Source organism: Diabrotica undecimpunctata, chromosome 7 (assembly GCF_040954645.1).
Source record: "Diabrotica undecimpunctata isolate CICGRU chromosome 7, icDiaUnde3, whole genome shotgun sequence".
Classification (NCBI taxonomy): Eukaryota; Metazoa; Arthropoda; class Insecta; order Coleoptera; family Chrysomelidae; genus Diabrotica; species Diabrotica undecimpunctata.
The window spans coordinates 127,861,322-128,436,421 of NC_092809.1; the positions used below are offsets into that span (position 1 = coordinate 127,861,322).

General features: G+C 33.0%; 5 protein-coding genes across 10 annotated transcripts; 1 reads left to right on the forward strand and 4 right to left on the reverse strand.

Moving 5' to 3' along the window:
• Positions 1-27,628: 27,628 nt before the first annotated feature.
• LOC140445800 (uncharacterized) lies at positions 27,629-34,518 on the reverse strand. 2 transcript variants are annotated; one of them, XR_011951443.1, is made up of 2 exons: positions 27,960-34,518; positions 27,629-27,718 (listed from the first exon to the last, which is right to left on the reverse strand). XR_011951443.1 is itself a non-coding variant. In XM_072538147.1 (2 exons), the coding sequence occupies exon 2, from the start codon at positions 32,581-32,583 to the stop codon at positions 29,872-29,874; it is 2,712 nt and encodes a 903-aa protein (XP_072394248.1). In that variant the 5' UTR covers positions 32,584-32,709; positions 32,951-34,518; the 3' UTR covers positions 27,631-29,871. The 2 variants fall into 2 exon arrangements, 1 of the variants encoding a protein (XP_072394248.1); XM_072538147.1 differs by having other exon boundaries at positions 27,631-32,709; positions 32,951-34,518.
• A 60-nt stretch (positions 34,519-34,578) lies between these two features.
• LOC140445801 (uncharacterized) lies at positions 34,579-39,507 on the reverse strand. The gene is made up of 2 exons (XM_072538148.1): positions 37,942-39,507; positions 34,579-37,700 (listed from the first exon to the last, which is right to left on the reverse strand). The coding sequence occupies exon 2, from the start codon at positions 37,572-37,574 to the stop codon at positions 34,863-34,865; it is 2,712 nt and encodes a 903-aa protein (XP_072394249.1). The 5' UTR covers positions 37,575-37,700; positions 37,942-39,507; the 3' UTR covers positions 34,579-34,862.
• Positions 39,508-46,886: 7,379 nt separating this feature from the next.
• Positions 46,887-53,175, reverse strand: LOC140446635 (uncharacterized). The gene is made up of 2 exons (XM_072539220.1): positions 52,090-53,175; positions 46,887-47,003 (listed from the first exon to the last, which is right to left on the reverse strand). Exons 1-2 carry the CDS (start codon positions 53,173-53,175, stop codon positions 46,887-46,889), a joined length of 1,203 nt encoding a protein of 400 aa, XP_072395321.1.
• Positions 53,176-211,784: 158,609 nt separating this feature from the next.
• On the reverse strand, positions 211,785-458,089 carry LOC140446636 (protein still life, isoform SIF type 1-like). Its single transcript, XM_072539222.1, has 17 exons — positions 458,035-458,089; positions 348,202-348,494; positions 321,123-321,131; positions 294,659-294,840; positions 287,439-287,557; positions 280,040-280,259; positions 270,837-270,983; positions 263,310-263,470; positions 256,566-256,863; positions 248,543-248,765; positions 243,318-243,537; positions 239,462-239,618; positions 236,218-236,274; positions 232,498-232,684; positions 223,020-223,247; positions 219,071-219,203; positions 211,785-211,928 (listed from the first exon to the last, which is right to left on the reverse strand). Exons 2-17 carry the CDS (start codon positions 348,306-348,308, stop codon positions 211,785-211,787), a joined length of 2,592 nt encoding a protein of 863 aa, XP_072395323.1. The 5' UTR covers positions 348,309-348,494; positions 458,035-458,089.
• A 76,734-nt stretch (positions 458,090-534,823) lies between these two features.
• On the forward strand, positions 534,824-561,357 carry LOC140445802 (uncharacterized). Of its 5 annotated transcripts, XM_072538149.1 has the most exons (13): positions 534,824-535,107; positions 541,504-541,597; positions 541,715-541,789; positions 543,302-543,385; positions 551,893-552,048; positions 553,355-553,510; positions 553,768-553,869; positions 554,653-554,865; positions 557,176-557,313; positions 559,204-559,638; positions 559,894-559,968; positions 560,301-560,403; positions 561,250-561,357. In XM_072538149.1, exons 1-13 carry the CDS (start codon positions 534,856-534,858, stop codon positions 561,257-561,259), a joined length of 1,893 nt encoding a protein of 630 aa, XP_072394250.1. In that variant the 5' UTR covers positions 534,824-534,855; the 3' UTR covers positions 561,260-561,357. The 5 variants fall into 5 exon arrangements, with proteins under 5 accessions (XP_072394250.1, XP_072394252.1, XP_072394251.1 ...); XM_072538151.1 differs by lacking the exon at positions 543,302-543,385; XM_072538150.1 differs by lacking the exon at positions 541,715-541,789.
• Positions 561,358-575,100: the final 13,743 nt, after the last annotated feature.

A 575,100-nucleotide genomic window follows, 5' to 3' on the forward strand; every position in this document is an offset into this window, starting at 1 on the left:
ATAAAAAAGTTAAAAAATTATGTACTTATATCTATATATAGTCTGTAGACTCAGTAAAAGCAGAGTTGTAGTTAATGAAAAGTAATTCAAATTTCAAATCGAATATTTCAACGAGAAATATCAAAAAAATAAAGCATTTTTCCAGTTTATCCAATTCCTGATTTATTTTGAAAGTATTATTTTTCACCCCTGAGGATGGGTGAAACTTGCCCGTAGGGCGAAAACACACACCGGCACAATATAATTTTTTTTATTTAACATGTTAGCTATGTGTATGCTAAATGTCATGTCAATCCAAGCTCTTCTTTGCGGAGGTTTTATCGTGAGTGAATGGAATATTTCTGGACTTGAAAAAGTTTACAGAATGCAGTTTCAACTTTACCGATATTTTCGATGATGCTGGTTTTATTACAATACATATTATTTTTCCCTAGGTTATTTTGACATTCTCTCAATCAATAAAGTACATTAAGTTATTGAAGATAAGTAGAATAACAAAAATGCCAAGCACTGATACAGCCGATGAACTCCTTGATATTGATTTAACGCTCACTTCACCTAAAAAAAACAGTGGAGGGACATTTTGACGTTTAAACAAAGGAAATGATTTTAAATCTATTTAAAACGGATGTGCAGGAAAACCCTACAATGTCGAAAAGTGCGATTTCTATTAGAGTAGCAGATAAAACAGGTAGTGATATTGTTTCTCCATTATTTATTTTAAAGTGCGGATTTTCACTTTATTTAAAAAATATTGTTACTTTTTATCTATTGTAGGCGTGTGTAGCCGTAGTGTATGCAATGTGGTTCATGAATACGAAATTACGGGAACATTGTCGACACCAAAATCAGTTGAGCATCGTAAGAGTATTGTTAACTCACTGGATGAATTTGACAGAGAAGCAATAAGAAGAATAATTCATCAATTTTTTTTTTCGAAATAAAATACCCACAATAGACAAAGTTTTGAGGGTTGTTAATAAAGATCCGGTTTTCCCAACTCAAAAGAACTACGTTTTTTGAATTATTGAAAGAAATAATTTTTGAGTTTCAACGTCGTCAGCGAAACAGCATTTTGATGGACAGGGACGAAATTGTCTTGTGGGGACGAGAATTTTTGATAAAAATGAAGTCCTACAGAAATGAAAACCGCAAAATTTACTACTTAGACGAGACTTGGCTAAACGCTGGTCATACTAAATCTAAAGTATGGGTCGACAATTCGGTAACGTCTTTACGTTTTTAGATGGACTTTCTACGGGGTTAAAAAATCCTGCAGCTAAATGTTTATGTGCTTTTCACTTCAAGTAATTTTTAAAATAATAAAATTTTCAGGAAAAGGAAAAAGACTAATAATCTGTCACATTGGCAGTAAAGATGGGTTTGTTTCAGAAGGGTTGTGGATGTTTGAATAAAAATAAAGTGGGGACTACTATGAAGAGATGGACGGGAAATCTTTCGAAAGTTGGACAGCGCGTCTTATCATTCTAGAAAATTGGAAAAAATTCCAACTACTGCTTCTAGAAAAGCTGAAATCCAAGCGTGGCTAAAATAAAAAAATATAGGGTTTGAGGACTCCATGTTAAAAGTGCAACTGCTGGCTGTCGTTAAGGAACATAAAGGACAATATAATAAATATATCATTAATGAGATGGCAAAAAGCCAAAACAAAGTAGTATTAAGGCTGCTCCATACCATTGTGAGCTCAATCCAATTGAGCTCATCTGGGCAGAAGTAAAAATTATGTAGCAGCCAAAAACACTTTTAAATTTGCAGATATGAAAAATATTTTTTATGATGCAATAGATTATATTAGTCCAACTACGTGGCAGAAATGTGTGCAACACGTTCAACAAAAAGTCGAGTCCAAAATGTGGAAGTTGAACAATATAATAGAGAACCATATCGAACCCATAATAATAAATCCAGACGAAGACAGCAGCATATGTAGCTTCTCAGACTCTGAGTAATTCAAATGGTATGTTTTTATGCTTTGATAAACTTATGACAATGCTACTTTATTCAAAATGTTCACGTTGTTATGTATCTCTCAGTTAATGGATATTTTATTTTAGCACATTTTTCTTTAATTGAACATTAAATTTTGCTCACAATAATTAAATTTCAAGAAATTCTAACACTAATAGTTTCAAAAGTAAATATTTTTAAAAATTATATAATATACCTCAGTACGAGCCTGTTTGGCTTTAACGTGCGTTTGTTGGCAGATGGGAATTTGTAAAATGAATGTAGTTTAGAATTACTTATTTTTGCTGCTGCCCAAAAAGACAATCATTTAACGACAAGACAAATATTTGATGAAAAAATTTCTGGTGAGATATATAAAGTATCTACGGGCCGGGAAAGATTTGAATTTCTTATAAAAGGTTTACGATTTGATAATAAAATGTCTAGACCAGATAGAAAAGAAACAGACGTATTAGCAGCCATTCGTGAAATATGCGATGATCTTATACAGATCTGCAAAACGTCATATAAGCCCGGATCATACCTAACAATCAATAAGCAGCTACTGGCATTTAGGGGAAGATGTCCTTTCCAGATGTATATCCCAAATAAGCCAGCCAAACATGAACTGAAAATAGTAATGTTGTGTGACGTAGGTATCAAATATTCGATGCAGAATTGTATTTAGGAACGGAAACTAAAACCAATGGACTGCCTCTAAGAGAATATTATGTAAAAAAAATAACTCAGGGTGTGTACGGAAGTAACCGTAACGTAACCATGGATAATTGGTTTTCGTTAGTACCGCTAGCATCAAAGCTTTTAAAATCTTCTTACAATTTAACTATAGCTGGTACCTTACGGCAAAATAAAAGAGAAATACCTCACGAGATGATAAATCTCAAAAATCGTAAAATTGGTTATTCCTTATTTTGCTTCGATGGTGAAAAAACAATGGTATCCTATAAGACAAAAGTTAATAAGTCTATGCCTATTCTGTAGACAATACACAACTGTCCAGTAGAATCTAATCTAACTGGAAAGCCAGATATCATTACATTTTACAATGCAACCAAGTACGGAGTAGACACATTTGATCAAATGTGCGGAAGCATAAACATCTCCAGAAAAAGAAGAAGATGGCCTCTTTGCCTATTTTATGAGATGATAACTATAGCTTGCATGAACTCTTGGATAATTTATAATCATAACTAACAACGACAGCAGAAAAAAACCATCACTAGAAAAAAATTTACGGTCATTTTGTCTGAACAACTTACAAAACCTTGGCTACAGCATCGTGTAAATTGCCCAACTTTGAACCACTCGGTAAAGTTGCTTATTAAAACTATTTTAAATCTGGAGCCGCAACAAAAACGAGTATGCCCTATTGCGTCAAAACGTGCCATTTGTCAATTTTGTCCGTCTAAAAAACGTCGAACGACAACCCATCATTGCGAGCACTGCCCACTGTCCATTTTGTAGTGAACATCGCTCCCTTTGTTGTCAGCAGTGTAGTTTTAAAATGTAAAATTTATGATTTTTTTTTGTGATTTTTCGGTTTTAGGAATATCTCTTTGCTTAAGATAATTTAGATAACTTAAGACCACATTTTTTTTCTCGGCGTAGTAAATTTTACGATGGTTAGGGTTAGTGTAAATAAAGGAAAAATTAAGGTTAGTATTCTAGGGTTAACATAAAATTGAAATAAAACAATTATTAAAAGAAAAATCAAACATGTGATGTTTATAACGTTACAATCCTACAAGTTAGGGATGGGAAAAACCTACCGGTTTTAATCGAAAACCGGTTTTTTTACTTCGCAATAACCGGTTTTATCGGTTGTTTTTTTGTCCCGGTTATAACCGGTTTTTTATTTTTAAAGTAAAAAACCGGTTATTAGATTTTTACGGTGATTAGCATTAGGTTGGGTATTATTTTGGATCCCAATCATAATTATTATTTTCAAGTAATTATTCCAAACAAAACCATAATTCAAATTTTATTTTATTTTATAAAAAACTTAAAGTGCAAACTCTCATCAGCCAGAAACAATTAAGTTTTATTATAATATTTCGTTGAAAAGTATTTGTAATCATAATATTTACATAAGAAGTGATCTGGTACATCATCTATTTTTCACACTTGACTCTTGACATTGAAAGTGGGTGAATGGCTGTTTCTAATTACCAAAAATAATGTTCTGAATATAAATATCGAATTACCGATTACGAATACGAATCTCCAAGGATTTCCCTACGTTTTCAAAACGATACACCCATACAGGAAGTATTAAATGAGTTAAAATGTACCTATTATACAAATATACAAACGTGTTAAAAGTAGTACATGATAATTTTTTTTTGATGGTAGTAAAAATAAGAGATGAATTGCATTATTTAATTTATTTTTAAGTAAAATATTTATTTGATATTATTTTTTTTTAAATCCCATTTGAAAGAGTATGGGAAATTTTTTATAAGTTGAAATGGTTGGGGTGGGAAATTTTTTGGGTTTGGGAGGAGAGGAAAATTGGTGGGTATTTTAGAGGATTATATTTTTTAATGGTAATTAAATTTGCATTATTAATTAAATACAATAATTGCATAGTATATTCTACTCTCATTATATTCATTGACAATAGAACCTGAATTATTTTAGCGCTCTCTGTTAAGCAGTAGTATAATAATTTTGGTTTACTGCTCTCTGCATCTGACTTCAACCAGATGGAATTCTGTCTACCATATGCTTAAAAGATTCACACTAATGTCCCCATATATAGCTGCAATATTGGCAGATCCCTCGATTAAAAAAGCACCAAGGATGATTTCTGGTTCAGATATAAAACTAATCACTGAAATTGTAAGCATTTTATCGCCTTTCGATGAGGCCACAAAGGAGATCTCGGGTTCCCACTACATTACTGCTAGCCTTGTTACAAACCTTAGTACAGGTCAAAAGTTATGCCAAAAGCTTATAACTAGCCTTCAAGAGAGGGCACCAAGCTTTTACGAAATCCCCTGCTTTGCCATGCTACAATCACGGACCCGAGGTTCAAAAAACTATATCTGAATCTGTATATAGCGGAGATAGTCACATCCAATTTAGGCTCGGAAGTTAGGACGTACCTTACCAAAATCGGAAAACTTTCTCCTTCCTGCTCCTTCCAGAATGAAGAAGCCAAAGTGAGTTTAAAATCAAACCCTCTTTAGTCTTTACACGATCTGGAGTTGGTAAACAGTGGTTTCAGTTCAAGTTCTCAGGACACACAGATTCAAAGTTCTTTTTCAAATAAACTGACCCTATATCTGCAGCGGCCTTTGCTGCCAAGTGATCCGTTTTTATTCTGGGATCAGAACAGAACCTGTATGCCAGGCTTGACTTTTATAGCTAAAAAAATACATGTCGTTGGTCGGAAGTTCGGTGGCATCAGAGAGACTGGTGTCATCATTGAATGATATTGTGTCAGATGAGAGAAGCCGCTTAACCGACCAACATATATATGAACAAGCTTTTCTCAATAGGCTTCATGAAAAATACTGGCCAACATAATGCTAAATCCATTTCATATAATATAACCTATTTGTAACCTTCTATCCTATACTTTTTTACTTAAAATATTATTTCATATTCTTTTATTGTATATTATTGCAATATGTATATTTTAATCTTACGCTATATTATATTTAATAATAATCACTAAATATATATTAATAATAAAATAATAAATAAATATAATAATTAATAAAATAAAATGGTTTTATTAAAAATTGTGTTTTATTTATATTGATATTGATGTTCTTTCGATAGTACTAATTTTGATCATATTGATATCGAGTCGAATGAAGTATCGCAAACTAAAGTGCATTGTAAATGTAACTTTGTAACTATTGGATTAAAAAAACCGAAAACCGGTTTTTGGAAAAACCGGTTTTTTTGGCCGGTTATAACCGCCAGGTTAAACCGTAAGCAAAAAAAACCGGTATAACCGAAAACCGGTGTTTTGTCAAAAACCGCCATCCCTACTACAAGTTCTATCAAAAAAAATTACAAACTCTTTACAAAATGTGTCAGATAGAAAGTTATAGAATTAATTTCTTTAATAAAGAGTTAATTCTAATTTAGGTTAGGTGGTATTTTTATCGCATGATCTTTAAAGAAAAATTTCATTATATATTTATTTTGATGACTGATCTGGATGATTTGGAATACGTTTTATCTTAAGAAGATAATAATTAAGTATAAAAAAATCCTAATATATTATTCCAATAACAAAATTGAAGAACAGACTGATGTATAATATCAGCCTATTTTGGATAAAATGTATCTGCCTATACCTTCATTAATATTAAATTTTCTTTCTAATCTGCATACCAAATTGGAGAGTTTACTTGAATATTTTCCGTGGATTTTTCCATCCGGAAAACTAACACGACTGCTAATACGAAAAATTCAAAATTATGCAATTCAAAGTTTCCATCTTGCTGGGATTTTATCTGGATAACAAGAAAAACTGTGCAAAGTAGGAAATGTAACGCAATGCTCCGGAATTAATTATATTATTCTTGTCACAGAAATCGGTGGAAACCATATATGTTGAAATGTGGTTTGCGTAGCCAGATTTGTGAATGTGTTTATCCTACATATTTTATTTACGTAAACCTATAACTAATATTTAATTAATGTATCCAATAATATTTTATTCATGCACCAATATCCAATTTCAATATTAAATTTTATTGGCATAATGTTGTTTAAATTTTACATATCCTAAATATTTATTTGAATTTGATAATAACATTTGAAAAAGGATGCAAGAATATTAGTATTTTCCCTTTATTTTTTAAATCATCGTCGAAAATGTTTCAGGACAAAAATAGTTTTATTATTTATTATACCAGATTGAAACCCAAGCCAAAATATTTTAAGTAAAGTTAGGCCTGTATACTTTTTACAGTTATATTTGTGTACCTCGGGGGTAAAGGACACTATGTTCATTTTTATCGAAATTTAGATTATTGCACTTTTGAATATAACTTTTCTGCCTCTACACATAGGTAAACCATACTATGTCCAGAGATAATTTTACGGCAAGTTACCGACTTTTTAATAAACACCAAGTCCACTTCCAGTCAGAGGTAAACAACACCATGTGGACTTGGTGTTGTTTACCTCTACTATATGTGTGCACCGTCATTTACCATCCGAACATAGTGTTATGTACCCTTCTACACTTCCCTTCATATATAAATGGTACACTTTTTTTCCCAATGTAAACCAGTGTTCAGACCAGAGATATATAAGAGAGCCTCTCTTACATATCTCTGGTTCAGACTGGAGACAATGGTTCGTGAAACAATTCATTGTTGCCATCACAGATAACGGAATTGCACTAAATCTAAATAAAAAAAATAACGTTTAAAAATGTGTTTAAATAAATATTATTTTTATTATTAACAACAGAAAACGGTATCTAATTAATTTAATAACAGGAGAGACGGTTGAGTTAATGTCCAAAATGTTTGAAAATTTTTTTAATAATGGAGATAAGACAAAATACAATTATTTCAGCAGTTTCGAATTATAATACATATATTTAAATTCCAGACTTGTTCACTGTAAAAGTTATTCATTTCGTATTAATTTCAAATTAAATTTTTAATTTTTCCAGCGTGTTTTATTTATTCTAGTACGCCACAAACTCAATACAGTTTTGTGCTACACTTTACGAGAAACGAATGGCAGCTCTCGATTTGAAATTAAACATAATAATTTAAAGTCATGTCTAAATTTTTCATTTTTTAACATTATTTTTGAATTAAAATATTTTCATAAATTATAATAAAACACGATTCAAGTCCTTCTTTTAGCTGGTTTGTTAGCTGGATATTGATAAAATATATTAGCCTTTAAGTGGTGAAAGCTCAGAATCGGGCGACAATGATATGATACGTATAAGTAAACCAGCGAAAACAAAGGTAAAAGAGAAAGCTATTATTACTACTACGATTAGCGATTAGTGGGGCAATAAAAAAAATTTTCTTTAGGACGATTTATCCCTAAGCAGTGATGCAGGCAATTTCAATGAACATAATGAAGTTATTTTAGAAGAAGAGAAAAGTGTTAAAAGAAATGTACAAAATATAACTAAGTGCAAACAAAAAGGTAAAAAACGTGTAGTAAATGAACAAAATTGGGCCTGTAATGTTCGCAAACGAAAAATAGCTGGTGGGAAAGAGTATCTCAGTAAAAGTGGCAAAGACATGCCTGCAAAAATGTTAAAGCCTCCTTGCATGTATAGCATGAAATGCTCTGAAAGATGGCCAGAATACGAAAAACAAAAAATTTTTAACTCATACTGGACTGAGACAAACGTTTCAGATCTTAAAAAGCAATTTATCTTCTCATGTATCAACATTCAACCTACTCTTCGATCAAGAAAAAAAGATATGTTGAAATATGTTATGAAATATGAAAAAATGTTATATGATATGAAAAAAATTAAACCAGGAGGTTTAATAAAAGCTGATCAAAGAGGTAGACACACGCCAACCAATAAAACTTCTACCGAAACCATAAATAGTATACATCAACATATTAAATCATTCCCAAAATACGGGAGTCATTATTCCAGAGAAAGGAGTAAGAAAAATTATCTGGGCACAGAACTTACAATAGAAAAGATGTATCAACTGTACATTAATTAATGCAATGAAAGACATGTAGATCCAAAGCTCAGAGCAAAAAAGTGGTGGTACACAGATATTTTTAATAAAGACTTCAAGTTGTCGTTTAAAAAGCCCGAAAGAGACATTTGCGATACATGCAGTACATTCACCGCTGAATTAAAAAATAATCTTACTGCAGATGAACTAACCAGTGTACAGGCTGATCATGATGCTCACCTAATTGAATCTAAAACTCGGTATAACTTAAAACAATTGGACTTTATAATAGCTAAAGAGTCACCAAAATACAAAGTACTATCTGGTGATTTGCAAAAATGTTTGCCTTCACCACTTAAAAACAATTGTATTAGTTTCTACAAAAGGAAGCTTTGGATATTAAATTTTACATAACATGATGCCAGTGATTCTTCTGTACAATGTATAATGTGGGACGAATTGAAAGGGGCCCGAGGTGCAAATGAAATTGCCTCGTCAATTTTGAAATGGGCTGACAATACATTTCAAGTTAAGTAGAGAACATCATTCTTTGGACCAATAACTGATATGGACAAAATAAAAATATAAGTATTATAATGTGCAATTTTTGGATACTGCAAATAAAGACGATCACCCAAAAGTTTTTACTGAAAGGGCACACACATATGGAAGAAGACACTGTTCATGCTTTAATCGAAAGGAAAAGAAAGAAACTCTCAAATTTGGCCATTTTAACACCATGGGACTGGCAACAACTAGTTAGGCAAACATCAGGTAAATACACAGTGCACAATATGGAACTTGCAGATTTCAAAAACTTCAAAACGCTGTTCGATAAGAAATTGTCATCTAATCCTTCTTTTGTAAGTAGAAAAAAAAAATGTTAATAAAGACCTTGTTTTACTGTCAACATGTATTTTCCTACAAGTCCAACAAAAACACATTGGAAAGTTCTTTTATAAGACCGATTTCAATAATCAAAATATGTATGAAGTGGACTTCATGAGGTATCAAAGACAGCAAGTAACGTTTTCAGACTAATTAAATCAAGTCTCAGTAATCCCATTACCAATCACAAAACAAAAGCACAATGACTTAATTGCATTATTGCCTTTTGTTCCGTCAGTTTGTCATGCGTTTTATTAAAATTTAACACATAGCGATGTAGCCACAAACGATTACCCACAAGAAGATGAAGATGATATCTTTAACACTTTTGAAACTTCTCGTCTATAATTTTACTTAATTATTATAACATTATAATATTTACCTCTATTAAAATAATAGTATAGGCTGTTTAATGTGTTTGTATTGTTTATTTCGTAAAGACCTTAACATGCAATGCATTATTATTTAAAAAAAGTTGTTAGAGGTAAGCAACACTATGTCCAACTACACATTTTAAAAAAATTTTTAAATAATGAACGGTAAACCTCAGGTATATAACATTTCATGGAATGAAAAAAGATTATACACACCACAATAATAATATATTAATCTTGGTTAAATATAAGAAACATTGGAGTATTTACTGATTAAAAATTTTAAAAAATTTAAAACTGCTCTCCTGAAAAAGTAAGAAAATGGACATAGTGTCCTTTACCTCCGAGGTACCGTCTTACGTTATTATACCGAATTGTTTATTCTGGAAAGTGTATAATGTCCACTCAGACAGTAGGGGAACTGGGGAGGGTTGAGCTACTTTTTTCAGGGACCTTATTTTCTGCCTTCCTTTAGTAATTGCATAAAGTTTTTTACATATTGATTAACTATGGGTTTTAGTTTTTTAACGCAATAGTATGATTACTTTAAAAATTGTTATTTAAGCAAAAAATAAATGATTTAAGTACAACATGCACATGTCAGAGTTTACAGACAAGAAGAATGTGCAAGTAACCACCGGTATATATATGTATATATTATTGTATTTGTATATTTCTCGTACTGTGAAAGTCCATACGCTAAATAAATAAAACCACCGGTAAGTACTTGGGAAATTCATATACACGAAAAGAATACAAAAAGACAATACTGAGAGATAAGGAGATGCAAAAATCTAAAATACGAGGCATAAAGTAGAAAATCGACAACGGTCCAGTAATCAGACACTATATCAGAATAGGTTACAAAATATGTTACAGATAAACGAACAATTGACCCCAACAGAAATGTATCCACTACTAAAGGAAAAGATAAACAAAGGAGCAAACAAAGCGCTGGGTATTAAATAACACAAAATTAAATATTTGGAGAAATATAGTGATTACATCTCTAGAAGATATCATTAAACGAAAAAAGATACGTTTCATAAATATCCAAATGACAGAGCTCCAAGAACAAGAGAAGAATATGTTACCCTCCAGTAAAGTAAAGCAACGAATAAGACTTAAGAAGAACAAATACTGGGAGAGATAGACAACACGATAAGGTATCACAGATCAATGGAAGCATGAAAAAATATAAAAAGCATCAGAAGTAATAAACAAAGTAAAAATATTATTATACAGATAATTACAAAGACAGATCAAAGGTGTAGACAACGCAGTGTAGCATTTCACACGATTATTGCAGGCGAATAGACTGGAGTATATCCCACAAGAGCCAGTTCCGCCATGTTAATCGCCAACGTCAAGGGGACTTGATCGGGCAAGTTAAGAAGAAGAATATCCCACAAGACCTTTTAACAATAATAACGCAAGAAGCCGAAATCATAGAGGAAGATATAACTAAAGCATTAAGAAAAGCCAAAAACAACAAAGCACCAGGACCAGAGAACATAAAAATGGAACTGCTGAAATATATGGACCCGCAAGTATTATATTCTTTATACTAATTTTGTTTAATAAAATCAAGGCATGAGAGGAGATTCCAGATAAGTGAAATAACATAAACCATTCTGGCAAAGAAAAAGCCGGATTCAGAAAAGCCATATCATGTCTAGATAATATATTCATCATGAGACAAGTGATAGAGAAGAACAAAGAAAAAAATATTGAAACACGTAATATAGTCTTTATTGACTTAGAGAAAGTAAACGATGGTGTATTCAGGAAACAACTGTGGGAAGGAATGAGAAGAATCCACATTAGAGAGAAATGAGTGAATATAACACAAAGACTATAAAAACAGAGATGCAAATAAAGTAAGGTAATTAAATAAAAAAAAATAATTACCGGAACAAAAGGTCTAAAACAGGGATGTGGTCTATCATCTACACTTTTTAACATAAACAGTTGTGGTAATGTGAAAATTGCATATAGCACGCCTATTTATTGCGAAAAGAACAGTATGAGCATAGATTGTCTTCTCCAACTTTAGCGTTCCTGTTGCTCATCACTATTGAAGGGCAATAGGTTTACTTGTTGGGTTTTTTGTTCTAGTTGTTCGTAGAAAATGCCTTTATCTTCGGGAGGAGATGTGTTCGTGGGAGCATAGCAGTGAATCACTGTTATCTTGCGGTATCTGGTATAAAATCTGGCAGTCATACTTCTATCATTAATGAGTTTCCATAAAATGAGGCTTTTTTGGCTTGAGTGGGTCTTCTACTCAGCAAGTAGAAACCCACTTCGCTCTCTTAACTTCACTTTTCTTTACCACTGTATAATAGGAGCTCTGATACCACTGTATAATATACATGTTTTAGTTGCATACCATTTTAATGAGTTTTCAATAGCAAAGGAGGTAAATATGGAACAATAATTTGAGTTTCTGTACTTTCCAATACGATTTATGGTTGAAACAAAAAATGCCAAACCTGTATTTTAATCTGTTTTTGACAAATCTGTATATATTTTTGTTAAGTTCGACCCACAGCTATTCAGGATGGCTCGGTTTAAGATATTACAATCTGAATGCTGAGGGAATATTGTGAAAGGTTTGTTAATTATAGAATCAAAATTGTGTGTTTACAATAGCATTTAAATAAGTTTAACCATACCGGTCTGCCATAAATTCCTATCACTAAAAGCGTCTGCCAAAGGAAGAGAGTTTTCTTAGGTTAATTTTTGCCATCAAATTACTGTTGTGATTTTTATATTTCAAAAGAATTTTATTAGCTAAAAACTGTTTTAAACTTGTTTTAAAAAACGGCGCGTGGCACTTTGGGAGTGACGACAGAAGTGAACACTTCTTGTCACGCGTTATTAGTATGTGGATTAATGAAATTTTATGTCTGCTTATTACTGAATTGTCTAATAATAAGAAATTATAAATGTATTTTTTACAACCAAATGTAAATAGTAATTATAATAGAAAAATATTGCGCACATACACACACTTATGCACATACATATATAGGTATTATTAAATAAAAAACAAACAAATAATACAAAAAGAAAGTGAAAACATTAAATTGACTTCTATTTATACTCTTTCATTCACGGCCATAACCAACTTAAAATAATTTACAAATAAGGAATAGACAAATAATACTAAATACCATTACTTAATACAAATATTAGTTTTATTCAAACAACAAAAGGACTAAGACAAGGCTGCTGTCTGTCACCCACCTTATTTAAAATCTATTTGGACAGATCCTTAGTGAAATGGGTAAAAAAATGTAGAAACATGGGAATAACGGTGGAAGAAAACAAGCTATATACACTTTTCTTTGCGGATGACCAGGTAGTAATTGCCGAAGACAGATACGATCTTAGTTATATGGTAAGAAAACTGCAAGAAGAATATGAGGTGGCAGGTCTAAACATGAATATGACAAAATGTGAATATCTCTCAGTGGGAACAGATGAAATATGTGACCTAGTCTTGGAAGACGACAAAAAAAAAGGCGTGCAATCCTGCAAATATTTGGGGGTCATTTTCAACAAGAAGGGAAATAGCGCAGATGAAATCAGGGAAAGAATAAACAAGGGCAGAGCAGCGACCCGTGCCTTAAACTCTCTTCTCTGGCAAAAAAACAATTCGACGAGAAACCAAAAAACACATTTACGGTAGTATAGTCCAAAGTATTACACTTTACGGTTCGGAAGTATGGGACGTCACCAAAACTAATAGAAACAAACTTTTGACGACAGAAATGGATTATCTGAGACGAAGCTGCGGTAGATCGAAATTGGAGAGAGTTAGAAACGAACAAATAAGAAACGAAATGAAAATGGAGAGAAATATCAATGATGACATAGAAAGAAAACAATTAATCTGGTTCGGACATGTTAAAAGAATGCCAGAGTACAGATGGCCTAGGAGAGTACTGGAATGGATCTCTCCTGAAAGAAGAAAGAGAGGACGACCACGGAGAAGTTGGCGCAACGATATTGATGAAGCAATGGCGGCAAGAGACTTAGAAGAGGCAACTGCATATGACAGAAAAAGATGGAAATTGGGGGCGGAGAAGCGGCGACAGCCGTAATAAATCCGTTATTATATATATATATATATATATATATATATATATATATATATATATATATATATATATATATATATATATATATATATATATATATATATATATATATATATATCAAACTGACATCCAGTTTTGATAACGGAAACGTCAAATATACGTTTATTTTTTTATTAGTAATAATTCTGGCTTTATTCGAAAAATATGTCCCTATATGTTGCGGAAGAATGTCCAAAGAATACAAAATAAAATATGAACAGTTGAATTGAACTTAACAAAAAGATAAATACAAATAACCAGAGACGATAAAATAAAAACAAAGAAATTATGGAATAAAATGAAAATAAAATGATTAATTACAAAAAAGTTGGAAAACAGAGCCTGTAGTGGCACGGGCTAGTACAAAGAATGCCAGAACACAGGTGGCCGAAAAGAATATTGGACTGGCAGCCGTCAGAAAGAAGACCTGCTTCAAGATGTAGAACTCACATAGGAAATGCTATGATAGATACAGACCTCAGAGAAGCTGACTGGGAAAATAGAGTGCTGTAGAGTACTAAAACGGACATTGTTCTGAAGCTATTTTCTTGTGGCATTTTAAATTAATTACTATTTAAATGTGAAATAAGCCACAACTAAAGGTTAAAATACGTTTATTGACGTTTTAATTTCCACTTCGGAAATCGTTTTCAAAATACCTAAATTGTGGCTTATTCCCATTTAAATAGTAATTAACTAAAACAGACAACTCATAACGGAAAAAAGCCGAAGAAAAATTATAATTTTATTTTATATATCTGGCAAAAAGATTTCTGTGCTATAATTTGACCATTTAGCTATTTGCGAAGAAGTGTCAAACATATATTTAAATTTTGACATATATTTAAATTTTGACAGTTGTTTAACAATCCTGTATATTGTTTATTAATAAATATTTATATTAAAATAACATCTAGGTATTTTATTTATTTAAAGATAAAACTTTTGGAACACATACAAACACCGAAACTATTTTAGATAACAAAACTGAAACCATGTTCAATGATTTATTGGATATGACCTACTAATTCAGCTATATTTTTGTATATCTGTGGCATTAATGATTTATTTTTAGCATCTGTAAAAAGAGGTACAACAGATAATAGTATGTGATTTTTATGAATGCGGAAAATTTTACTTTTTCGTTGAAAATATTCTGTTATAGTAGTAAATTTTGATTTTAACTTTGATAAAATAAAGGCAGATATCGAGCACAGTTTTATTAATTAAATCTTGCCAAAGTACTTTTGCTCACTAGATTATCTTCAGGGGCATTTCGTCAGTTTTGGGATATCCAACATTCCCAGAATGCCATAAACATAAAATTAATCATGAAGTTAAACAGAACACTACACTAAACAAGGACAAACAGTTTAAAATCATTTAAAAAAAACTGTTCCTGTTCAATGTTCCTCCAGTAAGTTGTCGTTTTCGTGGTATTCCTACTAATCGTCTTCCTATTGGGGAACCGTCTCTTGCCGTCTTTACTACTCTATTTGTTGTCATTCGGCTTATATGATGTTTCCATTCTACTCTTCTATTTCTTATCCAGTTTTTTATGTTCTCCACCTTGCATCTACGTCATATAACTGTACTTCTAGCTCTGTCCCATAGTGTCTTACCATCAATATTTTTCTGTGTTTTCATCTCTGCTGTTTCTAACATCCTTTTTGACCTCTTTGTGTAAGGTCTTGTTTCTGCCGCGTATGTCATTATTGGCCTGATGACTGTTTTGTAAATTCTGCCTTTCGTTTCTTTCCCGATATTTTTATTTTTTTATATTGTTTCATTTAGGCAGCCTGCGGCTCTGTTTGCTCTATTCACTTGATCTTCCACTTCGGTTTCGAGCTTTTCGTAGCTAAACTATAATTCCACTATTTGAAAGAATGATTTCATCATTTAAAGGCAGAGAAGTGGGGAAAGCATATACAGTGGCATACACTCACTTTTATTTCAACGTTAAATATATTATATTTTTTAAATATTATTTGTTTGAAATAGGCCACAATATAAATTTATTTACAGGTTTTTACTGGCGTTTCGATCTCTATATCCAAAGACCGTTTTCAAAGATATACACGATAGGTACATTTATTTTATTGACGTGACAACGTCTTAAATTAGGTTGTGGCTCGGAGTCACTCATGAAAAAGTGTAAAGCCCGCTCACGTCTGTTACGATGAGTCACCGAACGAGAGAGAGGCCCGCCGGACCGGCGAATGCCTTGCGTCTCTCTCCCACTCAAACATGATCGGTCCGCTGGTGCGATGCTATTTCTCCTATCATCGTCCTATCCTCAACAAAATCACTCAAATAGAAATTAGTTAAGTTTAAGTTTACATGTACAATGTTTTAGTAAACAAAATATATTTCTATAGTTAAAATTTGTGCAATTCTTATTTTCATTCAATTCCTTGTTCCTATTGTGCAATTTAATAATATTCATATCAATAAATATTCTACCGAGAAAAAGACGTTGTCACGTAAAATCTTCGCCCGTAAAACCGACTTTACAGGCAACCGATTTTTTGTTTAATATTATATATGACCACTCTTCGAGTGATCCTTAATTTATATATATATATATATATATATATATATATATATATATATATATATATATATATATTATATATATAGATATATATATATATATATATATATATATATATTAAACATATATATAAATTAAGGATCACTCTAAGAGTGGTGCGTTTTTATATTGCATTTTATATATATATATATATATATATATATATATATATATATATATATATATATATATATATTATATTCTTTTGCTGTCATAAAATAGTCTGCTTGTGAATAATGTTTGTCTCTTTTAAATGAGACAAGTTCCAAAACTTAGTTCTTCATGTGTTGCTTTATATCCTCTCTTAGATTGTGTGTATTAAAATTACTTTCTATTACGATTCTTTTCTTTGGTGGAATATGTCTAGCTTTGTCTTCTAATTGATCATCAAACGCATTTCTTTTATTCCCGCTAATTTAGACTGCCTTTTATAACGTAGGTCCAAGAGATAGCAGACTACCTTGCTATAATCTCAAAGCCATGCTAGCGGGCTAAAGGGAGACTATTAATAATATAAGCTATTATACCAACTTGTTTTTTAGTGTTACTTTGCTTACTTACCAAAATTATTATTTCAAATTCATCTCTCGAATGCAAGCAATGCATACTTTTCTTTTTTAAACACAGCTACCAATTCCATACTGCCGTTATATGCAGTTTAAATAACCGAAATATTATAAAGATAGAAAAGTGAGCAAATATAGGTAATATCCAAGTTTTCATATCATAGTTAATCTTATCTGGAACACACATAAATTCCCAGATATTTGACGCAATTCTATAATGTCCAATTATTGATTTCAATTAGTTATTCAAATTAAAAAACCTGACCAACCCTCTCTAACTCCCAAATACTTTCGTCCGATTTCTATTACTTGTATCACCCTCAAACTTATGGAAAAAATGATAAATAAAAGACTCACTTGGTTCGTTGAAAAGCGTAATATTATTCCCTACGCCGCATCCAGCATTCAACGTCATCGGTCTATACTTAATAACCTTGTTCTTCTTCAAATACACATTTCTCAAGCAATCAACAATCAACAAGATGTCGTAACAATTATATTAAACATTGTAGGGGCATTTGATTCAATCTCCAGAAAAGCAATAATTTACAAACTCTCTTACTATAATTTAGATGCTAATATTATCTCCTTTGAAAAAAACTTTCCAACTAAAAGAACCTTTAAACTCATTACCAATGGTAAACTTTCTCAATCTCTTACTTAAAATCAAGGTGTCCCTCAAGGATCTATATTAAGTTTAACTCTACGTATTCTTAAAATCAACGAAATTTGCAGGTACTTTTCTACTTCCATCAAATATGTTAATTCCATTATGATATACACTGACCAACTATTTATTTACTGCCATGGTAAATATGTCCCCACTACATGTAAACTTATATGAAGTGTAGTAAATTTACCACATGATAGATCTAACGAACTAGGGTTCCTAGTCTCTAAGAGCAAAACCAAAATATTAAAATTTTCCACAAGGACCTCCACTCCTTTACCTCAAATGTTATTCAACAATTCTACACTTTCTGTTGTTAATCAATGTCAAATTCTCGGTTTTATGTTTGATTTCAGAATTAAATTGGAAGAATCAAATCTCTGAAATTAAAACCAATTGTTTTTATAGGCTGAACGTTCTTAAAACCCTCAGTCATCTTTAATGGGGTACCGATGAAACTACTTTATTCAGAGTCTACAGAGCCCTCATCCGATCAAAGCTCTACTACGGTAGCTTTGTCTATTTCTCTGCCTCTCGATCTAACATAGATTCAATAAACTTTGTTGTACCGTGAATCCAACGAAAATCCTCTCAGTCTAAGACGACAATCTTTTCTACTTTCGTATGCTGTATCAACACCGGCAAATCCGTTTTATCCCGTGTATTCCCTAATTACCACAATGCCGTCTTCTTCCAATAACAATATCCAACACCTTATTATAAAACCCATACCTCAATTAGGAGTTAGACAGGGCTGTATTCTTTCGCCACTGCTTTTCAACCTGTACACGGAACAAATATTTCTAGAGGCACTGGAAGAGTACCATGAGGGCTTCAAGATTAATGGCGTACCAATAAGTAATTTTCGATATGCAGATGATACTGTTATACTGGCCGATAACATCGAAGATTTACAGATGATGCTAAATAGAGTAAATACAACTGGCAACGAATTTGGACTGAAGATCAATAGAAAGAAAACTGAATTTATAGTGACCAGTAAAAAGAACATTCAACATCTCGATCTGAATACTGAAGCCGAACGTATTGAAAGAGTACACCGATTTAAATATCTGGGATATACAGTAAATGATAAGTGGGACCCAGACGTAGAGATTAAGATCCGAATTAAAATAGCAAGATCCAAATTCATCAAAATTAGAAAGCTCTTAAGCAACCGCCACCTAAGCGTTAACCTCCGATGGCGCGCCACGAAATGCTACGTACTCTCTACGCTACTTTACGGAGTTGAAGGGTAGACGTTAACAGCAGCCACTATAAAGAAGTTAGCGGCTCTAGAAATGTGGCTGTATCGACGCATACTGAGAATACCTTGGACAGACAGAGTGACCAACACAGAGGTATTAAGACGAATGGGTAAAGAGGTGGAATTGTTAACAAATGTTAAAAGGAGGAAAGCGTCATACCTGGGCCACGTCTTCCGTAATGATAAGTACAGTCTGCTACAGCTTATCGTAGAAGGCAAGATTGAAGGTAGAAGAGGTTTGGGCAGAAAGAAGAAATCCTGGCTGAGAAACTTAAGAGAATGGTTTCAAATACCAGAAGCTGCGAACATAATACATGCGGCACAAAACAGAGAAACCTACCGTTTGATGGTCGCCAACCTTCGGTAGAAGACGGCACATAAAGAAGATACCTTAATTAATTTCTCCAGTACTTAAAAATATTGACCTCCTTCTGATCATTTCATTTCCTCTACCTTTACTTCCCCCTGGGTTAAAAATCTTCCTTCAATAGATACCTCACTCATCCTCTTTAACAAACATACATTTTCTAACACTCTTATAAAGAAAGCATTTTTAGAAATTATACAAAATCATATGCTTTAATTCTCTATACCGATGCTTCTACGCTACCACTGGTATTGGCTGTGCAGTAAGCACTAAACATGAACTTGTAAGATCATCTCGGTTACCCTTAACATGCAGCGTTTACACAGGTGAACTATATAGGCTTTTAGATTCCTTATCAAAACAAACATATTGTCATTTGTTCAGATTCCCTTTCATCTATCCATTTAGTCAATGCTATTTTTACTACTCACCCATTCGTTTAAAACATTAATGACATATGCCAAAATCTCTCTGCTCGCGATGTAACAATGTCTTTCATATGGCTGCCTTCTCATACTGGAATTACTGGTAATAAAACAGCAGATCATTTTGCCAAAGAAGGTATCAACCATAGTACTGGGGTCACCCCAATTCAACTAGCATCTTCTTCTTCTTAACATGCCATACACCAAAGCGCGTAGGCGACTATCTCATTACTAGAATTCTGTTCTTGGCGGCGTGACACAGCTCGCCTGTATTGTGTATTCCTGTCCATTCTTTAATATTCCTTAACCAGGATAATTGTTTGCGGCCGGCTCCTCTCCTACCTTCGATCTTCCCTTGTAGGATTAACTGTGGTATTTCATATTTTGCTCCTCTCAATATGTGCCCAAGGTAACCAATCTTGCGATTTTTAATTAATTTAAAGAGTTCTCTTTCCACGCCGGCTCTCTTAAGGACGTCATCGTTTCGAACTCTATCCACCCAAGGTATGCGCATCATTCTTCTTAATGACCACATTTCAAATGCTTCAAGTTTGTTGATAGATGTTTTTTTCAAAGTCCACGTTTCCATGCCATAAAGCAAGATGGACCATATGTAGCACTTGACCATTTTGTAGCGTATTTCGAAATTTAGGTTTTGATTACATAGGAGCGGTCTGAATTGCACAAAAGCTTGTCTTGCCATTTGTATTCGGGTTTTTATCTCTTGTTGTGGATCCGATTGGTCATTGATTGTGGTGCCAAGGTATTTAAAAGTTTTCACGCGTTTTATGCGATCGTCACCTATGCATATTATCAACTAGCTAACGATCTCAAATTCGTTTTCAAAAAGTCAGTAGAGGATACTTGGCAAAACTTATGGCAAAACACTAAAACAATTCTTAATAAAATCCAACTGTTCATTGGTCGTCTCTTCCTGGACTTCCTAACTAGGAGAAAGGCATCGATTATTAGAAGACTCCGAATCAACCACACCAAACTTACCCATGGTTCCTTGATGTCCTGTGGAACTCGTCCAACTTGCCACCATTGCAATGTTTACCTGACTGTACCTAACCGACTGCAGAGAATTCACCAACCTGTATAAAGCACTGGACTTAAAATCTATTCTTCAGGAAATGCTCAACAACTCTACAGAGATCTCAAAAACTATACAGTTTCTAAAAACCGCTAAACTCTACCAGAAGATTTAACATAATAGAAATTATTTAAAGTGATTTAATATTTATTTGTTTTTATTATTTATTATACATTTTATATTATTGTTCCTGTACCAATGGCCATAGTTATCGAGGTATTTTATGTAAATAAAAAAAATATCATAGTTGCGTAATAACAAAGGATCTTGATGATGAGATTAAAATACGAGTGCGAGTTAAAAATGCCAAATCAGTTTTTTAACGAATGAAAAACCCCTCACACATATTACCACATTAGTATATGTGCAATAATTTCCTTTTAAGACTTAATATGTATTAAGACATATTTTTATATTTATATTGCACAAAATAAACAGTAATATCTCAGTTTCTAAAAGAAATATCAATACATAATCCCCAATATAATTCTTCTATTTCCCAATGATACAATTTGACACATTACTCATTACCACGACCGAGGAAAAAAATGTGTGTGTCTATTTCAGATACGTTTCTCCTTATTATAGGACGGCCGATCATTTTTCATGGCAGACTCGAAAAAAGTTATGAACGCTTTTCATCAAAATGTCCAGTTCGAAAACACTTGAGTGGTTTGCGTCTAACATATTAAGAGGAGAGAAACTTTTATTGTATTTTTTGTTCTGACAAATTGTCCAATGATAGAAAACGTAATGAAGAGAAATGTATATTATTTTATTTTAAAGAGGTCTAGATATCAATGAAAATTTTAATTTATTTGGAAAACAAATGTCTGAAATATTCATTCATGTAATTATATATCTCAGAACTTTTATTATTATCATTTATTTATTATAAATCTTAATAAAGAATATATGGATCAAAGAAGATATACCAGAAAATAGTAGGTAACTGGGTTTTTTTTTCTGAAAGCCGTCAATTTTTCTATTTTTTACATCGTCTATTAACTTAATATTATAGTCCTTGGACCTTTAGCAGTCCTACTAACTATACTGAATTCTTTAAAAAACCCAATAAACGTTTCATTTAGCCCTGGTATAATCAGGAGTCTAGCATCAAGGCGTCATCAAACCTTTTTAGTAAAAAAGTGGCACATTGTTTAACTAGGTACCTAGTTTAAAGACAAGTGATGACATATGCACTGTAGAGTATAACCACCTTGGTGAAAAGTTATACTGCCATCAGCAGAACTGCTAATAATATGAGGATAACGATAATATTAAAAGGAAAATATCATTCTGGTTAGTACTTAGTTCTAACGCTGCTCCATATTTAGATACTTAAGTACCCTGGCATGCGATAATAGTTTCATAAAAAAAATAATGGCAATGATAGAAGCTAGGAATAGTCGTTTCCTCGCAGTTAATAAATAATTTATAGCTACGTTTTAAATTTTATAAAAATCAAGAAGGTGGAACACTTTTGACACATCTTGATAGGTGGAAAATACGAAATATTAAGAAATATAATGCAGTTTCCGTGAATGGTTTGGATGCAGTTCAATTGAACTATTTAGGCGCCTAATCAATAAAATTATAATTGCCAATTACCTCCATCTTCTTCCGCCAAAACCTTCTTAACAGGCCACACTTCACCAACTTACACCAGCGCAGGCCTCATCACACTCTTTTCATACACACTCTTCGACATATTATTTTTTGCGGATCAAAATTTGTATGACCTATTTTTTGGAGCACTGGCCAAGTAAAGAAAATTTAAAATTAATTAGCATCTTCGGCTTTTCATTAGTTAATATATTTTGCTGGGTAGAAAAGAAACAAGGTGAAGTTGAAATTTATATAAAATAAAATCTTATGTATTCTTCCATTAATCTAAATAAATAGAATGTTGAACAATGTTCAGAGTTTTGTGTAATTTATGTATATATATATATATATATATATATTAATAATCCGCCTTTGAGTTATCGTTGGCCAAGCCTGTCTATTCTACCAGTCTTCTTCAGATAGATTTCTTGCTGACATTGCTTTTGAAATTCCTTACATCCATGTTGTTGGTGGTCGTCCTTTTCTTTTCTCTGGTGGTATCCATTCTAATATTTTTTTTGGTAGTCTTTCTTTCCCCATAAGTCTAACATGTCCATACACCATGTTAATTGTTGTTTTTCGATGTCTTCTATAATTGATCTTTGTAAATTCATTTGATTCCTTATGTCCTCATTTCTCATATGTTCTAATCTAGACTTTCCCGCTGCTCTCCTCCAAAAATCCATTTCAACTACCAATAGGTTACCTTTAAGTTTTTGTGATAACTGCCATACTTCTGAGCCATAGACGATTACTGGTTTCAATATGGTATTATATATTCTTTTTTTTTTTTTTTTTTTTTTTTTTTTTTCGTTTCCGGTCTTATATTTTTCTACCATAGTACTGAATTCAATGCACCTATAACTCGTTTTCCATTGGTTATTCTGTCTTTTATGGCTTCGTCAGTTCTTCCTGTCTTTGTTAGTTTTAACACCAAATATATTGATCGCATTTCTTAACTTTCTCGTCTTCTAAGTCGAGGTCATCTGCAGTATTTTCTCCTCCTATGCAAAGATATTGCGTTTTTTGTAAATTTACTTCGAGGCACCGTTTTTTGTACTCTTCCATTAGTTTTCTAGCCATATACTCCAGGTCTTCCTTGTCTTGTCCAATAACTACCTGGTCATCTGCATAGTGCAACGTGTATAACGTTTTATCCCAATAGATTGTTATATCTACAAGTAATTTACATATTGATCCAGATAAGAGGAAGACTAATAAACTATTTCAAATAACTATTGATAATCGACTGAACTGAACTGAACATATTTCACAACTAAAGAAAAAGCTAAAAAAGTTCATTATTTGTTATTCCCCAACTAGCAAGGGTTTTCAACTTTGAAACATTAAAAATGACATATTTTTCTTTATCTTATTCACACCTAAACTATAGATTAATAATATAGGGCAATTCAATAAATGCACTTCAATTTTTAGAAAGCCAGAAAAGCTGTCACGATTTATCGTATAGGAGTTAGTTATCTAGAATACTGCCATCCTTTCTTTAGCAAATTAACAATTATGCCGCTACCTGCTCTGTTAATATTTCAAATTTTTACTAAAATTTGCAGAAAACGGTCTCATTCATTAAAGCAGTCTGATGTTCATGTTCAAAATATACGAAATTGTCACTATTCATGAACAAAGCGCTGTGGATGGCGTCTTTCAAATAAAAATTGCCTTAACTATAACTATTACAATATTTTACCAAAAAGTAATTAACATCTAAACTATAATAGTGTCAAAAAAGTTATTAAATAATATTTTCTTCTAAAACATTTGTTTTACTGATCAATCAACTATTTACCGTGGTTTTACCATAAATCATTTTCTGTTTAATCTGTGTTCTTGTTTGTGATATTTTGAAGTTACATTTTTTATTCTCTTTTTATATACTATGTATTTTTGACTTGGTATAAACAATATTTGTATTTGTTTAGTAGTTAAATAAATAAATCTCTAAACTTTAACTCTTAAATATCTTTAATTTCGGCCCTTCCCTGATTTTTCGATCACATGATTCGCTTTCAGATAAAACAAGTGTCCTGTATCTTTTGGTCATAAGTAATCTAGTGTCCTAGTTTTAGTTATGTAGGGACCAAGGTATTTTAATTCTTTTGTTCGTTTTTTTAAGCAATTTAATGTTCCTAACTATTCCTGTTACTTCCAAAAACATTCATTCTATACTTTCTTGCCTTAAGTCCTTCCTCCTTCATATAAATGTTCTTACATTTAAAATTATAAATTCAAGCACAGAAATTCGTCAATAATGTCCGGAATATAGGTTATAAAATAAATAAAATGTATGTGTGTTTTAAGATAATATTAAATAGGCTCTACTTACATTTATCACACTAAATTTGATTCGTAAGAAATCGCTTACCTGTAACAAAATTAAGCACATTAGATTTAACAATAAACACTATGTTATATTCTACATTATTCTGGATTTAAAAACATATAATAACAATACAAATTGCAACAAAATACAAAAATAATTGCCTAGGTAGCCGTTTGGAAGGCCCTGTCAGGTCGTATTAGTCTTTTTTTTTCAAATTTTTTAGACTTTCTGTCAACTTTTTGTTTCAAATTTTCGATATACGTCAGGGATGAACGTAATTCTTTGTAGGGCAATCTTTCAAAAATAAGATCTTAGGGGAGCTTCCTTTCTCTTGATCATTATCGATGGAGAATAACCGATTTCAATCTTTTTGATTATCCGCGGTAAACATTGAAAGGTATTGACAAACAAGGAAGCTGACATTTCTATCAATTAATATCATGAATCAAAAGCTAACAATTGAAAACAAGTTTTTCATTCTGTGTGGTCATCGAATGTGGGTGATTTTAAAATTTTTCTAGTTCTAATTCTGCCTAGTTTAACTATGGGATGTGATGATTGATTCTAATATAATAAAATACTCATTAATAAGTTCGTTTTTAGTGTTATGAAGAAGTTTTGCTGGAGGGAATGAAACTTTTCTTTTAGGAACCCTGGTAAGTATTTGTCCTCGGCGATAGCATGAAGTTTTAAGTGTTTGTTTGGCTCGGTTGTTTGAGCCAATTATCGTGCCGGGGGTTAGAATTATGTCCTTAATTCATGTTATGTTGGCTACTTGGTGGATGAGTGCTGACGGGTAGTTTCTGCGCTCCCTCATGCAGAATCTAAGTATTTTTTGTGTCCATAATGGTGTTCATTTGGCGGGTGTTAAGCGAAGCATAGACACATGCCTTATATTCGATTATTGGTCTTATATAGGTTTTGTAGGTGTGCAATAGTGTTTAATTTGACGTATTGCCTACTTTACCACACAACGCTGCCAGGTGTTTTTTTACCCTGTCTAGGGTGCTTTTTATGTCGGTTTTCCAATTAAAAGTCCAGCTAAAATGAACTCTCAAATACGACACCGAGTTTCTGAAAATAAGGTCTTCTCCTTGCAGGGTTATCCGGCCCTGAGCATCACAAGATATTTAAATAATATTAATTGAGTTTTGGAGGCGTTACTCCACTCTCTTCACTCTTCATCTATTGCACCACTCTTAGTCACTCTTCATCTATTGCACCACCTAACAATTCTATTTAGGTAATGTTAAGCTCTATCGAGTACAGACATTTGTTCAAGCATTCTATGTGGGCCTGATGTAAGGAGCGCATTGTCATCAGCATCTAACAGTAGGGGGAATTCCGATCTATATGTCACTGTTTTAGAGTGGGTACAATTGAATATTAGATAAAGGAAACTTAAGTATTTATTTTTCTTTCTAACCTAACTATTTGTCTTTCTAAATTAAATTTAAAATCGATTTGATGTTGTACTATTTTATTTTTTAATTCTATGTGTTGTTGTATTATTTTATTTTTTAATCGTTTTGTTGCTGTGTTATTTCATTTTTTAAATCGTTTTGTTGTTCTTCGAATTTGTCTATTCTACTAGTAATTTGAGTTACCTATAACTGAAAATTTTCGTGAATTTGAGATAAACCATTTATGAGTTTCACTTTTACTTTTCTATGTTTCTCTTTTACTTTTACTCTACTCTTCTCCTTCACCTTCCCGCGCTTCTTCTTTTCGTCTTTCTTTTCTTGTCTACGCGACTTATTTTTCTATTTATCTTCTTGTTTTATTTTTAAGAACCGTGCAAGAGGTCCTCATCCATTTATTTATTAACTTTAGTAGTGTAACGATCTGCATCGCCTCCATACCGATAGCGCTTCATATTCACGCATCTTTGCCAGAAGTCCCTTCTCCATTGATGTGCGCTAGAGGAGATGGAAGACTTTCGATCGTATAAAACGCAGCCGCCGTATGAAAAACCAGAGAGTTCTGTCGGAGTATTGATCTGACAACAACTCCACTGGCCCAAGGGTATTGAAGGCCAACTGCTTCTGCTAGGCTATAATATCGATCTAGTGGCAGGGCCATACTTGGTATTGATCTGAGATATACCTATTCTCTTCTGTGTCTAAGTACTGATTAGACGCCGTCTGTTCCTTATTGGGCCGAATGTTGATTGGCCCGCTCTATCTCTACTCCTTCGATCCGTTTTCCTACCGTCAGTGTCCTGTGTATAAGTGTATTAACACAGCACAACTGCTGTTTAGATTTTATATCAATAATTGTGTTTTATTTTTCGCAGATATTAAACAGTGGGTAATACCATCGTGGATGCCGTCGTCACCAGGATTAATGATTTAATTTTTATTGTATTAATACCTAGAATCTAATTTTATTTTGTTATTTATTTATTTCGAATATATTTTTATTTAACTTAAACCTGTGTTTTACTGAGTCTGCTATCTAAAAGAGATACCCGTCACAGTAGATCTTGTATTAACCATAAATAATTATTTAGTTCTCTCTTATTCCACCACTGTCACCAATGTAAAACTTCTTTTAAATAACTTTATTCAATAAAAACTTGTTTACAATATCATGAATGTGTTGCTTGTGTGAGTCCATTTCAAAAGGTGAAAGAAATAATAAGTTAGACTTACTCACAATCAATTTAATTTAACTAATCGGACGACCGGTTTCGCTTTCTACAATATGCAAAGCATCTTCAGGTCACGATACAAAGTTAAAATGCTGAAAACAATAATCCCATATTAGGGTGTTGTCTAATAAAGATAAAAACATAGGTAGGTGATACAAATTATATAAATTACAGTAATTATGCCAATATTACATGTCTGTGGTTTTATAAATGAATAAAATAATAATAATAAAATGTTTAAGCAGACAAGGTAAGACCCACAAATTGGTAACATCGTCTATTAAACTGTAATGAATCAATAAATAAATGAACAACTAAATAAACATTACTTACATGCCGGTACTCTATTAATTGATGGTTGAAAGAACATGGTTCAAACTATCTTGGATTGTTGATTGGAGAACTCAGGTTAACTATTGTAATTGTTTAACAGTAAACTGGGAAGTTCTTGAGGAGACAGATTTTATCCAATGAAGTAGAGATAAGTGGAATGTATTGTTTGTTTTATGAAAGTAATGTTCTATACCATTAATTTATTTAAAGTTATTTAAGTTTATTCTGGAGATATATTTATGAAATATGTGTTATTTATTGAGATTTTATGTTTTGTTCTGTAAGGTGACAGTTGTAAGACAATGAATAGGAATGGATGTATAGATTGTGTGGGTGTGCAATTGTATAAACTTGAAGTTATCAAAATTTCTTTGATAAATTTGTTGCAATAACTGGCAAATTATTGTAAAGTCGAAAGATTTTAAGTTAAAATTAAATTAAGACACTTTTACACACACAGAAACACACAGAAAACACTTTAAAAACGGGGGACGAAACAAACATTTAATTAAAAATAAAAGGAGAGGATTTCCAAAGAACTACATTTCTTATTAGGAGACAATGAGTTTTTTATGTGCTGTTTATCAGATTTTAGAGGTAAACTTGACAAATGTAGGTTAAAGTGTGACAGTTCTTCTTCTATTTTAAATGCTGTAAGTTAAGTTATCCAGTTTATGAGACAAGCTGATATTAATAAAATCTAAATTATTTTAATTTTAGATATCAAAGTTATTTGATGTGTTAATATTGGCATACTTTAACAAACTTTAAATAATTGATTTCAATGTAACAATATAAATAATTGTAATACTTATGCTATGATAACTAACTCAGCTAAGTCAAAGTTACAGAACAAACTTAAGTGATTATTTGTTAATTAAATTAAAATATGTACATTTGTATTGAAAATGTATAATGTATAACTAAATTACAAACTTTCTTTGAAAATAATTATTGGTGTGAGTCATCTGTCATGGTGTGTATAAGTATTTTAAATATTTATTCAAATTCTGATATGTTAATATGGAACTGAAAATAATAAGCAAATAAACCATTGTTGATAAAGTTATTTATAAATTAAAGAAAATTAAAGAAATTGACTGAAAATTAAGTATTCTAAGGTTAGTTGGTAATTTTAATATCTGACAGTTGGGACCGGAAATTGGTTATACCAACAGGTAAAAGGTTCTCTATTTAAACCGGTGTAAAGTAAAATTATTCTTATTTCAATTTTCCAATACCATGAAGAGGTATCCTCACACCGACACGAACATTGGTGAGTTTGTACAATAATTTCTGTGACACTTTAACAATTTTAAATTTAAAACAGTTTATAGTTAAAATATAATATTTCTATTAGAAAATGTAGATTTGCTAATTATTAGGATTAACAAAATTCTATTTAATTAATACTGCCAGTCTGAACGAATTTACCATGTTGTGTTGGGAACAATCAAACCACGTGTTAATTTGAAGTTAAATATTTTGTAAAATGAGTGTATTTCGCAACCGGATGGGGTGTAATAATAATTTTGGGTTAAATAAGTTGAGGTACCATACCAGTTCAATACTGATGTTTTATATAGTTTTAGGAAAATGTAGTTTAAAGTAATATGTTAATGAATCCAGTGAACAAAAACTTAATCAATGGGGACCGTATTTTAAACTTTATGTAGAAATTCAAATAATCTGAGGAGTATATCAAATGTATTTGGATGTATATGGGATACTGGAATAAAAAGTTTGACCATGATGTTGAAGTTAATTCCAGAAAATGTGCATGAAGATAATGGATACTGTATGGAAAACCTCATATGGAAGAAGATATTGGGTAATCAATTATATAAGTATATGGATTTTGGTGTGGAAAGCAGAAATGGAGTGAGATCAGGTAAAATTATTAATATTAAGTTTATATCAGTACTGAGTATACTGGTGTGTACTCTAGTTCTAACTGTGCATTTAAAGTTTCAGCTGTGTGATTTTTCAGAGATTTTAATATTTCTAAATGTTCCAGGTTATTGAGTAATAAGCCTTTGTTGCAAGTATGGAGGATTGTGAAATCAGTTTGTGGATCAAAGTTATGGTTTTTATGTCGGATATGTTGGGAGAAGTGTGATTGACCCGATGTTGGCCGTTCTATATATCTAAGATGTTCTTTTAGTCTAATATTGAAGGATCTGAAGGTTCTACCAATATAGCATGCATTGCAGGTATGGCAGCTCAACTTATACACTCCGCTATACTCAAGTGAGTTACGTTTATCCTTGTTATTCAAGAAAGTCAATCCTAAATTAGAGGCAGTTTTAAAAGAGATGTTTATGTAGTCATCAAAGATTTTTGCTATTTTATAAGAAAGATCACCTATGTATGTTAAAGATCTGTAAGGTTTTTGTTCCACCATTTCATTAGAATGTTGTGTATATACTTGGTGTTCTAACATTCTATTAGTCTTTTTATGTAAAATTTTATTCACTAGATTAATGGAATAACCATTATTTATAGCTATTTGTTGAATAATTTTTAATTCTTTATTGAATGATGTTAAAGTTAATGGTAACGATATTAAACGATTAATGTAACTGTAGAATGCTGCCATTTTGTGTTGAATAGGATGGTGTGAGTCAGCTGGTATAACTGTACCAGTATGCGTTGGCTTTCTATAAATATCAAGGATAATCGTGCTATTATTTAATGTTAATGTTAAATCTAAGAAATTTAAGCTATTTGAGTCATCTTGAATCTCCAGTGTAAATTTTATGGTGTGGTGTAATTGATTAAGGTAATCTAAGAAAGAGTGTAGATTATCAAGAGAACCACCCCATACAATAAATGTGTCATCTACGTATCTCGAATAGAACTTGATGTAATTAGTAAAAGGATTGTTATTCAATATTTTGTTAGATTCAAGATCATTCAAAAAGATATCTGCAAGAATTGGGGATAGAGGGGAACCCATTGCTAGTCCATCTGGTTGCACAAATGTCTCGTTATTGAAATTGAAAAAATTCTGGCTCAGGCAAATATTCAAAAGCTCTGCATATTCAATTATTTGATTAGGAGAGTAATTGTTATTCCACAAGTCCATAGTAATTATACTAATGACTTCTTGTGTTGGGATATTTGTAAATAGATTAGTGATATCTAAGGATATCAGTATGTCACCTGTGGAAAACTTTAATGAAGTTAATTTATTGGCTAAACTTAGATTATTATTAACTATATATTCAAATTTATTATTGTATAATGTTTTAAGGAATTGATTTAAATATGTTGCTAAGGCAAATGTTGGAGAGTTCGAAAAAGATACTACAGGTCTGATTGGGATGTCTTCGAAAATGTTTGTTTTATGTATTTTCAATAGCCCATATAATCGGGGAATAATTGATTTGTTTGGTGAAAGTTTCTTTTTGGTGATAGCATCTAGTACTTCATTACTGTCATTAATTAAGGTTTTAACTTTATTGGTAAAAGATTTAATATTGACTGCTTTAGTTATGAACTTATTGTCATCAATGAATTTCAATACTTTTTTAGTGTAATCAGAGGTATTCAAGACAACTACTGTATTACCTTTATCTGCTTTTGTTATTGTTAGATTATTCTCTGTTATTTTTTGATTAATGGATTTTATGACATGTTTGAAGTTGTTATTAGATCTGAAAGCAGCTCTGTGGTTATGAGTATTGTTTGATTTTACCATATCTTTTCTAAATAAAACCTTTAGTTTATCCCTGATTTCTTCTGTGTGGTCATTCGGGACTAATGTTAAGATACTTTCACATTCTGCTCCAAGTAACTCTAGATTTTTTAGGTGTTGTTTTCTAGAATCTAGGGGGGGGTTAAATTTAAATCCCTTTTGGAGCAAGTTGGTCTCATTGGTTGAAAACACTGTTGTTGAGTAGTTAATGAATGGTGTATAAAAGGGGTGTTGTGCAGAGGTTGTTGAGTAATCGCCTGGGTCAGAAGAAAAAGATGTATTTGGACTAGGGGTATGATTGGGTGTCTCGTTCAGACTAGAAGTAGAAAAGGAAGAAGAAAAGTTATTCATTATTTGTTCTGAAAGATTTGAAACATCTATAGAATTATTATAAGAGCTAGGTATATGTGAAGAATTGTGATTAAGATTATTTGATGTTAGGTCATTATTAGTTTGTGTACTTAAAATTCTATTGTTATTGTGTTGGTTAGTTTTGTACTTTAAATTATTGATTTTTGTACTTGATTTTCTGTACTGTCTCCTCCTAAGGTAATCCAATGTACCATGCAGATTGCACATCCACTCATCGAATTCCTGTGGGGTCAATTTTATGTGTAAATTGTCATATGTCGCCTTCAGTTGTAAATCTATGGTGTAAATTGTTTGGTATATTTTCCTAATCTCGTCTCTGATGATGGATCTTCCCAAAATGTTTATCTGTTTTACTGTTGCTGTGGTGAAATTGAATTCTCTAAGTCTACCTTTAACGTAGCTAGGTAATAGATTGAACCTAAGACATTGGTTGTTAAAAAATATCTTTGATTTTTGTAGCATTTTTTTGATGTTAAGTTCTTTGTACCGGTGTAGCAAAAAAGCTAGTCTAGCATTATTCAAATCATGAATGTGTTGCTTGTGTGAGTCCATTTCAAAAGGTGAAAGAAATAATAAGTTAGACTTACTCACAATCAATTTAATTTAACTAATCGGACGACCGGTTTCGCTTTCTACAATATGCAAAGCATCTTCAGGTCACGATACAAAGTTAAAATGCTGAAAACAATAATCCCATATTAGGGTGTTGTCTAATAAAGATAAAAACATAGGTAGGTGATACAAATTATATAAATTACAGTAATTATGCCAATATTACATGTCTGTGGTTTTATAAATGAATAAAATAATAATAATAAAATGTTTAAGCAGACAAGGTAAGACCCACAAATTGGTAACATCGTCTATTAAACTGTAATGAATCAATAAATAAATGAACAACTAAATAAACATTACTTACATGCCGGTACTCTATTAATTGATGGTTGAAAGAACATGGTTCAAACTATCTTGGATTGTTGATTGGAGAACTCAGGTTAACTATTGTAATTGTTTAACAGTAAACTGGGAAGTTCTTGAGGAGACAGATTTTATCCAATGAAGTAGAGATAAGTGGAATGTATTGTTTGTTTTATGAAAGTAATGTTCTATACCATTAATTTATTTAAAGTTATTTAAGTTTATTCTGGAGATATATTTATGAAATATGTGTTATTTATTGAGATTTTATGTTTTGTTCTGTAAGGTGACAGTTGTAAGACAATGAATAGGAATGGATGTATAGATTGTGTGGGTGTGCAATTGTATAAACTTGAAGTTATCAAAATTTCTTTGATAAATTTGTTGCAATAACTGGCAAATTATTGTAAAGTCGAAAGATTTTAAGTTAAAATTAAATTAAGACACTTTTACACACACAGAAACACACAGAAAACACTTTAAAAACGGGGGACGAAACAAACATTTAATTAAAAATAAAAGGAGAGGATTTCCAAAGAACTACATTTCTTATTAGGAGACAATGAGTTTTTTATGTGCTGTTTATCAGATTTTAGAGGTAAACTTGACAAATGTAGGTTAAAGTGTGACAGTTCTTCTTCTATTTTAAATGCTGTAAGTTAAGTTATCCAGTTTATGAGACAAGCTGATATTAATAAAATCTAAATTATTTTAATTTTAGATATCAAAGTTATTTGATGTGTTAATATTGGCATACTTTAACAAACTTTAAATAATTGATTTCAATGTAACAATATAAATAATTGTAATACTTATGCTATGATAACTAACTCAGCTAAGTCAAAGTTACAGAACAAACTTAAGTGATTATTTGTTAATTAAATTAAAATATGTACATTTGTATTGAAAATGTATAATGTATAACTAAATTACAAACTTTCTTTGAAAATAATTATTGGTGTGAGTCATCTGTCATGGTGTGTATAAGTATTTTAAATATTTATTCAAATTCTGATATGTTAATATGGAACTGAAAATAATAAGCAAATAAACCATTGTTGATAAAGTTATTTATAAATTAAAGAAAATTAAAGAAATTGACTGAAAATTAAGTATTCTAAGGTTAGTTGGTAATTTTAATATCTGACAGTTGGGACCGGAAATTGGTTATACCAACAGGTAAAAGGTTCTCTATTTAAACCGGTGTAAAGTAAAATTATTCTTATTTCAATTTTCCAATACCATGAAGAGGTATCCTCACACCGACACGAACATTGGTGAGTTTGTACAATAATTTCTGTGACACTTTAACAATTTTAAATTTAAAACAGTTTATAGTTAAAATATAATATTTCTATTAGAAAATGTAGATTTGCTAATTATTAGGATTAACAAAATTCTATTTAATTAATACTGCCAGTCTGAACGAATTTACCATGTTGTGTTGGGAACAATCAAACCACGTGTTAATTTGAAGTTAAATATTTTGTAAAATGAGTGTATTTCGCAACCGGATGGGGTGTAATAATAATTTTGGGTTAAATAAGTTGAGGTACCATACCAGTTCAATACTGATGTTTTATATAGTTTTAGGAAAATGTAGTTTAAAGTAATATGTTAATGAATCCAGTGAACAAAAACTTAATCAATGGGGACCGTATTTTAAACTTTATGTAGAAATTCAAATAATCTGAGGAGTATATCAAATGTATTTGGATGTATATGGGATACTGGAATAAAAAGTTTGACCATGATGTTGAAGTTAATTCCAGAAAATGTGCATGAAGATAATGGATACTGTATGGAAAACCTCATATGGAAGAAGATATTGGGTAATCAATTATATAAGTATATGGATTTTGGTGTGGAAAGCAGAAATGGAGTGAGATCAGGTAAAATTATTAATATTAAGTTTATATCAGTACTGAGTATACTGGTGTGTACTCTAGTTCTAACTGTGCATTTAAAGTTTCAGCTGTGTGATTTTTCAGAGATTTTAATATTTCTAAATGTTCCAGGTTATTGAGTAATAAGCCTTTGTTGCAAGTATGGAGGATTGTGAAATCAGTTTGTGGATCAAAGTTATGGTTTTTATGTCGGATATGTTGGGAGAAGTGTGATTGACCCGATGTTGGCCGTTCTATATATCTAAGATGTTCTTTTAGTCTAATATTGAAGGATCTGAAGGTTCTACCAATATAGCATGCATTGCAGGTATGGCAGCTCAACTTATACACTCCGCTATACTCAAGTGAGTTACGTTTATCCTTGTTATTCAAGAAAGTCAATCCTAAATTAGAGGCAGTTTTAAAAGAGATGTTTATGTAGTCATCAAAGATTTTTGCTATTTTATAAGAAAGATCACCTATGTATGTTAAAGATCTGTAAGGTTTTTGTTCCACCATTTCATTAGAATGTTGTGTATATACTTGGTGTTCTAACATTCTATTAGTCTTTTTATGTAAAATTTTATTCACTAGATTAATGGAATAACCATTATTTATAGCTATTTGTTGAATAATTTTTAATTCTTTATTGAATGATGTTAAAGTTAATGGTAACGATATTAAACGATTAATGTAACTGTAGAATGCTGCCATTTTGTGTTGAATAGGATGGTGTGAGTCAGCTGGTATAACTGTACCAGTATGCGTTGGCTTTCTATAAATATCAAGGATAATCGTGCTATTATTTAATGTTAATGTTAAATCTAAGAAATTTAAGCTATTTGAGTCATCTTGAATCTCCAGTGTAAATTTTATGGTGTGGTGTAATTGATTAAGGTAATCTAAGAAAGAGTGTAGATTATCAAGAGAACCACCCCATACAATAAATGTGTCATCTACGTATCTCGAATAGAACTTGATGTAATTAGTAAAAGGATTGTTATTCAATATTTTGTTAGATTCAAGATCATTCAAAAAGATATCTGCAAGAATTGGGGATAGAGGGGAACCCATTGCTAGTCCATCTGGTTGCACAAATGTCTCGTTATTGAAATTGAAAAAATTCTGGCTCAGGCAAATATTCAAAAGCTCTGCATATTCAATTATTTGATTAGGAGAGTAATTGTTATTCCACAAGTCCATAGTAATTATACTAATGACTTCTTGTGTTGGGATATTTGTAAATAGATTAGTGATATCTAAGGATATCAGTATGTCACCTGTGGAAAACTTTAATGAAGTTAATTTATTGGCTAAACTTAGATTATTATTAACTATATATTCAAATTTATTATTGTATAATGTTTTAAGGAATTGATTTAAATATGTTGCTAAGGCAAATGTTGGAGAGTTCGAAAAAGATACTACAGGTCTGATTGGGATGTCTTCGAAAATGTTTGTTTTATGTATTTTCAATAGCCCATATAATCGGGGAATAATTGATTTGTTTGGTGAAAGTTTCTTTTTGGTGATAGCATCTAGTACTTCATTACTGTCATTAATTAAGGTTTTAACTTTATTGGTAAAAGATTTAATATTGACTGCTTTAGTTATGAACTTATTGTCATCAATGAATTTCAATACTTTTTTAGTGTAATCAGAGGTATTCAAGACAACTACTGTATTACCTTTATCTGCTTTTGTTATTGTTAGATTATTCTCTGTTATTTTTTGATTAATGGATTTTATGACATGTTTGAAGTTGTTATTAGATCTGAAAGCAGCTCTGTGGTTATGAGTATTGTTTGATTTTACCATATCTTTTCTAAATAAAACCTTTAGTTTATCCCTGATTTCTTCTGTGTGGTCATTCGGGACTAATGTTAAGATACTTTCACATTCTGCTCCAAGTAACTCTAGATTTTTTAGGTGTTGTTTTCTAGAATCTAGGGGGGGGTTAAATTTAAATCCCTTTTGGAGCAAGTTGGTCTCATTGGTTGAAAACACTGTTGTTGAGTAGTTAATGAATGGTGTATAAAAGGGGTGTTGTGCAGAGGTTGTTGAGTAATCGCCTGGGTCAGAAGAAAAAGATGTATTTGGACTAGGGGTATGATTGGGTGTCTCGTTCAGACTAGAAGTAGAAAAGGAAGAAGAAAAGTTATTCATTATTTGTTCTGAAAGATTTGAAACATCTATAGAATTATTATAAGAGCTAGGTATATGTGAAGAATTGTGATTAAGATTATTTGATGTTAGGTCATTATTAGTTTGTGTACTTAAAATTCTATTGTTATTGTGTTGGTTAGTTTTGTACTTTAAATTATTGATTTTTGTACTTGATTTTCTGTACTGTCTCCTCCTAAGGTAATCCAATGTACCATGCAGATTGCACATCCACTCATCGAATTCCTGTGGGGTCAATTTTATGTGTAAATTGTCATATGTCGCCTTCAGTTGTAAATCTATGGTGTAAATTGTTTGGTATATTTTCCTAATCTCGTCTCTGATGATGGATCTTCCCAAAATGTTTATCTGTTTTACTGTTGCTGTGGTGAAATTGAATTCTCTAAGTCTACCTTTAACGTAGCTAGGTAATAGATTGAACCTAAGACATTGGTTGTTAAAAAATATCTTTGATTTTTGTAGCATTTTTTTGATGTTAAGTTCTTTGTACCGGTGTAGCAAAAAAGCTAGTCTAGCATTATTCAAATCATGAATGTGTTGCTTGTGTGAGTCCATTTCAAAAGGTGAAAGAAATAATAAGTTAGACTTACTCACAATCAATTTAATTTAACTAATCGGACGACCGGTTTCGCTTTCTACAATATGCAAAGCATCTTCAGGTCACGATACAAAGTTAAAATGCTGAAAACAATAATCCCATATTAGGGTGTTGTCTAATAAAGATAAAAACATAGGTAGGTGATACAAATTATATAAATTACAGTAATTATGCCAATATTACATGTCTGTGGTTTTATAAATGAATAAAATAATAATAATAAAATGTTTAAGCAGACAAGGTAAGACCCACAAATTGGTAACATCGTCTATTAAACTGTAATGAATCAATAAATAAATGAACAACTAAATAAACATTACTTACATGCCGGTACTCTATTAATTGATGGTTGAAAGAACATGGTTCAAACTATCTTGGATTGTTGATTGGAGAACTCAGGTTAACTATTGTAATTGTTTAACAGTAAACTGGGAAGTTCTTGAGGAGACAGATTTTATCCAATGAAGTAGAGATAAGTGGAATGTATTGTTTGTTTTATGAAAGTAATGTTCTATACCATTAATTTATTTAAAGTTATTTAAGTTTATTCTGGAGATATATTTATGAAATATGTGTTATTTATTGAGATTTTATGTTTTGTTCTGTAAGGTGACAGTTGTAAGACAATGAATAGGAATGGATGTATAGATTGTGTGGGTGTGCAATTGTATAAACTTGAAGTTATCAAAATTTCTTTGATAAATTTGTTGCAATAACTGGCAAATTATTGTAAAGTCGAAAGATTTTAAGTTAAAATTAAATTAAGACACTTTTACACACACAGAAACACACAGAAAACACTTTAAAAACGGGGGACGAAACAAACATTTAATTAAAAATAAAAGGAGAGGATTTCCAAAGAACTACATTTCTTATTAGGAGACAATGAGTTTTTTATGTGCTGTTTATCAGATTTTAGAGGTAAACTTGACAAATGTAGGTTAAAGTGTGACAGTTCTTCTTCTATTTTAAATGCTGTAAGTTAAGTTATCCAGTTTATGAGACAAGCTGATATTAATAAAATCTAAATTATTTTAATTTTAGATATCAAAGTTATTTGATGTGTTAATATTGGCATACTTTAACAAACTTTAAATAATTGATTTCAATGTAACAATATAAATAATTGTAATACTTATGCTATGATAACTAACTCAGCTAAGTCAAAGTTACAGAACAAACTTAAGTGATTATTTGTTAATTAAATTAAAATATGTACATTTGTATTGAAAATGTATAATGTATAACTAAATTACAAACTTTCTTTGAAAATAATTATTGGTGTGAGTCATCTGTCATGGTGTGTATAAGTATTTTAAATATTTATTCAAATTCTGATATGTTAATATGGAACTGAAAATAATAAGCAAATAAACCATTGTTGATAAAGTTATTTATAAATTAAAGAAAATTAAAGAAATTGACTGAAAATTAAGTATTCTAAGGTTAGTTGGTAATTTTAATATCTGACAGTTGGGACCGGAAATTGGTTATACCAACAGGTAAAAGGTTCTCTATTTAAACCGGTGTAAAGTAAAATTATTCTTATTTCAATTTTCCAATACCATGAAGAGGTATCCTCACACCGACACGAACATTGGTGAGTTTGTACAATAATTTCTGTGACACTTTAACAATTTTAAATTTAAAACAGTTTATAGTTAAAATATAATATTTCTATTAGAAAATGTAGATTTGCTAATTATTAGGATTAACAAAATTCTATTTAATTAATACTGCCAGTCTGAACGAATTTACCATGTTGTGTTGGGAACAATCAAACCACGTGTTAATTTGAAGTTAAATATTTTGTAAAATGAGTGTATTTCGCAACCGGATGGGGTGTAATAATAATTTTGGGTTAAATAAGTTGAGGTACCATACCAGTTCAATACTGATGTTTTATATAGTTTTAGGAAAATGTAGTTTAAAGTAATATGTTAATGAATCCAGTGAACAAAAACTTAATCAATGGGGACCGTATTTTAAACTTTATGTAGAAATTCAAATAATCTGAGGAGTATATCAAATGTATTTGGATGTATATGGGATACTGGAATAAAAAGTTTGACCATGATGTTGAAGTTAATTCCAGAAAATGTGCATGAAGATAATGGATACTGTATGGAAAACCTCATATGGAAGAAGATATTGGGTAATCAATTATATAAGTATATGGATTTTGGTGTGGAAAGCAGAAATGGAGTGAGATCAGGTAAAATTATTAATATTAAGTTTATATCAGTACTGAGTATACTGGTGTGTACTCTAGTTCTAACTGTGCATTTAAAGTTTCAGCTGTGTGATTTTTCAGAGATTTTAATATTTCTAAATGTTCCAGGTTATTGAGTAATAAGCCTTTGTTGCAAGTATGGAGGATTGTGAAATCAGTTTGTGGATCAAAGTTATGGTTTTTATGTCGGATATGTTGGGAGAAGTGTGATTGACCCGATGTTGGCCGTTCTATATATCTAAGATGTTCTTTTAGTCTAATATTGAAGGATCTGAAGGTTCTACCAATATAGCATGCATTGCAGGTATGGCAGCTCAACTTATACACTCCGCTATACTCAAGTGAGTTACGTTTATCCTTGTTATTCAAGAAAGTCAATCCTAAATTAGAGGCAGTTTTAAAAGAGATGTTTATGTAGTCATCAAAGATTTTTGCTATTTTATAAGAAAGATCACCTATGTATGTTAAAGATCTGTAAGGTTTTTGTTCCACCATTTCATTAGAATGTTGTGTATATACTTGGTGTTCTAACATTCTATTAGTCTTTTTATGTAAAATTTTATTCACTAGATTAATGGAATAACCATTATTTATAGCTATTTGTTGAATAATTTTTAATTCTTTATTGAATGATGTTAAAGTTAATGGTAACGATATTAAACGATTAATGTAACTGTAGAATGCTGCCATTTTGTGTTGAATAGGATGGTGTGAGTCAGCTGGTATAACTGTACCAGTATGCGTTGGCTTTCTATAAATATCAAGGATAATCGTGCTATTATTTAATGTTAATGTTAAATCTAAGAAATTTAAGCTATTTGAGTCATCTTGAATCTCCAGTGTAAATTTTATGGTGTGGTGTAATTGATTAAGGTAATCTAAGAAAGAGTGTAGATTATCAAGAGAACCACCCCATACAATAAATGTGTCATCTACGTATCTCGAATAGAACTTGATGTAATTAGTAAAAGGATTGTTATTCAATATTTTGTTAGATTCAAGATCATTCAAAAAGATATCTGCAAGAATTGGGGATAGAGGGGAACCCATTGCTAGTCCATCTGGTTGCACAAATGTCTCGTTATTGAAATTGAAAAAATTCTGGCTCAGGCAAATATTCAAAAGCTCTGCATATTCAATTATTTGATTAGGAGAGTAATTGTTATTCCACAAGTCCATAGTAATTATACTAATGACTTCTTGTGTTGGGATATTTGTAAATAGATTAGTGATATCTAAGGATATCAGTATGTCACCTGTGGAAAACTTTAATGAAGTTAATTTATTGGCTAAACTTAGATTATTATTAACTATATATTCAAATTTATTATTGTATAATGTTTTAAGGAATTGATTTAAATATGTTGCTAAGGCAAATGTTGGAGAGTTCGAAAAAGATACTACAGGTCTGATTGGGATGTCTTCGAAAATGTTTGTTTTATGTATTTTCAATAGCCCATATAATCGGGGAATAATTGATTTGTTTGGTGAAAGTTTCTTTTTGGTGATAGCATCTAGTACTTCATTACTGTCATTAATTAAGGTTTTAACTTTATTGGTAAAAGATTTAATATTGACTGCTTTAGTTATGAACTTATTGTCATCAATGAATTTCAATACTTTTTTAGTGTAATCAGAGGTATTCAAGACAACTACTGTATTACCTTTATCTGCTTTTGTTATTGTTAGATTATTCTCTGTTATTTTTTGATTAATGGATTTTATGACATGTTTGAAGTTGTTATTAGATCTGAAAGCAGCTCTGTGGTTATGAGTATTGTTTGATTTTACCATATCTTTTCTAAATAAAACCTTTAGTTTATCCCTGATTTCTTCTGTGTGGTCATTCGGGACTAATGTTAAGATACTTTCACATTCTGCTCCAAGTAACTCTAGATTTTTTAGGTGTTGTTTTCTAGAATCTAGGGGGGGGTTAAATTTAAATCCCTTTTGGAGCAAGTTGGTCTCATTGGTTGAAAACACTGTTGTTGAGTAGTTAATGAATGGTGTATAAAAGGGGTGTTGTGCAGAGGTTGTTGAGTAATCGCCTGGGTCAGAAGAAAAAGATGTATTTGGACTAGGGGTATGATTGGGTGTCTCGTTCAGACTAGAAGTAGAAAAGGAAGAAGAAAAGTTATTCATTATTTGTTCTGAAAGATTTGAAACATCTATAGAATTATTATAAGAGCTAGGTATATGTGAAGAATTGTGATTAAGATTATTTGATGTTAGGTCATTATTAGTTTGTGTACTTAAAATTCTATTGTTATTGTGTTGGTTAGTTTTGTACTTTAAATTATTGATTTTTGTACTTGATTTTCTGTACTGTTGGTTAGTTTTGTACTTTAAATTATTGATTTTTGTACTTGATTTTCTGTACTGTCTCCTCCTATTGTTTTCAGCATTTTAACTTTGTATCGTGACCTGAAGATGCTTTGCATATTGTAGAAAGCGAAACCGGTCGTCCGATTAGTTAAATTAAATTGATTGTGAGTAAGTCTAACTTATTATTTCTTTCACCTTTTGTTTACAATACTTTAACGGAACGACAACTATAAACTTCAAAACTGAAAACTACTTTAAAACAGTTTATAACTACTGTTATAAGCTGTTAACAACACCTGTTTATATATTTTTTCTGACGTTCCAAACTTCACTAGACATTTCAGGATTGACATCTCGAATATTCTAGACTTCTTCTTTCTCAAGGAACTTGTTTTGTGTCGGATAAATCTTACGGAATTTTCGAAATAATAATAATAATATCAATAATAACCTGTGGGAGTTTTTTGTCAGTAATTCTATCCAGATACCCAGAGGGTAGCAGGGATACCTGCCGTGGAACAAAAACTGACACCTGGCAGTAGGTATAAAAAGCACACCCATGATAATGGAGTATAATAATTTATGTTTAGGATCGCTGCCTGGGGATTGCCAGGGCACGTCTGGAGCTGGCGCTGGATGTGACAGCATGCGGGACGTCGGTGACAGGGTGTTGAGGAGGCGGGCCACTGTTATACAATTAGCTACAGACCAACAAGAACAACTACCACAAGCGAACTAAACAACAACAACAGCTCCACTCGCTGAAGGTGCTGCGCTGGAATATCAGAAAACGCCGGTGCTCACTCAAGCGGGACGACCGAGGCAGCTCATGAAGTGGACTGTGTTCATGAATGAAAATATTTTGCGCTTTTATTATAAGGTGGCAAACCTTAGTCAAGAAACGATAGCCTATCGACAAAATCTGTATGCCGAATTTTGCAGAGAGTGCCCAGAAACACAAGTAACTGAACAACGAGTAGCAGATCAATAATATATTAAATATCAGAAATATTCTTTTCCCAGAGACCAGACGCAATACTATCAGAAGCGAAATCAAACGGGAGATTCATAATCAAGAGTTAGTTGGAAATCAAGCCCTTAATGAAATACAAGAGCCAATTCCTGAGGTCATACAAGAACAAGAAACTCAACCTGATAACACACAGCAGGACAACGAGTTGCGCGATAGCCTAGTTAACGAAATGGCACGCGCCGTAAAAGAGTTTAATAGAACAAACCCACTTAGCATACCACCTTTACCAAGAGTAAACTCTTGTAAGAAACTAGGTGTGCTGTTACAAATTGTAAACACTGAAGTCCTGCCCAATTATGTTGTAGAAGCCCATACATTGGAATATATGCACACGCTGATTTACTGTGCAGCAACAGCAACTGCTAATGTTAGACCAGAACACGACGGGGTATTTATATCGGAAGGCCAGATAACAGAGTTGCACCTTGGGAAAAACGGCTGCTAACGAAAATTGAATCATTGGTCAAATCACGGAATATGTTCGAGAAACAACAAGTAAAAAAGTAATCAAAAGAGCTGAAGAAATAATGCTAACCACCGCAAGACACTCACAATATAATTCAGAAAACAACACACAACAGTGACTAAGCACATTAAAACAAAAACTTTCCGTTTACTCAGGCCGACTAAGGAGATACAAAATTAATAACCAACGAAACTCCGACAATACGCTTTTTGAAAATGCCGAGAAGGTGTTCTATCGAAAACTTAATTCTACTGCAGAAAGTGTCAATAAATCTTAACCAAGCCGAGAAGAAATCCATGAGTTTTGGGGAAATCAACCCAATGTTGGATGGATCTTTTATCCAATCAATCAGGGAAAAACTTATTTAATTCCCAAAGATCAAAATAACACCCAAGATCCAACCAAGTACAGCCCAATTACTTGTCTTCCAACTCTGTATAAATTGGTCACATCCTGTTTAGCCCGGCGTATCAACCAACACCGTGCTCTAAACAATATCATAGAGCCTCAACAGAAAGGATGCAATAAGGGTTCCATGGGCTGCAAAGAACAACTTATTATCGACTCTGTCATTTCTAACCAAGCATATAGCAAAAAACGGAATCTCTTTTTTCATCGACTACAAGAAATCGTTTGATTCAGTGCCGCATAAATGGCTTATAGATATATTAAAAATACATAAAGTCGATGATAACAAAATGACCTTTTCATAACATATAATGTCAGCTTGGAATACAAAAATTCACCTTCAAATACCTGGTGAAAACAATATCGAAACTGATATTGTGAAATATGTAAAATATTGCCATCAACCTGGGCCTATTTCAAGGAGATTCGTTGAGTCCACTTTGGTTTTGTCTAGCGATGAACCACCTATTAAAGATACTGAACTTAACTTACACAGGTTTTAGCATCAAAAATAACACTACTGTTGTTGCAAAGCTTAAACATCTATTATATATGGATGATTTAAAACTATTGGCTTTCACTTGGAGCCACCTAGAGTGACAGATGCTAAAAACAGTAGAAAATTTCTCTGATGATATTAGTATGCACTTCGGTCTTGAAGTGCCGTATCTTAAATATAATCAAAGGAAAGGTTCAGCCCGGCGGATTCCATATGTAAAACGGCCAGAACATCGAGGCCATGGGTAAAAATGATATGTATAAATACCTCGGAATAAAGCAAGCGCGGAAGAGTGACCATAAGCAAATGAAAACTGAGATAACAACTGAGTTTATACGAAGGAAAAAACAGCTGCTTCGTTTACACATTAACAGAAAAATTTGTTTAAGGCACTAAACACCTACATGCATTTTCCGCGCTTAGCTACTTATTTGGTATTGTTAAGTAGACAAAAACGGATAAAAAAAATCTTCAGCGAAAAGTACGAACACACCTCACAAAAGTACAAAAACACCATCCTCGAAGTGCAGTAGAAAGAACAACATTACTGCGGTATTTAGGAGGACGAGGACTTATAGATATAAGTGAGCAACTGGAAAAACAGATTACTAATTTAAGAATTTATTTTCAGGTGCAGGCTGAGACATCTACTCTACATCGCGCGATTTGTGTAGTAGATGATACAACACTGATCAAACTGAGGGAATCAGAAATGCACATAAACCATCTTACTAAGGACAATAAAATGCGCACCTGGATGGGTAAACCTCTGCACGGGCGACATCTTAATGATGTCAGGCAAGACCATGTCGATAATATAGCGTCGAACTATTGGCTGACATCAGGAAAAATGTTCCCTGAAACAAAAGGTTCACTACTGGCCATTCAGGATCAGGTTATATCAACCAAAAATTACCTGAAATATATCGTCAAAGACATTCAGGTCCAAAACGACAAATGACGATATGGATGTCAAGCTCAGGAAACCATCCAACATCTCACCGGGGGCTGTCAGGAATTTGCTGCAACAAAATATAAGGAACGGCACGACTCAGTAGGAAAGATCCTTCATTAAGAGATAGCTATCAAACTGTGACTTCTTCAAACAAATCATCTTCCATATTATCAATACGTTCCTGAGAGTATACTTGAGAATGACAACTATAAGCTATACTGGGACCGCACTGTGCTCACAGATCAAACAGTGGCACATAATAGACCATATCTCATACTATTTAATAAACTAAAGAGACAAACAAAATTAATTGATGTGGCGATACCCAACAACAATAATCTTTGTGTTAAACAGAACGAAAATATTTCCAAGTACAGGGATCTTTAAATTCAAATACGAAGACAATGGAGAATGAAAAGTACCCAGATAATACCTATTATTCTCTTTACTACTGGCGTCATTCCAAAGAACCTCCTAGAAAACATAAGAAAGCTAGGTCTATCATACAGAAAGCTGTACTACTCTCAACGTCCAGATGTGTACGAACATTTTTGGGAGATACTCCAGTATACCAAGTCAACTAGGGCTCGATAACACGGAAAGAGTCACACCAGAGTTCAATCTATTTATCTAGGATGAGTGAATTTTCCCCTTAGACCTCTTAGAGGAAGTGTGAGCCATACGGCTAAATCTGGATAACAATAATAATAATAATAAGACACATGAATATAAAACTATAATTGTATATATATTGTATGTAGTAAATTATATAAGAAGTGTACAGTAAATATTGTAAGTGTTCTAATGAATTATGAAGTTGAACTAACTCTATACCTAACGAAATTTTGGTTTATTGATTAAAAAATTAAAAAGTAATTGTTGACTTTAGCTATAGGACCATCTTGTTTCACTTATTTCTAAGATAAATATTTGTATGCTACAAATTTCTGTTGTACAAATGTAGTTCATAAGCATTTTTCCCAGTATGTACATAGTTTTTAATATTCTATGTTTCAAATTTCATTAGCTTTCTACTATTGATTTTGATATTTTTATTTGTTACCGTATATAAAAATATTCTGTGTAAGAAATCTAACTTTATAAAGTAGTTTCCAACAAGTATCCCTAGTGTTACAATTACCATTTGTCTGTTTGGGTTTTTCTCTCAATTTCAATTGTCAACTCTTATCTTTAACTACTTGATTTACCTAAACCAAGTAAACGGTGAAGCAGCGAAACGTTTTAGAATATATATTTAATTCATCAGCCATTAATGTAAGTGTGGAAACACGAATGTTCCGAGTCCCTGACGTAAGCTGACAAACCCAAGCTGAATTTCAACATTTTATCTCAATATTTCCGCACGACGTGAATAGTAGCTGTCGGAGAACGTGAATCCGAAACTTTAATATCGACTTCATGATGAGCAAATGTGTAAACTTTCCATGAATCGTTCCATTGCTTTATCTTGTAGTTTTAATATAGTTAGAGAAAATTATTATCGAAAATTAGTTAGAGTTACCGTATTATAGTTATAATTTTGAAATTGCAGATCTATGTCTGTGTCAATATATGAAACAATAATTAAACACATCTTTTCAATTAAACTGGACTGTTTTTATTAATAATATCACTTGATATAACATAACACAGACCAACGATGAAAAAACTTTCTCGATCAAATTACCTCTATCTTATACAGTGATGAGTGTCTTACCACCCGGCAAAATAGCGGAAAGGATAGAAGACAAATTAAGTTGTGAGATAGTACGAGATAAGGCTAGTTATTAGACGTGTCTATTTGACTTCAGTCATAATTATACGGATGACCTCGAAAATATTTTATTTTAATAATTTCTAATGTTAGAATAAATGATTAAATATATTAAGATATATTATAGTAAAAAACATTCATTAGTAGCGATTTCAAATTATAAATCTTTAAGTTTATTTAATAATAAAAATAACTCAACTGAAATATTTGACTAAACTAAATAGGTATGTTCAGTCCGAAAACAATTGTTTTATGTAGAGTTGGCGTAATAGTTAGAGACGTTGTCTATTGATAAGAAGACTGGGGTTCAATTCACACCAAAGGCAGAGAACAACCGAACACGATTGTGTTCGATTATTCTATGCCAAGGGTAACATTTTTGTTTTACTCAATCAAAAATAATAGAAAATATGATACATATTAGGTAACATTTTTTCGAAAAACTCATTATTTACAATTTATTCTTATTCCAATGTTATAACATAGAAATACAAAATATTTCAAATTCAATTCCAGTTTTACAGTCTTCAGTTGTGAATGGAAAATAATCCATTGAAGACTGTTTAATGTCAAATCCATCACCAAATTCTCAGTGTTAATATCAATTCCTCTGTACAGGTAATGATTTTCAAAACAATTGACGATATTGGAATGGATGCGCGCGAACAGCTACCTGCTTTATAGCTAACCAAATCATCAGGCCTTCAAGTTATCAAATAATAACACATCGAGAAGTATTTTTTACGGTAAACAGAAACTTTTTATTGAAAAACAATTCGTGAAAAGGATTTTAACGGTCGAGGATAAAGTGCAAATTGTTGTCTGGCATGTGAGTGGATTATCAGACAACATGCTTAGACAACAATTTGTAAATATGTTTCCAAATAGGCCGGCTCCAGCACGATCAACAATTCAGTCTATTATTCGTAATTTTTTTACTTATGGATCCGTGTTTGATCCAAGAGGAGTTCGCAGACGAAGGGAGGTAAATCCAGATTTGGAACTAAGGGACACTTTGATTTGTGCAAGTATTGAGCAAAATCCTACCCAATCAACACCTCGTCTCGGAGAACAATGTGGAATTCCAAGATTTAGAGTAGGTGAAATTTTGTAAAGACATCGATACCGTCCCTATAAACTTCATAAATCCAACGAACAATTCCCTGGGGATCAATGTAGACGTTTAGAATTTTGTCAAACTGCAATGGAAATGTCACATCAAGATGAATATTTTTTAGAGAACGTTTTGTTCACCGATGAATGTACGTTTTCATTGCATGGCCGTCACAATTCAATCAATGCTAGGTATTGATCTCGAGGAAATCCTCGTCAGATTTATGTCGCTCGTACCCAGCGTCTTCGCAAAGTAAATGTTTGGGGAGGCATAATAGGGAATCATGTCATTGGTCCATTTTTTATAGACGGTATGTTGACTGGGCGGAAATACTTGGAACTTCTGCAAAATGAAATTGTCCCAGCTCTTTGTAATTTACCAATACCTTTTCATTCCATATGGTTTCTACACGATGGTTATCCTGTACATAATTCTGGCATCGTCAGTGAATATCTTAGTGCGACTTTTTCTAATCGATTGATTAGTGGCCACGGATATTTTTTTATTTCTGTAGAATTTTTACTTATTTAAACATTCTTTAAAAGTTTTTACTTTATTTTCGAAAGTACGATGATACTGTTTTGTCAATAAGATTTTTTGTTTTAACTTTAGTTTTTGTTTAGTTTTGTTTAGTGATTCATAGCAAAACGATCTTTGCATAATTTCAAATTATTAAAACAAAAAAAAAAAGAAAACCACATGTGGGTTTTGAACTCTAATCGTCTGCGATGTCTGTATCGCAATGTCGAATTTTTTCCAGTAATCCACGAAGGATATATAATTATTCCGTGACAAGAGTGTATGAAACTCCTTAAATCATAGTAGAAATTATTCTTGGTTAATAATTTAAAACTTTAGATTAAATAATCACTATTAATTAAATTATTTTATTCACATTTTTGCTTTATTGTGGTCAATCAGTTTTTACTTTATGCGAAATTAAAAAATGGAAATACGTCACACATTCGACGTTACTCATAATAATTATGACCGAGGTGATTTAGCTCGTATCTAAAGTCTAAAGGTGTGAGACTATCGATAGTGGTAATGTAATGTAATATAAATTATAGGTTTTTCCGATTATTTCCCACCTCTACGAGTTTCATCTCTTTTTATTTCACAAGGTAACTGTGTTTTCTATCTCTTACGTTAAAAAGCCGGGTGGTAAGATACTCATCACTGTATATTTTAGTGTGCTGAGTCCGAAAGTTATATTAAAAATTCTTTCACAATTTAACATTTAAAATTGAATAATATCACTTTATTTTGTTTAACGAGCAGAGAAATTGCAACGTTATAAACGTCACATCTTTATTAATTTATATATAAATGCAATGAAGTTCAGAAGAGGATACATCACTTTTACAATACCAACATTAAACGCTACAATTTACGTAGACGTGATGTAAAATTTCATGTAGGTGACAAAGTCTGGAAGAAAAATAAAATCCTTTCAAAAGTTGTGGATGATATTTCTGCTAAATAAGCTCCCAAATTTATTCCGTGTATTATACATAAAGTTTTATCTCCTTTTGTATATAATCTTAAGGATTTTTTTTTTTTTTTTTTTTTTTTTTTTTATTTTTTTTTTATTTAAAATTAACGTGTCTCGACAGCTTATGGTCATTGACACGGGTACAGTAGTTTACAACATTATACATATTTTATATAGGTATAGGTACAAGAATTTGATATGAACATTTTTTTTTATAGAAAGGTTAGAACAATAAAGCTTATCACTATGCACTGTTTATATTAGCTGAAATAAACTTGTTTCTTTTAAAAATCTAAGAACACTGTCAAAACGGTTTGGAACACTGAGAATGTCTTTTAGATTTCCTTTTAGGTTGTGCTTGTTTCTGGAAGAGTCATACTGGCAGCAGTCCACTATCACGTGTTTGATGGAAAGGACGTTATTACAGTAGTGGCATACTGGAGGGTTTTCTGATGCCATAAGGTATCCATGTGTGAGACGTGTATGCCCTATTCGTAGTCGGTGAATAACTGATTTTTCTTTCCTGTTCATAGAGGAGATATTGACGCGAGATAAGTTGGGCTAAACTTCATGCAGCTTAGTTTTTGTTTTACTCCACAGGTCCGCCCATGAGCTGAGGATTTTTTGTTTTACCAATATTTTAAGATCCGTATGGATTTGGACCTCTTGGAAGGCTATGTCAGAAGAACATGCTGCTTTAGCGGCTTGGTCTGCTTTTTCGTTTCCCAATATACCAACATGAGATGGAGTCCAGATCATTACGACTTTTATGTTAGCAGAATATAGTTGGTTACAGATAGTGTGGATTTCCTGGACTAGTGGGTTTTTCGAGAAAATGCATCTTATTGAATAAATCGAGGAAAGTGCAAATGGCGATTTTTATGCTTTCATTTGAAGTAGGACGGATTGAAGTCTTTAATGCTTGGAGTATTCCATATAATTCTGCGGTATAGATACTACAACTTTTAGGCAATCGCACAGAGTTTATTATCGTCGTCAGTGTGGACACAGCAGAGCCACAACAGTCTTCATTCTTGGACGCATCGGTGTATAAAATTTCATCAAATTGTGTTAAGTTAAGGATGTTTTGGAAGGATTTTCTAAGGATTAAGTTTGGGGTTTCTGTTTTGTCGAATCTGCATAAATCAGTATTGAATATTGGTAGATTGTGCATCCATGGAGCTGTCTTGGGGGTATAAATAGAAGTAGTATTGGAGAGGTTGATGGAATCTAATAAAGGAGATAATATTTGTGGTAATGTGAGAGACTGATTGGAAGCGTTTACTGGGGGAGGTTCTATGGGATTGATTAGATTTATTACCGGGTTACTTGGGTTTGCTGATATTCTTACAAAGTATGAAAGTAGAAGCTGCTGCCTTCTTAGATGGAGTGGTGGCTCTGAAGATTCAACGCACAGACTTTCGGCGGGGCTTGATTTGAAAACACCGAGGCATAGTCGTAGGGATGTATTTTGAATCGTGTTTAGAGACTTTAGTAGGGAGCTACTAGATGTCATATAAAGAATACTGCCATAATCTAGCTTAGAGCGAATTAACGCTCTATATATTTTAAGAAGAGATTCTTCGTCAGCTCCCCAAGAAAAGCTAGCAAGAGATTTAAGTAAATTGATTCTTTGGGTACAGTTTCCTTTAAGTTTCTGAATATGCTGTCTCCAGATAAGCTTTTTATCAAAGGTGATACCAAGAAGTGTCAAATAATTAACTGTTTGTAAACGAAGTCCGTTTAGAGTTATAGAGGGTGGATTAGGTTTATGCTTTTTGGTAAAGTGAATTACTTTGGATTTAGGAGCTGAAAACACAAATCCAGCACGCGTGGACTAGGTGCCTATTTTGTTTATTGTGTTTTGTAGCAAAGTGCTGGTGGTAGCTGTGACTCTGCCTCGGCAGTATAATATAATATCATCAGCATATATCGAGTACCTGACTGGTGGTTCTATATATGAGGAAAAATCATTCATGCTAAGTAAAAATCAGGTAGTGCTTAAGACTGAGCCCTGAGGCAAACCGTTGTCCAAAGCGTGTGGTTTTGATATTTTTCCATTTGTTAATACTCTAAAATATCGACTTGTTAAAAAATTTTTTAAAAATAAATAAATGTTACCAGTTAAATTATATTCCGTTAATTTTCTTAGAATTAGAGGTCTTTGTACAGTGTCGAAGGCACTTTGGATATCTAAAGTTACTGCTATGACTTCGCTTCTATTCGAAAATGCATTAACAATGTCAGTATGTAGTGTGACCAGGTTATCTATTGTACTTCGATTTGATCTGAAACCTGTTTGGAATGGGTCAAGGATATTATTTCTTTCTAGATACCATAGTAAGCGTTTATTGACCATCTTTTCTAACAGTTTACATAGTGAACAAGTGAGAGAAATTGGTCTATATGATTTTAGAAGATTTGGAGATGAGTCATTCTTTTTAATAGGAATTGTAGTCGCTTGTCGCCATAACGTTGGGAACTGGTTTTGAGACCAGATCTTATTATACAACTCTAACAGTTTGAGATGTGTGTCTGGATGGAGATTTTTTAAGAATATTGATGGGATATCGTCAGGACCGGCTGCTGAGTTTTTCAATGAAGATATGGGTTCGTTTAATTCTAGGAGATTAAAAGGAAGATTCAAAGAGCTGGTGTTAAAAAATATTTTGGGGCTGGAAATGTTGGTATCTGAGTTATTGGAAAGATTCGGAATATTTGACTTATCTGAAAAGTGAGAGGCAAAGATATCTGCACTATGTTGATCATCGGTAACTGTATGATCCTGCAGGGAGATGGCGGCTATTTTGCTGGATGTATTATGACCTTTCATACGTCTTATCTTTGACCACATTTGCGCCGGAGAAGTATCTTTTGTGATTGAACTAACGTATTGATTCCATGAGGATTTCTTACTTTCTTTTAAAATACGCCTAGAATTGGCCCTAAGTTTTTTAAAATTTATTAAATCCGTGGTGGTACGGGTCTTCCGGAATTTATTTAATGCTTTTTTGCATTGTTTGACAGCTATTTTGCACGACTCATTCCACCACGGAACAGGTTTCTTGGAAGGATCAATCGCGCATTTACCAATACATTCCTCAGCAGATTCAGTTAAACAATTATTTAATAGTTTTACATCTGTATCTATATCATTGTTAAAAAGTAATTCATTGGTTTTTCCGTTAACAGTGATTCTGAAAAGATCCCAGTTTGCTTGAGTGATTTTCCATTTTGTTATAATTCTTGAGGGCATTTTTGACTGGTCAGAGATAAGAATAGGAAAATGATTACTATCATAGAGACTGTTTAATGTGTACCATGAAAGTAAAAGAAATATTCCGGGATTACAGAAATATAAATCTATGAAAGAGAAACTACCTGATTGGATGTGAAAGTATGTACTACTTCCTGAATTTAGTAAGTTTATATTTACGTTATTTAGGAAATTTTCGATTGTTTTACCTCTTCCAAATGTGTTTTCGGATCCCCACATAGTATTATGTGCATTAAAGTCGAGGTTTGTGTTTAGCGGAAATTCTTTATGGAAAATATCAGTGGAAACAAAAATTGATGCTCCGCCACTGGCACGAAGTTGGGTAGTTCGAATATAGTGGTAACCTGTATAATTTTTATGTTGTCCGGAATATTTATCAGTGAAGTTTGTTTCTTGTAGGCATAGAAAGTCAGGAGAAGACTCAGATATGAGCTGTTCAAGGCGTGGACGACGGGGATAAAATCCGTCACAATTCCATTGTGTCAGTGTGAAGGTTGAAATTAATATGTAGAGTGTTTGGATGTTTGCGAGGTTTGTGAACTATCAGACAGGTATTCTTTATCACAAGCATCCTGGGAATTATCCAGACTGTTTATACTTTCAGAATCATCTGTTGCAGAATGTATTTTAGTTTTAATTTTTTTAATTAAGCGTGTAATTCTGATTTTTGTAGACCTATCTTTAAAATTAGGGTTTATTGATTGCAAAGTTAAAATGAGTGATTTAATATCTGTTGTGAATTTAAATGCTTCTGAGACAGGGTCACAGCTGCCGTAAGCGTTCTCGATAAAGGCAATTATATTATCAGGAGGAACTGCAAATGCTTCTGGGTTTTGTTTATAGGCTTCGTGTATTGCTTGCTTGGAGTCAGTGGATAGACTGGGGTCGAGAGAAGAACTACGTTTTCGTTTCTTTTTTGTGTTGGAGGTGCTAGAGGAACTAGGAACTGTTTGTTTGGGAGGAAACATAGTTTGTTCTGTTGCAGGGTTTTCCCCAGATTGAAGGGTCTTATCGCTTATAGATGATACAGATGAGCGTGGCCTTTTCTGTGAAAGATGAGAACTTAAACATAGTTTATCTGACTTTTCAGATATTGTATCATTTTCGCAATTCTCTGGGTAAGAAGACAAATAAAATAGATTTGTTTGGAAGGGAGATGATTCAGAATGAGATGGAAATTGTGTATTCTGTTGCTGTGACGTTGATTCGGTGGGGGGATTTGGGAGGACATGGGAAACAGTAGGATTTTCAGATGATAAGTTGTCAGATGAAGTATTGGGACAATTAGAAGCAACATGTCCCGATTGTTTGCATAAGAAACATTCCATTTTGTCCGTAGACAGAAAAATTCTATTATCATTGCCTTCAAAAAAAATTAACAAGGAGGTGTGAAGCTCAAAATTATCAGAGGGAGGAAAAATATATACTTGACGGCGGAAGCTAAGTATGTGGGGGTATTCATCACCTGGAATGCCCGCTTTGAGAAAGGACACGGGGGAGGCTATTTGGAAACCAAGACTTTTCACTGCATTTTCGGCCAGTTCATGGGGAATGTAAGGAGAGATGTTCGAAATTAATATTCTTTTTGTTGGGGAGACAAGTTTACGAATACTTAAAGTAAGGCGTCCGATTTGAACTATTGGATGGGATTTCAGAAGTTGATCAACGAGATTTGAGTTCACTAGATATATGCAGATCCTATTGTTAGATATTCTGGATGCAAAGGAAATATTTTTTGGTCCGATGATGTCACCAATGGCTTTAACGTAGTCTAGAAGTTTAAGGTTTTCTTCTGCGTGAAGAACTATCGCCTGTTCTTTTTTTGGAAAAGATGGTTTCGGTGTAGATTTTGCAGCGGTTACGTATGAATGAGGTGTAGTTGCTGGAATGTTGTTTGTAGCAGTTTGAAGGGCCATTGTTAAGGTAGAAACTGTAGGAGTATTGTTTATATTTGTACTGTCCATGTAAATACAGACAGTAACCTCGTTTTATTTCTCTTCTTTAACTAATTTTGCTATCCAAATTTATATTAAAATCCATTGAATTGGATGGCCAGCAAGAACCAGCAGACTGGTAAAACCAGTCTCTGGTATGCACTTTGTATAAATTAAATATAATTTATATGATTTAATAATATAACAAAAGCAATACGTACAAAACTTGTCCAGAAATCACTTTTCGAAATTACACTATTAAATCTAAATTAAACACTAATTACTACCGATAAGGCAAACTAGATTTTAATTGTACTTGGCACACGTCTTACTCGTTCGAGTGCTAGAACAGGAATCTTACTCTTAAGGATTTAGATGGTAAAGATCTTGGTAATTTTCATGTGAAAGATATTAAGTTAGATGTTACTAATTCTAGTGATGATGAGTCTCAATAATGTTGTATAATATGGTAAAACATTATCTTTTATTATTTTTTTTTCTTTATATTTTGATATTTTTCTAGTTATGATAAACATATTAATCTTGTTTATTTGATAATACCCTAACTGCTTATATATTTCTATTATTTTACTTTGGGTAATTGATTTTGATTTTGATACAATTAAAAGCCTCATCCAGTACTTTGTATATGACAACATGATTTGTTGCATATATACATGGAGTTTTCCTAGGATACATATATCCTAAGGAGATTTTGGGCCAGATTATATGAATCTGTGTTCCTTTTTGGTCTTTTAGAGACAATTAGTATATAGTAGGTATATATATATATATATATATATATATATATATATATATATATATATATATATATATATATATATATATATTTTAAATGACGTGTTTTTTATTATTTCTTTTGGAGTTAAAATAATTCTATGCCTATCTACTTTTAGAAATCTGGTAGAGAATTATGGCGCTTTAAAGTTTGATTGTAGTATACCTACTCTCACTTCTTGTTTTCTTCTATCTTTTGTAAACTATATTTATGCAGTACTTTATTCTTTTGTGTAGATCCCTGATTATATTTAGTTAGAATAACATTTCTTATGTATCATTATCTTATTTGCATTAATAACATACTCTTAGTCTTCTAGGACTTGTTTTATGCAGTTACTATATCTCTTTTGTGTAGAACATTGTCTTATTGGACATATCAAGTAAAGTTTATATGTATTTTTGAGTTGTTTATCAATAATTACATTTGCATATCAATGTCTACATGTTTTTACTCATGCGACGGGTATGCAATCAATAGTCACTGTACTCAATTTTTTCTGACTTCCTCAATTTTTTCTGGCTCCCTCCAATTTTATCGTGTCTCCCTGTAATTTTTTCTGACTTCCTTCTATTTTATCGTGTTTCTATAGTTTCCTATAATTTTTCCTGACTACCTGTAATTTTTCTAATAAACGGGATATCTTTTCTCATATCTTTCCTCAATCATTTGTCAATTCGGGCAAAAACCCAATCACGGGAGTAAACTCATTCACGGAAGTGAACCCATTCACGGGAGTAAATCCACACACAGGAGCAAATCAGTTGTGTTATGTACTTAAACATACATGGAAAATAAAAATTACTTTAAATCATTGATTTATTTATTCGTGACAACTTATTTTAATTGTTTAATAATAATTTAATTAATTTTGCATACAATTTTACAAAATATTTTTAAAAACTATATTTTTTAATAAAAACTCTAGTGCTTCCTTGGATTAATTTTCCTTGTGATGGTGTATCCACAACTTTGAAACGTATGTTTGACTTTGTTTTCACTCTTAAAGATGCGACGTACAACTGTCTATAACTAAAGACGGGTTCAGATAAGATAAGAAGATTCCAACACGTTTCAATGTTTGACGTTGTGCAAGTTAAATTTTTAAAATAATTAACTTCTTGTATGTGAACTAAGTAAATCTAAACTAACATACAGCTTTAAACTATTTTGCTTAAGTCTTACGTTAAAATTATAGTAACCAATATTTTTGGCAATTTTTCAAGAAAATGAATTACTGACAAAGTCGTAAAATTTGCGAGATTTATTTAAGATATTTGAATCATCAATTTGTAGAATGAATAAGCAGTGAATCAACCTTATTGTTTTAAGAACAAAACATGATTAATTATAATTCACTAGATTAAAATGTAGATGGTAGTTCCGATTTCTTTTCTAGATAGCGCTAGGATGTATCTTCCCGGACAAACTGCGATTTCGCTTGACGTGGCTTTCTAGCCTTTTATTAGATTAGACACCTAAATTTGGTCCTAAATACTACCCATAGTGATCGTTTATTATTTAGGTGTTAACTAAAAACTAAGTTTAACCTGTCTTAAAGACCTTCTCCTGTAATTAATTTTACTTCATGATTTAGTCAATTGGCTGGTATCAACCGTTGGACTCTAAAAGTAGAAGAAAGATAGACGCCACTGAAATGTTTTGTTGGAGAAGGATGTTACAAATTCTGTGGAGCGATTGCAGAAAAAATAATTCAATTAATTATTCAAGGAACGGTAGAAGGATGAAGATCATGAAGAAGATCCCTAACAAGATGGATCAACGAAATTAATGGAACATGAAAGACCTTTGCATGAGATAAAAGATACGATCAGAGACGGACAATACACGACATACACACGAAGAGAGAGATAGAAAGAGAGAAAGAGATTAATTATTATGTAGTTTATCCGACTTTTGACGCAATTTTGTTTATTGTCGTATGGCGATTTCCACGTCTATAGTCTTCTATAAGTTTTTAGTTTGAAACACGTATTCATAAGAATTATGTTCTGTTCTTGATACAACTGAAGTAGTCTGTCGTCTCTTTCATTCTGTAGTCCTAGTCCATTTTCACCTATGTTGTTTTTAACTTTGCCATTTTCCATTTTTGCATTAAGATCTCCCATTATTATTTTTATTTTATGTTTTTACATGGTATTTCGTGTGCTGCATTAACACGTTTAGATATCTTTTACAATTGTTCAATGTCAGTATCGGGTTTATCGGTTGTTGAAGCATAGACTTATACATAATGTATAATATTGATGTCGAATAAATTTCCTTGCAGTTTTGAAAGAAGCATGCGATCTAAGTGAAAAAACACGTTTGTAACGCTTTTTTATTCATATAACTTCGCTTATTATGATTCTGATACCATTCCAGTGCTGTTATTACCTGAGTAATACATTATCTCTTTATCAATGTTTATTTTTCATGAATCAGACTCACCTCGCTTCCGAAAATATTTAAATTGTTTATTTATTGGTTAGTGTTATTGATTTTGTCTGCCTTAAACATCCTTTTAATAATCCAGCTGTCAATTTGAATCATTGGTTTATTTTTAAGTTTTTTTACTTCCAGGTGGTTCCTACATCTCGTCGCAAAGATTGTTATACCATCGAAGATTTGCCGAGGACTGGAAGTCAAATGTATGATTGTACTTTGCATAGTTGTTGTTCTTGAGAGATAGTTTTGTAGTTTCCCCTTAGTTTTTACACCGCAGTTTTATAGCCGGTTGAATCGATACTTAATTACCGCCTATGAATGTGTGATATCAAATCCCTGAGAAATTATTTTTCTTCAACCTTTAGTCACTAATAAAATAGATACTACCCAATACCATAACCACAGTAAGTGTACGCATGCTTATTTGGTAAGACCTTCTTCACACCTATTTTACATATCCGTAGGACATTTTTCTATTAGCCCAGTGAGACGCACCGCTTTGGAATTGAGGACTCCCGATTGATCCTTCACTGGAAAATTTACTACTGTAAGAACCTCCAAGAAAAAAAACCAGAAGCGTAGTTCACAGCCCAATACAGTTAATGATATGTTGCTCGAGTTCCATTGGTATTATATACTTTATATTTCATATTTATTAGAGGGTTGTAACTTGGAGGATATGTTACTGACTTCACAATCTGAAGAGTCTGGGTTGAATTCCTGGCACTGACACGAAAAAATTTTTCAATTTAGTTGAACCGTCATCGTGCTTAGAAGGGCACGTAAAGCCGTTGGTCACGGCTACACAAGTGGTCGTTAAGTCATATTGGGGACGCTTGCGCGACCTTAAACCCTGACAATAAACCTATATCTAAAGGCTATTTTTATTATTATTATTATTATTTTTCAGATATTGGAGGTTAGCAGGTTACCACCTATGCAACATATTTTTTATTCACAGAATTGGCGCATTCGCCTGTCATATCGACACTGATTGTCAAATTTATCATTCGTAAATAACATAATATACTCCGCCAAAAAAGTATCGCATTACCTATGAAACTGCAAATTTTGTATTAAAAATAATTTAAAACATGGATTTTTTACTGTTGTTTTTTTTTGTTTTTTAAGTACGTAACAAGTATTAAAAGAAAAATGCAGAATGTACAATATACAAAGGTTTTATTTAATTTATTTTATAAATTAGAAGTAAGCGCACAAACAGCATTGAATAAAAAAAAATAAAAATCAAAGTAATAATAATTTAGTAAGACGTATTGCCTCCTCTAGCTCTTATAACACCTAGAAAACGTTGTGGCATATTTCCAATTTATCTTCTTAGATAATCTTGATCGATATTATTGCATTCTACGGTTAACAACCGTTGCAGTTCCTGAAGATTAACTGGCGTCACATTACCAGATCTCACCCTTCTGTAAAGATGGTCCCAAACATGTTCTATTGGATTTAAGCCTGGGCTGTGCGCTGGCTAATTCAAAACTTGCATCAAAACAAAGTCATTACCAATAAATGGGACGTAAGGAACAACATGCATCTTTAAAATTTCTCTAATGTACCTATTAGTAGTTAATTATCCTCCATTTAGCCTTACCAATTCGGTTTGACCCCTAACAGATACTCCGCCCCAGAGCATAATAGATCCTCCTCCAAAGTTTGTCGCCGGTCTTAGGTTGCATTGAAAATAACGCTCGCCATCTCGTCTATAAACTGGTATTCTTCAATCCGAAGTGTATAAACAAAATCTTGACTCATTCGTAAATAGTATGTTACCCCAGTCGTCGATATTCCAGTTTACCTGCTCTCTTGCGAATGTTAGACGTGCTATACGTTGTTCCCTTATAAGTCTCGGGACAGTGGTAGCTACTGTGGCCCTAATTCCAGACTGTCTTAAGATGTGCCTAGCAGTTTCTGAAGACACACGTACATTTCGAGTCTCGGCTCAGTCATGTTGAAGTTGACTTGCAGACACATGTCTTCGACGCAAAGCCAGAAGGACTAAAAATCTATTGTACACATGCGTAGTTGCTCTTGGCCGACCTGTTACAGCTCGTCTTTCATAAAGACCAGTCTCTCGGTACCTTACTACCACTCGTGATACTGTCGACTGATTTACACTTACTAAATTTGCCACATATCTCTGACTTCTTCCGTCTTCAATGAGGGAAATTATTCTAACCACCGGATCTCTCGTTAAATTTATATTGTCACAATCTTCCATACACAATATTTAATCCGAAATTTTAAATTAAATGCAAACTGTATACTTTTTACAAAAGTAAATTAAAGACTGATAATATAAAAACCAGACAAAATAGCAATTAACATTTTTTTTCTTAAACAGCAAGCTGTATTTAGAAATTTCTTTTTAATATTTATTCTGCCCTTAATATTCTTAAGGGCCAGAAAGAAATAATTTAAATTAACCAAATGCTTTAAAAAATATTTGTAATTTTATAAAAGTAATGCGATACTTTTTTGGCGGAGTATATTATATTGGCTTGTTGCTTAAATAACTATTAAACATTAGTAAAAACGTAAATATTACCAAAAAAACAAAGGGAGTTAAAAGGAAATAGAGACATTTACAGTGCCGTATAGTCAAGTGTATTTTGTAAACAATATTGTGTGTTATATGATATTATTTTAAGTGATACGCTGTTTCTGATGTGTAAGCAAACGCTTGTTATTATACCTAACATCTCATTAACTCTAATATCACAATACATTGCCTTATTTTAGACATGTTACCCCTCGGGATTTTGAGTTGTTTGTACTCGTGCTGTGTAAAACAGATAAATTAGTTCGGTGAAGTTACGCATTAAATTACATATTTTAAATAAAGATTCTATTAAAACTTTCTTAGAATTATAACATTGCTTATTGTTCAATGGCAGTATAAATTTTTACTGTCGAGACTATATAACGTCTAATTTTTATTAATACACTTGCATCAGTTATTTTGAGATATTCAGTGTGAAACGTTTGTAAAAATATACGTTATATATATTGTTATGATAAATATTATGACGCATAATACTGTAAACCTATTAACCCATTCGTCTTTTCTAGATCATAAATATACCTGCCGGCAGAAATTTCTAGGAGTCCCCCTCCGATATAGAAAGACCCGTTTACCTGAATTCTGATGAGTTATCCACGATTTCCAGAAGCAGGCCGAATAAAAAGCAGTATGAGCGACCTTCTCGGCTCTTCGATAGGGAATTGCGGCAATTCCGGAACTACTAACGGCATTTTATATTTAAAGAGGATTTTTGTTGTAAACATGACAGTTAGTTTTTGAACATCGCGTCGAGTTTTTAACATGTAACGCACGTAGATAAATTATATAATAATTATTAGTGCAAATAAATTAGTTATATTGTACAAATAAAGACTTTAAATATACTTGTAAGTGTTATAAGGTAGAACCTTTGATAATAAATAAAAACAATAAATTAGATTAATAATAATAACATAACAATATATATATATATATATATATTATATATATATATATATATATATATATATATATTATATAATATATATATATATATATATTATATATATAAACTTAATCATCCTATTCCACTCCTGACTATCTAGCACAAACAGTTAATAGAACAAGATTAAACATATCAGCTTTAATGGAGTTATTAACATTATGTACTGCTAATACATATTTTCAACTAAATAATGAATTCTATAAACAAAACTTAACGAGCCAAAGTCACTTGTTCTAACCAAAATTCGTTCTTGGAAGAAAAATATTTGTTAACATCTGTTTTATTAAAAAATGATTATCCTTTATCGTTTACAAATAAGGAATTTTCAACAATCGAACGAATAGAACAGAACAACTTAGAACGAGATCCTACAGCATACACAAGAAATAATACGAGAAAAATAAAAATACCATACATAAAAGGATTGTCAGAAAAACTTAAAAGGATAGGAAATAAATTCAATATTTTAAGAACATTCAAAACAACAAACAAATTGAGATCTATTTTGTCTAAATCCAAACCTAGCAATGAACAAGAAAGGACAAAGAATTGAATTTATAAAATACCTTGTGAATGCGATCAGTTTTATTTAGGTGAAACATCAAGGCCATTAAATGTTAGAATAAGTGAACATCAATCTTATATCAAAAATAGAGAATTTGATATATCCCAAATATGTAAATACGCATGGGATAATGAACATAGGGTTCAATGTAATGATTTAAATATAGTCCTAAAAGAAACGGATGGTAAAAAGAGAAAAATTAAAGAAGCGGCTCTAATTATGCTAAATGAGACCAATTGTGTCGCAAATTCCTCGGCAGAATGTAGTAGGATCTGGTTACCCATATTAAAAGAGGGGATATTAAAAGGAAAATACCAGTATTAATAAGTCGGTAACATAAAGAGGATACATCATTTATGTTTTTTAAATAACGAATGTATAAAATCAGAATTTGGTGTTATTTGAAAGTAAACTAAATGCACGACCAAATGCTTACCATATTGGGATAGTATTATGAGGTTTTTTTTCCTGGTTTTTCCCTCATAATTTACTATGGAATCAGTAACTGGAGATTTTTACTGTCATCACGGCATGTGTTTGTCTTTTTAAAGACAAATTACATGCTATGATTTTTTCTGACGGATATTCTCAAGTTAAAGTTGATTTTATGTAATCGAATGAACTATCTTACAAGTAAATTCGTCCCATGAACGCAACTGAACAATATTGGCAATATCATTTTAAAGTCGTCTACTTTAAAATGTATAATGTATAATGTATCTCTGAATTGTCAATATAAATGAGTCAGATAAAATTAAATTATTAGAAGAATTTTTACCAAGTAACAAAAAAACAAAACTTGTTTAATTTACTAATGTTTGTATTTTAAGAACGATTTCCAAAGTGGAAATTGAAACGTCAATGAACGTACTTTAACCTTTAAATGTGGCTTATTCCCATTTAAATTCCCATTAATTACCTCACTATTTACTCTTAAAATTATACCTCACAGAAAGTCACTTTCAAGTCAGATACCTCTCATTGCTATCCCATAAAATCCGGTGTCCCTCAAGGAAGTGTCCTGGACCCCCTCCTGTACCTTATATACACTGCTGATATCCCAACAACAAATACGACCATAGTAACAATGTTCGTAGATGACACCGTCATAATATACATCGATGATTACCTTCAAGTTGCATCAGGAAACCTTCAAATACACCTAAACCTACTACAAGACTGGAGGAATAGATGGAAAATCAAAGTTAACCATCCTTAGTCTAATCAAATTACGTTCACCAACAGGAACATCATATGTCTGAGAATCAGACTGAACAACATATTACTATTAGTAAAAACAGAAGTCAAATACCTGGGAATGACACTTGATCAAAAGCTCACTTGGAAAACACATATCTTGGTAAAAAAAATCCAAATCAACATAAAAATACATCAAATGAATTGGCTAATAGACCGAAAATCACAGTTATCTACAGATAACAAACTTCTCTTGTATAAGTGCATAATAAAGCCTATATGGACATAATAAAGCCTATATGGTACGTTAGTAACAAAACACTGCATGATGACTCTGGTAAACCGTTTACAAGAAACCGTTGGAAGCAAGACAATTACACCTCCAACCAGAAGTCAGACGAAGATTGAAGAGACAGTGGCCAACAGACTTTATTCATTAATTTCAATTTTAAATTTTAATTTTCACTTCAATTTTAGTTTGAAATTATAATCCTACAATAATTTACTTTGTTAGTGTTAGTATTGGGAGTGTTATCAGTGGATGATTTCTCCTTTCATGTATTTGGAATACTCACATTTACTAATAGCTTGTAATAGCAGATTGAAAATTTGCAAATTTAAAAAAATATTTGTCGTATACGTAAACATCGTGTGATGAATTATGTGGTAATTGACGTTGTATTTTACTATTACTGAAAATTTCCTAATCCTACTATTCTAAAGACAATTTTAAAAAGTGTATAATAACGAAATTAAAGTTAATTCTATATTGTTACGTAAAAATATGAGCCATATTAAAAACCTGTAAACATGTGTTTATTCACTAAAATGTTTTAGATTGTACGAGACCCTTCGATCAGGTGGCAGAAATCTACCTGAACGGAACCTTCCAGAAAACGGTCGAAACGATGACCCGGATTTACCTTCTAGTATAATCACCTGAATTCTCGACGGCTGTATTTTTTATATATAATAACGGAGCTTTCATGGAGAAAAAACGGTTAATTCTGAAGATTCGCGCCGCGTGTAAAATGTTACGTTTGTCAAATAAATTGTACAGTAGTTTAATAAACTGATATAAATTACCGTGTGTTTTAATAAATTTAAATAAGAACAATATAATAAATTAGTAAAGAATTAATAAAGACATTATAAATTAAATAAAGACATAACAATTAATAAATTCACAACAATATAATCCAACGCCTCTTATTTATTCTTATTCTTTAACTATTTCTTATCATTTCCTTATTCGAATATTTTTTAAAGATAATTTAAAAAGCAAACAGCTCTACTGAAAGTAAAATATTTTCGACATTAACCTAAATTCCTTTAAAGGCTTTCTTAGACATAAATTATTCCGTCGCGTTGCCACAATAAATAAACAGCAAGAGAACAGGCGATTGTAAAGGATTCCTAGCAGATACCCACTTTTTATAGCCAGCGAGACCCCGGAGATTTTGCGGATTTATCTTGCGTTAATCACCAACATTGAAAGATTCATACTCAGCGGTATGTTTTTTGACATAATTAATTTACGAAGTTTTGGAAGAAACTAATGAGTTCACAAATTTGGTTGGTTTTTAAAGAAGTTGTAGAAAACAATGATCTCAAATTAATTAGGAGTAAACTGAGAAAATGCTGTTTTTACTTAGATAGTAAGGAATTTTGCTATTAATTTAATTTTAGTAAGTGAGATATTTCAACGCGTGGTAGGCCAGGGAAAGGATAATTTATCAAAACAGTCACTGTAACTACTATCTAAGAATTGTTTTATCTTCTGTATGGGTAATATAAGAAGCAGAAAAATAGCAGAAATAATTCGGAGAAATATATCAAGAAACGAATAGAGACAAAGAAAAAAAAACAATAACAAACACGGAACAAGATGAAGAAGAAGAAGATTCATTGACCTATGCAGAAGTAGAAGAGAAAATATGCAAACTTAAAAACGGGAAAATAGCGGTAGAAGTCGGAATATGAGCTGAATTTTAACGAAAATAAAATACGGTGGGGGGCACTATACAGAAAGATTTACAAACTAATACAGAATATATAGAGCAAAGAAATAATTTCCAAAGAATGGAAAAGTGGAATTATAGTGACAATCACAAAACAAGGAGACCATAGAATATGTAAAACTACCGCAATTAATTTACTGAATGTAACATATATAAAGTAATGACTGGTATATTATTTTTCATATAAAAATGCGTGCACGTCATTCAAGATTGACGACGTCAGAACCCCACAGCGTTGCCAAAACATCAGAATAGTTAGTAAGTGGGGAATTTTTAAAATGTCAACTATTTGTCAAACTATTATATAATAGTAAATACAGATAGTTTTAAGACTAATGCAACACACTAAAATACATGAGAAAACATTTTAATTCAAAATTACATATTCTAAATTTTAAACTTACCTCTTTTAGAGCATTAATAGTAAACATTATTTCTTGTTCAAAATAATCTATCTTATATGAAAGCTTATTAACTTTCTACAGACTATTTAGTTGTTTTGGTATGGCACAATCACAATACACAACAATAATTAGTTTTTAATTCTATTAATCTAAATTTAATATGTATTTATAAATACAATTTATTAATATATAATATATTATGATCAAATTGTGTAAGAAATCTAAACATAAACAAAATTCTTACTCTAAAAAAGCGGCAACACTTTAAACAATTTTGCCACACGCTGATCTGTCAAAAAATTTGAAGTATTCCCGTATCAGTTGGGTACAATTGTCTAATATATTTAATTAAAATTATTATTTTGTGGAATATTAGACTTAAAGAGTAATTTCATAAAATTTATATTATTAATAATAACAGATGTTTTTGGTTATTTAATCAATATAATTCTAAAATTCCCAATATAATGATGACTACATTTTTCTAATTATTATACCATGTTGACGCCTATGAATGATCGAGCCGTTCCGTATGGGTTTCGTATTATTAGCTGTGTTAGGAAAATTTGAACTCTAAGGTTGACGTTCTGGAAATTTTAAATATGTGTGACGTCACTTTATATTAATTGCGACGTGCACGCATTTTTATATAAAAAATTCTATATAATTAGAGACATACTAACAATATATACAGAACAAAGCATAGGAGATTACCAGTACGGTTTTAGAAAAGGAAGATTCACGATAAAAGCTATACATACGATAAAACAAGTGATACAGAAAACATACGAGTATAGTTCGTCCCAAACCCTTCTTTCAGTGCGTCATAGTTGATCGAATTCTCTCTGACACATTAAGCTAGAAGTGACAGAAAAAAACGTGAGTCTGTGATTATTATACATAGAACTTAGAAAATTATTTATCGTAAGCTAATTCCACTTACGGATGTATAATTGGTTAGAGTTTAGAATACGCTAAATAGATATCCAATCAATGATGCGCATAAATATAATTTGATGCAGATTGTCTCAATCGTGACAGTACTTTCACAATGTCAACTGATAAAATGATAATTGTCATTACAGGTTAGTATTTTCAGACATTTTACAGTGAAAATTTAATTTTGTATTTATTTATTGTATAATAAAAATATTTTAAATATGCCGAGATATATCGAGAAAGAACAAAGACTAATATTAAAATTATTAAATTATTTTCAATTATAAAAAGACAGATTACGATCCGCAACTGTCAAATTTAATTAAAATGTCATGCAATAATTCTCGACATTCTTAAAATACTATATGAAGTCAAAATTAGTGACGCACTGAAAGAAGGGTTTGGGACAAACTGTACGACTGATAAACACACATACTTTTCGAAACAAGCAATTGACAAACTATACAGAAAAAAAATTATCTAAGATAATAGAGTAATATACCAAATAAAATTATAAGAATTATAAAAATAACAATGCGAGATTCCCAAGCAACAATAGACACCGGAAGAGAAGGAACAAAAATAATAAAAATAAAAAATGGAGTAGGACAAGGAGATGCGCTCTCAATGGTACTATTTATTCTGTCATCAGGGAAGATAATACAAAAGCTGTCAAATACCATGAACCATAAACAAGAATGCAGTACAAATAATAGGATATATATATAGTCTGCGGATAGTAGCGGATGATAGTAGCAACAGATAAAAGGGCATTAAAGAAAACGTTCCAAGAAACAAATAACAAAGCCAAACTGAGAGGACTGGAAGTAAATAAAAAAAAAAACAAAATACATGAATGCAAGCAAGAAAAAGAAGACACAAATGGCAGAACTGACAATAGACGCGCACCATGGAGTTAGAATCTATGGAGAGACAATCACGTGACTAAAAACGACCTCACTTCGGCCACATCGTTAAGATTGTTTTGACACTTTTGACAGATCGTATATGTTTGTTTACGTTTGTTATTTTTCAAATATTTTTAGTTTTATAATACTTTTATAGAAACTGTAATAATATATTATGATAGTGCATAATAATAGTTTCTTGTTCTCAAAGTAGTTGCAGTAGCAGAACCAATGTTATAAAAAATCTTCAGGAATAACGTTCTACAGGTTAGTATACAAATATGTAAACAAAGTAATGGTCCGTACTTCAGAGAATAAAATAGTATTTGACTGTATTAATTTATCTTTATGTATACTATATCGTGTTTTTAGTGTTTACCGCGGGATAAATCAATTATAGTTTATTAAAAATGTATTGCACTTTTTTAGATTATTAAATCTTCTTAATAACTTGTCATATTTTTATAGTAGTTTTAACATTATTGAGTCCGGCCATGATCCCACCGCCATATTGGTATCATCGTTAGCCACGCCTACCTACGCCGTTTTTAATACACACGTTAATATGCTCATAGCTTCTACATAGATTCTAACTCAATGATGCGCACAGTTTTGAAGAAGTTGAAACATTCAAATATTTGGGAGTGGTAAACAACAGAAAAACTGAAAGTGTAGATATGAAAAAAAAATTCAAGAAAACGAAAAAAAAAACAAAAAAGTGGTACAGTAGGCGGTACTGTAGACTATATCCAAGCTTTATACTATGTTGTATTTTTAAATTTTAAAAATTTATGAAACATTTCAAAAATCAAAAGTCTTTCTCTTCATATTTTTTATTATCTTTTTACCTTGCAATTTCTAGAAGGCACATAATAAAGCCAAAATCTTAAATTTGATTTCGTCAACCAAGAAATCTTCGCATTTCTACTTTGTGGTTTTAATAATTGAGGAGCTAACATGCAAACAGCCTTAAGTCACACTAAAATCAAAGTTGAGTTAGATGTGCCAATGCATTATTCTGTCGTAGCCAAATGTAGGCAAATATTGTTGTAGAAGTTTATTTTATCTTCTTCATACAAAAAAAATTATTACTAATGGTAAAAGTATGTTAAAAATCACCTTTACATGCAAAACAACTTATTTCCACTATAATGGTCCATGCTTACCAGCTTATTTCTAACCAACCATATAGGAACTTTGTAACTGCTACACAGCTGACCCAGTGAGTCTTAAAAATTTGAGAATATTTGAGGGTTTATTGTCAAAGTATTTAAAACCAATTAATAAAATTATTTTATTATTTAAAGAATAATGGATAGGCAGATCCTAGGTGAAGGAAATAAAATGACTCTAAACGGAAGAGTTAGAGGAGGAAAAAAAGACCAATCACCAGGTAATATAAACTCTAAATACTCCTAAAAGAGGCTTAGCCTTAGTTTTTGTACCATTTAAGCACAAAAATAAATGTTTCACTTATGTTAAAATAAGGTCTATTAACATCAACGCTTTCAAAGAAGAGTGTTATAAAGTTACAGACACGAAAAGACAAGACAATATAATTGCCAGTCTGATTAATACAACACAAATCAAAAGACATAGGCCTAGGTCGGTAAACAAAAATAAAAAAATTGGATTTGAGCAAAAGTACTCAATACAATTATTTTTCCAACTATCAGGTGCTAAAACTTCTGTATATTTAAAGCTTTTGCGGTCTGTTATTGGTATTGGAGAAACTACAATAAAAACATAGTGTTTGCAGTTGAAGGGAAAAAAGAAGAGTACTCTGACAAAGATAAAAACTATCTGAAAAAGTAAACTGTCGAAAGTACATAAAAAAGCTCAGAAGAAGTGAATCACATTACAGAAGATAATAGTCCAAAAGATTATATATGAGTACTGAATTAAGTATTAGTAAATCAAGTTAAATATTAACATGTGCTTTCTGCCTCCGATAATTACAGTACGTGCTGCCTTCTTAAAGAACAAATTAAAAGTGCACTAGCACAGTCTGCTAAAAGGGCGCAGCTAATAACGGCATTTAAGAAAAGAAAAAACGTTTATGAGTACACGGAAACGAATGTTTCTCATTCTGTTAACCTTTGCTTTGAGTTTTAACAAATTCAGCTACAACCAAAAAGCTCAATTCTAGAAACTTACTACGCGAGACAAATTTGGTTTTATAACTTTTATATTACTGATCTAAAACTCAAAGCCACATGTTCTACACTTAAACAGAGAAGCATGCAGGAAAAGGCAGTGTGGAAATAACATCGGCTTTCTTAACTATTTGAAAGAAGCTAATTTTTAGGGCTGTTCTGTACTAAGGTTGTTTAGCGATGGTTGTGTTTCTTAAAATAAAAATAATATTGTCCTGAGAACACTGATTTATTTTTTGAAAACACACAAAACATCAATCAGTGGTATAGACAAGGTAAGAGCACTAGGAGAAGATTGGTCACTTCTTGATAGTAAGAAGCTAAGTGAATACTATAAAAAGACATCCAATCCAATCAATAAGTGAACTAAAGAGAATTCAAATATGATACCAGATACAATAAGAAATTTAACACCTCCGAAAAAGGGGAAAAGAAAAGTCTTACAAAAATATGGTGTTGGTAAGAGGCTTGAAAAACTACAAGTCTGAAGGAACAAGTCTTTTATATTTTTGAGAAAGAAAGAGAAAAAGAATCTTAGACACGTGAGATTGAAAGAAATCTCACTTCCTCATGTGTTAACCACAGAAAAGACAAAGATGTTCACAAACTTTTGAAAAAAATGTTTTACTGACTCATGTCTTGGTTGGTACAATAGTTTGATTTTTAATGAACCCACTACAGCTGGCGAGGAGCAGAAAGTAATGAGTGACTGTCTCAACGATGGGCGCTGCGACTTCCATATTTAAGAAACTGTTTGTTGCATTAACTATTATGACAATAACGCCCATATTATTTTACAAAAATAGAAGTTCATTCAGAAAACCAGGTCTTGCAAAAGGTCTTATTGCCAAAACAAAATCACTTTTTTAAACTATTTTTTAGCTACCCCAACTAAAATAAGAGGTTTAAACTCATGGTTGAAACCAATACTATTGCATAACATTGATTAGAACTCATTATCCTTTTCAGAGCAAAGCTACAAGTTTTTTGCTCTCCCTGAAAAATTACTTATTTGTGACTTAAGCTTGTTTGCATTTTACCTCCTCAATTATCATCTAAAATAAATAATATATCTAAAGAAAACAAGTTATTTTAAAATATTTTTAAAATTTAAATAATATATTTAAAATAAAATAAAATAGTTTTATTATTTCTTTATTTTTTATATTCTAAACAAATTCAATAAATTGTTAAGTTTGCTCCTAACTCCACCTGTTAACGTATTAACAAAGCATAAAAGCATACGTTGTATACTTATGGCAAACGGACAAACCTGTGAAATTCAGACAAATTATTAATAATAAAATATAAATAAATATCATTTGATAGTAAATTTAATTATTATATAAACTTATTATGTTTAAAAATAAAAATTTAAATAATTAAAAAATAAAAATTTTATATTTTTACGACATAATTTTTAATAGATGTAATTTTTTTTCATTGAAACTATAAATACAATATGGTTTTTTATTCAAAATAATATGAATTTATTTTATTTCGACTTAAAAAGCAAACAAATTAGTTTGTAAGGATCCGTGAAAGTATGTCTGGGTCTTAATAAAACATTATATGTATCTTACATACTCCAGTCCTTAGAGATGAATATGTCATTAAACCTCTAAAACCCATACAAACAAGCTGAATTTTAATGAAAATGGAAATTTTAGGACGCCAAATATTAGGATGCAACAAGTTTACCAATTGTACCTTCGTAAGGCACCAAAAATCACCCTCGTAGCGGGGGAAAACGAAAAAAAAATTATTTTATTGTAAAATGAACCATTCTCTCAAAAACGTTTTAACGATCTGCAACGTTCGCAACGTTCAGCGGTAGCGATTAATTAATGTCAGTTACGCGCGCGAAATCAATGTTTAATAAAATTTATATCAGCGCGACGGTAAAAATTCGATATCTTTTGATCCGAGTGTTCTATCGACAAAAATTAAGTTTTGTTTTAAAGACAGAGAGTGCAGCTGGTGTATTTAATTTTTGTATTTTGCCGCAAATAAACTGAGTTTTCATAAAGGCGTTAAATAAACAAACGTGACGCGATTTTTGGCAATTTTTATGATTCTCATGAGATCAATACAATTTATTTCTTTTATTAACTGGCCACTGTAGAGTTTTAATAAATAGAGCCTATTCCTTAAAACTTTTGACGTAAAAGTTTAGTTTTGAGTTTTATCAACAAATTTGAGGCATTTGAAATATGCTTAAAAAACGCTGAACTTAAACTTTCACATTACAAACGATCCAAAGCATTTAAAACTGTTATTTTTCAATTATACTAGTACGTTTTTCTAAACTACTTATCTTCTGCTGAAAATTACCTTCAAAACTATCTTTTGTAGGCATTTCCCGTGACGTCGATCGTTTGTAATGTAAAAGTTTAAATTCTGCGTTTTTTAGTCATATTTCAAATGCCTCATATTTATTGGCACAACTCAAAATTTTAATTTCATGTTATAGGTTTTAAAGATTGGCCTCTAAAAATCAAAATTTCACTAAGACCGGTTAATTAAAGTGATAAATTTTACTGATCTCACGAGAATTGTATAAAGTGGCAAACATCGCACAACGTTTATTTGTTGAACATATTTATGGAAACAGACTTCATTTGCAGCAAACCACAGAAATTTCACAAGAAAGCTGCATTACTTACCTTTAAAACGCATTTTGAGTTTTGTCAATCGGACACTCTGATTAAAAGATATCGAATTTTTACCGTCGACTTGATAAACAGTTTATTTAACGCACGCCACTGACATTCAAAATCGCTGGTCGCTTCAAGCGTTATTTCTAAGAAAACGGTTCATTCTACAGACAAAGGTCAAAGGGTTTTTTGGAAATCGATTTTTTTTTGAGTTTTTACCCCTCTACAAGTGGGGTTTTAGAAGGAAGTTGAGGGGTAAAAGTGGTAAACGTTTTTGCATCTTTTTTGGGGTCCCAAAATTGATATTCTCGGTAAAATTCATCTTGTTCGTATAATTTTTAGGGGCCAAATCTTTTACGACTGGACTGGCAATGCTCCAGTATACGCGATCTAATATCTCCTAAAATATTTGATTGGTTTTTTACACATAACTCGGTTAGCTCTTAAGTTATGAAGTACTTAAAAACCATTTTGTAGGTTTTTTAATAGGATCATTTAAATTGATTTTTTTAATCCAATATTTTTAGAAAGTTTGTAGTTGAAAAGTATTAAACTAGTTACTTAATATATATATATATATATATATATATATATATATATATATATATATATATATATATATATATATATATATATATATATATATATATATATATATATATATATATCTACCACACTAGTCACGAGTGTATGTAAACTTTAAATCTTTAATTTTTGCCTTACAGAAAAACAGTAACCTATATTTTTTTACTGTTCAAGATGTTGCATATCACTAATACTTTTTAAGTTATTTTGAGAAAAAAAACATCATGTTTTTAATTTCATTTATTTTTTTTTCTTTCACATAATAAATAAAATTAATTGAAAAGCGGTATTTAGGTATTTGTGATTCTAATTAGGGAGTCTCAAATTTTTTGAGTCATTTGTGATAAATTGCCTAAAACTGTGATTTTCATTTTTGAAAATAAACATTTTTACTCGCAAATAACTCAAAAAGTATTGACTTAGTGAAAAAATTCTATAAAATAAAAGTTGCTAAGAATTAGTGAATTTATTCATTTCCAGACTTGTTTTAAACTTGTGTTTTTTTACCTTTAAAACGGGTGGATTTCACCCCCAAGTAAACGAAACCCTGGGCTCACGTCCAAAAGTGAAGAAGAGGGTAAGAAAAACCTAAACCCAATTTTCAAGCAAATGCATCGTAACGAGCAAAATAACACTGCAATACGGTCATTTACTTTAGTAAGTGGAATACTAGTACTAGTACACGGTTTATTCAAACGGTTCTAACGACCATACGTATATGACACACTAAGACCACACACTCATACCTACTTTCAGGTAGTGAACGCCCAGTTTGCGACTTATTTGCTACACCTCTTACCGTCATCCATTTTTTAAATGAGTGTCAAAACAAATACCAAAAAAAAAATTCAATAAACAATCTCCTACATACTCTACCAGCTCTATTAGAAGAATACTGCCGAGTAAAAAACTATTAGAGATTAAAACAAGAATTGACAGTCGACGTAAATGGTAATATTTGATAATTTAAATGACAGCTAACGGCAGCTGATAAATAGGAGAATTGGCAACGGTTGCCGATAGGAAGGAAAATTAGCAGATCGAAAAGAAGCAGACTTGAAAGATGGCTCGATGAAAAGAAGAAGTTTGACAACTAAAATGACAGCTAACAGTTGCTAATACAGAGAAGAATTGACAGATCGAAAAAAGAAATAATTGATAGTTGACATTAGCTACGGAAAAGAATAAGAATTGACAGGTGACAGCCGAAAAACAGTAGACGGGGCTTGTGACGTCAGAGTGGAAGTGAAGGGGCTGGTCTCAAGTATCCCATACTCTGCTTAAAGAGAAATATTTGATAACTCAAATGACAGCTAACTGCTGCTGATAAGAAAGAGAATTGACAACGGTTGTTGATAAGAAGGAGAATTGACAGATTGAAAAGAAAAAGATTTGACAGATGGCTTGACAAAAAATAAAGAAGATGGACGAGTTTGTGACGTTAGATTGGAACTGGGGGGCTGGTCTCCAGCGTCTCATACTCTGCTAAGGTATTAAATTACCTAAGGTCAATCAATATTTTTTGCCAAATCTAAATTTATTGTTAAATTTTATTTACTGAGTAGTGCCGCTAATAATCCGTTGGTGGATGCGGTAACTTTGTTTTAATAAAAAATATTTATTTTGTACAAATTTTAAACAATATAAGTAATAATAAAAGTTAAAAATAATCCAATTAATTATGCATAACTCTATCTCAATACGTTAGGAAAAAGGTTATTTCAAATTGATATCCATTTGTGATTAATAATTGAAATTGCGTGGGTAATTTTAACCTCTAATTTTCTGAGTTGTGTCAAAATTCAATAACAGTAAATTAATACTAATTGGGTACAAAAATAAATTATGTCGCTTGAAGATATTTATTTGATTATTTGCTTGTTTTAATATCATGAATTATATAAGTCTTTGAATTTTCACGAAATTCAGTTATATAACATTGGTTTTATTAGATTTTGTTTAATTAATTATTTGTATAATTATTATTTTTAGCATTGTTAAATGGGCAATCAAAATTTTTTACGTATAGACCGAATGATCAATTTTAATTAAGCTCAATTCCATTATTAATCCACTATTAAGTCCATTTATTATTTGTTTATGTGTTCTCATTTTTTGTTTACACAGTTTATCAGCTATCCGTCTTTGGTTTTCAAAACTTATTTTTCTTTCTCTAGTTCTTCTAATCAAATTTATTCTATGTGCTTCATTTTGTTCTTCAATTACCGCCTTACACTAATTACCAAACCATTGGTCATATTTCCTTTCTTTAGTTTCTAGCACCGATTTTGCTGCAGTTAAGGTAATTCTACTTGTTAGGTTCCACTGGTTTTTTAATGATCTCTGTTTATATTAAATTTTGGGTCTTTTTAGTTTTCCAAGATCTACAATTTCCTTTTCTGGTTGATTCTCTTTTACCTGTCAGCTGATCCTATATCTGAAGTGTACCTGAACTAGTAGGTGGTCTAAGCCGCAGCATGCAGCTCGTTTCTACTTTTTATGTCCATAAATTTGTTGCTGGTCACTTTTCTATCAAGACATGGTCTACTTGATTCACAACATCCCCTCCAATATATATTCAGGTGACTTAATAAGATATTGGCTGTTTTCATGCGTGTCTCTATGTATTATTCCCATCTATAGTAAATAAATTGTAGTTAAAAATAACAGTAAATACTTATATAATAAATACAATTAGTTTAAACTGGTCCGTATTGGAACGCGGTCCATAGTGGAAATTTCATTCTCCTGTCCCTTTTATCGTCGCTGTAGAGCTATATTTCAGTGTGTTTTCTATCATAAAAGTGCTGCCTCCGAATCTCGTGTAAGTATTTTAATTAGTACGCTGTGTTTCGATATTTTGAAAATCAGGTGAGTGATCAGCTGAACATTTTTATTTCCATGTGCAGATTTTTTCGAATAATGTGCCGAAATGTATCATTTTTAACTTGAATTTGGTATGGATATCTAAAAGATACATAACCTCAATGTCGTTTTATTCTGTCTAAACCTAGCTCTACTACTTTGATAAAATTTTTGGTCGTTTGTATTTTGATGTGCCTGGGTTTATAGTGGGAATAAAAAAGTGATCTGAAATATACTAAAACATGCTAAACATTTTCATTCTTTGCAAAATTGAATATGCCGAGGCATCTAAGATTTCAACTGTTAGCAGTTTATAACTGTTAGCAGTCACAGCGAAAAGTGAAGAAGTTCAAATTAGCTAATGAAGAAAACACAAATGATTTTTAATAGGGACGAACCCATAGTTTCAAAACAATATTTACAAGTAGAGAGGAACAGCTATTGTGCGAGTACATAATTCAGGCTTGTGAAATGTGCTACGACTTAACATGCTTTACAAACTTAAGAAGAAGTGTAATAACAAAACATAATATTCAGTCATAATATATATCTAGGACATGCAATTAAAAACGAAAAGGAAAATCAAACCCTAGAAATTAAAAGAAGGACACAATTATCATGGGCTGCTTTTGGGAAGTTGAGCTTCATTTTAAAAGACAGAAAAATCCCAATGCACTTAAAACGAAAAACCTATGACACTTGTATACTACCAGTTGCAACTTATGGATTGGAAACTATGGCAATAACAAGAAAAATGGCAGAACAATTAAGAGTAACTCAACGGGCCATGGAGAGGGCCATGTTAAATATAAGCCTCAGAGACAAAATTCAAAAATGGCAATGGGTAGCACATGTAGCAAGACAAGACACCAACAGATGGTCTCATAAAGTGACATTCTGGAGACCTCGAGAAACAAAAAGAAGCGTGGGAAGACCCAAAAAGAGATGGATAGACGATATAACAGCTGTAGCTGGAAAGCAGTGGATGAGAATTGCAAAAGATAGGGAAGCGTGGAAACAATTGGAGGAGGCCTATGTCCAACAATGGATGAATGAAGGCTGAAGAAGAAGAAGAAGAATATTCAGTCGAACCAAATATACAATTGGGATGAGACTGGTATCACCAATGTGCATAAACCCCGGAAGGTACATGCTACTTGCTAGCATTAAACAAAAACAAATTGGAAAAGTGACAAGCGCTGAAAAAGGCACATTAATAACAATGCACCGCAATATGCGCTATTTGGACTTTTGTGCTTCCATTCTTTGTATTCCCGAGGAAAATATTTACGCCTTTCATGTTTACTGAGGCTCCTCTAGGATCAACCGGTACAGCGTCTCACCGCTGAGAACAATGAGAGAAGAGAGAGAGAGAGAGAGAGAGAACCGCAAAGAATTTCCAGTTCTCTTTATTCTTAACCACCATGAGAGCCGTTACCATGTTTGTGAGCTGAATATGTGTAAAGATAATTATTAATATTGCCGCCCCATTCTTTTTTCCATTTAAAAGCTATTATAACCGAGAAGTTGATGACTGAATGCTAAATCATCCTGCCATACCTATGAGTATCTATGACGTTTGTAGTGTTGTTGGTACCACCTACCCTAAAGTATTCACTCCTGTCAACATTCTTAATGGATTTAAAAAACAGGCATAGCACCCTAGAATTTCCAATTTTTTTCAGATAGTGATTTTATGTCACCTTATATCACTAATAGGCCTGAAGAAAATAAAAATGGAAATGGTAACAAAAATAGGGCTAACGAAGGTATTCAGGATGTGGAAGATGTTCTGAATGTAGAAAATAATCAGAATGTAGAAGAACCACGACATGTCACCCCAATTAATGGCAAATCCAATATTATAACCGCAAAAAACAACATAAACAGCATAAAGAAAGATTAGCTAAAAAAATACTTTCAGAAGAAAAAAAAGAAGGCTAAGAACGTCAAGTTTGTCATGACATTGGTTCGAACAGCGATGTTAGTGAAGAAATTTGCAATGATTCTAGCGATTTAGAAAGCTTCACATCAGAAAATCAAGATATTGTCAAAAAACTGTTAACCATTATGTCGGTCAGGTTGTTAAGATAAGTGGAAAAGAATATAATATCTATTTTGAAGAGAATTGTGGCTGGCAAATTTGTTTTCCCCGACAAACCCGATGCAGATACTAGCAGAAGATATTTTACTAAAGCTGTACCTTCTGCCATTAGTGGAAGTACAGCTAGGGCTGCTCGCCAGTTTATGTTCCCTGTAAATTTTTCCAAAGTAAAGTGTTTTTTATTAAAATCCCACTATAGACCATTATAATTCCCACAATGGACCATATAGTGGTTCATAGTGGGACCAGTGGTCCATAGTGGGACTTGTTGAATAACATTTATTATTATTAGGATTACTTGATTTTTTTATTAGTTTGCGTTCTTACATCCATTACCATGCAAAGGTACCCTCACTATAATTTACAAACGCTTAATCAAGGTGCTATACACTTTTGAAAAAAAAAACGTCTACTGTGAACCAGTTAACGTTATTGCTAAAAGTTTTTCTAAAACATAATAAACAAAAAACACTTTAAAATAATCAAACACGGTAAGTCTTATTATATATCTGCCTGTCCTAATAAACTTGAAGTGAACATGTAAAATCTCATACTTTAGCTAGTTTAAATGTATTTGCGTGTCATCCATCTCATTAAAAGTGGATAAGCAACTGAAATCTCCCTATTGATATTTCTTTTTGCAACGTATTCTTCGTTCGCTACACAGCGTTAATTAGAGGACAAAGCATATCGCTGGATCACGTTCGTTTGCAAAAATATCCAATTCTTTACTCGACCGACGCGAACGACGAAGTTCATATCCAATTTGGAACATAATCCAACTAGAAGAGCCAAAGGAGAATTTCTCAACTGAAGTTTAATCTCACGTTATCCTCTGGGAGCAGACATTGTGAGAAAATTCATTGGAAACGTCGGTAGAAGCCAATGGACTATTCACTGAAAGATGTTTTCGACTGAAAAGTTTATGATGTTTTGGGCATTGTTAAGAAAACGTTAGTCCTTGCGAACAAAATGGCTTCATTCTATTTGACACTTTTCACTAACTTTGATAATTTTTGTCGCTATATAATACCGGGATAAATAAAAAAAAATATTGTATATACCACTTATAGAAAATTATAGATTCTAAAATAGGAAATAAAATATATTTCTAACTAGAGACGATAAAGAAAATTGAACAATAGCTAATACCTTCTTGTTTAATTGGTGTATTTAATTTATAATAAAATTATACAAATAGTTCACAAAATTTTCAAAACTGCTACTCAGTTGGCTGGTAACTTGTAACTTGATACCGAAGTTGTTGTAATTTTCGAGTATGGGCCCAATATACAGGGTGAGTCATGAGGAACTTTACATACTTCTACCATATATAGAGTCCCTCAGGGAGCATATCATGTGGCCACTAAAAAATGTCAACTCCTCTTCTTTATTAATTAACAGGGTGATTTGTGTAATTGACCATTTATTTCATTTTACTGTAGTGTTTATACGGCTCATTTGATTTTTTTAATTTTTGCATGATACAGTACACTACTATCAAGCATTCGACTAATATTAGCTAAACTAAAAAATTCCAGGACTGGCTTTGAAAAAATTAATTTAGGGATTCGTATTAAATATTACACCCTGTATATATTTTTTTTTAAAATGCAATAAGTGATTTTCAAACTACATAAATAGCCAATAAAAACGACATATGCGACAATGTTGTCGCACTTTTATTAAATTTTTAGTGAACGATCAAATCTTACCAAAAATAGAACAACCATAATGGAGTATCAAATTATAAGGTAATTAATTTAAACAAATGTTATAAATTTAAAACATTTTAATTGAAATGATAAACTGAGTCACTGCACAACAAAAAATAGTAACTACTAACAATAACGAAGAACAATTTAAACAAAAACTAAAAATATGTACATAGTTATGATAAACCCATAAATTAGAACTGGAAAAGATACAATAATGGTAACAAAATAAAAATAATTCAAAATAGATTTTCGAAATGGAACCCTGCAGCCTGTACACATTTTTGTTGCCGAATTGTTAATTGACGTATTAAATTACGGATACTCTGGGGATCGTTTCTAATAGTATTACAACAATGTATAATTCTATCAATTAATTGTTGTCGGTTATTAATATTCACTGCGTAAACTAGTTGCTTTAATCGTCCCCAAATATGGTAATCAACGGAATTGAAATCAGGGGATCTTGAAGGCCACGAAATAGAACCTGCACGTCCTATTCACCTGTTGCCATAAACATTATTGAGATGTTGTCTCACTGCCAGTAAAAAGTGTGGGGGTGCCCCATCATGCTGAAAATACATCGGATAGCAACGTTCGCGTTGGCAAGCAAATTCGACAAAATATTTTGTAGAAAGTTCAAATAGACCTGCCCTGTTAAAGGACCATCAAAAAAGTGAGGACCTACTAATTGGTTATTTATGACACCAATCCACACGTTAACCGAAAACCTTAACTGAGAACGACGTTCTCGAATAGCATGGGGATTTTCTTCTGCCCACACATGTGAATTTCGTGAATTATTTATCCCGTCTCTGGTAAATTGGGCTTCATCTGTAAATAGTGTCCTGTATAGCGTTGGTCGATTATTGTTAATCCACCTACAAAATTTCAACCTATCGATCTCATCTCCAGCATGTAGTCGCTAAACCATTTGAATGTGATATGGGTATAGATTATTTTTTTGTAAGACTCTACTTACTTTTGATTGAGTAACATGAGTAACATTGAGTTCTCGACTTACTTGTCTAGTGCTTATTGTAGGGTTCATAGTAACGGCGTCCATAATGTCATCTTCCTGCGCTTCATCTACATGTCGCTCTGTTGTTCCACTAGGAAAAGTGCCATTTTCTCGCAAATAATTAAAAACTGGCCCAAATGTTGGATGGTTGGGAGTTCGACGATTAGGAAATCTCATGCGATATTCTCTACTAGCAGCCCTACCATTCCCATTACAGAATCCATAAACAAATATTATGTCTGCATATTCTGTGGTCGAAAACTGATGTGGCATTTTGAACGAAAAGAACAAAAGCTCTACCAAAACTAACACAATGTACTTAACGTAGATATGACAGAAGAAATATGTATTCTTGTACACATAAATAACAATTGATAATGACAATAATGAAAATGGGTATAAAATATCAATAAACGTCAAACGGTCAACGCCAACCTTCATTTTAAACTTTTTTAGATTTATTTTTATTTAGTACAGTTGATGCAATGTATTATTATTTGACATAAAATTTTAATCATTTATAATCAACAAAAACTAACACATACAAGAGGTTTGACTTTTTAATCAATTTAATTTATTATTTATCGAAAATAATGCCCAATACGATCTATGAGTAAAAATTTAAAATTGAAAAACAATTGATTCTATCGTAGAGATAATACAAAGTGACAGTAAAGATGTTAATTTTTTACGTATTAGATTATGTTGTAGGAACTCATTTTAATTAAAATGTTTGAAATTTATAACATTTGTTTAAATTAATACCTTATAATTTGATACTTCATTATGGTTGTTCTATTTTTGGTAAGATTTGATCGTTCACTAAAAATTTAATAAAAGTGCGACAACATTGTCGCATATGTCGTTTTCATTGGCTATTTATGTAGTTTGAAAATCACTTATTGCATTTTAAAAAAAATTTATACAGGGTGTTATATTTAATACGAATCCCTAAATTAATTTTTCCAAAGCCAGCCCTGATGATCGCCAACATTCGGAACGAAGAAGGCACTTGAAGAAGAAGAAGAAAGCCAGTCCGGAATTTTTTAGTTTAGCTAATACCAGTCGAATGCTTGATAGTAGTTTACTGTATCATGCAAAAATTAAAAAAATCAAATGAGCCGTATAAACACTACAGTAAAATGAAATAAATGGTCAATTACACAAATCACCCTGTTAATTAATAAAGAAGAGGAGTTGACATTTTTTAGTGGCCACATGATATGCTCCCTGAGGGACTCTACATATGGTAGAAGTATGTAAAGTTTCTCATGACTCACCCTGTATAGGATGTAACAAGAAGGTAGGTCATAAATTCAATTGCGTGTTCTGTGAGCAAAAATAGTTTAATTAAACCTAACTTACCTTGGTACAAATGTGCACATAACAAAAATTAATATAAAGTTTTTATATTTAATTATAAAAATTTTGTAGGGGTTTTGTTCCCTTAAACTTTCCCAAATGGTTGTAAACTTTCCAATTGAATTATTATTATGGTACCATTAGTTAAACACATTGTTTTTAAAAATTTTTCCAGTTTTTATCGAGGTGCGGATTCTTTATTATGTTTAAAAATTTCTGAGTATCTAACAAAATGTAAAATATAAATAAATTTTCATTATTATCAGGTCTCTATAATCTTACTTAACCATTAACAAATATATAGTGGATTTTACAAATGTTCAAAATGATCTTTATTTTCTTGAATACACATTCGACACCATTTTAAAAAGGAAAATCGATTATTTTGGAAAATCATGGGCATCTAATGAAATTGATTTGCAACTTCCATGATTTTATTCCTTTGTTGCTGTTCGTTCATAACTGGTACGGAATATACGCAAGCTTTTATAAAAACCAAGAAGCAAAAGTTAATTGGGTTAAGATCTGCACCTCTGGGTCGTCAAGAAATAGGTGCATCAGGGCCCCTTTCCATTTAACGTCCAGGATACTGATCGAAAAGAGATTCTCTTATTTCATTATGGTAATGCGCTGGAGCGCCATCCTGTAAAAACCACATATTACTTCTGACTGCGAGATTGATCTCCTCTAAGTACTCTGGTAACACATTTTGTAGAAAGTTTAAATAATTTTCACCGCTTAAATAATTTGGAAGAAATACAATACTGGCCCTATTAGGTAATTTAGAATTTATTTAGGCAAATATGCAAATAAAAAAGTATGAAATGCATATATGCGCATAAATATCAGTATTTTATGCAAAAGTATGCAGTATTTTCTGCAAAATATGCATATTTGTCTAGAAAATATGCATGTAATAAAAAATATTTACAATATTTTTTTATTTACACAACTATATTTTAACATATAAATATTATATATTAATTGAGTGGTTAGGAAAATATCCCAGCTAGTACTTAAACCACTTCAGAAAGAACCTGGTAACCACTATTTTTTTCCATGGTTACTTTAAATTTTTAAAAAACTTCCTTTTCAATAGTACCTTTAACGTTTTGACACAATGACTCAAATCCTTTTATTAAAACTGAACTCTCTAACAATGATAATTTGAAGGATTCTAATTGAGTTATAGTTTTTTGGACAAAACTATAATTTGATTTTATAAATGACAGTTGCTACTAGAGAATGTTATTTTGGAAGGCTTGCTTAGCTTCCAATAAAGATTGGCAACTATCATCCGTTAAAAGGTTAACTATTTTTTTTAAATCAACAAAATGATTAGCATATAAATTAGCTGCTTCCAACCATGTTCCTCAACGTGTTAAAATGGGTTGCTGTGGCACTGGAACAGCAGGAAGCATATCTCTGTAACATTGTTTTCCTACAGGTGATTTCAGGAATACCTTTTTGACGCTCGCTATTAAACTGTTACCTAGTAGAAATTTTTTCCTTACTTCCTCCGCAACTCTGTTTATTCCATGCGCTAACCAAGTGACATGTATTAAGTTTGGATAAAATATTTTTAAATTTTGTCCTGCTTTCACCATATATGGTGCGGCATCAGATAAAATAAGCAATAATTTATCATTACGCACAGCAGCAGGAAGAAAAATACTTCCTGCTGCTGTGCAAAAAAAGGCAAAAAGTTTGCTAATGCTTATAATGCTAATGATAATATTTTTATGGGGTGTACAAATTTTACTGTTATTTTTTTTTAAGGTATTCTTGCCATAATAAAGCCACATGTCCATTTTCAATATAAAATCTCTGTTTTTAACTAATTTTGCAAAAAACAGTTTTTGATATATTGGAAAAAATCAATTTTCGTTTTCTAACTTCAAAGGGCTGTAACTTTTTTTATGTGCACATTTGTACTAAAGTAAGGTAAGTTCAATCGAACTATTTTTGGTCCCAGAATACGTGATTTAATTTATGACCTACCTTTTTGTTACACCCTGTATAATTATCGATATATGTCGTTAATTTTTAATTTTAAGGTACTTTCTACATGTAAATCAAAGGTTTTAAATTAGTTAAATGGCACGACATTAGTGCATTTAGTCCAGTAGTCAAGTCCTACTACAGCCAATAAAATTGCCTCGTACTAAAAGATGATCTTCTTTACATAACGTTTGAGAAAAATAATAGTACAGAATCTAAGTTTAAGTTGATTGTACCTAAAAGTAAAAGGTCAGGAGTATTACGTCAGTTGCATGACGGTGCATCAGGCGGACACTTTGGTATTTTAAAGACTTTGCAAAAGGTTCAAGAATGGTTATATTGATAAGGTAAAAATTATATAAGAATATGATGCTAGAAATATGCACTATGTGCCACCAGTAATGATACAGTTGATAAAAAGAGGGCACCCATGAAACAGTACAATGTTGGTAGTCCTATGGAAAGAGTAGCAGTAGACATTGCAAGTTCATTTCTAAAAATGGATGCCGAAAATGAATATATTGCATCCATGGATTATTTAACGAAACGGACTGGGGCCTATGGTATACAAAATCAAGAAGCGGCTACCGTGAGAAAGATACTTGGTTAAGAATTCTTCAGCCGATTTGGTGGTCTTACCAATTCCCTTCCAAAGCGTTTGTTAATCAATGTATGGCAATAATACCATAATGATACCTTTGCATCCTCAGTCAGGGAGAATGGTCGACGGGATAAACCGAATAATAAGCAAACACCTGTGCCAAGTTGTATCCAAACATCAGAGAGATTAAGACCAGCATATTCATTTATTAATAATGGTCTACCGATCTGCCGTAAATGATGATAGAGGCTAGACCCCAACCTCCTTGATGTTGGGTCGTAAAGTTCATTTACCCTGCGATCTAGACCTTTGGAAGATTGTGTTGCAAGCGAAGAATATGTCGATTACTTGAAGTTAAGAATGAACAAACTTCTTGGCCGGCAACACATCAGATAGCTAGTGACAGAATTAAAGACCAAAATGATTCTCGATGCAAGAATAAAAGCTTTGAAGTAGGTGATCTTGTCTGGCTTTATAATCCACAACGTCGTTGAAAGTTGTTTCCTAAACTACAAAGATAACGGGAAGGTCCGTATAAAATTAAATAGAGAATAAATGACGGAACATACGGAATTAAGAAGTTAGCAAAAGGTAAACTAAAAGTGGTTCACATAAATTGTCTTGCACCTTATGATAGCTTAAAAGAAAGAGAAGAAGCATGAACTCTTCAATATGAAATTAAAGACAACTAACAATCAAGTTTTAATAAATTGATGTCAAATTTCGCAAAAACAAAGAGTGCTAGATTTAGCTTTACCACAGAATTTAACAAAATATTTTTAATGATCATCCGGAAAATGTGTCCATAGCACAATGTGTTGCCCAAGATCTAAAGATATCGAGGTGGCTAAAGGAATCTCGTCCATATGTAATAACAAAGCATGCTTGAAGGGATCGTGTTCTTTAAAGTCAGTAGACTTTTATTTCTTCTTGAGTGGTTTATGCAGAGATGGGGAGTCCTGCAGATTCCGCCATCTTAAGCTTTTATATAGAGTTACTGATCGGGACGTTCAAATCTAAGAGGGTATCAGTGTAACGCAAAAGCTTATTTTCTACGTATCCCGTAAAATAATCGCAATTTGGCAGAAATATGACTTATATTCGATAATCTCCGTGATGTTCGAAATAGGGACCGAGGCCTTCCAGAACATATGGCAAAGCCGGAATTCGAAATAGTGTTCTTGGCATTCTAGAACATACGGCGTGGTAACAAATAGATATGTAATAATCGATGATATTCTAGAATAATGAATTTATGTATATAGAAAGAGTTTAGTTCAATTTTTAAAGACAATACCGCGTTGTTAATAAATATTTTATATAAATTGGAACAGTCGTTTTATTTAAAATCTTTATTGTTTGTAACTTCTCTGTTCTGCATATATAGGTGTTGTTAATCAGTAAGTTTACACAGATATGGAGGACTCACGTCAAATCAGGGTTTTAAAAGCGGCGATCTAATCATAATCTTTTTTTTTTGTAGGACGCATCCAACCAACATCACTTGGCACCAAAGGTGAATACAGTCACCTCTGAGCTACCTGGGGAAGACACATCCAAGCAAGAACAATACAATGGTAAATGTAGATAAGTAAAGGTCAGAACCGATGGGAAAACAATTATTGAAAGAGACATCAGTGATAATGTACAAAAGTTTTCAAAGTATATTTAAATTACAAAATGAGAACGTAGGTTTCTTAGTGTAGTTTAATTTCTGGCAACTGTGGAACTTTTAATAAGTTAATACTTTCCTACACAAATGAAGTAAATATTAAACGAAAAATTATTTCAGGGCAGCGGTTGTCGCTGACCTGTATTAAAACAAAAATCTAGTACCGTCATTATGTTGTATTACTTACTTTGTTTGGAGTACCAGAAACTGAATTCACTACGAATTTTGACCAGGATGAAAGGCATGTGGAATGCAATTTTAGATTCCCTTGCCGAGTAACTTATCCAGCTGTTTGTTTCGCAAATTTTAGGAAACACAGTGTTAAAAATTTGAATTCGGTTTCGCTAGGTAGATATCGTTTGATTTCTCTTTTTGAAAAATTATTTATTCATCAACAATCCATAGACGCCAAACCACCTAGATACATGGGGACCATGCTAACTAACACCGGATTAACAAAATTAGATGAAAAATATAAATAGCAAAAAATGCAATTGCTAAGCTGACCAATATCTAAAGAAGCTATAAAATCAGAGTAGGAACCAAAATCAGACTAGTCAGATTCTTAGTTTTTGCAGTTTTCTGTAATTCATCGAAATCCAAGGCAATAAAAAAACGTAGATGCATTGAAATTGTTCTTATGAAGACATATGATGAGAATTCTATGAACAGCACACATTCTATACATACAGCATTCTATGGATGGAGAACACATAACCGAGAAAATAATAGGCTATTTTTTAAGACACATTTTTTGAAGAATTTTGCTTGTCTTCTTGAAAAGCTTACAGTACAGGGTGGAGTGAAATGTAAAAGGAGCCAGACACCGATCCCTCATAATGTCTACTGTTCACATATTTTCTACTATTGACGTTCCACTGTCATAATGTGCAAGATGGAAGAAAGACCTCTATTAGGTTATCGAATAAAAAGAACACTTAAATACTGAATCTTTATTAGTGTATCACACTGTATGGTTGCCGGATGCAAAATAACATAACATCTTTGCCTGACGAGGTTTAAATTTATTACATTTTGTAAATCGATGAAAACAGGACTATTAAAATCACCCTGTGTTGACATAGTATTACGGATTTATAACACTTTACAAAAACAATATACAACAGTTTAATTTTTGTTTAAGTGACATGCTCAACGCAGTTAAGGAACAAATAAAATTTTATTATTATTCGATATACAGGGTGGTCCTTAAGTAATTGTACAAACAGAAACCGTAGATTCTGCACTTTAAAATATGACGATTTAAGCTAACTTGCTTTGTTGATATTAAGAAAGATACAGGTTGTTAAACTGGAAATTTAAAATTTTATTTTTCGCTATAACTTTTACGTTTGTAAATATTTTTGGACAAAAATTTACAATTGGATGCTTTTGAGTAGAGTAAATTATAATTTTATACATACTTTAATATAACTGATAGAGGGCGCCACATATGCCACATGTGTGGCATACAATAATTCTTAGTTTGATATTTGTGAGGTAAAGCACTGAATACTTCTAGATAAGCATAATTCATAGTTTATTCTTATTAAAACAATTTAAAGATGATAATGTAACATCACAAAATGCCTTTATGCTATTTATTTTCTTCTTTAGGTGCCGTGTCCGTATTCAGACGTTGGCCGTCATCATGTTTACAATTTCCCTTTTCTATCACTTCTTTAGTTTCTATACCTACTCTCGTTGTATTACTTTTTCCCTATTGTAAAATGCTGAAGACCCGAAATATGTGGTTTATGCAAAATGGTACACCACCACATTCTAGAGAAAAGGCAGTTAGAACATACGTAAATACAACTTTTCTGAACGTTGGCTTGGTCGTAGTAGTCATATTCCTTGGCAATGTGGTGAGATATTGATATAATTATTTAATTCATAAAAAATCTGAAAAGAATATTTCTTTTTCATTACGTAAATTCTTTACCCATTTTTATTAGGACATATAATAGAAACTAAAGCACAGGTATTGAATAACACATATGTGTCTTGTTTCATAATACTTTTGCTACAAATCTAGCTTTAAAGACTCAGCATTTTTACAAAAACATCATCGTTGGCCTAATAACCGATATTTTTATAAATATAGTAAACACACGGGCAATTTAGTTTAGCATAATATTAGTTCGTTAGAAAATAATCCATTTGTTCGAGATGTAATTATAGTTACTCGTAAGCTGTACATAATCATATAAATAAGTAATGTCATTGATAGGTTATTCCGTGTGTATATAAGTAACCAATGGACGAGATACATTACTTAACCTCTGCGACAAATAAGATGTAGTTCCATAATATACCATAAGATTTGGATATTATGTATCCAAAAGAATATATTTATATATTATACATTATAGCCACCAAGTACCCCAGAATTTATTCCGCTTGATTTGGGTGTATATGGCGCGTTAAAACAACGAATCCCATAAATATTCGCAACCAACTATGGGAAGAAATAAATACTGCAGCAGTTTCTTTAGAACCAATGATGCTATTTAATATGAGAGGATCTTTTATGGAATATATCGACAAAAGAATTAAATAAAATGGTGGACCTATCGAACACTTACTTTCACAAAAAGTTATGTTATTTAGTTTAACTATTTCTTAGTTTGGTTTGAAAACAAAATGTTTTGATTAGGACTTTAATTAATTTAACATAAAACGTAAAATGTTTGATGTAAAATTCTATTATTCTGTTATTTGCAAATCCTATTATTAATTATCCTGCTGATATATTTATTTTATTTAATATTTCGTTAAATATTAACTTTAGTTTAAGGTATTTTATACCAAAATTCAGAAGTATTAATGTTTTTGTCTATTTTTCCTTCGTTGCCTGGAGTAATTGCTTTGAATCATAATTATTTGTAAAATGCGATTATCTCCAAAACTGTTGACTTTTATAGTTATTAACAGGTATACCTTTTTTTGTTAAAATAATGTATCTCTAATATTTTTGTCGCAAATATAGGCAACTTAAAGAGCAAAAAAGTTAAGTGCAAATTTATGCCACATATCAGTTACATCAAAGTGTGCATCAAATTATAATATCTCATATTTAACAGTACCCAGTTGTAAATTTTTATACATAAATGTTTACAAACATGAAAGTTATAGCGAAAAATAAAATTTTAAATTTGCACTTTAACACCCTGTATCTTTCTTAATATCAACATTTTATTAAAGCAATTTGACTTAAATCGTAATATTTTAAATTGTAGAATCCGTTTCTTTTTGTACAATTACTTAAGGACCACCCTGTATACAATATTTCTTAGATATAAAAATCTAAATAATTATTACAACATAAAATGGTAGATTTTATTAATATTTGGTGGTTAGTGGAACTGGTAAAAGGAGTTAATTCCATTTCGTTATTACACAAAATTTATGATTATTACTAAATATCTGGGTGAACTCTTGTATTTTATCCCCCTGTTTTATAAAAGACAGCTATACTACTCGTATATTACTCTAGTTCTCTTAAAAATTTAAAATCCGATTTTGTATTTCGCTTGATTCCCTGTAAATATCAAAATACCTGAGATCCGTTCGGTGGTTTCGATAAACCGCTATTCAGCTTGCGTTTATCGTATAGCTCGCTCAATTTATAGCGAATGACAATCGCAGAGAACATTTAAGAAAAACGTGCTAAAATAAATCGAGTACAAACGTCAAGCTCTTATCCAGTTCCCATTATACGAGCTATTAAATCTTTTGTAAATATTTTCAGGAGGTACTTATACATAAAATATTTAATCGGTTGAAAACAATATTTAAAAAATGTACTTGTTTGTTAATATTATTATTTTAATATAAATATATTCTATATATATATATATATATATATATATATATATATATATACAAACAACACAGTTTATTAGGGTTGCAGTCAGAAAATTGGCCGGGATGTTAATGAAACACTCTTTTGACTTTTTGTCTAGCTTTTGGAATGGTTTTATTCCTTTTTCAAGACACTGTAATAAGAAAAATATGTACATATTTATAAAATATTACAATTCTTCAGTGCAACTTACTAGTCGTTGAGATTATTTATAAAAGCATTGACACTCAACATTAATAACACACATATAAAATATAAAATAATTGACAAAATACATTCTAAAATTTTTAAAATTTAGGTAAAGATAGTAAAACTTAGTTTTATATAAAAATCAGGTTTTATACACTGCCGAAAGTTTACAAACCCACTATTTCAACGAGGCCTATTGTCTCTTCCATTGATGATCCTAATAGTAAACTTGCTAAACACCTTACAGATATCCTCACAATTTCCTACAACGAATCCAATGAATTCTATATTAGAGATTCTTTCACGTTTAGTAACTTCATTAACAATGTTAAAGTTCCGAATAATTATATATTGATTAGTTTAGATGTTGTGTCACTGTTTACAAACTTACCACTAGATGCTATTCTTAACAGCATCAAAAATAACTGGAACATCATCTCTCCGCATACCAAGATCAGTTTAGATGATTTTATAAGAATTTCAACATTTATATTTTACTCTAACAGCTTTTTGTTCAATGGTAATTTCTTTAAACAAATCTTTGGTACTCCAATGGGCAGCAAAATATCCCCCATACTATGTAACTTTGTTTTGGATGAACTTATAATGAACTTATTAGTGCACTAATACTACAAAATTGATTCTTCCGTATTCTACTTTTAATTATTGGTTTCTTCTTCAACTTCTTTTATTATATCATAACATTTATGTTGACATCTATAAAACTTTTCCTTCAATCTCACCATCTGATTGTCATTTCTGACAGTCTAGCTTTCAAATACTTCATTTTCATGATATGATCATAACAGTCAAGAACCCTAGCCGTGCCGTTGTTAATATAACAATTCAAAATTAACAATTATATTTTTTGATAGATTTAATCAATCAATGTTTTCAAAAGTGAAATTTAAAACAAATTAGTTAAATTGGGAATCTTCCGGCGTTCTGTGTTTCTGTGTTTTTGCTGATATATTTAATATATTAATTTCTGATGTTTCTTTGCAATAACAACATTTTAATGCTACAGATCTTTTAAAGGTAAGATCATTTACTTAATTGTTTTTTCATATTAGATGTATCGCTAATAACACCCTTTTAGATGAACTGATGATGCTTATTGAACAATGGGCGAAACGTCTTCAATAAATAGATAAAGTAGCACAACTCTTGTCTTTTTTATCTCCAAATTGACCGAAAACATCCCATTCACTTACGAGTGCACATTATATATATATATATATATATATATATATATATATATATATATATATATATATATATATATATATATATATATATATATATATATATGTATAATATATATATAATATCAACAACAATTTGTCAAACATTGATCCTTGCTTCAAAGCATGGTAGAAAATAAATGGTAATAAATGCCAACCAAATGGTCACTATATACATATAATAATTTCATAGTATTCCTATTAAAGTTCCTTAGATTACTGGAATATTCATTAACAAGGACCCACATCAAATATTCGGACCTGTCATTGGTATTAGTTAGTTTGCTTTATAAATTTAAGTGAACCTTCCATAAAGGAATCGACATTTTCGCTTTGGGATTGTGTTTCTAACGATTTAGAATTAATTTGTTGTTACTAGATAAACAATTAACTTTGATTCTGGTCTTTACGATAACACTGTGATTAACTGGATAAAACGTTGTTACTTAAAAGTTTATGCTAAATGTTTGAAACATATTTGAGAGTTACATCTCGTTAATCCTTTGTTGAAATTTAAAAATATTGTTTTTTTTTCAGTCTCAGTCTCAGTCTATGCTGAGAGAATTTCAATATAGTTTTGCTAATGATAAGAAGAAGAATAACAAATAACCATAGTTACGTATAAAATTAATACCAGAGACGCTGAGCTGATGAGACAACAACCTAGAAAAATTCCGTTTGCGAAAAGAGATAGTAGCTCTAAAAAAAAGATTGTTTAACGTGTTTTTGTATTAATTCCGCCAGCTCAACCAAAAAAGATCCTTTGCTATCCTTTGCCTCGAATAGACGAGACATTGAATATTCTTGACGGTTCTCGTGGGTTCTCTATACTTGATTTAAAAATTGAATATTGGTGAGTAGATGAATCCAGCTGATCTGGAGAAAACCGCATTTTAGTTTATGTCATGCTCGCGCCACATTTGAAAGATTAGGCAGTTTTAAAAGTTTTAAAATAAAGAACATACCTGGTTTATTAGGGTGATGTAGTTGTGGTTGGAAGATGTCACATGTTTCGACGAGAAATTAAGTATATATGCTTCTTTTTCTTCTTCTTTTTATATAGACATGAATCTGTCTGTTTTTCAATGTGCCTCCAGTTAGTTGTCGTTTCATCGTTTTCGTGGTCTTTCTACCGATCGTCTTCTTATTGGGGAACCATCTCTTGCCGTCTTTACTACTCTATTTGTTGTCATTCGGCTTATATGATCGTTCCATTCTACTCTTCGATTTCTTATTGCATCTACGTCGTATATCTGTACTTCTAGCTCTGTCCCATAATGGCTTACCATCATTTTTTCTGCCAAGTGTTTTCATCTCTGCTGTTTCTAACATCCTTTTTGTTCTCTGTGTTAAGTCTTGATTCTGCGGCGTATGTCATTATTGGTCTGATGACTGTTTTGTAAATTCTGCCTTTTGTTTCTTTCCCGATATTTTTATTTCTCCATATTTTTTCATTGCGGCAGCCTGCGGCTCTGTTTACTATATTTACTTGTTCTTCATTCAGTTTCGAGATTTCTGTAGCTAGATAATGTGATGCCTAGATATTTAAACTCCATCACTTGTTCTATTATCTGACCTTTCAACTCCAATTTACATCTAATTAAATTTGCTTTATAACCAAACATTTTGTCTTTTTTGGCAAAATTAACATGTTAAATTTTCTGGTGGTTTTATTAAATTGGTGCAGCATACGTTGTAAATCATCTTCATTTTGAGAGAGTAGTATTGCGTCGTCTGCATAGCAGATTATTTTAAGTGGTTTTTCTCCCATTTGGTATCCTTTTTTAGATCTTACTTTTTTTAATATTTCATCCATAATCAGGTTGAACAATAGAGGACTCAGGGAATCTTCCTGTCTTATCCCATTTCCAGCTTCAATAGGTTCGGTTAGTTCTTCTTCTACTTTTGCTTTTTTTGTGTTGTATTGGTAGATATTTTCGATTGTTTTGATTATTCCTAGAAATATCTCTCTTGCGTACAGTAAGTGGACAACGTCTTTTAATTTGACCCGGTCAACTGCCTTCGTAAGGTCCACGAGACATATATATGCCGGTTTGTTGTATTCTATTAAGTGTATATTGTGTAAGTAAATAAGGGACATATTGTGTCGAGTAATGATCTAGAAAATGATCCCGAAAAAATTTCAGCAATTAAGGATTGACCAATACCAAAAAAAAACGTAAAATTTTAAGTTTCTTTAGTCTATGTATATATTGCCAACGATTTGTTAAATAGCTTACTAATATCATCAAGCACTTAACCAAGGTGACAGAAAAAGGCAAAGAGTATGCACGGAGTAAAAAGTCTAAAAAAAACAAAAAAAAACAAATAGAAGCTGTTCTCTACCAAATCCAGGATGACAGTAGAAAGTCATCACTTATTTTAGCAAAGTCTAATCGGAACCAGCAAAAACCTATTGCGTTAACAGAAGAAAATGGCTCGGCGAAGTGCAAGCTTGCGATCCTTTTCATAAATACGTGTATGGCAGAAGGTTTCTTCTTTTTCGAGATGGCCTTGCAGTGCAAATTGTAATCTCTGTTTTATATTAGAGGAACGACTTTGCCTTGTCAGAGAAACTGCCGTCATTAATAATTAATGGCAATCTCACAGCGGCAAGACGCCTAAGCAGATAATCTATGTATAAAAAGACTATTGGATTGGATGCGTCGAGGTGAGAAGCCTTTAGAAAAGATAATCTTTTTATGGAACCTTTAAAAACGATGATGGTACATAATCTAATAAGCTTCAGTTGATTTTACCTAAAAGTTAAGTGTCACAAATATTGCGTTAATTGCATGACGATGCATCAGATGCATGACACTTAGGTATTACGAAGAATCTGCAAAAGATTCGAGAACGGTTCTATTGGGTAAACTGTAAAGATGATGTAAGAAGATGTTACCGAAAATGTGAACTGTAAGAAACCAGTAATGGTCCAGTTATTAAAAAGAGGGTACCCAAGAAACAGTATAATGTAGGTTGTCCTCTGCAAAGAGTAGCAATCGACATTGTAGGTCAATTTCCAGAAATGGATGATGATAATAAATATATCCTGGTATTTATGGGTTATTTTACAAAATGAACTAAGACCTATCTGATACCAAATCAAGAATTAGTGACATAATTAAAAATTTAAATGATTCTCGATGCAAGAATAATAGCTTTGAAAAAACGTAATCTTGTCTGGCTTTATTATCCAAAAAGACGTCAAGGCATGTCTCCTATACAAAGAAAATGGGAAGATACGTATGAGATTCAACAAAAGATAAATGTTGTTCATGTTAATCACCTTGCACCGTATGCTGATTTAAATGAAACAAAAGAAGCACAAACTCTTTAGCATCAGATCAAAGATTACCGACGACCCAGTTTTAATGAATTTGTGTCACATTACGCAGAAATAAAGAGCGCGAAATTCGGCTTGACCACAGAAGTTCAGCAGGATCTTTTTAGTGTTCCGTAAAAAGTCTTTATAGCCCACTGTTTTGCCCAAGACCTCGATATGACTAAAGGAATCTCGTTCGTTTGTAATAAAAAGTTGGGTAGCTTAGACGAGTTGAAAAATCAGCAGCATAAACTTAGAAAAGTACAGCGTATATGGTGACCAGGATACGAAAACATAGAGCATGATCTAACTAATTTAAAGAAAATCGTTTGTAATTATGACATCAAGAATTTGGCTTTAGCAAAAATAGGCCATGCACTAAAAACTCTGGATTGAAAGATAGTGGAAAACATGATTGTAGTGATCTATAGAGAAACTGGCGAACGAATTGCTATGTGTTGCATTAACCAAAAGATATCGGGTCCCTCAAAGACAGTAAAATGTTATTTTTTCTGGAGGGGTTCAGCCAGAACTGAAGAGTCCTGTAGATTTTCCCATCCTGGGCCTTCATATATAGTTGTTGATCTAGACGTTTAGATCTAAGAGGGGAGTAGTGTGACAAAAAATAATGTCATTGACTTTCCCATATAATGGGTCACAATTCAGCAATAGGTAACATTATATAGTTGTGAAAGTGACAATTTTATTTTAAAAACAATCATTACAATATTTTGATTCACCAGAGCACGGGAAGTTTGAAGATAATAAAGTGCTTTAAATAAATAGGTTATATAAATTAAAACTGCTCGTTTTATTTAAAATCATTACAATATTATAGAATAATTATCTGGTCAAACTGATGTCTTTTTTGTTTTGACGAACAATCTTATATACTAAAACGCTAAGCCCTTTTCTTGTCCACCACTTTACTCAAAAACCATATTAGATAATTAAAATATTTTTTCGGAATATTATTAGTATTACGTATGAGATTGTCAAAATATACTTTTGGTACAAAAATTCACTTCCGGTTTTGAGATGACCGGAATTTAAAAATTACTTTAAGTTTTAGACCCCACAATGTATATATGGATGGAAAGGTCTCGTCGAGACGAATCTAAATATGTATTTCCGGTTGCGATCCGACACCGGAAGTGACCCGAAACGCGCATAAAACGTCAAGATAGAGCAAATCTGACACCGGATTCGTGATCAGCATGCAAAATTAACTGCTAAATGATATCCATGTCGACATTTGATGAACTAAAAATTGCATTCCGGTTTTGAGGTCGACCTCCGGTTTCGTTTTTATTAGTCAAATCAATAGAGAATTCAACGTAGAGTTCAAAAATGTAAGTTCACGAAATTATCATTTATAGTTTTTGAGTTATTGATAAAAATATTTTTACTTAATTTTTCTCGCAAAATAAAAATTTCATTTAAAAAACTCGATGTCGAGTTGGTCCGCTAGTGTAACCATATTTCATTATATAGCTCGTATATTTTGTATTATACCTTACTCGAATTAATGTATATACCTAGCTTATTTTTGGACTAGCTATATGAAATGTTGTGGAGTTACTTCTTGACAGTTTTACATTTATGCCTTCGAATTGAACTGCTTCATATTCTTAGTAACGTACTAACCAAAAAAGTTTCGATACATTGTATAAAATACCCTCATTTCGGTCGAAAATTCCAAATACACAAGCAAAATAAAACCTTCTGCTTTGGTATTCATATCTTCGGCGCTCGTATAAATTTTCAAAACACCTTTCAACGGCTTTCCGTCCTTTTACGTATTCGACAAGCACGTGAAGCTTTATAGGAAACCTGGAAACTTGTATGAAAGGCGATAGACTAATATTTGGAAGGTTCTAAAATTCATTAAATATATCTACATTGGTGTGCGCATTTAGATGGGTTATGAGGATAATCCCGTCAGTGGCGAGTTAAGTGAAAATTGTGACCCGAAATTTAAGCACACGTCGATTTTAAACAGGATAAACAGCTTAGGTTAATATTATATATATATATATATATATATATATATATATATATATATATATATATATATATATATATATATATATATATATATATATATATTCATCAAAATTCAATCAGTTTTGTTTATTATAAATCATTGTAGTTTACTTTTTTTTATGATACAATAATATTGATAAATAAAAATTGTTTGTATATCAAGAAAATTAAACATCGAAAACATTCTGTAAAGCAGAAGTAGAGAGATTTACAGTTATTGATTTAAAAAAAATTTGGAGACAAAAAGAAATAAGATTCTTTTTTTTTATAATTGTTATATGAAATAAAGACAGATGAATAAATAAAATTTGCAATATTGAATATCGATTTCCGTTTTGATAAAATAACCGATTTTTATAATTTCTAATTGAAATCCATATGTGTATTATTTTGATTCTCTTTTGTCTATCCCTATAAGGAAACTACTGAGAAATATTTGAAGCCACAAAAGTAAGTATTGATAGGATCTGCCCTGAGATTTATAGTTTATTTATGTTTTGATTTGTTTAGCTAATGAAATAATTAATTGATTAATTAATTAAAGTAGATTACCTCTATAAACATCAATAGGAACAAAGTAAATCATAATATATATATATATATATATATATATATATATATATATATATATATATATATATATATATATATATATATATATATATGTAAATACTTTTTTCTTTTTGGGTCTGGTAGTCAATAAAAAATAGAGCTTTGCTAAGGCGTACTATTTATTCTGAATCCAAGCTTTCGGTGGTTTTTTGCCACCTTTTTCAAGGTCTACAAAGAAAATTACTATGTTGTAACAAATTTGAATGGTGCAAAAAAAGGCTATAAAAAACTATAAAAAACTTACCCGAAAGTAAGATTCGTGGCATAAACAACAACGTTAAATAACATGATAATACTGAAATTGCAACTAAACTTACAAATGTTAGTGTTAAAAATACACTTTAAAAATTAATAAATACGTTAAAAATTAAAAACAAAATCAAGGACGACATGTTAAAACAGTCGTCGTTGCAAACTTGATTTCAGTCACATTTCACGAGCAGAAAGAGAAAGTGTGTGGACAATTATTGTTTAAATAGTTTGAAGAAAATACAAAAAACAACTTTGAAACTAACGTCTCACAAAATACTGTTTATGAATTTCGAGTACTACCAACTGTATTACCAACTTGAAATTAAGCGGGAAATTAAAAATGTTATTTATAACATAAGCAATCGAAAGAAAATAGTATTTAGTAAATAGGTTTAGAAAAAATAATAACTCAAACAAAACAAAACTGAATTGGTAACTGAAGTTTGATCAAAAATATTCAATTAATAATGAAATTTTAACAAAATTTAAAAAAAAAGAGAGAAAAGAAAAAAAGAAAACTCTGAGATGCAAAACAGCTCAGTCAAAAGTCAATATAAAATTGTAAATTTTGCTAAGATTCTGGATCTCAGATCTTTTATTCAGATTGTTATTATCACTCTTGCTGATATGTACCATCTCTAAGAAAGTTCTCTTAAATTTATTTTTCTCTCTGGCTAATATTTTTACATTGTTGAAATCTATCTTATGGTCTAGATCGATAGTATGCTCTGCTAAAGTACAAGTAGGTTTGTTTAATCTACAATCACTCTTATGAGAAATGATACGGCTAGACAGATTCATTCCAGTTTCACCAATGTACGTGGATGGACATTCAGTACATTGAATGCAATAAACAACATCTGTAGTCTCTAGAGTGGTTAGGGGTTGTTTTATTTTGCTATACAGCTGACGTATGGTTTTGATGTTCTTGTTAGTTATTTTGATATTCTTAAAATCTTTAAAAATCTTAGTGAGTTCAACGGTTAGTTTCGGAATATATGGAAGGGCATAAAAATACACACTTGTTGGAGCAGAATTATTTTGTGCTGAGGGCACTGATTGTGACACAGTAAGTATGTTGTTTCTATTAACAAAGGGAACATTAAAAATTAATTTATTAATCAGTCTTAGAGGATATGAATTTTCAACAAAAATATTACGTAAGAGGTTGAGATCATGTTGGAGATAATCCGGATGCGATAACCTTTTGACACGTTCTTTCATCGCTAGGACTAAATTAGTTTTCATCCTAGGAGGATGGTAAGAGTGGTAGCTTATGAATCTAAAGATTCATAAGATTCACATCCAAAAAGAAAAAAGTATTTACATATATATATATATATATATATATATATATATATATATATATATATATATATATATATATATATATATATATATATATTGTTATGATATGTAAAATCGAGAAAAATATTGGTTTGTTTAAAAATATTTCAAAATTCAATAACATTAAAATAATTCAGATAAGTAGGATAATATCCAACAAACATTTCGAAGAAGGAGAGTTATTAATTTCTTGAATTACCTGTACTAAACAAAATGTAAGCTTTGCATAAATTATTTCTTTTGTTATACTTGAGTGACCCGCATAAGTTTAAGTGAAAGCCACAAACAATTGAAATACATTAATGCAGTGATTAAAGACAATAGAAGGGATTATAGAAAGAGGTTTTTGTTAGTTTTTAAGAATTATAGAAAAATATTATTTGTAAATAAGTTTTAGGAAATTTTATAATTATAGGTAAAAATTTGTTTGTTATCGAAATGAAAAAATGGGGGAATTGTGACGAGTTTTGATTGGCGGAGATTGAAAAAGGTGGGATAAGTATGTAGGAAAAAGTTTAGCGAGATTGAGGAGAGAGAAGATATAGTCAGTTGGTTTTCCAAGTCTGTAAGAGGAACAGGGATTGTTCTCTAGCAGTTCCTGAGAAGTAGCAAGCAGTAGTGTTGAATGTTAGTGAGTTTTTGTGGAGTTAGTGTATCTGACAGAAGCTGAAGCAGCAAAATATTGTAAGTCATATTTTCCTACTTATATTCCAAGAGTCACTGTTCAGGCCAACGAGAGATTCAGTTTATCGTAAAGAGAAGATATTCCAAGAGTCATTTTTCACTCGGGCCAACGAGAGATTCAGTTTATCGAGAGGAGAAAGGCTATCATAATTTGAATGATTGTAAGGACGATATACTTGCAACAATCTGTTGTAAGATTGCTGATTACATAGGGAGCGGTTGAGAGGAGATAATACAATCTAAAAGGAACAAGGATTTGGACCACTCATCATCAGAGAGATATTTTTGTTTTCTGCAGTTTTTTTTCTTTTATTGATAACACAATTTTTACACGTAATTTAGAAAGGATATAAATATTTTGATTAGGAGAGTTAGAATAGTTTGGGATTTTGAGTTTTCAATTAATATTGTTTGTACCATTAATTTTGTTTGTTCACGTACGGAGAACAAAATTTTGAGAATCCTTATATGAGATTTGCTTATTGAAAACTTTTGAGTGTGAATTATTTCATTATCTTTATTTCAATATATAGTGTTAGATCATATGTGTTTTTTATTATTCCGGTATTCTCTGGACCTTACCTTTCACATGTAATAGCATAGATATTGAAGTACGAATTTAACCCTGAGATAAAAGAATTAAAAATTGTGATAGAGTCATAATCATATCATTTAAATAATTTTAATTAATCAAAAAAATTAATTAGCTAATTATTGCTTGGCGCACCAAGACTTTAAATATCACAATAACTGGCTTCCAAAACGTGGGGCTTGAAAATATCGCAGCTTTACATTTGAAGGAAGGGAAAGAGATCTGGAATAAGTACAGGTGATCCAGAGATAAAAACATATAACATTGAGTGAATTTGAATTTGAAAGGATTTCGACAATTTTTCCAGGGAATATAAATTTGATTTATTGATTGATCGTAGTTAGTGGATATTTGCTGCTATTGAATTATTTGATTTTATTTTCTTTACCAATCGTACATTTGATATTTATTTTGAATTATTTGAATTTTACTGATTGCATATTTGATATTTGTCGTGAAAATTTAATACATTTGGGGAGAAATATTGTCGTGTTCTGAAACATATAGAGTGTTGTAAAATTTCACATTTGGCGGGGACAAAAACAATAACAAAAAGTAACAACATGTCTGTCACAAGGAGACAAAGTAAAATGCAGGAAAGGAAGGAGGATAACAGAGAAGATGAAACAATTTTGGAAGAAGTATCGGATAATGAAGGAAATGTGACAATAGTTGAGGAGAGAAAAGAACTATCAGGAATAGATAAAATATTACAACTAATGCAACTCCAGTCACAAACAATGGCAGAAACAAAACAAACAATAGAGAAAAACCAAAATGAAACATCAAAGAAAATGGATAAAATGGATAGAAATCAACAAGAAACATCACTAAAAATGGAAGAAAACCAACGGGAAACAAAACAAACAATGAGCAATATAGAGCAGCGTCTGGAAAACTATGAACAGGAAATTAGAGGATGTGTTGAGGGGATAAAGAAAGAACTGATACAACAAATAGAAGAGATTAATGAAATTAAAAATGATATGAAAGAACAAGAAATGAGAATTAAAGATAATTTGGAGGAATTAGAAAGCAAACTTGAAAATGTAATGAAAGATAGTAAGACGGTCCAGAAAAAGGAATTAGAACAGTTAGAAGAAAAATTTGAAATGGCGCTACAAAAAGACAGGAAGGAAGTAGAAAGAAGATTAAAGCAAAATGAAAAACAAATGGCAGAAATTGAACTAAGAGGGGTAGAGAGAAAAGAAGTTATCATCCATGGAACAAGCGAGGCGCAAATACAATTTGGCGGGGATATTCGGAAAACACACCCAGTACCATTTGTTAAAAATTTGAAAACCAAATTACAACATATTAGATATTTTGACGATTGCAAAGAAACAATTAGAAACCATTTGAAAGAAGGAGCAGCGTTATGGTATGAAAGCAAGGAAGATGAGTTCGAAAATTGGACAGATTTTGAAAATAAATTTCTCAACTATTTCTGGGGGAAAAATAAACAGAGAGAAATCAACCAAGAGCTACAGAATGGAAAATATCACGAAAAAATGGGAATATCTGAAGAAAGATATGCTTTGCAGATATATAACAATTCAAAATATCTAGAATACAAATATTCTACTGAACAGCTGGTAGAAATGATCATCAGACATTTTGAGGAAACGTTGGAAGATCACGTGATTTTGAGAAACTATCAAGATATTGATAGTTTGTGCCAATTCCTTCAATTAAAAGAAGCGAAAAGAAAAGAAATGAGAAATAGAAGACAACATGACCAATATAATGGACCGGAAAGAAGGTATTCATCAAATTATGACCAGAGAAACCGACATCCCAGATCAACAAACGAATATAGGCCGAGAAATTACAATAATTACAATAGACAACAAAATTACGATAACCGGAATAATACACAAAATAGAACAAATGAAAATCACAACAGGAATAGAGATGCACAAAATCCTCCGAATAGGAATACGAACGAACAAAGGGACGATAGAAATAATCAGAGATTCCAACGACAAAACAGAAGAGAGATGAATCATGTGGCAATAGAAAAGGAGGAAGAAGAAGTATTCAATGAATCCAGACAGGATTTTCAATAAGGCATCCACTAAACAAAAGTAAAAAACTCTCCGGTATATTTTGTCACCCCAGAGAGTTTATACAGTTGGCGGGAAACGAAAAACAAAATTCTAATTCCAGTCTAATTTTTTTAGATGCATTTATAAAACATAAAGCGATTAAAATTCTGATTGATTCTGGATCGGAAATTTCGTTAATCAATAAAAAACTAGTAAAAGAATTAAATATGGACAGATTTGTGTATAAGATTCCGAGGGTTGCTTTAGTGGGTGCAAATAATAAAAAATTGACGACAGTAAACAAAGGTTTAGGAGTACGGATCAGAGTGGGAGACCAATTCTATATTATGCAATGTGTGGTGATCGAAGATCTAAATCATGATATGATAGCGGGAATTGATGAATTGAGTGAAAAACATATCACCATCAATTTTTCGGAAAATCAACTGGAAATCAGAGCAGAACCAGACAACATAGAAGAAGAAAAGGAAACAGATAGGAGAAAATTTTCTGAAAGGATAAATGGACAAGAAAAACATAAAGAAATCAATATGACGGTAGAGGATAAATCGAAAGCTCAAGAAAAAAATCAATCCGAAGAGGAAAAGAGACTAAAAAAAAAGAAGAAGAGTTCGAAAAGAAAGCAGGAAAAAAAGGAAGTTATAAGCAGAAAAATGGAAGGAGCCGAAACATGGTGCTCGGAATACCAGATAGAAATTAAAGATAAAGAAAAAATAGAAGAAGAAATAACGGAAGAGGGCAGAGAAGAAACGGCAATTATGGACGAGAATCCAGAATTTTGTGAAGAAGTAATACGGACAGTGAACACATGTGAACAAACTGAGGATGAAAGAAAAATAATATGTGGAGAAAACATGGAGAAGGAAATAGAGAAGATTTTAGAAAATTATGGAGATCTTATTAATGAAGAAAGCCGAGTGGCTAAAAATTATGAACATTCTTTTAAAGTTAAAAACTTAGAAAATTTTAAATCGAAAACATATCCAATCCCGTATAAATACAGGCAAAGCGTCGGACAGGAAATTGAAAATATGATCAAAGACAAGGTGATCGAAAGATGTGACTCTCCATATATCAACCCGATAGTATGCGTAAAAAAATCAAATGGTGATTTGCGATTATGTTTAGATGCAAGAAACATTAATTCGCACACAATCGCGCAATACGAAGCGCCTTTGAACATAGAAGCCATTTTTGGACGAATCACAGGATCACACATTTTCTCCAAAATCGATTTGAAACACAGTTTTTGGTTAATACCTTTGGCAGAAAAGTGTCGAAATTATACCGCTTTTTCTATCGACGGAGTGGTGTACCGATTTAGGGTAGTACCATTTGGACTACAAAGTGCATGCGCTGCTTTGGTTCGCGCATTACACACAATTTTAAATAGGCATGGAGAATTTGTTGTACATTACATAGATGATTTATTAATTTTCTCACCGGATATAACAAGCCATCTACGACATATTCATACTGTTCTCGAAGAACTTGATCAAGCCGGATTAAAATTAAATATTCAAAAGTGTCAGTTTTTCCAAAAAGAGGTATTGTATTTAGGATTCAAATTAGACACAAAAGGGATTTGTCTTGCAGAAGATAGAATTGAAGTCATAAACAACTACCCTAGGCCAACCAATTTAAAAACTTTGCGGGGATTTTTAGGAATGGTAAACTATTTCAAAAAGTTAATACCAGACCTCAGTACAAAAGAAATACCGCTAATAGCATTACTTAAGAAAAATGTCAGATGGAAATGGGGAACGGAACAAGAAATCGCTTTCAAAAATTTAAAAGGAGCGTTTTCCACAGCTGTATGAGTGCACCACCCAAGATATGAGCAACCTTTCATTCTCAGGACCGATGCTTCCATAAAAAAATTTGCAGGGGTGTTATCACAGATACAAGACGATATAGAGGTGCCAATATGTTTTGTTTCCCGTGTAACCAAAACGTATGAGAGAAAATACAGCGTTACTGAATTAGAGTTTGCCAGTGTGTTATTTTGTGTAAACAAATTACGTTTTTACCTACTTGGGGCAAGATTCACCATTGAAACGGACCACGCAGCGTTGATACACATAATGAAAAATAGGTTGGTAAATAATAGAATTCATAGGGGCATTCTTTTACTCCAAGAATATGATTTTGAATTTAAATATATCAAAGGAACGGACAATATTTTGGCTGATGCGTTGACGAGAGATGAACAATTCCGCAAAGAGGATCACAAAACTCTCCACGTGGGCATGAACATAATGAGAGAAGAAGCAGGCTTATTTTCGTTGGCCAAAATCAGGGAAAATCAGGAAGAATTGAATGAAAGAGAAAAGCAAAGGGCTGAACAAGAAAATAACCTATATTTTAAGAGGGTCGATGGGAAAGAACTCTATGTAATCACGGAGCAAATGGAAAAAGAAGTTTTTTTAAAGTTACACTGTGACAACGGACATATTGGAAGTAGAAAGGTGTGGCTTATGTTCAGGGAGAACTACATTTGTCGACAGGACTATACAATAGCCAAAGAGGTGACTCGAAATTGTGTGACATGCCAAAAGTGTAAAAGTAGGAACTTTAAAAATGAAAACGTCACAAAAAACGTCGTAGCTCGGAAGAAACTGGATATTGTTGCTATTGATATGTTGAGCGATTTGATACCAACAACTCAAAGGAATAAACACATATTAGTTATGGTGGATCTTTTCTCAAAATATGTTAAATTGTACGCATGCAGAACCACAAAAGGAATTGAAATACTTAGGAAGATAGACAATTTTATAGAAACGGTGGGAAGACCAGACAATATTTTATTGGACAATGCGACATATTTTAGGAACGAACGTTTTAAAAGGGAATTAAGAGAGAGGGGCATCGATACAAAATTTATAAGCATCCGTCATCCACAGAGCAACCCATCGGAGCGTTTTATACAAGAAGTCACAAAATTTCTACGAATTGCCGCGGAAGAACATCATCGACATTGGGACAGAAAAGTGTTTGAGATCGAGACCTATTTGAATTGTGCTCCAAATACGGTTACCAAAGAGACGCCTTTATATATAATGAAAGGAACAATGCCTACAAGACCGTGGGAAGACACCGCCCCCAGACAATACGAAGAAGTGATCGAGTTGGTTCAAAGAAGATTGAGACGAAGTGGAGAGAAATATCTCCAAAGACAAGAGAGAACCCGAAGAAGAAGGCCGATCAAATTCCAGAAAGGAGATAAAGTCTTAGTGAAGGCACTGAGGGTGTCGAATTTACAAAATGGTATTTGTGCTAAATTGATGCCGATATTTGAAGGTCCATATAGGGTCAATACGGAAAATGGGGTAAATAGTTATGAATTAGCGCACATAGAGACAGGAAATATACGGGGTATTTTTAACATTCACGACATCTATCAATATCATGAATAGATTTTAATAACATAGTGAAATAATTTGATCCTAGAAAACTTTTGTCATTTTTAAAATTTAACAAAGAGTTTTCGGCAGATCAAATGGCGGGGATTTGTTATGATATGTAAAATCGAGAAAAATATTGGTTTGTTTAAAAATATTTCAAAATTCAATAACATTAAAATAATTCAGATAAGTAGGATAATATCCAACAAACATTTCGAAGAAGGAGAGTTATTAATTTCTTGAATTACCTGTACTAAACAAAATGTAAGCTTTGCATAAATTATTTCTTTTGTTATACTTGAGTGACCCGCATAAGTTTAAGTGAAAGCCACAAACAATTGAAATACATTAATGCAGTGATTAAAGACAATAGAAGGGATTATAGAAAGAGGTTTTTGTTAGTTTTTAAGAATTATAGAAAAATATTATTTGTAAATAAGTTTTAGGAAATTTTATAATTATAGGTAAAAATTTGTTTGTTATCGAAATGAAAAAATGGGGGAATTGTGACGAGTTTTGATTGGCGGAGATTGAAAAAGGTGGGATAAGTATGTAGGAAAAAGTTTAGCGAGATTGAGGAGAGAGAAGATATAGTCAGTTGGTTTTCCAAGTCTGTAAGAGGAACAGGGATTGTTCTCTAGCAGTTCCTGAGAAGGAGCAAGCAGTAGTGTTGAATGTTAGTGAGTTTTTGTGGAGTTAGTGTATCTGACAGAAGCTGAAGCAGCAAAATATTGTAAGTCATATTTTCCTACTTATATTCCAAGAGTCACTGTTCAGGCCAACGAGAGATTCAGTTTATCGTAAAGAGAAGATATTCCAAGAGTCATTTTTCACTCGGGCCAACGAGAGATTCAGTTTATCGAGAGGAGAAAGGCTATCATAATTTGAATGATTGTTGCTTTTGAAGGAGATCATTAAGGACGATATACTTGCAACAATCTGTTGTAAGATTGCTGATTACATAGGGAGCGGTTGAGAGGAGATAATACAATCTACAAGGAACAAGGATTTGGACCACTCATCATCAGAGAGATATTTTTGTTTTCTGCAGATTTTTTTCTTTTATTGATAACACAATTTTTACACGTAATTTAGAAAGGATATAAATATTTTGATTAGGAGAGTTAGAATAGTTTGGGATTTTGAGTTTTCAATTAATATTGTTTGTACCATTAATTTTGTTTGTTCACGTACGGAGAACAAAATTTTGAGAATCCTTATATGAGATTTGCTTATTGAAAACTTTTGAGTGTGAATTATTTCATTATCTTTATTTCAATATATAGTGTTAGATCATATGTGTTTTTTATTATTCCGGTATTCTCTGGACCTTACCTTTCACATGTAATAGCATAGATATTGAAGCACGAATTTAACCCTGAGATAAAAGAATTAAAAATTGTGATAGAGTCATAATCATATCATTTAAATAATTTTAATTAACCAAAAAAATTAATTAGCTAATTATTGCTTGGCGCACCAAGACTTTAAATATCACAATAATATATATATATATATATATATATATATATATATATATATATATATATATATATATATATATATATATATATATATATATATATATATATATATATATATATATATATATATAACTGTTTTGGATGGGTGTATACTAAATTCGTTTTTTCAAATTTGTCTATAGGATATTTAGTTATAATGCATTAGTTGTACTCAGTGTGAGGCTGAATATGTTGGTGAGACCGGAAGAAATCTTTCAAATCGCATTATTTCTCACAAAAGTGATTGCAGAATTAAAAAACCATCTTGTGCTTTGGCAGAACATGTAATCGATAAAGACCATATTATGGATTTTGATAACATTAAAATTTTATGTAGTGAAAGTAATAAATTTAAAAGGACTTTTTTGGAAATGGTTTGTATTAGCAAAAACGATAAAAGTTTAAACAAAAGATCAGAAATTCAAAATTTAAGCAAAATTTATAATTATATTCTTTCTTTATGATTTGTATATAAAACTTGTAAAATGTCATATTTAATTCTCCATATATCTGTCACATTTCTTTCAGACATCTGTCAACGGTGAATAAATCTTCTTCTTTTTGTTACTAAACAAAAAAGAATGTTTAAACGAAATTTTACTTTTGGCAATATAATTGTCAAAAATAAAAATTTTATGTTGGCATTTATGACATTGAGGCTATTTGTAATTGGTTGCTATTTGAACTTATTTATAAATTCAATTATTTTTATATTAAAAAAATGTTTTCAAAATTATAAAAATTTTCGGAGAAACATTTATTAGATTAAAACATTTTTGTATTAAATATTTTGAAGATGTAAGCAGTAATTTTTACTTACCAAACTAATTTTTATTTGGTAAGTTAACAAAAATTGTTTTTTCTTTTTAGTTCAACCTTGTAAGTATTTTGTCTTTTTTAGCTCTTGATAATAATTGTAAACACAATTGAAAGCTCGAGAATTAAAAAAATAGTTAACCAATAGCCCTATTATTGACTCCAACCCATCCAAAACAGTTATATATTTGTTCCAAACGAGTCACAAGTACTTTTTTTTTCTTTATATATATATATATATATATATATATGTATATCATAAAAGATAAAACCGATTGTAACCTACCACTTTTCATTGATTTTTATTTAAATAAAACTGTGCAAACAAAACAAAAATAACTTAAGTGGATAAGAAAACATTGACGAAAAGAAACATTTTTACCGCAGCGTAAATTCCGCAGATATTTTTGCATTTGCTAGATACTCTTTCCCCATCATTTATCACCATAGTGGGTCATTTACGAAAATATATTCTTATCAGTAATCTCTGTGACTGCCACTAAGGAAAATTGCTTTTGCCGCACAAAAGAACCCTAAGAAAATTTAAATGACATGACGCAGTCAGGTAGGACCTTTAATTAAGTATATTAGTCGTTGTGTTTACGGAGTGAAAAAGGGGGATTTAAAAAGTATCATAAATCATTAACCAATTTAGCGCTTTGCTGCAAAAAAAGTTTAAACGAAAGGTTATTGTCAATCAGTGATGAGTAAATTATAATTGGTATTGGGGGTAATACCATACCACTTTTTGTTTTATGGAATAATTATATTTTCTGCAAAAATTGAGTTGCTTGGAAATTTAACGAGACAAACTTAATAGTAAAAGGCAACAGAGAAACAAAATCCTGTTTATTTAGTTTTAAATCTAAACTTTTAAAAAGAAACTTAGTTTCAGCATAAAAGTGATAATTATTATAAGAAAACTAGCTGCCCGGGAGAACTTCGTAGCGCTTTATAATTAAATAATGTGTGTAAAAAGTTAACAGAAATAAAACAAAAAAAAGTACTTAAACATATTATGTATGAAAAAGCACTAGCCACAGAGCAGTGGCTATACCGTTCTGAGGAGACCTAAAGAGGTCGAAATACGTATAAGCGGCTTGTCGCTGCCCTGTATCGAAACAAAAATCTAATACCGTCATTATGTTTTATTACTTTACTCCGTTTGGAGTACCAGAAACTGAATTTACTACGAATTTTGACCATGATGAACGGCATGTGGAATGCAATTTTAGATTCCCTTGCCGAGTAATTTATCAAGCTGTTTGCTTTGCAAGTTTTAGAAAGCACAATGGTAAAAATTTGAATTCGGTTTCGCCAGGTGGAAATCGTTTGATTTTTTTTTTGATCCTGTTAAATTTTTGTTTTATAAAACAATATTTTTAATATGATTTAATCTTCAAAGAAAAAAGTTGTAAAAAGATACTTGTAGTAGATGTGATTGTTTCGAATTAGAAATTAAAAATTGCGCAGATAACGAAAAATTAAGCAAGGTAAAGGAAGAAAAAAATGTGCACTTAGAAGAAGCTAAAAATGCACAATCTAGAAGAAAGCTAGACATGAAGATGAGCAACGGTCAACCAGAAGTGGAAACCTTTTGTTTTGATTTAGAAAAAACTCTTCCACTTCCAAAAATACCAACAAATATTGTATATTATAAGCGTCAATTATGTATTTACAACCTTGGTATCCATAGAGGCAAGGATAACAAAGGTCATTTAATGTTTGGATAGCAGGTGAAGCTGGTCGGGGTGCCCAGGAAGTAGGCAGTTGTCTTTGAAGAAAATGTTACTTCTGCAAACATGTAATTTTGTGGTCAGACTCTTGTGGCGGCCAAAACCGCAACATCAAAATAGTTTTAATTCTGAAAACGATTTTGGAAACTTATCCTACCATTGAAAAAATTAAATTACAGAATCTCTTTCCTGATCATAGTTTTTTATTCAATAATAGTGATTTTGGAGATATTGAAAATGCCCTAAAATTTCAACAACGTTTATATACCGTTGATGATTACCTAAACGTGATGAAGAAATCCCGTAAAAAGAACCCACTAGTAGTTCACAGAATGAAAGCAGAATAATTCGTTGGAACAAAGAAGTTGGAAACTATGATTACAAACCGTAAATCAGACATAGAAAACAGTAAGCTAAGCTGGCTTAAAAGAAGAGAAAATAAAATAAGAAAAGATAAACCTTTGTTCTCATTCCTACTCCTTGCAGTTTACTGGTGAAAAGTGACAGTGGTGAACGCTTAGCGGGGATAAATGATCTAGTGAAAAAAACGAACATTTTCGTCTTAAAATTCACTATTCTAGCGACTACCATAGCGTTTTTTGATAAACTTCTTACACCCCTGAGTTATGGTGGTAACCACCGCTACAGGAAAATTACTTATTGGCATAGGCTAGATTTTGATTTTTAAGCTATTTTTACATAGTGTCAAAGTATAAGGGAGAATATTTTCTGCATTTTTTTTGTGTATTTAAAGTAGAATTTTCGTCCACAACTCCATTTTTATTAGTGCAATATTCTCTTGGGTTGGATCTTCTTCTTAACGTGCCCCATCCCTAAGGACATTGGCGATCATCATGGCCCATTTGACTCTATCTGCAGCCGTTCTGAAAGGTTCTATTGACGTTTTCCCACTCCATTGTCTCAGAATCTTCAGCGAGGACGTGCGTCTTCTCCCCGGTCCTGTTTTGCCTTCCACCTTTCCTTGTATGACCAGCCGCATCAATTTGTATTTTTCGTTTCTTAGTATGTGACCAAAGTAGCTCATTTTTCTTTTCTTTACAGTGTTGAGTATTTCTTTATATTTTTTCATTTTTCGTAGCGTTTCCGCATTTGTTATGTGTTGTGTCCAAAATATTTTCCACATTCTTCGATAACACCACATTTCCAAGGTAATGAGTTTTTTCTCTGTCGCCTCTGTAATTGTCCAGGCCTCAACTCCATACAACAGGACAGAGAACACGTAGCATCTCAATACTCTAGTTCTAATTTTGATGTTTAGTTTTCGATTACATAATATTGCTTTCATCTTATTAAAAGCACTTCTAGCTATCTCAATACGCCGTTTTATTTCCGTACTTCTATCCCATTCTTCATTTAGTTCGCAACCAGCATTGGGTAATGCGATCAACCAAGATCTGTAGTCCTTCTCTGCTGTACGCAAGGAGTATTGTGTCATCTGCGCATCTAAGATTATTCAGAAGTGCTCTGTTAATAAATATGCCTTCATTTACGTCTTCTAGTGCCTCTTTGGTCAGGCCGTGGAGTTGGGGTGCCTACATTGTAAAAAATGACATGCACCCTTCCCTCCATGCTATGGCATGCTGGACAAGCCATACAGTCTGTAGTCAATACCCCGAGGTATGAGCGGGAACACAAAGTGTATTAATACTCATACGCTTATGAAACGCACCTGGCGCATCATAAGGGCCTTTACATTTCACTCTTTTTTTAACTTGTCTTGAGTGAAATGTCTTTAATCTTTCCTATCGGCCTTTCTTGGCTAACTCTTATTCTTCCGACCCCGAATGGCTATTAGGTTACGAGGGCAGATGGGTCATTATACTTCTTTCTACTACATTCTCATTCACCGAGTGATTGTCGGTATAAGCAATCCCCCACTTACTGACCAACGGCTTCGGGCGGATGAGTTAGTAAGTGGTAGGGCACTTTTTTGTCCTAGGGTTGAGAAATTGATCTCAAAGGCGGATGAACCTATATATGGTAAACGGCATAAGGATGTAGAAGGCAACGGGAAACCACTACATTAAAGATCGTCAAATTTCCCAAGACTAATGACCATGCAAAGCACAACCACACAATTGGCCTTCAGTCCGTGGCAGACCTTAGATGGTCAGGGAGTGACCCACCCGAAAGTGGAAAGATTTAAAAATAAACAAATCATACAAATTGGAACCTGGAATGTCAACAGTATGTTTGAAGCCGGCAAAATCCACAACACCGTCCAAGAAATGAATAGACTTGACATTAGTATCCTCGGCATCAGTAAGATGAGGTGGCCTAATTCAGGAACGATGAAAATTGACAACAAGGCAATATACTACTCAGGTAACAATCAAAGACAGCATTGGAATGGAGTTGGTATCATCGTAAGGAAGGTATAGAAAAATGCATTAAAAACGTGGTCTACCACTCAGATCGTATGATACTTCTACAATTACATGGAAGTCCAATCGATATCAATATCATACAGGTATAAGCTCCAACAACTGATAAACCCGACACTGAAATTGGAGAGTTCTACGGAGACCTACAAGGACTAATGCAGCTTACAAAAAAGCATGAGATATCGATAATAATGGGAGACCTCAATGCAAAAGTTTGAAAAGGTAGATCTGAGAATATCATTGGAGAAGATGGATTAGGTCAGCAAAATGAAAGAGGCGATAGGCTGTTTCAATTTTGCCAAGAACAGAATATTACTATTATGAATACATAGTTCAAATTACCTGCACGCAGACTAATTACATGGAAATCGCCACAAGACAATGATAAAAATTGCGTCAGAAACCAAATAGATTATATCATGATCAACCAGAGATACCGAAATAGCATACAAAGCGCAAAAACTTACCCCGGTGCAAATGTCCCTTCCGACCACACCCTGCTCGTCGCCAAATTCAATAACACGTTAAAAGTCTCACATTGTATAATTATGTGAGAGAAATTGGTCTGTAGGAATTTGGATCAGTTGAAGGTTTGCCTTGTTTTTTAACAGGAATAATTATGGATTTTTGCCATAAATTTTAAAATGATTTTTTGGTCCATATTAAATTGTAAATTTCACGCAGTTTATATACACAAGGCCTTGAAAGAATAAAGATTCATGGAGTGTTATCTGGACCTGCAGTTGAATTTTTGCAACAGTACAATGTGTCTGATAATTCTTGTAATGTAAACGGCATATTTAGAGAAAATTGATCGGATTTTCTGCTATCAGATAAACTGGAGTTTAGATTAGTAGACATTTAAAGTTGCCAATTTGAAGTAAGTCTATTTTTTGCTTACTTATGAAAAATTTCACCCACTTTGAAATAACGAAGCAAAGCCAAATTCTAGTAGTAAAAAGATTTGTGTTCTTAAAATGAATTATTTATTTCTGAATGCTTTAAATTTAAAGGAATGTTTTTGGATAATTTTCTGTTTTCTGGCAATTTTTTTTTATTTGAAATTAAAGTGTCTCGGCAACTATGGGCCATTGACACGGGTACAAGTTTATTACAAAATGATTATGTTTACATACATATACAATATGTTTGTAAACAAGTTAGGATACATTAAGAACATCTTAATATAATTACACTAAGTAGTAAATGTGACAGTCTTTTAGGAAACGAATGATGGCACTGTACATGTTTGTAGAACCAAGTAGATCACTTCAATTATTTTAAAAGCTGTAGTAGTCTCTTTGAGGTTTGTAGTGGCATTCAAGTAATATGTGCTGGACTGTTAAGGACTCATTACAATGTTCTCAGAAGGATGGTTTTTAGACGACATCAGATATCCATGAGTAATACGAGTGTGACCTATTCTGAGCCTTCTGATAATAATATTGTCTTTTCTGCTCATTTGAGGCATGGTGATGGAGGTAACAGTTGGTTGAATTGTGCGTAGTTTTGTATTTTGCACATTCCAGTGTGTTTGCCAAGTGCTTAATACGTTGTTGTCGATACTGGCCTTTAGGTCTTGGTGAAGTTGTATGTTTTCCATATTTTCTAAGGAGCAGGCCAGTTTTGCTGCATGATCAGCGTTCTCATTTCCATTGATACCAACATGAGATGGTATCCAGATGATAGTTACTGAAACACCATTTTTTGATTGCTGTTGGCAGATACTGTGGATGCACTGTACAATGGGATGTATGGAGTATATATTTCTGATTGAGTCAATGGCGGAGAGAGAATCGATGCATATTGCTACTGATTTCTCATTAGTCTAATGCCTTGAGTATTCGATACAGTTCGGCTGTGTGTATACTGCATCTGGAAGAAAGCCGATATGATGCTACTGTTGTATTTGAGGTATTGACAGCACAACCGACGGCCTGTTCTTCTTTGGAGGCATCTGTGTAGAGAATTTTGTCATAACGCTGTGTCTGTATAAGTTCCTCAAATGCTTGTACCAAGAGAGTTCTGGGCGTTTCTTCTTTTTTGTATCGGTTCAAGCTGGTAAGGACAGTAGGTAGCTTTTTGGTCCACGGGGGAACTCTGGACGTAGTAAACGAAGTTGTGAGTTTTAGATCTGTGTCTTTTAGCAAAGTTTTTAAAATTTGTGAGAGAGAATGTGCTCGAGGGTGACTATCATCTGGGACAGGCTGGGGAGTATTTATTAATTTAATTACTGGGTTTTTTGGAATAGCAAAAATTCTAGAGAAATAAGACAGAAGTAAACGTTGCCGTCTTAGAAAAAGTGGAGGTTCTGAAGACTCGATGTAAAGACTTTCAGAAGGACTTGATTTAAAAGCGCCGAGACTAATGCGTAAAGAAGTGTTGTGAATTGTATTCAGACATTTAAGGTGAGTATCGGAAGCAGATATGTAGAGAATACTTCCGTAATCCAACATAGAGCGGATCAATGTTCTGTAAGATCTTAAAAGGACTTTTTCTTCTGCCCCCCATTGATGATGAACTAGAGTTTTTAAGATGTTGATTCTATTTAGGCAGTTTGTTTTTGTATTTTGTATCTGATCTCTCCATGTAAGTCTTTTATCGAATATTACTCCTAATAATTTGTGTTTATCAACCACTTGAAGAGGAGAGCCATTTAAATGAAGTAGAGCAGGTTGAGTTGATGTCTTCTAGAGAAGGTTATGACTTTAGATTTTCCAGATGAAAATTTGACTCCAATTTTAGTGGATCAGTTATGAAGATTGTTAAGAGTATTTTGGAGTAAAGAGCATGTGCTCCTTGTAACTTTACCTTGGCAATAAAGAACAAGATCATCTGCGTATATTGATCATTTTAGTAGAGGGAGAACAAGAGAGTTTATATCGTTGATGCTAAGAAGGAATAGTGTGGGGCTGAGAACTGAGCCTTGGGGGACTCCATTTTGTGAGATATGTAATGTAGATGTTTTCCCGTTTGTAACTACTTTGAATGATCTCTCTTGTAGGACATTGTTTATAAAGGTGATAATATTACTCGTTTAATTGAGTTGCTCTCAAGTTTTCTAATAATAACAGCTCTGTTTATTGTGTCGAAGGCACTTTCTAAGTCTAAGGCAACTGTGATGACTTCATTCTTATTTGATATAGCTTGGGTTATTTCTGTTTGAAGAATTCTGGCAAAATTACATTTGACTAAATCACATGTATTTCATTTCTGATTATAAAAATGCTTTTATAGTCAACCAATAAAATAGCTTTTATTTATCACATAGTTATTTTTATATATTATAAAAACTACAAATTTAGTAACATCCGAAAACGAATTCTAGTATTATTTTTCTATCTCACTAAAGGTATTGCTATCACAATAAAACAGCGTGTCAAAACGTTTTCAGAGAAGTGGAAGACAGAAAAAGTCTTTGTTCTATTGAACCGATAAGATCTTCTTTGTTCTGCTGATTTTTTACAATATGAACATCACACGCGAGTAGAAAACTAATATAAAGTAGGCCTTTCGGGTATTTCTTACGCCGTTTTAGAGAAAAGAAAACACTTTGGATGCGGCGCAAAAATCTATAAATAAAAATGTAGCACATTGAAAGATAAGACTTGTGTCTTAATATCTTTGTAGAAATTTTATTTGATTATTCTATTAGTTAATCTACTTTTATTGATAGGTCTAAATTGTCTCATTTTTATAAAACATGTGAGTGTAGGTATTTGTGCATAACGACAATAAAACATTAAACACTTTTGTTTTTAAAACTTCCACAAAATTTATTTTAATTTATTATCACTACAGCTGTTTCCGCAGAGTGTTTTTCTCAAGTGATCTATTTGTGGTATACGTTTAGACTTTTTAGTCTTTAACTGAATAAGTTAAGGAGGGGAGAACTATTTGTCTCAAGTTGCTCATTCAGAATTATGTCTGTACTTTTTAATTTGTAAATTTCCATATATTTCTACAAAAATAGCTTGAGGTATTTATTTTGAATGTGAAAAATTTGAAATTGGGGATTAAAAGAACGGTTATGGTCTAGAAGGAGAAATGCGTACGCAGAATCTGTTTTTCTATTATTGAAAGCTTTTTTGTGTTCTGATTTTCCTTTATAAAAAGTTGTACCACTTTTAACGATGTAAGTTAAAACTTGCGTTAAATGGCGTTTTTCAAATGTTTCTATGCTTATTTGTTGCTTAGAAAATTGCAAAATACGTCAGAAATTTCGATTTTGAATAAATGTAAATGTTATAAATGTTAATACCTTTTTTAAAAACGAAGTTAAAACCCTATTGTCAATTTGCCCTTCTTCCCCATTGGTAATTTGTATCCTTCTCTTCCTTTTTTGCACCTTTATTTACTCCATAGGCTGTTCTTATTGTCCATATTTCCTCGTCTATCAGTTTCATTTTCAGCGATAATATTCTCTGGTTAACATATGTTTCTTCTATAAGGTATTGTAGTCTATTCGGTGCAATTATTATCCCTACGCCTTCTTTTGCTCTCTCTTTTGCATCAGCTCCTACCCAAAATAACCAATATCCTTTGTGTATATTCTTAAAACCTCTTCCTTTCATTTTCGTTTCCGTTATTCCTAATATTTCTATTTTTTGTCTGATCATTTCTTCTACAAGTTCTACCTCTTTTCCATTGATGCTTCTTACGTTCTATGTCTCCATTTTATCTCTTCTTTTTTCTGCGGTATATCTTTCATCTTCTTTCTATTTTCATCCTTGTTTACCTTTGCATCGTGCTTTTTCCTATCGTTGTTCCTATTCTTCGCCCTGGTCGTCATTGTCAGATCCTTTCCGTTGCTTTGGTCGTTATCAATATTCCTTTTGTGGGTGTAGTTTTCTAGTTTTTTGGATGTTTTTCCAGTTACTTTTATATTTTGTTTCATCTCCATTCTTCTTGGTTTACTCACACCTTGCTGTAACCAATTTTGACGTCTTTGCCTTTCTCTTTTTCGTTTTTTTGCAAAATTTCTTAGGTGTTTCTGCTTTTCTTTCTGTTCTCTAGTAAAGTCATTATTGATGAATACCTTCTCTTCTACGACGTTTTTTAGTTTATATTTTTTTGCCATGATCTCGTGGTTTTCCTCTTCATTTCTTAGTTCTATTACGCATGTATTCTCGCCTATTTTTTTTACTGTTGTAGGTGTAATATCAATTTGAAGATGTTTATCAAAAAGTCCTTTTATTCTTTCTTTTAGACTGCTTGGCTCATTTGTATCCATTTTTAGACCATTCATTACAATGTTGTTTTTTTTTCTATTTTTTTTTTTTTGATTATTTCGACTGCTTTTTTCATTTCTTGTAACCCTCTCCTTATTTCTGAATTCTCTTTTCTTATATCCTGATTTTCTTTTTTTAATTGTTCGTTTTCTACTGTTAGTTTTAGTAGAGCTTCGTTTGTTTTGTTTTGTTGGTCTTTAATTTCTCTTATTTCAGTTTTTATTTCTTTCTGTTCTTGTTTCATATCTTTTTGAGTTGTGTTTATTTCTTTCATCGTTATTAATAACTGGTCTAATTTCTCGGATTCAGTTGTTTGGAGTTTTGTAGGAGTTCTTGGTGTTTTTTTGCTGTTTACAAAAAAATCTATATTTTCTCCTTTTCTTTTTCTCCCTTCATCTATAGAGTATTCTTACAATATTTTCCTTGGACTTTTCTTGTTATTTCGCTGTTTATCTCCTTCCCTGTCCTACACCGCGAAAAGAGTCGTCGACCAGTCAACCCGTCGAATCTCCGACCCTTATAGGTGTTTATATGTGGGTCACTTCTACCGAGTTACTTTTCGTTGTAAGTCACGTTTTCCGAGTTTTCTTACAGCCGAAAATGAAAACGATATTTATTCAACAACGCCACTTTGCCGTCGATTTTAGTGTGTGGTCACCTTTATTGTAGCGAACCGTAATTACTGTTTGGCACAAAAACGTTACTTACAATATAAAAAGTTAATATGTTAAAGTTGATAATACTAAAAACTTTTACTTTAACTTTAAACAATAATTTAAGAATTTTAAACTTTTTCTTAATTATATGAATTGAATTATATTTCTGAACCGCCTTCGTCTCCAACTCTTCTTTGCATCTATAGGTATAGCGTCTGCCAGATTTTTAATTTAAATATAAAGTGTACATACCCAAATTCACAATTTTTCCGAGAGAGCACTTTTAAACCTACTTGCTTGTAACAGGTGACCACACAAATTTCTCTATTCTATAAAATAGTTCTAATAAGCGTTGTAGCACCTTTCTAGACCCGACAATATAAAGAGACTAAATTACGAACTCGTTTTTCGTTATTTTATTCACTTTTCCAAAATTAAATTTTTTTGCAACAGTATAAGTCAGAAAATAACGAAGTTGCAGTAATTCTACGGGTAGTTCATGAAAGAAGAAGGTTTATTCTATCAATATTATTAATACTGAGGAGTCACAAATGTAGAATTTATACTTAAACGAGTAAACAAAACAATATTGTTATACTGCCGTCTTTTATCCATGGAGCGTAACAATTTCGACGAAATGTGTATGGATTTATGTTATTCTCAGTCATTCTTAATTGAGCAAGGCTTTCAGCCAGGAACACTTTCTATGTACAGGTTATTTGTAGACCTCTATTCTTTCTCTATTACTTTTGGACGCTCATACCTCTGGCGCTGAGATATATGTCCTAGGGGTGCAGTCTTTCTTATATTGAGTAGTGTCTTCTTTTTTTATTGCTAGTTTTCTGTTTTTCCCATTTGTTAGTTGTGACATGGTTAACTAAGAATAATCTAAAAATACGTCAATATCTTTACATTTCGGTTAAGTACAAACATTTTTTGATAAATCTGCGTTTGATTATTATTCTGTAGTCTGTAATCGCTTAAAAAAGTCTTCGTTTTGAGGAAAATTGCTCTTATCATTTTTGTCCTTGTAATTTTGTTTTTGTCTGGGTCTAGGTTGTCTGTTATTTAGCAGCCCAAGTATTTGGTTAAATTCATAAATTCATGTTTTGTTAATGGTTACAAAACGACGCAGAAACTCTCTCGGATTACGCTTAAATAGTGTCAAATACTGCTTTGAAATGCTCTCACCGTTAAGCTTGTTGTTCGGAGTGAGTAAACGCGGCAATCATCGCGCTGACAGCTTTCTCGTGCCCAAAACTTTAAACAGGATATGACATATTCGGTCTTTTGAGATACTTACTGTCTTAGTTATCTCGCGTACCTTCACTCAGCGGTCTGATAATATGAAATCGTTGATTTTTTTCACGTTATTCTCCGTGATAGTCGATTTCGGGGCACCTGGGCGTGGCTTATGAAAAACCGACGTACAACTACGTTCAAACTCGTTAAACAATTTTTGAGGATTTTTATCGAAAGAAAAGAGTTTGCTCTTTATATATGTTGCTCTTTTTCTATATATATTTAGGGATTCTACAGTATTCACTGCCTTCCCTCGCTCAACCGTTTCCATCTCTCTCTGTTGTTTCATTCTCCATCGTTTAGGCCTCTCTTACTCATGGCGTCGTCTACTTTCTTCCTCCAGGATTTTCGGGGTCGTCCTCTTTTCCTCCTTCCTATGGGGCTCCATTCGGTTATTCTCTTTATCCATCTGCTGTCGCTAGTTCTTCTTACATAGCTCTTCTTACATAGTTCTTGTTACATAGCTCTTTTTCTATTTTTATAAAATCCTTGGATACTCCCGCCTTCACACGCGGTCGAAACAAAACTACGGTTGTGATTTATCTGAAATTTTGACAATAGCCGTCTATTAGAATACATTACATGATAGAAGATTTTTCTTAAGATAGTGGTGCCATCGAAAAGCTAAGCAATTATCGGACTGCCTACGTATGTAACTTGGAGAATATCTGTGTGCTAGTACGTTTGAGAAAATACATACAATAGCACATGTGAAAGTAAAATACGGGAGCTGCTACAGGGAAAGATACAATATGTATCACCTGGCACTTCATCATAGTGCCAAGTGATACATTGGTAAAATTGGTCTTGGTCTTTCAAACTTGGTCTTGTTTTTGCGTTTTAGCAAGACCGAGACTAAGACCAAGACCGCCTAATTTTAGCAAGACCAAGACCAAGACTGACCGTGCAAGATTTGAGCAAGGACAAGACTAAGCCTGCGAGACTCTTGCGTCTTGCAGTTAGGACTGAATGTCGTTTTAGGAAGTAAAGATACTAAAAAATATGTAACAAAAATTTGGAAAATTGGACTTATGCGCATTAAGAACAATACCAAAAAATACATAGCGAATCAAAATATTCATTAAAAAAACACATTTGACACGTGCTCAGAGATCATAATTAGAATGCAAAAATAAAATATTTTGTACATTCTTTTCCAGCAGACGAGTTCTTCGCTCTGAAATTAATTGTCCAGATTTTGAGAATAATCCTGCCTCTAATCATAAAATGATCTTGTGTTACGACACCGATAGTAATATCGTATCGAAACTTTTTAAAAATATGTCACATATGTAGCATACCTACTGTTAAGGACACTTAATAATTCAATTTTTTTCCATATTATAATTTAGTTAGCAGGAATCTAAATACCACAAATCTTATCGGGCTAAGAAGACTAAACATCGTCTCTGCTGAGTGTGCGATGAGATCATTTGGTTAAACCAAATTTGCTGGAAGAGCGCGGCTAATATTCAAAAGTAACGAGACAAATTGAAATTAATAACAGATAATGCCAGCTACCGTGTAAACAAAATACCGAAATATTTAAAGTAACAAAGTAACGATATTTAACTCTTGGTTTGGTATTTGGTAGTTAGGATATTGGGTAGTAACGAATAGTTACTTTTTCGACATCAATAAACTTCATTGCCAATTATTGAGCTTTCTCCTTCGAGTCTAATAATAATTGTTTTTTATCTAATCTTAAAATACAGTCAAGTTTATGTCATTAATTTAGTTTTTTTGTTTTAACCATTTTTAGCACATGTAAGATTATTAAATGCAAACGTTTATTAAGAAACAGATTGACTCCCGTGACACATGGTCGATAGCTCAGTTAGTTAGAGCATAGGCACGGATTGCTAAGATCGTAGGTTCAAACCCCAACCGGTGTCAGTTGTTTAGACATTTATTAATTTGGTTGGTCTTTATTATGGCTATGTTAATTCAAGCTTAAAATGTACCTACTCTGTTACGTTGTTCTAAGATCTAAAGTAACGTTTAATAAATAGCAATAGGCTAATAGAAAACTGCGAGATTCGCAAGACCAAAACCAAGACCAGGAGCGCAATACCAAGACCAAGAACAAGACCGGGAGCGCAATACCAAGACCAAGATCAAGACCGGGAGCGCAATACCAAGACCAAGACCAAGATTGTCTACGTCTTATCTTGTTCTTGCATTTGCGCAACACTAACTTTATCTAAGCCAATAACTGCGTGAAAGCGCAAAATTTAAAAAACAATGTTTGGGATAATTTTTTGAGGTTTTATATAAAATTTCATGAAGTATTCTAAGGTCATTTATTAACGAAATATTTGTGTTTAGTGACATCGAAAACACCTGAGTAATAAATGTCGACTGACTTAGAATAAAGTTATCATGAAACTTCAGGAGACGAGGTCCACCTTCCACCAGGTAGCTTGAGAACCATCACCGTTATAATAGTCGTATTCAGTGATCTCCAAAATTCCCGAGTAACATAATTAAACTCATTCTTGTCGACATTTCCTGAGTTGCAAATTTTTTATTTTCTATGTACTTTGGAAATGCATTTTTCTTATGCAGAAAATGCAATTTTCATTTTATTACCATGAATTATATTCACAAAGTTTTCTGGCACTTTCTCGAGTCGAATGCAAAAAGCTGCACAGCAATATCTTGCTGCGAAAAATTGGTAGGTTTAGTGCTTTTTAGTGCTTTATTTCCTCTTCCGTGTGCCCAAAATACCCAAATATTGACCAGAATGTGGTCTTAAAATTAAAATAGAATGTATCTATATATGCAAATGAGCATTTTGTTAAATAGCTAAAATAATTATGTTGTACTTACATATGTTTTAAAGTAGTACTTTAGAATTTGTAGTAAATGGCTTACCTGTAAAAAAAATTGTATAATTAGAATAAAAAATAATCACTGTAATAAAATATTCAAATATTTGTTCAAACAACTCTACTCTAAAAAATGCTACCGCCTCTTAGTCGTCACAACAGGTCTAGTATAATGAAATTTACTATTTTAGTTGGTAACAAGTTAAAATTTCACTTTAAACTAAGTTTATTTGACATTTTGATTAAATATACTTTAATATAATGTTTAATAAGTTTATTTATTTATTAAGAATACACATTTTTTAAATAAATTATCGAATATTGAATTTAATTGAAATAATATATTAGTAAGTTTTGACATAAGTAGTTTATTTAGAAATATGCCATTAGATACGACTTTAAAAATAATCAAAACAAAATTAGAGAATGGTAATATAATGACAACTAGAACAAGACTAAATCAGCTATAATGAATTTATTAATATAAGTGTACTAACAATATCTAGCGAATATCATGGATTCAAAGAATGTCAAACGTGGAAGTAACTAGAAGGATAGGAAATGAGGCGGAAATAATATTAACTATCAAAAGACGAAAACTTGAGTACTTAGGACATGTGATGAGAAAGCAAAAATATGCATTATTACAACTTATATGCAAGGCAAAATCCGAGGAAAGCGAAATGTGGGAAGACGAAGAATATCCTGGCTTAAGAACTTAAGGGAATGGTTTGAATGCAGTAGTGCAGAACTTTTTAGAGCGGCCGTCAACAGAGTCCGTATAGCCATGATGATTTCCAACCTTCGATAGAAGATGGAACTTAAAGAAGTAGAAGCACAATATCTAGTTTCAACTAAATAATATATTCTATGAATAAAATTTTATTCTAGCAAAGGGCTCTGATCTCCATTATTAGCGAATATATTAATGGAAGATTTCAAAACAAATTTTGGTTCTAAACAAAATTTAAAATCCACAGTGATCGATCTGATGATAATGTGTTTTAATATAGCCTCATGAGTTGTTGAACACGTTCCTGAATGACATAAACGATAAAAAATAAAAAATAACATTTATTATTGAGAGTAAATATAATAACATACTACCTTTCCTGGATGTTTTAATCTCTAAGACCAATAGTGGATATGAGACTCAGGTATATGGAAAACCAACATACACCAACAAATATTTAAATTTCAAATCAAATCACAAAATCAGTATTAAAAAGAGAATCATTAAATCATACGATATACTTCCACAAGGGTCTGTTATTATTTAATCTATATACATCTGATTTGCACAATGTCTTCATAGCAAAAAATTTTTTTAATCAATAATTTGGGAAAATTTCCAAACATAAAAATTTACAAAAAAGACATAGAAATAACCTTAATTTTAATATGAATGAATTTGCATAGTGCAGCAAGGTTGCCAGGTCTGATGAAAATTCACTATATTTCGTGACTTTATATCTGGTTATTTTTTGACCTTATTTTATAATTTTCTAAATTGACATATTTATAAATTTATTTGATAGTTTAAAAAATACGATTATGGTTCTGTGCATATGAAAAAATACCAAATATTACCGAGAAGCTAGTTAGAAGTATTTATTCATATATGCATCAAAGCTTTAAGAGACAATCATAATTAAAAAAATTTCAATCATATCTTAACATTAAGCCCATAAGCTGTTGCAAGCTGCACAGACTAGATGGTTGTCATTTTTTGCTGCTGTTGCTAGAATCCTTGAATAGGATGACGCTCTTCAGCAATATTTTAGTATCAAAACCTTTTATCGAATAATCCTTTTATTAAACAATCCATCGAATAAAATCTGTCTTCTCTTTCTTGAATACATATTACCAACTTTTACAAATCTAAATTTAGAATTTCATTCTGTAACTCCAAACCTTTGTATGTTTAGTGCCTTTAAATGTTTATTAAGTTGTTTTATAAAACCAGATTACCTAAAAAATACAGATTTAGGAAATATCCAGTACTGCGACCCACAAAATTTTCTACCGTTTACTGAAATTTACTTAGGTCGTAAAGTAGCTGCAGAATTGACCAATCATCACTTAATCGAAAATGTTAAAAATAATGTTAAAACAAATTGTCTGGATTTTTATATTAAAGCAGTTAATTAGATTCATAGACGGTTTTCAATTCCCGTGAAATAAGAATTCCTCAGTTACTAACTGTATTGAATCAGCCAAATATTCTAAAAACGGAAAGTATCGGTCCCCTAGGCTGAATGTTTCCAAATCTGGTTAACGACATTAATAATTTAGAAAGAGAAAATTAAAAATAAAAAATAACTTTTTTTATTTATTTATTTATTTATTTATTTATTTATTTATTTATTTATTTATTTATTTATTTATTTATGCCTCAACCTCATAGGGTCATTGGCGTTGTACAATTTAAAGTTTTACAATTTATTTAGTACATTTATGGAATATAAGTATGATGTCAAATTTTTCATATCAGTTCCGTCACTTAATATTGCCTGTAAGGTATCTTTTAATTTATATTGAAGTCTCTCTATGCAGTATAAAGGACACTCCAGTAAAATATGGCGAACACTGAGCACAATATCACATACGTAGCACTGTGGTTTTAATTCACTCTCCAGCAGATGTTTATGGGTGATGGCGGTGTGGCCCATTCTCAGACGAGATAGGATGGTTTGATGTATACGCTTATTTTTGGTTGATTTCCAAGATAATATAGAATGTTTTACTTCTCGTAGTTAGGATGTTGACTGATTCCACTTGGTCTGCCTTCTTCTTCTTGCAGTACCGTCTCCTATCGGAGGTTGGCTACCATCACAGTAATCTTTACTTTGTTGGCTGCAGCTCTGAACAACTGTATTGAACTGCACCCATACCACTCCCTTAAATTTCGCAACCAGGAAATCCTCCTACGTCCCACATTTCTCTTTCCCGAGATTTTTCCTTGGATTATGAGTCTAAGCAGAGAGTACTTTTCTCCTCTCATTATGTGGCCAGATATTCCAGTTTTTTCGTTTGTATGCTTTTTATGACTTCGCATTCCTTCCCCATCTTCAGCAGAAGATTGGTCTGCCAATCATTGATTATTAAGTTCTTGATTATAGGTATTATATCTAGATGTCGAATGCTTCTGATTTCTACAGCTTCCGGAATCGAGATTGTTTTGCCAAGGAATACTAGTTTTGCCAAGGAATCTACTTTTTCATTACCAGCAATTCCGATATGGGAAGGAATCCATACAAAGTTGACATTTATGTTCATAATTTGCAGTTTACTTAATGCTGATTTAATAAGTAGTAGACTTGGAAGGCTAGGTTATAAGTTATTTAGGGCAATTACAGAACTTAAGGAATCCGTAATAATAACAGGGTTTTTGATACTATTTTCTACCACAAAATTTATTGCATTGAGAATAGTTGTTAATTCGGATGTGTAAATGGATGTTAATTTAGGGAGTTTTATTAATATTTTTGTTTTATTACACATAAATGCTGCTCCCATAATTAAACTTTGATTTCTCCTTAAATGAAAATAAATTTTGGAAGAAAGTGTGCAACTCCAAAAAAGGTGCCATACAGTGGGTGATCAAATTATTATAATCAGTCACAAAAGTTTAAGTTTGTCAAATTTGTTCAAAAATTTTATAATAAAGTCATATGCTGCTATATGATTAAGGTATGCCAATATATTTTGTCACTAATAAACTTACTTTTTTGACGTTTACAGCTCTAGAACTGTCATTGTGGTGAATTAGCGCTTGGAGTTTACGATTAAATTTGTATGTTTTTGTATTATTTTGAAAGATTAATATCGTTTTATCTTGTAATATGTTTTATTAATGTATTAGTGGTTATTTTGAGTTAAAAACATTATCAGTTTTAATTCTAAAGACATTTTCAAAACATTTCGATTTTTGAGAAGAAAATCATAATGGGTAAGGCTAAAGACGTCCCTGTATGTAAAATGGTGGAGATAAAGACACTTTTATTGAATATAAAGCTTTCCCAATGTCAGATAGCTCAACAATGCCAAGTAGCGCAACCAACAGTGAGCAATATCAAGAAAAAAATTGATACCAACAAACCCCTGACTCACCAGCGTGTCCAAAAATGTGGTCGAAAGCGTGTCACTGCACCTAGAGACGAAAGAAAAATGAGGGATATCTTCGTAAACAATAGAAAGTAGCCAAGAAGAATCCTCATGGGACTTATTCGTAAAGCTGGGATGCCAGTTTCTGACATGACAGTCCGCAGAAGGTTTGCTGAGCAAGATTTCAAATAATGTCGCCCTGCCAAAAAACCAAAGTTGACCATCGCAATGATAAAAAAGAGACTAGAATGGGCCAAAGAACACCAAAATTGGACAGTTGAGGATTGGAATAAGGTAAATTACGTCACTACTAAAGTTTAAATTGCTATAACCACTGTTTTTATCCTAAAAAAATATCTTATATTTTTTTCATTTACAGGTTTGTTTCTCCGATGAGTCTACAGTGGAGATACTCATGGATAAGTCGGCCTTCGTTCGAAGGCGAGTGGGTGAAAAATATCACTAGGATTGCTATTGGAGCGAGTAAAGCATCCTCTTAAGATCATGGTATGGTAAGTAAGGTAAGTAAGGGCACAGGGAGGCTGGACATTGTGAATTCGAATGACGAATCAACATCAGTATATTGAAGTTATGGAAAGAAAGTTCATGCCACAAATCAAAGACTGGTTTGGCGAATCGGAGAATTTTACGTTTATGCACGATTCAGCATTGTGCCATAGGGCAAAAACAGTAACATCGTACCAGAGAAAAAGAAAATTAAAGTACTAAAGTGGCCAGGTAATTCCCCAGATCTCAATCCGATCGAAAATCTATGAAATCTTATGAAGGGGGGGTTGCCTAGGAGACTTTTACAAATAAGCAGCAGTTAATTGAGAGACTCATTGCCACCTGGCACAGAAACGATAAAATAAAAGAAGACTGCCTAAGAAACCTTCAAAGTATGCCAAGGAGGATCAAAGCTGTCATCGAAGCTAAAGGAGGTCACACAAAATATTAAAAAAAATTTTTATTTAAGGTCATAAAAAAAAATATTTTAAAATTTTGTAAAAGAACGTGTTTATGATCTATTTTTATATTATATTCACATTATTAGACGCTTATATTATGCAGTTTTATTATTTATTAAACAGCAAAATATAAAGTTTTTTGAAGTGATGATAATAATTTGATCACCCACTGTAGTCACCTTTATATATTTATTTATAGACAGCAAAACTTTTGGAAGTACTTTAGAATTGGAAACTTTTAATTTAATATCAACTACTTTCAACTATCTATCCCTAAATTTTTATCCTTGATATATTTTTTTGTGTTTTGGTAAAATTTCGTATTCATTGACCCGGCTATACACAATATTGAGATCGATATTGTCCTTAAACCAGATTATTAACGATTGAATGGAATTTTTGAACCAAATACCCACACTTCTTAATAAATTTATTTTTAAAGATTAAATTCTTTGTTCGCATTTCTATTAGGATGAAAAAGGATGACATCGGCAGTTGAGTAAAATGATTAAAATGTCTAATAATGTCAAAACTGATACGAGAGATATTCGGTTTCGCTAAACAGAAATTTCGCAATTTGTTACAAGATAAACGGATTATAAAAAATAATCTCGAACTCAATCTAGAGTTTTATTGCCGCTTACAAAAAAAAACGCAATAAAGCCATGTCTGGCCTTTTTATGGAACGTGCTTATGAGAGTCCAACCGATTGTTTAGCATTTTAAGTATCTGGAAAATTGGGTAAATAAAGCACAGAAATACTTTTTGTTTGTTGCGTATTTTCCCTTAGTAAACAGAATCGATATTAAATAAATTGTATTTTTAATTACATTCGATCATTGTTCTTGTTTTTATCGTGCAGACTCTTTTTCAAAGACTGACTCCCAACTTGTAATAATTTTTATCTTATCGATCGTTGTTCTAGAGTCTAGACAATTGAATAATAAAATATCATTAAAGCCTTTAACGCTCGTTTACTAAAAATCTGAATAAAGTTTATCTTCTCTTCTTCTTTTTATGTAGACATAACTCTGTCTGTTTTCAATGCATCTTCAGTAAGCTGTCGTTTCATCGTTTTCGTGGACTTCCTACTGATCGTCTTCCTATTGCGGAACCGTCGCTTGCCGTCTTTACTACTCTATTTGTTGTGATTCAGTATGATTGTTCCATTCTACTCTTTTATTGTTACGCAGTCGTTAATGTTCTTCACCTTGCATCTACGTCATATATCCGTACTTCTAGCTTTGTCCCATAGTATCTTGCCATCAATTTTTCTACGTATTTTCACCCATGCTGTTTCTAACATTCTTTTTGTTCTCTCTGTGTGGTCGTGTTTCTGTTGCGTATATCATTATTGGACCAATGACAGTTTTGTAAATTTTGTTTTTCATTTCCTTCCCGATATTTTTATTTCTCCATATTGTTTCATTCAGGAATCATGCATCTGTTTGCTCTATTCACTTGATCTTTCATTTTAGTTTCGAGCTTTCCGTAGCTACATAATGTGATACCTAGATATTTAAACTTAATCACTTGTTCTATTATCTGACCTTTCAGCTCCAATTTACATCTTAGTAAATTTGCTGTTGTAACCATGCAGTTTGTCTTTTTGAATAAAGTAGCGTTATAGCCTTGGCACGGTATGGATTGTCGTGCCAGACAGCATTTCGCTCCAAACTTGTGGGAGCAATGTGAATACGTATTCAAAAGAAGACGATTCAAAAGAAAACTTTAAGAAATCAGTTCTTCTGGTCTGACTCTACAAGTAAAATATAATTAGTATGAGGGAGGGTGATACCAGTCACATATTTTGTTTTTGTCCCAAACAAGTTTTAATGTCCATAATCAGAGTGTGATATGACGAGAATATTTATTAAGTTTTTTTATAATATATATATATATATATATATATATATATATATATATATATATATATAAACAATATTAAATAATGGTTCAAAATCCTGCCACTACGGTGCAAGGTGTATGAAAGGCGACATCTCAGCAAAGAATGCACCAAGGATCAATCACCGAAAAGAAAAACACCTCTACCAACAAGAGTAGGAAGAAACATTAAACCAACACCGCAGGTAAATAAAAATGTGAGCTATGCACAAGCCACAAAACAACCGCAAAGTCTAGCCGATTCACAACAAGCAGTGAATCGACTACACTTATAGCAAACCTTAACACGCAAATCATAAACTTTGCGTGCATGTTAGAAAAAAATGTCCTCTGTCATGACAGCATTGGATAGCTTCGAACAATAACAGGATACCAGACGGTCTTAAAATTGGGTCAAGAAACTCAGGAGGGTTGAAAACTAAAATTAACATTCTGGATAAGTTTATCAACAGACTCCAACTAGATGTCATAGCTTTACAAGAAATAAAATTAACGGAAAAAGTGAAAACCAAATTTCCGGGCTATGACATTTATACATATGATTATAGGGCATTGTCAGGACGTACAGCCATTCTGGTGAAAAAAGGAATAAAACACCAACTAATTCCAATATTAGCGCGGTTGGTTACTATGAAAGCCAACATTATAAAAATCATCACGGGAAACCATACGCTGAAAGTCATTTCAGTGTATGGTAGACCACAAGACCCCGTCTTATAGGAGGACCTGAAAATCATTTTTAATTCAGAAGGGCCCATTGTTATTATAGGTGACATAAATGCAAGATCGCCCAATTGACACGACCGCGCAACGAGTAGGAACGGCAGACTACTATGTGGCTTTCTTAAAGAAAGAAACAACACCTACGTAATCGGACCAGTGAAACCAACAGACTCCCTACACACCTAGATATTGCAATCCTACAAAGTGAGGGTCAACAATATGAAATAAATTTATTAAATGAAGGCGATTTTGCTTACTCGTACTGATCCCTACCGTACTTGAAACCCTACAAGAAAAAGAGTAGAAGTTGGCCAAACTTTAGAAGAATCGTGAAGAAGTGAATATATTAGTGCAATTTTCAAAAGAACATTTCAAAGAACACAGTGTTTTAATATGCAAGAATTGTATTGAGTGATTCCTTACCAGGTATTTATTGTTTGTTTATGCTTCTATTTTTCTTCTTTATCAACCATTTTCCATCCACTCCTGAATGTAGGTCTCTCCCAATTGCTTCCATCTTTCTCTATCTTGCGCCAATCTAATCCACTGTTTGCCTGCCACTGTTTTTATGCCATCTACCCATCTTTTTAGAGCTCTTCCCATGCTTCTTGTTGTCGTCCTTGGTCTCCATTCTAGAATTCTCCGTGTCCACCTGTTGTCAATATATCGGGCTACGTGACCTGCCCAGCGCCATTTCATTTTTGCAATTTCTTCCACAATATCCCTAGTCTTCGTTCTACGTCTTATCTCCGTGTTTCTAATCTTGTCTCTTGGTGATATTCCAAGCATGATTCGTTCCATTGCTATTTGCGTTGTTTCTAATTTTTTAGCAGATTTTTTGGTAAGGGAGACTGTCTCCAAGCCGTAAGTACAAACTGGTAGTATGCATGTGTTATACACCTTTTTCTTTAAGTTTACATATTTATGCTTATATTATTATAAATTAGGAAATATTAAATAAATATTAGACAACAATTAAAGAAAATATCTATTTTAGTACTTTATTTACAAAGCGAGTCTGTGAGACTCATGTTATGCTATAACGTAGAAATATTTGCTTATGCATCCTAAGGTTAAAATAGTAAAGATTTTAATTTTCAGTCAAAATAGTTTATTATAATTTATAATAGTTTATATAACAAACCAAATACTGTTTTAAACATTTTTCATTGAATGATTAGTCTTCAGCCTCAAAAAAACAATAACATTAATTATTAAAAAGTTAAATATTCGTTACGACAGCACGCTATTTCCCAGTAACGACCAAACACGAACAAATTTAATATTAGTATAGGCTGAACATTAAGGTTGTTGACTTTTAAGAGCTTCATATGGGTTATATTGCTGATCAAAATCGATTTGAAATGCTCATTGTTCTTATGTTCAACATGCAAAAGCTGATCAATTTTAAACTTGTAAGTCTGCATTCATGGTAAAAAGTAGAATAACCAACTTTATCGATGCTTTTTGAAACGATCGAAGTCCATTACGACATATCGTGACAATAGAGAATGTTGTTTATTTCAAATAAAATTAATTAAGTGGGAAACATTTACCAGGGATTTACTAAACTTCAAAAGAAAACTACACTGTAGAACAACTTTACAATGATATTGAATTATATATGTAAATACCACAATATATGAAAAATGTGATGTGTCATCATCTCTTTGTTCTCCAAAGAACACGTATCTAAGCTATAGCTACAGGATACTTAGAATAGCATATATATAGGAGGAAACGAAGACGAAGACAAAAGTATTGCGACAAATGGGCAAAGAGTACGAAGTGTTAAAAAAAAATAAAAAAGTTACAATATCTGGGATACGTAATGAGGGGACGGCAATATACAACGCTAATATTGATAATAGAGGGAAAGATAAGAGGACGAAGAAGTGTGAGAAAAAGGAGAGTGTCATGGTTGAAAGATCTGAGGAAGTGGTTTAAATACAGTTCAATAGAACTCTTAAGAGCAGCGGTACATAGAGTAAAAATAGTTATTATGACATCCAACCTCCGATTAGGAGGTATTTAAATATGAAGAACCAGCCATCTAAAGTGTGTAAAACAAAAGAGCAAGCCTGGAGTTAATCTTCTGTGTTTCATATCCAAAAAGATGCATATTTTTTATATATAATTCAATATGTAAAACAAATTTGTCAACACTAGACACTTAGATAGAATACAATTTGTCCAAACCAAACCAAGCAGTTCTAGCGGAAACCCAAAGATCTCTTTTAGAGGTTCCTAGGCAAATGTTACCCAGTAAACGTTTAGTCAAATACAGACCGTTTAATAAATTTTTAGTAAATAGGTTTACTTTTAAAAAAAAATTAAAAAATCCTTATTGGAGGACAAATGCTCTATTTCTGTTACAATCTTTTCAATGTGTTACAGTCTCTAAAAAATTTCACAATATTTTTACTGGTACACTCACTAAAAATATCTCTTATAAATGATGGAATTTTATTAGTTAGTCTTTCAGCACTATATCTGGCACACTCCATTAATGCGTGTTTCAATGTTAACAGCACGTCACAACTCGTACATTTTGGTTGAGGTTCCTTCTTCGTGAGATATTCATGCGTGGGTTTGCCGTGTCCTAATCGAAGTCTGGTTAATACAACCTGAAGGAAACGGCTAGGGACGTTGTTACTCCATCGTCCAAAATTTAGTTTAATTTCTTTTAACTTTGAGAATTTTTCTTCCTAACATTTAGTCCAATTACATATCAGCTTTTGTTAAAAATACGGATTGAGATCTTCTGCTAATGGTTTTATTATCGGTCTGATATTTGGGAAATTGGGAATTGCTATTTCTCGAGCAATTTTTATCAGCTAGTTCGTTTCCTTTCATGCTCATATGTGATGGTACCCACACGAAGACTAATGTTTTGTTGCAGCTGCTGCATCTTGTTTTTAATTAATTTAGCAATCGGGTTGCAGGTGTACATTTTTGACAGTATATGGAGGAAATTGATTGAGTTAGTAATAATAAGGAATTTATCCGGTTTGACTGTTTGTATGTGATTTAGAGCTCTGTATATTGCGTAGTATATTGCATATACTATGCATAGTAAATACAGTGGTGTTGTTAGTATAAATAACAAGAGCAGAAGAATTTGATATGACAATCTCATCTCAGAAAAGTAAAACAGAAATTAATGGAATTAGTATTAAATAAGTAATGTAAATAAAATATCTGGGAATTACATTGTACAGCTATGTAGATCTGGACAAAGAAGTGAGAGATCAAGTACAAAAAGCAAATAGACTGGCAGAATGCCTTAATAACACTATATGGTGAAACAGACACATTACCACTGAGATAAAATCCAGAATTTATAAAGCCAGTAAAAGACCAATAATGGCACATGCCTAAGAAACAATACCCGAAACAGCCACAACACAAAGGCTACTGGAAAGGGCAGAGATGAGAGTACTGAGAAGAATTACAGGAAATGCGCTGAAAGATGGAAAGAGAAGTAAAAACATTAGAAGAAAATGTAACATATAAACGAATGGACACTCAATAGAATAAAAGAATTAAATAACCACATAAGCAGAATTGGGGAGACTTGTATCGTCAAAATCAACCCTGACACAATTTTCAAAGCTTTAAATGTGATTCTGTTAAGCTTACTTAAATTAGGTATACTAGTTGACCCATATATCAAACAGCCGTAATCTATAATAGATCTTATATAGGCTTGATACAAATTTAATGCAATATTTTGATCTGCAACTTTTTTAAAAATTGTAATGTTTGGACTTGTACTGCTCTTATTCTCACTGTATCAATTGTAAATATACATTATACGAATAATTAATAAAAGAACAACTAAAACAAAAGTATTCATAAATCTGTAAAAAAATTATTTTTTAAGATTCCAATGGTCTTTAAAATTTATTAAGGAGTTATTGAAATTATTTACTATTAAAGTATTTCCTTAATTTAACTTTATAATAAAAAGAGTTTAAAACTAGTGGAGATAATAGTGATCCTGTATATATTCAAACTGAAAAAAAAACGTAATAGCATGGCACATTGAAAATCTGGTATAAAATTAACTTAAACTGCTGTTAAATATCATATTTACATACACTATTTTTAAGTACTTTATAAATAAAATAATTACAGCCAATCCAATTGTACAACTTCTGGTTTAAAACGTTTTTAGAGCGAAGTTAATGAGAGTTTTCCACATACGCATCTTACACCAACGCTCGTTATCAGGTATCGATTTCTCAGACTAATTGTCTTAGTAAACACATGTAAAGCTTCGCATAATTATATTTTAAAAATACACCACAGCTTATATAAAGTCAAACAACCCTTTAACAAAACGATATATACGAAATTGAACAGGCCAAATGACTGTGTTATTGGTTCTTATCATTCATAATCCTTATATACATACCAATCTCATATCTTGTTGCTGTTGCACGCGCCTGCGCATACACAAAAAACAACCACATTGTCATATGTTTACACAAACTCCGGAGCAATAAACCAAATAACACTCAATCACTCAGAATTCTTGTGTATCACTGAAATCTTTTCACGCGATTAAGAAAATATAACGATTCTGAATTAGTTTACAGCTTTTCGAATCATTTGGAGCTTTCAACGGGACATAAATAGCGTTAGTTGAACGTAAGCAAAAAAATTTGATGGATGATTATAAATCTGACGTTAGCATGTGGAAAAGAAAGATTTTTTTGTGGAAATCAGCGATATTTTCGCACTTTTGCAGCCCGAACTGCAAGTTGACATGTCTGTTGGGGTTGGTGCGCTTGCGCCGGTCACCCGGAAGACACAGGCAGAAAACGAGGGCAAGGCCAGGACGGTAGAAGCTGGTGCGAGGACTCTAAACGCCGACACCACCGACGGTGAACGTAATTAAATGCTTTTTGGGGATTTCGGAGCATAACTAATACTTTCCCGTACGAGAATTGGCTCGTCCCGGTTTGTTTTGGAAATGTTCGGCAATTTGGCTTACCTTGGGGTTAATAAACGAACCAGACAGATAGTTTTAGTGTTTGTACGGGGTTAATTTAATAAAATCAACGAATGGGGAAGTTTATTTTTAGTATATAAGGATCAACCAATAAGTTGTTAAAAACAATTCACTTTAAAAACTTTCAATAAATATTTTATAGTTTTATATATAATTTTAACTGATTACTTAACTGATTTGAGCTCATAATACAATAGGATAATAAAGTTTATACTCCGTTTGTTGCCATTTTTAAGGAGATTATTTGAAAATTTTAAAAATTGCGTGTAAATGTGGAGTATAAATCAATTAAAATGCAATAAATCCACTAAAACTGATTCGGAGTTAATGCAGAAATGTTACCTCGTACTCGCCGTTAAGTTTAAAAATTTAAATCAGACGATATTTTAAAGAATAAGGGTAGTATATTATTATATATAAATAGGGATATTGAATGCACAATATGTTTCATGATAGGTGAAAAAAAAGTGGATTTATACCGGTACGAATGATTTTAAAAACATATGTGTACTGAAGGTTCCAGAGAGCATTAAATAATAATAAACTTTGCAATATAAGACAATATATAATTTACACCATGTTCGCTTCCAGGCAGTCACATGAGTTTTGATGTTGTTCTACGTTATTACAGCTGCTAAGTGCTTCTTATACAAATCTAAAGACTCATCGTTCATCCAGTCATTGCCAAAGTGCTGTTGTAAGAGATGTTTAAAAATTTTTTTCTTCTTCTTAATAAGATTCAGCGGAAATTTTGGAAGCACCAAACTTTTATTGTATTATCTTGTAGTTTTTTTTTTTAAACTTGTAAGTTGTATTAAAGAGACTTAATGTCATAAAGGAACGTCGTCCTGTCAAATTTGCGATAAACACTTTAACGCAATTCTTATAAGTTATTTTTTTTAGACTTTTGACCTCTTCCTCTCTTGTCTTTTGGTACTTTCCCTGCATGCATGGTATTTGCACCTCTGGTTACGCGCCGTGATGAAATTTTTTTACCAAATCAAGACAAACTATTAATGGATGTTTAGATTTCCTTCTTTTTACAACAAGTAGTATGTTACTGCTAACGTACGGGATTTTAAAGGCTTGGATTTTCTCCGTCTGTTTACTTCTGCTTGCTGTTTACTTAAGGCACTCATCATATGACACGATATTATTATCTTGCTCATTTCTATTAGTTGAGCTATAAATTTGTTTCTGATTTCTTTTAATATCACCCAGGTAACTACGGCCGTCATGATTACATAGTCTTTTGAAAATTTTCAAAATTACATCTCATATCTAAAAATGCAATGAAATATACAAAATAAAACTACAAAAATAACATTAACACCACAAATCAAAACAACGTGTCCTATTAAATTAATTTTAAGTTAGAATTATAGAGAGGGAATATCGCCACAAGTTATTAGAGAGTACTTGCCCCAATCTAGTAGACAAATGCCAGATTAATCGATATTACTTTCTTCAAATACATATACCTGTGGTAGATTTATGGCACTTTGATTAACGCTAGGAAAGTTTGATTGCGTTTTGATTGATTTGTACACTTTCGACAGCTATTCTCTATTGGAAATATTGCGTTTGAAAGGAATTGGCTGTGACCACTGGATATAATATTGATGAAATATTATTTCATGACAAAAGCTATAGAGTATTATTAATTTAACTCAAATTCTGAAAAAAACAGGATTTAACGCGTTTTAATTGATCGCTCCTCAAATAATGTATCTTTTAGGTGTGTTTTCAGCTTTTTATGTATTATATATATTATAAGAGAATTAACTTGTTTATACGAAATAGAAAATTTAGTCCTTAGCATCATCTTCGCTGAAATAACATATCGACCCTTGCATAGAATAACATTGTAACCTACATTTTTTTGATTTTGAGTTACAATGTTTTCCTTGTTTTCCTTTTTATGATCTATTTGCCAATATCATTGGTGCCATTGTAACTGGATTTATAACAAAGATTTGGAATTAAGTAACACTGTAAACATAAAAAATATTTGAAGTATTTATAGTATAACTGAATAACCACAGATACAGCGTTCAACCAAATCCAATTATCGTCAAAAATACTGTATCGTAATATGGTGTATCAAAATATTTCTCGCATATTTTAAAAGCTATACCGTAACTGTTGTTACAATTTTATTTGTTGCATTGGCTTCTAAGTTTCTATAGACTTATAATCTCATTACCTTAGAAAAAACAACAAAATTATATTTCGAAGAGACACTGTATGCTTCTATATTTTTTGATTTTTACACCATGCCTTAATCTAAACTGTCAATGTTTATTCATAAATAAAAATTATACGTTTATAATTTCACAATTTTTGACATGGGACGCAATAAAGGATTTTGCTACATGTGGGTTGAAACTGAAGCAAATAGGGGGGCTAACGAAATAAGTATTAGTCATTATAATTTCACTCCAACCAAGGTTTTAAAAAACTATAAACTTTATATTTTCTAATGCTAATTTTGGAAAACAAAATCGAACCACAATATTTTTAATTTTAAAAAATTCATGACAAATTGTACAGATTGGTATATAAATAAAGAAAACCAAAAAAGTGTCAGGACCATAGTAAAACATAAATATTTCTGAAAAAAATTCTGACGCGATAAATAGTAATCACGATTTTCTATCCAATAAAAAACTCAGCCAAACTTGCTATCAGAACTTACAAAAACCTAGCTATTGCTAAACTTACAGAAACCCATCTCCAGAAAAAAAACCTTGGCAATTTTTAATAAAAACCTTTCTAAGAAGCTAGATCCAGCATATTCATCACATCTAGGGATAAACAAAGCAAAATATGATGATATGCTGAGTTTATGATTTTATTATTCAAGATGACGTCGACTGAGAAGAACATGTTAAGTTGCTTGTGCATTCACTGTGTTAAAAAGTGAGTAATGGGCTAAAATGTGTGAATTGTTCCTTATTAGCCCACCCCAGCTGTGCTAAAAGAATAAAAAATGTAAAAATTGTCGATCAAAGCATGATCTGTTGTGATTCAAATTTGACAGTGAGACTAGTGCTGAACTCGTAATTACTGAAGATGTAAATATTATTGAAGAAGATAGTCTTAAAGAGGGAAGTAGAATATTTAAAAATTATACTTAATCACAAAAATTTTATAATTCGTGAACTACAAGAAAAAATTAAATTATTCAAAAATCCTTCAGTTTCCTCTCCCCCATCTGCCGAGCGAAACCTCTGTTTAAGCAATTTAAGCGACCTCAAACCAAGCTTAAGGTCAATGAATGTTAAAGTAGCTGAAAATAATAGAAAAGTGTCAGATGTGGATGCAAAATCCAGTCATTCAAAGTCCCCTTCACCTGGCGTGACTGTCATTAGTGATAATACCAGTGACATTAAAAGTCAATTTAAAACAGCTGATAATAACCAAATTGTAAACAATAATAAAAATCATATATTTTACAAGAAAGATGTTAGCCGCCCAATTCACGATACCGTAAATCAATAAAAAAAATTTAGAAGAAACTGATGGTGAAATTAATAGAGATGAGTGGTTGACTTAGAATCGTCGTAAACGTAGACGTCAATATTTAATTGGTGGAAATGAGATGGAAAAGTCGGTGGACTCCGTTCCAAAATTTGTGTCCCTGCATGTCATACGTCTTAAACCGCAAACAACCCCTGACGACTTACATAAAATGTTAGCTGTATCATTTCCTGAAGTCCAATGTATGGTTCACAAATCAAAAATGCCAGAAGCATATAGTTCCATGAAGGTCACCATTAATTAAGAAAACCTAAAGAGAGCTTGGAACAAAGATGTTTGACCAAAGGGTGCAGTGATATCCAAGTTTTTTATTAAGAGGAGAATGCCAATGTAACTGGATCCTCTATAAAAAATATTGTTAAATTTAAACATTATTTAAAGATTATTCACTATAATGCTCAATCGTTGCGTAACTCTTTTCTAGATTTTGAAGTTCTGCTCAAAGATATTTCAGCTGATTGTTTGTGTCTTAATGAGCACTCGCTTTTAGCTGATGAGCTACATACTGTCAATATTAAAGGCTATCGTATGGTTTCTGGATTTTGCAGGACGGTCAAGTTTCATGGAGGTGTAGGTATATATATTAGGAATAATGTAAGTTTTAATCATTTGAATCTTGAAAATCTCTCTTATGAACAGCATTGTGAGATTACAGGTATTTTATTAAATAAATATAATGTGCAGCTTATTACTGTCTATCGTACTCCACATAGTGATTTAGACAAATTCTTTACCATTAAGGCTAAAGCTCTTAAAAAAATTATTGTCCATAAACCTGTTATAATTACGGGTGACTTTAATGTCCATTTTAATGAAACAAACATCAGAGCTTTAAAACTCTGTAATTTTTTTAGATCTTACAATATTACAGAAAAAGTTAAATTTAATACTCGAGGTAATAGATGTCTTGATAATATTTGCAAAAATAATGATGGTACCACAAAATCTGTGGATCTTACTCACACATCTGACCACAGAGGTATTGCCTTTCAGATAGCTTACTTATCCACAAATTGTCAATTGTCAATTCAATTATCAAACTTAGAAAAGAGTATAGGGAAGCCACTAAGCTTGCAAAAATTAATGCAAATGGTAGGTTTGTACAAAATTCTGGCAACTCTCAACAAGTCATGTGGAAACTTATTAATGGTAACAAATATAAAAATGTTTTCACTGATAATTCTAAACTCAATGCAGATAGTTTTAATAGCCACTTCTGCTCAACCACTGAGAAAGTAATAAATGAACTTGATATAAACGAAATGAGGATTGTGCTCTAGACAAACTCGAAAATGATGGCCATTTTTTCAAAAAAATAATCTTTCCCGATGAAGCTCATTCTTGGTCAAACGGCTTTGTGAATAAGCAAAATTGTCATTTTTGGATTGAAAATAATCCACATGAGATTCTTGAGAAGGCTTTGCATCCAGAAAAAGTCACCGTCTGGTGCATTTTATGGCATGGTGACATCATCGGATCTTATTTTTTCGAACATGGTGTAACAGTCAACGGTGAAAGGTATCGAACGATGATAACGGATTTTTTATGGCCTCAGTTGGCTGAAATGGATTTGGATGGCATGTTTTTCCAACAAGACGGTGCCACATGTCACACTACTGTCCCAACCATTGATTTATTGAAGGAAAAGTTCCCGGAAACATTGATTTCTCTTGATGCCAGAGATCCCAGGAGAATTCAGCAACTTCGACTAGATGCTTGGCCTCCAAGAAGCTGCGATTTAACACCGTTGGATTATTTTTTATGAGGCTATGTTAAGTCATTGATCTATGTGAACAAACCACAATCTATTGAAGACTTGAAGATGAACATAGAGCACGCCATTTGTGAGATTAATGCGGATATTTTGCATAAAGTGACCGAAAATTGGGTTTATCGGATTCGCTCATGCAAACGTAGTCGCGGTGGACATTTTAATGATTTGTTATTCGGAACATAATTGTTATCTCATATTTTGCAATATTTTTTTTTTATTATTTACAGCAATTTTTACCGTTTTTATTTAAAAAAACAACAGGACATTCTTATTGGGAGACCTCTTATTTCACCTAATATTGAATCAATACTTGGGGGTTTATTTTTCTTTTATATTAAAATATACAACTGTGGAAATGATTTATCTTAATTACGAAAAGATATGGAGAGTGTAATTTACGCCAACTGAAGATCAATCGATCACGAACAAGCTTGTTAGCAAGTTGTTGATGATTAAAATGTCAATATTAATTAAAGTATGAAATTAATATTACTCTTAATGGATGTAAGTACTCAGTGTAGGAAATCTAAACAGTCGAGTCGGGTCCCCTCGAGGTGAACTTTTTTTTTTTAATTTGGTACAATTTAAATTAATTTACGTATTAAGACAGTGAGAGTTTTCATTTATTTATTTTGTAATTTTCAAATCTTCTAATATGTTCAACTCCAAGTCGTTTTTCTTTCTACAAATGTCATGTAAAATAGATCAAACAGTATTGATATTGAAATTATGTTTACTGGACAGTAAATAGTAACAAAAACGTGAAGAGTTTGGTCTGTTCAAATGTTCTGTGATTCTAGTAGACAACTTTTCATTGATTCTACCTACATAAGAGGTATCGCAATCCTCACATCTCAATAAAAAACACCACTCTTATGCAGAGTGTTATATGTCTTAAATTATAAAAGTAAAAAGTTTTGATATTTTTTTGAAAATGTTACTGATATAAGCAGAGGAGAAAAACCTGATAGTATTTGTGGTAAATTAAGCCAAATATTGCGGTCTACTGTAGTGTACATTGACGACATTTCCACAAAAAAGTTATGACTAATATTTTGAAATTTTACCATTTGTATTATTTGCCACAAATTCTATACCGTTTTTTAATTATTTCCAGGATAACAATCTAAAGAATTTTTTGATATATAATAATATTAAATGTGGAAAATCCGTATATTTCTACTATAATCTTAAGTATATTTTGGTAAAATGTACATAATAAAAATTATAATAATTATTATTTGGTAAAATTGCAACACACTATTTATGTGTTTTTTTTTTAATAAATTTCGTTTGAGCAGTAAAGAAAATAGACTTGTATTTGTTGGGATAGGAAGAAAATTTAATTTGGAAATGAGACTTTCCTCATTTCTAAGACGAGTAACATTATTTGCAGTTTTGTTTTAAAACAAGACTATCTCCTATCTCTTTGAATCAGTAGTTTCTGGAAATTTGAATAGGAAATAATTGAATCTGCTTACAAATTCTCGATGAGACGGAATTTTAGACGGGATATCTATGCATTAGGGAAATAACTTAAAACTATTTAATCCATGGGCTTATTTGATTTTTTTACTAGTTAAAATTTCAGTAATATACATATAAAGCACTTAAGAAATTATAGAAAGATTGTTTATTATTGAAAAAGAGCTATCTGTTTTTTTTTATTGAATATATCATACTGTTACACTTTTTTAAAATTACTTTTATTGTAAACAGCATGCACATTACAATACTTGTTAACAACTTGAAGGGAATAGCAGAACCACAGAATAATCAAACAATCAGAATTCCCACTCTGCTTGGAGAGATAAGTACGCGCATTTCGTTCGCGCAGACGGAATCAGCCATATTATAAACGGAACCAGTGTTTTATCTGGTGTACGTTAGAAAGTTCAGTGGTAGCGTGTGTTATGGTGTTCACTGTTTGGGATTTGTGATATATATAAATAATATAAATGTAAGTGTATTATTGATAATGTATATAAATTGTATTATCTTCTTCTTCTTCTTAGCCTTCTGTCGTCCATGTTTGGACATAGGCCTCTCCCAACTCCTTCCATCGGTCTCTATCCACAACAAACACCCAAGACGAGACACAAAAACAAGAATATACTAAGCAGCAATTAGACCTATATTAACATACACGGCGGAGACAAGACCTGACACATTTAAAACGAGACAACTAGTAGAAACAACAGAGACGAAAATACTCCGACGGATATCTCGGAAAAGTCTGTTGGATAGGGAGAGAAGCGAAAACATAAGAAGATCATGCAATTAAGAAGACATAAATGGATAGGTGACAAAACGATAACAGCAGTGGAACGAACACATTAGTTGAAGGGCAGAAGATGCGGTAGTACGAATAGCACGAGATAAGTCACCAAATGGACGAAGAAGTATTGGCAGACCAAGAAAAAGATGGTCCGACAATTTACACAACTTATGAGGCTAATATTAAAGAAGAAACAGGCTTTTACGTCTACATACAAGAAGGAAGAAGAAGAATACTTGAAACTTTATAGTCTTCTAGTTTTAGACCGTTTTCGATCGTTAAAAATCATGATGACCACTTGAGATTTAAGGACAAATAGGACAACGCCATATAGGAAAAAAATTAAGACGTCTGTTGTCGTTGTACAATAAAGAGCTTTACAAAGATATCCTCGTTAGAAATAAAAAAGTATTAACTGTGGAGGGCACTTTTGATAAGCAAAATAATAATTTATACACTAGTGCCATTTGCCATTTATAGTGATGGTTTGGTGGGAAGTGTCCTATGACGGCGTAATTTTTTACGTTTTTGTGAAAAGGCCTTTAAAACAGAAGCAAGAAATTATGAACGTGACATTTTAACAAATTTAGTAAAATATACATATACCATATGTATATTTTAAAAAACCACCATGAATATTTTAACACGACTTTGCACCTGCGCACAAGAACAAAACTACTTAATTGTGGCTTGAAAATCATATACCCTAATTTATTAGTAGTGAACATTGTCCGTCAACCAGCCCAGATATTAATCCACTCTGTCCCGAGGGATGGATGAAAAATTTTATTTTTCACTTTACATAATATAAAAATTAAAATTATAGTCTATGACAGTTGTTGATATTTTGACTTTTGTTGATTGTATTATGTAGTTATCAGTTGGATTTATATTCAGTTATGAATTTATGTCATTTACTTATTTCAGTTATTAAAAAAATTGTACTTTTAATATTTATCAAGATTGTTAAAAAGTATTAGTTCTACATTATTTACTCCTCTCAAAATTGTTTAAAATAAAAAAATTGCTGTTTTTGTCTTATACTACAGAGGGTTATACGCCACAATTCCTGCTTATTAGGCCCTAGGATATAGCAAGCGTGTTTATGGTAACTGTATCCAAGCTAAAATAAACAAATAATATGCAAGTGAAAAATAAAATAATGTTTAACAACGGCAATGTTTCTGTTAAAACATGAAACTGTTATTATGTTACTAAAAATTAATTTAAAATCATTTTAACTGATTGTGATCGACGCGATTGCATCTGTACCTTTCATAGTGGTCATTATATTTACCAAAACAATTAAATATTTAATTAACCCATCAAAGCCTTGTGTGACCACTTGGTTACGAAAACACGCCATCATTTAATGTTAATTGTAGCTCAAGTTAACGCTAGAAATCTACCTGCAGTTTAACTTCGTTACTGGATGTCAGTGTGTTCAATTTGTTACAGTATAGAAATGTTTCCAAATCTGCTGGACCTCGTAAATACGCATACCCGAAAAAATAAATGGATTCTAAAAACATGCACCATTTTAATTTCATAGGAATCTGTGCGACTGTTTAGGATTTGCACGTGCTAATGATGTCCAGTATTTCCAATAAACATGACATATTATGTTTCTCTAATCTTAAACATTCCAGTTAGTCATCGCATTTTTATTTTATCTCACATTGAAAGATGTAATAAAAATTTACGACTTCCCGTCTTCAGAATTGCTATGTAAAAATGTAAAATATTTACATTGCACTAATTTGGCTTGTAAATAAACCTTTTAAGAACTGAAAAAAATCTAGAGGACAAATAAATAAATAACAAATTAATGTATGATAGAAAAATAATAGGATTTTGGTTTTAAATTTAGCAAAATATGTTTATACGAGACGAAAACCTCGAATTCATTGGGAAATATATTCGTATGAGATTTTTTACATTCCACAGTTTGGAGCGAAAGAATAGTGTAGTTGTGTGAATTCATGCGTATTAACGAATGTGCAAATTATGGAACCGAGATTTAAGTAAATAGTTGTATTAGTTTACTATTAATACTTTCCGGCAATTTAAATAATTATTGAAATAGTTAAGGAAGTAGGTTATAACATTAAAAATATTGCAGGCAACCTGGCTTATTAACAAAAAAATTACATGAGACTGAATCAGACTGTTACCAAATGGTCACACTAGGTTAATAAGAGGTCTAATTATTTGTTTATTTACAGTAGAGGTTTGATGCTCCAGGAAGTCCTGGATATGGTATATGCAACTGACATATATATAAGTCCACCTGATCCAACTGTTTTGACTGATGAAGATTCGACTGACGAGGATAATGGTGGATTTTTGGATAACCTGTCCCGAAGACAATATTAGCAGAAGCCGAGCTAGATTATTTTGATGATGCACCAGAAGAGACTAGTGTTTTTAATGAGATGGAAGACGAGCAAACACCATTTATTTCACCATAAACACCACTTTCGATAGAGAAATGCTAGGCCATATTTTAGACGAATCCAGAAAATACGCTCTTTTTGTGAATTGTCCTGATCCGAAGATTACCTGGGACGAGCTCAAATGATGCTTTTTGGGTATTTTGATTGTATCTGGATACAACTGTCTTCCTGGAAAAAGGTTTTATTGGGACAATGGAGCAGACATTTCCAATAAAATGGTGAAGGATGCATTGCGTCGTGACAGGTTTATCCAAATAATACGTTTCATGCACTGTGCTCATAATACGCAAATGGATTTAAATGAGAAAATGTGGAAATTAAGACCAGTAATAAAAAAATTAGAGAGTACTTTTCTCAAATATTATCAACCAACTGAAAATATGAATTATGATGAGTCGATGGTGAAATATTACGGCCGCCATAATTGTAAACAATTCATTAGGGGAAAACCGATAAGATTCGGTTATAAAGTATGGTGCCTTAACTCCGAGACTAGTTACCTTGTGAATTTTGAGATATATCAAGGGAAAAGTACCAATTCCAACGATCTTTACCAACTTGCATTTGGAAATGCAGCCGCTCCCCTTGTCTCGATATTGGACACTTTGCCACAACAAAAGCTGCCTTACCAAATCTATGTAGATAACCTTTTTACTGGATTCAATTTAATGGTGCAAATAAAGAGGATATGGTGTCACAGGAACAATAAAAGAGAACAGAATACCACAAGATATTCCACTTGTTAATAAAACAACTATATCCAAACAAACTTAAGGTTATTTGGTTTCAAAAATTGACAAAGAAGATGGTATTATGTTGACAAGATGGATGGATGGATTGACGTAACAATGGCATCAACTTCATATGGTGTGCATCCCATTCAACAAGTGAAACGTTATTCACATTCTGAAAAAAAAGTCGTCCAAGTTCCACGCCCACATGTTGTTGGAATGTATAACAAGTTTATGGGAGGCACTGATAGAATAGATGAGGATTTAACAAGATACCGTATCAGTATTCGTAGTAAGAAATGGTATTGGTCTATACTTACATGGTTAATTGATGCTGCGGTGCAAAATGCGTGAATACTTTATAATTGTTCAGGAATACCGACAACTATTTTGACTCTTCGACGTGAAATCGCGACTACTTACCTTACCAAATTAAAAAATCTTCCCATTAGACCTGGTAGACCAACAACAAGTAGAAATAGTTTATCTCTTAACAGAATCTCTGACAACATTAGGTACGATGGTGTTAACCATCTCATTATACATGTTCCTAATAAAAAACGAAGGCGGTGCGCAGGAGAAGGGTGTTGCTCAGTAGGACGTACGCAGTGTCAGAAATGCGATATTGTACTCTGCATTGAAGCTTTGCCATATTTCATAAAAAGTAAATCTTATAATTTTTATAGTATTTTGACCTAGTGTTACCATATGGTTACAGTTTGTTGTCATATGTTCAATAAACAAATAAAATTTAATACGTTTTTCTGCTTATTTGTATTTTTCCTAAACTAAACTGAGCAAAGAACCACCAAAAAAACAATACAATTTTACAAAAAAAAAATATTTTAGGCTTTTATGGGTTAAGACTAACCAAGACGTGCTAAAGATATAAATAATGCTTGTTTGAAAATGCAAAATAAAATAAATTTTAATATGTTCGATATTAAGGATAATTTAGGCTTGTTTTATGTACTACCATTAAAAAACAAAATTGAAACATCAAACAGTAATATCTATCACTTAATCTAAATTTCTATATAAAATCTAATTAGAATTTATTAGTCATAAACTTAGCCATATTGAGTGGCAGTATCTCTAACAGATACAAAAGTTCATTATATGAAACGATAAAAGGAAAAACATAATAAAGTGTAGTGATAGTCGATAACTCGAAATGAAATATAAACCCCATTAATAAAGATGAAGGATGGGCGAGCCTTGAATTCGAGACAGATTTATGGAGAACTAATAAAAGCCAACCGGAAACGGGTCCTTCGCGTTGACAAACGGTGTTTTATAATTATTTGGCTCGATTCGGGATTAGTAAGGGATATATTCTGGATTTTATCGGAAGACAAATTTCTATCATAAAACAGATTGTTGGACTTATAACCGTGCATAATTCGAGCAATTAAAAACATCCAATATTGAGAAATAAAAGCCATAAAATGTGCTTTTGATTAGTAAAAGTATGATTTTATTTTCTGAACAGATTTGTCGTTAATAAACAACTAAAAATACATGTAATATAGTTAATGTGATAGCTTTTTTGAATATTGAATTTAAGAAAATGAGCAACATGAATAAGTAAACAAATATAAAATTACAAACTGAAAGAAATGGGAATTGTAGTGAAGTTTGATGCTGTAGCAGGGAATAAAGGCCTAACATATTGAATGAAGAAGAAAAAGAAGAAGATTCCATAAAACTACATCAGCTGTAAAAGTGTATGTGTTGATTATAAAATTACAAATATTAAATATAATTGTGTCTCTTCTTTCTATATATATATATATATATATATATATATATATATATATATATATATATATATATATATATATATATATATATATATATATATATATATATATATATACATATATATATATATATATATATATATATATATATATATATATATATATATATATATATATATATATTGTTGTGGTATGCAAAATTGAAGAATAAAAATATTAAATGTACAATGAAATCAATATTTCAGAGATTATAGAAAATAAAAATACTCCGAGCTGCCTGGAATTAACCAAAGGTAATCTGAGTCATAAATAATCTTTTGTATAAATATAATAAGTGGATAGTGCGGGTACAATGAATAGAAGTTAACGATGGTTTTTCCCCATAAGTTTGCGCCATGAACAGGACAATAAAAATAGTTAATCAGTAAATGATTTTTCGGAATATGTAAATACCCAGTAGAAATTAAGTGTCCTTGTAAAAATAATATGAATTAGAAAAGTTTGTAGGTATTTCTGATTTTATGTGGGGAGTGGTATGCAAATTTCTGATTGGCCGAGAATTTGGAAAGTGGTGATATGGGTGTGTATAATGAGAGGTTGGATGGATGGATAGATGAGATGGGTGAGTTAGTTAGTTCCAGTTTCTTAAAGTGAATGGTTGGTTTTCGAGTTGGTCTCCAAGGGTAGTAAGTGATAAAAAATAAGTTGTGAGTTGGTGAAGTAAGTGTGTCCGACGATAGTTGATCTGGTACAAATTTGTAAGTAAACTTTTCCTACTTGTATTCTACGTATCGCTGTTTATTTCGGAACGAGAGATTAAGTTTGGCGAGAGGAAAAGAGGCTGGCATCATTGGAAAGGTACGTGCATTCGAAGGAGAGCATTAAAGACACTAAATTGCAGTATCTTGTTTAATATTGCAAATTACATAGGAGGCTGCTGAGAACTGATAGTTAATTTTGCATAGAACGAGGAATTGGACAACTCAAGGCAGAGAAAGCGTTTCAACGGGAGAAACATTCATAATATATTCAATTTGAGAATTTTGGTCAAATAATATTATATCATATTAGTAACGTGTGAATAAGTTGTCGATAGTCGAAGGAGATCAAATTTGTTCTGAGAGGGGACACGGAGTTGTGGAGAGAATTGGATAATTCATACAAATTTTTCTTGGTACAATCGATATATCAAAATTGCATTAGGAAGGACACTGAATATTATTTGATTTGTTTATGTAGAATAAGAAGCTGGATTTTAGATTGTAATTGTATTATATTATCCATGCATTATTGAAGGTTTACGTACGTAGAACGAATTTTGTTTGATAAACATTGTATGTTAATAATTTTTGGAGGTATTTTAATCAGTTTATTTTATTACATTATTTTCATATCATATTATGTTGTTTTATTCCGTTATTATTTGGACCTAACCCATCAGCTGTAAAGTATAGGTATTGAAGCACGAGTAAAACCTGAGATAACAAAATTGAAAGGTGTGATATAAATCATAAATCAAAAATTTTAATATTGTTTTATATATATTTTTTGTAAAGTTTTAAAATTAAAATTCTTGATATCACATTAATATATATATATATATATATATATATATATATATATATATATATATATATATATATATATATATATATATAGTGAGTGCATTTACGTGAACGTCGTAGGCGTCCGTATTGCATTGCCTTGTCAGGTAGGTGAGATGTTAGATAGTCAGGAAAAAATTATTTAGTGGATTACTGTGATTACTCTCCATCCATACTTTTTACATAATTAAAAAGTTTTCTGTCCTGGAGGGCTGCTATTAATACTTTCTCATTTTTAACTCTGTCATGCTTCCATTCCGTTTAAGAGAACAGGCCAAACGTATCACTTTAACATTTTGTATCTTAGGTTGAAATCCAAGTTACGATCAATCAGAAATATACGAAGTTTCAAAAAGAATTTCTGGCAAACCAAATATTTTAACTGCCTGACTTGCTCGATTTATTCTCCAACTATATATATCTTTGCATTTGGGTAATTATTCCTTCCTATAATCATTGTTTATGTGTTCTTAATATTTATTTTCAAATCCAAAGCTTCACTTGCAACACTTGGATCATTTAAAAGAAATTTATTTTATTTTCCATTTATTTATTTCAACGATGGAACCATTTACAATAAAATATAATAAATATAAGTAAAAAGTAAAGATCATGTACAATAAACATTAAAACAATTAAACAGTAAAAATTTGTACAGTATATCAAATCAAAAAAGTTAAAGAATATCACATATCTAGATTAATAATTAGATTCTTAAGTTGCCTTTTGAAAACATTAATGTTTAGACAGAATTAATTCAATAGGAGGTCATTGCAAGAGCTGAACATTCTCGACAAGGGAAAATGACGAGCATAATCAGTCCTATGAAAAGGAATATAAAAGAGTACATTGTGTCGAGTTCTATGTATTGTGTTTAAGTGTACATTGGCTAATAACGGGGGATATTTAATAACGTTGTTTAAAATTTCAAACAAAAATAACATATCAGCTCTCAACCTGCGTTTCATCAATGTAGCAATGTTAAATTGAGACATTATTACAGAATAATCTATGAAATCATTTTCAGTATTTCTTATATTATTACGTGCTTTAAAAGCTAAAGATCTTAAAAACTTCCTTTGAACGCTCTCCAATCCATCAATGTAGACTTGATAAAATGGAAACCAAACAACAGAGCAGTATTCAAGACCTAAGCGTACCAGAGAGCAATACAATAATTTGAATACAATAGGTGAGAGTTTTATCATTAAATTTACAAAATGGCTCCTAAATGTCCTAACAACATATCTATTAGCTATTAGATTATTTATACGACCAAATGAAATACAAGAACATTTAGTTGGATTTAGGCTTAAACCATTGTGTTTTGACCATTAACATATATTATTTACATCATCTTGCAAGAGATCTCTATTCGATTTATCATGTATACAACGAAATACCTTAAGATCATCAGCAAGTCATCAGCAAGGCAATCGACAAGTTAAAAAACAAGGGACCACAATGAGACCCTTGTGGTACAACAGAATAACAATGGAATTCTTTTGAAATATAATTGTTAATACGAACTTGCTGTGTACGACCATCATAAAACTTTTAATCCAATTAACAATGGGGTCAACAAAGCCAGATGCATGAAGTTTGTGGACCAAAAGGTTGTGAATAATTTGGTCAAAGGCCTTTGAGAAATCAGTGTAAATGCTGTCGACCTGAATTTTATTCTCAAATGCACCCAACAAGTATTGTTGATAATTGACAAGGTTTGTTACTGTTGACTTCCCATAAGAAAATCCATATTGTTTATCAATAATTATGTTTCTGCAAGCCCAGGTGAGATTTATCGATACCAATTTATCAGGAAGTTTCGGGATAGCTGATTGAATAGTTATATCTCTATAATTTTTAACACACTCACGATTTCCAGATTTATAGATAGGTAAGAAAACTATTTTTCCAATATTGTGGAAATACATGATGACAATGATAAATTGAAAATTTATTGTAAAGGTTTACATAGGGAAAAAACGGTTCTTAATAAGTGCTGCAGATATACCATCAGACCCTGAAGAATATGTAGTTTTTAAATTCATAATCTCCTCGAAAATATCAGTCAGACTAAATTTTAGAATCTGGAAATCCACACTATAGTCTAATTTAATCGTATTTAAATTATACTCACTATTATTATCTGTACCTGAAAAATAACTGGCAAATAGATTGACTATTTCATCACCAGTCTGAGCTATTACATCCCCACCTTTATTAGACATTACATTAGTATAAGCACTAGATCCACGTGTAGCACTAACATACCTCCAAAAAGAGTGGGGATTACTTAAAAAATTTGCTTGCAATATTCTCTTAATAGTTCTTATAACATACTGCTTCTAATGATTTTCATCTTCCCCTTAACACTGAAAATCTCTCATATTTGATAGGAACTAACATTGATGGCATCATATAAATATGGTAAAAATTTTCTATGCAGCAATTAATATCTGATTCATCTAATACCTTGTTCCAAAGAATTGAGGCTAAATATTCATTTAAAACTAGATAATTACATGAAATCGTAGGCTTCCATGGCCAGAGTCAGAATTATAGTTTATTCGTCTTCCGGGTTTGGACCGTGTCATTTGTGAGTGACCCAAAAGTGGGTTCATCTCAGATGAACCCACTTTTGGGTCACTCACAAATGACACGGTCCAAACCCGGAAGACGAATAAACTAGATAATTACATTTTTTAAAATCAAGATAGAAGACATCATATTTAAGAAACAAATTTAAATTGGCTGCATGTAACAATATAGTATAAGCTGAATGATGTTGCGAAGTATTCAATAGAATATCAGTTGAAATCGACACAACTGCATCCTTTTGAATACAGAAAACTAGATCTAAACAATTCTTATCAAGGTTAGGCAAAGCATTAAGTGACATATTTTGAAAATTGTAGCAAGTACAAATAATATTTACTGGAGAGTGATGCGGACACTCAACTGTAACATCATTATTAAAATTATCCCAGGATGCCTTAGGTAGGTTGTAGTCACTACAAATACAGAATTCACAATCACTGAATCTATCCGCTAAGTCCAACATACAGGTGGAATGCTCCTCATATACTGACCCAGATGACCGTGAAGGAAAGAACACTGCACCAACAACTAACTTTTTTGTGCAACACATTCACTGTGTAAAAACATCTTCCACAGAGGAAATCGATAGGCCTAACCAATATTAAATAAAGGCGCTTATGAACAGCAATAAGAACACCACTACCACGAGTCTTTGAAGTAGTTTGAGTGTCCCTGTCATGTCTATACATTTAAGATCTTCCATGTTATTTGCAACTATAGCTGTGTGATTGGCATAACTAATGTTATTAATAAGTATGCCGTTTACTTTAATACCCTTATTAATAAAGCTCGGATTATAGGCAAAATGCCTTTTTTGCCTATTTTGCCTATTATAATTGTTTTTTGCACTTTTTGTCTTTTTTCGTAAATTCCGCCTATTTGTGCCTTTTTTAAAATTTTATGGTACTACCCATGATATTATTCTATTACTAAACCATTCTATAATAAAATTTTGGGTCAATAATAAAATATCAATGGTTTGTTTATATAACAGATTTATAGAAAAATGTACCTGATCGAGACTTGAGGGTTAACTATTTGGAAATCCCTAAGCTTTATTAGTTTATTATCAGTTGTACAGTTGGTTACTGTATCAGAGTTTAGTCACAAATTGATATATCCTATGTTTAGTTTTGTTGCGTATACCGAAAAGCAAAGAACACGTTTTAAAACGTTTTAGACATTTGTGTGAAAAGATGACATCTAAATTAAGGCTATGGATCGCACCTTATTCGGAACTTTCTCTAGAATGAGATGGAGCATTTTGTAAACTATGCGACAAATCGGTAAGTTTTATTTTTTCTCTTTTGTTCTCGTCCCACAACATAACTCAATTCTAAAGCGGTTTTGGAATTCGTATTATTTTTTTTTAATTCTCAGATTTCAAGTAGAAAAAAGTTCTTCATTGACTAGCATTGTGGAACCCCACTTCATAAACGTAATTTGGAAAAATTAAATTCCTCTAAGTTAGTCCAAATATCTCTGCGGGATAGTTTAAGCAGTTCAAAAAAAAAAGGAGGAAGACGCATTTAAATTTGATTTATGCCAGATGATCATCCAACATTCCTCTATATAAAGGTAATAACCCTAGTTTTAAATGATTTTTCGAAAAATATCTTAATAAATCCTTACCGGACGAGAATACATTGAGAAAACATACTGTGGAAAAATGTTATGTCGAATGTATTTCAAAAATTAAGCGGGAGTTAGAGGGCAATTTTTTGTATATTATCGTGGATGAAACGACAGATGTATGCAGCAGGTATATAACTAATTTAATGATTGGAATTTTGAACGAAAACATTTTGAGAAAACCTTATTTAGTTGCCGTTAAAGAATTTAAAAGTCGATTTATACAAGATAGTTTATCAAACCTCTTTTTACCCAACGCTATACCAGTGAATAAAATAGTTTTAATGCTTTCAGATGCTGCGGCATACATGTTATAAGCTGCTGTTAATTTAAAGAGTTTTTATCCTAATTTACTTCATTGCACTTGTGTAGTCCACGGGGTAAATAGTATTGCTGAATAAATACGAAATCTGTTTCCGTTGGTAAATAATTTTATAAATTTTATAAAAAAAGTTTTTGTAAAGGCTCCGTTGAGGGTGCAAATATATAAAGAAAGACTTCCCGGTGTGCCTTTGCCACCTAAACCAGTAATTACAAGGTGGGGAACCTGGCTCGAAGCAGTTTTTTTTACTTTGAACACTGCAATGAAATAGAATTAGTTATGTCAGAATTTGATGATGATATTTCCGAAGCCATTCGAGAAGCAAAAAAAATATTAAAAAATCCCAAATTGAAACAGGAACTCGCTTATATCAATGACAATTATAAATTAATAGTTACCACAATTACCTTATTAGAAAAACAAGAGATAAATTTATGTAAGTCAGTAAAATTAATAGATAATTTAAAGACGAAAATTAAATCGGCACCTGGAAGTAACGGTCAATTAATTTAAAAAAAAAATGAAATATGTTTTCGACAAGAATGAAGGTTTTTCATTTTTATCTAATGTTAATAAAGTTTTGAATGGGACATTTTCCGAGGAATTTCAAATTATGCCAGATTTGTTATCCGCTTTTAAATATGTTCCAATTACATCTGTCGATGTCGAACGTTCGTTTTCAATGTACAAATTAATTTTAAGTGATCGAAGACATAGTTTTAAGACCGAAAATATTGAAAAACATTTAGTGGTTTCTATTAATGATAAAATTTAATTATTAATTTACAGTTATTTAGTTACTAGTTTATTTATACTAATGTTATGATTATGATGTGTAAATATACCTGCCTTAAGTTAATATTACGTTAATTCACTTTGTACAATAAATAATAAGTTATATTCCTTTATTGCCTATATTTTGCCTAAATGTTAATATTCCTGCATTTTTTAATAAAAATCTTTGCCTATATAGGCGCCTTTTTGTTCAATTTTTGTTGCCTATAAATCCGAGCTTTACTTATTAAAGTCTGCCACTGCTTCTGCAAATGCTTTTTCTACGTATAAGTAAAGTAAAACAACATTGTAAAACGTATAGAACCTTGTGTTACTTCTTTTTTTATTAAGAAATTTTCTGTTTCGTTCAAATTTTGAAGTCGTACTGATTAGTGTATTTATTTTAACTTATAAATTATACGTTAAATCTGTACAGATAAATGATATTAGGATGAAAAGCAATCATCATTTCCAGTAAACCCTTTGTCATTTCCTAATCCCAATTGGGGTTATTTAGTATCTATTTCCATATAGTTGTGGCAATACGCTTATTGTCCTTTGTAATAACGTGTGGGTGCTATCAAAATTGCATCCACATATATCTATCAATAGATTATCTAAACTACCATTTCTAATCTGAACAAGTTGTGGTAAAATGCGTAATAACAGCTCTGGCACACTAAATAGCGCACATAGAGACATTTCTGTCTGAAATTACATAGCCATTTATTTTTGTTAACCTAGTTAGCCCTTCGTAATGGCATAAAGCATAATATAATTTTTTTCAAATTATATCAGTTACTGCATTAAAAAGAGTTATTACGGCAAATATTACGTCAATACGACACGAAAGAATCGGGCTTGCTTTACTTTTGTATTGAAAAGTTTAATAAGAAAGTAAGTTACACAAAAAAAATACTTAATTATATTTAATATTTGTAATTTTATAATTAGCACCATTAAATGACTTTTACAGATAATGTAGTTCCACCAATTCTTCTTCTTTTTCTTCTTCATTCAATATGTTAGACCTTTATTGCCGGCTATAGCTTTAAACTGAGACTTACTTCGAATCGTGGCAACTGGTACCGAGTGAATTAAAATGTCTTAAGTGTCAATATAAATGAGTCAGATAAAGTTAGGTAATTTTTAGGTAAAGTATTTTTCACCAAGTAACAAAAAACAAAATTTGTAAAATTTTTTGATGTTTTGTATTTTGTAAACGATTTTCGAAGTGGAAATTGAAACGTCAATAATTTTATTTTTAACTTAAAAAGTGGCTTATTTCCAAGAAAAGCAGTGATTTTTGTTTAAAATAGGACGAACTTACGCCTAAGAGTCTGAACTAGATGAAGCCTTAACCCGGCGTCACCCAGGTGGGCTCTAATGGTACCCCTAACACACTTAGAACTAGCATATTTCTATGGTTAATACACGGATGTTTTATTGGTTGCCTATAGCTTCCTAAAACATGTTGCCGTTGGGTATTCTGAACCAATTTCAGTTGTAAATTGATCATCAAAGTGAGTACTGTGTTGTGCCATCCGATTAGACCCCACCTGGATAACGAAGACACAATTTTAATTCGCAAGGTAACTAAAACAATTTTAATTCGTGACGTTATTTGTTGTACATATAAACTTTTTTCTCTAGAGTGAATTACGAAAAAGAACAAGTCAAACTATTGTCACTTTGGCAGGAACTCGAAGATGATGAGTACGAAATTATGGACTCCGGCAATAAAAACGAAATTGATCACTTAAGTGATCAGTCTGATGGTGAACAAAATAAAAAAATTGTGGAAATAGAAGTATTGGAATCTGAAAATAAGCGAAAAGAAGATAAAAAATATCATTATTATTTAGGTAGGGATTCCAAAACAAAATGGGGAAAACACCATAGTAAAAAAGCAGTTAGAACAAGGGCAGAGAACCTAATTTAGAACTTACCAGGATCCAAACCATATGCTAAAAACACTAAGACTCTCTTAGATTGCTGGCTTCTTTTCTTTTGATGAAGAAATGCTTGAAGGTATCACGGTTTGCACCAATGTATTTATAGATAAAAAAGCGTTAGCCTACAAAGATCAAGCATATTGTAGCAGGACCAATATTGTTAAAATAAAGGCAATATTTGGCCTCCTCTACCTAGCCATCGTAATCTAAAAGACCTTTGGCGAACAAATGGTACAGGAATTGATATATTTCGTTCAGTGATGGCACTCAATAGATTTACATTTTTATTGCAGTGCTTACATTTCGATAATGTAGACAACTGACAAGAAAGGCAACAGTCTGATAAGTTGGCTTCTATTAGGGCAGTTTTTGAAAAATTTGTCGCAAATTGTCAACAAGCTTACTCACCAGGACAGTACTTGACTATTGACGAGAAGTTAGAGTCTTTTCGACGGCGTTACGTATTCCGGCAGTATATACTAAACGCAGGGATCCAGCCAGATGGGCCGTGCCAAATAAGCAATAAACCTATTGATATTGTACAAAGATGTCCAGAATTGGAGCACCAATTTCTGGTAAAATTCGAAATATCACTTTCGATAATTGGTATACCTCTTTTACGAACTTGTGAAAATTTTGCGTGAACAACATAGTTTAACTTCAGTAGGAACTCTGAGGAAAAACAAGCGAGGGATTCCCCCAGAATCTATACAGATTAAGAACAGACAACCACAGTCCTCGTAGTTGGATTTCAGGAACATATAACTATGGTATCCTTTGTACTAAAAAAAGGGAAAAACGTGATTATATTATCATCACTTTATCACGATGATGAAATAGATAAATCGACCAGCGAGAAACTTTTACCAGAAATAATAAGTTTCTATAACTTTACAAAAGGAGGGGTTGATACGGTGGATGGGTTGACAGGAAGTTACCTCGAAATTGTAGAAGGTGGCCACTAAGAATATTTTTTTCACTAATGGGCATAGATCTAATCAACAGCCAGGTAAGTTACAGAACAAACACTAGTGACTATTCAAAGAAACGTCGTATATTGCTAGAAGATCTGGGATTAGCATTAGTTACGCCAATTATGGAAGAACGAAAAAGTAATCCGCGACTTACAAAACATTTACGATCCAAAATAGTTCAAGTTTTGGGAGAAAGTGACCAAGCTTCACCGAAAAAGCAATGTATGGGACGTGGACGGTGTCAAAAGTGCTCCAGAAAATCTGACCGGAAAACTAAACAAACGTGCGATCAATGCCAAAATTTTTATTGTTTAGATCATCTTCATCGCATTTGAGATGAATGTATCCAGTTCCGGGACTCTTTTTTCAAGCTTGGATATCTAATGTCCTGCTTTTTTATATCTTTATTTGAACCTTTTGAAAATACTTTTTTGGAAAATCTTTTATTTTGAATCTGTTTTATTTTGTTTGTGAATTTTTTATGTATCTAGTGTTTTTGTTTGTAGGAACTTTGTTATTTTGTAAATTTTACCTAATACGCGGTCAGTCAAATTTAATCCAGTGGTAAAAACTGCTGTTATTTATGAAAACTTAGACAGTCAAATAAGATATTTAAAAAAATAAATTCGTGTTCGTAAATGAGGTCAATAATACCCCGCTTGGGTTATTATTATACACACATTTTTCACCTCGGTGACGCCGGGTTAAAGAATTATCAGTTTTATTCTTACACGGAGCTTGATTCAACAATTCGAACATAAACGAACTTTTAATCTTTATCCCTATTTATAAACTGAACTTTGCCTTTTTCTCATTTAAGCGGTTATAACTAAAAAGCATGTAATGAAGGATAATCTCCTCAATTAGACCGAAATAATTATTGTTATAAATACAATCAAACAAGCTTGCTTTGTTAAGTTGTTTAAAGAGTGGGTAGATTTATTTTATTTTATACTTTTAATGAATCAAAGCTCATAGTTTGTAAATATTAAATTGAATTGTTAGGTATTGAAAATTGATGTTTAATAATTTGAAAACTTTTAATTAAACAACAAATTAATCGAATTTCATCGAATGAATTTTAAGCTTTAATTAGTCTAATTGTCAATTTTCAATCTGTGAACGCCGCCTCATCAGATTCAAAATTTAGTGAAAATAAATATATGCGATGATTGCTAGCTAGTCATTAATTACTTTTAAATAATTATTTCCTGATCATTATCTATTTCGTTTGGCAGATTTGCAATTTTACCGCAACTTTAAATAAACTGACAAGTGGCTGTTAAATGATAACCGAAATAGTAAAGGGTTGTAAATTTAAATGATATTGATCTTTAATGTTTACATTAAAATAAAGTGTAAAGTATGAGCAGGGATATTCTGAAACTTTTTTTTATGGCATGTTGGACAGACTCCAGACATAAAAACATCCCTGAAAGAATAAGCACAGAGTACAATGAAAGGATGCATCAATCAGGGCCGCCGCTAAGGTATTGGCCGCCCGTGTGCAACTTAATATTTGCCGCCCCCCTTCCAACACTTTAGACATACATACTATTATTTAAAGAAATGTGCATAAGATGCATAATATAACAATAATAATTTGAAAATAGATAAATACTTACTTGAACATTTAGACTAATCTCCATGATCCAACGTCCATATATTATCCTAATGTATATTCTAATATCCCATCCTAATATCCTAATTTAAATGTCCATTTAATTAAAATAAGCCGTGAATAGAAACATAAACACATAAAAAACTAAAAACGCACTTTTCGGGCTTTCGTCTCGGAAAACTTTTTGATAATATCTTTAATGTCCAATATTGCACACACTTCATGTTCTATAGATGAGCAGTGTCAACTGTTAATCCTTTTTTTAATGTTGTAGATAGTTTAAACAGTTTTCGAGAATATTTTATATGAGCTGCACCGGATTCATGTCTTTTTAAAATAATAGCTAAATGTTGCCAGTCACTTTCCCCCTTAATTCCACCAAGTAATTGTCGGCTGCTTTCATCACAACAAAACAGTTTACAAGGTGCACAAAAAACACTATTTAGTAATAATGAGTAAAGTAACCACGGGCGATGAATTTGGTCTTGATTAGGTAATGTGCGATAATAATAAGTTTCTGAAAATTTCCTATTATTTGTATCTCCGGAGAAGTTAATTTTTGTAATTTGCTGGGGAAAATTTTCAAAAACAAATTGAACTTCACTTGGATTCATATTTTCAGGCCGTTTTCCGGGATCATCTGAAACCAAGTATATGCTGAAGCTTCCTACACTGCAAACCAGATTAACTGGAACATTAATTGTTCTGTGTCTTGGTTGGTGGTTTCAGATTCAGGCGTTTCAGCATCAGCACTAGCACTATCGCTATTATTGTCATCAAATAATTCGTCTCTATCCGCAGGAATATTCAATTGTTTGGTACTTTTTCTATGGTTTGTACTTCGCTTGAAGTTGAAGGTCCTAAATTTATATCCGAGTCTTTTATATTTTCATGTACGTTTTTCATCAAAAATGATTCCAGTGCACCGCTAAGGTTTTTTTTCTCCTCAGTTTTTGCCTCTTCTATTTTTCTATATTAAAAACCTGAAAGTCGTTTTCTTTTTCTTTCGGACATTTTGAAATTATCACTTAAGAACGAAGCCGGGCGAATTTAACAAAATAAATCCAAAAACACTGCAAATAAGTTGTCCAAATAATGTTTCTCCAAATAATATGTAGCCGTAACGCGTATACGAATAAAACTGCTCTTATCTCGACGATACTTCGAAATACAGTACCTACTGTGCAAAAGAAATGGGTACACTACTATATTTTACAAACAAAATCGTTTATCAAAAGCGTGTCTAAATTCATCGAATTCTCAACTAAGACTGAACATAAGATATAATAACCCATCTATAAACATAACCATAGGAACAATATTATACCAGAAACTTTACAACCACTTGCCTAAATTTTTTTAAAGTATCTACGTGTGAAATCTCAAATAACTGAAGTCCGAAAGCCGCCAGCCGCTTTGAATTAAAAAGTATTCCCGAAACTGCTATTTAATTATCTGAATTTATTTTCGTTTTAAAAAAGTATTATCATCAGTGGATTGCTTTTGGCTGCCCCTATTGTTGGCCGCTTGTGTGCGGTGCACACTTGGCACACATGGTAGCGGCGACCCTGGCATCAATAGTCATGGAAGAAACAGACAGCAACAAAACTGTTTTTTCTTATTACAGTGTCTTGAAAAAGGAATAAAACCATTCCGAAAGCTAGACAAAAAGTCAAAAGAGTGTTTCATTAACATCCCGGCCAATTTTCTGACTGCAACCCTAATAAACTGTGTTGTTTGTTTATATCGACAGTCACTAATATCCAGTAATTCTTTTAAATATATATATATATATATATATATATATATATATATATATATATATATATATATATATATATATATATATATATATAAGAAAAAAGAAGTACTTGTGACTCGTTTGGAACAAATATATAACTGTTTTGGATGGGTTGGAGTCAATAATATTGTTTTTAATAATTATTGACTCCAACCCATCCAAAACAGTTATATATTATATATATATATATATATATATATATATATATATATATATATATATATATATATATTTATATAAGATATTAAAATAAGAATCAGCTACTATTGTAAATAACGGTCAGCTATTTTCTTAATACCGGTGGTCATAGATAAAAGTCTTCAATTTACAAAATTTTTGGCGACGGACTATAAAATACATATTTTGTTTGAGCCGCTCGTACTGTAAATTCTCTTAAAATTTTGTAGTAAGTGTTGTATTAAAAACCTAACTAGTTAAATGCCTGTTCTAATATAATTTAATAGGTATGCAGTGTTTGATCGATATAAAATAAAAAAAATCACTTTGTTTACCAATCCTAAAACTGTAAAGTGTTTTCATATGAAAGTTCGTTACGAAATTCATTTGGGAATATCACTAATTATAATTTAAGCAGCAAGCATTAGATTAAGATATTTAACAAAGAAAAAATTTGCTGAACATCTGAAAAACAGTAGTTGAAAAAGTTTAATCGGGATAACAGAGCGCAAAGTCAGTGATGCAGTTTCAGCAAAGCTTTGAAATGCAAAATTTATGCGGAATTGAACGGTAAAAAACATGAACGATAAGATTTTAACCCACGGGGAAATCACTCTATCATTATCGCTAACTTCCTTTAGTTTACTTTTTCGTAACCCTCCCGATTTAAATTTTTTTATCAGGAGCGACCTTAATAAAAGCTTTTTTAGGATTTTTTGATTGGTTTGATTGGCGAAAATTATATATCGAGTTAGCATGTACATCTACAAAAAAATCAGATAATGTGATCGTTATTTATTCGAAAATATGTTCAATTGCACTAATGTAAAAATCTACAAAAAAGGTCGAAAGAAACTTTCATGGCTGCGTAATATTAGACAATGGTGTGGTTCCACAGTAGAAGAATTATTTCGCGCAGCAGCCGACAGAGAAAGGTTTCGGGAAATTGTAAATATGATGACGGCCAACGTCTGAATACGGACACGGCACCCAAAGAAGAAGAAGAAATCTACACTTAGTTGGTATAAAATGTTTAATATGGATATCCCTCAATCATTTTACTTCTTCTTCTTCTTCGCTCGACTAGGATTACTCCTCTTTGTCTGCCTATTATTCTGTTTCAGTCGTTGTTGACTGTACATTATCTTTCCACCTTTTTGGCGGCATTCCAACGGGTTTTCTGCTATACGGCTTGCTGTTTTTACAGATGTTCGCTAATCTATCTGGTCCCATTCGGTTTACATGTTTGTTCCAGTTTTTTTTCTTGTTTTTATCCACCTGTTAATATTTTGAATTTTACATTGTTCGCGTATACTTCTGTTGGTTTGTCTGTCTCTTAATGATATGCCCGTTATTGATCTTTTTCATTTCGATATTGTTGATTTGTTGTTTCGTCCTTCTTGTATCGGTCCTTGTCTCCGCTGCATATGTTAGGATTGGTCTTACGGTTGTCTTGTATACTTTCATTTTGCTTTCCGTGGTCAGATATTTGTTTCTCCATATGGTTTCTCGGAGGCAACCACTTACTCTTGCCGGTTTTGATGCTTGCCTTGTGGTCTCTGTTCTTATATCCCCGTCACTAGTTATCTCTACTCCTAGCTAATTGAATTTCATTACTTGTTCTATAATTTTGCCGTCTATTTCTAGTTTGCATATACGCGGCTCTTTACTGATCAGTATACATTGAAAATCACCACATAACTATATAGGGAAATCATTCCTTTTGACTCTTTTTTGTTAATGTTATTTTTTATGGATAAATATTAAAATTAACAGTAATTTTCAAGTAAGAATTAGTTATATTAAAGAGTTTATTACAAGTGTTTGTATAGTTTTGAATTTATTTTCGATTAGTATGTAAAAAATATGTGAAATAATTTGAAAGACATCTTGATAATAACAACAATTCAGACTTATAGCAGCTTTTATTAAGATAACTATTAAATGAGTATTTAAGGGTTGTTTTTCAAAATTGTCCTTGCTAGTTGACGGAGTCACATTATTTGTAAAACATTACATTCAAAGAAAAATAAAAATTGTTCAGTAAAACAAGAAAGTAGAAACTAAACTTTATCTTCTTTATCCAACTCATCCAATTCATCAATCTCACGACTGTTTGTATCAGTAGTCAGCTTCTTGTAGAATGAATGGAACTGGGGATCAATGAGGCTAAACATTGAGAGAAGATCCTTCTTTTTCTTCGGGTTTATTGGCAAATGTCCAGCATAGGATCTTGCAACTTCCAAGATTTCTGGTCGACCCTTCTTACCCCTCAATATACTAAAGCTTTTAAATGGAGAAAATGGGTTGAGATCGTACTTGAAATATATTCGTCCAAAATCTTGAGTGTATCGTAGCCATCTGATTTTCAACCATTCGACTTTTTGTTTTTCACTGTCAGTTTTCCGATAGACCAGCACATTTTTCAACAGACTAGAAAATGCCTTAAAGTCAAATTGTTGCATTTCCATAACTTTAAATTTCTTTCTTCCAGAAAGTGTGCAGACAAACTGACACAAATCACATGGCACCATGATTCTGTACGTATCACTGATACTGTTTTTGTTAACTGAAGAGTGAAGTCTTTTTTTTTTGCTCTTTCAATACGAGCAAGATCGCTGTCGCATTCGAGGCGTGTATTGCCAGGTAGCAAAAATTTTTGATTAATTACCTGAATGGTTTTCTTCTTGGTCAGAACATAACAAAACATGGCGGCAATGTTAATGTTTCGGTTTAGTCCTCCACAGGTCTGAGTATGTGGTGATATACTCGATATTGTTTGGAAGATCCATAATTTTTTTGAAAACACACGAGGTAATTTCATCAGGGCCTCTGCCTGCATCTATCTCACTTCACATGCAGCAATAAGAAGAATCCTGGCCATTTAAACAGTTTCTTATAGTGAGGTTGTACATGGATAGAAACCTCTTATAATATGCAATATTTGATAATTAAGGTACAGAAAGAACCTGTATCATGATTTTTTATATTATAACCCACTTGGACCTCTTTGATGTGAGAGTCATGCATATCAGAAACAATTTGCCGATCAGATTTATTGGTTGAATGTCTTTTCTTTAAAATAAACTCACATTTGTTGAATGTGTCAATAATTGGTTCAAATTTATATCTTTGGCATTAAACTGTTTTCTAAAAACATCATATCATGCTGACTTAGTGAGACAATAGTGGCTCTCATGCCTAGGATATCTGTCTATGAATGCATTAATATCCTCAATTTCCTCGGTAGTAGCTTTAAACTGTTGTGGGTGCTTACCTCGCATATCTCCTTGGATAATTCTAGATGAAGAAGCTTTCACTTTTTGAATAATGACATCCGCCTTGCCTCTACTTAAACCAACAACACCAATGAACATTAGTGAAAGTATAGCTATTATAAATTATGTTGTTACCCTAAATTCTAGTAACTTACATCGAGTGTGGTAATCTCTCTGAAACTATTTTCAATAACATATTTATTATTTTTTGTAATACCAAATATTTCTACATTTTCTGATGTTTCAATGGGGAATGATTCTAAAATAGGAATTTTAATATCTCCGTGTCTATTGTGCTTGGAAGATTCTCTATGTCAAGAACCTGATTGTCTTCAAATTTATACCTATTTTCACATTCAAAATAGAAATATTTTTCTTTAACTTCCTTATGATGATTGTCTACTTCAGTCAAAATAGTACTAGGCTCAGACCTATCCTGTAACATGTGCATAATAATTAATTTAATGTATTGATTGTTAGCTCTGTTACAAGGAAAATATTACAAGACAGAAATCATACTAACCTCAAAATTATCTGATTGAGAAGGAATTCCGTCTCCCTTGACTGCCAAAGTAACTAACAATTTTGTCCTGCTACTCACACTAATCTTGTTTTTAGAACTTATAGTCAGGATAATTTTTACTCTTTACACAATTCGTTTACTAACAACTTGCATTTGAAAAAATACAATCAAAATCAAAACAGTGGTTGAATAGAAAAATAACTACTGTGACAGATGAAAAAATAAGGTATGTTTATTGATCAGCTGATAAAATGGCAATTTCTAACATTAACTGAAAATGACAAAATATGATAAATCACCTTATCAAGTTTTGCCATCTGTTTAAACTAGGAATATATCATCAGACAAAGCCGAAATTCTAGATAAGAGCACATAACAGTTACTGCCATCTTCTGTTGACTTACAAATTAAACTTGCAAAAGTAAACAAAAACTGGTAAAAGTACTTATCTAATTTTGCCATCTTACCATGATAGGATTAAGTTAAAACCAATGTCAAAATGTTGTTATGTACCTACTTAACTGATTTTGACATCTTTGGGATTGGAGCAAAAACACATATCAGGTTTGAACCAGGACTATATTTATGTTATTTATAAAGCTTAAACTTATCATATTTTACCAACTGTTAGATCTCCTATTTCTGAACATGTCCATATGCATAACTCAATTTGGCTAAAAATGTGACATCAGCTTGTGTCATCTAGTTACAGATTTAACGCATAACTTTTTTGTCTTTATCTATTAAGCATTCGTTATACTAGAATATTAAATTTTCAGGTATTCTAGTACTAAAAAGTACTGTTACTTTAAGTTGGTAAGATACACCGTTTTCTAGAAAAATCGGTTTGAAAATTTTTCGTTTTTTCGTCATGAAAGTTAAATTAATAGATACCTTAATTCATTTTATCTTATAATTTTATCTTATCTTTTTATTTTATCTTATATTTATTTTATCTTATATTTTATTTTATAATTATCTTTAGTTTCAATAAATGCAGCTCACAATTCGTGAAAAAAGTTTTGAAGAAAAGCAAAAAATCAAATTGTAACACAATTTTATTTAAAGGGTTTTAAAAATCAAGTATTTATTACAATAAAACGAAACTAACACAAAAGAACAAGTATCAAAAGTAGATAGTAACAAAAGATGCCCGATGTGGTGAATATTAGTCTCTATGCATAAATTTGCCCTTTTGCTTGGAGAACTCAGAATTATTTTAAAAATTCCTCCAAAGTTATTTCTAAATTCGTTGTAAGCATCTTGTATCCCTAGCCAGAGTTGTGCACGATTTTGTATGGGAACGAAATAAACAAATGCCTTTAGGTATCCTTAAACAACCCCAGGCGACCTTGCTGGCCAAGAAACTAGACCGCCTCTTCCAATCTAGTCGTCTTCGTAGTTATTATCAAGAAAGTCTCGTATATTCCTACTTACGGGGGCCAGACAGCCGTCATGTAGAAACTATAAGTTTTGTCGAATATTTAATGGCACATGATCTAACTAATCAAGAGTTACACAACGCGCTATGGAAAGATCAATATTAGGTATTACCATCAGAGATGAAGTACCAAACCTAGAAATAAGAAAAAGAACAGGAGTCACAGATGCAGTTGAAAAAATAGCCATGGCTAAATGGGCTTGGGCCGGACATGTTGCTAGATTAACGGATGATAGATGGACCAGAAAAATTCTGGAATGGCGACCAAGGCAAGAAGCATATCGAAGCAGAGGACAACTACCGACTAGATGGACGGATGATATCAAGCGCATCACCACCAACTGGATGCAAGAAGCTCAATATAGTAGGTGGAAATTTTTACGGGAGGCTTACGTTCAGCAGTGGACAAATATATACTAATTGATGATGATGATTGATGATCTAACTAATCAGGTAAAACATTTTGCAGGAAATGTAAGTAATCAGCACCATTTAAACGAGCAGGCAATTCCACAGACCCAAGTAGATAATCGTTAACTACTTCTATCCAGACGTGTATACTAAACTTATGCTGATGCTTAAATTCTTAAAAAACGTTTGGATTGTTACCAACGTACGAATAATATCGTGCATTATTAAATTACTATTATGATTTAGCCATACGGCTCACACTCCCTCTAAGGGGAAAATTCACTCATCCCAGATACCTACGGTATCAAAAGGATTGAGCTCTGGTGGGACTCTTTTCATGTTATCGAGTCCTTGGTGACTTGGTATGTCGGTGTATCTCCCAAAAATTTTCGTACGCATCTGGACGTCGAAAGTAACACAGCTTTCTGCATAATCTTATATAGATGTTCATTTAGACCCAGCTTTTTTATGTTTTCTAGGAGGCTCTTCGGGATGACTCCAGTGGTAGAAAAAATAATAGGTATCGTCTGGGTACTTTCCATTCTCCATTGTCTCCTGATTTGTATTTCTAGATCTCTGTACTTGGCGATCTTTTCGTTGTATTTAACACGTAAATTATTGGTGTTGGGTATCGCCACATCAATAAGTGTTGTTTGCCTAGTAATTTTATTAACTAGTATGAGATCGGGTCTATTATGGGCCACTGGTTGGTCTGTAAGCACAGTGCGGTCCCAGTATAGCTTGTACTTGTCATTTTCAAGCATTCTATTAGGGACGTATTGATAATAAGATAAATAATAAATTACCAGATTTAGCCATACGGTTCACACTCCCTCTAAGGGAAAAATTCACTCATCTCAGATACCTACATTATCAAAAGGATTGAGCTCTGGTGGGATTCTTTCCATGTTATCGAGTTCTAGGTGACTTGGTATGTCGGTGTATCTCTCAAAAATTTTCGTACGCATCTGGACGTCGAAAGTAACATAGCTCTCTGCATAATCTTATATAGATGTTCATTTAGACCCAGCTTTTTTATGTTTTTTAGGAGGCTCTTCGGGCTGACTCCAGTGGTAGAAAGAATAATAGGTATCGTCTGAGTACTTTCCATTCTCCATTGTCTCCTGATTTGTATTTCTAGATCTCTGTACTTGGCGATCTTTTCGTTGTATTTAACATATAAATTATTGGTGTTGGGTATTGCCACATCAATAAGTGTTGTTTGCCTAGTAATTTTATTAACTAGTATGAGATCGGGTCTATTATGGGCAACTGGTTGGTCTGTAAGCACAGTGCGGTCCCAGTATAGCTTGTAGTTGTCATTTTCAAGCATTCTATCAGGGACGTATTGGTAATAAGGAAGATGGTCGGTTTGGAGAAGTCCCAGTTTATCAACTTGTTCTTGGTGGATAATTTTTCCTACTGAGTCATGACGTTCTTTATAATCAGTACCGACAAATGCCTGGCAGCCACCGGTAAGATGTTGGATGGTTTCTTGGGCTTGGCATCCATATCGGGATTTGTCATTTTGGACTTGAGGATCTTTAACAATATATTTCAGGTAATTTTTAGTTGGAATAATCTGATCCTGAATGGCAAGTAGGAAACCCTCAGTCTCGGGAAACATCTTTCCTGATGTCAACCAATAGTTCGACGCTGTATTATCGACATATTCTTGACTGATCTCATTAAGATGTCGCCCATGCAGAGGTTTACTCATCCAGGTGCGCTTTTTGTCTTGCTTAGTCAGGTATTTTATGCGCATTTCTTGTTCCCTCAGTTTAAGCGGCGTCGCATCATTTACTGCGCAAATTGCTCGATGTAAAGTAGATGTCTCAGCCTGTACCTGAAAGTAAGTTCTTAAATTAGCAATTTGTTTATCCAATTGCTCACCTATATCCATAAGTCCTCTTCCCCCTTGATCCCGCGGTAATGTTCTCTCTACTGCACTGCGTGGATGATGTTTTTGCGCCTTTGTGAGAAGTGTTCTTACTTTCCGATGAAGACCCTCTATATCCGTTTTTGACCACTTTATAATACCAAATGAGTAGCTCAGCGCGGAACAGGCGTACGTATTTAATGCCTTAAACAAATTTTTACTATTAAGATATGACCGATTTAGTTGTCTTACTCTTCGCATGAACTCCGAAGTTAGTTCAGTTTTCATTTGTTTATGGTCAATTTTCCGCGCTTGTTTTACTCCGAGATATTTGTACATATCATTTTCACCCATTGCTTTGATGTTTTGGCCATCTTGCATATCGAAACCTCCGGGCTGAACCTTTCCTAATAAATTACTATTATTATTATTATTATTACTATTACTAAAAATTCCATTTGTTGTGAATGTAACGTAAAAGTGTTTAAGAGCAGGCAAATCTCCTTGCAGCAGTGCTTGAAGCTTTGTAAAATGAAAAGTACCTACATTTTCGTTGTGTAAAGTATTTCCTACGGAAGATTTTAAAATTGTGGGACACATGGCAGATAGTCTTCGAAAGCTAATTTTCTTAACTTCCATTAAAATACCATCTTAAAGTTCATTCGTTTACCAAATTCCCATCAGTAAACATGAGCACGAGTTGATATTCGCCTTCTCATTCGTCAAGAGGCTATTAAATATAATTTATTACCTTAAGCGAGACAGATTCTCATGTTACAGATCCCAACTTGCCAAATTCAAATTGTATCGTGTTGATTTTTAATGATCTATTTACTGGTCGTGTTATTTTTTAGAGTTTAGTTTAATTGTGATATAATGATTAAATTTCAAGGAATTCTTACACTAACAGTTTCAAAAGTAAATATTTTTAAAAATCATATGATACATAGGTCGTACATCAGTACGACCCTGTTTGGCCTACACGTGGTTCTATTGACGATTGGGAATTTGTAAAGTGAATAGGGTTTAATGTGCTGCTGTTACATTATCATGTCGTCTCCTTTCATTATTTTTTGGGATCACAGAAATTTCTTAATCTTCTCTTCTCTTAATCGTTGATAAAGAGCTGTAAATGGTAAGTGCGTGGGATCACGATTAGGAAATTTTTCAGGGTATCTACGTTGTGCTGCTCGAACGTTACACCTCATTTGGCCGTAACATAAAATATATCAACGTATTCCGTATTAGTAAACACTTTTTTTGTTAAATTAAAATTGTTTTATTTGAATGCCATAAAGTAAAAAACTAAAGGATAAGCTTCGCGAACTGACCAGAATTTGACAATGAAAAACAATAAACATTTGACACATTTAACTTTCATAACGAAAAAACAAAAAAATTTCAAATCGATTTTGATCGATTAAAGAAAAAGACAAAAAGGTTATGCGTTAAAATAACCATTGACCTACCCAAAACAGGCGCCTATGATCGGTACTAGAAATTCGCAGTTAATGAAATTGATTAAACTCTGGAAAATAAATATTCGTACCAGTTTTCGTTTTTCTAAATATGTAGATGCGTTCTGAAGTTGTTTAAAAAAGCTACTTACAAGGCGCCATTTTCAAAGAGCTCTAGCTCCCTTAGGAAGCATTCTTGAACTAGGTGAATTGGGTTAAATGGTGTTTAAATTACCTGAGGAATCTTTGGTCGCCGTTTGTCAGGAGAGTTTCTGGACACCCTGTATAAGTGTATCCAAGTTCAGTGTAGACTGGAGGTTTGGACTATAAAACAAATTTAAAAAATAATCCGTCCTACGGGTTTATTTTCGACAGGCAAGAAGTATATGAGTTTTAAGTTAACATAAATTAAATCAAAAATATAAGTTAATTGGTATATATTATCAAAAATACGAAGCGTGTTTTTTAAGTAAGTACCGTTTTGGAATTAAAAAAAGACGTGTAAAGATATGGCAATAATTTTATTTTTACATGAAAGCCTGTACCTTAATCTACTTTTCTAGATAATTTCCTTGAATATTGAGGCACTTGTCATAACGTGGCACCAGTTTTTGAATACCCTCCTGATAAAATTCTGCCGCCTGACTTGTTAACCACTGCATCACAAATGTTTTGACTTCGTTATCGTCTTGAAGACGCTGACCGCCCAGGTGTTTCTTCAAGTGCTGGAACAAATGGTAGTCGCTGGGCGCCAGATCAGGGCTGTATGGAGGATGATCTAGAGTTTCTCATTTAAATGATTTGATGAGATCTTTGGTCTGATTAGCCACATGTGGACGGGCATTGTCATGCAGCAAAACGATACCCTTACTCAACTTGCCACGTCTTTTGTTCTGGATTGCACGACGCAGATTTTTCAATGTCTCACAATAAGACGCTGCATTGATCGTCTCATTACGAGGCAGAAACTCCACTAGCAATACTCCTTTTCTGGCCCAAAAAACTGTGCACATGATTTTCCGGGCAGAAATTGTTTGCTTAAACTTCACTCTATTGGGTGATGATGAATGTCGCCATTCCATGGATTGTTGTTTTGATTCTGGTGTGATGTAGGCCACCCACGTTTCGTCACCAGTAACAATTTGGTCTAAAAAATCTTCACCTTCACTGTGGTACCGCTCAAGGAAAGTCAATGCACTGCCTAAACGTTGGGTTTTGTGCAAATCCGTCAACATTCTTGGAACCCAACGTGAACACAATTTCCGGTAATTCAAGTTCTCGGTAACAATGCGATACAAAACACTACGAGAATACTGAGGAAAGCAGTCGGACAATGATGAAATTGTAAAGCGTCTGTTTTCTCTCACCTTTTCGTCCACTTTCTGCAAAAAATTTTTATTAACGACCGAAGGACGCCCATCATGCACATTTGTGCGGCCATCTTTAAATGCTCTCACCCATTTCCTTACCATTCCATCACTCATAATGTTTTGTCCGTAAACTTCAACGATCTCACGATGAATATTGATCGGTTTTACGCCTTTAGCACTAAGAAATCGTATAACAGCCTGTACTTCACAATTAGCGTGACTCACGATTGTTGGAGGCATCTTAAACACTGGAGTAAACAAGTATACAATGAAGAATCAGACTGTAATGGCGTCAGTGCGTAGACAAGAGATGTAGGTAACCAGCGCTCATGCGCGGAACGCCGACCGTAGCGCTGCGGCGGCGGAATCGCAAAACGGTACTTACTTAAAAAACATGCCTCGTAGTTCTTCCAGCTCATTGTTAGTTATTATCCTATATTGCCTGTTCTCCCGTCAAGCGTCAGTTCAAAGATCTTTTTTAGGAATTTTCTTTCCAAAACACGTAGTCGCTCTTTGTTTGCCTTTGTTATCGTCCAGATCTAGCTACCGTATATCATTACTTTTCTTATAACTATTTTATAGATATTTATCTGTAGTAGTCTTATCAGCTGATCAATTCTATGACGCGCTCAAAGGTAATGTCTTGTGTCAATGTCTGAATGAAACATTGTCTTAGGGTCAGCAGCAATCCCTGTTGAGAGTCTTACGTTCCCATGCAGGGTATGTGTTAAAAACTTTAACGTCACACCATCTTTTCAACCAAAATATATCACATAATAAATTTTGTACCATTTTAAGGGATTTTACTTAAGGGCCTAATAGCCTTGACGTTTGTACACCTCGTAATACACTGGTGATGGACTTCTTTTCGAAAACTTTCTGTGATGTAGCCCGAAAGCATCTTTTTAATTATATACCTTTTAGAAAGGATTTTTAAATAAAACTTTTTAGTTTTAGCATTCTTTATTTGTTAAAGTACTTGATAATTTCCTCGTTTGTTATTTTGGAGACTAATGCTGTTATTTTTTCCATTAGCTTAACTGGTTTTCTGTAAAACTCCTTATTGATTAAACTTTAAAAGTACTTTTTGCATATCTTTTTGACATTCTTTTCGTGATTAAAATCTTCTGCTTTCTTTGTTATACGTTTGGCTATTTATATCTTGTTTAAAGCTTACATTATATCGTAAAAACATTAGAAATACTGTCATTTCAATAGTAGGCCTTAATAAAATTAAGCAGTTTGAATAAGCTTTTGTGTGTATAAAGTTCGGCGTCTAGAATACATCCTTTCGAATTAGAACAACATGAGGTGCCGAAACCCTAGCCTCAGAAATCGTATACTAAACTAAAACTTTGTTATTAAATGTCTACTTTAGTTTAAGTTTTAATCGTTTTGGACAGTTTTCCATATTAGTCGTTACTATCAAGTTTACTCTAGAGAGGCGATATTGTGAAATACTTTCAATAGTAATCATATACAATTAATCAAAAATTTATTATTTTGGCAGAAATCTAAAAGTTTAACTTATAGTTTTTACAACTATTTCTGTATAAAGGACTCTTCATCTATATATTATTTGTATTTATCATTAGATTTATTGAAGCAAGGATATTAAAGACTATCCTTCTGTAATTTTATTAAATATTATTTCACTCAAACAATCTTATACTGTTTATTTTATTGTTTTCTCTATTTGTTATATATTCATTTTTGATTGAACACCTATAAAAATTTCTAAATCTAAATCTAAATTAGTATTTCAATGTCTTTCATTGTTATTTTGTTTGTGATTTAGTTATGCAACCTTTCTGTATGAGGTGATTTTCATTATTTGTTTCTCTCTTCCGAATTCCGTAAAAGAAATAATCTAAAAATCGGAAACACCTATAGAAACCAACGAATATAAAATAAGTACAAGTTTATAGCAGAAGAGAGAATGTATAAAGTTTTGTAGGTTATGTAGTAGGATACGAAAAAATTAACAAAGGTAATACCAAAAATTTAAATAAGGAGAGAAGCAGAAGTATGATCACAGCATAAATTAGTCGTAGCGGAATGGTATAGTAATAGTAAGACAGAAAGAGAAGAAGATAATACTGAGTACAGAAAAATAGCAAATACAAAGCAGAGAAAAGAGAAATACAAGAAAAATATCGACACGAAGGGAACGAAGATTTGCAACATTTAGAAAGTGAAGAAATCTCGAAGAAAAGTAAAAAATATTTAAAAGAATAATCCAGTCGTCAGAGAGTTGAACCCTAAAAATAATATGTACAAGCATATTTTGCAGAGAATACTAATTTTCAAAACCCCAAAAAAGGTGCAAGAAAGTTAACCATTTTTACCCCCGGGCTTTACCCTAAACCCCCCCCCCTAGAAAGGGGGTAAAAACGCAAAAAAATCGATTCGAATCGAAAAAGATCGAAATGTTTATGAGATAATTTTAAATAAAAATGTTTATAAGCATTTTCTATGTAGAATGGAATCGTTCTCTTAGAAACAATGCTTGAAGCGACCGTCTATTTTGCATGTCAGTTACGCGATCGAAATCAATGTTCAATAAAATTTTTATCAACTTCGAGCTAAAAATTGGATATCTTTTGATCTAAATGTCGTATCTATAAAAATCAAGATGCATTTTTAAGGCAAAGACTATCATATAAGAACTTTCATATTTCTTTTTTAGATATCAATCTTATGAAATAAAATTTAAATTTTGAGTTGTAGTAACAAATATGAGGCATTTGAAATATGAATAACGCAGAATTTAATGTTTTACATTACAAACAATCACGTCACAGGAATTTCATTTAAAAAGATTGTTTTGGGTGTAATTTATTGCAGAAGTTTTGTTCTTTTAAAAAAACGTACTGGTGTAATTAAAAAAAAAGTTTTAAATGATTTAGATCGTTTGTTGTGTGAAAGTTTAACTCCAGCGTTTTTAAGCATAATGTCAAATGCCTCACATTTGTTGCCAAACTAAAATTTCATGTTATAGGTTTGAAAGGTTAGGCTCTAGTAATCGTAACTTCATAGTGGCCAGTCAATAAAAGGAATAGATGGTATTGATCTCGTGAGAATCTTGAAAAATAGCAAAAATCGCGCCACGTTTATTTATTTAACACCTGTATAAAATCTGAGTTTATTTGCGGAAAATGCCTGTATATGAAAGCTGAACTCTTTTCCTTTAAAACGCATCTTAATTTTTGTCGATAGGTCACCTGAATCAAAAGATATCGAATTTTTACCGTTGAGCTGATACTAATTTTATTGAACATTGATTTTGCGCGCGTAACTGACATGTAAAATCGACGGTCGCTTCAAGCGTGGTATCTAAAAGAACGGTTCAGTCTACACAAAAAATGCTTATAAACATTTTGACGTGACAACGTCTTAAATTAGGTTGTGGCTCGGAGTCACTCATGAAAAAGTGTAACGCCCGCTCACGTCTGTTACGATGAGTCACCGAACGAGAGAGAGGCCCGCCGGACCGGCGAATGCCTTGCGTCTCTCTCCCACTCAAACATGATCGGTCCGCTGCGCGCGCAGCACTAGAGAATTAGGCGCGTTGAATCGGTGCGTGCTTGTGTCTCTGTCTTTCTCGAGCGTTCTTGGCGTTGGAAAACCGAGAAAGCGTCATAATACAAGTTCACACGTGTGGTTAAAGTATCTTCAGCTGTGTCTGTAGTGAAAATGTGGAGTGCTTAGATTCGTCATTTACAACAACTACAACAATAAAGGTAAATAATTGTACACTAATATTTCATTATCGTAAACTATGATTGATTGATTAATTGTTAGATTGACACAAAAGTTGAGAAACTGAGTTTATAGGTTATGTCATACTATTGACAAATGTTGATAGTGTTAAGTAAATTATTAGTTTAAATCACTCTGCAATCAATCGTAATTCAGTCGATTGAGAAGAAACAGCGCGTTTCAACTGCAAACAACTATTGTGCAATTTAATAATATTCATATCAATAAATATTCTACCGAGAAAAAGACGTTGTCACGTAAAATCTTCGCCCGTAAAACCGACTTTACAGGCAACCGATTTTTTTGTTTAAAATTATTTCAGCAACATTTTTTATTTAAAATATTTTTTTCTAGGGTGTACAGATTCTTGGTCAATCGACTCTTTTGCGTTTTTACCTCTCTTCGAGGGGGGTTTTAGGGAGAAGCCCGGGAGGTAAAAGTGGTAAACTTCTTTGCATCTTTTTTGTGGTTCCAAAATTAATATTTTTGGCAAAATTCAGCTTGTTTTTATGACTTTTAGAAGTTCAGTGACATTTTCGTCTCTGACGACTGGATTAGAACAACGATTAATTTTAAAAAACATAGAGCTAAGGCGAGATATATAATCAAAAAGAATAAGCGTGAGTCATGGAAACAATATGTATGCTCAATTACCGATGATACCCCGCATCTGAAGTGTGGAACAAGATCCGCAGAATTAAAGATATTCCATATACTTACAAGATAAACTCTCTTAATATGAACGGAAATCAAATAACTGATGAAGCACAAATAGCAAATCACTTAGCAGTTTCGTTTTAAACATACAGCAATGACTCTATGTATGACCCTATATTTATTGAACATAAAAGAAACTCATAACAAGAAATAATCATTACCAATAACAATCATCCACTGAACTCATAACTAAGTATATATGAACTAAATGAAGCACTTCAGGACGTTAAAAATTCTAGCCCAGGACCTGACGAAATATCTTATGCATTCCTTATAAATCTTCCAGCAAATGCTAAACAATACCTTTTGGATATTTATAATCTGCTATTCTATTTAAAACAATTCCCAAAATCTTGGAAAGCAGCAATTGTAATTCCTATTTTAAAACGTAATAAAATAAAGACGGATCCAAATTCGTATCGATCTATATCTTGTACATCCACCTTGTGCAAACTAATAGAAGAAATACTTAACAAACGTCTGCAATACTTCCTGGAATCCAATAATTTAATATATGCAAACAACAAAGCGGATTTAGAAAAAACAGATGTACAACGGACAACTTAATTCAACTAGAATCGGTAATACACGAGGAATTTGCAAGTAATCGTCAAGTACTGGCCGTCTTCTTTGATATAGTAAAATCCTACGATACTGTGTGGAAGTATGATGTCCTAAAAATATTAAAACAATGGGGTTTGGACGGAAATCTAGCTTTTATCAAAAATTTTAGAGTTAAACTTACTAATCATTTTTCAAGTTCGTACACCCAAGAAAACGGGACTCCCCAAGGATCAACACTTAGTGTAACACTTTTCTTGATTGCAATGAATAAAGTTGTTGATAATATTAATACTCCTGTCCAAATTGGTTTATATGCAGATGACCTTGTTCTTTATGTAAGCAATGTAGCTGCAACTATTCTGGAAGAGTCCATCAAATCTTTAGAAAAGTGGTCAGAGAGAACAGGTCTTCGTTTTTCTACAAACACAACAAATCAATATGTTTTTCAAGAAACAAACAAACAAATTGGCCAAAATTAACAATATATAATTAAAATTACTTGCAGTATGTAGATGAACATCGATTTTTGGGAATGATATTAGATACAAAACTCACTTGGAAAACCCACATTCAACAACTTAAAAAATCTTGCATGCAAAACATGAATATTCTCAAAGTATTAGCCAATCATAATTGGGGAGCTGATACGACACAATTACTAAATATATATAAACCACAGATTCGTAGCAAGCTAGATTATGGATCAATAGTCTACAGTTCAGCTAAAGATAGTTTATTAAAGCAATTGGACATCATACAAAACACCGCATTAAGACTTGCACTTGGAGCCTACAGGACCAGTCCAGTAGAAAGTCTGTATGTAGAAACTGATGAACCACCTCTTTCAATTAGAAGACACAGACTAAGCCTACAATATGCAGCTAAAATTGGAGCAAACTCTAATAACCCTGCTTACTCCTACACATTTTTTGACAATTTTCATTTAATCTTTGAACAAAAACCCTTTCTTTCTGCATCATTTAGTAAAAGAATCACAGGTTTCAATTTTCCGAAAGTTATTTTCAATGAAACTTCCTCCTCCTTGGATCATAAAACTCCCCAAATGTAAATATATAAATAAAATCTTCTACTGTATCCTAAATCTGATACTTCATCACATAGAAACCTACAACAGTTTCAAGCGATTAAAGACAAGTACAAAAGATATTCTTAAGTGGTCTTAAAATCAATCAGACCAAAACAAAATATATGCAGGTAAGAAAAAACGCAGAAATAAGGCAGCCACAAAATATAACAATAGGAGAATACAACATAGAGGAGGTAAAAAACTTTATATACTTGGGATCCCTAGTCACGTCTGATAATAACGTTACGGAGGAAGTGAAGAGGCGAATATTTATTGCAAATAAATGTTACCATGGCTTAATTAGACACCTAAGATCAGATAACGTTGCAAGAAAGACAAAATGCCAAATATATAAAACCCTAATAAGACCGGTACTCACATATGGCTCAGAAACCTGGACACTTACTAAAAGAGAGGAAACGTTGTTAGCCACCTTCGAAAGAAAAATCTTGCGACACATATATAAGGGCACAAAAGAAAACGGAATATGGCGAAGACGATACAACTCTGAACTATACAAAATATACCAGGATCCGGATAATATAACATTCATCAAAATAGGACGGCTGCGTTGGATAGGACATGTAGAAAGAATGGAAGAAGGCGAAATACCAAACAAAATATTCAAACAGATGCCAGTAGGAAAAAGAACAAGAGGAAGACCGAAACTGAGATACTTAGAACAAATAGAAAATGATATAACAACCTTAAAAATAAAAAACTGGAGAAAAAAAGCACGAAACAGATCGGAATGAAGAAGAATCCTAGAACAGGCCAAGACCCAAAAAGGGTTGTCGAGCCAGTGATGATGATGATGATGATGATGACAAAAGATATTACCAAATATATACAGATGCATCAAAAACTTCTGAAATGGAAACGGTAGGCGCAGCTTTCGTTGACGAAACAACTAAACATCAGTTCCAGCTACCTAAGGAGTACTCCATATATTCCGCCGAATTGTATGCCATATCTAAAGCCCTACAACATATATCAAACCAGCCCAAATTGGAAGCAGTAATTTTCACAGATCCTTTAAGCGCAGTACAAGAAATATTAAGGGTTTACCCAAACCACCCAATACTATGCCAAATTAAAATTGATCTAAAAAAACTTTACAGCATTAAATGTAGAATTAGAATTTGTTTGGATTCCATCTCATATAGGCATAATAGGTAATGAAAAAGCCGATCGGGAAGCTAAAGAAGCCTGCTATACAAATGGACCAGATAAAGAGCTTCTAGAAATTCCTCATTCCGACATTCAAAACACCATCAAAGAATCTTTAATGAGAATATGGCTCCAAAGATGGAAAAAACTTGACGACAAGAAACTACAACACATCAACCCAAAATTGTCACCAAAAGGGATAATGCCACAAAAACGACGAGATCAAGTCATATAACACCGCTTGAGAATAGGACATACCAGGTTAACCCACCAGTACCTAATGAAGAAAGAACAACAAAAACTGCTATGTTTGTAATATTCCTCTGACAATCGTCCTCTAACAATTCCTCAAATTTGATATAAAGGTACTTGAAAAACTGAAAGAAAAGGATCTAATATTAGCAAAGAGGACTTTACCAAAGAATCGCCAAAGTAATGAAAGTTGAAGAATACTACATAGAAAAAGATTCGGCACTTCACCATAAATGGTGGAAATATATTTATTAATAAATGCAATGATGATAATGATGCAGAAAATACAGAAAGAGGAGAAAATGGATTAAATGTATAATAGTATTATAAGTTATTCCTTGTTAATTGTTGTGTTGTGCAATTAATATTTCGACAAATTACAAATGTAATAATGAAAAGACTCTACGTTTAAAAAAGTTGTTTTTTAACTTTGTTTTTATACAGTTCTCTTAGTATCAATAATTCTAATAATAACAAGAATAATTACAAAATCTATTGATATTCATTTGCATTTAAATCGCATTTTAATTTTAATTAAACGTAAAACTTATATTTATTTTCATGATTGTGTTGTATGTGTGTGCATGTTTTATGGTTTTTGTCCCGAGAGTACCAGAAAGGCAGAAGTTATGATTGAACAACTAATTGCAATCTATAAAAAAGATTACATTATCAAGTTACATTTGATGTATAGATTAGAATTGTATTGATATATAAGTATTTTCTTTCATTCATTTATCTTACATTATTTTATTTGATTAAAGATGACTCATACAGTTAACATCAAAGTGAAGCTGGTATAGGTAATCTTATTAGTTATTTAATCTAAATTTAAAGCACACATACATATTTCTGAAGAAGAAGAACTGAAGACGATGATCGATGAGCTTCATACGGAATCCATAAAAAAAGGACTGAAAATGAATCTGAGTAAAACTAAGCTAATGTCGAATAAAGATGATCAACCGACGATAACCATCCAAGGAACAAAAGTGGAACATGTAGAAGAATACATATATCTGGGTCAGAATATCAAGGTAAACAAAGAAAACCAAACTACCGAAATAAGCAGACGAGTAAGAATGGGATGGGCCGCATTTGGAAAACTCTCATACATACTGAAAGACAAAAAGATACCCCAAAACCTTCGAACCAAAGTGTTCGATTCTTGTATCCTTCCCGTTCTCACTTACGGAGCTCAAACCTGGACATTCACAAAAAAGAACATGGACAAGATTGGAACTTGGAACGACAGATGCTTGGTATCTCACTAATAAATCGGCAAACAAACGAAGCAATCCGGAACAAAACAAAAATAAAGGACGCCGCGAAACAAGCAGCTAAATTAAAATGGAAATGGGCTGGACACAACGAACGTCTCGAAGATGGTAGATGGAACAAAGAAGTCGGAAACTGGCGACCGTACGATGCGAAGAGACCAAGAGGAAGACCTCAAATTCGCTGGAGCGACGATATCAAAAGAGTCGCAGGACCAATGTGGAAACGCCTAGCACACAACAGGGATGAATGGGAGAGGCCTTTATTCGACAATTCGGATAGAAAAAGGGCTATATAAAAAAAATACATATTTCTATTCTATCTGCTTGTCATAAGTGACTGACTATTGATTAAGTTCTCTGTACTACTCAAATAAAAATTGTTTGTTTATTTTGTCATAATACACATTTGTTTATATAAACCATGTAGTTTAGCCTTAGTTTCTTGAGGAACTAAAGATGCTGTTAAAGTTTGTAAAGAGCAAAACCGGTAGCCCATTCTCTTTTACCAAATTAAATAAAAATATTTAACGTATTTTGAGACATATTTAAAACTATAAGATTTATTTACCTAACATTTATGAATATGTGCTCACATCAGCAACCTTTTTATCGTTTAAAACTAAGTATGTTTTTTGTATCTATTATTCGATCTTGTAAAAACATAAATCGTCAAAAGAAAACTATCATGAACATAAAGAAACTCAATATATTTCTTGCCAACAATTAGGGACTGTCTTTAGTAAAACCGATTTTCCATAGGGCCGCATCTGTAAAAATCGAACAAAATTGTATTGTTTTCACGGTAAAGGTAAAAACTTCAAAGGTTAAAAGCAGTTTATTGAATGAGAACTTCTTTTCTTTTGTACAAGTTTTATACCTTTCTCTTTTCTTTCAAAAGGGCGTTGTCTAACTTAAGGATTAAGGCTGAAATAGAAAAGCGATTGATGCTGTCAAATTCATATACCGTGTGTCTATTTTGTTTGAAAAATTTTGCATATTCTCAACTTATAACAGTAAAAAATAATTGTAAATGGAAAACTCCGAAATAAATTAATCTGTCGTTTGATAATATTGGTTTAGGTATCTACAAATGTAGAGCTGGACATATGATTGATTATTAACTAAATATCCCGTCATTTACTAGCTTGTGCGAGAGTTTTTATATTATCAAAATTATATGCTACAGTAACACATATATTATCGTTCCATTTTACAAAAAGTATTTCTCCATTTACATCAAATCGAAAATCATATGATCTACGAGCTTCTTTAACAAAAGTTTTTGTATCTTGTATAGGACACTTCGCTAATATATTTTCACGCAAGGTTCCTGTTACTCGGTAATGACATTCTTGTTATTAAAATCATAAATCTCTGCTGGTACATAAATAATTTAAAATAACAACCGACTTGTAGGTTCAGAAGTGCAATCTAACAGGTACAACTCTTGATACTAGGGTCAAATATTTGCGGATTGTTTTGCTAGTATAAAAGTTTTGCAAAGAAGTAGTAATGCACAATATAAGGTGTTGCTTCCTGATAACACATCTAGCCACTCCTACTCAATTCCTATCCTTACCTCCAAGAAGTGTGACTTCATCACACGGGTAGACCCTGGCAAACCATTTGATTGATTGGGTAACCAACCCCGGTGGAAAGTAGGGTCAGGGCCGACGAGGAAGGGAGAAATGGTCCTCCGAAAAGGGGGTTAGGCATAGGGCTAACAATCCTATCCTAGAAAATACACATGTTACGAATGTTCAAGGAAAGAAAACCGGACTGATCAAACGACGGCGACTGCGCGAGAAAAAGGTACATGATTTAAGAATCGCGACATGGAACATCCGATCCCTATACAGATCGGGAGCCCTCCAAAATCTGCTCGGTGAACTGTATAGATATGACATAGATATAACAGCTCTGCAGGAAATAAGATGAACCGGGAGTGGAACCATTGACAAAAGACACCACACTATATTCTATAGTTGCGACGCTAAAGACCACGCACTAGGTACTGGCTTCATTGAAAATAAAAAGGTTAAACACCTCGTAAGAGACTTTCGCGCTATGAACTCTAGAATGTGCATCCTAAGACTAAGGGGAACAGTTTTTAATTATAGCATCTTAAATGTGCTTGCCCCTACAGAGGAAAAAGAAGACGATGCCAAGGAAAAATTCTATGAAGAACTAGAAGCGGCATACCATTTATGCCCAAAGAATGACATCAAAATTATTTATGGTGATCTCAACGCAAAAATGGGGAAAAAACAACAATACCTACCAACTATAGGTAAGCACAGCCTTCATGAGGTATCCAATGACAATGGCATCAGACTAATAAATCTAGCAACTTTCCTTAACATGGTCATTGCCAGCACATGCTTCCAGCGAAAAAATATTCATAAGGGAACGTGGAAATTTCCAGATGGAGTTACAGTAAACATGATCAATTATGTTATTATTGACTCTAGACATCTCTTAGACGTAACAAACGTATGCAGCAGACGAGGGGCAAGTGCAGACTCGGATCACTACCTAGTGGAAAGTAAAATAAGAGCCAGAATCTCATACATTAAAAAAGAAGACGGATCCAAAATTGAAAATTATGAAATAAAAACCTTGCAGACAACAGCAAAAAGGCAAAATACAAAGAATATATAAAAGGAAGGCTAGCAAACAGAAAAAAGCACGAGGATATAAATAGAGAACGGGAAGCGTGTAAGCTCAAATCAACTGAAAGACAGTAGTTCGATGAAGAGTATCGTAACATAACAGAGATGAAACATAATGCATATCAACGACTACAACAATGACATAGAACACAAAAGGCAGAGGAGGAATATAGAATGCTAAGGAGGGAAGAGAAGAAAATACATCACAGAAAGAAAAGAGAATACATAGAAAAAGAACTCCAAGAAATGGAAAAATTAAATAAAGCATCAGAAAACAGAAAATTCTATCAAAAACTTAACAAAAGTAGAAAAGAACTTAAACCAAGAACAATGATGTGCAGAGACAAAGAAGGAGATATAGTAACTTGACAGAGTGAAATACTACAAAGATGGACAGAATTCTTCAAAGAGAAGTTTGAAAAAAAAAGATCCACTATATGATGGAATTATACTGGATCAAACGGATACCAGAGAAACAACCCCCCCCTTCAGTAGCTGAAATGCAAGAAGCAGTTACCAGACTGAAAAACAATAAGTCACCTGGATTAGATACCAATAGCGCAGAATTAATAAAGGAAGGCGGAGACTCCCTATTAAATGCGATACACGAACTAATAGTGAACATATGGAATAATAAACAACTACCACAAGACTCGAATACCGGAGTAATTATCCCACTACATAAAAAGGGAGATCAGCTTCAATGTAAAAACTACCAGGCAATAAGGCTACTAACTGTGGCATATAAAATACTGTCAAATATTGTGTATGACCGATTGAGACCATATGCGGAACAAATAGTTGGGGCATATCAATGTGGTTTCTGCAGGCAGAAGTCCACAATAGATCAGATCTTCGTCTTGAGGTAAATCTTGGAAAAGACTAGTGAATTTAATATAGGCACACATTATCTTTTCATTGATTTTGAGAGTGCCTATGATAACATTCATCAAGAATTTCTGATCCATGCACTAAAAGAGTTTAATATTCCAACTTAACTCATTGATATAGTAACAGAAACACTTAAAGTATAAAGCAAAATTCGAATTCAAAACGCACCAACAGGTACAATCCATATGAGAATGGGCCTACGACAGAAAGATACCCTATCCTGTATTCCATTTAACATGACATTAGAGAAAATAATTAGACAATCAAAAGTCAACACCAGAGGAACATAAATAACAAAAAGTGTACAAATATTGGCATTTACAAAGTGTACAAATATTGGCAATAAAAGCATTTAATGCGATAGAAAGAGCGGCACAAAACAGTGGCTCAAACATTAACGAAATAAAAACCAAATACATGAAGGCCAGCAAATCGACACGCCAAAGAAACCTATAGAATCTGACAATAGGAGACTATAACATCGAAAGTGTGAAAAATTTTACATATCTAGGTTCACTAGTTAAAGCAGATAACAATGTCAGTGAAGAAGTTAAGAGAAGATTACATATCGGTAATAAAATATATAATGGACTAATTAAACATCTAAGATCTAACAACATCACAAGAAAAACCCGAGGTCATAACATCCATAAAAATAGGACGTCTGTGCTGGATAGGCCATGTTGAACGGATGTTGGAGACTGAATCACCAAAACATATAATAATGCAAACACCAGTAGGGAGAAGGTCTAAGGGAAGACCCAAACTTAGATACATGGAGCAAGTGGAAAAAGATCTGAAAACACTTAAGATTACCAACTGGAAAAACAAAGCAAGGAACAGAACAGAATGGCAGAAAATCCTAGAACAAGCCAGGACCCAGAAAGGGTTGTCGAGTTACTAATGATGATGATGAAGAAGAATAATCTATTAAACACAATAAATTGCCTGTATGAAACTTTTATAATAAATGTTCAAAAGTAAAATATGTAGATCTGAAGTCAGCAAACTTGCCCGATGTTAATAATTTTTTATAGAGGGGATATTGGAAACATAATACGACAAAAATTATAATTCAGTTTACTACAGCCTAAATATTTATGGATTAACTTTCGTTATATTTAAAAAAATTTTGATATTTAAAAACAAATAAAATTTACAGTGATCTATAGATAGAAAGCCTATTATAGGTTCTATTGTCGTCTAGAAGAAACTGTTCAAACTGTTCGCGCTATTCCGAATCGTGAACTAATCATAATTTTAGGAGATTTTAACGCCAAAGTAAGATCATCTAATGAAAATATTGAAGGAGTCTGAGCAAAAATGAACTGGGACAGAGAAATAAGAATGACAACCGTCTGGTATGGAGTTCTGTGAATTAAAAATACATATACAAATTACAAACACATTCTATCAACATCTTCCACGGAGATTATGCACATGGCGCAGCCCAGATGGACAAACAAGAAATCAAATAGACTACATCCTAATAAGATCAAAATGGAAGTCGTCGGCCATCAATTGTAAAACATATTCTGTCGCAGACTGTGAAAGCGATCATTAACCCCTGGTATTGAACGTTCTACTTCGTTTAAAGTCCCCAAAAGAAGACCCCTAAGAAAAGTCATATCTCCAAAATTCATCAAAAATCAATGACTTCCAACAAAACCTAGAATAAGCTCTTTCTTTAGACCAAGTAGATCGTGATCCTGAGAGCACTTGAATCTATCTCAAAGATAAGGTAATCGAGGCTGCAAAAGACTGTGAGGCAGCGATTTTAACGGGCTGTAAACCATGGTATCCAATAATACGTGGACTGTGATTCGACACAGAAAAGAACACAAAAATAAATAAGGAACAAACGATGAATACAGAACGTTATCGAAAGAAAACAGAGAAAGATAAAGCTGATTGCATCTCTCAAATATGCAGGGACATAGAGGAACGTGGCTGTCGAAATGAACCAAGTAATTTATTACAGAAGATTAAACAAACTCCCTACCAGAGAATTTAAATCTCAAACGTGGTCTGTAATAGATAAGGAAGGTAATCTAAAAACTGATACTGACAAAATATTGGAAATATGGCGAATCTACTGTGGCGAGCTATATAAAAATAACGAGGTAACAACAGAAAATCAATGACCCTCTGACTACCTTAGACAACCTACTGTCTTACTCGCCAAAGTCAAAGATGCAATTAAATCGCTAAAGAGAAATAAATTCCCATGCATTGATTTAATATCAGGTGAAATACTACAGTTAAACTCCATTCGCTTAGCTCGGGCATATTTTGACAGATTCACTGTCGGAAACCTACAACACAACAATTCCTACTTCTCAGTATTAATAGCTCAAGTATCCTACTATTGCAGACTTCTTTCTTTAAAAAAAGAAGAATTATTCTAAATAGTGGAAGTGTATACTAAACCCATCAAATTTTGGGTAGTATATATTTAAAAAATATATTTTAGTTGTTATAATTTAACATAACTATTTATTATATGGTGCAAATAAATAAATATTGATAGTCGGTAATTTGCAAAGTTCTATTTTATTTACTATTTAGTTTGTTTACTATTAATATTGGCTATGAGTACATGTGCTTGGTTGTATAGTAATTCCCAGCCACTTTTAGTCTGTCAAAAAGTAACTAACTTCGCAAAAAAATAATTACTAAATTCACTAGACAGTTCGGATTGGGAATAGCGAACCGAGTATACTAGATAACAAAAGATTACATATCATCCATTCTATCTGTGTCGCTGTTTGGAATTCAGAAAAACAGCCATCTGATTAGTATACCTCAATTTATATCCCGCTACAAAAAAAGAACTACTACCAGATATGAAAACTACCGCACAATGTCACTAATAACACACGCTAGTAAAATTTTTCATATCATTAAAAACAGATTAAAAACCTATCTACATTACCAAATAACTCAGGAACAAGCGGGGTTTGTAAAGGGTAAAGATACAGGGGAAAAAATCCTGAACCTGAACTCATTGAATAGTCTAGATAATTTTAAGTACCTATGATTATATGCTTCCTTGACTACCAAAGCATTTGATTGTGTAAGCTGGATAAATATGTGGTTCAATAGAAATGGACACACCAATGCACCTGGTGACACTTATTAGAAATCTGTACCAGTTCAATATAACAACAGTACGACTAGATCAGAAGTTCTCAAACCAATTCAAGACCAAAAGAGATGTTCGACAAGGATGCATGTTGTCACCTGAATGATTCAACATTTATGGTGAACATGTCATGAGGATGGTTTTAGATGGATGGGCCGGTGGAGTAACAGTGGCTGATAGGAAAATCTTTAATTTAAGATTTGCTGATGACACTACACTTATAGCAGCAAATAAGCAAGAAATGTTTTATTTCCTGCGAAGAGTTGAGCACGAAAGCAATAAAGTTGGTCTGAAAATTAATAAAGCTAAGACAAAAATAAGGGGGATAAAGGTAAAGAATGCGAATACATGGAGTTGATTCCAGTTTACTCCAACTAGCCTCTTCTACCCAAATCCGACTCTCACCTTCATGCTGGTGTCCCCTGTTAACCGAGCAACCTAGCTGGAGATCCGGTATCCAACCCGGATGGAAAGTTGGGTCGGGAACGGACGAGAGCGGGTGAAATGGCCCTCCGAAAAGAGGAATTGGCGTTGGGTTAACTACCCAACCCAGTAAAACCCAATAGTTACGAAATCGAAAGTCAAAAATGCTGGACGGAAACCTCGACGACAACCTATGCAACGAAATAAGGACCTGAATAATGGAAATAATGATCTTAATGTCTTTACCTGGAACGTTCGCACACTTAACGAACCTGGAAACATCCGCAAACTGTGTGAAATATTAGCACAATATAATGCTGATATTACTGCAATACAAGAAGTACGATGGACAAGCCACGGCATAATCCAAAAAGCAAACTACAATATATACTATAGTTGCCATAAAACCAGACATGAATTTGGGACAGCCTTTATAGTCAATAATAAAGTCAAGCACTTGGTCATAGACTTTAAGCCGATAAATCCACGAATGAGCTTCTTAAGGATCAGGGGCAAGTTTTTTAATATTAGCCTTATTGCCTCCATGTCCCAACAGAGGACAAGGAAGACGAAGAAAAAGACAATTGCTATGATGAATTAGAAAGAACATATGACAATTGTCAAAGATATCACATTAAAATAGTAATCAGTGATCTGAACGCAAAAATCGGAAGGGAAGAAATATACCGCACATTGGTAAATATAGTCTTCATAATAATACTAATTCGAATGGATACCGAGCAGTCACCTTCGCAGCCCTAAAGAACATGATCGTAGGAAGCACATGTTTTCTACACAAAAAAATACATATGGGGACTTGGACCTTGCCTGACGGATTAACGAATAACCAAATTGATCATGTGATCATACATGCTAGACACTTCTCCAACCTTATGAATGTCCGCACCTATCGAGACGCCAATATTGATTCAGATCAATTTCTAGTTGGTACAACAATTCGGGCTAGAATCTAAAATGCGAAGAAGGAAAGAAGTTTCAAAACAAGGCGCCTTAATATTGCACTCCTCAAAAACCCGCAAACGGTAGAAAGGTTTTAAAACTATATCGAAACTAAGTACATAACTAAAGAGAATCTAACAATTAGTGAACAATGGGAAATGTGTAATAATTAAACTAAACGCAGCAAATAACATTCTGAGGCCGCAAAGACCACCACCAAGCAATAAGTGGTTCGATGCTGAGTGCGAGGACATTACAAGAAGAAAGAACAATGCATATAAACTGATGCAGCAAAGAATAACCCGAGAAAAAGAACAAAAATATAAAGATCTCAGAAGAAAAGAGAAATACATCCATTAGAGAAAAAAACGAACTTATGAAAATAGAATATTAAAAGAACTTAAGGCATTAAAAAAAGAAAATCAAACAAGAAAATTCTATAAAAATCTAAATAAAGCAAGAAAAGGATCAGACTATGTAAGGATAAGGAGGGGCATATACTCAATACAAAAGAAGAAGTATTAAAAAGGTGGGTGGAACACTATAAAGAACTACTTACTACCGAAGTAAAAGATCCAAATCAACCACCTCCAGGAGCAAGCAACAATACACCATTGGAGCTTCCATCAATTCAAGAAGTACGGGATGCAATAAAACACTAAAAAAATAATGAATCTCCAGGAAGTGATGGTATACCCGCGGAACTAATTAAGTGTGGAGGTGCTACTCTGACTAATCATATATATATATAAAATCATACTGAGAGCCTGGAATAAGGAACAAATCCCGGAATTGTGGTGTATTTGGATCGTTTGCCCGCTACACAAAAAGGGTGATCAATTGGAAGGTAGAAACTATAGGGGAATAACCCTACTTAATACAGCATACAAAATATTTTTCAGTATTTTATATGGTCGCCTGAGTGCATATTCAGAGGAGCTTCTTGGCGAATTTCAAAGTGGTTTTAGGCTTGGTTGATCAACAACAGACCAGATCTTTGTGTTAAGGCAAATACTGGAAAAACCAATGAATTCAATATCGACACATGCCATCTCTTCGTAGATTTGAAATCGGCCTATGATAGTGTCCAAAGAAATAAATTGTATGAAGCCATGGATGAATTCCACATACCCGATAAACTGATAAGATTGGTTAAGGCTACAATGCGTAAAGTTGTTTGCAAAGTCGAAATACAGGGCGAACAATCACAGGCATTTGAAACGCATGTTGGGTTGCGACAGGGAGATGCGCTGGCGTGTCTCCTTTTCAACATAGCTCTGGAAATGGCGGTCAGGGATGCCCAAATAGACAGCAGAGGAAACATTTTTAATAAATTATCCCAAATTTTGGCATATGCAGATGATGTTGATCTAGTTGCCCGCACAACACGCAAGCTAGAAGAAATGTATACCACCTTGTCAAATGCCTCAAAAAATATGGACCTGCAAGTAAATGAGGAGAAAACTAAGATAATGGCATCAACACCCAACAATAGAGCCAGAAACACCGGCCACCAATTCACGGTGGATAACTCTACCTTTGAAGTGGTGGACAAATTCACAGCTCATCGGACAAACGTTTCCATTCTAAACCAACTCGAGATTAAAAAAAGGCTGTCCACAATATGTCTACAACATATTCTGAAATTTTTCGGTCACGTAATTTGCAGAGGTGACAATAGTTTGGAGACATTAATTGTTCCTGGAAACGTTCTGGGGAGAAGATCAAGAGGACGATGACCAACTAGATAGTCTGACCTAAAAAATAATTTAGCTGAAAACTCATTTTGCGAAGATCTTAGAGCAGCTGAATATAGAGACCAATGGAGAAAATTTTTTAGGAATATTGGAAGAAATTACGATCCTCAGTAATGGGTAAACGACAAGAGAGAGACTATAACGGGTTAAGTCAGAAAATACAATAAATATTTAGGATTTTCGAAGAAGCATTTAGTTCAGAGAAACCTTTTTTATGAATATCGGTGAAGCAATAAAATAAGAAGCAGCAATAAACTGTAATCTACAACAATCATTTACTCTTGGTTATATAGTTATTTCCAACTGATTGTTGAAATTTAATGAACAATACGAAAATTAATTACTAGGTTACTCGTAAACTGGGACATATTTTATTGGATAGACCGTATCCATAATATATATATTTATCTACCAATTACAAAATTATTGCCATTAGTGTAAATAGTGCCATAAATTTTCGCATGGTGTATAAATATTCATTTGCTGTTTAATACCGTAAATAGAGCAAAATACATAAACAAGTTTTCTCTATATATTACACAAAATAATAATTTATTTTGTGATTTGAGAGTTTCATACTAATAAATATGACGTAGAACGTGATAATTTCTATTATGTGGGTATTAGTGTAAAAGTATGATTTCTAAATGCATGATTATATATTTATTATGTATATCAAGTCTGTATATTAACTTGCATAATACTATGAGGTAACTGCAGAATACTTAGGTAAGCTTAAAGCAATTTTCTAATAAAATATGTTTAAATAAAATTCTACTTTTCACTTTTTCAGTTGTTTTCCAGTTTGTTAAACTCCGTCTTTGGTAGTACCTGGTTGAATTAACCGTCTAACAGGCAAGATCGTAAAAATTATCTGTTAAAGTTGACATTTCTTGTTTTTTAAGTAAATATAGGCAAAAGTAACTTATTTTTAAATTCGCTGACTTCAAAATCTTGTCTAGAATGAGTGCTAGGTAAGAAATGGCGAAGACCGTTTGCAGACGGTCTTCTCGGGTTATGAGTAAAAAATAACTTTGGTAGATGTTTATTATAAAATAAGTTTTATTGAGAGAAATGATTAAACATCATGTTATTTTTATTGGTGGTAATCCCAAAAACAATTTTTATCGACTGTACCGCATAAGTATTAACCGCATAAGGTCACATTTGAAACAGACTGCGTATCAGATTTTTTACGCAGCTTACACCTCTTCTTGCCTTTTCTACTTACCCAAACTCAAAAATGGTTTTTACCATCAAAAAGGTACAAATACAATACATATCAGAAAAAAAGTGGGAAGACTACTATAACGAACTACTCACAGAAAACCGCCCAGATTTCATAGAGACAGACACAGAACAGGAACAACAACAAAATCAGAATGAAGAACAGATTAAGATAACATTAATCGAAGTAAAGAATGCCATAAAGACTTTAAAGTACAAAAAATCGGGGGGACCAGGAGGAATCGGTAATGAACTAATTAAGTACGGAATGAACAAACTACACAGAATTATACACGAAATGTTCAGTAACGCTATAAACCTGAACGAAATACCAGAAAAATGGTCCAAAGCATATATAACCTCGATACATAAAAAGGGAGATAAGAAGAAATGCGGGAACTACAGAGGCATCAGTGTGATAGCATGTATGGACAGGTTATATGAAAAAATACTGAAAGAAAAACTGGAAAAATCTATCTCAAATAAAATCGGAGAAGATCAGGCGGGGTTCACGGCAGGAAGATTTTGCATAGACCACGTATATATACTCCAACAATTAATTGAAAAATAAATGGCAAAAAATAGACCAGTACACAAGGCATCCATCGATTTAAAAAAGGCATATGACACGGTCCCCAGAAAACAACTATGGAACACGATGAAGGAAATCGGAATAACTCAGAGGTTAATAGAAGCCGTAAAAATCCTTTACAACAACAACAAGGTAAGAGTTAAAACCGGCAATAAATACTCCAACGAATTTAAGACCACAAAAGGCTTATTGCAGGGATGCTCTACATCTCCGACACTGTTTAAGATATTCAAGATATTGCTCGAACAAATATTAAAACGATAGAAAAGGAAATATGAAGGGATGGGAATATCAATCCGGGACAACTTCTTGTACACATTAAGCTTTGCAGATGACCAAGTGGTGACGACTCAAGATGAAGAAAATCTGTGCTATATGCTCCGAAAATTAGAAAAGGAATACACAAAAAATGGACTGGAAATAAATCTAGAAAATCTAATAGGATTCATACTCTCAAAAAATGGAACCACCGAGTAAGAGATAACCAGCAGATAAGCACAGACAAGAACAAGTATTAAACAAATGAACAGGGTACTGTGGGATAGACAGATTACCAGAAATACAAATAAGAGAATTTATAACACACTGTTACGCAGTATAATGACCTAGGGAGCAGAGAATTGGGTAATAAATAAACGAAACAGGTCCAAAATCACAGCAACTGAAATGTTATATAGATATCTATAGAGTTATATAGATAGAGACCATCAAAACGTACATCAGAAACTTTTTAAACTGCTCTTTTTCCAACGCCAGATAAACTAGTTTTACTAAAAGAACTAGGTTCGCCATTTCTAACTGATGCTGATCGACCTACATTTCGTTTTTCCTTGAAAGAAACAATGCCAGAGGCTATCTCTTCACGATATTCTGCAAGAGATAGAAGCCTCTCCTCTTCGCAAAAGTAACTGTAATTAGTTGCCTTTTCGGCACATATGTGTTTATATAGTATGAAAGCGTTTGCGACGGCGATGTTGACAAAATGAGATAGAATATCTGAATCAATCTTTCTATTTTTAGCTTGAATGTGATATCGACCCATAAGGCCATCCATCAAATCGACTTCACCTATGTGTGCATTATATTCACGTATGATTTGTGGACAACCAACTTCGATTTGTTTTCTTTGCTTCCTGTCATATCGAGGTATTTTTGCTTTTTGTTGATTTGGAGTGGTTCTTATAAAAGGTTCAATGTCAAGATATGTCCATGCCAGGCGGACACATTTGTTATCCTTCCATAATACAGTACTTACGTCGATCCCATAACTTGAGGTCAAATATTCTATGGAACACTCTCTACTTTATTTACTTCACTATCAGTCGGCAGTTTACACACTGGTATACGATTAACTACGAATAAAAAGTTAAATTTTAAATAATACAAACTACAAAAAATTTAATTACCTTTTATTGTGCCTAAACTATAAATTACTTTTGCACGTAAATATACCAAAAGAGGAAGCGACGTATAGAAATTGTCAAAATACAAAATATGATGCACGAAATTAGGAATGGTTTGTGATAAACGAACCACAACGAACATTTGATGTTCATTCGTCAATAACTTGTGATTTAGCCTCTGATATATCAAATAGGCTGTAAAGCTTCTTAGGCTTAATACTATCATTAGCATAGTCGGGATCCACAATACTATCGTCACTGCTATAAATGCTATGGTCGGTTTTAATGGAATTAATAAATTCGAATAATTGTTCATTAGACAATTCTTCAAAATTTTTATTGTTCTTGGTTATGATTTAGACGATGCATCTATCACAGAAAAGAAAAATAATAGGATAGCAGGCAAATAAGCGTGTTCCTACGCACAAAAAGATAAGATAAGATAAGACGGTAAGACCGTCTTGAGACGGTCTTGGTGTTTTTGTTTATAAAGCCTTTTTTCACAATAGTTTTTAATAAAAGCATATTGTATACATACAAAAGTGTGGTGAGACCTGCGTTGATGTACAGCGGTGAAGTGTGGCCTGTAAAATTTAGGAAAAGAAAATGTGGGTAGCTGAAATAAAAAAGTTACGATGGATGTTAAATAAGACTAGAAGGAGAAAGAAACGACTTGATTAGAAAAGAACGGGGGTAACTACAGTCTTAAAAAAGATTTAAGAACAAAGACTGCAATGGGTTGGTTATGGCAGACGTAGAGATGAAAACTATGTGGGACAAAAAATAAAACTGATAAAGGTTGATAGAAAGAGAGGTAGAGGAACCCCTAAAAGAAGATATAAGGACACTGTGGCAGAGGAGTTGAGGGAAAAAGGTTTAGTTAAAGAACACTCGATGGACACAAAATGTGGCAACGAAGAGTAATGAACTGCGAAGCCTGAGAAGAAAAAACCTGAGAAAGAAGAAGAAAAAGAATAACTGCCGACACTAAATCTATTCGTCAATATTACTAAGTATATTTATATCATTTTTTGGTTCATTATCTTATCCTAAACCTTATACTAGTATTGATTTCAATTGCTATCTTCACAGATAACCAGGCACTGCTTAAGACATTCAATTCTATAGAAGTTAATTCTAAACTGGTATGGAATTGTGTGGGTGTCGTAAATAAACTAGAAGACCGTAGCAAGGTTACGGTAGCCTGAGTACCGGAGCACGAAAATTATAAGAGTAATGAAAAAGCAGATAGCAAAACTTAAGTGGAAGTTCGTTGGACATATCATAAGACAGAAAGACGACACATGGAATAAGATGATTATACACTGGAGACCATATAGTTACAAACGAAAAAGAGAAAGGCCACAAATGAGATGGTCAGATGACTTGAAGAAACACGTAGGCCCGAAGTGGATACAAACTGCCTACAATAGAGAGACGTGGAAGAAGGAAGAGGGGGCCTATAGGGCTATAAGGGCTGTATAGATAGATAAAATGAAAAAGCAAATAAAATGACCAAACCAGGCTCATTAATGCCATTTGTTGGACCGGAATCATTCTGCGGCGTTGCAGAAGTAGTAACAAGAATGGCTACAAGAAAGTAGGTAGCTCACAAATCTTTGGAATGATGAAGGAATTCACCAGAACAAATATGAACAGTTCATTATAGAACATTTACCTATTAAGCAATTACAGGACTAACTGTCTAAGCCATAGTAGGTGTGGTAATAGGGCACTGTAAGCTGAATAGACAGCTAAAACTGATGGGATTGACTGATAATGACTTAAGTAGATTCTGTCACCTAGAAGAAAAAACAGCAGGTCATATTATCAGTGTGACAGCCTGGTAAATGTACGGTTCTTTACATTAGGCGAAGAAAAGCAACCGGCAAAGGGCTACATGGAAAGTTCGGTTTCGAAGTTAGTGGACCTTTTGAAAAAGCAGGCTAGAGAATGTAAGCTAGGAATACCGCAATAGATCTAAAAATATCGCATTGGAATAGGCCCAAAAGCCACCTCATTAAATCTATCAAGTCCATACTACAAGACTTATCTGACACGAGGCTGGAGTCAATTTTTGTCCAGGCCATCGAGATCCCCAGATTTATCTACAAATTAAACACGCGTGGAATATGATGAGTCGGAAAATTCTTAATTTAGAGCATCCTCCTCAAACTTTGGGAGAAGTTAATTGGGGATTGGAGTGAGATACCCCAGGAGGATATTAACTACCTAATAAGAAGTGAGCTCATTCGCTTACAAGAGTGCGCTGTTCATAATCTTTGTTTTTCTTGTATTCTCTTTAGCCCCTCTGATTTTTATATTTATTGTGCTTTTAAGGCAAACTAATTGTTGCATGACTTGGAAATTATAATAACTTGAAATTATAATTACAACTAAAGGGTGATTTATTTAGAGGTACTTTTTTGGTGGGGATTTGATTGGAGATCGTGCATAAATACTGTCAAACTGACATTAAGCTTTTGTTCAATATTGTTTGACATTTCATGATGAAAAGACTTAGCCCGGCACAGCGTCTAAAAATTATTAAGTTGTATTTTGAAAATAAGAGTTCTATGTGGAATGTGTTTCGTGCGCTTGGTTCTTGGTTTTTTGGATCTTGGTTTAGAAGCATACACAATCCAATTAGTGCAAGAGCTGAGGCCGACCGACCTTCAGAGTTGTCACCGTTTTATTCGATGGGCTCTTGATAAGCTTTCAGAAGATCCACTGTTTTCAAGAAAAAATTGGTTTTCAGATGAGGCCCTTTTTGGCTTAATGGGTACGTTAATAAACAAAATGACTGTATTTGCAGTAATGAACAACCCAAAGAGATTCAAGAGTTGCCATTACACCCTTAAACAACTGTTTGGTGTGGTTTATGGGCTGGTTGAATCGTTGGTCCATATTTCTTTAAAACAGAGGCCGGCCAGAATGTTACTGTGAATGGAGATTGTTATCGTGCCATGATAACGGACTATTTAGTACCTGAAATTGAAGCTCGTGGTCTTAGCGACTTTTGGTTCTAACAAGATGGCACTATTTGTCATACAGCCCGTGAAATCATGGCTCTACTGCGAGAACAATTCAGTGAACAAATTATTTCACTCTTTGGACCAGTGAATTGGCCGCCTAGATCCTGTGACATCTGTAGTGAAGTAATTGTAAAGAATAGTTCTTTTGTATGATAATAAATATTTTCAAATAAAATTTAGTTTTTTCATTGCTTTTTCTTGTTAAAAAAAGTACCTCCAAATGAATCACCCTTTACATTACTTATATTCAAAAAGCATGTAGCCTAATTTGATTTTCAACTGGTGAAATAGATTTTTATACAGATATTAGAGGAAAAACGTGTATTGGATATAAAATATTAATTTTGCCGTTTATAATAAACGTTATTATTTGTTTTCCTTATTTTCTCAATAACAATAAATTAAATTACAGAAAAAGAAAGTTCTGACGCGAAATGGTTCGATAGAGTTTTTCGTAAACATATCTATCATACGCTGTCTTTGCTTGAGCGATGGGAACTGATCTGTTAAATTTTATATCAGGACATAAAAGAAGCTATTATTGAACAAAGTTTTTCAAAAGCATGTTTAAAATACTAATTGTATTTCAATATCTCATATTATAGAATATTTAAGTTTTCACTGCCTAAAAAATTCCAGAAAATTAAAAAATATATTTTTAACTTCAACTAAAATGATACAGTACAGATGTGCAAATAGGTATGAAGTTCTGTGGAAAAAAGGCAGGAATCAGCTCAGAATCATAAGATTACAGACTAGTAATATATGAAATTAGTTACTTTTAATTACAGAAATATCAGGAAGACATAATTACCTACAAAATAGAGGCCAACAAATGGAGAGATACCCGCCGTATAACGTATGTAACATGTAACACTTATAGACTATAAAAAAATAGACTTTCTAGAAATCAATAAAAACTGTTTATTCTCTCTATTCAACTTTTTCTTGTTTAATAATGGCATCTAATATAAAGTACAGTTTGATACGGTTAATTGGGATTGAAAAAAAACTATCCATTGATTTTTGTTATCTAGAATACCGATAAAGAAAATATTGGATTTATTTCTTTCTTAGAACTTATAATCTTTTGTTATGATTTGAGACACAAAATTGTATGAAAAAACTTTAAAGTAATTTATAAAAACAAAGAAACAACTTAACAAACACAGAGAAATAAACAAACAAGAACAAAAATATCCGATTAAATGGCAATTACCGCTACAAGCGACAAATTACTGCTAGTGGAGCCACACACGTGCTGCAAATTACTGCTAAAAAATAGGTGCGGATCTATTCGAACGCGACACGACCTTGACGACGCGTCTCGATCTCAAAACGAAGCGACAATCTACAGCGCGTGATGCCACTCAGTATCAGTGCTGTTGTTTTCATTTATCAAGCTACATTTTACTGCTACTGCTAGCGACAATCTGTCGCTCGTGGAGCCATAGCCTAAGATGTCATTTTACTGTTGAACAATTAGCACCTAATGTTATAAGTAGTAAATCCACTGTTATACATTGGTTAGAAGATTATTACATTGTAGCATTTTTTTCACCCTGTAAATCGTAAGAACCGAAAATGGTTCATAATCTTTTTGCGTTCAAAAAGTAATAATATAAACAACTTTGAAGTCATTTTTAAAATTAGCCAAAAGCACTTCCGAAATGAAATATTATAACTGTCTCACTTTTTAATTCGTTTTATCTTAGTTTGGCCAATACAGATTTTAAAAAATAAATGCTGGTTCTCAAAGCATATATGCATGGAATAAATAAAAGTCCACTATGAGAAATTTGAAATTTGAACACAAAATAGGAGCATAGTGTCAAAAATACTAAAAAAATAAAAAAATTTAATAAAATTTTTTTAAAGTGGCTTGAATTACATCAGTTTTTCAATATATGATATGGAAACTACTTGTGTGATCGCTCTTTATATTCTTGAATATTCTTGAAGACACACCAGCCTTAGCTAACTTTAGATACGCGACTAATAATAACCGTCGCGGGGAATGGGAATCCTTACAAGAAATTAAAGATTAGCAGCCAATAGTCGATATAATAAAATTATATGTATATATATATATATATATATATATATATATATATATATATATATATATATATATATATAAAAGGTTCTTGAACTCCTAAGTGGAGCATAGAGCTTCAGTGAAAACGCGCCATCGGGTTCTATTTTGCGCTAAGGCCTTCACCTCATTCCAAAACTTTCCTTGGCCTCTTATCTCGTCCATGATGGATCTTCTCCAAGTTTGTACTGGGCGACCTATTTTTCTTTTCCCTTGGGGATTTCACTCTAGGGCAGTCTTTGCGATACTGCAACTATTTTTTCGGAGTGTGTGACAGATCCAACCCCACTTTCTGGACTTAATTTCATTTTGTACCCTCTTTTGTTCGGTCAGGTGTAGCAGATCGTCGTTTCTGATGGTGTTAGGCCAGAATATACGAACAATTCTTCGTAGACATTTGTTAACAAAGACCTGCAGTTTGTCTGTGAGGGTGTTTGTCACTTTCCAGGTTTCACATCCGTAGAGTAGAACAGACATGACATTTGATCGGAATATTCGGATCTTTGTTCTTGTAGTATACTCGCCAGATCTCCAAACAGGGTTGAGCGTGCTGAAAGCTTGTTGGGCTTTTCGTATCCTCATACGAATATCGTCTTCTGTACCTCCGTTTTCTGTTATGACACTTCCAAGATACATAAAGTTTTCCACATTTTCAATCTGCATATTGTCATAGTAAATAGCGTGTTGTTCCTTGCATTTATTCTCATCGACTTGGTTTTACTAATATTGATTTTCAAACCTATTTTATTGGCTTCAGTGGAAAGTGTTTCCAATTGGTAAGCCAGATCTTGGAACCTTTGACCTAATAGACAGATATCGTCCGCATATTCTAGATCGCTTAGGCGTGTGGTTAACGTCCATTGTATCCCTCTTGTGTCGGAGTCTAGTTTGGAGAGAACATAGTCTATAGCTATTTTAAAAAGAAACGGAGAAAGCACGCATCCCTGTCTAACTCCAGTAAGTACGTTGAATTCGTCACTGTTGATCCCATTGTGTGTCACGCTGCATTTCGCATCAGTATATAGTGACTTTATATATATAAACTACAAAACCCATATCCGTATTAACCATGTGTTATCGGATAATACTTTCAACTAAACGGTTAAGACAAGGATGCAGGCTATCTACGCTATTTAACCTTTACTTCGAAGGAACTCAGTATTAGTGAAGATGTAATTGTAAAAGTATATGGATACTAGTAGAAGACGTATACTTTACCAGCATCAACTGTGCACTAAGATCTAAAATTTATACTAAGAAAATCATAAACAGCATAGAATCATAGAAAGAAAGGAAACTCAACATCAATTTGCAAAAACTGAATATTTAGGGGTAAACTCCAAAAATAATTTTGAGGTTTTGATCGAGAATCACATAGATATAACACAGGTAAAACCTTGTAAGTATCTAGTAGCAATTTTAACAATTATAACAAGAGAGAAGCTAGGAATAGAGGCAATTAAAATACAACTATAACAACAAATAAATCAGGAAAAAATAATTGGATAATAAGGCAGTAAATAGAGCTAGGGCAACTTCAACGAAACTACCAAAAAACTACCCTATTTTTCTTTCTTTGAAAATAGCTAGGCTGGTAAATGAGAATTTTGACGAAATCATCCCATAAAGGTAACATACCTGCCTCGGGAATTCAGTAAAGGTAGTTTTTAAAAATCTCTAAAAAAGTCGAGCCAGCGTGAAAAAATATATCTAGTATATATTTGTTGAAACTTCACTCAAGTATTCAAAGAGGGTTTTTTAAACTCTTCTTTTTTATTTAATAAACAATATGCCCGTACTTCTTATAAACAATTGCAAAATATTTAAATTAAATTAACCTAAAAATTGTAATTGTTGTTAAACAATAATTTGATCAAACGTGCTATATTTTATATTTATATTTTGTATTCCATGAAATTTTAGCTGAATTTCAAAATACAACTATTAAAGTATGTAAATATTAATATTCAAATCATTTGAGGAACTGTCAAATTGATTCGAACGAGTACATACCGCTCTACGAATCAGTGTAAAAATTCGCTGTTTATCACCACAGTAAATACCAGTTTTTAAAAGTATTTTACCATCAAAAAGTGATTAGTAATTGTTGTGTAGAGTTTTCAACGTCAAAAGCTGCAATATTACTCAGTAAGAAATTGTTTATTTATACTTTTCTAACCAAAACATTCAGCTGTATTGTCATTTTTTGCCCTATTTGACATGTCAGTCCTAAAGTCCTATCAAGGACTGGCTTGGCGAAGTTTTAGACAGGCAACCAGTAATACAGATATGTGTTACAATTTCTGCCTATCAGTCGAAACTTGAATACAATAAAACCAAAAATAGTTTCTTTTGACCTCATGAGTAACAACTTAAATCAATGTTCTCCTACAGTTAGCAACACCATGTCTGGAAACAACACCATCATTAATAATCAAAATTCATATGCAACTGCTACTATGTCAAAACCCAAACCACAATATCCCAAAAAAGATCAAGCCATATTAATACATGCTGAACCAAACTTATTACTACTCGACTACGTCAAAGCCATAGGTAATATTGTTAGCCCCAAAAACATATGCTTCGTCTCAAGAATTTCCAATAATCGGATATGCATCTACTTAACAAATTCTGAACTCGTCGAACATATTTTAACAGAATCTTCTACGACTTCCCAGTTAACAGATAAAAACTGTCGATATATTCACCACTTCTATTGCCGCAAACAATGAATTTCTTCCTCCTACCACTGGTCAGAAACGAGCTCATTCTGACTTCAGCGATATCCCTTGGCATACACATGTATGGTATAATTTCACTATTTGAGAGAGGGAGTAATCGTTTAAAGGCCCAGAAATGCGGAAAGCTGTTTGGAAATCCAGTGACGTACACTTACTTTTATTTTAACGTTAATTATATTTTATTTTTCAAATATTAATGTTCGAAATAGGCCACAATATATTTATTTACAAGTTTTTACTGACGTTTCGATCTCTATATCCAAAGACCGCTTTCAAAGATATAAATGGTAGTTATATTTATGTTATTTGTTTATTATTATATATTTTTATAACATTATATTGTTTATTTTTTTTTCTATCTTTAAAAACGGAATAGAGATCGAAACGTCAATGTATTAAACATGTAAATAGATATATTGTGGCTTATGTCCAACCTTCTCCCTAAAAATACAGAATGCCACAAACAAGCAGCTATAGAAAAATAAATATATCTGTCATTTGTATGTTTGAAAACGGTCTCTTTATAGAGATCGAAACGTCCGTAAATTAAACATTTGAATAAATATATTGTGGCTTATTCCCAACATCATTTCTAAAAATACAGAACGACAAGCGAAAAGCCATAGAAAATAAATAGTACTATCATTTGTATAATCGAAAACGGTCTCTGGATATAGAGATCGAAACGTCAATAAATAAATATATGAATAAATATTTTGTGGCTCATTCCCTACATTCCCCTAAAAATACAGAATGCCACAAACAAAAAGCTATAAAAAAGAAGTAATTTTGCAGAAAGTTTACTGATGCCAACCGGCTGTCGCGGAAGTTACGCTAAAACGTCTTTTGACGTGACCCGTCCTTAAACAGTTACACAATGAAATTTTTTTAAAACAAATTTTAAGACAGTTTCCACACCACCCCAGAGGTATGTCTTGTGGCGCGATACTTTTTTTAAATGGGTGTTTGCCAAGAGCCACATTGTCTTATTAAATAAAATGAACAAAACACTTAAACAGTATAAAACAAAACAAAATAAAATCCTATAAAACAAAATAAAATTCTATAAAAACAAAATAAAAATAATGTTTGATGTGTTTAAACACAAACACTATACACACTTACTATGTTCTTCTCGTTTTTTTTTTGTTTTTGGTTTTTTTTATGCTGATGTTCATATTAAACTATTAGAAAATATTATTCGCTGTCTAATCCTGAAGATGCAGTGCTGCTATCGCTGTCAATATCTTCACCACCTGGTGTAATTATAATTGGCTCTAGTAAAAGTTCCCACATACGATGTTCTTCTTTAATTATGTGGCCTATACATTTAGCCCATTTCGCTGGAGTTACATGGAGGATTGCTTGGATCAAAAGTTTCTTAATTTCGTTTAATTTGACCGTTTTGTTATTGCGTGCTACACCTCCTTTCACTTGCTCCCAGATAAGTTCAATGGAATTAAGTTCGCAATGATAAGGTGGTAGACGCAGAACTTTGACACCATAACCTTTTGCAGTTTCATCTACAGCATATTTAAGATATTCAATTTTCCTTAACCGTGCAATGTCAAGGAGCTAAATTTTGAGCATTGATTCTTCGTATGCAATCCCCTTTTCTGTAAGCCATTCTTGAATCCTCCCTTTCAATTTCTTTAATAATCACCTGTTTTTTTCAACTCAAATTAAAGAAAACCATCATCAAGAAACCCTGTATCACTTCCTATATGGGTGACGATTAAACGCCGTCCCTTTCCTGATGGAGCTTTTAATCCTGTATATCAGCCTTCTATAAATGCTTCGCGTTTACTTTTGACATTTAAATCTTGCCAAACTTTTCCAACTGTATGACCTTTTACAACCTTGGTTAATCCAGGTTTCATCCAAATAACATATTTTGCGTCCAGTGCTGCGAATTTTGCGTATTTCTTCTAAATATTTTCTTCTCCGCACAATAATTTTATTTTTTTCTAATAGCATACTTTTTCTGTTGAGTTTTACATATCGAAAGTTCATTTCACGCATGGTCCTGGTTAAGACTCTACGAGATATCTTGGGTAAGGAGTCATCGTTTTCGAGCTCTTGAGAAATATTTTTCAGTGTTGGAATTTCATTCCGAAAATAAAATGAATTAATTTTTCGACGTATAATATTCCTTGTCTCGTCATCCAAAACAATGCTTTTCCTACCTCTAGTTTTACCTTTTTCTTGCTTTTTATTTTCCGATGTATTTTTAAGTACACGATAAATACAGCTAACGGATACTTTTGTTAAACTGCTACAAATGTCGACCGTTGGCTAACATTTAATTCCATTTTTCTGCCGACAATTGCTTCATAAACGTTTCGTATTATTACCTTCTCTTCGGACGTTAACATTTTTCGTCTCTTTTGCGGCATTTCATTTTTGGAATCATTATCAGAATTTTGCAGTCTTCTCTTGGAACAACTCGGTTTTTCGTCCAACTCCAATAAAACTCAAACCAAATAATCACAGAATATAACTAAACATTTACTATAAAACGACAAACTATAACACTCGTATTATCAATAACACGTTTTATCAATAACACAAACTTATCGCATAAAATACCCTACTCTCAGATACGCCAATGTAAATAACCTATTGTTGATGGGCACTCGCTCGACAAAAACTAGTTTGACGGCTTTCTGTGGATTTGAATTGAAACGGAGTTCCGTCGCTAATTCCAAAGTTGCCAAACGATTGAAAAATATTGTTTTAAAATATCGATTTTTATTTTATAAGTTTAAATATGTAACGAAACGGAACATATAAATAAAATTTATTTCATTACAATTTTGTGCTTAATTTTTACTATTGAAAAGATCAGGTTTTTTTGTATTTTTATGACGGTAATAATCGCTGCATGGAAGAATACAGGTTTTGTATGACCATAATTACTACTTGTGAACAAGAATTGGCTACACTGTTCGACAACTTCTGGTCAAGTCTACTATAGAGAAGCACAAATAAATATACTACTTTATATATTCTGTAATTTCTTATGAGGAAACGCAAATTGCAATCGAGAAAACAGGCAGTTTTCGAGGGCCGCTGTGTACATTTAAATTTGAGGATATTCCGCGTTTAAACTATGATATCACTCTTCTAAATTGAGGGTTTCTACTTTACGTTTATTGATGTCTTTGAAAATACTAAAGTTTTAATATTGTTCTGAGGCTATTTTCTTGTGGCATTTTAAAGTAATTACTATTTAAATGGGAATAAGCCACAATTAAAGGTAAAATTACGTTTATTGACGTTTCAATTTCCACTTCGGAAATCGTTCTCAAAATACAAAAATTAGTAAATTAGGAAATTGAAACGTCAATAAGCGTAATTTAATCTTTAATCGTGGCTTATTCCCATTTAAATAGTAATTACTAAAGTTTTAGTTTTGGAAACGTTTAGATGTAAACCGAATATTTCGCTGTGGTGAACTACCGCATTTATTATATTTTGTGGTTCTTGTCCGTTGCTTGCTATTAAGACGGTATCATTAGCATATCTGATGTTATGTATGCTGATTTTGTTAATCTTAATTTCGCCTTGGACCTCGTCTAATACTTCGCTAAAGATAGACTCCGAATACAAATTAAACAGTAGCGGTGATAAGACGCAACCCTGTCTCACTCCTCGTCGGATTTGTATATCTTCGGATTTTGTGTGCTCTATTTCAATTATTGCTGTTTGGTGCCAGTATAGTTATGAGATAATTACTATTAAACTAACCGTTTTCCCCCCTGGCCCTTCATATATATATATATATATATATATATATATATATATATATATATATATATATATATATATATATATATATACAGAAGATGAAAGGCTATAGTGTATGCGGCGAAGACTCATCCCGAGATGTAAAGCCAGTCAAGAAGAAGATTTATTTAATTAAAACGCCTGTTTGTAAATAAGATATTTTATTAGTTGCTCAGAAATAGTTATTGCGGCATATTTATGAGTCAACAATGAGAGAAAAGCTTATCTTAGCGGAATTAGAGATGAACCAATTAGTTTAATTAAATTGCAGCATGTATCATTTCGGCAGCGCCCTCGGATAAATCATAGAAATTCATACTGTTGCGGTATAACGCTTTAGAAATTCCGAAGCTGTTTTCTGGTGGCCTGTTTAAAGTAAATATTATTTTATAACGAATTAAACTACCGTTTATTCTAATAAGAATTACATTTTATATTTGTTTTAACATTTCATTTTCAATCCGGAAATTGTTTAAAAAATAATTAAATAAAAATTAATTTTGATCTAACCTCTAAATTATTGGCAATGTGTGGAAAGACCAATTTGACTGTGGATGTTGTTGGTCGTATTTAAATCAAACTCTCATATTTCTGTGCTTATGAAGCTAATCATAGAGGATATGTCTTTGATCTGTTATTAACTCGTTAATGATGGTATATTCCTACTGCTTTTTCATTTATTATTGGAAAGCACATTGTCCTTGGTACTTATTGATGTCGCTCTCAATGAGACCAGAAGACTAGTTATTGGCTCTTTTAAAATCCACTTCGGCCATTGTCTCTACATACAAGTAGCTGGCATGGAATACCTTAAGTCAGATCAAGTTGACTTTAAGGAGTTTACTAAACAAAAGTTATCTAAACGTTAATGAATTACTCACACCTATGCATTAGTTCTTTATCATTAACCTGTATGCGTCGACTGCTGGACATAGGTCTTCCTAAACTCTTTCTATCTGTCTCTGTTTTGTGCTACCAGCATTCAGTTATTGTTAATACTCTTCAGGTGGTCAGTCCATCTAGTTTGTAGGCATTCTCTGCTTCGTATTGCTTCTTGTCTTGGTCTGCACTCTAAAATACGTTTTGTTTATCGATTGTTTAATAATCAGGCAACGTGTCTTGCCCAATATTATTTTAGCTACGCGATTTTTTCGTTGGCGTCTGTTGTTTTTGTTCTACGACGTATACGAAGTGTTGTGTTAAATATTTCCCCTCCATAAGTGAGTATAGGTAACACAGATTGGTCAAATATTTTCCTTTTGAGGCATATAAGTAGTTTCGATTTAAATACATAGTTTAATTAATTAAACGCTGCCCAGGCTAATCTTATGCGATGTTAGAGCTCATAATTTTTCAAACATATTTATTGCATTATCCATACGATCAGCTATAAACAAGATGTTATCTGCAAATCTCAAATGACTGAGCTTTTCTCCATTTATGTTGATACCATGATTGTTCAGATGTGTCTTCTTACAAATATGTTGTTAAAGCGTCGTGAATAGCTTTGAAGGGACGATACAGACGATATCTCCTTGCCGTACTCCTCCTTGTATCCAGAATTTATTTGTTTCTTGTTCAGATAGTCTTACGCTAGTTGTGGCATTTTGGTAAATATATTTGGTTGTGTTAGTGTAGCGGTGGTCCATTCCGGATTCTGTCAATGCTTTTAACATTTTCTGATGGCTTATGGTATCGAAGGCTTTCTGGTAGTCGACAAATATCAGGTTCTTTATCACTAGTAAGTGATCGTCTAATTTAGCGTCCAGTCCTTTTTTAATAATTGTTGTAAAAAGTTTATATATGTGTGAAAGCAAACTGATAGGACAGTAGTTTTTATATCTGTTATGTCTCCTTACTTGTGTAATAAAATAATGACTGCATTGTTCCATTAAAAAGGAGTATTTCCTTGGTAGATACATTCGGTGAAAAGCTTGGTCAAAGCCTGGATAATTTTATTTCCACCTAGTTTGATCGCTTCGATCACTACTTTCTCATCGCCAGGGGATTTTTTATTTTTCATTTCTAAAAGTGCTGTTTTAATTTCGTATAAAGTTATTTCTGGCATGAATTCTGATCCCTGGTTTGTAATATTGGTCAGGGACTTATTTTGTCTTTCGTCGGTGCTCTCAAATATTTCGCGATAAAAGGATTCGACAACCTTAAGGATTTTGGTTCTATCAGTAGTAATGTTTCCATCTTTGTTTTTTATTTTGTACATATTCTTATTGGCTATGTTGTTCGTATTTCGACTCAAAACTTTTAACCTTTGGCTTTCATAAATTGAATTATTTAAGTTATTTCTCTTGTATCGTGTTCTTAAATCACGTATTACAGTCAACAATATGGACTCAATATAAACGTTAAGAAGACAAAGCTTATGATAATTAGCAAGAAAAGAATAACAGAAGGTCAATTCTACGTCAACCAATCCCCTGTAGAAAGAGTGACGCACTACAACTACCTCGGCACCATAATAAATGAAGAATGGACCAACAACCAGGAGCTTAGAGCATGCATCGGAAAAGCTAGATCCACCTTTAATCGGATGGGGGCCTTCTTTAAGAGTCACAACCTCTCTCTTGATACAAAAGTAAGAATTCTGCGAAGCTAAGTCTTCTCTGTCCTTTTTTATAATGTTGAATCGTGGACCTTGAACAAAGATATGTGCAGAAAACTGGAAGCATTTGAGATGTGGCTATATCGGAGAATGCTTAAGATCCCGTAGACTGACAGAGTCCCAAATGAGGAGGTCCTCAGAAGAATGAATAAGAACCGAGAGGTACTGACCACCATCAAATCCCGAAAGTTACAGTTCTTCGGACATATTATGTGAAATAAATCCAGATATGCTCCTCTTCAAGCCATCCTGCAAGGAAAAATATTTAGAAAACGAGGTCCAGGAAGAAGAAGGGCATCTTGGTTAAAGAACCTCAGAATCTGGTTCAATACAACATCTGTGTAGCTTTTCCGCGCTGCTGCAGAAAAGATAAAGATTGCCATGATGATCGCCAAGATTCGTAACGGATAACTTGTATATGTCTAGTTAGTGTATCTTCATACAGGTCTTGTTTTCTGGGAGAATCCATGTCTTTTTTCTTGTTTTTAGGATTATCTTTGTTCTTTTTAATTTGACATTTAATAGTATCTCGGATTAATCTGTGGTCGCTTCCTATTAAAAATTTGTAGAGTACATCGAAAAAAATGCATCATGGCTAAATTTTCCTGGTGTAAGAAGTTCAGCAATCTTTGCCCTCGTACATTCCTTTCGCCATATCCATACTTACTTATTGCTATTTCTACATCATCTTGTTTAAACCCCATTCTCTCATTAAAGTCGTCATTAATTATTGTGTAATATGCTGGTGTGCCATGTAACATTGTTTCTAGCTTTTCATAAAATTCTTCAATTTCTTCGTCCGAGTGGGTAGTCATTAGAGCATATGTCTGGATTACCTTAAGGTTATATCTTGCATTTAGTTTGAAGATAAGATATACAATCCTGGGGCTTATGCTGATAGTTTCAACTATACTTTGTTTATGCTTTCCATGTATAATGAATCCTACTCCACCATTTTAAGTGTCTTCTTCACCTCTGAAATGAAATACGTGTCCTGATTTAAGAGTAATTTGGGCTTCTCCTCTTCGTCTTATTTCACTGAGGCCGATAATGTCTCATTTTATTTCTTTCAGATCTTCCTCCAGTTTCATCATCTTCTGGTCTGATATAATGAGTTCTAACATTGTATAAAGTAATATGTATTTGTCACTCTTTGTAGTAGCCCGATTTTGTTCGGAGATTCTTAGCACCCTCTGCTACAAACCTGTTTCAACCGCTATCTTGGTTGGAGGTTAGAGTCGCCGGAGATTGAGGACCGTTCAGTAGTTTCGTCTTTCGTGGAAAAAAATTTTGGGATTTTAAGCCATTAAAACGCCACGCTTGGGTAATGCGTGTTTGGGAGTTAATCAAGCATAAGTTTATAATACCAATTATAGAATTTTTATAAGACTTTTAAACTAGAGGTGATTCACTGTGAAGCTTCAAAGATCATGTCGAGCTACGCTGTTAATGCTTAGTTCGACTGCAAAAAAATGTAGAATCCAAATAATATTTTAGTCTGTACATAACTTTGTGTATACTTTAAAGAACGTGTTTCTAGCAACAATCGAACCAAGCTAATACATAAAAGTCACAAAGTTCTTTCTTTATTTTATGCTTATATATATATATATATATATATATATATATATATATATATATATATATATATATATATATATATATATATATATATATATATATTCTCCTAAGACTAGTTTTGTCTTCGATTTTAGTCTCCTGCATTGTTTAAATTATCAAATCATCTCTTCCCTAATTTTTTAATACTTCAAACTTTTTCAGGCTACAAAGTAGATATGCCATATTATTATATTGAATGGCCTTTTCTGTGATATGTCTTACTATGAACACGGTGTCTCCGCATGATCATTCGAATCAGAATCCCTGCTGTTCGTCTGATAACGTTATTAGTTTATTGATTCTGTTTGTTAAGAATTTTGTACTAAGATTGAGTGCAGTGTTCAGTAAATTTATAAACCTATATTTGTTGGGTTTTTCTTTTTTTTTCTTTTTTAACACGTTGCGTACGGCGTGAGACAATACGTGTCTCACACTTGATTTGACCCTTGGACGGCGTGGCACAAATGGTGTACCACATGGTATACTTTCACTTAGACGGCGTGTATTACAAAACGGTTCATGCTACTGTGCTATTTAAGCAGAATTACAAAAAGAGCCGTCCTAGCGAGAGGCTGATATGCGCCGGACGTTTGTTTTGATTTTATGAACCTATTTTTGGTAAGGTGAATAAAAAAATGTAAATAGTAAAAATTCTGTTTTAGTGGAAATCTATAATAAGCATATGAAACATCGGAATATTAGTAAACTATAACAAAACATGTAAAATTACGAAAAAAATATTATTTCTTGTTCATCATGTTCCTGAAAAAAACAAAGAATACAATAATTCTTTTTACACCCATTGCATTTCTAAACTGATCGGGAACAAGTATTCGCTGCAGTGTACCTGTCCTTTGATTCTTTTAAGGCCTTATAACACACAACACAACGGTTTTATTTATGGTGTACCAAAACGTGTTCTAGTTGTTCTATATCATCTGCTTTTTCGTTCTCCATGTGGTCCACACGATTTTTTCTTTTGGAAGAAGATTGTAAGACTTGAGTTGATCTGATAAATCAATGTAGATCTTGCAACTGTTGTAACTAACGACAGCAGTTAGTTTCTCTATTTCACCGCGCCTGTTCTTTATTTTAGTCGTGTCTGCTTGATGTTTTGTCGTAAGTATCATCACGTCACGTTTGTCTTTCCACTTTAGCATTACTATACCAGTAGAACTTTTTTCAGCAACAATTTCATTTTTTTTTTTAATTTAGTATTTTGGGAGAATGGAGTTTACGATTAGCTGTTACAGTGCCAACTAGATGTGTATTTCTTTCTAGTAACTTGGTTGCAAGACTCACACTTGTGTAATAGTTGTCGGTGTATAAATTACGCCCACAGTCAAGTAGATTATCCATCAAATGCAACACAACTCCTGCTTAAGCACTACCATCATCAGTCTTATCATTACCAGAATACACTTTGAAATTGTATGTGTACCCACCTATAGTACATAATTTGTACAGTTTTAGGCCAAACTTGTGCCGTTTGTTCTTTATATATTGCCTAAATTTTATGCGTCCTCTAAAGGGCACAAGTGTCTCATCTATGCATACTTCTTCACATGGCAACATTACTGCTTGAAACTGTTCAATTAATTTCTCGAGAAGTAGAGTAATTTTTCTTAGCCGATCATTTACTACATATCAGTCATTATTGTCGCTAAAGTGCGACATCTTTAATAGCTCTTCAAAACGATCTCGAGACATTATACTTTTTATCGAATTTGTATACAAAATGTCGTTACTCCAGTATGCTTTTATTCGAGGATATTTGACTAATCTCATCCACATAATATTGCCAAAAAATTTTTTCATTTTAGAAGTATTTGTGGGAACCCACTTCTTTTTGTGTCTCCTCTTATTTGACGGTGTAGTATAATTTTGTAAAACCTGCTGTGCATATAAGTTGGTTTGTTTAACTATATAATTTATTATGTCGTCAGTAACGAAGATCTTGAAACAATCATATGGTTCTTGATTTATATAATTCTCGTAATACGAAGATTTTATTCCGTCGTTTTCTACACTGTAATCGAATGTTTTCAGCGATGTTCCATCAACTTCCCTCCACTGAAATTACTCGCTATGACACACTTCTTCAGTAATTGTGGCCATATCAATTACTTCTTGCATAGTTACATCAATAATATTTGTTTGTTGTTCAACAGTCCTTGTTCCTTGGATTGAAATAGTTTCATGTAAACCAGATTCCAAATCCATCTACAAAAAAGTTTACCTGTTTATTGTTGACAAAATAAAAATAAAGTTCAATAACTCACGGTTGCAGAAACCACATTAGAAATACCTTCGCCAGATTTTTCATTATTTTCATATTTTCATCTTCTTGACACGATTTTTGGGAACTGGCTCCTCGCAACCATCAGAAGAATACTCATTGGAAGATTCAGGTTCATACAAATGAACTTCTTCTGACAAATAAACATCGGCAAATTCGCTGTCATTGTCCTCATCAGACATAATCTCATCCCAAATGGCTTGTAGACGGCTCTGTTCTTTTTCATAATCTCCCATATTGCAATAAATGGCACGATAACAACACTCCGTCAGCAACAACTAATAACAACTAAGACTACTTCTAACTAGACGCAGAATACAAACGATCTGCAAATTCAGTCACCCCACTACTGTTCCAAGAACCATGAATATGCATTTGGCGCGAAATATAGAGTGTGGTACGCGTAACAAACCACGCCGGCTGGAATAATCAAATTAATCCTTAGCCGGCGTGAAACAAACGTTGTGCCACAAAGTATATTCTAAAAAAACTTATGATATATCGAAAATCAAACAAGAAAAATTACTGTGGCATGTTAATTAGATAAAAATGAATCTAGATACATAAAAAAACGCCGGCTGGGGGTATATTTTTTTTTGTACAGCCGTACGCAACGTGTTAAACATTGGTATTGTTATGCTATTTATTCATGCTTCTAGTATCTTGCATTATAATATTATTTTTTACACAAGTTTTGTCATCTCTAGGGTTAAACTTTGTCCTCCATATTTTAGGAGCGCGTTAGCTATCCGGTCTGATATACCGGCAACTTCCTGCTTTTTAGCGAATTTATGGCTACAATCACAATTTTATTTATTTTATCTCTCAGTTCTACAATCTTGGTTTTACAAAAGCAACTAATCATATAAAAAAGATTTAGATAGTTATAAAGAAATCTTATGTTTTAAGTCCACGAAAAAGCTTTGGAAATCATATTTACGTTCAAACCTGAAATAACTTCAAAAAGAATCAAAACTTTGACGATACTACGTTTCATAGTATACTTCAAGCTTAATAGGTAATAATTAAAAGAAATTATAATAATCATACTTTTTATCTACATTATGTGAAGTAACATGACATGTGAAGTGCGCCGATTAAACTGTCTAAACCAGACATGATCAAAATACGGCCCGCAGGCCATGTACGGCTCTTCGGGCTAGTCAATCCGGCCTCGATATAGTTTTGAGTAACCCGTAAAATTAAACAAAGCACATGCATATACATATTTTGTTTCCATTATTTTCATGGCATTCTAAGTACGGTATTACCGCATCTAATATTGACTGATTTTTTTACCATTGTATCATATCATAAGTGTTCTGTAAAAATTAAAAGTATAGGCAATATCAGGGCCGCCGCTAAGGTATTGGCCGCCCGTGTGCAACTTAATATTTGCCGCCCCCCTTCCAACACTTTAGACATACATACTATTATTTAAAGAAATGTGCAGAAGGTGCATAATATAACAATAATAATTTGTAAATAGATAGATACTTACTTGAACATTTATACTAATCTCCATGATCCAACGTCCATATATTATCCTAATGTATATCCTACTGTATATCCTAATATCCTAATGTCCCATCCTAATATCCTAATTTAAACGTCCTTTATCCTAATTTAATAACCATGATCCAACATCCAGAATATGTATATCCTAATTTAAACGTCCATTTAATTAAAATAAACCGTGAATAGAAACATAAACACATAAAAAAACTAAAAACGCACTTATCGGGCTTTCGTCTCGGAAAACTTTTTGACAGTTAGTATCTTTAATGTCCAATGTCGCACACACTTCATGTTCTATAGATAAAATTGCTTAAGCAGAAAGTATATCTTACTTCATTGAGGATCGCAATTAGTTTTTAATAATCTTAAGTTTTGAAAACGACTGCTCACCCGTAGCTACAGTAACAGGTAGAGTTTGGAATATACGTACTGTTATAGTTAAGTTGGGAAATGTTGATACAAGATTATTTTCGTAAATATATTCAAGAATATCACTAGGACTTTTTTCTGCGGAAAAAAATGGTTGAATAGCTTTAATTTCTTCATATAAATCGGTTGCACTAATGTCAGTCCCTGAGCTGTTTATGTCTGTAAGGGCTTGATTCACTTTCTCACAATTGGTTTTAAGTTCATCATCATTTTTAACTTTGGTTATGCCATATATTACACTAAAAATGTCCGTTATTCAATTGCTTTTATGGCAGCATCCAAAATCTTAAAATAAAGATTTATTTTAAATGACAATTCCGGAGATAATATAGGTTCATCAGCTCCTTCATACTCAAAATGCACTTTTCTTCTTCTAATTCGTTCGGTAGAGGAGCTAGGGAAATCTTCTTCTATGTTAGCTTTTGTAGATATCTCTCTGGATTCGGTTACAAAATTTTGAAAATGTTCATTAGAACGTTTGGTTATGAAATATTTTTTTAAATTATCAAGTGCATCAAGTGAAGAATTTATGTCAAATTTTGGACTTTGAAGGATTTTGCTAACCACGTTTATTTTACTTAAAATATCTTGCCACACTACAACAGAACATATAAATTTGAATTTCCAAATTTTATTTTTAAGGAATTTTGCTAAAGTCCTAGTATTCATATCCCTTGTGTTATCATTTTGCAATCATATATTTCACTAATCTGGGTTTTTAATGGTGTGATTGCATCGATCCGACTCTCCTATGGCGTGTCCGACAATGCTTTTAATTTCAACTTTGGAAGGTGCTTCAATAAAATGTTTCATCTAATATTTGAAGAAGAAAAAAATACATATAGTTCCTGTACGGTATTAAAAAATTCCACCTCAAAACTTATTTTTACTGCATCATTTACCACCAGATTTAAACCATACGCAGAACAGGGAATAAAAAATGCTCGAGGATATTTGTCTCAGATTTTCTTCTGCAATCCAATGTGTTTACCACGCATATTGGCTGCATTATCGTAACCCTATCCACGCAAATTATTAATATTTATATTTAATTCATTCAGTTTATTTTCTATAAATTCAAACAGACCTTGTCCAGTGCACCGCTAAGTTTTTTTTTTCTCCTCAGTTTTTACCTCTTTTATTTTTCTATATTGAAAGCCTGAAAGTCGTTTTCTTTTTCTTTCGGACACTTTGAAATTATCACTAAGAACGAAGCCGGGCAAATTTAACAAAATAAATCCAAAAACACTGTCCAAATAATGTTTCTCCAAATAATATGTAGCCGTAACGCGTATACGAATAGAATTGCTCTGATCTCCAAGTTACTTCGAAATACAGTAGGTACGTACTGTGCAAAAGAAACGGGTACACTACTATATTTTACAAACAAAATCGTTTATTAAAAGCGTGTCTAAATTCATCAAATTTTCAACCAAGACTGAACATAAGACATAATAACCCATCTACAAACATAACCATAGGAACAATATTATAACAGAAACTTTACAACCAATTGCCTAAATTCTTGTAAAGTATCTACGTGTGAAATCCCAAATAACTGAAGTCCGAAAGCCACCAGCCGCTTTGAATTAAAAAGTATTCCCGAAACTACTTTATGACTGTACCTAGAAAAGGGCGGCAGTTCATACAATAAATAATATTTTCTGAATTTTTTTTTAGATTAGGATGAAAAAAAGAAGTATTTATGATAAATGAAACGTATTTGAGTATTATCACGTACTGAATAATTATTATTGTTTGGAATATTAGAGTTCACAGAATTATCTGAAACATAACTATTTAATTATTTGAATTTATTTTCGTTTTAAAAAAGTATTATCATCAGTGGACTGCTATTGACCGTCCCTATTGTTGGCCGCCCGTATGCGATGCACACTTGGTAGCGGTAGCCCTGGGCATTATATAGGTTTATCATTGATAAACGTTTGATTTGTTTTATTTGTTTGTACCTCCTAGATAGTTTTTTTATTTTATTTTATTAATCGACTGCAGGATGATGAAAGTTTTTTAAAAATATTACATAATTTATTGTTCCAAACTTGACTATCAAGTTTTTTGGGACTATTTGTGAATGACGATATTATTAAGTGGATTTGGCAAAAAACCAGCAATACGTACATCAAACTCGGATTCCTAAGTGGGGGAGGGGTTAAAAAATAAAGTCACTTTGGCCTTTTCATAGGGATGCGATTGCAAAGATTACCAAAGTTGTATTTCTATTGATCAAAAAATACATTATACGAAAACAAAGTCAAGTGTCGTAAGGTCGCTTAATCGATTTCAATTATTACTTGTCAATTTCTACTTTAATGACAATCAATTGACACATATATGACCTTTATAAACTTGGAGAAAGCACCTATTAGCGTGCTTAGAAAACAACTATGGTGCAAATTAAGTAAGCAATGAAATATCAATAACAATTACAGCAAATAAAGATCTCAAACACAGATGAAGTTTTCTTCTTCTTCGCGTGCCATTTCAGAATAATCCGACGTTGGCGATCACCATTGCAAAGGCTTTTCGATTTTCTGCAATATGAAATAATTGTCCTGCATTTCATATCTAACTCCATTCACGAATGTTTTTTAACCAAGAAATTTGTTTTCTTTCTATACCTCTACGACCCTCTATTTTGCCTTTAAGGATCAGTTGTAATATTTTATATCAACTTCCCCAAGTCCCAGATAAGACATTTTTCGATGTTAAACAGTCTTTAGAAGTCTCTATCTTTGTTGACGCTCCTTAGTACTTCTTCATTAGTCTTCCTTGCTGTCCAAGGTACCTTCAGCATTCGTCTATGAATCCACATTTCCAATGCTTCAATTTTGTTCATAATCGATACTTTTAGCGTTCACACTTCTGCACTATACAAAAGTACGGACCTAACATAGCACTTAACTATTGTTTGTCTTAGTTCTAAACTGAGATGATTATTGCAAAGAAATGACTTCATTTTCATAAAAGTAATCATTGCTATTCTACGTTTTATTTCTATGTCTGGATCTAGTTGGTCCGTTATCACAGTTCCCAAATATGTTATTTTGTGAACTTTCTCAACTTAGACTCCGTTTAATTGAAGCGACTAAACACTAAAAATTTGGAAATTTGGTTTTGTTTGAGTTTATTTATTTTTTTTTTTTTTTTTTATTTAACATCCAATGTTTATTGCAATCTGTCTCATTATAAACAATAAGCAATATGTATAATATATGTACAATAACATAGTGGGAAGCTGCCCAGTGGCGAGCACCCAGGTAAAAGATAACATAAATATAATCTATGATATATCAGCTAATTGTTTATTTATTTTAATTTTTAATATTTAAAGCATGATTTCTATGACCTATATATATATATATATATATATATATATATATATATATATATATATATATATCAGGCTTTGAAGAGATGGTATAGAAAATGCGGAACAATGGACATACCAGTACAAGAGAATATATTACAGCTACTTTTCGAAGATGACCCAGTCATTTTTGCACGAGACAGGGAATATATGAAAAGGAAATTTAAGGAAGAATATGAGCTAATAGGACTCAAGATAAATACGTGTAAGATCGAATACTTATGTATTGGATCGAAGATTGCAGATTTCCACAGAAAACCACAAAAAAGGATATTAAAGAGCATAGTGATGAATATTATCTTATATGGAGCAGAAGTATGGCCAATGACAACATCAATACGAAATAAAATACGAACAGTTGAACTGGACTTTATGAGAATATGTCTTCAAATTACCACAGCATATAGAATAAGAATAGAGAAAATACCGAACAGAGTGGAAGTAGAATGCTCAATTACAAAAAGGTTGGAAAACAGACCCCTGCAGTCATACGAACATATACAAAGAATGCCAGAGCACATGTGGCCGAAAAGAATATTGGACGGGGATCCGCCAGGAAGCAGACGGAAAGGAAGACCTGCTACAACGAGATGGAAAACATACATAGAAAATGCTATAATAGATAAAAACCTCAGAGAAGAAGACTGGAAAAATAGAGTGCTGTGGAGGACGAAAATGGCGAACTCATAATGGAAAAAGTAGACAAAGAGGAAGAAGATGATGACAATCAAAATCTTGACAAAGAACTCGACTGTATACACTATTTCCCTTTTTGGAGAAGCTAAGATAAAATGCTTAAAGAGTGGTAGTACCGAGGGAACAACTCTGCATTGATGATACTGTAGCTCCGACTGTCGATTAGGTAATCAAAAGATATAAGTTCAAAGTGAAGATATACAAACTGCAAAAAAATGCAAATTTGCTGGGCACTTTGAGTCAAAACAGAGAGCTTAATTAGAAAAAAGTGACAAGTGCAAAATTAAAGAAAAGATAGATTATTGGGATGGAGAGTTACACAGGTGAGGGAGTGACTAAGTGGAAGGACATACTCGAAGTGCTTAGGCCAAGTACAAATCATACTGCTGAAATGGTATGTGTCCATCAAATGGAAGGAACTGTTCAACAGTCAGTTGTACACACTTTTTTCATTTATTTCTTAATAAGAAACATGTTTTGCTTATTTTAAACGACATTTACTAATCTTTTGCAATAAAAAATAAACAATTACTTACGTTATATATAACTAAAACCTAGTTACTACACCAAATAGTATATTGTTTTATTGCTATAAATACATTCATATTGCTATTAAATGTAAAAGCGTTCACTAGGCCACTAAGAAAATGTATTTTATTAAAATAAACAGATACTGTAAAGCACACTTGTATCACGCACTAAAATAGACTAAGGCGTGAGATGAAACGGTGCTTCTCATAGCGTCAATAGCTAAGATTCACAATTGCTTCTCCTGGCAGTTAACTTGTTAAATTAATAACGTGTATTTTCGAAATATGAAATGTATGTAATAATTAATAATACTTGCAATACATACTTTTTGTTAAAAACGAAACATAACGATAAAGAGAAAGGAAAGTAAATATTAACTAAAATACAATCAATGATATAAGTTTGAGTGACAAGTGCTTTTAACAAATTGAGCTAGAATTTTAAAAATAAATCCAAGTAATTTATTCTGGATACGAAGTATATCTTAACATTTATATCACTTACCTCTGATGAAGTCAGGTAACACAGCCTGGAATCTGCACTCTCGATTGACGCTTGTTGTACTATTCCATATCTCGTTGACTCCCTATCACTCATGTAGTCAGATCTAAGACTATCTTGCCGATCGAACATACCCCTAAAATTAAAAATGAAATAAATTATTATTTAAAACATCACATCACTGGCACAAAGTTATTTAATGTATAAAAACATTTCAATTATCAAATATTGTAAATATTCTAAAAGCCAAATTAAAAAACGTATACGACAGATTCTAACTGGACACGAGAAAGCAGGCACTACAAAGAAAGAACTTGAAGTACCACATAAAGTTAATGCGATAGTAGAACAATATCTACAATCACAAACAACAAACAAAAAAGTATGGATGACGGACGAAACTCTATTTATGATACAATTTACTGTTACTATATTAAGAAAAATGTGTAGTAAATCCATCAGCACAATGTAGTAGTATTTGGTAGCCTATACTAAAAGAAGAACTCACCAACAAAAATATACCAACAATAGCGGAATAAAAAACCCTGTATACACATTATGCTCTATCATATTGTACAATGTATAGAGCACATATTAATACTCCCAAACACAGAATAATCAGAGTTTGAACTTTTCATCGAGCAAAACATCCACCTTCACATCTTTCGTCGACTATAACACCGTGGCCAAAAGTCAATTAACCTCTTGTGTGACATGACGTAACCTTGTCAAGAATCTTCGCGATTGTATACCATTTTCTAACCAAATACTTTAATAACCTTTTTTTGCGAGCGGTTTCCGGAGTGGAAATCGAAACGTCAAATTTTTTGTTAAAATGTAATTGCCGTTAACATATAAACATAAAGTTTAACTTGGACATGTCACAAGAAAACAGTTTTACTAATTTATTAAATATTCATAACGTTATTAAAAACATCCAAAACAAAGAAATGTGAAAACTATAGCACAATAAGTCTTATGCAATGTCTATAGCAACGTCTTGTGTACACGAGAAGCTCTATTTGTACCAGGCATTTTCTCTTTTAGGAATGCAGTGATAACTATGATGATGAACATTATAAATTGATAATAGCCAGTAATGAAAGAAGTTGTTATAGATTTCCTGAGATTATTAAAAACATATACTATAACCAAACAACGAGCATTAGAATGGATAACAAGTAGACAGACGTAGGGTAAGAAGAGCGTGTACTCTGACGAAAATTTAAGAGAAGTAAGTCAACTACATAGTCTAGATTATTTATAAAAAACTGCAAATAAAAGTACAGTTCCCGTCATATAAAACTGGTACACTTTTTTTTCTCAATGTAAACCTGTGTTCAGACTTAACATAATGGTTCGTGAATCGATTCGTTGTTGTCATCATAGATAACGGAATTGCACTAAATCTAAATAAAAAAAGAACGTTCAAAAATGTTTAAAGTTTTTATATAGGTATTATTTTTATCATTAACAACAAAAAACCGTATCTAATAAATTTAATATCCAGAGAGAGGGTTAAGTTAATGCCCAAAATGTATAAAGGATCTATAAACGTAGGGTATTGGCACAGGGAACATTGGAATGCATCTACTGTAATTTTATAATGTGTCTATCGCACAGTCCTCCTTTTAGCTATTCTGATCCAATATTTTTGTTGAACTGGCAACGTTGCCCTAGAAATTAGAATGACATATCGATGGATTGATCTGCAAACAAGCAAACTCCACTTTTTTCGTAATATCGTTTTATTTGTGTATTGCTTTCTTTACCCAGCTATATAGCAGTTCACAAACCGCTAACTCCTAATTTTTATCGTAAGCCTTTCAAATATCTTTCCCAAAAACAGGCTACCTCCATGCATAAGACCCCCACTACGGTAAAAGCGCCAACTTTGTGTTGCGCTAAGCGTTAGAAAGTAGTTTAAACGTGGAATCGTGCCTATACGGTTGTTATCAAAAGAGTCGCTTAATGATTATTATGTTTCGGACTGGTGTTCTACAAACAACGAATTGCCTGTATTGGTGGCAAAATTTAATAACACTTTAGATACGGAAAATATATCATTATTTCATCCTTCAAAAGACGCCTGCGAAATATGCACGTCATACAAATTGGGTTTTGTATCTGAAGATGAATACAAGAAATACACAACAAGAAAAGAGCAGGCTCGTGCTGAAAAAGAAAAGCATAAAAACTAAGATTACGTATTTGCAGTTAATATTTAGGCTCTGCTATAGCACTAAAATGTAATTTATCATCACTGTATTACAAATCTAAACTTAATGTGCCTAATTTTTGTGCATTGGATTTAAAAACTAAGGAAGCATACTGCTTTTATGAAATGAGACAGAAGGTGGAGTTTTCGTTGAAGAATTTGCTTGTCATTTCATACTTTCTTATAGATAAAGTTCTACCACAAATCTTGGACACCACAGACAAAAAAGTAGTGATTTACAGCGACGGATACGCAGCTTAAAATCGAAACGTTACGGCCTCAAATGCTTTGATAAATGTGGCGATGACCAGGAACATCGTTATTGAACAGAACTACCTTGAAGTAGATCACACATAGATGAAGGTAGATTCCATACATGATACCATCGAAAAAAAATTTCGAAATAAAATTATTAATGTACCTGCTGAATACATTGGTATTTGCTCGCAAAAACTCGCAAATATTTAGCATATTCATTCTTTAAGTCGTTTAATGGTGTCAAATTTCTTAAATCCATTCGACATGGAAAAAATGAAGGAAAATCTCGAGGTAATTTTTTTTTTCTACACCTTTGACAGGTAAGGCAGTAAACATTTTTAATTTTTCTTTTCAAGATTAATGAAATTAAAGCCCTGAAATATATGTATTTTATAAAGTAAATTTTGAAGAAGAATGGAAGTTACTTTCCCAAAGGCGTGAAAAAAGAAAATGACTAATCCAAAGGAGTTTGCTCAGCTACCGAACTTCCATTCTGACAGATTGCCATTAACCATCAGAAGGTTCCAGGATCTTTAAGATCTAAAAACCTTCATCCCAACTGATTATTATTCCTACTACAATAATCTACCTCATAAATAAACATTTTTTTAACAATCTTTTTTTTTACTGTAATATTTTATTTTTTCTTGATACTTTTGAATTTTAGCGAGCACTAAAAAATGGATGCCTTTGAGATGTGGTGCTGGACAAAAATGCTGCGCATACCTTGGACGGCTCATAGGACAAACGTTTCCATTCTAAACCAACTCGAGATTAGAAAAAGGCTGTCCACAATATGTCTGCAATATATTCTGCAATTTTTTGGTCACGTGGTTCGCGTAGGTGACGATAGTTTGAAGAAATTAATTGTTTCTGGAAACGTTCCTAAGAAAAGACCAAGAGAACGATCACCAACTAGGTCGTCTGACCAAATTAAAAATTCAGCTGGAAACTCATTCTGCGAAGCTCTCAGAGCAGCTGAAGATAGAGACCAATGGAGAAAAATTGTTAGGAATATTGGAAGAAATCACGATCTCCAGTAACGGGAAAACGACAAGAGAGGAAGATAGTGCTTTTACAATTCGCTATAAACGACTGCTTTCAATACGACTTAAGGATTAAATAAAAAAACTGAATAATCTATCTCTACAAGAAATGTTTGGTCTTTTCTTTTTTTTTTCTTTCAGAGCCTAAAAACGCCAACACTACCTGCCTGTGAAAACAACACATATCATGGCGAAGCAGTAAAAACCTAAATATTGGATTAACAAAATAACCAATTCATGACACGTAGGTCAAATAAAGAGCACAATTCTTTATTCACGTTAAGTTGTTTAGAATTCACGTGTTGTGTTTGTTTCGGTCATTTTATTATTAGTTGGGATTACTTCAGTAAACTATTTTACACAAAAAAATATTTAAAATTCTTAGGGGTACTATACTCTTTTGCAGTACTATACCGTAATTGATTTTTACCTTTGCTCAAAGCTGTCTGTCCTGGCACTCTTATAGCCACTATCGTTCATACTACTGTCTTGTCTCAAAGATGGTAAGGAATCCCAAGGTGACCTCTTGTGACCTTGAGGAGCAGCGTTACCTTGGGAAGAGCTGAATGTTGAGCTGCCGGATCTCCAACCATCCGAATGTCGAAACCATTGAGCACGACTTGACTCTCCAATGCATGAAGCACACCTTGAACTGAAACTAAAGTCAATACAGAGTTATCTTTAAATAAGATGTTTAATATTATTACAAGGGTATTTCTAAGGTTGAGGTAAATATAAAAACTGAGAAGAATACCAGACCTCCTCCAATAAATGGCCACATTACACAAATGAATTTGGTATTATACAGGTTAAGAAAATACTATTTGATGAAGAACCATTCCACATAATAGAGGTGGTCAACTTTCAGGCGATATACCAATAATATCTAATCAAACATTGCATATTTCAAAAGAAAAAAAATAGATAATCTGATGTCACTCCTTCCAGTCATCTCAACTATTTTTTATAATTTTTATACAAACTTAAAAACATCTGCTAGTGTCAATAGAGATACCGACCCAGACATTTTAAGTGATGATGAAAATAGATTTTAATGAACTTTGATCAAATAAAAGGCATATAACGAGCACAGTTTAATTGAATCTTGCCCAAGTACTTTCGATCCCTAGATCATCTTCAGGGGCATTTCGTCAATTGCGGCCTATCTGACAAGAACAAAATGTCATAAACATATAATTGTACATTACATTATGACATTTTGTTCTTGTCAGATAGGCCGCAATTGACGAAATGCCCCTGAAGATGATCTTGGCTAGGGATCGAAAGTACTTGGGCAAGATTAAATTAAACTGTGCTCGATATATGCCTTTTATTTGATCAAAGTTCATTTATTCGAGCATTCAACCTTGTATTTTTTAGATTTTAATGAATTAAATATCTTTTCTTATGACATTCTATTTTTTTGTGAAATTGCAAAATTCCTAATATTAATTTTTTTAATTTTGTACTACGTATTTTTATGTTTTAATCCAACTAAATTTACTTTTTATATATAGTTTTAATTCATTTATAATAAGTTTTTTCTTTTTGATACAAATAAATGATTATGGAAGATAAAAAGACATTTATTTCATTCTTCACCTTTTCTTTGGTCATACATAAGCATATATGATCAGAGTTAGACAAATAGATCGTGCCTAACCATATAATCCATGCAAAAACCAAAAATACTCCAACAATGCGATAAAACTATTTAGACAATAGTTGAATTAATTTTAAACAAATAGATCCAACTATCTTACCAAAATACCATTGTATTTACTTACGGTCACCACGTTCAAATTTTTAACCCTAACAAAATTCAAAATTTTATTATTATGTTTATTGTTAATCCTTATATTCATTGTTATCGTCAGGTCATACACCAATTATTACAACAATTAGCACCAGCGTAATTAACAAACAACCTATTCCAAATCTGCATGGATCTAGAAGAGATTGGAACCTTTACCGAAAAATGCATTAAATGTACTTAAATTAATTAATAAATGAAAAATTAAATGATATTTTTCAATAAATAATAAAGTTTGATTTACGGTTTTTTTTTGGAAATAATTTCTCTAAAATTTTATAATTATAATTTTTTTATAAAAACTGCATGGTGCAATTTTATAAAACAGAGTGGTTGTTTTTTATCGATTATGCATTTGCGCACCCTCTGTTGGACGAATGCTAAAGTTTTTTAATCACTTAATCAATGACCACCTTAATGTATAGATTACTGCCAGATTAATACACGATATTTCTATGTCAATAAAAAATAATTTTGTCATAATATACTTGGGAATTAACCACAATTTTAGTTTCAAATTTATTTTGTAATTTTTACTTCGGATCTATTGATAAATTTTAACGGAACTGGAGCGATTCAGTAGTGGGGCATTACTGTAGCGATATTAAAAACTCTATCAGAGAAGAAAAGATAAAAAACAATAAAAAAAATAAAAATAAATAAAAAAAAAATTTAACAGCGTCAACGCAAAAATCAAAACATACCAGATATAATCTTAAATAAAGTTAATAAGATACATGTATCATGATAGAAAGAAACTAAGAAATGTGCGAAAAAAGATAAAAAAACAATCAATCAAAAAACAATCACGATCAAGTAAAATAGGAAGTCAAACAAAAAACAATATAAATATCAAATGGACAATATAGAGAATGGATTGAAGAAATCCTAACATGCTTCTTTTCTAACTTTTTTTTTTTTTTTTTCGTCTTTATAGAGGGGGGGTCTGGAATCTTCAAAAGACATCTTAGTCCAGGGCGCCGCCTGACTAACTTTAGTGCAGGATTCGTTCTTCGTACTCCCGGCGATAGTTCCCGAGGTACTTTAAAATGCCCTCTCGTCGCCGAGTCTACGCCGAACGCCTACCTGCTAAACCAGACCCTCCTCTGTCATCCAGCGATCCGGAAGCGGAATGGCCGCTGTAAGGCCGGCATCACTTCCGAATCACTACCTTTATTCATTCATTCTCCATTCATACACATCCACACTCTATTCATCAGCAAGGAGGTTCCCTGTCTCGTTCCAGGTAGCGCGTAGAAGACACTCATCGCTCCTAGTTCGGCATTATTTCCAGATGGGCATTTCCTCCTTCCCCACAGTCTGACTCACGCATTCCAACTCACACAGTGTGACCCACTTTTCTAGCTTCACCTTTCAGCATCATTCACTCTTACCTTTAGCGTTGGTTTAGCAGTCTTTCTTCCTCTTCCTTTTTCCTGATTACTGCACGAATATAGCTGTGTATATTAGTCCAAACTAATTTATTTTCAATCATTCTCTCAATCATTTCTCTCACTGTAACAAAATTCACACCTGTCTCTCTCTCCATTCTGTTCCTTTCCACTATCCATCTGCTGCAATCTAACATCGTATGTGTCACAGTGTCCGAGTATCCACAGTATAGGCATTCATCTGTATCAGCCTTTCCGATCCTATAGAGGTAGGCCCTAAAACACCCGTGTCCTGTGAGCACCTGCGCCAGGAAATAATCCAGTCGCCTGTGGCCACAGTCCACCCAATCTCTTATCGTTTGGGATCAGCATTTTCGTCCACTGTGCCACATCTTCCGTGTTGTTCCATTCTTCTTGCCATCTTTCAACTGACCTTTCCCTTTCCTGTCTTTTCTCGGCCACAGTAAGGTTTGGACCTCTTCTCTCATACAGCTCTTTTCTTTCCACCGCCAAAACATGCAACGGAACACATCCAGTGATGGTCCATAAGGCTGCCGCAGACACAGTCCTGTGGGCGCATGCCACTCGCAACAGACTTGTTCTGTCTACTCGTGTCATGAGACTCCTACAGGCAGTTATCTCTACGGCCTCGCTCCAGACTGGTGCCGCGTAGAGGACGATCGATTGTACAACACCGTGTAAGACCCTCCTCCTTTCGGATTTGGGTCCTCCAATGTTCGGCATCACCCTCCCCAACGCAGCCGTACTATTCGCAGCCTTCCGGACCACCTCCCGCACGTGCTCTCCCCATTTTCCATTCTGGTGCAATGTCACTCCTACATACTTTACATGTTTCTTAGATGTTAGACATGCTCCCGCATATTTTAGTTCAATATTTTGCCTATTCCTTGTCCCCTTCAGAATGATGGCTTTGGTTTTCTCTGTCGCAAGTTTCAGTCCGTGCTGCGTCATCCATTTCTTTACGACGCCGCCTGCGTTTCTAACCCGGTATTTGAGATCTGGCTCATCCCGAGCCACTACCAGTACAGCGAGGTCATCCGCGAATGCGAAGGGGGTTGTACCCTCTCCGTATTCACAGTGCATAACCCCGTCATATGTCAGATTCCATAGCGTCGGGCCCAAGACAGATCCCTGGGGTACCCCGGCCGTCACGTCCACGATCGTGCCCTTTTCCGCCATAATCCTTCTTTCGGACAGATACTCCGCCACCACATTCATCAGGTAACCAGGACATTCTCTCTCCTCCATTGCCTTCATTACCTCGTTCCACTGCAACGTATTGAATGCATTCTTAACATCAAACAACAGCAGAGCCGCCCAGCGATGTTCATCCCCTCTGTTGCGCAATGCTTCGAGTACACTCACGATTGCATCAATCGTGCTTTTCCCTTTACAAAAACCAAATTGCCTCCTTGATAAACCACCTGACCTCTCAATCATGTCGTCTATGCGTACTCGCAGCATCCTTTCATACAGCTTACTGATGCATGGAAGCAGACAGATGGGGCGATACTTTTCCCTAGCTTTGGGAAGCAGTATTAACCTCGATGTCCTCCAAGGCTCAGGAAAAGTTTGTGCTTCCAGCAGAGCATTCATATGTTCCAGAAGCCACGCAGGTTCCACCCGTCCTAGACCCTTCACCGCCTCAGGTGGTATCTGATCTAGTCCTGGGGACCTACGAGTCTTCAGTGAACCCAATGCCTCGATAAGTTCATCCATGGTAAAGGGTACAGCTCGCTTAGCTCCTTCATCCGTCCATACAAGCTTCTTTTCTAACTTGGCTGCACCGTACTGATGACGATCAAATAGTGAGAAATACGTTGCCTTCCATTGATATATATATTTTGTTTTTTGTTTTCCTGTTTTGCGAGATACGGTAGCTACCTAATCGCTGGAGTTATTTGATATTGTACTGCTCTAATACAGCCGGTTCTCACATATGACTTTCAGCCGTCGCTCACAGATGGCGGCGCATGGTGCTTAATTTGTAACTGATTTCTGCTGAGAAAAACGTGGGCAAAAAACGTGAGAAAAAATAAACATATTAGAAAGCTTATTTTCATATTCTTTTGATTAATTACTTATTTTAATGTATAATAAAATAATATAAAGAATAAAGAAAATATCGTCCGCTCAATCCGCGAATCAAAATCCATTGTCAGAAATGTTCGCGCTAACCCCCACGCCAATCCCCGTGCCAGTACCGCGCCAATCCCTTCGCTAGCCCCCACACCAACCTTCACCCAAACAACGTCATCGTCGACGGTATCAATGAACCGTCCTCTATTCCCAGCAGCAGTAGTGATCAGTGTAGTAGTGTCTGGGGGTTTGGGAGACTGAGATCTCAGAAGTCATGAAGAAGACATCAGAGAGGATATCGAAAGCTAGGCGCACTGAGAATCAACGCGGTTCAACCCGGAAGACTCTAGAGTTTAAATATTTATTTTGGTAATAGTATATATATATATATATATATATATATATATATATATATATATATATATATATATATATATATATATATATATATATATATATATATATATATATATATATATATATATATATATATATATATATATATATATATGGTAGGTCTCACCGGCACAAAAAATGGAGCACTTATATTTTTAAAATAAACTTGAAATTTTAATTCTCTTTAAACTTTTATTATTATAATAACATTAACACAAACAAAACAAACTCTTTTAAGTAATTTCTGATAAAACTTAAGTGATAATCTGAAATAAAATTCATAAAAAATCAAAAATAAAGAATACACTATTCTTATTATTACTTTTGAAAATGCAAAGGTAGCTGTTGGTATTCTGTTGCTATTCTTACGTTCTTGTTAATGTGAGTATACTGTTAAGTCAAATCAAGTGTCAAACACAATTTGAAGTTGAATTGCGTCGATTTAATCTCAAAAATTATGGTCCCAAAAATCCCGAAACAGTGACTGCTTTTGTTACGCTGTTTTCAGACGGAAGAAGTGAGTGATATGTTGTTCAAAAGTATCAAATATACAATGGTACTATGCACCGTATTTTTATACGTTTCTTGGCAACTGGAGCTTACACTAGACGACCTGAAACCGGTCCCCAACGAAGAACTAGTGCCCGTGATGATCGCTTCATCCTCTTACATGGTCTACGAGATCGTCGTGCCACGGCTGTACAAATCCGAAAACAACTTCAGTACGTACGGAATATTAACGTAAGTGAACAAACAATTAGACAAAAAAGCAAATTTAAGCAGTCGCATTAAGTTGCACGGCTTCAGTTTTCCAGAAACCATGCTCATTTTACTGTAAATAATAATTGGAGGCACGTTTTATCTACCGATGAGTCCAGGTTTACCTTGCGGGTTTCAGATGACCGTGAGAGAGTATGGCGAAGACCACATAAGCGTTTTGCAGAATGTACCTTCAGTCATAGGGTAGACTATCAAGGGAGCCCAATTATGGCGTGAGCTGGAATTTCTGCTGCTAAAGGCCATACAGAATTGTACATCGTTCCAAAAGGCTCCATAATAGCTGCCAGGGACCTTAAAGAAATTCTCCAAGATTTTGTTGTGTCTTGTGCTGGTTTTGTTGGAAATGACTTTGTTCTGATGCATGATAATGCCAAGCCTCACAGTGTGAGAGTCATTTAACAGTTTTTAAATGAAGTAAACATTCCTGTAATGGATTGGCCAGCATTGGTCCAGACGTAAACCCAATCGAGCATGTTTGGGACATGCTTAGGCGAAGGATACGAAGTCGTGTTTCTGCTTTTTTAACCTCAAATCAGTTACAAGAAGCTCTTTTAGAGGAATGGGAACTTATTTCTCAACAGGACATTTCTCATTTGATTTTAGGCATGCCAAGGAGAATTCAGGCAATAATAATTCGAGCACGTGAAAGAAACATTTATTATTAAAATCAGTTTGTCCGGACACATGATTTAAGTTTTCGTTAATTGAGCGTCATTTTGTTGACAACATTTACTTACGTTTTTTTTCCTTAATTTTTAAATTGTTATCTACTGAAACAGTTCTTGGTTCAAAAGTTAAAGTTTTATTAGAAATTACTTAAAACAGTTTGTTTCGTTTGTAATTAAGGGAGACCAGGGCTAACAAGGAGAAGAAAAAGAAGAGCTAATTAACTAAAGGGTTTAGTTGACATTGACTATGATTTGAAGTGATTCATTCGTATATAAGTTAACGCATGTCTATCATACGGCCCTCGGAATGACAGGGTGATGCATGGGGTTTGTAGACTAAGCCGTGCCGGGGTCTATTGACTTAGTCGACAAACCGCATCATGTCCTCAAATTTCAAAATTTGTAAACTAAGTTGGAATTTTACAATGCATTAATAATTTGATAGTGATATCGAGGCATTTGGAAACTATTAGAAACTGTTATATTGCATATGTTTTTCTAAATATAAATCTATCTGAAGCGTTAATTGTCTTTATTTTGCAAACGTGTAAACTTGCAAGCATCGGATATTTGGAACGTTGACTAGAAGGGTATGTTTAGAAGCCGGATAGAATAGTGGCACGACGTGGCTTTAAGCAAATAGGCAGAACTCACGTCCACAGAAAGATAAATTCTTTTAATCCTTACTATTGCAGTTTTAGCAAGTGATAATACTGTTCTTCTGTGTTCTTCATTCTCCCGAGGATAAACTACAGGGACCACTTTATTACAGATGCATCTGTCGGAAGCCTAGGCGATGCAGATCCATCAGGGTGGATGAAAAAACAACATTTTTGGAAAAAGGATCGCCCTATATTTTTGCTACTTTACAACCTTGAATTTTATCTGTCTATAGAGGCGTTAAATATTTGTAAGAACAATGGAGTAACAGTTTTATCTTTTCCTCGGCACTGCTCGCATAAATTGCAGCCTCTATATAGGAGTGTTTACGGATCCCTAAAAAAATACTACAATCCAGCTATGTATAACTGGATGCTGAACAATCCAGGTAAGGCATTTTCCATATATGACCTTCCTGGCATTGCAAAATTAATCTGCCTCTAGCTGCTACGCCAAAGAGTATAATGAATGAGTTCAGTAAAACAGTTATATGTCCTCTAAATGAGGGTATCTTAACAGAGAGTGACTTCTTGCCATCATATCTGACAGACAGGCCTATACCAGGAAATGAAGAAGAAAACGCTACCAAAACCACTAGAAAAATTTCAACAGTGGGGCAAGCTAAAATTATGGAGAATTTACCGAAAATTATAGAACATTTTCCAGATGTCAACCACAAATTGTCTGCAAACACAGTCGCATCGAGAAAAATAGAACCTGCAAGTTCGATATTGCTTTCGTTTACAGAAATAGGTCCGTTTTCAAAACCAAATCTTCGACAAACTTCAAACTGACAGACAAACTGCTATTTTAACCGATCGATAAAAAAAGACGCTCTCATGGAAGAAATGCAGAATGAGAAAGAAAATAAATGTTTACATAAAATAAAAACATGCAACCAAAAGAAAGACATCAAAAACACCAAAATTAGAGACGGTCGAAAATTTCTTTTCCAGGAGGAAAGCCCGATTTCATCTACGCCTGCAGCTCATCATGTCCTTAGATCCTCGGAATGTGAGAGTAAAACTAAGTGCTTAGTATGCGAAGGACCCTATTGAAATAGCACTAGAGGTGATGACTAGGTGTAATGTACCCACTATAGCAGATGGGCTTACATCAGATGCACGAACAAAACTAATATCACTTTTTTCATATGCATCAACTGCAATTCAGATGATGATTTGTAAGTTTCATTTTTAATTGTTAGATTTTCTTAATGTCAATGGTTAACATAAACGTGAAAAATTGAATCTTCATTTGTTTTTGAATTGTGTCACTATTATTACCCTTATGATATCACTAAGAAAATATTGAGTCAACTAATCCCAGGTCGTTAGTCAACTAAACCCGCACCCGGGGCTACTTGACTTATTTGGTAGGGCAGTCAAAATTTGTTTGAATCTTGCTCTACAGAGAACTCGAATAAATTGAACATGTATGTACAATACCTGAAGGAGTATAGAACCAGATCACATACTTGAATAATGGAAAAAGTAAATCAGTAAAAATTAATTATTGAAAAAATAAGTTAACAAACCCCGGTCTCCCCTACGTTATTAAAATAATAAAAGAAAATTACAATTTTAAGTTTTTATTTTAAAAATGCAAGTGCTCCGCTTTTCGTGTCGGTGAGTGTATATACAAATGAAACTTGACAACGACTTTATCAATTTTATTTATCTTTCTTTTTCCAATTTCGCTTTTATATTTGTCACGATGCAAATGTCATTTAACAGCTATATTAGTGGCTCGAATTTATTAAATTCCTAATGCACTGTCCATTCAATGGCAACGTTTATGTAGTTTTCTCCAGAAATTTAATCATATTTGAAGGCTTATAAGATGTAAATCATAAAATGGTTCTTAAGATGGTTAAGGCGTGTCACCATCGAAATTATATTCACTAAATACAAAGAACTGATATATTGCAAATTTCATATCATATGAACACACATTATCATTTAAATTATAAGCACATCACCACATATCATTTGTCAAATAAAACGTTTTTTCATAAATCTATTACAAAATATTTTTCACTGTTGTTGTGTAAATAAATCAAAATAATTTGTCTACCGCTTAAAAATAAAAAGTTCAAACCTGGAATTATGGTCGCTAAGATATCCACGTTCTCTTTCTCTCTCTTTTTCCCGCTCTCTTAAAAGTTCATTTCTATCGCTGTAGTAACCATCTCTATCTCTATCTACTCTATCTCTGTTATTCGCATTAAGTCGGTGAGATAGCGGCAAAGTAGATGATTTGTTCATGGAAGCACTGGATGATGGTCCTAGGAAAAAAAGACGTGAAAATAAAGTGCAATGTTGAAGTATTGTCAAAAAGATATTAATAGTTATTTATGTACCAAGGGTATTAAATAGATGTTTATGCCTAGAGGGCGATGATGTTACAAACCCGAGGGCCACAGGCCCGAGGGTTTGTAAGTCGCTAGAATGCATATACATCTATTAATACCCGCGGTGCATACAAACTTTTATGTCACACTAGTTCGTTACTGCATCTACAAATAAATATGTACAAAAAAATCCAAAAATTCGATTTCATTTTGACAATATATTTACTATAAGTATATAGTAGATATTTTACCGTCCGTGTTATGTTGCTACGCTACGGAAATGCTGTCAAACATGTCAAACTAGAACCGTGAAAATGCAAGATATTTTTAAGATCTCTAACCAAATTAAAAAAAAAAGTGGAAAAAGCAACGCAGAAGTTAGTACCACATAAGTCGAGAGATGCCTACGACAAGGAATATGAAAAATTACAGCACTGGATGATAGAAAAACATGTAGAACACATTAGTGAAACTGTGCTACTTGTATACTTTGCCGATCTCGCCGAAACATTTTCTCCGAGTTCCCTGTGGTCCAAATATTCAATGGTAAAGAAGACTTTAATCGTATATAAGAATATTAACATAACCAATTTGAAATGTAGTTAAATAAAGATGTTTCTAATAAGTTATCTTTTTATTTGTATCTTTACGCCCGCGTGGGCCATAAAGTACACTTTATGCACGCGATGGCATAAAGTACACTATTACGTAGTTGGTAACTAAGCGATAAAAACACAATAATAAACTAGTATGACATAAAAAAATATACAATATTTACATATTTACAAATGTATCCATTAATTAGTTATTTATTATAGATATGCATTTACCTGTTTCTATATAATTTAAAAGAAAATTATAAGAAAATTTTTGGCAAATGCAATAAAAGAAAGAGCATTTATAGGAATCAGACTAAATAAAGTTATGTAATGGAATCTAAGTGATTTTCCTCACCGCAAGTATAAAATCTGTAAGTACAAATATTTATTTAATCCAAATAATCAACATTTAAATTAAATCCACGTAAACAAGAATCAGACATGTCAAACTAGAACCGTGAAAATGCAAGATATTTTTAAGATCTCTAACCAAATTAAAAAAAAAAAGTGGAAAAAGCTACGCAGAAGTTAGTACCACATAAGTCGAGAGATGCCTACGACAAGGAATATGAAAAATTACAGCACTGGATGATAGAAAAAGACTGACAGAAAAGAATTTAGATAAACGAGACATCCGACTAATAGCAAATATGTACTACAATCAGAAAGCAGTAGTGAAAGTAGAGAATAATACCACTGAAGAAATCGAAATAAAGCGAGGTGTGAGACAAGGGTGTATACTGTCACCAACCCTGTTTAATCTCTATTCCGAAGACGTAATGAATAGAACACTCTCTGAGCAATCCGTAGGTATTAAAATAAATGGTGTTAGATTAAACAATCTGAGATTTGCCGACGACACCGTTCTGATCGCAGAAACACTTGAAGAGCTACAGACATTGGTGAATAAGATAGCAGACTGCAGCGAAGAATATGGACTATCTTTGAACATAAAGAAAACTAAATTTATGGTAATATCGAAATCAACACAAAATGTCCAAAATTTATATTTACACAATGAAATTATCGATCGAGTTAGCAAATACAAATATTTAGGCACTTTTATAAATGAAGACAACGATAGCTCAGCAGAAATCAAAATAAGAATAGAAAAAGCCAGATCCATATTCACTAAAATGAAGAGAGTGTTCTGCGGAAGAGATTTGAGCCTTGAAATGAAACTTCGCCTGATGAGATGTTACGTACTTTCTGTGCTGTTCTACGGAATGGAGTCATGGACGTTGAAAAAGATTGATACCAAAAAATTAGAGGCATTTGAACTGTGGATGTATCGCAGAATCCTGAGAATATCATGGACCGAGAGAGTCACAAATGTCGAGGTCTTGAGAAGAATGAATAAAGAAAAGGAAGTCATATTTACGATCAAAAAACGAAAACTGCAATACTTGGGACACATTACAAGAGGCGAAAGATATGAACTGCTTCGAATAATTATGCAAGGGAAAATAGCAGGAAAAAGGTCCATAGGAAGAAGACGAAACTCCTGGCTAAAGAATCTACGGGAGTGGTATAGCTGTAGCAGCAACGAATTGTTTCGGTCAGCAGTTTCGAAAATACGTATAGCCCTGATGATCACCAACCTTCGGAACGAAGATGGCACTTGAAGAAGAAACAAGAATCAATTTTTGGTTATAAAGTAACAACTTTTTACTGCTACCATTTATGAGTTCTGGTAAAAAATGGGACAGGACCGGACTAAGTTTTTAAAATTTATTATCTCTAATGATAATAATTAAAAATGGATAATTTTTCGTCTCTTTGGACCCTGAACAAGAACTGGAGAAACATTCACCAAATACAAATATGAAACAATCTTTTGCAACTATCACGAATGAAAATATACCTAAATTTTCATCCAAATCACAAGCAATAGTTTTTCCTACGCTTGAAAATACAAAGTTTAAATAATATTTATTTTCAGCAAAAGACTCACTTGGTTCCTTAAAAAACATAATATTGTTCCCGACGCTTATTCCGGCTTCCGACGGCATCGGTCTGCTCCTAATAACCTTGTTCTTCTTCAAACACACATTTCTCAAGCAACCAACAATCAACAAGATGTAGTAGCAACCATATTTGACATTGAATGGGCATTTAATTCAATCTTAAGAAGAGCAATAATTGCCAAACTCTCATACTATAATTAGGACGGTAATATTTTCTCATTTGTAAAAAAGTGTTTAACTGGAAGAAACTTTAAAGTCCTTGCCAATGGTAAACCTTCTCAATCTCTTTCTCAAAATCAAGGTATCCCTCAAGGATCTGTATTAAGTTCAACTGTATTCATTCTTGCATTCAACGAAATTTGCAGGTCCTTTCCTGCTTATATCAAATATGTTCACTATGCTGATGAGCTAATCATTTATTGCCATTGTAAATCTGTCCCCACCACATGTAAACTTATACGAGTGCAGTAAATCTACTTTAAGATAGATCTAAAGAACTAGGAATATCACACTCTCAGAGCAAAACCAAATAAATTAAATTTTCCAGAAGGACCTCCACTCCATTATCCCAAATTTTATTCAACAATTCTCCACTTTCTGTTGTTAATCACTGTAAAATTCTCGGATTGATATTAGACTCCAGATTGAATTAGAAGAATTAAATCTCTGAACTTAAAACCAATTGTTTTAAAAGGCTAAAATTTTTTATACGATAACTAAATTCGTTGGGTCAATCTTTTGCGATATTTGGCCTAATTCCTCCATTCAAAGAAAGAGAATAATAAAATAATCAATTGACTATTACCTTACCTTTACAAAGATACAAATTTTATTTTAATATGTACAAAACACAAATTAGTAAAACCCAATCAAATAATAATTTCGTCGAGAGGTAACTTACGTTTTCTAGAGGGATAAGGACTTCTTTGGGTAGATCCTGGTAAACTTTCTGCAAATTCTAAAACGTACTTACGATTAGTAACAAGCTGGCTGTTTTCCCTTTTGTTTGATCAACTGACCCGTTTATCATAATAAAAAGGGTGATTTTCGTGAGAATACAATAAAAGTCGTGAGATAAAGGTGAAAGTAGACATAGAGGTGTGAGTCATACAAAAGGTTAAATATTAATTGGAAAATTTGTTAAATCAGGAACTATTTGTTAATTTTAAAAAATAAACATTAATACGTTAATTCTAGAATAATTCTTTTGTATTAATTAAAAAACTTTTATTTATTATTTTACTATCATAATTGTTTGGGAAAGTGTAGGGTATTGATTTTCATGTTTTACATTTAATATTTTTCTTTTGCTGTACTATATTTTGATCTAATTCAATATTGTGTTCTAACGACTTTGTTAAAATATATTGCTTCCTGTTATTTCGTAAAATCGAATTGTTAAACTGGCTATCTCATTTATTATGTTTTAAGTACGGAGAATTTGACTTCTTTTGTTATTTTTGTGTCGCCAATACACACAAGAGTAAAGTATCGTATTACCGTGACAATTAACTTAAATTATCGCCACTCAAAATCGCAATACAATAGAGTGATTTATGGGTATACCCTCTTGCTACCGACCACCTCGAAGCGTGGACAGAGGGTGGTTTCTGACGATCTCAAGACGACACTTCATCTCTAAGCAGCGAACGAAACACACCGAGTTTTTTGGTTCTCGAGCTAACGAGCCTCGCGGTCCCGACGTGGCACCAACGAGATTCCACTGGCTAAGAATCTTTCGACATTAATATTTCAAAAGGTATATTCTTTGTACAGACAACAATAATGAGTAAGGCTAGTTAATATCATAATTTATTCACAGATGTATTTGCTATTTTTCGCTAATTTATTTACAAACAAAATATTGCATTCTTTCTTTATTATTATTTATCTAATATCATTTAACCAGCGACCTATTAAGTTCTATACAAAACAATACTTATTCTTAACATTTCTATTTCTCTTGCACGTAATGTCATATTGATAATGGTTCCTGATTTGGAAATTAAAATAATAAAGTTATAGACGTAGTTATTTTTCGTCAGGGAAGAAAATACTACTGAACCTCTAAAAATTATATATATAAAAATTTTTCCAATAATGTCAATTTTGGGACCGCAAAATAGATGCAAAAAAGTTTACTATTTCACCTCCCGGCTTTCCTCTAAAACGCCCCTCGTATTGGTAAAAACCGAAAAAATCGATTTAACAAAAATCTGTACGTCGTAAAAAAAAATATTTCTAATAAAAAATGTAGCTGAGATAATTTTAAACAAAAATATTTATTAGCACTTTTTATATAGAATTATTCTTTCTCTCAGAAACAACTTTTGAAACGACCGGCGATTTTGAATGTCAGCTATGCACGCGAAACCAATTTTAAAGAAAATGTGTATCAACTCGACGATACAAATTCGATATCTTTTGATCAATGTATTGCTGATACAAAAAACAATTTGCTACACCAGAAAGAAGAAAAATTGACAGATCAAAAAGAAGAATAATTGACATTGGCCATGAAAAAGAAGAATAATTGACAGTTGGAAGCCAAAAACAAGAAGAATTAAGGACCAAAAAGAAGAAGAAGCGGCGGCCATCTTGGCGGGGCCAGTCTTTGTGACGTCGATGGACGGGGCTTCATTCTTATTGGCCAATGAGCGAAGTTTGTGACGTCAGAGTGGAAGTGTCTTTCAAGTGTCCCATACTCTGAAGAAGAATTGACAGTCGACCCAAAGAGGAATATTTGATAATTAAAATGACAGCGGACGGCTGCAGATAAGAAAGACAATTAACAAATCGAAAATAAAAAGACAGGTGGCTCGAAGAAAAGAATGAGATTTGACAACTAAAATAACAGTTAACAGTTGGTGATAAAAAGGAGAATTGACCGAGAAAACACCGAAAAGAAGAAAAATTAACAGACCGAAAAGAAGAATAATTCACATTAGCTACGGAAAAGAAAAAGAATTGACAGATAACAGCCGAAAACCAAGAAGAATAGACGGACCCAAAAGAAGAAGAAGCGGCGGGTCATCTTGGCGTGCCAGTCTTTGTGACGTCGGTGGACGTGGCTTCGTTCTCATTGGCCAATGGACGGAGCTTGTGACGTCAGAGTAGAATTGAAGGGGTGGTCTCAAGTGTCCCATACTCCAAGAAGACTAGACGGACCGAAAAGAAGAAGAAGCGGCGGCTATCTTAGCGGACCGGTCATTGCGACGTCAGTGGAGGAGGCTTCGTTCTCGTTGGCCAATGGGAGGAGCTTGTGACGTCAGTGTGGAAGTAATCGAATGAACTATCTTACATCTAAAGTCGTCCCAGGAACGCAACTCAACAATATTGGCAATATCATTTAAAAGTCGTCTACTTTAAAATATATAATGTATGTCTGAATTGTCAATATAAATAAGTCAGATAAAATTAAATTATTAGAAGAATTTTTCACCAAGTAACAAAAAAAAACAAAATTTGTTTAATTTACTAATGTTTGTATTTTAAGAACGATTTCCGAAGTGGAAATTGAAACGTCAATAAACGTACTTTAACCTTTAATTGTGGCTTATTTCCATTTAAACAGTATTTTACTTTCTATTCTGAAATATTTCTGTATATACATTTTCCACATGGTTTCCTTATTCGGACCCTTAGATTAAGGCTGCTTAAAAACAAAGAAATTGTTTAATCTTTATAAATGCTGCTCTTGCTATGTATATTTGGAATTTTATTTCTTGTAATGGATCTAGTGTTTCGTGAATAGTCTCGTCTTCCACTTACCAGCTATTTCTGTGTCACTAATCTAGTGACCTAAAATCTATTATTAGATTCAGAATATTCTATAAACGTTCCTTAAAGTCTATAGTTGATCAAACAAAACCAGTAGCTCTACGACGACATTGGTTTTACTCTAAGATAATATGCATAATAGATTTATAAAAATCCTAATGCAAATTTCATTTAGAATCATCTAATTACTTAAATTAGCGTACCTTCGTACCATTCAGACCAGATTTTACACTAACACTGCCGGTTTTTGTTATTAGTTTTGGAAATTATAATTATTAGCATGATTTATCAATTTTTCTTTATGTAGACATTACAATAATAGTTACTGATTTAACCAGAAATAGATACAAGTGATTTTCACGTACCAAGATTCTCCATGCTTTGAGTTAATAAAGCTTCAAAGGTGTGCAAGCTGTAACTTTCGGCATCCATTCCTTTAGCTAACGTGTTTCTAAGATGCATCTCATATTCTAGGAGAAGTCTGCTGGTTGGAGATCCGGGGGTTGGGGTTGTATTAGCATTCTGCAATATACAGGAAAAGTTAGGAAACATAATATTTATAAAATTAATAATAAATAACTGAAAAATATTTATTTAATTGGTGCAAACGTCATAAGTGCGAATATATTTGGTATGTTAGTAATATTTTTTCTTTCATCCATACCTCAGTGACTAGGTGCTAGCTTATGAAACGTGGCGGCCTGGGTTCGATTCCGGTAAACACCAGTAATTTTTTTAAGTTCTAATTTAAGTAAATCGCCACCGTGCTTGGGTGAGAAAGTAAAGTAATTGGAAGTAGTTGTTAACACTAAAAGCTGAGTCAGAAGATTACAAGAATAAAAGATATACCATAAGTCAATTGACTGCTGTACTGCAGAAAGGCTGCAGTTGTTTTCCGAAAAGAAAAACAATGATTTATAAGATATCCTACTCTACTTCCAGTTAAGAATACCTTGAAATATTTATTTTATTTCTGTGATGTTACTTTTGATTGTTATATCACGGTCCTTTTAAGGCTTATCCTCGAAAATCCTAACGGTTAAATTCAGTGGAATTTCTATTTCAAAAATATCTTTCTTTACGAAAACAAAATCCATTCACGAAGAATATTCTAAACGTCATCTTGTACTAGAGTTGAGCTTTATACCTACTTACAACCGGTCACCCACCCCCTGTGGTGAAAAGTCTTGGGTCTATACAATAAAGCGAGCGGGCGGTCTTCTTTTCAGTGCGGTCAGTTCTCAAATTTTTGTTATATTACGTCCCCCAAGGCGTATGATAGTTTATAAATACTATACTATACAACTGCAAAACTGGAAAAATAGTATAAATGATAAAAATTAGAAGTTAACAAAAAAAGATGACGAAATATCGTAGCATAGGAAGAGAACTATTGAACATTCATCTGGAAAATAGAGATACAAATTTGTGTTGCAGCCACTTGAGCATACTATTTGATTTTTCTGGTTTTCCACATGGTTTTGGAGTAACGAAATAGGTACTACGCGGGAATATAATATACATAAATCTCTTAATGAAAAACGTTTAATATATGGAACAAAAACTTTGCGTTTAACAGAAAACCACAAGAAAATATCAGTAGAAATGACTGTATTTCCAACACCTATTGGTGAAAATTGGGAATATCTGTATGAAACAATGGATGAAATAAATGTTCTCTGGTAAGAGATATGGAAAGAAGACAATACAGTATAGTTATAAAATAAATATAAAAAAAACGTAATAAGAATTAAAAAAATAATAATAATAGATGAAAACTACTAAATTTTAAGTCAACGATCAATCACAAGAAAAATTTTAAATACAAGTAATGTTAAAATTGGAGCATTGCAGAAATCTTAAAGAAGATTGATGTAAGAACCAAATGGAGTAGAGAATATTCATCGCATAATGACAAAAACCATTTGAACTGATTCATATATCTACCTTGTCAATAGAACGGTTGCTGTTTCGTATTTTAGGCAGTTTTATTCGATAATGATACTGAACTTGATAATGATATTTAAATATTGCTAAGTTATACGGCAATATCAGTTTCAGAAACGCCGCTAGAAGGCAGTCTTTTGAATTAACAGAAAAAGGTTATTTTGGCTTTTCCTAATTAATTAAACCAAAACTAAAGTTCAGTCAACACTGTAAATCAACACTAAACAATACACTCCTCTTCAGATATGTCGAACTTTCTTGTGGAAATGGGTCAGGATATATGTGGATAAATAATTATCTAATTTTGCTGCGACATCATTGCATTTATTAATGAGGTCGTTAGAGAGAATTAAAGAGTTATATTGAAACATTGTCTTGCCGTGAACCATTTTCAAAGAGATATCGTAAAAAGGAGACTGTTTAGTCGTAGTAGCGGGCTGGATTTGGCTATGAAGACTTCTTGTACATGCAAACTTGGTGAGGAAGAAGGATAATCTCATTTCAATTCTGGCATCTTGGGGTGTTAATCGTGAGAGATTTGTGATATTGCCACTAGTGGAGACAAATTGGGATCTTTTGTAAGCATTCTATGTTACGAGTAGAATGTATGCTTTTTAAGCATTTCTATTAACACCTTTGGCGCATTATTTAATTTTGGGACCTGGAAGAGGCTATAAAAACTCTCATGCACTTTGTGGATATAGTGCTTGATTCTGGCTATTATTATTATTACGAGCGATCATAGTCTGCGACTATATCATGAATGGAAATTATAAGAATAGAATTCTTATAATCGTGGCCAATTCTTTGTCGACTCCAGCTGTGAGAATATGAGGATTTTCCTGGAGGTGTTTGGGAGTTGTGTGTGTATTTTTGAGTAAGATTTCGAGCCACTCTAACAGATAAAAAGTGTAGTGGTATGAGTTTTGTTTTCGAATTATCGAATTTTTATAGTAGGGTATGTATTCAAATTTTCCGCGCATTGTTGGAAAAGTCCTGTAGGGTTTCTAGATTGGTTGAAAGGAGCTCTTTACTTTTGATTATTTGGTATAATTTGTACTAGTGGCAACTATCTCCGGCACTTTATTCGATTTTATAATTGTATAGATTTGATAAAGCTAAGCTAGAGCAGATGAAGCCTGTGGGATATATGGCGTTTACCGTAAGAGCCTAGAGGTGAAGGTTTTACACAATTGCAAGATATGATTAAATTAACGATTTTGAGAATTTATAGAATCTTTTAGGTAAAATTTGGGATATGTTTTTTGATCTACTGGTAATAAAATCGGCGAGTATATTTATTATAGCTGGCTGTGATTCTTGGGTGCTGGATATTGCAAATAAATTCTTTCTGTCGAAACTATATTCTGTAATAACTTATAATTTATTCATGTCTTTGAGAATGTTGTCAGAGGATTTGATATTCTTTTTCTTTTTCTTCCTTCTTGTATGTAGACTTTAAAGCCTGTTTCTTTTCAATATTAGCCTTCTAAATTATTTAAATTATCGCACCATCTTTTTCTTAGTCTGCCAATACTTCTTCATCCATTGGGTGACTTATCTTGTGCTATTCGTAGTATCGTATCCTCTGACATTCTACTAATGTGTTCGTTCCTTTCTTGTTTTCGTTTTGTTTTCCATCCATTTATGTCTTCTATATTGCATGCTCTTTTTGTTTTCGCTTCTTTCCCTATCCAACAGACTTTTCTCTCATGTTCGTCGCAGTATTTTCATCTCTGTTGTTTCTAGTAGTCTTCTCGTTTGAGATGTGTGAGGTCTTGTCTCCTCCGTGTATGTTAATATAGTTCTAATTGCTGCTTTATAAATTCTTGTTTTTGTGTCTTGTCTTAGGTGTTTTTTCTTCCAGATTATGTCATTAAGAGATCCCGCCACTTTACTTGCTTTTAAGCTTTGTTGTCGTACTTCTTCTTCAACATCTTCTTATCTAGTCATATCTATTCCCAGATATGTAAACCTTGCTTTCTGCTTTAATATTTTACCATCAATTTTGATTTTACATCGTAGTGGGTGTTTAGATGTTGTCATACAATCATTTTATATTATGGTAATTAATTTTGATTTACACACAAGAGGTTTAGGAAGTAACTGACAAATTTTAAGAATGAACAGAATGAGACGAGCTGTTTTCGGCGTGAGCAGAATGGAGCAGGTTAGTTTTGTGAAGGCGGGATCTTGTACGAAGCACGATCGATTGAAGCGATATAAAATATATCAATATAACAAACAAAGGTTTTAATTCTAATTGAAACTTACCTGAGGGTGCATATGTCGATGTCGGCCATAGTGATGTGACGATTGTTCTGGATCAGAATTTCCGTTACTTGAGCTAGGAGTAGTAGCATAGCATTGGTTGTCAAATATTACATTATCAGAAGGTGGTGAAAAGTCTCCACCTGCTCCCCTCTCTAATTCTAAATAAAGTCCTCGTCCAGGATATCCTCGGCCTATTTCATGGGATGATCTAAAGGAAGATCTAAAACAGTGATGAAAAATTTATTGCGTTTAATATTGGTGCTTTAGTTTATCAAAAGCAAGTAATAGGAATTTAAAATAACAAAAGCCTTATATTTTGTTTGCGAATTGTTGGTATTATTGGTTAAGCATGGCTTTTAATTTTGTAGGATTCTTCTTCTTCTGTGAATGCTGATTTATTTCTAAATCTTTTTGAAGATCATGTCTATTCTTAGTTTATTGGCAGCAGTGCGGAAAAGCTGCTTAGTATTTATTTCACACTATACCTAAGACTTCATAAATAGGTAACTAAATATATTTATTGAGATTACAATAATGTACATTATTATAATATATTTATTGAGATTACAACAATAATGTTTACAGTTTTTGGAAGTATATTTATTAATTTGTGATGTTGTACACTATCGAAAGCTTTATCTTCTTCAAGTGCCATCTCCGCGGCGGAGGTCGGCAATCATCACAGCTATTCGGACTTTTGAGACAGCTGCTCTGAAAAGTTCATTTGATGTACATCCGTACCACTCTCTCAGGTTGCGCAGCCATGACATTCTACGCCTCCCTATGCTTCTTTTTCCTTGGATCTTTCCCTGCATAATCAGTTGGAGCAAGGTGTATTTATTTCCACGTGTAATATGTCCAAGATATTCCAATTTTCCTGTTTTAATTATATTAAAAACTTTTATTTCTTTATTCATCCTTCTCAGAATCTCTTTTTTTGTGATGTGTTCTGTCCACGATATTTTCAGAATATTTTCAGATAGCACCTCGCCAACCTAACTCTTAGTTCCAATTTTAAATCCCTTGTACATAGCACTCTTCTCATTTTCTTGAAATTTGCTCTAGCCGTTTCTATTCTGATTTTGATCTCCTGAGTATAATCATTTGTGGAGTTAATCATTGTTCCCAGATATACATATTTGTCCACTTGTTCGACGTTGGTTCCGGTTATTAGAAGATTCTCGTTATTTCTTTGAATTTTCGATATTCTCATAAATTTTGTCTTCTTGACATTCATTGTTAGACCATACTCTTTTCCATATTCCGCCATTCTGGTCACCAGTCTCTGAAGATCTCCAATATTTTCGGCTAAGATCACAGTGTCGTCCGCATACCTAATGTTGTTAATGGGAACTCCATTTACCTTTATTCCAGCTATTTCACCCTTAAGAGCGTTTTTCAGGATCTCTTCGGAGTAGGCATTAAAAAGAATTGGCGACAATACGCATCCCTGTCTCACTCCACTTCTTATTTCAATTTCTTCTGACAGATGTTCGTTAACACGTACTTTTGCTCGCTGTTTGTAGTATAAATTTGATATGATCCTGAGGTCGTTGTAGTCAATCTTCTTTGATTTCAGGACATTTATTAATTGTTTATGTCGTACTTTATCGAATGTTTTATTATAGTCAATAATACATACGTATATATCCTGATTGACGTCCAGGCATCTTTGTATCAGTATATTAAGTGAAAAAAGAGCTTCACGCGTTCCTAGGCCTTTGCAAAAACCAAATTGTGTATCATTAACGTCTATGTCCAGTTTGTGATATATTCGGTTATGGATGACTTTTAGTAGTAACTTTAGCACATGAGACATCAAGCTAATGGTGCGGTAATCGCTGCATTCTCTTGCGTTTTTCTTTTTGGGGAGACAAATAAAAATCGACGTTAACCACTCTTTGGATAATACGTCTAAACTTTAAATTTGGTTCAAGAGTGTCACTAAAACATCAATGTGCTTCTCATCTAGAATTTTAAGGATTTCTATAGGAAGCATGTCAGGTTCAGGGCTTTTCCTACTCTTCGTTGTTTTTAATGCGTATAATATTTCGTCTTTTGTAATATATGGACCTTTTTTTTTTGACGTAAGTTCTATGTGCTCCAGATCTCCTCTTTCATCATCGAACGATTCGTTGATATATTCTGCCCATCTTTGTATTTTCTCGTCCGTATGTGTTATAGTAGTTTCGTGTGTGTTCTTTCTTGTGTAGGTTAAATAGATCATATTTATTTTGAAGGTCTTCGATCTCTTTGCATTTCTCTTCAAAGTATTTTTCTTTTGCCTGCTTTATCATCTTCCTGATCTCGTGGTTTATCTCTCTGTATTTATTGTTGTCTTTGTTTTTAAATTGTCTCCGTTGTTCCATCATATTGAGTATCTCGTCATTTATCCATTCTTCTTTTCTTCTTGCGGAAGTCTTTAGTATTTCTTTACAGGGTTCCAATAGACAATGTTTTAGTCGATCCCAGTACTCGTCAATATCATTGGTGTTTGTGTTCAATTTGCTGCAGTTCGCATGCAGTTCATGTTGGAGGCATTCTTTTACTTTAGGTTCTTTAAGTTTTCTTGTGTCTATTGTAGGGATTATTTGATGTCTTTTAACATTTTTAAGGGTGAGTGTAATCTTGGCGATAAGTGGATTGTGGTCTGAGGCCACGTCTGATCCAGGATATGCTTTCACGGCTTTATAAGAATCTGTAAAGTAACAACGAATGTCGACATTGACATTTCTGCACCTCTGCAAAGAGCCCTCACACAAAAAGTGGCTTCTCCCGTAGCCATTGCTGTTGTCTGTAAATCTAAATTGTATTTCTTCCACCGTGTTATCCCTCATTAGACATATGATGTGACAGTCAGTGTACTGTTTTACAAAAGTATTTTATATATAGTTTTGTTAATCATTTAATTTAAGGATGTTTGTTTAAGGATGAGGTTATTTAGATGCACTTACTACATTAGTAAAAGATAGTCAAAACACGTTTTTCAACAACAAAATTTACTTACAATATGTTTACATATTAAAAGTGCTTATGACAAAGTGAATCTTGACATTTTAAAGGGAAAATTGACTAAATATTTTTAAATACCGCCTCAGTTGGCAGAATATATCTAAGAACTGACATAAACAAACTGATAGGTCCTAGATATTTAGGAATACCACAGTGATCAGTATTGAGTCCTCTGTTGTTTCATATGTATACTGCAGATTTGCATAAAGTTCCTACTAATATTTTTAGATTTCAAATAAAACAATATGCTGATGATTTTCTCTTTTTTTTTCCTTTAATGAAATTGTTAAGACTGGCTGAGTAGCTATCGCTTAGGTCAACAAAAAAAATATTTTAACAAATTTTAAGTAAAAATGATCAGGTTCTGGTGCTTTCCCATCTTTAATTAATTGATTGCAAAATAATCAGTTAAAAGATTATGTTAAATAAAGCTTCAAATAACTAAAGTCACATTAGCTCGAGATGACCACGAGAAAATATAAGGCAAAAATATAAAACAAAATCTTAACATCTATACTCACGTGCAATATCGAAATCAAAGTCGATACGAACCAATCCAAAGAAATATTAAGATCGAGATAAAGACTTTCAGAATGATAACTGGAGGTTATAGTACGGAAAAAAGAAAAGAAAAAAGAAAAAACAAATACATACAAGCAGAACGGATATTATGGATACTCAGAAAATAAAATTATATTGTTTTTGGTCTTCTTATTCGTGCGCCATGTGCTTGGCCGCACTCTGGCGGTGGTCTGTCCTCTTCAAATCATTTGTAGAGTGCCTTTTTCGGCTTTTCTAAATACTGTGGCTACTGTTCTGATATTACATCAATCCCCTATTTTAGCAACGAATAATGTTTTTCCTGCCTGTATCTTTCCTTGTAAGATTATTTTGGGAATATAGTTTTTGCTTGTCGTAAGGACATGGATAAGGTAGGAAGTTTTTCTGTCCTCAACTATAATAAGAAATTCTCGTTCGCAACCTGCTACTTTTAAAATGTTTTGATTGGTGCCATATACGGTCCAAGGCACTCGTAAATGTCTCCGTAAAGTCAACATTTCAAATGCTTCAATGCGATTCAGTGATCACACCTTAAGAGACCACGTCTGCGCAGAAGTGGGAGACTGTCAACTAAAAAAAAAAATGTTTAAATTTGACAAATGTTCTTTTTGCGTAATTGACTCTTAGTTTAACTTCTTTATAGCAATTTCTCATTGTGAGTGGTGCCTAGATATTTAAATCGGGATACCAGCTCTATAGTATTCTCATTGGCTGTCAAGATAGTATTGATTATCGGCTTTCGACTTATTGTCATAAATTTGGTATTAGTAGCATTGACTTTAAGTCAACGTTTGCCAATGGCGTTAGTGGTATCCAAAATACGCCGCAGATCTTCTAAAGTTGGTGCTAGAATTGCCGAATCATTAGTATACCGCATGTCTTGAGAGCCATTTGGAATATCTTTTCCACATATCTATTAAAAAAAACTGATGAAAGTATGCAGCTCAGGCATATAGACTCCTTTACATACCTTAAAGGTATCTGGCAATAATTTTTTTTTATTCTTAATTCTGCTATTTGATTGTTATATAATTCTTGTATAACTCTGATGCATGTTGTGTCAATTCCTATTTTGAGGAGCCTGTTTTATAGGATATTATATTTAACATTATCAAATGCTTTTTAATAATCTATGAATCATACAAAAACATTTTGTGTTGTTAGTAGCACTTTTGAATCAATAGTTTGACTAAAAACAAACCCTTACTTACAATTAACCCTTTTAAGACACCAAACTTCCTCTTTTCGTTATTTTTTTCACATTTCGTGTAAATTCGAGAGTGTATGACTCAAAGAAAAACTTTCAGAGTATGGCTCATAATACTTATGAGTCGGTAGTCACTACAGTCTTTGGAATGTATCTTTTTTGAATTGTTACAAAAGTTGATTTTAACCAGTCAGTTGGAATTTTGCCTGAATCATGTATTCGATTGAATAATTACATGAAATGTTTATAGTATGAATACATAAAACTAATATATTTTAGTGTGAGCAATTGTGAACTGTATCTCTAGCTATCCACCGTTAAAAAGACTTCCAAAAATATGAAGACCTATTTGACAATGTAAAAATAAGAGTTCTTTTGTCGTACTTATGCATGTCAAATACAAATTAAATAAAAAAAAAGTAAAAATGATTTTTTTCCTACTTACCTAGAACCAGAAAATCTGGAATTCTGAGCCATAGCAGATCGTGGATGGGGGTGTCCAGATTCGGGTTCTGAATAACGGCCGTTGTTGTTCGGGTACCTTGGATGATGGTGAGTATTATAATAATTATATCGTTTTCTGCCCATTTCAGGAGACGTCACTGGGCTTTCTGTACTTGGCATAGGTTTAAGCATTCGTTTTAACGTATTACTATCTAGGCTCATACCTAAAATAATATACAATTTTATTAATTGTAATATTTTGATATACTAAGAAATCTAACCCAAAAATAAATTGGGAGAATTGGATGCAAAACCTGCATTAATAGAAAAATTCTAGATCCAGCCATTGTAATCAATTTAAAAGTAATCCATAAAATATACACCAAGAAGTTGTAAATAATTTACATGATCCAATGGTTTATCTCATCAAGACAATCTCATCTCAGAAAACTAAAACAAGTCAGCAAAGAACAAGCCAGATGCAAAATAGAAATTTATGGCATCAGTACTGAACAAGTAATGGAAATAAAATACCCGGGAATTACACTGTCTAGCTATGGAGACCTGGACAAAGAAGTAAGAGATCAAGTACAAAAAGCAAATAGACTGGTAGAATGCCTTAATAACACTATATGGCGAAACAGACACATTGACACTGAGATGAAGTCAAGAATTTAAAAGGCCAGTGTAAGACCAATAATGACATACGCCTCAGAAACAAGACCTGACACAGCCACAACGCAAAGGCTACTGGAAACGGCAGAGATGAGAGTGCTGAGAAGAATTACAGGAAATACGCTGAGAGATCGAAAGAGAAGTGAAGACATTAGAAGAAAATGTAACGAACAGTGTATAAATGAATAGTCACAAAATAAAAAAAAAGAATGGAATAACCACATAAGCAGAATGGAGGAGAACCGTGTCGTCAAAATAGCAAGAGATAAGTCACCAATCGGCAGAAGAAGTATCGGACGACCGCGCAAAAGATGGAGTGACAACCTTCCATAGAGGTATTAATCCGCCAATGAATAAGCAGAGTTACTTATAAAAAGAAAGAAGAAGAATAGTTTATAAAACACCAGATTAAGGATGAAGGAGACTTTCATCAGATTTGAAATAAAAGCAGAGAAGATGGGGCTTCTAATCAATAAAAATAAAACTAAATAGTAGGGCCGCTCAATAAGTACTTATCCTACACAAGTAAAACGAAAATTTTGGAAAAGTGGCGATTTATTTCTTAAGATAATCTTGTTTTAGCCCAATATACTTGACCCAGCGATGATACAACTTCTATAAGCCGCCTGAAAAATACACTTTCTCGAGGTCTGCAGAGTAGGCTTTCGTGGCGGTGATGACCTCCTCATTCGACTTAAATTTATGCCCTGCAAGTGTCTTTTTTAAGTTTGGAAACACAAAAAAAACTTGCACGGGGCCAAATCTGGAGAATACAGTGGCCATGACTACGGAGGAGGTATAAGCCAGTGCGTTGTCATAGTGAAAGAGCATTTTTTTCTCCTCCAAATGGAGCCGTTTTTCTGAAATTGAGTGTCGAGTCGGCCCAATAATTCGGCAAAGTAAAGCCCTGTGACCATTTTGCCCTTCTCCAGGTAGTGAATGTGAATCCCAAAAAATGGTGGCCATCACCTTTCCGGTCTTCGCCTTCTTCGGAGTAAGTTCGCCGGGTACTATTTCTGTTCCTTAGTCTATGGTTTGTGCCAGTTGATCCATGTTTCGTCGAAGATTACGAAACGAGGTAAAAACTGCTTCGGATTACGGATAAATGTTAAATGACATCAAACACTGCTCTGAAGTGGTCTCTGATTTGCGTTTGTTGTCCGGAGTGAGCAAACGCGCCACTTATCGCGCCGACAGTTTTTTTATGCCCAAAATTTTATGCAGTATATTATATGCGGTCTTTTGAGATGCCTACTATCTTAGCTATTTGGCGCACCTTCAGTCGGCGATCTGCCAATACGAGATGGTAGATTTTTGTCACGTTATTCTGCGTGGTAGCCATTTTAGGGAAACCGATGCATGGCTCATCAAAAACTGATGTTGAAACTCGTTCAACCATTGTTTGATCGTTGCCATCAAAGCAGAAGTGTCACTGTACACATCAGCCAAGTGCTCTTTGTGGCGCCATCGGGCGGTGAGGCTAAGTACTTATCGGACCGCCTACTTAAATGCATATGAACTGCAATAACCGAACCAGAGATAGAATCGAATAGAACATCAACATCGATGTCTTTAACTTTGAGTGAGTCTGACAGTGTAAATATCTTGAAAAACAATAACTAAAGACAATAACTGATCACAATAAATAGACAATAAAATACAAGCTGACAACAGATGTCTTTGTGCCCTTCAAAAGCTTATAAAAGCAAAACAAATAACAAGACATATAAATATGCAACTATACAAAAGAGTCATATGACCCGTAGTGATATATGGTAGCAAAACGTGGACGATAACAGAGGCATTAAATAATGACTGCGTGTTTAGAAAAGAAAAACTAAAGATTTTTGGGCCTGTGCTTGATGGAGCAGTAGGACAATATAAGATAAGAACTAACAAAGAGCTTGAAGAACTCTTGGATATTATATATCCAAACGCTAATGTAAAAGAAATAAAATAAACAAGACTCCAGTGGGCAGGACCATTTAATATGACATTCTGACAAAAGAATAGTAAGGCTGGTATGAGAAGAAGCTTCAACTGGACGAATACCACGTGGACGCCATCTACTCTGTTGGATAGATAATATAGCAGGACCCTCAAATCTATGGTTGTGAAGAATTTGATAGAGATTGCTCAAAACAGGACAAATGGAGACATGTTGTTAAATTGGCTAAAACTTACGAAGGATTGTAACGCCATGGAGTAAGTGAGTAAGTGTACGAGTGTTTTCTTGATTACAACCAACCTCATAAATAACCCTAATAATTAAATTACTTAAAAAGAAAAGTTAGACATGAGAAACATCAAAGACAAAGTCAATAGAAAGTCAAAGCACTTTTATTTATTTTATTAATCAGATACCTAGCTGTGGTAAAGGATAACAACGTTTTTTCCGAAGAAATACGTATTGAGAAGGGTGTCAGACAGGGCTGTATCCTCTCTCTTACTCTATTAAATTCTTACTCTTAGAAAATATTCCAGTTAGAATTACAGTTCACCAAAAATAGCTGAAAGTATGAAATTCTAACTGCCTGCGCGAACAATGAAGTGAGAACGCACTTGGCAGGAAAAAGATAGCCTGTACGCGCGGGTGAACTTTAAAATATAGGTATAATCAGAGACACAAATATATAATCGTAAAGTTTGAATGTAAAGTGGTAGCGGGTAAGTACTCCTCCACAATCCCAGTGGAGGATAGACTTACTTCAGAGATGCGACCCTGCCCTACGCGAGCCTTGATTGTCTCTCAACTCCTATGGAGAGAAATCATGTCCTAAACCCATTCCTACCCAATACCTACTATCCTACCAATTTCCCAAACCAACTCACCAACCCGCCTGGCAAGCGTGGTGTTTAAATGCCAAAACCCCTCAGCATGAATAGACATTCAAGAAAAGGGCCCTCAGTCCCCGGCAGCTCGCTAGTTCCCAACCAAGGTAGCGGTAGGATTCACGGACAGCGGGCAGAGGGTGCAAAGAATCTCCGGGATGTAAGAGGCTACCAAGAACGACGAACGCTGCACATAATTACGTATAATGTAAGAACCTTATCCAAAGATGAAAAAATGACGGAACTGGAGGAAGAACTCAGACATGTGAAATGGGATATTATAGGAATTAGCGAAGTCAAAAGAAGAGGTGAAGATCAGGTCAAACTAAAATCAGGCAACATATTCCACTATAATGGGGAAACAGAATCGACAACTGGAGGAGTAGGTTTATTAGTACACAAAAAATTACAGAAAATGATACAGAGCATTGGCTGCATTTCCCCAAGAGTTATGTATATAAATCTAAGACTAAATAAGAGATACAATCTGAAAATAATCCAGGTGTACGCCCCCACCAGCGATTACGAAGATGAGATTGTTGAAGCCTTCTATGAGGAAATCGAAAGAGCAAAAAAGCAGGAACCGGCCCATTACAATCTGATAATGGGAGATTTTAACGGGAAACTCGGAAGGAAAAATAACGAACAAGAAGTAGCAATCGGAGATTTTGGAATCGGAGTAAGAAACGAAAGAGGCGAAATACTTACCAACTTTCTACTGCAACACAAACTGTATGCAATGAACACCTTTTTTAAGAAGAAACAGAGTAGAAAATGGACGTGGGTTAGTCCAGATGGAAGAACTAAGAGCGAATATGATTATATAATAACAGACAAAAAGCAAATTATTCAAGATGTCACTGTACTTAATAAACTATCAGTAGGAATCGACCACAGACCAGTAAGAGCTAGAATAACGATAAACCTACAAAAAGAAAAAACAAAGATGATAAACAGTGGCAAACGCATAGTTTGGAATTCACCAAATCAGCCAGAAGCGTACATAAAAAATATAGCAGAAACTTTACAGAGTAATAATCCCAAACCTCTAAGTATCGACGATCATAATAAATTAATTACAGACTCGGTTAGAAACGCACAACTCAAATTTTGCAAGAAAAATTACACCAAAAGTGAAAAGATTAGCAAAGACACAAAAGCTCTCATGGAAATACGACGAAACCTAAGCGAGAAAGAAAAGGGAAACAAAGAAGAATATAGAAAACTAAATAAAAGCATTTCAGCGGATATTAGAAGAGATATAAGAAGATATAATACTAATGTAATTACTCAAACAGTAGAAAAGAACAAAGATTTAAAGATAATGAAAAGAGAACTCACACAAAGTAAAAAAGAAATATACAAGCTAGAAGATAAAGACGGAAAGGCAACAACAGATAAACAAAACATTCTGAAAATAACTAGAGAGTTTTATAAAGACCTCTATACCAGCCAAAGACCACAAGAAAATTTACCGACACGAGTAAAGACTCTCATAAATCAGGGATCGGAAATACTTTTACCCATTACTGTGTCAGAAGTAAGATCAGCTTTAAAGGAAATGAAGAACCATCGATCGCCTGGTGACGATGGACTCGTTATTGAGGCAATAAAAGCAGGAGGAGAAATTCTATTAAAATCAGTAAGCGAACTGTTTAATAAATGCTTACATGCGGGTACGATTCCTAAAGACTGGAACAATGCAGTGATAGTCTTGTTACACAAAAAAGGTGATATTACTAAATTAGAAAATTATAGACCCATCAGCCTCTTGACACATATGTATAAACTCTTTATGAAAATCTTAACAAAGAGACTAACACCTAAACTTGATTTCTATCAGCCCAAAGAACAGGCAGGCTTTAGGAGAGGATATGGCACAAATGACCATTTGCACACCATAAAGATCTTAATTGAAAAATGCATCGAGCACAACATACCACTGGTTCTTGCATTTGTCGATTACGAGAAGGCTTTTGATACTGTAGAGTTTGAAACCGTACTGGAAGCCCTAAATCAAAGCGGAATAGATTACAGGTACACGTCACTAATCAAAAACATCTACGAGAACGCTACATCAAGTATACGACTACACGAAGACACAGATAAATTCAGCTTAGGTCGAGGAGTAAGACAAGGAGACAATATTTCACCAAAATTGTTCACGGCAGCTCTAGAGTCAATATTTAAGAACACCCAATGGCAAGATATGGGCATCAATATAGATGGAGAAAGATTAAATCATTTGAGGTTTGCAGATGATGTCGTATTAATCGCAGATAACTTACAGGATACAGTTTCTATGCTACATTCGCTTAAAAGTCTGTCTGAAAGAGCAGGATTAAAGATAAACTTTGAGAAAACTAAACTTATGACAAATCTCGTAATGAGTGGAAATATAACTATCGACAATAATACCATACAACAAACAGACACTTACAATTATCTGGGACACGAGATCAAAATAAACAGAGACAATCAAACAAATGAAATACAGAGGCGAATAGGCCTGACATGGGCAGCATTTGGCAAACTAAGCCATATTCTAAAAAGTTCAATTCCCATGTGTCTCAAGCGAAAAGTTTATAACCAATGTGTTTTGCCTGTACAAACTTATGGAGCAGAGACTTTAACACTCACGCAGAAATCTGCGAATAAACTAAGAGTTACACAACGAGCCATGGAACGTGCAATGCTGAATGTGAGCCTCCGAGACCACATAACAAACCGACAAATCAGGCAAAGATCAGGAGTTCAAGACGTCATCGAAAGAACCACGAGACTTAAGTGGAACTGGGCAGGACACTTAGCCAGAACACAAGATGGGTGATGGACAAGACGAATTATGGAATGGAGGCCCAGAAACTATAAAAGAAGCCGAGGACGACCACCGACTAGATGGACCGACGACATAAAAAGAGTAGCGGGAAACTGGCTACAAGCGGCCCAGTGTAGAGAACACTGGAAAGAACTGAGGGAGGCCTATGTCCAGCAGTGGACGGGATTGGCTGATTGATGAAAGTTTGAATAGTTTCTAATAGTTCCAGTACACAATTATTATTACTGTCATTACTTTTCTTCAATATATTTCAGTATATTTGTGGTATTTGTTCTACAAAGTCAGTTGTAAAAGATTGTGTTGCTATAAATTATGGCATTATAAACCAAAAATTATATTTTTATATTGACCATTTATACTTTATATTACCAATATATTGACCAAAAGGTTTCGTAGAAAAAGGGCGTAAACAGTAGGGTAATAAAGTACTAATAAAATCGTCTAATGCAATACTAATAGAAATAAGATGTTCGGTTCCGTAAAACTGAATGTCCTTTATCCTCGAGTATTTTGTCAATTTCATAGGTTTTAAAGCGAGGTTTGTGTAATTTTATAGTGTATAGTTCAAATTTCAACATGTCATCTGTAAACGAAATATTTCGAGTTGTCAGCCACTGCTGCATTTCTGCTTTTCTGGAAGACATAGTTGGACATTTCTCAGTTTGTACGTTGTGATACGATGCATTATCAATCACCTAAATGCTGTTCGGTGGCAAATTTGGTACCAGCTTATCCTGAAGCCACTTTTTGTAATTGTCTTAGTTCATTGCATTATGATAATCTCCTGTTTTTATAGTAGGTTTGTAGCGCAGATAAGCGTTTTTAACAAAACCACTTTCACCTCCAGCATGCACTATCACAAGCATTTGTCCTTTAGATACTGGTTTTTGTAGGCCCTTGTTTGAACCATCAGGCCAGCTCTTTTGGTAGGTATAAGATGAATGGACATATGTTTCATCCATGTGGGCGCTTTGCGTTCCTGTAACGTTTCATACTACGTAAGAAATTCAGTCTAAGATGTTGAATATTGGGCTTTTCTGTTAATAATTTTCTATTAGTTCTGGTTTTTCGCCAACGAAATCCTATTTTTCTAATTACTGTTCGTAGGCTTTCTATGGAATCTGAGTAGTTGTACTCCTCTGCAAATGATCTGTGTATGCTTTTCACAGTTGGCACTTAAACGCTTTTTAAACTAACACCTGATGCCAAACTAAATAATCGACCAATCAATAATACACGGTTCAGATAAAATTATTCTAATAGCAGAATATATTGAGGATTTGCATTGAATGATTGACAGGATGGTAGAAGGCAGTAAAGAAACTCGTTTACGTTTATACCCTTCAGAGTATATGCTACTTTTGTAGCTATTCACTTAAAGTGGGAAATAAACAGGAGAAAGTCACCGGCCATTCTGTGTGTGAATTTGTATTAGCCGAAATGTCTCGTAATGTTTATTGCAGAAATATCGTTATAAGACTGATGATATCGATTCATACACGGAAGATTATTTGACAAATTGTGCTCTTGCGCCAAATATTTTGTTGAGCTTTCAATTCATAAAAGCGATAGCAAATTTTGTAAATTGTAAACTTTTGCATTTTTGGTATTTAAGAAATACTCTATTATAATTATTTACAAGTCTATTATAAGTTATTAGTTTAAGAAACAAACTCACCACTTTCCCTATTCATGTCTTCAGTACTCTTTGACTTATTTCGTCTACTAGAAATATTATTATTGACTACATTGTGGTGATGAGCAGCTCTCAGTTCGGCATCTCGGACCATGTCTATTTCGGAATAATCCACCGATTTGGTATTGGTTAGTACGTGATGAAGGTTATCTCTTAGAGGAGGTCGTGTAGATGTAGATGAGGATTTTGTGGTTGGGCCCAAGGAACCACCGGCTTGCGTGCCTTCTGATTTTGAAGATTCCGAGGTTTGAGTTTGAGATGGAGGTTCAGTCTGGCTTATCTGTAAATAACATCAATATATTTTTGTAAAAAAAAAACAAGTTTACCTTCTAAAATGTTTAGTTTGATTGCTATTATATTTATTAGGTTTACTTTTATTATTGCATTAAAATTATTATTAATAATAATAATAATCCATGCGTATCCTCCTTACGAAATGCCTATGGACAAGAAGCTTGAGTTAACATGAGAGATCTTTCCGGACGGCAGATGGCATGGTGTATAGAGGGATGAAGAAGCGGACTGTACCCTTTACCATGGATAAACTTGTCGAGGTATTAGGTTCACTCAAGACGCGTAGGTCCCTCGGACTAGATCAGATACCAACTGAGGCGGTGAAGGGTCTAGGACGGGCGTAGCCTGCGTGGCTTCTGGAACACACGAATGCACTGCTGGAAGCACAAACCTTTCCTGAGCCTTGAAGGATATCGAGGTTAATACTACTCCCCAAGGCTAGGGAAAAGTATCGCCCCATCTGTATTCTTCCAAGCATCAGTAAGCTGTATGAAAGGATGCTGCGAGTACGCATAGACGACATGATTGAGAGGTCAGGAGGTTTATCTCGGAGATAATTTGGTTTTGTAAAGGGAAAAGCACGATTGATGCAATCATGAGTGTACTCGAAGCATTGCGCACCAGAGGGAATGAACATCGCTGGGCGGCCCTGCTGTTGTTTGATGTTAAGAATGCATTTAATACGCTGCAGTGGAACGAGGTAATAAAGTTAATGGAGGAGAGAAAATGTCCTGGTCCGAGAGAAAGTTTATGGTGGAAAAGGGCACGATCGTGTACGTGACGGCCGGGGTACCCCAGAGATCTGTCTTGGACCCGACGCTATGGAACCTGGCATATGAGGGGTTATGAACTCTGAATGCGGAGAGGGTACAACCCACTTCGCATTCGCGGATGACCTCGCTGTACTGGTAGTGGCCCGGGATGAGCCAGATCTTAAATACCGGGTTCGGAACGCAGGCCGCATCGTAAAGAAATGGATGACGCCATGGATTTTATAAGTTTAGTGAATTATGAGAATCGGTTTATATATTCCATCCAACAATTTTCCTGAGTTTTGGTACATACATTAACTCTTTTCTTTTCTTTAGGGAGATTGACCATAGGCTCCAACGATTTATGTTTAAACCAATCGCTAGATCGATCTAGTAGAAATGATGGTCCAGATGCCCAGAAGGATCTGGCCTGATCTGAAAGCTTGCCCCGAGATAAGAGGTCTGTGGGATTGAGCTCAGACCTTATGTGCTTCCAGTTTGGGGAAGGGCTAGCGTTTTGGAATATTTCCACCCTGTTTGCCACAAAGGTGGACCATTTTTTGAGAGCTACCATAGAATCTGACCACAAGATACTGTCAGAAATGGTAAGAGAACGAGATATTATGGCATAAAGCTTTTATTATTCTCGTAGCATCACCTGAAACATACAAAAAACATTCCAGACCGGCATAGCTTTCTCAAATTTATACAATCTAAATTATGTTCTAAACTACTTGATTATATTCACTTCTGAGAAAATAATGTGCTTATGTGTTTAACGCTATCACTGCACTTTATTTATTAAAGAGAGAGTTTACTTCAAAACACTAGGCGTTCTGGGAGGCATATGTCTACTTGCTTCTGTTTCTTGCGACTGCTGTGCACCTTCCAACTCGATTGGGCTTTAATTGTAAAAAGCTAATCATGGAGAATCATCCATCCGGCTCGAAGGACCATGGAGAAAATACCGGCGTTTCAGGTGGAAACATGTGATTCCACGTGCCTTTAATCTTCTACTAACTTATCCCGCCATTATTTAATGGATTTTTAAATGGACTGTACTATTTTGATTGTCTATGGTACGTAAAGAATACGAGTAACTTGCAACTAACTTTTATTTCTCTACGTATTATAGGTAACACAAACAGGTAGGTACAATATGTGACAATATACGTTGTTAGTTTCACAATCGCGGAGACAAATTTTCTTATTAACACACCATACGTCTTCCGCAAGAGTTTCTAACAGACAGACCTTTTTCTTGGGACCGTCGCCGACGTGCCGGGAACCGGTCTTTTTTTACACGTGTTGAGTATAGATCGAGTTTATTGTTGGAATGAATAGGTCTAAAATGAATCTGCGGCTTAGTCTAGAATATGCTGGTATCTGATCGGCCTATGGTGGAGCAGTACGGCAAGAGATAAGGGCTTGCGGCTTGGTGATACTCCTCCATAGATCCCTACCGGAAGGGTGTGTGCCGCCTAAATATATATATATATATATATATATATATATATATATATATATATATATATATATATATATATATATATATATATATATATATATATATATATATATATATATATATATATATATGTTCGGAAAGATTTCCGCGGTTAGTACAATTAAACTTAGAGCTAAGATTAATATTATTATAAAAATTAATATTAAACTCACCAGTCTTCCGGGTTGAACCGCGTCGATATCCATTTTGCCGAGCTTTCGACATCCTCTCTGATGTCTTCTTCAGGGCTTCCGAGGTCTCAGTCTCCCGAGCCCCCAGACACTACTACACTCACTAGTCACTTCTAGTTCACTCACTAGTTCACTACTACGACTGGGACCAGGGGACGGTTCATTTATACCGTCGATGGTGACGTGGCCTAGGTGGGGGTTAGGGTGGAGATTGGCGCGAGAGTTGGCGCGAACATTTCCGACAGTGGGATTTTGATTCGAAGATGGAGGGGGCGATATTTTGTTTATGAGAGGTCTCCATGTAGAAGGTAACCGTATGGCGTCATCTCTTTTATTAAGGCAATTTGGTCTTTTTTCTATTTCTATGGCTTCTCGGATAATTCTTGGTTTATAAAAGCGGATGGGGGCTATGGTTCTGGAGTTTTCGAAATCAATTTTGTGACCTGTATGAAGATGGTGTTGACCGAGAGCTGAAATTGAATCGGAATTGCGAACAGAAATGGAATGTTCATAAATCCTATTTTGAATTCTACGATTTGTTTGGCCTATATAGGATCGGGGACAGTCTGCACAAGGAATTTCATAAACTCCGTGCTGTTCGTTTGGAATATTGTCTTTGATTGATCGAACAAGAGATGAAAGTTTTTGTTGGGGGGTAAATATTGTTTTTATTCCTCTTGGTTTAAGAATTTTGTCGATTTTGTCAGTGACACCTTTGATGTAAGGAAGAAACGCTTTCGTATGATAAGGGTCTGAGTCTTTGGATTGAGATTGAGTGGGAGATTGATGTCTGTGGATGCTCCTATTGATGTGATTTTCGCGGTAGCCATTTTGGATGAGGGCTTGTTTTAAACAAGAAAGCTCAGCGGATCTACTTGCATCATCGGAAAGGCGTATTGATCTGGATACAAGAGTATTAATGACTGAATTAATTTGTGAAGGTGCGTGGTGAGAGTTGGCATGCAAGTAACGATTGGTATGTGTGGGTTTTCGATAGACAGAGTAATGAAAACCTTGGGATTGGTGTTTCTTTATGAAAACATCGAGAAACGGCAGGGATGAATCAGTTTCTACCTCCATCGTGAACTGGATACTAGGATGTATACCATTCAGATGGGTTTGGAAAGACACCAAAGCATCCCTGCCATGGGGCCAAATGACGAATGTATCGTCAACATATCGTAGCCAACATGTGGGTTTGAGCATTGATGTGGATAGTGCTCGGGTCTCGAAGTCTTCCATAAAGATATTGGCAATCACTTATTCGCCTCTACGGGGAGGAATTTTACCAGCTCACTAAATCATATAGTAACCTACTACTTCGTAAAAATCGTCTTCTTTGTGATTTAACTTTCCTTAAAGCCTGCCGAGACTATAAAGTCATTCCCAAATTTCTGAAACTTAAACACCACACTTCTTCTTCTTCTATCTCCCAAATTCTTAGGAAAACCAGTTTTGCTCTTCTCCGTGAAGCTATTCATTCCACTAGACGAAAACTAGATGTCACAAATAGAAATATTTTCAATATCTGGTCTTCTATTCATTCTTTCAATGTACATCCTATATTATGGGACAGTTTCGACCGTATCAATACACAATCAGCCCTAAACACTTTCGAATCTAAGAGTGAAACTCAGAAGCGCAAATTATTGCATCTCATTTCCGAACAAATTCCAAAAACCTCAACGCTGGAACCCACTACAGTGGTTCATAACTTTTCTGATACCCCTATTTCTGCCATTGCCACTCAAGCTTTAGCAAAAGGTTTCAATTACTCTGTTACTCCAAGTCACATTCCAATTGAGACAATCATCTGTCAAACTGAAGAATAGTGTGGATAATAATGTGGATAGTGCTCGAGACCCGAGCACTATCCACATCAATGCTCAAACCCACATGTTGGCTACGATATGTTGACGATACATTCGTCATTTGGCCCCATGGCAGGGATGCTTTGGTGTCTTTCCAAACCCATCTGAATGGTATACATCCTAGTATCCAGTTCACGATGGAGGTAGAAACTGATTCATCCCTGCCGTTTCTCGATGTTTTCATAAAGAAACACCAATCCCAAGGTTTTCATTACTCTGTCTATCGAAAACCCACACATACCAATCGTTACTTGCATGCCAACTCTCACCACGCACCTTCACAAATTAATTCAGTCATTAATACTCTTGTATCCAGATCAATACGCCTTTCCGATGATGCAAGTAGATCCGCTGAGCTTTCTTGTTTAAAACAAGCCCTCATCCAAAATGGCTACCGCGAAAATCACATCAATAGGAGCATCCACAGACATCAATCTCCCACTCAATCTCAATCCAAAGACTCAGACCCTTATCATACGAAAGCGTTTCTTCCTTACATCAAAGGTGTCACTGACAAAATCGACAAAATTCTTAAACCAAGAGGAATAAAAACAATATTTACCCCCCAACAAAAACTTTCATCTCTTGTTCGATCAATCAAAGACAATATTCCAAACGAACAGCACGGAGTTTATGAAATTCCTTGTGCAGACTGTCCCCGATCCTATATAGGCCAAACAAATCGTAGAATTCAAAATAGGATTTATGAACATTCCATTTCTGTTCGCAATTCCGATTCAATTTCAGCTCTCGGTCAACACCATCTTCATACAGGTCACAAAATTGATTTCGAAAACTCCAGAACCATAGCCCCCATCCGCTTTTATAAACCAAGAATTATCCGAGAAGCCATAGAAATAGAAAAAAGACCAAATTGCCTTAATAAAAGAGATGACGCCATACGGTTACCTTCTACATGGAGACCTCTCATAAACAAAATATCGCCCCCTCCATCTTCGAATCAAAATCCCACTGTCGGAAATGTTCGCGCCAACTCTCGCGCCAATCTCCACCCTAACCCCCACCTAGGCCACGTCACCATCGACGGTATAAATGAACCGTCCCCTGGTCCCAGTCGTAGTAGTGAACTAGTGAGTGAACTAGAAGTGACTAGTGAGTGTAGTAGTGTCTGGGGGCTCGGGAGACTGAGACCTCGGAAGCCCTGAAGAAGACATCAGAGAGGATGTCGAAAGCTCGGCAAAATGGATATCGACGCGGTTCAACCCGGAAGACTGGTGAGTTTAATATTAATTTTTATAATAATATTAATCTTAGCTCTAAGTTTAATATATATATATATATATATATATATATATATATATATATATATATATATATATATATATATATATATATATATGAATAGGTCGTTTAGGCATACAGGGTGAAGCGAAGTTAATGAACAAAAGGAAATATTTTAACTTGAAAATTACAGGGTTATAAACAAAATCAGTTTAAAACCAAAGGTGTTTAACGCTTTCAGCTTGTGGAATTATACTGGAAGTAAAGCAAACATTGCCCCTGGAACGTTCATTTTTATTTTGAAGAGCAACTCTTCATGTCAGACTTTATCAAAAGCCTGAGTAATGTCAATAAAGAGTGCAAAGTAGTATTTGTTTTCCTCAAAAGTTTTAGTCACTATACAGGAATAATACATGAATACACACAGAAATTATTCAATGTGATAAAAATAAAAGAACATTTATTATTTTTAACAGTAGTGGATTAATTAAAACAAATGAAAATCACATTAAATGCAATTTAAAAATGTTAAGGATTATTTATTATATTTTTTATATAGTAGTTGGGTAATTATAGTAATTTGGTATTAATTTTACCCCCAAAATATTGGTGAAAGTTTAAAAAAAATTTCTTATATTTATCTTTTATTTAAATTATACAATCGACTCCATAAAAAGAATTACTATGAAAAACAGAAAGAAAATTTTTAAATTTAGCTCACAAAAACAATAAAAATTCGTTGGTGTTTCTCCAGCACCAAAAGGTAGTTTAATTTTGTTGGTCTATGCAAGCATAACGGCACTTGAATTATGTTTTAACTAAACAAACTCCTAGTTCACAAAAATTTATTATTTTAACAAAAAACTTACTTGAGATCCAACAGAATTTTCTGTACCCACTGAGGCAGTCACAGTCTTTGGTCCGGTAGCAGTATTACTTGTCGTCATAGTACTGGTATCCAATTGTGGTTGTACTCCTCTATCTCGCATTGGCCTGTTTTGGCTACCTTCCCTTTGTGCCCCTTTTGTACCTAAAAATAAATACAACAACCTTAATAGAAGTCAATAATTATTGAAGCCATTTGTTTTTAAAGCGAATTATTGGCGTTTTTTTTTATTAAACAGCATATAATTCACATATCTAAGCAGATAAAAGTCTACTTTTAAGATAATTACTATATTAAAGGTTATAATCCACTGCAAGCCTCTTTTCTGTTTTTACATGCCTCTATATCTTCTATTTTTTCTATATACCTCTTGAGGGTTTATAGTATTTTTCCAACATTTCACTTTGTCAAAATGTGGTGTAGCTTTCTTCCTACTGCTTTTATCATTTCAGCCGATATTTGTGTTATTACTGGGCTTTTATTGTTTTTAGTTTTTATTTCATTCCTATTTCCTCTTTGAGGGTATTTATATTACTATGTAGTCATTGTCAATTTGATGGATTGTTTCCCTTTCATCATCATCATCATCATCATCTTTGGCTCGACAATCATCTGTGGATCCTGGCCTACTCTAAAATTAGTCGCCATACAGTTCGGTTTCTCGCAAAGTGTTGCCATCTTCTGATCTCTTGTATCCCTAAGTCGGTTTCAACTTTATCTAACTCCCTAATTCGCGGTCGGCCTCTACTTCGTCTTTCTATAGGTGTTCCTGTCCTTAACTTTTTAGCAATCATATTGTCAGGCATTCGTAATATTTATTTATTCATTTATTTAACCTTTTTTAAAACAAAAAAAATGATTGTTATTACATTAAGATAGTGATTACTACTAATAAAATCTAATAACTATATTAAAAACTAAATCTAGACAGAATAAAACAAGTAAAAAATATACATCTTAATTAAATTTTAAGACAACTTTTGCAGACTAGAAATTTGTTTCAAAAGCAACTTTTATTTGTCTCACAGAAGAATTTAAAAAGTATATATCACAGTTATTTATCACTTGGTTACATTCTTCTAACATCTTATTAATGGGTAAACAATCAGTCTTATAAGTTGAGAACAGTCGTTTGTTTTTAATTCTTAGATGTACTTTTGGAACATTAAATTTAATTTTATTTATAAAAAAGCAAGCTTTATATTTAATGTGATTTACAACATAGTAAATAAAAAGGGCTGAATGAAAATTTCTTCCATTATCCAGTCGCTGAACTTTAAAAAAAGTTAATATAGCATTATAGGAGATCATGTATGGATAGATACCAAACTGTCTGACATAAAGAATCCTTAAGAATCGTTTTTGAACCTTTTCAATCAGATCAACATTGAATTTGGTTTATGGTGCCCATATAATAGAGGCATACTCCAAGTAAGGTCTTACCAGTGCATTGTATAATGATATTGGATTTTCAGATCTTTTGAATTACAAATTATGAAGCCAAGAGTTCTGTATGCCTTTCCAATGATGATTCGATAATGTTCATTGAATCTCAAATTTGAACATTACTCCAAGATCCTTGCAAGTGTTTTTTCTTCCAAGTACAGTAATAGAAATTTTGTATTGGCTCTCCAATAAATTATGTTTTTTGAGTGATAGTAAAACATGACGTTTAGAAGTGTTAAGAAACATTTTGTTATCATCGAACCGTTGACTCACTGAGTTCAGATCACATTGCAGCATCTCAGAGTTCTGCAAAATTGAAATTTCTCGAAAAATTTAAAAATCATCTGCAAATAGCAGGCTTGTCGAAAACTTCACACAGTGAGGTAAATCGTTAATAAATATAGCAAACAGAAGAAGATCCAAGTTGCTACCTTGTGGTATACCTGATGTCGACATAAATGGCTTAGATAAACTATTCCTCACTTTAACTTGATTTAACCTATCAAAAAAATGACCTCATAAACATACATGCTTCTGAATCAAAACCAAATTTGCTTAGCTTTTCAATAAGTATAGAGTGATCAATCTTATCAAAAGCTTTGGTACAGTCAGTAAAAATGACATACAGAATTTTATTATTTATGGCCCCTGCTGCAAAACTTGTCAAAATGCACAAATTTGACACAGTGGACTTCCCTGGTAAAAAACTATGTTGTTCTGGACAGAACCTATCTCCAAAGTAATTCAAAATATTGTTATAAAGCACATTCTCGAATATCTTAGCAATTGAATTGATGACAGATATAGGCCTATAGTTCTCAACGTTACCGGCATTACCAGATTTAAATATAGGTGTTATAACTGCATGCCTTAAGCTACCTGGAAATCTACATTGTTTAAGGCCGGTTTAAGGATTATGGATTATGTGTCCGACCCATCTAAGTCACTGTGTTTTAATGAAGGTTACGACATCTGGTTCATTAAAGAGTTGGTATAATTCGAAATTATATCTCTTGCGCCACTGCCCTTGATCTTTCATAGCTCCAAATATTTTGCGGATTATCTTACTCTCAAAGATTCCCAGAAGTCTTTCATCATTCTGCGTTAGAGTCAATGTTTCCGCTGCGTATGTGAGGACCGGCCTCAGCAGTGTTTTGTATATAATAATTTTAGTTTTTCTTTGGATATTTTTTAGGTGGAATTGTTTTTGGTGTCCATAGTATGCCCTATTTGTAAGGTTTATTCGTTGTTTAGTTTCTTCGCTTGTTTTATTGGTAGTAGTCACTAGGCTGACATAGATATTTTAGGATGCAGTGAAGTTCGATGGGCAAATTCTGGAATTAGAATTATAGATAAACACCATATCTATTATTCTGGAGACGAGACAATAAGAAACAGAAATGGCGTAGCGATAATAGTAAAAAAAGAAATAGCTAAAGCATTTACGCCCATATTAGAAAAGTTGTGTTAGTAAAAATTCAGTCAAGTTCCTCTAATATAAACATTATTCAGGTCTACGCACCGACATTAGAATCCACTGAAGAAGAAATAGAAAATTTCTATCAGACTCTAGAAGACTCTCTAAAACTGACCAAAAAACATGAACTTTATCATGGGCGATTTCAATGCCAAAATAGGACAAGGTACAGTCGAGAATGTCGTTGGGTGATATGGTCTTGGTATAAGAATCGAAAGAGTAGAAAGACTAATCCAATTCTGACAAGAGACGGATATGGTTGTAACGAATACATTTTTTAAATTACATCCAAAGAGACTTTATACATGGGAAGCACCCGGTGATACCCCAGGAAAAATCATAAGAAACCAAATTGATTTTATCAACATAAACAAAAGGTTTAGAGATTCTATCACCTCAACAAAAATGAAATGTAGGAAGAAAGGATGAGAAATCTATGGAAGTTGAAACATTACAACGCAAACATGGCGATTTCCATATGCACAAAAAAAATTAAAGAGGTACAAAATACCAGAAAACAACGCAATACAGGCATAGTTGTAAACAATGAAAGCCAGATCTTGACTACCATTGAAGATAAATTACTAAGATGGAAAGAATCTATGCAAGAATTATTCGAAGATGCAGCAAGAAGTCTGACTGAAACAAACAATCTCTACCAACCAGAAATAACAAACGAAGAAGTTACTATGGTCATTAAACGGATTAAAGATGGGAAATCACCACCACCTATCACCACCACCTGATGAGGTGCACGGTGAAATTTTTAAGCTATTAGAGTCATATCAAATTACAGCTCTTACGAAACTATTCAACAACATCGACGAGACGGGTTACTTACCAAAAGACTGGCTACTATCAATATTCATTCCGCTTCCTAAAAAACCAATCGCTAGAAAATGTGAACAACATAGATTGATTAGTTTGATGAGCCATGTACTTAAAGTACTCCTTACTATTATTTACTCGCGCATATACACCAAATTAGAAAAACACCTGAGTGAAGTTCAATTTGGATTCAGAGCAGGACTCGGAACGAGGGGAGCACTTTTTAGTTGGCAAGTTCTAATGCAGAGAGCCAGGGATGTCAACTGCGATGTGTATGCATGTTTCATTGATTTCGAGAAGGCATTTGATCAAGTCCCACATGGTAAACTATAGATATCCTAAAAACATCAGGACTCGATGGTAAGGATATAAGACTGATCTCGACCTTATATCTCTAACAAAAAGTAACAGTACGATTGGAAAATGAACTATCCGAGATCTTCACAGTCGAAAAAAGAGTAAGACAGGGTTGCATATTATCACTGGCATTATTTAACATATACTCAAACAATATTTTTAGAGAGGCCTTGGACAAATCAGAAGATGGGATTGATGTAAATGGCCAACTTATAAACAATATTAGATATGCAGACGATACAGTGTTGCTGGCAGAGAGTGCGCAGGGGCTCCAAAGGATGATTGATAACTTTGTAGAAGCATGTAACAAATACGGCTTAAAACTAAATTGCAAGAAGACAAAAATAATGATCATTAGTAAGAACACCAACATAAACGCTCAAATTACAATAGGCGATACACCGTTAGAAAGAGTGAAAAATGTGCTATTTGGGCTGCAATATTACGGATACGGATACGAAGAGGTTAAGAGCAGACCAAAATCGGTGGATAAATAGAATAACAGAGTGGAGCTCGATAGGAAGAAGGAAGAGAGGCAGACCCCGAAGATCTTTCAGAGATGAGGTGGACGAAGCAATGAGTAGAAAAAACCTACAGGAAGGGGACTGGCTAAACAGGAAAAATTGGAGAAATCGGTTGAGTGAAGGAATACAGTGAAAACTGTGGAAATCCTTGTATATATATATATTATATATATATATATATATATATATATATATATATATATATATATATATATATATATATATATATATATATATATATATATATTACGGATACTTGGGATCACAGCTACGAAATAAAAACTCGTATTGAAAAAGCCAGAAGCTCTTTTAACAGCCTTAGGAAGATTCTCTGTAACTTGTCTTTAAGTATCATTATACGCATAAGAATTCTTAGATGTTACGTCTTTAGTGTCCTCCTCTATGGAGTAGAAAGCTGGAGCCTTACAGAAGATGCCATAAAACGATTAGAGGCATTTGAAATGTTGTGCTACTGACGTATGTTGAGGGTCTTAGATTATATACACCACACAAGTAACATAACTATTCTCCAGAGGCTAAGAAAAGACAAAAAAATTATTAACACCATAAAAAACAGAAAATTGGCTTACTTCGGCAACATCATCTATCTATCTATACATCCCTTGCTGTCCAATTTTGGACATAGGCGTCCTCTTCCTTCTTCCACGTCTCTCTATTGTAGGCAGTTTGTATCTACTTCGGGCCTGCGTGTTTCTTCAAATCATCTAACCATCTCATTTGTGGCCTTCCCCTTTTTCGTTTGTAACTATATGGTCTCCAGTGTATAATCATCTTATTCCATCTGTCGTATTTCTGTCTTATGGTATGTCCAGCGAACTTCCACTTAAGTTTTGCTATCTGCGTTAATACATCGGTCACTTTTGTTTTGTTGCTGATCCAAGTATTTCTTTTCTTGTCTGATCAATCATACGCAATGATAAATACAAACTTCTACAGTTGATTCTACAAGGCAAGATTGGGGGTCAGAGAGGCACTGGACGTAGACGTATATCCTGGCTGGCCAATCTTAGGAAGTAGACTCGTCTAACGTCAACTGATCTATTTTGAGCTGCTGTGAATAGAATAAGATGGGTCAATGTAGTCGCCAATATCTCTAGAAGATAGGTACATTTAGAAGTCACTAGCAAGCCAAGGTATATGAAGTTGTCAACACGTTCAAATATATGACCTTCAAATGCTGTTTCTCGTTATGCATTTGCTATAGGATCCTTAGTAACCAACATGTACTTGGTTTTGTCTTCATTGATGACTAGACCGACCTGTTACGTCGGCGTTTTCAATTCTAGAAAATATTGCTCATTGTCTCGCTTGCTACCCCTATTATATTATTATCATCAGCGTATGCTAAGATTTGTATAGATCTATTGTAAATATTACCGCCATTTCTAATTAGTGTGTCTCGGACTGCCCTTTTAAATGCAATGTTAAAGAAGGAAGCCAGGGCATCCCCTTGTCTGAGTCCATCCTTTATCTCAAAGGATCGAGAATGTTCTCCCCTTATTCTAAAGCTGGCTTTTAAGTTAAACATTCTCATTCTCGTTAATCGGATAAGTTTTTCTGGTATACCAAACTCACGCATTGTTTGTTATAGTACTGTTATCTTTTTCTGGAGTAAATCTGGAATGGTACTTTTCAACTATGCCAACTGTGCAAACTTGTAGCCTTTCGTAGAGAATATTTTCTAATATTTTGTAAGCAGTTGTTAACAGGGTTATACCTCTGTAGTTATCACACTGGAGCTGATCGCCTTTTTTAATGTAACATGCGTATTACGCCTTGAGACCATTTACAGGGCATGGTCTCATTTTGCCAGACAAGAAGTAAAAGTTTACGCATTGCTTGTAACAGGGCGTCGTCGCCACCATTCTTGTAGAGATCGCTGCAAATTTGATCGGTTCCTGGTGCTTTATTATTTTTAAGCTTTTTAGTGGCTTGATAAACCTCTTCAGTGGTAGGTGGTGTTTTTTGTTCTACTATGTTTTTATTTACTAGTTCTGTAAAAAAAGTTTTTTGCCAATTTCTCATTATTTTACCTGGTTTATTTAGTAATATTTTATCATTGTCATGTATGGGTTATTTTTCTTATATTTCCTTTCCATTTTTCTTGGTTTCTGGTAGAAAGATTAAATTCCCTTTTTTTGAAATTTTTCTTCTATCTCTTTGAATTTGTTCCCAATGTGTTTCTGGTTTCTGTGGGTATGTTCTTTACATATTTTTTTTCAATTCTCTGTATTTTTGTCTGATACTGTCACTATTGTATGTTAGATTTTTTATTCTTATTTTTTAATTGTTTTTGTTTGTATTTAGCATGCCTTGTTATGCTATTTTTTTTGTTTTGTGTTTTCTATTAGTTTTCGGAGTGTTTACTTTATTCGTTTAAAATTGCTTTTGTTATGCTTTCCCACTTTTTTTCCGGGTCTTACGTTTCTGGTTCTTCGTTAAGTCTGTTGTTTATTCGTTCTTCGTACTGTTTCTGTGTAGTATTTTTTTTTAAAACATTTTTATGTTGAATTTTTTATTTTGGAGTCTCAACTAAAGTGACTGATGATTTGTTAAATATTTTTCTGCCAACTCCACAGAAATATAATATTTTTTGTTGTATTAGGTCCAGAATTTTAAATTAAAATTTCGAAAGAATTGAAGACGTTATAAAACTCTCTATGTACCTCCAAAGACAAACAATAATTTACTTTAAACTGTAACTTTTTTTATAAAAATTAGTTGAAATGAAAATATAAAATTTGTATTTTTTAAACAGATTTTAGGCGTGTCTAAACCTAATAAACTGTAAAAGAATCACTGAAATCATGCCAATAAATATATCTATAATATATTTATTTTCTCTTGACAAAATTACCTTGAGTATATTCACCTTGTGTAGATACAGTCTGAGTAGCACCAACGTTGTCATAAAGACTAGTGGAAGATGTTGCGGCGGTTACTTTTTCTATCCTTACTTCTGAGTCTGTCGTTCTCGTTGTCGCTCGGGGAAGTGTTGAAGATCCTGAAGTAAATAAGGTTTAATTAGAGAATTAGTTATATTTTGTGATAAGCTCTAAGAATTATATATTATCTGCTGAGCAACTACAGCATCAGAATAAAAACGTGGCTCAGATTTGTCAAATACTAAGTATATTCTGTCTTTTTTATATAGTAGAGGTTTTGACATTAAATATCAGAAAGGGCAACAAAAAATCAAGTAATGGAGGTTAAAAGATAGACGGTCTATTCAAGGCAAAATTAGTAAAAAAAATGTGTTGCAACATTAAAAGAAGTCATAATACAATTTGGAGGCAGGTGTCCAGTATCATTATAGATACTTCTATTGAAAGCCTTTAAAAAATTACAGGAAAGAAGTTTAAGAATAGAGAAACCTGGTGGTGCTCAAACAAAGTTTATGAAAAAAATAAAGAAGATAGCTTTAAAAAAACAGGTCGAACACAGATCTTCAAACTATACGGTAGCCAAAAAGGAAGCAAAAATGGCAGTAGCAAAAACTAAAACAGAAACGTATACATATCGATACGGTCAACTTGATACCAGAGAAGGAAAAACAAAGATTATATAAAATAGCCAAACATAGATCTTCGAGCTAAAAATAATAAAATACTAATTCAAGAAAAGGATATCAAAAAAATAATAAAAGTGATTTGGTAGTTGATTAAATGAAAAATTTGACGGAAAACTAGTTGAGTTAACGAAGAGAGTAAGCAATCCCTTACCGCATACTGTCCTATTAAATAACTTTGTTTGTAGGATTATATAATTAATAATTTCAACTGAAAGGGTATCAAAAAACGAATTTGTTTGTATGTCCCATATTTGGCACACTTATAAGTATAGAAGTAATATTTATAATTGTAATTTGTTATTTCAGATGAATACGAGAAAATTTTACGGTGTTCAAAAGGTACTAATTCTAAAAACTGATATGAGTAAGAATAAAAATTTGTCTTCATATGATGATCACTATAGGAATAGATTCGTATTGCTTAGAAAGAAAATAACACCGATTTCGTCTGACACTGAAAGCCACATTTGATTGACAGAAGACACAATTATTGACTAAAGTAAGACACTGACAGTGATAATAATAGCGGATTACTACTTTCAATAAATATTTATTCAAATATAATTATAAATTCAAATAATTATATTATGTGTACAACATATGTCTACAAATAGAGGAACATGCTGAACGCCAAGCATCTAGAAAACTTTTCTCAAAAGTCAAGTATCTAGCGGGAGAATTCAAACCGCAGACACAGATCATCAACGATAATAGTGGAAATACCATAATAAAACCAGACGGTATCGCAAATATGTGGAAACAATATTGCGACATACTATGCTCTAACAACGACCCAGACAATATTGCAGAGAAAAGAAGTTATGAAAAAGAACCTCAAATATTGAAATCAGAAATTGAGGCATCATTTAAAAAGCTAAAATTCAGAAAAGCATAATGAGAAGATGGAATAACAGCTGAAACACTCAAAGAAATGGAATAATTAGGGACGGAAGTGATGCTTAGAATTTGCAATGAGATCTGGAATACTGGAAAGTAGCCAAATGACTATAGTAAACTCACGTTTATTCCCATATATAAAAAAGGTTCACCGACAGATTGCAGTAATTACCGTACAGTAGCATTAATATCACACGCGGGTAAAGTACTTCTAACTATCATCAATAAAAGTCTAAAGTCAATTCTCTTACCATAAATTCCCCGAGCACAATGCGGATTCGTCTCAGGTAGAGGAAAAAGAGAACATCTTAATATTCTCTAATTTTTCGAAAAATCTCGAGAGTTTAATATAGAAACATATTTATGATTTGTTGACTATTTCAAGGCCTTCGATACCGTAAATTGGGATAAAATGTGACATATACTTAGAGAAATGGGTACGCCAGAACGTCCAATCTATTTATTACCAAAACTATATGTAAATAATACTGTAATGTAAGAATTAACAATGTGGTTTCGAAAAACGTCAAATTAAAATCTGGAGTGTGACAGACATGCATAGTATCCCCTATTCTATTCAATATATATAGTGAATATATTATGCGTCAAATTTTTAAGGAATGGCAAGGTGGAATAACGATAGAAGGAAGAAAAATCAAAAACCTATATTATGCTGATGATACTGTTATATTGGCGTCATCACCAGAAGAACTGAAACAAATTATACTCGTAAATAGGCTAGGCACGGTGAGTACGGAATATGATTTGAAAATAAATATACAGAAAACCGAAAGTGATGATCATCGATAGAATCAGAAACAACCAAGCAGAGATAAAAAAACATGGTAGGTTACGAAGTGGTCAGGCAATTTAATTACTTGGACTCCGTTATTACTAATAGTGGAGGATGCGAAGACGAGATCCGTCGACGCATCACAATGGCCAGATCGGCTACAGCCAAACTCATAAAAATTTGGAAGAACACTGACATCACAAAAACACAAAATTGCGCCTTGTTCGAGCATTGATATTTCTTATCGCCACCTATAGTTCAGAAATTTGGACAATAAAAAAAGCCGATTCAAAGGGTATAATGGCATTTGAAATGTGAGTCAACACGCACAGGAAAGAGATAATTGGACAGAAATAGTCAAACAAATCACATGACGCCACTACATCTTTACGAAGGAGAAAACGTGTAGGAGGAGGAGAACTACTTTGAACAGTAAAAAATTTATTGAAGAAGAAACTTACACATAATGAGCCTTGTAACGTTTCTCTAGCTTTAACCCCAATATGTAAATCAAGGAATATATGTACCATATTGACAAAAAGAAATCATGCCTGGTAAAATATGTTTAATGTTTCTAAAGAGTTTGTAATATTCTAAGGATCAGAAACTCTTATGAATACCGTAAGTGAGCTCCAAGATCCTATTCAGTTTTTAAATTTTTTTACCGATGAAATTTTTGAGTGCATAAACGAGCAGTTCAATTTTTTTGGTGTAAAACCACCATCTAATATTTCATAAGAAGAAATTCGTATATTTTGTGGTATTTTTATATATAATATATTAATTGTTCAACTTTTGTCGACCAGATCCTACTGGAATGGTTCATTTGATATTCCGAACAGATTCGAAGAAATAAAAGATTTTTGCACCAGTAAAAAATCAGCCTATGATAAACTATTTTAAATTCGTCCATTGCTGGACAAAATTTGTGAAATATTTCCGCTCATTCCTAAAGAAGAGAACATCGCAGTGGATGATCCCTTCAATGGGGATATAAAGTTTTTGTTCTAAGCGGTGTAACTAGTTTTTCATATGACTTTAATTTCTACTGTGGAGCTACTAATCATAAAAATGATCAGTCTGGCTTAGGAGCAAGCAGGTATGTCGTAGTGAAACTTTCAGAAACAATTCCTAGAAATCTAAATTATAAACTTTTCTTGATAATTAGTAGGATAATTGGGATAAGTAACAATTCGTTACTAACATATCTAACGAAAGACAGTATTTTACCTCTGGGTACATTAATTGCTAACCGAGTGCTAAACTTGCAATTTCCTAAGGAGTCGAACTTATTTCGTGGTATAATAAAACATTGTGAATACTATTTGTACCCATGGTACAATGAACACAAGGTATGATACATAATATTCCAAAATCGGTTCGCGTCGCGCATGACGTATTCAAGACCGCTTCTTCACGCAACATTTGAATGTAGTTGTATTGGAAAGACTTTTAATTTTAAGTGTTTTTATATAATTTGGCTAATGTAATTATAGTAATTATAAAGAGATGATAAAATTATGTTATTATAATATTTAATCATAAATAAAATTTTGAAGTTAATTTAAATTTATTAAATTTTTGGTACAGTTATTTTGTTAACATAGATATCCTTTATAAAACAAATTTTAATTATCTTTTATTACACGTAGATACAGCTTAATCAACATACTCCAGAGTTTGATATTTCAGATGTTTAAAAAGATATAAAAAAGTGGTAATGAAGGTACACAAAATTTGTACGTATATACTGAACTAAACACAAAATCAAAATAAATAATGATAAAGTCAACTTTATTTAGATTGGATGAGCTAGCTGGCCATCGATTATGATTGTAGTACTGAGGTCACACAATATTGCACAATATTATAAATGACATCTTTTGTAATTTTCACACATAAAATTATCTTGGTATTGTTTAAGCTAAATTGATTTCCTCCGAAACAGATCTTATTGCAATTTGCATAGCAGGCTGAGGCTAGTTTCTTACTTAACAAATCGATATGAAAGAACCATTTAAGGTTGCTGTCTAAAAAAATAACAACAATTTTACAGTAACATGTTAAAAAGCATTAAACTGGTATATTCATATGAATTCTGGGTTTTCGTTACTTTACAAAATGAAAGATATCATAATGGAGTTTTTTTCTAGTTGCATAACTATGCACATCACTAAGTTTATCCAAATGTTTTTAAAAGCACCTATTTTTAATACATAACAAACATTCAAAAATAGCGATGGTTCATGAAGAATAAAAATGAATTAATGCAGAGCTGGATGAACTACTGCAGAGCGCAGACATCGTTACATTTGTAAAGTCACAAAGACTAAACTGGCTTTGACACTTAAAAAGAATGCCAGATAATCGAGCTGTACAAGTAATCCGGAGATTAAAACCCCAAGCAAATAGGACAAGAAGTAGGCCCAATAAAAGGTGGATAGAGGATATGGAGGAAGAACTTTAAACCATGAACATCAGGCAGTGGTGAATAAAGTATTCAACATGGTATTAAACATTATAGTCATCAAATTTTTTAAACCCTTGCGAAGTGGATTTTTGTATAAAGAGACATATGTAAGCATATATCTAAATTATTTTTCTATTATAAAATAGATGACTTAGTCAGTATTGAGTTACTTTAAAATATATTTATTATCTCATAACTTGCAATTTGCAGTCGTCACCATTGATAACCGATATTATTGTCGAACTTTTGTTTTTATACAAGCCTTATGTCTTGCCGGTGTAAAGTCATCTGAAGTCGATATTTATTGTGTTTTGCGTTTGAACTAATTTGTGCCTTATTTTTATATTATTATATTGTTTGGTAAGTAAATTTTACATATAATAATCGGTGGGTTATAGTAATGTATATATTTTTCATTTTACTAAAATTAAAAATAAATAAAATCTAAAATACCATATTGAATTATAAATCAGATTTTTCTTTATTGTAATCTATTTTGTTTTTATTTCAGTAAAACTGCTTGGAAATGAGAGACAGTAAATCAAAATACACAAATCTACTACTATTTACTTATACAAAAAGAGTGCGTCTATGTATAAAAACAAAAATAAATATTTCGCCTAGACCCCTAGAAAAATAAAGGTTTTACGCTACTGAAAATATATTTTTTATTCAATTATAACCAAAAAAAAAATTGATTATTCATTTACCATAATTTCAAAATGAATGTGTATGTTAAGTTGTAATAATGGGTTCGAGCGATCTTGACTACGTCACACTCCTGGGCCAGCTGTCAAATGTCAGCAAATGTGCGCAATATCATACCTTGTATTCATTGTACCATGATTTGTACCTATGTCGGAAGTCAACTTACATCGGAAGTAAAAAGATTCTGTACAAAACTAACAGTCACATACAAGTTGCCCGTCCACAAAATATTGCTGCATATAATGCTTTTATGAGGAAGCAGATTTATTAGATTGGATGTTAAGGTAGGAAAATATGGAGAAGAAATATAAAAGATAATGACATATTTTCCACTTTTGGAATTCAAACTCGCTGTTGCTGAAGTTTTGACCATAGCTAAGGTTGTACAGAGAAAGAGGGGAAAACCATATACTTGCCTGCAGCCTAAGCTAGATTTAAAAACTAAAAGTATCCATTTTCACATATTCCTGCTCAGAAATTTAGGACTGATCACTTGAGTCACTGATCTATGGTAAATAATGAAAGGCAAATATGTAAATATTCGGACTGTAAAAAAAGTCTTCCGTTTCATGTAGTAAATGTGTCGTATATTTACATTTATATAAAGCGCGCAATTATTTCTTAAAGTTTCATACGAAATAAAAAGATAGTTTTCAGTAGTAGAGTTGTTATTCAATAAAAATATTTATTAATTTTATTTGTCTTCTCATTACCGCAAAATTTGTTTTTTTCTATAAATTTTTTTCTTATAAAAAATATCAAATATTTTTTTAAATATCTTTTCAGTGCATCTGATTATATGAACTACAACAAATAATTTTTTGTGAAGTATAAAACAATCATTAATAAATCGTAAATTTGGTAAACCTGCTTCTTCCATCTTTTTCCTAACTTTGGATTTAGCCTATTTGATAGGACATTTTTCCATGTTAATTCTGGATATTATATCGAAAAGTAATGGTTTTTAACGAATTTTTATAGGCAAATTATTTTTGACAAATTATTTTAACTTAAAACTTAAGAGATATGAAATAATATCTACAATAAAATTGTAAAGGGATAACAAACGCCCAATGCATAGCCAAAGCACGTCCGGGTCTACGTTCCGCAGTTAAATTTTAACTCAAAATCCGGTCCTATCCTATGATTATCCCTTTATAAATTGCCTGTTCTCTGTGAAATATAGACCGAATAAAACGGGATTCATTTGGTAAATAAACTAGATGGCGAATCTTGAGAACACTCAAAATTTAGTTTCACCTTTTTTGCACAGTGAGTGACTGTCACTCCCTTTTTTATATGCATTACATTTTGCCTTTAGACGCTCACTAAAGTAATTGAGTAATTGAGAAAATTTACAGCAATGCATCAACTGGAATAAACATATCTTTATTGTATACAAAAAAAATGAGCTATTTAAATAGTCAATTAAAAATGTCTTTATGAAAATTTACTGCGAAGAACGATGTTTTAAAATAAATACACAATAAATGCCTGAAATAAAAATACCAATAAAATTGTTAAGAAGTATTATTACCGGTATAGCTATAGAATTGATACATTTATAATATTATCATATACACTCATGGACAAAAATATCGAATATTTTGGAATTTTCTAATTTTATTTTTTCAAAATAAATCCTGGAATATCAAGTCGTTTATTGTGAAATAGAGTTTATTTTAACAATGCTTAATAAACAATTTTAAGTTTTTATGCGGAGAAAATTGCGAAAAAAGTAAATGGTTATAATTGGGTAAATAAAGTTATTTTACTTTAAATTTAAACGCTAATTTAAATTGCTTAAACAAGTCTTTTTAACTAAAAGAAGTGCATGATCAATAACGAGTATTCTCGCCTATAGCTCTTATTAGTGCTAGTATGCTTCTGGATATGCTTTCAAGTAAATTTTGGACATATTCTTGGGAAATTACATTCCATTTATCCTGTGCGGCAAGCCCAAGCTGCTCTATCGTATTTAAAATAGGATTTCTTTGTCGTATGCGGCGTTTTAGGTAAACCTACATGTGCTCTATTAGATTTAAATCAGGGCAAAACAGTGGCCAATCCAATTTTGGAATTTGAACCTCATCAAGATAATTACTCACTATGGCAGCGGCATGTGGCCGAGCATTATCGTGCATTAACATTAATTTTTCATATCCAATGTTACCAACATATGGCAAAATATAATCTTGCGGGATGTTTTAAACGTAAGAGTCACCAGTCATCTATCCAATTACTTTCACAAGTGCGGTGCGTGCCTTCTAACTAATACCTTTCTAAAGAATTATGCCACCACCTCCAAAACTAACGGTCTGGGCGAGATTGCAGCTGGCAAATCGTTCTCCAGAAACTCTTGGTGGACGTGCTTTTGACCACATAGCTTCCATAATTGAATTCTGGTCTCATCAGTGAAAAGAACATTTTTCCGGTTGTCGATATTCCACTGAATATGTGCTCTTGCAAATTCTAAACGACGAGCTATATGATTTTGGAGAAGATGTGGAACTTTGAGGGGCGTCAGGGCTTTAAGTTTGCTTCTTTTAATCTTCGTCTTACTGTTTTTGAATTTTCATTAACTTGTCTAATATTTAATAGCTCATTTCTGAGGTGCGTCGATGTCAATGAACGATTTAGTGTAGAAATAAGAACTAAAAAACGGTCATAAAGTGCAGTTGTGCAACTTGGACGTCCTTGAGCAGGCCTTGGTACAAAATTTCCTGTTTCGCGGTATCTTTTTAAAGTATTCAAAATTAAATTGACTTGAGACGTCGGTCGTACGATATCTTTTTGTGCGTATCCTTCCTCGTACAAAATTGCCATACGTGCTACTTGGGCTTTATCGCAGTATCGAATTGGTGGCATACTTGTCTTAAACTTAGTTAAATCAAAACAAAATTTAATTAAACTCAATAAATTATACTAAAAATAACCGCATTAGTATGATTTTTATGATTAGTACGAATGTCACTAAACGCTAAATAAACGTCAAAATAAAGGTAAAAATATTTCAAACCAGTTGAGTATATCAGTCTACTATATGAGTGTCATCAGTAATCTAAAATTGTTTTGAAATGTAGTGACTACAAAAAAAATTGGAAAATTCCAAAATATTCGATATTTTTGTCCATGAGTGTATAATTTAATATAATAATTAGGCATTTGTCTTCGACGGTCAACAAATTTTGGTTACGCTTTCATCAGAAACAGGTTCGATGTGCCCCAGGATATATGTACTTACTTGGCTCATGCTCTGCCATAGAATGTAATTCTTTGGAAATAAAATTATTATTTATTAATTATTTATTAGATTTTTTTACATACGCTTTATGTTTTCTTTATGGTTTTTGTCCATGGTCTATGCAAATAAGTTTGAAATACATACTTATTCCCATTTCCTACCCAAAAACTACATCTTCTACGTTTAGAACTGCTGGTAGTTGCAATGAAATTACTTTTTGTAATATTCCTGCTATATATTTTGATCGCATTGATAACGTTTCTCTTAATCCCTCTTTCCTCGCCTTCCATTCGTCTTAACACGTAAAATTAGAAAACATGTACATGAGATAATACTAACAACATAATTATTAAATTTTAGATTGATGCACAACTCACCCCTATATCTGGGATCTTGCGCCTTGAGCCTCGCATACTGCTCCGACGTCATGCACGTGCATTGTGGTTCACGGCCGGAAGCGGCCGGCCTGCTGGGGGATGCTGGAGTGCTGAGCGGTTTCCGTTTGCCGCCCGCCGTCTTCAACTTCTGTTTGTTGGGCGGTTCCAACTTGAGGCTGTACGAAGAGGAAGCCTTGCGGCTGAACTTGAAAGACGGCGACTGCAACAGATCAGACTGCGTTTAATAAGCATTTTTAGAGCTACAATAGCACACTGATACATAATTATTTACGTGAGTTACTAAATCGTCAGTTTTGCAAAGGTATTATAAAGTTACTACAAACATTTACTACATAATATGTAGACTATAAGTAAGAACTGTATTACAACTCCGTTAAGGAAGTTCATCAGTATATTATCGCCCAACAAATAATATTTTTTGTAATATTTTATTGAAAGAAATGTCAATTTGCAATATACACTGAAAATAATCAAATTACAAAACTATTGTCTGATGTATGGTTTAGGCTAAAGAAATCTGCACACGATTTCCATATCGGTCGTGTCATTTGTTCTGAAACGTCTCATATTTTACCTATTTTATAAATAAGGCATATTTTTAATGGGTCTTTTAGAATTAAGTACTATATTTGCTATGTATTGTTCACTTGAATATCGTAGAGTGGCTCCACGAGCGACAGATTGTCGCTAGCAGTAGCAGTAAAATGTAGCTTGATAAATGAAAACAACAGCAGTGATACTGAGTAGCTCCACGCGCTGTAGATTGTCGCTTCGTTTCGAGACCGAGACGCTTCGTCAAGGTCGTGTCGCGTTCGAATAGATCCGGACCTATTTTATAGCAGTAATTTGCAGCGCGTTTGTGGCTCCACTAGCAGTAATTTGTCGCTTTGTGTTTGTTAAATCGTTTCTTTGTTTTTATAAATTACTTTAAAGTTTTTTCATACAATTTTGTGTCTCAAATCATAACAAAAAATTATAAGTTCCAAGAAAGAAATAAATCCAATATTTTCTTTATCGGTATTCTAGATAACAAAAATCAATGGATAGTTTTTTTTTTCAATCCCAATTAACCGTATCAAACTGTACTTTATAATAGATGCCATTTTTAAACAAGAAAAAGTTGAATATAGAGAGAATAAAAAGTTTTTATCGATTTCCCGAAAATCTATTTTTTGGATTTCCTTCTTCGAACTGGTGATTCATTTCTATATGGTGGTTGTCTAATCATGTCATATAAATAAAATTTTAATAATTATTGTTTATAGTAAAATTTTATTATCCTTCAGTACTAATATTTCGATTTCGATAGCTTGGCGTGATTTATAAATAAAAGAATGCAACAAAGCAGATTTTATGTCGCATCAGAATTTTTTAAATTATTGTAACATAAAAAAGCAAGATAGATATTGGAAAAGGACGATTCATTACATCAACCCAATATGATAAATGAATATAATCGACATATGAGAGCCGTCGATCTACTTGATGATTCAGTAGCGAATTACAGAATACGCAGAGGTAAGAAGTGGTGGCGGCCCCTTTTTATTCTAATGAAAGTTAAATAGGTAAATATTTTGTTTTTTTTTTATTTTTAGGTAGATACATGTATAGAATTATATAATATGTCATTTGAAATCTTACTTTAAGGTAGGTAATTGCTAATTTTTCTTCTGGGCTTAGGCTATCACGCATTGATGTATCCTGTTTTCGTATGACATCTTCTATTTCACATAATAAAAAATTAAACGAAGACACTGACATCCTGTAATATTCAAAAAACTTGTCACGATATTCTTTTAATTTATTGTGTAAAAGAAAAAATTTTCCCTCCGTCTGTCTAGGTACTACAACAGGGTGAATATACCATTTCTGTTGTTTTTTAACCCTACGTCGACGGTACAATGCCAATATTAAAGCAACTTTGTGTTGAAATGATAGATGATCCATACTATATTATTGTATTATCGGTGTGAATTTATTTTACTTATTTACTTATTTTATCTGCTATATACACGGACATTATATAAACGGACAAGATACCACTGATTGTAGCTGCATCATATTAACGCTCATGGAGCCACTACGAGACCAAAACGCTACGATATGCGCGCTGTAAACTGTCGCTCGTGGAGCCATAATTTGACTGCTTTACTGCTGCCGTAATTTTACTGCTACTGCTAGCGACAATCTGTCGCTCGTGGAGCCATAGCCTAAGGATAAGGTAAGAACAAGTAAAAAATCTAGTTATTAAAATTCTAGTTATTAAAATAAACAGTCAAGTGGCAGTGGCATACCAAATTCTGTTTTCCACAATGAACAATTTACACACACGGAACACAAGCAACCAGAGTCTATTGTAGTATCAGTAGAAATTGCAGGTCCGCTATTAATAAACATCTAGGAACATGTATTTAACTACCCAACAATATCTGCTCCTAGAATACACATCCGAAAATGCACCAAACCATATATACTGACAACAGACAAATACTTATTTGTCCATTCCAGTAAACCAATTTGCTCTTCCACCTCAACTACAACAATTTCCACCACGACCCCAACCAATTTACTATAACTTAAGCAACCCATCTACTGTAGGGCAGATCTTAAACACACAGCTATATCTTGCAATTACACATTCAGAAAACTCAGATATAGAGTCTAGCAAAGATGAAGACTAAGAAAACCAAAATAAAAACTCATGGCAAATAGCAAGAATAACGATACTAATTCTCCAAGCTCACCATCAACAAAAATACAAAATCAATACAGTGCATTATCAAACACCGAGAGCCCTAAATAAACTATAACAGAAAATACCAAAAGCACCTCCAATATTCGTATATGGCGTCAAAAACTTTAAATGTGGGTGGTCGGTATTTTAGGTGTGGTCGGTAACTTTGCACAAATAGTGAAGGAAAAAACCTACTATACCACAACCTTGCCAAACGACACTGTCAAGATTACAACATACACAATCGATATCTATCGTAAACTGATACGGCATTTACGAGAAGAATAAATCATTTACCACTCTTACCAAACAAAGGAAAAATCTGCCTACAGAGTGGTAATAAGACGTCTTCTCCTTCTCTATCCCTTTTCCTTCGTAAGGATATAGTGGCGTCATGTAATTTGTTTGACTATTTCTGGCCAATTATCTTTCTCCTGTGCGTGTTGTTTTCCTTCGGAGAATGAGTAACCAGTCATGTCCTTTATTTGGTCCGACCATCGTACTGGAGATCTTCCTCTGGATCTCTTACCCGCTACGTTACCTTCAACAATCATTAGCTCCATGCCTACTCTTCTTTTAGTTATATTTCCAAAATATCTTAGTATATTTTGGTTAATAGTTGTGGTGAGTCTAGTTTTTATATTAAGTCCTGCTAGAATTAAGATATTTGTGCGATGGGCGGTCCATGGTATGCGCAACATTCTACGGTAGACACACATTTTAAATGCCATTATACGCTTTGCATCGGCTTTTTTTATTGTCCAAGTTTCTGAAGCATAGGTGGCGATAGGAAATATCAATGCTCGAACAAGGCGTAATTTTATGTTTTTTGTGATGTCAGTGTTCTTCCAAATTTTTGTGAGTTTGGCTGTAGCCGATCTGGCCATTGTGGTGCGTTTACGGATCTCGTCTTCGCATCATCTACTGTTAGTGATAACGGAACCTAACTAGTTAAATTGCCTGACCACTTCGTAACCTGCCATGTTTCTTATCTCTGCTTGGTTGTTTTTGATTCTGCATATTTATTTTAAAATCATATTCCGTACCCACCGTGCCTAACCTATTTATAATTTGTTCCAGTTTTTCTGGTGATGACGCCAATATAACAGCGTTATCAGCATAACGTAGGTTTTTGATTTTTCTTTCTCCTATCGTTGGTCCACCTCGCGTTTTTGAGAACTTTTTAAGAAAAGAACCACTTTTTTTTTGAGAAACGGCAAGGTGGAGCAACGATAGGAGAAAGAAAAATCAAAAACATAACCGTCCATAAACTTCGCAATATAACTAAAATCCTACATAGACAAACAAAGTAACCCTTATCTTTATTTTTCATCTTTGAACTCAAAAGTAAGAACAAAGACATATTTAACCTAGAATTCTTATGTCACATTAAAATAGCAATCGAGGCACCAAAGAACAGAAACTCAATCAGTGCATGTGATGTCAAGAATACAGCCATAGTAAAACATACTGCACTAAACTGCACTACTCGGTCAAATGTGGAGGACAACATGATACAAGAGATTATAAAAAACCTAAAAAGGCTTCGATTAAGTATTGCATTATGCATCTTATTAACCCATCAGCCTACTCCGATCCGTAAGCAGAGCTTTTCAAAGATTGCTGCTACAAAGGATATACGCAGATCATGAATTCCTAACATTACTGCCAAAACATCAGTTTGGTTTTCGGAAAAATGAGTTAACTACCCAACAAATCCAACGAATGATAAATAAGATATAAAATCTTAAAGAAAAGAAATATTGCAACGCTATATCCTTAGACATTTCACAAGCGTTTGACAAAGTCTGGCACAGAGGACTGTTTTACAATGTAAAAATAGCACTATGCAATAACTATTTTCTTCTACTCAAATCCTACATATCAAATAGATATTTCTCTGTAAACTTCAATGACCAACAATCCAACCTCCTTCCTATTAACTTTGGAGTCCTGCAGGATAGTGTCCTAGGGCAGCTGCTTTTCTCACTCTTCACAGCCGATATAATAGAGACTAACATTACTACAATCGATTCCTTTGCTTCCGATGCAGTAATATTAGCTGTAAACGGAGATCTCATAGAAGCCCCATAAGACCTGCAACATCGTCTGGATAAATTCGGTGATTGGTACACAAAATGGCGAACAAGAGTAAATAAAACAAAATCAACTCAAATAACATTTATTAACAGCCACAACACATGCCCACCTACAGGAATGGACAATGTAAGAATGTTAACAATAACAGAAGCTAGATATCCTTTTGTCTTTATCTTGACCAACGTCTCACTTGAAAGAAGCATATTCACATAAAAAAAAAGACATACGTAAACAAAACAAAATACAAAACAAAATTTTTCTGTACAGAGCCATACTCAAACCTATTTGGTACTACGGACTAGACCTATGGAGATATGCAAAGCCAATGTCGCTGAATATCATCCCAAGATTTCAGTTTAAATGCTAAGATCGATAGTAAATGGTAAGTAAATAATCAAACAGTTCACTAAGACTTGAAGATTCCTTTCATCAGAGAAGAAATTTGTCGAGCCACGGAGTGACATAATAGATTTTTTTGTCACAAATTAAACGAAGATTTATAGTGAAAACGAAAACGAAACGAAAAATAGCTCAGTGGCGTATATTTTTTTTAATTGAGGCCATTACCCGTAAGTGCGCCAATGATGAATATAAAATTCTTAATTTCATGAAAAAAATCTGCGATAACTACCTCTTAAAACTCACCAAATTTTATTTGCATATCTCAACCATTTTCGGGGCAATAAATAAATCGACAGTTTGTAAGAAAAATGTTAACACCCCGTATCTCGAAAACGAAGTATTTACAAACATTCGTTTATGTAGCAAACTGTCATTATTTTTTCATACAGAAGCACCCCCCGAAGTTTGTTGTACTTATTTCATAACACCCTATATATTATACAAATATGTATTATTCAAGTGGACTAAAAACCGGTACTTTGAACCTCTGTAACTCAGAAACAATTGCTTTCTGAGTCTTGGAATACTGATACCTTTTGATTATCATGACCAAAGCTACCTATCTTTGAAATTATAGCCAATTTAACTATAACCACTTTTGCATAAGAAAAGTGCTGGGGCCTTTTGGTTACGTATTGAATGTAACAACAACTTCAATTATTACAAAATTCAAAAAGCTTGGTAAATTCTGATGACTTTGTTATTCTAGTACAAGGTAAGTTTATTACAACAGTCAGAGATAGAATGCAGCAGACACTAAATGTAGTCCCATATGGACCAGGGAGGTAGGATTATCTATAGATTCTCAAACGTCTAAAATAGTAATATTATTAATTCCTTAAGAAGGAAATTAAAGGGCACAGAGAACCATTAAAACTCAATGGTATTATTCTGAATGTGAATCTATCTATCTTAATGATTAGTGTTGCATATCCAGACGCACTCACGGCAAAACATAGGGACTCAGGCAGGACAGAAGGTATTGGATATACAACATGGTGGTTAAACTCACCATAATATAAGCATCTCTGGTATGGTGGCTAAAGGTGCAACAAAGAAGTGCAGTGTTGAAGCTAAGCAAAGTTCAAAGACTTGTTTGTCTTAGCATAACGGGTGCCATGAGAAGTACCCTCCAACTTTTTATATGACAGTAGAGGGAGAAGCGAGAATGGCTTTATATAGACTGCAGGAAAACTTAAGCAATTTTTTAGTTAGATATGGGCATTGCAACAAAATGAATATAACTAAGAATCACATATATGATATAAAAGCAGACCACATGGTCCCCAGATAGAGAGTCAAAATTCCTTTTCAGGTAGAGCTAACTACAAGAGAGGTATGCAATATTCTCAGAAGAAATCCAAAGTCTGGTGGTTACAACTATAACTGGTATACAGAGGGTTCAAAAACGGAAGATGGTTCAGGAACAGAAATTTACGGTGTTGATAGAAAAAACCATAGCTCAGTCTCACTGAGAAAGCACATCTCTGTATTTTAAGCAGAGATCTATGCAATCCTGAATTGTGCAAGGGTAAACAATATAAAGGCTTTCGCAAATATGCGGATTAATATCTACATAGACAGTCAGGCAGTATTTAGAGCACTATCCAATCAAAATATTACATCCAAACATGTATAAAAATGTCGCGAAGAACTTGATAACCTAGCTGACTACAACGCTGTAAAACTTGTTTGAGTTTGAGATCATCAAGGGATCGATGGTAATAAAAGAGGCGATGAATTTGCGAAAATAGGATCGGTAACAAGATACTTTGGTCTATAAACGCTTCTGGTTGTACCAAAAAGTACAATTAGAAACCGAATAAGAGGCTGGGTTCGGGAAAAACACAAAGTCTACTGAGAAGAAATTCCCATACAAACTCATGCAAAGAGTTTGCATGAGTATTTGCACTGTATAACAGTAAAAGGACATCTAAATACGTTGGAACGATACAACGGATATCTAAGCTGCAGAATATGCAACAAAGAGACCAGGAAAATTAAACGAGTTATTGGATCAAAGAAGATAAGCAATATATGGACACTGCAGACCAAGTTCAAACTTAAAGAAGTGTCTGTGTCTGTATATGCGATGATACTATTGCTAAAAAATAAACTCAAAAATGTATAATTGCTACTTACACAACATTCTCTAAACTGTTTAGCGTCAATGGGTGAGGTGAAATTTAATCCCCATGTGTCGTTGGTCATGGGATCCTTCCAATACACAAAACAGTCGGATGCTTGGCCAATTCTTGTTCCTAAAAATAATATTTATTTACTAAATATCTTAATATATAACATATAAGTAGTCTCATAGTACAGCTAATTATTGATCCACATTAAACCTTTTTCTTGAACGTAAAAAGTTATTCTTAAATTTTTGATCAAATTCCAACCAATTTTAATAAAATCTGTGCAGCGCTTAATGAAACATTTTTTTTTTTATTTAAAGAAACAAAGTCGCATAATATTAAATTTAACATTTGTAACAATCAATCATTGTAACAATTAATTACAATTTGTGAACAATTGAACATTGGTAACAATTAATTAAGTTAAATTTTGTGTAACACATTTATACATTTTAAGTAACCTAATAAATTGTTCGGAACTAAACTTTTGTTGAGGAGTGCTTTCAGGTTATTTGGCAAATTGTAAGACTGTCTTTGATTTACATATTTAGGACAGTCTATCAAGAAGTGCTTTATACTGTCTACTATATAGCATGTTTCGCATTTTGGAGGTTCACTATTTGAGAAGAGATAGGCATGAGTATACATACAGTGTCCAAGTCGTAGACGTGTAATAATAGTTTGCCATCTTCTACTTCTGGTTGTGGATTCCAGGCACTTAACACCTTATTTTTGAAATAAACTTTTAGATCGCCTGCGGTACTCCGACACTCTGTTTCAGATGCGTCACTGGTGATAGCGTTACGCGCACTAGTATCTGCTTCTTCATTCCCTTCTATGCCTATATGAGATGGTATCCATAGGAAGTGGACTCTTCTGAAATTTTTTTGAGCTTTCATTAATTCGGCCCTGATAATTTTCTCAGTGGGGTGTTTAGGGTATACATTTTGCATAGCTTTGACTGCGCTGAGAGAGTCAGAAAGGACTAGACAACAAGGAATATTTTTAATATTTACTTGCTTAGCTTTGAGCAAACCAAATAGTTCTGCAGTATAGATGCTGGAATTTAGAGGAAGTTTAAATTAAGAAGTGTCATTTGGGGTTACCACTGCTACTCCAACGCCAAGTTCACCTTTGGATGCATCTCTATAAATTTTAATCCACTCATTGTATTGTTGATCTAGGATTGAATTTAGTTTAACTTTAAAAATAATCGGACTAGTTTCATGTTTATTATATATACTTAACGCTGTAATGACTTTGGGCTGTTCGATAGTCCAAGGTAGATAGTTATTGGTATTCGTTTGAAATACTGTTGGGAATTGAATGTTTAGTCTGGAGCTATATAATCGGATTCTCTCGTAATAAGGTTTGGGGGCACGGGGCTTATTATTGTAATAATTAATATATTTGTTATTAAAAGTATTACAGTAGAGGGGTTTTTTTTATATTTGAGGCTATAGATGTAGCATGCTCTAGAGCTAAGTATATTCTTCGCTAATTTAGAGGTGTTTCGCCGGCTTCGCTCAGTATGCTTTCGGAGGGAGTTGTCCGGAAGGCTCCGAGTGCAATTCTAATACCAGCGTTGTGTATGCTGTCAAGTTTTTTAAGTACTGTTTTTGAAGCAGATGCATATGCAATTGATCCATAATCTAATTTAGATCTAATTAGTGTTTTATATATTCTTAACAGAGTTTCCTGATCTGATCCCAGTTTCGATTTGCCAATGTTTTCATTAGATTCAGTCTTTTATGACATGTTAAAATTGTTGGTGTTGTTTTCTTTGATATAGACAACAAGGTCATCTGCGAAAAGTCGAGTCTTTAGAGGTTTAGTAAGGTTATTAATAATATTATTTATTGCCACTAAGAATAAAGTAGGGCTTAGGACTGATCATTGGGGTGTTCCATTTTCTTCACTTTTCTCCTCTGAGTAAGTATTATGTACTCTTACGCAAAAAGACCGGTTCTGTAAAAAGTTTTTAATAAATTTCAGGCAATTTCCACGAATATTCCATAAATGTAGTTCTTTCAGAATATTGAATTTCCAACAAGTATTAAATGCCCTTTTCAATTCGAAAAATATTGCAATACAATATTGTTTGGTTGCTAGCGCTTCATGAATGTCAGATTCTAGATCAAGAATATTGTCAATGCCCGAACGATTTTGTCTGAAACGGTTTTGTTCCGGAACTAAACGATTTGATAATTCTAATGTCCACGTTAATCTAAGATTAATGAAACATTACTTATTGGGTTTCTAAAGAAAATAGTAAATGTAAAGCAAGTGTTTTATAATGGGTTACTTGATTCTACTTTTTATTTTTTATAATATAATTTATAATATATTTATAATTTAATAATAATAAATAATTTTATTTTTCTTTTTTATAATATCCGTTATTGCCTTATTTATATTTTATATTTAAAATCAATAAAAGTTTATTTTTTTATGTAAGATGCGTGCTCATTTGTTCTTACATTTATTAGTCTTGATGTTTGGCTCAACTAAAACTTTAGAAATTATTCTTATAAACAAAATCATTTTTTCTTTCTAGTAGATTAGTAAAATATATTTTGCCCCTTTTAGCTGTCAACTATTATTTGATATGTAATTTGTAACACAAAATGCCTGCTTAAATAAAAGTATATTTTTATGCAAAAACCAAATTTCATATTCAGAAAGCTTTCCGTGTATTACTTATTTAATTGCCAATTATGGCAGTACTGCAAATTTCTCGACTTCCGTTTGTAATGTCCATTTTGTAAAAATTGATGTAATCTGGATTTATTTCCTCGTTAACCCATACATTTTAAGGTATTTATAATTCATTTACGTATTACCTAATCCACTTGTTTTTATTCATTTGAAAACGTTTAAAAATTATAGATTTAACGCTTTTTAAGTTAATATCCATGACTATGACCTAAAATTTTAAATTTTATTACGGTGCTGAGCATAAAATTAGGGTCACTCTTTTAAAATCCTCTCAATTTAAATTCATTTGAAAAAATTATTATCACTAAAATGTGAAAACTTTGAATTATCCAGGTCTGTCTGTCCTTCTGTCTGTGAACACAGTTCTTCTTTTTAGAACAGATAGACTGACAAAAAGCTTATAACCCAAGGATCGTATTGAATATCAGAAATTTGACCTCGGACTTTCGGTTAAAAAGTTGTAACCGAAAGTGTCACACTACAGTCTCAGAAATAGTACATGTGATATATCAATTATCGCATAATGAAAAGTTTAGTTCAAATATTTAGTTCCTGTTTTGATGTCATTTCCGGAAAACAAGTTGTGACGAGAAGTTTTTAAAAAATTACTCAAAATTAGTAAAATCGTATATTAATTGACGCAACTAATACTATTATTTTACTATTAAAATATGACCGATTTTGCTGTCTTACTCTTTGCACTAACGCAAAAGTTAGTTCGGTTTTTATTGACTTATTATTAATTTTCGGCGCTTACTTTACTCCGAGATATTTGTATATATCATTTTCACCCACTGCCTTAATGCTTTGCCCATCTTGCATATCGAAACCTCCGTGCTGAACCTTTCCTCTGACTTTATTTAGAACACGGCACTTCTAGTCCAAAGTATATACTGATAATTTGAAGATGTTTCGACAGTTTTTAGCATCTGATCAAGGTGTTTTCGACTGGAAGCTATTAATTTCAAATCATCTATAAAAACAACAGCTTTGCCACAATAGTATTTTTATTTTAATGCTAAAACCTGACTCAGTGGAGTTCAGTAGCTGGGATAGTGGGTTCATTGCCAAACACAACCAAAGTAGACTCAACGAGTCCCCCTGGAAAAGGTCTAAAGGTTAATTGGGATATCTTCAGTTTCGGTGTTGTTTTCGCCGGGTATTGGAAGGTGAATTTTAGTCTTCCAATCCGTCAACATATGTTTTAAAAAGGTCGCTATGTTATTATTAACTTTATATATTTTTAATATATCGATAAGCCATTCATGGGGTACTGAATCAAAGACCTTCTTGTAGACAATGAAGGCAGTAAAAAATTTTTTTTGGTGTAAGCCTAGTTAAAAATGAGTCGATTATAAGTTGTTCTTTGCAGCCCATGGCACTATTAGCACATCTTTTCTGTTGAGGCTCTATGATATTGTTTAGAGAACAGTGTTGGTAGATACGCTGGGCTACACAAGATTTGGCCAATTTGTACAAAGTTAAAAGACAAGTAATTGGGCGGTACTTGACTGGATTTGGGAGTTATTTTGATCCTTTGGTATTAGATAAGTGGTTCCTTGACTAAGAAATGGTGGTATTTCCTATGGAGTAAAAGACATGATTAATTAATACTGTTAAAAGCTCATGAACACTCCAAATCTTTTTTAGCAAGAAGTTATGAAGCTATTTGATAATGTTCGAGACTACTTCATTGGTGAAAGGTTCATATGAAATATTACTGTAGTGTTTACAGTTGTTCGTCATGTCTTCAATCCATCCAGCATTGTTGTTACGAGTAGCTGGCATCGAAAGTTGGTTTTCCCAAGACTCATGAATTTTTTCTTCAGTTATTTTAAACTTTGTATCTCCTTGGGCGACCCGAATAAACGGAGAGTTTTCGACTTATTACTCCTTGAAGGTATTCCGTAATTTGTCTTATATCCCTACGCCATAATCAAATTATCCTCAGCAGTCGTTGTCTGATCTTAATGCCCATAATATTAGCAATTGCTGTTGATGCACAGTAAATCAGCATATGCAAATATTCCAATGTATGGGCTTTCACGATATAATTGGGTAGGACTTCAGTGTTCACAATTTGTAACAGCGCACCTGAGAGACTCAGGAGTCTGCTCATTAGAGATTTCATTAGAAATTTGATCTATAACTAGTTTTTGGTTATTAATCAAGAATCAAAGAAAAATAAACCAAATTCTCGTTACAGCAAAATCAAAACCACAACTAAAAATTATTATTTCTCATCCCTATTTGACTTCCGATAAATTTTCCAAACTAATATAGCATTCGGTGGTGTGTGGCGGGCCAATTATCTAACAAGCACCAATAACACTAAAATAATTATACTTTTAATTCCCTTCTAAATAACTAAATAAAACTTAAACCATTTCTTAAAAAATAACAGACTAATAAAACTTTTTTATCTAGTAATTTGGACATCGCCACGATTCCAAGAATGTTGATATAATTTAGTTGTAAGTTTTGATCGGAAGTGAATATAACAAGAAGGAGCGTGTCAGACACAGCCTAGGGAATATTTATTTGTGTCTATGCTGAGGCTGAGAACAACCAACACATGTGTTGCTTTGTTATTCTATGGCTGAGGTGTCAGATCTCGATCAAGTTGCGCATGACAAATTCTACCTATTTGAAGACTTTATGGTACTTGGGTAGGTAGTATGAGTTGCCTAACTCTGTATATTAATAAATTGCTATTTATATTTAAATTACATTTATAAACAATTTGCCCATTTACGACGTAACTGAACGTTACAATTTTTTGGCAGTCGTGGTATAATTTAATAAATAATTTAGTTACACTTTATATATAATTGGGTACTATAATTGATTCACTTTTGTAGAAGATTCATCTGATCTTCTTAAGGCTTATTCGTGTCATACTTTAATTGAGACGATAATTGTTTATTTATTTAATTTTACAAATTTCTGTCTCTAGGTACCAAATATATTTTATGATATTTTGTAATTTAAATGTTCACGTAAATTAAACATTAAACTAAAAGTATAAAAGCATTCAAAGAATGTTTCCAAGTTCTCTGAAAAAACTATTAAAGGGACAAATAAAATCGGCAACTATAGTTTCCTGTCTGTTCTATGTGAGCTAACCCGTCAGCATTTCAAAAACCTTTTCAAAGGGTGTTGTCCCTGCATTATTTATGTGATTGATTTACCGTTTCCAGCTCTGTTCTTTATGGCACACGGGGGATATTTGAATGCTATAAGGGAGAGGATGTGCTCTCAGATTTAATATTTCTAAATGTTTTTTGTGTAAAGTCTAATAAAACAATAGAAAAATATATAATATACTTAACGTGACTGATTTTAATTTGTCTTCTAAATTATTTTATAATCTATAAATTCTCTTTCTTTCATCTAAAATAGACTCCTATTCTTACTCTAAATTTCTTTAATATAGTTAGCATCGTCGATAGTATAAAATTTACTCAGATACTAACATCAGTAGTCTTTGTACCAAAGTATATGACAGATTACTTCAAGAGTTGATAGTATTAAAAATATGTAAAAAAACTTAACAGTTGTAAAAAGGCGAATCTAAACATACACTCAGGTGCAAAAAATTTAATCCACGCCTATTTTATAGAGAAGAAGGCACATTTTTGAAGATGCCACATTTTTGGAGATGCCACATTTTTGGAGATGCCACATTTTTGGATGCCACACTTATAAATTGGGCATGAATTTAAGGAGGAACATTAAATGTAAAGCAGAAACATAATTTATGCGAAAAAATTATTTATTTATAAATACATATGGCATTATTCGATAATTAAAAAAAATAAAAAGTAGCTTTGTTGATAAAAAACTTGTTGATAATGTTTATTTCATTTGTGAATAATACCTGACATTTCCTTGTCGTTTCTTTATAACATCCTGCACACGTCTTTGTATTGTGTTAATTAAATTTTGAACATAAAGTTGATCATATTTATGTTGATCACCATATTGTCTGAAGAGCCGGACTACGCTCAGACAAGTTAATTGTGCGGGGTAGCCGAACTTGAATTCATCTTCTCAGTACATATAGTGTGTCCATTTTAAAACTTACAATGAGCTATATCTCACGAACAAAAACTAATATTAAAAATGCTTGAAAATGTTTCTAGTATAGTAAGAGGGAACTAGCATGACATGAAAGAGAACTCACCCCCATCAATCCCCTAGGCCCCACCCACCACAACCAAAAAAGTTTAAATTGCAAACCCCTACTTGTGATCATTGAAAAGACTATAAAAAAATGCTATAGAATGATACACCTATTTGTTTAATCTTAAACTTTCAAATCTGTGTTTGTTTGCGTCTTATTAAATAGTTTTTTACTCAGATCATTTTTTATTCGTCATTTATTTTTCCTGTCCAAAATATTCTTCGTATTTTTTCTTTGTTTTCGTCGCATAGTTGCTAATCTAGTTTTTATAATCTAATTTGTTAGAATTCAAATATTTTAAACTATAAAACTATTAATATTACCTGGTTGTACCAGCCGAACATCCAAGATTTTGTCGACTTGTGAATTGTAAGCTGTGATGTGAAAAACGCATTCTGGTGAGTCTTGGATGCAGGTGATGTTGACTGGTACTAAATCTTCGCTTACTTGCTGCCATTTTGCTTGGCCGCTTCCAGCTGCTACGTGAAATACCTCTGCCCATAATCTACACAAAAAAAATATTTATGTTAAATATAAAGTATAGATATTATGCTTTTTTAGGGAACATGTACAAAGTAGATGTTTTAGCTTTGCAGAAAATGCGGTGGACTGGAATGACAAGACAACCCATTTAATATATTATAGCTGCAATGAAAGCCAACACATAGATGGGGTGGGATTTATTGTAAATCAAAGAACAAATAACTTTATTATTGGCTTTAACTTGGCTATCCTACAGACAAAGAATGTGCTATTTGCGCTTAAAAGGAAAATTATATTAGAGTTTAGAAAAACAGTTCTTCGAAGACATAGAGCATGCCTACAGAAGATGTCCCAAAAAATTTAGATTGTATTAGAATAAATGAATGCAAGAATAGGACGAGAGCGAGTTTTCATGCCCACGATAAGAAAGCATAGCCTACACAACATCAGTAGCGATAATGCAGTAACACCTATTTTGAATAACAAGAACATACATAAAGTAATCTGGACCTCCTCTGATGGAAGAACAATAAGTCAGATTGATCAAATTTTAATAGATTCAAGGCATGGAACAGAAGTAATAAACTGCAGAAGTTTTAAAGGCGTAAATATAGACTCAGAGCATTACCTAGTGATTTTAACATTAAGGGCAATGATTTCAAACACCAGAAAAGAAAATAAAATGGATAGAAAAGAATGGAATGTGGAAAAGCTGAGAGAAGCAAAAATTAATTGCAGAACGGTACTCAGAATACATCACCAACAGGCTAAGGAATCAAAATTATTGAAATAAAGAATGAAGTAAATGAAGGACCAGACAGATACAGACTGCTACTGGAACCTACTACCAGAATAAAGGAAGACATTAAAGCAGCAGCGAAAGATGAAATAGGAACAAAAATTTGTAAAAATCATTGGATTGACGATGAATGCAAGAATGCAACAAAAGAAAAAAATAAAGCCTACAGAAAGATGCTTACCCGACGAACTAGAAACTTGCCAGCAACAAGTCACCCGAAATAGATAATCTCCCAGCTTAATTATATAAAGAAGGTGGCCACCATACTGTAATCGCACCACAGCAGCTTATAAAAGCAATATGGGCACATAGATCCCTCCCAAATGATTGGAATATGGGAATACTTTGCACCATACACAAAAAAAGGAGATATCTTGGAATGCGTTAACCACAGAGGAATTACGCTTCTAAATGCAGTGTATAAAATATTTTCCACAGAACGGATAGTAGGAAACCAGGCTGGTTTCAGAGGTGGTAAATCGACAATACACCAAATTGAAACCCTTAATCAGATTTTCGAAAAAACATTGGAATATGGCATTAATGCTTATTACATATTTATAGACTACAAAGCAGCCTATGACTCTGAGAATAGAAGAGAAATGTTTAAAGCAATGAAAGAGCTAGGAATACCAAATCAGCTAGTAAATTTAACAAAACTAACTTTTAAAAAAATTGAATGTAGGGTACGAATTCAGGGGGAACTGCCTGAACCTTTTAAACCAAATAACGGGCAGTGCCAGGGAGATCCTCTCTCCTGTATACTGTTATAAGTAATACGTATGTCATAAATCACCATGAGGCAAACACCAGTAGGAAGAAGGTCAAAGGGAAGACCCAAACTTAGATACATGGAACAAGTGGAACAAGATCTGAAAACACTTAAGATTACCAACTGGAAAAACAAAGCAAGGAACAGAACAGAATGGCGAAAAATCCTAGAACAAGCCAGGACCCAGAAAGGGTTGTCGAGCTACTGATGATGATGATGATGTCACAAATCACAACCATTGGTTTAATATATAATAAATCAGTGCAAATCCTTGCATATACTAATGACATCAATATTGTTGGGAGAACGGAAAACGCTGTACAAAAGACGTATGTAGCATTAAAAGAATCAGCTGCAAAAATGGTTTTAATAATAAACACCAACAAAATGAAGTATATAAAAATAAGCACAAATCCTACGACCACTTGGTCGTAGAATTTGCATGAAGAGCAAATGCTATTTTGGTCTCAATCTCCTTCTTAAATCCACAATGATATTGAGAAATACAAAAATAAAACTCTACAAAATAAAAACATGTTAAGATAATTCGAAAGAAAAATACTAAGGTAAATCTATGGAGCAGTAAATGACAATGGAGTGTGGAGAAGACGATACAACTTTGAACTTTATAGAATATATTAGAATCAAGATATCGTAAATCATATTAAGATGGGACGTCTTAGGTGGATAGGGCATGTAATGCAGATGTAACAAAATGACAGCTAGAAAAACGCACCCTTGATAGACCTATTGGTGAGAGAAGAAGAGGAAGACCCAGACGATGAAGACATGAGAAATATTGGAATACGTGCTTGGCGGAGGAAGGCGGTGGATAGGGACGACTGGAGAGAAATTCTTGACGAGGCTAGGACTCATGCAGGGTTGTAAAGCCAGAATAATGATGATGATTATGCTTTTTTGTAGCACTTAAGTAGTTAAAAATTTATATTATCGAATAAAACTATGTTTAAGATCTTTAACACACTGTTCCCATTATTAAATGACACTATTATGAGCTGTTTTAATCCCTAGGGAAGGAACCACTTTGCTAATATGATAGTTGATTTGATTAACTTAAAATATGTAAATGAAAAAGGAAAATAAAAAAATCTAGAAACACCGACTTATATAACCTTCCTTCATATTTAAGATGAATTCTAAATATGAAGGTTCACAATTCTATTACATTGGCCTAAATACATTGGCCTATTTGGCCAATTTATTGTTTATTGCAGTCTTTACACAGGATACTGTAGACTACATTTGACATTTCTTCCTTAGGTGTAGTATCTGTTAGTTTAGTATGTAAATTTTTAATTTTATACACAGTGTTATTTGCTATTTTAAAATTATTAAAGGAATTGAGTACTCTTACCATTCTAGGGGTGAGATCCCTGATATGTGGTTTAATATTATTCATTACAGTCTAAGCGCTGTTTCTCGGAGCCGTTCTTTAGCTTCCGGAGTTATAGCGTGGATATGTTAGAATGTACCGCTGAAATAGGTGCTTAAACATTTTAAGACTAAGTGGTGGATGGTTTTTTTGACATCCCCGCATTTACCACAATGAAGATTGTCTCTTGCTCCTCATTGGTTTAGCGTTTTGTTGCATATCCCTCGACCAATTCTAAATCTGTTTACGTTGCACGATTGTCTGTGAGCAAGATTAAATCACGTGAATCTTGTAGTAGAATTTTTAACTACATAAGTTGAAATTTATCATTTTTTAAGTGCTGCAATTGACGTTCCAATGCTGGTCAACAGTGAAATACGTCATTTGGCTTGCCGTCCTTAACGGTGATCTTGTAGATTTTAATATTGCTTGTGAGTCACTTGTTAGGTCTTTAATGTCGGCATATATTGCAATCATTGGGTTGTTTTGACACCTTTCATATTGTGTTTTTAGTGCCGCGAGCTGCCTTATTTCTGGTAGGACAATTTTGAACAAGACTACAAATCAAGCGGTTCGTGCTAGTCTGATATTACCAGATATTTACCGTAGAGTTTGGTTCTACTGCCAGTCTAATATTAATGTTATGCGGTTAAGTAAACCAATAATATGGCACTGGTTCTTAGAACTTCTGCTAAAACTCCCTGTGATGAGTACGAAAGTTTTCGTATGACATTGTTTCGTGTTCTGATTTTGAATGATAGTTTCTGCATTTGAGGTTTAAACGTCAGGGTTCTATAAAGGCTGAATCTTAGGTAATTTGGTGTTGGGATGTAGTTGAGTATAACTCCCTTAGATCCCTGATATTCATTAACAAACTACACGCAATTAGGCTACACGAAAATAAATATGTCCATGTTAACTTTACCAGTTAAAGTTAGTAATAACCAAGAACCATATTTAATTACGAAAAAATACTTGCGTTTAACATTAGATGCACAACTAACAACTATGCTAGCAAGTTCATGATAAGAAAAAAGAAAAGAACCTGGCGTAAGATACAAAAGACTTATTGTATGCTTAAAAGAAACTTTTCTATCTATATACAATAAGCTTTTACTTTATTAACAAATAGTGCTACCTATTTGAACTTATGGTAGGCATTTCTGGTGGTGTGCCAGAAAAAGAAAGAAAGAAATAATCCAGAAATTCCCGAATAAAGTTCTGAGAAACGGCATGAATACTCCTTGGTACGTGGGGAACAGCGGCCTTTGTAAGGACCTGATATGGAAACTGTGGCTAAATTTATCAAAAAGTTGGCGAAAAGTCATAAAAACCGACTATACAGTGTGTGCGTAAAGTATGGAATAAATTCGATATTTCCTAAATTAAAAGCCTTTTTAAAAAAATCTAAAACACGTGGATTTTTAAATTTAATTTTCTACATTTTACAATAAAATTTCATTATACAAGTGACATTACAGTGATGACGTTATCGGCTCTTTTTTACATGTAATACACTGTATTTTAGGATATTTTTAGATCGATAAAAATGTGCTGATTCCAAAAAAGTATAATACTGGGGGTCAAACGAATGTAATTTGAAAGATATGCGCTTAGAAAATGAATTTTTATTGATTTATAATAATAATAAATTATAAATAAATTATAATAAATATCTCGAAAGTAATCCAGTAATTAATACATGACTTAATCTTAAATGTTCGAATTGTAACCCTTGTTGTATTTGAGAGTAACCCAAACGTTGTACAAATCCTTGTAGAACATTGTTTATGCTTTCTTGAGAAATATTGTTTATTTCTTTACGAATTTTTGTTTATAAGTCTTCAAAAGTTGCAGGTTTTGTTTTATAAACAACGTTCTTTAAATGGCTCCACATAAAATAATACAAAGAATTGAGGTCTGGCGACCTCACTGGCCATTTAATATGTCCACGTCTTTAATCCACCTGTTCGGAAAAAAATCGTTTAGGTACCACGAAAATCTAAAGCATAATGAGGAAGCGCACCATCCTGTTGAAACCATAAACTTTTATCAAAACCTCCAAGATTAGTTGTAGTGGGGAATAAATTAACTAAAGTAGGTACGAGATACCCACTTAAAAACTAAAATTATGCTGTCCCGTCTAAATTACCTTCGAAGTAGTATGGTCCAATGATTTTATTTCTTACAATGCCAGCCCATACGTTAACCTTTTGCGGGTATTGTGTATGATGTTCCCGCATCCGGTTGGAGTTTTTTTTTTGCCCAGTATCTACAATTTTGACGGTTGACCTCGCTATTTAATTTGAATGTAGTCTTATCAGAAAAAATAATATTTTGAACCAAGAGAGGGTTTCGCTGGCTGTTATCCATCATTATTTCGCAAAATTGTAATTTTTTATCTGGATCATCCTCGTTTAATTTCTGTACAACTTTGCATTTTACTTACTTTACTTACTTTTACGTACTTTGTGTACCGTTGTTTTGCAAACATCGAGATCACTACTAACCTTACGAATAGAAGTGTGCGCATCTTCTTCAAAAGCAAGTAGAACATCTAATGTTGTAACATAATTTACAGAGGGACGACCTGATTTGCTTGCATTTTTAACCGTACCAGTTTCTTGAAATTTCTTTTCAATCTCACTTACTGTTGACTGCGTAATGGGTATTTCTGGATATTTATCATTAAATAAATTACACATTTCCATCTGAGTTCGCGATTTGTCTCCATACCCAATCATTATGAGTATTTCAATTCTTTGCTTTACCCTCAAATTCATTTCTACTTAAAATTAATTCTAAGCAATAATGCAGAACATTCACGAATTAATACAATTATTGTACTACTTAATTGTTATTGAACGTTACTAAAAATAATTACAGTTTACCAAAAACTAGAAGTACTAGGCTACTTTTTTTGCAATTGATAATAAATTATTTATTTTCTAAGCGCATATCTTTCAAATTATATTCATTATATCCGAGTATTATAGTTTTTTGATATCAGCTCATTTTTATCGATCTAAAAATGTCCTAAAATACAGGGTGTTACATTTAAAAAATAGCCAATGACGTCATCACTGTAATGTGTATCACCTTGTATAATGAAATTTTATTCTAAAATGTAGAACATTAAATTTAAAAATCGACGTGGTTTAGATTTTTTTTAAAAAGGCTTTTCATTTAGGAAATATCAAATTTATTCTATACTTTAAGGACACACTGTATATTCATGCGAATATGGAAGCAATCAAGCTCCTTAACAACACAGAGCTAACTAGAAAGACCAAAGAGGCTAAAGCCCTTCGAATAAGTTTATATGACAGTGAAAAAACAGAGTATGGTTACTTGTTAACACTAGTGCGTTATTTACTCGTATTTGATTAGATTAAGATAACTGCATAGGGTTATCTCTTGATTTTATGTAACTTTAGTAATTTAGGATCAATTAGAATTCCTTTTTAATTATCTATGACTATATTTTAATCCTAAATAAAAAAATATTCATTTGCTTCTTAAAAATTCTTCTAGCATTTATTTTATTGATCATAAAGTCAACTCCACACTTTTTATTCGACACGAAAATTGGCAAATGTCGGGTGTTTTGTAAATCTGTATGCAAAGCACCTAAGCTTACTTTGCTAGTCATAGAAATGTTCAAATTTTAATTTATTCCACGCGGCAAGTTTCATAGTTCATCCAAACTTTAGCAATTAAACTTTTTTAATTAGTAACACACACCTAATAAAATTAGAAACCTGGTGGATATATATTTTCGGTCGTCAAATTATAATAAATCGCTTAATACTGTATTCAAATTAGTTTATTACTTTTCAGTAATAATTTTACTTTTCGTACAATTTTACTTTTTTTTTAATGTTATTGATAAATTGAAACTTTTTTTTTGTTGGGAATTATTTATCTTCGTACGGAGTAAAGTTGTAACACTATCAGCCTTTGTTATAGACAGGCCAGATGTAAATAAAAAAAATTTTATTGTTTATTTTAGTCCGGATTCATTCATATTTATCATTTGATGTCGAACACATATCTTTAACCGGTATCAGTAAAAAATCTGTAGTCATTATGGATAGAAAAGCTGTAAAGCAGCTATAAATTAATATTTCTTTCTGACTTCCTGATCTTTACCAGTAGTACGATGTAACTGGGTTATAATAGGAGAAAATGGCTATAAAAATAACGTAACATTCAGGCATTAACGCTATAAAACCTTGCATTTCAGAACAATAACTGATATTAACCCACACACTGATGAATGATGGAGATCAAGCATTCCAATACCTCTCTTCAAAAAGGGAGACAAATCGGACCCAGAAAATTATAAAGGAATTAATTTATTAAATATAACACTACAATGATCAACCAAAGTGATAACAAATAAACTGAATGAAATTATAACACACGCAAAAGAACAACAAGGTTTTAGGTCGGAAAGATCATTCACAGACGCTATATTTATAATGAAGCAAGTGCAAGAGAAATCATTACGATACAACAAACCAGCATATCTATGTCCACCATAATATCTACCAACACAACACAATAAAAGTAAAAGTAGAACAAGAACTAACTGACCTTATTGAAGCAAACAATGGATAAGATAGACTATTCCCGGAGTTCTCTATTGTTTAATCTGATTATGGATGAAATCATAAAAAAAATAAAAACTAAAAAAGGATACCAAATCGGAGAAAAACACCTTCAAATACTCTGCTATGCCGAGGACGTCATACTACTTCCTCAAAGTGAAGATGATTTACAACGTATGCTGCATCAATTTAATATAACCGTCATAAAATTTAACATGTTAATTTCCCCCAAAAAGACAAAATGTATCGTTATACCATTAAATTTACGAAGGTCAGATAATAAAATAAGTAATAGAGTTTAAATATCTAGGCATCACATTATCTAGCTACGGAAAGCTAGAAACAGAAGTAAAATATCAAGTAAATATACCAAACAGAGCTGCAGATTGCCTGAATAAAGTAATATGGTGAAATAAAAACATTGAGAAAGAAATGAAAGGGAGAATTTACAAAACGGTATTAGATCAATAATGGAAAAGTAGAATAAAACGATTATATAAGCCGAATGACAACAAATAGAATAGTAAAGACGCAAGAGACATTTCCCCAATAGAAAGATGAATAATAGAAAGACCACGACAACGATGGATCGACAACTTACTGTAGGTACATTGAAAAAGAGTCATGTCTATATAAAAAGAAAAGAAAAGAAAAGAAAAGAAAAGAAAAGAAAAGAAAAGAAAAGAAAAGAAAAGAAAAGAAAAGAAAAGAAAAGAAAAGAAAAGAAAAGAAAAGAAAAGAAAAGAAAAGAAAAGAAAAGAAAAGAAAAGAAAAGAAAAGAAAAGAAAAGAAAAGAAAAGAAAAGAAAAGAAAAGAAAAGAAAAGAAAAGAAAAGAAAAGAAAAGAAAAGAAAAGAAAAGAAAAGAAAAGAAAAGAAAAGAAAAGAAAAGAAAAGAAAAGAAAAGAAAAGAAAAGAAAAGAAAAGAAAAGAAAAGAAAAGAAAAGAAAAGAAAAGAAAAGAAAAGAAAAGAAAAGAAAAGAAAAGAAAAGAAAAGAAAAGAAAAGAAGACACTGCTGAAGACTAGTAATCAAAAATAAATATTTATGGTTGCTTTCTACCTTACCCTTTTATATGTTTTCCATCAATTTTTTTGCAAAATTAAACGTTTTTCTTATACTTCAGGTTAATCTCCAATCACTAAAATTATTCTAACGTTATTTAGATCATCATCATCATTCTGGCTTTACAACCCTGCATGGGTCCTAGCCTTCAAGAGTTTCTCTCGAGTCGTCCTTATTCATCGCCTTTTTCCGCCAAGTACGTATTCCCGTATTTCTTATGTCTTCCTTGATTTTATCAAGGATCCTTGTTATGGGCCTTCCTCTTCTTTCCTGACCAATGGGTCTATCAAGGAGCGTTTTTCTAGCTGGTTAATTTTGTTCCATCCGCATTACAGGTACTATCCACTGCAGACCACCTATCAATTTATTTTATATCTGGTTCCTAGTGTATTCAAATTTCAAATGTGTATAGTCTTCTCCACACTACCTTGTCATTCACCGCTTCATAGATTCGCCTTAGTACTTTTCTTTTGAAACAACTTAACATCTTTTCATTACTTTTTATTAGAGTCCAGGTCTCTGAAGCATATTATGTTATTAGGGACTCTTATTGTTTTGAAGAGTTTAACCTTGGTATTTGTCGAAATAATTGAGGATTTAAGAAGATTTAACAAATTAAGTGAATTTCCTGCACAAAAAAGGAAGTTACCACATCATTTTTACTTTGACAATCTCTTTACTTCAGTAAATCTATTCAACTTCCTTAGATTCATAGGCTACCACGGTACTGGAACAATGAGAAGTAACAGAATTCCTAAACTAGAAGTAAGAAAATCGAATGCTTCTGTTAAAAAATCGAAGCAGCTAGTTAAAAAAAGAGAAAACAAACAAAAACCAAATCAAAAGTTAAAAAAAATCTTTCCACAGGTACTTGATCCACAATTATTAAAAACCAGAGGACAATTCTGTAGCGCCATAGAAAGAAAATCAGATATATTTTTTGTTAGATGGAAAGACAACGACGTCTTGTCAGTAGTTTCAACATGTCATGGTCTTCAACCTGTACGCCCTATAAAGAGATATTCCAAGGAGCAACATAAAAATATTCAAGTACCGCGGCCTTTTGTGATAGAAAATATAATGAGTATATGAGGGGAACAGACCAAATGAATCGAAATTTAACCAAGTATAGGTATATATTTCCCTCGCATAAACGTACGAGGAAAAAAGTGGTGGTGGAATCCCTTTACATATCTTATTGATTTGTGTGTCAAGGATATTTGATAAAATACCAAAATATTACTTTACGACCAGGACCAAATCTAATTCCCTAAGCTAACTCGAGAAAAGCAATATCTAACATACGATACGATAACATTGGACATTTGGTAGATTCTACTAAAGATGGTAAAAGACGAAGATGTGGGTTAGAAAGTTGTAAAAGTATGCATAAAAAAACAATATGCATCAAATGTAATGCTGGATTATGTGTACCATGTTTTGTAACCTAAACATCACACTAAAAATTGAATTTAGTTTTTGTACTTAGTTTGTACTTTTTATACTTGTATTTATAGGTTTTTTATTTAATAAAAATGCATTATTTTTTTTGTCGTATTTGTTCTGTGATTTAATGGGTTTATTCTTTTAATTCCCACGGGGTCCATATGGATATGGGATAAATTCAATATTTAGCATTGCCAAAAAATTTTTTTTATTTTTTTCTAGTGTTTTCTTAACCATTTTTAGTGGTTTTTCAAACAAACGCAAACATACACAAAAAAAAATAATTTATCGCGTTGCCAGGTTAATACACTTAACAAAATTAAATATTTATAAGTAAATTATCTTATGTATTATGTATATAAATGTCGCTAATAACCTCAGAGGTTGATGCGACAATGTTTGTAAAAAAAAATATTTTATTTTAACTTTTATTTCAGTCTATTGAGTGAAAGCATTGTTTTGCAAACATACATTTTATATTGGTTATTTTAGCTACTGTATGAGTATACATATTAAATAAGCTCAAGTTACAAGGGTGCTAAAATATTGTAATACATTAAAATATGCGTAATTGGTATTTTATGTAGGATCTCTGTGTTATCTGAATGGCTTATTTGGATTTAAATTTTATACCGTTCAATATCCACAAAATAGGATACAAACATTATTGGTAAAATAAAGAAATGAAATTTGCATCAGTATTTCATCCAGCCCACCTCGTTATGTAAAACACAAGATCTATCGGAGAATCTGCACCCACACATAAACCGAATGTTCCAATAAAATTTCTAGAAATGTATACGGTTGCTTCCTACATACATACACACATACACATACACCTGAAACGGTATTCAAATCTTGGCAGATCTATCTGAACATCTCTTTACTAAAATTCGACTGGGATGAGTAATATCTGTAGCCTTAGGCAGTGAATAGTGAATATTCTATCGATATTAAATTTTCAGGGTGATGTAGAAGGGCGAAAAATTAATTTTCGTCGTTACTTTAGGGTCTATTCGAAGGGAAACAAGGGCGTCCAAAACGAATTTTGTATGGTAAATTATACAATCTCAAATAGGAACAACAAATTAATATTTTATAAAACAATATAATTTACGTTTTTTTGCATTACCACATAATTTACTTAATTTTGAGACTCATACTTAATTTTATAACAAAGTATACAGAGTTTGTTTTTAGTGGGACATTGGTCGATAATTCCATAATGGTGCAAAAAAACAGTATTATTTAAAAAAATGTAGGCAACGATATTTACCAGGCTTGGAAATATATCAAATTCTACACGGTGATTAACGCATTTGTTCCCATGACATTTTTTTTTTCTAAATAATATTGATTTCAATGTATATTTTTGCTTGGTGTATATCACTATATTCTGTAAATAAGTTTCTATGAAACTAACATAAAGGAAATTTGATTTTTACAACGGGAACATGGTGACGTTTAGAAATTAAAAACATTTTTTAACTTAATACGAGGCATGTTTTTTAAGTAAGTACCGTTTTGCGATTCCGCCGCCGCAGCGCTACGGTCGGCTTTCCGCGCATGAGCGCTGGTTACCTACATCTCTTGTCTACGCACTGACGCCATTACAGTCTGATTCTTCATTGTATACTTGTTTACTCCAGTGTTTAAGATGCCTCCAACAATCGTGAGTCACGCTGATTGTGAAGTACGGGCTGTTATACGATTTCTTAGTGCTAAAGGCGTAAAACCGATCGATATTCATCGTGAGATCGTTGAAGTTTACGGACAAAACATTATGAGTGATGGAATGGTAAGGAAATGGGTGAAAGCATTTAAAGATGGCCGCACAAATGTGCATGATGAAGAACGGAGTGGACGTCCTTCGGTCGTTAATGAAAATTTGGTGCAGAAAGTGGACGAAAAGGTGAGAGAAAACAGACGCTTTACAATTTCATCATTGTCCGACTGCTTTCCTCAGTATTCTTGTAGTGTTTTGTGTCGCATTGTTACCGAGAACTTGAATTACCAGAAATTGTATTCACGTTGGGTTCCAAAAATGTTGACGGATTTGCACAAAACCCAACGTTTAGGCAGTGCATTGACTTTCCTTGAGCGGTACCACAGTGAAGGTGAAGATTTTTTAGACCAAATTGTTACTGGTGACGAAACGTGGGTGGCCTACGTCACACCAGAATCGAAACAACAATCCATGGAATGGCGACATTCATCATCACCCAAAAGAGTGAAGTTTAAGCAAACAATTTCTGCCCGGAAAATCATGTGCACAGTTTTTTGGGACAGAAAAGGAGTATTGCTAGTGGAGTTTCTGCCTCGTAATGAGACAATCAATGCAGCGTCTTATTGTGAGACATTGAAAAATCTGCGTCGTGCAATCCAGAACAAAAGACGTGGCAAGTTAAGTAAGGGTATCGTTTTGCTGCATGACAATGCCCGTCCACATGTGGCTAATCAGACCAAAGATCTCATTAAATCATTTAAATGGGAAACTCTAGATCATCCTCCATACAGCCCTGATCTGGCGCCCAGCCACTACCATTTGTTCCAGCACTTGAAGAAACACCTGGGCGGTCAGCGTCTTCAAGACGATAACGAAGTCAAAACATTTGTGATGCAGTGGTTAACAAGTCAGGCGGCAGAATTTTATCAGGAGGTTATTCAAAAACTGGTGCCACGTTATGACAAGTGCCTCAATATTCACGGAAATAATGTAGAAAAGTAGATTAAGGTACAGGCTTTCATGTAAAAATAAAAGTATTGCCATACCTTTGCACGTCTTTTTTTAATTCCAAAACGGTACTTACTTAAAAAACACGCCTCGTATTTATTTATTGCGTACAATATTACAAGACAGTTTATTCAGTATGGTACTTTACTTCACTCCCTTTCCAAACATAATGTGGCTTGGCATTTGATGCAAATCCATCTTGCACGAAGATGACATATTCTGCATCTTAATTGTTTATTAATTTTCTGAGAATAATGACCACCTGTATCTTTACGAATACTAATTGGCACGGTCGCTGGATGTCTGGAATGCGAAGCTTTATCAAATACTCGCATATAATGTCTACACATGATTCTAACAAAATTTAGCAGGTCAATTTTTTTACCTGCAAGTAAATACAATCTCCAGGCATTCACCACTGAAACATTGAGCATATGTGGAAATAGAGGCCACCACCATTTTTTTACCAGCAATTCTATAATTATTTACTGACTGGTCCAATAAATCAACACCTCCCATAGCCAAATTATAATTAGCAAAGACCAAAGGTTGGGGCACACTGATTTTCTTTTGTTCGAAAGTGGATATATATTATCGTAATAACTTATCATATTCGCAATGCTATTATCCTTCCACCTAACTCATCATCATCATTGGCTCCACAACCCATGGTGGGTCTTGGCCTGCTCAAGGATAAGTCTCCATTTTCTCCTATTTTTCGCCTTGGCTTTCCAGTTTCGTACTCCCAACATTCTCAAGTCTTTCTCCACCTGATCCTTAAATCGTGCTCTGGGTCTGCCTCTCCTTCTCACTCTATCTATTCTTTGGTTATAAATATGTTTTGGCGGCTCCATCTCATTCATTCTCTCTATGTGACCTAACCACCGCAGCCGGTTTATTTTGATGGACCTAATAATATCAGGTTTGTCATACAGGCGGTAAAGTTTGAAACGCCATAATCCGTCCTCCTGTACTCCTCCATAGATATGCCGGAGGATTTAACGTTCAAAGCATCTTAAACGTTTTTCATCGCTCTTTGTCATCGTCCATGTTTCCGACGCGTAGGTGAGGATGGGCTTGATAAGAGTTTTGTATATCACTAGTTTCGTTCTTTTTGTAACTATGCTTGTTGTTAAAAAATTTTTTAATCCAGAATAGGCTCTATTTGCCAGATATATCCGTCTGTTAATTTCTGCACTTTCTGACCTAGGTATATAAACTCTCTTACTCCTTCGAAAGTATATGTTCCGATCGGTAGATCTTCGGGTTATGCTGCTTGTATATAATTTGATACTTTCATATACTTCGTCTTACTAGTGTTAACCTCTAGTTCCATTCTTTTTGTTGCTGCTTCAAGCGCCTTGAATGATTCGACCACGTCCGTTTTTCTTCTTTCACCTAACTACAAGTAGTAAATTTTGTTTGTCATATTTGTAAACGAAGATTGTTAAATGAAACGAAGATGCAAGGCTTATAAACAACATGACTATCACAATATATGTAAAGAAGTTGAAAACCACAATCAAAACAATCAGCCAAGAGATCTATTTAGAAAAAAAATTATACATAACAAGAGACTTTAAAGCCAGAACTTAAGCCGTTAAATAGCACATAGGAACCCTGAGAACCAACAGAGAAGATATGACAGGGATATGGAGAGTATATTGTCGGGATATATATAAAGATGATCAACGCCAGGAGCTTGTTCATCAATCCCCCGAAGAAATCGAAGCAGAACCTAATATATTCGAGAATGAAATCGAAACTGGCGATGCATGACTTAAAAGAAATGACCAGAAACAGAGACCTTTGAAAACAAATAATACAGAATTTCACGATGACCACTATACTTCTTCTGGGTGGTCACAACTGAAGAGAGAGATCTGTTAATTCTTCTACAGAAAAATATATTTTTAAAATTAAAGCTAAGCTAAACAGCCGAATAAAAAAGTCATAAATTATTATGAAAACTTTCATTTTTTGAAAGCCTATTATTTTACGGTTTTTACCTTATACTAGTTGCCTTTTACTTAATAATAATTACTCGTCACAATAGATAATTATGAATATTTTACTAAAAACTTGGTTTAAAATATCATTTATATAATATTAATCTAAAAACTTTTACATCTATTGCATATTGTTTTGATTTATGTTTTGTATTAGTTATTTATTGAATAAAAAAATTTTGTTATATTATTACACAAGACTAAGCTATTTAGTTATTTAGTTATCTTACTAAAAAGAAAGAGACCTTATAGAATTCGGCATATTTTCCAATCCTAGAAGATATCATTGCCTACATTTTTTTCTAATTGTATATTCTGAATCATAATGGAATTATAGATCAATGTCGCAATAAGAACTCACCCTGTATATCAAATATAAAATTAAAAAAACTACGTTCATGACATAAGTTTTTTCACTTTAACCCATTAATGCCGTGAAACTTTTCTTTTATAAATTTTACTGCAATTTTTATTACAAGTCTCTGACCTCAAGTTAGAAGGAAATATATGATTTTTTTGTCAAATTTTAATTGAAAAAAAAACAGACTAATACCATATGGTATCACTGAGAACTTATGATATATCCAATTTAAAAAAAAAATTATTTATAATGGTACGAAACAAAACACTTTACACATAGTCCGACGTCACATATTATGCATTGTGTCCTCCCAAATGTAGTACAACCAATTCCAGCGCAACGTCTTCTATTACAAGGAGCAACAAAATGATCGATTTTGTCATACCCTAATTCTGCGAAAAGTTTCGTGTGAACCTTCTTTCTACCAGCACCTGTCGATTTGACGCCATATCGATCGAGTCAAAAAAACCTTAACTATTTCGCCACGAAAATCGAGGTTGGATACATTTTTGTTATTTTTTCTGTAAATCATCCAGGCATTGTTTAGTGCGATATCTACCATCCAAGTAAATATGGGCCAGTACCACGTCTTTCCCCTAACACCTATTCTGTAGTTTGCCACATATTGATCCTGAAGATCAGTTTCGCCCACATTTTCATTGTACTTAATGTGTGATCAATTTTCACAACGCTTTAATAAACATTTTCCAAGTAATGCTGCATTTTGAAGGTTGTTGAAAAGTTTAGAAATACGGGTAATGTATTGTGCCAATGAAAAGGAAACTCAAGGCGTTCCAGGACGGTTAACAACAACGATAACCATGAACGTGTTTTTGAGCGAATCTTGGAAAATCCGAAAGCCAGCCACACAAGAACAGCGTTGCATCTTGGCTTAAAGCAAACTTCCTTGCAAAGAATCATGAAAAAGCTGGGTGCATTTTCGTATGTGATTCAGGTACATTAACAATTACATTCCAGGGATTATCACAGTAGAGTGGAACATTGTGCCAGAATTCTTGCAGTACAGTATAAAAATTCTGAATTTTTGAAAAATGTATAGTTTTCAGAAGAAGCACATTTTCACTTGTCAGGCCATGTAAATCGTCGCAAAAATCGATTTCTGGGCTTTGCCAGACCAGATGAAGTTCAAGAAGTTCCTTTACACAGCGCAAAAGTAAGTGTCTGGCGTGCAGTTTCGGGACACGGAATCATTGGTCCATACTTTATCGAAAAAAAAATGGTAGGCAAGTCGCACTTAATCAACAGAGTACATACAAATTTTAACACGCTTCATCCCTGATCTACGTCAATTATGACGTGCACATAATTTGGCATTTCGATACCAATTTTTCCAGCAGGATGGGTCAACTTGTCATACTGCTATCGCAGTTCGACAATTTCTTCAGGGACATTTTCCAAACAAATTCATTGTACGATTTACTGACTTCCCCTATCTTGCACATTCTTCAGACTTAACATCTCCAGACGCATACATTTGGGGCATGGCTAAAACTTTGCAGAGTTGAGACAACCTTTATTCCACAACATTACGAGAAATCTGGAAAATCATGTTAAAAAATTAAAAATCATTAGAACATGTTATAAAGTGTCAAGAATATGTATTTTTTAAAACAATAAAATAATTACAAGTTCAGTACCATTTATTTTGGGCTATACTGTATCATCATCAAAAAAAAAACATTCAAACAATTCTGTATATGTCATACTTTCATACAAACTATCGTCAGCTAAAAAAAATCGGTTACTTGTTCAAGAAGATCTCCTTTTACCCATTTATTTTGTTGATCATTTTTTTCTATTCCTTTTCTTTTTCTCTATCTCTCTGCAAATTGAGTAGTTTTTCTTTTTGAACTTCTTTTGAATTTTGAATTTTGAATCAAATTACTTTCAGACCTCAAAGGTTCCTGGGAAGGACCAGCAGAAGAATGTGTTGGTTATAGATTTAAATCGTCACCACTAGCTTCAATATGTTTGTTTTTGGTTAGTGTAGCTCAGCACCAGCTTGCAATTGACGACCAGTTAAACTATTTATCTATTTCATTCCCTGAATCTTCATCAGTGTCAAAAGATAAATTAGGTGGCTCAATAAATATTCCTTTTAGTTCATTAGCGAGATTTTGTTAATGGGGCGCTAATGGTTTAATAACGAGGAATCCAGAGTTTGGTAGTAACTGTTACAAAGTCGTGAGCTATATAACGGGGAATTCAGAGTTTAGGAGTAACTGTTACGAAGTCGTGAGCTGTAGTTTGGAACTCTCGAGTTGGGCACTCATATATTATGTGACGCATGGTCTGTTATTCTGCTCCACAGTAGCAATCAACACTCTAACGTTCGACAAGTTCCTCCAATCAGCTAACTATGTTTCAAAACCGCTATAGTTTGTGTCTTTTAACAGTTTGACGGATTTTTTTTTGGGTTTCTAAACTAAGCCTTCGAGAATCTTTCATATTTTTATGGACCTATAACATTGGATTATATATTGTTGATTTTCGATATTTCCAGCATACGATTGTTTTGATTCTGGAGAATTGGCAGTTCTATGTGGTTTAAAATTGAGAGCTATGACAGTTGACTCCTTTTAGGCATCAACTATATATGCGCATCCTCTGATTAAGGATGGTGTTTACTTTATGGACATGGAAACTAATAAGCCACGATGAAGCACTGTACTCTGGTGCAAGTAAGACAAAATTTAAGGTCTAAATTTGGAGCGTAGATAAACATGCTCCCCTGGACGATTAAAAAAAAAACTTAAAGATATTATTGCACATACCCTTGTTATACTCACATAATTAGTGAAGCTTTTGTCACATAAAAGATTTTGGTTCAAAGAGACACCCAAATATTTTAAAGTAGGAGAAACTAAGTTCTTGAAAGTAACTTCTAGATGCATTTTGTCCTAGTTGTTTAGATGAAAACAACGGTTGACGTTGTCGGGCGCGTAGTTAGTCTCTACTCGTTAAAGTACTCAGATCATTTGAAAGAGCAAATCTGTACATATTTTAAAAATTCTGCTAGTAATTCATAAATAAGAATAAAAACATCAAGTGGCTTAGTAATACTCAATCGATTTTCTTTGAAGTGTCAAATTTGTTTCTTAATATTCTCTGAAATTTAATTTCCTATCAAAAATTCTTCGTTCAATAACTAAAAAACGTTAAATAACTAAAAAACGTTCAATAACTAAAAAAACTGTAAACATGAGTAAAGGGAAAAAATGATTATTAATTGAAACCATTACAATTGTAGCATTTTAGTTTCACCACGTATATCATAAAACACCGAAAAAGATTCTTAATCTTTTTGCGTCTCTGAGATTGATAATCTAAACATGTTGGAGTCTGTTTGTAATAAACAAATTGCTCCCTCGTTTAATCTCGATTCCCCCTAGATATTTACGCAGGAAATAAACAACAATCTTTCCACTAATGCGGGTGAGAGAACGATTTTTGAGGATGATATAACATATAACTTCGCGGTGGAGCGCCGTAAGAAACGGACGCTTTCATTGTGGAAGTCCAAATTTGGTCATCGCGACATCGATGTTGGCAGCTGTAAAAGAGGAATGCAGAGTCTGGGCGGATAAGGTTCATTTTTCTAGAGTTTTGAAAAACCTGCTGAGTTTTCCCTTAATAGCATGTGTGGTGAGAAGAAGGTGAGTGAAGATGGCAGTCTTTGTAATGTGAGTTAATTACCGTTTTGTTGTAAGCTGTCTAAGGGCTAAGTAAGATGACTGTTTTGGTATTTGATTTGAACTCTCACGGGGTTATTCAAGCCTCCAAATTTTTCTAAATAAACATTTATTGTAAGATTTGCTGTCATAACAAAAATTTTATAAATAATTATGTTTTGTGTATCAGCTAATTGTCATATTTTAGTTTCTTTTAAATAAAATCAACCTTTTATAATTAACTAATAATTCAGAAAATTTGGGTAGTTTCATGTCGACATTATGACAATTAGTACATCTGTTTCTGCCATTTGATACATAACCATAGTTTTAGAGTCTGTTTTTGTTTTTGTTGAAGGTTTAATGTAATGTTTGTTAATAAATTTAGGTATTTTTTAAAATTAAGATTAGTTATTTTTTAAAATAACTGCTGTACAATAAAATTAAATATGTAATTTTTTTTTTAAACTAGGAGTTTAGAAAAAAATATTTCTTTTTAGAAGATATTTCCTCTTAAAAATTTTTAGGAAAGTAAAATCCTTAATCTTTATTTCTAAGTAGCAATTTTTTTTAAACGGCGTCCTAATTTTAAATAGTTTGGAAATCTTCTTGTATAGTATTGGCCCCGTACATTTCTTTAAGTATTTCCTAATTTCTTTTTCCCTCCAAAAAAAAGGATCCTTATCTACCACCTTGCTCTCCAACCAAAACGTGAGTAGTCGTTCGCAAGCATTTCAATTTTTTTGCTTACCATGTCTCATATCTCTAAGCCCAGTAATGGTTCAGTTCCCCCTTTTAACCCCTATTAGGGGTTAAAAGACTAAAAAGACATAATGATAAATATTGAAATTATAGATTATCAAAGAATATAGACATCAACATCCTGGAGACTAAGTATAGAATGCAAAAGTCTGAAATATAATGACCATGTCAAAAGGACAAACGATCAATGATGGCTAAAACGAATATTACAGTGAATCATCACCAACCACAGAAAAAGGGGTAAGCCAAGACGATCGTGGAGACCAGAAGTAAACGGTGCATTGAAAGAAAAACAGTCTGTATATAAACAATATTCCACTTATTGCGTTGGATTCTTCCCTAGGTTGGAGAAAATCCAACAGCTAACATTACCATTTAAACCAGACATTATATGCCTGTAAGAAACTAATGCAAAGAATTTCAAACTTCCTTATTTTAAACACTTCGAGGGGTACCACTATATTAGGACCAATTACATAAGAGCCAGTGGCGCCACTTCTATCATTATTTCTTCCGACATTTTTTCATCCAACCTTCCACTTTCTTTTAAATTGAAAACCATAGCTATAACTTGCTGGTATACCAATAAACTCACAATCTAATTTAAATGTAACCAACAGGATTTACTCTTTGGGACTTGATCCCTAGCAAAATTAAAAATTATTAAATTTAGCAGACGGCCTTCAATGCCTCCTACACTTATATCTATAAAGGATTCACGTCTTCTCGTAGTTGATCATTGTTAAAGACTGGATTTTCATTTAACTCTCGCCTCTGAAGCAGCATATTTTTAAGTTAAAAATATTATTATCACTGGAGTGCAAATGAAAAGTCGCTCCTTAAAGTATATAAAGCACTTATTTGCTCTAAATTAGATTATGACTTATATGTCCGCTTCCAAGAGAGATCTGAAATTCTTAAACTCTATCCATAACATAGCTCTTCGACTTTGTCTAGACTCATTTCGTTCCAGTCTGAGAATCTCTATCATGGAGTCGCCATTATTTTCGATAAAGAAGCGAATAAAGCAGTACAAGGTTTTATACCGATTTCTAGGACCATAAGATTTTCTTCTATCCTAAAGACCAACGGAACGAAAGATGGAATAGAAATGTTCTATCAACATATTGATGATACCTTGAACATAACTAAGAATAGGAAAATCACTATACTTATGAGTTACTTTAACACAAAAATTGGCAAATTAAGATCTGGAATGAGACTGTAAAATAGAAATATGCTTTCTTGTCACAATAATTGTACAATTGTATGAACAAACCTTACAAAAAGTCAGAAAATAACGATAACAATTAAAATTTACAAAATAAATTGTCTACTGCAAAATTTAAATAAATCAAAAAATGAAAAAGGAAAGTATTTTTAAAGTGTGTAATCATTACTTTAAATATATACATAAAGGTACTGTAATTTCTTAGATATTCTTTAAGAAACTCTGCTACTGATTAATATGGTCTTTCAGATAGATAGGCTTTTGTCATTTTACGGAACTTGGGGTTATTTGTTGCAGATTTAAGTCGTAAAGGGAGATGCTTGTGTAGTTTTTTTGGTGAATATAATATAGATTTCTTTACTCAGTGGACCAGATCGGTAAATAAACATCGAAGGTTAAATTTTTGGTGGAGTAGTCATGATTAGATCTTGCTGAAAAAACATGTAGGTGTTTACGAATTAAGCAAATAGTTTCGATAATATATAAGGGGCGAAGCGTTAAAATTCTGTGATTTTTGAAGTAGCTTCTGCAATGTGTTGTCCTTATGAAGCTAAACAGATACCGTATTTTTTTTGTAATTTAAAAATAACATTAGATTGGATAGCTGTATTAAAACCCCAAAAAGTAAGACCAGATCAAAGATTAATGCAGAGCAGGCCAAGGCTAGTTTCGTCTTTAACAAATCGATATGAAGGGACCATTTAAGGTTACTGCCCATCAAAAAAACCAAGAAGTTTTACACAATCAACGATACTGATCTGGCTGTAATTAAGAAGCAAGGGCGTAAGAGCTCCTATATAGGATATTGCAACTGTCTAATCTACGTTAAAAGAAAATAATTTAGAGTCAGAACAAGTTTTTATTTTAAGTAAATCAGAAGTTATCGTTGCATGAAAAGTTGCAATATTAAAGTTTCTCCAGGTGATAATAATATCATCAGCAAAAAGAAAAGTTTGTTGTTCCATCGATTTTTAAATTAGTAATGTCAATTATAAAAATAATGAAAAATAGAATATCCAATACTAAACCTTGTGGTACTCCACATATAATGCTTTTATGACTAGAGTCATTATCATTTGCTGTAAATAGTTGTTTTCTATTTTTCTTAAGTAAGATTGGAACCAATTCAAAGAAATACCTTAAATTTAAATTAAAGAAATCATTAATTAGTGAGACTAGAACTTCCAACACATTTTTTGGGAGATTTAAAAAAAAATTCTGGATAGTACTACAGGAAGATTTGCTTTGACACTATTGATTGTTTGGATCAGTTCAGATTTATCAACTGGTCTTATACAGAATGAACTCGAGATATTTTGAACTAAGGAGATAGGAAATGGGATTTTATTTTGGCAAAATAGTTGATGTTATATTTTTAGCGACATTAACGAAGTATTTAGATTTTTAGGATTTGGAAGGGAAGTTTTTTTCGCAATACATTTAGAATTTTTTAGACGATTTTGATAGTACGTTTTTAAGCTAAATTGATATGTTGCCTTAGCTATTGACATTGGTAGTAAATTTCTTGATGCACATAGTGCAATAGTGAACTCATATTTTTAGCTGATATGCGCATACCTTTGGTAGTCCAAGGTTTGTAATGTTTTGGCTTAATTGTAATTACTAGAAATGCCTCATTGAAAATACAGACAAGCCTATCTAAATATTACTGAAATTATAGTCAACAGAAGAAAAATTCCACCCAGAAGTTAAGCACAAATTTTGGAATTTACTTAAGTTCTGAGCGGACAAAATCCTACCTAAATATCGTGTTTTCGAGGAGCGTTTGTTAAGGGTTTTTTTTAATTAGACGTCTTTGGTAAGGACCAATTAGCCAGACCATTTTTTTTTAACTATTTAATTTAAGCTAATTGAATACTCATCCTTCTTTACGATTACAATGCTTAAATTATTAGTAAAAAGTTCATCTGTGAGCTATTTTTTGTTTGTTTTATTTTTCCTATTTATTTTAACTTAGATATTTTTATATGTATAATTTAGGTTGAGAGTGTTAAACTTCGTATATTCTGCTTCGTGATCAGATAGTCCAGCATAAATAATTGTAGAGCGTACATCAAGGGATGAGAAATCTGAGACAATCTAATCAATTATAGTAGATGTTGTTTTAGTAATTCTTGTAGGAAAATTACAGTGTATTGTGGGACCATATGATTCGAATATATTGACCAAGGACAGTTGGATAGCAGAAGGAGCAGCTTAATTATTATTTAACCCATTAGTTCCCAACGTTGCGTAAACGCAACATTTTTAATTGTATTTTTTTTAATGTATCATTACTCAAATATAATTTTTATTGCTACGTTTTATTTATGACAGGACATAAAATATGAATCTAATAAAATATTTTGAAATAATTAAAAAGGTATTTATTTTTCAATATTTTAGTGAATATTGGAAAAATCGAAAATTCTTTTTCCATATTTTTGTCGATGTAATTTCCGTACTAAACATAAAATTCTATTTCTGACATTATCAATTTATATTGATATATCTATCAGTAGAAAAGAGAGTGTGTCGTATTTCAAAAATCTTTTTTGGTTTTTGCATACCTAATCGATTTCAATAATGTTGCGTTTACGAGACGTTGGGATTTCTGCAATAGGCGCCGCTAAGTTGACAGACTAACGGATTTAGATAATAAAAATTAGATTTTGCATATTTGTTTGTACAATAATTCTAATTTGATTGGATAAATGAAAAGAACATGCAGTTTGAAGTATTTTCTCATAATCTATCAATAGATGAGGAAATGGTGCTATATTTTGACAGACATAGTTGTAAGATGTACATAAAAGGAAAACCAATTAGATTTGGGTTGAAACTATGGTGTCTATTTAGTTCAAATGGCTTTTTTTTTTTAAATTTTTACCTTGTGGTGGAAAAACAAGTGCAAAACAAGTTGGGTCTAGGAAAAAACGTTGTACTGGATTTGTTGTCAGTGATTGAACGAAAATCTAATCATAGCATATTTTTTATTAACTTTTTCTCATCTTACAAGCTATTTGGTTTGCTAAAAGAAAAAGGATTTTACGCTACTGGGACGATCTACCAAAACCGCACTTGTAATAGTACAATGGAAAGTGTAAAAAATATTAAAAAACAAAATCACGGTACTTACGATTTTTCTTACGATTCTAAACAACGTGTATTGTTAGTTAGATGAAATGACAATTCTTTAGTGACAGTTGCAACAAATAATTGTACCATTAAACTTCTCGCAGGTGCAAAAAGATATGACAAAAAAGAAAAGAAAATCCAACTAATTCCTCAGCCAAAATTGATAGCTGAGTATAATCAACATATGGGTGTTGTTGATTTGCATGATAAGGGCATATCAAATTACAGAATAAAGGTAAAAGGAAAGAAATGGTGGTGGCCCCTTTTTATAAATGTGATTGATAGTGTTATTGTTAAAGCGTGGAAAATATATAACGTGGCAAATAAAACCAAAATGTCACAATTAAATTTTAAGTCTTACATAGCAATAACCCTTATGAAAATGGAAGTACCGCTCATCGAAGATAACGTTTAAGGAGAGGGTATATATAAGAGAACCAGCAAGAATAATCATTGAATCATTTCACAGTAAATAAAAATATTTTTGTTCTGGCAAATCCTATTGTTGCGTATACGCAACATTTTGTTATTAAAAAACTAAGAACTTTTATTTTTTTTTAACTTGATAAATAAGTATTTAGATATAATTTTAGCAATAAAATGCAATAAAAAAAAAACAAAATTTGTTTTTCTTCTACTCTTGGGAACTAATGGGTTAAGTAACCTCACAGAATTTTTCTGCTTTTATTGAGCAGGTCATCTAACAAATTTAGCAGGTTCTGAAAAAATAGTTTCGTGGAAAAGTCTGATGAGCTATAAATGCAAAAAATGTATAGATTATTTGCATGGATTAGAGAAGCTGTGTAAAAGGAGGGATTGGTTAGTTCAATTTTGTAAAAAGCATGTAACTATTATTCACAAACATATTCTTTAAATTACCAATCAGACGGTTACATACAAGGCGGTTGCCAGCGGGTAATACAAGGAATATAGTCATAAATATGATAGAGTATATTATAATTAACGGGAGATCTAAATAAAACAAATTTATGGAATTTAAATAAAGGTTTCATAATATCCCTGTTATTGTAAAACCCCCTATCGACGACCTTGATGTAACCAGTATGTAGGGTTGCCTGCCGGTCGGTATAAAGAATTGATTTTCATCGCCTTCGAGAACAAAATAGCGAGATGTTTGGGTCGCTCCGCTCTGATAGCAGATAGAAGTTTAAACAGTCAAGGGGAGTTATTAGGAGTTAAAAGTTTCGGTAGAAGTATTTGATCACTTTTGGATAGAAAAACACTCAAGCAGCCGTTAATTAGTTAAAGATACTTTAAGCCCTCATCAGGAGAGGAAAAAGGAAGTGGTAACGTTTTCATCACATTTTAAGAAATGATCTAAGATAAATATATTTTAATTTTTATTTACTTTATTTTGATATTAGTTATACAGGGTGTTTCAAAAAAGGTAACCCCGTCTCTAGGGTAGGTAAAAAAAAATAATTTCAAGATACAGGGCGTTGAAGAAAAAAAAAATTTTACGCATTTTTTACGATTTTGTCGAAACTACTAGCAACATTGTAATGAAATTTTATACGAATATGTTTTGGAAGCTGATACATCCCATGAATTTGTTTTTATATCTGATTCTCATAGAGGGCGCTAATTACACGGATTGTACTAAGTATTAGTCAATATAACTTTTTTAAGAGTATAATTATTAATCAAAATTCGATAAAACTCGATACTGTGTACCGTTTTCGGAATATTTTGATTTAAAAATTATGAAGTAATAATTGATGCTGTTATAAAATAGTTAGTAATTAAACAAAACAAGAAGAAAATTAAATTAATGACTAAGAACATAAAATAAAATTCAATTAGAGTAAGTGTTCAAAATGCCCTCCGTTTTTGCGAATACACAAGCATATTCTTTTTTCTAAAGATTCCATTAACCTTCTAAACGGTAGGGGATCAGCCATGATGTCATTAAATTGACGTTGAATTTTTTCTTCCAATTCTTGGCGTGAATTTACCTCTGTAGCATAGACTTTTTCCTTAATATACGACCAAACTTCGTAGTCCAAAGGGTTAAAATCGCATGACCGAGGAGGCCAATGAATCGGAGCTTCTGCACCTCTACCAATATATCGATTCGGAAAATGATTACTCACCCAATTACGACACTTTTATCAAAGTGTGGTGGAGCTCCATCGTGCATAAAAAATAAAGATCTTCGCTCGTTTAGCGTTAAATATTCTAATATCTCGAATAAGGATTTGTTTAAAAAATCAAGATACATATCACCATTTAAATTTCCAGGTAGAATATGATAACCTATTAATTTGTTACCTAAAGTTGCTGCCCAAACATTAACTTTAAATAGTGTTGGTAATTTGATACCCTTTTAACTCGTGGATTCTCATCACACCAGTAGTGTGTATCTAGCGCTCTCTATGAGAATCAGATATAAAAACAAATTCATGGGATGTATCAGCTTCCAAAACATATTGGTATAAAATTTCATTACAATGTTGCCAGTAGTTTCGGCAAAATCGTAAAAAATGCGTAAATTTTTTTTTTCTTCAACGCCCTGTATCTTGAAAACGGATGGCGTTACAAAAATTTTTTACTAAGCAAACCCCAATTATTTTTCAGTCTTTAACCTACCCTAGAGACGGGGTTACCTTTTTTTGAAACACCCTGCCGAAATATCCTTGAGAATAATTTCTTAATATATGTAAAAGTTATTATAAAGTATATCTCGGTCAACCGACTGAAGTATAAGGAAAACCAGACTGTGGAAACAAGTTGAAGAATAAGAATGAAATGAGCAGTCTTTGAAAAGATCTCCTATGTACTTTATTTATTTATTTATTTATTTATTTATTTAATACACAGGATATCCCCATTAACAGTTTAAATTACAATATACAATATCACAGTTAGGATTCAAAACTTGAAATTACTTATAATATAAAATCAATATTAAAAAGTTAAAAAAAATGAGACTAAAAATCTTACATTATAAAAAAAAACAAAGTATAACAAGAACAAAATTCAATAATCCCAATATACATATCAAAAAGCAAGAGATCTTTTTAACTGAGTTAAAGTTATATTGAAAATATAAAAATCGCGATCATTTAATAGCCCCATCTATCCAATGGGTTGTTGAATACCATAGGTTGTTCTGTGGAAAGGAATATTAAAAACATTGTGGTAGCGTTGAACTTGATGGGGAACATTAAAGTTAATCTGGCTTAACAGGTTTGGACAATCAATAAATCCATGTATGATCTTATATATAAATATAGCTCCTGACATGTCACGGCGGTTCTTGAGTGAGGGTAAAGATAATTATTGTTCGATACGGAAATAATTATGATTTTCAATAGTAGTGTTGACGTGGTAAACACAATATCTAAAAAATTTATGCTGGACTCTTTCTGTGGTATCAATATTGTTCTGAAAATAGGGTGACCAAATAACTAAACAGTATTCCAAAATAGTTCTAACTAAGCAACAATACACTAATATTGTTGAATTAATGGAGAAATACTTGCAATTCCTAGTAACGACACCAAGAAGTTTAGATTCCTTTATTGAAATAGAGTTTATGTGGTCACAGAAAGTAAGCTTCTCATAGAAAATAACACCTAAATCTCGAATAGAAGAAACATAATTCAGTGGGTGATTATTAATAGTATAGCTTATTTTAATTCTATTGACTTTACGAGAAAAACTTATAAAACAACATTTTTTTACATTTAAGTGGAGTTTGTTCTGATTGCACCAATTTTGTAGACTATCTAAGTCATCTTATCGCAAGGCTTGACCTTTTAAACTGTCTATAACTTTCCAAAATTTCAAGTCATCTGCCAACATTAGACATTTGCTATTTAGGAAACACTAAGTGATGTCGTTAACGAAGATATTAAAAAGAAGTGGAGAATTGTGGCCTCCTTGAGGAACTCCAGATGTTACTGTGATACTGTTAGATAGATGACAATCTATCTTGACTATTTGGCTTCTCCCAGATGTATAGTTTTTAATCCATTCCACAAACCTGCCATAAAAGCTTACATTAATTAATTTGCCCAAATGTATTTGCTGATCTACACGATCAAATGCTTTGGCAAAATCTGTGTATATTGCATCTACTTGTTTACGGCCTTCCATATGAGATAATATATCAGATTGATAGCAAACCAAATTTGTTGCAGTGAATTTTTTGTCATGAAAACCATGTTGTGATTGAGATATTAGGCCTTTACATAACCAAGAAAGTTGCTTTGCTATAAGACTGTCGAAGAGCGTAGGAATTGCAGATCGTATACAAATGCTACGAAAATTTTCAACATTGTCTTTCTGACCATTTTTAAATATAGGAACAACATAACTTTCTTTCCATGAAGAAGAAAACACAGAGGTTTCCAGAGATCTATTAAACAATATAACAAATGGTATTACAAGGGTACAGACACACTTTTTTAATAAAAAATTAGGCACACCATCTGCACCAGCAGTAAGCTTATTGGGCAGCTCATTTATGCCATTAAAATTATTAGTCATGGTAATCTTAGAAGGACAAATATTTGTACTGAAGTTGGTATTTAATGGATGGATAGGTATGTAAAGGTTGTTGTTATTTGGTGAATACACAGTTTGGAAGAAGTTCATAAATAAATTAGCTATGTCTTGACCATTTGTTGCAGATTGGACTTGATAAAATAAGGAGTTAGATAGGTTATGACTAGACCACTTATCATTGATGTACTTCTCAAATGATTTTGGTTCATTTCTTAGGCCAGTATCTATACCTTTAATATAGTTGCTGAAGCAAATTTCAGACCGTTGTTTACATTCAGCTCTTAGGTGGGAAAATCTAATATAGCCATCATAAGTACGATTATAAACATAAATATAGTGAGCATATTTTTTCTCCAGAGTCAGTCTTCTAAGATTAGCAGAAAACCACTTGGGAAAAGTTGAAGTTCTATATTTCTTCAATGGCACAAAGTAAGCAAATCCTATAGAGAATACTTCATAGATTAATTTAAAATAAAATGGAAAAAAATATTTCAAAACTTAAAAACGATAGTTTTCAGTTCTTTATTCGTCTGTATCCTAACATATAGAGCAATAGGAAATGGAAAATACAATAAAATAAAGGAAATTGCAATATCTCGGACATGTGATGAGAGGCGAAAGATACAACATCTTGAGACTCATAATTCAAGGAAATGTAGAGGGTAGTAGAAGCGTAGGAAGAAGACGCGTTTCCTGGTTAAAAAACCTGAGAGAGTAGTTTGGTTGCAGCTCAAAGCAATTGTTCAGAGCAGCTGCCTCGAAGGTCAGAATAGCCATGATGATTGCCAAGCATCGTCGCGGAGATGGCACTTAAAGAAGAAAAAGTGAAACACCCTGTACATGCTGAAACTGATAGATAGGAAAATTTTGACTGAACTTTCCAACAACATTTATGACAGTGGACATTATTATGGATTGGATTAGATAACCATTTGTTGCAATTTTCTAAAAGACAAATGTCCCATCGAATTTTAAACAATCCGCTGATATCTGTTTGTAAAAAGCACATGTTATTTGAACGCAGTCACATTTTTATATATTCCTTTTTCATTACCTATGAATATGCAACCAATATATCGCTTGTATAACCTTGAATTGTCGTTAATTAAAACACGTACATCGGGTGCATCAGTACCTCGTAAAAAATATCTTCTTCTTCTTCTTTCTTCTTGTATGTAGGCTTCAAAGCCTCTTTTTTCTTCAATATTATCCTCCTAAATTGTTTAAATTATCGCACCATCTTTTTCTTGGTCTGCCAATACTTCTTTGTCCATTTGGTGATTTATCTCGTGCTATTCGTACTATCCTATCCTCTGCCATTCTACTTATCCACTCCTGTTTCCGTTTTGTCACCCATCCGCAAAAATATAATTTTAGTATAAAAAAAGTGTCTATTCTGTTTTTTATATGGTATTGTTTATTTTTATTGTAGTTTTCATCGATTTTACCATAATTTCTAAACGGAACTCTATTGGTCACAGCAGTACTTTACAGCGACACCGGGTCATATTTATCCCATTATTATTAACTATTTGTAGACTTGCTATTTTAAGAAAACGTTTTATAACACAATAAGGGCTTCAAAAAGAAATTGACAAGCCCCCAAATATTTCTAAAAATGAACCCAAGGAAGAATCTTATATTGCCTCAGAATCGGATTATGTATACCTACTGACGATTCTGTCTCAGATTCCGATGAGGAACTGAGAATACTGATGAATGTAAGGCTGTAAATAAGATCACTACTTCGGACGAAGAAAAATCTGACAACGAAAAAATTTCTAAAGAAAATAATGTTTTTATTTCATTTAACCTGATAACAGATTTGATAAAAAAAGTATTTGAGGCAGTATCCGATATTACACAGAACAAGAATTGATCATCTTCTGCCTTTCCAAATTTGTAAAGGTATGTCAAGGTATGTCTTTAAACAACAATGTCCAATGAGCATCTGTGTCAAAAAGTAATGCAAACGCCGATGCCCTCAGTCCATCCATCTTCTAAGATTAGAAATTAGCGGCTTTGTCCACTGTGCCACCCTTCTCATTTCATTTTTTTTTTCTTGACACACCATAATGAATCTCTCACCTTCTTTTTTATTTAAACATTCTGTTGCTATGTCTTTATTTCTTCTCTCGTATACACTTCCTTTTTCTTTCACTAGCATGTGCATCGGAATATACCCTGTGATAACTTCCAGTACCTCGACAGTGACTATAGGTACATGCCATCCTCCACAGACTTCCTATCTGCTCAGGTGAGCTGTCTTTTGTGCGCCTTTATTAAAACTGCAGTACCCCAGACAGACGCCGCGTAGAGGACGATCGATTGCACAACAGAATCAAGTACCCTCCTCTTCTTAATTTTGGATCCACAAATGTTGGCATAATACCCCAAACGCGGCGGAGTTACCGCCTTTATGTGCTCCCCATACCTTCCATCTTGACTCAGAGTCACACTTAAGTATCTCACGCATTTCTTTGGGACCACTGTATTTCCTGCACATTCCAATGTTATCCCGTCCCTTTTCCTTGGTCCTTTAAGAACTATAGCCTCGGTCTTAACCGCAGCCAATTCTTTGCGAATTCTTGAGTTCTATTGAGAAGTCTGAAAACTATATGTGCCTGGACTATAATTGCGTAGTAAATAGTAATAGTAAAATAAAGGGCAGTATACTGCAAAAACTACAAGTATTTGCATATATTCACATTATATAATAATCGTAGATAAAATATTTTTAAAAAAGATCTCATTAATGTTAGCACCAATGAAGCCTCTTTGTATATATCCATAGTTTCCATAACGTCAATCAATTTCAGAATATACAAATTAATTCGTTGAACGGTATCGTTCTGACAAGATAAAAACCCAAAACTGACATGAATTCTCCAAAATTCATACACTACTAGATTGTTAGTTATAAAACAAATTATCTCTTCATTGTATTAACATAATATAACGTGTGGGGGTTTGATTTAATGCCCTTGGTCTTTATTATATTGTACAGCTCTTATTGCTATAATAATAGAACACTTTACAAAATATAGAAAAATACCAACTTTGCTAGATGAAAAGTTCGGTGTTTTTTCTTGGTTTTATATAAAATTTAAACAATTTTTTTAGTATTATTTTCAAAAATTATTATATTATTTACTGGTGAACGTAGACATCTCTAAGTTTTTGTCACCCTTCTCTATCTAGCGTTCTTTTTATCCAGTCTCCAGTAAATCCAAATGTCGTCGGTTCATATTCTGGGTAGCTTGCGTCTACTTCTGTACATTTCAGAATCTATCATTTGATTGAAAACATTCAATATGCACTTTAATTTTCTAAATTCTGCCCAGGTAAAACCTATTCTCCTTTGAATTTCGTGTTAAATGTTTATCTTATGCCACAAATAATTATACCTGGTTACTTAAGTGATACTAATGTTGTCTATTTTGTAGGAACCAGTATCAAAGGTAAAGATAGTCGTAACCAAAGCCAACCTTTTTAGAGGAAACGAAAGTTAAAGAAGAAGAAAAAATATTGGTCACTAGATATGTTATGAACTAGGCTTTTTAATATTTAATCTTCGAATAATTTATATACTTTTTCAAATTGTTTTCATATATATATATATATATATATATATATATATATATATATATATATATATAGAAAAGAAATTTAATCTTTGCAGATTAGTTAAATAGTAAACTCTTAAATATTGGGGAAATCTGCAAGAAATACTCTAATGTGTATCAATTGTTTCGCCGAACGTTTTCGCCAAAGAGAATTAATTTGGCTTCTTCAGGGCTGAAAGAGAATAAATTATAATTAGCTACCATATATTATCTATTAAAACATTATTGATCTTACCGTAACTTAGAATTGTAGAGTTAGAATATTAAAAAACTTTGCTAGTAACATAGTGGTGTTTTTTGTTACTCTGTGCAAAAAAAAAGTTTTTTATAAGGATTGAAATGTATGGTAGCTTTGAACTTGACACGTAAAGGCTTACCCAAGGTTAATCGAAAAACCCAATGTAACTACATTTAAAAGGAGGTAATTCTTTGAATTGTCGGCAATAACTAAATTTTTGATTTTTAGATAGTTAAAAGTGAGGTTCTGTTTAAGCCAGAACGCAAGCGCTGACAACTTCATTAGTTCGTATGAATCTTTATGTCGTTAAGGTTCATTGGTAAAAAACGAATGAATTTAAATCCCAGTAAAGGGAAATATTATTTTGATTTTCTTTATTTAATTATATTATATTGTTCATGTATTATTGAATCTTATTGAGACGTATCTAAGAAAAGCAAGGGAATGTTATATATTTTTTGTTAATGAAAATTAATTATAAAGGTATGTTAGTTGTTAATGGATATATCAGTCAAGTTAGTTATCTGTGATATAGTATTGTTCTTGGTATCTGATTTCAGTAACAGGTGGTATATATCGCTTAGATTCTTGATGTCACTCCTTAACGATTTCTCCATTAATGTTAAGAGTGACATCAAGAATCTAAGCGATATATACCACCTGTTACTGAAATCAGATACCAAGAACAATACTATATCACAGATAACTAACTTGACTGATATATCCATTAACAACTAACATACCTTTATAATTAATTTTCATTAACAAAAAATATATAACATGCCCTTGCTTTTCTTAGATACGTCTCAATAAGATTCAATAATACATGAACAATATAATATAATTAAATAAAGAAAATCAAAATAATATTTCCCTTTACTGGATTTAAATTCATTCGTTTTTTACCAATGAATCTTAACGACATAAAGATTCATACGAACTAATAAAGTTGTCAGCGCTTGCGTTCTGGCTTAAACAGAACCTCACTTTTAACTATCTAAAAATCAAAAATTTAGTTATTGCCGACAATTCAAAGAATTACCTCCTTTTAAATGTAGTTACATTGGGTTTTTCGATTAACCTTGGGTAAGCCTTTACGTGTCAAGTTCAAAGCTACCATACATTTCAATCCTTATAAAAAACTTTTTTTTTGCACATAGTAACAAAAAACACCACTATGTTACTAGCAAAGTTTTTTAATATTCTAACTCTACAATTCTAAGTTACGGTAAGATCAATAATGTTTTAATAGATAATATATGGTAGCTAATTATAATTTATTCTCTTTCAGCCCTGAAGAAACCAAATTAATTCTCTTTGGCGAAAACGTTCGGCGAAACAATTGATACACATTAGAGTATTTCTTGCAGATTTCCCCAATATTTAAGAGTTTACTATATATATATATATATATATATATATATATATATATATATATATATATACGTATATATATATATATACGTATATACGTATTTCTGACTATTGGTCGTCTTCAGTACGGTGCAACCAAGTTAGAAAAGGAGCATGTTGTATTTTGCCGCAATAATTTACGTCCAAAACCGCCTTCCTTAATGCATCTCCCGTGACGTGTGACTGACAACGTCGTTCAACGGCTCTAAATGTTTTTTTAGTTGGTAAGTTTCTTCTAGGAAACTTTTCTGCATAACGTGTCACAGCTGCACTAAAACATCCTAAACATTCGCCTAAGGTTAATAACATGTCAGTGTATTCAACATTTGAGTACATTTTGATTTGATTTTACAAATAACAAGGATTCAAAACTCTAGTTACTGTTGATTTATCGTCATAACAATCAAAAAATGTCAGATTTCCATGGCATACTTGGAGAAAATAGAGGTATACCTATTAGAACTTTATCATTACTACCAGCATCAATTATTACTTCATAATTTTAAAATCAAAATATTGCGAAAACGGTACACAGTATCGAGTTTTACCAAGAGTACCTTTTTCGTGTAAAATTGAATGATGTTTAAGTTTACTTAAAATTTTGATTAATAATTATACTCTTAAAAAAGTTATATTGATTAATACTTAGTACGATCCGTGTAACTAGCGCCATCTATGAGAATCAGATATAAAAACATATGCATGGGATGTATCAGCTTCCAAAACATATTCGTATAAAATATCATTACAATGTTGCCAGTAGTTTCGGCAAAATCGTAAAAAATGCGTAAATTTTTTTTTCTTCAACGCCCTGTATCTTGAAAACGGATGGTGTTACAAAAATTTTTTGCTAAGCAAACCCCAATTATTTTTCAGTGAAACACCCTGTAATTGAGATAATAATTTAACAGATCATTTATTAATACCAATTCTATATACTATCCTATATAATTTTGTATCCTATAAGTATAATATCCATCTTTTTTTTAATTAATGTTACACTCATTTACCTAGGTAACACATTTGTCTTTATTACTATACTACTCTATTCTCCATCAAAACGCTATTCTATTCTGGTAAATATTAGTTGAAATTATATTGACAACTTTGTCCAAATGAAAATCGTGATAAAATTAGTTTTCTCCAAAGTGTATAAATTCCTCTTCGGTAGAATACAAACACATTAGCTACCTGGAAAATAAAATGAAATTATATTTGCTGGAAAATCAATCTTTAATTTATTTCGCAGAAAGTATAATATTTAAAACGAAATAATCCAGTGGGATAATGGGGTTTCCCTTCGCTGATCGGAACAGCACAGCCACACCGGCGAAGGATCTCTGTATTGATCTTTTTCAAATTGTCCCGCATTCCAGAAAATTTCATTTATTACTTAGAAGGAAATACCTTAAATATGTTCGGTTGATTTTTGTTGACAACTTTTGAGGTTACACGAAGCAAATTGGTTTATTCAATAAATTCGAATTAGTAACTTTAAATGGAAAACTGGCGGAAAAATGTTTTAACGTTTCCATTTTGTGATCGGTAATTGCCGTTTATACAGTACTGTACAAAATAACTGGAAGCTCTTTTAAGGTAGAAAATAACAGATTGCAGATGTACAGACTGCGTGCTGAATAGCACACAATAACGCAACGCTATTGTGGGATAAAGTGTCGACACAGCTAGTCAGAAGCTGACAGGGAGTCTTATCATTTTTGTGGAATCTGGTCATAGATGGATTGATAGCTAGGCACAAGAAAAATATTTTGCCGTGGGTTGTGTGAAAAATTTGGTCATCTTAGATAAATAGAAAGAGGCACAGATTAAAGCATAAATCTGAATTTGGTTTCGAAAAATTAGTTTATGGATTTAATATCAAATGTTGCCATTTGCGTCCATACGAAGCCATATTAGAGTTGCTTTTCAAGACAGGAAAGATTTATTTTCACTTTCAGAGCGTCTGTGAATAACCGTCTCTGATGATCCCTTTTAGGGTGAAATACGTATAAACGGATATACAGACGCACTATACGTGAAATCAAATCTTAACTGTCTTTTTCCTTATAAATAGAAAGATTTAATAAGGCTTTTGGCCCATTTCACTGCAATCTTTTCAGATCGATTTTGGTCTAATAAGTCCAAAGACAAAGAACTGCATATTTTCCAGGCTGTCACACTAAGATAAAATGGACATATTTTTTCTTCTGGTTAACAGAATCTGCATGGGTCTGCCAATTCCGTCTGCTTTAACTGACTATTTAGCTTACATTGCCCCATTGGTAGACCAACCCTAGTATTTTCATCATCAGGGCTTTTCATTCTGGGTGGAATGTTTGTTGCTTTTACTTACAGCTCTCTGATTCGCTTATTGTGGTGAATCACCCCGCATTCCACTTGTATGTTGCCAAAGTTTGTTGTATGACTTGGCTTTTGTTACAATTTACCTCCACTCATTTCGATATGTGCATAGTTCCTTTCGGCTTCTCACTTCCAGAATTTTAATATATCTCATGACCTGATCCTCCTATCTCTCTCTGGGTCTTTCCCTTGGTCTTTCAGTTGCTGGTTTCCATCTGGTGATCTTCTTGATCAGTAGGTCGTTTTTCCTTCTCTCTATGTGTCCCAGCCATCTTAGCCTCTGTCTTTTAATAAATCTAACTATATCTTCTTCCTTCATTATGTCTCTTAGTTCATGGTTCATTCTTCTTCTCATTTCTTGTTTGTCCATTCTTATCGTCCCATAATCCGTCTGAGGATTTTCCTTTCGAAAATTCTCAATTTTTTCCGTGAAGCACATTGTCTCAGCTGCGTACGTAACTACTGGTCTGATTGCAACTCTGTATATTTTCAGTTTTGTATTTCTGGATAAGTTCTTGTCCTTTATGAGCCTATGTTGTCTTCAGTATTTTTTGTTATCTGCTGGTATTCGTTCCGTTACTTCTTCACTTTTTTTGTTTTGGGCATTCACTATTACTCCCAAATATTTAAATTGTTGTACTCTTTCAAAAGTGTAGCTTTTAATCTTTCCTTGTCTCTGCCCATAAGAACTAAATCATCTGCATATGCAACTATTTCTGTTGAGGAGTGGGTTATAGTTCCTTTAATTTTGCTGACCTTGACTGTTCCTTCCACTGCTATGTTGAATAATGTGGTTGACAGAGAATCGCCTTGCCGCATCCTGTTTCTATTGCAATTGATTTTGTGCTACCTTTTTCTGTTGTTACTTTAGCTCGAGCTCCATCCATGGTCATTTTTGTTAACCTGATTTATTTTGCTGGTATATCTTGATTTTTATTTCAATAAATAATTTGTTTCTTCCAATACAGTCAAAGGTTGTCTGAAGTCTACGAAGAGGGTGTGGAGTTCTATGTTGTGTTCGTGTCATTTTTCGATTGTTTGTGTAACTATGTGGACCGCATCTGTAGTGGATCTGCCGTCTCTGAATCCTTGCTGGTAGTCCCTAATTTTCTTCTCTGTGAATTGAGTGAGTTTTTGCTTGATGAGTGCTGTTATATACGGTGATACCCTAGTATCTTAGTACTTAAAATAGTCTGGCTTTGACTCTTTTCCTGGATTGGCTTATTAGGTCTGCGTAAATTTTGGCAAATGTTCTTTAATGAACAGAGATTTGTGAGCTAACCACTTTATTATAACCGTTCTTATCTTTTATTTAATTTTATTTAAAAAATTGATTTTGCGCGTGTAACTGACATTTAAAATCCCCAGTCGCTTTAAGCGCTGCTCAAGAGAACGGTTCCTTCGGCAGAAAAAGTGCTAATTAACATTTGTGTTGAAAATTATCTCAACTCCATTTTTTGTTTAAAACATTGTTTTCTATGTGGGGATTTGTGGGTCATTTGTGGGGAAAGCCCTGGGGCAGGAATAGAAAACTTTTTTGCATCTTTTTTGAGGTTCCAAAATTGACATTCTTAGCAAAATTTAGCTGGTTCATATAATTTTTAGAGTTCAAATTTCTGACGACTATACTTAAAATGATCTTGGTCTTCATCTTTTATACGGTACCCATAGAATTATCTTATCTTAATTATTTTTAGTCCAGTCGTCACAGAGCGGACCCTTAAATATCATACGAACAAGTTGTATTTTGCAGAGAATATTAATATTGGGAACACAAAAAAGATGCAAAACAGTTTACTACTTTTACTTCCGGACTTCCCCCTCCCTCGCAGTAGGGTAAAAACGCAAAAAAAATCGATTTACCAATAATTTGTACACCGTAGAAAAAAATGTTTCAAATAAAAAATGTAGCTGAGATAATTTAAAACAAAAATGTTTATAAGCATTTTTTATGTAGAATAAATCGCCGTTCTCTTAGAAACAACGCTTGAAGCGACCGTCGATTTTACATGTCAATTACGCTCGCGAAATCAATGTTCAATAAAATTTGTATCAGCTCGACGGTAAAAATTTGATAACTTTTGATTCAAATGACCTATCGACAAAAATCAAGATGCTTTTTAAACGTAAATAGTTCAGCTTTCGTATGCTGTTTTTGTATTTTGCCGCAAACAAACTCAGATTTTATACAGATGTTAAATAAATAAACATGGCGCAATTTTTGCAATTTTTTTGTATTCTCGTGAGATCAATAAAATTGACCAATATCATTGATCAGTTTTAGTAAAATTTCCATTTTTAGAGATCAATCTTTAAAACCTATGACATGAAATTTCAATTTTGAGTTGTGGTAACAAATATGAGGCATTTGAAATATGAATAAAAAACTCAGAATTTAATGTTTTACATTACAAACAGTCACACGTCACGGGAGATGCATTAAGGAAGGCGGTTTTGGACGTAAATTATTGCGGCAAAATACAACATGCTCCTTTTCTAACTTGGTTGCACCGTACTGAAGACGACCAATAGTCAGAAATACGTATATACGTATATATATATATACGTATATATATATATATATATATATATATATACGTATATACGTATTTCTGACTATTGGTCGTCTTCAGTACGGTGCAACCAAGTTAGAAAAGGAGCATGTTGTATTTTGCCGCAATAATTTACGTCCAAAACCGCCTTCCTTAATGCATCTCCCGTGACGTGTGACTGTTTGTAATGTAAAACATTAAATTCTGAGTTTTTTATTCATATTTCAAATGCCTCATATTTGTTACCACAACTCAAAATTGAAATTTCATGTCATAGGTTTTAAAGATTGATCTCTAAAAATGGAAATTTTACTAAAACTGATCAATGATATTGGTCAATTTTATTGATCTCACGAGAATACAAAAAAATTGCAAAAATTGCGCCATGTTTATTTATTTAACATCTGTATAAAATCTGAGTTTGTTTGCGGCAAAATACAAAAACAGCATACGAAAGCTGAACTATTTACGTTTAAAAATCATCTTGATTTTTGTCGATAGGTCATTTGAATCAAAAGTTATCAAATTTTTACCGTTGAGCTGATACAAATTTTATTGAACAATGATTTCGCGAGCGTAACTGACATGCAAAATCGACGGTTGCTTCAAGCGTTGTTTCTAAGAGAAGGGTGGTTTATTCTACATAAAAAATGCTACATTTTTTATTTGAAACATTTTTTTCTACGGTGTACAAATTATTGGTAAATCGATTTTTTTGGGTTTTTAGCCTCCTGCGAGGGAGGGGGAAGTCCGGAAGTAAAAGTAGTAAACTTTTTTGCATCTTTTTTGTGTTCCCAATATTAATATTCTCTGCAAAATTCAACTTGTTCGTATGATATTTAAGGGTCTACTATCTGACGACTGGACTAAAAATAATTAAGATAAGATAATTCTATGGGTACCGTATAAAAGATGAAGACCAAGATCATTTTAAGTATAGTCGTCAGAAATTTGACCTCTAAAAATCATACGAACCAGCTAAATTTTGCTAAGAATGTCAATTTTGGAACCTCAAAAAAGATGCAAAAAAGTTTTCCATTCCTACCCCTGGGCCTGCCCCACAAATCGTCATAGGTTAAAAACTGAAAACATCATTTAACTAAGAATCTGTATGGTGTAGAAAACAATGTTTGAAGCAAAAAATGTTATGTTTTCAACACAAGTGTTAATTAGCACTTTTTCTTTCTTTTTTTTTAGAAAGGAACCGTTCTCTTGAGCAGCGCTTGAAGCGACTGGCGATTTTAAATGTCAGTTACACGCGCAAAATCAATTTTTTAAATAAAATTAAATAAAAAATAAGAACGATTATAATAAAGTAATTAGCTCACAAATCTCTGTTCCTTAAAGAACATTTGCCAAAATTTACGCAAACCTAATAAGCCAATCCAGGAAAAGAGTCAAAGCCAGACTATTTTAAGTACTAAGATACTAGGGTATCACCGTTTATAGCAGCCCTCATCAAGCAAAAACTCACTCAATTCACAGAGAAAAAAATTAGGGACTAACAGCAAGGACTCAGAGAATGCAAATCCACTACAGATGCGGTCCACATAGTTACATAAACAATCGAAAAATGACACGAACACAACATAGAACTCGACACCCTTTTCGTAGACTTCAGACAACCTTTGACTGTATTGGAAGAAATAAATTATTTATTGAAATAAAAAATCAAGATATACCAGCACAATTAAACAGATTAACAAAAATGACCATGGATGGAGCTCGAGCTAAAGTAACAACAGAAGAAGGTAGCACAAAATCAATTGCAATAGAAACAGGATGCGGCAAGGCGATTCCCTGTTAACCACATTATTCAACATAGCAGTAAAAGGAACAGTCAAGGTCAGCAAAATAAAAGGAACTATAACCCACTCCTCAACACAAATAGTTGCATATGCAGATGATTTAGTTCTTATGGGAAGAGACAAATAAAGATTAAAAGATCTTTCCTGTAACAGGAAAGTAACAATTCTGGCAAAAGAAGCACGGAAAAGAGGTCTAGAAATTAACGAAAGAAAAACAAAATATCTACTCTGCTCTAGAAGAGAAGATAACAGGACGAGAGAAATCAAAATAGAAAACTACACTTTTGAAAGAGTACAACAATTTAAATATTTGGGAGTAATAGTGAATGCCCAAAACAAAAAAATTGAAGAAGTAACGGAACGAATACTAGCAGGTAACAAAACATACTGAAGACAACATATGCTCATGAAGGACAAGAACTTTTTCAGAAATACAAAACTGAAAATATACAGAGTTTTAATCAGACCAGTAGTTACGTACGCAGCTGAGACAATGTGCCTCACGGAAAAAATTGAGAATTTTCGAAAGGAAAATCCTCAGACGGATTATGGGCCGATAAGAATGGACAACGGAGAAATGAGAAGAAAAATGAACCATGAACTAAGAGACATAATGAAGGAAGAAGATATAGTTAGATTTATTAAAGCACAGAAGCTGAGATGGCTGGGACACCATAGTGAGAAGGAAAAACGACCTACTGATCAAGAAGATCACCAGATGGAAACCAGCAACTAAAAGACCAAGGGAAAGAACCAGAGAGAGATAGGAGGATCAGGTCATGAGAGATATCAAAATTCTGGAAGTAAGAAACTGGAGCGAACTATGCACAGATCGAAATGAGTGGAAAAATTGTAACGAAAGCCAAGTCATACAACAAACTTTGGCAACATACAAGTGGAATGCGGGGTGATTCACCGCAATAAGCGAATCAAAGAGCTGTAAGTAAAAGCGGCAAACATTCCACCCGGAATGAAAAGCCCTGATGATGAAGATACTAGGGTTGGTCTACCAATGGGGCAATGTAAGCTAAATAGTCAGTTAAAGCAGACGGAATTGGTCCATTTTATCTTAGTGTGACAGCCTGAAAAATATGCAGTTCTTTGTCTTTGGTCTTATTAGACCAAAATCGATCTGAAAAGATTGCAGTGAAATGGGCCAAAAGCCTTATTAAATCTTTCTATTTATAAGGAAAAAGACAGTTAAGATTTGATTTCACGTGTAGTGCGTCTGTATATCCGCTTATACGTATTTCACCCTAAAAGGGATCATCAGAGACGGCTATTCACAGAAAGTGAAAATAAATATTTCCTGTCTTGAAAAGCAACTCTAACATGGCTTCATATGGACGCAAATGGCAACATCTGATAATAAATCCGTAAACTAATTTTTCGAAACCAAATTCAGATTTATGCTTTAATCTGTGCCTCTTTCTATTTATCTAAGATGACCAAATTTTTCACACAGCCCACGGCAAAATATTTTTCTTGTGCCTAGCTATCAATACATCTATGACCAGATTCCACAAAAATTATATAAGACTCCCTGTCAGCTTCTGACTAGCTGTGTCGACACTTTATCCCACAATAGCGTTGCATTATTGTGTGCTATTCAGCACGCAGTCTGTACATCTGCAATCTGTTATTTTCTACCTTAAAAGAGCTTCCAGTTATTTTGTACAGCACTGTATAAACGGCAATTACCGATCACAAAATGGAAACATTAAAACATTTTTCCGCCAGTTTTCCATTTAAAGTTAATAATTCGAATTTATTGAATAAACCAATTTGCTTCATGTAACCTCAAAAGTTGTCAACAAAAATCAACCGAACATATTTAAGGTATTTCCTTCTAAGTAATAAATGAAATTTTCTGGAATGCGGGACAATTTGAAAAAGATCAATACAGAGATCCCTCGCCGGTGTGGCTGTGCTGTTCCGATCAGCGAAGGGAAACCCCATTATCCCACTGGATTATTTCGTTTTAAATATTATACTTTCTGCGAAATAAATTAAAGATTGATTTTCCAGCAAATATAATTTCATTTTATTTTCCAGGTAGCTAATGTGTTTGTATTTTACCGAAGAGGAATTTATACACTTTGGAGAAAACTAATTTTATCACGATTTTCATTTGGACAAAGTTGTCAATATAATTTCAACTAATATTTACCAGAATAGAATAGCGTTTTGATGGAGAATAGAGTAGTATGGTAATAAAGACAAATGTGTTACCTACGTAAATGAGTGTAACACTAATTAAAAAAAAAAAGATGGATATTATACTTATAGGATACAAAATTATATAGGATAGTATATAGAATTGGTATTAATAAATGATCTGTTAAATTATTATCTGAATTACAGGGTGTTTCACTGAAAAATAATTAGGGTTTGCTTAGTAAAAAATTGTTGTAACACCATCCGTTTTCAAGATACAGGGCGTTGAAGAAAAAAAAATTTTACGCATTTTTTACGATTTTGCCGAAACTACTGGCAACATTGTAATGAAATTATATACGAATATGTTTTGGAAGCTGATACATCCCATGAATATGTTTTTATATCTGATTCTCATAGAGGGCGCTAGTTTCACGGATCGTACTAAGTATTAGTCAATATAACTTTTTTAAGAGTATAATTATTAATCAAAATTTTAAGTAAACTTAAACATCATTCAATTTTACACGAAAAAGGTACTCTTGGTTAAACTCGATACTGTGTACCGTTTTCGCAATATTTTGATTTGAAAATTATGAAGTAATAATTGATGCTGGTAGTAATGATAAAGTTCTAATAGGTATATCTGTATTTTCCCCAAGTATGCCATGGAAATCTGACATTTTTTGATTGTTATGACGATAAATCAACAATAACTAGAGTTTTGAAACCTTCTTATTTGTAAAATCAAATCAAAATGTACTCAAATGTTGAATACACTGACATGTTGTTAACCTTAGGCGAATGTTTAGGATGTTCTAGTGCAGCTGTGACACGTTATGCAGAAAAGTTTCCTAGAAGAAACTTACCAACTAAAAAAAACATTTAGAGCCGTTGAACGACGTTGTCGAGAAACTGGGAATGTGAGACCAAATAAAATAAATTCTGGTAGACCAAGAACAACAAGAACAATTAATAAAGAAAATAATATTTTAAATTTACTTAATCAAGATCCAACAGTTAGCGTAAGGAATATAGCAAGACAAACAAATACTTCTTCTTCAAGTACTTGGCGGATACTGAAAGAACAGTAATTACATCCTTATCATTACAGACAAGTCCAAGAGCTCTTGCCAGGTGATCTACCGGTTAGAGTGGATTTTTGTGAAATATTGCAACAAAGGACAGCCCACAGTCCAAATTTTTTAAAATGCATTGTTTTTACGAACGAGGCCACCTTTACGCGACAAGATATGTTTAACTCCCATAATGCACACTACTGGTGTGATGAGAATCCACGAGTCAAAAGGGTATCACATTACCAACACTCATTTAAAGTTAATGTTTGGGCAGCTACTTTAGGTAACAAATTAATAGGTTATCATATTCTACCTGGAAATTTAAATAGTGATATGTATCTTGATTTTTTAAACAATTCCTTATTCGAGATATTAGAAGATTTAACGCTAAACGAGCGAAAATCTTTATTTTTTATGCACGATGGAGCTCCACCACACTTTAATAGAAGGTGTCGTAATTGGTTGAGTAATCATTTTCCGAATCGTGGATTGGTAGAGGTGCAGAAGCTCCGATTCATTGGCCTCCTCGGTCATGCGATTTTAACCCTTTGGACTACGCAGTTTCGTCGTATATTAAGGAAAAAGTCTATGCTTTAGAGATAAATTTACGCCAAGAATTGGAAGAAAGAATTCAACGTCAATTTAATGACATCATAGCAGATCCCCTACCGTTTAGAAGGTTAATGGAATCTTTAAAAAAAGAATAGACTTGTGTATTCGCGAAAACGGAGGGCATTTTGAACACTTACTGTAATTGAATTTTATTTTATGTTCTTAGTCATTAATTTAATTTTCTTCTTGTGAGTTTCGTTTAATTACTAACTATTTTATACCAGAATCAATTATTACTTCATAATTTTTAAATCAAAATATTCCAAAAACGGTACACAGTAAAGAGTTTTACCAAGAGTACCTTTTTCGTGTAAAATTGAATGATGTTTAAGCCTACTTAAAATTTTGATTAATAATTATACTTTTAAAAAAGTTATATTGACTAATACTTAGTACGATCCGTGTAACTAGCGCCCTCTATGAGAATCAGATATAAAAACAAATTCACGGGATGTATCAGCTTTCAAAACATATTCGTATAAAATTTCATTACAAAGTTGACAGTAGTTTCGGCAAAATCGTAAAAAATGCGTAAAATTATTTTTTCTTCGACGCTCTGTATCTTGAAAACGGATGGCGTTACAAAAATTTTTTACAAGCAAACCCCAATTATTTTTTAGTTTCTTACCTACACTAGAGACGGGGTTGCCTTTTTTTGAAACACCCTGTATATTAACTTTTTGTATTAATATCAATTTAATTAAGTTCAATACAAGATCACAAAGGAGCCAATTAACGTGCAACAAAGTAACCATTTGCTGAGTGACTCGTGTCGATTATTTTTATTCAAGGATCTTGTGATGTACTTTATTTTTCGTTTTGATGCCAGACGTGAGTATAAACAAAGTCAATGGTTTGCCTACACATTCATAAGATAGTATCATTGAGCACAAGAAAAACAATTATTATGTTTGTCGTCAGTCAGTTTCATTAACTTTGCACTTTCCTTCTATTGTACGTTCAACATTGTTGCCATCGTTCTTACTAATTGGTTTAATGCATTTCCAACATAACAAACGATGGAAATTAAGCAAAAAACGTGTCGTATGATTAAATTCGACCAATAATAAAAAAATAAAATAATAAAAAAGACAAAAATAAGAAAATAATGTTCAAGAATGGGTTTATTTTATCTTTCAAGAATCGACTTGATCAAAACAAATTTAATGATTATAACATTTCTTTAAGTTGTACAGTGGGTGCATAAAAATTACGGTGTTGCCAAAAACTTTAGTAGTTTTTGATATACAAGGCGTAAAAGTTAAATAATTAGTTGGACAGTTTCAAGAAACTGTTTTTTCAATTTTTAACAGCAGAAACAATAGTGTTTGTTGCAGAAGAAATCAGAAAACTAACAACAAACTATCTAGAACATCTGCCGGCCCACTCCAACTAGGAAACGAGACTACACCTCCAACCAGAAGTCAGAAGAAGATTGAAGAGACATTGCCTAACAGACTTCATTCTTTAATTTCAGCTTTAATTTTAATATTAATATTACTTTCAAATTTAATCCAGTATTAACTTAATTTGTTAGTGTTGGTATTTGGAGTGTTATCAGTGGATAATTTGACATACAATACTAACATTTACTAATAGCTTCCAATAGCAAATTGTAAATTTGCGAATTTAATAAAAAAAAGTTCGTACCTGGAGTGAACACAATCGAAATTTTGGCTCGAAATATCTGCTATCGAAGACTAAGATCTGTTTAATCAAAAGAAAACAAAAACAGGTTGACCAAGATCAAATATTTAAAATAATTAATTAACAGTAGTTCAAAGGTACATCCAGATATCATCCTCTAAAATGGCGGAGGAACTTCTTCAATCAATCGAAAGGGACAAGAAAGGCTTACAAACTCACAAGTTAAAAATGCGATTGTATAAGCAATGCAAGCCTGTAAAAATATACAATAAAAGTCTATTGATTCTGCTTAGATAAGTAATATAAGGATATATAAAGAAGTAACTGGAAACAAACAAAACATTGTAAGTCTGACAGCAGTTAAAAAATTAGATATTTATAAGAGAGAAGATTAATATTAGATATAAGAAATTGTATTTGCTGATTGGAAAAAATTCAGCATTATCCATTACTACCCAAGGCCAGTATGGGTATATGGGTGCCAACTCTGGGGCTGTACTTAAGTTAGTTAATCTACATATTATCCAGAGATTTAAAAACAAAATACTGAGGAATAACAGCTCATGTTGATGCTCCTTGGTATATCCGTAACAGCAACCCCCACCTTAATCTGGGTATGGAAACTGTGACTGAAGTAACTAAGAGAACAGCAGCATGTTACGAGCAGAGGCTACATAGTCATGTGAATGTAGAGCAATCCAGCTTCTTGACAACACTGAACTAAAGAGAAGACTCATGAGGACAAAACCATTTGAATTAATGTAAATGTGTAACAGTTTAGTGTAAAAAGCAAAGTATAGTACTTTCTAAAAGGAGGAAACCTTTTACACCAAAAATTCTATGACATCATTCTGAGAGTATGGTAACAACAGAAAATGCTGTAAGGTCAACTATAGATCAGATATTTACCATCCGACAAATATTAGAGAAAAACTGGGAGTTTAACCGCGATGTGCACCCAATTTTCATAGATTTCCAGCAAGCATTCTTCTTCTTCAGGTTCCTTCTCCTATCGGAGGTTGGGAATCATCGTCGCTATTTTAATTTTATTGGCTGCGCTGCTGAATAATTCTAATGAGCTGCAAACTCATAGAAGACCAGAAAGCATAAGATTCCATAAAAAGAAGCAAATTGTGGATAGCAATGTTAGAAATGCGAATACTAAGAAAATTAGTTGAATTAGCGCAAATGTGCGTGATAGACTCATATCCGCAAGTAAAGATAGGAACTAGAACATCGATGCCATATGGTATAAATTTAGGACTTGGACAGGGGGACCCCTTGTTACCGTTGCTGTTCAATTTTGCTTTAGAATATGCAATAAGTAAAATATCGTCTGAGCTGACAGGAGGATTTGCTGATCAAGGATCAAAACTGTTGCTGGCCTTTGCTGATGATATAGATGCAGTCACGCATTCTACAAGAGACGTGAGAGGGGTGTTTTTACAGCTCGAGGAGGAAACAGGTAGTCTGGGTCTCCGAATAAATAAATAAAAGACGAAATACATGGTAGTAACCAAAAATCCAAGACAAAGAGTTAGGCAGAACATCAGTATTAATGATGACAACTTCGAAGTAGTAAAGGAGTTTAGATGCCTGGGAGCGATAATCACAGCGGACAACCACATAGAAAAAGAGGTCTCCGCAAGGATAGCTGCGGGAAATAGAGCATTATACTCCCTTTCAACATTATTAAGATCGAAGCTGTTAAAAAGAATATCTAAATTAACACTGTACAAGTCGATTATTCGCCCAATTATTACATATGGTAGTGAAACATGGACTCACAGCCAGCGGAAAATCAGTAAGCCTCTAATATCTGAAAGAAAGGTTGATGAAAAGAGAACATACAAATCACGTTGATGACTGTTACTTTTGCCTGTCAATGTTTCAGGGGTCGATAGAAATAATCGCCAAAAGTGGTCATATCCTGATTTGCCTTCAGCCAGACGCCCAGCACCCCACTCAGAGGAATTACTAATCCCAGTATTCCAAAAGTTACCTGACATTTGTGAGAATGAAGGTGACATTTTTTAACATATTTCTGACTCCAAGAATGGCAGTGATAGTGATTACGACGAAGCAACAGCAAACCCACAACTATTTAGTCAAGAAGAACTAAGCGATCTCGTTAGAGATTTAGCCTTATCGAAGGAAGCGTTGGAACTTCTGGTTTCAAGATTAAATGATAAAAATTTACTGGAACAAGGCACAAATATTACTTTTTATAGAATAGGGGAAAATAAACTGCTACCGTTCTTTAACCAAGAAGAAAACCTTACTTTTTGTTTGGACGGTACCGGGCTCTTAAAGAAAATGGGACTTCCACACTACGATGCAAATGAATGACGTTTGTTTATTAATAACTCCAAGCGCAGTTTGAAATCTGTTATGCTTCACAATGAAAACAAGTTTGGCTCAATACCAATTGCTCATTCAACCGTGATGAAAGAAGAATATGCTACAGTAGCTTTAATTTTACAGAAGATAAAATACCAAGAACATCGCTGTGTGATTTGTGTAGACTTGAAAATGGTAAACTTGTGCCTATGGTATAGTACGGATCAAAAAAACCACTGAATTAAAAAAAGGTGGCCTAAGAGAAAAAACTTGGTAATTGGGCAAAAGAACAATATTGCCCAGTCTTTAGTCGAACTAGAGAAATAATCTTACCACCCCTCCATATTAAGCTAGGCCTAATTAAGCAATTTCTTAAGACACTTGATTCGAATGGACCATGCTTCGCTTACATAGGAAGGAAGCTGTCACATATAAGTACCAAAAAACTTAAAGCTGGAACCTTTGATGGACTACAAATCAGACTTCTTACAAAGGATCCAGCTTTTATTGGGTCAATGAATGAGGTAGAGAAAAAAGCTTAGCTTTCGTTTGCGGTTATTATGAAAAATTTTCTAGGAAATCACAAAAGTAAAAATTATGCTGAGCTGGTAAACCGTTTGCTGAATAACTTTCAATCACTTGGATGTAATATGAGCATCAAAGTAGACTATCTTCCCAGCTACCTGGACCGTTTTCCTGAAAACTTGTGTGACACAAGTGAGGAGCAAAGTGAGAGATTTCACCAAAACATAAAAACCATGGAGGACCGCTACCAAGAAAGATGGGACACCCATATGATGGCAGATTTTTGCTGGAGTTTGAAGAGACACTGGCTAAAAGTTCATTCCAGGAAATCACGCAAGTTTTTTTTCTATTTTGTTAGTTTTTTTTCTCTAACTGTATATCTGTTTCATTGTACAAGGGTTTTATTGTAGTTAAATGGCTTAAAATATACGTATTTTCTAATTGTGTGATTTCTATTTTAATTTAGTATATCCATATCAGCATATCGTCGGTAAAAGTGCAAGACCTTGTGTTTGCAATTTTGACAGAATTCATTTTATCATGTTACTTAGAACAGTGCTTGCCTGCGCATTATGCACTAAACCTTGTATGTCTAAGATATCTCGATCTTATTTTTTTGACGATATGCAATACCTCGTATTTTAGGTAAATAGTTTATTTGCCGTACAAAACCGCGTATAAGGCGACCACTTGCAAATACGAAGTTTTTTTTCGTCAGAAATGTCATAAAGCGCCGTGGATGTTTTCCTTCTTTTTTTTGGAATTTTTTCGTGATTTTTAGTTTTATAATCTGTCGAAAGTAAAAACTGGTAAATGGTCAAAGAACGAATATTATTTAAGGTAAGTTTAGTAATTAGTTTATTTCTACAAAAAAAACTGTTTGATTCTATAAAGTTGGGTTATGGTTGTTTTATATTTTATTGTATGCATCTGTGTGAGACGAAACTTTTTTTATATAATAATACCATTCAAGATGTATTTAAATCAAAATTGCAACCCAGTCACTTTTTAGTAATTGTAATAATAATACGATGTTTATATATTTTTTTTCAGATTTTGTAAATACGAGGTTTTGTACTATGGATATAGAAGGGTCGAGTGGTCTATCCAGAAACAAACTGATGGTAAAAAAAGTTTTGTCGATTTTTTAGACTTCTGTGAAGAAACAAGAATCTTTCAAGTCAACAAATAATCAGGACCAAAAAGCCAGTGAAGAACCTAATCTAATAAATTAAATAATAGAGTTAGAAAAACTTGGAATCTGCTTACCAGAGTTAAAGTTCCGATCTAGATTATAAGCCAAAAACTCAGATCGATGTTTTAAATAAAATCGACTTAAACCAAGAAATTAATATTATTCAAATAACTGTGCCAATAATAAATAAGAAAAAAAATCTAGACAGTGAGGAAACGTGACTTGAAAATGCAAACCTTGACGTGATCAATCAAAATGATACGGAAAGAGAGTTGGATATTATAGATGACAAAGATCCAGATTTTATTGCAACAGAAGAAGACTCGAGCTCAGAGAGCAAAGATGAAGCCAGAAGTTTAGTCGAAAAAGAAAGTAATTACAATGGAAGAACAGATGAGAACAGAAAGCTACTCAAAAAAGAAGAGCCATAAATTAAAATAAAAAAGCTAGAATACTTGGAAAAGAGTATTTGGGCTTAAAGAAAGGTGATGATGGGCATTATAGGTTGATGGTTAATAAAAACAATTGCACTTTAAAACCTGGATGTAACTCTCGGAAATGTCAAACATCAAAGACAATATTTTGTAATGAAATTGTGTAGCAAGACAGAAAAGCAATTTTTGATTCATTTTGGACAATTATCATGAGATATGAAAAAGACATTTTTAAGTTCAATGGTTGATGTTGTTTCTAGCAAACGTAAAGTAGAAGGATCTCGAAGAAGTAGCACTTTCCATTACTATTTAAAAAATGGAACTGAGAAAAAAAAGTTTTTGTCAACGTTAAATGTAGGTGAATAGATGGTTAAAGAATGTGCTAGAAAATATAGTGGAATGAATGTGTCTGAAGTAAACGTTAGGAGAGCTGGTAGAAATAGGAGGAGCACAGATGAAGCAAGATACATACTTCAAAAGTTTTTGTCAGAAATCCCTAAAATGGAGTCCCAATACTGCCGCGCTAGTACAAATAAGTTTTACTTAGAGCCTGTATTTTGAAACAAAGCCTAATTTTATAAAGAGTACAAAAACTACTGTCTAGCATAAAATGAACAAATCTAACTTAAAAATCTACAAGCCACGAAAAGACCAATGCGATTTGTGTATTTTCCATAGATTGGGAAATATTTTAGATGAAGAGTACATGAAACATCAAGAAAAAAAAGAACAAGCAAGGCGTTTGAAAATGGAAGATAAAGAGAAAGCTATTAGTCACCCCAAAGAAATCGCGGCTTTTTGTATAGATGTACAAGCTGTAAAGTTGTCTCCTGTTTTGAAAGTCGGTGCCATCTATTATAAGACAAAACTTTGTGTTCATAATTATACTGTCTACAATATGGCTACTAAAGATGTAATCTGTTACCTCTGGGATGAAGCCCAATACGGTCTTGAAGCTAATCACTCTCCTTACAGAGTTCCTCTCCAATTACCTTTCAGAAAATAAATCAACAAAAAAATTTATTATAATATACAGTGATAGTTGTGGGTATCAAAACAAAAATTTAATACTTGCAAATTCTCTTCTTCAATTTTGTATAGAAAACAACGTTCATATTACTCAGAACTATCTCCACAAGAGTCATACCCAGATGGAAGTCGACTTGGTCCATAGTACAATTAAAAGACGGCTCAAAAATCGTGATATTTATGTACCTTATGATTACATTGCTGTTTGCAAAGAAACAAGAAGAGCACAGCCTTACAATGTTAAATAAATGAACTTTTCTGACTTAAAAAAAAATTCATTTTTATTCATCTATAAGACCTGGTCGTACAACTGGAGATCATCTAGTTAGCGATGTTTGTTCTTTTAAGTACTCTTCATTTGGCCAAATATTCTACAAATTTAACCATACAGATAATTATGAATCGCTCCAAAAACAAAAAAAGTGTTATACCTCCATTATACACGTCACAGCCAAAAATAAAAAAACAAATATATGACCACCTTCAAAGCTTGAAAGGTGTTTAAATAAAAATTTGGTCCCAATAAGCCTACAGTGACTTTCCAAAACAATTTTAGTCAACAATTAGAATCCTTCTGTTAACACAATGAAATTTTACTTTGAATAATCATTAAATAAGCTATGTACAGATACTCGTATCTAAAAAAACAAAACTAATTTTTTGTACAAGACCTCGTATGAAACATTTTTACAAATTAATACGCGAAACGAAATGAATGTCAAATTCCTTTTAAGTTTTACTATTATAACTAAATACAGTTTAAAAATTATGGCACAAAAATGTCTTATTTATCTTTATAAGATTTTTTTGACCTCCTGGAACATTTTTATATTTGCACATACGAGGTCTTGCACTTTCACCGACGATATTTGTATTTGCATAAAAGCTGGCATGACCTACGTTATCTTAAACACTAGAGCTGATAGGGCAAAACTAAAGCCATATTCGGAATCAGCACCCCAAATATACCTAAAACCAGGTCTAAACACTTTGGCACCAAAAACACTGTAGGCCTGTGGGTCATTTGTGACCAGACAACAATATACAAACACCCTACAAGTGTTATATAAAAAAAATTGATGATGATGATGATTAAGCTAATGCATATCCAGAATACATTTAAATTTGAAATTTTTACAGAATCATCAAAATATCAAAGTTATGCCTCTTAAATATTTTAACCTTTTTTGCTGTCTTTGCTGTGGTTAATTAACACAATGTTTGATCATCACAATATAAATATCGTAAGGGAAAAGTGTAAAGACTGCTTTTTATGACTTTCTGGAGAAATGTACTGGAAGTACTCCAGTACTCCACTGGAAGAGAAAGGTGTTTTAATGGGCTTGGATTTATCAAAAGCTTTTAATTCCTTTAACAGCACTTTCCTGCAGGCTAATAAGAATTCAAAATAATTAAATTTAAATAAGAAATTTGTTTTGCATTTTTAGGTAACATATTTTTCTATTGACTCTTGATAACATAAAATTTATGACGTGTATTAAGACGTATTATTCTAAGTGTACTAGTTACTAATTCGCTATAAAATATTCTCTTTTTTTGTAAAAACAATAAAAGTATATTATGATCTCTAAATAGTCAGTTTAATACATATTCGACATATGCTACATTTTATAATAAAACATAAAACTGAAAAAAAACGCAGTCAGAAACTAGTGATCTAAGGAATGTATAATTAAAATGTGATAAAATGAAATACAAATTATTGACAACCTCTGGATTACAATTATTATGAACAAATTAACAGGTCGCAATATATTTCGAGACTGTTTGTCTACAATGGTATAAAAATAAATCATCTCACCTTAACAGATGTCCGTCCCGTCGTCTCGATGTCTGCCACGGCGAATCCTCGTACCTATACGCCTTCCTCAAAATGGGGGCACACGAACAGCTGAGCTTGTTGCCCATCGAAGCTGCCGGGCACTGGCACTGCGGCGCCCCCCTTTGTCACCACATGTCGCCGAATTCACCGGTGGCCCCTCTCGTCGAACTCCACTGGCTTCCGGCTGCACCTGACACTCCGCGTACGCCCCTGTTCAGTGACTGAGATCGCTGATGGTGATGGTGGCCACTGCCGGGTTTGCCGTGTTTGTGCTGCTGGAACAGACGAAGAGAAAGCGAAATCAGTAGGCGGATATTATTATCTCTGTATTGTATTTTATGAACTGCATGGCGATTTATTGAGATGTGGGTTGAACTACATTGCGGATGTCTAGAAATGTTACTACTTCTAAGTGATAAAAGTATTTTAAGTAAATATTAACATAACTGAATGTGCGAGTGTGTAACTTATACTATTTTATTGTTGCGCAACTTCGTATTCATAAAGAGTCTAGTCTTTTATCCTTCCGTCCTGTCATCCAGCTACCTGTATGTTTGCTATCAAATTATTACCAATAAAAACTAAGAATTGATTCTTAGTATATTTGGTGGTTTTACCAATATTTTAATAAAAATAAATATGGCAATTTTATGGCACTTGAAGGTGCAAAAAACGGTGTTTCTTAAATATTTTTATTTTTATTGAATAAGCACAATTTTATAAAAGTACATAAGTAAAGCTTGAATTTGAGTTGTGCTAATTTAAATTTGACCCAATAATCTATGCAAAATTAACCATTGAAAGTCCAAAAAAGTAAATTCTTCGGCATTTTAAGTTTTTGAAATAACTTTTGTAAGAATTAATTTGAAGCTTAATTCGAAACCTGATATAAATAACATTGTAACTCTACTTACAATGTATTTCAACTATGGAGTAAATAACATCTATAAAGGATAACCTTTATTATGCTCTAATAACTTTAATCCTATCTTATGTAAATATAAAGTTATACAATAAAATAACCTCATTGTAAGTGCAAATTTTGAATCACTTGGTGAAAAAAACGTTGTAACTAATTTTACAATATTGAAAAATTTTATTATTGATAAATATTGTTAAAAAAACATTGTAACATTGTATACAATGTTTTTCTCGAATTTTTTTTTTATTTCTAAGAAATAAAGTCGCATCCACCCAAAGGTTATTAGCGACATTCCTGTAACATTTGTAATAATATTAAATTTAACATTTGTAACAATCAATCATTGTAACAATTAATTACAATTTGTGAACAATTGAACATTTGTAACAATTAATTAAGTTAAATTTTGTGTAACATATTTATAAATTTTAAGTAACGTAATAAATTGTTCGGAACTAAACTTTTGTTGAAGAGTGCTTTCAGGTTATTTGGCAAATTGTAAGACTGTCTTTGATTTACATATTTAGGACAGTCTATCAAGAAATGCTTTATACTGTCTACTGTATTGCATGTTTCGCATTTTGGAAGTTCACTATTTAAGAAGAGATAGGCATGAGTATACCTACAGTGTCCAAGTCGTAGACGTGTAATAATAGTTTGGCATCTTCTACTTCTGGCCGTGGACTTCCATGAAAAAATATCACTTTTGATGGTTCTGAGTTTCGAACTAGAGTCATTCCACTCCCGATTCCACGCACTTAACACCTTATTTTTGAAATAAACTTTTAGATCGCCTGCGATACTCCGTCACTCTGTTTCTGATGTGTCACTGGTGATAGAGTTACGCGCACTAGTATCTGCTTCTTCATTCCCTTCTATGCCTATATGAGATGGTATCCATAGGAAGTGGACTCTTCTGAAATTTTCTTGAGCTTTCATTAATTCGGCCCTGATAATTTTCTCAATGGGGTGTTTAGGGTATTCATTTTGCATAGCTTTGACTGCGCTGAGAGAATCAGAAAGGACTAGACAACAAGGAATGTTTTTAATTAATGTTGGCTTAACTAAGATGTGTCACTTTTCGCTTCCCATGCCTCACTTTTAATATAATTATGGATTTTTTTGCTTATGGATGTGAATTTACGTTTTATTGATCTTTCCTTTAAATGGGGATAAACTTGACTGAGCATATGGGACAAAGCTGGTAGGTCTGTGGTATATTCGTGAATTGTGTTTATAGGATCTGCTGACCCCGTGATATTCATTAGAAGCATGTTAAGTTGATCAACGTTTAGAGAGAAAGGTAGAGGGTGATTTTCTATGAAGTTTTTAGCAGGGTCAAATAAGAGAGAAAATGAGCATTCAGAAGTGCTTGCTGAACTAATTTTAGCTTTTTTAGATTTTGCTTGGACTTTAGGTGGTGGAAAAATATTACATTCTTTTGAAGATGGATCTGATTCAGGTGAAATAATTTCATCAAAGTTTCTTTTTGGTTGATTAATTATGTGACTATCCTTATTTGATGCATCTACTTAGTTCGGTATCTTCAGGATATTAGAAATAGACATTTGTTCACAATGAGAAGGGTTTGTGCCATTGGATGCTTACAAGGATATATTTGTTGCGCTGGATAACGATGCTTCATTGTTTTGGTTGGGGTTTAGTTGAGCTAGTGGTTCGGAGCACTGTGAAGCGACATGTGCTGGCTTCTTGCATCTAAAGTAAACTAAACTGTCTTGAGAAATGAAGATTCTATATGTCGTGTTGTCAAAATAAGAGTAAATGACTCTGGTAGTGTTAGAATGTGAGGACTGATATAGATTTGTTTTCGAAAACTAAGGATGTGATTGTACTCAGGCATATAAGCACTTATTTTGAGGAAGATCATGGGGGAGACAGGAACTATGCCGATTTTTTGTAGCTCATTGATTAGCAAGTCGTGCGGTATTGAAGGACATACGCCGGAGAGCACAAGTCGTTCCGCTGGTGTAACTAACCTTCTTGCTCTGACAATTTCACCTTGTATTTCTATTTGACCATAATTATTCATAAAATCGTCCACTATTTGTTTATTGGATAAATACATACATATGCGATTATTAGATAATTTAAAAGAGAAGATTATATTTTCTGGTTGAATTATATTTCCAAGTGGGAGAAGGTAGTCTTGAAGTTTGGTGTTTTCTAAGGCACTAAAGATAATTGCTTGAGACTTTAAAGGAAATTGTACTCTCGACGCTGCCCAAGAGTATGACTGTGATGTGTTTATTCGATTTTGATGGTCTTGTATTGTAGAACTGTTGTGTGATTCCATGTTTGAATTCATTTCGATAAACGTTTGTGAAAAGTAAGTCCGACCCTGTACACCTGCTAAAACAGGTATATCGGTCTTTACTAAAAGCGGTTATTTGCTGGTAAAACTGGATTTGTTTATTGACAACGATGACAATTAATTGCAATTTGCTGACTGTAATGCTAATTAACTGGATATTATGTAAAGAGTTTGTACACCTACAGTTTATTTCAATATATCACTAAGATTCACAATTTATAACTTACATTAAACTTTGTTAATGTTCAAAATATTCGGAGCCCATATTGAATACAACATTATATTTATCGATGCAGAACCGAACTCCCTCGAAAAATTTATTAAGTAAGTTTTTACATCTTCATTGTAAGCTGTGATACAAGAAAGCAAGGTAGTGCAATATTACTATAAATAACATTTAAGTCAATTTACGAGGCTCTTCGAATCAGGAAATTAACAGATAAGAAGTAAATTCTTTATTATTGACTACTGAGCATAGTAAGCATGTCTTAAATTTTAAAAACTCGTGTGAAAATACTAGTTTAGAATTTCAAACAAAAATATTAACACGTATATTATTTATGACCAAACTAACTTTGATGAAAATAAGGTAGGAAATGGTCACAGTGCATTACACAATACTCAAGATACATCGACAGCGGAAACTTCTACATGCACCAAAGATACAAGTTCATCATTAAATACGTCTGTTACGAAAAAACAATACCCAAAGAAGAAAAATCTGGGAAGGGAGAGACAAAGGGATCCAAGTGTTTGGAAAATGAATGTCTTAAATAAACTGTGAACTTCTGGACAATAATATAATGGGTAATGATAGATATAACTGAAAATGTAAATCGAACTTATCTGAAAATGATAGACATAATTTATTTAAAATTTTTGTTAAATGGCTGATAATGAGAAACAGCGCAAACATTTATGTAGATATGTTCTCAGACAAGACAGAAAGGTCGCAAAATTAAAAGAGTCCAGAAGAAACTGGACATATGAATATAATTTGCAGTTAGCAGAACATCGACTCTAAGTTTGTAAAAAAAAACATTTTTATACAGTTTTAACATAACATTTATGTGGTTAACTACTCCAGCATAAGTATCCCACTACGCAAGAAAAGAACAACTAAGATGTATTTTTATGAGTCTTTAACGTTTCCCAAATTATTTTCACTGTATAATGAATGAATGTTAGAGAATTACCCATGCCATAAGTCGGTCACGAAAAGCAAATAAAGAATACTAAGTTTAATATCGGCTTTTTGCACCGAAAAAAATCAGTGTCTCACTTGTAATCTACATAAAGCAGAGAAAGACCAAATAGAAACGGAATATTCTTTAAATAAATATCGAAAATATACGGATGTGAATCTTGGACCCTACGGCAAGCGGAAAGAATAGAGATAGACGCCACTGAAATGTTCTGTTGGAGAAGAATGTTTCGAATTCCGTGGACCGACCATAGGACAAATATTTCAATTTTAAATGAGCTTAAAGTCAGCAAAGGGCTATCCAGCAAAGTTCATCTCCAATAATTAAAATACTTTAAACATGTTATGAGATCAGACATCGAAAACATGGAAATAGTTATTGTTCAAGAAAAGGTAGAAGGCTGAAGATCACCTGGAAGACCTCTAACAGATCGATCAAATTACAGGCACATGAAAAAGACCTATGCATGAGTTAAAAGAAATGACCAGAGACAGAGATCTGGAGACGGACAATACATAACATCCCGATGACCACTAGAGAGAGAGAGAGAGAGGGGGGGGATAGACAATGCAAACAAATGTGTTGCACGTGAAGCTAAAAATCGTAATACGGAGGTTTCTGTAACTGCCTGCTTTGATTTGCAAAAATATTAACTACATCCCAATCACAGGTATCATGTTTTATTATAAAAGGAAGTTTAAAAGTGTATATTTTTGCTATCTTTGATATTGGATCTGAGGAAGATTATTAATATGCAAATGAAGGGTACAGAGGAAAAACAGGCTGTCACATTTTATGATTTTAAAATAAAGCAACTTTAAACTTCAAAACGCCACAAACACTAAAGTTTTTGAAGTCAGAATTTGTTTTTTTTTACCATTATGTTTTTAAACTATCTGAGATCCTTAGGTTAAAAACTGAAAGCATTAAAAATTTTTTTAGGATAATAGATTTAGGATTTTAGAAGAATAGGTCGACAATATAGCGTCGAATTATTGGTTCATATCAGGAAAGATGTTTCCCGAAACTGATGGTTTGCTACTTGCTATTCAGGATTAGGTTATTACAATAAAAAATTACCTGAAATATATTGTTAAAGATCCTCAAGTCCAAAATAACAAATGCCGATATGGATCCCAAGCCCAAGAAACCATCTAACATATTATCGGTGGCTGCCAGGCATTTATCGGTACTGATTATAAAGAACGCCATGACTCAGTACGAAGGATTATCACCCTGAACTAGCTGACAAACTGGGACTTCTCCAAACTGATCATCTTTCTTACTATCAATTCGTCCCTGACAGAATACTTGAAAATGACAACTACAAGCTATACTGGGACCACACTGTGCTCACAGACCAACCAGTGGCACATTATAGACCGGATCTCATACTAGTTAATAAATTTACTAGAAAAACAACACGTATTGATGTAGCGACACCTAACACCAATAATTTCCAGGTTAAACACAACGAAAAGATCGTTAAGTACAGAGATCTAGAAATACAAATCAGGAGACAATGGAGAATGGAAAGTACCCAGACAGTACCTGTTACTCTATCCATTACTCCTGTTGTTCCCAAAAACCTTCTAGGGAACATAAAACAGCTGGTTATAAATGAACATCTTTATAAGGTCATGCAAAAAGCTGTACTACTCGCGACGTCCAGATGTGTACGAAAATTTTTGGTATATACTCCAACATACCAAGTCACCTAGGGCTCGAAAACACGGAAAGAGTCCCACCAAAACTCAATTATTTTGATAACCTAGGTATCTGGGATGAGTCATTTTTCCCTTTAGAAAAACTTAATGATAAAATTAAATACACTACATTAAAATAATGATAATAAACCTTTTTTGAGTGTATTTTGCATTTATTATTTTTAAACCCCACCCTTAACTTGTACTTTTCATTCTTTAATTTAAAAATATTGAATATTGCAGGCACTAAATACTTGTTATAAAATTAATTTAATATGAATATTTAGTATTACATATAAAAAAATATATCATACATGTAAAATAAAGATAATTAAGAGTGATTTAAAAAGAAGTTGTAATAGTCACTGAAGTGTAAATTAAGTCCAAAAAAAATATCACTAACGTTCACAAAATTTTTTGCTACCCCAGATAAAAAAGAGCAAAATTGGTGTAATAAGTTGTTCCGAGCAACGCGAATTAAAAGTGAGCCGGGCCGACAGGAGAACTAGTTAAAACTGAGCCGATTCCACTACTCAAAAAACAGTCAATTTTACTTATGTTTTTCGACTATAAATACCAGTTTGTTTTTTTTTTTAAATAAAAATGATATCAATATAAAATATAGTCCTTTAAGTATTGAATGGCATCAATTGTAATTTTAAATTGTTATAAACACAGCAGCCGTGATTTTTTAAACAAATTAAGCTAACTTCACTTCTATTGGTCGTAGAAACCTTTTTTTAAACTTTGTCTTGACTTCAGCTATAAGAATCAATATGATAAAAATATGTGTACTATATAGGGAGCGCTGTAACTTAATAAGTTTGTAACGAAAAAGTCGCCCATAATTTAAAGCAATAAATAAAGGGTTCAAAAACTTTTTGAGCAATTATTTATATTCCGTCATATAAATATAATTGACCAATAAGGGAATCCGTTTAAAGTTAGATCTCTATCTTTTTAGAAAACTTTTTGGCTCTGTAAAATTTATATAAATTTCAGAATTTTTATAAACAATTAAACGTATCTGAAAAAGAGATTTGACCGATAGGATCTTGGAACATCTCATTTGGTTTGTAATTAAAGTAGCTAAAATATAGTTCTTTTCGCTTAAAAATAAGAGTTTTTACAAAAGTTATTTTAAAAATAAAAATGGCAAAAAATTCACATTTTAAAGATTGGCTTTTTAATGAATATTTTCTGTTCAATATTAACTGAGTTATGGCTGTTCAAAGAAAGTTTGTTTTTGTTTTTGTCTTTCAATACGAGTATTTAACGTTAAATAACGGAAAACGGGTACATTTTTCGACAAAAACTCATATAATATTTTTAAAAGAGCTTGAAAAGACCTTTAAAATGAGTGGTGGTAAAAGTCCTTTGCACTAACTGTACGTGAGATACGATCAAAAAAACGATGGGTTTCTCAAATTTTTGTAAAAAAAACCCAATAAAACTAACGTCATGTTCACTAGGATTGAAATAAATTGTTTTCCTTATAGAATTCACTTTATTTTAGTGTTTTTTGTATGATCCAAAAGTTTAGCCATAAAATATGATACAATATAAAAAACTAGGTTTTATTTCGACAAAAATTTTTATTTTTAAATTTTTTTTGTAGCTTAAAAAATAACGGATATATAGTTGGTTGAAGTTTGCTTTATAGCGCATGAACCACCGGTCCCCGACCCTTTGACCCTTCATCCTTTAAACATGAAGGACTTTAGAATGTTTTAACATTCCTATACTTCTAGCCCGTTAAATTACCTGTAAAATCGTTTTTTTATGAATGTTGTAGCATCAAAATTAACCGAGTTATTGTAAAAAAACCAATAGTACTTTTTAGAATAAATTTTGGAGCATGGAAAAATTTTATAATTTGGAGCATTGGAGCATTTCGATGGAACTAATAGACATTTAGGTTTAGTGTAGGTTTAAATAGAAAGTGTAGGTTTAAATATAAATATCTCGAAAACAAAAATCATGACCAATTTGGTACCCAACCAGAACATCAGTATTGGTGGAAAAGAAATAGAACTCGTAGATAGATATAAATACCTGGGACATGAAATTATGATTGGCAGGGATAACCAGACTCATGAACTGAAGAGAAGAATCGGCCTTGGGTGGGCAGCATTTGGAAAACTGGGAGAAACTTTTAAAAGTGAGCTGCCCACATGCCTAAAGAGAAAGGTATTTGTCTTGACGTACGGAGCAGAAACACTCACCTTAACAAAAGCAGCAGCTACCAAACTGAGAGTCACGCAGAGAAGAATGGAGCGGTCCATGTTAGGAATAACTCTGCGAGACAGAATAACCAACGAAGACATCAGGAGAAGAACCGGAGTGACTGACATCATCGAGAAGATAGCCAGACTAAAATGGAGATGGGCAGGACACATAGCCAGAATGACAGATGGGCGATGGACAAAGAGGTTATTGGAATGGAGGCCAAGGGAAGACAAGAGAAGCGTCGGTCGACCACCTACAAGATGGACTGACGATTTAAGAAGACTCGATAAAAACTGGATGAGAGCGGCGCAAGATAGACGGGGTTGGAAACATGAGAAAGAGGCCTATGTTCAGCAGTGGACTCTTGAGGCTGGATGATGATAAATAGACATTTAATATATACATTGCATCTCTCTCTCTCTCTCTCTCTCTCTCTCTCTCTCTCTATATATATATATATATATATATATATATATATATATATATATATATATATATATATATATATAAAACAAGTTTTGGAAACAGGTAGGGATCTTTCTATTTGGAACATCTGCTATAACTAAACCGGCTTTTTTTCTATGTGTGTATGTACTTTTTCGTCAGTATAGCTCTGGATGAACGTACCAAAAGGGTTTATTTACAAATCCAAATATGGTTGGGAAGTAACAGCTTAAATATTTTGGATTGGGGTTGGTCTAAATGTGGAGATTCTTTGGAACCAATTAAAATGCAAAGTTTACCAGCTCCAGAAGAACTGCTGAAAATGATTTTTTGCAATCGTACAAAAGGTTGCGGATCAGTCTGTGGCTCTCTTAGGCTGGGATTATTTTGCAATGCAACATGCGGAACATGCTGTGGTGACAATTGACAAAATTGTCCTCTAGTAAACGAAGACCAATTGGACGGTGAAAATTATGATTCCGATGATGAATAGATTCATTTATTTTTACCTCGTTTTATATAAATATTATTTATTTTTAATTTTTTGGAAAATAAAAAAATTGTAATATAATATAAACTAAATTTTTTCTATTTATGTCCATGTCTAAGATAAGAATTTAAGGATTTTATTTTCATCAAAAGGGGTGCTTGTAAGGGTTGAAAAAAGTAGGCTCATTTTATAAGTAAAAAATTAATTTTTGTCTACAAACAATGCACTCTAAAAATGTTTTAAATCGTTAAAAATATTTTTTAATTTATTTTTGACAAAGGGGGTGGTTGTGAGGGTTAAAATGTTGAAATTATAATAAAAAGTTATTTTATATGCAAAAAATTAATTTTCGTTATATAAAATGCACTCAAGAAATGTGTCAAACCGATAAAAATATTTTCATTTTTAATTCATTTTTGTCATAAGGGTGGTTGTAAGGGTTGAAAATTTCCAATAAATAAAATGTTATTGTATAGCTGGGGTATTAATTTTTATTTGTATTTAAATACATAATTGAAATGTCTCAAGCTGCTACGACTTTTTTTTCATATTATTTTTATAAAAAGTATTAGCTTTTAAGGGTTTTAATGGTTGAAAATTGTGAATAATTAATTTTTATATTAGAGAATACATTACAATATTCACCTTATGCGAATAAACAAGATTTAAGTGCATAAAATAATTAAATCCGTGTTTTCCAGTTTCTTCAATAAGGGGTAGTTTTCACCCCGTAAAAACAAAAAGTGGACCTAAAGCTTATATAACTTTTGAAGTGGAGGGTAAGATAAGCTTAATTTGAAATTTTCAAAGAAATCGATAGAGTTATAAAAAATTCGGAGGTATTACCATATTTTAAGCCTCAGGAACTGAACTAAAAGTGCCGTAAAAAATTATAACCGACAGTTTGAAGTTGCAAACACTTGAAGGTTACTCCCGCCATTGCATCAACTATTAATGCTTTAAATGATAAAAGGAACAATCGTGTAAAACCTTCCCACAAATATGATTTGCTATCGGCCAACGAATGACATGTCCGCAGGTGCTAAATTTATTAACTGAATATTGTCACGCTACTGACTTAGACCCTAATTGGACATTTTGTGTTTGTAATAAACGCGTCCTTGGTAACTGTAACTAGATTCATTCATGTAAATCTGATTGGTGACAATTTATTCATGACTGCTTTGGGGCGGATTTGATTCGAGCTGATTTTCTTCACCCTTGGGGTACGTATTTGCATTAAAAATGTTTATGAGAAAAATAAACATGTTGAGATGATGAATTTGCATTATTTTTTGTCAGTTATTGATTATTTTCAAACTTTTACAAATATCTAGTCACAACTGCACATTATTTTGCTTATTTTACCAGTCTATTTACTATTATTTGTGGATTTTGTCAAAATTTTTTACTTATTTGACTTTTTTCTGACAGACGATAACATTAAAAATATACCGTTTTTTAAACTTAATTTGTTAATAGCTAAACACTAGTAATTCTAGTCTAAGCAGCAGATTCATTTTGAAATTTTGCCTTTTTATTTTTCTATACACTTGTCCAGGATTCGAATGCACTTGCACTAAACGCAGCCATACTCACTATGCGGCGCTCGGAGCGATTTTTCGCGTCCCTCAGACTGCTAGGCAGTAAAACAAAATTTGCGAGTTATAATATAATAATTACATGTTTCTAAAAAAGGGTAAAAAAGAAATAATTAGACTTACTCACAATCAGTTTAATTTTACTACCTAAGACGACCGGTTTCGCTTTCTAAAATTTGCAAAGCATCATCAGGTCGGTGGTACAAAGTAAATTAAATGCTGAAATTATAAAAAGCCCATATTAGGGTACTGTCTTATAAGGATATAGATCAAAAAGTTATAAATCAAAAAAATTTTTAGTGATTATGCCAATATTATATGTCTGTGTTAATTAATATGCACAAATTGCATTAGCAGACAAAGTAACAACCCACAAATTGGTAAGAGAAAAAGTCTGTTGAATTGTGATACATTAGAAATAAACAAAATACTACTTACATTCCGGCACAAGAATTACTATATAGTGATTGATGATTCATAGTTCAAACTATCCCTTATTACTGATAATAAGTGATCTTCGGTCAATGTTGTAACTGTCTAACAACTTAGGAGGAAGTTTCTTGAGGGGATGGGTGTTAACAGATGATGTAGGAGTAAGGTATATGTTATTGTTTGTAGAAAGGAAATGTGATGTTTTATATTATTTAAATTATTATAGTTATTTATATTTATTGAAGAGATATATTTTAAAATGTGTGTTAAATTATTGACATTTTTTTATAAAGAAAGAGGACATATGACGATGAATGAAAGTACTTGTACTGTTTTGTGGGTACTACATTACTTGCTAGGTGAGGAATTGGATTTTTTGTTGTCTACTAGTATTTTTAAGAGGTAAATTTGACAAGATAATGTAGGTTAAAGTGTGACAGTTAACTGTAGACAACAAAAAAATACAATTCCTCTCCTAGCAAGTAATGTAGTACCTATAAATCCCTATTTTAAAGTTTTATGTTTGTTTTGTCCTGTTAATTGTGTCCTGTTTGCCCATAATTGTGTTTTAATTTATTATTTTTATTATTTGACATCACAATTCTCTTCCTAGCAGAAATTAAATGCTTTTAATCAGAAGTTCATAATTACAAGTCAAAGAAATTGAACACCCACAAAACAGTACAAGTACTTTCATTCATCGTCATATAACTGTCCTCTTTCTTTATAAAAAAATTTCAATAATTCAACACACATTTCAAAATATATCTCTTCAATAAATATAAATAACTATAATAATTTTAAATAATATAAATAATATAAAATTCAAGAAACTTCCTCCTAAGTTGTTAGACAGTTACAACATTGACCGAAGATAACTCATTATCAGTAATAAGGGATAGTTTGAACATTGAATCACCAATCATTATATAGTAATTCTTGTGGCGGAATGTAAGTAGTATTTTGTTTATTTCTAATGTATCACAATTCAACAGACTTTTCTCTTACCAATTTGTGGGTTGTTACTCTGTCTGCTAATGCAATGTATGCATATTAATTAACACAGACATGTAATATTGGCATAATTACTAAAACTTTTTTTGATCTATAACTTTTTGATCTATATACTTATAAGACAGCACCCTAATATGGGCGTTTTATAATTTCAGCATTTAATTGACTTTGCACCACCGACCTGATGATGCTTTGCAAATTTTAGAAAGCGAAACCGGTCGTCTTAGGTAGTAAAATTAAACTGATTGTGAGTAAGTGTAATTATTTCTTTTTTACCCTTTTTTAAAATGGACTCACATAAGCAACTCATTCATGATTTGAATTATGTTTCTATGTTATGTATTAAATGAGATTACAGTAATGTAGAGCGGCGCCATTCTTTGTACCGCATTTCGTATTAGTCATATTTACCCCCACCACAGTGGCACTGGCCGGCCAGTAAAGATGTTTCAAAACCTTGTGGACCTCGTAAATACGCATGTCTTATGTATGCATGTAGAATTTTTCTGTGTGTAATGATGGTTGCCCATCAATGTTGGGGCGAAATATAGGGTTTGTTCAGCTATTGAAAAAACACTTGGGAAATGATAATTTATTGAGTTTCTATTGTATAATTCATGAAGAAAGCTTAGCTGCTAAATTTGGTAAAAATTTCAGCTGTGTTATAAAAACACTTGTAAAGATTGTGAATGTCATAAGATGAAATGAACTAAACCACAGTTTCAAGAATTTTTGAAAGAACTTTTGTCATAATATGGGGACATTCATTACCACACAGAAGTGAGAGTGAGAGTAAAGTTTTGGAACGTTTCTTTAACATTCGACATGAGATTAATCTGTTTTTGGCTACAAAAAATAAAGAGTTTCCTGATATTTATAATTTTAGTTGGTGGCTTAAAGTAGCGTTTCTCACTGATACAATGAGCATTATGAATGAAACATTGACCAAATTGCAAGGAGACTATAATAACATTGTAACGAAAATTATGAGTATTGTGTTTTCACTGGAGCAGAAGCTGAATATGTATATTGAAGAATTGTCAAATGAAGATTATTCCAGGTTTCATTCCGTTAAAACACTATTTGATGAATATCCAGATAAATGTCAAGAGATTTCTGACCTACTGAAGATGTTAGCAGACCTAAAGGATGAAATGTCTGTAAGGTTTAGTGACTTCAGGAAGTTCCAAGAACCATTTCGCTTGGTGGAAAATCCATGGGCAATAACAACAGCAAATGTAGCTCATCTTTCTATTTTGGATTCGAAGCTAGAGATTTGATAAATGAGTTAATTGATCATCAAAATGATACAGAGCTCAAAAGTATTTTTGAAGAAAAAAAGAAGGAAAAAGCTCACTATAAGTTTTGGGAAGCAGTTGAAGATGACAAATTTCCTAACTTAATTAACTGTGCTCAGAAAATTTTGTGTATTTTTGCATCTACATATGTCTGTGAATTTACATTTAGTAAGCTGAAGTTCATAGAAAACAAGTACAGATCTAGGCTAACTAGTGAGAAAGTTGAAAACATTTTGAGAATTTCAGTTTCTTTTCAACCTGGTAACATAGATGCCATTCTAGAGAGCTGTGATTTCGCCCGTCGACTTCAAAGAGTTAACAAATTCAGGACTTGTTTATTTTGTTTTGTTCGGGACTTGTTTAAGTAGAGATTTCAACGAACAAAAAGCCCACCGACTTTTTTAAAAAAGCTGAATTTTTCAATTTCAAAAAATTACAGTGTATTTGGTACATACTAAGGCAAGTTTTCACCAAATTTTGTAAAAGAAATTTTTTTTTTGTAAAAGATAAAAATTAAAAATCAAAAACTTAGTTTTTTGAATTTTTCACAAAAATTTTGAGGTTATGTGAAAAAAGTGTAAATACAAAAGTTGTAGATCTTTTTGTTACAACTGCAACTTTGCTACAACTTTGCTATTTAACTTTTTTCCATAGCACTTGTAGTTTCGCTGCAAATCGCGATAAACCGATTTTTACCCTTAAAAACTCACCCCTTCCCACTTCCCGACCTCGGATAGAGTGTAATTTATTTTTTCTTCCATTTTTAGCATATTCTCTTCCTTTTCCAATGTTTCGACACTGGTCTATCTAAACTCTGGTTATTTTTATTTCCATTTTTTTGTGAAGATAAATAAATGTGATCTTTTGTGAATATATACCAACTTATATAAATATATTTCTGTCTTAAAAATGTATGTTTTAATGTTTAACTTAAAGTTAAATTCTTAAGAAATACGACTTTAAATTAAAAATCAATTAACGAAACATTCGTTATAAGACAATATTTATAAAATGAAAACATTTTCCTTAAACTTAAAATCAAATCTGTGAAATTATAAATAGAAAAGTGCAGCGAACTAGTTATAAAATCGGTGTTGTGTTGTGACATAATTTTAATTTTAGAATATAAATATAAACAGTGAGTGGGCGAGGTGGTGTCTAGGTATAATGTGTGTATTAGAGTAATCAATTCGTCAAATTTTAGCTGCGCTTGTTGTTGTGGTCTGAAGTGTCAAGTTGCATTTAATATTTGATTTATTTGAAATACAAGTATATTAACTTTTGTGCGCGCGGACGCTAATAATTTTAAATAAAAAGTTTAACAAACTATTATACATGGAGAAGAACATTATTAAAGTCGGTACTCCAATTAAATTATATTTTTTAGCGATTCTTCTCCTAGTGCTTTACCGAATTTTTGGGTGTATGCTACTTATCAACACGTAGGTAGGTATCTTCTCTATTAACCTGGAAAATAATAAAAACGTTCTCTACTTTCTCTGTAACTACTATGTCTTCACAGTTTTTCGTTGTGATATTGAAGTATGTACTTAAAATTATAAATATTAAAAAAATATCAGCATCTGGAGTACATTACAAAAGAGAAACGTACTTATTGCTAGGGATGGGAAAAACCTACCGGTTTTAACCGAAAACCGGTTTTTTACTTCGCAATAACCAGTTTTATCGATTGTTTTTTTGTCCCGGTTATAACCGGTTTTTTATTTTTAAAGTAAAAACCGATTATTAGGTTTTTACGGTGATTAGGATAAGGTTAGGTATTATTTTGGATCCCAATCAAAATTATTATTCTCAAGTAATTATTCCAAACAAAACCATAATTCAAATTTTATTTTATTTTATAAATACAGAAGCAAACTGAAAGTGCAAACTAGTAACCTATTGGATTAAAAAAACCGAAAACAGGTTTTTGAAAAAACCGGTTTTTTTGGCCGGTTATAAAGGCCAGGTTAAACCGTAAGCAAAAAAACCGGTATAACCGAAAACCGGTGTTTTGTCAAAAACCGCCATCCCTACTTATTGCAACAAATGCAAGACAGTATACCGTGGTAAATGCAGTTTTTAGAAGAGAAGAATGTTATGACAAAAAAGCATTCAAACGTGTCTAGAGTTAAATACAAATACTTGTTAACTTTTGGAGTGAAGTTGATAGCTGAAGACAAGAAAGGTAAGAAAATAGATAATAGTCCAGGCGGTATCTGTTTTAAGTTAATTGTGAAGCAAATACATGCAGTTTTTTGCATCAATCGCGGCAAAAATTTCACTACAAATAATAAGTTCATTATGCGTGAGTTGGGTGAGTAAAAAGCTGAAAGCTAAGACCAAAAAAATTTCAAAAAAATTTTAAAAAATTCGATATATTTCCTCCTTTTTTGCCTATATCTCAAGTACTATAGGTTTTATGACAATTTTGTATTAGACATAAATCTAAGTTTTGAAAGTAAATTTTACATAAGGTAATGCTAGTTTCAAACTTTAAATGTTTTTATAATGATTGAAAAAATACTAAGAATCAGAACAAACAGTTAAAAAAAAGGTATTTGCAGTGATTTCCCATACTATGCTATAATTTCACTATTTGGGAGAGTGATTCATCAAATTCATTCAAATGTTCATGTTCATTCAAAATGAACAAAATACTTAAACAGTATAAAACAAAACAAAATTAAATCATATAAAACAAAATAAAATTCTATAAAAACAAAATAAAAATAATGTTTGATGTAACAAAACATTGTACTATTCTATTTAAACACAAATACTATACACACTTACTATGTTCTTCTCGTTTTTTTTTTTTTTTTTGTTTTTGGTTTTTTTTTATGCTGATGTTCTTATTAAACTATTAGAAAATATTATTCGCTGTCTAAATCTGAAGATGCAGTGCTGCTATCGCTGTCATTATCTTCACCACCTGGTGTTATTATAATTGGGTCTAGTAAAACTTCGATATGAGTGTCAAGTTCCCATATACGATGTTCTTCTTTAATTATGTGGCCTATACATCTAGCCCATTTCTCTGGAGATACATGAAGGATTGCTTGAATCAAAAGTTCCTTAACTTTGTTTAATTTGAACGTTTGGTTATTGCGTGCTACTTCTCGTTTTACTTGCGCCCAGATAAGTTCAATGGGATTAAGTTCGCAATGATAAGGTGGTAGACGCAAAACTTTGACACCATAATCTTTTGCAGTTTCATCCACAGCATATTTAAGATATTAATTTTTCCTTAACCGTGCAATGTCAAATAGCTAAATTTTGAGCATTGATTCTTCGTATGCAATCCCCTTTTCTGTAAGCCATTCTTGAATCCTCCCTTTCAATTTCTTTCATAATCACTTGTTTTTTTTCGACTCAAATTGAAGAAAACCATCATCAAGAAACCCTGGATCATTTCCTACATGGGTGATGATTAAACGCCGTCCCTTTCCTGATAAAGCTTTTAATTATGTAGACCAGCCTTCCATAAATGCTTCGCGTTTACTTTTGACATTTAAATCTTGCCAAAATTTTCCAACTGTATGACCTTCGTTAATTCAGGTTTCATCCAAATAACATATTTTTCGTCCAGTTCTGCGAATTTTGCGTATTTTTTCTAAATCTTTTCTTCTTCACACAATAATTTTATTTTTTTCTAATAGCATACTTTTTCTGTTGAGTTTTACATATCGAAAGTTCATTTCGCGCATGGTCCTGATTAAGACTCTACGAGATACCTTGGGTAAGGATTCATCGTTTTCGAGCTCGTGAGAAATATTTTTCAGTGTTGGAATTTCACTCCGAAAATAAAATGAATGAATTTTTCGACGTATAATATTCCTTGTCTCGTCATCCAAAACAATGTTTTTCCTACCTCTAGTTTTACGTTTTTCTTGCTTTTTATTTTCCGATGTATTTTTAAGTACACGATAAATACAGCTAACGGATACTTTTGTTAAACTGCTACAAATGTCGACCGCTTGGCTAACATTTAATGCCATTTTTCTGCCGACAATTCCTTCTTAAACGTTTCGTATCATTACTTTCTCTTCGGACGTTAACATTTTCCGTCTCTTTTGCGGCTTTTCATTTTTGGAATCAACATCAGAATTTTGCTGTCTTCTCTTGGAACAACTCGGTTTTTCGTCCAACTCCAATAAACCTCAAACCAAATAATCACAGAATATAACTAAAAATTTCCTATAAAACGACAAACTATAACACTCGTATTATCAATAACACGTTTTATCAATAACACAAATCGCATAAAATATATTCACAAAATGCGACACATGCACTACCCTCAGAAACGCCAATGTAAATGAACGATTGTTGATGGGCACTTGCTCGGCAAAAGCTAGTTTTACGGCTTTCTGTGGGTCGGAATTGAAACGAAGTTCCGTCGCTAATTCCAAAGTTGCCAAACGATTGAAAAATAATGTTTTAAAATATAGATTTTTATTTTATAAATTTAAATATGTAACGAAACGGAACATATAAATAAAATTTATTTAATTACAATTTTGTGCTTAATTTTTACTATTGAAAAAATCATGTTTTTTGGTATTTTTATGACGGTAATAATCGCTGCGTGGAAGAATGCAGGTTTTGTATGACCATAATTACTACTTGTGAACAAGAATTGGCTACACTGTACAACTCCTGGTCAATTGATCTATAGAGAAGCACAAATAAATATACTACTTATATATTGTGTAATTTCTTATAAAAAAACTCAAATTGCAATTGAGAAAACGGGTAGTTTTCGAGGGCCGCTGTGTACATTTAAATTTAAGGATATTCAGCGTTTAAACGATGAATCACTCTAGTAAATAGTGAAATTATAGCCTAAAATGAAACATAGTGTAACGTTCCTCACTTTCTAATTATAGTTTAAACATCAATAGTCTTTTATAACCACTAATAAATAGACAATCCATATTACCTGCAAAGGAGTTTCAACTGTATAAATATGGTAGAGTGGGGCATGCGTGGAACGAAAGATTGATAGCTGCCTAGGCAACTCATCGCACTTCACTTCGATCCGGGATGGTTGCTTAGCTTGTGACGAAAAGTTTTTGTCAAGAATTTATTTTAATTTAAGAATATTTATTAAGTTTGGAGAATATTGTTTATTTTTGTTTATTAGAAGAATGTAAGAGTGTATTTTGATTTGGCTTTTCTAGGTAAATTCTATAAGTAACCCAGTAAGATATAATTTTATTATTTAATAAAATGTTTTGTTATATCATGCTTTTTGTTTATTTCACGGATAATCCATTAATTTCCTATGTATAGAATTCATATGTTTTATGCCAAATCTCAGATAACTGTTTTAATTTATCCAAGCTCTCAGTAAATTTCACAAACCATTAACGTTTTTATTTGACTAAAACCATTTTTTGTCCAAACCTTTATCTTTATAGAAGATTAAAAACTTTGGGTTTTTCTTTTCTCACACTCTTTTTTCTTCCTAACCACAACAGAAAATAATCCGGTCTATATTTTTTAGCCATTCTACAATATAAATAATTTGGGGAACTAATAAGGATGTCACGGGGGCTAGAAGCTTTATTCAGTTTATGGGTTGGTTTTATTTTTCAGATTTTATTCACCAGGATTTTGGGATTCCGTTCATGAATTGGGATTGGAATAGTTGAGAATTCCTCAAGTGCCGTATATACCAGATGCTTGGAACTGGTCGTTGGACCTCACATATATTAATTTTTTGCTAAAAACTACTTTTTATTTTTGATAATTTTTATATTTTAAATTTTATTAAATAACTCTTCAAGGCATTAATATTCTTTTTGATAATAATTAATTAAAAGGAAAAGACACTTAAGATTTGATTTCATTTACAGTGCGTCTGTGTATCTGCTTATACGTATTTCACCCGAATAGGGCTCTTCAGAGACGACTATTCACAGTCGCTCTGAAAGTGAAAATAAATCTTTTCTGTCTTAGGAAGCAACTCTAACATGGCTTCGTATAGACGCAAATAGCGACATCTGATATTAAAATCCATTAACTAATTTTAGAAACCAAATTTAGATTTTTGCTTTAATCTTTGCCTTCTAAGAATTGCAAGGCAAAACAGACGTTGATAAAGATGTTAATAGATGATGTTAGAGCGACTTTGAATATCCGTCTCTGATGATCCCTATTAGGGTGAAATACGTATAAGCGGATACACAGACGTATTGTACGTGAAATCAAATCTTAACTGTCTTTTCCTTTTATTCCCATATACTCTGTACGAGTACTAGAAACCAAATTCGCTAAGGATTTTTGCTTAGTTTAGAAGATATGTCGTGGAATACAATTTTTAGATTCTCCATGTCTCTATTAACATCTTTATCAACGTCTGTTTTGCCTTGCAATTCTTAGAAGGCACAGATTAAACCAAAAATCTGAATTTGGTTTCGAAAATTAGTTTACGGATTTTAATAATTTATTTATTTCATCTAATAATCATTTAGTTATACATTTAACTATTTAAAAGAGGATGCTGTAATACCCCATAATCTCTAGAATTATTAGGTATTTATGTACACATATAACTAGAAAGTTAATAATATTATTTTTTTTTTTGACATAGATAGACCTTTGGCATTTATCCCCTCAGGACAATGTCAACTTAACTTGTTTAGACATTTTAATCGAAGGCCGAAGTGCAGAAATATTCTTTCGAGAATGCGAGTAAATTACCTTTTTTAAATAAATAGTTTGTACTTTTTTTATTAATCAATTTAGTATTAGGGAATACATATTAGGTGATAGGGTTCTTGCTTTATTTTTTTTTAGTCAGGTATTCTGTAAACTGTACATAATAGGTAAAGGGTAATATAGGTTAAATTAATTATACATTGTATATTGTCTATACCAAAGTAGGGATTAAATTGGGTTGTACATAATATCTATTTTATTAGTATCATTTGTTTTTTCTCTTATTTTTATAAATTAATGATTAATTATTAAAGCAACCATTGCAGCAATATAATATACTCTGAGAAATAACCCTGGCGCCCACAATTTTCTTTTTAGTTTTTTCTTTATTTCAATACTCTGTTCTAGTTTAATTATCCTTAATTTTATTAGTTGATCATATTCATTTCCAGGTAACTGTCTTTTAGAGGCATGCGAATTGGCCGAATCCTTCCTGAGTTTAATTGGTCATCCTCTGGCCTGCTAGCTAAGCAGTATTAAGTCTTACAATATTGTGTTGTGAGCACATCTCTTCCTTTTGTGTTACATTGGCCACCATATCCGTCAACCCCCTATTCTTGTTAAATTGGTGCTTACGCAAAAGCTCACCTATACAAATTTTGTTCTAATAAGATCTTCGTGTTCCGAGAAAGTAGACTTTTTAATATGTTTGTTCATCACACAAAATTTTATTAAAACATATTCAATAGTTTTTTGCAATTGCAAATTGCAAAACTATTTTGCAATTTAATTTTTTTTAATAAACAATTTTAAAAATTATGCAGGTCCAGAACTAAAACTTTTATGTATAGAAGAGCATTTAAGATTTTAAACAGATAATGAAATATAAAATCCGTCGATTAGAAGAGCCTCGAAATTTTTTTAAAAAAGTGTTTAATTTTTAAGTTTAAAAACAATTTAAATAACTTTATTAATTGTTGATATATTTTAATTTTTAAAACAGATATTAAAAGTGCTTTGAAAGACGCTTCAAAAGAAATAAAAAAAATTAAATAATTGGTTCGTTAGTTCCGAAGTTATGATCGGTTAAAATTAACTGCGATTTACAATAAAATTGTAAGGTTTTAAAATCTGTTTTTTAATTAAAAGCTTTACTATACCAAGGACTAATTCAGTACAATTTATATTAGCTACAGACCACTATAAGTTGGTTACAATGTAATCCGTCCGTCAAAAAATTGATGGGAGAGTGGCCGTCGTGGCTGAATCAAAATTGATTTTACGCATTCAAAATCGCGTCGAATTTTAATCGGATCGTTTTTTTTTAATCGACGTCTCGCTAACTAAAAAAAAAACAAATATTGCCTTTGCAAATTTGTATTAATAAAATTGGTAGGTTTTTTAAACAACCAAAAATTATTTATCGTGAAAGTTTTTTTTACCGTAACTAGTAATTGTAGGAAATATGAAAACTAATTGGTAAATTTAAGGTAGAGCGGCTACAAAACTGGCGTGGCAAGTGGCAAGTAGCAAGTAGCACGCGTCTAGCATGTTACTTAAAATGTAACCAATGAAAACGAATGATTTAGCGCACACCAAAAGGACAGTGACGTCATTCATTCCAATGCTAGATGCGTGCTACTTGCTACTTGCCACTTGTCATGCCAGTTTGGTGGGCGCTCTCCCTAAAATTGAATTTCAAATAATATGGTTCTACAAGTTATGCACAAAATCGCTTACCTTAAATTGGTGTTCTTTGGGATTTGGTTAATTATGCAGACCCAAATGTGACTACTCAATTCATATATATATATATATATATATATATATATATATATATATATATATATATATATATATAATGTCGGTTTACAACGTTCTCCGACGTCTTCCAATTTCCAATCTCCATCTCATTCTATCGTTCCATAGATCGTCCTCCAGTTCTCTTTCTCTGATTTCTTTATCAACTCCTTCTCTCCAACTTCTTCTAGGCCTTCCTGGTCTTCGCCTACCTCTTGGTTGCCATTCAAGAATTTGTCTTGGTATTCTATTCTCCGGCATTCTCCTTACGTGTCCGTACCATCTGAGTTGTGTCGTTTTGATATCATCAACAATATTATGTGTAACTCCCATGATTTCTCGGACTCTCTCGTTTGTTATTTTGTCGCGTCTGGAGATTCCCGCCGAGCGGCGTCAGAAGTCCATTTCTGTTGCTCTAAGCATTTTCTCTGTTCTGTCTTTTAGGGGCCACACTTCGCATCCATATGTTGTGATACTTTTTATTATGGTGTTGTATATTCTTCTTTTATTTTCTTTGGAGATGTTTTTATCCCACAGTACGCTGTTCAGTAAGGCTATGCCTTTCCTTCCCTGAGTATTTCGTTCCTTAATGGCTGCATCTAATTTTCCGTCCTGAGTGATCTTTACTCCTAGGTATTTGTAGTCATCACATAGTTTGATCTCTTGATTTTCCTCTACGAGAAGGTTATGTTGATCTCCTCCGCTACTCATGTACTCAGTTTCTTCCTTATTCACTTCCAAACCCCACTCTGTAAACTCTTCTTATAGTTTTCGCATCATGTAACTAAGGTCTTCAGAGTCCTGTGCGATGATGACCAGGTCATTCGCAAAGCACAGAGTGTACAAAGTTAAGTCTATTAGTGGTATGCCCATATTCGTACATTTTTCTTCCATTTGTTGAGTGCTGCTTCGAGGTATATTTTGAATAATGTTGGGGATATACAGCATTCTTGTCTTAGTCCTTTAGTCACTTTGAATCCCGGTGTTATCAGATTTCCTGTTTTAATTCTTGTTGTTTGTTGGTAGTACTACTCAATTCATCACTGCTCAATCCCTTCAATGGATTCCTTCCATGAAATTCCTGTTGGACCCGAGACGGTACCGCCAGATACGTAAGCTCCCGAATTCTTAACCTACTCATTGGAGCATGCCCATTTGGATATATGAGCGATCTATGTGCGTCGAAGTAAAATCATATTATATCGCGCTTTGAATGAAATGCGACCAATAAGGTTATTCTGCATCATTTCAAGGAAATATAATTATTAAAGATCTAAAACTTATTCTACCCGAAATAAATTAAGTATTATAATAATATTCAATATAAAATAAAGAAATAAGGACTCCCGAAAACTAGCTTTATTTCTCACACATATTTATTTATTGTAAGGATGGTTGATACATAAAATTATTTGTTCTTTATTATTTATTGTAATGATCATTATTATAAGTTTAGAAAATTGTTTAAACTAATATATTATACAAATTATAAATAATTACGGAATACAAGCAGTAAATTTCAATTAAAAATTTGATTTTAAATTACAAAATTTGTTTCACCGTTAACTACGAGCTCTAACAAATATATATGTTGGAGAATGTAAATTCTTTTATTTAATTTTTTTTTTAATTGTAAATATAAAAATAACAACATTTTTTATGATGTGTGGAATTATTTTTACAGTATATTTATATATTTTATGTTGATTACTATTTAATTAATTGTTTGATAATCAAAAAATGCTGACAATTTAATATTGGAGCAAGGAGTTTTTAACAAATTAAAATAAAAATTAATAAGGCTGTTACAAAAATATTCTATTTTTATAAATTAAAGGTAGTATAGTCGGACCAGCTCTTTAAGATTTTGTTTAAATCCAATATATACCCGGAGAGTGGGGTGGGTAAAATGTTATGGCCCAATTTTATCGAATAATGCCGCGTATCAGACCATTAGCCATAACCCAGCGGAGGTATTGTTGTCACCTATCTATGGTTGTCACCTGTCAGTCAAGAACTACACTTTATGTTTATAATTTAAATTTTTATTAAATAGTGAAGTTAATTGTAAGAATGCTTAGAGCAAATAATATGGATTGTTACAAAGATTTGAATAACCCCAGCGTATATATATATATATATATATATATATATATATATATATATATATATATATATATATATATTGTTATGATATTTAAAATCAAGAAAATATTGGTTTGTTTAAAATATTTCAAAGTTCAACAAAAAATTAAAATAATTCAGAAAGTATAACCAACAAACATTTCTAAGAAGGAAAGTTATTAAATTCTTGGATTATCTGTACTAAACAAAAAGTAAGCTTTACATAAATTATTTCTTTGTAATACTTCAGTTGACCCGCATAAGTTTAAGTGAAACAAAAGACAAATTGAAACGGGTTTTTACAAATACATTAGTGCAGTGATTAAAGACAATAGAAGATATTTTATAAAGAGGTTTTTGTTAGTTTTAAGAATTATAGAAAATAATATTTGTAAATAAGTTTTAGGAAATTTTATAATTATAGGTAAAAATTTGTTTGTTATCGAAATGAAAAAATGGGGAATTGTGACGAGTTTTGATTGGCGGAGATTGAAAAAGGTGGGATAAGGAAAGTTTAGCTAGATTGAGGAGAGAGAAAATATAGGCAGTTGGTTTCCAAGTCTTCAAGAAAGAACAGTGTTTGTTCTCTGTCGGTTCCCGAAATGTAGCAAGCAGTAGTGTTGAATGTTAGTGAGTTTTTGTGGAGTTAGTGTATCTGACAGAAGCTGAAACAACAAAATATTGTAAGTCATATTTCTCTACTTATATTCCAAGAGTCACTGTTCAGGCCAACGAGAGATTCAGTTTATCGTAAAGAGAAGATATTCCAAGAGTCAATTTTTCACTCGGGCCAACGAGAGATTCAGTTTATCGAGAGGAGAAAGGCTATCATAATTTGAATGATTTGTGCTTTTGAAGGAGATCATTAAGGACGATATACTTGCAACAATCTGATGTAAGATTGCTGATTACATAGGGAGCGGTTGAGAGGAGATAATATAATCTACAAGGAACAAGGATTTGGACCACTCATCATCAGAGAGAGATAATTTTGTTTTCTGCAGTTTTTTCTTTTATTGATAACACAATTTTTACACGTAATTTAGAAAGGATATAAATATTTGGATTAGGAGAGTTAGAATAGTTTGGGATTTTGAGATTTCAATTAATATTGTTTGTACCATTAATTTTTGATTGTTCACGTACGGAGAACAAAATTTTGAGAATCCTTATATGAGATTTGTTTATTGAAAACTTTTGAGTGTGAATTATTTCATTATTTTTATTTCAATATATAGTGTTAGATCATATGTGTTTTTTATTATTCCGGTATTCTCTGAACCTTACCTTTCACATGTAATAGCATAGATATTGAAGCACGAATTTAACCCTGAGATAAAAGAATTAAAATTTGTGATAGAGTCATAATCATATCATTTAAATAATTTTAATTAATCAAAAAATTTAATTAGCTAATTATTGCTTGGCGCACCAAGACTTTAAATATCACAATAACTGGCTTCCAAAACGTGGGGCTTGAAAATATCGCAGCTTTACATTTGAAGGAAGGGAAAGAGATCTGGAATAAGTACAGGTGATCCAGAGATAAAAACATATAACATTGAGGGAATTTGAATTTGAAAATATTTTGACAATTTTTCCAGGGAATATAAATTTGATTTATTGATTGATCGTAGTTAGTGGATATTTACTGCTATTGAATTATTTGATTTTATTTTCTTTACCAATCGTACATTTGATATTTATTTTGAATTATTTGAATTTTACTGATTGCATATTTGATATTTGTCGTGAAAATTTAATACATTTGGGAAGAAATATTGTCGTGTTCTGAAACATATAGAGTGTTGTAAAAGTTCACATTTGGCGGGGACAAAAACAATAACAAAAAGTAACAACATGTCTGTCACAAGGAGACAAAGTAAAATGCAGGAAAGGAAGGAGGATAACAGAGAAGAGGAAACAATTGTTGAAGAAGGATCGGATAATGAAGGAAATGTTACAATCGTTGAGGAGAAAAAAGAATTATCAGGAATAGAGAAAATATTACAACTAATGCAAATACAGACACAAACAATAGAGAAAAACCAAAATGAAACATCAAAGAAAATGGATGAAACAAAACAAACAATGGCAGAAACAAAACAAACAATAGAGAAAAACCAAAAAGAAACATCACTAAAAATGGAAGAAAACCAACGGGAAACAAAACAAACAATGAACAATATAGAGCAGCGTCTGGAAAACTATGAACAGGAAATTAGAGGATGTGTTGAGGGGATAAAGAAAGAACTGATACAACAAATAGAAGAGATTAATGAAATTAAAAATGATATGAAAGAACAAGAAATGAGAATTAAAGATAATTTGGAGGAATTAGAAAGCAAACTTGAAAATGTAATGAAAGATAGTAAGACGGTCCAGAAAAAGGAATTAGAACAGTTAGAAGAAAAATTTGAAATGGCGCTACAAGAAGACAGGAAGGAAGTAGAAAGAAGATTAAAGCAAAATGAAAAACAAATGGCAGAAATTGAACTAAGAGGGGTAGAGAGAAAAGAAGTTATTATCCATGGAACAAGCGAGGCGAAAATACAATTTGGCGGGGATATTCGGAAAACACACCCAGTACCGTTTGTTAAAAATTTGAAAACCAAATTACAACATATTAGATATTTTGATGATTGCAAAGAAACAATTAGAAACCATTTGAAAGAAGGAGCAGCGTTATGGTATGAAAGCAAGGAAGATGAGTTTGAAAACTGGACAGATTTTGAAAATAAATTTCTCAACTATTTCTGGGGGAAAAATAAACAGAGAGAAATCAACCAAGAGCTACAGAATGGAAAATATCACGAAAAAATGGGAATATCTGAAGAAAGATATGCTTTGCAGATATATAACAATTCAAAATATCTAGAATACAAATATTCTACCGAACAGCTGGTAGAAATGATCAGCAGACATTTTGAGGAAACGTTGGAAGATCACGTGATTTTGAGAAACTATCAAGATATTGATAGTTTGTGCCAATTCCTTCAATTAAAAGAAGCGAAAAGAAAAGAAATGAGAAATAGAAGACAACATGACCAATATAATGGACCGGAAAGAAGGTATTCATCAAATTATGACCAGAGAAACCGACATCCCAGATCAACAAACGAATATAGGCCGAGAAATTACAATAATTACAATAGACAACAAAATTAAGATAACAGGAATGACACACAACAGAGAACATATGAAAATCACAACAGGAATAGAGATGCACAAAATCCTCCGAATAGGAATACTAACGATCAAAGGGACGATAGAAATAACCAGAGCTTCCAACAACAAAATAGAAGGGAGATGAATCATGTAGCAATAGGAAACGACAGACAAATTTCTAATTCTAATCTAATATTTTTAGATGCATTTATAAAACATAAAGCGATTAAAATTGTGATTGATTCTGGATCGGAGATATCGCTAATCAATAAAAAACTAGTAAAAGAATTAAATTTGGACAGATTTGTGTATAAGATTCCTAGGGTTGATTTAGTGGGTGCAAACAATAAAAATTTGACGACAGTAAACGAAGGCTTGGGAGTACAGATAAGAGTGGGAAACAAATTCCATATTATGAAATGTGTGGTGATTGAAGATTTAAATCATGATATGATAGCGGGAATTGATGAATTGAGGAAAAAAGATATCACCATCAATTTTTCGGAAAATAAACTGGAAATCAGAGCAGAACCAGACAACACAGGAGAAGAAAAGCAAACAGATAGGAAAACAAATTCTGGAAGGATCAATGCACAGGAAAAACACAAAGAAATCGATATGACTGTAGAGAATAAACCGAAAGTACAAGAACAAGATCTAACAGAAGAGAAAAAGAGAAGGAAGAAAAAGAAGAAGAGTTCGAAAAGAAAGCAGGAAAATAAGATGGAGACCAGAGAAAAACAGGAAATAGAAGGTACAGAAGAATTGTCGGCAACCGACGATAAAACAGAATGGAAGCAGGAAGAAAAAGAAAGTATCATCAGAGAAATGAAAGGAATAGAAACATGGTGCTCGGAATACCAAAGGAAATTAGAGAATAAAAGGAAAACAGAAGAAAAAATGGCACTAATGGACGAGAATCCAGAATTGTGTGAAGAAGTATTATGGACAGTGAACACATATGAACAAAAGGAGGATGAAAGAAAAATAAATTGTGGAGAAAACATAGAGAAGATTTTAAGAAACCATGGAGATCTTGTTAATAAAGTAAACCGAGTGGCTCAAAATTATGAACTTTCTTTGAAGGGAAAATACTTGGAAAAATTTAAAACGAAAATATATCCAATCCCGTATAAAGACAGGCAATATACGGGGTATTTTAACATTCACGACATTTATCAGTATCATAAGTAGATTTTAATAACATAGTGAAATGATTTGATCCTGGAAAACTTTTGTCATTTTAAAATTTAACAAAGAGTTTTCGGCAGATCAAATGGCGGGGATTTGTTATGATATGTAAAATCAAGAAAATATTGGTTTGTTTAAAATATTTCAAAGTTCAACAAAAAATTAAAATAATTCAGAAAGTATAACCAACAAACATTTCTAAGAAGGAAAGTTATTAAATTCTTGGATTATCTGTACTAAACAAAAAGTAAGCTTTACATAAATTATTTCTTTGTAATACTTCAGTTGACCCGCATAAGTTTAAGTGAAACAAAAGACAAATTGAAACGGGTTTTTACAAATACATTAGTGCAGTGATTAAAGACAATAGAAGATATTTTATAAAGAGGTTTTTGTTAGTTTTAAGAATTATAGAAAATAATATTTGTAAATAAGTTTTAGGAAATTTTATAATTATAGGTAAAAATTTGTTTGTTATCGAAATGAAAAAATGGGGAATTGTGACGAGTTTTGATTGGCGGAGATTGAAAAAGGTGGGATAAGGAAAGTTTAGCTAGATTGAGGAGAGAGAAAATATAGGCAGTTGGTTTCCAAGTCTTCAAGAAAGAACAGTGTTTGTTCTCTGTCGGTTCCCGAAATGTAGCAAGCAGTAGTGTTGAATGTTAGTGAGTTTTTGTGGAGTTAGTGTATCTGACAGAAGCTGAAACAACAAAATATTGTAAGTCATATTTCTCTACTTATATTCCAAGAGTCACTGTTCAGGCCAACGAGAGATTCAGTTTATCGTAAAGAGAAGATATTCCAAGAGTCAATTTTTCACTCGGGCCAACGAGAGATTCAGTTTATCGAGAGGAGAAAGGCTATCATAATTTGAATGATTTGTGCTTTTGAAGGAGATCATTAAGGACGATATACTTGCAACAATCTGTTGTAAGATTGCTGATTACATAGGGAGCGGTTGAGAGGAGATAATATAATCTACAAGGAACAAGGATTTGGACCACTCATCATCAGAGAGAGATAATTTTGTTTTCTGCAGTTTTTTCTTTTATTGATAACACAATTTTTACACGTAATTTAGAAAGGATATAAATATTTGGATTAGGAGAGTTAGAATAGTTTGGGATTTTGAGATTTCAATTAATATTGTTTGTACCATTAATTTTTGATTGTTCACGTACGGAGAACAAAATTTTGAGAATCCTTATATGAGATTTGTTTACTGAAAACTTTTGAGTGTGAATTATTTCATTATTTTTATTTCAATATATAGTGTTAGATCATATGTGTTTTTTATTATTCCGGTATTCTCTGGACCTTACCTTTCACATGTAATAGCATAGATATTGAAGCACGAATTTAACCCTGAGATAAAAGAATTAAAATTTGTGATAGAGTCATAATCATATCATTTAAATAATTTTAATTAATCAAAAAATTTAATTAGCTAATTATTGCTTGGCGCACCAAGACTTTAAATATCACAATAATATATATATATATATATATATATATATATATATATATATATATATATATATATATATATATATATACCTTAGGTGTACAATACTTTATCAACGGTAAGTTTCTAACTTAATATTATATCACACCGTTTGTATTTTGTGGTAATTTATTCCTACTAAGTTTCTAACACTAAGTTAACTAAATTAAATAAACCTTGAATTCTATACCCCTAATTAGTAACTAAATATCTACCTTTACTTATGATCTAACCTAATCTAATTATACTTTAAACTACTAATTATAATTTAAGGTTACTTTTATTTCAGATATCAATAGTTTCAATTATCTAAACGTCTGGTGGAAGAGAAGGTTATTATAAATACATCAGTTGTATGTAACCACAGATAAACTATTTGAATATGTGACTAGTATTATCCCAAATATGATAAGGTAGACAAGATGGTTGCAGGGAAGGTAAAATGGTTCATTCTCACCAAGTTTATTGTTCACTTTCCTTCTTAGGGTCTATAGCTTGGTCTTCTATATATCCAATAACCCTACAATCAGCTTCTTGAAGTTGTAGATCCAAACGACGAACAGCTTGTATGGAAGCCAATAAAAAGTAAACACCAAATAGAAGATTTGAAGGAGGAGACGAATATAAAATAAAAGTATAAGGTCTGAAAGTAAAAGAATAGTCTTAGAAAGTGTTTAAGTTGTGATTGATGGAATAATAGGTCTTAGATAGGACTTTAGCCAATTTATTGTCTATTTTATTTCTAGTTTCATTGACCACATAAGGAAAATAAACAAAGGAAATATTAAACCTGTAACAAGGCATAACATCACCCTTAGCCTAAATAACAGCCTGAATCTAAAAATCATTGTATCAAATAGGCCTTCACAGAATTCAGGGGTGAAACTATCTATTTCTTGTAATTTAGCACGTAGTTGTGACAAAGTCTGCAGAGGGTTATTTCTTAGGCATTGCTTCATTGTGTGCCAAGGTGTCTCTATTGGATTAAGATCCGGGCTGCTAGAAAAATGTGACAAAACTTTAATGTCTTGTTCTCCCATGAATTTTTTTAGTAGATTTAATTGGTTAACATGACGTTCCATCCTGCTGAAAGATAAAATTTCCGGATGGATATAACTTTACCGCACTTTGTAGAAACAAATGTTCAAGAATATCTTGATATTTGGCTGTGTTTACTATGCCTTTAACAAAACGTAAAGTCCCAACCCTTTGGCCGGCATACAACCCTAGACCATGATGCCATGTTGAAACTTTACAGTCCTTTTGAGACAATTCTTATGGCATGCTTCTGTTTTTTTTTTCACGAATCACACGCTTTCGATAATCTTTCGCAGAGATATCGCATAGATAACTTTGTTCCAGTTATGTTTGGTCCACAAAGGTTTGATTTAGCCCAAATGTAACGACTCCTTTTTTGAGTTTCCGTCAACAATGGTTTTTCTTTGGCCTACTCGAAAAAAATCAAAAAATGTCAAATTTATAACGTAAAGAAGAACCCATGAAACATACCTTATAAAGCTAAGGCTGCGTTCATTACGGAGACCATCGCATGGTATCATAGCACTTACAGTGAAGTGAACGCTCGTATTTAAAAAAAATGCATTTATTTTACCTGGCGATCGATACGATGGTCGGAGCTTTAGCTTTAGGTTTTTATTTAAAAATAGATCTTTTAACCTTATACTTTTATTGTAAAGCGCAGTTAACTATGACGAATCCTAACTCCAAAAATAATAAACAGATCATATAATTTGTCCTTTCCGTTGAAGCGTCTTTTAAATCACTTTCAATATCCGTTTTGAAAATTAAAATCGATTAACAATTGATGAAGTTATTCAAATTGTTTTTAAGCCTAAAATTTAAACAATTTTTTAAAAAAATTCCCTAATCCCATCTAATTAACGAATTTTAATTTCTAAAAGTGGGTTTCAAATCTTGAATGCTCTCGTATGTGTAAAAATGTTTGTTAAGTATCTTAAAGTTTTAGTTTTTGACCTGCATAATTTTGAAAATTTTTCATTTAAAAAAGATTTAGATTGCCAAATTTTGCAAAAACTATGTAATATATTTTAAAGAAATTTTGTGTGATGATTAAGGATATTAAAGAGTTTTCTTTCTGAAATATAAAGTTCCTAAGGTCGACTTTAGTATGGAAAGTAAATTCATAAAAACCTCTTTTTAACTGTTTTTTTGTGTTTTTTAGTATTTTTTAAATAATAATAATTGTTAAAATTATTAAACCAGCTAGTTAAACCAGCATTATCTTAATAAAACGTTTGATATACAATTATTCTATAATCAATAGTTCTTAAGATATATGGAAAAAAAGAAGGTGGAAGTATCGATTTTTTTTAATTTTTGTCATATTTTGTTTAATAAAAATTTAAGCTCACATTTTACAACTCACGCATAGTGAAATTACCGTTTGCATTGATATTTTGGAGCGATTTTTACAAATAAAATGCGTTTATATGCTTCACACCCAAAAATCGTTATTTTAAACAGATACCGCCTAAACTATAAGGGAGAAGTAACTTGAAAAACCTTTTCAAACCCTTTGTTTTAAAAAGAGTTCAGCTGAAAGGACTTGAAGATACATCGACAACTTTTAACAAATCATATCTCGTTTAATTTTTGGTCTATAGAAATAAAACATAATTAAATCGTTAGTAAAAAAATACAATTTTCCAGAATGTAGTGCTTGTATATCTGCACCTCGGAGGTAAAGGACAATATGTCCGTTTTCTTACATTTTCAGGAGAGCAGTTTTAACATTTTTTAAATTTGTAATCAGTAAATACTTAAATGTTTCTTATATATATTTATCCTAGATTAATATATTATTATTGTTGTGTGTATAATCGTTTTTCCTTTCATAAAGTGTTATATACCTGAACCTTATCGTTCATTATATAATTTTTTTTTTAAATGTGTAGTTGAACATACTGCAGATTACCTCTAATAACTTTTTTAAATAATGTGACATTGCATGTTAAGGTCATTACGAAATAAATAAGACAAACATATTAAACCTTTACTACTATTTTATTAGAGACAAATATTACAATGTTATAATAATTAAGTAAAATTATAGACGACGATATAGTCTCAAAATTGTTAAAGAGGCTCCATTTCTTCTTGGGGGTAATCGGTTGTGGCTACCTCGCAATGTGTTAAATTTTGATAAAACGCATGACAAACCGTCGGAATAAAAGGCAATAGTGCAATTAAGTCATTGTACTTTTGTTTTTGGTAATGGGATTACTGAGACTTTAATTGGGCTGTAAACGTTACTTGCTCCACATGAAGTCCACCTCATATACATATTTTGATTATTGAAATGGGTCTTATAAAAGAGCTTTCCAATGTGTTCTTGTTGGACTTGCAAAAAACACATGTTAACAGTAGAACAGGCTCCTTGTTAACATTCTTTTTTCTACTTACAAAAGAAGGATTAGGTGACAGTTTCTTATCGAACAGCGTTTTGAAGTTTTTAAAATCTGCAAGTTCCATATTATGCACTGTGTATTTATCTTAACGAAGATATGTGAAGAAAACTGGAAGCACTTGAGATGTGGCTATATCGGAGAATGCTTAAGATCCCGTGGACTGACCGAGTCACAAATGAGGGTCCTCAGAAGAATGAGTAAGAATCGAGAAGTACTGACCACAATCAAATCTTGAAAGTTACAGTTCTTCGGACTTATTATGCGAAATGAATCCAGATTCAAGCCATCCTGCAAGGAAAAATATTTTTAAAACGAGGTCCGGGAAGAAGAAGAACATATTGGTTAAAGAACCTTAGAATCTGGTTCAATACAACATCTGTGCAGCTTTTCCGCGCTGCTGCAGATAAGATAAAGATTGCCATGATGATCGCCAACATTCGTAACGGATAGGCACATCAAGAACAAGATTTACCTGATGTTTACCTAACTAGCTGTTGCCAGTCCGATAGTGTTAAAATGGCCCTAATTGGAGAGTTTCTTTCTTTTTCTCTCAATCAAAGCATGAACACTGTCTGCTTTTATATGCGTGTGCCCTTTCAGTAAAAACTTTTGAATGATCGTCTTTATTTGAGGATACGCATGTAGTATCCAAAAATAGCACATTATAATACTTATATTTTTATTTTGTCCATAGCAGTTATCGGTCCAAAGAGTGATGTCCTCTACTTGACTTCCTGGAATTGTATTGTCAGCCCATTTCAAAATTGACGAGCAATTTCATTTACACCACGGGCCCCTTTCGATTCGTACCACATCATTCATTGTACAGAAGAATCACTGGCATTATATTATGTAAAATTTAATGTCTAAAGCTTTCTTTTGTAGAAACTAATTCAATTGTTTGTTAGGGGTAAAGGCAAACATTTTTGCAAATCAACAGATAAGACTTTGTGTTTTGGTGACTCTTTAGCCATTATAAAGTCCAATTGTTTTAAGTTATACCGAGTTTTAGATTTAATTAGGTGAGCATCATGATTAGCCTGTACATTGGTTAGTTCATCTGTCGTAAGATTATTTTTCAATTGAGCGGTGAATGTACTGCATGTATCGCAAGTTTCTCTTTCGGGTGGTTTAAACGACAACTTAAGGTCTTTATTAAAAATATCTGCGTACAACCACTTTTTTGCTCTTAGCTTTGGATTCACATGTATTTCATTGCATTCATCAAAGTACAGTTGATACATCTTGTCTAATATAAGTTCTGTGCCCAGATCATTTCTCTTGCTCCTTTCACTGGAATAATGACTCTCTTTTGGAGATGTACTTTGGGAAGGAATTGATATGTTGATGTATACTATTTATGGTTTTGGTAAGAGTTTTAATGATTGCCGTGTTTCTTTTTTTTTGATCAGCTTTTATTAAACCTGCTGGCTCAATTTTTTTCAACATATTAACTACTACTACTATTAAATTAGATATACAAAGTATGTTTAAAAACATAACCTTGTACACCTTCAATCGCTGACTTTCATTGTACAATGGTAGTGTAGTTTAATATTTTTAGATTTGGTAGAGTTTGGGTCTCTTTTTCTTGATCGAAAAGTAGGTTGGATGTCGACGCATGAGATGATAAACTGATTTTTAACATCTGAAACGTTTGTGTCAGTCCAGTATGAGTTGAAGATTTTTTGTCTTTCTTATTCTGGCAATCTTTCAGAGCATTTCATTCGACACATGCAAGGAGGCTTTAACATTTTTGAAGGCATGTTTTCGCCTCTTTTGCTGAGATACTCTTTTCCACCAGCTAGTTTCCATTTGCGAACATTACAGGCCCAATTTTGTTCATTCACTATACGTTTTTTACCTGTTTGTTTGCATTTCGTTACATTTTGTACCTTTGTTTTGACACTTTTCTCTTCCTTTAAAATAACTTCATTATGTTCATTGGAATTGCCTGCTTCACTGCTTAGGGATAAATCGGATCCATTTTTTTACCAGGGTACATAACACTATGTTCGGATTGTAAATAACAGTGCACACATTTAGAAGAGGTAAACAACACAAAGTCCACATGGCGTTGTTTACCTCTGACTGGAAGTGGACATGGTGTTTATTAAAAAGTCAGTAACTTGCCGTAAAATTGTCTCTGGACATAGTATGGTTTACCTCTGTGTAGAGCTAGAAAAGTTATATTCAAAAGTGCAATAATCCCAATTTTGATCAAAATGGACATAGTGTCGTTTACCTCCGGGGTACAGATATAAATAAAGTAAATTGTAAATGAACAATGAATAGGTTCAATCACAGTAGTTTTGGCGGTGGTGAGTTTGTTATTTTCTGCGTCACAAAAAATATAAGTGGATTTTAGTTATAACTTGTGCCAGTGGTCATTTTATTGAATTTTTAAGATTTTTAAAAAATTTTGTATAATTTTTCTATGAAAAACTTACCGTTTTCCGGTTATTCTACATCATACGTTTGGAGTTTTGTATTTCATAAATAAAAGTCTAACTTCTAACAGCTTTAACTTTGTTATTATTAAGTTTACAGTGATAATAAAAGAACGAATCTCTTTATTTTATAAGCTCCATTTTATATCTAAACAATTTTTCAGACGAAATCTAAATTTTTGAAGTTATTCGCAAATAACCGTTTAAAATGGTGCTTTTTTGACTTGTAATTTGTGAACCTTTAGGCACGAATAACTGCAAAAAGATTGATTTGTCTAAGAAGGTCTAAAGAACATTTGTGTCTTAAAATTCACATTTTTAGAGACTACCATGATTTTTTATAAACTTTTTCACCTCCGAGTTGGTGTGATCACCACCCCCAAGAAAAAGCACTTATGGTCATAAGGTAGATTTTGATATCTAAGCTATTTTCTACCTACCATCAAAATTTCAAGCAAATCGATGCGTATAAAAAAATTCCACTATTTTTACGGTCCTTCTTCTTCTGCAGTGCCTTATCCGGTCCGGATGTTGGCGATCATCAAGGCTATCATGGTTTTGTTGACTACTCTGCGAGCAGCTCCGCTGAGGTCATCCCAAACCATTGTCGGAGATTTTTCAACCACGAGATACGACGGCGTCCCGATCCTCTTCTGCCAAATACTTTACCCTGCATAAAGAGTTGAAGAATTCGATATTTTTCTTCGTTCCGCATTACGTGGCTGAGGTACTCAAGCTTACGTTATTTAATTAAATTAAGCACTTCTTTTTCTTTTGTCATGCGCTGTAGGACCTCAACGTTGGTAACATGGTCCACATAAGACATTTTTAGTATCCTACTGTATATCCACATCTCGAAGGCTTCGATTCGCTTTTCAGTGGCTTGAGTCAGTGTCCAGACTTTAACTCCATATAGTAACACTGGAAGAACGTAGCACATCACTATCCGCATCTTGGTTCCCAAACTGAGATCACTGCAGCACAGCAAGGATCTCAACTTAATAAATGTAGACCGTGCCATTTCAATTCTGGATCTAATCTCTTGAGCGTAGTGCCATTGTAAGTTGAGGATAGTTCCGAGGTAAGTGAATCTGTCGACTCTCTGGATCTCTTCGCTACCTGCCATTAGTGCCCCGGGATCTAAATTTGTACGGCTGACAACCATGAATTTAGTTTTCTTAATATTAAGGTTCAGTCGGTATGTTACGCTCACAGTTTGCACTCGGTCTAGTAAGGCCTGCAGATCGTTTAGGCTGGTTGCTAGTAACACAGTGTCATCGGCGTAGCGGATATTATTGATGTATTCACCGTTCACTCGGATTCCCATGTCTAGGTTTGTGAGGGCTTCAGTAAAAATCTCCTCAGAGTATATATTGAAAAGAGTCGGCGATAGCACACATAATTGCCTTACTCCTCGCATGATCTTCACTTGGTCGGTCAGCTGGTCTTCGACCTTGTCTTGAGCACGCTGGTTCCAGTATAAATTCATGATGATCCGAATGTCCTTCTCATCCAATCCTACTCTTTGTAATGCGGTGACCATCTTCTGGTGCTGACAACGGTCAAATGCCTTGGCGTTGTCAATAAAACAAATATAGACATCACAACTGACATCGCGGCATCTCTGAAGTAGGACTTGTAAGGTGAAAGGTGCTTCACGTGTACCCATGGAATTGCGGAATCCGAATTGCATTTCACCGACATTTTCTTCGCATTTCTTGTAAATTCTAGCATGTATGATTTTAAGAAAAATTTTAAGTGCAAGTGTTTACGGTCCTACCCTGGACTAATAACCAAACCAGTAGTAAATGATGGCATTCGTGTTTTTTATATTCCTTGCATAACATGAACTTTTCAACATATTGACAAAAAAGTAATAATATAGTTTTAATATTAGATTATCAACATATAAACAGTGTGTGGGCGTGCCGGTATCTCATTACTATATATCAATTTGTATGATCAGTTGCTCAATTAAAGCTACGCTTGTTGCGATTCAAAGTGTCAGATATCATTAGGTGTTCGATATATTTGAAACGTATTCACGTTCATCCTGGTGAAAAGTTCGCATTTTGCATAATATGCAGATGAATTATGGTTTAAACAAATAGCCACAAACAGTTATTTCAGAGATATAATTTGTGAGAATAAAAGAAAGATCATCACATTCACTGTATTATAGATTGTCAAAAAAAAAATGGAAAATTTTTAAATGCAAAATTCTCAGACATGCATTTTGTCTATGATCGAAGTAATAAAAATGGTCGACTAGCTCGACGGTTGTATGCTGAATTGGATCCAGGACGTAGGGTACCCCAAACCCCATCACACAATATTTGCTCGTCTTCACCAATCGTCATGTTTGCGCCAAAATTGTATTTAAAAAGCATCTATTTAAGAGTCACCTAAACCAAGTACTCGAAAAATTGCCAATATACTAATTGAATTTAAGCAACTTCACTGTATTTAACATTTGTAAAGAACATCAATTATATATGTTTCATATCGCAAACAAACCATAACAAACCATTCAAAACTATGAAAGAAGCCTTGGAGTACTGTTTTTCAGAGAACATCGAAGCGGATATCGCTGTGCTTCCACCAGAAGTTAATGCCCAATCAGATAAGTACGGCATTTAGAAGATCCAAAAAATTATTATTAAAACGACCAGGAGCTAAAAGAGCCATCGACATCTGTTGTTACAAAAAGAAAGAAACCGTAAAAACTAAAGAACAATTTCAAAAAAACTAGTCCGCAATACAATTTCTCCCAAAATGGTTACGTCTATATAGAAAATTTAAGGCGTGTTGTGAGTGACATAAATGAGGATAACTCCTGTAGAATATTTCCAACAATTTTTTGATGGTAAAGTATACGATCTTATTTTAACCAAAACAATTCGCTTTGCTAAAAAGGTAAAGAATAAATAGAAATCCACATCAAAGGACGAAATAAGAACTTTTATTATGTTTTCAATTATTACGGAATTCCATACTTTGCCAAGCAAACCAGTATATTGAAGCCAACAAGAAGACTTAGGAATCTCTCTTGGAGTAAAATGGAGTATTTTTCATGGACATTTGTCCATAGATGAAATGATAGTACGTTATTATGGATATTACTCGCTAAAACAATTCATCCGTTAAAAACCAATTCGTTTTGGATATAAATTATAAGCTATCTGAGGAGATCACGGTTATTGCGATAAATTTGCCTTATACTGCGAAAAAGAGGCAGCAGAACAACAAGTTTTTGAACCGCTTGAAACTCATGTGATCAGCAATATGCTGTCCATTGTTACCGAGTCTACCAAGGATATTGAAAAATGTACCCGAGGTTCCCATGATTCAGTTTTTGATCTCAAAAGCAAATTCTCTTGCTGAGATGGAACGATAATAAATGTGTCACAATGGCCAGTAAATTTTGATACAATTGAACCACTGGCTTCAGTATCAAGGTGGAATAAAAACAAAAAATCAGAAAGACCCGTGTCGCAGACTGTCCCAAATAAACAAATATAATGAGTTTATGGGTGGTATAGATTAGCGCGATTGGTTTCTTAAAAAGGACCATATACCCATACGAGAAAAAAAACTGGTACTGGTGTCTCACAACGCAAATTATAGACATAGCAGTTGTCAACGCTTGCCAACAAGCCATAAAAAAAGATATAAAAATATTTCGTAGATCCCTACCTAAAGTTAGGGCTTGGATCTAGGATTGCCAAAGTAAGACCTTCCTTAAGAGCTTCGACATCAAGAACACTGGTTGTAGCTGATGTCAAATTTGATGGCAAAAACCATTTCCTCTCTAAGAGGGATCAGCATAGACGATTTCAATTTGTTAATTGTAAAGGGATGCCCTTAAATTACTGCTATGTATGTTTTTTCTGTCCAGTTCTTGTTTTACCGCATATCATACGCTATAATAATTAGAATGTAATAATGTTGAATATTCTAGCATTGTATTGTAATAATAAATGTCTTAAATCAAACATCTTTTGTTAACAAGATATATTTTTCTGACGAGGCAATATTTTCACTGTGTAAAAATGTAAATTGGTAAAATTTAAATTATTGTAGTGAAGTAAATCCACACTTGATACGTTAAAATCATACTCAAAGACTATAAAAACTATGGCTTTTAATGAGATATGGTTTCAGCAAGACAAAACTCTAGCTCAGCTTAGAGTAACTGTTCGACGTTATTTAGATCATACATTTTCCGGACGATAGCCTCCTCGTTCACCTGATTTGAAACCTAAAGATTATTTTTATTTTGGATATTTGCAGAGCTAAGGCAAATAAATATCGATGAATCCATTTCTAAAGAAACAAATTAACAACAGAAGAAATTTTAAACACTTGATTAGGTAGACAATAATTTAGCAATATATTAAATTTTTAATTATTGTGTATAAATTTAGTTGTAGATAGTTTGAACCAAAAAATTTATTGAGATGATTAGACGTTTCTATACTTTTGTTTTATCTTTTTCAGATTTTCCTTACTACATCAAATCTAAAGTATTGTATATGGTTGAACTGGTATTAAAATGAAGATTTGAAAAGTAGGGTATTGCGTAATGTTTCAATAGTACCAGTACAGGGTGTTTTATTTAAAAAACCAATGATATCAAAAAAAAATGGTAAATCTGGCAACGTTAGCAAAATCATTCACTTTTGCCAGCTCCTAAGTGTTCCTAAGTATTTTGGAGCTCATTGACTGTTTTACTACCTCCTTTTTTGTTTTTTTTTGGCTCGCCCTTTATATAAATTATGTTTCTAGTTTATATAGCACATTTTTTTCTTACTGGTTAGATCTCAATATAGACTAAAAATTACTTTATATTCCATTAAACCACAATCGACTGTAATGAAAATCATTTGGTATTTGTTTTTTCGATTTCCAATCTGAAATTTGTTTTCAAAAAACTCTTTAAAATAAAAATTTTTACTTAACCTGTAAATGGCAAAAAAGGTTGCAAATAAAGTTTTGTCAACACCAGATAAATTTTTAAACCTAAATAATTGTTATTAATACAATATAATAAACAAAACTAAGACAATAAAAAGTAGAGCATAACAAAAAAGGTGTATTTTTGAAATGACTGAGATATTTACATTTTTAGCTTATTGAAAACCTTAGATTAAGTTTATTCCATAAATCTTATTTCAGGAAAGTTTTAAATAAACCGAAACAGTGACCTACTAGTTCGTTGCACTTTTCTATTTTTGTATCTATTACTATTTCTGAATATTTTCATGCATAACAACAAGTTCAAAGAGAATATGTCAAGGAAATGCCAGTCGCCTAGGAAAACTAACGCTTCCACGAATAATGTATACATTTGTTTTGTCAAAAAATTTTATCTTATTATAGGATGCATTTATTACCATATGTCAAATGTGTGTATGAAATAAAGAGTTTATATTGCTAATTCGTAAATGTTTACAAATATTTGCACTTATCAATAAATCACTTATCAATAAATGTTACTTAATAAAAAATGTTCTATATCCCAGCAGCTCCCGAAATTTCCTTAAATACTAATATTTTTATATGACAGAGCTATTTAAAAAAAATTAATGTAAAAAAGCCATTAAATCACTTATTTATACGTTCTGTTGGTAGTTTAGTCACCAAACTTAATGACAAGACTAGGATTCATATTGTCAATGTAAACACGTCAAAACTGTCTAAGAAACACAAAATGTTTTTCTCATATATACACGCAGATACTATATTATTTATCTATGTACATGCATTTTGATTGGATTTTAATGAGTGACATACCGTTATAATTCCTAATTAGTCAGCAAAAAGTTCATCGTAATTTTAGTGGATTATGAATGATATTTTTTAATATGAAATAATTAAACAAAAGTTAAGAAGTCCACTAATTTAATGGAAATTTTTAATATAAAAGTCAATATAAAACATAAAAATCTAACAAAAAAGCTGCTTATTAATCTGTGTTTCCCCAGCAGCTTTAATTACAGATTGACACCTTCTTGGCATGCTTAAAATTACATTATCAATTTCGTCTTGAGGCAATAGGTTCCAGTCCTGTGTAAGAAGATCTTGAGGAGCTTATCTATAATTCGTATAACTATACATGCTCGATGGGATTAAGATCTGGCGATTGTGCTGGCCACGGTAAAAGCGTAATATGCTCATTATAAAAGCAAGCTCTCACTGTTGCTGCAGTATGTGCTTTTAAATTATTCTGCATCTACCGCAAATCAGAGACTACGGCAGTGGCAAATAGAAGGATATCAGGTTCTAAGATACTATTAATATATTGAGATTGATTCAAAGTGTCTTTTATAAAAACGGTAACAGTTCGATAATGAAAAATTATTCTAGCCCACATCATAAACTTGTAGATCACTATATGAACGAACACCCTGTACATACCTGAGTACCTCTTGTCGACCAGGTTTTCTTCAAACTCTATCTGTTCTTGAATTAGGGTAGAGATAAAAAGAAGAGAAGATAAAGATAAATTTGCAATGGTTGTAGCCAACCTTCATTAGTTAAGTCGGCACTAAGAGAACAAAATACAACAAGAGGTATATGCTGATTATATCGAGATAATTGAAAGAACCTGATAGGAAACAGTTGAAGCTATCATGGCAATCAAAAAAACCGCAGAAAAATTCATTCTTTCGCACTTCTACAAAACAACTTAGAGATATAACATAAAACCTTCGAAACAATGGAAGAATTTTTGGTTACTTGAAGTCATTGGTGGACTACAAAAACAATACGTTGAAAAAAATAAAAAAGCAAATATGCGTTACTTATCGCTGCTGCTTTGGCGTAGGCTACTAACTGCAAATAAGAAATTTTTAAAGAGTAACAAAATAGAAATAAAGCAAGAAAAATCTTAAAATTAAACTTTATGAAACGATAATAGGCCCAGTGCTCACTAACGGATCGAAAACATGCAGGTTGTATGGGAAAGTGATATATAATTTTGAATTCTATAGACTTTTTGGTGATGCAGTTATCGTGAAAATTGGTAAAGGGTAAAGTTCTTCGAGCTCTTTGTTAGTTCTTATCTTATATTGTCCTGAGGCTTCATCCAGCACAGGATCAAGATCTTTCTTAGGATTTTTCTTTCCCAAACACATAGTCTCTCTTCGTTTGCCTTTGTTATCGTCCATGTTTTGCTTTCATACATCACAACGGGTCGTAAGATTGTTTTATAGACCTGTATCTTCGTACTTCTTGTTAGTTGTTTCGATTTTATAAGGTTTTGAAGGGCAAAAAGACATCTGCTGCCGGCCTGGATCCTGTTGTTTATTTTCTGTGATCCATTATTGTCTTCAGTTATTGTTGTTCCAAGATACTTAATTTCTCTAACGCGCTCAAAGTTAAAGACATCGATGGTGTTGTTCTGACTGATGCTGTCTCTGCTTTGGTTATTGCGGCACATATACATATATTTCGTCTTGTTTTCGTTGATTTGAAGCCCCATCTTCTCTGCTTCCTTCTCGAACCTCACGAAAGTCTTCTTCATCCTTAATCATGTGTTTTCTATTAGATCGATATCGACTGCAAATGCCAGTAGTAAGTTTGGTTCTTCTCGATGAAATACTGTATTTGGTTTTTCGATTATTGCACTTTTGATTATGTGTTCCAGAGCTAAGTTGAAGAGTTTTGATGAAAGTGCATCTTCCTGTTTTAGTCCATTGTTTATTTCAAATGTCTCCGAGTATTGTTGTCTAACTCTTACCTTACATCGTAACCGCTCCATACACATCCGTATCAACCTAGTTTTTTTGGAAAGCCAAGTTCCTGCATCGCTGTCCACAGTCTGGCCCTGCATACTCCATCAAATGCTTGTTTAAAATCTATGAACATCTAATTAAACTCACGATAAAACTCCCAGCATTTTTCCATTATCTGTTTTATTGTGAATATCTGGTCAATGGTAGAGCGGCCCGGTCTAAATCCACATTAATAATCTCCAACGATTCCTTCTGTGTATGTTTTGGTTCTTTCTAGCAGGATGTTTGCAAGGATTTTGTAGGTGGTGTTTAGGAGTGTTATTCCCCGGTAGTTAGTACATTGCTTTTTGTTTCCTTTTTTGTGCATTGGTACAATAACCCCTTTTTTCCTTTCATCTGACATTGTTTCTTCTCGCCAAATGTCTTGAATTAGCTTGTGTATAGAACTGTACAACGCTTCTTCTCCATGTTTTAAGCACTCTGCGGGTATACCATCGCTACCTGGTGTCTTATTATTTTTAAGTTTTTTAATTGCCTGTATTACTTCTTTGTATGTCGGGTATTGGTCTTCTATTTCAGCTGTATGTACCTCTATGTTTGATGTTTTTCTTCTAGATTAGTCGTTCAATAGTTGATAGAAGTATTTCTTTCAGGTTGAATTTGAATATGATATATTTATTTAAAAAATAACATTATTAGGAAGATTACATAAAGACGGTAGTCTATCAATCAGTTTAAAACGTGTTCTAATATCTAGGTCACGTAATGCTAAATGAAAAAAGATGTGGTAAGATTAATAATTCAAGAAAAATATCCTAAAGAAGGAATCCTGGAATAAGACAAATATTTTTATTAAAGAACCACACATGGTGTCAAACAAATAATATAACTATTCCGTGACGCTGTTAATAAAGTACGAATAGTTTTGACAATCGCCAATATGTGATAGTAAATCGGTACTCACTGAAAACAATTTTATTATGAACCTCAAAATATAAATATTCCTTCTCATATAAGATCCATACTTATCTATATTATTGAAATTAGTGTCGACACAAACAAATGGAAACTTTATGAATAGTGGACAGGAGTAGATTGATTAGAGTGGTCCCAAAACGCCAACAAACAAACTCAGTAGTTATCGACCATTAGGAAAAGACTCTCAGGACGTTGAGATAATCAAAATTCAAATTGTATTAGACATATTTTTTACACATTTTATTTTCGTATAAACACAATGATAACTTACGTTTAGATTATTATAAATAATGAAGAAAATATTAACCGAACTTTTCCAAAGACAGCACACTACACAGCACTAAATAATTTTACTCAATAAATAAATAAAAATTGAAGTACACTATACACAAAACTACACTCCGAACCCGATATATAAAAACACGCTTTTAAAATTTAGGTGTTTCCGTTCGGATGCTTTCTATTTCACTGATTATTTCTGCGTTGTCTCGCAAGCAGTTTTAAAAAAATTATTGCCAAGATACTCCTTATACGTTATCCCTCGAGGCATCTCCAAAATCCTCTAGTATGTTATTATGTACCGGTATTGTTGAGAAGAAAATTTATTTACCCAATCACTTTCTTATTGAAGTTGTTATGTTAATTAATAATATAACTTGAAATTAGGTTAAATATCAAGTTTTTAAAGGAGAACAATAAGTTTATATTTTTGAATGATATTATTTTACTATATAAATATATAATCGTAAGTAGACATATAGTGCTGGAGGATGAAGATCGATAATAGACTATATTACAGTAATTTAAAAATTACAAAGTCACGTAGAAGATACTCAAATACGCCGACAGAGTGACATATTCGGACCACTATCCAGTTATTGAAACAACTCGAATACTGAGTTGAATAACACAAGTGAATACTGTGAATAACACAAGTACTTGAAAAATTTATTGATTGATTTCAAGACAATCAGTCATGTTAAAATTTATTATAGTTCAGCAAATAAAAAATGAAATGAATCATGCGCGTGATCACTAGCTTTATCGTGTAGCTGTCGCTATGACTTTTAGCAACAAGCGTGTCAGTAGTGGAGAAAGAATGTGTATTTGGTTAGTACATATTTACTTTTCTCAAATTTATAAGTACATTGTATGCTTTTCTCCCTGGGCCCGTCTAATCAAAAAAATCTCTGTTATCACTAAAGCTTATTGTATTTGCTGCCCATTGTTGTTTTCTACACCCAGTCTAGAATTTGTGTACCCTGTAGAAATTTGTACTGCTCTTTTGCTTGGTGCGATTTATTGCTTTTGTTAAATATTGTTTAATTTATTAAAAATTAAGGAAGCTAGGACTAGCAGGGAGAGTATAAATGTGAAAAGTTCTTGCAAACTTTGTTAAATATACATCTCTTTCACGTGCATTTACTAAATCCTAAGGAGGTACTGGTTTATTTTTTCGAATTGTTCTGAGCTATGTTAAGTTTTACTTGCCCAGTTCTCTTGCAAGATCAAGGCTTGTAAAAAAATTGTCGGTAGTTACATTTCTTTCTGATTTTTTCACTTCATTTGCCATCTCTAAGACAACTCGGTTGTCTTGGTTGCGTCCACGTTGGTCTCCAGTTGTACTACTATATATTTGCCAGTTGTACACATAGGAAGTTTGACTGTCGCATGCTGTACAGACCTTTAGACCGTACTCCCGGTTTTGAAGGTATATATTGCTTGAATGGGCACTTACCACGGAAAGTAAGCAGCTGCTTATTGGTAGTTAAATTTTCGTAGGGTATGTATGAATCTTGTAATGTAGATAACCATAATTCTAAAAAAATTCTAATCGGTGATAATTTATCTAAATCTGGATTTCTTTCTCTGGCTGTAGCATTATTGAACCGCAGATATTGGGAAATTGTGGTGAATATGTTTCTGCTCATAGTTTTATAAGCTACTGGAAATTGTGTAAACGTTCTTTTTTGGCATATCTTGTAGATTCCCTTTTTTCATGCAAAACATTTTGTTGTGCTTGGTGACCCGTTCTTTGTGTTTGTAGCTTAAAGTACTATTTTTCAAGAGTATTTTTCGGCCTGCAGTACAATATAAATATATTATATCTTGCCATTGAAAATATTAATAGAAACTTGTATGTAAAAGTGGTTGTGTGTGTGTCCTAAATAAACTAGGAGACCGTAGCAAGGTTACGGTAGCCTGGGTACTAGGGCACGAGGGTCATAAGGGCAATGAAAAAGCAGATGAAATGGCCAAACAAGGCTCATCATTGCCATTCATTGGACTGGAACTCTTTTGCGACATTGCAAAGACAGTAACAAGAACGGCTACAAGCAAGTGGATAGCTCACAAATCTCTAGAATAATGGAGTGATTCACAAGCAAAGACAGGAAAACAGTTAAAGCCATGGTAGGTCCTCTAACAGGGCACTGTAAGCTGAATAGACACTTGAAGCTGATAGGATTATCAGATGATGACCTGTGCAGATTCTGTCACCTCGAAGAAAAAACAGCAGAGCACATTCTATGTCAATGTGACAGTCTGGCAAATCCGCGGTTTTTTGCATTAGGAGAAGAAAATCCACCGGCAAATAGCTACATGGAAGTTACAGTCTCGAAACTACTAGACTTTTTAAAAAGGATCAGGCTAGAGAATGTTATCTAGGACTAGAGGACCATAATAGATCTGAAAAGGTAGCAGTGGAATAGGCCAAAAGGCCACCTCTCTAAATCTATCTACATTTAAATTTAATTTTGTTGGTCATCAGTCATCATTATCACTAGATGTAGATTATGTCTCAGATAAATTTTCGGAGTCATATTTTTCGTGTACTTCAGTAAAATCGTCTATATTGTTGAAAAAACAGTACCATCCTCGTCAACTTCACTATCACTATCGTATTCTTCTAACTACTGCAGCAAAATATTTTCTGCCCTTCATCACCTAAGTGAACTAAACTTGTTCCAGCCATAATTACTAAACGAATGAGCAGATGTAGTACGAATTGTCTAAATCGAGAACTTTTAGTACTTAGCTAGAATTAGGAAAAGCACCAGACAGGCAGGAAAATGTAAAAAACTGAGTGATTCCCAGTAAAAAAACACCTGTTTTTCTATGACCCACATGGAAATCGAAAAAGCACTTTATTAGCAGACAATATGTTACAGAACACTTCACTCTCAAGAAACGTCATCATCATTATTGGTGCTACAGCCCTATAAAAGAGCCTCGACCTTCCCAAGTCTATTACGCCAGTCAGTTCTATCCATTGCCAACTGTTGCCAGTTTGCTGCGCCTATTTGTCTACCATCCTCATCTACACCATCCCTCCATCTGAGTTTTGGTCTACCCCTGCTTTTACTTCCCACAGGTTGTGACATAAGGATTCTTCTAGGAGGGTTGTTCTGCTGTAATCTTGCCAGATGTCCTGCCCATCTTAGTCTTCCTATTTTTATAATGGATACTACGTCTTTACCACCAAATATATGTTTATATCTGTGATATCTCTCGTAGTTGTACCTCCTTCTCCAAACACCATTTTCACAGATGCCACCAAATATTCTTCTCAGGATCCTTCGTTCAAATATAAGCAGGAGATTTTCATCTGCCTTGGAAATGGTCCATGTCTCCGACCCATATGTCAACACTGGTCGTATAAGGGTTTTGTATATGGTTATTTTTGTTTTTTGGCTTAAGTTTCTGCTTCTCATATGTCTACTCAGTCCAAAATAGCATTTGTTTGCTAGGATTATTCTTCGCTTGATTTCTTCCGTCATGACGTTCTCCTTGGTGATCAGGGAGCCTAAGTATGTGAATTTGTCCACCACTTCAAAGGTAGAATTATCAACCGTGAATTGGTGGCCGATGTTTCTGGCTCTATTGTTAAATTTTTTAGCAAAATTATGCAAGTTATAAAAAATGTGCTCCAGCTAAACATAGAAAACTATGTTTTAAGCTGTTAGGTACGTATAAAGCTATTAGGAAAAGTCAATTTTTTTAAGAATTTTAAGTAAAACAATTTCAAGAGAAAAACACCTTCAAGTTACGCATGGGATCTCCAGTTACCCTCTGATATTATGAGAGTAAAACATCAAGTAAGACTATATTATGAACAATTAATAAACACAGGAGAAAAATGGATGACCACTGAAACCAATTAATATCACAATAAATAAAATTGTAACATATAAAAGCAAACGAGACAAAAAACATGGATGAAAGAAAAATGCAATATAGTCGAGCAGTTATAAGATAAACATGATATATTTAACATGTAGCAAAAAATAGAAGTTAAAGAAACATCGAGAAATCGCTCATATATTCCAATGTAGAAGGATAAAAAAAGTTGGTATTATGAACCACTTACCGAATAAATATCAAAATTTAAATACTTGGGCTGCTGGATAACAGACAACCTTTAAACTCACACCTAAAAATAAGAACAAGTATAGAAATGGCAAGAGCAGCAAGTTTCCTTAAGTTTAAAGACCGATAAGCGATCGTAGCCTCAGAATAACTACCAGGCACTTGAAGTAGTAGTAATTCAAAATAGAAACACAGAAAACTAAGTTTTTAATATACAAACTTATATGGGATCATCTGATATTTCTTATTATTTAAAGGGGATTAAAAAAAACCAACCTACGATGTCAAAGAATATGTATTTTAAAGCAATTTAATCACCACTACATAAATTTAAATAAACCCACAAATTCCTAAATAATAAAATTGAAATTATTTGTTTTACAGTCAATAGCATACAAAATTTCAATCTACAAGGAATGACGTTTAAATTGTTTTTATTTATTTATGTTTTTTTATAGTAGTCACTGTTACTAATGCTAGGCTTGTGCAAACTACAATTCGCGTGGGCATGTTCCTAAACAAATTGTAAACATTTTATTGTGGTAGGTTGTTTCCTTTCTTCAAGAGCAACTTATACTAGCTGTACGGTGTTTTGTGGATTATTTCCGCGAGGTCTAATTCTTTTTTAATGCATATTCCACAAATGCTCTATAGGGTTAGGTTAGGGTGAGCAAGTAGACCACTTTGGAATAGTGATATTTTCTGCTTCAAGGAAGTCTGTAGTGACTCTGCTGGTATGTGAAGATGCATTATCATGCAAGAAAATTAAATTTTTTCTCACTGTACTTTTTCAGAGTCTAACTAGAGGTGCTAGAACCAAATCAATATTTTTTCGAGCTATTAAAGTTAATTAAATGCTAATTCAAGAAGGTTTTTCACCGGCCCTATTACTTCCCCAGAACATAACACTTCCTCCTTTAGGTCTGTGAACAGATCTGGCTCTTTCCGTTTTTATTTGTTTTTCTCGCCTTCTAGGTACACAAATTCATCGGTCATATGATTTTATACAAATCCTGGTTTCGTCTGAAAATAGCACAATTTGCCAATTTCCAATGTTCCAGTTTTGGTATTGAAGACACGAATTTAGGAGATCAGTCTTGTGCTGCCTGGTTAACTCGGCAATCCGTAACTGTCTAGTGCTGTATAGTCCTTGGGCCCCTTCCTATCATTTCAACTGAAACGCTTACACCTGTACGTTTCAAAAGCTGCTTTTAGAGTTGCGGGTGAGAAAGTATTGGGTCTATTCTAGCTACTTGTATAATAAAACGATCATGCCCAGCCGATGTTACTTTTTGGCGACTTTGTCTTGGTCTACTCTTAAACGTTCCTAACTCCTGATACCGAGCATAGATTTTTGACACAATGCCCTGAGCTACGCCTACCACTGTAGCTATGTCCCTCTGAGACATTCATTGCTCCACAAGACCAATAATCTTTCCCCTTTGCACATCCGTTAACGCCACATAAGGCATATTTGCCTTTTTGAAAGCAAAAGTTAGTTTATTTATTTTCGTTCAATTTCCAACTTAAAGAAATAATCTATACTGTGCCGGCAAGGTTATCTGATTGTTTTATTGGTATGTTGTATTTTGTATTATTTATATAAATAAAAACCTTTATTTATAAATAAATATTAGTTTGAAAAACATGGTGATTCTATATAAGTTTAGATAAGCTTTTTTTTTAAGTAAGAAAAAATAAAGAAATGAAAAGAGAAAAAAAAAAACAGGATAAATCAAATACAGGGTACAGTAAAACAGGAAGTAAACCCACTAGAGGAAATAAACTCATTGACAAAATATAGAAAAAATGAAACATATAGCTAAAATGGTCCTCGTACATCAATAAAACTCTTAAAATGGCTTAAGAATACGAAAAGAAGACGATTATATTGAAACACATTGTATACATTAAACTTTGCTACGAGTATAGACAATCTAATAAATCATAGCGCATTTTAAAACTTAAAACGCTACACTTAATTCCAAACTCCGAACGGATTAAAAGCAGCAGAAGCGGTTAAAAATAATGCGGCACCTATAAGGATTAATTTTTATAAAAACAAACAATGACCTACAATTTTTAATCTATAGGGAAGCGTCCAAATATTGATAAAAAACAAACGAAAATCGCATCACAGGCAATAAGGCTGATCTCCACGTGTCAACGCAAAGCAGCAGCAATCAAGAGAATAGCAGCATCCATTCCAGTTTGGAGCGGTCAGTAACGGACTAGCCAAATTGTATTACTGCAGGTAAAAACCAAAAAGTTAATATACTATATTTATAGAAAAAGGTAAAATAATTTATCTATAATCACTCAAAATTAAGATTATCTGTTCTTTCAATTATCTATTGATTTATGCTTTATTATTTATTTTCATATTTGTGCAAATCTTGTCATTTCATTCTTTAATAATCTTGATAATCGTAATGTCACCGACAGTCAGGCGGCGATATTTAATGAAAAAACGCACTTAGAAACTCGATATTATAAAAAAAATGTAAAGTCTGTTTACAAAATTTTGTACTGGACAAAAAAGTGTATATAATATGGGTAACAAAATAGGAAAGTTCTCATTTTCAAAATCTAATAGAAAACGTGCTATAGTACCATAAGATAGAATATTTTTTATGTAAGACTGTAAAAGAAGGAAGAAATTATGAATGAAAAATATTATAAGCAAAATATTTATTATACTAAGATAAATACAATTAAGTAAGTAACTATAACTACTTCAGTGTAAAGAATGAAATTTTTTCACACATTTTCTTATAATAGTAATAAAATTAGGCTTAATGTCTGACAGTTATATACGAAGACCCGGAGCTACATCCAGCCTATTTCTAAACTTGTTTTTGGTATAACCGTAAGCTGAAAAACCAGTCTTGCATCGGTAAGGCGTCACAAAAGGTAGTAAAACCACGATAGCTTTCTCAAGGATTGCGGGGTATTCATCTTTAAGTGCAATCCAAAAGCCAATCATATTAAAATCTTCTAATTCGAATTTTTGTTTTAAGAGGGATGAACACTTAATGTCCATCAAATTCTCATAGTCTGACATAGTTAACATCGCTGGCTTGGTATGTTTTGTGAATGAATTCTGAACCCAGTCGAGATCCTGTAACTTCTCCGGGAAATAATCTTTCAAGGATTTTTCAAGGTTAATTAAATGTTCAATTATGTTTTTTCCACGTCTAAGGTTACTCCTAACTCATTCTTTTTTAGGAAGTTCACATTCTATCCAGAAGCAAATTTCGTTTTTAATGGACGATATTTTGTCTTTTACTGTAAATGTGGTTACTGTTCTTCCTTGTAGGGACTAGCAGAATACGTTGAGTTTATCGAATATATCAGCTAAGTAAACCAATATCATCAATCATTGCTTATCATGCAATAGTTCAACAAGCGTACAAGATACAGAAACGGGTTGTTCAGCAAAGAATATCGTAAGTTCGTTGCGCAATTGAAATAATCTTGATAAAATTTTTCCTTTTAAAAGCCATCTTAGTTCCGCGTGTAGCAAAAGTGATTGATACTGATTTTCTACCTCTTCATGCGGTTTTTTAAAAAGCCTCGACTGAAGTGGACGTGATTAACCGTAGTTAACAATTTGTACGGCTTGATCGAGAACTTAAGCCGATGGCATTTCTTGCAGGGCATGGCGATGCAGAACGCAGTAACTGCTACTATAATTGAGTGCAATATTCTTTATTCTTGTTACAGTTCCTTTTATTTCCCGACCATAGCTGCAGCTCCGTCGCTGCATACATCAATACATTTTTTTCAGTCAATATGGTGTTTAGTCATATAATTATCAATGACTTAAAAATTTCTTCTCCTATTGTGTTGGTCTCCAAGTGTGTACAGAGAAACAAATAAGTTGTAAAGCAAACATCTCATTGTCTTTCAACCTACAGATTAATTAATCTTCAATGTGGTCTAAAATCGTATAAATTTGACATATATGATGTTATTGGAACACTGAACTGCTGCAACTTTTTTTGCTGCATCTTCTTCGAGTACGCAACTGACGATATCCGCAATACATGATTTGATTAAATTCTCTGCAATCGTGTGTGGTTTACCAGCAACAATTCTGTAACTTAAAAAGAATGATGTTTGTGTTGCGTTTTCACTATCTGTTTTAACATATCCCTGTAAAGCAGCCATACCGGTTTTATGTACTTCTTAGTGTCTTTCAAAAAAGCCCCCACCCGCATACCGTGGCGATGCGCAAAAGTGGGTACATGTGGCTTACTCTCACCACTCAACCAAATGGTTTAAGATGTTTGCGGCGTACCATATCGGGGTTTAAGCGAAAAGTCGTAATTATATGTAGTTATGAGTGTTTTCTACGAATGTTTTATTTAACTGTGGATGGACGCGGAACCCCTGCGCCCCTTTTACGGAACCTTATTGTTCCGCGGACCACCTTTTAGGAACCGCTGCTCTAGAGGACCAGTGAACTTTGTTAAATTATAGCATCGCACGCTATGGGAGCACTGCTGCGATGGATAACATTGCATCCTAACTCGTCGAAATAAAATCGATACGAGACAAAGAAAGTGATCCAAAAAAGGAGCCAGAAAATAATGACTTCTGATTAAACAACTAAAAATATAGGGGAACTAGCAGGGTGAATGTTCGATGACATTAATGGGGATTCTAAAGGCGAACCATCAATATGTATGAGAGCTTCTACAGAACTTATTGTTGCTATGGGAGGATTTAATGTCGTCTTAATACAAGATGCCTGGATATACCAAATAAAAGGTCTATAAGATGTTGGCAGAGAACTTAATATATAGCACAGGTCACAGGTCAATTGACTATGACGCAACCAGTGTAGACTGTTTCCAGATAAGAAAAAAAAAATATATAGTTACCGGTATATAAAAAAAATAATGTAATGAACTAGTAGATTCACTAGCATATAGGGCTAGACTAGATTCACTATATGGAGCAATATTTGAAGGCTTAGGTACATTATATGGCATTATGAAAGCTGATGTAAGAAAAAATATTTACAAGTAGCTGAAAAATAAACTTAATATAATTGGAATGGTATAGCAAATAGAGGATCTACAAAGGAAAATCTATATAAAAAAGTTTTTGTCTACTCTCATAGATACTGGCAAACTGAAACTAAAAAGAGTCACAGAAATGATTTCGAGAGATTCTAGGAGTAAAACTTTTATCACAAAAGTAAAATGACTAAACCATAGTACAAAAAATTGGAAATGAAAAGAAAATTTTCATGCATATACTCTATGAATATGAAATTCATAGTAACATGATCTAGCACATGTAAAACAAGTATTAATGTAAAAAAATCCTTTCGATTTTTCAAATGATAGACAATGCACCTGTCTACTATATGGTCTTCTCTGTGCCATGATCAAAATCCTGCAAGGTTGGTTTATGCAACCTAAAAATACTTAGAGGATGGTTAAGTCAACTACTCACCAAAGTAGTATTAAATGCGTCAATGTTTTTTATATGCTTCAAGTATTTGAAATGATTAGTATATCCGTCGTTTCGGACTTTGATGTTGATTTCAGTTATCGAGTAATAAATCAAAAATTTACTAACTGTTAGCACAGCCAGTCAGAACTTGTTGAAATAATTTGTGGAAGCAATCTGCCGTTAATATAAATAACGTGTAAAGAATCAATGGAGATTCTAACGATATGTTGAAGGTGAAAAATTCGTTGATTTTAATATTAAAAAAAAAAGGAACTTAAAAGAAGAATACCAAGAAATGATGACAAACAATGATTTACAGGTAATAGTTAAGTCATCCTACAAGAAAGACAAGAAGAATAAAAAAAATTGATTGAAAAAAAAAACAAATCTCTAATATAGTCCGTCTAGAAGGTATTCGGAAAAAAGAAAGCAGAATTATAATTTTAATTTATTTCTATCACATGAAATATAAAATTTCAACAAATAATTCATCTCATTTACTTATACAACCTACATTTAAATCCAAACACTTAACTAAACGTCCAGGTACACCAGAAACTAGGTGAAGGCCATAATTTTCGGTAATAGTGTTCCAGGCCTGTAAAACTGACCGAATCAAACCTTCTTTATCTCGTGGCGCTGCGCTGCTCGTTCCACTTCAATCTTCATCAGTCCCCATATGTTTTTAATGGAGCTAAGATCTGGAGATGCTGCTGGCCACGGAATTGTTGCCAATTCGTGTTCTTGCATCCAAGCTTGAGTATAAGCAGAAGTATGACATCTTGCATTATCTTGCTGAAAGCACCACCCCTCTAAATATAAAAAATGAGCTATTTCAAGAAGAAAACCATTTAGGATGTCACAATATTTCGCACTATAAACAGTACCATTAACTATACAGAGAGGTGTAGCACCACGCTGAGATATTGCTCCCCAAACCATTATTTTAGTGGGAAATTTGGAAATTTTAACGGTAACATTTTCTCTTGATAGGACTTTTAGATGATTTGCACCAAGCTGGAAACAACTTTCATCAGATACAAATACATTATTAAAATTATCTTCTCGAAAATGTCAAAAATCTATTCTTCGTTGCCTTTGCAGAGGTGTCATTGTAGGGATTTTTTTTTGGATTCCTTGATATTTAGCTTTGCTTTTTGAGTGATATTCGGACAGTTTCTGGGCACACTTTTATTCTTCGTTGATTTCCAAATCTGTTTGCCAATTTTCGAAACCCTAGGCGCGGATTAAAGCCACTAAAGCATTTAAATTGTTTCCGCGAATCTTGTGCGGTCTACCCGAAACTGGTCTATGTCTCATATCTATGCCATTTTTATCCTCTTTATTGTCTAATACACTGCACTTTTTTCGAGTTCAGTAAATTGCACTAATTTTTTAACGTTTCGGACATCCTTTCTATACAAATATTCCACCACTTTTCTTTTTTCTACTTGCGACATTATTTCACAAATCTTAAATCTGTTTACAAACAAAAATATTTGACAGACGGTGTTGTCGTGCGATTTTGTCCATAACCTACTATCGGCACAACCTACTTGATGCATTACTTTTGTCTTAAAATGTTACAAAATGGAAATCTATTAAAATTAGGAAAAATATAAAATTCCGGATACTCTAGACGGACTATATTATATCAAGAAGGTAATAGGTTACTAATGAAAAGTAAAATTAAAATTACTAGACCTATGACAATACCATGCATCTTCTAAAATAAATCTTAGGTAAAATAAAAAGAAAAAGAAAATTGACAACACGTCGTATCACTACTTTTTTTTTAATAAATTAAAATAAACAAAATATCTATCATCTGAACTGCCATTGCATCAATGTCGTCTGAATTACCAAGTAAAATAATAAACCGAATTCTTCCGAACATTAAGCCTTTTCTACTTTCAGATAATGTTTCTGACTTTTTGTCAAAAGTAAAATGAAATTTTTGAAAATGTAAATTGCAGAATATTATATAGTTGTGTATAGACATATACTACTATACGATATTATTATATCTTTGAAAATTAAAAAAAAAATTACCGTTACCGGTTGCTAGACTTTTATTTTTATTGCTAGCAATTTTATATTACGAGAAAGGTGAAAGATAATAAGGAGAATAATTTATATTATGATGTGGTTTAATGGTAAGTTTATATATAACGTACTTATGTCTAATTATATATTTATATATAAAAAATTGCTCTTGTCACAGTGTTAATTGCCATACTCCTCGGAAACTTCTCTACCATTTTTTATGAAATTTTATGTGTATAGTCAGTAGGTCTAAGAATCGCTCGTAATATATATTTTAAGCTTAAATGATAAGAGTGGTCCGCCCCGAACACTTTTTTTAGTTAATGATGTGGCATTAAAAAATACATCCCATCCTTAATTTTCACTCTTCTGCCAGCACGGAGTATAGAGTAGCAACGAGAACCAAGCTAATCCCCTGTCTTTCTCAGACAATAAGCCTTCTTCCACTCCCTACATAGTTTTCGGCCAAGTCATATATATATATATATATATATATATATATATATATATATATATATATGTATACAGGAAGAGTTACCTATCCTTTTTACAGAAATTCTTTTACAGCTGGGGCAACAATTATGGTTCACGCATGATAATGCACCTGCATTAATACATATAATCACTTAGATACAGAGGAAGGGGAGGTCAAAAACACTGCACTGGCCTGCTTGATAACAGGATTTAAATCCTCCATACTTTGCATTTGCATTTTATTTCACTTCTGCCGAAAAGATTGATGACTTATGGAATCGTATTTTAGCTATCTGTGAGATAATAAAAATACACGAGGAATGTTTGCGCAAATACGACAATTAAAGGCACAATTGAATACAAGACAAATGAATACGACAAGGAAAAGAGTTGAATATTTTGTCACGTCTAAGAAAGGTCATTTTGAACCATACTTTGCACCTATTTTTTGCGACAATTTTTATTAGTCTTACTTTTTGTTATTTTTCTGGTTTAATGTTATTGTATAAGATATTTCTTGATAGTGTATTAAAGGAATAAAAAAGACGCATTAAAATGTTTAATTTTTTTTTTTTTCGTAAAAACGGCGTTTCATATGAAAAATAGGTAGGAGAGATTTTGTATCTCAAATTAAAAAAGGAATTAAGAAATGATTTTTAATTAAAAATATCTCAGTAGTGTACTATTTTTTTCTTTAAAAAATTCAAACCATCACCCGTATGCAAGCTAATAATGAATATAACATTCTTTATGGTATATCATAAAATGCGCAATAACTACCTCTTAAATTGTGATGAAAAAGCTAACAAAAGTAGATGAGTAAAAAGCTGATCATTCACCAATAGTTAACGAAGACCACGTTTCTCTTTCGGTAGCTTCATTGTGGGGTGAAAAAGAAAAACACAAAACACTGAATACAGCTGATACATCTAAACTGTAAAATAAAAGTTTTTAACCTGAAACGATCCACATTTCGCTCGAAAGCATCAAAAAACACTTCAGAAAACATATTTAATAATTATCAAAGAAAATTTTAAAAATATACATATTTATCCAGCTGAAAAGTTATATCACCTATAAAATATTTCTATTTAAATAAAATAATAAGTCTCAAAAATATTTTTATTAAATGCTGAAAAAAACTTCTAAACAAATACATGCCAATTTCAACAACTAGCTAACATGTATAAATTACATACTCAAAAAAACAATAAACATTTTCGTCATTAAACTTATAAGTAAACGGATTACAGCTCTTGAAATACAAGATAAATGATTTAAAATTAATTATAATCTCTTAAAGTGTGTCAAAAATTATTCAACTAAGAAATTAATTATTAAATTTTAATTTAATTAAATTAAGAAATTTAATTAAATTAAAATTTAATAAAAAAATAATAATAAACGAAATATATACAAAAGATTAAAAATAGTCTCATATAAAACTCTTATAATGATTTTAATTGTAAAATTTATATTCTTAATAACGCAAAATAGCTAGTCAATAAAAGTAACACTTACAGCACAGTTCAACGACATTCAAAGAAAACATCTGATACGAGAGAAAAACAGGTGCATTTTGGTCACAGACACAAAGTGCCGTCTTCTTCTGTAATATTAAACCCTATTAAAATAGAAAGAAGCCGTTTTATTTATCGAATAAATAAAATCACTTAACATGCAGCCTACATCACAACTATACAACACGAGTTATTGGCTACGAATAGAAACATGAGCCATTTTCGATAGACAACTAAGAACTGGCTCTGAATTTGGGCTTTACTCTTTTATAACTTCTGGCCAAAGCTAATTAATTTTTTGGGGTAATACACAGTTATATGGTAAAAGTGAGGATTTTTGTTCACATGGGAAAATCTTAATAACTTTTAATTATAGCCAAAGCTAGTTGAATCTTAAAAGACTATGTACGATTGCTCTCAAGTGGACTAGATTAAGAAAGACACGTGCAAGTAACTATGCATATTCTAACCCAGACACAATTTATTATAGGGGAGGCTGTAAGAACGGCCTACTAGAAGTATTCAGAGCTCTAAAACGCTTTGCAAAATAATTTTGGAACAGTCTGACGAAAATTTTCAATTTAAGAGAAATTGACAAGCCACAAACTCTTAGTAGGTTTTAGAACAATAAATACATAGCCAGTTTGTAAGACAAATTTCAAGACCCCGTGTCCCGAATATACGTTTATATAGTAATCAGTCATTATTTTTTAATATGGAATCACCTCAATAAGTTTGTAGGTCTTATTTACTAACATACTGTATTTTCTTTAATTATAAGTACAAGAAAAAAGTTTTTTAAAGCGGATATCGCTCAAAATGAAATACGTTGAAATAAGTAACCAATTTGAAAAAATCTAACGTCATGGACAGTAAATATCAATATTGATCTGAAGCTATTTTCTTGTGGCATGTTACTATCTAAATGGGAATAAGCCACAATTAAAGGTTGAAGTACTGTAACGATGCGCTGGACGTTCAACCGTGGGAGTGTCGATAATCGCGCACCCATTTCCACGACGACACGACGAGGTGGGATCCGGAGCGGCTATTTAAGGCGAGCGACTGGCGGAATTAAGTTAGTCTTGTAGCTAACGCTCTTGGCTCCATGGCTCGCTGGTGTATTGAATCTGCGAGCCGATCCGGACAGAGAGACTTCCGTACTGAGGATTATACTCTGTCCTCAATCGTGTCCCCAGACAAGGACATAGGATACATTTTATTTTTATTTTTTATTCTTGTATATACGTTGAAACTAATAGATTTATTTTTATTTTAACCTGTGTTTTACTGAGTCCGTCGCTTCGAAAGAGCTACCCGTTACAGTACGTTTATTGACGTTTCTATTTCCACTTCGGAAATAGTTCTCAAAATACAAACATTAGTCAATTGTAAAGTAGCGCACCATGTCACCTGCTAGGAAAACTTTATAATGAAAAAACTAGTGTCCAATTAAAAATATAAATTTCAGAGAAAAAACACTTTAGTTTTTACATTTAGGTGATTAAAATGATAGAATTCAGCGGTAAAATGCCAATTTTGACCAATTTAAAAGGCAATTTCTTTCCTCCGATTGGTTTTCCCGTAATAATTTCTATATCGAACAAGATTGAAGTTGTTTTTTTATTTTGATTTTGAGAAACAGATATTTAACATATTTGTCTCTTAATCGTATAATAATGGAAGGCTTATAAACAGGTAATAAGAAATCGTTGTATCTATGATATCTATAAGGTAATTAAAAGCCTATATATAGAAATACTTGACAAGATAAGTTAAAGAAAGTCATGGATATCAAGAGGTAGAAGTAATAAGAAAATGACGATCACAAAATAATAGGATAATTATCTAAATAAAAAAGTGTGAATAGCCGCATGCTCAAATTCATGGGTGAAGCCTAAAAAAATTTTAAAAGAGAACTGAAAACCTGAAAGATATTATTTTTTGTCAAATGTCCAAAATTTTACTGATTTTTATTTAATTGGCATAAATAAACATGAAATACATGAGGAATGGAAGAAATCGCATATGAGCACTATCCATAAAAAGGGAGATAAATCGAAACCTGAAAACTATAGAGGAATTGCAGTTACTAGTAGTATTAGCAGAATATATGGGAAAATAATAAAAAATCGAATAGAAGAAGAATACCAAGATATGGAAGCCGAAGAACAGGCTGGTTTTCGTGCAGGTCGATCTACAATAGACCATGTCTTCTCTATTACTCAGATAATTGAAAAGAAAGTTGCTCGTGGCCAAGAAGTCCATCTGACGTTCGTAGACCTTAGGAAAGCATATGATAGTATCCCGCTTGATAAATTATGGGAGGCACTGGTTAAAACAACTATAAATATAGAATTGATTAAAGCTGTAAAAACGTTGTACTACCAACAAACAACAAGAATTAAAACAGGAAATCTGATAACACCAGGATTCAAAGTGACTAAAGGACTAAGACAAGGATGCTGTGTATCCCCAACATTACTTAAAATATACCTCGAAGCAGCACTCAACAAATGGAAAAAAAATGTACGAATATGGGCATACCACTAATAGACTTAACTTTGTACACTCTATGCTTTGCGGATGACCAGGTCATCATCGCACAGGACTCTGAAGACCTTAGTTACATAATGCGAAAACTATTAAAAGAGTTTACAGAGTGGGGTTTGGAAGTGAATATGGAAAAAACTGCATACATGAGTATTGGAGGAGATCAACATAACCTTCTCGTAAAGGAAAATCAAGAGATCAAACTATGTGATGACTACAAATACCTAGGAGTAAAGATCACTCAGGACGGAAAATTAGATGCAGCCATTAAGGAACGAAATACACAGGGAAGGAAAGGCATAGCCTTACTGAACAGCGTACTGTTGGATAAAAATATCTCTAAAGAAAATAAAAGAAGAATATACAACACCATAATAGAAAGTATCACAATAATTGGATGCGAAGTGTGGTCCCTAAAAGACAGAACAGAGAAAATGCTTAGAGCAACAGAAATGGACTTCTGGCGCCGCTCGGCGGGAATCTCCAGACGCGACAGAATAACAAACGAGATAGTCCGAGAAATCATGGAAGTTACACATAATATTGTTAATGACATCAAAACGACACAACTAAGATGGTACGGACACGTAAGGAGAATGCCGGAGAATAGAATACCAAGACAAATTCTTGAATGGCAACCAAGAGGTAGGCGGAGACCAGGAAGGCCTAGAAGAAGTTGGAGAGAAGGAGTTGATAAAGAAATCAGAGAAAGAGAACTGGAGAACGATCTATGGAACGATAGAATGAGATAGAGATTGGAAATCGAAAGACGTCGAAGAACGTTGTAAACCGACATTATATCGATCTATATCTTTATTTAATTGTATTTATTAATATCAATCATGCTAGGCTATTAGGTTATTAGCCATTATGTATAGTGTGTCTGTTGAAAAATACATTGTTACTGCGTTAAGTCAGATTTGTCGCTTTTAAACAAAATCGCCTATCATATTGACAGCACCGGCAAATATGTATATTTCTTTTTATTTTAATTTTAAAAATTGAATTCTAGGTCAGATTCAATCATGGTACTTGCCAAGCTTCAACCGGAGAGAGTAAGAGATATCAGTTACACGTATTTACTTTTCTATTTTTTTCAGTGTAAACACTGCGGTGAGATTTAAGATTTCCAAGAGTGATTTGGACAGCAGCCAGTCCGTTACTGGCCGTCTGGATAAAGAGGGAGGGGTAGCAGGAACACATCGATCGGGAGCATATCCAAGCTGCCGCGACGGCAGCGTCCGATGACGTCATCTGTACACGGATTTAACCACTACGCTCCATCTACTACAAGGTCCTTCTGACAGAAGTTCTTTTACGTTAAATTGCAGCCTTTCAATTGTTATTGTACTTGGCGTTGGTTTCATTATTAAAAAGGGATAAGATGATGCACTTTTTCTGTGTCAAATAAGGGAACAAGGTCGAATCTGAAGCAGTTTCGGGATTAGCGTAAATTGATTTTTGCGAAGTTATGAATGGCCGGAGGAGGTTCGAACAATGTGCGCACTTTCTGCAACACGGAGATGTGAACCTGTTATTTTTCCTATTATTTCCAGACATTCTACCCCAAATTTACTAAGGGAAGCTGCTATAGTAAATGTGGTTTAAAAATGTGTTAAAAGAGAGAAATACGATAGGGGGATAAAACGAATAAATAAAGCAATGTAATAATATAACCTAAGACGGTAAATAGTCAAATTGTTATATTTAGTTATCTATTAACCAGGTGTTCTAGGAAAATATGGTTCAATACAAAATTATGATAAAATAGTTAATTTTGTCAAAGGTGAACTATAAAACAACAACTTTTTCAGTATTTTCAGACATTCAGCTAGGATTTAATAATGTATAGCACGAAGAATTGCTATACAGGGTGGTCCTTATGTAATTGTACAAATGAAAGCCTTAAATTCTACACTTTAAAATATTACGATTTATGCCAACTTGCTTTAATAAAATGTTGATATTAAGAAAGATACAGGGTGTTAAAATGGAAATTAAAAATTCTATTTGTCGCTATAACTTTTACGTTTGTAAATATTTTTGGACAAAAATTTACAATTGGATGCTTTAAAGCAGGATAAATTATAATATTATACAAACTTTAATGTAACTGATAGAGGGCGCCACATATGCCACATGTGTGTCATAGATTTGCTCTGCTTAAAGTTAGCTCTATTTGTGTTAAAAAATATTAAAGACACATTATTTTTACAAGGAAAAGGTATAATTGTTGATAACCTCAAAATTTAACCGTTTTCGAGATATTCGCATTTTATAAGTCTGCTGCATAATAATTCTTAGTTGTAATATTTGTGCGGTGAAGCACTGAATATCTGTAGATAAGCATAATTCACAGTTTATTCTTACTACAACAACTCAAAGATGATAATGTAACATTACAAAAATTTTGTTATGGCTGCTAAATGTCTTATTGAAGAAAATATTCTTCATCTTCTTCTTTAGGTGCGGTGTCCGTATTCAGACGTTGGCCGTCATCATGTTTACAATTTCCCTTTTCTATCGCTTCTTAAGTTTCTATACCTACTGGAGTTGTATTACTTTTTCCCTATTGTAAAATGCTGAAAACCCAAAATATGTGGTTTATGTAAGATGGTACACCACCACATTCTAGAGAGAAGGCAGTGAGAACATACTTAAATATAACTGTTCTGAACGTTGGATTGATCGTGGCAGTCATATTCCTTTGCAATGTGGTGAGATATTGATATAATTATTTAATTTATAAAAAATCCCAAAAGAATACTTATCATTCATTACGTAAATTATTTACCCATTTTTATTAAGACAATTAGAAACTAAAGCCCAGGTATTGAACAACACATATGTGTCTTGTTTCATAATACTTTTGCTACCAATCTAACCTTAAAGACTCAGCATTTTTACAAAACATCATCGTTGGCCTAATAACCGATATTGTTATAAATATAGTAAACACACAGGTAATTTAGTTCAGCATAATATTAGTTCGTTAGTTAATCATAATAGACCATTTGTTCGAGATATAATTATAGTTACTCGTAAGCTGTAACGTAATCATATAAATAAGTAATTACATCGATAGGTTATTCCGTATTTATATGAGTAACCAATGAATTAAATACATCACAGTTTAACACATTATTTAACCTCTGCCACAAATAAGATGTAGTTCCATAATATACCATAAGGTTTGGATATCTATCCAAAAGAATATATTCATCCATTATACATTATAGCCACTACGTAGCTCAGAATTTAATCCGCTTGATTTTGGTGTATGGAGCGTATTAAAACAACGTGTCTATAAGAATCTTATAAACATTCGCAACCAACTAGGGAAGAAATAAATTCTGCAGCAGTTTCTTTAGAACCAATGATGCTATTTAACATGAGACGATCTTTTATGTAATATATTGACAAATGAATTAAAGAAAATGGTGGACATATCGAACATTTACTTTGACAAAAAGTTATGTTATTTAGTTTAACTATTTCTTAATTTGGTTTGTAAACAAAATGTTTTGATTATGACTTTAATTTTACATAAAACGAAAATGTTTGATGTAAAATCCTATTATTCTGTTATTGTCAAATCCTATTATTAATTATCCTGCTGATATATTTATTTTATTTAATATTTCGTTAACTATTAACTGTAGTTAAAGGTATTTTATACAAAAATTTAGATTTATTAATGTTTTTGTCTATTTTTCCTTCGTTGCCTGAAGTAATTGCCTAAAATCAGAATTATGCAGCTGATTTGTAAAATGCGATTATCACGAAAACTGTTAAGTTTTGAAGTTATTAAGAAGTATAAATTTTTTTTGTTAAAATAATGTATCTTTAATATTTTTTATCAAAAATATAGGTAACTCAAACAGCAAAAAAGTTAAGTGAAAATTTATGACACATATGTGGCATATGTGGCGCCCTCGATCAGCTACATCAAAGTGCGCATCAAATTTCTCATATTTAAAAGTACCCAATTGTAAATTTTTATGCATAAATTTTTACAAACATGAAAGTTATAGCGAAAAATAAAATTTTAAATTTGCACTTTAATACCCTGTATCTTTCTTAATGTCAACATTTTATAAAAGCAATTTGGCTTAAATCGTAATATTTTAAAGTGTAGAATTTACGGTTTTCGTTTGTACAATTACTTAAGGAGCACCCTGTATACATAAAATAAAAAGAATTATAAGAAAATAGTGAACCTTACTTATTTCTTAATCCTATAACTTAGTTGTTCCAATGTTAAAATGACCAAAAGTTATAGTTACCAACATACTCAGGCCGCAAGTCAGTATACTAGATCTTTTTTTTTTTACTTAATATACAGGGTTTGCCGGCAATACAGCAAGAATAGCCCCTTGATCCAGCCATCTGTATATGGTATAAAAGTAAAAAATCACAGTAAATTCACCTTAAAGAATAATCTATAAAGGTAGGTAAATTAGAAACGAAGTCTATATAATAAATTTTGTCGATCAACTTGTCGGTCCTGTGCCAGTAATTACCATTATCGCACTTCCATTTTCTCTAGATCTTCTTTGACTGCATCTTTCCACCTTTTTCTAGGCCGCCTTATAGACCTTCTTCCCTCTGGCCTTTCCCAAAACACATTGTTTATAAATGTTGTCGATAGTCGAAATAAAAATCATCATAAAAAGGCAACTAACCAAATATAGCACTTTTAAAAAGATTAGATCGGGTACAATACAGATATGTTCAATATTTATAATGATATCAACTCCAACAAATTTTATGCTAGCAGGGTGTAATGAAATCCCATTAGAATTACGTAGAGAACTACTAGCTCAAAAATATTGTATAAAGCTGAGAAAAACTGTGTCAGACCTTTTATTATCAAATCTGAAATTATTAAACATTAAAAACTAATAAATATTGTAGAATAAAAAATTCACCCCAAAAAGAGCATTTATTGAAACCAAGAATGATACAGAATTACACAAAATAAATTAAGTATCACTAGTTTATAAATTTCCGTAAAAAAAATTGATAAAAAAGCCAAGAATCATAATTTCTCAATATACAGGATCAATTTAATTAAACAATATTTTAGTAAAATCTATACTGAGCCAATTTATACTGCCTTTTATACCGTAGGTCCAAGAGATAGCAGACTACCTTGCTATGATCCCAAAGCCGTACTAGCGGTCTAAAGGGAGACTATTAATATTATAAGCAATTATACCGGACTTACGGATTACACAATAATTTACCACAGATGATCATAACCTCACAGATGATCACAGTGATCAAATGTTATAATCATCTGTGAATTTACACAGATGGTTTTAAAAATCAAAGAGAAGTACCTCCTAATACAATAATTAAAAATTATGTAGTCTTAGTGGTGTCTTTTCATTTAAACTTATAGCAATAGAAAAAGCTCTAAAATGGATTAAAGGTAATAATATTAAAAAAGCTGTATACCAAATTATACGTATCTTAAATGATTCCGTGCCTATTTTTAAAAAGAATATGGTATTTTTAAAAATGTCAAACATATGTTTTCACTGTAACCGTTTTTTTTTAATTATTCAAACTTTTGGATCAAATTACTGATGCATAAGGAAAGTGAATAAGAAGTGGATAAAGTTTAATTGTAATTAGGGTAGAAATACCAATGGTAGTATTATTTTCTTTTACGAATATATATATATATATATATATATATATATATATATATATATATATATATATATATATATATATATATATATATATATATATATATATATATCTTTAAGGTATATGACCGTTTAATTTAATATAAAAAATGTGCACTCGTAAGTGAATGGGATGTTATCGGTCTGGAGATAAAAAAGACAAGAGTTGTGCTACTTTATCTATTTATTGAAGACGTTTCGCCTATTGTTCAATAAGCATCATCAGTTCATCTAAAAGAGTGTTATTAGCGATACATCTAATATGAAAAAACAATTAAGTAAATGATCTTACCTTTAAAAGATCTGTAGCATTACAATGTTGTTATTGCAAAGAAACATCAAAAAATTAATATAATAAATATAACAGCAAAAAATATAGAAACACAGAACGCTGGAAGATTCCAGCGTTCTGTGAAAAATATAGAATTTTTTGATAGATTTAATCAATCAATGTTTTCAAAAGTGAAATTTAAAACAAATTAGTTAAATTGGGAATCTTCCAGCGTTCTGTGTTTCTATATTTTTTGCTGTTATATTTATTATATTAATTTTTTGATGTTTCTTTGCAATAACAACATTGTAATGCTACAGATCTTTTAAAGGTAAGATCATTTACTTAATTGTTTTTTCATATTAGATGTATCGCTAATAACACTCTTTTAGATGAACTGATGATGCTTATTGAACAATAGGCGAAACGTCTTCAATAAATAGATAAAGTAGCACAACTCTTGTCTTTTTTATCTCCAGACCGATAACATCCCATTCACTTACGAGTGCACATTTTTTATATATATGTATATATATATATATATATATATATATATATATATATATATATATATATATATATATATATTGTTGGATTAGTTTATCGATCAGAAATAGAATAAAGAGTTTTTTTTATTATTTTAATATACCGAGGGCATATAAGTTAAAATACAACCCTGTACTTATTTGTAATAGACCATAAGAGAAAACATTGTTCCGTGAAAGACTGAGTGAATAGTGAAAGGACAATGGAACCTCGTATAATTATAGATTTAAGAATAAACTTGTAATTGTATTTTGCGGTGGGCATTTTTCGAAAGTAAATAAGAATTAGATTTAGGTATGAGATAACAAGAATTTGGAATTTTATTTCTGTTGAAAAAGGCAAAATTGTTAATGGTTTCTGAAAAGTAATTTGAGTGAAAGTAGTTTATTTGTTTTAAATATTATGTTGGAAATTTTCTAAATCGAAAATTAGTGGGAAAGATGAATGCTTATGATTGGTTAAAAAGGAATGATGGGGAATGAGCGAGTGGAGAAGGTTGTTTGGGGAGATTGAAAAGATTATTATGTTACCGGCAGACCAGAAGAGAAGACGTGTTTTTCGTGTAGTCAATCTGAGTACCAGTGTTTTCGTTTGTTAGTGAAAAAGGTGGAAGCTGAGAGCAGATCAAAATCGAGAAGATTAATACCTCTTTTGAGTCTGCATAGTCCACGAGATATAATTGAGAAAGAATTTGTGAATAAAGAGTACCGGTCAAAAGAGGCTTGGTGCTTGTGTTTTCGGAGGAGTAGTTTGCTGGTATGCGGTTTGGATCGATGCTGAGAACGGGAAAGATTTGATGGTAGCCGGACATAATCAATCAAGGAAGGAACTGTGGTTTGACCGAGAGGAGACATCATTGGTGTAAAAAATAAAGGTCAGTCAAATAATTTGAATGAAAGAAAACTTTAAGATATTCTAAAGATAAAATCAAATATAAGCATACGAACTAAGATTCCAAGTTTCAAAGAGTTATTTTTTGTGAATAAATTATATTTTATATGGTCAATTTTTAGTAGATATTATTATAAAACAGATCAATAGATAGTTTGTAATTAAAATTAAATTTAGAGTATAGGAGTTTGTTGGGAAAGATAATTGCCCACAAAAGTTATTTATTAATATTCATCGTATTGCTTATTGAAAATAAATAATAATTTGTGTGCATATTTATGTTGTTTTAATGTTAGTTCCGTTTCCTGTTCTATCCCGATTATGAGCAACTAGGAGATACTGAACCCACTAGAAGAGATATATAAAGTAAACTGATTAAAGTAAAATTAAAAAGGCACCCTGAGAAATTTTTAATAGTAACGGATTTGTATGACTCTGCATAAATTAGTGAATTAATTAATTAAATAATTGGATTAATTAAATTAGTGTTAATTAATAATAAAACATCATAAAGCAGATCACAACAATATATATACATATATGTATACATGTATATACATATATATGAGAAATACAGGATATTAGTGACTGTCGATATAAACAAAACAACCAGTTTATTAGGGCTGCAGTCAGAAGGTTGGCCGAGATGTTAGAGACTTTTTGTCTAGCTTTTGGAATTCTTTTATTTCTTTTTCAAAACATAGTCGTTGAGATTATTTACAATAAACTTTGACACTCAACATTAATAACAAAAATGTAAAATATAATAATGGACAAAATACATTCTAAAAATTTTGGTAAGGATAGTAAAAACTCAATTTATTTCGTGACATCTTTTGATCAAAAAATAATTTTTATTCTGATTGTGTCCTAGAAAGTTGGGAAACACCAAGTTGTACACAATATCGTTGATTTCTTAAAAAAAATAAAGTATTGATTTTTTGAAAAGTAGTATGGTGAGGATGAATTTTGTATAATTGGTTATGGAAAAACGAAGGGAGTAGAATAGAGACTCTAGAATAGATAGTATGCTAGAAAGCAGTGTGTTACAAGTTGTGTTTTTGTGTAGTTAATCCGATGATTGCAGAATAGTGAAAGGCAAAAAGAGACCAAGTTAGAATTCCAAACTCTTTGTATCCGAAGAGCTTTCAGTTTCTGTGAGTAAAGAATAGCAGCATTACATAAGATCCTTGGGACTAAAGATTGCTGGTCTTATTTTGAACAAGTCGGAGATTTGACTGCTATTTTGAAACATTGTGAAAGGAGAAAGCAGATTTGCACAATCAGAATAACACGTTTGTTGGAGAACTTAGACAGTTTGTGATAACACAGTTAAGAAGAATAGGTGTCCATAGGAAAACGTCGCAGAGCCTACATTAAAGGTCAGTCAAAGTATTTGTGATATAAGAGTTCTGTTTGTATTGCATACCATATTTGTTTTTAAAAGCCACATAAATTTGTTATTATTGAAAGATAAAATATTTATCCATAATTTCTTAGTATTTGGTTGGTTTCCTAAACATCACATTCATCAAGCCTTGTTATTTTCTGTTGTGAAAATCAAAATATTTTAGTGCTTATGTCTGTGTTTTGTACCATAATTATGCTTAACGTTATGTTTATATACCTTATGTTTTGTTGTTAATATTTGTTCTGTTATCGATCCGTCTGTCCTAAAGGTAGCTTGATGTTCACCTACATTATTTTCTCCTGTGATTTTAATTATATTTTTAATTGACATAAAAATATAATTACTAATCAAAAAGTACAGCCGATATAGAGTAAAATAGAGTGAAATACCTATTCTATTTACCTACTCTCGTACCCGTAGATAATACGTCTTTTAAAATGAACGGCTTTAAACACGGACGAAATCATCAAGGATAATTTACCACCAAATTGAACAGAACAAATGAGGTGGACATAAAACCAAATGGAAATGGTGTCAGACCCTCTAAGTACTTAACAACCCCCCAATATTCCACATAGTGCTTCACAATATCGGTCAGTTCTCCCTCTCTACACGTCGAACGGCACCGTTTTAAAATTGAGGTTAAAAGGGTAATGACAAACTTGTAAAGTTGACCTTTAAGCTTTAACTAGATTTTGTAATAATAATTTTTATAAAATCTAATTAAGATGTAAAAAATAGTATTCTCGTACGTAATGTTTTCTTCTAAATGAACAGTTTAGTAGCATGAACTCATTAATGCAAGACTTTAAAAAGAGAGAAAACTTAAAATAAACATGGATGGATAAGAAATGAAATTCTAGAACCTATGAAAAAAAGAAAAATTTACAAAAATAAAGACAACAATTAGATTAGATTAGATTAGATTAGATTATATATGGTCGTTAAAACTATGCAATCTCACCGCACTTCGACCTGTAGAGATCTTTTCTGCATCTCTCTGCATCTTATTCTAGTTGAACTTTAGGATGTCAATACTTCGGACGATGATAATTAGCTTCCAAAGTGACTTGTTTGGGACTTATTTCCTATGTCAAAGGGTACTGAACTGACCTCTCCTAGAAATTTTGGTCGTTTACAGGACAGCGCTACGTAGTTGCATAGTATATGTTCGGCCGTTGTTTTTTCGTTGTTACAGAAACGACAGCTTAAGCTATCTGATCTGCCCATTTATTTAAGATGATATCTCAGAGGACAGTGACCAGTGAGAAGGCCAGTGACCATTTCTTTGTTGCAATTGGCGACACTTTTATGAGCTTTTATGTTTGCCTCTGTCCTGGTGTATTAGTGTAATCTAAGCTGATTTCTGAATGATAATGTTGATGAATTCTCAGGTCCGGAATTTCTCTCTGATGTGGTTTTTTGATAGTCCACAGAAGGGTTCTGAAACCTGAAATGGGATATTAGCGCCTTCTTTTGCAAGGCTGTCAGATTCCTCATTTTCTGAAATTCCCTTGTGACCTGGCACCCACATCAAAATTTGTTATGTTTCGCTAGCTTTTTGAGAGATTTTTACAGGCACAAACCAACTTTGACTCACAAGTAAATGACGTTAGAGCCTTTAAGGCTAGATATGTTCTTTATGAGAGGTCTCCATGTAGTAGGTAATCGTATGCCGTCATCTCTTTTATTAAGTCAATTTGGTCTTTTTTCAATTTCTATGGCTTCTCTAATAATTCTTGGTTTATAGAAGCGGATGAGAGCTATGGTTCTGGATTTTTTAAAATCAATTTTGTGACTTGTATAAAGATAGTGTTGACATTAAGCTAAAATTGAATCGGAGTTGCTAACAGAAATGGAATGTTCATAAATCTTATTTTGAATTCTGCGATTTGTTTGGCCTTTATAGAATTTATATGCACAAGGAATTTCATAAACTTCATGTTGTGAATATATATATACAACAAACATGCAAACATACTTATTAACTACTACTTTAGAACAATTATCTGCTAAATTTATACAAGGACAAAAAAGAGTATTTTCTATCTAACTTAGCACTCCGGACTCCCAAACTCTTGACCAACTTATATCTAATCCTCAAATTGAAAACTCGTCACTGATGCCTTCTCCTTAACACGTAATAGAAAAAAGCATAAAACACGTGAAGAAGAAGTCAAAAATGGATCCCACAGATAAATCCAAAATATCAGATGCGGCAAAGCAAATAATTAATGGTATTTACATCAACAGCCCCCAAAGCTTTTCTACTCCTCCAGATCGTCTCGCCTTTCTTGAGAACGCCCCGTTAAGTATTAAACTCTTTTTAGAAGCACAGCAAATTACTTTCGACATTAATTCACCTTTATTTGATATGTATGCAATCTATCCACACCTAACCACCATATCACTAAAAAATAAGTTCACAAGAATATCAAAGAAGTTCTAATAGGAATTACCTTCAGAATTAGACGGCACATATAGCCAAGTATCACAAATAGTTCTTGATACTTCTGACGATGATGAACCAACCGAACATTCACAATATTTTAAAAAATCCAATCACTAACAACTTTCACACTTATTCAATGGAATTGTGACGAATTCTTTTGCCGCTTAGAAAGAATCCAACACTTATCAGCGACACCAATCCAAATATAATATGCCTACAAAAAACCAATTTCAAACAAAATCATAATATTAATCTTAGGGGTTATAAAGGATATCATCACGTAAGAACAGAATGCCTCAGAGTGAGTGTAAAAACCTCAATTTTTGTCGAAAAAGACGTCTATTCAAGACATTTGTCTTTAGTTACAAACCTAAAAGCAATCGCAGTAACCCTATGGTACCCTAAAAGAATAACGATTTGCAGTATATATATCCCACCACGTTACAGTCCTAATGAAGCTGAATTGGTAGACTTTATTGTTCAACTTCCAGCACCATTTTTAATTGTCGGAGACTTTAATGCCCACAATATTGCATAGGGTTCACAAACCCTATCGACCGACAGAGAAAAAGTTGTAGAGAACGTACTAAACATTACCGACAGTTGTTTTCTAAATAATGGTTCCAACACTCATTTCAATATTTCAACAGGAAGTTACTCAGTGATTGATCTAAGTTTATGTGATTTCAAAATATATCCTTCTCTACCATGGAATGTTTTAGATGATCTGTATGATAGTAACCATTTTTCCATCTTCATAATATAACAAATAATGAATAAAAATCACCAGGAACAACAATAAAGTAAAAAATTTCTAATGCTGACTGGGCAAATTTCATAACTGAAGTAGACCGCCAAATGGAACAAATTTTCTTTTCTGGACGTATAGATAATGATGTAGATAATTTTAACAAATGCACTATCTCTTCTGCTGACATTTACGTAGGAAAAAGTATAATAATATCTATAAAAAAATAACACCTTGGTGAAAAGAACGTTGTGCAACTGCTGTAAAAGAATACAAAACTGCTCTTTATAAGTTCTGCCGAAACAAAGTGACGAAAACCTTATTTGTTTTAAGAAACTTAGGGCCAAGGCGAGCAACATTTTAAAAGAAAGTAAGAAACACTCATGAAAAAAATACATTTCCACTTTAAATAATACTGCTCCTGCTCAAGTCTGGAAGAAAATTAATCAAACACGGGGAAAAATACGCGTACAATAATTCCAGCTATTTTATATAAAAGTAATTTATTTACCGATGATCAAGAAACCATTAATGTAATTGCCGAAAATTTCTATCAACGGTTTAAAAACAAGAACGTACTGAAAGAAACAAATCTTCATGTAAAATATCCTTCCCAATCTCTCACATTTGACTCTACTCTGCTGAACCCTCCGTCTACACTACTCTATCTCTTAATATTCTTCCAACTAGAAAACATGCAGCTGCAGGTCTCGACAACATCCCCTTATATTTCTCAAACATCTTCCCATATCTGTCGTTAAAAAACTTCTTATACTGTACAACATAATATGGACCAATCAGAAATTCTCAATGTTATCGACGGAATCTATCGTTATACCAATTAAAAAATAGAAGAAATCGCCAAATAATCCAAATTCTTACCGTCCTATTTCACTAACATGCACCTTTTGTAAGCTGATAGAAAAATATAATAAACAGAAGACTTGTGTAGTATCTAGGAATACACAAAATTTTAGATTCAGCTCAATCCAGATTCCATCCATTTCAAAGCATGGCTGACAACTTAGTAATGTTACAAACAAAGATCACAACCTCCTTTCAAAATAAGCAAGATTTAATACCAACATCACTTGACATCGAGAGCGCCTTCGACACTCTATTACGTCCTACTGTATTGACCAAATTAAAAGAATACAATATTACGGGAAATACATTATCTTTATCGAACAGTTTCTCTCTAATCGATGCTTCAAAGTATTAGTTAACGGAAAAGCTTTCTCAATATACGTTCAGGAAAACGGGGTACCCCAAGGCAAAGATATTTGCAAAAATATTCACAACCCAGTGAAGTACAACTTATATGCTAACTACCTAATTTTATATTGCTGCAGTAAAGATACGTTCACAAATACAAACTTAATCCAAAAAGTAGTAAATGAACTATCTTCTAAGTCTATAAGTTTTGGTATGAATTTCTCTGCAGAAAAATCAAAAGTATTCAAATTCTGTCTAAATACACGTAGCATATTATTACCTTAAATTACATTAAATGATAATCCGCTCACAATAGCTATTGAACACAAGATACTAGGTTTAATTTTTGATAGTCGACTAATATGGAAACCACAGATTACAAACGTCAAAGCTAATTGCTTAACTAGATTATATTAAGATAAACAGATCTCTTATTCTCTTTTGACTGGATTGTGGATGCTTTGTATACATGTTAGCATTAAAGATTCATTTAAGGACTTTTGACATTATTCAGAATACCGAATTACGAATATGTCTCGGAGCTTACAAATCCAGTCCCGTCGAAAGTCTTCGCTGCGCCATAGGTGAACTAGAGCGTCTTAAAGTCAAAATAACCCTATATATAAGCTAATTTACAAACCCCATAATTGTGAGCCTAAAAATAAGTACCATACATTACCTCAAATTTTACTTTCCCTTTCACGACCTGTTGATTTTTCAATAACAGATACTCATAATACTGACATCAACTCCTCCTTGGATTAATAACATAACAGTAATTAACTATTCGCTTAATTATTATCAAAAAAATAATACCAAACGAGAAATTTTGAGGCAATATTTCCTAGAGCTGGTCAACACAAACTTATATGACGAGATTTTCTACACAGATGCATCTAAAACTGAGACAGTTGTCGGATATTCTGTATCAACTGCAAATAGTATCGTTCAGAAGTTCTGCTTTCCACCATCTACCTCTATCCCTACAGGAGAGCTGTACACCATCCTTCAAGTATTAAAATACTATTGTAACCAAACTAAAGCCAAGAACACTGCAATATGTACAGATTCGATGTCTTTCATTGACTTGATTAAAAACATATATTCCGAACATCCATCAGTTCATGCCATACATGAAAAAACAAACTGTCTTACGTCTTCTGAAACAAACATAAAATTAATCTCAATTCCTTTACACGTTGGCATTTTAGGTAATAAGACTGCTGATACTGCTGCAAAAGAAGCAATTACAACTAAATCAGACATCAAATCTATTCAACTAGCATCCGATCTTACCTCAGGCTAAGAATTCGTCACACACGGCTAACATATAGACACCTGATGGCTTCAGAAAAATCACCTGTTTATGAAAAGTGGGGAACATCATTAACCGTATAACATATTCTTAGACACTGTATCAAGTACAAGCAAGACAAAAAATACTCTATACAAAGTAGACTTGTTCAGTAAACATACTAGATTTCATTTGAGAAACGAATTTGTACTACAACTTTTAGTGTTAACATTTTTTTACTTTTTTCATTGTCTTTATTGCAAATATAATGTTATGTAAAATGTATAGTAACAAAATTGACCCAGTGTCAATAACCTTGTAGTTCAGACACAATAAACTAAATAAAAAAATATTTTATCTACGAGCAATAGCTTAAAAGTTATTCTAAATGTTTTAGTAATTTTACAATACCAGTTTTCGTTAACAAAAATTATTTTTTTACCTTTTTTTATTCATGTTTAGAGACAAGCTGTTCATACTGTTAATATGTACCAGAGTTTTGTACAAGTTACACATGATCTCCGCAGAATTATCAGATGTTCATTATTTTATGAGTTATCTTATTGAAAAAGAAACCATCTTTTGTATAAACAATAGGAATAACTTTTATACATAATTTGATCTAAATCTATTGGTGTTAGTTAAGCATTAAATACCTTTTGCCGCAATAATAAAGATGTATGTTGGTTTTTAGGATACCAATAAACCATCGAGTTAGAATCTATGGAGAGGGCATCACGTGTCTAAAAACGACCTCACTTCGGCCATATTGTTTTGACACTTTTGACAGATCGTATATGTTTATTTACGTTTGTTGTTTTTCGAATATTTTTAGTTTTATAATACTTTTATAGAAACTGTAATAATATATTGTGATAGTGCATAATAATGGTTTCTTGTTCTCAACGTAGTTGCAGTGGCAGAAGCAATGTTAATAAAAAATCTTCAGGAATAACGTTCTACAGGTTAGTATACAAATATGTAAACAAAGTAATGGCCCGTACTTCAGAGAATAAATTAATAGTATTTGACTGTATTAATTTATCTTTATGTATAATATATCGTGTTTTTAGTGTTTACCGCGGGATAAATAAATCATATTTTATTAAAAATGTATTGCACTTTGTAGATTATGATTAAATCTTCTGAATAACTAGTCATATTTTTATAGTAGTTTTAATATTATTGAGTCCGGCCATGATCCCACCGCCATATTGGTATCACCGTTAGCCACGCCTACCTACGCCGTTTTTAATACACACGTTAATATGCTCATAGCTTCTCCATAGATTCTAACTCGATGCAATAAACCTAATTATTTTTGCTGTTTTTTTATTAACAAGTTAATTGTACAACTATTTTAATACGTCATTTGAAGCTTTTGCAGAATGTTTATGAATATACAATTTTACGATTTTATTTTAAAATCATCTAAAAAATGCATTTTTCCCGTTAATTATTAATTAAACCCCCTCAGAATGACAAATAACCAAGTGACACCAACATACCCTTATATATAAAACGTCTTGTTGCACAAAAAAGAAGAGCCAGGCACATATGGCAAAGAAGTTGCAATCCTATAGATAAAAATGAATACAAAATATTAACACGGCAACTTAAAACTGCTCTATAAGACGCGAGGAATGATACATTTCTGCCTGGCAAAAGAAGACTACAGCATCTGGAAAGCAACGAAATAATTCAAGAGGCCTACACAGCACATACCATCTCTAAGGGAAGCCGATGGAACTAGGGAAAAACTGAACAAGAAAAGGCATTAATCTTTGCTACACATCTCTCACACGTGTTTGGGGCACCTGAAATTAATAACAATAATAATGAAGAACAAGTTAAAAACTTCTTAGACACTCCATGCGCAATGATGGTATCAAGCAAATGCTTTACTCCTAATAATGTGAAAGAACAAATTTCTAGATGCAATAACTACAATCGACTTCGACATGATCACTGGGTTTATATTAAAAAAATTACCGATAAAAGCAATTGACCTACTAACAATGATATACAAAAGTATAGCCTACTACTCGATTAATTGGAGGTTCGCACAAATAATTATGATTAAACCAAATAAACCACCAAATATTACTACTTCATATACACCAATCAGCCTACTTCCAATAATGTCAAAAATCTTAGAAAGACTTCTGCTCCAAAGAATCTCAGAAGACAACGAAATTAATTCAGTGATCCCTACACCAGTTTGGTTTCCGCGAAGCCCATTTAACTCTACAACAATATCATAGGATTGTTAAAAACATTAATGTATGCCTCGAAGAGGAGAAAATTTGCACTGCTGCCTTCCTGGATACAGAACAAGCCTTCGATCGTGTTTGGAATGACGGCCTTCTGTATAAACTTAAGTCATCCTTTCCCACTTCTCACTATCTATGTACTCTTAAAGTCATACCTCACAGAACGTCACTTTCAAGTCAGATTCCTTACAGAAACCTCTCATTACTATCCCATAAAATCCGGTGTCCCTCAAGGAAGTATCCTGGATCCCCTCCTGTACCTCATATACACTGCTGATATCCCAACAACAAATACGACCACAATAGCCATGTTCGCAGATGACGCCGCGATAATATCCATCGATGATGATCCCCAAGTAGCATCAGAAAACCTTCAAATGCACCTGAATCTACATACTACAAGACTGGATGAATAGATGGAAAATCAAAGTTAACCATACTAAGTCTAGTCAAATTACATTCACCAACAGGAACATCATATGTCCGAGAATGACTGAATAACATATTACTACCAGTAAAAACAGAAGTCAAATACCTGGGAATAACACTTGATCAAAAGCTCACTTGGAAAGCACACATCTTGGCAAAAAAATCCAAATCAACATGAAAATACGTCAAATGAATTGGCTAATAGGCCGAAAATCAAAGTTATCTAGAGATAATAAACTTCTCTTGTATAAGTGCATAATAAAGCCTATATGGACATATGGAGTGCAACTATAGGGCTGTGCAAAGCCTTCTAATACCAAAATCATTCAAAGAATCTAATCCAAAATACTCAGAATGATTTTCAACGCACCGTCGTACGTTAGTAACAAAACACTGCATGACGACTCTGGTATACCGTTCGTTGAAGACGAAATCAGCAGACTAATAAGAAATTATTTAGAACATCTGCCAGCCCACCCCAACGAGGAAGCAAGACAACTACACCTCCAACCAGAAGTCCGACGAAGATTAAAGAGGCAGTGGCCAACAGACTTTATTCACTAATTTCAATATTACATAATTTTAATTTTCATTTCAATTTTAGTTTCAAATTATAATCCTACATTAATTTAATTTGTTAGTGTTAGTATTGGGAGTGTTATCAGTGGATAATTTCTCCTTTCATGTATGTGCAATACTCACATTTACTAATAGCTTGTAATAGCAGATAAATTTGCAAATTAAATAAAAAAAATTATTAATAATTAAAAAATAACGGCGCAATCCAGTGCGATGAAGTCCAGTTACTTATTTATAGTAAGATAATATTTGCAGAAAACTCACAGCTTTTCTTACTATCGGTAAATTAGGTAAAACTTATTAGATACCTGGGTAATTTAAAATTTTTAACATGGTTTTTTTATTCTTGTTCCACAGTCGTAAAATTAATAAAACTTGGATGACAGCGGCTAATGATACGTGTGGTTGGAAACAAGGTGAGGTAGCTTTTGTTCAGTACTGACGTTTGGGTCTAGCTGATTTAATTGCACAGTAAGAAACCTAAGCTATAATCTTCGGTGTTCCCACATACATATGGTGTTCCCATAACGATGCTCGGACAGAAGAAAACTGTTAGTGCTCAAAAATAAACCCTAAGCAATAGGGATGGCGGTTTTTGACAAAACACCGGTTTTCGGTTATACCGGTTTTTTTTGCTTACGGTTTAACCTGGCGGTTATAACCGGCCAAAAAAACCGGTTTTTCCAAAAACCGGTTTTCGGTTTTTTTTAATCCAATAGTTACAAAGTTACATTTACAATGCACTTTAGTTTGCGATACTTCATTCGACTCGATATCAATATGATCAAAATTAGTACTATCGAAAGAACATCAATATCAATATAAATAAAACACAATTTTTAATAAAACCATTTTATTCTAATAATTATTATATTTATTTATTATTTTATTATTAATATATATATTTAGTGATTATTATTAAATATAATATAGCGTAAGATTAATATATCATCATCATAAGTGGCTCGACAATCCGTTGTGGATCTTAGCCTGCTCACAAAGAAGTCGCCACTCCTGTCGATTCCTGGCAACTTCCCTCCATCTTCTAACCCCTAGAATCTGTAGGTCTTCTTCCACATCATCAATCCATCTCGTTCGTGGTCGTCCCCTACTTCTTGTGCCCTCTGGTTTTGAAAATGTTAATCTCTTCGTGTATTCGTGATCTGACATCCTAGCAATGTGTCCAGCCCATCTAAGTCTCTGCACTTTAACGAATTTCACAATATCTGGATCGGTGTATAACTGATACAGTTCAAAGAAGATTAATATATACATATTGCAATAATATACAATAAAAGAATATGAAGTAATATTTTAAGTAAAAAAGTATAGGTTAGAAGGTTAAAAATAGGTTATATTATATGAAATGGATTTAGCATTATGTTGGCCAGTATTTTTCATGAAGCCTATTGAGAAAAACTCGTTCATATATATGTTGGTCGGTTAAGCGCCTTCTCTCATCTGACACAATATCATTCAATGATGACACCAGTCTCTCTGATGCCACCGAACTTCCGACCAACGACATGTATTTTTTTAGGTATAAAAGCCAAGCCTGGCATACAGGTTCTGTTCTGATTCCAGAATGAAAACGGATCACTTGGCAGCAAAGGCCGCTGCAGATATAGAGTCAGTTCATTTGAAAAAGAACTTTAAATCTGTGTGTCCTGAGAACTTGAACTGAAACCACTGTGCACCAACTCCAGATCGTGTGAAGACCAAAGAGGGTTTGATTTTAAACTTACTTTGGCTTCTTCATTCTGGAAGGGGCAGGAAGGAGAAAGTTTTCCGTTTTCGGTAAGGTACGTCTTAACTTCCGAGCCTAAATTGGATGTGACTGTTTCCACTATATACGGATTCAGATATAGTTTTTTGAACCTCGGGTCCGTGATTGTAGCATGGCACAGCAGGGGATTTCGTAAAAGCTTAGTGCCCCTCTCTTGAAGGCTAGTTATAAGCTTTTGGCATAACTTTTGAGCTGTACTAAGGTTTGGCTTGAGGTTTTTTAAAAATCTTTCGATAATAGACACAAGGGGGATAACAAGGCTAGCAGTAATGTACTGGAAACCCCAGATTTCCTTTGTGGCCTCATCGAAAGGCGATAAAATGCTTACAATTTCAGTGATTAGTTTTATATCTGAACCAGAAATCATCCTTGGTGCTTTTTTAATCGAGGGATCTACCAATATTGCAGCTATATATGGGGACATTAGTGTGAATCTTTTAAGCATATGGTAGACAGAATTCCATCTGGTTGTAGTCAGATGCAGAGAGCAGTAAACCAAAACTATTATACTACTGCTCAACAGAGAGCGCTAAAATAATTCAGGTTCTATTGTCAATGAATATAATGAGAGTAGAATATAATATGCAATTATTGTATTCAATTATGCAAATTTAATTTACCATTTAAAAATATAATCCTCTAAAATACCCACCAATTTTCCTCTCCTCCCAAACCCAAAAAATTCCCCACCTCAACCATTTCAACTTATAAAAAATTTCCCAGACTCTTTCAAATGGGATTTAAAAAAAAATAATATCAACATAAATATTTTACTTAAAAATAAATTGAATAATGCAATTCATCTTTTATTTTTACTACCATCAAAGAAAAATTATCATGTATTACTTTTAACACGTTTGTATATTTGTATAATAGGTACATTTTAACTCATTTAATACTTCCTGTATGGGTGTATCGTTTTGAAAACGTAGGGAAATCCTTGGAGATTCGTATTCGTAAACGGTAATTCGATATTTATAGTCAGAACATTATTTTTGGTAATCAGAAACAGCCATTCACCCACTTTCAATGTCAAGAGTCAAGTGTGAAAAATAGATGATGTACCAGATCACTTCTTATGTAAATATTATGATTACAAATACCTTTTCAACGAAATATTATAATAAAACTTAATTGTTTCTGGCTGATGAGAGTTTGCACTTTGCACTTTCAGTTTGCTTCTGTATTTATAAAATAAAATAAAATTTGAATTATGGTTTTATTTGGAATAATTACTTGAAAATAATAATTATGATTGGGATCCAAAATAATACCTAGCCCAATCCTAATCACCGTAAAAACCTAATAACAGGTTTTTACTTTAAAAATAAAAAACCGGTTATAACCGGGACAAAAAAAAACCGATAAAACCGGTTATTGCGAAGTAAAAAAAAACGGTTTTCGGTTAAAACTGGTAGGTTTTTCCCATCCCTACTAAGCAAGCAATTTACCTCACAGGAAAGCATGCTCTCCACAGGAAAATTAAACAAATATACAAAAATACGAAAAATGTTTTAAAAATTTACTATTATGTAAACATTTTTTTAATGGCCTTTACTGGAATATTTGACAGAATGAGTATTTCTACTAAAAACAACCAAGCTGTCCATTTTGCCTGAAGCGTCAAAGACCTTTCTGCTAGAGTAACGAATGATTTCGGGCGACCCACCCTACAATCCCTTAGATATAGGTTTGTGGTGCACGAATGCCATATAAAAGCGGCGTCCGTAGCAGCGTCCCGACGACACACAGGGAGGCAACGTTGCCGGTTTGTAGACCGTAATTATTTTCGTCTATTTCCTGCGACAGGACGATACCCAGCGTTTAGACTGGGTACACGATTGCTCAACGGCGAAAATTGCTCTTGGGTGGGAGTTTCCAAAAGATATAGACTTGTGGGTGTAAGAAATTTATGTATTTTTATTTGGTGTTATTTTATTAATCCAGAGAAAATAAAAAAAAATGATTTATTAATTAAGGAAATTTATTTAAAATTATTAAAGTAATTTAACAGTATTTTAGATTATTTTGTGATGTAATATACTGACTTATTAAATGAATCAAACCACTGCACAGTATTCTTGCACTTGATAAACCATAAACAATAATATTATATAACAATAAAACACTGAAAACTTTGTTTTCAAAACTTCCACAAAATTTATTTTAAATTCTTATCACTACAGCTGTTTCGGCTGATTGCCTTTCTCTAGTGATCTGTTTTTGGCATGGGTTTACACTTTATAGTCTCTAATGAAATAGGTTGAGGAGGGGAGAACTGTTTGTCTCAAGCTGGTCATTCAGAATTATATCTGTGTTTTTTAATTTGTTGATTTCCATAGATTCTAACAAAGATAGCTTAAGGCCTTTATTTTGAATGTCTAGAATTTTAAATTCGTCATTCAACAAAATAAATTGTTCCCGAAGTATATTCAGTTAAAAACCAAGAACCACAGCCCCGCCGCACAAAAAGGGATACATCACGGCCAGACCAGATGGCTGAAAGACGACAGAAAATACCAATACAAGAAGCGAGATATCATAGCTGTTTATCTTAAGGTATGTCACTCAGAATTAAATTATAGATTAAATAATATAGAATTTGACATCCTAGATTCTAACGTGAGAATTAATATAGATAATATAATGATAAAAAATTCAATACACAGTGTAAAAAACTAAATAATCTAATTTGCAATAGTAAAAAACCCAATATTCATTATACAAGAAGTTTTTCGAACCATAATTTTTTCAATAGATTTATAAATTTAACAGATACTAAATTTAGTAATAGCGAGATACAACTTTTAGAGAAAGGATTTAAACACAACTTGCCCCAATATAATAATCAGAAAACTTTAGAATATTTAGGTGTAGAATGTGAAGTAGCATTAAACAAAACTGCTAATAATATCGAAAAAAGTATAATTGCAAAATCTACTACAGATGTGTGTGGTGAAACCAAAAATTCCTGTTACAAAGAGAATAAAACAGCCATTTCAATTAAAAATAAATCAATAGAAAACAACACAGTGTTTACAAAAGCAGACAAAGGTAACACTACTATTGCTATAGATAAAATAGAATATAATAACAAAACAATAGAATTTTTAAATAATCAAAACATTGAAACGTTACACAAAGATCCAACAGAAAAGTATCAAAAACAAATTAAGCTAGCGTTAGAAAATTCAAAATCAATAGTAAATCCAATAGAACAGTAATACCTCAGTATCATGAACCCACATCCTCCTAAATTATACTCTTTCATTAAACTACACAAACCGGATCACCCAATAAGACCTGTAGTGTCTTTTTATACAGCTCCGTCATATAAACTTTCAAAAAAACTGTTAGAGATTATTTTAGAACACACTAAATTTTCACCTAAATTTACCATAAAAAATACAATAGAACTAGTAAAAAATCTTTTTCCTAGTATCCCTCCTACAGAAACTTTTATTCTAGTAAAAAACCTTTTAGACCAAAATAGTACAAATCCAATCATTACATCTGAAATTTTACATCTTCTTGAAGTTTGCATAAATCAGGACTACTTTGAATTTAACAATGAATTATATACAAATAACAGTGCAGGACTTATACTGGGCAATCCTCTAAGCCCATTGCTATCAGATATTTTTATGGATCATCTAGAGACAAAGATTTCAAAACATCCCATATTCAAACAGTTTTTATATTGGTGGAGATACGTAGACGACGTACTGGTATGTTTCACAGGAACTAACAGGCAACTCGACCAATTTTTATCGTATATTAATTCTCTTCATAGTCATATTGAATTTACAATAGAAACAGAACAAAATCAATCCATAAATTTTTTAGATTTAAAAATTACCAGACTTAAAAACAAACATGACTTCTCCATATTTCATAAACCTACCCATACTGACACGACTATTCACAATTCATCATCCCATCCCACACAACATAAACTGGCAGCCTATCATAGTATGTTACATAGATTAACAGCAATTCCTATGTCAAAATACAATTTTGAGACAGAATTAAATATCATTAAGCAAATAGCAGTAAACAATGGATACAACGAACAAACAATTAATAAAATGTTAAATTAAAAACTACACAAGAAAGCCCTGAACTTAGTATTTCCACCACCAGAGAAAAAACCCAGTACCTTCTACTTGATTACATATACAGGCAAAATATCAACAAAAATAGCCAAACACATAAAAAAGAAAGGAATAACACCAGCTTTCAGAACACATAACAACCTAGGCAAATATATTAAAACCAACAAGAGCCAACATAAAAAACACTTACACACTGGTGTGTACAAACTTAAATGTGGCGACTGCCCAAAAACTTACATTGGTCAAACAGGTAGAAATTTTAATAAACGAATAGCAGAACATAAAAGGGCATTCAATAATAGAAAAACAGATTCTACATACGCACTTCACCTTCTAGATCATAATCATTCTTTAAATGACGAATTTAAAATTCTACACATTCAAAACAAAGGCCTTAAGCTATCTTTGTTAGAATCTATGGAAATCAACAAATTAAAAAACACAGATATAATTCTGAATGACCAGCTTGAGACAAACAGTTCTCCCCTCCTCAACCTATTTCATTAGAGACTATAAAGTGTAAACCCATGCCAAAAACAGATCACTTGAGAAAGGGAATCAGCCGAAACAGCTGTAGTGATAAGAATTTAAAATATATTTTGTGGAAATTTTGAAAACAAAGTTTTCAGTGTTTTATTGTTACATAAAATGAATTTCCAACAAGTAACGGTCGAATCCATCAATTAATAATATTATAAGATCCCACTAAAGAATCACCACGTTTATAACGTAGCTAATCAAACTTATATTTTTACATACATTTAAAATTAGGAGAACATTGAAACATAAAGAGGTTGCCAGTGGCCTCAAAAAGTGGCAACAAATATTTTTAATTCAATTAAAAGTAATTAGTTTTTGACAAATATTTTATTTCGTTCATTATAGGTATATGCAAATTTTTATATCAAATTTAAGCTAATTGTTTTCTTAATATGATGTTATACAGTTGCCTGAGAAAAAATGGTCGAAAATTATTGTTGTCAGTTGTAAAAAATACGAGGTATCCAAAATAAAGTAAAATAGAGTTAGGGCGCAGCGACACTGGTTTGACAAGTGATAATATGTATATTATTATACAGTGCTAGTCAAAAGTCCGTTTCCCCCCTCGTATCTTTTGAATGGTTATACTTATAGTAGCGAAATTTGGAGGAAGGTAATAAACAGACGCAGGCTTCTTAACTAGTTATAACAAGTGACGTAACAGTGACAGATGATGTTACAGCGCCACTGTGACAGATAATTTTAAATAGGACCTTATGGCAAGTGATACCTCGTTTGAAAAGTATTGAAAATACCTATTCAACTATACTAATTTTAATTGAGTTTAAGCTCATTTTGATGAATAAATTAAATAAATACTTAAATTCTAGTTTCGCATTTAACTATTAAATATTAAAACGTACACTTCTGCTTACTTGTCAAAAAGTTAACGTTTTTCAATTCTCTTATTGTTTTTACGTCAACGTCAGCTTTTTTGACAATCAACCAGAGGCAAACGTTAGAATATTATTTATTAATTAAATCTGAAAGTACAATTATTTTAATATACATATTCAATCATACTAATTTTGTTTATATTTAAGATGATTTTGACGAATAAATTAAATAAATACTAAAATTCTAGTTTTGGCATTTAAATAATAAAAATTCTAACGTCCGTCTTTGGTTGTTTGTCAAAAAAGTTTACGTTTGTCAATTCTTTAGTTGTTTTTAGTTTGCAAACGCGTTTTTAGTTTCTATTGTTCTGAAGCTATTTTCTTGTGGCATTTTTAAGTAATTACTATTTAAATGGGAATAAGCCACAATTAGAGGTGTAAGTACGTTTATTGAAAATTTGTTGTGGAAAAGTGGAAATTGAAACGTCAATAAACGTACTTTAACCTTTAATTGTGGCTTACTCCCATTTAAATAGTAATTATTTAGTTTCTGTTTCTGCTTAGTTTAGTCATTTCAAGATTAGTCAAGTTGTTTTTAGTTAGTTGTTCTTAGTTAATATTTAGTTTAATTTTTTTTAATGAGACGTTTAAATGTTTACATAGTCAGAATAAGACGTACTGTAGCCGACAAGGTAGCAGCTGTGTTAATAATTGGTGAATGTGGAAATAATTTTTATACAGCGGAACGTCTTTATAATAAAAGGTACCCCGATCGCCTTACATCGAGAGCTTATTTGAGGAAGCTTCTTCGGAAGATTAACCAAACAGGTAGTGTTCAAGATGTCAAACAATCTGGTCGACCAACAATTAGTAATGACAAAACAATTGACATAATTTCAGAAATGGTAGTGAACCCTACTTCTTCTACAGCCCAAGTTGTATTTATCTAGGGAATCAGTCAAAAGTACACCGAGTGTTGACTGAAAACAAATTTCATCCATACAAATTAAAAATTGTACACCAGCTTTCAGATGATGACCCCGACTAAAGACTAGAATTCTGTGAAAATAAGTCCAATAAAATTAACCAACAGTCCGATTACATAAAAACAATTTGTTTTAGTGACGAAAGTACTTTTTCTCTTAACGGAAATGTTAACACACAATGTGAGGTATTGGAGTGACACAAATTCTTACGTCTTTCGTGAAACACATACTCAATTTCCAAAAAAAAATGTCTGGGCAGGTATTTTGGGAAACCACATAGTTGGGCCTGTTTTTCTCAATACTAACCAGGGAAGTGTATCTGGAGATATTACAAAATTAAATTGAACCATTAATACTTAAAATTCTGGACAATAATCCAGATTAATTCTGCAACTTGGAAATAACGTTTCAACAAGATGATGCTAATTTATATTTAAATGGGAATAAGCCACAATTAAAGGTTAAAATACGTTTATTGACGCTTCAATTTCCACTTCGGAAATCGTTCTCAAAATACAAACATTAGTAAATTAAACAAATTTTGTTTTTTGTTACTTAGTGAAAAATTCTTCTAATAATTTAATTTTATCTGACTCATCTATATTGACAATTCAGACATACCTTATACATTTTAAAGTAGACGACTTTAAAATGATATTGCCAATATTGTTGAGTTGCGTTCCTGGCACGACTTTACTTATAAGATAGTTCATTCGATTACATGAAATCAACTTTAACTTGAGAATATCCGTCAGAAAAGATCATAACATGTAATTCGTCTTTAAAAAGACAAATACATGCCATGATGACAGTAAAATTCTCCTGTTAGTGATTCCATAGTAAATTATGAGGGAAAAACCAGGAAAAAAACCTCATAATACTATCCCGACATGGTAAGTATTTGATCGTGCATTTAGTTTACCTTCAATGAACACCAAATTCGGATTTTATATGTTTGTTATTTAAAAAACATAAATGATGTCTTCTCTATATGTTACTGACTTACCAATACTGGTATTTTCCTTTTAATAACTTCCTCTTTCAATATGGGTAACCAGATCCTACTACATTCTGCCGAGGAATTCGCGACACAATTGGTCTCATTTAGCATAATTAGAGCCGCTTCTTTGATTTTTCTCTTTTTACCATCCGTTTCTTTTAGGACTATATTTGAATCATTCCATTGAACCCTATGTTCATTATCCCATGCGTGTTTACAGAATTAATTTTGAGAACGATTTCCGAAGTAGAAATTGAAACGTCAATAAACGTATTTTAACCTTTAATTGTGGCTTATTCCCATTTAAATATAAATTAATTTAAAATGCCACAAGAAAATAGCTTCAGAACAATATTAAGATGGTGCTCCTGTACACCATTATAGTGGAGTTAGACATTACCTAGATGAGGAATGTCGTCGTAGGTGAATTGGACGATGAGGTACGATAGAATGACTAGCTTGTTCACCTGACCTCAGACCATTTGTGGGGATATTTGAAATCTAAAGTTTACGTTACAGCACCCGACAATATTGACATATTGAAACAACGAATTGTTAAAGAATGTAGGGCAATTTCCCCCGACCCATTTGAACGAGCACGGCAAAAGTTTAGAAATAGGATGCATTACTGTCAGAAAGTAGATAGAGCAAATTTTGAGTACTTACTATAAGAACTGGTTGTTAAATATTTATTAATTAAATAAGAAGCTACAATTTTAGTATTTATTTAATTTATTCATCAAAATGAGTTTAAACTCAAACATAATTAATATGACTGAATAGATATTCTTAGTACTTTTCAAACGAGGTATCACTTGTCATAAGGTCCCATTTAAAATTATCTGTCACAGTGGCGCTGTAACGTTTCTTTCCTTAAGGTCCGTAAATTGACAAAAGCCTATCTATCTGACTGAATATATTATTCAGTCAGTACGTTTAGGTACAAGAAACAAGTATTTTTATATACCATGCGGTCCATATGTATGGAATAAATTCAATTTTAGTGTTATTATGTACTATCTGAAAAAACCTGAAACAGGTCGATTTTGATTCTTAAATTGACAATTTACAGTATGAAAATATTATCCCCTTCCAGCAAACCCTTTAAATTAATATCAGCACCCTCTTGAAAATTTTAAATAGCAAAGAGGGTCATGTGCCACCTTCTTAGAAAGGGATTTTAGTCCTCTGTTCAGCAATATAAAGTTGAGTTTGTGCAATTATAACTGAGAAAATTGATTTTTACAATTAAATTAAATGTTCAACTTGACCACCATTATTTACTTCTTGACAATAACCGAGGCGATTTTGGAATTCTCGTACAACATTTTGTATGACATCCAGGGTTATTTTGTTAGTTTCTTCCGTTATCCTTACTTTTAAATCAGTAATATTGCCTGGTCTATTAAAATATACTTTAGAAATAATCAGGTATTTTCGCATCTCCTCTGCTAAACATTAGGGAAAAAACTTTGAAGATAATAAAATATTAGTCAAAAAGCCAAATAAACAATTGATATGAATCTAGTAGGCTGCTGTCATTTAGGTATTTAAAGTTATTAAAAGACGTCAGTATAATATTTGTGCGCATATTAATTATGGCTAATTTATCCGAGACTCAAAGAATAGACATTTTAATTATGATTGCTTTTGGTAATAAAACAAGAACTCAAAAGGAGGTTTGTAAAATGTTTAATAATAAATACCCTGGTCAACAAGTTTCGCAATCTACAGTTAAAAAAATTGAAAAGAAGTTTTGTTATACTGGACATGTAAAAAATATTGAAAAACCAGGTAGAAACCAGGTTACTGATGAAAAAAAGTTAGATGTACTTCCAGAGATTGAGGAAAATCCGCATAAGACAACTCGAAAACTGCCCGCCGTCAATGATGTAAGTAAATCATCTATTTTGAGAGTTTTGCATAAATAAAAATATCACCCTTACAAAGTTCGATTGGTTCAGGAGTTAAATGAAGATGATCCCGATAGAAGGCAAGAATTCTGTGAAATGATGATGGGCAGAATGAACACAGATTTGCAGTTCATAAACAAAATAGTTTTTTCTGATGAAGCGACGATGAAGTTTCATTTAAACGAAACGGTTAACAAACTCAGACAAAATCCTCACTGGGTGTGTGAGACTCGCGCAATATCCTAAAAAAATTAACATTTGGGGTGGCATCATTAACAATAAAATTATTGGTCCTTATTTTTTTGAGGGTACAGTTGATGGTGAGATTTATCTAGATTTTTTGATTAACTTTTTAGTGCCTAAAGTACGAAGATTTTTTTTTTATGTAAATCATCCAAATGAGATAGATCGATCTATTTAATACCAACAAGACTAGCTCTTCCGCATTTTGCACGTATAGTTAGAAATTATTTAAACGAGGTTTTTCCCAATAGGTGGATTGGAAGACGTGAAACGATAGAATGGCCAGCCAGATTCCCGATTCGACTCCTCTCGATTACTTCCTCTGGTGTTATTTAAAATCTAAAGTATATTTTAATAGACCAAACAGTATTGTTGATTTAAAAAGTTAGGATAACGGAAGAAATTAACAAAATAACCCCAGAGGTCGTACAAAATGTTGTACGAGAATTCCAAAATCGCCTCGGCGATTGTCAAGAAGTGAATGGTGGTTATTTTGAACATTTAATTTAATTGATAATTTTTCGACTGTTCTAACAACCATTCAAATTTCGTCATTTGGTGTCATGTGGAACAATTTCACCCAATCATGTCAACATTAGACTGATAATTGCATTCAGTGCAATTTTCAATCCCTATGACAACACGATCGAGTTTGACAACTTCATCCAAATAAATTTCAAAATGTCACGTTTTGAAAAGAACACCACAACAAGATTAAAAATATTATGCGTGGTAATAGATCTTCTATAGTAGAGAACAGCAACGAATCTAATGTTAACTTAAATTTTAATAATTGTACTTTCACTAACTGTACTTTTAATAAATAAATATTTCGTTATGTTGAGTTATGATTTTTTTTTTCAAAAAATTATCCGCCGAATATCCCTCGGACATTGATGAATGCCTCATAATTTCATGACAAATTTCTCAAGCTCGTTGCTTGGTAACAGCACTCAGCCTTCGGCTTCGTGCTGTTACCAAGGAACGAGCTTTCGATTGTCATGAAATTATCTCGTCTGTTATCAATGTCCTAGGGATATTACTACTGAAAATTACATTGAAAAATACATTCTAAATATTATGTGACATTATTATCTTCATTCAACCTAAAGTTTTGTGATAGAGACATTATCAAAATTTTACCTCTTAAAAATCAATTTTCTCAGTTATGATTGCACCAAACTTAAAATTTTTTATAAATTTTTAAATTTATATTTCTGAACAGAAGACTAAAATCCCTTTCTAATAAGGGGTCACACGACTCCCTTTATTATTTAAAATTTTCGAGGGGTGCTTATAATTCAAAGGGGGTGCTGGAAGGGGATAATATTTTCATACTGTAAATTGTCAATTTAAGAATAAAAATCGACCTGTTTCAGGTTTTTTTCAGATAATACATAAAAACGCCAAAAATGAATTTATTCCATACATATGGACTGTTTTATTATGCAATTTACAATTTAGTGAAATTATGCAATGGATTATATATTTTATTGTTTTATTTTGTGATATTGACGATTAATGTGATTTTAGTAAATTTTAACTGTTATTGTTATTTTTTTGATTTTTGTAAGCTTTGTTAATAAAATTGTACAATTTTCAGTAACAATAAAGCATATTTCTATTCTATTCTAAGGAAGCAATTCAAAAGTGTAACTAACGATATTGCCTAGGCAAAGTGTGTAGAACATACTATCAAATTAATTGAACAGTGGTTTATTGAGAAGGAAATATGTGTAATATTAATATCGAACCTGTTAACTTATTAACATTTGAAGATAACAGTTCAGATTATGAAGGTGATGATAATGAAATATGCAAAACGGAAAACATACCTTCAAAAACTTGCAACAATATTATTTGAGCTAAATAATGTTTCATTATTTAAATAATTTTACTGTTGCCTAGTACATTAACACACTGTATGTATTATTGTATATTTAATTAAATATTTTTTTATAAATTGTTTATTTATTTACTAAACACTAGTAATATTAAGATGTACTAGTTGCAAGAACAGTAGAAGAATTACAACGATTACTTACAAATATAAATATTGCCTGCAACAATTATGGCATAAGTATCAATATCAAAAAACCCAAGTGTATGGTCTTAAGTAAGAACATGACACAACCAGCACATGTTAGTATAAACGGCATTCAAATTGAAAAAATATCAAGTTACAAAAATACTTGGGGACTTCAATAAACGAAAACAATGAAATAAAAAGACGTATCGAAATTGCCAGGGCCACCTTCATAAAGATGAGGAAATTCTTCTGCAACAGAGATATAAGAATCCCTCTACGTATTTAATACGCTATTATACGGTGTAGAGGTCTGGACTCTCAAACAGAACAACATAAAAAATATTGAAAGTTTCGAGATGTGGTGCTACCGTCGAATGCTGAAGATAAGTTGGGTTGAAAGAGTTACAAATTTTGAAGTAATGCGAAGGATAGGAAAATACCCAGAAATTTTGTCAACGATCAAACGAAGAAAACTCGAATATTTGGGTCACCTGATGAGAGGACATAAATATGCATTACTTCAAAATATAATGCAAGGAAAAATAGAAGGAATCAAGGCTGTAGAAGAATGTCATGATTGCGTAATTTGAGAGAGTTGTTTGGATGTACCACTAATGAACTCTTTAGGTCAGCTGTAAACAAGCTCAGGATAGCCTTGATGATTTCCAATCTCCGATAGGAGTGGCACAAGAAGGAGAAGAAGTAATATTAAAAGAATTTATTAAGCTACTTTAAATGTAGGTGTATTCTGCACCAAAATTGTAAAACAAAACTAACATTTTACATTCTATCTTTTTGATAATGTCAAATTTTATACATTAATTAGTGATAGGTGCAGTAGCCACTTTCTGTCACTTGCTGATGCATGTAGAAAATTTCCGACTTATTTCGTATGCTTTAATCATTAAATTATGACGCACGAGTAAAGAACCATGGACTTAACTTTCTCGAATATTTAAAAATTACCAGTTTATTTTAGAAACGCGGTAATTTTTAAAGAGGATTTTTAAGAATTAATAAGCCAGATAAAAAAAGAACTTGTACTTAAATTTAAAACTTATAAATAAAAATTATATACCATTTAATCTTCAAGAGATTACAAGTAGTATACATTCCTTAAATGCATGCATTCCTAGCTGACTGTTAGAGTTGGAACTCCCAATGTCAATTTATCCTCATGTCAAATTTGGACCAAACTTTGCATTATAATCACATCGCTTCGAAACTCTGGCATATATCAGAATATATCAACTACAGGTAGGCAATTGATTCTGAAATGAGACAATAACCGGTAACGGAATACGTGGCTTTGCATTAGAATATTAAAATCTCTGTGGAGTAATACAACTGATCATCCAATCTATTGTTACATATTATATATATATATATATATATATATATATATATATATAGTGTACTGAAAAAGCGATAAACGCTTGTCATCAACGCTGATGATGTAGGGGTCAAATGAGTTGCTCATTTTATTTGATAAACATCACGACAACTAACCTCAATTAGTGTAAGATGCAAAATAATTATTTTTCTGTATTTTGTACTAATTTTGTTTATTGAAGCACCCTGATGATGCAAATAAAGATTTGCGAAAGCTTGGTTTACTAAAAAGAGTACTTCTTTGTCCCATCTTCCGCTGCACACCCAAATATTTGAGTTTTGTATATATATATATATATATATATATATATATATATATATATATATATATATATATATCTATATATATATATAAAGGGTGGCGCACCGAAAACGAAACAGATGCATTTACTGGCAGATGATTCCTTTTTAAAAAAAACCGCTTGAACCCGTCGATTTTGTTATCGAGGGGAAAACAAAATTGGCATAAAATCACATTAACATTTGCAGCCCCCTAAGCGGGGGTGGCACCATCCGTAAAATCTTAAATGGAAAGGGAGGTCGAATGATCCATCATTTAAAAGGTCTTTCAACTCCCTTTACAATGATGTAAAATTCATGTACTTCAATTCAGTAGTTTTGGAGATTTATTGATTTAAAGTTTAAATTCATCGTAAGAGGAGATCAATATATAGCAGCAAAGTTGTTAAAAAATAAAGAATAAACTGACCTGTCAGCCGAGTAAATGTTGAAAATGGCCACCATTACTTTCCATGCAATAATAAAGATTTTGCTGAAAACGTTGCCGGACATTTTGCAATATTTAAGGAGTAATTTGATGGCACTCATTCACAATTCTTTGTCGTAAATCTTCTAAGGATGTTGGCTGAGTAGCATAGATTTTGCTCTTTAAGTAACCCCACAAAAAGAAATCCAAAGGTGATAAATCTGGCGATCTTGGGGGCCATTCAACGGCACCTCTTCTACCAATCCATTGACCTGGAAAGGTCTGATCTAAATAATGCCGAACTCTTAATGCGTAATGTGGTGGGGCACCATCCTGTTGGAACATCAACATATTCTCAACGTATCGACCATCATTCTGATTTTCAATTATATCTGTTAGCGCAGGATCTATGGCATTTTGCAGTAATTCCAAATACATTTCACCAGTCAAATTTCCAGGTAAGAAAAAAGGACCAACCAAATGATCGCCAAAAATGCCAGCCCAAACATTTAATTTTTGTGGCTGCTGTGTGTGTACCTCATGGTAAATTCTGGGATTAGAGTCCGACCAATATCGACAATTATGACGATTTACTTCGCCATTAAAAAAAAAGGAACATTCGTCGGAAAAGCAAATGTTAAATAAAAATTGTTCATCGTTTGTAATTCGTTCACTCATAACTTCACAAAATTCTAATCGCTTATCAAAATCGTCTTCATTAAGTTCTTGTACAAGGTGAATTTTATACGGATGAAAATTATGGGCCTTTAGAATCCGTTGGATAGTACGTCGACTAACACCACACGAAGTTTGCAATTTGCGGGTACTTAATGTAGGATCTACAATAACTTGCCCTAAAACCCCCACTTCTGTTGCTTCATTCCTTATAGGATTTTCAATATTACGTTTTTTATTGGCGGCTGATCCAGTTTCCCGAAATTTAGCTACAAGTTCTAGAACATATTTTCGGTGCACATTATTGTTCTCATGTCGCTCATTAAAAATTTGTGCTGTTCTATTAGCGCACTGATTATTTCCGAAAAATATTTCAATAATTTCAACCCTTTCTGCCGTGGAATATACCATGGTTAATTTATGTATAAAGCAATAAATGATATTTTAACAACAAAGATTGGTCAAATCAATCGCAAACTAATGTACTATTTCCTATTTAAAATAAGTACGTGGCATTCTCTACTTATCTTTCTTCAAGAAACAACTTTTTTTGTCACAAAGGACACTTCAATTGCTATTTTTATTATTAATAAACCATGGGCGTAGTAAATAAAAGCATTTACTTATCAAGAAAATGCTTTTACTCAAATTTCTTCTGAAAGAAGTACAAACTAATTTGATGTACCTATTAAAGTCTACTTTAAACTTTAAATCAATAAATCTCCAAAACTACTGAATTGAATACATGAATTTTACATCATTATAAAGGGAGTTGAAAGACCTTTCAAATAATGGATCATTCGACCCCCTTTTCATTTAAGATTTTAGGGATGATGCCACCCCCGCTTAAGGGGCTGCAAATGTTAAAGTGATTTTATGCCAATTTTGTGTCCCCCTCGAAAACAAAATCGACGGGTCCGAGCGTTTTTTCAAAAAAGGCATCATCTGCCAGTAAATGCCTCTGTTTCGTTTTCGGTGCGCCACACTGTATATATATATATATATATATATATATATATATATATATATATATATAGACAACAAACACAACTATTTGGGTATGCAGCGGAAGACAGGACAAAGAAGTACTCTTTTTAGGTTACCAAGCTTTCGCAAATCTTTATTTGCATTATCAGCGTGCTATAACAAACAAAATTAGTACAAATTACAGAATCAAAATTACAGTTTTTTGGTTTCTTGCAAACTTTTGGCAATTATATGGCTTTGCACAGTACGTTTTAGTGTGACCATATTCTTGACATCGTGTACATTGTGGTATATTTCTTTTAATTCTCGGTGGTTCTACCCTTATTTTACAATGTTGTATATACTGTAGTTCAAATATTTCTTTGTCGTTCGTTTGAGGCTCGAGGTCCACAAAAAATAATGTTAATGGTTCACGGCTCAATATGTGTCTGACTATCATTTTATTAAAGTCATTAACGCCATATATAATAATTGGAGGGGATTTTGAGATTGGTGGATTTTTATTCGTATCATTTACGGAGTTTTCCTGTGGATGTGGCTGAAACCTATTTGAGAGTGTAATTGGAGCTTCTTCTTTTGAATCTTGACGTTTAAGTAAGCCTTTTTCTTTTTGATCTTTTTGTTTGCCATGGGTGTTTATTATTTTGAGAGTCTTCATGTTCTTCATCTGACATCAAATCATATTCATTCTGTGTTTCTGGATTGTTTTTTAAGTTTAAGTTAATTTGAGAATTTGATGTAGAATAAGAAAAGTTGGTTTGCTGAGCAACTACTGGCTGTACCTGATATTCTTGTTGATAATTATCAAACGGTATCATTTGGTTGACTGTTGGTTGATTTGAGCACAATGGTGGATCTTGAGTATTTATTTGACTTACTTGGGAATACGGATGTATTAGGTGTGTAGGCTCGTTCTGCATTACAGTTGGAAACTGCACTGTAGGGTACTGAAAATCACTTGATCCTGGTCCGTTCCCTGTTGGAAACATTTTCAGTTCACTTCGAGCTCACTTTTATTTCACATTGACTGGATAAATGACAATTTATTTATTTACCAATAATCAATGTAAGTATACCAAATCTCGAGAAGATTAATAATTAGTTAGCACAATTAAAATATCTTCAGAAAACCGTCAAAAATTAATATTTTTCTGGGAGAATCCCAAAATTCACATTAAGGTTGATAGTTAGTTTGACAATTGATTTTATAAATAGGATTCATACAAATAATGGCAAAAACTATCCAAAAAATTGTTTGTTTTAAAAAAACATTTTTTAACAAAACACATATTTAAAAAACTTATACAGACTAACATTTAAACAAAATTATGTTATAAAATCATTACAGCACATGTAGTCATATTATAAAAATTCTGGGTTAAACCTACATATTTTTTTCAGAAACAAAACAATTTGTTCTGAATTTATAATTATTAACTTAAAGTGACAGAACGTTGGATCTTAAAATGATAACACCTGTAAAGGTAATAGTATACCTGATAGGCGTTGAATATTCTGAAAAAAAAGATGCAAAAAGACCTACTTTATGAAGTAGAAGTGATATTATATATCACATATATAATGAAACTTTTACAACTGACGATAAATTGCCTTTATTAGTAGATTTGTAGTCATCTAAAGTTAACAATAATTAGTATAAGTTTCTCAGATTGTTGGTATCTATATTTTTATTATTGGTTTCTTTCTCCTGAAAAATAAATGCCATCTCAAGAAACAATCTTTTTGAATTTTTACATTCCGAAAATCGAAAGAGTGTCCTGCTGTGTTAGCAAGTGTGGCTAAGAAACAGCTGCTAATGTCCCTCTGTAAAGAGTCAAACAGCTGGAAACAGTCAATTTTTTTTTACTGTACTTCTTGTTAACCGTGTTCTTCTTTTATTTAAAATTAAATCAAATTTTGAAAAATTTTTTACAATATTTTATGAATATAGTGGTTAAGTTAGGATATACATCTTCCACCATCGTAATGGACTCTCCATACAGGTGTACGCTTATGAGTCATGTACAATTAATTGATCAAAAATACTTACGTCATCTTTATCGGTTTCTTTTTCTTGTACTGGTTGATTTTCATTAGTACAATCTTCTTGTTGTTTAATTATGGAAGTAACCAGCTTCTTAACTCTTTCTTTTGTTTTCTAGCTTCATTTTTATCAGAAAATCCCTGCACTTTAAATCGTGAATCCATAAATGTATATAATGACAATATGCCACTCTGTTCTATCCCTCTAAATCTTTTTGCTAAACCCGATAGTAGTAATTGTACTACGTCGGATACTGTGGATGTAAGGTTATCGTTTGCTAAAATTTTATTGCAAGATTCTTACAGGCAGCGTACCATAACAATCACTGAACTACTCTTCAAGTATTTTCGGCAATTCATTGTACTTGTTATTTCTTTAAAAGGCCGTAAAATTTGGGACAGTTGAGAACAAATAATCCAGTCTTCATTATTTAGATTTGGTCTAAGTCTAAGTCTGTATTAACTAATACCAATGTGGAACGTATTGCCTCTTCTAACTCGGTCATTTTTTTTTAACATGTAATAGGTGAAGTTCTACCTAGTTTCCACGTCTTAGATTGGCCGTTTGGGAACTTTGTTATGTTGTAATTGATATTTAAAAGCATTTCTGAAGATAAGCTACGTTTTTTGAAATGTGTTTTTTGCCGAATTGTCGAAAAAAGACTTTTTATTTTATCTATTTGTACACGACAGCATTTAAGTGCGTCCTCCACCAATAAATTTAACGTATGAGCAAAACAATTTAAATGTTTTCATTCCAAAACATATTTAATAGCTTTGACCGTATCAGGCATTATCAGTTACTGCAAAATGTACTTTTGGTTTTAGACCCCACTGATTAATAATTTCACTAATTTCAAATGCGATGTTTTCTGAATTTTGAATAATGGCAGCAGCCTAATAAAACCGTTTTAAATTCTAAATTTTCGGTTAAATATTATCCTTTTAATGCGATGTAACTCTCAGTTACTCCAGATGTCCAGATGTCAGTAGTAATACAGATATTTTCTACTTCTTTAACAACTTATGATCTAATAATTTGCTCAGTTTTGATATAACATTCCTAGAGTAATGAACCTGACAAAGTTTTTCTTGTTGGTGGTTTATATCCAGGAATCCACCCTGCAAACTTTTTAAAAGCTCGTTCTTCAACTATGGAAAACGGATGAAACGAGTCTTTGCATAGGTTTAGTAAATCCATATCTATTTGTTTCTTTTACTCTAAACTAATATTTTTATTAATGGAAGTATCCATCACCTTCGAAAATGCAGATCAATCGTAAATCGAAACTCATTCATTAATCCGAATACCTAGTTATTTTATTTTCAACGTTAACCGATAGCCCGACTGTCCACTGTCCCGAAAGAGTTATTTTTAGTTTTGTAGTAGTCTCTCAGATCAACTAATTGTCCTCGTCGACGTAAAGTGTTCGTTGCTCCTCTACGTCTACACAATACGTAGTTTTTTTGAATCAACCATCAACTAGTTGGCTTACCAGTGAGAAACCGTAGATTCAAAAATGACAAATAATGATTTAAAATGCAGGGATTTTCTAATAAAAATGAAGGTAAAAAAACAAAAGAAAGAGTTAAGAAGCTGGTTACTTCTATAAAAAAAGAAAAAGAAGATTGTACTATTGAAAATCAACCAGTACAAGAAAAAGAAAATGATAAAGATGACTTAAATCTATGGTGTATTTTTGATGAATTGGACATGACTCATCTAAACATACACCTGTATCGAGAGATATAAAAGAAGTCGACACGTATTTGTCTGATGATATATACCCACAAAAAAATTCGAACGGAGATTGGAAGTGTCCATTAAGTGGTGGAAAAACCATCGTCATGTGTATCCTAACTTAACCACTATATTCATAAAATAATGTAGTATTGTAACAAAATCTGTTCCTTGTGAACACATGTTCAAAATCTGGTTTATTTTTAAGTAAAAGAAGAACACGGCTAACAAGAAAAGTGGAAAAACTTTTTAAATAACATTTAAAGTTTTTAAATGTCAATTTAGACGATTCGCGATTTAATAATGTGTATTGTAAATGTAAGTACTATTTGTATATTTAAAATGTCAACGACCCACCTCTAGTTTTTTATATTAGGATCGGAACCAGAGATATGTAAAATATCTCTGATCGGAACTAATCGTCTCACCAATGGGCAATGGGCGTCAAATATGGAGGAGAGACCAAGGAAAAATATGATTGTTATCTTTGTCGTATTCGCTGAAAATATGATTTTATATCTGTGTTAGATATCCTGTTAAATTTTACCATACCGACCAAAAACTTTTACCTACACTGTATAGTATATACATATCCCACCGCAGTGATATTAATGTATCTAAACACACGTGGGCTCTGGCAGAACATGCTATAACTAATAAACATAAGGTCAATTTATGAAGAAATTAAAATTCTTTGCAATGAAAGAAATTTCGCCAAAATACAGTTTCTTGAAATGTGTTACATACTTAAACCTCTTTTATAGATAGATTTCATACCTTAATTATTTCTAAAATAAATCATTAAACAAATTAATGAATAATAATAAAGAAATCATTAATTAAGTATTAAATATAAATAAATTTATACTTGTTATTTGTATTTATATAGTTGCTTTGTTGGATATAGTGAACCACAGATAAACAGTTATGATTTATACATCTGAATCGTCAGTGCTTTATACGAGCACTAGTTGTGTCTTCACAGGTTATTGCAAAGTTAAGATCCACATTAACAATACAGGTGTTTTTTTAAATCCTTGTTTACTTTGCATTTAGTATACCTATACATACATATATATATATATATATATATATATATATATACATATATATATATATACATATATATATATATATATATATATATATATATATATATTATTAAACCTATAGCTAAGATTAATACTATATAAAAATTAATATTAAACTCACCAGTCTTCCGGGTTAAACCGCGTCGATATCCATTGGGCCGAGCTTTCGATATCCTCTCTGATGTCTTCTTCAGGGCTTCCGAGGTCTCAGTCTCCCGAGTCGCCAGACACTACTACACTCACTAGACAGTGCACTGGATATCGGCCCAATGGATATCGACGCGGTTCAACCCGGAAGACTGGTGAGTTTAATATTAATTTTTATAATAATCTTTCCGAACATATATATATGAAATTTTTATAGACCACAATACTGGTACGTCACGACTAAGGGGAGTAGGCAGATTGAGACCCTAATCTTAAACGGAACCGTGTACTTCTTGATAAGTGCTTCAAAATAGATGCCGAAACATCGAGTTTCAAATTCTCAACGCAGTCCTTCCCGAGAACTTACTAATTTTCGTATATATACTGTCAGTTGTTTTATATGGTGGTGAACCATAGACCTTGACCATATCTACTATTAACCGCTTAAAGGCTTTTGAAATATGGTTGTAAAAACAAACACTAAACATACCGTGGACAGATAGGAAGACACTTGAAGCGGTTCTCAACAGAGCAGAAGCTACTCTAAGTTAATTGATAGCGTAAAATCCAGGACAATAGCATATACGGGGCATATAATGCGGGGAAAACAGTATAATATTGTAAAATGATATAATATAATATGTGTAAAATCGAAAAGAGCAGGGAAATTCGTAGAAAACAAGCCAAGGTTGGAGTTGGAGTTAATTACCAACGTCAAGGTGAGTTGATAAGGCACGTTGAGAAGAAGAATAATACAGTACAAAGAAGAATTGATGTAATGGCTAATAAAGAAATAGAAGGTTTATTATATAGATATTTATATTTCATATCGGTTTTCTATTAAACTTGAAATCAACTTTGCCAGCAAATGAAGCTTTACTTTAAGCACACGTGTCGTTAATAAATGTAAAACAAATTGTAAGAGAATTATTATTTGCAAACTGATACTAAATAAGAATCAATATTTTATACATTGAATGAGTTTGTTTAAAGAAAAATAAATACATAATGACGGTATTAGATGTTTCGATACAGGGCAGCGGCAAGCCGCTTATACGTATTTCGATCTCTTTATGTCTCCTCAGAGCGGTATAGCCACTGCTCTGAATCGAAACAAAATCTATCCCGTTGTAGAACAATAGTTATCAAAATAACTATTTACGGACGTAACTACGCCATCTAATAACACAAAGAGAAATCATACGATTTCTACCTAGCGACACCGAATTCAAATTTTTACCCCAGTGCCTTCTAAAACTTGCAAAGCAAACAGCTTGATAAATTACTCGGCAAGGGAATCTAAAAAATGCATTCCACCTGCCGTTCATTATGGTCAAAATTCGTAGTGAATTCAGTTTCTGGTACTCCAAACGGAGTAAATAAATAAAACATAATGACGGTATTAGATTTTTGTTTCGATACAGGCAGCGGCAAGCCGCTTATACGTATTTCGATCTCTTTATGTCTCCTCAGAGCGGTATAGCCACTGCTCTGAATCGAAACAAAATCTATCCCGTCGTAGACCAATACTTATCAAAATAACTATTTACGGACGTAACTACGCCATCTAATAACAAAAAGAGAAATCATACGATTTCTACCTGGCGAAACCGAATTCAAATTTTTACTACTATGCCTTCTAGAGCTTGCAAAGCAAACAGCTTGATAAATTACTCGGCAAGGGAATCTAAAAATTGCATTCCACCTGCCGTTCATTATGGTCAAAATTCGTAGTGAATTCAGCTTCTGGTACTCCAAACGGTAGTCGGATAGCCACTTATTAAAAATAAATACGTTATAATGAGTTGCCACGTATGGTGTTTCAGTGATGGTAGGGCACTACAGAAGTTGTCTTGCAAATTTTAAAAAATAAGTTTCGAATGTATCTACATTACTTTGTATAGTCCATCGTTAATATCTAATTGCCAAAAATGTAAGTGCACGCCTGTGTGACTCACTACAAAATGTAATTAAATCTATCAATTCAATCAGAAGCAAATCATTGAATGACAGATCATTTAAAGAGATTTGTATTAAAAACAGTAAAAACTTTAATCCTTTGTTGCCTTATACAGAATTTCGATGATTGTCACGGTGTGCCGGTTTAGATAGATTTTATAAACTATTGGACTCTGTAGTTCTTAAAAGGTAAAAATGACGCTCTACGATTCAGTTTAATTCAATCCAAAAGTGACATCTCTTTCTTGGCAGACTTATTTCAAAAATTTAATAAAAGCAATCTTCAGCGTCAAGGTGATAGAGTGAATATAATAACAACAACATCTTTTATATTTGTAAAAAGAAATCTCATTAGCCAACTACCCCAAATTCTACTAAAAATAGTTCACAATAGATTATAGAAAAATGTGAAGAAGAGGTGGGATACAACCCATTTGCATTCAGAGCCAAAATTGGAGCAAGAGAGGCTTTGAGAAATTACCTAATAAATTAAGAAGATAGAAGGAGTAAGTTACAGAACTTTTACAAGATAAAAGAGGTGAAATGTAGGAGATATAAGAAATAAATTCTTTAGAGAGACAGAAGATCATGACATATGAAAAGAAATATGCTATCAAATACTTTAAAGATAATAAGGCATCTGAATTGGACGAAATACCTGCAGAACTGTTAAAACTAGCGGAAGAGGATAACATAGAAGTATGGACAGACTTGTTCAACACTGTGTACGATACGGGAATAATACCATGAGAGTGGCTGAAATCAGGGTTTATAACCATTCATAAAAAACAAGCAGCAAAAGAGTATTGAACACTGAGCCTCATAAGTCTTACTTTAAAAGTACTGCTTAAAGTAATACATAAGAGAATCTATGAAACATTAGAGGAGGAGATTATTGAGATGCAGTTCAGGTTCCGAAATGGAATAAATACCTACTCCAGAAGGACTATTTGCCATTAGCATACTGATTCAGCGATATCGTGATGTAAACTTTGGCCTACACTTATACTTTTTTGACTACGAAAACGCTTTCTATATAGTAAGAGATGAAAAACTAATATCAATACCTATGAATAAGCACGTTAATAGTAAAACCATAAAGATAATTCGAACATTGTATTGTAACCAAAGTTCCAAAGCTTAAATTGATGGGCAACAATCAGAAGAATTGAAGATCTGTAGAGGAGTTAGACAAGGATGCGTTTTATCTTCACTTTTTTTATCTAAAGAAGGAAAAATTCTGAAGAAATTTTTAAAAACTGGCCCAATAATATCAAAGTGAGAGTTACCGCTAACGGAAAATTAATTAAGAATCGAAATCTAATTAAAAACTTAAGTATGAATAGTGCTGAGATGTGAATTAGTATAAATGCTAAAATAACGAAATATATGCTAAATACAAAAAAAACACAAAATATACTTCACATATTAACAATAAATGGTAAAGTGATGGTAAACAAGTAGAAAAATATCAGCAGTTGGGAACTTTGATTAATGAAGCCAATTATCATACTGCAGAAATTATCAGGCGACTAGAGATTGTTAGATCAGCATTTATACGAATGAAGCCACTCCTAACGTACAGAAATCTTAATTTGAAAATCAGACTACGTATCATTCCATGTTATACATTTTCAATAATATTATAGGAAGCTAACAATTCTTCTTCTTCAAGTGCCATCTCCGCGGCGGAGGTCGGCAATCATCATAGCTATTCGGACTTTTGAGACGGCTGCTCTGAAAAGTTCATTTGATGTACATCCGTACCACTCTCTCAGGTTGCGCAGCCATGACATTCTACGCCTCCCTATGCTTCTCTTTCCTTGGATCTTTCCCTGCATAATCAGTTGGAGCAAGGTGTATTTCTCTCCACGTGTAATATGTCCGAGATATTCTAATTTGTTTGTTTTTATTGAATTTAAAATTTCCATTTCTTTGTTCATCCTTCCCAGAACCTCTTTGTTTGTGACGTGTTCTGTCCATGATATTTTCAGAATTCTTCTGTACACCCACAGCTCAAATGATTCCAGTTTTTTCATTGATGTCGCAATTAAGGTCCAAGATTCCATTCCATAAAATGAAGTCGAAAAAACATAGCACTTCGCCAACCTAACTCTTAGTTCCAGTTTTAAATCCCTAATACATAGAACTCTTCTCATTTTGTTGAAATTTGCTCTAGCCTTTTCTATTCTTATTTTTATCTCCTGATTGTAATCATTTGTGGAGTTAATCATTGTTCCCAGGTATGCATATTTGTCCACTTGTTCGACGTTGGTTTCGTTTATTAGAAGATTCTCGTTATTTCTTGAGTTTTCGATATTCTTATAAATTTCGTCTTCTTGAGATTCATTGTTAGACCATACTCTTTTCCATACTCTGCTATTCTGGTCACCAGTCTCTGAAGATCTTCAATGTTTTCGGCCAAGATCACAGTGTCGTCCGCATATCTAATGTTGTTAATGGGAACTTTATTTACCTTTATTCCAGCTGTTTCACCCTCAAGAACTTTTTGCAGGACCTCTTCGGAGTATGCATTGAAAAGAATTGGCGACAATACGCATCCCTGTCTTACTTCACATCTAATCTCAATTTCTTCTGACAGCTGTTCGTTAACACGTACTTTTGCTCGCTGTTTATAGTATAAATTTAATATGTTCCTAAGATAAGCTAACAATTAGAGAGTATTAATAATATCATGGACTGACATATAAAATACAGAGTAGTAAAAAATGTGAAGAACAAGTGTCATGGACAGAATTTAGATTCCGCGATTCCTTAGACACCCGAGAAGCTCTATTCGCTATACAAGTGCTTATCCAGAGGTGCGGGAGGTATATCAACTATAATCTATATAATTGACTACAATAAGGCATTTCATAGAGTAAAACATGACAAGCTCATATCCATCTTGAAAGAAGCGGGCACGAATGATAGAGAGTTGCGAATTATATACAATTTATATTACAACCAAACTACCAACATTAAAATGGATGATCAGTTGACAAAGACAATCTCCATAGATAGAAGAGTGAGACAAGTCTCTCCAGTGCTATTTAACATGTACTCCGAGCGTATCTTTAAACAAGCACTGGGACAACTACAGGAAGGCGTCTTAGTTAACGGAATGCGTCTAAACAACACTAGATATGTTGACGACGCAGTAGTTTTTGCAGATAGCCTAGATGGTTTACAAGCAATAATGTCGCGCATATCAGAAATAAGTCGAGAATATGGGCTGGATCTCAATACGAACAAAACAAAGTATATGGTAGTTAGTAAGCGCGAAATATGAAATACACATATTTTGGTAAACCAACAGCCAATTGACATGGTAAACAGCTACACATATCTTGGTACTAACATACACAGTCAATGGGACCACTCTACTGAAATAAAATAACGCATAGGGATAGCAAGGTCAGCGCTTGTAAAGATGAAGTATCTTTTCACAAGTCACGATTTACCACTTAGTACCAAAATCTCTATTAGAAGAAGGCATAGACGCTCTCTAAAGCTTCTTTAGAAAAGCTCGAGGCCTTCGAGAGCCGAGATGTGGTGTTACAGAAGCATCTTAAGAATTTTATGGGTGAATCGTGTAACTAATATTGGGGGCATACGTAGAATGGGCAAGGAATGCGAGATCACTAGTACAATCAAAGAGCGCAAGATAAAATATCTTGGCCATGTTATGAGAAGTGAACACAGATATGGCTTATTGCAACTTATTCTTTAGGCCGGTATTTAAAAAGAGAGGACCAGGGAGAAGAATAATATCTTGGCTTTAAAACCTAAGAAAGCGGTTCAATACGTCTACAACCGGACAATTCCGAACAGCTGCAAGTAAAGTTAGGATAGCTATGCTGATCGCCAATATCCGAAATGGATAGGCACCGTAAGAAGAAGAAGATGGACTTATGTAATTACAAATAACGAAGTACTGGAGAGGGTTGGTGAAGAAACAGATCTAATCACCACTAATCAGTGGAAAACCTATACCACGTAATGAGGGGACCAAAATATAAAATTTTTAGACTCATAATACAGGGAAAGGTTAAGGAAGAAGATCTGTTGGCCGAAGGCAGAATTCTTGGTTGAAGAATGTAAATGATTGGCATCAATGCAGATCGATTGATTTGTTTAGAGCAGCAAGTTGAAAAATAGAAATAGCCATTGTAATTGCCAATGTCTGTAGGGAGATGGCATTCTAAAAAGAAGACTGTTGCAGAAGTGATACGAACAACAAGGGGATGTTTTGCTATGCTTTGTCGATTTTGAAAAAATATTTAATCGCGTAGATCATAATAAAATGTTAAGTTGTTTACAAAACAATAACTTAGATGATAAAGACCCCATAGTAATAGGAAACTTATATTTTGGAGGCAAGATGCTTAGGATGCAAGGTTAGGATCAAGGATCAAATATCCAGAGAAATATTAGTATAAATAAAGGAGTAAGGGAGAGTTGTGTATTATCCTCTATGCTATTTAACGTTTACTTGAAACTGCTTTAAGAAAAAAGCCTTCAAGAAAGAACAAATTTCTAATATAAGATATGCAAATGATACTGTCCTACTAATTAATACAAAGATGAATTTACAAAAATTCTAAGACCAACTTAATGGTACTTGTTAAATGTTTGAAATAAAGATTAATGAAAAAAAAAACAATATAACGGTAATAGAAAAGGGGCAGCATGTCCTTCTAGAACAGATAAACTATTATAAATACCTTGGCAGGTAGATTCACTACAATCTTAACCTAGAAAAAGGGATTAGAGCGAGAATTTATACGCGATACACATATCGATATCAAACAAAGATTGAAACTTGTGCAAAATTTTGTTTGATCTATTGTTTTCCTTGAATTCTACAGATAAAAAGACTGAATAAGTTAGATGCATTTGAAATGTAAGTACATATACCCGAGATTTTTAAAAATTACTTGGAGTGCACAAAAAATAAATGAAAATGTTCTAAATATACTCGATATAGTAAAACAACTATTTATACCGATAAAATAAAAAAAAAAACAAGTTATTTGTGTCACTTGCTACCTAACAAAAAGTACTGCATTGTAAGTGCAAGTGCAAGTACGGTAAAGAAAACAATTGTCCTGGCTGAGTAAGATTAGAAACTGGGTAAGACTAGGCTTTGAACTTATGCGTGCAGATGAAGAAACTTTTACCACCATAACCGCTTATCTCCAATGATGGAGAGGGCACATGAAGAGGAAGTTATTTCTGCATCTGCAACAATACTTTTCTGTACAAACGAAACTCTGAACGAGGGGAATTCTGCCACTTTTTAAATTTGTCAGGAACAGAAAAAAGATGAGGACATACATTCTTATTGTTAGTCTTCAGATGCTTTTCATTCAGATTTTAAATAACGATTTGATAACATTTGAAAAGTGAACATACCTGATTGGATTTTGGATATCTTTTAAGTGCAAACATTAAACATTCTCTACAGTTATATGTTGTTACAGTTGATGGAAATCACAACAAATGATGAATTAAATTAAATTCAACAGCTCGCTACGGCTTATCCTGAAATGTGGGCTGTAATTCAAAAGTTCTTGATTGAATTTCCTTCATCATATTTAGAGGAACGTGGATTCAGTGCGGCAACCAAGTTATTACCAAAAAAACAGGAACCGATTACAAATAGTCAATGAGATTGATTTAAGAAAACTGCTGGTGATGATTACTAAATTGGTAACAGCACACCAGGTTCATCCATCCCATTAAGGCAGTTTTGAATGGTTTTACTTTTTTTGGTAGGTATTACCTTTTTATTCTAAGTTGAATTAATAGTTTCATAATAATTGCTTAGTTCATGTTTCGAATTTACACCGCTCTTTACTATATTTTATCAAAAATTACAAAAATTAACCCATACATCTCTCTGTTTAATTGCTATTAAATAAAAAAAAAAATTCGAGGGGGGCTAAGTAATATTTTTTCTGGAAAGGGGGTGGTAGGCCAAATTAGTTTCGAAACTACTCTGTTAAATTATAAGTTTCCATTAACAACTAAGAAAAAAGATATTGAAATAGTGGTTATTTTTAACGTACCAAACCCGTCTTTTTGTGTCATTTTAATTGTTTAAGCATTTTGGAATAAACAACAGATTGTAAAATAAACTCTTTATTATTAAAGTTTGGGCCACCAGATCAAAAACGGTTATTAAAATGGAATTAATATTGTTTTTGGTAAACACTGACCTAAAAATATAGATAATTCCGAACATTTGTAACATTTAGTTTTACTTAAAGTATTTTAGTATTAATTCATAACAAATAAGTTAGATCATAGAAAATAGCTTAATATAAGGATATTTGACATATACATATATAAAATTTTGGAAGATTTTGAAAAAAATTGCAAGCGTGTGTGTACTCCCACTATCTATGCTAATTAGTTTCAACATGCCGACAAAATATACGTTTGGAAATGTATACAAATATGCTTGTCATTCAAAAATAACAATATTATCTAAAGATTTACAAGGTTGAACACCTTAAACAGTCTTATATTCCGGTTGTTTACTTCAAGAACCTTGCCCTTTTGCGCTGCAAGTCTAACGGGCTATGCCGCTAAATTTTCGGGAAAGAAACTGGCTAGAGCATGCATCTCTTACCTCAAGCATACCCCAGTTTTGTGCATTGGTTTTGGCTGCTTCAACACTACCTTTGGCACCCATTTTTACGCAACACTCTGTACAAACTACGCTAAAAAACCGATTCGAAAAATTTGGCACGTCAAGTTTGGCGTTTTCAGCACGGTTTTGCAATTAACAATTTTCGGCTATTTTATCTAGAAAATCTACAGGATTTGGCACTGGGTTTCTGCGATATGCACCAAAGATTATTTTTTGAAAAATACTGCTTTGGAAAAATTCGATAGACCTGGCCGTGTAGTCGGCACCCCCGTGGTTGAGGTCAGACTGAGGTTACTAGCCCTGCCGGGAGAGGGCGCTGGACAAGGCGCTTGCGTCGGTTTTCGTCGCCTACTCTCTTCTACAGAAGTCTGGATAACGTCGGTCAACAATTGCGAATTCACCGTTGCCGCTTTATACAAGCACCGTGCAAATGTGTGTACAATAAGTTTTATTTTTATTGTTCTGAAGCTATTTTCTTGTGGCATTTTAAATTAATTACTATTTAAATGGGAATAAGCCACAATTAAAGTTTAAAATACGTTTATTGACGTTTCAATTTCAGAAGTGGAAATTGAAACGTCAATAAACGTATTTTAACCTTTAATTGTGGCTTATTCCCATTTCAATAGTAATTAAGTTTTATTTTATTAACGATGACAATTTATAATTTAAAAATATTTAATGGCAAGAAAAACTACATCGCATAGAAGAATGAGAAATAGTAGAGGTAATAAATAAAATATAAATTGCGATAATATAATAAATATAATAATAATATAATAAGAGACAACAATTCACTATATTAAAGACAAAATAAGAACAGTAAAGATAAAACAAGATCTTTTAATTAATATTCTCCCAGACCCGGACTAGCCCGCCGGCCTACCGGTGTAACGTTAAATTTTTAGTACGTTAAATTTTTCCTTTTTAAACGGAAAAAATGCAAGGCTAGGATATAAAAATCTAACAGTAGACGGTAGGATGGTAGAAGATGGAAATGGAATATAGAGTGGGAACAGCTATACGAAATAAAAAATTGGGAAACTGCACAAGTATCAAAAAACTAATAAATAGTAAGCAACAATGAAAAAATAGTAATGATATTACTACAATAAAAACAATGATCGTGAAGGAAGGAAAACAAGATAGCAAGAAAGAAAACAAACAAGTGAAAAATAAATTAAAAGTGGGAACATGGAAGACAAGAGGGACCGACGAGAAAGGAGCATTAAGAAATTTTGATGAAATACATGAGAAATATAGAATCGAAAAGCAGCTGGGAAGTGAGATAGTGAAAGTTGGAAGAGTGTTTTTTTTAAGCGGCAACCTAAATAGATAGAATGATGAGGATGGGTTTTATGGGGTCAGAGAGAATAAGCTGAGTAGTAACTGAGATTCAAGCAATATCAGAAAACTGTGCTTTTTAAGATTACGCTGGAAATATAGAAAAATCAGCATAATCAACCCTTGTGCTCCTACAGAAGAGAAAAACATGGAAATATAAAATAATTTCTATAAACAACTTGGTAATTTAATTGGAAAAGTACCAAAACATGAAAAAATCGTGGAAGATATGAACGCGAAAATACAAAGAGAAGAGATTTATATGAATATAACAGTTGGTAAAAATCTGCATAAAGAAAGTAATGACAATGGAAAAAAACTAATAGAATTTTTAATGAAACCCAACTTTAAGATAGCAAGTACATAATTTTATCAAAAAGATGTACATAAAATAATCTGGATCTCTCCTGATGGGAAAACGAGAAACCAAATAGACCATGAAAGACCATTCTTATTGAAAGACACAATAGATCAGTGATAGATTGTAGAAGCTATAGGGGAGTAGGTGCTGACAGTGACCATATATTAACAATAGCCACACTTAAGCAAGAAATTCCCGAACAATCAAGGAAAGGAAAACAATAGCAGGTAAGGCAACTCCAAAATAAAGTGGTAGCAAAAAGAATAGAGGAAGAAATAAACAAGAAATTAAGAAGAATCATGACGGAGAACCTATAGGAGGAATAGAAACAAATACAAACAGCCATGATACACGCGGCAGACCTTAGCATTGAGAAAGCAGAAAAGAAAGGGGAAAAAAGATCATTATAAAACCAAAAGGAGAGAAGCTAAAAGACAGCTATGTTTAAAAAGATGTCAGAAATTGTTATCAAGGAGTGAAAAAGTCACGGGTGACACAAAATAAAAGTAAAAGGTTTTGCAGAAATAAAAATGGTATGTTACTAGGAGATAATGCAGCCAACTTAAACAGATGGGCAGAGTATTTCAATGAATTATTAAACGATAAGTCCAAACATGAACAGAAATAGAACAACGAATACAAGAAGAAACAGAACAATAACAAAAACACGAACCGTTAGATCAAGAGGTAATAGAAGTGATAAGGGACTTAAAAATTATAAAAGTGCAGAAGAAAGTGGAGTTCCAGCAGAAATATTAAAAGTTACACACAGCAAATGATACAAGAGAAATCGTTATAATATCTGATAAAGCTACAAAAACGCTGGAAACGCTCCATGAAACATTAAAAACAAGGTCTTAAAATTAAAACTTCAAAGACAAAATTGCGGAAAAATTCAGATTAAAAACCATAGCATCGGCCAAGTAATAGCTTGATATCTAGGGCATGAGACGAGATAATCAGACAACTGAAATACAAAGAAGGATAGGTCTCACATTTTAGAAAGGTTTTTAATTGATGTGTTTTACCGGTCCTTACATATGGTGCAGAAACACTTACTCTGACAAAAGGAACAATAAATAATATAAGAGTTACACAACGCGCTATGGAAAGATCAAATTTAGATATTACCATTAGGGATAAAGTTCTAAACCTAGAAATAAGAAAAAGAACAGAAGTCACGGATGCAGTTGAAAAAATAGCCATGTCTAAATTGCCTTGTGCCAGACATGTTGCCAGATGGACGGATGATAGATGGACCAGAAAGATTCTTGAATGGCGACCAATACAAGAGGCATATCGAAACAGAGCTTTAGCAGGTCTCACACTGTTTGACGTTTATTGAGAAGTTTTGTAAAATAAATTATATTAGTCACTAAAGCTAACAATTGTTTTATGTGTTTTTAAAAGCTCTATAATAAATATGATTTTAATGAAAAAATAGCGATTTAATGTTTTAATGACAAGAGGCTATGGCGATAAAAAAAGGTCTTATAGTGAAGTAGCCAAAGTGTTCAGTGATACTGTCCCAAACCATTCTCCTATCCATGAAGCGACGGTACAAATAACTGTAAAGCGCTTTGAGGAAACTGGGTGAGGAAAAGATGGCATTCGAACAAGAAGACCAAAAACTGTTATCTTCTTCTTTGAGTGCCTCTTCTATCGGATATTGGATATCATTAGGGCGATTCTAATTTTATTTACTGCGGTTTTAAATAATTGTTAAATAATTAAAAACTGTTATAAATTACAATAAAACTTGAGATTCAATGCAGATAGATATACAGCCTCACGCAGAGCTGCACAAATATTCAATACAAACAAAATAAAAAAAGGGATTTATTTTAAACTCTAAATCCAGTTGTTGCAAGAGTTCACCTAATTTAAATCCTAAAGATTATTTTTATTGGGGTTACTTAAAAGTTAACCAGCAGGTGTTGCAGAGCCAAGGCAAAGAATTATCGATGAATCCATATTAATTTCTAGAGAAGCATGGAGAAATGCAATAGACGCATTGCACCATCGTTGAGGATACTACTAATTAACAACGAGAGATATTTTGAACACTTCATTGGGTAGACATTAATTTAGCAATGTAGTAAGCTTTTAAAATGAAATAAAGCACACAAAATATATATAACAAGAAGAACACGGAAAGGACGAACATCATTTGAAGTCGCAAGGCGAAAAGCAGACAAGATATGTAGAAATTTAAAAATAACCTATGAAAATGGACAACAGAAGCGGCCAGCAAAATTGTAAAAGGTAGGTGGCGACCACCTAGCAAGTCACATCCACGTGCTCATCAAAGACATATGGCAAGAAGAAAAAATACCCGACGACTGGAAGAACAGTATAGTATGCCCGATCTATAAAAAATGAGACAAACCAATGCAAAAACTACTGCGGAATTTCTCTACTATGTACAGCATATAAAGTCCTCACGTATATTATAAACCAGCGGCTCCAACCACTAGCAGAAATATTATTGGAAAGTATCAGACGGGCTTCCGATGGGAAAGATCGACACTGGATCAAATATTTACAGTCAAACATATCTTGAGTAAATCATGGGAACATGACATTGATGTTCACAACGTGTTTGTAGACTTCGAACAGGAATACGACTCAGTCAAAAGAAACTAACTCTACAAAATATTGGCTGAATTGGCAATACCACACAAGCTAGTTAGACTCATTGAAGTCACAATGGATGAAACTCAGGCATGTGTACGAATAAAAAAACCACCGGACAGAATTTTTCAAAATTTTGCAGGGACTAAAGCAGGGAGATGGGCTGACCCCAACTTTATTTAACCTGGCACTGGAGTATGCGGTTAGGCAAATCCAAACTGGACGAGAAAATCGTCTGACCAATCGAACGGTTCAACTGCCCGCTTATGCCGATAATACTAATATTGTAGGTAAAACATCAACAGAAGCACAGGAAACATACGCAGAGTTAAAAACGCAAACAAAAAGGCTAGGTCTGTAAATTAACAAAAAAAAACAAAAATAATGATACAGACGAGAAGAAATAAAGTCCAACATAACATTATACATGAAGATAACATTGAAATGGTTGGAAAGTTTGCATACCTGGGAGTAGAAATATATGCCGACGGATCAGAAGATGGAGAAATACGGAAGAGAATAACGCAAGCAAACAGAGCTTATTTTGCCCTCTCCCATAGTTCAGTCTAAATATGTCTACCGAAATACAAAGATGAGAATCTTCTTCTTTATGTGCCGTCTTCTACCGAAAGTTGGCGACCATCAAAAGATAGGTTTCTCTGTTTTGTGCCGCATGTATTATGCTCGCAGCTTCTGGTATTTGAAACCATTCTCTTAAATTTCTCAGCCAGGATTTCTTCTTTCTGCCCAAACCTCTTCTACCTTCAATCTTGCCTTCCACGATAAGCTGTAGCAGACTGTACTTATCATTACGGAACACATGGCCCAGGTATGACGCTTTCCTCCTTTTAACAGTTGTTAACAATTCCAGCTCTTTACCCATTCGTCTTAATACCTCTGTGTTGGTCACTCTGTCTGTCCAAGGTATTCTCAGTATGCGTCGATACAGCCACATTTCTAGAGTTGCTATTTTCTTTATAGTTGCTGCTGTTAACGTCCACCCTTTAACTCTGTAAAGTAATGTAGAGAGTACGTAGCATTTCGTGGCTCGCCATCGGAGGTTAATGCTTAGGTGGCGGTTGCTTGAGAGCTTTCTCATTTTGATGAATTTGGATCTTGCTATTTCAATTCGGATCTTAATCTCTACATCTGGGTCCCACTTATCATTTACTGTATATCCCAGATATTAAAATCGGTGTACTCTTTCAATATGTTCGGCTTCAATATTCAGGTCGATATGTTGAATGTTCTTTTTACTGATCACCATAAATTTAGTTTTCTTTCTATTGATCTTCAGTCCAAATTGGTTGCCAGTTGTATTTACTCTATTTAGCATCATCTGTAAATATTCGATGTTATCGTTCAGTATAACAGTATCATCTGCATATCGAAAATTACTTATTGGTACGCCATTAATCTTGATGCCCTCGTTGTACTCTTCCAGTGCCTCTAGAAATATTTGTTCCGTGTACAGGTTGAAAAGCAGTGGCGAAAGAATACAACCCTGTCTTGATGAGAATCTATAAAACCTTAATTCGGCTAATAGCATGCTATGGCAGTAAAGCCTGGGTCCTGAAAGAAACACCCAAAAGCAAAATCGACACGTTCGAAAGGAAAGTACTGAGAAGACTACTAGGACATAAGGGAAAATGTAATCTTCAGAAGTCGATAAAACAATGAACTTTATCAACTTTATAAGAAAGCACCACTGCCAGATTTCATTAGAATACAAAGATTGCAATCGGCCAGACATGTGATAAAAATGGGAGAGGATAGGCTACCAAAAAGAGCACTGAATGCTAGCATGCAGGGAGAGAGACCGGTTGGTAAGCCAAGAAAGCGCTGTGAAGACACAGTAAACAGCGACGCACAAGCCCTTTTAGGAGTCCGTGTATATGGAGAAGATCAGCAACAGATAAGCAAGGGTGGAGGCAAAAAATAAAGCAGGTCAAGGCTCAAGGGCTGTAGTGACGTAGAAGAAGAAAAAACTTTTACTAATTATTATGCTCAAATTTACTTTTATATAGCTCGAATCAAAAATTTTTTGAGACGAATAGGCGTTTCTAGACTTCTTTTATCTTTTTAAAATATTCCTTACTACATAAAATCTAAAGTATTTTATACGGTTGTACTGGTATTGACGTGGAAATTTCAATAAATGTACAATATTCAGGACCATCCATTTAAGAGATAACCAGGCGTTCCCAGAGGTTTGGTCTACTTCTTATATATTACATTCTTAAATGTAGCAAGAGGATTCCATATTTTAGAAATTTCCTGTTGACTTTTTTGATTTATTCTCCGATGTTGTGAACGTAACTTACATACCTATTCTACCATATATCGTATGAGTTTCTACCGTAAATGATTGGAATACTTTCATTTTATTTCATTTCATTTCATTTAATACTTTTTTTGGTTTTAACTTCTAACTTATAGTTCGTACTAATTTCAGCTATTTTGATCATTAAAAGCTGTAATTCTTAAGCAGTGTCGGCAAAAATGACGGCGTCACCGGCATATCTGAAATTGCTAACTCTTTCACCATTTATTAGAATTCCTTCTTTCGTGTATTCTATCTAGGGCTTCTTGGAAAATTGCCTCAGAGCACAAGTTGAATATGAGAGGCGACAATATACATCCTTGTCGAACACCTCTTTTTTTTCTCTTCCTCTGTTTTCTCGTTGTTGACTATAAAAGAAGCTGATTCATTCCAGTATACATTTCTGATTATACACAAGTTCTTGCCGTCAATTCCACCATCTTGCAGTACTTCTATTAGTTTGTTGTGTTTAACTTTGTCAAATACATTTCTTATTTTGAGACCTTTCATAAAACCAAAACAAAATTAAACTTTTCTTTCAATAGCTGTTAAAATGTTGTGTGTGTCCAACCAATAGCAATCTGGTAATCAATTTGTTTGTTTGTTTGGTCTAACGAAGGATATTATGTACTATTTTCTATTTACCCTGGTATTCTAACTAAAGTAAAATATGCTCCTATGATAGCACTTCTCAAAAACTTTTCTTAACCAATTTTATTAACCATGACAGCTGTTGTGATTTATCTTTCTAGTTCATGGAGCAGTATGATCAGTTTTAGAAGAAGACAACCACTAATTATTTTGTGGCTTTGGTAAGTTATATTGGCAATTCCTTGCGGCTGTTAATTTGTATGCCGACATTGATAGTTTAGGTTTAGAGAGGAAGTAAAGACAAAATGTAAAGAAAAGAAGAAAGCATTTTTACAATACAGAATACAACAAACACAACAGGCATAAAACCACTATAAACGAATCAGAAATAAAACGAATACTTTATTAGTTAGACAAATAAAAAAGGAACACTGGCAGAGTTTCTCAAAACAGATGGAACACGACTTCTACGGAACACAAAAAGAAATATGGAGAATGGTCAGAGGACAAAGAAAAGAGATGAACGAACTAATAAAAACGAAACACATTCAGAAGGAAACATGAGTAGACTACTTTCGATTCCTATTTTGTAAAGCTAACGATAATGAACCACCAACACCAGAGGTGACGACTAGCGAAGAAATAAATATTGAGAAATAAGAGGTAGTAAAGAAAGCATTAGGAAAATTAAAAAATAGAAAATCACCAGGAGAGGACAAAATACCGAACGAACTTCTAAAGTCCGGAGGACCAGATCTGACCAAACAACTATTAAAACTAATCCAAAAAATAATAGAACAAAACAGAATTCCTCAAGAATTGAGATCAAACAGCATAATACCTCTCTTGAAAAAGAGAGGCAAATCGGACCCGGAAAATTACAGGGAAATTAATTTATTAAATACAACACTAAAATAACAACCAAAGTGAAAACAAATAAACTGAATGAAATTATAACACTAGCAGAAGAACAACAAGGTTTTAAGTCGGAAAGATCATGCACTGATGCTATATTTATAATCAGGCAAGTACAAGAGAAATCATTAGAATACAACAAACCGGCCTATCTATACCTTAAAAAGGCATTAGACCGGGTCAAATTAAAAGACGTTAGTCACTTACTGTAAGCAAGAGAGACACCTCTAGGAATAATCAAAACAATCGAAAATATCTACCAAAACAACAAAATAAAAGTAAAAGTAGAACAAGAATTAACCGACCTTATTGAGTCCTCTATTGTTCAACCTGGTTATGGATGAAATAATAAAAAAAAAGTAAGAACTAAAAAAGGATACAAAATGGGAGAAAAATAACTTAAAATAATCTGCTATGCAGATGACGTAATACTACTCTCTCAAAGTTAAGATGATTAACAACGTATGTTCCACCAATTTAATATAATCCCCAGAAAATGTAACATGTTAATTTCCCCAAAGAAGACAAAATGCATGGTTGCAACAGTAAATTTACTAAGATGTAAATTGGAGCTGAAAGGTCAGATAATAGAGCAAGGGATGGAGCTTAAATATCTAGGCATCATATTATCTAGCTACGAAAAGCTCGAAACTGAAGTGGAAGATTAAGTTAATAGAGCAAACAGAGCCGCAAGCTTCTTGAATAAAACAATATGGAGAAATAAAAATATTGGGAAAGGAATGAAAGGCAGAATTTACAAAACAGTCATCAGACCAATAATGAGATACACGGCAGAAACAAGACCTGACATAGAGAGGACAAAAAGGATGTTAGCAACAGCAGAGATGAAAACACTTAGAAAAATGTATGGTAAGACACCATGGGACAGAGCTAGAAGTACAGATATACGTAGATGCAAGGTGGAGAACATCAAGAACTGGATAAGAAATAGAAGAGTCGAATGAAACAATCATATAAGCCGACTGACAACAAATAGGGTAGTAAAGACGGCAAGAGACAGTTCCCCAATAGGAAGACGATCAGTAGGAAGAGCACGAAAACGATGGAACGACAACTTACTGGGGGCACATTGAAAAACAGGCAGAGCCTCTATAACAAAACAAGAAGAAGAAGATATTGATAATTTGATATTTGGATTTAGTTTTCATGCTATTTAACTTCCGCCCCTAGTCCTTGCATGCTCATACTACTTGGTCCAATATATATTGGGTTATGTTGCTATTTGCTAGTAGAATCTTATTATCTGCTTATTGCAGGTTTTTAATAGGGTATCTAACTGTTGATTTTTGTTGTATCGTCAAACTTACTAAAATCTGGAAAGATACGGACATAACCAGGAACACGAAACTGCGCCTAGTACGGACGCTTACCTTTCCTATCGCTACCTATGCGTCAGAAACTTGGACCATTAAAAAGTCCGACTCACTACGCATAATGGCCTTTGAAATGTGGGTATATCGTAGCATGATGTGCATACCCTGAACAGCACATCGCACAAATGTCTAAATATTGACAGAACTCGAGATCAATACTAGGCACAATCATCAACCAAAATATATTGAGGTACTTTGGACACATTACCAGACGAAAGAAAGGCATGGAGATGTTGGTGGTTGAAGGCAAGGTAGATAATAAAAGAACCCGAGAAAGATCGCCACTCCGATGGTCAGACCAAATAAAGTGCGCTACCGGTTACTCTCTGTTTGAGGCAGCACACCCAGGAGAGAGAAGAATGGATAGCAATCATTCGTCAAATACCATAACGTCACCACATCCTTACAAAGGATAAAGGATAGAGCAGGAGGAATTGTATCGTCTCGACACTTTTTAGCATTCATTTATTTGGCATAGGAATAAAGATCGACTAATGTTACAGAGATCAATCAAGGTACTGTTTCACTCCTTTAAACAAGTTTTACAGTTTTTTCCTATATTTAATATGGACCGACGGCTTTCCTGTTTTTGTTCGTTTTATACCATTTGCAACTTCCTCTATTGTGATTTGTGGTATCTTCCCGCTGCTGTTATGTCAGTTTGTATGGGTCAATAAAATAGTTTTCCTGTGTATTATTTTTATTTTATTCCCCTTTTTATTTAGTATCAAATATTAGTCATCATTTTCATCTGCAATGTTATATCCCATTTGTTCCTGGTGTCTGGCTATTCAAAAAACTTTTTCTTTTTGTCTGTAATCTTTTTATTTTCATTGTTGTTTTGTTATTGTCTTTTCTGTATTCATGTAGGTTCAGTTATGACAATTACAGGACTTATAGAGATTTGTATGTGCTTTGTTGTAGAGAACTGAATATTACGCCAGTTAAACAAAGTACATACAGAAAAATATTTTGTTAAATTAATACACTTGGACTTAATAAAAGAGTTAGTAGCTAAGTTTCGTTCTCCACTCGTCGCTTTAGGATGTCGTTTTAAAATGTAATTTTGGTGTAATAATAACTATTTAGTACAAAATACATATATCGAAATATTTTATTATTTAATTCAAGTAAGTAATAAATGCGAGTATCAGTGATTTAGCTAATATCATTTCGCGATGATAAGACTCAAGCTAAAATTCTGGCAATATTGCACTTTTTTGAAAGACCGACAACGTCGCTATCAATTTTCTGACTGCCTTCGTCCAGACCATTCTCTCCGCTCTTTGGGGTGAGTAGAAAGAAGTAATCAAATTTTCAGGTGGATTTTTTAATTGTCTTGATTTCACGGAGTTGGAAGTTTCATTGATGTTCTTTTGTTCGATGAGTTCTGGGGTGATGCAGTTATTCTATTGTTTTTGAGGGTTACGAGGACAATTTAGAGATAAATCGAACGAAGGAGAATGAAATGTCGAAATATCTTGTGAAGTGAGTAAATGATTAAAAATTTTAAGATGATTTAGGTTTATATTCTGATGTAATAAAAATAATAGGTATGTGGAGTTTTAAATGTTGTTTGCTTATCATCTCAGAAGTATATAAAAAATATAAGAAATCTAATTTTTGAGAGTATATTAGAATTGAAGTATACAAGTTTTTCCATATTAATATAATAGTTGCTAAGGACAGTTTCTTCTGCAGAATTATCTCATAAGTCAACACGTCTATGCTGTCATTTTTAAGTTCTCTCATTCTATTAAGCTATTGCCCATTTTATTATTGTTTCTGTTTTGGAAGTCACATCGTGATATTAGTACATTAAAATATATTCTATAGTATTCTCCTCTCAACGGGAGTTGTTTCTGGTATTCGTTAGAAGTATCAGAAATAGAAAAGTTGCTGTGATTATATCTACTCTAATATTTTTATCACCTTTAACAAATAAGATATAGTTAGTGGTAATATAGATACATTACCGTGGTACTTCTTATAATACAAGTGCTAAATATTAGTAAATTAACTATAAACGAACAAACTGTTTAAGCGGATCTAACGAGATATCAGAAGACCGCAGTGAGAAGGTTGTAGTATTAAATTACTCGATAGAAAATAAAAAAAAAGTGAGTGAAGAAGATGCAAAAATGTTTACCACTTTTAACCCCAGCTTCCCCATAAAACACCCCATTGTAACCATCGTAAGAGGAAACGGAAAAAATTAATTTGTCAAGAATTTATACGCTATAGAAAAAATGTTTTTAAAAAATGTAGCTGAGATAATTCTAAACAAAATGTATATTAGCAATTTTTGTGTAGAACGAATCCTTTTCTCAGAAACAACGCTTGAAGTGACCGGCAATTTTAAACTTCAGATGCGCGCGCCAAATCAACTTTAAATAAGATTTGTATCAACTCGATTGTAAAAATTCAAAATCTTTTGATTAGAGTATCTTATCGACAAAAAGCGAAATGCATTTTAAAGATAAAGAGTGAAGCTTTCATATGAAATTGTGTCGTCTAGTTTGAAAATTTATAAAACATTGTTTTTATTACTCGACGTTTCGGCACCCATTTTGGAGGCATTATCAAGAGTGATACGGTTCCGTTCGAGTTCGGGATCTCAATGTGCCTACTCCCCTCACTCGCGACGTATCAGTATCGTGTTCTGTATAAATAATACAAGAACTGTCTCTCGGCACTGAGGTCTCAATCTGCCTACTCCTCAGTGTCGAATGACATCCGGTCTTACCCTGTGTGGCTGGTTTTATACTCACTGTATACGTGGGAACGGTATGCGCTGACGTGGTCTGAACTGACGTGGTCTGAGCGATGTGGGCGGGAGGTCGCTGAAGCAGGGGTCGCCATGTTGCCGGCAATCGTTTCGCGTCATCGCGCGTATTTAAACTGTTAGGCCGTTTTTCGATTTCGATAGCTTCACGAATGATTCTTGATTTTAAGGAGCGGATGGGGGCGATAGTTTTTGCTTTTTCGAAATCTATTTTGTGGCCTGTTTGAATATGATGTTGGGCTAGGGCTGAAGTAGTATCGGAATGTTTGACAGATATAGAATGTTCGTAAATACGGTTATGGATTCGTCGGTCACCGAACTCGAACTGAACCGTATCACTCTTGATAATGGCTCCAAAATGGGTGCCGAAACGTCGAGTAATAAATTCTCAACGCGGTTCTTCCCGAGAACTAAGAAATTTTCATTTATCTGACGGCGGAAATTTCTCAACGCGGTTCTTCCCGAGAACTACGGGGAGGAATTTTTCATTCTTACTAAATCTTTTTCTAATCTTCTAACACGCAAATACCGTCTTCTATGTGACCTTGCTTTTCTTAAATCATGTCGTGACCATTAAGTCATATATATATATATATATATATATATATATATATATATATATATATATATATATATATATATTATATATATATATACCTATATATATATATATATATATATATATATATATATATATATATATATATATATTATATATATATATATATATATATATATATATTATATATATATATATATATATATATATATATATATACCTATATATATATATATATATATATATATATATATATATATTATATATATAAATATATTATATATATATATATATATATACGTAAAAATGATACTGTACAAATTGTAGTTCTTTTTTTAATAAATATTTTAGTTTTTTTCTAAACTTCTGTACCGTACAAAACAATGAAGATACAACCAATTAAAATGTATGTCTTGGTGTGAACACCCCCTGTTTCGAGTTATCCAAACCTTAATTTTTTAAAATTAAAGAATATTTTGGCTTTTTAATGAATTTACCATTATATCCCTTGAAATTATCTTTAAATGGCTATACATACATAGGTATATTAAAGTTTGAAAATTAACTGACTTTTGGAGCGTAAAAAATATACTTATTTTGAAACTCTCCCATATCTAAATATATAGTTTTTACGCATAATAGTTTTTTAGATAAATATTTCGGCATTAAAAAATAATATAAGGTAGTGCATTTATCATAGCGGGTATTTTTTAAGGTTTAAACAGGTTGTAACCAAAGAAATAATGTTTCATGAGTAAGGAATAATTTTTTATGGATTTTAATACGTTTTTTACAAATTTAATGAGTACAAAACTATGGCGTGATTTTGGGCAGATACTTAAAGAAGTATACATACAACAACACTTAATTTTGCTTATAACTGAACTTTACGAGTACTCTACTGAAAAAGTTTAAATGCTTGACACACTCTCAAATGAATTTCATCCTGAATAAGGTGCCAGACAAGGATGTATATTGTTTTCATAATTATTTAATATATATGGAGAGCATATTCTAAGAAGAACTCTTAAAGGATGGTAAAATGACATCTCAATAAATGACCACGACAGAGCCCTTCTTGCAAATACTCAAGAAGAGTTAATTGATCTCATACGACTGCTTGAAAATAAAAGTCATATTTGGTCTGTAGTTAAACATATCAAAAACAAAGATCATGATAGTGGATACACTACATAACAATCATTTACTTAGCTTATACTTATATCTGGGGTCATTTATCACAAACACAGAGTCACTACAGGAAGAAATAAAACGTAGATTGAATCCAGCAAAAGTCGCTGTAGGAAAGATGGCCAATATATGGAAGTACACTCCAATTTCATGAACTCTAAAAAGGAGGTTGGTCAACTGCTTAATATTCCCAATAGTGACATATGGGTGTGAATCTTGGACCCACATCTTTTTTCTTTACGACAAGCGAAAAAAAAAGATAGACACCACTAAAGTGTTGTATTGGAGAAAAATGATACTAATTCAGTAGACAAACCTCAGGACAAATAATTCAATGTTAAATGTTTAAAGTATAGTGTTTAGATTATACAAAAAAGCATTAATCAGAACACCACTTTTAAACTCTATGATTAGCGATATAAAAAAAATATAGTTAACAGAAAGGTCAAAGAATCTAATCACACAACAAAGGATAGTCACAAATCTGTTTATAGAGTATTAGCTAAACATATCTAAAATACAAAAAAAAACATATTACAGAAAAGCTCCATCTTCCGTCTAAATTTAAAACCTTAAAAACAATACATAAAACCAGAACGGTAGTGTTGTAAAATACTATGAGTAGATGAAGTAGCACTATCATTTTAAGATGTCATATCATATGTCTATATAATTTTTATACGTCTATGGGCTTTTATAATAGTCTATAAAAAAGACCCCCTTTACTGAAAATAGATATATAATTTATCTAGTTGAAATATCGTTTTATTATCTTTATTGGGAATTTTCCATTTATTTTCCGAAAAGAAAATCGAAACGTCAAAATAAATGTATTTTCGACTAATAGGGAAAGGAGAGGCACATGTGGACAGAGGCATAAGTGTACAGTTGATTTTTCTGTCTAGGTTTCTTTTCGAGTGGTTCTAACTCACTTTTCTAGGTGGCAGTGGTGGTGATATAGTTCTATCATCATCATCATCATCCAGCCCCATTTTCACATCCATTGTTGTATATAGGCCTCCTTCAAACGTCTCCAGTTCTCTCTATCTCTAGCTGCTGCAATCCAGTTTGTTTCTATTCTCTTTAGGTCGTCGGTCCATCGGGTGGGTGATCTGCCTCGACTTCGCTTGTCGGCTCTTGGTCTCCGCTCCAATAATCTCTTCGTCCATCTTCCGTCTTCCATTCTAGCAACATGTCCAGCCCACCTCCACTTTTATTGATTGATTCGCAGTATAATATCGTCTACGCCAGTTCGTCGGGGTATCTCCTCATTTCTCACGCAATCTTTCAAGGTCAGGCCCAGCATTGATCTCTCCATTCGCCTTGGGAGTATTGGGGTATTTGTTTTAAAAATGTCTCTCATCCTTCCATATGCCGCCCATCCCAACGTGATTTGTCTATTTAGCTCGCAGGTTTGGGTGTCTCTGGTTATTCTAATTTCATGACCCAAGTATGTGTATTTATCGATTAATTCTACCTGGTTGTTATTGATCTGTATCTCTTCGCTGGGAACCATATTGGTCATCATTTTGGTTTTCTCGAAATTTATTACCAGCCCAGTTTCTTGTAGTATGTCATTCAGTTCTTGGAGCATGTCTTTGATCTCTCCTAGATTATCTGACAGAAGCACGATATCGTCCGCAAAACGTAGATGGTTTAATCTTTCTCCATCGATGGATATTCCTTTTGTTGCCATGTTAGTCTTTTAAATGGTTACTCAAGAACAGTAATAAACAGCTTTGGTGACATGGTATCACCTTGCCTGTCTCCCCTTTTTATCTTTATTTTATTAGTTGCTGAATGTAGACTTATGGTTGTTGTGGCATTTTCATATATATTTTTAACTATATTACAATATCTGTGGTCGACCCTGCAATCTTGTAGTGTCTTGTCTAAATTGGAGTACACTCTCTAATTCCGAAATGCCTTCTACATCATCATCGGCAAATGTTCAACCACAGTCAACAATAATTGTCAACCTGTTTTAACTACCGAAAAACAAAGTTCCAAAATTGTAATTATTTCTGATGTAAAACTTATTCAAGCACAAATTCGTCCATACCCAAAGGCCGTGAGAAAAAGAGAAACGAGCTCAGGAAAGAAAGGCAATCAATATAGAAAAGAAAAAATCCAAATCACATATTCGCAAAAGTTTTGATGAGGAGACATCAGAAAGCGAAATTGAGAATTATTGCGAAGAATCAGATGATAGTTTTAGGGAAGCTGAGACTGAAGATGGTAAATATTTTGGATTGGATCTTACAAATATCCAGAAAGGGGCTTTTATTCTCATTAAATTTGCTTCCAAAAAAAACAAATTCTTTGTTGGTCAGATCAAAAAGGAACTAGAAGAGTCAGAATTTTTAGTAATTTTTCTTTTAAATGACGCCGCGACAAGGTTTTATATTTCCAGATCAGAAGGATGAGAGTCCATATTTGTGCAAACGATATTATGAGAAAATGGCCAGCTCCTGAAAAAAAAATTGGGACAGCAAGATCCAGCTCCTTTTTTAGGTTTTACGGTAATTTTCATGGGTATATTATGGGATAATTCAATGTATTATGTTAAATAAATATTAAAAATTGTACTTATAAAAAAATTTTTTTCCATAGCTAATGTTAAAGTGTTGCTATAACAACTGTTTTGAGTAGATAAAGTATCACTTTAACCGCAAGGGTAGATAAAGTGACACTTTAACAGTAAGAGGAGATAAAATGTTTTAACTTTTTTTTATTCAATAAAATTAACAAATTCAAACACATTAAGGATTAAAAACAACTGAAATTTTACAATTAATATTATTAGAAATATCTATTTTTGGAGTATCACAACTTGTACTCGTTTGCTTAAACACTTGATTCGAGGTACTGGATTAATTCTTTTCCGTCCATTTCGTATTTATTCACTTTGTACACAAAACGCAACAATATTCTCCGCAAAAACCAAAACGTAACATTTGTTTGATATTTGTTGACAGAGTAATTCATATCCCTAGCAACGGAACAACACAATTGCGATTTTTGTGCTAAAAATTACAATTTTCTTTGAAATTCTATTTTTCACCTGAACTTGAAGTCTTGCTATAGAAAAAAATGTTGTATTCCACACGACGATAAAATCGCATTATCTTCTCGAGAATAATTAGCGTCTCGACTGACGTCTCGACGCTAAAAAACGCTCTCGAAAATAAAGTACAATTTTATCGTTTTGTACAATAAATAACTGTTATCATTTTATTTCCATCGAAACCTGTGTCCATATGTGCCCCGTAGTAAATATTGTCTTGTCCACATGTGCCTCCCTTTGGAGCACATGTGGACTAATTACATCTACTTGGAATTTAATGCACGTGCCGTAAATAATTTAATTACTGCCAAATTTAAATGTATACAAAGACTCACAAAAATATGTGAATCTTACATTGAAGAAGCCGATACTTTACAATAAATCTCATTTTGTGGTACAAATTTTTTGTTGAAATTTGTCCACATGTGCCCCCTCTCCCCTATTGTGTTTAATCCCTATTAATGATGATAAATAAAAATATCAAAATTCCAAAAGAAAATAGCTACAGGAGTTTTAGGGCAATATTAATTATCGTGTAAAGTTATATTTAAATTTAAAACTCCTTTTATAAAACCTTACATTTTTTTTAGTCTTAAAACATTAACTTTTCTTGAACCTACCGTAATTACCATTCCATTTCATACTCCAATTTTCTACAAAATATTTCTTCAAAGTCAAATAAAACAGGCAATTAATTCCCGAACGCCCTCTATATTACCAGAACTGTACTCGCGGCGCGTGTTTTCTTGTTATTAGTGCATCGTTCCTACCGCTGCAAGGCGCTTTAGTTACTGTACTGCAATCGACTTGGTATTTGGGTCCGAGTTTCAAAAGATGGGCGTGTTCCTGCCGGATCTTGATTTTCAGGATACTATCCTGCAGAAGTGCAGGAATTGCGTTAGGTGTGACATTTCCTGATCGATGATAAATGTTTTTTTTTATATATTAGATTATAATTAGAATTTTTAAATTCAAGATTAATCCATAAAATCTATTATTAACTTTAGAATGTATATTTTTTTAACTGCTCATTTGGTATTTGATTTGTCGATAAATGATTGTGATATCTGGGGCATTTTCATTGTATAGAATTCAATAAAACAGTTATATAATAGTTTCTTTAAAGGGTCTGATAAAACAGCTCTTCATACTATTATTAACTTGACCAATTTTCTAATTCAGTTGTAATCTCCGATTTAAATTTGCAGTTATTAGTTTAGGTACGATTTGAAGGTATTAAGCAAATAGTATGATGCTACGAGATATTTTATTTAAAATGCTTATTATTTTAAATAGTTATTAGTTACAGTAATAGACTTGACTTAGATTAGGGGAGTAAAAAAATAATTCATTAAAAACAATTTAAAAGCTAAAAATCTAGTGATTAGGCTGCATGGCGTACATACAACAATTGTTTTATTATTATGTGGTTAGGGTAATGGTTATTATTAGATTATTAACTAAAAAAAACTGTCAAAATGATCATCACTTAACTCAAAAATTTAAATTTACCACACCGTAATGTTTGTTTGTAATTGGTCCAACCACAGGCAAGTTTACTCCACTAAATTATGACAATTTCTCACTATTGACATTTAAACTTCATAGGTTAATTGAGGACCCTAGAAGTAAAAGGATATAAGTGACATTTTTGTAAATATTGAGATAACTGCATCGCCGAACTGGAAATATTTTATTCTATTTGGAGATAAACAAATCTAAGCGATAAGTCTAACACGTGCTGCGTTCTAGTGGCAAGTTACTTAACTTTCAAGCCAACTACGAGTAGGGCTTGGAAGAAAAGAGGTACAAGTGCACTTGTACCCTTGTTCCACTGTGTCAGACTGTTAGTTGAGTTTGTTATTATTCTGGATGGGTAGTAATATTATAGCTTCTTTAAAGCAATATTAATTTGTTGTTATTAAACTACAGTGTTTTTAAGAAGAGTTTGTTTTTTAAGCTTTAAAGAACATGGATGTATGTAACCTAAAAACTAAATATAAGTTAAAAAAAAGTCCCCTCAGGCGTGGCATGCATAGATAAAAGACGAAAGAAATCATCCCCGAACAAAATTTCTAAAAGGGCAATTGAAATCATAAAATAGCATATTAATAAACTCCCTTGGTACACTGCAGTACTAAAGCCACTACACTAAAAATAAGACTCCAAATAGGAAGTATCTTCCTAAGGAGTGTCAATTTGAAAATAAGGTACAAAATTTATTGTGATTTCTGTAAGGAGGAAAAACAGAAAAAACCTGTAAAGGAAAGCTTTAACAGAAATATTTTTAATATTCAGTTTAACCTTAGTGTCAAAAGGCCGAGTATAGACACCTGTGACCTGTTTGTCAAAAGAAAAAGCTTTAGCTCAAAGAGAAAAAGACTTACACTTAAGTGTCAAGATGAGTGTCATGACCTAAAGGATGCTAGCAAAATTGGGATCATCTTCGACTGAAACGACCCATTTCTTTAAGTGGTAAGGCGTGGACATCACGTGGTTATCAGGAAATATCATCTTGTCTCCTAAAATATATAGAAGCCTTCCTATGTCTGTGCTACTATGGCATTCTCGCTCTTCCAGTCAAAAACGTCGATGGTCATCTGTATAACCTCTATGAGGAAATTACCTGTGTAGGTGTGTTAGCTGATACAGTAAGAAAGGCTGCTTCAGACGCCAATCCTGGACCCTACGTGTCAAGTCTAAACATAATGACGTAAATAATAGGGTAAACCAAAACCTATTAGGTTACCGCCCCTAACCAAAAGCTAAAAATCTAGCTTTCTCTAATGGAGTAGGAACCGCTGTATTCCATTGCTACCCATCCGATACTGGCTTCAACTTTGACTTTCTGAATGCCATTTACAACATATTGAGCACAACCAAGACGTTTAAAATATCTGACGTCGTGTTCAGTACCCTGAGTGACAAGCGCCTAACAGGCGCTTTATCGCAAACCGTGATATCCCGTCCCTTAGTTCAGGCCCAGCATCAAAACGTTAAAAGTGAGACGCGCCCTACCTCTTTAACTCAAAAGGACCCAGCTCAATAATCCCCAACTCAGAAATAATCAAGACTAGAGGAGTTAACAATGTAGACACAATTGTGGAGACCAAAACAAGAGTCATCTGACAGTCAAATTTTGGCTCTACATTGTAAGAAACATTGCTAGAATATCATTAGTTTATAAGTGGCCATTCTTATAATGAGTGTAACCAAAACTTTGGTTTGATAGAGTTAAAAAAGAAAAGAGGCAAAAAGGACCTGTATGTATATCAACATTGGATGGAGCTGGTAACTTTCTACAAGTAGAAAGTTCTTTACAGTACAGATGAAAAATGACGATTTTTGAGACTACGAAACACTTGCGCCATACTTCAAGAAGAGCGTGAATGGAATACAGAGTACGCAATGGTTACATTTTCAGCAGGACAAACCTTTCACCCAGTTTTACAAGAAAACAGCTGGAGGTAGCATAGAAGAGTTTTGTGAGCTATCTATGAGACCTACACGAGCTGGCAAAAATTCTGTCATGCCAGATTCTTGCCAGTACCGATTGACATAAGGCCTCTCATTAAGCAAGTTAAATATTCAAATCTTCAACAATTACTCAACTACGTACCTACAATTTATCATGAGTTCTTCACAAATCTGCGACATGATGGTCAACAAACTGGAGAACTAGCAAACTCAGAAGAAGCAGAAGTCGAATATGACTTCTGCTTCTTGGATCAACATTACGACACTGATATTGACGAATCATAACTCAACTATGTATTAGTTTTATGATGAAGAATAAATTTGTATAAAAACTTTATGATTTATTTACATTTATGTTGCATTTCTTAGAAGTAAAGGGGTACAAGTGCGGGCGTAGGAAATTTCGACACTAAGCAGGTAGCGACTAAAATTTAATGGCAATTTTCGACACCAGCCCCAATTCCCGTTTTTATCTTACAGGTATATTCGACACCAAATAAATATAGCTGCGACATAAATAAAATACCATAATTAATTAATTTATTTATTTTAATAAACGTAATGTGCATTTTATTTCTTTATAACTGTAATAATATCTAAATATAATACAACTAGTACCTAATTTTTGTACATTTTACCGTTAATATACTTGTATACAATGATTTATTTGCTATTATAGGAATGATAAGATACAGCTTTTATAAAATCTAACCTACGTATTTGTTGGGATCGTAGTGTATCCATCATTTTCTCCAAAAATGCCAATTTAGCCTTAACAGTAGTATCTTTGATTTTTGCTGGTATATGTAAACTATTTATTTTGACATAAGTGTCTACTTGAAATTCTTTTAACTTTTCAATAAAAATAAAAATAGAAGGATGTGTTGAATAAAAAGAAGAATTAAATCTCGAATGAAAGGATTCAGAGGCATTTGTGGTCCTCGCAATAGACGGATTCTGATTAGACCATATGTGTGGTGGAAATAGAGCGCTATCGAAAATGTAATTTTCCAGTAAATAATCTGCATATATATCAAATGTTGCGTTTATAGGTTTATATGACATTAAATCATAAAGAAAGCATTCTTCAACTTCTGCTGGATTTAAATAAGTTAAACCAAACGTATGCCTTAACCATTTTCCAATTTCTGAATTTGTATCCTTATATTCTTGTACCAAACCCAAAGATTGAATTTTTTTAAACCAGTTTTTGTGTAAGTGAAAACGGCATCCACTAATTTTTGCATTGGGCCACATATACAATAAAGCACAGTGAATTGCTTTTTCAAAGTCCACAAATATTTCAGTTGGCTCTAATGATAATTGAAATGTTTCAAAAATCTTAGACCTTAATAAAGAAAATAAATTTTTGTATGTCATTGACAATTTGTCCTTTAACAAACAGTATGCTAAAGGAACATAATGTCCATTTTCCAAGCCATGTATAGTAAATAATTGTAGAAAATATTTGGTACTGTATGAAAATGTACCATCCATATACAAAGTTTTTAATTTACACAACAAACGAATATTTGTCTCGCATGAAAATACAATTGCATTTAATTCAGGAGGATTTAAAAACAAAAAACTTTCATTGCGACAGGTTTTAGGAGAATAATTACTAACCGCGTTATGGACTTCTGATATGCTTCTTGGTAACGGACCTGGTAACAGTTTACGACGACAGTTGTAAATGTTCTTTCTTATGCTAGCTATGTCAGGAACCGTCAGCAAATTGGCATCACACTCAGCAACAGCAGTTCTTGTAATTTTGGCAGGCGTTTCCGATATGTCCTCTTGGGCTTTTCTTTTACATGCATTGGTTACCATCTTTACTTCAAGCTTTTTTGGATCGGCTTCATGATTATGTACCAAATCACTTCTTGTGATGGTGAGGTCCTCACAGCCTATTGTAAACACTTTAGCGGAACACTTAGTGTTTCTTTGGATGCAGCGCCAAAATATCTCGCCGCTTTTTAACACTTTCTGTTTCGAGAACGAATGATGCTCCACCACTAATAAATCTCGACCACGGGAACTTTTTATCAAACTCATTTTTTAAATATCCGTATACGTGCACAAGTCAACGTCGAACAAGAAATAAATTACAACTGAAATAATTTAGTCACAAGTACACAAGTGCCACGCCCCCCGCCGTGACAATAAATATTGGGAAAACCCGCTTGTCCTGCTTGGGTGCAAATGTCCATCGCCGCTAATTACCTACCTACCTGCTTTACGCCGCGGTGTCGAAATTTCCTATAATAAAATTTGACCCTTCGATTACCCCAGGTACAAAGACAATTTGGTGTCGAAAGTTCGCCCGCCGACAAGTGCTACTTAGCAACCTAAAAATGGCTCCAAAATGAGTAAAGTCAATTAATTTATGAGTTTTTGTTATAAATAATAATAATAATGCCTACAGTTACTAAACCGGACAAGAAAAACTAGCATTAAATAATCATGGCAATTACAGTGAAGGCTCAACTTTGAACGGCGTTTACTTAAAATTTACTTTGTGTTACTTATACCTCTTTACTTCTAGGGTCCTCCATTAAGATATATCGGCGATTTTTGTGTTTTTATTAACGTATTAGCGTTATTAAGCTAAAAATGTGAACTCAATGTCAAGTACCAGTGGTAATTGCTCTTCTCCACCTAAAAAACGTCGAGTGGATTTAGGTCATTTATCAAATGAAAAACAATTTATCTATATAAGAGGCTATGATGACAGGTCACACCGTTTATCCAGTAATGTAACTGCGCCACCTAGGAAGGAAGTTTGAACTACCAACCATCTGACATTTAAATCATTTTGTTCTTGAAACGATACGGTTGTTTTATTTCTAATTTATTTTACAAATTGACAATTCAAATATTCTTAATCGGAAATTTTACTTCTTCACAGTAATTAATTTTTTCGCAAAATTGCTAAAAATATAGGTTACTGTAATTGTAAGGTAAGATCAATGACGAATAATATAACATCATTTGGTAAGATACACATACACTTACTATAAAAATAAAATGACGTTAAACAAACGTGAACTTTTTACCAAAATTAAATAAAATTAAAACTAAATAAAATATTAAATAAAGGTAAATGGAATTAAATAAAATTTATTGACTTAAAGAAGGTTTTTGACAGCCCAATATAAACAAATGATCGAATCCTAACATGCGACATAGCAAATGAAAGGAAAGGATATAAAGAATTGTTTAAGATAGAAAAAACAAACAAGGCGACTAACAAAAGGGCACTACACAGTATCTTTATTCTTAATGAACGTATAGCGACATACGACATATCATAGTGGACTATGGATAAACCTAGATTTACTCTAAGACAAATTTTAATTTGACTTAAAGAAGACCTTTGACAGCTCAATGTAAACCAATGATCAAATCCTTACATGCAACATGGCAAATAAAAGGAAAGGATATAAAGAATCTATTAGAATAAAAAAAATAAACAAGGCAACTACCAAAATGACACTACACTGTATCTTTATTCTTAATGAACGTATAGCGACATACGAGATATCATAGGGCACTTTAAATACAAATAGATTTACTATAAGACAAATTTTGATTTATTGACTTAAAGAAGGCCTCTGGCAGAATACAAAATAAGTAAATGATAGAATCGTAACATGCGATAGAGCAAATGAAATATACAACGAATATATTTAGATAGAAAATACAAACAAGGCGACTACCAAAAGGGCACTACTCAGTATCTTCATTATTAATGAACTTATATCATAGGGCACTATAGATAAAAATAGATTTACTACAAGACAAATTTTGATTTATTGACTTTAAGAAGGTCTCTAGCTAAGTACAAAATAAACAACTAATCGAATCAGTATCTTCATTATAACGTATAGCGACATACGAGATATCATAGTGCACCATGAATAAAATTAGATTTACCGTAAAACAAATTTTGATTTATTGATCTAAGAAGGTCTCAGGCTGAGTACAAGAGACTACAAAAAGGTCACTATATATTATCTTAGTTAATATTGAACTTATAGCGACATATGACATATCACATGACACTATTAATGATAATAGGGATATGTATTTTCTTTATATTATATAAGGCATAAGATAAATATTACAATAAAAAAACAATAAAGGTAAATTTGCTTTATCGACCTGAAGAAGACCTCTGAGTTCAAAATAAGCAACTAGCCTAATAGTATCATCATATGACACATTAAATCAAACGACGAGGGTGTAACAAAAAGCAAGGTCATAAATTAAATCGCGTATTCTAGGATCAAAAATAGTTCGATTGAACCTAACTTACCTTAGTACAAATGTGCACATAAAACAGTTACAGCCCTTTGAAGTTAGAAAATGAAAATCGATTTTTTCCAATATATCGAAAACTGTTAAATATTTTATATTGAAATTGTACACGTGGCTTTCTTATGGCAGGAATATCTTAAAAAAATACCACTGAAATTTGTACACCCCATAAAAATTTTATGGTAGTTTCGTTCCCTTAAGCCCCCCCCCCCATTGTGTTTGTATACGTTCCAGTTAAATTATTATTGTGGTACCATCAGTTAAACACAGTGTTTTAAAAACTTTTTTGCCTCTTAGTACTTTTTCGATAAGCCAGTTTTTATCGAGATGCGGTTTCTTTTTTAATATGTTTCAGTGTACCTAACAAAATGTAAAATATAAATAAATTTTCATATTAATACCAGGTCTCTATAATCTTACTTAACCATTTACTTAAATACACATTTGACACCGTTTTAAAGAGGAAAATCGAATATTTTGTAAAATTATGGGCTTCTGAGGAAATCGATTTGCAGTTTTCATAATTATATTTCTTAGTTGCTGTTCGTTTATAACTGGTACGGAATATACATACCCTTTCATAAAACCCCAGAAGCAAAAGTCAATTGGTTTAAGATCTGCACTTCTGGGTGGCCAAAAAATAGGCGCATCAGGACCTCTTCCAATCCAACGTCCAGGTACTGATCGAAAAGATATTAGCTTATTTTATTATAATAATGCACTGAAGCGCCATACTGTAAAAACCACATATTTTTTCTGACTGCGAGATTGACCTCGTCTTAGTACTCTGGTAACACGTTTTGTAGACAGTGTAAATAATTGTCACCATTTAAATTGCTTTAGAAACTATGCCGTCAATTCTTATCGGTACATGTGAGTCACACGTAAGATAAATTTACCACTCAAGGAGGAGACTTTTTGGCAGTGGCGGACAAAGAAATTTTTGTCGGGGGGGGGGGTCATACAGAGGAGAAAAATATAACTTTCTACGACTCATAATGGAAGGGAAAGTAGAAGGAAAAAGAGGTCCAGGAAGAAGAAAATGCTCCTGGCTGAAGAATGTAAGAGACTGTGCAGGCATGGACACACATTCGATACTAAGAACAGCTCAAGATAGAGACCAATTTGCTGTAGTTATAACCACCCTTCCGTAATGAAGAAGGAACCTTAAGAAGAAGTGTAAACAGCATTTTATTTAAATTAATTTATTCAACAAAAAACATAATATAATTTAAGAATAGTTATTTCTATAATTTGGCATATTAGGCGACAAGTAAGTGAAATATTTTTTACTATTGAATTACAGTATTAAAATTTTTCTCACGAATTGTCAGTAGAAGCCGGTAATGGGTGGTAAATAAAAGTTCAGTGATTAAAAATACCAGAAGAATAAGATAAGTAAATATTACATAATTTTATAAAATGTATTCTTTTCGCCTATATGATTTAGCAAATAGCTCTTTGATTACATCAACATCTAGAGAAATTTCAAGATGCACATTGATGAGTGCTAAACCAGTTAACCTTTCCTCCGAAGTTCTATTTCTAAGCCAAGTCTTTAGACGCGTAAGCGTAGAACGCTCTGCTGTTGCTGCACTGACAGGCAGTGTAAATATTCTGATATTTGGATACATATGAATATCGCAGTTTTCTAATACTTCTAAAATACAATCAGGAAGTTTTCCATTATTTTGCACGACTCTTTTCCACTTTTGAATTTACAATGTAAACTCTTGTTCTACTGTGGAATATGCAGTAAGTAGTTGGTCCAATAATATAATGGAAGGTGTCAACAATTTTTTTAAATGCAACTTTATCTTCTGGTGTGTTATTAGTTTTAGGTAAAACATCTCGATTAAATAAGTTTAAATAGATTCATAAGAAAGTCGTTCTTCTAAATCAGTTAACATATTGTCTAAAAGTGGTAAATAAATAGATCTTCGGAAATATTCTTCGCAAGAGTTAGCAGATTGGTTTTGACGACAGGTTTGACGAGAAACTATACGAGGTATCTTCAATTCAATGTCTATTTTGATTATTTCATAGTAAAGTTTACTAAAAACAGATTCAGCATTTAATTTTGAAGAATACATTTAGTATCCTTTATGGCCTCAGTATCGTACTTCAAATCTAATTTTGATGACTGAAAAAGACGACTGTAATACCTAAAACATCACTAAGACAAACGACTGAAATTCTGGGCTCCTAACAGTTTGCATTAATGAAAATGCATCAGCTGACATTTTACTGTCCTTGTAGAAATTGTTTCAAGAGAGTTGTATATTTTGATGATTGATTCACCCTGGAACTGAAGATGACCTTCATGCCTTTCAACCCATCGAATATCACAAATATCTTGGACAGCAGCCCCCAGTTCCTTTATTTGTATTCACTAACGTATCAGACAGAGCTAATGCAACAACAATATTCACTTTGATATTTATTATAGATAAATTATAAAATGTAGCACACAGTCTCAAGAATTATAATACATATTCAAATTACAAACAACCAATTCGTAGACAAAACTGAAGATAAGAAATACCTAATACAAAATAAAAATGTGCTGATTTCGTACGAAAAGTCATGTCATGTACATTGAATGAGCAAAAATGTGTGGACGGTAATTATATCTCATCGATAATCGAACGATTCTGTGGCACTCAAATGACGAATTGACAAAATTTGAAAATCGCGTAACTCTGAATTCGTGGAAGTCTTAGTCGAGGTAATACTGTATTTAGAATTGTCTTACCCCTAGAATAAATGAGTTTGAATCATTTCAACTCTTGGGACGTCTTTCACATTTAGTCCCAGTGAAGTTAGCTATAATTGAGCTGTCAATTAAATTAACAGAACAAATTTTTGACGTTTGGCTGTGTTGTCATGTCTTTATAATGTATATGTTGTAGGCTTCAATTACAAATAGAGAAGCTTTCAAAAATACATAATAATATTTTTATTATATTATTATATCAATTATGCATTTTTTAATTTTTTTTATATACAACACGAACGAATAAATACTCGTTTCTTCTCATATTAGTTGCAGTTAATTATTACAACATTTTTGTTGGCATTGGCCTTTGATAATAAGCTGATAGATTTGCAATCCTCAAACCACCAGTTGCCAGATTGTTACAGATGGTCACCAGATGTCTGTGGAAAGTACCTGAATACTATTCTTATTATGTTTTGAAATAATTTCTTTTTAACTGTTAGTTTGTTAACGTTCTATTGGATTTTTGTTAATTATACATCACATTCTCTTTCCCGATTTATTAAAAAGACATGGCAACGCAGCCAAACGTCAACATTTCGTTCTATGAACTTTAATTGGCAGTTCAATTATAGCTAACTTCACTGGGACTAAATGTGAAAGACGTCCCAACTCTTGACTTCCTGCTTATAGGGTTGATGGGTTTTAAATTATTTTTCTAGGATTCTTTTATTGATATTTAATTTTGTTTTGGGGGTGGTCATGACCCCCATGACCCCCCCTCCCTTGGATCCGCCACTGCTTTTTGGCCAAATATGTATTTGTACGGCATTTTTAACTTCGGTAGGTAATACAAAAATAATAACCGGCCACCTAATGCTGTACAAAAATATTTGTACCAGGAGCTGGAAAAATTTTTAATTTTTGAAAAACTTTTTCCTCATTTTCGGCAATTTGACACAGTACGGCATTCATACCCAAAGTTTTGGGATAGGTATATAGATTAATTTTTTTGCAATGCCGTACATTTCCGGTGGAACAGAGGTGAGAAATCTAAGGTACAACCCTTAATTTGAACCCCCGTGCTTTGGGTACCGATAAGAATTAACGGCATAGTTTCTAAAGTTATTATTACATAATAAAGTATTGATTTGCATATATGTGATTGATGTTAGGCCAAACGATCCCCTAAAAATGTCCCATTGGTTTTTAGTCTATAAATCCAGGAACTAATCACAATACGACTTAAGATGCAAAAAAAATATAGCTTTAAAATAACTTTACTTTAATAAAAAATTTACTTTTAACATTATGTTAATTTTTGGAATATTTTATTGACACTATGTTAATAATATTTATTGTTGACATTTTTTTGACAAGCAACATTAATTTTGCTACAATACCAATAAATTACATTTGATTATCTAATATATTAATTTATTTAATGAAAGGTTAATTTTTTTTGTTAACGTAAGACTAAAAAACTAATTAGACTCCAAGAATCTTTCAGCGAATCGATTACTAGTTGTCAGGCATTATGCGATGCCGGCATTCCTGCCAGAAAGTATCTCGAAGTTACAGAACTCAGGGTAAAATGCCCGCATTTATTAAATTTTAGTTTCAAACGAAAAATCAATTGAAGCATATGAAGCTAAAGCTTTAACACACCAAAAAAATCTTAAAAGAAACGAGTTAACAGTTCAATAGATTGTTATGATTACCAATCGCAATCGGGGGGGTGCAAATTATATGGGTTTATTATAGGGGTAGCGATGTCAATTTATCGGTAATAATATAAAAGAGAATATTTTTCAGAATCATCTAGTTTACGAGAATTTTCTGAAAACCAATCTATTACAATATACTTGTAAATTAGTAGCTATCAAATTGTGACAGTCAAAATAAAAATAAAACAAAAACATTATCAAAGCACAAAATACATCACTGTATCCTGTGATCGAAGTAAGAAACTAGTAAATAACTATTTCATATAGAAACTATAAAAAATCAAACTTAATTTTATTCAATAATATAAAAAGAAGAATAAAAAAATAAAAAGATTTACAATTGGTTTTACTATAATCTTGACTGCCTGTTTCGGGCTCTACAATTTTAGCCCATCTTCAGGTGGTCCAGTTTTAATAAAATCAATTGTAAGTATGTTTCTTTCTTTTTTTATCTTTTAATATTGGACTCATATTCGCAAGCAATTCATTATTTAAAAGAAGAATAATTTCTACTAATACTCCTGATATTATATCAAAAATCAGACTTTATCTTACTTTCCCATATTGCCTTAACCTCTTAGCAATAAAGAGACTGCGAACATCACAAGCAAAGTCAGGATTTGGCGTCTCTCTTAAAATACCTCTACAAGATCGGGTGACGACATATCCTCATCTTTTAGATAAGATAAGGAGTATTGTTCTGAGTATTTCGTAGTCAATTCTCCATCGCGGTCGGAAATCTAAAATTCAAAATAGCACTCAGTTTTGACGACATTATTCTAGGTTTCATGGGATTGAGTATTTTATATAAGCTTCTTGAGGTATTGCTATACTTCCGAATCACTTATGTTCTACTTGAAGGAATCCCATGGAATAGGCAAAGGCCCAACCACCATACCAAATCCTAGAATTTATATTTATATGGAGGCTGTGTTTTAAATAAAACCGTTCCTCAATAGACTCATTGGTCAGAGAAGAAGAGGAAAACCAATAACAAGGTTCCATGATAACATCGAGCATGGTAAAAATCCAAAACAATCTCTCAAGACCCTTCCATTGCAAAAATGGACTAAGACAGGGTGATGGACTATCGTGTCTCTTATTTAACCTGGAATTAGAAAAAATAATTCGAGAGTCGCAGATTACTACGAATGGTACTATCTTTAACTAATCAGTACAAATTCTCAGATACGCAGATGACATAGACATCATAGGTAGGTCCACAGAATCTCTGACTGAATCATTTCGGTCGTTAAGAGCATCTTCACACAGAATGGGACTAAATATAAATGTTCAAAAGACCAAATATATGTGTTGCACTAGGTCAAGCAACCCGACACCTACACGAATAATAATTGATGACCTAGAACTGGAAGGTGTTGACACCTTCATATACTTAGGGTCGCTGCTAACCAAAGATAACAACGTCAGTGAAGAAATCAAAAGAAGAATAGTGCTCGCCAATAAGTGTTACTATGGCTTAAGAAGACAGATGGCCTCAAAAATGCCTACAAAAATTAAACTGACTGTATACAAAACACTAATAAGACCAGTGCTAACATATGGTTCAGAAACTTAGACACTAACACAGAATGACCAAGAATTGCTCAAACAAGGTTTGTGGCGCAGCTGTTTGTATAGAAGACAATTTTGAGTTGTATAGAAGATTTGGAGAACCTGACGTTGTAAAATTCATTAAGGTAGCACGCCACAAATGGATAGGTCATGTAATCAGACGAGAGGAAGATGCCATAGTCAGAAAAGTTTTTGACCGAAGAGGGCCGATCGGACAACGAAGAAGAGGAAGACCGAGACTTAGGTACCAAGACAACCAAGAAAATGATTTGAAGTCTATCGGAATTAGAGCATGGAGAAGAGTTGCCAGAGACAGGGGCGAATGGAGGATTGTTCTGAAGAAAGCTTTGGCTCATAAAGATCTGTAACGCCACTGATAATGATAACATCGATGAAGACATGAAAAATATGGGAATACGTGCTTGCCGAAGAAAGGCGATGGGTAGGGACGACTGGAGAGAAATTCTGGAGGAGACTAAGGCCCACGCTGGGTTGTAAAGCCAGAATGATGATGATAATGTGTGTGTTTTAAAGAAAGAAAAAAACTTCGTCATCTTCATGATTTATTAGCGGAGAAGGGGCAGATTCTAAAGCTTTTGTATGAAGTTCCATAGTCAAGGACTCCCTCTATCTTATACAGATAACATTCTCTAGAACATAATATTCCAAGCGGTTGTAGTATCTTTTACTTTGTAGGATCTGCATCTAACTGCTGAACTTTTGCTCCCCATAATGCTAGAGGTGGGGGAAACAAACCGCATTCCAGCAGGCTGGAAAAAGGGTAACATTATTAAGCTTGCAAAAAAGGGTAAACTCACACTGTGCAAAAATTGGAGAGGAATAACCTTGCTTACCGCAATCAATAAAATCTTCACGACCATCATACTTAAAAGATTAACAAACAAGATTGAATTTCGAGCTGGCCAAGTAGGCTTTAGACCAGAATCCTCCTGCATAGGTGACATTACTACTGTGAATAATAATAATAATGAAACAATCGGTTGACATACTTAGTGAAGTCATACAGAGATGCGTGCTTTCTCCATTTCTTTTTAACATAGCAGTAGACTATGTTCTCTCCAAACTAGACTCCGACACAAGAGGGATACAATGGACATTAACCACACGCCTAAGTGATCCGGAATACGCCGACGATATTTGCCTGTTAGGACAAAGGTTCCAAGATGTGGCTGATCAATTGGAAACACTTTCCACTGAAGCCAATAAAGTAGGTTTGAAAATCAATATTAGTAAAACCAAATCCATGAGAGTAAATACAAGAAACTACAAGCTATTTACAATCAAAAATATGCTGATGGAAAATGTGGAAAACTTTACGTATCTTGGAAGTGTCATAACAGACAGCGGAGGTACGATATTCATATGAGAATACGAAAAGCTTAACAAGCATTCAGCATGCTCAACCCTGTTTGGAGATCTGGCGAGTATACCACAAGGACAAAGATCCGCATATTTCAGCCAAATGTCATGTCTGTTCTACTCTAGATAAACATCGTCAAAAACGAAGATCTACTACTCCTTACCGAACAAAAAAGGGTAGAACATCAATTAAAGTCCAGAAAGTGGGGTTGGATTGGCCACACACTCAGAAAAAAGAATTTCAGTATTGCAAAGATTGCCCTAGAGTGGAATCTCCAAGTAATAAAAAAAAGAGGTCGCCCGGTACAAACTTGTAAAAGATACATCATGGACGAGATGAGAGGTCAAGTAAAGTCTTGGAATGAGGTGAAGGCCTTAGCGCAAAATAGAACCCGATAGCGCGTTTTTACTGAAGCTCTATGCTCCACTTAGGAGTTCAAGAACCTTATATATATTGTAGGATCTTTTAAAAGTGCAGTGAAAAAAATTGGGTTTTCACAGGTCTCTGTTTTGACACTACGATTTTGTTTAACCTGTACATTGCGGGTAAGCCTGATATTTTCCAAAATAGAGACTGCAGTCAAATGCCACTAGGATCATGCTTTTTTTATTTGAATAACAATATGGTCAAAAAAATTCAATGTACCTTTCGAAAACCAACGCATACCCACAACAGATTCACGAAGTATTTGGGTAGACAAAACAATGGCATTGAAAGAGCATCTAACAAAACTTAAAAAATATCCTCCATAAGTTATATGGCATTACTAGAAGATTTTCAAACATGTCTCCACAAATATTATATTTGATCTGGCACCTGAATATGCCTGGCCTGATTGATCAAACATGACTCACACCAAAAATATTGAAGTAAAACTAAACAACATCATCGGATTTTCACTGACGTTATTAGATCTACCACCACTTACTATCTGATCTAAACCCTAATGATCCATTATATCTCCAAGAAAACATGCTGCTAAGGGAGAAAACATCACCAACAACCTTCAACTCCCAATGCATAAAGACTTAAGAGCTATTGAATGACATTGACTAGTCTTTTCCAATGGAAACGACTCCATTCTTTCCAAATTTGGAATGAATGTTCCTCGTTCATTATTTGTTTCTCTCGGAGCAGGCCTCTTCTAATGCATTGCCTTCCATTTTTAGTATATCTGAAGTAATTTTATCTTCTCCTGGTGTTTTCCCATTTTTCGTTTATTTTAAAGCGGCTCTAATTTCTGGTGTTATTATTTCAGGGAGATCCTCTGAACCCACATATAAGATATGTTTTGTTAGTATACCGGGATTCGGAATAGTAGAAGTATACAGCTTCTCATAAAATTTTCGGATTTCTCTAACAATCTCTTCCTTATGCGAGCACAATGTTCCACGGTCGTCTTTTATCTTTATGATTTTATTCCTGCCAGTGGATTTACATGTTTTTAGTACTTTCATGTTCTTATTGTTCTCTATGATTTCAAGAATCTGGTTTGTTCTATAAGCTCTGAGGTCTCTTCGAATATTTTTCTTAACGCTTCTGTTGAGCGCTTTATAGTCCGGGTTATCTCTGTTCGTTCTTCTTCTTTTCTCTATCTGTTCTAGTCTCGGGTTTTAGTTTAGTTTCTTTTTGTTTTATTATTCTGCAACAAAGTTTCTTAGTGACTGTTTGTATGACTTTAGTTATTTTCTCAGCTGGTTCATCTATATTCTTGTGCTCAAAGGTATTTGCTACTAGTTTCCGTGCTTACGTTGGATGCCTTAAGTCTAATAAATAGGTAGATATAATTATGGAAGTAAATCCTAATAGACCAGGCTTATTATTTCTAAACTGACAGCAATATCTAGTGTATAGAGAAGATATTGGTATAACATCTAAAATTTGGAAAATGGGAGAACAGCAGCACAAAAATATGAATTCCAAATAAAAACATATAAAAGTTAAGTTTCTGTTATGTCAGCCTGCTCAATACGATACTGATCTCCATTCTAACGGCGATGATTTGACGTCACCAAACGTTCGAATAAGCTATCTGTCAAGTTTAGAAAATTCTATAATGTTTCACTTATGAGGTCCTAGAAACGAGTCAACGGTGCGCTGAGAGGCTTCGATGAAATTCCAGAAAAACGGGACAAATATATATATAAAGGAAGTTAAACCTCTAACAGGCAAGACTGTCTTAAAACGGTCTTTTTCTTTTAAAACTTACTTCGAATGTTTTTTGCTGCCACAGTAACGACGCCCAACTTTAAAAAACCTTATTTGACGTTATTCTATACAACTAAACGCATTCTGGCATTGCGATTACGTTCTTATCGTTAGTTAGGTTCTAATATCCCATAAGGTGACAGTAAAAATTATTTCTTCATAAACAATATTTTTTAAAAATCTACAAGCACGTTTAGATCAAAGTGATCAACTTGATAATTTTGTGCTAAGTATATTATATTTCCTGTTTCAGTAATATAATATGCTTTTAGTAAAAACTATTATGAAAATAGGCTTTATAAGCAAAAGTACCAAGACCGTCTTAAGACGGTCTTGCCGGTTTACGTATAAAAATATCCCCGTCAGTATGAAATTTTGTTATCTTTTTATACGTAGGAACATACTTATTTTCCTGTTGTTCTATTGTTTTTCTTTTCTGTGGTAGATGCATCTTCTAAATCGTAACCATAAGAACAAAATCAATTTGGAAGAATTGTCTGATGAACAAGTATTTGAATTTATTGATTTCGTTGAAACCGACGATAGCATTTATAGGAGTGACGATAGTATTGTGGATCCCGACTATGTTGATGATAGTATTGAGCCTGATAAATCTTACAGCCTATCCGAGGTATCAGAGGCTAAATCACAAGTTATTGATGAATACATTCAGAAAATAATTGAAACATTTGAAGTACAAGAACTATCTACATCCACTTCTACAAATGCATGTTTTAAACCAGCCAAAAGAGCTCGATCTCATGTTTTAATTTTTTATTTGTAGCTAATCGTATACCATCGTGTAAACTGACTGATAATGAAGTAAATAAAGAAAGTAGAGGGTTTTTCATAGAATGCATGACCTCAAGTTATGGGATTGACGTAAGCACTGTATTACGGAAGGATAACAAAATATGTTCTCTTATAAGAACCACTCCAAATGAACAGAAAGCAAAAGTACCTCAGTATGACAGGAAGCAAAAAACACACATAGAAGTTGATTGTTCACAAATCATACGTGGATATAATGCTCACATGGGTGGAGTCGATTTAATGGATGGTCTTATGGGTCGATATCACATTCGAGCTAAAAGCAGAAATATTATGATTCGGATATTCTATCATTTTGTCGACATGGCCATCAAAAACGCATTCATACTATATAAACGTATATGTGCCGAAAAGACAAATCATTGCAGTGACTGTTGCGAAGAGGAGAGGCTTCTATCTATTCCAGAATTCCGTGAAGAGATAGCATCTGGCCTTGTTTCTTTCAAGGAAAAACGAAATGTAGGTCGACCATCATCAGCTCGAAATGGTGAACCTGGTTTTTCTAGTAAAACTAGTTCATCTGGTGTTGGAAAAAAAATGGATCATCAAGTTGCTGATATACGTATTGATGGTGAAAACCATTTTCCAGTTTGGGTAAATAGAAAAGACAAGAAGAGGTGTAAGTTGTGTAAAACATCTAATAGGTAGCTTGTCTGTTTTAAATGGCGCCTGTACTTTTGTGATACAGTCGATAAAAATTATTTTAGGGATTACCAATATCAAAAATAACTATACTCATTTCCCTCAATAAAACTTGTTTTATGATAAACATCTACCAAAGTTATTTTTTACTCATAACCCGATAAGACCGTCTTTACTATTTCTCACCTAGCTATCATTCTACACAATATTTTTGGCAGAGAATTTAAAAATAAGTTACTTCTGCCTATATTTATTTGAAAAAATAATATTATCTTTAACAAATATTTTTTACAATTTTGCCCGTTAGAGGATTAAATTGTAGACATTTAGTCTAATAAACGTATTTGTAGTATTGTAGTATAGTTGTATAAATTAATTGTGTTTTTAGTGTTAATGTAAGAAGACTATAAATAAAATAATACAAATTAATTTTGTTTTTAGTGTTAGCGTACGAAGACTGTAAATAAAATAGTTAAAATTAATTTTGTTTTTAGTGAAAGCGTAAGAAGACTGTAAATAAATTTAAATAAGTGTTAAAAGACTGTCAATAAATAAATAAATAAAATAAACATCACATTTCACTGTAATCAATTTTCATGTACTTTATTGTCTAGTTGTTTTTTCCTGTATATAGATTTTATATAGGTCATATAACATTTAATGACTCATATTGTGGTAACTCTTAACAGAAAGTCAGTATTTTCCGTTGCATTTCCATACGTGACATTTATGTCATCGGAAAACGTCGACTCGTTTGTATGTAACTATTGTATAAGTCGGTTTATATTTTTTTTCCAAAACCTGTTGAATAAGAACTATATGCAAACACTCGTAAACTTTATCATCAGTCAGTCACATTAAAACTTTCAATGAGTACCCCATTTATCCAGCGAAGTTTTATTAGCTATAGCAATAACTTAAAGTACTTACTTAATATCTTATACGAGAGATAACGATGTAAGGGTAGACTGAAACTAGTTTGTTCATTATTGGAGACCATACTAAAAGTGTTTAATAACATTGTGAGATAATTCCGTTATCTCGTCAATATTAGCCTTAAATAAGTTTATGACGTCATAAATTTGTTAAACGAGAAGATTTTGAGTTTAAATAGAAAATTATTAGCATTTTAGCTAAGTAGTAATGTATAATTATCTTTATTTCCGTTTTGGTCGATTCGCTTTCTTCTTATGGAATCGTTTAGAATTATTATAAATTGTTTTACGGAACATTTGGTTCTTAGATTTATCCATAGTTTTAATTATTTAATTAAATACGCCATATATTTGGGCCAAACCTCGTACTTTCTTTGAGTGCGGCTAAACTATAGAATATATAAAAAAATGTTGCAAACAAAACCGATGTATATCACAGACATTTGTAATTTAAAATTATTTTCGATTGCACAGGGTCAGAACAACGGAATAAATCAAAGCTATGTTTTTGAAGTTATACTTCTATACGCGCGGTCGACGTTGGAAATTTGCACGGGAGTGAATCGGTGAAATCATTACATATGTAAGATATGAGTAAGAGAGAGACAGAAGATATATTTTCTCTCTCTCTTTCTCTATCGGGAATAAAAATGTTCCTTTTGTATATATATATATATATATATATATATATATATATATATATATATATATATTATATATATATATATTATATATTATATACATATACATACATACATATATATATATATATATATATATATATATATATATGTATATATATATATATATATATATATATATATATTATATATATTATATATATATATATATATATATATATGTATATATATATATATATATATATATATATATTATATATATTATATATATATATATATATATATATATATATATATATATTAATATTATTATTTATGTGATATGTTTTGTATTATTTATTAAATGTTCATAATTATTTTAGGCTTTTGTATTTCAAAATAATAATTACAATAAATCACTATATGACCGAGAACTGTCAATTTTGAAATACGTTAGTGTCATGTCTAATTGGCAAATTTCTTTCGTGTTTGGTTTATACGCTGGTATATGTGAGTTCGAATCCCAATATGAATTGAATGAATTGAATGAACATAAATAATATACAATACAAAAATTTACAACATAATCCGAGTTGTTGGTTTTTTATTTTTATCTTCCACAAATATTTTTTGAAGTTATAGTTCTATACGCCCGTTCGACGTTAGAAATTTGTGTATATTCGTATATATTGAGTGAATCGGCAAAATGATTACATATGTAAGATATAGGTAAGATGGTAAGAGAGAGACAGAAGATATATTTTCTCTCCCTTTCTCTCTCGAGAATAAAAATGTTCCTTTTGTAAACATATTTAATATTTATTAGTATTATTATTTTTTTATTAATATTATTATCATGGTAAATTAAACAAATGCGTAAGTTACGTATATTGTCATTTTTAAATACTTATGAATATTGCATCTTAATTTGTATTGTATTATAATATTGAATTATGTGGCAGTGTATTGTATTGTATTTTTATAGGTAGTAATAACAAAATTAACAATGAATTTTACTGCAGAGTATGTGTAAAAAAATTGTTTTGCATTCAACTCCTTTTATACATATATGAAAATAAAAATAGTTTCATTAAAATATTGATTCAATCCTTCATTTACTTACTATACTCCTATTACAGGTCAAATGTTTATATACAGCAAACGATGCACCATATACCTGTATACTTAATTATTTTTCTCTTTCTGCTCTCTCTTACCTATAGCATTACATGTAATGATTGTGCAGATTGATTCCCATATAAATTTGTAACGACGAACGCGTGTATAGAAGTATAACTTCTACCGGCAGTCCCACTGGACTGCCACACCCGTTTTTTTTAAACACCCTGTATATTAAACCAGTTTTAAATGTATTTTTTTTTTCATGTGAAGAGTTTGGACGTTCTATAGACCTAAAGTTTTTATAGACCTAATTTTTGAAATATTTACAATTTTATTTAGAAAAACGATAATATTTAGAGAGCTATGGATTAGATTATTAAGGCAATAAAAATATACATCGATAAATCGGTAAGAGAAGAAAGCGAGCATGTCCAAAAATAGGCATTTTTGACATTTTGACAGAAATTTGTTATAAGTATAAAGACGCGCCGTTTTGTAGGGAAGCCGGACATATCTTCGTACTAATATTGTTCTTATGTGTATTAGCAATTATGATATTGCGGAAAAACCGGATAAGTCCTGGCCACTTTTTCTACAAAAGCTACTACGCATGTCTATTTGTCACAATATATATTTGTCATCCTTTACTATGGAAGATGTACAAGATTAGAATCTCGAATTTAAAAGTAAAAAAAGGCGAAATTTAGAATGTTGGATAGCTATTATATAGAAAAAATCAAGATACTCTGGACAAGAGTATACTGATAAAAGTCGTACTATTCCAAGTAGAATATGATCGGAGAACCATATAGATATAACCTATATCGGTAGGTATGTTTTTATAACCTCAGATTTAGTTAAATATTTATTACTTATTTGACTTATTACATTGTAGATGTAAGAAGAAATGCTTTCTTGAGACTATTTCTCGTGAATGTAGAGAATAAATTTTTACAAAATTCTATAAATTGGACTATAAAAATGCTCCAGACGAAATATTGACAGTTGTCCGACGGCTCCTAGACCAAACACTGAAGATAATTAATAGGAGAATACCACATGAATATTCATTTTCTGTATAGATTGACAGCAAGTACAGGAATTTATTCTGTTTGTAAATCTGCATGCTATAACGAAACATAGAGTGGGTGGGTTGATTGAGCTTTTAGAAAAATGACAAGTGCCTATTGACATGAGAAGAAAACAAAAACCAACTAATGCAAAACCTGAAGCAATAGCCAATAGTATACAAGTCCATATTAAGTAATTTCCTGTCAAACTAGCACACTACACTGGACTCGAAGTGAAATATTTTAACGAAAAACTGAATATAAAAATAATGCATTCATTATTTTCGGAAAAATCTACAGATGTCTCAGTTAAATATGGATTTTATAGAGCTGTCTTCACTTACTTCTATCAGTTACGCTTCTGTGTGCCTCAGATTAATGACTGCAGCAAATGCGAAGAACTAGATCTTAAAATAAAGTCCCAATATTCGAATAACAATACCAAGAGCGTAACAATAGCTGAAAAGATAATGCAAGAACGTCAATTAAAAAATTTTTTGCTAAAATAAGTCAATTAGTGGCCCTTACCAAAGTGACTCCATCAGTAGGAGCAATATGCATTGAATATATGCAAAGTCTATTTCTACCAATAACGTCTATCCTAGATACATTTTATCTGATTCAACTGACAGGCAGTGTGTTTAACACATACGATCTTAAAAGCGGTAAAAGCTATTTCTACGTGTATCGCGAAGGGTTAGGCAAAAAGAGCCCTAACGAGGTGTGTTTCTTCATAATGGATTATATTAAAACATATTTATGTATCTGAGAAAATGAAACTCACATTTTCTTTGATGAAACTGAAGGTCAAAACAAAAATCACACAGTTTTAAGGTTCATCAGAGCCTTAGCAGACCTCAGAAAATTTGAAACGGTGAACCAGTACTACACTATTCGTGGTTACTCGTTCATACCTTGTGACCGTTACTTTACAGTATCAAAGTAAAAAAGAAATTTCACTGTCCAACTGATCGATAATAATAATAGGATTATCAAGGATTATACGTCCTGGTGGACTAGATATTACAAAAAAAAATTTTATCACAAGGATCACTAGGTAGCCATATTCCCAAATAACAAAAAGTTTCTTTTTCTATCAACAAGTTTATGCACTTTTCTTATAACTAGTGGGCAAATGGTCAAATTGTTACTCGTGACTTTATTGAACTTGTTGACCATACATTTAATGTTTTTACACGCATCAAAGTAGGGTCACTGTCTGTCAACTTGGCCTACCCTTAAGTGAGAGTTCCAATTAAGAAAAAGCAATTAGAACATCTATTGAAATTTGCATCCTTTTTGGATGAGAACATTCCTGGATCCAACATATTTTATGATTCTTTATTTACATGGCCAACTGCAGAAGGTGAAGATCAAGTCAAAAAACTTTGAGTTACTCTTTTTATCTTGGTATTTTTTGTTGTATTGTTTATATCATAGTACATAATCCTGAAATAATAATGTTGTGTACAAACCAGATATGTCCAATAAAAAATATTTATTTTCTATCTAAATTTTGTATCAATATTTATGAGTGTTGGATTGCTCTATACAGTGGTAATTAAAGTTGTAGTAAATACCAGATAGTTTCGATAAAAGAAATTTTTTCTTATTTACCGCTAACTTAATTTTTGTGTTATGTCTGCTTTCTCTTCTCACTGATTTAAATGATATGTTAAAAATTTTCTTGTATAATGTTATTTTTTAATAATTTAATATCATTGACATCCAGCCTTACAATATAGCGTGTGATCACTATTGGCAAATACAAAATTTTCTCATTTTTTTTTAAATAGAACACATTGTATATTAATGTTGTATTTTGTAGAAAACATCACAACTTTTCTTTTGGTTTTATCAGGTTTTACATACATAGCATGTTTCGATTTGAAAATAAACAACTATAGATTTGATGTTTTGGCAGGTTTTTTTATTCGATATCTATATATTAATTACTAAATAAATAAATAACCAACTTTAAAATCTACGTTAATTATTTTGAGCAAATAAATTAATTTATGATCGCTTTGGTTTACTAAAGTTAATAATTATTTATTAATAAAGGTAAGATATTTCCAAGAATTAAATAATTTTTAATTAAAAAATAACGACAAAAATTGTATTAGAAATGGGCGGTATTCATAATTCCGCAAAGTTGACATATGTGTCCTGGTAGCTCAACGAGTTGATGATCTATTAAATACTGCGTTGTAGGTGCAAGTTCAAATCCCAGTGTGGCCAAATATTTTTTAATTATTTTTTCGTTGTTTTGTAGGATCTCTTCATTTTGGAAATTACAGGAGCATGCAGTTGTTACGAGCTCGTTAAAATGGTCACTACAGATGTTAAAGGGAACTGGCACTCTTGACAAGAGAACCCAACCCATAAATTAAAGCTGCAATGAAAGCCAACACATAGATGGGGTGGGATTTATTGTAAACCGAAGAACAAAAGGCCTTATTATTGACTTTAAAGCCTACAGTCAAAGAATGTACTATTTGCGCTTAAAAGAGAAATTCTTTAATAAACCTATGCAATTGACATTGTTTGACATCTTTATATGACTTTACAATCATTAGAACTTAAGAAGTGCAGAAATACTGCACGAAACGTTTTTTTTTTTCATTTTTTATTTCTCATTGACCGATATCCTCATTTACAGTGAGATTTTTATCCCACTTGCATTGTGTATTTAAATTTAGACGGTCGTACTCCTTTCAATATATATATATATATATATATATATATATATATATATATATATATATATATATATATATATAAGGCTATTATTAAATTTAAAAAATTTTTCTCTTTCGAATGATATACGGATGTCCTAAAACTAGGACTGATAGTTTTTCCGTAGTTTAAAATTTTGTTAAACGGAAATCGATTTCAAATATGTATAATTGTTATTTTCGATTTTTAAACCCATCATATTGACATATTGTTATAAACGAAACCAGTTTAGTTGTAAATACATTTTTTGTAAATAAATTAAAATTTTTATGGCTTTGGATTTGTATTCGTTGGGAATAGGATAATTAGTATTAAAATACTATAATGAAAAGAAAATAAAAAAAATTGTTGAAAATCTGATGTTTTTTAGATTTTCTACGATTCATCAAGTGAAAGGCAACTGCGCAGAGGTTGCAGTTTTCAAAAATGACGTATATATTAACGTTATGTTAAATTTTTTGTATTATTTTAAGTATTAAAATAAGTTTAATATTTAAATAAAAATAAAACTAAAATATATTTATTTCTTTGAAGTCATAATAATAGATGTACCTATAACTTCTTACATGCTGACGAGGACACACTCTTTTTTTGAAAACAATTAAATACATAACAAAACAGAAAGAATTTTAATAAAACAAATAATACAAAATGAATAATCAACATACATATTACAAAATAATCCAAAACTTACCATAAGTAAAAAATGTTCAGTTTTGTAACAGATGTTCAAATTGCTTGCCATCTTGTGCAATACAACAAGTGATTCTATCTTCAAATGATTTATTTACATTATTATTTTCAGCAGGAGTTATTGAAACAAACGCGTTTGTAATTCTTAATTTCATGTCATCTCTAGTAGTAGAAGGTGTAGCATATATAACATTTTTAATATAATCCCATTTAAAAAAATCCATCTTGGTTAGTCCTAGTGACCTAGAGGGCCAATTGTATGAACCACATCTACCTATCCATCTGTTTGTAAATTTTCTGTTAAGGTAGTTCCTAACATCACGTGAGAAATGAGCAGGAGCTCCGTCCAACTGGAACCACATTTTTGTTCGTAGGCTCAGTGGAAGGTTCTCAAGCATTGTCCAAAAATCTTGTTTTAAACAATTTAAGAAATTTGTCCCATTGAGATATCCATCAAAAAAATACGGGCCGATAACGTACTCGCCCATAATGTCGCCCCAAGAATAAATGTTTAATAATCAATAATGGAATAAATTTAACCATTACCCAACTATTTCGCTGTAAGAGAAAATTTGTTATAATTGCTAAATAAGTCGAGAATGAGTATTCTTAAAAAAAAATTTTTTGCTTATAATGTAGTAAGTTTTTGTTTATTTTGTATTATTTTGTATTATTTGTTTTATTAAAATTTTTTCTAGTTCGTTGTGTATCAGCAAGTAAAAGTATAAAGTATACACATGTGTTTACAACTATATTGGTTTCATTTATAACAAATATGTCAAAATGATGAGTTTAAAAATCGAGTGTAACAACTATAAATATTTTGAAATCGAAAAGAAAGTTTTAAATTACGCAAAATCTATCACTCCTAGTTATAGGACATCCAGATACCATTCGAAAATGAAAACATTTTTTAATTTAATAATTCATTAATATACAGGGTGTTTCATTTAAAATAAGCCTTATATTACACATTCAATAATCCAAGAATAAAACTGCAAATTTTGAACACTCTGTAAATAAATGTTTATTAATTAATCATAAAATACATTCAACCAATATCCAACTGTTTAGAGGTATAACCAATTTTGTTAGAATTTCTTAAATAAGTTAGGAATGAGTCTTCTTTTAAAGCTTTACATTTTAAGAATATTCCACATAACTCAGAACACTCTGTACATAGGTAAAGGGAAGTCTTGTAAAACTATACATATATATATATATATATATATATATATATATATATATATATATATATATATATATACACAACGCAAAAGTCTAAGGATATTTTAATAATTTAACAATACCAATGACAGAAATTTCATGCTTGTGCTATAAATTGTTGATACAGACACCCACTTCTTATCAAAAAAAAATTGTAAAACTGATAGCAATACGTGTTTTAGAATGTTTTTTATAAAGGACAAAAATATCGACATTTTTATGTTTTGTTTATTTTTAATTTTAGTCACTTTATACCATTATTGCTTAATAGCTCAGTTAAAGATATTGTCTTTTTACGTTGCAACGACAACATTTAATGTTGGATGGGATGAATAGAGCCATGGGCCTTCTTCAAGCTGGTATGCGACAAACTCAAGTTGCTGACCAGCTGGGTGTCTCCCAAAGCATCGTAAGTCGTTTGTGGCGTCGGTTTAGAGACACTGGGAGTCAAGCCGAGCAACATCCAGGACGTGGTCGCTCTACAACCGTCGCTAAAGACCGATATTTAATTTTAAATGCCAGAAGGCAGCCATCAATCACAGCACCCGAGCTGGTTAATGAATTACATCTTGCACATAATGTAACAATTAGCAGCAGTACTGTAAGGAATCGTCTCCATGAAGCCAATCTTCGTAGTCGGCGACCACTGGAATGTCCACCTCTATCTAGAGGCAATCGCGCTGCAAGATTAACCTGGTGTCAAGAGTTTCAGAATTGGACTGATAATGACTGGGCCACAGTTTTGTTTAGTGATGAGTCTAGATATGGATTTCATTCAGATTCTGGTCGGACAAGAGTTTAGAGACGACCCGGAAATGGAGAATGAGTACGACATCTTCAAGAAGTGTATGCATACAGAGGTGATACATTAATGGTATGGGGCGGAATCATGATTGACGGAATAACTGACCTCATTTTCCCACGTGGCTTTCTCACAAGTCAGCAATATTTGGACACTATTCTTGAACCTGTCGTGCGTCCGTTTGCTCCTGCTGTTGGAGAAAATTTTTACTTTATGCATGATAACGCTCGACCACATGTTGCGCATATTGTAACAAACTGGTTGGATAACGAGGGTATTGATGTATTGCCGTGGCCAGCACAATCACCGGACTTGAATCCCATTGAGCATGTATGGGACATGCTCCAACGAAGAATTACTGCACATATGGGCAATATCTACAATAAGCTTCAATTAAAAGAGCTTCTGAGAGAACAATGGACACAACTACCTCAAGCAGACATTAAGAATGTGATTCTGAGCATGAACAGTAGATGTAGAGCTGTGATAAACCAACGTGGTGGCCATACTTTATTTTAAGTTTATATTTCGGATTTTTGACATTTTATGGTAGTATGTGAAACATGGGTGATTTGCAGTATATTTTTTTGCTCCAATTTTCTGTTTTTTTTTGCAATTTATAGTTTTTGACATATTAAACAACAATTTAAACTACAAATTTTGTGTTACTTTTTTTAAGTTAATTACAGATAAACAAAATACTTCTATTTATAAAACTATCCCTAGATTTTGCGTTGTATATATATATATATATATATATATATATATATATATATATATATTTGATTTTATGATTTATTATTATTTAAGTGTAATTCCAAAGAGTAAGATGATTCAGCAATCAGAACAAGAATAATACTATTACTAATGAGTAGAACCTATAAATATATTGGTAGAAATTATTTAGACTTATATAGATTGTACAAATATTAAATTTTCTAAGATATTTAAGGAGTATTCATAAACTTATTGTTATAACATACCTACTATTATGTATAAAAATTGAGGAGGTAATCAAAAAGTCTGCATCATAGCTTTCATCTCCTTCATACCATAAGTAAAATATTTAATAAAACTTTATACCATACTTTTAGTTAAATTAGGTCACATTTTTATTATCCAATGATTCTCTTCTAAGATTCCTTACACAGACCCTATAAAGTTTCTATTTTTAAATTGTTTGATATAGAATATTTTTTTTAATAATCAATTTTTCATATCAACTTTTCAATCTTATTAAGTTTATAAACAGATATTTACATAACAAAATACACAGATACAATTTAAAATATATTTTGAAATTAAAATTACGAATTCAAAGAGTACATCTTGAAAAGAATATAAAAATATTATTTACCATTTCAAGCAATATATTGGCAAAATATATTCTCATTCAACTAACAACAACATAACCTAATGTATCTACTAATATCCAATTCTGATAAAAGCCCATAAAACAACCCCATTTCCATACTTGCATAAGATATCAATCATATCTACGAACATTAACCCGAGCCAGCCTCACCCTTCCCGCGTAACCTGACCTACCCAAATACTTAAATCAACTTATAGCCTACTTTATCATGCAATGTGTTTTAGTATTTTAATCAAGTCCCAAAAAGTTCTGCACAAAAATAGGTCACTCCCCGGTTACTCAACCCCATAACAAAATAAATAAATTTAAAAGAAAAGGGTGTATAACGCTAAAGTCAAAAAAGGACACGCCCCTATTGGAGACGACAAAATTTCTGGAGTTGCAACCAAAACACGGTTTTAGTACTTATTAAATTATTTGAGTTTTGATCATTTAGTTTGTTAAAGATCTATGTCCAAATTTGTGCCAATAAAAAATAAGCTTTATTTATGTTATTTACATTTTTAAAAAGTAATTAAATGATGGAATATTTGAACATAGAGGTTATGTGGACTTTAATTATTGGATCTGTATTGGTAATAGGATTTAAAAATTGGCTTATTCAGAGCCAAATTGTTGGTAATATTTACACAAAAATAATATTTCCTAATTTACTCAAACTATCGTCTACAATACATCATAGTATAATTAAAAAATATTATTTTTGATATTAAAGCATTTATTTTTAAACAATTTTAATGTTAGCATTTTCTCTACTCATCCAAACACTTCATGCATGCTATTGACAACTTCTGAACCTAAACTTACCTCAAAAAGTATAAAGTTAGGCCTATATCAAGTCTTTCCACTCTAAAAAACGTTGTATACGTATAAAATTTTCGAGAAAACACTAATAAAATATATTTTTCTATGCTACTCCAAACAACATCCAACTTTTTTTATATTTGATTTAGGTTATTCGTTTTAAGAGTTCGTTTAATTTAACATTTAACATTTATTTAATTTAAAGGATTGTTTAAAGAGTTTTTTGTTTAGTTGAGTTTTAAGAGTTGCACCAGTTTTTCGTCCTGTGAGAAAAACGTCCTATGAGAAAAAATATCATGATATCCCTGATGCATGTGATATGTTTAAATAAATAAAAGTACGACTGTTTTTTACAAGTTTATTACCAAAAATAAAATGATACACATGTATAGGCTAACTGCACACAAAAATATTCCATTCCAAAAATAATCCAAGCCAAAAATCTGAAAAATCCTGTAGTGTATGATGTGGTAAAAACATAATAACAACGAAGCTCTATATATACAGCACTATTCTAAAAATCTGAATGAAAAATGTACCTTATACATAACAAATGATTATTAAGTGATAGTATGAGTAGTTTTTAACATAATCACAGCACTATAACAGTTAATCACAAAATCTTTAAGTATTTATCCGACACAGAGAGACGTAACTTGAGGGACAGTTTGAACGATATCGGGCGTACACCTCCACTGCATAGTTCGCGTCTCGACCATCAGGACATGGATGGCGCTGCAGTGGCATCATTCGATGGGATTCAGGAACATTGCCAGGAACAGGAATCTTCGATGCTGTACGACTGTAGTCGAGGTGGAAAGGATACAAGGAAATGTGACGGTGATCCAGTTACTTTTGCCAAGTTGCAGTCATAAACCGATTTTATTGCATTCTCCGGATACAGGGGTTATCTAAAATAGAATAGAATAATATATTATCTTGGAAATATTTTTTATCATAAAAATGCATTAAATGATTACATGTAAGCGATAAACTAGTAGCCCCTTTAATATTTATTCATAAAAAATATGAATACAGGAAGTTATTTTTTTTTTAATTAAAATATTATAAAAATCTTTGCTAAAAGAAAAGTTCGGCTAAAATATGTCAAATAAAATAAAACTCCCTATAGTCCTAATAACCGTATATATTTCTTCTTTTCCAAATGATACGTTTCCAGCGTAAAGATGTTAATCTGCCATTTATTCCTAATTGGCGCTCTATAGAAGAACATTTTTTTATTATTTATTAGATTAATAAAATATTTATTTAAAAAATAATTTTTTATAAAAGGTAGAATAATAAAAACCCTGTCGGGCTACATCACAGAACGTTTTCGGAATAACTATTCCATCATCAGTGTTATCTGGATGTACATGTAAGTAATAGCCAGTAAAGCCAGTAAATACATGGGTAAAATGTAACAATAAAACACTGAAAATTTTGTTTTCAAATTTTCCACAAAATTTATTTTAAATTCTTATCACTACAGCTGTTTGGGCTGATTGCCTTTCTCAAGTGATCTATTTTTGGCATGCGTTTACACTTTCTCTAGTCTCTAATGAAATATTTTGAGGAGGGGAGAACTGTTTGTCTCAAGTTGGTCATTCAGAATTATATCTGTGTTTTTTAAATTGTTGATTTCCCTAGATTCCAACAAAGATAGTTTAAGGCCTTTATTTTGAATGTGAAGAATTTTAAATTCGTCATTAAAAGAATGATTATGATCTAGATGGTGAAGTGCGTATGTAGAATCTGTTTTTCTATTATTGAAAGCCCTTTTATGTTCTGCTATTCGTTTATTAAAATTTCTACCAGTTTGACCGATGTAAGTTTTTGGGCAGTCGCCACATTTAAGTTTGTACACACCACTGTTTTATTTTGTTACACACCAAGTGTTTTTTTATTTTGGCTTTTGTTGTTTTTAATATATTTGCCTAGGTTGTTATTTGTTCTGAAAGCTGGTGTTATTCCTTTCTTTTTTATGTGTTTGGCTATTTTTGTTGATATTTTGCCTGTATATGTAATCGAGCAGAAGGTACTGGGTTTTTTCTCTGGTGGTGGAAATATTAATTTCAGGGCTTTCTTGTGTAGTTTTTGATTTAACATTTTATTAAATGTTTGTTCGTTATATCCATTGTTTACTTCTATTTGCTTAATGATATTTGGCATGGGTAAAAACCATTTAAATGTTATATGATTAACTTTGAATTACATTTTTGATAATTAAAAATTAGGATGTTCAAGTTACAATAGGAATTGATTACGTGGTAACGTAAGCCTCCACTGTGGTTGCTAGTCCTTAGATGAAGTGTCTATGAGGACTTGTTGATAGCAACTCAATATATGTCAATAATGGTCTATTTATTCTTTTTGTACATTTCCACAACAAGTAATCAGTGGTTTGGTCATCTTCTAGATCTTTTAGGTATTGGTTTATTTATTCAGATTTGATTATATGTATTCCGTTTTTTTTACTGTTGGAGAAGGTTGTTTAATACATTTTTATTTTCTACATTTTCTGTTTTTTGCCATGTTTTCCTGACTTTCCTTTCTCTTCGAACAGTTCCCGAATTTCTTTGAAATACTTTTAACCTTTGGTTTTCTTATATTTTATTTGGTATTGTTCCATGCTGCTGATTGTATATTTATGGTTGGTTTCTCTGCTGTAAAGTTATTCATTAGTTTTGTATTAGTTAATTTAGGTCTTACTTCACTTACTGACCAACGGCTTAGGGCGGATGAGTTGGTAAGTGGTAGGGCACTCTTTTGTCCTGAGATTGTGAAATCGGCCTCGAAGGCGGATGAACCAAAGATTTGATCAACGGCATAAGGATGGGGAAGCACAAGTAGAGCAAACACTCCATTAAAGATCCACAGCGATACGCCCTAGACAATCAATCATGGCAATGCTCAATACTAAAATAAATTCCGGAGTAAGTCCTTCGATCGGGTCTCCGGGGAGGACACAGTTTTGAGTTTACCAAAAGATAATAAATTAAAGTGCAGAAAGAATATCAAGATCTGCACATGGAATGTTAAAGCTTTACACTGTGATGGGTAGCTCTTTCGGGGCAACAGACCCAGTAAAATACAGGTTGAAATAAAAAAATAAATCTAATAATTTAGCATAATATACAATAAATAAAATAAAATGAATTCTACGCCGTACATACAATAAATAAAAATGAAGTGAATTGTACGTCCCCGTCTGGGTCCCGCGATGAATGGACTCCCCGGCGAACGTCTATAAAAAAAAAGAAATTAATTATTACTAATAAAGAAATGAAATAGGTGAAGTCGATCACACGCAGACTTATGCTCGCTTCCGCTTCAATTCAGCGGGAGCTCCGAACGCACTCGCAAATAAAATGTTCGGCTGTGCAGACCCACGGTAATGTTCAATACACAGTACCGATGGGTTCCGCTTGGTTAAGGACAGAGTACGATCTTCAATACGGAAATCTCTCTGTCCGGGTTGGCTCGCAGATTCACTACACCGGCAAGTCAGGGAGCCTAGAGCGCTAGCTACAAGACTGTCTAATTCCGCTACTCACACGCCTTAAATAGCCGTTCCGAATCCCACTTCGTCGTCTCGTTGTAGAAGTGGATGCGCAAATATTGACACTCCCACGGTTCGAACTGTTAAACGATCAGATCATCGTTACAACACAAAGCAGGAAAAATCCACAATGCAATACAGGAGATGAAGAGAATGCATATTGAAATCATGGGAATGGCAGAAATGAGATGGCCAGATTCTGGAGAAATACAAATAGAAGATCACAAGGTATATTACTCGGGAAAAAGTGATGGATCACATAAATACGGAGTCGGAATAATCGTATCACTCAAGGTTGCCAAATGCGTTACTAACTTTACACCAATATCAGAGAGAGTGATGTTACTACAAGTAGAAGCCAACTCTATTAATATAAACATCATCCAAGTCTATGCTCCCACTGCAGACAAAGGGGAGGAAGAAGCGATTGAGTTCTATCAGAACATCAACGGTATTATACAGAAAATTCCTCGACAAGAAGTTCTCATCATTATCTCACGATTTTAATGCCAAGATTCAGAAAGTTTTACTAAAAGTAAAAAAAGTGAAAATCGTTAATAGTAATATCAAATTTAAGTGTAATGTAATATAAAAAGTAGGGATTTATAAATGTTTTTCGTTAAAACATGCTAAACACATTGGCAGGTTAAGGTCACAATCACCGCAGTAGGTGTCATCACTCTCTTAGTTTTGGCTCTTGCTTCCTTTGTTCCTCTTTCTTATTTCAATTTTTCATAACAGAATGTACACCGTTTTCTATTTTTTCTAGTGCAACCCTTAAGTTTTTTTTAGTATATGGGTAAATTTTACGCTTCTTCTTGGTACGGTAGGTCCTGTTAATCCCCTATTTCTTCTACATTGTCTTCTTCACTAAGCGGTGCTTGTATTAATAGTTCTTTAAATTGTAAAATATCAATATTTTTTACATTTTGATAAATTACCCAGGAATTGACAACAGCGGTTCCTAAAATGATTTCAAACACAGCATTCTTATACCACTTAACCGTTTTCCTCAGGCAAGTGTAGCATGCAGACATTTGGTAGAATATATCTACTATCTGTTGTAATCTATTATACATTGTGGTTTTGTAATATCTTTACCCTTTCTGTTCGTCCTTCCCGTAGTAATCAATTCATCCATATGTTTAGGTAAAGTACTGTGCAGTTTATTATTTTTAGTATGTGCACTGTGCAGTGGAAATAATATATTATTTCCATTGCAAAAACTTTACTTCTATTCAAATTTTTATTGCAAACATTTTTTAGATTCCCTTTCCTATTGGATCGCAAAATCCCACACAAATAAGTATTATTTTGTAGATGGTGTTCTGCTAATTTTACGCTGGTATAAAAATTGTCAGTATATAATACTCTACCATTATTCAGTAAATCTTCCATCAAGTTGACTGTGATATCAAAAGTATGTTCATGGTCACTTACGTCTTCGTTTTTACCACAGTAGATACTAAAGTTGTAAGTATACGCGTTAGGTGTGCAAAGCTTGTAGACTTTGATACCATATTTGTGGGACTTGGCTGGTAGGTACTGGTAAAAAACCAATCGATCCCTCCATGGTACCATGGTTTCGTCAATACCGACTGTTTTTCCTGGTGTAAAAGCCTCTTGAAAGTTTCTCTTTATATGATCCAACACATTTCCCACATTTCTCACCTTTGCTAATCTATCTGGGTTTTCCATATTTTGTCTTTGGTAATTTGGTAATCGGCTAAGCATAAACGTGGTAAGAGTGTTGAACAACTGGATATAATTTCATTTTGCAGATTATGTTTTGGTAGAAAATGTGCAGCTGCTATTGTTAAGTTATATTTTTTGTTTTGATGTTGACACTAGCTGCCTGGATGGCTTCAGTCTCTATACTTTCCCTTTTTAACTGAATTAGATTATTTTTACTATAGCTGCTGCTCCTCCACTAGCTTGGTTGCCAATGTGAAGAGCTAATATATTTGATATCTTCTCAGTTTGATGTACCTATATTTGTTTTATGAAGTGTGCCTCTGATATTAAACATATATAGATTTTTTAGTTGCATAGATACACAGTATCTCCTGCTGATGTTGCAATTGCATTTGCGTTCCAATGCTCAACTCTTCCGCCATTTTGTCTTCTACTAGTGATTATACACATATCACATTTATATATGATCTATCACATACCACGGAAGATCCAATTACTTGCTATATACAGTCACTGATTAACTTAAAAAAGAATAAAAACGGCGCGTTCCACCTGTGAAGTGCCGACAGAAATTAATGCTTCTTATAGCGCGTTATTACTATGTGGGTTAATGAAATTTTACTTCTGCTTAATACTAAATTAGTAATATTTTTTTTATAATAACACCACATATTTAAGTATTTAAATGTGTGGTGGTATTACAAATTTATATTATTAACAAATTTAAAAAATCTTAATTTTTTCCTTTAAAACTTTAGTTTAATTATTTTAGCTGTTTTAAAAATTTGTTAAATATAATTTAGAATTTTTTCATCATTTACATTTTTATTATTTTATATTTATGTTTAATAACTTGGATGGAGCATTTGCGGACAAGATGAAATATAAGATTCTCAGGTAAATAAATTCTTATGAAATGAAGGCATTTGCGTACAATGTTCTCAACTGCAATAATCATTAAGTAACAATAAAAAAAAGTAAAGAAATCGTGAGATCGAACTGCCCTTCATACTTTATCCAGGCTTAGGACTGGCAACCTGTATATTTTTTTATTGGTACAATGAAATTATATCTAATTTTTTCCTATATCTAGGAATACTTTTTATTCAAACTTAGTAAAAAAGTCTTTTGTATTTTCAAAAATAAGAAGGGTCTCTTCAATCCTTGCATCTACCTGTTTATATTTCCTTTTCCTTCTTTTACTATCAGAATTTAATTTAATCGCTCTGAACAAAACTTAGGGGAATTCTGCATATTGTTTCAATATTTTGACCAGTTCTTTGACTGTAGGTGAATTCTTTTTTATTGATTTATTTAATTTATTATATTTTTTTAGTTTGTTAGATAACTCACGAAAGGAAGTTCATTCTCACGATTGTTTTAGTTCTTTTATTGTTATTTACTGATTATTGCAGTTAAAAACATTGTACGGAAATTCCTCTACTTCCTAACAATTTATTTACCTGAAAATGTAATTTTTCATCTTGATCGCATAGTCCGCAAGTGCCCCCAAATTTGTCTTGTCCGCAAATGCTCCATCCGCAAGTGGCCCCTATTCATCTAGCCTCATGCTGATCATCTCGATTCTAGATAATTACCAATACTAAATATTTTTTGGGACACCGTGTAAAGAATCGTTTTCTTTTAAGTTTTCTATCAACTGTATATTTAAATTTTGATTTAACACTATCTGCGTATTAATTTTATGGAATATTTCCAATTTTTTGTGGCATTGCGTATTTGCATTTTTTTGATTAATTACTACAAAGATAACAGCTATGTCCATACACTTACAAATTAAACAGAACCGCATGTAAAGAATCAATTCTTTTAAGTGACCTTGAAAAGTCAAACGTCGAGTTATCTACCTATCTATTTACTTGAAACCTATTATTAATTATAAAAGTTTAAAACAAGAAAATAAAGCAATAATAAATCTTGGAGTACCAACAACAATAGGTATAAAATTCGTCCAGGGATTACCAATGATATCATCGTTGACCGTGAAAATGCACAATACTCTTTATCATAAAGTAATTACCTTATGTGTTTATTTTATTATTATTGTCTCTATCTTACTCGTGATCTTAGATACGACAGTAGCGTAGGCAAATAGTTTCGTTTATAATAATGTGTTTGTTCTGTAATTATATACTCAGACTTAATGTATATAATATATTAATTTATAGTATTTATAATGTATTTTTATTAAAATTTAATTGTTATATAGTCAACTCAATGGGAAATTTTAAACTGCTGAAGTCTGCTTCCCTAATTATTTTACATCAAAAGTCATGAGAAACAATTTGTACAGGACTGAAATTTCTATTGAAAACAAATGTTAAAAACGTTTTTCTACGAATTAAACAGATCCCAAAATTTTGCAAAAGTGTAATACATTTGCCAGTATTGTTGTACAAGTTATGCTACACCTAGTGCAGAATGTGTATAACGGGTTGCGTTTGGTCACAATGAGGTATGATATTATTACCCCGGCGTGACCCAGGTGAAAAATGTGTGTATAATAAGCCAAGTGGGGTATTATTGACCCCATATAAAATTGATTGGAAAAACACAACAAACATTTCGAAAACAAATTTATTTTTTTATATATCTTATTTGACTATCTAAGTTTTCATAAATAACAGCAGTTTTTACCACTGGATTAAATTTGACCGTGTATTAGGTAAAATTTACAAAATAATAAAATTCCTACAAACAAAAAACACTAAATACATAAAAAATTCAAACAAAAGATATTGATTCAGAATAAGAGATTTTCAAAAAAGTTTTTTCAGAAGGTTCAAATAAAAATATAAAAAAGCAGAACATTGGATATCCAAGCTTGAAAAAAGTTATTACATTCGTATCATCGTTTAGATCACCTTCATCGCATTTGCGACGCATTCGTCGCAAATGCGATGAAGGTGATCTAAACAATAAAAATTTTGGCATTGATCCGCACGTTTGTTTAGTTTTCCGGTCAGATTTTCTGGAACACTTTTGACACCGTCCACGTCCCGTATGTTGCTTTTTTTTGTATCGTAAATGTTTTGTAAGTCGCGGATTACTTTTTCGTTCTTCCATAATTGGCGTAACTAATGCTAATCCCAGATCTTCCAGGAATATACGAGGTTTCTTTGAATAGTCACTAGTGTTTGTTCTGTAAATTACCTGGCTGTTGATTCCAGCTGTCTCCATTAGTGAAAAAAATATTCTTAATGGCCACCTTCTATAATTACGAGCTACACTGTAACTTCCTGTCAACTCATCCATTGTATCAACCCCTCCTTTTGTAAAGGTATAGAAACTTATTATTTTTGGTAAAAGTTTCTCGCCGGTAGATTTATCTATTTCATCATCGTGATGAAGTGATGATAATAAAATCACGTTTTTCCCTTTTTTTGGTACAAAGGATACCATAGTTATATGTTCACTGTGGTTTTCTGTTCTTAATCTGTATAAATTCTGGGGGAATCTCTCGCTTGTTTTTCCTCAGAGTTCCTACTGAAATTAAACTATGTCGTTCACGCAAAATTTTCACAAGTTCGTAAGAGGTATACCAATTATCGACAGTGATATTTCGATTTTTACCAGAAATTGATGCTATCAGTCTTTGGACAATATCAATAGGTTTATTGCTTATTTGGTACGGCCCATCTGGCTGGGTCTTTGCATAAATTTCCATATTAAAAACATAAAAAGTACAGGAGTCTACTAGGGCCTGAATTTTTATTCCGTATTTCGCGGTCTTATTCGGAATATACTGCCGGAATGAGCAATGCCCACTAAAAGACTCTAACTTCTCGTCAATAGTCAAGTACTGTCCTGGTGAGTACGCTTGTTGACAGTTTGCGACAATTTTTTTTAAAAACTGCCCTAATAGGAGTCAACTTATTAGACTGTTGCCTTTCTTGTGTATTGTCTACATTATCGAAACATAAGCACTGCAATAAAAATGTAAATCTATTGAGTGCCATCACTGAACGAAATATATTGATTCCTGTACCATTTGTTCGCCAAAGGTCTTTTAGATTACGATGACCATTTCTATATACACCCGCTAGGTAGAGGAGGCCAAATAATGCCTTTATTTCAACAATATTGGTCCTGCTACAATATGCGTTAGCTTTGTAGGCTAACGCTTTTTATCTATCAATACATTGGTGCAGACCGTGATACCTTTAAGCATTTCTTCATAAAAAAAAGAAGCCAGCAATCTAAAAGAGTCTTAGCGTTTTTAGCATATGGTTTGGATCCTGGTAAGTTCGGAATTATGTCCTCTGGCCTCATTCTAACTGCTTTATTACTATGGTGTTTTCTCCATTGTGTTTTAGAATCTCTAAGTAAATAATAAGGATATTTTTTATCTTCTTTTCGCTTATTTTCACATTCCAATACTTCTAATTCCTCAATTTCTTTATTTTGTTCTCCATCAAACTGATTACTTATGTGATCAATTTGGTTTTCATCGTCGGAGTCCATAATTTCGTACTTATCATCTTCGAGTTCTTGCCAAAGTGCCAATAGTTTGGCTTGTTCTTTTTCGTAATTCATTCTAGAGAAAAAAGTTTATATGTACAACAAAGAACGCCACGAATTAAAATTGTCTTAGTTACCTTGCGAATTAAAATTGTGTCTTCGTCACCCAGGTGGGGTCTAATCGGATTATAGAACACTGTACTCACAGAATACCTAACGTTAACATGTTTTAGGAAGCTATAGGCAACCAATAAAACATCCGTATGCGGTTTACTAGATTGTCGATATATTTTTCGAATTTCCATTTTCAATTAACATTTAACTGTAAAGTCAGAATAACAACTGAAGAACCACAAAGCCTTATTATCATTATGTAGTCTCAGAGAACGACATAAAATCGCTGACATACGTACACCGTATTATTTTAAGTTGCAATTAGTAATTAGATATATGCATTCCAAGCGGTCCGTTTATTTGCTTTTAAACCTTTAATAGCCGGCAAAGTGAATGATTTAACTAAACAATATTTTCTACTGATTTCTATGATTCATGGTATATGATATTCTTACCGAAAAACAAATAAACTGTCGTTACTATAATTAAAATAAGATAAAATAAAATTATCTTTTGTAAATACTATTTATTTAATTAAAATCATTTTCCCTACTTTTCATCTCTTGTTTCGAATGGGCACTTTTGGTAAAATTACGTTAAAAAACATTAATTTAATAATTCATGTCTGTGAAAACGAAAATACAAATTATATACAACCTTGAATCGTGCTTGTGTTCGTTCATCGTGGCATCGCTGCGCTTCTATCGTCCATAAGAAATACATGGCCCTATCTCCGCAATGTTATTTTCTTAACGTGAAACGCTCTATAGTTCTAAGTGTGTTGGGATACCATTAGACCCCATCTGGGTGACGCCGGGTTAACAATATTTAAATTGTCAACATTTTTATTTTGTGATGTATGGTTTAAAAAATAGTTAAGTTGATAAAATGCACTTAGTTGAGCAGAAAGTCACAATAATAGAGATTTTTTATTCAGGCAATAATGTGCGCACTGTCAGTTATTTATTTAGCGTAATATCCCAATAGATCAAGTCCAAGTAATTCAACAGTTCAAAGGATTTTAAAAAAGTTTGAAAATACTGCAACCGTGATTCCTTATTGTATCTGTACAAATAATTGAGGTGTTGAGCTCTCGCGGCAAGCGTTACGTCCACAAAATCTTGATTCTTCAATATTAAGTTTATACTACTTAGAACTAATATTTTCTTTAAAATTGTTCCAACTTAATGAAAATGGTTGTGACATGTTTAGTTATCTTTAGAATGTTTCTCTTTTCAAGTTAAATGTGTCGATAGCAATTAAAGTAAACTGTATACCCAAGATTAATCAAGCCGTGCAGAGCGATGCTGGGAATATTTATATTCCACTATGCATCAACAATTTACCCATATAAATTGCCATCATCCTTGTACTCATTGCGTCAAGTAAGGACGATAAATATACGAAGACGGTTGCGTTTCGATTTAATTTGAGTCTCTTACCACTCCCTAACACTTGTTTCTGGGTCTACCCGTCATCAGAGAGAGTTTGTACTTCCTCAAGTAACTTCACCTTTCCTCACTAGATGTCTCTAGTAGCATCTTCTTCTTCTTCAAGTGCCCTGTCCGTTGCGAACATGGCAATTCTGATCTTATTTGCGGCGCTTCTGAATAGTTCGACCGATGTGAGCCCGAACCACTTCCTCAGATTTTGGAGCCACGAGTGTCTTCTTCTGCCTGGCCCTCGCTTACTGTCTATTTTTCCCTGGACAATCAATTGCAGTAGACGGTACCTATCGTGTCTCAATATGTGGCCTAGATATTCAAGCTTTCTTTGTTTAATTGTATTCACGATTTCTTTCTCCTTTTCGATTCTTTGGATTACCTCTGTGTTGGTGACATGTTCGGTCCAGGATATACGAAGAATGCATCGGTACACCCACATTTCGAATGCTTCTAGTTTTCTCGTGAGCGTCTCCGTCAGCGTCCAGGCCTCCACACCATACAGTAAGATCGGAAAAATGTAGCATTTAACTAGACGTAGTTTTAGGGGAAGAGACAAATCCCTGCTTATGAGGAGCTTTTTCATATTGCTAAATGCTGCTCTAGCTCGTTCTATTCTCGCCTTAATTTCTGTGGCCTGTTCCCATTTTGCATTTACGTTGGTGCCAAGGTACACATAAGATTCTACATGGTCAATTAGTATGTTACTTATCCGTAACTGTCTAGCAGGCTGTTGCTTCCTGCTTATCAGCATCCACTTTGTCTTCTTGAAGTTGAGGCTCAGGCCGTATTCCTCACTAACTGAATAAACTCTTTCCATTACCTGCTGTAATTCGTCTATGATACTGGCAAGGATCACCGTGTCGTCGGCATATCCTATATTGTTCGTTAACTCGCCGTTTATTTTTATGCCCTCATTTGCATTTTCCATACATTTATTAAATATTTCTTCGGAATAAATATTGAATAGGAGTGGGGATAATATACAACCCTGACGGACACCTCTTTTGATCTGCACACTTTTAGTGAGTTCGTTGCCAATTTTTGCTCTTGCTGTTTGACCCCAGTATAGGTTTGCCACAATTCGAATGTCCTTGTCGTCAATACCTGTCTTTCGCAGAATATCTATCAATTGTTCATGATTGACATTGTCAAATGCCTTTCTAAAATCCGCAAAGCACAAATATACGTCCTTATCAACGTCTTTACACCGCTGTATAAGCACCTGGAGAGCGAAAATTGCTTCTCTAGTTCCAAGTGCTTTCCGAAAGCTAAACTGCGATCTATCAATATTTGACTCACATTTATCATATATTCTTCTATGAATGATCTTAGTGAACGCTTTAGTGACATGATTAATCAAGCTTATAAGCCGGTAGTCATCACAGATCTGGGCATTTGGTTTCTTCGGGATTGTAATAATTGTTGACTGCAGCCAGTTCTCCGGAATTTTACCGCTATTATATATGTTGTTAAAAAGTTCAACTAGATTATCAAGGAACTGTTTGTCTGATTTACATAGGATCTTTAATATTTCGCAGGGTACATTGTCCGGACCTGTTGACTTATTGTTTTTAAGTGCTGAAATGGCATCTTCTATCTCCGATTTAAGGATTGAAGGTCCTGTCTAGTAGCATACTCTGGTAATTATTTTTTCTATAATTGCCAGAGTAGTCGGTGCGTTTTGATTTAGTTTGATTCTTCCTACAAACTCTCTCTGATGACGGGTAGATCCAGAAACACGTGTTAGGGAGTGGTAAGAGACTCAAATTAAATCGAAACGCAACCGTCTTCTTATGTGTCTCTTTTCCTTCCTTACATATGTAATGATAATTCTAAAGCGTAGAAATTTATTGTAGTTAAATAGTTTGGTTGAGTTTATCGAAAGTACAAGCTGATTATAGCCGCAAATGTCAAACATGGAACAAAAAATTTCGGTTTAGCAGTGTTGGCATATTTGTATGATGTATATATATGCTCTATGCTTCAAATATAAAGAGATGAAGCTTTAGAAAAGTACATTTTGATTATTTTATGTTATGAATTCTGCAATTCTTGATTTATATAAAACAAGAATGAGTAAATATTTGTTTCTTTGGAGATTAATTGCAGTTAATTATTATAAATTTTTTTGGCAATTGTCCTTTCATAAATTAGGAAATAGATTTGGCAATCGTCAAATCAGCAGTTGCCAGATTGCAACAGATGTTTGCAATTAATCTCGAAAGAGACAAATATTTACTCTTTTTTTTGCTTCATATAAATTAAATGCAGAATTCATAAAATGGTATAATCAAAATGTACTTTTTAAAAGCTTTCTGTCTTTATATTTGAAGCATACAACATATGTATTATAAAAACATCCCAACACTGCCAAACCGAAATATTTTATTTCATGGTTGACATTTTTGGCTATACTCAGCTTGTACTTTCGGTAAACTCAACCAATAGTTTTATAAAACGTCTAATCCGGTGTCTTCGTCTATATTATTTGAAAAACCTGTTATGATAGCAAATTTATGTCGTAATTTGATATTTCCGACTATTTCTGAAAAAAATTGTGCAATCAACATTCTGAACTTGATCTAGTTAACCCGTTAAGAAACGATATGGAGATACTTCGTATTTCACTTGTTGTATCTAAAATAACCAACCCGACATATCTCGTTTTGAACTATTTGGTGGGAATTTAAGCGATTCATTTCGTTCTTTCGAGTTAGGCTTTCAGAATTTGAACAAATTTAGACGGAGTAGTGGTTACAAGTCCTGGCTGCGTATTATTAGACAATGGACAGATCGAACTATCAAGGATTTATAGGTATTGATTGATTTATATAGATGAATATTTTATCAGCTTGCGTACGACGATATATGATACGCCAACGCTTGAAAACAAGCACGGCACACAAAGAAGTTGTTGCAAGGTTGTATGGTGTCAATTAAACGGTAGAAGGGAGAAGGAGGCTTGTAAACGACCTCATTGTGTAAACAACATGTGCTGCGTTCGTTTGTGTATACGTAAAGATATTTTATGAAATTGAATTGTTATTTTATTCACTATTAATTCTAGCCAGGATGGTGAAGATTCAGATGAGAGTTTTGAACTAGATGTAATCGGGACATCAGAAAGGGACGGTAAAAGTAAAATGTTATCAAGTAACTCAGATTCCAATGAGGATGATGATAGTGCACCGGTTTACTTCAAGCAGTCCAACAATGTTATCAAGTAACTGATGGGTTAGAGTGTAAATAAGGTTGAGTTTTTCAATATGTTCTTTGATGATGGACTAGTGGACAAAATTGTCCAAGAAACAAATCGTTTTGCTAATCAGAAAAGGTGATCAGGCTTTTGCAGAGTTATAAAACAGAACAAATGGACATCAACAGATAGGGATTAAATGCGAGTATTTTTTGAAATTATATTACTGCAGAGCTTGGTAAAAAAACTAGTGCACTGGCTTTATTGGTCCAAAATACCAATAATTTAAATGCATTTTTTTCGCAAAAGTATGAAATGTAAATACCAGCATTTCTCTTATAATGAATCTTTTGACAAAGATACTCACCTAAGTCTGAAACTGTATCAGATCTGGGAAGTTAATGAATACCTAAATGCCAAGTACAAATCTTGTATAATTTGGAAAGGGATGTAACAATTGACGAGAGCTGACTTCTCTACAAAGGCAGACTCGGATGAATTTAATACATTTCAAACAAAAGGGCACGATTTCGTATAAAAAACTACATGCTGTGTGAATCCTCCTCCGGGTATATTTGGCATAACATAATTTATACGTGAAAGGATACAAAGTTTGACAAACAATGTAAAGATCTTCCAGTGTCAACACGTATTGCTATGTTGCTAATGACACCTTTCCCTGTACAAATATACCTTAGGCTCTGTTAGTGCCTGTTGTACATAGAGATATTAGTTCTCTTGATATCACAGACTTTTTGATTATGGTGGCGATATTTTCATATTAAATTCCAACCAAGCTTAGCTTGGCTGGAATTACTAGAAAATATTTTTTTGAATATGAAATGCTATTCTGTTTTATTGTTCCCCACTAAAAAAAAGGGGAATACTTTGCACAAACCAGTTTAGTCCAATTCTCTTTCCCCCATAATTTTTTTCTTTTTAAACTTACAACTCATTAAAAAAAAATAGTGTTAACAAGATGATCTCCAAATGACAGAAAATACAAAATTTATCAGGATTTTACAGTTTTACCTCAAAAATGTTTTTTACTTCTGGACATTTTGCTTTATGTGACTTGATCGGTTTATGCATTGGACTTTTCAATCGTGAATTATTAGAAATTTGAATAACGTCTGTCATTTATAATTTAATAAAACCATTTAAAGGATTAAGCTGTCAATTGTCGAAAATTGTTAATGTATAATTCGGTTGGTAACTAAACTTTAATAAATATAAGTTGCTCAGACTATTGATGAAAATTATTTAAACTATCCTTAACGAATTTACCTATACACAGCACTGGATTCGAGATATAAATAGTTATGAATTTAATTTTATTAAATTATTTAAATACATTTCCGGGAGTTGCCTACAATATAATGTGATATTCTTAGTACATTTGGGAATCGTTTCAATTGAATTTCATTTCTCTTTTTTCATTAATATTTACAAGATCGATTTATCTTAATAATTTCCTGAAACAATGTTTATAAAATGAATTAACATTAATTATATCAATTATGGTAAACTTTTAATTGGTAATAAAAATTAATGAGAATTATTTTTTTAAGCTGAAAAAAACTAGTTTGAACGCTCTTTATGTGGTTATATTTTTAAGATTTTTACATAGATATCGATACATACATAGATTTGCGATGGATTAATAAATATTTTATAGATTTTAAAAAAGCATTTATCACTTGAGGGACATAATGGTATATTTAAGAAATGTTAGAAGATGGTAACATGAGTATCGAATGATCCGACAAAACTCTTGAAGAGACAGATAAAAATACGGGCAGACAAGGACATGAATTCAAGAATCAATCAATCATTTTCGTGTTGTTCTGTCCCTGTTTGTTTTAGCTTTCTTTAGTATGCTTCTAATGCCCTGTTTTAGGTGTCTTTACCTTTTCAGGACGTGGTTTGTTTTGTTGGATGTCATCTCTGGATAGCTGTGTTATGTCTCACTGATGAAGATGTCGTTCCTGCAGAGGAGGTAGATGTCCAGGGTGGTCGAAGGTGAAAGAGTTTGAGCTAAAACGGTCCTTTTCAGAAATTTGTTGTGAATTTATTAAAAGGTTCAATATTTATAACACTTACGGATTTAATTTATTTCTTTATTTATATTAACTTATCTGACAATAATTTATTATATCCGTACGTAACAAATTCGCGAGCGCGGGTCTTGAGTATTAACTGTCTCTCCATATAAAAATGTTGTATTTATATACGAAATCCTGATATACTGGAATAGTCGAGAACATCAAGTTGGAGAATTCACCATAATTTGAATCTAGACTTCCACCGAAATTTCTACAATAAAACAGAATAATTAGTCATAAAAGTTAGGCCAGTATATTTATCGTAACATTGCCCCCCTCTTAAAAGATGGTTCCTCCTGGAACCTTGTCGGGACTGGAACCGGAACTGTATGCTGGTATCGGCAACTGGACCCTCTTTTACAACTTCCAGTTGTATAAAAATGACAAGGGACGGTTTTCTCTCCGCACCAGTAACTATGCGGATTGCAACAGACTAACACCTGGACTTCGGTGTCTTTAAAGATCTCCTCCACCATATTTCGGATAACCCTCCAATCTAATTGGCGGCACTCCAACTTTGGCATGGCTAACTTTTGCACGTCGGACTCTAGTACGTGCTCTCTCAATTGAAGTAAGGCTTCCCATACATCTCGGTAGGTAGGTTGGTCACGGGCAGTGTCTTTTGTTACCAGGTAGAAAAGGTAACGTGATGCATCTTGGAGTTTCAAGGTTTTACCGGGAGCTGGCACCTGGCATTGAAGTTCTGCAACTCGACCAAACTTCCTTCGAAAGACGGATGCCAACCCTGGTGCGTCTTTGATACTGGCCGGGATGGTAAGGGCCAGCGAGTAGTCATGGGGGAGCGCGAGTAGATCTTGCTTTTCTTCAGTGGTAACACCATGTCTTGCTTTACCGGTACCTCCATAGGCACCCATGAATTCCTCAAACGTGAGGTCAAACACATCTTGGACTTGGTTTACTTCCACTTCTTCATCTACGTCGTGGTCACCTTCGAAAGATGCCAACCGGTTATGGTGTACTATCATCGGCTTTCCCCTCGGAATCTTGCTTATTCGGTAGATGACATCGTTGATCTTCTCCATGATGAGGTATGGACCTTCCCAAAACTGCTGCAGTTTGGGAGAACAACCTATTCGCTTCTTGGGATTATACAGCCATACTTTGTCGTTCTTCTTAAAGCAACCCTTTTCGGCTTGTGTATCGTACCGTTTCTTCATTCGGTCGCTAGCGATCTGAAGGTGGGAACGGACCAACTCATGTACATCGTCCATTCTTCTTCGTAATTCGATCACATAATCTTCACCTGCTACATCTTCTCCAGGTCGACACCCAAATTCTAGATCACAAGGTAGTCGCATTTCGCGTCCGAATAGGACTTTGGCTGGTGTCTGGCCTGTTGATTCGTTAACAGCAGATCTGTAGGCCATTGTGAAGAACGGAAGGTATTGGTCCCAGTCTCGCTGATGATCGGACACCATCTTTGTCAAATACTTGCCAACTGTCCTATTCATTCGTTCTACCATACCATCCGATTGCGGATGATACGCGGTAGTTCTTGTTTTCTTCATGCCTAGTCTATCACATATTCCTTGGAATAGATCACTTTCGAAGTTCCTGCCTTGATCACTATGGATCTCCAAAGGCACTCCAAATCGGCTGATATATTCTTGGATCAACTTATCTGCAACGGTGGCGGCCTTCTGGTCTGGAAGTGCGTAAATCTCGACCCACTTAGTGAAGTAATCCATTACTACCAACATGTACTTGCCCCCATTTTCACTTTCTGGAAATGGCCCTGCAATGTCCAAAGCTATTCTTTCAAACGGGCTTCCAACATTATATTGTCTCATAGGAGCTCTCCTTTTTCGGTGAGGCCCGTTACTCGTAGCACAAATAGTACATTTCTTACACCAGTCTTTTACGTCGTCGGAACTGTTCATCCAATAAAACCGTTCCCGAATTCGCTGAAGGGTTTTCCTTACACCAAAATGCCCTCCCGATGGACTGTCGTGTAACTGACGAAGTACTTCGGCTATTCTGCTCTTTGGGATCACCAACTGTCTTCTCTTCTCTGAACCGTCATCATTTTCCAGGACTCGTTTAAGCAAGCCATCTTCGATGATAAATGAGTCCCACTGGGCCCAATACGTCTTAACTACTGAGCATAGGTTTGATATTTCCTGCCAAGGTGGTCGACGGTTTTCCTCTTTCCATTTTCGGATTTTCTGTATAACTGGATCTCTCTCTTGTTCTTCCCTTATCTTAGTAGGCGTCCAGTCGTCGTTGACAATCGTCGTTCTTAGCACTGTTGCTTCCTTGGATTCCGTTTTGTTGCAGTGGGAACACTCTGCTGGGCATGGCCTTCTGGAAAGAGAATCAGCGTTTCTATGGCTAACTCCGGCCCGGTGCTCAATCTTAAAATCGTATTCTTGGAGTCGTTCGATCCACCTGGCTATCTGACCCTCTGGATTCTTAAACTGCATCAACCACTTAAGGGCGGCATGGTCGGTTCGGATTAGAAACTTTCTGCCATAGAGGTATTGATAGAAGTGCTCTACTGATTTAACTACTGCTAGAAGTTCTCTTCTCGTGACGCAATAATTCCGCTCAGGTTTTGAAAGAACTTTACTAAAATATCCGAGGACTCGTTCCTGTCCTCCTTGAATCTGAGACAGCACTCCTCCAATTCCCACATTACTTGCATCTGTATCTAAGATGAACTCTCCTTCTGGCAGCGGATACCCTAAAATCGGTGCTGTTATTAAATGCTTTTTCAAGGTCTCAAAGGCATTTTGGCAGTCTGTGTCCCAGCGATATTCTCTTGCTTCCTCTGTAAGTCGCGTTAATGGCTTAGCGATATCTGCAAACTTCTTAATAAACCTCCGGTAGTAAGTACATAGTCCAAGAAAACTTCTCACTTGATGTTTGTCAGTTGGTTTTGGCCATTCCTTAATGGAATCGATTTTTCCCTTATCCACGGCCACTCCTTCTTTACTGACTATATGACCCAGATAATTGACTTTACCTTGAAATAGCTGGCACTTCTTGGGGTTTAGCATCAATTGGGCAGCTTTAAGTCGATTAAAAACGTTTTCTAAATTCCTCAAATGATCTTCGAATGTCTCCCCCAAGACGATTATGTCATCTAAATAAACCAGGCATGTTTTCCAAGATAACCCTCTCAACACATTTTCCATAAGCCTCTCAAATGTCGCAGGAGCATTACAAAGTCCAAATGGCATAACGTTGAATTGCCACAATCCAGATCCTGTGGTGAAGGCTGTCTTTTCTTTATCGACTGGGTCCATTTCTACCTGCCAGTATCCAGACTTCAAATCTAAAGTAGAAAATAATTTACTTCCAGCCAATGTGTCCAATGTGTCATCGATCCGAGGCAGAGGATAACTATCTTTCTTGGTAACGTTGTTCAGCAAACGGTAATCCACACAGAACCTCGTCGTTCCGTCTTTCTTCTTAACCAGGACCACCGGAGAGACCCATGGGCTCGTAGAAGGTTCTATCACCCCGTCTTTCTTCATTTCCTGGACAATCGTTTCAGCTTCCTCTCTTTTCGCCTGTGGTAATCGTCGAGCTGTTTGACGAATTGGCTTAGCATTACCAGTATCAATTTTATGCTTAACAACGGTAGTTCTTCCCGTCTTTCCTCCTTTCGGTACGAAAATATCACGATACTGCCGAAGAAATTCCCTTAATTTCCTTTTCTCCATCTGATTTAGAGACTGTCCTGCAACTGCAACCATTTGGTCGAATTTGTCGTTGGAATTATCAGATGTTGTCGCCTGACGGATTATGGATGTCACAGGTACACAAGTTCCTACTTTTGTCTCTTTCTTTATGGTCACTGGGTAGTCGTTGACATTGATAAGTCTCACAGGAATTTCCTTAGCCGAAGTCACCAATTCCTTTCCAATTATGATTCCACGGCCAACCTCATCGTCGTGGTTCCAAGGCTCCATCATAACAGGTCTCCCTTCGTCCACAAGTCCCTGTAGCCGCGCTACTATGATCGTTTCGCTTCTCGCAGGCACGACTGTATCTTCTGTAATGGCTGCTTGCACAGTGTTGTCATTATGTGGATGGAGAAATACCTCCTCGTTGCCAACTTTGATTACCTTATTCTTAAAATCCAATTGGAATCCATGCATATTCATTACGTCCATTCCTAATATAACATCCTCTTCGATGTCAGCAACTATAACAGTATGGACGAACTTTTCTGCTCCAATTCCCAATTGTACCTGGATTTCTCCATGAATGTTGGCATTTTCACCTGTAGCGGTCCGAAGTCGCAACCTCGTTGGTAACAGTTTCTTTCGGCTGTTTAGAACTGTCGGGCGTATAATGGTTCTGGTCGCTCCGGTATCCACCAACAACGTATGCTTTTTACCATTTATGTCTCCATCTACATATACACTATCTTCACGACATTTCAAAGAAGCTATTAGTATAAGAGGGTCTTTGGAAGAGTTCCGGGTCGAAGCTGCCTCCCTAGGGTTGACTCGTTCTGGTTTTCCTGATGGTGAGTTTCTTGATTTTATGGTCTTCTTTTTCTTGCATGTCATGCTTTTCATCAAATTAAAGAGCTGGTCAAGTTTATCTTCATCTCCTTCCTCTTTTACAGTCCTAACTTTACTGTACCCGCCAGAGGCCTGCGTAGCTGACTCGTATTCGAGGGCGGCGGATAAGACATCAACCAGCGTCTTGTGACGAGCTAATCGTAGTGTTCTCTGCATTTCATGATCACGAAGACCATCAATAAACGTTTGAACGGCCAATTTTTCCATCATGTCTTCGGGAGCTGTTGGATAAGCATATCGTACTAATCTGGCAATATCTACCTCATATTCTTGAAGAGCCTCATCTTTCTTCTGTCTACGATTTTTAAGCTGCGACTGATATACATGCTCCAAATGTTCGTGGCCATATCGCATATTTAACCTCTTCTTCAGTTGTTCGAAATCATCGGTCTCCTCTACGGCTATGGTCTGAAGCACATGTAAGGCATCTCCTCGAAGAGCGATAGTCAGGTTTACCGCCTTTTCTTTTTCAGACCATCCATTTGCTCTTGCGGCTGATTCGAACTGTTTCATGTAGTTGTTCCATGACGATTTTCCATCGAAAGTTGGGACTTTAACATGAATAGAACCTCCACTTCCTTCAAATTTCGGCCGTGTCTCCAACTTACATTTCGTCTCGTCTTCTTTTATCTCCACTGTAATCGGATTGTTACCTCTCTCTGCTGTCCCTGTTTCCTCCATCTTCCTTTCCATTTCTTTCATCTTTTCTTCGAAGGCTAACATATCGGCAGCAACTTGGTTTTTTAACGAAGATATTCTATCGTCCAGGGCAGACATCTCAGAAGTGACTTTGCTTTCTAAAGAAGCGATGTCGCCGGAAACTTTCGAAATATCGCCAGAGACTTTGTTCTCTAATTTCGAAATCGACGAGATGACAGCATCATGTTTGTCTTCAAATATATAAGTCTCTGGATCTAGTCCTTCTTCTAGCAAAGCGTTCTTTAGTCGTTGGACTAACTCAGCCTTTTTTCCGGTAGAAGCTAATTCTCTGTCTTCTAGATGTCTTCTTAAAGTAGTCACTGTCAGCTCATAAATCGTCGTCATTTTCACAATTTATTTTATATTCACTTGTATTATTATTATAAGTCTAATTTATGTTCGATCTCACTCTGACACCATTTGTTGTGAATTTATTAAAAGGTTCAATATTTATAACACTTACGGATTTAATTTATTTCTTTATTTATATTAACTTATCTGACAATAATTTATTATATCCGTACGTAACAAATTCGCGAGCGCGGGTCTTGAGTATTAACTGTCTCTCCATATAAAAATGTTGTATTTATATACGAAATCCTGATATACTGGAATAGTCGAGAACATCAAGTTGGAGAATTCACCATAATTTGAATCTAGACTTCCACCGAAATTTCTACAATAAAACAGAATAATTAGTCATAAAAGTTAGGCCAGTATATTTATCGTAACAAATTGTTAGTAATTTAAATAATTATTGATATGAATGAGTGAATTTATATATAAAATAGAATATAAAAAAATATGAGTGGCGTTGAGGGTAGCTATGGCTGTTACCTACCTAGACACAGGTATAATTGTATAATGGAATTAGGAAACAACAAAAATCCGATTCCCTTCCTGTCCGTAGCAAATCTCGAAGTGAGCTATTTATCTGTTTACGGTAATAAAATGGAGTTTCCTTCAGGATGTCCATATATTCATCAGGGAGTTCGTTGCTGGCTAAAGTCTGCAATTTAGTACGGAGAAAGGAGAGTTTCCTTTTAGGATGTCTGATGAATACAATACCAAGGGATAAGCAGATAGTTTTGGTGATGTTTTGGGCTTTGAAGTTTTGGCCTCGAATGGTTTTGATCATATAACTCCTGCTCAGAGAGGCCTCTCATTTATGGGCTGGATGTTCGATAGTTGATGTATGAGGGCGCAGGGGTAGTCGGGTCGTTTGTAGTTTACTCTACGCGATATATATATATATATATATATATATATATATATATATATATATATATATATTCGGCCTATATTCAATCACGGTCCTGATTGGTCTGATTGACCCGTGATTGAATATAGTGCGAATGTCAATCCCCTTATAGTTTAAGGTCGATTCTTTTGACTATGTTGTGAATGCTGTTACTGCTGAGATTAGGATGTCTAAAGAGAATCATGATGATTAAAAGAAGGATTTGTCTTATCTTAAATAAATACATACACATATTCGTTCACCTTGTACCGTTAGTTGTTGATGGAGCTGCGTATAACTTTTTCTAAATTGTTCCCACTCTTTTATAGGTCTGCCCCTGCTGTTTTTCCTTATTGGTTTAGCTTCCAACACTCTTTTCAGTTGCCTGTTATTATCCATCAATATCAATTCTGTCAAGCAATGGATTAATTTTTAGTATGTTTCTTATTTCTTTATTTCTAAGTCTGTTGGTCCTTCTTGCCCCTATCGTTCTTCTGAGATATTTCCTATCTGCTGCTTGTATCTTACTCTTATCACTTCTGTTTAAAATCCAGTTTTCTGCTCCATATGTTAAAGTTGACATATATTTTGTTTCGTATATTCCCATCTTGGTTTTATTCATGCTTCAATGCTTTTTCCATGTCTATTAAACTTATGTATATTTTTTTATTTTTCTTTAGGCTTTCTCTATAAGCTATTGTATGGTGAATATATCGTCTTGTGTCTTATGCCCTTTTCTGGACCCTTTTTATACATCCTTTAAGTTATGTTCTATTTCTATCGTGATTTTTCTTTCTATTTTTATTTCGTATAGTTTTGCTGCTACACATAATAGATTGTTTATTTATCGTATGGCATACAATAAGAACACATATTTAAAAAGCAATATAAAACATTACATGGAGTATTACAAACGAACATCTAATGCATTAATATAGTCTAAAACATTTTCGGTCGCATTCAGGAACTCGTCAAAGACTCCAGGGAACCGCCTTCGGGGGCATTCTTCAACAATGTGACGGACGGTCTGTCGTTGCGCACCACAGTCACACTCCGGAGTAAGGGCTTTTCCCCATTTATGTAAGCTGTCAGCACATCTACCGCTTCTTGTTCTTATTCTGTTTAGCGTTGTCCATGTACTCCGGGTCAGTTCAAAGCCTGGCGGTTTCTGATCGATACAGGCCATTTGCTGTGCTTCCTGTGGTGAGTCGCGCTCCCATTGTCTTCTCCAAGCGTTGGTGAGGTCGAAATGTTCCTGATGTAAGGAGGTGGCCCTTAACATGGCAGGATATCTGGAGCGCAGTCTGTTCATTTCGATATCACGCCTAACATGGTGGATGGGTAGTTGATGGTTAGACTGGATTTTTCGATATTCTCTGAGAAGGGAGTGACTTCTTCGTAGTTTCGGCGGTGGAATGTGACTCAGGATGGGAAGCCAATAGTTTGGTGTTGGTCTAATTGTACCTGAAATCATTCGCATTGTCTGGTTTAATTGGGTGTCAATAATCTTCGTGTGTTTACTATTGAGCCATACTGGGGAAGCATATTCAGCTGTCGAGTATACAAGTCCGATAGCAGATGATCTGAGTACGGAGGCTGAGGACCCCCATGTGGTACCACATAGCTTTTGGATTATATTATTTCGCGTTTTCAGTTTTGCTGCCGTTCTTTGTAGGTGTTCTTTAAAACTTAAAGTTCTGTCAAGAGTCACTCCAAGATATTTTGGTGTTGAGTTATGAGTTAGTAGTCTGTCTTCAAAGTGAACGGACAGTTTTTTGTTGGCTTGGGCATTATTTAGATGGAAACAGCACACTTCGGTTTTCGTCGCATTAGGCCGTAGCCTCCATTTGCGAAAGTATTCTCCCATAATGGCAAGGTCATCCATTAGTATTGTTTCTGTAACTGCCATGTTATTATGTCTTGCTGCAATTTGTCCTAGGTAGGTCCGCGATATATAAATTAAACAGTAAGGGTGCCCAAACAGATCCCTGTGGCAGTCCATTGCTGAGCTTCATTTGGACACTTTTTGAGTTGTCCATTGTGACTTGGAAAGGTCTGTCGGTGACACATAATAGAGATATGCGTCTATAGTTCTGATAGTCTCTCGTATTAACCTTCTTGTGCACTGTACAGTTATTACTCTTCACCTTTTGCGCTATCCCTAAGAATACCAACAGTAAAGACTGCATTACATATAGAACAAGTCATGTTCTAAATTATTGTTAAAAATAAATAATAACTGGTCGTAAAAAAACTGTAAAAATGAATAGATGATAGTCAGTTTGGATTCAAAAACGGACTAGGAACCAGAGAGATGTTATTTGCTATAAATAAGATAGCTTAAATTTGTCCATGGATATAAATGTGGATGTCTGTGTTTTGAAAAAGCATTTGACAAAGCAAGACATGAAAAAAACTCAAAATTCTAAACACAAAAGAAAACATAAACTATATAATGAAAAATCTTAACTAAAATCAAAGAGCACACATTGTAATAGATAACGAACTCAATTCGGAAATTAAAATCAGGAAAGGGGTTAGGCAGAGATGTATTATGTCTCCATTACTATTCAACGTATATAGTAACTCCATTTTTAAAAAAGCATTATACTGAGTGAAGAATAACACTTAACGAAAGAACTATTAACAAAATCAGATATACAGATAACACTGTGATTATGGCAAGCCCAGTTAAACAACTCTAACTATTACTAAACAGTTACTGTGTAAATAACGAAATCAGAAAGGAATTAAAAGAAATCAAGGAAAATATAGAATTTATGGAAAAACAAAGGAGGAAGAATAACGCAGTGATGAATGGTATAGCAATAAACACAATCAAACTGTAATAAAAGAGAAGCAAATAAAAAAATTAGAAAAAAAAAACTAAAACATGACATAAAAAACTAAACGAGAAGACCCAATTAAAGGGGTAATATAATTATTAATATATCGTTGCACAGTCAAGTATACAAACTGTTTATGAGAGTTAACAGAGAACAGTCTGTTCACTTACAAAATGAATAATTACCAACCGGTTGCACAAGCTGGCTTTCGCAAAGAATATACATCAGACTATATGCTTACATTAAGAGCACTGACAGAGGAGGCAAATGAGTACCAACTACCTATATTTCTTGTTTTCGTAGACTGTGAAAAGGCATTTGATAGTATCGAGATGTGGGCCATAGTTACTAATAATTATAGAATAGGTTCGACATAGGGGCAACTAATACAGAGTATATGTAACTATGATAGTACAATTAGATGAAAATACAAATCCCATCCCCATTAAAAGAGGAGTTAGATAAAGCGACGTAAAATTTCCAAAGCTTTTTAATCAAGCCCTACAAGACGTCTTCAAAACTACAACTTGTTCAACATTTGGCATAAATGTTAATGGCAATAAGTTAAACCATCTCAGATTCACTGATAACATCGTGGTTATAGCAAGCGTATTTGAGGAACTACAAATTATGGTGAAGAAACTCACAAACAGCTCGCAATATGTCCTCTGAAAATAAATATAACAAAAACAATGACAAACCAGACGACGCGATGAAAGACGTATAACTATAAAAGGCAGTGAAAGATGGAACAAGTCCAGGAACATATCTGTCAGATAAAAAGAGGAACGACTGGGTAAGATCAAAAACCAAAGGCGAGGATATAATAACAAAAATTGCCTTCGCAGATCACACTGCTAGACAAAAAGACTAACGTTAGGATGCCACAATACAACATTGGAGATCTTACAAAGTACACGACCAAGAAAAAACCACAGATGGGATGGGTAGCTGACATTAAAAGAATAGTTGCAACAAATTGAAAGTATGTTGCTCAGGTAAGGATCGATTTTAAGGAGTTGAGAGAGTTGTGTCCAAAAATGGACGAATAAAAGGCTAAGACAAAGAACAAAAACTTCATATTTAAATGAACATTCCAACTACTTTTGTTTTGTCTTAATAAGTTTTAGACCTTTTTCCTGAAGAGTGGAACAGTGGAGAAAAACTCTTCAGGAAAAAGGTCAGTAAGTTGTTTTAAGTCTCTTTCAATATTTCCTACAAAAACTACATCATCAATATAGCAGCAGAAAGTTTTACTCTATAGTTTCGCTGTAATGTGATCTAATAATAATAAGACTAAATAAGGACTAAGCATCGAGCCTTGATGCAATCCTACCTTTACATGAAATGTATCAGTCTCTCCCACTCCCTAATACTAGTTGTTACTCCCTCAGACATGTCTTCCATAATCTTTACATTTTCACCGGGGGCTCCTTTCTTATTGAGTGCCCACCACAGAATCTCTCAAGGAACTCTATCATATGATTTTTCTAGATCAATGAATACTATATGAGCGGTTGTTTCTTAATTTTTGTATTTTCCATCAGCTGCCTTATAATGAAAATTGCGTCTGTTGTTGAAATGTCTTGCCTAAAGCCAAAACTTCATACTTGATTATCATATATTTCGGTTTCTTCATAGTAGTTTTATGGCCCTAAAGTTTGTACATTGTTGTATATCTTCCTTATTTTTCTAAACAACAGGTACAAATATACCACTACTCCATTCGTCTGGCTTTTGTCCAACTTTCATAATTCTATTAAATAAACCTGTTAACCTTATTCCTATTTCTCTTAACGCTGCCTAGGCTTTTTAAGAAATATCGCCAGGGCCTACTGATTTACCTTTCTTTATTTTTTAAATTGCTTGAACCACTTCCTCGTTTGTTATTTTGGTGACCATTGCTGTTACTGTCTCCTTTATCTTAACTGGTTTTATGTCAAATTATTTATTTAATAAGCTATTAATTTTTATTCTTCCATTTTCATTCTATATTTATATCTCTTATTACTATCCTTTTTGTGAAGTACTACTTTATTATTTTAATCTCGGATACACCTAATCTTCTTTCTCATCCTTTAATATCCACCCCTTACTTTTTGTGGTACTCTCCGATATTTTGGATTATTCAGCTTTTTCTTTGATGTCTAGCAGAAGCAACTTATGTTGTTGGCTTACTGTCTCACAAACCATTACTTTGCAGTCCTCACATTTACATATATCTTCTTTTCTTGTCTTGAAATAATCTCTCTGAGAATAATGTTGTCCACTTTTGTACACAATCAGTTGAGTTTCCCTCTTTTGAAGGAATGTGCAATCGCCTATGTCTAATATCTCTAATCGCTAATGTCTAATGCTGTTACTATTTCTTACATATCATCTCTAGCTTCATTTATAGTTCCAACGGTTCCTTCATGTATTGCTTCATATCCTGTCTTGGATTGGCGGAACGTCTTTCTTTACCTGTATTGTTTACCTAATTGTTCTATATTGGCATATATTCCTTAAAGGCGGCTCTTAGAATTGTAAAACTATTGAAAATCAAAATAATTAATGCTGCAAGAGACCCAGGTGGTTGATTATGGGTGGCGACAATTTATTTAAAAAAATAGGAATGTTTTATCATTATTTCGACAATAGTTAATACAAACATTGCTAATTTTACAGGTAAAATCTTCAATATTTTCAAAGTACTACTCAGTAACGAAAACACACTGTGCTCACATGTAACACTCCATTTTAATGTGCCAAATTGTAATTTGTGCCAGATTATTTAATTTGAATGATTAAACATTTACCACACAAATGACATTCAAAAAAATATTATGTGAGATTTTGAGTGTCACCAAAAGGTAAATATATTTCGTTTCGTCTTAATCATTCCAATTTCCAGTATGTTTAGTGTTCAAAAGGATAAATAATAATAACATTTAATTCTACTTTTAGAAATGTTCTGTGTTTATTTTCGTCTTTTATATTTACCTTTCATTGTATACTTATTTTTATAGCAGCATTGTCATACTAAATTGTTGTTTTGGCCTGTTAATTTTTATGCTGGTATTACTAAAGAATGAAAAGAAAAACATTAAAACAATATTAAAATTAAATAGGAAAAAAGGCAAAATAAATTTATTGACCTATCTATCCTTTTCTTTGACACCAAGTACAGGCGATCCACAAATAAATTCATTAAGCAATACCATAAAAATTAAATTTGTTTTCTAATTTAGTTTTCTAGTTTTCATCATAAATATGAAAGAATGTTTTCTGAAAATTCTGCTCACGTATTCTCGCAGCCAACAGGATACACGTCTCCAATTCCATCTATTTTTTGCATCGTCTTTTCCAATTACATAACAAATGTAAATCGTGATCACAAAACTATAAAAAGAACATATTGACTATTGTTTTTTCACACTCGCTAAAATGAAGTGGCTCTTAGTAGTCACCTGTGCTGTGATCTGCAGCACATACGTGGGAGCCAAAGACGATGTTGACAATGAAGTTAGCAAAAGCTCTCCCGGTGGTGTAGTGTACCTGATTGAAAGTATTAGTGATGGGAAGAATGATAATGGGCATAAACCCAGTTATGTGTTGGCGGATCCAATACCCATTGATCAAGCTGGAGACGGAGTTTACTTCAAACCCTTGGATGGACAACCTCTGGATACACCAAAGGTAATGTTTAGTTTTTCTTTATTTTATCATATTGTTTTTTTTTATGTTTCGATATACATTAACTTATTTGTTCTTTAAAGTAATTAATTATAATTATTATTTAAATGATAAAGAAATTATATTTTTAAATCTAACAATAACCTTATTAATATACTAATGATATAGTTTTTGTATTGATAAAGCTGTTTTTTAGTTATATTAGGACACGCTGCTATTAATAACCTATATAAACAAGAAACTTATAAGGACTATACTTAAATCTTTCGTTACTATCAATTATTGCTTTTGATTTTTTTTTTAATTTCTGGCATATTGGGGTCACTGTAAGGGGTTAACCTATTGACCTATAATTAGTAGATAAAATATAAGTCACTCAAAAACCTAATTTGACTTAAGATGTATTTTTTCTGAATTTATTGCTAATGGCAAATGAATTCAGCCAAGCTAATACCATATTCAGTATGAGGATACCTTAATTTCTGTGACTCCTTGCATTCGAAAACTATTTTTCAAAAAATGTTGTTTAGCATATTTCTTCATTCATTTTTTTTTATTTTTTTAGACGTTAAGTTTCCGTTAATTTAAATTGGCTTTTTATTTTCATCACTTCAGTTTCATTTCTTTTTTATGTATTGGATAGTCTGGTACTTTTAACCCTGAAATATATTCCTGTACACATATGTATTTCATATGGAATGATTGGTTTATTGTTTTTTCCTGTTTGAGGTATTTATTTCTTTCCTTCTTCTTCTTTTTTCTGTGGCCTACTCGACTATGATGCTTTGGTTATCAAATAAGCTACACTAATTTTGTTGATAGCAGCTCGAAAAAAGGATGCGGAGGATCTGTTAAACCATTCCCTCAGGTTTCTAAGCTATGATGTTCTTCCTCGACAAAATATTCCAGTTTACAATTTTTTAATGTTCTGGCCACTTCCGTAACTTTTCCCATCCGCTGCAAAAGAACCTCGTTACAAACTCCTTCTACTCAACTTATTCGCAGAATTCTGCAATATACCCAGATTTCAAAGGCTTTAAGGTTTCGTAAAAGTGTATCCATTAAAGTCCATTCTTTGGCGCCATATAAAAGAATATCGAGCACATAACATCTTACTAATCTAATTTTCAGTCTCAAAGTAACATTATTTCCACATAAGATTTTCTTCAGTTTAAAAAATGTAGCTCTGGCTTTCTCTATACGTATTCGATTTTTTTGCTTATGTCTTAGTTCTCATTTAGATTACAACCAAGATAAGTGATACTGTTAGTTTTCTCTAGTTGTTTTCCATAGGCTGCTACTACTTCTGATTTTATTGGCGTTTTACTGACAACCATCCCCTTTGTCTTTATGGTGTTTAGCTTCAGTCCATATTCATCACAGGTTGTGCTAATTCAACTAATAAGATGTTAAAGTTCTTCGTAACTATTTGCAATTAAAACCGTGTCATTCGATTACCTCAAGTTATCAATATTAATGCCATTAATTTTGGTATCACATTGAACACATTGAGAACGAACTCCGAATAAATGATAAATATTAGTGGGGACAAAATACAACCCTGTCTTACTTTTCTTCGTATTTAAAGCTCTTCATAATTATCTTGGCCAATCCTCATCTTTGCACGTTGATGTCAGTTAACATTTTTAATAATACGTAGGTTTTTATAATCAAAAACCTACCTGCTGAAGATTGACCATAATTTCAGTATGTTTAACACAATCAAAGGCTTTCTCAAAGTCAATAAAACACATATAAACTGGATGGCCGATTTCTCTACATATCATAACCTGATTACTAAATAGTGCTTCTCTGGTTCCAAACGGTTATTGCGGAACTTAAACTACGTGCCACTAAGTTCCTCTTCTATTTTTTGATACATCCTTGAGTGCAAAGTTTGAAGAGATATTTTGAAAACTTGACTCATCAAGCTGATAGTTCGGTATTCACTACAACTGTTGACACACAATGTTGACAAAAGTCAACAACAGCCAATCCGTTGGTATATAGCCAGTTTCATAAATTTTATTACAAAGTGAAGGCAAGATCTTTTACCTAAACTTTTGAAGAGCTTTATTGTTTCACTCGGTGTTTCATTCGGTCCCGTCACTTTTCTTGTCTTTGGTAATCTTATGGCTCGTTCAATTTCATCCATGGTCATGTCATCTCCTGTCACTGCTTCTTCGGCTAAACTTCTTCTTCTTTAAGTGCCATCTCCGCGACGAAGGTTGGCAATCATCATGGCTATTCTGACCTTCCACGCAGCTGCTCTGAACAATTGCCTTGAGCTGCAACCAAACCACTCTCTCAGGTTCTCCAACCAGGAAACGCGTCTTCTTCCTACGCTTCTCCTACCCTCTACTTTTCCTTGAATTATGGGTCTCAAGATGTTGTATCTTTCACCTCTCATCACATATCCGAAATATTGCAATTTTCTTTCTTTTATTGTATTTTCTATTTCCCTCTCTCTGCCTATTCTCCTTAACACTTCTGTATTCGTGACTCTATCTACCCATGGAATCCTTAACAATCTTCTAAATGTCCACATTTCAAACGCGTTAAGTCGATTTATTGTATTCTGGTTTAATGTCCATAATTCAGCTCCATAGTAGAATACACTGTGTACATAGCATTTAATTGGCCTTATTCTGAGGACCAATGTCTGCAATTTTCACGAAGTTGGCACGTGGTTTTTCAATTCTGACTCTTATTTCTACAGTATAAACGTTAATTTCTGTGATTATCGTTCCCAAGTAAGTATATCTTTTAACTCTCTCAATCTGCTGGCCGCCTACCGTTAATATTTCGTTTGTATTGTTGTTTTTGCTAATTTTCATGAATTTGGTTTTTTTGATGTTAAGAGAGAGTCCGTATTCTACAATATATCTTAATATTTTGTTTATTATTCGTTCTAAGTCTTTCAAGTTGTCGGCTATTATGACTGTATCGTCGGCATTCCCAATGTTGTTAATTAAACTTCCGTTCATTTTTATGCCGACTGTCTCGTTTACCAAAGCTTCTTGTATGATTTCTTCAGAATAAGCATTAAACAATAACAAGGACAGTATGCAACCTTGCCTGACCCCTCTCCTTATCTCCACTTCTTCTGAAACTCTTCCAATTATCACATTTTTTGATCGTTGGCTGTACTATAAATTTGATATCAATGTTACATCCCTCACATTCAGTTTCTTGTTTTTGAGTACTTCTATAAGTAAGTCTATAAGAGATAAGATAAGTGGGTCATGTTTTACCTTATCGAATGCCTTGTTAAAGTCTATAAAGCATACATAAAGATCTCGATTAACATCCAAACATCTTTGGGTCAGCACGTTAAAAGAAAATAGTGCCTCTCTTGTGCCCACTCCATTCCGAAATCTAAACTGGGAATCACTAATATCCATCTTCAGCTTAGCGTGTATTCTATTATGGATGATTTTTAGCAGGGTTTTTAAGGTATGTGACATTAGACTGATCGTTCGATAATCACTACATTCTTAGGCATTTACTTTCTTTGGTAGACAAATAAATATTTATGTCAACATTTCACGTGGAATGATTCCTGTGGAATATATTGTGTTCTGTAGTTGGACTAAAAGATCTATGTTTTTTTCATTGGCCAGTTTTAGTAATTCAATTGGTATTTCATCTGGACCAGCAGCTTTATTATTTTTCTTGGACTTTGTTATATACTGCATGTCATACTACATGCATTACTTCTGTCTCCTTATTTATTTCGACGTTTTGAATTTTAAATTTGCGTCTTTTGTCCATTAGATCCAAAATCTCATCGTTTATCTACTGTTGCTTTTTTCGATTGGTGGTATCTTTTAAGTTTGGAGTTGAGATGTTTATAATCGTTTTTATTTGGTTTCAATGACCCTCAATATATTCTTCTTGTTCGTTATTCTCAAAATTACTCTTTAGAATGTTTACAAACACCTGACTGTTGTTTTTAAAAAAAGCCACGTCCAGTTTGTTAGAAAATCGCTGTTGTTTTATCCGTTTAAGCTTTAATTTTAATTCGGCCAACAACAGACTGTGGTCAGATGGAACATCCGGATCAGGAAAAGTTGTTACAGATTTTACTGCATTTCTGTAATGCTCACTGATGATTATGTAGTTAATTAGATTTCTTACGATATTACGAGGGGTATCTGCTGGATATTTCCACGTATATAATCTCCGTTTAGGTAGCTTAACTTTCTTTCCTAGCTGTGTTATTCATTTTGTGAATATAACGTACAGTCTATAAATGAGTGGAGATAAAATAGAAAAAAAGAATGGAATAACCACATAAACAGAATGGAGGAGGACTCGTTTTGACAAAATAGCAAGAGATAAGTCACCAATCAGCCAAAGAAGTATTGGACGACCATGCTGACAACCTTCAGACAACCAAAGATGAAGTGACAACCTTCTAAGAGGTATTAATCCACGAATGAACAAGCAAAATTGCTTATAAAGAAGAATAAGAAGAAGAAGAAGAAGAGCATAAATACAATGGTTTTTTTGGACTAGCAAGGCATAGCCAGACGTTGATAAAGATGTTAATAGAGACATGGGGAATCTAAAATTTGCATTCCACGACATGTCTCGTAAACTAAACAGAAATCCTTAACGAATTTGTTTCTTGTACTCATACAGAGTAGATCCGAATAAAATGAAAAAGACAGAAAAGATTTGATTTCACGTTCAATCTTTTCTGTCTTCAGAAACATCAGATGTCGCTATTGCGTCCATAACGAAGCCATTTTATTGTTGCTTCCTAATAAGACAGAGAAGATTATTTTTCACGTTAAGAACGGCTATGAATAACTGTTCTGATGAGACTTATTAAGTCGAAATACGTATCAACAGATACATAGACGCTTTGAACGTGAAATCAAATCTTTTCTGTCTTTTTCATTTTCATTTTAAAATTTTTCCAAAAATCCAAGATAATCTAACTTTGCGATTGTAGACCTTTCCATACTGGGTCTAAAATATATTTTGTATATATTATACACCTATGTTTTAGGCTAATCAATCTAGATTTATAATAAAGCCTATTATCGGGGCTGCATTTTTTTATCTGATCATGTTCTCTAGATCTGTTCCAGGCATTTATGGCATTGTTCCGTTATTATCCTGTAGTTTCAGAGAAAACTGGCTACTTCCTTTAGATTTTTGCAGAATCTACTTGTTATTTTATCCACTTTGTTTATTTTAACGAACAGATATTTGAATGAGCAGTGTCCAATGATAATATCTGTGACTATGCTCTTTTTAAGCTCCAAAAATATTTTTGTTCTGCAAGTTATATTAACATTTTTGATTGCTTTCATTCTAGACTATTATTGCAGAAGGGGACACCCAAGTTCCTATTTATATGTTCAAGCATTTTCTATGGTAGTTTTTTGAATACCACAGAATAATTTGGTTCTAACGAAGGGAATACTAGTACCTTTTTTAGCATAATTATAAGCAACCTCTTTAAAAAAAATCGACACGATCTCACTGCACGCGTTTTTCCCATGCGGACAAGTCCTTGGGCAACTATTATTGTCTTTTGTTGCATTGCTTTATTTCACAAACCTAGAACACTATAAAAAAAAATATGGGTTTTATAATGCTATGCGTTACCAATAGACCAGTTTCAGACTCTCATGGCTATTTCATTGAAATTCTTCTTCTTCTTATGCCGTCCCCATTAACGGAAGTTGGCTACCACATTTCTAAAAGTGTCTCTGTCTTTTGCAATGTGGAATAATTCGTCTACAGTCATGTTTGTCCAATCTCGAATATTTCGCAGTTATGACTTCCTCTTTCTACCTATTCCCTTTTTGCCTTCGACTCTACCCTGCATGATGACCTACAGAAGACTATATTTATCATTCCTCAGTATGTGTCCAAGGGATGCAGTCTTGCGTACTTTTATTGTTCTCAACAAATTTTGGTCTCGCCCCATCCTTCTCAGCACTTGCTCATTGGTAACCCTGGCAGTCCATGGAATTCTCAACATTCTCCGGTATATCCAAAGGTTAAAGGCTTTAATCTTCTTAACTATTTGCGCTTTTAACGTCCATGTTTCTACTCCGTACAATAGTTGGGACCAGACGTAACATTCAACAAACCTTAGTCTCAGCGCAGTATTCAGATTTTTGTCACAGAACAATTGCTTGAATTTTAAGAACGCTGCCCTTGCCATTTCTATTCGTACCCTGATCTCTTGGTCTGGATCTAATTCTGTGTTAATGTAAGCTCCCAGATATTTATATTTTGTCACTCTCTTCATTTGCTGTCCACCAAGGGTTAGTTGTTCATTATTTATTCGACTCCTTCGTACAATCATAAATTTAATTTCATTGAAATAGCCATTAATAATAATTTAACTCAATTATTGTTTACATTTTACAGAAACTGGTAGTACCTCCACCTGATGACCGCATAGTTTCACGTAAAAAACGAAGTGGTCTCTTAGACAAGTTAATTCACGGAGACGGAAAAGGAGGTGGGTACGGCGGTGGATTTGGAGGTGGTTTCGGTGGAGGAGGAGGCGGCGGTGGAGGAGGTGGAGGAGGTTATGGCGGAGGATTTGGAGGAGGTAAAGGAGGCGGTTTTGGAGGAGGATTCGGAGGTGGTAAATCAGGAGGTTATGGAGGTGAATTCGGAGGTAGTGGTGGTGGCGGTGGCGGAGATGGAGGTAAATATGTAAATATTGCACACGACGGTAAAATTTCGTAATAAAAAAAGTAATGTTAGGGTTTAATACTTTGTAAAATATGTAGTATACTAATTTACTTATCAACATCAAGCAGGTTAACGATCTCAAGTAGAAAGTGAATTGTAAAGAGGATGGTTGATGATGAAGTTAATGAGTATATGTTATATACAACCAAATTTGAAAGTAATAACAATGTTAGTTATTTTAGAGGCTACAAATCAAAAAAGGATTAAGTTTGTGAGATGCACTACATATGTGATTTTCTATTAGAGTAAATAAATGAAAACTATCATTCAATCCCACTAAGGCAATAGTGAGTTAGATCAAAAAATAACTTATAGTAAATACATAAATTCAACTGCTAGGGACTAAGTATTACTAAAACACAATACATGGTAGCAAAACAACCACCAATCAAAGCAAAACTGACATTTGTATTAACAATTCAAGCTAGTCCTATTCTGTCAATTCTATTTACAGGGATGTTCTACATCTCCAACACTAGTCAAGCTATTTATGGAACAAATAATATTAAAGCTATGGAAAAGGAAATGTAAAATTATAGGAATACCAATTCGAAATAACTTTTTGTACACATTAACTTTTGCAGATGACTAAGTAGTAACGGCTCAAGATGAAGAATACCTGTGCTATAAGCTCCGAAAACTAGAAGAGGAATGTACAACAAATAAACTGTAACTACACCTAGAAAAGAACGAATACTTAACAACATGTCAAGAACCAGTGAAAAACTTTCAAATGGACGAAGATAAGAAAATTAACAGCATTGAAAAAAAAAATACTTAAGATTTACAATCACAAAAAAGAAAAAGACGGAGCAAGAGATATCCAGCAGATTAGTACCAGTAGTACGTAGTGTAATGACTTACAGAGCAGAGAATTGGGCAATAAATATCTAAATAAAACAGGTCCAAAACTACAACAAGAGAAATTAAGTTTATGAGAATAAGCTGTAGAGTAACAAGACTGAATGGTGTTAGAAATGAGGAGATAAAAAGAAGAATGACAGTAGAACAAACCATACTACACTACGTTAAAGAGAAATAATGTTTAATTTGGTATGTACACATGAGAAGAGCATATCGTCAAAGGTGAATATCCAAGACTTCGGATTGGAGCTCAATAGGAAAGAGAAAAAGAGGGCAGACCCCTCTTAGAGATATGAAGTAAAGGAATCCATAAAAAGACTAAACCTTATAGATGGTGAATGAAGGTTAAAAAGGACTGGAGACATTGGCTGAAAGAAGAAAGGTGGTGACAGTTGTAGAAATTTTTGTATATACATATAGAAGAAACGGGTGAGAATAAAGCAAATAAAGAAATTATCATAAGATAACATCGCATAAAAGTTCTTTGGCCTTTAACAAGATATTTTGAAGACGTGTGACTAATAATTCTAAATAAAGTTACTTCATGAACCATTGTTATTATCTAAAAGAGACACAAAATTTTATAGTCAATATTTTTCAGGTTGTGCCTATAGTAGCAATCCATTTTTAAGTAAGGGATGTGGTGATAGTGGAGGAAATTTGGGTGGTAATAGAGGTGGAGTAGGTAAATTCTCTTTCCTTGAAATTATGCACTGTATGGGATTTGATTGTTGCACTTATTTTTTAAATTAACCAATTTTAGGGCACTTTTTATATCTTGCACGAATTAAATGAAACCCGTGCATTAAGATTTACATAGTGTATCTTGTACCTAATGGTTTAATAATGGTTTAAAGTTATATTCTTAAATCTTTATACTCCTTATCAAAGGCATTTGTATTTAACCATTCTAGGTATTCTTTGACATGTTAAAATCACTAAGAAGGCTACTTTCTTAATAGATTGAGACAATATAGTCCATGCATCCTATAGCCCACACATCCTTCAGAAAACATCTCTAACCATTACGGTCTTCAGCCATTCTCCTCCACCATCGACTGCCATGGAGTTTTCTGGCATCCACATCATTCTTCCTTCTTTTTTAGTCTTCCAATAGGTCTCTTCCCCTGCATTCTTGCATTCAACAGTTTTTTTGGAAGGTTGTTTACTCTCATCCTAAGTACATATCCTGGAGACGCTATAGGCGGACATACTGAGATAAAGATGGTTCTTATATATATATATATATATATATATATATATATATATATATATATATATATATATATATATATATTGTTGTGAATTTATTAAAAGGTTCAATATTTATAACACTTACTGGATTTAATTTATTTCTTTATTTATATTAACTTATCTGACAATAATTTATTATATTCGTACGTACAAATTCGCGAGCGCGGGTCTTGAGTATTAACTGGCCCTCCATATAAAAATGTTGTATTTATATACGAAATCCTGATATACTAGAACAGCATCGAAAGATCGCTTTGTCTTGCATCGAAAAATCGAGAAATATCTAGTTGGAGAATTCACCATAACTTTGAATCTAGAACCTCCGCCAAATTTCTACAACAAAACAGAATATTATTAGTCATCATATATTTAGGCCAGTATATATTTATCGTAACATTGCCCCCCTCTTAAAAGATGGTTCCTCCTGGAACCTTGTCGGGACTGGAACCGGAACTGTATGCTGGTATCGGCAACTGGACCCTCTTTTACAACTTCCAGTTGTATAAAAATGACAAGGGACGGTTTTCTCTCCGCACAAGGTACTTAGCGGATTGCAACAGACTAACACCTGGACTTCGGTGTCTTTGAAGATCTCCTCCACCATATTTCGGATAACCCTCCAATCTAATTGGCGGCACTCCAACTTTGGCATGGCTAACTTTTGCACGTCGGACTCTAGTACGTGCTCTCTCAATTGAAGTAAGGCTTCCCATACATCTCGGTAGGTAGGTTGGTCACGGGCAGTGTCTTTTGTTACCAGGTAGAAAAGGTAACGTGATGCATCTTGGAGTTTCAAGGTTTTACCGGGAGCTGGCACCTGGCATTGCAGTTCTGCAACTCGACCAAACTTCCTTCGAAAGACGGATGCCAACCCTGGTGCGTCTTTGATACTGGCCGGGATGGTAAGGGCCAGCGAGTAGTCATCGGGGAGCGCGAGTAGATCTTGCTTTTCTTCAGTGGTAACACCATGTCTTGCTTTACCGGTACCTCCATAGGCACCCATGAATTCCTCAAACGTGAGGTTAAACACATCTTGGACTTGGTTTACTTCCACTTCTTCATCTACGTCGTGGTCACCTTCGAAAGATGCCAACCGGTTATGGTGTACTATCATCGGCTTTCCCCTCGGAATCTTGCTTATTCGGTAGATGACATCGTTGATCTTCTCCATGATGAGGTATGGACCTTCCCAAAACTGCTGCAATTTGGGAGAACAACCTTTTCGCTTCTTGGGATTATACAGCCATACTTTGTCGTTCTTCTTAAAGCAACCCTTTTCGGCTTGTGTATCGTACCGTTTCTTCATTCGGTCGCTAGCGATCTGAAGGTGGGAACGGACCAACTCATGTACATCGTCCATTCTTCTTCGTAATTCGATCACATAATCTTCACCTGCTACATCTTCTCCAGGTCGACACCCAAATTCTAGATCACAAGGTAGTCGCATTTCGCGTCCGAATAGGACTCTGGCTGGTGTCTGGCCCGTTGATTCGTTAACAGCAGATCTGTAGGCCATTGTGAAGAACGGAAGGTATTGGTCCCAATCTCGCTGATGATCGGACACCATCTTTGTCAAATACTTGCCAACTGTCCTATTCATTCGTTCTACCATACCATCCGATTGTGGATGATACGCGGTAGTTCTTGTTTTCTTCATGCCTAGTCTATCACATATTCCTTGGAATAGATCACTTTCGAAGTTCCTGCCTTGGTCACTATGGATCTCCAAAGGCACTCCAAATCGGCTGATATATTCTTGGATCAACTTATCTGCAACGGTGGCGGCCTTCTGGTCTGGAAGTGCGTAAATCTCGACCCACTTAGTGAAGTAATCCATTACTACCAACATGTACTTGCCCCCATTTTCACTTTCTGGAAATGGCCCTGCAATGTCCAAAGCTATTCTTTCAAACGGGCTTCCAACATTATATTGTCTCATAGGAGCTCTCCTTTTCCGGTGAGGCCCGTTACTCGTAGCACAAATAGTACATTTCTTACACCAGTCTTTTACGTCGTCGGAACTGTTCATCCAATAAAACCGTTCCCGAATTCGCTGAAGGGTTTTCCTTACACCAAAATGCCCTCCCGATGGACTGTCGTGTAACTGACGAAGTACTTCGGCTATTCTGCTCTTTGGGATCACCAACTGTCTTCTCTTCTCTGAACCGTCATCATTTTCCAGGACTCGTTTAAGCAAGCCATCTTCGATGATAAATGAGTCCCACTGGGCCCAATACGTCTTAACTACTGAGCATAGGTTTGATATTTCCTGCCAAGGTGGTCGACGGTTTTCCTCTTTCCATTTTCGGATTTTCTGTATAACTGGATCTCTCTCTTGTTCTTCCCTTATCTTAGTAGGCGTCCAGTCGTCGTTGACAATCGTCGTTCTTAGCACTGCTGCTTCCTTGGATTCCGTTTTGTTGCAGTGAGGACACTCTGCTGGGCATGGCCTTCTGGAAAGAGAATCAGCGTTTCTGTGGCTAACTCCGGCTCGGTGCTCAATCTTAAAATCGTATTCTTGGAGTCGTTCGATCCACCTGGCTATCTGACCCTCTGGATTCTTAAACTGCATCAACCACTTAAGGGCGGCATGGTCGGTTCGGATTAAAAACTTCCTTCCATAGAGGTATTGATAGAAGTGCTCTACTGATTTCACTACTGCCAGAAGTTCTCTTCTCGTGACGCAATAATTCCGCTCAGGTTTTGAAAGGACTTTACTAAAATATCCGAGGACTCGTTCCTGTCCTCCTTGAATCTGAGACAGCACTCCTCCAATTCCCACGTTACTTGCATCCGTATCTAAGATGAACTCTCCTTCTGGCAGTGGATACCCCAAAATTGGTGCTGTTATTAAATGCTTTTTCAACGTTTCAAAGGCATTTTGGCAGTCTATATCCCAGCGGTATTCTCTTGCTTCCTCTGTAAGTCGCGTTAATGGCTTAGCGATATCTGCAAACTTCTTAATAAACCTCCGGTAGTAAGTACATAGTCCAAGAAAACTTCTCACTTGATGTTTGTCAGTTGGTTTTGGCCATTCCTTAATGGAATCGATTTTTCCCTTATCCACGGCCACTCCTTCTTTACTGACTATATGACCCAGATAATTGACTTTACCTTGAAATAGCTGGCACTTCTTGGGGTTTAGCATCAATTGGGCAGCTTTAAGTCGATTAAAAACGTTTTCTAAATTCCTCAAATGATCTTCGAATGTCTCCCCCAAGACGATTATGTCATCTAAATAAACCAGGCATGTTTTCCAAGATAACCCTCTCAACACATTTTCCATAAGCCTCTCAAATGTCGCAGGAGCATTACAGAGTCCAAATGGCATAACGTTGAATTGCCACAATCCAGATCCTGTGGTGAAGGCTGTCTTTTCTTTATCGACTGGGTCCATTTCTACCTGCCAGTATCCAGACTTCAAATCCAAAGTAGAAAACAATTTACTTCCAGCCAATGTGTCCAATGTGTCATCGATCCGAGGCAGAGGATAACTATCCTTCTTGGTAACGTTGTTCAGCAAACGGTAATCCACACAGAACCTCGTCGTTCCGTCTTTCTTCTTAACCAGGACCACCGGAGAGACCCATGGGCTCGTAGAAGGTTCTATCACCCCGTCTTTCTTCATTTCCTGAACAATCGTTTCAGCTTCCTCTCTTTTCGCCTGTGGTAATCGTCGAGCTGTTTGACGAATTGGCTTAGCATTACCAGTATCAATTTTATGCTTAACAACGGTAGTTCTTCCCGTCTTTCCTCCTTTCGGTACGAAAATATCACGATACTGCCGAAGAAATTCCCTTAATTTCCTTTTCTCCATCTGATTTAGAGACTGTCCTGCAACTGCAACCATTTGGTCGAATTTGTCGTTGGAATTATCAGATGTTGTCGCCTGACGGATTATGGATGTCACAGGTACACAAGTTCCTACTTTTGTCTCTTTCTTTATGGTCACTGGGTAGTCGTTGACATTGATAAGTCTCACAGGAATTTCTTTAGCCGAAGTCACCAATTCCTTTCCAATTATGATTCCACGGCCAACCTCATCGTCGTGGTTCCAAGGCTCCATCATAACAGGTCTCCCTTCGTCTACAATTCCCTGTAGTCGCGCTACTATGATCGTTTCGCTTCTCGCAGGCACGACTGTATCTTCTGTAATGGCTGCTTGCACAGTGTTGTCATTATGTGGATGGAGAAATACCTCCTCGTTGCCAACTTTGATTACCTTATTCTTAAAATCCAATTGGAATCCATGCATATTCATTACGTCCATTCCTAATATAACATCCTCTTCGATGTCAGCAACTATAACAGTATGGACAAACTTTTCTGCCCCAATTCCCAATTGTACCTGGATTTCTCCATGAATGTTGGCATTTTCACCTGTAGCGGTCCGAAGTCGTAACCTCGTTGGTAACAGTTTCTTTCGGCTGTTTATAACTGTTGGGCGTATAATGGTTCTGGTCGCTCCGGTATCCACCAACAACGTATGCTTTTTACCATTTATGTCTCCATCTACATATACACTATCTTCACGACATTTCAAAGAAGCTATTAGTATAAGAGGGTCTTTGGAAGAGTTCCGGGTCGAAGCTGCCCCCCTAAGGTTGACTCGTTCTGGTTTTCCTGATGGTGAGTTTCTTGATTTTATGGTCTTCTTTTTCTTGCATGTCATGCTTTTCATCAAATTAAAGAGCTGGTCAAGTTTATCTTCATCTCCTTCCTCTTTTACAGTCCTAACTTTATTGTAACCGCCAGAGGCCTGCGTAGCTGACTCGTATTCGAGGGCGGCGGATAAAACATCAACCAGCGTCTTGTGACGAGCTAATCGCAGTGTTCTCTGCATTTCATGATCACGAAGACCATCAATAAACGTTTGAACGGCCAATTTTTCCATCATGTCTTCGGGAGCTGTTGGATAAGCATATCGTACTAATCTGGCAATATCTACCTCATATTCTTGAAGAGCCTCATCTTTCTTCTGTCTACGATTTTTAAGCTGCGACTGATATACATGCTCCAAATGTTCGTGGCCATATCGCATATTTAACCTCTTCTTCAGTTGTTCGAAATCATCGGTCTCCTCTACTGCTATGGTCTGAAGCACATCTAAGGCATCTCCTCGAAGAGCGATAGTCAGGTTTATAGCCTTTTCTTTTTCAGACCATCCATTCGCTCTTGCAGCTGATTCGAACTGTTTCATGTAGTTGTTCCATGACGATTTTCCGTCGAAAGTTGGGACTTTGACATGCACAGAACTTCCACTTCCTTCAAATTTCGGCCGTGTTTCCAACTTACACTTCGTCTCGTCTTCTTTTATCTCTACTCTAATTGGATTGTTTCCTCTCTCTGCTGTCCCTGTTTCCTCCATCTTCCTTTCCATCTCTTTCCATATCTTTTCTTCGAAGGCCAACATATCGGCAGCAACTTGGTTTTTTAACGAAGACACTCTATCGTCAAGAGCAGACATCTCAGAAGTGACTTTAGAGATGTTAGCAGAAACTTTGCTTTCCAGAGAAGAAATCTCGTTAGAAACTTTGCTTTCTAAAGAAGCGATGTCGCCGGAAACTTTCGAAATATCGCCAGAAACTTTGTTCTCTAATGATGCGATATCACCGGAAACTTTGTTCTCTAATGATGCGATGTCACCGGAAACTTTGTTCTCTAATGATGCGATGTTACCAGAAACTTTGGAAATCGACGAGAGGACAGCATCTTCAAATATATAAGTCTCTGGATCTAGTCCTTCTTCTAGCAAAGCGTTCTTTAGTCGTTGGACTAACTCAGCCTTTTTTCCGGTAGAAGCTAATTCTCTGTCTTCAAGATGTCTTCTTAAATTAGTCACTGTCAGCTCATAAATCGTAGCCATTTTCACAATTTATTTTATATCACCCTTGTATTATTATTATAAGTCTAATTTATGTTCGATCCCACTTCTGACACCATTTGTTGTGAATTTATTAAAAGGTTCAATATTTATAACACTTACTGGATTTAATTTATTTCTTTATTTATATTAACTTATCTGACAATAATTTATTATATTCGTACGTACAAATTCGCGAGCGCGGGTCTTGAGTATTAACTGGCCCTCCATATAAAAATGTTGTATTTATATACGAAATCCTGATATACTAGAACAGCATCGAAAGATCGCTTTGTCTTGCATCGAAAAATCGAGAAATATCTAGTTGGAGAATTCACCATAACTTTGAATCTAGAACCTCCGCCAAATTTCTACAACAAAACAGAATATTATTAGTCATCATATATTTAGGCCAGTATATATTTATCGTAACAATATATATTATCTATTTCATAATTGTATCTGATTCGCCACCTGTTTTTCTCATCAAAGGTGTCCATGCGGTTTACAGATTTTTGAGTAAACAGCCAAGTGTCATATCCATAACTCACTATTGGTCGGATTATGGTCTTATATTCTGCATTGTCAATGTTGTTCTTGTTGATGTTGACTCCTTAATATATAAAGCTATTTACTTTTTCTACGTTGACAACTGTCAGGTAGGGTCGTGTTCCTCTCTCCGATTGACTTTATACTAGGATTTTAGTCTTTCTGTGTTTATTGACAGACCTGTTGCTTTGGTTCTGCTTATAATATTTATGTCTTCTCAATATGCTACCAGTTGAACTGATTTATTCATAAGTGTGTTGTTTTTACCTTCCATTGTTTTTCTAACTGCGTATTCCAGTTGTAAATTAAACAGTGTTGGCGGCAGCCGATCATTCTATCTTTATGTGTGTATTTAAAATAGGTCATGTTGTATCTGTATCTGAGTCACTGTGTTCGTCATGGTCATTCGAATGAGACAACATACTACCTTACTAAAAATTTTTTGAATCGATTTGCTTCTTTCTCAAGATTTTTCAGTATCATAAACAAAGTTATATTTTGTGTTCTGCATTATAGATTTTTGGATATTCAGTGTATTTTTTTGAACACCATCAAACTTTCATTACTTCTTCTATATTTTTGATTTAGTTGTTCTTTATTCTAAGTTTGAGAGTTCTGGTTTACACTATTAAACTTAAATATCAACAATTTTCGAGCCTTATTTAACTGTACTCTAATTGTCACGATGTAATTTTAATTATTAACTATTTCCTAGATTTTCTAGAAGAATGCCAGTCCAGTTAGGAAATATATTTGCTACTTTTGAAGTCCTTAAAGTCCCACAAGTACTTATGGCATTGACCAACAATTAACCGGCAGTTGTAGACAATGTTCGGTATTTCCCATTTTTTCCCATTTCTGCGGGTTTTTGATACACCTCAGAATAGCTCTGATTTTATAAAATATGTACTAGCCCCTTTAGTTCGAAAGACCATTATCAATTTTAGTACCAGAATTTCCCTAATGTCATACTTCACAGCAAAGTTAATTTGTTGTGCCCTTCCAGTTACTTAAGGGACCATTTACAGTTACTTAAAGGGCCGACTCATAAATTGTAGACTTATTGTTAAGTTCAGTGGCCTTAGGCAATAAATATTTCTGAATATTTTTAGGAACTCTTCCGCATTAAAATCCATTTCAAAAGTAACTTTTATAAAAATATTTTTGTTTAATCATACATTATTATTATACATTTACATATTTCTCCAATCTAATGCTTTCATGATATAAATAAACAATTAAAATATCATAAAATGCATCTACCTATAATTATGAAACAGGCCTAAAATCATTTTTCTATGCCAATCCGACGCGCGATGATTATCCTATTTTCTCAGCTCATCACACAACCCTGTACACATACGTATTGAGGAATATTGAAATTTAAAATAAGTTTAGGAGAAGATGGAGGATAGATTGGTGTTGGTAATCGTGAATGGAAATATTCTACTAATTTAGTTTTACATAGGTCAACATATTTAAAGTTTACATGAAGTTATAATGACAATTTTAATATTTTCTTTAAGGATACGGTGGTGCAAAAGGAGGAGGATTCGGAGGTGGTGATGGAGGTGGTTTTGGTGGCGGTGCCGGAGGTGGCGGTGCCGGTGGTCACAGTGGTGGCAGTTCAGGAGGATATGGAGGCGGCGGATCAGGCGCATACGGAGGAGGAGGATCTGGAGGTTTGTTTATGTCTTCCATCGCCTTCCATCTTATGTAAAATGAGAAATATAGGGTATTAGTTGATATTTTTATTACGGGATTATTAAGTCAAATTAAGCTGTCAGCATGACAGATAATGGAAAGTGCCGTTCCATTGTATGAACCCTCGATTCTATACCTGCACAATTCAAAATTGCCTATAATATAAGTAAAGTCCTTTAGTCCATGAATTATTTAAATAGGACGTATGTAGCTTAAACAACATAAAAGTTGTGAGAATTTAATTTTTGGATTTTTGTAATCCAACATTTTTTCCAACATCCAAAACTTTCAGTTAACATATTCTGTTAGACACAAGACGCCATATTGATCGTTCAAAATGAAGATAGTCTACAAAGACTAGTCAATAAATTCAACACAAGAGAAAGACGTGAATATTATGATCTCAATTCTCAAAAAAAAAAACAATAGTAAATAGTGAAGAACCAACCAGATGTAAATTGGAAATCGAGGACGTCAGCATCGAACCAGTAATGACAGTAAACATATTTGGATTATCCTGTCGGAGGCCTGGAGACAGCACTGAGAGACCAAGTACAAAAAGTAAACTGACTGGAAGAATGCTTTATTAAAACTGCTATTACTAGTATATGTCGAATCCAACATATTAACAATAAGATGGAATCAAGAATCTCTAAAACCAGTATAAAACCAGTAATGACTTATGCATCAGAAAGAAAACCCAACACAGCTATAACGGAAGGGCTATTGGAAGCGGCGATTAACAGCCAGAATGTTTTATAGAGAAAAAGAAGAATAATAACATAAAATTTTAGTCTCTTATTAGCGTTTGAATATTTTTAGAAGCACGGATTTATAATCCCTTTGCGCAACTCTTTCTATAAGTATATAAGTATAAGTAAAAGTCTAATGGATTGGTTTTCCTTTTTTATAATAATTATTTTGTATACCTCTCGTCTAGCAACCGATTGGGCATTCAAATATCTAATTGGTGAATTGAATGAATGAACATAATCACAGATCTTGTACAGTGCATTGGTATTACCGGTATGTCATTCAGTTTTGATTTGACTTGACTTGATGACTTATTTTTGTTTCCAAGGTCAAGAATACATTTCGTGGTTAATAATTTTTATCGACAAAGGAATCCCTTGATTCCTTTGAAAAATCAAGTTCTGGAGTTGTTTCAATAGAAATTGAATATTTCTGGTTATTTTATAAATTTTTCGAGTAATTGGATCATATACTACAAGGTTACGTCCATAACTCTGCCAATATTTATTTTAAAATATATTCCACTTACAGGATTCGGAGGAGGTAAAGGTGGTGGATTAGGAGGAGGTGGAGGAGGAGGACTTGGCGGAGGTGGCGGACTAGGAGGAGGTGGCGGATTAGGAGGAGGTGGCTCCGGAGGTTACGGTGGAGGCGGATCTGGAGGATATGGTGGAGGAGGATCAGGAGGTACTAAATTCACCAATAAACTTACTTATTTATTGATTATATTCAATCCCGAGTTTTTTAAAAGTTCACTTAAAATTAACCGAGCCATAAATATATTCACATATATTCAACCTATTGATTTGTGATAACGTTTTACTATAATTTTAAGGTTTCTTGTCTACTCCTCAATCCTTACCTCTTATACAGAAAAATAAGTAGCTTTGTTTTTTTATATATTATTTAAATATATTATAACAAATATAAATTTGTGATATTAGGTTATGGAGGCGGTAAAGGTGGAGGCGGAGGTCTTGGTGGAGGAGGTGGATTTGGAGGCGGAGGCGCCGGAGGTGCCGGATCAGGTGGTGGAGGTTCAGGAGGTAGGTGTTCATGATATTTAAGCTATATAATATTTATATATATATATATATATATATATATATATATATATATATATATATACATATATATTCGTGCCTATACTGACTTATACGGTCATCCACCACACATGGGCAGGTGCTAATTTCAGTTTAATCATTATACTTTCATAATGTCTATACCTCTTGGTCATATTTCTTTATTTATTCGACCTGTTTTGTTTATGGATTATAATATAGATATATCTGTAACTATGATGTTATCAAAAGTTTTTGATTTTGTTTTCTTTTTGTGTTTCTCTTTCTTATTGTAGAATAGCTACATTGCCTCGCATTATTTGAATTATCCCTTCGCTGCTATGCTTCGCTTCTTTTTCACGTATCTATGACATTAATACTTGTAATATATATATATATATATATATATATATATATATATATATATATATATGGAGAATTACCAGATACCAGACGAAGAGAAGAGAAGAAAACTGAGAGACACAAAAAAAAAACGAACCTTTCACAACACCGACATAAAGGAAAAAAAATTTTTTTTCCACTTTAGTGATATCGCACCCTCGTACGATAGTACTTGATATAAACATACCTTTTATTAAAGTACATTTTTCTATTATCATGATTTTAATTAAATGCATATTCGAAAGTAATATGTAAAATTTTGTAGTCTTTATATTTATGTTTGCCATCATTGTACTTTTTCTTCGTATTTGAAAATTTACATTCCATGTCTTTCAGTTATACCTATTGAATAAAATTATCTTTTAGGATATGGAGGAGGCGGTAAAGGACATGGTGGAGGCGGTGGCCTTGGAGGAGGAGGTGGTTTAGGTGGAGGCGGTGGATTAGGCGGAGGCGGTGGATTAGGCGGAGGTGGTGGTCTTGGCGGAGGTGCAGGAGGCCAAGGTGGTTATGGAGGCGGAGGTGCAGGTGGTCAAGGAGGTTATGGAGGCGGAGGTTCCGGAGGAGGAGGATCCGGAGGTATGTCACTTACAATTAAATTTTACGTCAAATCTTCAGAAAGACGAATCTGTATTCGTCAGCACGTATCCATGGTCTAGCCAATATTCATTCTATAATCAACAAGATTCAATCTCTTGGCAATATATATATGATTTCAGGAAACTTCGGTGTACTTACACAAGCTAGAGCTCAATACATTTGATTTGAGTGATAGTTTTAGTCTGTCTTGTTAGCTTGCAAATTTAATGAGTAGTTTTATATTCAAGAATCTACTTCCTAAAACTATCGAAAAAATCATTAAGCTAAAGGGCAGGAGTAGATTTGTTTTCTGAAATTTATTCATCTTATTGGATAAGGATATCTTTAATAAATAAGGTGATAAATACAGATACTTTTCACACGCTTACTAAATAGACTATATCTAATACTACTCTTACTAAATAGTTTACAAATAATATCAATTGTCTAATAAAGGAACTATAATGTCCTTAAGCTCATTGATCAAGTCAATTCTGTCAATCACGAGCTAAAAATCAACTGAACCCTGTCCGTCATAAAAAAACTATTTACATTCCATAAAAAGGTTAAAACAGCCTATCTATACATCTATAACCACAATATTATCCTAAATTACAGAATCGAGCATATCCTCTCAGATATCTGCGAGCAGAGACCCTTCTATCATCTCATCAAACACCACAACCTCATCCCCCAATTGGACTCAATCAAAGTCCTCCCATCCCAAAAGGCAGCCTCCGTGCGTACTACCAAACTCCTAGACATCCACGACATCACGGCAAAACTTCGAAAAATCACTCGAGATGAAGTCATCTTAATATCAGCACAAAAAACTAGCAGACCCCATAATCCGCATCCCACTTCAAAAGATCCACAAACCTTTCACTTAGCCATAGCCGGAGTCGGAAAAAACCTTTCCCAGAAAACCATTGAGGATAACTTATCCGAAATCAGATTTCCTTTTACAAAAGTAGTTCGCATAATTGCCCGCACCACTAACCAATCCACCTCATATATCAGAGTTTTTACAAACTTCGAATCTAAATTCGCCGATGCACTTTCGAACGGTATCAAGATCGAAGGAGATCGGCTAAATTGTGGGATTTCAAGATCTAGCTATTCCGTTCCAGTTCGAGTGAAATATTGTTCGAAATGTTGCAAAAGCGGACATCTCAGTAACTAATGCTCAGAAAATCATTCACTTGTATATTTTATGGACTAGAGCACAGGTCTACTGCATGCCCCACGATATCTGTGCCCAAATTCCCAAACTGTAATGGACCTCATCCCGCCTTCTCACCAAGATGTCCAAACCGCAATTCACAACCAAAAAACTATAAACAAACCCAACCCGTATACTCTCCTAAACAAATCCCTTTATACGACCTTTCCTCAGATATAAAATCCTTAATACATTTTATGTCCATGATCCTATTTAATGTCTTCCCTGAAAAGAGGAACGACACGCCTTGTATGGATACGCCTTACCACCTCCTGTTTTAATAACCTAATAAACCAAACCTTTACCCAACTCCCTACATAAACACACAACACTATACCTACATGCACACCGATATACACATACCATAACCCACATACATCATTCAAACACACACTTGTCATTTACCCATATACACACTTTACTTCCACCTAGCTCACATTCATAAACATAGAGGAAAAGCCAACAACGCACATCCCTATATTAACATATATACAACTATATTAACATCCCATATTAATAAACACCTAATCACAACACCAAATAATAAACAGTGAGCACCACACACACTCCTTAACAGTCGAATTCAAATCACAAGGATAGGGTTAGATTGGTTTTCTGTGGTTTCCCAATCTCATTGCACAAAAATACCTGATCCTAGATGAGGACATAGCCATAGCTATCCTTTACGCGTTTACCCAAACAAACAAAAGGCCAACAGTCTGAAAAGGACCGTTTTTCCATGGAACTTGTACTTAGTAGCGGGCTTGGTTCACACGGCTCCAACAAGACACTCTTCTGACACTCCTGCCTTACAGCGGTGACGTCCTGTCTCGGAGGACAGCAATTTGCAGCTCCCACCAATTAAAATACCTCCATTGAAGAAGCGTAAAGCTTAAACAAGATTAAAACTCAGGTTCCTATACATCTACCTAATTGTAATATTCCAACGTATGCTCAGCAAAGAAGAAAAATTAGACTGACGTGACTACAGGATATTAATTGATATGTCTATAAGATTAATTATAGAGAATTATCAGAATTACTGAATTTGAATATAATTTAATCGATAACCAAAAATACTATTTTAGGTTATGGAGGCGGTAGCGGAAAAGGAGGTGGTGCTGGTGGCGGATATGGAGGTGGTGTAGGTGGTGGATTAGGCGGAGGAGGCGGGGGGCAAGGAGGTTATGGTGGAGGCGGCTCTGGAGGTCACGGAGGAGGTGGAAGTAAGTTTGATCCAAATCAAATAAACAAATATACTTTTTTTAAAAATCTAGAATTTCATATACAAATAAACAAATATACTTTTTTTAAAAATCTAGAATTCCATGTCCCAATCTTTTGCAAACATCAAAACAGATAGAGCTGTACAAATTCGCATGGAATTATAAGTTCGAATTGTTTCTAAATTCCCTTTGTCCGATTCTTCTCGATCGACGATGATAAAATAAAATGTTGAAGTCGTGGAATAAAATATAATTTTATTGAAAGCTACTGAATGATTACGCTATAGATGTTGAGTTGTTGTTAAACTATATTCGAAGCTATATTTATAATCTCACTAAAATGCTACAATTCATCAAATAAGTGTATTGCTTTCTCACCCAAATAATATTATACTTCTACCTATAAATAATATTTTTTTAACATAAATATTAATAAATGTTTTTTTGTCTGTACTGTTTTATTCTAGCTAGCATACGCGGTTTTTGTTCATATTCAAACTTGAATGTTTACTCAGTTCTGTTTTTTTTTTTCTTGTTTTCTTTTTGCTCGAACAATATTATTTGTAGCTTTTATCCAGATATATTTAAGAAAGTTATTGTATTTGATCTTATATTAGATTCTTTTTTTTTTCGATATTTTTGGTCCAGGTTATGTTGTCAAGAAGCGGATAAGCCTGAAAATTCATGTATCTTTGAAGTCGTTGTTTATAATTACTGTTTCTTGCTTTCCGATAGTGTTCATAATATTCTTATCTACTTTATTTTTAAAAATTTGGTTTTAAAACTTGGTGTTCAGAGGTAAAAAGAAAAGAATTACTCCAAGTCATATTGGAATCAAGACGCTAGAACTCGTACCTGAAAGACCCGAGGTGATGGTTTGACCACTCATTCGCAGCAATCTTTCATGCAGCAATGTCCAAAGCTACAATTGCCATTTGAATTGCCAAACGTCGAAAGGAGACAGCGCAATAAGAAGAAGATATGTAAAAAAACACAGATACTGTATTCATTACAATTTATTATCTTTATTAACCCTTTGCATTAATAAACCCAACTTACAATTTGATTCTGGAATACCTGGTCCAGCTGTGAATTTTGCTCTCGATATTTTTTTACTGCTCCTTGCTTCTTATAAAAGATCTCTTAATAAAAAATCACTTTCTTGTATTTCGAAATATGGTGTTTTTCTTTGATTTGGTTGCAAAGTTGTTTGAACCAGTCGCATAATACTCATGATTTATTGTTTTATGCTTGTATAATCAGTCGATCAAAATATTTATTTGTATTAGATACCTATTATTACCAAATTGACCAAATCACAGTTTCTGTAGACATTCCTGTTTTGATCGTTTCAGGATTCTTTAGTGCCGAAGAACCTACCTTTATTCTTTTGTTTAGGAAATACAATCATATACTGAGATTTTCCTTCTGTGTAAGCAACTTTGCAAATTTTTAGTCAGTATTATCACTGGTATTTGAAATATCTACTGTCTAAGCTTTTCTAGATCTCACGCACTTCGACGGTTATCTAATATATATAGTGAATTTTTACTGTACTTCTCTACATTTTGTGAGTATTTAGGTATCTTAGATGAAGGTATCAAAGGTAATCCAATAGTGAGAAATAGTGCTTTATATATATTGTAAATTGCTTCTATGGCCATTGCTACATGCTGGTGTTCCTTACCAGAAGATAGTGAAGCACGAATTTTTTTTAGGTACTCATCTGCTACCTGGTTCGTTTTAATCTTTGGGTACATACAATCGTTTTTATAAATCCAAAAACAGTTATTATATTTGCTTTAAATATTTTTACTTCTTGTTGGTGTATACTAACAAAATGATAAATTAACAAGAATTCTTAAACAAAATTTATAATTACTCATACAGGCGGTGATGGATTTGCCACTGGTTCAATAGAAATCATAGGAGGCGGTAGCAAAGGCTCTGGAAAAGATAAGACTGGACCTATTATCTTTGATAATAATGATGACGATGGATTTGGCGGATCTGGAAAAGGAACCGGAGGAGGCGGTGGCAGCGGAGGAGGCTACGGTGGCGGAAGTAGTGGAGGCGGAGGTTTAGGAGGAGGAGGTCATGGTGGAAGTTCTGGAGGCGGAGGTTTAGGAGGAGGGGGCGGCCTTGGAGGAGGTCATGGTGGAGGTACTTCAGGTGGTATTATTCTCGGCGGAGGAGGAGGTTTGGGAGATGGTCATGGAGGAGGACTAGGAGATGGAGGCGGTATTGGAGGAGGTTTCGGCGGAGGAGGTGGTTTCGGCGGAGGAGGCGGTCTAGGAGGAGGCAAGGGAGGAATAGTTCTGGGTGGTAAATATTTATTGAAAATATTTGAAGAGTTGTTGATTTTTATAAATAAATATTATTTAATTCCTATTAAACAGATGGAATGTTAAGCTTATTATGGTTATTTGTAGGTAAATAAATAAATAAATGCATTTTAGGGATATTTCAAGGATGCAATACAATTAATGATTTCCCTACACATAATCAATGACTGCGTATTTATAAAAATCAATTTACTCTTTGGATAATTCCTTGTTGAGATATATATTTTTATAATAGGCGGAGGAGACGATGGAATAGTATTAGGCGGAGGGGGTAAAGGAGGTCATTCAGGAGGATATGGAGGAACTAAAGGTAAATAGAAGAAATTCGTGTAAATACGAACTCTATATGAATACAAATTCTTCAAACTCTTTTTTATAAACCTATCTTATATTTTGTTTTAATTTTCTTGATTTTAAGACAAAGACAATCTTTTAAAACAGTTCTATAGATTTGCATCCTTTTTCCGCTGCTTTTGGTTCAAGTCTTGTAGACTTCTTAGGCTTTATTGTAATTTTAATTTTTAATAATCTTTGTTATACTTGTAAATTTTCGATTACAGCATGTTTTCTATTGGTTTTATATTACATTCTAAAGGGATTTAAGTTATATGTACATCTTTGATATAAATTATATTTTTACAGGCGGTGGTTATGGAGGAGGAGGAGGTTGCCCTGGAGGATGCGGAGGTGGTGGTGGAGGTAAAGCATACGCTCATGCAAGCGCCAGTGCCAGTGCATCATCTTAGTAAGTATTTGAGAAAAATTAATTTATATTTTTGAGTGTTTTGCTGTATTTTTTATTCCTAGTGGTTAATTGACTCTTTTCTTTGGATTTCTTTAGATTTTTTCTCCGGAGATTTTAAATCCTATGCTATATGAATTTTAATCTCATACACCATCGTACCGACTTTGTCGTGCCCTTATTTCTGGTTTTTTTGCTACTAGTATATTCAAACATTAAACACGCAACCAGTCTTGTTGACTGAATTTATTATTTTAAATGTATAATTAAAAACAATAAACCAAAGAGGGCTGACACAGCTGTATGATGTACATTATTGTCCCCAAATGTATCGTCCCATGCATTTCCCTTTATTTTCCTTTGATTTTCCCCATTTTTATGATTATCAATTAAGCATAATCCAATTATACATTACATTTTCAAACGTATCAAATGTTTACAATTATATTTAATGTAGTGCATCTAGTAAAAGTCTAAAATAGGATTTCTATATATTAATTAGAAATGATGGGGAAAACAGAAATGATTAGAAATTAGAAATGAGACACTTCCTTTAATATTTTTCATATCGATTATTTTCCGCTGATTGTCACTATACTTCTCATTTCAATTTTATTATATAATAACCATATATATTTGTTATATATTATATATATATATATATATATATATATATATATATCTACATATAGGCATATCTTTTATAGTTTATTGGTTTTTGTAGTAGGTATATTATAGATATCTTTTATTTAAATAATATATATGTAAAAATTAAATATTCTATTATAATTGTTTATTTTTATTTATAATAGTTTTACAAAACACTAAATTGTTTTTTTTTCTTTTTAGCGGAAGATAGCGGGTAGAATATCGAGGTTAGGATTACTTTTTTATGTAAGGTGCATATATGTATGATATTAAATTAATAATGTAAATAAATTCGTTTTATAGTAAAAAGTCGTTTTTTTTTCTGTAATAATATATCTTGATGAAGCTTGATCACATTGTAGTTCTAATAAAAAAAAGTGTTACAATGGACGGTACTCCAGTCTAGCGCCAAGCTTCATACGAGTAGGCTATTTTATCAAAGTCGCCAATCTCCACTACCTTTTACAGGAACCGCGAAATTTTGTGGTAGCTTTATTTCGGTTACGATTTGTCTCATTATTGTAATTTGTTATGAATATGTAATTAGGATTTTGTTTCACACATATTTGTTATAGTCTATCAAGTATCTATTGAGAAAATTCAAAAATAAAAATGAACATTGGCGATTGTGATAATAATACTGTTACTTTGGTAACTTTGATAATGCTGCCTCCAAGAAATGGGTCCAGTTAAACCAAACGTCATTCTTGTCAAAACTAATTTTATTTGAAAGAAATTTTAATGAAATTACACAGATAGTGCTATATTTTCTTCACTTTGCTGACCACAGAATAAGTCTTCATGGTTAGGTATGCTTGGTAGATCCATGATCTGTAAAGGTGCTCTGTAGTATCCTAATCTTGGATTTTGGAGCCAAGTGTCCCCAAAATAAATTTCAAGAAAATTCTTGACGTCTTTTAATTTCTCCCGACTGACATTTTGTATCTTGTTGGCTTTAAGTACGGTAGGATTGCTACGAGATAACCTTTCTTTAATCTTGGTTAAGCTTCAAAACACTCCAGTTGAAACTTTGAAATTTGGTCACTCTTCACCAAAATGTCTCCAGGTGTTTTGATGTATCGCTTTAGATAAAGTCGTCAAATACTCTATCAGGAGAGATAAATGAATGCCCTCTAACAGGGAATAATAAATCTATTGTCTTTATATTCACTGGAACTCGCTTGCATAACCATGTCAAGCACATAGTAAGCACAATTCTGTTCTTATTTTGACCTCCACATCCTTCACGCACAAGTCTCATAGTAGTTACCTTTGACATATCTGTTTGGCAATAACGGTGCCAGATTGCAGAGGCTACATGATTGGAAGATTTCCCATATTGCTCCTCGGTCCAGTATTAGCTGAATGAGTTCTGAGGTCCATGTGCAACCTTTGAGTATCCCTAAATAGCAGTGAGATTATGTAAATAAAACTGCCTGCTGTAATATGCCTGCTAGTCTGGCACTTTTGGTAATAACAGGTTTTTCTGAAGGTCGAAGGAGAAAGTAATTATGTTGGTATTTTCTTCCTTCAATAAATTATAGAATGTCCTGTCCTTTTTTATGGTATTGAATCGTAGACCTTGAACGAAAATATGTGCAGAAAACTGGAAGCATTTGAGATGTGGCTATATCGGAGAATGCTTAAGATCCCGTGGACTGATCTAGTCACAAATGAGAAGGTCCTCATAAGAATAAATAAGAACTGAGAGGTACTGACCACCATCAAATCCCGAAAGTTACAGTTCTTCGGACATATTATGCGAAATGAATCCAGATATGCTCTCCTTCAAGCCATCCTGCAAGGAAAAATATTTGGAAAACGAGGTCCAGGAAGAAAAAGAACATCTTCGTTAAAGAACCTAAGAATCTGATTCAATACAACATCTGTGCAGCTTTTCCGCGCTGCTGGAGATAAGATAAAGATTGCCATGATGATCGCCAACATTCGTAACGGATAGGCATCATCAAGAAGAAGAAGAAGCTAATCGAGATGAATTTTACCAGACTTAGTCGATCTGGTCGAAAAGATAAAAGAAGATAAGAGATTTAGAGAAACTAAAAATAATTATACAAAGTGTTGCAGAAACAAAGAAACTTAACTTCTAGAAAAAACTACAGAAAAAAGATTGTTGAAAGTACGGAGCAAATCTGAAAGAAAATGAGAATTAGGAAGAAGATGATGAGGGAGCGTGTGAGGAACTCTAAATGAAGTTAAAGAAGATATGAGATCTAAAAGGGTCTAAAAGCTTCTAAAAGATGGTGGTTAAAGACTGCAAGGAAGATTCTTCCGCCTAACATTAGCAATTTGACAGAAGGAAGAAATGCTGAAACAATGAAATAGCGCTCTTATTTGCTTTATCTCAAGAAAAAGTGACAAAACGGAGCGCGAAAACTATAGAGTTATAGCGCTATTAGAAGTAGTTTATAAAATACTTACAAAAATTATTAGGAAAAGATTAATCAAATATAAAAACAAAGTTACCGGAGAATACCAGGCACAAGTTAGATCAGGAAGCACAACTACTGCCCAAATAAGTTTGTTAAAATTAATACAAAAAATAGCTACGAACAAAACTTAGAAAAACATAAAGGAAAACATATGAATCCATAAACAGAAGCATGCTATATGAGGCCATGAGAACATTAAAATACCAGATAGCTCATAAGGCTTGTGACAATGACGCTTAGATTTTGTTTTATTAAAACAAAAGGATTCGATATCAAAGAATTTATTCAACCTAGCTGAGCATATGAGCATATGAGCGCCAGCAGGACCATATTCAATAGCAATGGACATTGACGAAATTCGTGTTCCCCCCGACAATAAATGTCAGCAGGACCTTGGTCAACCTGGCCTTTCGGCATACGGCCGTTAGCTAGCCACTAACCTCACGAGTCCAGAGTAGCGTAGCCAGACACGACGCGTTGCATGAAGGGCTCCACCCTCCCAGTAGTACCTTGTTGCGGTACGCACATCCGCCACCCTCCCCCCATCAAGGGACAGAAAGGTGAACGCAGATCGAGGCTCGCACTTTTAAAAGGTAGCCGCCGAGGAGCTCTCCTCTACCACTCTTGAGTCTCCCAAGGTGGATACGTGCCGTAACCCCACGCCCTTAATGGAGAAATGGTGTATCAGGGACGCAGCACATTCAAAATGAGAGTAGAGAGTAGGCTCGCGGTTGTCTCCGCGAGCCGGACGGTGAATAGCAAGGGACAGTGCAAAGCGTAGCCAGATGATGTGGTGATGATAGCGAAAGCGAAAAAATATCTAGAAAAGATTTTCCAGAAATTTGGAGAAGAGGCGAAAAAATACAAACTAACAATAAACCAAACAAAAACGTAATATGTGGAATTGAGAGGTGATATAATAAATGATAGCAAACAAATCAAAAGAAAAGGAGCAGAGGCTGAAGATAATTTTGAAAAAGTAAAATAATTTAAATACTGAGTAGTAACCATATTGAACACGGGAAAATAAGCAAAAGTTGTAGATAACAGATTAATGAATGGGTGTCGAGCGGTAGGATCCATAAATTCAATACTAAAATCAAAAAATGCATCAAGGATAGCGAAACTGCGAGTGTATAAGGCAGCAATAACACCTACAGTGATACATACTACTACAAAGAAAAGAAAGTAGAGATCTAGTAAAGAAAGGTGCGCAGAAAAATTTTCAGAAGAATATAGATGGCTGATAATATTTAAAGAAGACGAACAAATTAAGAAATAATAATAATTAGAAGGTATAGAGAACCAATAATTACGGCAAAAATACGAGCCCAAATATATGATCTGGCTTATATGATCGTTCGATTTTACTCTTCTATTTTTTACCCAGTCCTTGATGTTCTCCACCTCACATTTATGTCGTATATCTGTACTTTTAGCTCTGTCCCATAGTGTTTTACCATCAATTTTTCTAAGTGTTTTTATCTCTGCTGTTTCTAACATCCTTTTTGTCGTCTCTGTGTTAGGTCGTGTTTCTGCAGCGTATGTCATTATTGGTCTGAAGACTGTTTTGTAAATTCTGCCTGTCAGTTCTTTCTCGATATTTTTATTTTTTCATATTATTTCATTCAGGAAACCTGCTACTCTGTTTGCTCTATTCACTTGATCTTCCACTTCTGTTTCGAGCTTTCCGTAGCTAGATAATGTGATGCTTAGATATTTAAACTCCATCACTTGTTCTATTATCCGACCTTCCAGCTCCAATTTACATCTTAGTAAATATGCTGTTATAACCATGCATTTTGTCTTTTTTTGGAGAAATTAACTTATTAAATTTTCTGGCGGTTATATTGAATTGGTGCTGCATACGTTGTAAATCATCTGATATCGATAAATTTCGATACATGAGCATGTTAAACCATATGGTTTAACAGGCTCATGTATCGATAATTGTCTAGATAAGCTTTATCTTAATTAATGCAGCAACAGAATCACTTGAAGAGAGGAGAGTAACAAACACTAACATATCAAAAAAGAAAACCCCATGGTTTAGAGAGGAAGTGAAGACAAAATGTGAAGAAAAAGGAAATTCCTTTTACAATACAAAATACAACAGGCATACAACCACTATAAACGAATCAGAAATGAAACCAATACTTAAGTTAGACAAATAAAAAGAGAACACTGGCAGAGCTTCTTAAAACAGATGGAGCACCACTTCTATGGAACACAGAAAGAAATGTGGAGAATGATTAGAGGAGAAAGAAATGAGATGAACGAACTAACTAAAACAAAACACATTCAGAAGGAAACATGGGCAGACTACCTACCGATCCCTATTTGCTAAAGGTAACGATTATGAACCACCAACACCAGAGGTGGCGGCAAGAGTATAAGTAGATAGAAACAGCAAAGATAAAAACATCATCATAAGATCATCATCATCATCAATCCGTTGTGGATCTTGGCCTGCTCACAAAGAAGTCACCACTCCTGTCGATTCCTGGCAAAAGTACAGATATATGACATAAATGTAAGGTGGAGAACATCAAGGACTGGGTAAAAAAATAGAAGAGTAGAATAGAACGATCATATAAGCCGCATGACACCAACTAGAAAAGACGGCAAGAGACGGTTCCCCAATAGAAAGACGATCAGTAGAAATACCATGAAAACGATGGAACTACAATTTACTAGAGGCACGTTGAAGAACAGAGAGAGTCATATCTAGATAAAAAGAAGAATAAGAAGTTCACTATTAAAATTAAATTCCTGTAGTAGGCTGTATACCATACTTCTTAAAAACTTGTATTTAAAAAATCTTTTGTAAAAGGTATACATATTCTAAAATTGCCCTTTCGGTTTACATCACAGAACGTTTTCGGATAAGTCCATCATCAGTGCAGTTACCAGGTATACATAAAGAAAGCCACTTTAAATGATGTTAACTTTGTTAATTAATACATATTTGTTATTAAATATGAAAAAGAACACAGAAAAACAAAAAAAACCAAAATATTTAGTAAAGCAAAACTGATTTTTTATTTTTTGAGATTTTTCGTATCACTAATATTTTTTAGAAAAAAATTTATTTTTTTCAAAATTTAAAATTTTTTTTTATTTTAACGGCAGTTTTTTTCAAAAATAAGCACTTTGAATCGGTCAAGCTTCTTCTTCTTCTTTAAGTGCCATCTCCGCGGCGGAGGTCGGCAATCATCGTAGCTATTCGAACTTTTGAGACGGCTGCTCTGAAAAGTTCATTTGATGTACATCCGTACCACTCTCTCAGGTTGCGCAGCCATGACATTCTACGCCTCCCTATGCTTCTCTTTCCTTGGATCTTTCCCTGCATGATCAGTTGGAGCAAGGTGTATTTCTCTCCACGTGTAATATGTCCGAGATATTCCAATTTTTTTGTTTTTATTGAATTTAAAATTTCCATTTCTTTGTTCATCCTTCTCAGAACCTCTTTGTTTGTGACGTGTTCTGTCCATGATATTTTCAGAATTCTTCTGTACACCCACAGCTCAAATGATTCCAGTTTTTTCATTGATGTAGCATTCAAGGTCCAAGATTCCATTCCATAAAATAAGGTCGAAAAAACATAGCACCTCGCCAACCTAACTCTTAATTCCAGTTTTAAATCCCTGGTACATAGAACTCTTCTCATTTTGTTGAAATTTGCTCTCGCCTTTTCTATTCTTATTTTTATCTCCTGATTGTAATCATTTGTGGAGTTAATCATTGTTCCCAGGTATGCATATTTGTCCACTTGTTCGACGTTGGTTTCGTTTATTAGAAAATTCTCGTTATTTCTTTGAGTTTTCGATATTCTCATAAACTTCGTCTTCTTGACATTCATTGTTAGACCATACTCTTTTCCATATTCTGCTATTCTGGTCACCAGTCTCTGAAGATCTTCAATGTTTTCGGCTAAAATCACAGTGTCGTCCGCATATCTAATGTTGTTAATGGGAACTCCATTTACCTTTATTCCAGCTGTTTCACCCTCAAGAGCTTTTTCAGGACCTCTTCGGAGTAGGCGTTGAAAAGAATTGGCGACAATACGCATCCCAGTCTTACTCCACATCTAATTTTAATTTCTTCTGACAGCTGTTCGTTAACACGTACTTTTGCTCGCTGTTTATAGTATAAATTTGATATGATCCTGAGGTCGTTGTAGTCAATCTTCTTTGATTTCAGGACATTCATTAAATGTTTGTGTCGTACTTTATCGAATGCTTTATTATAGTCAAGCTTACAGATTATAAAAACAAGACATAAACTAAATTGTAAAGCGGTAAGGAATAATTTTATTTGGTGTGCTAATTAGGGGGTAATTTTCACGATTTTTTTACCAAAAAAAAAGGACCAACTTTATTTTGACCGTAACTCGTCTATTTTTGATACTAGAAACCTTTTTATAAAATAAAAATAAAGCTTTTTTTAAACAATTTAAAAAAGTTTGAAGGACTTTTCCCAGAAAAGTTAAATCTGACAAATAAGAACCTATTTTTCATGAGCTACAACTCTGCTTCTACTGGGTGTATAGATTTTATAAATACATGTTTGTTCTTTTTTGACTAAATTTATATATACATCGGTTTAGAACGTCTTTCGACGTTGTCCGATACCTAAACACCACCTCTTCCTATCTTCGCAGTCGTTTGTTGTTAATTTCTTTCGCTTATGGTCTTGTTTACGCCGTGTTGCCATTCTAATCTGGGTCTTCCTCTTTTCCGTCAACCCATCGGTTGCCATTCTATTACTTTTTTGGGGAGTCTAGTTGCTGGCATCCGTTGAACATACCCATACCACCTTAATTGTTTCTTCTCTATATCTTGAGTTATATTTCCTTCTATTCCCATACGTTGTTTTATTACATCATTTCTGATTCGGTCTCGTCTGGAAATACCTAAAGATCTTCTCATTGCATCCATCTCTACTGCTTCTATTCGCTTTTTGTTCTTTTCGCTAATTTTCCATGTTTCAGCGCCATAAAGAAGAGTAGTTTTAATCATGGTCTCATATATATTAAATTTTCTTCCTTTGGTTATCTCTTTACTCCACAGTATATCATTGAGACATCCTAAGACTTTCTTTGCTTGAGTGATTCGTTTTTCTATTTCCCGTGTATCAGTTCCTGTATTGTCAAAGGCAACACCCAAGTAGTCATAGCTCTGACAGCAGGAAATATGTTGTCCGTTTTCGAGGTCTATGTTATCTGACTCGTTTACAATACAAAGATATTTGGTTTTTGTTGTATTGACATTCATTCCCCAGTCGTTATATTCTTCTATCAGTTTTCTAAGCATGTACTGCATGTCTTCCCTGTCGGTCGCTAGCACTACCTGGTCATCAAACTGGAGTGTATATATACATTCATTGCTAAGCTCTATATCCATCCCATGCACCTTTCTTTTCCATCTTTCCAATGCCGCTGCAACATATATCTTGAATAAGGTTGGTGAGATACAGCATCCCTGTCGCAAGCCTTTTGTAACCAGAAATTCTTCCGTTAGATATTTTTCTGTTTTTATCTGTGCCTTTGAGTCTCTATATAGTTCTTGTACAGCATTTATCAATGTGTGGTTGATGTTAGATCTTTTCAACGTTGTCCACAGTTTTGTTAAGGGTATGTTGTCATATGCTTCTTGCAGGTCTACAAAAGTAATATGAGTTTCTAGATTCTTAGCCGATCTTTTTTCTATTATTTGTTTAGGACAAAATTCGTTATCGGTGCACGATCTTCCTGCACGGAACCCGCTTTGTTCTTCCTCTTCATTGTGCTTATATTTTGACTACATTTTTGCTACAAATATGTTTTTAATAAAGTACTTAATGTTTTGAGTTATTTGTAAAAAACCGTCTAAAAACGTTGTTTTTTTTTTTTAATTAACATTTTCACTCGCAAATAACTCAAAAAATATTAACTTAAGCGAAAAAACTCTATAAAACAAAAGTTGCTTAAAATTGTTTAATTTATCCACAACCCTGGACTCAAGTCCAAAAGTCAAAGTAGGTCGCGACGAGGAATATAACTCTCCAAAACGGTTATTTATTGGCGTAATGAAGACTCCAAAAACAATTTCAATCAAAAAACGTCCAAAGAAGAACTAAAATTATTATATGCAAAGTACTGCTGAGCTTTGTGAAATATTTGGAGCTATAAACAAAAGTCGACGGGGCAAAATATATAACTTCGAATTATACCAACTGTTTAATGAACTGATCGTCGTAACGTTCATTAAAACATAGCGACTCAGATGGGCGGGACACACAATACGAATGCCAGATAACACGATTACTAAAACGCTAACCACAGGAACACCTGATGAATCTTGGAGCAGACCAGGATGTACAAAGGATTTTCGATCCAAAGTCAATGATGAGTACGAAAAATTAAATTTTGTTTCAGTTCCAATATATTAATTATAAAAATAAAGGAAATATCAATATTTTTCCGTAACTATAATTTTCTTTTTGTAATCTTTGAGTGTATTAAGTTTTGGCAAACTTTGATAAATCTAAATATATATATTTATGCAATTGTCTATTATATTAATACATAATGTCTAATAAACCGCATTCTTAAAAGTCGTATACAAATCCACGGTGTAAAAAACTTTTTCACGAAAAGATTCTAATTAAATCAGCACTATTTGATTGACATCGAAGGTCAAGTTAGCATATTCTTAATCATATTAAGATGATAGTAGGAGCCATATTGAAGTGTTTAATATATGTAAACACTACTAAGTACTTTTATATTTATTATTTTATCTACATGAATATCGCAGTTTTTTATATATGCAAAATTGTTTTCTTCAAGGCGAAATCTTTTGTCTAGGTCTTACGTTTTACTAAAACTATTCTTATTAACTATTATTTAATTGTACTATAAATTTTACTAACAAACACACGTGCGATTTAGAACCAGAAAAATGCATTTTACATCAAAACATCGTTATACAAAATGATATTTAAATTTCTTCATTAAACTCGGAATTTTCTTATTTACATATACACAACGCAGCAACACATGCACTTTTATAGAGGAAAGTAACAAACACTAACATATTAAAAAAGAAAATCCAATGGTTTAGAGGGGAAGTGAAGACAAAATGTGAAGAAAAGCAGAAAACCTCGTTACAATACAAAACACAGTAATCACAACATGCATACAACGATTATAAACGAGACCAATCATCCCTCTCTTTAAAAAGGGAGACAAATTGGACCTGGAGAACTACAGAGGGAGTAATGAGACAAGTGCAAGAGAAATCATTAAAATACAGCAAACTGGCAAATTTATGTTTCGTGGACTTTAAGAAGGCATTTTTCAGAGTCAAATTAAAGGACGTTATCCACTTATTGTATGCAAGAGAGATACCTCTTCTTCTTCTTAGAGTGCCGTCTCCCTACGGAGGTTGGCAATAATAATGGTTTTTTTTTATTTTTGAACTTGCTGCTCTAAACAAATCAATCGATCTGCATTGATACCAATCACGTAGATTCTTCAACCATGAGTTCTGCCTTTGACAAACAGATCTTCCTTGAATCTTTCCCTGTATTATGAGTCTCAAAATTTTCATATTTTGGTCCCCTCATCACGTGACCTAGGTATTCCAGTTTTGTGGTTTGTATAGTGGTGATTAGTTCTGTTTCTTTACCAACCCTCTCCAGTACTTTTTTATTTATAATTCTATCAGTTCATGATATTTTTAATACTCTGAGGTATAGCCAGAGTTCGAAAGCCTCGATTCTTTTTAAATTGCATTTTTTTAATGTTTAAGTCTCAGCTCCATATGAAAATATATAACAGCGAATGGTTCGTAGTCCGATCTCCAAATTTAGATTTTTGCACGTTAGGAGTGGCTTCATTCGTATAAATGCTGATCTCTCAATCTCTATTCGCCTGTTTATTTTTGCAGTATGATCATTGGTTTCATTGATCAAAGTTCCCAAGTACTGATATTTTTCTACTTGTTATATCACGTTACCATTTATTGTCAATAGTTGATGTATATTTTGTGGTCTTTTTGTAATTAGCATGTACTTCGTTTTTTTATAGTTTATAGTAATTCCCATCTCAGCACTATTTATACTTGAGCTCTCGATAAGATGTTGTAGGTCTTCTATACTCGTTGCTATAATCACAGTGTCATCAGCATATCGTAAGTTGTTAATTAATTTTCCGTTAACGGTAACTACCGCTTTAATATTATTGAGCGTGTTTTGGAAAATTTCTTCATAATATAAGTTAAACAAAAGTGGCGATAAAACACATCACTGTCTAACTTTTCTACAGATCTTCATTTCTTCTGAGTATTGCCCATCAATTTGAACTATGGCACTTTGGTTCCAATATAATGTTTGTACTATATTTATGATTTTACTCTCAATGCACTTGTTCATAAGTATTGATATTAGATTTTCATGTCTTACTTTATCGAAAGCTTTTTCGTAGTCAACAAAGCACAAGTGTAGATCAACGTTTACATCTCGACATTGCTGAATCAATATGTTGATGGGAAATAATCCTTCTCGAGTACCCATTCCTTTTCGGAACCTGAACTGCGTCTCGCTAATATCCTCCTCTAGCCTTTCGTATATTCTCTTATGTATTACTTTCAGCAGTATTTTTAAAGTATGACTCATGAGGCTCAGTGTTCGATAATCAGAGCACTCTTTTGCTGCTGGTTTTTTAGGGATGGTTATAAATGCTGACTTCAGCCACTCTTGTGGTATTATTACCGTATCGTACACAGTGTTCAATAAATCTGCCAATACTTCCAAGTTATCCTCTTCCACTAGTTTTAACAGTTCTACTATTATTTCATCTAATCCAGCTGCCATATTGTCTTTATAGTTTTTGATAGCATATTTGATTTCATCTATCGTGATCTTCTGTCTCTCTAAAGAATTTAATTCTTGTATTTTCTGCATTTCACCTCTTTCATTTTGGAAACGTTCTCTAACGTTCTCCTCCCATCTTCTTAATTTATCTGGTAAATCTATTAGTAGTACTCCTTTTTTGTCTTTATGTGTCCTCTCTGTTTATTTCGATCCATTCCAGTCACTTTTCTTATTTCTTTGTGCATATTTCTCATATCATATTGTATTTCTAGTTCTTCTATCTATTTACATTGTTTCATCAAATAGATGTCCTTAGCTGTTTTGATTTTTTCCTTAATTATTCGTTGTATTTCTTTATACTTCTGTAGATTTTTTTCTTTATATTTCCTTCTTTCCTCCATCTGTAATAGTATTTCTTCTGGCATCTACTGTTTTTTAGCCTCTGACCTATGTTGTATCAAACTTTCTTGAGCTGGTTTCAGTAATGCGTTTTTTGTATTACACCACTTTTTTTTACATCCATAATTTGTTTGTTGTCAGTTAGTAGTTAGTCAGTTAGTTCTTTTTAATTTTATTTTCACGTCAGCAACTAACGGATTATGGTCTGAGTTAACATCTGCTCCAGGATAAGTTTTAACTAAGGTTATAGAGTTTTTATATCTACTATTTAAGACTATAATATCTATCTGGTTTCTGACAATGTGGTTTTCTGTATGTGAAGGAGACGTCCACGTATATAGTCTTCTCTTACAAAGCTCAGCAAGTATTGGCAATTACCATATTCTTTTCTTGGCGGAATTATATGAGCCTTTCTCTTCTCTCGTTTCTAGTTCCTAATCCGAACTGTCCAACTATATTTTCAACTGTATCTACTCCAATTTTTGCATTAAAGTCTCCTAAAATGTAAGTAATATCCTAAATTTTGTTAACTTAATTGTATTGTGCAATTCTGAATAAAACTTTTCGATCTCATCTTCGGTCTTATCAGCTGTGGAAGCATAGACTTGTATCATATTAATATTACAGTTGCGTGCTTGAATTTTTAGCCTTATTATTCTTTCTGAGATTTGAGTCACGCCTAGCACTGATTTTCTAATAGTGTTGCTTATGATGAAAGCTACTCCGTATCGGTGATCAGTTTTGTCTCCTCCAGTGTAATAAATATTGTGGTTATTTATTGATATCTCTCTTCTAACAGTAGCTGTTTTTATCTGAGAGGGTTGAGTATTTTTTTTTGGTTTTTTGTGCAAGGGTTTTGCATATTGACGACCGAGGAGGCCTTGCGTTCTGATGGTTGTCCTCCCATGCCCGATTTTGGTCTCCGATTACCATAATCAATAATTTCTCTCGCGCAAATAGTACTAGTCATTATAATTTATACTAGAGATGTCATCAGGGACCTTTAATGCAGTGGTTCCTTCTGCATTCTGATGCCGTTGACCACTTTCTTGGTTCTTTGGCCATCGAGACCAATTTCTCAGTCTCAGGACAACAGAGTGTCCTTCCACTTACTTGATCATCCGCCCAAAGCCGTTGGCCAGTAAATGGTGGATTGCTCATCCCGGCAAACACTCGGACGTCAGAGCCTCGTTAGTTATCTATTAGGATGTACCAGAAGACCATGATCTAGATCATCATATGACGGATGAGGTTGACATTTTAATAGGAGTGGCTATATGTTGCGCTTCACTATCCCATTACATCCCAGAGATACCTCTAGGAATGATCAAAACGATTGAAAATATCTACCAGCAGAGAACAACACAATAAAAGTAAAAGTAGAAGTAGAACTAACTTACCCGATTGAAGCCAGCATTGGGTTAAGACAAGGAGATTTTCTAAGTCATGCATCATATCTAATCTTATGGCAGTTTTATAAAATTTTGCTCTCAATGTCATTAGAATATTTCTGTCACACAACACACCAGTAGACTCCTTTTTATTTAAAGCCAAAGTTACCTTGTTTATAGTAGTAACTATATCTTTAAACAAACATTCCAAATCCAAAGATTTAAACCTTTTTCCTCCAAAGTTTGTCTCCAATATTTCACTTTTTGTTCTATATCCCATTCAGTATTTCCTACTAACACTACATCAGCATATCATCATACATAAGTACCAGGGAATTCTATCCAAGAGTTTCCCAATTATCAGATACAATATTTATGAGAATGAATAAGGTATAAGCACTAAACCCTTTCAAATAAAATTTATTATTCTCCCCTACACCTGCCCTAAGACTAGTGGTTACTTTAATGGTAATAAATACCATTTGGGCCTTTGTTTCTCTATTCCTGTGTTTTTCTATTAACTGGTTTATACTGAAAATTACTCCTTTATACAAATCTCTTTTAATCCTCACATACTCCTTTTTTATCAAACGTCCAGCACAGAAAGCCTCAAGGAACCCACTTACATTCTCAATACTTTTACACGATGCAGAAACTTGAGACAGATACTCTTGTCCATGCCCATATATTGGATAAAATCCACAAGGAAAATAATTCCTGCAGCTGGCTGTATACCACGTATAACAAAAAGAGGTTAATCTTTGTATGTGGGTATATTTTATTTTATAAAAACCCTTAAAAGGGCAACATTAAAAACACGAACGTTTTCGGAACAACTGTTCCATCATCAGGTTAAAATACAGGTTACCATGCCTGAGCCACCAAAATATTTGGGTAAAAACCCTTTGAAATGTAATGTGTTACCAAAGATTGTACATGATGTTGATAATATT

Bases quoted from the DNA above. Each gene is read 5' to 3' on its own strand.
- LOC140445802 (XM_072538149.1), top strand. From the start codon at position 534,856: ATGAAGTGGCTCTTAGTAGTCACCTGTGCTGTGATCTGCAGCACATAC. The intron at 557,314-559,203 runs GTAAGTTTGATC...TTACTCATACAG, and splicing joins AGGTCACGGAGGAGGTGGAA to GCGGTGATGGATTTGCCACT. The intron at 559,969-560,300 runs GTAAATAGAAGA...ATATTTTTACAG, and splicing joins AGGATATGGAGGAACTAAAG to GCGGTGGTTATGGAGGAGGA.
- LOC140446636 (XM_072539222.1), bottom strand. From the start codon at position 348,308: ATGGGCAACAAGCTCAGCTGTTCGTGTGCCCCCATTTTGAGGAAGGCG. The intron at 243,538-248,542 runs GTAAGTAGGAAA...TCACTGTTTTAG, and splicing joins TCCAGATTTTCTGGTTCTAG to ATCTTCCTTTAGATCATCCC. The intron at 232,685-236,217 runs GTAAGTTACCTC...TTTTTTTCCTAG, and splicing joins TCCTTATCCCTCTAGAAAAC to GACCATCATCCAGTGCTTCC.
- LOC140446635 (XM_072539220.1), bottom strand. From the start codon at position 53,175: ATGCCCTCAAGAATTATAACAAAATGGAAAATCACTCAAGCAAACTGG. The intron at 47,004-52,089 runs GTACAAAGACCT...TAAAACTACAAG, and splicing joins TCCAAAGTGCCTTCGACACT to ATAAAGCAATGGAACGATTC.
- LOC140445801 (XM_072538148.1), bottom strand. From the start codon at position 37,574: ATGGACTCACACAAGCAACACATTCATGATTTGAATAATGCTAGACTA.
- LOC140445800 (XM_072538147.1), bottom strand. From the start codon at position 32,583: ATGGACTCACACAAGCAACACATTCATGATTTGAATAATGCTAGACTA.